The sequence below is a fragment of the Somniosus microcephalus genome, chromosome 7 (genome assembly GCF_052327205.1).
Source record: "Somniosus microcephalus isolate GS21.2 chromosome 7, FLI_Smic_1.0, whole genome shotgun sequence".
NCBI lineage: Eukaryota > Metazoa > Chordata > Chondrichthyes > Squaliformes > Somniosidae > Somniosus > Somniosus microcephalus.
Genome location: NC_140993.1, coordinates 146,449,696 through 147,026,411, shown reverse-complemented (window position 1 = coordinate 147,026,411; position 576,716 = coordinate 146,449,696). Strand labels below are relative to the sequence as shown.

At 46.3% G+C, this 576,716-nt stretch overlaps 3 protein-coding genes across 3 annotated transcripts; 2 read left to right on the top strand and 1 right to left on the bottom strand.

The window, feature by feature from the left end:
• The first annotated feature begins 187,042 nt into the window (after positions 1-187,042).
• cyp7b1 (cytochrome P450, family 7, subfamily B, polypeptide 1) lies at positions 187,043-451,243 on the top strand. Its single transcript, XM_085993045.1, has 6 exons — positions 187,043-187,234; positions 429,238-429,371; positions 431,809-432,402; positions 434,734-434,940; positions 440,459-440,637; positions 444,771-451,243. Exons 1-6 carry the CDS (start codon positions 187,158-187,160, stop codon positions 445,059-445,061), a joined length of 1,482 nt encoding a protein of 493 aa, XP_085849171.1. The 5' UTR covers positions 187,043-187,157; the 3' UTR covers positions 445,062-451,243.
• LOC147114929 (uncharacterized) lies at positions 315,889-317,972 on the top strand. The gene is made up of 2 exons (XM_085992121.1): positions 315,889-316,206; positions 316,366-317,972. Exons 1-2 carry the CDS (start codon positions 315,993-315,995, stop codon positions 317,538-317,540), a joined length of 1,389 nt encoding a protein of 462 aa, XP_085848247.1. The 5' UTR covers positions 315,889-315,992; the 3' UTR covers positions 317,541-317,972.
• Positions 451,244-502,949: 51,706 nt separating the features above from the next.
• Positions 502,950-505,627, bottom strand: bhlhe22 (basic helix-loop-helix family, member e22). Its single transcript, XM_085992120.1, has one exon. The coding sequence runs from the start codon at positions 505,008-505,010 to the stop codon at positions 504,162-504,164; it is 849 nt and encodes a 282-aa protein (XP_085848246.1). The 5' UTR covers positions 505,011-505,627; the 3' UTR covers positions 502,950-504,161.
• Positions 505,628-576,716: the final 71,089 nt, after the last annotated feature.

Here is a 576,716-nt window from a genome sequence, read left to right as displayed (position 1 = left end):
CCTGCGACTACAACCCACTCATGCTTGAGCTGGACGCTTCCATTCCTCTCTGTAATCATGGACAATGTGAATGGAAGGCCTGTCAGTACGTTGCAGATTTTTTCTGGCTCATTAATTATTATCTTTTCCATCAATGGCCTCCAGGGTACAGCCTCTGTGTCCAGTTGAGCAGAGCTTGGAGATGGCTACGCCCTCCAACAAGGACCCTCCACTGCTGTCCCTGCTACCACTGTATGCTCTTGATACTTGTGAACTGTGAGTCATCAGGTAAAAACCCTTCTATCTAACTGGACCCACCAAAGTGTGAGCATCAGTGCTGGTGCATGGTAAGCATGAGTTGCTGCTGAAATAAAGTCAACATGACTGAGTGTTGTATAAGAACATAAGAACATAAGAAATAGAGGCAGGAGTAGGCCATTTGGCCCTTCGAGCCTGCTCCGCCATTCAATAAGATCATGGCTGATCTTCTACCTCATCTCCACTTTCCTGCACTATCCCCATATCCCTTGATTCCTGTAATATTCAAAAATCTATCGATCTCTGTCTTGAATATACTCAATGACTGAGCCTCCACAGCCCTCTAGAGTAGAGAACTCCAAAGATTCACCACCCTCTGAGTGAAGAAATTTCTCCTCATCTCAGTCCTAAAAGGCCAACCCCTAATTCTGTGACCCCTGGTTTTAGATTCCCCAGCCAGGGGAAACATCCTCCCTGCATCTACCTTGTCAAGTCCTGTAAGAATTTGTCCTGGATGGTGTTGAGCTTCTTGAGTGTTGTTGGAGCTGCACTCATCCAGGCAAGTGGAGAGTATTCCATCACACTCCTTATTTGTGCTTTGTAGATGGTAGAAAGGCTTTGGGGAGTCAGGAGGTGAGATACTCACCGCAGAATACCTAGCCTCTGACCTACTCTTATTGCCACATTATTTATGTGGCTGGTCCAGTTAAGTTTTTACTCTTATACTCAAATCCTCTTGTAATAAAGGCCAACATACCATTTGCTTTCCTAATTGCTTGCTGTACCTGCATGTTAACATTTAGTGATTCGTGTTCTAGGACACCCAGGTCCCTCTGAACACCAACATTTCCCAATCTCTCACCATTTAAAAATTACACTGCTTTTCTATTTTTCCTACCAAAGTGGATAACTTCACATTTCTCCACATTATATTCCATTTGCCATGTTCTTGTCCACTCACTTAGCCTGTCTATATCCCCTTAAAGTCTTCTTGCATCCTCCTCACAACCTACATTCCCACCCAATTTTGTATCATCAGCAAACTTGGATATATTATTGTCCCCTCATCCAAATCATTGATGTAGATTGTGAATAGCTGAGGCCCAAGCACTGATACTTGTAGTACCCCTCTAGTTATAGCTTGCCAACCCGAAAATGACCCGTTTATTCCTGCATTCTGTTTTCTGTCCATTAACCAATCCTCAATCCATGCTAGTATATAACCCCCCCGCTCTCATGAGCCATAATTTTGTTTAATAACCTCTTGTGTGGCACCTTAACAAATGCCTTTCTGAAAATCCAAATACACCGCATCCACTGGTTCCCGTTATCTATTTTGCTAGTTACAACCTCAAAAAACTCTAACAGATTTGTGAAACACGATTTCCTTTTCATAAATCCATGTTGACTCTGCCCAACCCTATTATTATTTTCTAAGTGCCCTGTTACCACGTCCTTAATAATAGATTCTAGCATTTTCCCTACTACTGATGTCAGACTAACTGGTCTGTAGTTCCCCGTTTTCTCTCCCTCCTTTCTTAAATAGTGGGGTTACATTTGCTACCTTCCAATCCACAGGAACCATTCCAGAATCTATGGAATTTTGGAAAATGACAACCAATGCATCCACTATCTCTACAGACACCTCTTTCAAAACCCTAGGTTGTAGGCCATCAGATCCAGGGGTTTATAAGCTTTCAGTCCCATTACTTTCTCCAGTATTATTTTTTTACTAATACTAATTTCTTTTAGTTTCTCATTCTCGCTAGAGTCTTGGTTCTCCACTATTTCCGGGAAGTTTTTTGTGTCTTCTTCCATGAAGACAGACACAAAATATTTGTTTAATTTCTCTGCTATTTCTTTATTCCCTATTATAACTTCTCCTGTCTCAACCTGTAAGGGACCGACATTTACTTTCGCTAATCTTTTCCTTTTTACATACCTATAAAAGCTTTTACAGTCTGTTTTTATGTCTCTCGCTAGTTTACGCTCATATTCTATTTTCCCTTTCTTTATGAATTTCTTTGCTGAATTCTAAAATCCTCCCAATCCTCAGGCTTACTACTCTTTTTGGCAAAATTATAAGCTTCTTCCTTTGATCTAATACTATCTTTAACTTCTCTTGTTAGCCACGGTTGGACCACTTTTTCTGTGAGATTTTTGTGCCTTAAAGGAATGTATATTTGTTGTAAATTATGTATTAATTCTTTAAATGCTAGCCATTGCTTGTCTACCATCATACCTTTTAATGTAGTTTCCCAATCTACTGTGGCCAACTCTCCCCTCATACCTATGTAGTTTGCTTTGTTTAGATTTAAGACCCTAGTTTTGGATTTAACTAAATCACTTTCAAACTTAACACAAAATTCTATCATATTATGGTCACTCGTCCCTAAAGGCCCCTTTACTACAAGGTTATTAATTAACCCTTTCTCATTGCACAATACTAGATTTAAAATAGCCTGTTCCCTAGTTGGTTCCTCAACATACTGATCTAGAAAACTATCTTGCATACATTCCATGAATTCGTCCTCCACATTATTACTGCAAATTTGGTTTGCCCAGTCTATATGTAGATTAAAGTCCCCCATGATCACTGTATTACCCTTGTTATATGCACCTCTAATTTCCTGATTTATACTCTGCCCTACATTATAACTACTGTTTGGGGGCCTATAAATAACTCCCTGCAATGTTTTCTGCCCCTTGCTGTTTCTAAGCTCCACCCAAACTGATTCTACTTCTTGATTTTCGGAGCTAAGATCCTTTCTCTCTACTGTCTTTATCCCATCCTTTATTATCAGGACTACCCCTCCTCCTTTTCCATTTTGCCTATCTCTTCTAAAAGTTCAGTATCCTGGAATATTTAGTTCCCAACCTTGGCCACTTTGCAACCACGTCTCCGTTATGGCTATTAGATCAAACCTGTTCATTTCTATCTGCGCTATTAATTCATCTATTTTGTTGCGAATGCTTCACGCATTCAGATATAGTGCCTTTAGCTTTGACTTATTTCCAAGATGTCACCTTAGTCATTGATGCCTTATTACCTTTGTTACTCTTTCTGTCCCTTCCTGACCCACTCTGCATATTTTTACCCAAAACTCTACTCTGCTCTAGAGCCTTGACATTTCTCTCGCTGCTTTTACATTTATTCTTTCCTGAATCCTCCTATGACATGTGGATCGATGATATTTAATTATGGCAGCAGGTAGCTGGAAGGTCTCCATCTCCCCATCTGCGATGGCCATGGACGTTAAGATGCCACTGATCTCCAGCACTTACTCCTTTGCAGTTGTCAGCTGCGAGATCTCAGGAGGACCACCTCCGGTTCTCTCCCTCATGTTTTCTGCTCTCTTCTCCTGCAACAGGGGAAAGAACAGACCTATGAGTGAGTGTAATGGCATGTATTCACCTGATGGTTGCAGTGCATTTGGTAAGAGTGACTATCAGGGAGAGCCATCAAAGTGCATAAGGATGAGGGTGAGTGGCAGTGGTGGATGGATAGATGGGGATGTGAGGAAGTGCACAGAAAGAAAAGGATGGGTGCGCTTGCAAGGTAAGTGGCTGCGAGGAGTGGTGTGATGGTTTAGGCTTGACAAGGCATAGTGGAGGTTGGCGAGTGATATATACAACAGGAAATAGGTGAATGTACAACTGTACTCTGCTTTCTTGACCTGGTTAGGTCATTTAAGCACTTTCTGCACTGAAGCCAGGAGCGTGGCACACTGCTCCTGCTGCTGACCTCCTCGGCTACCTCCAGCCCCACCTCATTTGTAGCAGCAGCAGGTTTCTTCCTCCCATTGCTGGGGAAGAGCATCTCTCTGTGACTCCTCACTGCCCCCAGAAGTACATCAACTGAGGCATCATTAAAGCACGATGCAGCCTTGGAGTGTCCTGAGTCCAGCTTCTGCAATTGCTGTGCAAAACCTCCCAACTCCTTCAAATTGCATCTTTGGATTGGTTCTTTAAGTACCTGAGTCGAGATCGCTTTACGCGGGTTTGCACCAAGCCTGCTGCCACATATTCGACCTCAAACCTGGAAGTAATATTATAATGCGGTAGCTGCGTTAAAATGCCACAGACAGATGCACTGAAATTACTTCCGGGTTTCCCACACGATATCAGACTCCCCTGCTCCCAAAGCGCCTCGGAGTTAATATCGGGACCAATATCCACCCTCTCTACTGTGTACTGTGAAGCAGTATGTATGATCAACAAGATGCACTGCAGCAACTCACCAAGATTACTTTGACAGCACCTCCTTCCCCTGTGAGCTCTACCTTCTTCTTAGAAGGATACCAAGAAGAACAAGAGCAGTAATGTCCTGGGAACACTATCACCTCCAAGTTCCCCTCCAAGTCATACACAAAGCTGACTTGGACATATATTTCCATTCCTTCATTATTGCTGGGTCAATATCCTGGAATTCCCTACCTAACACTATTGGGTGAGCATTGTCACCACAGGGACTACAGTGCTTCAATGAGAAGGCCCTCCACCACCTTCTCAGTGAAACTAGTGAGGGGCAATAAATGCAGCTTTGGCAACATTGGGCACATCCCCAGAAGAATTTTTTTTAAATCACAGGCCTCAACAATCAAATCTCTGACAGATTTGCTGGGCTTGGACAGATTTTCTCTTCTGTCACATTCTGGGTGACAGGCTGACCTTTGTGAAGGCCAATAGCTGTAGGATAACTAATTGCCATTTTTTGCTTTGCACTGGTGGCAGTACTGGAAAACTCAAATGTACATTTCTGATTTAAATTGAATGTTGAGAAAAGCATTTGTAAAAAATGGAACATTCAGATAACAATACACTCTATGTGATAATTATCCACTATTAAAAATAGTAAACACTATTGATTTTCAGTAATATCACCCCATGCTTCGAATTGCAGTGGCGAGGGTGGACTTCATTGTCTGTGATTGCAATGTGTGCAGGCACCACAGCTCCAAATGGTTTTACTACAGCTAAACTGGATCTGAGTTAAACTGAGCCTAAGTTTGTGAGAATGAGATTGTGGGCTGGAGGGGGAACACTGGAGTCCAGTTAACTGAGGAAAATGCATTTTGTTTGTGGAAAAAGCTGCTGTTTTATAAGCTATTAATACCTGGGAGCTATTGACTTCTTTCCCATTGGTAATAGCAAAGATCTTGTTCTTGTGAAATGCAATTAACCCATTTAAGCCCAATTAAGAACCAGACCTAGAATATGCCCGGAGTGTTTCAGCTCAGTACTCACATAAGCTACTAATGAAGCATTAATTGAGTATTGGAGCAAAAGGTTCTATACTAAGGCTTACAGCTAACTGAGCAGCAGTCATTTGGTTACTGAATAGGCAAGGCTCATTGTGCTCTTTGCAAGTCCCTCATCATGGCTCATCTCACACTGCCCAGAGGTTTGCTGAGGGCTAAATGGCTCCATTAATCAGTGAACACCCAGAACAAGACTTTTTTCCCACAGCTTCAGGATATGATTTAACAAGCAAGGCCTAATCCTGTGAAGGAAAGTCATTTATGAGTAGATCCCAGATCTTAAATGTCACAAAGGTGGGTGTTGGCTGCATCCTGTTTTTCTCCCTTGGTCACTGTACAGATAAAAAAAACATTTTCAAATACCACAGAATGAAAGAAACATAAACAGCTCAGTTTTCAATTGCTTCTGCATGATTGTGCAAGTATCACTGTAATCACCCATGTAATCCATTAGGTTTTTTTTTGCTTTATCAGTTCATTTGTGCACTGCTGTAGGCTACATGATTTAGACAAATAAAAATCAATTTTCTCTTTATGTTTCTGTACAGAAACCACTCTTCCTCTTAATTGGTAGTTTCAAATGACTCCAATAAGAAATAATGAGCCCATAGGACTTCAGCAATTATTGAATAAACGTTTTCAACTGGTTCATAGTATCTGCCTTACTAATTAATTTTTAAAAACATGGCTAATGTCTAATTTTGAGTTTAACATATATTACACTCAGCACTATCTCGCTATGTAATAGGCCACTTATACTGCATGGTTTGAGGTGATGTAAATCAGTTTAGGAATCACATGGATGCAAAACTATACAGTACTTTGGATACAAAGTCACCCACTTGATCTACGGTCACCCGGTGCGGAGGGGAGCGGGCAGGTCGGAGGACCTCCTCGTGGGTCTGCTCCTGGGCCTGGCCAAGAAGGCCATTAATTGGTCCAGGCAGCGGGCGGTCGAGGGGGTCGTCCGGCCGGATTGCCTCCCTCTCTTCCGTGGCCATGTTCGCGCCCGGGTGGCCCTAGAGATGGAGCACGCGGTGTCCACCGGCGCGCTTGAGCAATTTCGTGACCGGTGGGCGCCGCGGGGACTGGAGTGCATAATTAGTTCAAACAACCAAATTTTAATTTGATTTGTTAAGGTTTATTTAAAGGTTTATTAGAGTTTTGTTTACAGTTTATTTGTTTAACTTATTTGTCTCGCAAAAAGAGGACAAAGTCACCCAAAGTCCACTTAGCATTGTGGAAATAATCGTACACCACTTTGGTATAACTGCAGCCAGAGCGGAGACAAGTTTTAAAAGTTCCCCGTGGTCCATTGGATCTTTCATAGCTTTGGCCTGGAAATTCCTGGGTCACCAAAGTGTAGTGAGGTGGGAATAATTAGAGGTGGGTGACCCCCCTATATATCCTGGCCGGAGGGTGGGGGGGGCGCGGCGGTGGCGGCGGGGTACAGAAGGGGAAGGTGAGCTTCTAACATTTCTGAGGCTGAAGTGGAAGTGTTGCTTGCCTAAACTAGAGAAGGGAGGGGTGCAATAATCGAAATACGAGAGAAAAACTCATCACATGCAGCAGCGAGGGCCATGTGGAAATATGTGGCTGTGGCTGTGAGTGGGACCTCCATAACTGCAAGGTGTGTCAAAAGTAGTTTAATGATCTCACTAGGTCGCACGGTAAGAGTGTTTTCCGAGAACAGATTACTGAATCACAGAGAAGCGCATGGGTATCCCCTTAGCACAATAGTCAAGCATTGCTCTTTGGGGTGTCATATGGCACTATGGGGAGAACTTGGCTAAGACCTGAAAACAGGCGCAGGGATCATGGTGGGCTATTAACCCACGCTCGTTCATAGCATTTCAGGCAGTACGTTAAATTCGTGCTGCCTGCTGCCTTAAATGATTGCTGCTTGCAGCCGGCACTCCTACGCTGTTCACTGGCTGCACGCATCAGCAGGGGACCTAATATCGCAAGTGTCTAGGGCTACTTAAAAACAGCCTGCACCTCTTAAAGGGGAGGTGCATTGTGGCTGCAACAAGTGGTGGGAGTTTTTCAAAGCTGAATCAGTACTGTGATACTTTGAGCAATGGTTGAACATGCGAAAGAATGTGTGCAGAGGTTTTCAGAGAATACACTGGAAGCCTTGGTGGTAGAGGTGGAAAGAAGGAGAGATGTCCTATATCCACAGAGGGGCAGGAGGGGAGACATATGCTCAGGAGGCAATGGGAAGAAATAGCAGAGGAGGTCAATGCCAGGAGTGTTGCTCGTCGAACATGGATATAGTGCAGGAAGAAGTTAAATGATCTAACACGCGTTGTCAAGGTGAATGACTTCGCCTTAAAATGGCATATCCTGCCAACTGCACCAATAGCCTCATCCACTGCTCAATTCACTACACCCCCATCACTCACCTACCAACAATCTCTATCAATCAGGACTCAACCCTACCATTCAAATGCTTTACCTCACCCTCACATGCTTAGCACTGTTGCAAGCCTCACACCCATAACTCATAGCTCGCACACACTGACAACTGTTCAACCATGACAGCAACATCACCCAAACATATTGCAGGACACCCACTGATACACTTCCCTCTTCTTGCAGGAGAAGGTGGTGCATAACAGCAGGCAGTATCAAAGAACCAGAGGAGGACGGGTGCACCTGCCTGTTTTAACCCCATCGAGGAGACAGTGCCTGGCCATCATGGGAAGGTGCATCGCTGAGGCCGTGGTCACTGGCAGTGCTGAAGCGATTGATGAGGAGGGTATCTGCATACCTAACCCTCCTTCGCTCATCTTACTTATCTCTCATCCCTCAATCTCTTCTGGAGTGGGAGGCTGCAAAGAGTCTAAGCATGCAGTTCTTGCTTTCTCCTCACCCCTCACCACAACCCAACCCTTGTCCCTTTTTCATTTCAGATACCCAAGAACTGGAACCTGCCTGGGCAGTGGAGGAAGAGGAAGAAGACAGTGAAGATGAAGAGAAACTGTCTCTCGATCTTACACAAGCAGCCACCAGCTCATATACTGACACTGTGCATATTTTAGAGGCTAGGATAGAGGAGGGATCTGCATGTGGTGAGACACCGGGCACAAGTGCGCAGGAGCCAGGGCAGGGAGAAAGAATGGCGCAGCTGCCAGCTCGCCGGAGGGTGAGGTTGCACACTAGTTCTGCTGCAGAGGATTCAGATGAGGACTTCAATGGACCAGGCTACAGAAGAAAGCTGATGGGTATACACATCCAAATGCTTGGTGCACTGGAAAGCCTGCGTTCGTTGTCAAGGAGCATGGAGGAGTCCGGCACCGACCCTGTACAGGGCATTGTGCAGAGCTTGAAGCCCATCCTTTCCAACATAGAATGGGTGGTCACCTCCATCAGCGCAACTGTGGAACCCACCATGGTGCAATGTCTAATGGCTGATGTTTCAGCTTCCATTGCAGCACAAGCAGCTTCCACCAATGGCCTGAGTGCTGCAGTGGAAGCTCAGACTGCTATCAACATGGCTCTGGATACCAAAGGGGGTCCAGGGTGTTACAGCAGTCTATCAATCTGTACTCCAACAGATTACTAGGAGTACTGAGGTGCCGCCCTGGGAGAATGGCAGTGGCTCCATGTAGTACAAACCTACTGTCCTCTCTCAGGATGACAGCATTCGTGCTCCCACCCTGCCACTCCGCCAGTGCCCTTTCTGTTGCCTGTCAGCCAGTCAGCCCAAACTGCTACAGCACAGGCCGAGATGGTGCAATCTGAAGCCAGGCTTTTTAGAGCTGCTCGAGGTCGCCCTCCTAGGCCATCTGCCATCTTCTCAATTGAAAGTCAGCAGCCTTCCACCACCCATGCTGCAGCCACTGGGGTAGCGCCTCATTGGAGCACTAGGGAAGACAAAGGCATACGAAAGACAGGCACTAAGGGAATGCACAAGGGTGATTAGTTTATTTTTGTATGCATTATGTCATGATTGAATTTATAAATTTGGATTGGGATGTGCATTTTCTGGTGGCTTTTATTTTTGTGTTGCCGGAAAGCGGAAAATGTGATTGTCAGTGATAGAGGAAAGGTAAGGACTGTGGGACTGTTGGTGAATGAGGAGTTGTGGTTGAGGTTACTGGTATCATTCATGAATTTTTTGATCAGGTAAAGCCCAGGCAGAAATGGGCTGTCTACATTCAAAGAATCATAGAAATGTATGGCACAGAAAGAGGCCATTCAACCCATCCTGTCTGTGCCGGAGAAAAAGAGCTATCCAGTCTAATCCCACTTTTCAGCTCTTGGTCCGTAGCCTTGTAGGTTACGACATTTCAAGTGCATATCGAAGTACTTTTTAAATGCGCTGAGGGTTTCTGCCTCTACCACCCTTTCAGGCAGCGAGTTCCAGGCCCCCACCACCCTCTGGGTGAAAAATGTTCTCCTAAACTCCCCTCTAATCCTACCAATTACTTTAAATCTGTGCCCCCTGATTATTGACCTCTCTGCTAAGGGAAATAGGTCCTTCCTATCCACTTTATCTAGACCCTCATAATTGTATACACATCAATCAAGTCTCCCCTCAGCCTCCTCTGTTCCAAAGAAAACAACCCCAGCCTATCCAATCTTTCCTCATAGCTAAAATTCTCCAGTCCTGGCAACGTCCTCTTAAATCTCCTCTGGACACTCTCTAGTGCAATCACATCTTTCCTGTAATGTGGTGACCAGAACTGTACACAGTACTCTAGCTGTGGCCTAACTTGTGTTTTATACAGTTCAAGCATAACCTCCCTGCTCTTATATTCTATACCTCGACTAATAAAGGAAGGTATCCTGTATGCCTTCTTAACCACCTTATCTACCTGTCCTGCTACCTTCAGGGATCTGTGGACATGCACTCTAATGTCCCTGTTCCTCTATTCTTCTCAGTATCCTACCATTTATTGTGTATTTCCTTGCCTTGTTAGCCCTCCGCAAATGCATTCCCTCACGCTTCTTTGGATTGAATTCCATTTGCCATTTTTCTGCTCACCTGACGAGTCCATTGATATCTTCCTGCAGTCTACAGCTTTCTTCCTCACTATCAACCACACGGCCAATTTTAGTATCATCTGCAAACTTCTTAATCTAAATCATTGATGTGTACCACAAAGAGCAAGGGACCCAGTACTGAGCCCTGTGGAACCCCACTGTAAACAGCTTTCCAGTCACAAAAACACCCGTCAACCATTACCCTTTTGTGGTAAACCACTGTTATACCTGTCTGTATGTGTATGTGTATTCCACTAGGTACAGGTCTGGACATGCCTCGGCTGACTCCTCCCACTATTCCAGGTATATAAGTGACTACCTCCCAGTCCCTTAGTATTCTGGACGGGTCGACCACTCGAGACTAGACCTTCATTCTTTAGTTAATAAAAGCCTGGTTGTTACTCGCTTAACCTCAGTCTTTTGAGTAATTGATGGCGCATCAATTTTATTAACTAAATTTTTTATAATGGAGAAGATCCTCACACCAGCATGCCTGGACCTGGACAGTCGGGAAGCGGACGCTTCCACCAAGTTTGCTCACTGGCTCATGTGCTTCGAGGCATTCCTGACTGCCTCCACTGCGGTCGTAACGGATGCGAACAAACTGTCTGTCCTGATCTCCAAGGTGAACCACCGAGTGTACTCAGTCATCCGGGACGCGACCTCGTACACAGCCACCCTCCAGCTCCTCAAGACCCAGTACACGCGCCCTGTGAACGAAGTTTACGCCAGGCAACTCCTGGGGAGTCGCAAGCAACAACCTGGGGAATCGACTGAGGAATACCTCCAAGCACTGTCCATGCTTGGCCGGGCCTGTGGGTGTAAGGCGGTAACGCCCACTAAGTACACGGAGGAACTGATCCGGGATGCCTTCGTAGCGGGCCACAGGTCCAACTACACCCGACAGCGACTGCTGGAGCAGAGTGACCTCACCCTCGACAAAGCCTCCGAAATCGCACTAACGCTGGACGCAGCCTACCGGGGCATGGATGCCTACTCCTCTGCACCGTGGACGCCGCGGGGAACGACAACCTGGGACACGGTAGGACAGCCCCATAGCACCGTGCCACCCCAGCCACAGCCCAACAATGGCCCAACCACCGCAGCAGTGTCCCAAAGCCAGACAGCAGTATCCCAAGGCCAGAAATGCTACTTCTGTGGCCAGGCCAAACACCCCAGAGCGCGCTGCCCGGTGAAGAATGCGACCTGCTCGGGCTGCGGTAAAAAGGGACACTACGCTAGCGTCTGCAAGGCCAAAGCCACCCCGAACGCCAGCAGCGCCACGTGTGGGCCGTGCGAGCCGCCATCTTGGGCCCCCAACAGCGCCGTGTGTGGGCCGTGCGGGCCGCCATCTTGGGCCTCCCCAGCCATGTGCGAACCACCGCAGCAGCAGCCATCTTGGACGACTCCAGCCACATGGGAATCATGGACGCCGCCATCTTGGACACCAGCCGGGACACAGCAGGCCGCCAACCCCCCCCATCTGATACCCGCAGCGACACACCGACCCCTACGCTGGCCTCTGTTACGCTGGACCAAACGAGACCGCACCAACTAGCTCGGTCCAAAATGGACGTTAAGGTAAACGGCCATGCAATAAACTGCCTTTTTGACTCCGGGAGCACAGAGAGCTTCATCCACCCCGACACGGTGCGGCGTTGCTCTCTCCCAGTCCTGCCTGCGCACCAGCGGATTTCTATGGCCGCCGAGTCCCAGTCAGCGGACATTGGCGGCTACAGCGTGGTGACACTAATAGTAGACGGGACTGTGTTCAATAATTTTAAACTCCTGGTCCTGCCCCAACTTTGCGCTGCCGTTCTACTGGGGTTGGATTTCCAGTGCCACCTCAAAAGCGTTACGATGGCGTACGGTGGCCCCCTCCCCCCACTCACAGTCCGCAGCCAGCAGCCTCCAAATTGCCCGCCGCGCACCAGATGCAACCTCTCCACACTCAGAGTCCCACCCCCCCCACTGTTTGCTAACCTCACCCCCGACTGTAAGCCCATCGCCACAAAGAGCAGGCGATACAGTGCCGGGGACAGGGTTTTCATCAAAACCGAAGTGGAGCGGCTCCTGAAGGAGGGGATTATTGAGGGCAGCTCCAGCCCCTGGCGAGCCCAGGTTGTGGTCGTTAAGACCGGCGAGAAACAACGCCTGGTCATCGACTACAGTCAAACAATAAACCGCTACACCCTGCTGGACGCCTACCCACTCCCCCGCATAGCTGACATGGTCAACCAGATCGCGCAGTACCGCATCTTTTCGACCATTGACCTGAAATCAGCGTACCACCAGCTCCCCATTCGCCCCGAAGACCGCCAGTATACTGCTTTTGAGGCAAACGGCCGCCTCTATCACTTCCTTAGGGTTCCCTTTGGCGTTACCAACGGGGTCTCCGTCTTCCAAAGGGAGATGGACCGGATGGTCGATCAAAACGCGCTGCAGGCCACTTTCCCTTACCTAGACAATGTGACCATCTGCGGCCATGACTTGCAGGACCATGACGCAAACCTCGAGAAATTCCTCCGCACCGCCCAACTCCTGAACCTGACATATAACAAGGAGAAGTGCATATTCCGCACAGACCGCCTCGCCATCCTTGGCTGTGTTGTGGAACACGGGGTCATCGGTCCCGACCCGGACCGGATGCGTCCCCTTATGGAACTCCCACTGCCCCACTGCCTAAAAGCTCTGAAGAGGTGCCTAGGGTTTTTTTCCTACTACGCCCAGTGGGTCCCCTACTATGCAGACAAAGCCCGTCCGCTGATCAAATCCACCTCTTTTCCCCTGATGGCAGAGGCCCGCTCGGCCTTCCACCGTATCAAGGAGGACATTGCCAAAGCCACCATGCACGCAGTGGACGAATCCATCCCCTTCCAGGTGGAAAGCGATGCGTCCGACTTCGCTCTGGCCGCCACCCTTAATCAGGCGGGGAGACCTGTGGCATTCTTCTCACGAACCCTCCAGGGCCCGGAGACCAGACACTCCGTGGTCGAGAAGGAGGCCCAGGCTATTGTGGAGGCTGTGCGTCATTGGAGGCACTACCTGGCCGGAAAACGATTTACCCTGCTCACTGACCAGCGTTCAGTTGCTTTTATGTTCAACAACAAGCAGAGCGGCAAAATCAAAAATGACAAGATCTTGAGGTGGAGAATCGAACTTTCCACCTACAATTACGAGATCTTGTACCGGCCTGGGAAGCTCAATGAACCCCCAGATGCCCTATCGCGTGGCACCTGCGCCAGCGTGCAGATCGATAGGCTGAGGGCCCTCCACAATGACCTCTGCCACCCGGGGGTCACCAGGTTCTTCCACTTCATCAAGGCCCGCAACCTGCCTTACTCCATTGAGGAGGTCAGGACCATGACCAAGAACTGCCAAGTCTGCGCTGAGTGCAAACCGCACTTTTATAGACCAGACAGAGCCCACCTGATAAAAGCCACTCGCCCTTTCGAACGCCTGAGCGTCGATTTTAAAGGGCCTCTCCCCTCCTCCGACCGCAATGTGTACTTCCTCAACATCATTGACGAGTACTCCCGTTTCCCGTTCGCTATCCCCTGCCCGGACATGACCAGTGCCACGGTCATTAAATGTCTGAACAGCCTCTTCACCCTGTTCGGTTTCCCCAGCTATATCCATAGCGACCGGGGCTCATCGTTTATGAGCGACGAACTCCACCAGTACCTGCTCGCTAGGGGTATAGCCACAAGCAGGACCACCAGTTACAACCCCCGGGGGAACGGACAGGTGGAAAGAGAGAATGCAACAGTTTGGAAGGCCGCCCTACTAGCCTTAAAGTCTAGGGGCCTTCCGGCCTCCCGCTGGCAGGAGGTGCTCCCCGATGCGCTCCACTCGATTTGGTCACTGCTCTGCACTGCCACCAATGCCACCCCTCACGAGAAAATGTTTGTCTTCCCAAGGAAGTCCACATCGGGGACAGCGTTACCACCATGGCTGACGTCCCCAGGGCCGGTACTACTGAGAAGACACGTGAGGACCAATAAAACGGACCCCCTGGTCGAGAGGGTCGACCTCCTCCACGCCAACCCCCAGTACGCTTACATTGCGTACCCGGACGGGCGGGAGGACACAGTCTCCATACGAGACCTCGCACCCTCGGGGACTGCTGTAACCCACTACCCATTACCACCCCCCCCACGACACCCTCGGGGACCGCTGTAACCCACTACCCATTACCACCACCCCCCCACGACCCGATATCCAACCCCAGCAGCCGGCTCGCCTTGGACCGTCACCCACGAGGACTACACTCCAGTGCCCCAGCCTACACGGGACGCGACGCCGGAAGCTCCACCATCCCTGCCGTCACCACGTCGATCACAGCGGCAGACAAGACCTCCGGAGAGACTCCAATACACGAACTTTTAAATACACTTCACCCCGCCGGACTCATTTTTAAACAAGGGGTGAATGTGGTAAACCACTGTTATACCTGTCTGTATGTGTATGTGTATTCCACTAGGTACAGGTCTGGACATGCCTCGGCTGACTCCTTCCACTATTCCAGATATATAAGTGACTACCTCCCAGTCCCTTAGTATTCTGGACGGGTCGACCACTCGAGACTAGACCTTCATTCTTTAGTTAATAAAAGCCTGGTTGTTACTCGCTTAACCTCAGTCTTTTGAGTAATTGATGGCGCATCACCTTTGCTTCCTGCTACTGAGTCAATTTTGGATCCAACTTGCCACTTTCCCTTGGATCCCATGGGCTTTTACTTTCCTGATCAATTTGCCATGTGGGACCTTGTCAAAAGCCTTGCTAAAATCCATGTAGACTACATCAAATGCACTACCCTCATTGACCCTCCTTGTTACCTCCTCAAAAAATTCAATCAAATTAGTCAGACACGACCTTCCTTTAACAAATCCATGCTGACTGTCCTTGATTAATCTGTGCCTTTCCAAATGACGATTAATACTGTCCCTCAGAATATTTTCCAACAATTTGCCCACCACCAAGATTAGTCTGATTGGCCTGTAATTACTTGGTCTATCCCTTTCTCCCTTTTTAAACAATGGTACAATGTTAGCAGTTCTCCAGTCCTCTGGCACCACACCTGCAGCCAGAGAGGATTGGAAAATGATGGTCAGAGCCTCCGCTATATCCTCCCTTGCTTTTCTTAACTGCCTGGGATACATTTCATCCGGGCCTGGCGATTTATCTACTTTCAAAGATGCCAAACCCCTTAATACTTCCTCTCTTACTATGTTTATCTCATCTAATATTTCACACTCCTCCTCCTGAACTACAATGTCTGCATCGTCTGTCTTTTTAGTGAAGATAGATGCAAAGTATTCATTTAAAACCATACCCACGTCTTCCGCCTCCACACACAAGCGTCTTTTTTTGGTCACTAATAGGTTGTATTCTCCCTTCCTCTTCCTGTTCCTCCATTCCTGCTACACTTCTTCCTCCTCCTCCTCCACGTGCTTGCTCTGCCTGCTTGTCTCTGGCAAGAGGGAATGAGATGAAGATGTCTGTCTTTGTATAGAAAGCCTTATGCAGCAGTGCACTGCAAACTGTGAGATGTTGCTTATATCTCCAGCAGCAGCCTGGAAAGAGCCAGGCACATAAAAGTTCATTGCCACAGTCACCTCAACAGCCAAAGGAAATGGGATCCTTGCCCTGCTTTAAGGTTGTAGTTGTGGCTGCAGCAGTTGTCAGATTTCAGTCATAAACTCTTTTGTGAAGCGAAGACATCTCATACATTGATCCTCGCTGAAGTTGAAGTTAAAGAATTTCTCCCTAAAGACCCTGGGTGGATATGTCCTCCTGCTGAGAGCCCTTCTCCCCCTCCTCATCCTCCCTCTTCTAGCAGCTTGTTCTGCTCTGCGTGGCCTCTCTTCATTCTCCCAGTCATGCTCAATTCCAAGAGGAAGGCCTACCAGGCCACCCATGTGTGGAAGCAACTTGTTTCAGCACAAGCTTTTAAATCAACAGAAAAGTAATTCAGCACCAGCCAGACCACTCCTTGTAGCTGATTGAAACTTGAGACAACTATAGGGAAGCTCCAAAAACATGTAGAATTGCACCAGCAGCCAGAAGAAATAATCCAGTAACTAACCTGTAAGTAGTTCATGATCCTTTTTAGTAGCACTGGTGGTGGGGGTGGGGTCCTTTATGCCATTTAACGTCGTTTTCAGCTGTGGGAGGTTAAGACAGGGCATTGGCTGGAACGTGACATTTGAAAATGACAGTGCTGACGTCAAATCAGCATTGCACACTGATTGACATCATAATCTACCTGCTTTGCATGCTGCTGGCGGTTGTTAGGTTCGCTTGCGCAAACTACTTTACCAAGATGGTGTCCGGCGCACATCCTGTCGAACGTGCGCGTGCACATCTACGACCCAATTTTTGACATTTAGGAGGCTGATTAGCGCCTAAATAACGTGTGCTACCGAGCCCAATTTCTCCCCCTATGTTCCTTGATACAGTAACAATCATGTTGTGTCTCACACTGAAGTTTCACATCCTAGGCTCCCAGACACCTACTATTACTACCATCCATTCTATGAATCCTGACTGATTGTGACTGCAGGATCTGGAGATTGCAGTAGCCAGCATTCCTCCTGCAGGTGAAGACAGCACACAATGCTGGGGAATGCCAGGCTACTGCAGGAGGATGTGCCAGCATTTCGCCGTCAACGGAACATAAAGAGGAAGCAATGGCAATGATTGGCTTCAATTCTGCCCTCGCAGATGGGAATGGCAACGTGGGTATCTCTGTGCCTTCAGTGGGTTTGTGAGAAGATACACCTTTTCTTATTTAATATGTTTCTATGTCTTCCCCAGTCCCTCACTCTTGCTTTCCACATAAGAAACCCACAAAGTAGTTCATAGAATCATAGAATGTTTATGTTAAGTCTGTGTGTTCTAGTTGTATTTAAGATTAATTACTGACACAGACTACAAGAATAACATTTCAACAGGTCTTTACTAGTTGGAGGTCAGGGCTATACTAACAGCAATATCACTACACGGTACTTATATACCGGTGGTCACCACCGGTATTACGTATACAGCAGCCAGAGAAAGTAGTACATCTCTTAAGGTGGAACAGGCTTAAGTTCTCTTAAGGTGGAACAGGTTACATACACCACAGTTTACAGCACGGAAGAAGGCCATTTGGCCCATCGAGCCCGTGCCGGCTCTCTGCAAGAGCACTTCAGCTAGTCCCATTCCCACGCCCTTTCCCCGTAAACCTGCAAAATTTTTTCCCTCAGGTACTTATCCAACTCCATTTTGAAAGCCTGCCCTGCTACCTTCAATGATTTGTACACATATACCCCTAGGTCTCTCTGTTCATGCACCCGCTTCAGGATTGTACCCTTTAGTTTATATTTCCTCTCTTCATTCTTTCTACCAAAATGTATCACTTCACACTTTTCTGCGTTAAATTTAATCCGTTACGTGCCGTCCATTCCACCAGCCTCTCTATGTTCTCTTGAAGTCTATCACTATCCTCACTATCCTCCTCACTGTTCACTATACTTCCAAGTGTTGTGCCATCTGCAAAATTTGTAATTGTACCCTGTACACCCAAGTCCAAGTCATTAATATATATCAAGAAAAGCAGTGGTCCTGGTACCGACCCCTGGGGAACACCTTCCTCCAGTCCGAAAAACAACCATTCACCACTACTCTGTTTCCTGTCAGTTAGCTAATTTCGTATCCATGCTGCTACTGTCCCTTTTATTGCATGGGCTTCAACTTTGCTAGCAAGCCTATTATGTAGCACTTTGTTGAACACTTTTTGAAAATCCATGTACACTATGTCAGCCGCATTGCCCTCATCAACCCTCTGTTACCTCATCAAAAAACTCGATCAAGTTGGTTAAGACTACAAAATACTGTGATACAGAGGGATCATGAAACACAAAAAGTTAGCATGTAGGTACAGCAAGTAATTAGGAAGGCAAATGGAATGTTGGCCTTTATTGCAAGGGGCATGGCGTATAAAAGTAGGGAAGTCTTGCTACAACTGTACAGGGCGCTGGTGAGACCACACCTGGAGTACTGCGTACAGTTTTGGTCTCCTTATTTAAGGAGTGATATACTTGCATTGGAAGCAGTTCAGAGAAGTTTCACTGGGTTGATTCCTGAGATGAAGGGGTTGTCTTATGAAGAAAGGTTGAGCAGGTTGGGCCTATACTCATTGGAGTTTAGAAGAATGAGAGGTGATCTTATTGAAACATATAAGATTCTGAGGGGGTTTGACAGGGTAGATGCAGACAGGATGTTTCCCCTCGTGGGGGAATCTAGAACTAGGGGGCACAGTTTCAGAATAAGGGGTCGCCCATTTAAAACGGAGACGAGGAGGAATTTCTTCTCTCAGATGGCCGTGAATCTTTGGAATTCTCTACCCCAGAGAGCTGTGGAGGCTGGGTTATTGAATATATTTAAGGTGGAGATAGACAGATTTTTGAACGATAAGGGACTCAAGGGTTATGGGGAGCGGGCAGGAAAGTGGAGTTGAGGCCAAGGTCAGATCAGCCATGATCTTATTGAATGGCGGAGCAGGCTCGAGGGGCCGAATGTCCTACTCCTGCTGCTATTTCTTATGTTCTTATGTTAAACACGATTTGCCTTTAACAAATCCGTGCTGGCTTTCCTTAATTAACCCACACTTGTCCAAGTGACTGTTAATTTTGTCCCTGATTATTGTTTCTAAAAGCTTAAAAACGGTGAGGACAGGGTCCTTAATATTCAAGGGTACAAGGTGTTCAGAAAAGATAGGGAAGTAAAAAGGGAGGCGGAGTGGCAGTGCTGATTAAGGAAGACATTGTAGTGTTGGAAAGGGGGGATGTTCTTGAGGGGACAAGGACAGATTCCATTTGGTTAGAGTTGAGGAGCAAAAAGATTATGATCACAATATTGGGGGTATTCTATAGGCTTCCAAATAGTGAGAGGGAGGTAGAGGAGCAAATCTGCAGGGAAATCGCTGAGCTATGCAACAGCTATAGAGTGGTGACTTTAATTACCCAAATGTCGATTGGGATAATGCTAGGGTAAAGGGAAAGGAGGGGGAGGAATTTCTGAAATGTGTTCAGGAGAATTTCCTTGAACAATATGTTCTTGGCCCAACTAGGAAGGAGGCATTGCTGGATCGGTTGCTGGGGAATGAGGTGGGCCAGGTCGACCAAGTGTCTGTGGGAGAACACTTGGGTACAAGTGATCATCGTATCATAAGATTTAGATTAGCAATGGAGAGGAGCAAGGAACAATCTAGAGTGGAACTTCTAAACTGGAATAGGGCTAACTTCAATGGGATGTGAAAGGATCTAGCCAGGGTAAAATGGAACCAAAGACTGACAGGAAAAACTGTAATGGAACAATGGGTGATCTTTAAGGAGGAAATGTTCCAAGTACAGGCTAGGTACACCCCAACAAGAGGGAAGGGTAAGGGAAGCAAAGCAAGGGCTCCTTGGATGACGAGGGAGATAGAGAAGATGATGAAACAAAAAAAGAGGGTGTATGATGCATGTCAGGTGAATTCTTCAAGGGAGAACCAGACCAAATACAATAAGTTGAGAGGGGATGTGAAGATGAAAATAAGATTGGCAAAGAGAGAATATGAGAGTAGAATGGCGGTTAACATAAAAGGGAACCCAAAAATCCTCTACCGGCATCTAAACAGTAAGCAGGTAGTAGGAGGTGGGGTGGGGCCTATTAGAGATAAAAGAAGGTGATATATGCTTAGAGGCGCAGGGCAAGGCTAGAATACTCAATGAGTACTTTGTATCGGTGTTTACTAAGGAGGTGGATGCTGACAAAATATCGATAGAAGTGGAAAAGGTAGAAGCAATGGAAGGGGTGAAAATTGATAGATAGGATGTACTAGAAAGGCTGGGTATGCTTAGAGTGAACAAGTCACCTGGTCCAGATGGCTTTTTTTTTATTCGTTTATGGGATGTGGGCATCGCTGGCAAAGCCAGCATTTATTGCCCATCCATAATTGCCCTTGAGAAGGTGGTGGTGAGCCACCTTCTTGAACTGCTGCAGTCCGTGTGGTGAAGGTACTCCCACAGTGCTGTTAGGTAGGGAGTTCCAGGATTTTGACCCAGCAACGATGAAGGATCGGCGATATACTTCTAAGTCAGGATGGTGTGTGACTCGGAGGAGAACTTGGAGGTGGTGGTATTCCCAAGCGCCTGCTGCCCTTGTCCTTCTAGGTGGAACAGGTCGTGGGTTTGGGAGGTGCATCTTGTAGATGGTACACACTGCAGCCACAGTACGCCGGTGGTGGAGGGAGTGAATGTTTAAGGTGGTGGATGGGATGCCAATCAAGCGGGCTGCTTTGTCCTGGATGGTGTCGAGCTTCTTAAATGTTGTTGGACTGCACTCATCCAGGCAAGTGGAGAGTATTTCATCACACTCCTTACTTGTGCCTTGTAGATGACTTGCATCCCAGATTGTTAAGGAAATTGGGGGGGGAGATAGCAGAAGGGCTTGCCATAATTTTCCAATTTTCTCTAGATGCGGTGGAGGTGTCTGAGGATTGAAAAATGGCAAATGTGACACCATTGTTCAAGAAAGGGTGGAAGGACAATCCTAGTAAGTACAGGCCGGTCAGTTTATCATCAGTGGTGGGTAAAATTTTAGAAACAATAAAAACTTAATGGGCACTTGGAGAGGCTTAAGCTAATTAAGGAGAGCCAACATGGATTTGTAAAAGGCAGATCGTGTTTGACTAATCTAATTGAATTTTTTGATGAAGTAACAGAGAGGATTGATGAAGGGAATGCAATGGATGTTGTCTACATGGATTTTCAGAAGACGTTTGACAAAGTACCACATAGAAGGCTGGTTAACAAAATTGAGGCTCATGGAATAGGTGGGTCAGTGGCAGCTTGGATAAGGAATTGGCTTAAGGACAGAAAACAGCGAGTTGTAGTAAATAGTTGTTTTTCAGACTGGTAGACAATGGTGTTCCCCAAGGGTCAGTGCTGGGGCCACTGCTTTTTTTAATATGTATAAATGACCTGGATATTGGAATAGAGTAGAATTTCTAAATTTGCCGATGACACCAAACTTGGGAGTGTGGCGAACAGTGATGATCACAGAATCACAGAAACCCCACAGTGCAGATAGAGGCCATTTCGGCCCATCGAGCCTGCACCGACACATATCCCACCCGATCCCCGTAACCCCTACACCAACACATGTCCCACCCTATCCCCGTAACCCCACGTATTTAATCCCCCTAACACTAATGTCAATTTATTATAGCCAATCAACCTAACCCGCACATCTTTGGACTGTGGGAGGAAACCGGAGCACCCGGAGAAAACCCATGCAAACACAGGGAGAATGTGCAAACTCCACACAGACAGTCACCCGAGGCCGGATTCGAACCCGGGTCTCTGGCGCTGTGAGGCAACAGTGCTAACCACTATGCCACCGTGCTGATGATATCATTCGACTGCAACAGGACATAGAAAGGCTAGCAGAATGGGCAGACAAGTGGCAGATGGAAGTGTGAGGTGATGCATTTTGGCAGAAGGAACAGGGCGAGGCAATATGCACTTAAAGGCACAGTTTTAAAGAGTGTGCAGGGAGAAAGGGACCTGGGAGTTAATGTGCATAGGTCCCTGAAGGTGGTAGGACATATTGAGAGAGTGGTTAACAAAGCATATGAGATCTTGGGCTTCATAAATAGAGGTATTGAGTACAAAAGTAGAGAAGTTATGTTGAACCTTTATAAAGCGCTGGTTAGGCCACAACTGGAGTATTGCATCCAGTTCTGGTCATCACACCTTAGGAAGGACGTGAAGGCCGTTGAGAGAGTGCAGAGGAGATTTACCAGAATGGTTCCGGGGATGGGGGATCTTAGCTACAAGGACAGGTTGGAGAAGCTGGATTTGTTTTCATTAGAGCAAAGGAGGTTGAGTGGTGATTTGATAGATGTGTACAAGATTATGACGGGTTTGGATAGGCTAGATGGGGAAAGGCTGTTCGCACTAGTGTAAGATTTGCAAAATTTCTGCATTTCCCCGAAGGCTGTTATTAATAAATGGGACCCTGCGTGGACATTTTAAATCAAAAAGGGTACCCAAGATGGCGTCCGTGCCTCGTGGCAGAAAGCCTGTGAGATTTTAAAATGGACTCTGCAACGCAGACAGCTTGTGGATCGAAACCCAAGATGCAGGTTTCTGTGAAGAGAGACTTTGTATTTTGAAACCAGACAGGACTCTGAATTATGCATTAGGTCGAATTGGAGACAAATCTAAATTCAGTTTGGGCCTATAGTTAAGGCCATCAAGCAGTCTACATATATTATCGGAAACAGATTAACAGAGCCATCGAGGCTGGACAGGCCCATCGAGGAACTTTCATGACAATACAAGTCAATTATCGGGCTGGTAGATGTGATTACCAGCCATCTAAAAACAGTTAGTACGGATTGCTACCATTATTTAAAATAGCCCGCCAAGATTAAGACAAAGAACTAACGTGATTTGGCGCGCAGATAAGGGTTTTCGAAAAAGGAATAATTGAAGGCCCCCGGGTAGCAATCAGGGGCTTCCCTACTCTTCTCTCTCCACTCTTCCGCCCCATGCCCTCGTGGCTGCCGCTCTTTCCCCGTGCCGTGCTTACCCCCTGGCCTTTGCCCGTGCCTCTTCCCACACCATCTGGAATCGCACCGGGTCGGGCGGACACGGACAATTCAGGCCAGGCGAGGTGGGACGTGACGAGGGGAGGAGGGAAGACCACCGAAGGGAAGGCCACCTGAGGAAGACCGGCTGAAGAAGACCAACTGTGGAGACGAACTGAGGGGAGGCTTCGAATTATCGGGCCTTCAGCCTTGGCCAACCATCGATATCTGTACACCAACTCAAACTGGCGGCTGGCGATGAAGAATCACCCCTGTAAGGTAAAGTACCCAGACAGAGACTTTAACTTTGGGGTACTCGAACCTGGACAACGCGCTTGCAGCGCCCGGAGACCACGTGACGACGGCAGGCCCCAGAGCGCACCAAGAGTGGAACCCGAACCCCACCGCTGTTTTGAATCCAACAAAACTTTTGATTGGTGAGCATGAAGTTCTGACCCCTCATAACTTAATCTAGTTAGGTATAGGGGGTGGGATAAGGATAAGGGGATTGTTAAGATAGTTGTTTTCCCTCGATGTGCCGTGTGTTCCCCATTCCCTGTATAAGTATAGTTATTAATCTTTTGTATTTTTTTGCCTGTAGAAGTGTACACCAGTAATTTTCCATAAGATTGTATCAGTTTTCCTCTTCAATAAAATCTTGGTTTTTGTTTACCTCCAACCACCTGTCTACTCGAGTCTTCCCTGTAACGCCGCCTTGTACCTAAGTCCGGTGTCTAGAACCCAGGGGCGTGGGAGCGATTCGAACCGTTCACAAAACAGTCAGAGGCATAACTGATTGGGCATACGCGCCGAACACCACCACACGCCAAGCCCTACAGAAATGGCGACCGTGGCAGGACACCGGCAACAAGGTTGCAATGCAGTGGACAGTGGTTCGGATGAGCGAACCGTGATGGAGGAAAGGATTTCTGATTATGTGTTTAGCAAGGTGAATATCACTAAGAAGTGGATCACCACTCTGTTAAGGGCTGGGCGTCCGATAGATGCAGCAGCTAAGTGGACAGAGGGAAAGGAACACAAGAGGTCCTTAGAGAAGGCAGTTTGGCTGATGTGCTTCAAAAAGCAGGTCCAGCTCTTGGACGGGCTCGTTGCAGCACAGGCAGTCGAGTTAAGGGAGTCAGCCCTGGAGATCCCGGATAAGGCTCTCGCAGGGGAGAAGTTATTAGTAGCTTTGCAGGCTTTGAACCAAGAGAGAGTACATTTAGTAGGAGAACACAAGGCCCAGTTGGAATACCTACGGTGCCAAGTCACCGAGGCCAAGGGAAATGATTTAAGGTTGCGGGAGAAAAACGCCCGCTTGGCAAGGCAGATTAGGGAACAGGAAGAGAAAGTACAGGAGGTAAAAGCCGCTTACAAGCTAGCAAGTGAACAGGGGTTTGAGGAGGCAGACCACGGCCCATGTAGAGAGAGGATAGAAAATCTGAGCCGGGCCCTCCGGAAGGCAAAAGGCATGGTATGCCTCATAAGCCCAAAGGCAGGCCAGGCAGATTTTATGGGGAACGAGGGGAGGACAGTTCCAACGTCACCGGTAGTGCCTAGGGACAATCCGGTTGAGGGAGAGGAGACCTCACGGCCACCACCCATAGCGCCAAGTTTCAGTGAGGTTTGGCAGCAAGGGGGTGTGGAACCCGAAGTGGAGCCAGAGGTAGAGGCGAAGGCAGAGCAACCCCCGCCCGAGAGGCTGGAGCCGGGACCGATGTGCCCAGCGTGGCATCGGAGGTTCGGCCCACCCGCCAATGGCGACAATGAGGGACCCCTCCATGTTACCCTTTGACAGCCAACAGCTCAGGGTTATGGTCAACCATATCCCGAAGCTTTCCGCCAAGGGAGACCCCTCGATCCACTTCAGGGAAATAGAGCAGACCGCCAGCGTCACCGACTGCGATGACGCTGAGAAGGCCAAAATGCTGCTATTCTCCCTGGAGAGTAATCTCCTCCAATCCTTCTCTGACGAGTGTAAAAGGGGGCAGAGCGGGTATGAGGAGCTTAGAGATGCGGTTCTAGAGGCCATGGGGATGGATGAGGGAAGTCCCTTCTCCCATGTGGAGAAGACGATCCAGCTCTCTGGGGAAACCCCGCAGGCTTTTGCGGACCGGCTGTGGCCGGTGTACTGGAAATCTTGCCCGGGGACGCCAGGCCGGACGTTCCTGAACGGGGATTCCCTGACGCATTGGCTCCGTTGCCTGGTGGCGAACAGTTTGCCACAGGTCCGGGCCAAGGCAGAAGCCTGGTTCGACCCCAAAGATCTCCAGACCACAGAACTCACGATAATTAGGCAGCTAAGCCTAGCCTACAGAAACGGCAGGGCAACCGATGCACACCCACCCAAGGGGAAGGTGCATGAGATAAAACCTGGAGTGCAGAGTCGGAAAGAGTGGCATCAGGAAGGGAGTAAACCCCCCAACACAAAGACCAATTGTTACGGGTGTGGGAAGGATGGTCATTGGCGGAAGGAGTGCAAAAGCCCTTGGAAGGATAACAAGGGAAAGCATCCCACAGCCCCAGCCCAAAAGGCGGGGGTAGGGACCCCTTCCGCAGAGGTCAAGTCACTTTTGGACGCCATGAGATCCTTACTGACTGGCCAGGGGAGAGTAGCAGCCACCACCGGTGCTCTCACCCCGTCAGCCCCGTACAACCCACAGCCGTGACTAGAGCCAGCACAGCCTGTTTATCTGTGTTCGCCCCGATATGATGAGTGGAGAAGACCCCTTTTGGAGATGGAGGTGGAAAAGGTGACAGGGACCTATCTGTTGGACACGGGGGCATCGCGCACCGTGATCTACTCAGCTAACCCCTTCACCTCACCTCTCTCCAGCAGGGTCCCATACAGTCTATCGGGGTTCACGGGTAGGGAACAGGCCGGCTCGGTTTCCATCCCGCTCGCCATTCGGATAGGACTGCTCCGCTCCAAGTGGACGTGTGTCCTGATGAAATGGGACGTGGAGGATGGAAGAGGGGTCCTGAGGGCCGACTTTATCGTAAGTCACGGGATCCTAGTGGATTTGAGGAATCACTGCCTTTGGGGGGCAGGAAAAGTAAGGAACGGTGAGATCGTAGTTATCCCGGGTAAGGAAGGGAAGGGGACCCTCTGCACCATGAAGCCCAAAGAGGATTATAACCTCGGGCTCATGGTCAGCAACACCCCACCAGAGTTCCAAGCATTTGTGCAGGCCCACCTGGCCACATTTGCCACTCACAAACACGACTGCGGGAGGGTCACAGGGTCTGAGGTCAGTGTAGACGGGGATCCCATGGCCCGACCACAGAAAGAGCATAACATCCCCAGGGAAGCAGAGCCGGACATGTTAGTACAGCAGGGAGTTCTGAGACCGATAGCTACCCACGTGAATTCTCCGTTATGGCCGGTCAGAAAGCCGGACAATTCCTGGAGGGCCACGGTGGACTATCGGGTGCTCAATAACAACATCCCAGCCTGCGCACCCACAGTAGCAGCAGTTGCCAACCTCATCGGGAGTATTCCAGCATCCGCGACCACTTTCACGGTGCTGGATATTTCAAATGGGTTTTGGTACATCCCTGTAAGGAGGGAGGATCAGTACAAGTTTGCCTTTACGTTTAAAGGGCAACAGTACACATGGAACTGTTTGCCACAAGGCTTCCACAACAGCCCCAGCATTTTCCATCAGTGCATGGCTGACAGTTTGAAGGATTTTAGCCAGCCCAGACAGTTGGTTCAATATGTGGAGGACGTGCTCCTCTTCACTGATTCGAAAGAGGAGCATGGCCCGGTATTGGCCGAACTGCTGGAGCTGTTAGAACAGAAGGGTTTCAAGGTAACTCCCAAGAAGGTGCAGATCGGCCAGCAGGTGAAATTCCTCGGTCTGACTGTGCGCGCTGGAGAAAGGGCCATAGATAAGGCTAGGAGGGAGGCGGTACAAGAACTACCGGTCCCTAACACAGTAACGGGTGTGAGGTCATTCCTAGGGCTAACTGGGTACTGTAGAGACTTCATTGAGGACTATGCAGCCACCGCAGCCCCTCTGCTCCGACTCCTACACAAGGGAGTGGAGTGGCTTTGGGATGAGGGTTGCCAGGCAGCATTTGTCAGGCTCAAGAAGGACTTGCAGACCGCGCCAGCTTTAGGGGCCATAGATAGGGGGAAAGAGTTTTGCCTGGAGGTAGCAGCCAGCGGGGCCAGCCTCAGTGCTGTGCTGCTCCAAGAGCAGCACGGCCGGCTGGGGCCGGTGGTCTACTCCTCCAGGATACTCACAGATGTGGAAAGGAGCTATTCCAATTGTGAGCGGCATCTTTTGGCCACACATTGGGCTGTGAAAAGATCATTAATCTTCACAGGCACCTCTCCCATCACCCTCCTCACCCATCACACAACCACCCAGATGCTTCTGGACAGGAGGATCAAGGATGGGACAGTGAACAGTGCCCGCACTGCCCGCTGGACCTTGCTCCTCTCACAGATGGATCTGAAGGTGAAGGGTTTCTGTGGGCCGGGATACATCCCACAGGCTGCGAGATCTATGTAGACAGTTCCAGCACGGTATCTGCTGGCGAGCGTCTCACGGGGTGTGGAGTTTACGACCCAGCGGCAAACATTGCCCTGGCGATTAAGCTCCCCAGCACCATGAGCGCCCAGCAGGCTGAACTGTCCGCGGTGGTGTACATTATTACACACCCCGAAATCTTCCCCACCCCCTACACGATTTGCTCGGACAGCATGTTTACGTGCAATTTGTGTACGGAGTACCTGGCCATCTGGTCCCGCCGCGGATATACCTCCGCTGACGGGAGACCCCTCACAGTAAAGCACCTGCTGGAAAAGATCCTGGCAGCCGTGGGGGAGGAAGGGGAGGTTTTCATCCACAAGGTGAAGGCCCATTCCTCCACAGAACCCCGCGGCCAGGGCAACCAGCAGGCTGACTTGCTCGCCAAGGAGGGTGCCCGCAGCGGCACTTTCTGGGACCCATTTGGGTTCTGACCCATGGCAGCGGTCAGTGGTAGGGACGGGACCCAAGGGAGTGTAGGAGTAGCGTTAGTCCCGGACCTTAAGGCGGTCCAAGCCCAAGACCCCGTCCTCAAAGCCTCAGCGCCATAGCTGAGGGAAAGGAGATAGAAGGTTGGTATGGCACAGCGACTCTCTCCGTTAAAGAGGGTATGCTCTTCCGGGGGGAACAGTGGGTTTTACCGCAGCAGCACCGGAGGGAATTCCTTCAACTGGCCCATGAGGGTCCAGGAGCGGGACACCCCGGGCCTGAGACCACCTGGCAATGGGTGGAACAGGCGGGATGGTGGCCGGGACTCAGGGACGTTGTCCGCGAATCCTGTGCAGGCTGCCTTGTGTGCGCTGCGAACAACCCTGACCCCCACAAAAGGAAGGTCATAAGAACATAAGAACATAAGAACATAAGAAATAGGAGCAGGAGTCGGCCAATCGGCCCCTCGAGCCTGCTCCGCCATTCAATAATATCATGGCTGATCTGATCCTAACCGCCAATCTACGATCACAGAACCATCTCCTGAATCTAACAGAATTAGACACATGAAATAGGAGCAGGATCAGGCTACACGGCCCCTGGGCCCGCTCCGCTACCCACAGTGCCATGTCCGATCCAAACCTAGACTCATGTCCAAATTCCTGCCCGCTCCCCGTAACCCTTAATTCCCTTTACTTCTAGGAAACTGTCTATTTCTGTTTTAAATTTATGTAATGATGTAGCTTCTACAGCTTTTTGGAGCAGCATATTCCATGGACCTACCACCCTCTGAGTGAAGTAGTTCCTCCTCATCTCAGTTTTGAAAGAGCAGCCCCTTTTTCTAAGACTATGCCTCCTAGTTCTAGTTTCACCCATCATCGGGAACATCCTCCCCGCATCCACCCGATCCAACCCCTTCACAATCTTATATGTTTCAATAAGATCGCCTCTCATTCTTCTGAACTCCAATGAGTAGAGTCCCAATCTACTCAACCTCTCCTCATATGTCCATCCCCTCATCCCCGGGATTAACCGAGTGAACCTTCTTTGTACTGACTCGAGAGCAAGTATGGCTTTTCTTAAGTATGGACACCAAAAATGTATGCAGTATTCCAGGTGCGGTCTCACCAATACCTTGTACAACTGAAGCAATAACTCCCTATTTTTATATTCTATCCCCCTAGCAATGAAAGCCAACATTCCATTGGCCTTCTTAATCACTTGCTGTACCTGCACACTAACCTTTTGAGTTTCGTGCACCAGGACCCCCAGATCCCTTTGTACTTCAGTACTTTCCAGTTTCTTGCCATTAAGATAATAACTTGCTCTACGATTTTTCCTGCCAAAGTGCATAACCTCACACTTTCCAGTATTGTATTCCATCTGCCAAATCTCTGCCCACTTACTTAGCCTGTCTATGTCCCCTTGCAGGTTTTTTATGTCCTCCTCACTCACTACTTTCCCTCCCATCTTAGTATCATCTGCAATCTTTGATATGTTACACTCGGTCCCCTCCTCCAAATCGTTAATATAGATTGTAAAGAGTTGGGGACCCAGCACTGACCCCTGCGGAACAGCACTAATTACTGATTGCCAGTCTGAGAATGAACCATTTATCCCAACTCTCTGCCTTCTGTTAGATAGCCAATCCTCTATCCATGCCAGAATATTACCCCCAATCCCGTGATTTTTTATCTTAAGCAATAATCTTTTGTGTGGCACCTTGTCAAATGCCTTTTGGAAGTCTAAATACACTACATCCACTGGTTCCCCTTTATTCACCCTATATGTTACTTCCTCAAAGAACTCCAGCAAATTTGTCAAGCATGACTTCCCCTTCATAAAATCATGCTGACTTTGTCCTATTAAATTATGATTATCCAAATGTCCTGTTACTGTCTCCTTAATAATGGACTCCAAAATTTTACCTACCACAGATGTTAGGCTAACCGGTCTATAGTTTCCAGCCTTCTGTCTACTGCCCTTTTTAAATACATTAGCAGTTTTCCAGTCTGCCGGGACCTTTGCTGAGTCCAGGGAGTTTTGGAAAATTATTACCAATGCATCCACAATCCCTACCGCCACTTCCCTCAAGACCCTAGGATGTAAGCCATCAGGTCCAGGTGATTTATCTGCCTTGAGTCCCATTATTTTACTGAGCACCACTTCCTTAGTGATTTTGATCGTGTTTAGCTCCTCCCCCCCTATAGCCCCCTGTTTGTCCAGTGTTGGGATATTCTTAGTGTCCTCTACTGTAAAGACTGATACAAAATGTTCATTCAGTGTTTTTGCCATCTCCATATTTCCCACCATTAATTCCCCGGTCTCATCCTCTAAGGGACCAACATTTACTTTAGCCACCCTTTTTCTTTTTATATAACTATAAAAACTCTTATTATCTGTTTTTATATTTTTTGCTCATTTACTTTCATAATCTATCTTCCCTTTCTTAATCAATCTTTTTGTTATTTTTTGCTGTCTTTTAAAGTTTTCCCAATCCTCTATCCTCCCACTAGATTTGGCTACCTTATATGCCCTTGTTTTTAGTCGAATACTATCCTTAATTTCTTTACTTAGCCACGGATGGCTGTCTTTTCTTTTACACCCTTTTCTTCTCAGTGGAATATATTTTTTTGGGAAGTTGTAAAATAACTCCTTAAATGTACACCACTGATCATGTATCGTCTTACCCTTTAATCTATTTTCCCAATCCACTCTACTCAATTCCGATCTCATACCTTCATAGTCTCCTTTATTCAAGCTTAGCACGCTTGTTTGAGATCCAACCTTCTCACCCTCTAATTGAATATGGAATTCAACCATGTTATGGTCACTCATTCCAAGGGGATCCTTTACTAGGACATTTTTAATTAATCCTGTCTCGTTACACAGGACCAGATCTATGGTTGCTTGCCCCCTGGTCGGTTCAGTTACATACTGCTCAAGAAACCCATCCCTAATACACTCAATGAACTCATCCTCAAGGCAGCCCTGCCCAATTTGATTTGTCCAATTAATATGATAGTTAAAATCCCCCATAATTATAGATGTTCCCTTATTACAAGCCACAACTATTTCCTGATTGATACTCCGTCCAACAGAGTTGCAACTGTTCCGAGGCCTATAGACTACGCCCACTAGTGTTTTTTTCCCCTTATTATTCCTTACCTCCACCCAAACTGTTTCATTATCCTGATCTTTTGACCCAATATCATTTCTCTGTATTACAGTGATTCCTTCCTTTATTAACATAGCCACCCCACCTCCCCTTCCTTCCTGCCTGTCCTTCCTGATCGTTAAATAACCTGGTATGTTTAAGCCCCAGGCATTGTCACCCTGCAGCCATGTTTCTGTAATGGCCACAAGATCATACCCATATGTAGTTATTTGTACCATTAACTCGTCTATTTTGTTACGAATGCTACGTGCATTCAGATAGAGAACTTTCAAATATGTTTTGTGACACTTAGTTCCTGCTTTTGCCCTTTTAATTACTTTACCTTTTACTCCATACCTTCTGCCCCTTCCTGACACGCTCTGGTTTTTAATTTCCCCACTGCTATCTAAGTCTACCTTCTCTGTTGTCATTTTTATTATTTGCTCTCTAGGAACCTTCCCCCCACTAGTTAGTTTAAAGCCCTCTCTACAGCCCTAGTTATATGATCCGCCAGGACTCTAGTCCCAGCACTGGCCAAGTGAAGCCCGTCCCAACGGAACAGCTCCCTCCTGCCCCAGTACTGGTGCCAGTGTCCCAGGAAGCAAAACCCATTTCTCCCACACCAGTCTTTGAGCCACGCATTTAACTCTCTAATTTTATTTGTGCTAGCCAAATTCGCTCGTGACTCAGGTAATAATCCAGAGATTATTACCCTTGAGGTTCTGTTTTTTAATTTGACCCCTAGCTGCTCATACTCCTTTAACAGAACCGGCTTCCTAGTCCTATCTACGTCGTTTGTACCAACATGGACCATGACAACTAGATCCACCCCCTCCCACTCCAAGTTTCTTTCCAGCCCAGAGGAGATGTCCTTAACCCTGGCACCGGGTAGGCAACACAGCCTTCGGGACTCTCGCTCTCAGCTGCAGAGAACTCTATCTATCCCCCTAATAATACTATCCCCTACCACTACAACATTTCTATTTACTCCCCCCTCTTGAATGGCCCCCTGTTCCACGGTGCTGTGGCCAGGTTGCTCATCCTCCCTGCAGTCCCTGCTCCTGTCCCCACAGGGAGTAAGAACCTCGAACCTGTTGGACAAGAGCAAGGGCTGCGGCTCCTCCAGCTCTACCTCCTGGATCCCCATACCTGCGTCACTCGTAGTCATACCGTCCTGTCCCTGACCATGGGCTACATCTGAATACACAGAGTCCAGGTACTTCTCCCCCTCCCTGATGTGTCGCAGTGTCTGAAGCTCAGACTCCAGCTCATCAACACGGAGCAGGAGTTCCCGTAGCAGCAGACACTTGTCACAGACGTAATCACCGTGAGCCTCAATGGGGTTCACCGGCTCCCACATCTCGCAACAGTAACACATCACCTGCCCCATTCTATGTAATTAATTAAGTTTTTTATTGTTAGTTATGGACACCCTCTGCCCGATTTTAAATGCTAGTATCCCCTTTAATTAATTGGATTTAAATTAAATCAATCCCTCTAGTTACACCAGTTAAATGGTTTACCAACAGTCACTCTGCACCAGAAAGGCCTTATTAACTACAACCCACAAAGTTAAAGTTTGAAAAGAGCACCTAACACCCCACTTACCCTAACTCACACTTACCCAAACTCACAACACTCTTTCATGACTCGCACTAGGACTGGTCTTTTTATACTGTTTGTTTGTTTACAGCCAAATGAGTCACCCCTGCTGATTGGTTAGAAAACTGGTTTCCACTGCCTGCTGTGCCAATTTACTCCTACTGCAGTGTAACCTTGTTTCACTCTTCTTAAACCAACAGAATCCCAAATATTTAACTTTTCCCCTTTACTTAAACTGCTTAAGTAATCTTCATCAAGAATGATTTAAAGAGAAATAACAATTAAGGAACTCTCACACTTACCCAAACTCACAGCACTCTTTCATGACTCGCACTGAGTGCTTGCTCGCACTAGGACTGGGACACGTCAGGAGGGTAGAGGGACCATGGCAGTCGATACAAGTTGACTACATCGGGTCCCGCCCCACCGCCCAGGGAGGCTATAAGTACTGCCTAGTCCTGGTGGACGTGTTTACCAAGTGGGTAGAGGCTTTTCCCTGCAGAACTGCCACAGCTTTGGGTACTGCCAGGATCCTAGTCCGGGAAGTGTTCTCAAGGTGGTGACTACCACAGTTTGTGGAGTCCGACCAAGGGAGCCACTTCACCGGACAGGTGATGCAGAACATTCTGATGCTGCTAGGCATCAAAGCGAAATGGCACGTGGCCCACAACCCCCAGTCATCGGGGATTGTAGAACGTATGAATCGGACCCTGAAAGAAAGGTTAAGAGAGGAAACGGTGGACTCGCCCCGTAAATGGGCCAAAGTCCTACCATTGGTTTTGATGGGGATCCGGGCCAGCCAGTCTAAAAGCACGGGGTATTCCCCGTATGAGCTAATGACTGGCAGGGTTATGTGGACCCCCATCCATGTACTAGCCCTGGTGCTCACGGACGGTCAGCTCAGGGGGGTAAACCGGGACAGGTTCGGCCAAAACCTCTTTGAGCACCTGAAGCAGGTCCATGGGCAGGCAGCTGGGAATGTGGGAAGGCAGCATCGGAGTAACCGATTGCTGCTCGAGCCGAGAAAGCACCACGAGTGGGAGATAGGAGATCGGGTTATGGTCAGGGATTATGCCCGAGTAGGTAGTTTGGTACCATTGTACATGGGGCCCTACAGTATTGAAGATAAAGCCAGCCCCATGGTATACGCCGTGAAGATTCCCCGGCATACAAAATGGTTTCACATCAACCAGTGTAAGCTGTTTACACCTGAAAGGGGAAAGCAGCCAGTTAGGGAAAGGTCTGAGGATAAAGATCCTCAGCCTGCAGCAGCAGCGAGTTCACAGACTGCACAGGCAGGCGCTGTGGCTTGCTTGAAGGGAGGGACCATCCCGCCCATCGATTGGGACACTCCCCCACTCTTCTGGGATCCAGACGAGGGGGAGGGACCTGAGGGCAAAAACCCCACCCCTAACCCAGGTGTAGAGAGGTAGGGACCTGAGGTCGAAAACCCCGCCCCGGACCCAGCCATGGGACCTGGGGGCGGAGTCTCTCAGCTCGAGGCAGCAGGCTGTGAAAGTTTACCTGCCCCCAGCCCAGGTTCGGGAAGGGTCAAGCCTGGGGGGAGCAGCGGTTCGGGTAAAAGGCCCAGCGGCCAAGAAAGCCCCACCCGTCAAAGCCCCTAGAAGGTCCCCACGGACGCCCCAGCCGAGAAAGCCATGGTCACCAGCCCTCCAGTTTCCAAGGGCCGCCCCTCGAGCCAGGGAGAGGTCCAAGGACAGAGGTCCTCAGCCAGCAGCCACGGGCTGCAAGGGACCAAAAGTGAAGGACAGTGCGGTCACTCTGGGGGTAGTGGTGAGACGCAGTCTGACCAGGGATTAGCCTGGCCACCCGGAGACGGGCGGCGGATGTATATAGTTTTAGTTTAAGTTTAAGTTTTAAGAAAGAGTAATTATTTAGCTTAAGTTTGGGTGTTTGTAATTTAAGTTAAATAAGGTGATGGGTAGTTTTATGTTAAGTAGTCTTTTAAGAGTGTATCTTTGGCTCGAGGTCACATGACCTGACCATGCTTCACCAAGACAGAGAATCTCTTGGGGACCTGGCTACATGTTCTTTTACATCGTTTTGCAGGAAGATTTTCGGGATGGAATGGATCGTGATCCTATTCGCCCTGATCAGGATGAGTGTGGAGAGGAGGGGCGACGTCCAGGACTCCCACATCTACGGGTGTTCGGGAGACAAGGCGCCCCTGGCGATCGATGGGAGCGGTGAACGGGATGCGGAGGAGACCGCCGTCTACTTCCACGAGGGAAGGTGGCCAGGATGGTTGGGGTCCAATTTGTCTCAGTACTCCAGCCAAACCGGATTCACATACGGGGAGGCCTCCCTCCTGTGCCCCAGGGTGCGAGTCGTTACCACGAGGGTCAGCGTCACCGTTGGAAAGCGAATATGTTTGACATGTAAAGGATACATTCCACTGGATAGGTGGTGGTGGCTCAGGAAGTTGAGCAAGGACATGAGGAACCCTGAAGTCGAGTGGGAATAGTTGGGAAACAACACCCATCGGACGATTACCGGGACTCATGGAGGACTAAGCGTGTGTTGGGACAAGTGGTGGGAGCCGGATCAAGGGATTTACATCTGTATGTGGGGGTCACAGATGGTCTGCCCCGGCAGTGGCAAGACGCCGGGAATGGGATAAGTTGGGATACCAGCCTGAAGGTGTGTGCGGTCCCATACACCCAGATCCCAGTCAATGCCACTGAGCTTGTGCCACGCCCACGGTGCAGGTGGCGAGGTTATCCAGGGAAGATTGCCCCACTGACACCAAGGGACCCGGGAATGGCTTGGTACTAGTCCCCACCGATCAGATGCTGTGCCAGGGGGTACACTACGCGGTAGCCTCCGTGATTTTAAATCTCACGGAGGTACATTTACCGGAGTGGTGCCCCAAAGAAACAGAGCAGTTATACCAGGCCCTGTTAAAGGACATGTTCAAGAAATGTTAGGAGTTCAATTTTGCCCACGTGGACAAGACCGAACTCTACACCACACACTGAGAATTTTTGGGTAATGCAGGGAGGCAAAGAAGGGGTGTGTGGAATGATGTTTTTACTGCGTTTAATACTGGGTCCTCTGTCATCAACAGCTTGGATGACATAGAGCTGCAGACCCAGACAAACGGTTTAAAAACACAGTTAAAAAGGATATTACTGGGTGAGAACAAGGTAGTGGGCTCGGAGTTGCATGAGGACCAGGCTATGATGGTCCATTTAAAAGAGATCATAGCCGAGTTGGAAAAGCACGCAAAGACGGTGAATGCTCTCATAAGGGGGGACAGAAATGCTTCTGACCAGGCTGCGCAGAATGAGCTGTGTGTGCTATATGGGGCGTGGTTACTGGGCGAGGGCCACAGTAACCTGGAGGATTTAAAACAGGGTTTGGTCCCCTCCTGAATTAGCAACAAGCACCTCGCAGCCCTCCACCCTTTTGAGAATGCATTGAGCCCGTGCCAACTCCGGCTAGCCTCCGAAGCCTATCCAGACCCCGTGGATTGTGGGCAGTCCAACCACACAATCATCGGAGTAGTAGTTAGGATGCCGGTCATGGGTAGGACAGCCCAACCCGCGCCGGTATACAGGGTTGAGAACATTGGAGTCATTCAAGGGGGTGCACACATTCGTTTCACAGCGGTCCCGCCTTACGTCATTAAGTGGGAGCACGCTATGACAGGTACTGACCACTCAGGGTGCCGGAGCTGGGGAGCACACATAATCCTGTGTCCCCAGCACTTGAATGCATTTTCAAAACCGCAGTGTGGGTTCAGAGCTGCTGACGCAAAGCCTATAAATTGTACGATGGAGGCAATGGCACAAGGCCATGTTCCCCCGCAGGTAGCATATATAGGAGGTGTGACATATTGCGTCACCACCAGCGCATCCCACTACCAGCATGGACAGCATAGTTGGTGTCCGGTTAGTGCCAGCAGTTTCTGTTTTAAACCCGAGGCAGAAGATCAAGTGACCCAGGAGCAAATTGTCCCCATTCCTGAACCCTCCACTGCTCAGCTCACTGTGAAGGAGAATTTTTCGAATTTGCAAAAGTAGGTAGCGCACTTTGGCTACGAAATTCCCCCCCTCCCTGAACATCTGACCAAAATACTCAAAGCCGTTATAGTTTCGCAGAAACATTTTTATACACTCGAACAGAAAACAGTAGAGATAGGGACTAAGATATTGGATATTGTGGCTCCACCCTGGTGGAACATTTTCAATAATATAGAGGTCCCTTCGTGGATCAGACTGGCTTCCCACATTCTCATGGTTTGCCAGTTAGGGACAGTGTTGTATTTAGTTTGTATTCAGTGTAAAGGAAAAGGTCGGTGGCCAGAATTCCGAAACCAGAGGACTTGGAAAGAACATTATGTAAAGGTGGAGGGAGATACGCCAGTTTAAGTCCTTTCCCTGTATTATAAGTAAAGGTTTGTCGTTTCTTTGTGTTTGTTATTTTTAATAAATGTTTTTCTTTTGTTGTCTTTTTGCGACGTGGTTTAATAAAGATATGTGTAAGAAGTAGTGCAGGGGTGTTGGACCCCTCCATGCTTGGATGTGTGTGTAAAGTTTGTAATTTTACTCTCTGTATGCTGATGTACACTACATTTTCGCAGAATGGGAAGTGCATGTGTCGTGCGTATATTAGATAGGTAATTACAGGGGAAGGTTGACTATGGAGGGTCAGAAAAATTTTGCTCACCTTAAATGTAATACTTCAAGCGAGTTTTAGTATCACAGGGGGGAGTGTAAAATTTCTGCATTTCCCCGAAGGCTATTATTAATAAACGGGACCCTGTGTGGACATTTTAAATCAAAAAGGGTACCCAAGATGGCGTCCGTGCCTCGTGGCAGAAAGCCTGTGAGATTTTTAAATGGACTCTGCAACGCAGACAGCTTGTGGATCGAAACCCAAGATGCAGGTTTCTGTGAAGAGAGACTTTGTATTTTGAAACCAGACAGGACTCTGAATTATGCATTAGGCTGAATTGGAGACAAATCTAAATTCAGTTTGGGCCTATAGTAAAGGCCATCAAGCAGTCTACATATATTATCGGAAACAGATTAACAGAGCCATCGAGGCTGGACAGGCCCATCAAGGAACTTTCATGACAATACAAGTCAATTATCAGGCTGGTAGACGCGATTACCGGCCATCTAAAAACAGTTAGTGTGGATTGCTACCATTATTTAAAATAGTCCGCCAAGATTAAGACAAAGAACTAACGTGATTTGGCGCGCAGTTAAGGGTTTTCGAAAAAGGTATAATTGAAGGCCCCCGGGTAGCAATCGGGGGCTTCCCTTCTCTTCTCTCTCCACTCTTCGGCCCCTTGCCCTCGTGGCTGCCGCTCTTTCCTCATCCCGTGCTTACCCCCTGGCCTTTGCCCGTGCCTCTTCCCACTCAATCTGGAATCGCACTGGGTCGGGCGGACACGGACAATTCAGGCCAGGCGAGGTGGGACGCGGCGAGGGGAGGAGGGAAGACCACCGGAGGGAAGGCCACCTGAGGAAGACCGGCTGAAGAAGACCAACTGAGGAGACGAACTGAGAGGAGGCTTCGAATTATCGGGCCTTCAGCCTCGACCGACCTTCGAATATCTGTACACCAACTCAAACTGGCGGCTGGCGACGAAGAATCATCCCTGCAAGGTAAATGACCCAGACAGATGTAATGTATGTGATATACCTATCAATTCATTCCATGAAAAGCGACGAGTTAAGATAGTAACTATAGGTTTTTATTGGCTAAATAACAGAGCCCACCCTCGTGGGTGATCGGTTCCAACAAGGAAGAATACTAGCCAGGCGGTCACCTTTATACCTGGGCAAGCAGGCGGAGCCATGGGCGGAGTCAGCTGAGGTATGCCTAGGTATAACGGCGTGCGTGGCAAGAGGTAACCTTGTGTAGTGATAACAACAGTGTAAACAGTGATAACAACAGTGTAACAATAGTGAACGGTTGTGAACGGTAACAGTGGTTTACCACATTCACCCCTTGTTTAAAATTGAGTCCGGCGGGGTGAAGTTTACTACCAGTTCGTGTACGTCAGTCTCTCAGGAGGCCTCGTAAGCCTTTCTGATCGGCGCAGCAGCGGCGGCGGTGGTGCAGTATCCGATGTTAATGCTGGTGTCTGCGTGGTCGACGAAGGCTCCTGGGGTTCCGGCATGCCGTCTACAGGAGCTGGATTTGGGGGAGTGGTGGGGGGTAACGGTGGTATCTCAGGGGTGCCCGAGGGTGCGAGGTCTCGCAAGGAGACAGTGTCCTCCCGCCCGTCTGGGTATGCCACATAGGCATACTGGGGGTTGGCGTGCAGGAGGTCCACCCTCTCGACCAGGGGGTCCATTTTATGGGTCCTCACATGCTTCCGCAGCAGGACGGGCCCCGGAGAAGTCAGCCATGTTGGTAGCGAGGTTCCCGTAGTCGACTTCCTGGGGAAAACAAACATTCGTTCATGGGGGGTGGCGTTAATGGCAGTGCAAAGCAGTGACCGGATGGAGTGGAGCACTGCCGGGAGGGCTTCCTGCCAGCGAGAGGTTGGGAGGTCCTTAGACTTTAGGGCTAAGAGGACGGCCTTCCAAACTGTCGCGTTTTCTCTTTCCACCTGGCCGTTCCCCCGGGGGTTGTAGCTGGTGGTCCTGCTCGCAGCAATACCTCTTGCGAGCAGGAACTGGCGAAGTTCCTCGCTCATGAAGGATGCGCCCCGGTCGCTATGTATATAGTTCGGGAACCCGAACAAGGCGAAGAGGTCGTTCAGGCATTTGATGACCGTGGTACTGGTCATGTCTGGGCAGGGGATGGCAAAGGGGAAACGGGAGTACTCGTCAATAATGTTGAGGAAGTACACATTACGGTCAGAGGACGGGAGGGGCCCCTTAAAATCGATGCTCAAGCGCTCGAAGGGGCGGGTGGCCTTGATCAGGCTTGCTCTGTCCGGCCTATAGAAATGCGGTTTGCATTCGGCACAGGTTTGGCAGTTCCTGGTCATGGTCCTGACCTCCTCGATGGAGTAGGGCAGGTTGCGGGCCTTAATGAAGTGGTAAAGTCTGGTGACCCTGGGGTGGCAAAGGTCGTTGTGGAGGGTCCGCAGTCCATCAACTTGCGCGTTGGCGCATGTACTTCGTGATAGAGCGGCTGGGGGGTCGTTGAGTTTACCAGGCCGGTACAAGATATCGTAATCGTAGGTGGAGAGCTCAATTCTCCACCTCAAGATCTTGTTGTTCTTGATTTTGCCCTTCAACTTGTTATTAAACATAAAAGCAACCGAACGCTGGTCGGTGAGGAGGGTAAATCGTTTGCCTGCCAGGTAATGCCTCCAGCGTCGTACCGCCTCCACAATCGCCTGGGCCTCCTTCTCGACAGAAGAGTGTCGGATCTCAGGACCCTGGAGGGTCCTTGAGAAGAAGGCCACAGGTCTCCCCGCCTGGTTAAGGGTTGCAGCTAGGGCGAGGTCGGATGCATCGCTTTCCACTTGGAAAGGGATGGACTCATCCACTGCGTGCATTGTGGCCTTCGCAATGTCTCCTTTTATGAGGGAGAAGGCTGCGCCTGCTTCTGCTGTCAGGGGGAAGGAGGTGGACTTCATGAGGGGTCTGGCTTTGTCCGCATAATTGGGCACCCATTGGGCATAGTAAGCGAAGAGCCCCAGGGTTCTCTTCAGCGCCTTTGGACAGTGGGGGAGGGGAAGCTCCATGAGGGGGCGCATTCTTTCGGGGTCGGGGCCGATGACTCCGTTCTCTACTACGCAGCCGAGGATGGCAAGGCGCGAGGTGTTAAACACACATTTCTCCTTATTGTAAGTGAGGTTCAGCCGTTGGGCCGTACGGAGGAATTTCTCCAGATTAACATCGTGGTCCTGCTGGTCGCGGCCACAGATGGTGACGTTATCTAGATAAGGGAACGTGGCCTGCAGCGCGTTCTGGTCAACCATCCGGTCCATCTCCCTTTGGAAGACCGAAACCCCACTGGTGACGCCGAAGGGAACCCTAAGGAAGTGATAGAGGCGGCCATTCGCCTCAAAGGCGGTATACTGGCGGTCCTCAGGGCGGATAGGGAGTTGGTGATAGGCCAACTTGAGGTCGATGGTGGAGAATACCCGGTACTGTGCAATCTGGTTGACCATATCAGATATGCGGGGAAGGGGGTATGCGTCCAGCTGTGTGTACCGGTTTATGGTTTGGCTGTAGTCGATGACCAGGCGGTGTTTATCGCCGGTCTTAACGACTACGATCTGGGCACGCCAGGGGCTGGTGCTCCCCTCGATGATGCCCTCCTTCAGGAGTCGCTGCACCTCAGAGCTAATAAAAGCTCTGTCCCTGGTGCTGTACCGCCTGCTCTTGGTAGCGACGGGTTTACAGTCACGGGTGAGGTTAGCGAACAAGGAGGGGGGCGGGACTTTGAGGGTGGAGAGGCCGCAGGTGGTACGCGGCGGGCAGTTTAAATTTTGCTGGTTGCAGACTGTGAGTGGGGGGAGGGATCCACCGTAAGCCAAAGTGAAACTTTGAAGGTGGCTTTGGAAATCCAGCTCTAGTAGGACGGCAGCGCAGAGCTGGGGCAGGACGAGAAGTTTAAAGTTTTTATATTCTGTGCCCCTAACCGACAGGGTCACCACACAGTAGCCGCCGATGTCTGTTGAATGGGACTTCGCCGCCATCGAGATCCGATGGCGCGTTGGCCGGACAGTGAGGGAGTAGCAGCTCACCATGTCTGGGTGAATATAACTCTCCGTGCTTCCGCTGTCGAACAGGCAGGTCGTGGCATGGCCGTTTACTTCGATGTCCATCATGGACTTGGACAGATGATGTGGGAGAGCTTGGTCAAGCGTGACGGAGGCCAGTGTATGGCTGAGTGAGCTGCTGTAGTCTGCAGGTGAGGCGGTGGTCGGGTCTGGAGACAAAACGGCGGCCGAGTGCGGCGAACAAAATGGCGGCGCCCATGACACGGATCCCCACGAAGTTGGACAAAATGGCAGAGAAGATGGCCGCCCCCACAACTCACATGAGGCACTGCTGGCGTCTGTGGCCTTGATCAAAGATGGCCGCCCCCACGACTCACATGATGCAATGCTGGCATCTGTGGACTTGATCAAAGATGGCCGCTCCCACAACTCACATGAGGCACTGCTGGCGTCTGTGGCTTTCCCCCTGCAGGCGTTTACGAAGTGGCCTTTCTTTTTGCAGCCGGAGCAGGTCGCGTTCCTTGCAGGGCAGCGCGCCCTTTGATGTCTCACCTGGCCACAGAAGAAGCAGCTTGCGGCCCGATCGCGGAGGTCCGCTGCCGCAACAGGTCCCGGGGGTGGCGGTCCCGATCGATTCCGGGACACCGACGCCGTAGTAGGTCCCAGGGGCGGCGGTGCGAGGGGTATTGCGGCCGGAGTCGGGCCCGAGTCCCAGGGTCGCGCAGCACTGTACCTGGAGTACGCCTCGAGGTCCCGATCGGCCACTTCCAGGGAGCGAGCGAGGGCTGCAGCTGTTTTCAATTCGAGGTCCTTTGATTCGAGCAGTCTTTGCCGTGAGTAGTCGGACCGAAGGCCTTTCACGAAGGCATCGCGGATATTTCCTTCAGTATTTTCTGCAGCCGTTACAGCTTTAAAGTCACAGTCCCTGCCGAGTGTTTGTAGCGCCCGTAAAAATTCATCTACAGACTCTCCTGGCTGTTGCGAGCGGGATCTTAGGAGATGTCTGGCATACATTGAATTTACTGGGCTCCGGTACTGCTCTTTTAGCAGGTTGAGGGCGTCCTCGTATGTAGCAAGGTCCCGGATGAGTGCAAATACTTTAGGGCTCACCTGGGCGGTCAGGACTCTTAGTTTGGATTCCGGAGGCACGCCGGAGGCTCCCAGGTAGGATTCGAAACAGCTCAGCCAGTGTTCGAAGTCGAGGGCTGAATTTGCTGCCTGTGGGTTTAGATCCAGGTACGGCAGTCGGAGGGCTCACAGCCAGGTCGGCTGCTGGGGCTGTTGTAGCTGGCCGTTTGGCTGGTCGTTTGGCTGCTCCGATCCACTCATTTCAAAATTTAGCCAATAAAATTGATATACCTATCAATTCATTCCATGAAAAGCACGAGTTAAGATAGTAACTATAGGTTTTTATTGGCTAAATAACAGAGCCCACCCTCGTGGGTGATCGGTTCCAACAAGGAAGAATACTAGCCAGGCGGTCACCTTTATATCTGGGCAAGCAGGTGGAGCCATGGGCGGAGTCAGCTGAGGTATGCCTAGGTATAACGGCGTGCGTGGCTAGAGGTAACCTTGTGTAGTGATAACAACAGTGTAAACAGTGATAACAACAGTGTAACAATAGTGAACGGTTGTGAACGGTAACAGTGGTTTACCACAGTATGTACCTTTAAGAGAGGAACTATCTTTTACAGCCCCTGTATACTGCAGTACCAGTAGTGACCACACCTGTATATAACACCGTGTAGTAATTTGTACAGTTAGTTCCAGCATACCCTCTGTTCAGTAAAAACCTGTTATTACCGTTCTCCTGCAGTCCGTATGTTAGTGATACGCGGACACTACTATGGCGACGAGCAGGTTCAAACTCACCTGCAGTACTGCATCACCTCACAGGGATCCATCCCTGAAAAAGAAGCTTCTTGGAGGTCGATGCCAGAGCAACGGGCGTCGACCGTGGGCAACCGCCCAGTGATCCATCGGAGTTCAGAGAATCGCAAGGGAAGCTGTGGAGAGCTGGGCTTGGTTCTCCAGTCAAGGTGTCCCAGCAAATCGGGCTGGTAGCAGGTAGTGCGCTGACCCTCCCCGGACTGCGGCGGGCTAGAGCTCGATCGAGCGGCTCTGCAAGGGGGTCGAGCAGCGTCGTCGGGAAGAAAAAGAGAGAGAGAGGGTGGAGCGCACAGGGCGCGGCCGGTGCTCAAGAGCTGGGCAGCGTTAAAGAAAATAAAAAAAGGGGAAGGAAAAGAGACGCGCAGTGGACAGCGTTAAAGAAAATAAAAAAGGGGAAGGAAAAGAGATGCACAGTGGACAGCGTCGAAGAAGAATAAAACTAAGAAAATTAAGTAACAAAAGAGAGACGCGCAGAAAGCCGTGGGGCGCCGCCATTACTATTTAGAACGCTAGGAGCAGCCTTGGCAGCAAGGGGAAGAAGGAAAAGCATGGGAGGCGCCATTTTAATCCATTGGGGAAGAAGGAAAAGCGCGGGAGGCGCCATTTTAAACCACCCAAGATGCCGAAGAGTGGCAGCATCACTGCTTTTGACAACGAAATAGAAGACTGGACCACGTATGTGGAAAGAATTGAAGTGTACTGCAAGGCAAATGAGGTGGCCGATGAAAAGAAGGCGTCGGTATTATTGAATTTGATGAGCGCGAGAACGTACGGCCTATTGCGGAATTTAATTACCCCAGCTAAACCAATGGAGAAAAGCTTTGAAGAGATTGTTAATATCTTACAGGAACATCTAAACCCTACACCGCTGCTGATAGCAGAAAGATTCAAGTTCCATAAAAGAAACCAGCACAAAGACGAGAGTAATGCTGGCTATCTTACGGAACTACGCAAGTTATCGAAACACTGCCAGTTCGGAGCAGGACTGGCAGATACCTTAAGGGATAAGTTTGTCTGCGGGCTCCAGAGTAAAGGAACCCAGAAACGACTACTTTCGGAAAAGGACCTTACGCTAGAAAGGCTTTCAGCGTTGCAGTATCCTACGAAGCAGCAGCACGGGGAGCTGCAGAAATAAAACAGAAACCGCAAGAATATAGCACCAATGAAATGGCATATGGAGCAGAAAAGTGCTATCGCTGCGGCAGAACAACCCATGACCAGAAGGATTGCTGGTTTAAGGACAAAGTATGCAGGCAATGTGGAAAAGTGGGACACATAGCACGAGCCTGCAGGTCGGGAAAGAAAACCAACACTAAAAAACTACTAAGGAAAAGTACAAGAAAGTATAAAAGATGACGGACAGTAGTTCAGAAGATCAGAAGAGTGATAATGACTCCGAAAGCAGGAGACTAAGTTGTCTAAAGTTACACAACGTGATCGCAAAGGAGGATCACCGAACCATTTGGGTCACCCTCAGGATAGCAGCGTCCCAAGTAAAGATGGAATTGGACACAGGATCAGCCCTAACAGTCATGAATCGACGAGACTATGAGTGGCTATTCTCACACATACCCTTGAAGGACACGTCCATTGTCTTGAAGACATATATGGGGCAAAAAGTCTACCCCAGAGGAAAAATAAGGGTGCCCGTTAAATACAACGGCAAGGAAACACAGAAACTGTATCTATATATACTACAAGATGGAGGACCACCATTATTGGGATGTGAATGGATCCAAAAAATACAATTGGATTGGCATTCCATTCAGGCGCTAACTGTGGCTGACAAAAAGGATGACGACGTCACACCTGGACGACTGTCAAAAATTCTAACTGATGCAAAAGAGGTGTTCCAGCAAGGACTTGGGACTCTAAAAGGTGTAACGGCAATGATAAAAATTGAAGATAACGCAAACCCAAAACGTTTTAAGGCCAGACCGGTACCGTATGCGATCTGCCCAGCTGTCGAAGCAGAGCTGGAGAGTCTGGAGTGTTCGGGTGTGCTGTCCAAGGTGGACTGGAGTGAGTGGGCCACACCCATCATTCCTGTAATGAAGAAATCATTGAGCAGCACGCCTGGGGAACCGAAGAAGGTTCGCATCTGTGGGGACTTTAAGGTAACTGTGAACCCAGTCCTTCACACAGTACAATATCCACATCCGTGGATAGAAGATATTTTAGCCTCACTATCTGGAGGGAAATGCTTTACGAAGATTGATCTGGCCCAAACGTATCTACAAATGGAGGTAGAAGAAGCATCTAGAAAATACCTCACGATAAATACTCACAAAGGTCTTTACCAGTACAACCGACTGGTATTTGGGGTAGCATCAGCTCCGGCTATTTGGCAGAGGGCAGTGGAACAAGTCCTGCAAGGGATCCCGGGGACCCAGTGTTATTTGGACGACATCCTGGTTATGGGCGAAAATGACAGTGAACACCTTGCCAACCTGGAGCAGGTGCTCACTAGATTACAAGAATATGGGCTACGAGCCAACCGCCCCAAATGCGAGTTTTTCAGGAAACAAATCTCGTATTGTGGCCACGTGATTGATGAAGAGGGGTTACATAAGTCCCCAGACAAGATTGAGGCAGTAGTCAAGGCTCCAGCACCGGAAAATGTGTCGCAACTGAGGCTGTTCCTCGGGTTGGTGAACTACTATCATAAGTTCTTGCCAAATTTGTCTACAATTCTGCACCCACTGAATGCCCTGCTGCAAACTGGAGTAGCATGGAAATGGAGTGATGAGTGTAAGCGTGCCTTTCAGAAATGTAAATGCCTAATCACTTCAAAAGAAGTATTGGCCCACTACAATCCAACACTACCGATTCGGTTGGCATTTGATGCGTCTCCCTACGGCATTGGAGCGGTGCTGTCGCACAAATTCCTTGACGGTTCAGAGAGGCCAATAGCCTTTGCATCACGCTCGTTAACCTCAGCCGAGCGTAACTATGCCCAGATTGACAGGGAGGCCCTCAGCCTGGTGTGGGGGGTGAAGAAGTTCAATCACTATCTGCACGGGCAGAAATTCACCTTACTGACTGATCACCAGCCTCTTGTCTCCATTTTTAACCCAAAGAAGGGCGTTCCGGTGATGATGGCGCAACAGCTGCAAAGATGGTCCCTTTTTCTAGGGGCACATCAATACGACATAGAGTATAAAGGCACGAACCAGCATGGAAATGTTGATGGGCTGTCGCGCCTGCCGCTGCCTACGGTGGAGGAAGCACCTGCAGTGGACCCTGTTGAGATATTCCATTCGACCATAGTCGAATGTCTACCTGTTACAAACTCAAGTATAGAGAAGGAAACCCGAAATGACCCGACACTCTCTCGGGTCTATGATTTGACGGTGAAGGGATGGCCAACACATGGGCTGTCGCGCCTGCCGCTGCCTACTGCGGAGGAAGCACCAGCAGTGGATCCTGTCAAAATATTCCATTAGACTATAGTTGAATACCTACCGGTAACTAACGCTTGTATCGAAAAGGAAACCCGAAATGACCCGACACTGTCTCGGGTATATGATTTGATGGTGAAGGGATGGCCAGCACATGGCGACTCACTGTTGCCAGCATTCTCGACAAGCAGAGAACAGCTGTCAGTGTGCCGGGGGACCTTGATGTGTGGATCCCGAGTGGTAATTCCACCCAAGTTAAGGGATAGAGTGCTCAATGAGCTTCATGAGGGTCATCTGGGAGGGGTAAAAATGAAGAGCCTAGCCAGGGCATTTGTGTGGTGGCCGGGAATCGATAAAGAAATCGAGGAAATGACCAAGAGATGCACAGGATGCCAGAAAGTTCAAAACGCTCCACCACAGGCCCCGCTACACCCATGGGAGTGGCCCTCATCTCAATGGCAACGGGTACACATTGATTTTGCTGGTCCATTTATGGACTCAATGTTTTTAATCGCCGTGGATGCACATTCGAAATGGCCAGAGGTCACAAAATGTCCTCCACCACCACGGAGAAAACTATTGCAGTCCTACGGACCATCTTCGCCAGGAATGGCTTGCCAGAACAGATTTGCTCCGACAATGGACCACAGTTTGTGTCCGAGGATTTCCGGAGGTTTTTGAGGAATAATGGGGTAAAGCATTACACATCCGCCCCATATCATCCAGCCACAAATGGATTGGCTGAGAGGTTTGTTCAAACCATTAAAAAAGCAATAAAGGCGATGTATAACGACAACATACCACTGCAACACAAGATGGATAATTTCTTGTTTGCTTACCGGAATGCGACACATGCAGTCACCAACCAAGCTCCAGCCATGATGTTCTTTAACCGAAGGTTAAGATGTCGCCTGGATTTGCTCAAACCAAACATAAGACGAGATGTTGAGAATAAGCAATTCCAGCACATCAATGAGATGCCAACCAGGAGCTTCAAGATAGGGCAACCAGTCTTGGCCCGCGACTACCGAACAGAAAAATGGCAGCCAGGAACGATATGCACACGGCAGAGACCACTAATGTACACAGTGGATGTTGGAGAGAGCATCGTGAGGCACCATGCTGACCAGATTCTAGAGTCACAGGAACAAGTCAAACCCATACCACGATCATAGGCACCTGGTGATGAACCCGAAGTACAGATTGCGTCTACCTCAGAATCAGTGGTATTGGAAGCTGACGAACCAACCAATGACAAAGAGCCAGAATCGACTCCGCCGCAAGAACAGGATACTCGAGAAAGGCGCTATCCAGACAGGATCAGGAAGCCTCCTCAAAGACTGAATTTATAAATGACTACTTTCAGCTGATGTATATAGTACAAAGAAAATTGTAATTGTAATTAGTTATTATTTAATTGTTAAATGAATGTTATGTACTGTTTATCTAAAAGGGGAGGAATTGTAATGTATGTACCTTTAAGAGAGGAACTATCTTTTACAGCCCCTGTATACTGCAGTACCAGTAGTGACCACACCTGTATATAACACCATGTAAGAATTTGTACAGTTAGTTCCAGCATACCCTCTGTTCAGTAAACACCTCTTATTACCATTCTCCTGCAGTCCATGTGTTAGTGATACGCGGACACTACAACAGAGACTTTAACTTTGGGGTACTCGAACCTAGACAATGCGCTTGAAGCGCCCGGAGACCACGTGACGACGGCAGGCCCCAGAGTGCACCAAGAGCGAACCCCGAACCCCACCGCTGTTTTGAGTCCACAAACATTTTGATTGGTGAGGATGAAGTTCTGACCCCTCATAGCTTAATCTAGTTAGGTACAGGGGGTGGGATAAGGATAAGGGGATTGTTAAGATAGTTGTTTTCCCTCAATGTGCCGTGTGTTCCCCATTCCCTGTATAAGTAAAATTATTATTCTTTTGTATTTTTTTGCCTGTAGAAGTGTACACCAGTAATTTTCCATAAGATTGTATCAGTTTTCCTCTTCAATAAAATCTTGGTTTTTGTTTACCTCCAACCACCTGTCTACTCGAGTCTTCTCTGTAACGCCGCCCTGTACCTAAGTCTGGTGTCTAGAACCCAGGGGCGTGGGAGCGATTCGAACCGCTCACAAAACAGTCAGAGGCATAACTGATTGAGGGTACGTGCCAAACACCACCACACGCCAACCCCTACAGAAATGGCAACCGCGGCAGGACACCGGCAACAAGGTTGCGATGCAGTGGACAGTGGTTCAGATGAGCGAACCGTGATGGAGGAAAGGATTTCTGATTATGTGTTTAGCAAGGTGAATATCACTAAGAAGTGGATCACCATTCTGTTAAGGGCTGGGCGTCTGATAGATGCAGCAGCTAAGTGGACAGAGGGAAAGGAACACAAGAAGTCCTTAGAGGAGGCAGTTTGGCTGATGTGCTTTAAAAAGCAGGTCCAGCTCTTCGACGGGCTCATTGCAGCACAGGCAGTCGAGTTAAGGGAGTCAGCCCTGGAGATCCAGGATAAGGCTCTTGCAGGGGAGAAGTTATTAGTAGCTTTGCAGGCTTTGAACCAAGGGAGAATACATTTAGTAGGAGAACACAAGGCCCAGTTGGAATGCCTACGGTGCCAAGTCACCAAGGCCAAGGGAAATGAGTTAAGGTTGCGGGAGAAAAACGCCCGCTTGGCAAGGCAGATTAGGGAACAGGAAGAGAAAGTACAGGAGGTAAAAGCCGTTTACAAGCTAGCAAGTGAACAGGGGTTTGAGGAGGCAGACCACGGCCCCTGTAGAGAGAGGATAGAAAATCTGAGCCGGGCCCTCCGGAAGGCAAAAGGTATGGTATGCCTCATAAGCCCAAAGGCAGGCCAGGCAGATTTTATGGGGAACGAGGGGAGGACAGTTCCAACGTCACCGGTGGTGCCTACGGACGACCCGGTTGAGAGAGAGGAGACCTCACGGTCACCACCCATAGCGCCAAGTTTCAGTGAGGTTTGGCAGCAAGGTGGGGTGGAACCGGAAGTGGAGCCAGAGGTGGAGGCGGAGGTAGAGCAACCCCCGCCCAAGAGGCCGGAGCCGGGACCTATGTGCCCAGCGCGGCATCGGAGGTTCGGCCCACCCGCCAATGGCGACAATGAGGGACCCCTCCAAAACCAGTTGGTGTTACCCTTTGACACCCAACAGCTCAGGGTTATGGTCTACCATATCCCGAAGCTTTCCGCCAAGGGCGACCCCTCGATCCACTTTAGGGAAATAGAGCAGACCGCCAGCGTCAACGACTGCGATGATGCTGAGAAGGCCAAAATGCTGCTATTCTCCCTGGAGAGTAAGCTCCTCCAATCCCTCTCTGACGAGTGCAAAAGGGGGCAGAGCGGGTATGAGGAGCTTAGAGATGCGGTTCTAGAGGCCATGGGGATGGATGAGGGAAGTCCCTTCTCCCGTGTGGAGAAGACGATCCAGCTTTCTGGGGAAACCCCGCAGGCTTTTGCGGACCGGTTGTGGCCGGTGTACCGGAAAGCTTGCCCGGGGACGCCAGGCCGGACGTTCCTGAATGGGGATTCCCTGACGCATTGGCTCCGTTGCCTGGTGGCGAACAGTTTGCCACAGGGACGGGCCAAGGCAGAAGCCTGGTTCGATCCCAATGATCCCCAGACCACAGAACTCACGATAATTAGGCAGCTAACCCCAGCCTACAAAAACGGCAGGGGAACCGATGCACACCCGCCCAAGGGGAAGGTGCATGAGATAAAACCAGGAGTGCAGAGTCAGAAAGAGTGGCACCAGGAAGGGAGTAAACCCCCCAACACAAAGACCAATTGTTACGGGTGTGGGAAGGATGGTCACTGGCGGAAGGAGTGCAAAAGCCCTTGGAAGGATAACAAGGGAAAGCATCCCACAGCCCCAGCCCAAAAGGCGGGGGTAGGGACCCCTTCCGCAGAGGTCGAGTCAGTTTCGGATGCCATGAGGTCCTTACTGACTGGCCAGGGGCGAGTAGCAGCCACCACCGGTGCTCTCACCCCGTCAGCCCCGTACAACCCACAGCCATGACTAGAGCCAGCGCAGCCTGTTTATCTGTGTTCGCTCTGATATGATGAGTGGAGAAGACCCCTTTTGGAGATGGAGGTGGAAAAGGTGACAGGGACCTATCTGTTGGACACGGGGGCATCGCGCACCAAGATCTACTCAGCTAACCCCTTCACCTCACCTCTCTCCAGCAGGGTCCCATACAGTCTATCGGGGTTCACGGGTAGGGAACAGGCCGGCTCGGTTTCCATCCCGCTCGCCATTCGGATAGGACTGCTCTGCTCCAAGTGGACGTGTGTCCTGATGAAATGGGACGTGGAGGATGGAAGAGGGGTCCTGGGGGCCGACTTTATCGTAAGTCACAGGATCCTAGTGGATTTGAGGAATCACTGCCTTTGGGGGGCAGGAAAAGTAAAGAACGGTGAGATCGTAGTTATCCCGGGTAAGGAAGGGAAGGGGACCCTCTGCACCATGAAGCCCAAAGAGGATTATAACCTCGGGCTCATGGTCAGCAACACCCCACCAGAGTTCCAGGCATTTGTGCAGGCCCACCTGGCCACATTTGCCACTCACAAACACGACTGCGGGAGGGTCACAGGGTTTGAGGTCAGTGTAGACGGGGATCCCATGGCCCGACCACAGAAAGAGTATAACTTCCCCAGGGAAGCAGAGCCGGAAATGGAAGCAGCCATTGTAATGATCAGTAACATGTCATCCTAGAATGGTACACTAGGTGGAGCTGTATGTATATAAGAGTGGGCTACCCAGGATGCACGAGGTTACCCACAAGGCAGTAGTCAAGATGGATGCCTGTACACTAGTCCACATGGCTGAATAAATGACTAGCTCAAGCTAGCTGTTCATAATGAAAATGTCTATTTATTTATGAACATAACATGGTACCAGAATTGGTAAAATCTGCTGAATATTGTGAAATGTGACATGGAGAATTTGAAGCCACCGGAGGGTTTGAAACTCACGGGGAATGTCGACTGCAATTGGAGGACTTTCAAACAACAATTCGAACTCTACATTGCTGCCATCGGGTTCGGTACGAAGCCAGACACAAGGAAAATAGCGTTACTGCTCACGGTTGCAGGCCCGCAGGTGATAGAGGTATTTAATACGTTTATATTTGATCAAGAGGAGGACAGAGAAAAGATGGACGTGTTCCGTTCACGGACACAGCAGCAAAATGAGACTTTTGATAGCTTTGTGACCGATCTGAAACTGAAAGCACAGACATGTAATTTCGCTGAACTGAAATCATCCATGATTCGTGACCAGATTGTGTTTGGTATTCATGATAAAAAGGTCAGGGAACGTTTGATGAGAGAAACCAAACTAACATTGGAGGATGCTGTGAAAATATGCCATGCCAGTGAGCTAGCTCAACAGCATGCAAAGACATTCAGTGAAATTAATAATAATGCGACTGTAGTGAATGACAGTGCTGCTGTCGGTGCTGTGTCCTACAAGGGGAAGAAACGTGGGCAGAACAGAAATGCAAAGCAATCGGAGGATGGAATTTTTAATTGTAAATGCTGTGGTTACCAACACCAGTCAAGACAATGCCCAGCGTTTGGAAAAATGTGCACCAAATGTAATGGAAAGAATCACTTTGCCAAACAATGCTTTTCAAAAGTAAAAACAAAGAAAGGGCAACAAGTCAATGTGGTTGAGGATACTGATTTAAGTGAGACATTTTTTGTAGGAATGGTGTCATGTGACAATATAGAAAAGGATACAGAAAATGTGCAGCCCTCAGGAATGGACAATGCTGAACATAACGTTAATGCAGTAAAAGAGGACAAATGGATGATGCCACTGCAGGTAAATGGAGCATTAGTTACATTGAAACTAGACACTGGGGCAAAAGCAAACTTAATCAGTATGAGTGACATTAAAAATATGAAAGAAAAGCCCAAAATACAGAAAAAGTCAGTACTACTGAAGAACTATAATGGACAGAAAATAGATAGCTTAGGTGTATGTAGACTTAAAGTGACAGTCAAAGACAAAGTGCATCATCTCATGTTTTCTGTTGTGGCTGAAGGACTTGATTCACTACTAGGTGACAAAGCTCGTGAGGACTTAGAACTGGTCAAGACAGTCTACCTTATAAACTGTGCCATAAGCAGACCAGATGACTCAGTGGATTCTGTAGTGAGTAATTTCCAGGATGTGTTCAAAGGATTTGGAGTTCTACCATTCACTTACAAGATCCAGCTAAAGGAGAATGCTCAGCCAGTGGTACATGCTCCATGGAGAGTTCCAGCACCCCTGCGGGACCAGCTCAAGAAAGAACTGAACAGAATGACCACACTAGGAGTCATCAGGAAAGTAGAACAGCCAACAGACTGGTTTAACTCCATGGTATGTGTAAAGAAAAAGAACAATGATCTAAGAGTATGCATGGATCCAAAGGACTTAAATGCAAACATAAAACATGAACACTACCAGATTCCCAAGCGAGAAGAAATCACCAGTGAAATGTCAGGTGCCAGATACTTCACAAAGCTCATGCCTCACAAGCATTTTGGCAACTAAAACTGGATGAAGAGAGCACCAAACACTGTACCTTCAACACACCATTTGGCAGGTATTGTTTCCTCAGAATGCCTTTTGGGATAATATCTGCATCTTAAATCTTTCATAGAGCAATGGAACACATAATTGAAGGTCTGGAAGGAGTTTGGGTCTATATTGATGACATCATCATCTGGGGCTCCACACTGAAAGAACACAATGAGAGACTGACTAAAGTGCTACAGAGCATACGTCGGAATGGATTGAAGCTCAACAAAGCCGAGTGTCAGCTTGGCGTCCAGGAGGTCACTTTCTTAGGAGATAATCTATCTGGTAAAGGAATAGAGCCAGATATGGAAAAAGTAAACGCCATACTCAACATGCCCTGACCCACTGATAAAAAAGGAGTGCTACGCATCATGGGGATGATAAACTTCATTGGAAAGTTCATTCCTAACTTGTCAGCCAAGACAACCTGTTTGCGAGACCTGCTACATAAAACAAATGAGTTCGCATGGACAGAAAGACATGAACAAGAGTGGATGAACCTCAAAACAGTGCTGACAACCACACCTGTACTCAGCTTCTTTGACCCAACAAAGAGAATCAAAGTGTCAACGGATGCATCAAAAGATGGCCTAGGCGCGGTCTTGCTACAAGCAGAGGGTGAAGATTGGAAGCCTGTTGCCTATGCCTCCAGGTCTATGACTGAGTCTGAGTGTCGATACGCCCAGATTGTAAAGGAATGTCTAGGCTTGGTAGTTGGACTAGAAAAGTTTCATGGCTACATATATGGACTTCCCACCTTCACAGTTGAGACAGACCACTGCCCTCTGGTTGCCATCATAAAAAAAAACCTGAATGAGATGTCTCCAAGGATTCAATGACTCATGATGAAGCTGCAAAGATATGATTTTGAACTGATCTACACACCAGGCAAACACATAGTGTTAGCAGATGCACTATCCCGAGCAGCCACAATGAGTCATGTGAGCTCTACTGAAGAAGACGTGGATGTTCATGTGAGTATGGTCACTGCTGCGCTGCACGTGTCAGACACAAAATCAAAGCAAAAAGCAGAAGAAACAGTAAACGATACAGTGTTACAAACAGTAATAGAGAACATTCACCATGGTTGGCCAAAAGGTTCCTGTCCAAAGTACTTTCACATCAGGTCAGAATTGAGTGTCGCAAGTGGACTATTACTAAAACGGAACAGAATAGTCATTCCACAGGCTCTACGTCAAGAAATGCTCAAAAGGATTCATGAGGGACACCTCGGAATTGAAAAATGCAAAAGGAGAGCAAGAGACACTGTTTATTGGCCTGGCATAAATAAGGACATTGAGAACATGATAGGCAAATGTGAGACATGTCAGAAATACCAAAACAAACAAGCAAAGGAACCAATGATAGTAGCTGACTTACCAACAGCACCATGGCAAAAGGTTGGTATGGACCTTTTTCATTTGAATGGTAAAGAATATCTATTAGTGATTAACTACTATTCTAACTATCCTGAGATGGCGCTGCTCTCAAGCACCACAGCAAGCAGTGTCATAATGCATGTGAAATCCATCTTCGCCAGACATGGAATTCCCAGGATTGCCGTTAGCGACAATGGTCCGTGCTTCAACTGTAAGGAGTGGCAACAGTTTGCAGCACAGTATGACTTTCACCACATCACATCCAGTCCTTTGTATGCTCAGTCGAATGGTAAGGCAGAAAAAGGTGTTCAAGTTCTCAAACAGCTACTGAAGAAAGCGACAGAAAGCAAGTCTGATACTTATCTCGCCCTGCTGAGCTACCGAGCCTCACCTTTAGACTCTGGTTCTTCACCTGCTGAACACCTAATGGGTCGCAAGTTGCGCACCATGCTACCCTGCTGTGCAAAAGAAAAGCAGAGTAAGGAACTAAGACAGAGACTTCAACTGTTAAAGCTGAAACAGAAATCAAACTATAACAAGTCATCCAAAACTCTGAAACCATTGACAAGGGATGATGTTGTCAGGATTGAGGATCCAGATGCATGGAATAGGAAAGCTACAGTTCTTGAGGAAGTAGGACCAAGGTCATACACTGTTAGAACTGAGGAAGGACAGATTCTCAGGAGGAACCGCCGTTCCCTCCTAAAAACACAAGAGACTATCCAAGAGCAAATCGATGACAATGCCGCAACTGAATCTTATCACTCACAACCAGAACAATCTAACACAAACACACATACAGGCTCTCATGCAAACACATCAGACTTACCCACGCTGAGAAGATCCACACGTGAAGTAAAAAAGCCTGATAGACTTAATCTTTGAATACAAAGAAAACTATATTGAAAATGTATTGACTGTTGTGAAGATGTTTATGCCGTTATGATTGATTGATATTGATTGATACTGATTTTGTTTAACCTCAAAGATAGGGGGACGTAATGATCAGTAACATGTCATCCTAGAATGGTACACTAGGTGGAGCTGTATGTATATAAGAGTGGGCTACCCATGATGCACGAGGTTACCCACAAGGCAGTAGTCAAGATGGATGCCTGTACACTAGTCCACATGGCTGAATAAATGACTAGCTCAAGCTAGCTGTTCATAATGAAAACGTCTATTTATTTATGAACATAACAGCCATGCCCTCGTTAGTACAGCAGGGAGTTCTGAGACTGATAGCTACCCACGTGAATTCTCCATTATGGCCGGTCAGAAAGCCAGACAATTCCTGGAGGGCCACGGTGGACGATCGTGTGCTCAATAACAACATCCCAGTCTGCGCACCCACAGTAGCAGCTGTTGCCGACCTCATCGGGAGTATTCCAGCATCCGCGACCACTTTCACGGTGCTGGATATTTCAAATGGGTTTTGGTACATCCCTGTAAGGAGGGAGGATCAGTACAAGGTTGCCTTTACGTTTAAAGGGCAACAGTACACGTGGAACTGTTTGCCACAGGGCTTCCACAACAGCCCCAGCATTTTCCATCAGTGCATGGCTGACAGTTTGAAGGATTTTAGCCAGCCCAGACAATTGGTTCAATATGTGGGTGACCTGCTCCTATTCACTGATTCAAAAGAGGAGCATGGCCCGCTATTGGCCAAATTGCTGGAGCTGTTAGAACAGAAGGGTTTCAAGGTAAATCCCAAGAAGGCGCAGATCAGTCAGCAGGAGGTGAAATTCCTCGGTCTGACCGTGCGCGCTGGGGAAAGGGCCATAAATAAGGCTAGGAGGGAGGCGGTACAAGAACTACCGGTCCCTAACACAGTAACGGGTGTGAGGTCGTTCCTAGGGCTAACCGGGTACTGTAGAGACTTCATTGAGGACTATGCAGCCACCGCAGCCCCTCTGCTCCGACTCCTACACAAGGGAGTGGAGTGGCTTTGGGATGAGGGTTGCCAGGCAGCATTTGTCAGACTCAAGAAGGACTTGCAGACCGCGCCAGCTTTAGGGGCCATAGATAGGGGGAAAGAGTTTTTCCTGGAGGTAGCAGCCACGGGGGACAGCCTCAGTACTGTGCTGCTCCAAGAGCGGCGTGGCCAGCTGCGGCCGGTGGTCTACTCCTCCAGGATACTCACTGATGTGGAAAGGAGCTATTCCAATTGTGAGCGGCATCTTTTGGCCACACATTGGGCTGTGAAAAGATCGTTGATCTTCACAGGCACCTCTCCCATCACCCTCCTCACCCATCACACACCCACCCAGATGCTTCTGGACGGGAGGATCAAGGATGGAAAAGTGAGCAGTGCCCGCATTGCCCGCTGGACCTTGCTCCTCTCACAGATGGATCTGAAGGTGAAGGGTCTCTGTGAGCCAATGCTCGCAGCCAACCTGGTATATCCTGGAACAGCCCATCGGTGTTCCATTGAAGGGGTTTGGGAAGTAAACATAGGTTTACGGGCCGGGATACATCCCACAGGCCGCGAGATCTATGTAGACGGTTCCAGCACGGTATCTGCTGGCGAGCGTCTCACAGGGTGTGGAGTTTACGACCCAGCGGCAAACATTGCCCTGGCGATTAAGCTCCCCAGCACCATGAGCGCCCAGCAGGCTGAACTGTCCGCGGTGGTGTACATTGTTACACACCCCGAAATCTTCCCCAACCCCTACACGATTTGCTCGGACAGCATGTTTACGTGCAATTCATGTACGGAGTACCTGACCATCTGGTCCCGCCGCGGATATACCTCCGCTGGCGGGAGACCCCTCACAGTAAAGCCCCTGCTGGAAAAGATCCTGGCAGCCGTGGGGGAGGAAGGGGAGGTTTTCATCCACAAGGTGAAGGCCCATTCCTCCAGAGAACCCCGCGGCCAGGGCAACCGGCAGGCTGACTTGCTCGCCAAGGAGGTTGCCCACAGCGGCACTTTCTGGGACCCATTTGGGTCCAGACCCATGGCGGTGGTCAGTGGTAGGGACGGGACCCAAGGGAGTGTAGGAGTAGCGTTAGCCCCGGACCTTAAGACGGTCCAAGCCCAAGACCCCGTCCTCAAAGCCTCAGCGCCATAGCTGAGGGAAAGGAGATAGAAGGTCCGTACGGCGCAGCGACTCTCTCCGTTAAAGAGGGTGTGCTGTTCCGGGGGGAACAGTGGGTTTTACCGCAGCAGCACTGGAGGGAATTCCTTCAACTGGCCCATGAGGGTCCAGGAGCGGGACACCCCGGGCCTGAGACCACCTGGCAACGGGTGGAACAGGCGGGATGTTGGCCGGGACTCAGGGACGATGTCCGCGAATTCTGTGCAGTCTGGTACTTGTGCGCTGCGAACAACCCTGACCCCCACAAAAGGACGGTCCCTATGGGACACATCAGGAGGGTAGAGGGACCATGGCAGTCAATACAAGTCGACTACATCGGGTTCCGGCCCACCGCCCAGGGAGGCTATAAGTACTGCCTAGTCCTGGTGGACGTGTTTACCGAGTGGGTAGAGGCTTTTCCCTGCAGAACTGCCACAGCTCTGGGTACTGCCAGGGTCCAAGTCCGGGAAGTGTTCTCAAGGTGGGGACTACCACAGTTTGTGGAGTCCGACCAAGGGAGCCACTTCACCGGACAGGTGATGAAGAACGCCCTGATGCTGCTAGGCATCAAAGTGAAATGGCACGTGGCCCACAACCCCCAGTCATCGGGGATTGTAGAACGTATGAATCGGACCCTGAAAGAAAGGTTAAGAAAGGAAATGGTGGACTCGCCCTGTAAATGGGCCGAAGTCCTACCGTTGGTTTTGATGGGGATCCGGGCCAGCCAGTCTAAAAGCACGGGGTATTCCCCATACGAGCTAATGGCTGGCAGGGTTATGCGGACCCCCATCCATATACTAGCCCCGGTGCTCACGGACGGTCAGCTCAGGAAGGTAAACCGGGACAGGTTCGCCCAAAACCTCTTTGAGCACCTGAAGCAGGACCATGGGCAGGCGGCTGGGAACATGGGAAGGCAGCATCAGAGTAACCGATTGCTGCTCGAACCAAGAAAGCACCACGAGTGGGAGATAGGAGATCGGGTTATGGTCAGGGATTATGCCCGAGTAGGTAGTTTGGAACCATTGTATATGGGGCCCTACAGTATTGTAGATAAAGCCAGCCCCGTGGTATACGCCGTGAAGATGCCCCGGCATACAAAATGTTTTCACATCAACCAGTGTAAGCTGTTTACACCTGAAAGGGGAAAGCAGCCACTTAGGGAAAGGTCTGAGAATAAAGATACTCAGCCTGCAGCAGGAGCGAGTTCACAGACTGCACAGGCAGCCGCTGTGGCTTGCTTGAAGGGAGGGACCATCCCGTCCATCGATTGGGACACTCCCCCACCCTTCTGGGAGCCAGACGAAGGGGAGGGACCTGAGGGCGAAAAACCCACCCCTAACCCAGGTGTAGAGAGGTAGGGACCTGAGGTCGAAAACCCCGCCCCGGACCCAGCCATGGGTCCTGGGGGCAGAGACTCTCAGCTCGAGGCAGCAGGCTGTGAAAGGTTACCTGCCCCCAGCCCAGGTTCGGGAAGGGTCAAGCCTGGGGGAGCAGCGGTTCGGGTAAAAGGCACAGCGGCCAAGAAAGCCCCACCCATCAAAGCCCCTAGAAGGTCCCCACGGACGCCCCAGCCGAGAAAGCCATGGTCACCAGCCCTCCAGTTACCAAGGGCCGCCTCTCGAGCCAGGGAGAGGTCCAAGGACAGAGATCCTCAGCCAGCAGCCACAGGCTGCAAGGGACCAAAAGTGAAGGACGGTGCGGTCACTCCGGGGGTAGTGGCGAGCCGCAGTCCGACCAGGGATTAGCCTGGCCGCCCGGAGACGGGTGGCGGATGTATATAGTTTTAGTTTAAGTTTAAGTTTTAAGAATGAGTAATTATTTAGCTTAAGTTTGGGTGTTTATAATTTAAGTTAAATAAGGTGATGGGTAGTTTTAAGTTAAGTAGTCTTTTAAGAGTGTATCTTTGGGTCGAGGTCGCAGGACCTGACCATGCTTCACCAAGCCAGAGAATCTCTTGGGGACCTGGCTGCATGTTCTTTGACATCTTTTTGCAGGAAGATTTTCGGGATGGAATGGATCGTGATCCTATTCGCCCTGATCGGGATGAGTGTGGAGAGGAGGGCCAATGTCCAGGACTCCCACATCTACGGGTGTTCAGGAGACAAGGCGCCCCTGGCGATCGATGGGAGCGGTGAACGGGATGCGGAGGAGACCGCCGTCTACTTCCACGAGGGAAGGTGGCCAGGATGGTTGGGGTCCAATTTGTCTCAGTACTCCAGCCAAACCGGATTCACATACGGGGAGGCCTCCCTCCTGTGCCCCAGGGTACGAGTCGTTACCACGAGGGTCAGCGTCACCGTTGGAAAGCGAATATGTTTGACGTGTAAAGGACACATTCCACTGGATAGGTGGTGGTGGCTCAGGAACTTGAGCAAGGACATGAGGAACCCTGAAGTCGAGTGGGAACGGTTGGGAAACAACACCCATCGGACGATTATCGGGACTCATGGAGGACTAAGCATGTGTTGGGACAAGTGGTGGCAGCCGGATCAAGGGATTTACATCTGTATGTGGGGGTCAGAGATGGTCTGCCCTGCAGGCATATCCATTGGTTTCCACCGGCAGTGGCAAGACGCCGGGGATGGGATAAGGTGGGATACCAGCCTGAAGGTGTGTGCGGTCCCATACACCCAGATCCCAGTCAATGCCACTGAGCTTGTGCCCCGCCCACGGCTCAGGCAGCGAGGTTATCCAGGGAAGATTGCCCCACCACCACCAAGGGACCAGGGAATGGGTAGGTACTAGTCCCCACCGATCAGGTGCTGTACCAGGGGGTACACTACGCGGTAGCCTCCGTGATTGTAAACCTCACGGAGGTACATTTACCGGAGTGGTGCCCCAAAGAAACAGAGCAGTTATACCAGGCCCGGTTAAAGGACATGTTCAAGAAGTTTTACGAGTTCGATTTTGTCCACGTGGACAAGACCGCACTCTACACCACACACCGAGAATTTTTGGGTAATACAGGGAGGCAAAGAAGTGGTGTATGGAATGATGTTTTTACTGCATTTAATACTGGGTCCTCTGTCATCAACAGCTTGGATGACATAGAGCTGCAGACCCAGATAAACAGTTTAAAAACACAGTTAAAAAGGATATTACTGGGTGAGAACAAGGTAGTGGGCTCGGAGTTGCATGAGGGCCAGGCCATGACGGTCCATTTAAAAGAGATCATAGCCGAGTTGGAAAAGCATGCAAAGACGGTGAATGCTCTCATAAGGGAGGACAGAAATGCTTCTGACCAGGCTGCGCAAAATGAGGTGTGCGTGCTATACGGGGCGTGGTTACTGGGCGAGGGCCGCAGTAACCTGGAGGATTTAAAACAGGGTTTGGTCTCCTCCTGAATTAGCAACAAGCACCTCGCAGCCCTCCACCCTTTTGAGAATGCATTGAGCTCGTGCCAACTTCAAAGCCTATCCAGGCCCCGTGGATTGTGGGCGGTCCAACCACAGAATTATGGGAGTAGTAGTTAGGATGCCGGTCATGGGTAGGACAGCCCAACCCGCACCGGTATACAGGGTTGAGAACATTGGAGTAATTCAAGGGGGTGCACACATTCGTTTCACAGCGGTCCCGCCTTACGTCATTAAGTGGGAGCACGCTATGACAGGGTGCCGGAGCCGGGGAGCACACATAATCCTGTGTCCCCAGCACTTGAATGCCTTTTCAAAACCGCAGTGTGGGTTCAGAGCTGCTGACGCAAAGCCTATAAATTGTACGATGGAGGCAATGGCACAAGGCCATGTTCCCCCGCAGGTAGCATATATAGGAGGTGGGACATATTGCGTCACCACCGGCGCGTCCCACTACCAGCAAGGACAGCATAGTTGGTGTCCGGTTTGTGACAGCAGTTTCTGTTTTAAACCCGAGGCAGAAGCTCAGGTGGCCCAGGAGCGAATTGTCCCCATTCCTGAACCCTCCACTGTTCACTTCACTGTGAAGGAGAATTTTACGAATTTGCAAAAGTACGTAGCGCACTTTGGCCACGAAATTCCCCCTCTCCCTGAACATCTAACCAAAATACTCAAAGCCGTTATAGTTTCGCAGAAACATTTTTATACGCTCGAACAGAAAACAGTAGAGATAGGGACTAAGATATTGGTTATTGTGACTCCACCCTGGTGGAACATTTTCAATAATATAGAGGTCCCTTCGTGGATCAGACTGGCTTCCCACATTCTCGTGGTTTGCCAGTTAGGGACAGTGTTGTATTTAGTTTGTATTCAGTGTAAGGGTAAAGGTCGGTGGTCAGAATTCCGAAAAGGTATAATTGAAGGCCCCCGGGTAGCAAGCGGGGGCTTCCCTTCTCTTCTCTCTCCACTCTTCGGCACCTCACCCTCGTGGCTGCCACTCTTTCCCCGTCCCGTGCTTACCCCCTGGCCTTTGCCCGTGCCTCTTCCCACTCCATCTGGAATCGCACCGGGTCGGGCGGACACGGACAATTCAGGCCAGGCGAGCTGGGATGCGACGAGGAGAGGAGGGAAGACCACCGGAGGGAAGGCCACCTGAGGAAGACCGGCTGAAGAAGACCAACTGAGGAGATGAACTGAGGGGAGGCTTCGAATTATCGGGTCTTCAGCCTCGACCGACCTTCGAATATCTGTACACCAACTCAAACTGGCGGCTGGCAACGAAGAATCATCCCTGTAAGGTAAAGTACCCAGACAGAGACTTTAACTTTGGGGTACTCGAACCTGGACAACGCACTTGCAGCGCCCGGAGACCACATGACGATGGCAGGCCCCAGAGCGCACCAAGAGTGAACCCCGAACCCCACCGCTGTTTTGAGTCCAACAAACCTTTTGATTGGTGAGCATGGAGTTCTGACCCCACATAGCTTAATCTAGTTAAATATAGGGGGTGGGATAAGGATAAGGGGATTGTTAAGATAGTTGTTTTCCCTCGATGTGCTGTGTGTTCCCCATTCCCTGCATAAGTATATAATTATTATTCTTTTGTATTCTTTTGCCTGTAGAAGTGTACACCAGTAATTTTCCATAAGATTGCATCAGTTTTCCTCTTCAATAAAATCTTGGTTTTTGTTTACCTCCAACCACCTGTCTACTCGAGTCTTCTCTGTAACGCCGCCTTGTGCCTAAGTCCGGTGTCTAGAACCCAGGGGCGTGGGAGCGATTTGAACCGCTCACAAAACAGTCAGAGGCATAACTGACTGGGCGTGCGCACCAAACACCACCACACGCCACCCCCCATAGAAATGACGACCGCAGCAGGACACCGGCAACAAGGTTGCGATGCAGTAGACAGTGGTTCGGATGAGCGAACCGTGATGGAGGAAAGGATTTCTGATTATGTGTTTAGCAAGGTGAATATCACTAAGAAGTGGATTACCACTCTGTTAAAGGCTGGGCGTCTGATAGATGCAGCAGCTAAGTGGACAGAGGGAAAGGAACACAAGAAGTCCTTAGAGAAGGCAGTTTGGCTGATGTGCTTTAAAAAGCAGGTCCAGCTCTTGGACGGGCTCGTTGCAGCACAGGCAGTCGAGTTAAGTGAGTCAGCCCTGGAGATCCAGCATAAGGCTCTCGCAGGGGAGAAGTTATTAGTAGCTTTGCAGGCTTTGAACCAAGAGAGAGTACATTTAGTAGGAGAACACAAGGCCCAGTTGGAATACCTACGGTGCCAAGTCACCAAGGCCAAGGGAAATGAGTTAAGGTTGTGGGAGAAAAACGCCCGCTTGGCAAGGCAGATTAGGGAACAGGAAGAGAAAGTACAGGACGTAAAAGCCGCTTACAAACTAGCAAGTGAACAGGGGTTTGAGGAGGCAGACCACGGCCCATGTAGAGAGAGGATAGAAAATCTGAGCCGGGCCCTCCGGAAGGCAAAAGGCATGGTATGCCTCATAAGCCCAAAGGCAGGCCAGGCAGATTTTATGGGGAGCGAGGGGAGGACAGTTCCAAAGTCACCGGTGGTGCCTAGGGACGACCCGGTTGAGAGAGAGGAGGCCTCACGGCCACCACCCATAGTGTCAAGTTTCAGTGAGGTTTGGCAGCAAGGGGGGGTGGAACCCGAAGTGGAGCCAGAGGTGGAGGCGGAGGCAGAGCAACCCCCGCCCGAGAGGCTGGAGCCGGGACCGATGTGCCCAGCGTGGCATCGGAGGTTCGGCCCACCCGCTAATGGCGACAATGAGGGACCCCTCCAAAACCAGTTCGTGTTACCCTTTGACACCCAACAGCTCAGGGTTATGGTCAACCATATCCCGAAGCTTTCCGCCAAGGGAGACGCTTCGATCCACTTCAGGGAAATAGAGCAGACCGCCAGTGTCAACGACTGCGATGACGCTGAGAAGGCCAAAATGCTGCTATTCTCCCTGGAGAGTAATCTCCTCCAATCCCTCTCTGACGACTGTAAAAGGGGGCAGAGCAGGTATGAGGAGCTTAGAGATGCAGTTCTAGAGGCCATGGGGATGGATGAGGGAAGTCCCTTCTCCCGTGTGGAGAAGACGATCCAGATTTCTGGGGGAACCCCACAGGCTTTTGCGGATCGGCTGTGGCCGGTGTACCGGAAAGCTTGCCCGGGGACGCCAGGCCGGACGTTCCTGAACGGGGATTCCCTGACGCATTGGCTCCGTTGCCTGGTGGCGAACAGTTTGCCACAGGTCCGGGCCAAGGCAGAAGCCTGATCGACCGCAAAGATCCCCAGAACACAGAACTCACGATAATTAGGCAGCTAACCCTAGTCTACAAAAACGGCAGGTGAACCGATGCACACCCACACAAGGGGAAGGCGCGTGAGATAAAACCAGGAGTGCAGAGTCGGAAAGAGTGGCATCAGGAAGGGAGTAAACCACCCAACACAAAGACCAATTGTTACGGGTGTGGGAAGGATGGTCACTGGCGGAAGGAGTGCAAAAACCCTTGGAAGGATAGCAAGGGAAAGCTCCACACAGCCCCAGCCCAAAAGGCGGGGGTAGGGACCCCTTCCGCAGAGGTCGAGTCAGTTTCGGACGCCATGAGGTCCTTACTGACTGGCCAGGGGAGAGTAGCAGCCACCACCGGTGCTCTCACCCCGTCAGCCCCGTACAACCCACAGCCATGACTAGAGCCAGTGCAGCCTGTTTATCTGTGTTCGCTCCGATATGATGAGTGGAGAAGACCCCTTTTGGAGATGGAGGTGGAAAAGGTGACAGGGACCTATCTGTTGGACACGGGGGCATCGCGCACCGTGATCTACTCAGCTAACCCCAGTACCTCACCTCTCTCCAGCAGGGTCCCATACAGTCTATCAGGGTTCACGGGTAGGGAACAGGCCGGCTCGGTTTCCATCCCGCTCGCCATTCGGATAGGACCGCTCCGCTCCAAGTGGACGTGTGTCCTGATGAAATGGGACGTGGAGGATGGAAGAGGGGTCCTGGGGGCCGACTTTATCGTAAGTCACAGGATCCTAGTGGATTTGAGGAATCACTGCCTTTGGGGGGCAGGAAAAGTAAAGAACGGTGAGATCGTAGTTATCCCGGGTAAGGAAGGGAAGGGGACCCTCTGCACCATGAAGCCCAAAGAGGATTATAACCTCGGGCTCATGGTTAGCAACACCCCACCAGAGTTCCAGGCATTTGTGCAGGCCCACCTGGCCACATTTGCCACTCACAAACACGACTGCGGGAGGGTCACAGGGTTTGAGGTCAGCGTAGACGGGGATCCCATGGCCCGACCACAGAAAGAGTATAACTTCCCCAGGGAAGCAGAGCCGGACATGGAAGCAGCCATGCCCTCGTTAGTACAGCAGCGAGTTCTGAAACCGATAGCTACCCATGTGAATTCTCCGTTATGGCTGGTCAGAAAGCCAGACAATTCCTGGAGGGCCACTGTGGACTATCGAGTGCTCAATTACAACATCCCAGCCTGCGCACCCACAGTAGCAGCAGTTGCCGACCTCATCGGGAGTACTCCAGCATCCGCGACCACTTTCTCAGTGCTGGATATTTCAAATGGGTTTTGGTACATCCCTGTAAGGAGGGAGGATCAGTACAAGTTTGCCTTTACGTTTAAAGGGCAACAGTACACATGGAACTGTTTGCCACAGAGCTTCCACAACAGCCCCAGCATTTTCCATCAGTGCATGGCTGACAGTTTGAAGGATTTTAGCCAGCCCAGACAGTTGGTTCAATATGTGGATGACCTGCTCCTCTTCACTGATTCGAAAGAGGAGCATGGCCCGCTATTGGCCGAACTGCTGGAGCTGTTAAAACAGAAGGGTTTCAAGGTAAATCCCAAGAAGGCGCAGATCGGCCAGCAGGAGGTGAAATTCCTCAGTCTGACCGTGCGCGCTGGAGAAAGGGCCATAGATAAGGCTAGGAGGGAGGCGGTACAAGAACTACCGGTCCCTAACATAGTAATGGGTGTGAGGTCATTCCTCGGGCTAACCGGGTGCTGTAGAGACTTCATTGAGGACTATGCAGTCACCGCAGCCCCTCTGCTCCGACTCCTACACAAGGGAGTGGAGTGGCTTTGGGATGAGGGCTGCCAGGCAGCATTTGTCAGGCTCAAGAAGGACTTGCAGACCGCACCAACATTAGGGGCCATAGATGGGGGGAAAGAGTTTTTCCTGGAGGTAGAAGCCAGCGGGGACAGCCTCAGTGCTGTGCTGCTCCAAGAGCAGCACGGCCACCTGCGGCCGCTGGTCTACTCCTCCAGGATACTCACAGATGTGGAAAGGAGCTATTCCAATTGTGAGCGGCATCTTTTGGCCACACATTAGGCTGTGAAAAGATCGTTGATCTTCACAGGCACCTCTCCCATCACCCTCCTCACCCATCACACAACCACCCAGATGCTTCTGGATGGGAGGATCAAGGATGGGACAGTGAACAGTGCCCGCATTGCCCGCTGGACCTTGCTCCTCTCACAGATGGATCTGAAGGTGAAGGGCCTCTGTGAGCCAAAGCTCGCAGCCAACCTGATGTATCCTGGAACAGCCCATCGGTGTTCCATTGAAGGGGTTTGGGAAGTAAACATAGGTTTACGGGCCGGGATACATCCCACAGGCCGCGAGATCTATGTAGACGGTTCCAGCACGGTATCTGCTGGCGAGCGTCTCACGGGGTGTGGAGTTACGACCCAGCGGCAAACATTGCCCTGGCGATTAAGCTCCCCAGCACCATGAGCGCCCAGCAGGCTGAACTGTCCGCGGTGGTGTACATTGTTACACACCCCGAAATCTTCCCCACCCCCTACACGATTTGCTCGGACAGCATGTTTACGTGCAATTCATGTACGGAGTACCTGACCATCTGGTCCCGCCGCGGATATACCTCCGCTGACAGGAGACCCCTCACAGTAAAACCCCTGCTGGAAAAGATCCTGGCAGCCGTGGGGGAGGAAGGGGAGGTTTTCATCCACAAGGTGAAGGCCCATTCCTCCAGAGAACCCCGCGGCCAGGGCAACCAGCAGGCTGACTTGCCCGCCAAGGAGGGTGCCTGCACCAGCACTTTCTGGGACCCATTTGTGTCCAGACCCATGGTGGCGGTCAGTGATAGGGACGGGACCCAAGGGAGGGTAGGAGTAGCGTTAGCCCCGGACCTTAAGACGGTCCAAGCCCAAGACCCCGTCCTCAAAGCCTCAGCGCCATAGCTGAGGGAAAGGAGTTAGAAGGTCCGTACGGCACAGCGGCTCTCTCCGTTAAAGAGGGTATGCTGTTCCGGGGGGAACAGTAGGTTTTGCCGCAGCAGCACCGGAGGGAATTCCTTCAACTGGCCTCTGAGGGTTATGGAGCAGGACACCCCGGGCCTGAGACCACCTGGCAACGGGTGGAACAGGCGGGATGGTGGCCGGGACTCAGGGACGATGTCCGCGAATTCTGTGCAGGCTGTCTGGTGTGCGCTGCAAACAACCCTGACCCCCACAAAAGAAAGGTCCCTATGGAACACATCAGGAGGGTAGAGGCACCATGGCAGTCGATACAAGTTGACTACATCGGGTCCCGGCCCACCGCCCAGGGAGGCTATAACTACTGCCTAGTCCTGGTGGACGTGTTTACCAAGTGGGTAGAGGCTTTTCCCTGCAGAACTGCCACAGCTCTGGGTACTGCCAGGATCCTAGTCCGGGAAGTGTCCTCAAGGTGGGGACTACCACAGTTTGTGGAGTCTGACCAAGGGAGCCACTTCACCGGACAGGTGATGCAGAACGCCCTGATGCTGCTAGGCATCGAAGGGAAATGGCATGTGGCCCACAACCCCCAGTCATCGGGGATTGTAGAACGTATGAATCGGAACCCTGAAAGAAAGGTTAAGAAAGGAAATGGTGGACTCGCCCTGTAAATGGGCCGAAGTCCTACCGTTGGTTTTGATGGGGATCCGGGCCAGCCAGTCTAAAAGCACGGGGTATTCCCCGTACGAGCTAATGACTGGCAGGGTTATGCGGACCCCCATCCATGTACTAGCCCCGGTGCTCACGGATGGTCAGCTCAGGGAGGTAAACTGGGACAGGTTCGCCCAAAACCTCTTTGAGCACCTGAAGCAGGTCCATGGGCAGGCGGCTGGGAACATGGGAAGGCAGCATCGGAGTAACCGATTGCTGCTCGAGCCGAGAAAGCACCACGAGTGGGAGATAGGAGATCGGGTTATGGTCAGGGATTATGCCCGAGTAGGTAGTTTGGTACCATTGTACATGGGGCCCTACAGTATTGTAGATAAAGCCAGCCCCATGGTATACGCCGTGAAGATGCCCCGGCATACAAAATGGTTTCACATCAACCAGTGTAAGCTGTTTACGCCTGAAAGGGGAAAGCAGCCACTTAGGGAAAGGTCTGAGGATAAAGATCCTCAGCCTGCAGCAGGAGCGAGTTCACAGACTGCACAGGCAGCCGCTGTGGCTTGCTTGAAGGGAGGGACCATCCCGTCCATCGATTGGGACACTCCCCCACCCTTCTGGGATCCAGACGAAAGGGAGGGACCTGAGGGCGGAAACCCCACCCCTAACCCAGGTGTAGAGAGGTAGGGACCTGAGGTCGAAAACCCCGCCCCGGACCCAGTCATGGGTCCTGGGGGCAGAGACTCTCAGCTCGAGGCAGCAGGCTGTGAAAGGTTACCTGCCCCCAGCCCAGGTTCGGGAAGGGTCAAGCCTGGGGGAGCAGCGGTTCGGGTAAAAGGCCCAGCGGCCAAGAAAGCCCCACCCATCAAAGCCCCATGAAGGCCCCCACGGACGCCCCAGCCGAGAAAGCCATGGTCACCAGCCCTCCAGTTACCAAGGGCCGCCCCTCGAGCCAGGGAGAGGTCCAAGGACAGAGGTCCTCAGCCAGCAGCCACGGGCTGCAAGGGACCAACAGTGAAGGATGGTGCGGTCACTCCGGGGGTAGTGGCGAGCCTCAGTCCGACCAGGGATTAGCCTGGCCTCCCGGAGACGGGCGGCGGATGTATATAGTTTTAGTTTAAGTTTAAGTTTTAAGAAAGAGTAATTATTTAGCTTAAGTTTGGGTGTTTAAAATTTAAGTTAAATAAGGTGATGGGTAGTTTTAAGTTAAGTAGTCTTTTAAGAGTGTATCTTTGGGTCGAGGTCGCGGGACCTGACCATGCGTCACCAAGCCAGAGAATCTCTTGGGGACCTGGCTGCATGTTCTTTTACATCTTTTTGCAGGAAGATTTTCGGGATGGAATGGATCATGATCCTATTCGCCCTGATTGGGATGAGTGTGGAGAGGAGGGGCGACATCCAGGACTCCCACATCTACAGGTGTTCGGGAGACAAGACACCCCTGGCGATCGATGGGAGCGGTGAACGGGATGCGGAGGAGACCGCCGTCTACTTCCACGAGGGAAGGTGGCCAGGATGGCTGGGGTCCAATTTGTCTCAGTACTCGCCAAACCGGATTCACATACGGGGAAGCCTCCTTCCTGTGCACCAGGGTACGAGTCGTTACCACGAGGGTCAGCGTCACCGTTGGAAAGTGAATATGTTTGACGTGTAAAGGACACATTCCACTGGATAGGTGGTGGTGACTCAGGAAGTTGAGCAAGGACATGAGGATCCCTGAAGTCGAGTGGGAACGGTTGGGAAACAACACCCATCGGACGATTACCGGGACTCATGGAGGACTAAGCGTGTGTTGGGACAAGTGGTGGGAGCCGGATCAAGGGATTTACATCTGTATGTGGGGGTCAGAGACGGTCTGCCCCACAGGCATATCCATTGTTTTCCACCGGCAGTGGCAAAACGCCGGGGATGGGATAAGGTGGGATACCAGCCTGAAGGTGTGTGCGGTCCCATACACCCAGATCCCAGTCAATGCCACTGGGCTTGTGCCCCGCCCATGACTCAGGCGGCGAGGTTATCCAGGGAAGATTGCCCCACCGCCACCAAGGGACCAGGGAATGGGTTGGTACTAGTCCCCACCAATCAGATGCTATGCCAGGGGGTACTCAACGTGGTAGCCTCCGTGATTTTAAATCTCACGGAGGTACATTTATCGGAGTGGTGCCCCAAAGAAACAGAGCAGTTATACCAAGCCCTGTTAAAGGACATGTTCAAGATTTTTTACGAGTTCGATTTTGCTCACGTGGACAAGACCGAGCTGTACACCACACACCGAGAATTTTTGGGTAATGCAGGGAGGCAAAGAAGGGGAATGATGTTTTTACTGCATTTAATACTGGGTCCTCTGTCATCAACAGCTTGGATGAAATAGAGCTGCAGACCCAGATAAACGGTTTAAAAACACAGTTAAAATGGATATTACTGGATGAAAACAAGGTAGTGGGCTCAGAGTTGCATGAGGACCAGGCTATGATGGTCCATTTGAAAGAGATCCTAGCCGAGTTGGAAAAGTACGCAAAGATGGTGAATGCTCTCATAAGGGAGGACAGAAATGCTTCTGACCAGGCTGCGCAGAATGAGGTGTGCGTGCTACATGGGGCGTGGTTACTGGGCGAGGGCGGCAGTAACCTGGAGGATTTAAAACAGGGTTTGGTCCCCTCCTGAATTAGCAACAAGCACCTCGCAGCCCTCCACCCTTTTGAGAATGCATTGAGCCCGTGCCAACTCTGGCTAGCCTCCGAAGCCTATCCAGACCCCGTGGATTGTGGGCAGTCCAACCACACAATCATCGGAGTAGTAGTTAGGATGCCGGTCATGGGTAGGACAGCCCAACCCGCGCCGGTATACAGGGTTGAGAACATTGGAGTCATTCAAGGGGGTGCACACATTTCTTTCACAGCGGTCCCGCCTTACATCATTAAGTGGTAGCACGCTATGACAGGTACTGACCTCTCAAGGTGCCGGAGCCAGGGAACACACATAATCCTGTGTCCCCAGCACTTGAATGCCTTTTCAAAACCGCAGTGTGGGTTCAGAGCTGCTGACGCAAAGCCTATAAATTGTACGATGGAGGCAATGGCACAAGGCCATGTTCCCCCACAGGTAGCATATATAGGAGGTGGGACATATTGCGTCACCACCGGCGCGTCCCACTACCAGCATGGACAGCATAGTTGGTGTCCGGTTAATGACAGCAGTTTCTGTTTTAAACCCGAGGCAGAAGTTCAAGTGGCCCAGGAGCAAATTGTCCCCATTCCTGAACCCTCCACTGTTCACCTCACTTTGAAGGAGAAATTTACAAATTTGCAAAAGTACGTAGCGCAGTTAGGCTATGAAATTCCCCCTCTCCCTGAACATCTGACCAAAATACTCAAAGCCATTGTAGTTTCGCAGAAAGATTTTTATACACTCGAACAGAAAACAGTAGAGATAGTGACTAAGATATTGGATATTGTGACTCCAGCCTGGTGGAACATTTTCAATAATATAGAGGTCCCTTCGTGGATCAGACTGGCTTCCCACATTCTCGTGGTTTGCCAGTTAGGGATAGTGTTGTACAGGAAACTTTCTGGTATCCGGCACTGACGGGACCGAGCTGGTGCCGTCCCATCAAAACTACCGTAGAAACCAGCGCTAATGTTAAAACATACGGAGCTTCTGAGCTCCGTGTGAAGCAAAAAACCCTGTTGCTTAGCAACAGCTTCAAAACAGTCGGCGTAGCTTGCAAGCGTCTCTGTAGCTAAGCAACAGCTTCAGCTAGACTTTGCAGAGCCATGACTGCAGAAAAAAAGCAACGACAAGAAAAAAACTTAACTGAACTGACTCCTGAATTTTGCCGGTGGATATAGCTTTCCGGACATTTAACCTCCGGATAAACAAAAGTTTCCTGTATTTAGTTTGTATTCAGTGTAAGGGAAAAGGTCGGTGGTCAGAATTCTGAAACCAGAGGACTTGGAAAGAACATTATGTAAAGGTGGAGGGAGATACGCCAGTTTAATTTCTTTCCCTGTATTATAAGTAAAGGATTGTCGTTTTTGTGTTGGTTATTTTTAATAAAGGTTTTACTTTTGTTGTTTTTTTGCGACGCGGTTTAATAAAGATACGTGTACCAAGTGGTGCAGGGGAGTTGGACCCCCTCCATGCTTGGATGTGTGTGTAAAGTCTGTAATTTTACTCTCTGTATGCTGATGTACACTACATTTTCACGGAATGAGAAGTGCATGTGTCGTGGGTATATTAGATCGGTAATTACAGGGGAAGGTTGACTATGGAGGGTCAGAAAAATTTTGCTCACCTTAAAAGTATGATACTTCAAGCAAGTTTTAGTATCACGGGGGGAGTGTAAGATTTGCAAAATTTCTGCATTTCCTCGAAGGCTGTTATTAATAAACGGGACCCTGCGTGGACATTTTAAATCAAAAAGGGTACCCAAGATGGCGTCCGTGCCTCGTGGCAGAAAGCCTGTGAGATTTTAAAATGGACTCTGCAACGCAGACAGCTTGTGGATTGAAACCCAAGCTGCAGGTTTCTGTGAAGAGAGACTTTGTATTTTGAAACCAGACAGGACTGTGAATTATGCATTAGACCGAATTGGAGACAAATCTAAATTCAGTTTAGGCCTATAGTTAAGGCCATCAAGCAGTCTACATATATTATCAGAAACAGATTAACAGAGCCATCGAGGCTGGACAGGCCCATCAAGGAACTTTCATGACAATACAAGTCAATTATCGGGCCGGTAGACGCGATTACCGGCCATCTAAAAACAGTTAGTATGGATTGCTACCATTATTTAAAATAGCCCACCAAGATTAAGACAAAGAACTAACGTGATTTGGCGCGCAGATAAGGGTTTTCGAAAAAGGTATAATTGAAGGCCCCCGGGTAGCAATCGGGGGCTTCCTTTCTCTTTTCTCTCCGCTCTTCGGCCCCTCGCCCTCGTGGCTGCCGTTCTTTCCCCGTCCGCGCTTACCCCCTGGCCTTTGCCCGTGCCTCTGCCCACTCCATCTGGAATCGCCCCGGCACCGGGTCAGGCGGGCACGGAAAATTCAGGCCAGGTGAGGCGGGACGCGACAAGGGGAGGAGGGAAGACCACCGGAGGGCAGGACACCTGAGGAAGACCGGCTGAAGACCAACTGAGGAGACGAACTGAGGGGAGGCTTCGAATTATCGGGCCTTCCGCCTCGGCCGACCTTCGAATATCTGTACACCAACTCAAACTGGCGGCTGGCGACGAAGAATCATCCCTGCAAGGTAAAGTACCCAGACAGAGACTTTAACTTTGGGGTACTCGAACCTGGATAACGCCCTTGCAGCGCCTGGAGACCACGTGACAACGGCAGGCCCCAGAGCGCACCAAGAGTGAACCCCGAACCCCACTGCTGTTTTGAGTCCAACAAACCTTTTGATTGGTGAGCATGAAGTTCTGACCCCTCATAGCTTAATCTAGTTAGGTATAGGGGGTGGGATAAGGATAAGGGGATTGTTAAGATAGTTGTTTTCCCTCGATGTGGCATAGTGGGTAGCACTGTTGCCTCACAGCGCCAGGGACCCGGGTTCGAATCTGGCCTCGGGTGACTGTCTGTGTGGAGTTTGCACATTCTCCCCGTGTTTGCGTGGGTTTCCTCCGGGTGCTCCGGTTTCCTCCCACAGTCCAAAGATGTGCGGGTTAGGTTGATTGGCTATGATAAATTGACCCTTAGTGTTAGGGGGATTAAATACGTGGGGTTACGGGGATAGTGTGGGATATGTGTTGGTGTAGGTGTTACGGGGATCGGGTGGGATATGTGTCGGTGCAGGCTCGATGGGCCGAAATGGCCTCTATCTGCACTGTGGAGTTTCTGTGATTCTGTGATGTGCCGTGTGTTCCCCATTCCCTGTATAAGTATAGTTATTATTCTTTTGTATTTTTTTGCCTGTAGAAGTGTACACCAGTAATTTTCCATAAGATTGCATCAGTTTTCCTCTTCAATAAAATCTTGGTTTTTGTTTACCTCCAACCACCTGTCTACTCGAGTCTTCTCTGTACTGCCGCCTTGTACCTAAGTCCGGTGTCTAGAACCCAGGGGCGTGGGAGTGATTCGAACCACTCACAAAACAGTCAGAGGCATAACTGACTGGGCGTACGCGCCAAACACCACCACATGCCACCCCCTACACTAGTTGATGGTGCAAGGACTAGGGGACACAGATTTAAGGTTTTGGGCAAGGGATACAGAGGGATGTGAGGAAAAACTTTTTTACACAGCAAGTGGTGATGACCTGGAACTCGCTGCCGACAGAAGTGATGGAAGCGGAGACACTCAATGTTTTCAAGGTGAGACTGGATAGGCACTTGAGGGAAATAAACTTGCAGGGCTACAGGGATAGTGCAGGAGAATGGGACTGACTGGATTGCTCGACAGAGAGCTGGCATGGACTCGATGGGCCGAATGGCCTCATTCTGTGCCATTATTACTCTATGGGCTCGATTTTGCCAGGCCCGAGGAAGCGGGATTGGAGGCGTGTGAGTTGGTAAAATCGCAAAAAATGGCGGGCGGGCCCGATCCCGCCTCCATCCCACCTCCGAGCAATTTTCCCAAATGCATGTTTTCTGACCCCATTTCCATCCCGCCTCTTGGAGGCGGGTTAGGCACTTAAGGCCTTTAACAACCAGTTAAGTGCCTCTATAATCCCATTTTGAGAGGCCTTTCTGATTTTACCACTTGTCCCCCGTCCTGCACATCTCATCTGGAACATGCCAGTGAATCCTGGTGGCCTCACAAGTGGACTGCTTACTAACAGCTGCAGCTCCACCATAAAAAAGGAGTTTTCAGCAATCATCATTTGCAGGTGGCAGTACTTTGTTGTCTCAGGTCTGGGGAACTTTTAGCAGGCATACCCATTGTTGTGAAAGTTTGGAGCCTGACACCCATCTCCAGTGTGACCTCCTGGGAAACCCCTCTCCCCACCTTGACTGAGCGCTTCCTCAACTGAGGCATATACCAGAAGCATGGGAACCATTTTTTTCCTTTCCTCCTGGACATCAGATTCGGACGAAGACCAGTCGTGACAGCAGCAGAACCAAGAACAACAGCACCACCAGCAGCAACAACAGGAGTGCCAAGCTGCTGCTCACCCACCTGAAGCTGCACAGGCCAGAAGGCACCAGCGCACGACCACATTGCTGCCCGGGATGCAAGGGATGCACTCATCTTGGCCAGGTTTGCTTAGCCTGCACAATCAAACACTTTTGCACCTTCTTATCAGACCATCGACAATGGCCAAGAACCTGCGGATTCCTATCACTCTGACCACCATACTGACAATTGCAAGTTGCCCTAAGCCCTCAATTTGGAAGTCCCATTAGCGAAATGACACACGCCACAACTGCAACAGTTTGCCATCAGATTTTTTTATGACAATAAGCAACTGATGGCTTTTCAAAATTAAACACAATATCACACCCAAGTGACTACAGTAGCCAGCCTTACCATGGAGGTAGCCAGCCTTACCATGGAGGTAGCCATCCATTCCAAGGAGGTTGCCATCCTTTCCGTAGTGATGTGTTCATGCGCCGATGCCTTCACAAAGGCTCTGCTCATGTTAGCGATGGACTCCTCCATTCACTGAACACTCGCAGCGACCCTGGAGACAAAACCTGCCAGACTCCTGCACCTGTTCCTGGAGTTCCAGCACCGCACTCCTTCTGGATGGACCCGGAGGCACAGGGTCGACATGCAGCGGAGCCGAGCTGGGAGCGTTCTCTCCACTGCGACGAGAACTCTTCACTGCTGTCCCTGTCTCCACCATCTGCTGATGCTCACTTGTGAGCTGTGATACACCAGGTGACAACTCTACTCTATGTCCTGAAGGTCCCACCGAGGTGTGAGTGTCTGCGCTGGTGCTGGGTGCGCTGAATTCTGCTGACGCTGCGCCCTCAGAGGTTACAGCTTCCTCTGAGGAGTCTGGAAGCTCAGGCTCTTCCTCCTGGACAGTAGAGATGGGGGTTCTCGTGAAGGGTTAATTACAGCCCTAGCCCTTTTGGGCCATCCCAGATCAGGCGTATTCCCCATACGTTCACTCTCAACTTAAGTTAGAGTTAGCCGAATTCCATAAGACGCTTAAATGGGTTTAAAGGTTCAGGCTATCTCTCCCTAAAGGAAAGGAACGACTAATGATGTTACCGTCCTCCGGATAGTACTTTTAATAAGTTGAACTAGACTGTAACCTTTCGGATATTATAAGGGTCTGGAATATCCCCCAGATTTCTGCAACTCCTTACAAAAGAGTGTACAGAATTTGTGGGTTCGCGAGTCTATACAGATTCACTCTTTGAGACAATTCTAAAAATACATAGTTTTATTTAAGAGCCGGCATTCAGTTAACATCTGTTGAATGAGTCGCAACATTAACAATTCAAAGTACAATCAGCTTACATTTCTTATTTCTCAGAGATCCTTATTCTCAAATCTTTACTTCTTTATATTTCTTATTTCTTACTTATTTCTAAATCCAGAACATTTCTTATTTCTTATTTCTAAATCCAGAACCTCCACCAAAAATCAATCACTTATACCCGAGACTCATAGTTAAAAACTTACAGAGATGTCTGGAAAGTTAAGAATCACCTTGTCCGTTCAGCGAATTTTGACTTTCTGTTAAAAAGGTCTTATTTTTATACCCTTTTGGCATTGGTTTCTTCTTTGATGTTCTCTGCTGATGTCAGCTAATTGTCTTTATTGATACCTCTGTCTGAATGCTTTCTATGTTACTATCAATTCAACTATTGCATGCATAATTATTTATCTACTTTTAGGTGTTCCAAAAACTACCATAAAATCAATGACAGCTATGGTTTTTGTTTGATGCCTTTCTTATCGAAGATTCTTCATATTGGCTTTACTGCTTTTTAGCTGACATTTTGGGCTGGATTTTCATTCAGAAGTCGGGAAGGAGGCGGGAACACAACTTTCGGGTTGTAGTCCCGCCTCCATCGAGATGCGGCCAATCCACGCGATTTTCACTTGATTGACCTTGTTGAGCCCGCTCAGCAGGTCAATTAAGGGCCACCCGGCAACAGGTGACATCACAGACTGAAATTTCATCTGTCAAGACATGTTGACAGATGAAATATCAGTGTTTCACAGCTGCTTGAAGCTGTCAAACACTGACAGTCTTACTTCTAACCTGAGTCCTTCTACGCAGACCAAATTAGAAATCTCGCCAGCACTGAAAGCTACAGGCTGTCACTTTTGACAGATCGCAGCCATTCTGCTTTCTGTGCCAGCTGAATGATAGTCTCCCAAACTGTTAGATCTGTGGTTCAGTGGATAAAGAATTACACGGATGCTGTACATAAACAAACAACAGGTCTTTACTGGAGGGGGGTCATCTCTAGACTGGAGTACAGAGGCATGCGCACAGCTTATATACCAGTGTGGTTACTGCCGGTAGTACAGTATACAGGAGCTGTAAAAAGTAGTTCTGACTTAAAGCACATACACTACAATTCCTCCCTTTTTAGATTAATAATACCCCCTTAATATTCAAATAACAATTACATTTTTACATGTACATTCAATAACAAAAAGTCCATTTATAGATTCAGTCTTTGGGGCGGCTTCCTGACCCTTTCGGGATAGCGCCTTTCCGGAGGTTCTTGTTCTTGGTGCAGAGGCGATTCTGACCCCTTTTCATCGGGTAGTTCATCGGGTTCCACTGCTACTGGGTCTGAAGTAGATGCTACCGCTATGTCGGGTTCATCCCCAGGTACTCGAGACATGGGGTTGACGCCTTCCTGTGACGCTAAGATCTGATCGACGTGGCATCTCACAATGTTCTCCCTGACATCCACTGTGTACATTAATGGCCCCTGCCTTGTACATATCGTTCCGGGTTGCCACTTCTCTGTTCGATAGTCATGGGCCAAGACTGGTTGCCCTACATTGAAGCTCCTTGTCGGCTTCTCGTTGATGTGCTGGAATTGTTTGTCCTCAACATTTCTTCGCACATTTGGTCTGAGCAAGTCCAGACGAGATCTCAACCTTCGGTTAAAGAACATCATGGCCGGGGTCTGGTTGGTAACTGCATGTGTCGCGTTTCGGTAGGCTAATAAGAAATTGTCCATCTTATGCTGTAGTGGAATTTCCTCATCACACATGGCCTTTATCGCCTTCTTAAAGGTTTGTACGAACCTCTCAGCCAATCCATTGGTGGCTGGATGATACGGGGCAGATGTGTAATGCCTTACCCCATTCCTTTTCATGAATTTTTGGAACTCGTCGGACGCAAACTGTGGTCCATTATCAGAGCAGATCTGCTCTGGCAAACCGTTTCTGGCAAATATGGTCCGTAGGACTGCAATCGTTTTCTCTGTAGTGGTTGAAGACATCTTTATCACCTCAGGCCACTTTGAATGAGCATCCACTGCTATTAAGAACATTGAGTCCATGAATGGACCAGTGAAATGAATGTGCACCCATTGCCATGGAGAGGAGGGCCACTCCCATGGGTGTAGAGGGGCATGTGGTGGTGCATTTTGGACCTTCTGGCATCCTAAGCAGCTCTTAGTTAGGTCTTCGATTTGTTGACCGATTCCCGGCCACCACACATAAGCCCTAGCAAGGCTTTTCATTTTCACTCCCCCCAGATGACCTTCATGTAGCTCCTTTAGCACTCTCTCCCTTAACTTGGGTGGAATCACCACTCTGGACCCACACATCACTGTCCCCTGGCATACTGACAGCTGTTCTCTTCTGGATGAGAATGCTGGCAACAGTGAGTTGCCATGTGTTGGCCATCCCCTCACCGTCAATTCATATATCCGTGACAGCGTCGGATCATTGCGGGTCTCCTTCTCTATATCCGCGTTTGTTACTGGCAATCGTTCAATTATCGACGAATAAAATATCTCGATAGGGTCTACTGCTGGTGCTTCCTCCACCGTAGGCAGTGGCAGGCGCGATAGCCCATCAGCGTTCCCATGCTGTTTCGTGTCTTTATATTCTATTTCATATTGATTAGCCCCTAGAAACAGGGACCATCTTTGTAACCGCTGTGCAGTCATTACTGGCACGCCCTTCTTAGGATTAAAGATGGAGACAAGTGGTTGGTGGTCAGTCAGCAAGGTGAACTTCTGCCCATGCAGATAATGGTTGAATTTTTTTACTCCCCATACTAGGCTGAGGGCCTCCCTGTCAATCTGGGCATAGTTGCGCTCGGCAGAGGTTAGTGACCGAGACGCAAAGGCCACTGGCCTCTCCAACCCGTCTGGGAATTTGTGCGACAGCACCGCTCCAATGCCGTAGGGTGATGCATCACATGCCAAGCGAATTGGTAGTGCTGGGTTGAAATGGGCCAACACCTCTTTTGATGTGATCAATTCTTTACACTTCTGGAAAGATCGTCTACATTCGTCATCCCACTTCCATGGTACCCCTGTTTGCAGTAGGGTGTTCAGCGGGTGTAGTACCGTAGACAAATTTGGTAAGAACTTGTGGTAATAGTTTACCAGCCCGAGGAACGACCTCAGTTGTGACACATTTTCCGGTGCTGGTGCCTTGACTACTGCCTCAATCTTGTCAGGGGACTTATGTAACCCCTCTTCATCGATGACGTGGCCGCAATACGAGATCTGTTTCTGGAAAAACTCGCACTTGTGGCGATTAGCTCGTAGCCCATATTCCTTTAATCTGGCGAGCACCTTCTCCAAGTTAGCGAGGTGATCACCGTCATTTTCGCCCGTGACCAAGATGTCGTCCAAATAACACTGGGTCCCTGGAATCCCTTGCAGGACCTGATCCATCGCCCTTTGCCAGACAGCCGGAGCCGAGGCTACTCCAAACACCAGCCGGTTGTATTGCTAGAGACCTTTATGGGTGTTGATCGTGAGGTAATGTTTCGAAGCTTCTTCTACCTCCATTTGCAAGTACGCCTGGGCTAGATCAATTTTGGTGAAGCGAGGCAAAAATATCCTCAATTTGTGGAAGCGGATATTGCACCGTGTGAAGGCCTGGGTTCACTGTCACCTTAAAATCCCCACAGATGCGGATCTTCTTTGGTTCCCCAGGCGTATTACTCAACGACCTCTTCATTACAGGGACGATGGGTGTAGCCCACTCACTCCAGTCTACTTTGGACAGTACTCCTGAACGTTCCAACCCTTCCAGCTCTGCTTCAACCACTGGTCTGATCGCATAAGGCACTGGTCTGGCCTTCAGAAACTTTGGGCTTGCATTATCCTCTATTTTAATTGTTGCTGTTATTCCTTTTAGTGTTCCTAGTCCCTCCTGGAACACTTCTTTTGCGTCAGTTAGCATTTTTGACAATCGTCCAGGTGTGATGTCGTCATCATTTTTGGCCTCCACCTTCAGTGCCTGTATGGAATGCCAATCTAAATGTATCTTCCGGATCCACTCACGTCCTAGCAGTGGTGGTCCTCCATTTGGCAATACATATATATCCATTTTAGGTATTTCCTGACCTTTATATGTCACTTTCACCCTTATTTTTCCTTTGGGGTAGACTTTTTGCCCTGTATACGTCTTCAAGACAATCTCTGTAGCTTTCAAGGGTATGTGTGAAAATAGCCGCTTGTAGTCTCTTTGATTTATGACTGTTAGAGCTGACCCTGTGTCCAATTCCATTTCCACTTGGACTCCGTCTATCTTGAGTGTAACCCAGATAGTCTGGTGATCCTCTATTTCGGTTACATTATGTAGTTTCAGTCAACCCAGCTCCTTGCTTCCGGAGTCTGTGTCACTTTTCTGTTCGTCTGAACCACTGTCCATCACCTGGTGTACCTTTTTGTACTTCTCCTGTGGAGATTTCTTACTGTTGGTTTTCTTCCCAGACCTGCAGACTCTTGTGTCCTGCTTTCCCACACTGTCTGCACACTTGGTCCTTGAACCAACAATCTTTCTGGTCATGTGTTGTTCTGCCGCAGCGATAGCACTTCCCTGTTCCATAGGTCATTTCGTTGGTGCCGTATTCTTGCGGTCTCCGTTGCATCTCTGCAGCGCCCCTTGCAGCTGCTTCGTGTGATACTGCCATATTGAAAGCTTTGTCCAGCGTAAGGTCCTTTTCTGATAGAAGCCGTTTCTGGGTTCCTTCTCTTTGTAGCCCACACACAAACTTGTCCCTTAACGTGTCTGCTAGTCCCACTCCAAACTGGCAGTATTTCGATAGCTTGCGCAGTTCCGTTAGGTACTCAGCATTGCTTTCATCTTTGTGTTGGTTCCTTTTATGGAACTTAAATCGTTCTGCTATCAGCAGAGGTGTGGGGCTTAAGTGGTCCTGTAGGATTTCTACTATGCTTCCAAAATCCTTGTTTACCGGCTTCTCTGGGGTTATTAGATTTCGCAGTAACCCATAAGTTTTTGCACCCATGGAATTTAACAGAACCAGTGCTTTATTAGCATCTGGCACTTCATTCGCCCTGCAGTACACCTCAATACGTTCCATATATGTCGCCCAATCTTCGACTTCATTGTCGAACGTAGAGATACTGCCACTCTTCGGCATCCTTGGTTGTGCGTTAACTATCCCCAATGGCGCCTCCCGCGCTTCTCCTTCTTCTCCACTGGCACAAAATGGCATCTCCCACGCTTTCCTTCCTTCCCGCGCTCGCCCGTCTTCTCCGCTGCGGCTTCGCAAAATGGCGTCTCCCGCACTCTTCCTTCTTCTCCGCGGCTCAATGGTGCTTCCCGCGCTCTCCCTGCTTCTCCGCGGCTCAATGGCACCTCCCGCGCTCTCCCTGCTTCTCCGCAGCTCAATGGCATCTCCCCTTGCTTCGCCCCACGGACCCTGATCAGCCCGTGATTCCTGGCTGTGCTCTGCGCGTTCTTCTCTTGATATTTGTCGATGCCGCTCAGTCTAGAACCCGGCTGTTTCTTACCCTCTCTCTCTCCGGTTTGCAGTATTTTTCCTCGATGCCGCTCGGTGATCAATCCCCGGCTGCGCCCTGCTCTCTTCACCCTCTTTCTTACCCCGTCGATGCTGCCCGGCTCTCTCTCTCTGCCGTCAGTCGGCTCCAGCCGCCGCTGCTCGGGAAGGGTCTGCTCAGGACCTGTCGTCGGTCTCTTACTGCTTGTTGTGGCTGGGGAACCAAGCCCGGCTCTCCACAGCCTCCCCAGCGAAGTTGGATCTCTGCCTGACTGCTGGGCGGTTGCTCGCGGTCGACGCCCGTGTTCCTGGACTCGACTATTTTTTTGTTTTTTTTTGTTTAATGTTGCAGGTAGATTCGCATCAACACTCGTCGCCACTGTTAGATCCGTGGTTCCGTGGATAAAGAATTACACGGATGCTGTACATAAACAAACAACAGGTCTTTACTGGAGGAGGGTCATCTCTAGACTGGAGTACAGAGGCATGCGCACAGCTTATATACCGGTGTGGTTACTGCCGGTACTACAGTATACAGGAGCTGTAAAAAGTAGTTCTGACTTAAAGCACATACACTACACAAACCCTAGAGGAAGGAAGGCTAAAAAGGTAAGTACAGGTATTTTAAACTTCTTTACACACTTTAGACACACCAAACACACTTACCTTTGCACTCATGCACCCATCACTCACCTGAACACCGACATCTCAACCCCTCCAAGTCCTTCAACCTGACGGCCCGACTCCTCTAACCTGGCGTGGTTTGGAGCTGTCGGGAATCCCACACGACAACCTTCAAAATAGGGATTAGGCTAAAAACTGCCTGTTAACTACCTGTTAACAGGCAGTTATTTGGCACTAATCCCTTCCCGCCTCGGGTCGGCGGGTCCCAGTGCGGGGCGGGTACCCGCCTCCTTTGAAACTTACATGGAGGCGGGTTTTGGGCGGGATGGTGTCGGGACCCTCCGAATTCGGGATTTTAGCCCCCCGCATGCCTAAAAGCCCGCCTCACGGCACACTGAAAATCAACCCCTTTGACTCCGTTCTGCTTCAAGTTTAATACAAGCACAATGCAATTGCTTAGTGTCATCTATTGAAGTTATATCTTCAAAGTCTTGTTGGTATGGTTTTTACTATATGTAAATCAAAACCACTTTAACTGTGTGTTTACTTGTTTTCTATCTATCTCAGTTGGTTGCATATTTAATCGTGTTTCCTGTCCTCCAAGTTTAACATAAAACTATTTGACCAGCAGGTTTCTTTACTTGATGTCATGTTTTCAAAGGCACATGCCTCTTTTAATGTTTGTATTTCTGTTTTATTGTATAAGCTTGTAACACCTAAATTGGGTCTTCCCATTGTGTTTGTTGCAAACCGTAGACCTTTCGGAACCACCAATGGTTTGCTTCAATCTTTCATTGTTTTAGAATTTTTAACTAATTCCCATTTCAAAGCTTGTTTACAACTTTGTTATCAACTGATCTGTTCTCAGAAGCCTGTATTTCTGTTTACAGCCTGTCTGCTGAGACTTCTGTCTTTTAAACCCAGTATGTCTTTTATTAATACTATTAGAAATCTGTTCATGGTATCGTGTATTTCTCTGAATCACGGCTATTCCTTCACACTCGATGGTCCTGTGGGGGAGTAAAGGAAAGAGTTAGAGATGTGGGGTAAAGGTTGCATGCACATTGAATTGTGCAGATGATCATAAGTCAATCTGTTAGAGCATCAGAATTATTATCAGTGACTCATGCAATGCAGTGAGAGAGATGCCAAACTATTCTGTCACCAGCTTGCTGTGATGCGCCTGCCTGTCCGTCCCCCACTTGGGAATCCTCCTCGATCCCAGCGATTTCCAAGGCCTCCTCCTCCGAGGTGGTGAGCTGGGCTACTGAGGGCGGCCCTCCTCCTGTCCTCACTCTTTCCCTCTTATTATGGGCTCTCTTTTCATGCAATGAGGAACACAAGTGGAGTTTGAGTGAGAATGAAGGAGTGAGTGTAGAGAATCCATAGCATAGATGCTTAGGAGACAAAGGGCCCTCCCTGTGTGTTGTCAGTTGTTGTCATTGCGTCACAGTGATAGGGAGTGTGAGGGCTGCATGGTCGAATAGTTAAGTGAATGTGACGATAGAGAGAGAGGGAATGGGTAAGGGTGCAGGGATGTCAGTGTCAAGTGGGATGTGGAGGAAGAGGTTGGAAAAGCAGAGTGCTGGTGAGGAGAGGCAATGGGGATGAGATTGAGGGTGATGAGAAAGTCATACTCACTTTTCCTGTGCAGAGAAGGTCATGAAACCTCTTCCTGCACTGTAGCCAGGTCCTGCGGCACATAGGGATGGCATTGACCTCCTGGGCCACTTGCAGCCACACAGCTTTAGTCTGTTTTGGTGGCTTTTTTCTCCCTGAGGAAGGGAAGAGCACCTCCTTATTAGATCTTTTTCCCTGCACCAGAGCTTGGAGGGAGGGCTCATCAAAGCAAGGTGCACACTTTGCTTGCTGGTGGACATGGTCGGTAAATGAAGTCCTTCATACAATGTCCAAAGCGTTTCCAGTCTCCAGAAGAAGCAAGGCTTCTTGCAGGCCTTAAATCCAGCAGCACTGATGATGTCATCGGAGGCGACTTTCAGGATGGAAAGACTAATTGGGCCAGAGGTTCCCACACGCTGGAAATCAAGTGCCCAATTAGGGGGAAATCGCACTTTTTCCCCACTTCACATTGGAGTCGGGGCCCTGACATGAAAACCACCTGACATGCCCCAGCCCGACCCCAATGGCAAAATCGAGCCCTATGACTATGATCCACTACCGAGGTTAAACTGACTGGCCTGTAGTTGCTGTGTTTATCTTTACACCCTTTTTTGAACAAGGGTGTAACATTTGCAATTCTCCAGTCCTCTGGCACCACCCCCATTTCTAAGGAGGATTGGAAGATTATGGCCAGTACCTGCACGATTTCATCCTTCACTTCCCTCAGCATCCTAGGATGCATCCCATCCGGTCCTGGTGACCTATCTACTTTAAGTACAGCCAGCCTTTCTAGTACCTCATCTTTATCAATTCTTATCCCATCCAGTATCTCCTCTACCTCCTCTTTCACTATGTCTATGTCTATGTCTATGGTAGCATCTTCTTCCTTGGTGAAAACAGATGCAAAGTATTCATTTAGCACGTTAGCCATACCCTCTGCCTCCATGCATTGGTCTCCTTTTTGTTTCCTAATCAGCCCCACTCCTCCTCTTACTACTCATTTACTATTTATATGCCTTTAGAAGACTTTTGGATTACCCTTTATGTTAGCTGCCAATCTATTCTCATACTCTCTCTTTGCCCCTCTTATTTTCTTTTTCACTTCTTCTCTGAAATTTCTATATTTCGCCTGACTCTCTGATGTATTCTTGACCTGACATTTGTCATACGCGCTCTTTAGTTGATTAAGATAGAATGCTGTTCCAGTAGACCAAAGTTAACAGTACTCAATTTCCTCCAGAGGCTGGAACCCAGGATATAACAGAGAACATTACTCAAGAGCAAGACCTTGCAGTCCTCTCTACCTCAAGCCACACTGGTGACCACTCGCCCACCCCATCGTTCACCCTCTCCCTTGCACTCATCAATCGTGAGACACGCACTTGTGGATAATGTAGATGAAGAATTGACACGTGGTGAGACACGGAGGCCAGAGAATGCAGATGTGGAAGTGGACTCTGATGTAGAGCCAGCAGATGATGATCCCACGGGTCGTACCATGAAGAGAATGATGCTAGCAGAGCATCCAACACATACGGAGTTTCTGCATGACCTCTCCCAAGATAGAGAAGCTGGGATAGCGGTGGCGTCCACTACCCTGCTGTGCACCAACATCCCAGAGGGTGTCACTTGATTGCAGGGCAGCCTGGAGAAAGTTTCAGCTGCAGGAGCATCTAGAAAATTTCTGCTGCTTCATGAGAGATCCAGGCAAGTCGGTCAACTCAATGTGGAAGTCTTTGGGGACCCTCTGGAGAGATTGATGTCAACTGTATTGCAAAGTATACATGGCAGAATCTCAGAGGGACTAAAGAATATTCAGTTGAACCTCTCTCAGGGATTTAGGATCTTTCTTATTCCTTGCCATCTGTTCTCCCAGTGATTGCTGATAAACAGAATCCAGTTGGCAGTATCAGTGGAGAATCTGGTGTGTGTACCTCAGAGGCTGCATCTCTCATGGCAGCAGCACAGATGAGCACTCCATCAGCTCCCTAAAAGTCTTTGCAAACCAGGCTGCCAAGGGGCCCATAACAAAGAATAATCCTGACCCTTGTCCATCCCAGGACTTGGAGGCCGTGAGTAGATTTCAGTTGAGGATGAGATTGGTCTTGCCTGTGAGGCCCCAGTGATAGAATAGCTTGCTGAAGCACACTGTCATGGCTTCTTTAAGAATAATGGTTACTAGGGTGAGATTTCAGATGGTGACCAGAACCAGTGGAATTGAACCTCAGCAGGGAATCAACACCTTCAGGAAAGAGAAAGAAATTGGCATGGAAAAAAAAGGACAAGGACACATTTCACTTTTATTGACTAGACCTCTCTAACAGATTTAACAGCTTTTTGTTTAGAGTGCCAAAAGAGAAGTTCTCTTGAAAATAGTTGAGAAGATTAATACAAAAATCAGAACAGATTACCACAAGCATTATAATGATAACTCATGCAGAGATCCCTTTCTTTAATTTTGAATAAACCATGATTAAAAACTTTGATTAATGCAATAAAGTATTTGCAACCAATTTACTGGACAAAGCACATTTGAGATTTGGAATTCCCATAGGTTTCTATGAAAAAGCTTTGGACTTTCTGGGGGAGGAGGGGGGTTACCAAGAGTGGAATTTCTTTCGAGTTCAGCCAAGTTCTAGTTGGGAAATGGATGACAGCATATTTGCTAAGTTTAACATCCGAGTGCCAAAATTTGGAAATGGGAAATTCCGGAGATCTACTTCTTCAGTTGGGATCTAGGACTCATTTTATAGAAAAATCTGCATATGATTGCCCTGAAACTGGTGGGGTCATTCTTTAAATATGACACCATCGGGGTCTGATAGCACCATCGGGCCCTGTCTGCAATTTTAACTGTGGCCTGAGTGGGGCCGTTGAAGCTTTCACAGCAGGAGAAGGCAGCAGGAAGAGACTGTGGGACCAACTTAGGCCATTTAACGTAAGTTTCTTTACTTTCCTTGTGGGACCAGGAGTAGTTAACATGGTTATTACTTTTCATTCTTTGACCCATTTGTTCTGAACTCATGAGTGCAGATTTCAGGAGACAAGAGCCGTTTACTCCTGAATGATTGGAAAAGGTTGCAAAGCACACTGGAAATGAATTGGACTCTTTGCAGAAACTTTCTGTGGTTGCTTATGATCACAATTATGCAAAGTTTGAGGTGCAAATTTGGACACGTGCAGGGAGCAAACCAGGTGCCAACTATCATGGACGCTATTACGCAGCAAATTCATTTCATTCCACATGACGTTAAGAAGCATCTTGGGATTATCATTGATCAGAAACTTAACTGCAACGGGTCAGCTCTACGATGAGTGGCTCACCTCCTGATCCCTCAAGGCCTCTCCATCCATCTTCAAGGCTCAATTCAGCACTCCTCCTTCTCCTGGCCCCAAATGGAAAGTAAAGAAACTTACTTTAAATGGACTAAGTTGGTCCCGGAGTCTCTTCCCACTGCCTTTTCCTGCCGGGAAAGCCTCAACAGTTTCCCCACTCAGGCCACTGTAAAAATTGCAGTCCCGGCCTGATGGTGCCATCAGACCCCGATGTCCATATTTAAAGAATGACCTCACCAATTTCAGGCAGGTGCCCTTGCCGCCTGCTCAGAAGAGCAGGTTAAAATTGAAATGACGGGATCCAGGTGGAATGTCGGCAGGTAAGTCACCCGGCTGAGTTTAACTGCTCACTAGCTCAGTTTTTGCCAGACAGGTAGGATTAAAATTACCCGAGTGTGCTTTTGGGAGTGACCAAACAAACTATGGCAACAAATTAACTTGCATTTAACCTATTTACTGTATCATTTTACCGCTTTGGTGGTGAAACCCCGGTGGGGGCAAGGGGGTATAGTAGTGGAGTGTGTCTAATTCTTCAAAGTTTAGGAGCAGCGTATATTTCTAATCCTGGACACTGGATTATACATTCAAATCTCCAGCGAGATGTGATTCGACTGTTCGATAGGGAGAAAAAATAAAATCTGCCTTTCCTGCCTATCTGGAAGCTGGCTGAGGCCAATCTCTGGTGGTCTATTGCTGCTATTGTCTTACCACTAGGCTCCTGTTTTGGCCTGTTGAATCCAAAGCCAAATGCTTATCCTTACTGTTTTTCACTGAGCGATACTTATGTCTTCTGACAATTTATATTTCACTTAACAGTAAACAGTGATAACTTCTTATTGTATTTCTAGCTTTTATTATACTTTCCTATTAATGAAATATGGTGAGAATATTCCCAAATTTTCATTGAGCTAAGCCATGCATTTTTCTCAGTTGCAGCTGGTCAGCCCACTGATGTGGTAAATGTGTAGTATGTGGACTGTTTTTGTGCGTCTGTGTGTGTGGAAATAACGTAACTTCCTGTGGTTTTTATGAGAAAACAAGACAATATGCCGTTTGTGTCCTGATTGCCATAATGTCTGATAGTTGGTCATGTTTACAAAGAGTGAATCAGTACTATGATTTGCTAGCATTGCTTTCTATGTTAAATTGTGAACTGATTTTAAATTATTTAGTGAGTTTTAAATGCCTGAAAATAGACAAAGAGATCTATTGCAATATTTTTAACAGATGCTAAGACCTTATGAGGCTTTATTATTGTTTGCTCATATTATGCTGGATAGCTGATGTATTATCCCTCTGGTGTCTGAGTAACAGTGATCAACCAAACAAATATATATTAATAATTAGGCTGCTTGTGGACAAGCACTAACCCCACCATATGTAGTTTTCTGTTAAGGGAATATAAGCTGTGTGGTCTGTTAGTGACACACTTCCCATTTGGCTGACTCGGGGTCAGTCCAGGTGTCCTCCACAATCACCAACAAATAAGAAGTAAAGTTAAGTTATCTGGAACTAATTATTAACTCTTCCTTATATAACAGCAAGAGGTATGTGAACATGTATGTCTACTGGGTCACATGATCCCTCAACCCTCAATGATGATAGATATAATGGGAGAAATTTTAATCAGGCAGTTAAAATGGAGTGGGAGACTTACTAACTGGCCTCCGAACTGAATTTTAAATCGCAGGCGGCAAGGACACCCGCCTGAAGTCGACAGGGTCCTTCTTTAAATGCGCAGATTAGGTCCAAAACTGCTAACCCGCACAGAACCCTCAGCGCTGCTCTTACCTTGGGCCCAGCTGGTAGCTGCCTGATTTTAATAGTCAGGCAGTGCTTCCTGCCAACTTCCCGGCTGTTTTGGTCGAGATTGGTCAGCGGCATGTTAATGAGATGTGGCTATTACAATAGGTTTGACCCCCTGCTGCTGCTCCCTGAGAGACCAGGTGCTCACTAGACTGCTTTCCCACCGGGAGTTAAAATTCCCCTATCTCTGGAGATGGGTTTTCCCCAATACAACAGGTTATCCTTCAGAAAATGAGGAGATTAGTGGTTGAGTAATGCAAACTGCAGACATAGACAATGAGCACTCCTGCTCCTCCTGGCCCGCCAGAACACTTAAAATTAAAATAATGACTTACCTGCTGGGCCTCTTCTGGCCCACAGTCCACCTCCCAGCAGGTCAGGCCTGATGGGGAAGCAGTCACTGCTCTCCCTCTCAAGCCTCGGACTAAAATTGCTGATTGGATCCCAATATAAACCTGCTCTTTTGAGCAGGCGAGCAAGAGGCTGTTCTCCCACTCACCTGCTCAAAAGAGCAGGTTAATATCGGGACATGACGGGAAGGCAACAGGATCGGAGGTGGTAAGTGACTGGCCCCATTTTAACTCACCTCCCCCGCCCAGTTTCTGCTGGGGCGTTGGAGGCAGAGTTGTACAATTTGGGCCCATTGTCTTTGCTACAATCACTAATAATTTTAATGAAATGTTCTGTCACCATTTTTATAATGATGTCTGGTACTTTTGAACTAAGGGGAAAACCATTGTTTTCAATTTAAAATCTCAGTGCATTCTGGAATGTACCTATTTGAAATGAAAGTTGTTGGGATTTATCTCATGGGCAATCCAGAACATGAGACAAGAGTATTTTTCTTATACCCCGGTCTCATAAATTTTGCTTTAAAACTTCAAATGGCCCTGACATTTTGCATAGGGAAACTATCGCACAAACAAGTAACTTGTTTGCCTGAAATTCCTCTCGTTTTGTTCTTGAAGCATTATCTGATTAAAAATAAATGGGTTCATATCTCCAGTAAAATAGTAGAGAGGGGAACTTCAGATGAATGTGTTAAGCGTTTGTACATTAATATCCTACATTAGTAATTTCAGAGCTGATGAAAGGTCATCGACCTAAAACGTCAACTTTGTTTCTCTCTCCACGGATGCCACCTGACCTGCTGAGTGTTTCCAGTATTTTCTGTTTTTATTTCATTTTATGATACTTTTCTAAAACTACCAGTCGTCTTTTAAGTATCCTATCTGTCCGTTGTTTATGATCAGCAACCGTCTCTCCTAATCTCTGTCATGCCTACGCACTGTAAGATTCGCAAAATTAATATTGTCAGATAAGGGTCCTTTGGCAGAAGAGGCCTTTACTTTTAAAAGACTGTTTTAAAAGAAGCCCAGGAAAAGGGACACACAAAATGGCCGCCAGACCCCGTGACTAGCTTTTTGGACACTTTAAAATAGTTCCTGCAGTCCCCAGGCAGCCTTTGTGGATTCAGCCCACAGTAAGTTCTGGAAGGCTGTTTCGGAGAAAACGAAACCAGACAGAACCACATACATATGGATTGGATGCAGATCCAGTCAGATCGGCCTGTAGATAAAGGCCATCTAAGTGTTTACCCAGACAAAGGGAAACAGTTTTATATTCATAAGGGGAGCATCAAAGACCCATTAAAGACATCAAGAAGACATTCAAAACAATACAAGGTCATTCCAGACCAGAGATGGCCATCACCGGCCATCCCGAAAGCAGTTTAAATATAATAACTACCCCGTTGTGATACAAGCCCGCCAAAAGTTAAACAAAGACTAACCTTGATTTGGCAGGAGATAAAGGCTTCTTTGAGAAGTATAACTGGAGACCCGGGGTAGCGATTGGTGTGCTGAGAAAGATCGAGGTGCTGAGGAGGTTCACAGGACCTGTTGCTTCAGCTGGGGGAATCATCCGTCACAGATCGCCAGTTAGGAAGGGCTGGAGAAGGAAGAACATCGCCAGCCATCGACAACGCAGCCCTGTTCGGTGCAGAGTTCGGGTGGGGACGACGAGGTTCGAGATGGGAGATCAAGTCAGCATCTAGCCCCGGGGTAACTATCGGGAGATCATCGACCAACTCCGGGACACTGACGAGACAGGAAGAGACCTATATGAAAATGGTCAAACAGTAGGTCTCTCTCCCCGCATCGACGTCCAGGCCTGCTGACATCCAGCCTGTCCGTGATCTTCACCTCGAGGGAGGAGAAGGTGTGTCGCAGCCCGCTGTGTTCCGCTGACCACGTGGAGACAGGACGCCTGAAAGGATCAAAACGCAGACCTGTTTCAAAACTCTTGCAGTTCCTAAATGGATTGGTGAGCATGTTTCTGGCCCCTCACAATCTGATCTAGATAGGCTTAGGGGGTGGGCATTTAAGGGGTAATTTTAACAATGAGTTGTTGCCCATCGATGTTCCGTGTGTTTCCCCATTTCATGATGACTTTTGTAAAGTATAATATGCCTGTATCTATCTCAGTTAGTAATGTATTATGAATTTGTTTTTCCCTCCCATGTACCTTTTATTGACTTGCATTTGATTTGTTTTACTCTATGCAATAAAATTTAATTCTGTTTCCATTAAACCTGGCCTATCGAGTATTCTCTACATTGTAGTTCCTGCCTCAAAGTCCAGTATCTAGAACCTAAGGGGCGAGTGGGTCGAACCACTCAAGGTTTTACTGTGCAAGAGAGAGAGGCCTCGAGAGAGAGAAACCTCTGCGATCTAAAACCCCTTACAGCAACCCGAAATTCCTTGGTGTCCATTCATGTGCATATTTTGGCTGCCACTCCACACCTGAGCCCATTACTGTTTTATTTCTCTTGAGCCCTTCTCTTCTGTCTCCTCTTCTTCTTGTCACCCAGTCATGCAAACTTTAATTTCTTTCCTTGGGTACTTTGCCTCCCCAATCCCTACACCAACCTATCACTGTTCCTCTGCCTTCCTACTCCCCTGCCGCTGTCCCAGGCTTGGACTCCCCTTGCAAACCCACAGTTAACTTTAGTGCCTCTCATGAATTCTCTGAAGGACACATTGATGCACCCGTTGCTGCCTCCTTACAAACAGCAACCCTAACTGCCCAATCCTCTTCTCTCGATGATCTTCCCGTCCAGTACATCTGCTTGGGAATAATCTCGTCAAACTCCTTCCCATGCCACTCACCCCACCCACCAATGACCCCTTGAACTCTGTCACTGCATAAACAATCATCAATCCTCAACGCATTTCCCTCCAGATTGTACGTTCATTCATGAACAAGAGCCTTGCATCCACAACCTTATTGTGCATGATTGCATCAACATCCTGACTTTGACTGAGATCTGGCTCATGGGTGGTGACACCATTCTCCTTACTGAAGCATTGCCGCCTTGGTTTTGACCCAAGATGGCTCCTGGGCTAGTAGCTCCTTTCTGAGCTGCTCTTCTCTTCTCTTCAACTGTATCCATGGTAATCCATTGCCATCTTTTTCCCTTTCTTCCCCCAATCTCCTTTCTTCAATTGCTTAAGATACGCTGCCTCTGATAGTGAAAGCATTTTAGTCTAAACTGCAAGTTCAAACTACAAGTTTAAAGCTCCCCCTGCAGAGTCAACTGCCCATCCCCCGGCATGTCTTTGTTCTCACTGAGCTCTTTCAACTGCTGGAACTCTGCTGAACCTTGACCTCTATCACTGGATTCCTCGCAGACAGGACTTGGTTGACTACACGGTTTGACTCAGCGGCTGTGGCACTGCTCTGCTTTTCAGTCACTTCAAATCTTAAGCTGAGGAATTCTTTTGTCAAATTGGTTTCCGATCTCCTGGACATCTGGACTACGTCTCTGCTTTGAACGACATTGGATTATACTACGTTTCTGCACTGGATTACACTGTAAGACTTACTTGCTTTGTTTCTATCTCTGCTACAAAAAGATTTTAATTAAAACTGCGGCTGTGTCTCTGCTGAAATGGTTCTACTTGTTTTCAGCTCTGCTGGCTTGTAGGTAGCAGCTGCTGCTTCATTTGCTGTCCAGTGACTCGTTCTACCGGTTTTCAGCTTTTCTGGTCACTGGCTTGTGGTTTTACTTTTTCTCCGTCGCTTTGATCTACGGTGACCTCCAACTTGCGTCAATTTAGCCATCATCTTTCTGCATCGCCACCAACTCTCATTCCTACAGCAACAACCTCCATCCTGGAACTCTCTACCCTTCAAATAGCTTCAGGATTTTACTCATCTACTTCAGACAGCAGTTCGTCGCTGCTCCGTATCGGCCCCATCCTGCTTACGTCGGCTTTGTCCTTCCATGGGATCTCTGACTTTGACTATTGCTCCCAACCTATTCCCTACTACCAGGAAATATGTATTCCATTAATTATTACATTTAAACAGGCCTGTGTAACCTGAGCTTTTCCTGCGTCCATTTGCGTGCGCACTTTGGCTGTCGCTCCGGACCCGAGCCATTCCACTTGTTCTTCCCCTTTTCCTTTTCTCTCTATCCCTCCCTGACTGCTCTCTCCTGTCACCATGCTTCCTTTCATCTCTCCTCTTTCGGATACACTGCCCTCCCAAATCCCTACCCCAATCCTTCATTACTCTCCTGCCACCGTCCCAGGCTTGATTCCCTCTTAGAAAAGCCTACAGCTTCCCTCTGTGCCTCTCTTGGCATCCTACGAAGGGCCCATCGAGGCACTTGTCGCTGCCGCCTTACGAACAGCAACACCAACTGTCCCATCCTACTCTCTCTCGCTGACTTACCCGCACAACGCGCCCACTGGGGGCAAATCTTCCCAATCTCCTCCCCATCCAACTCATCCCTCCCCCCAGCGCTGACCCTGTGGACGCTGGCAGTGAGGCAGCCATCACCGACCCTCTCCGCATCTCCCTCCAGAATGTCCGTTCACTTGCAAACAAGACCTTTACCATCCATGAGCTTATCGTGGGTGATTGCATCAACATCATGGCCCTGACGGAAACTTGGTTGAGGGGTGATGACACCTTACCCTTAAATGAAGCCTCCCCACCTGGCTATACCTTCCACCACTTGCCCCGCTCAGACCGCCGTGGTGGTGGTGTGGCTCTCATCACCAAATCACACCTTGGTCTTTCCCCCTACTCCTCTGGCAGTTTCTCCTCCTTTGAGCATCTCACCTTATTCCACCCCTCTCACCTCTCATTTAAATATCTTGTTCTCTACCGCCCACCCAAGTACCATAAAAATTTTATTACCGAGATATCTTTACTGCTTTCATCCCTCAGCCTCTGCACCGAACGACTTCTCATCCTCAGTGATTTCAACCTCCATCTCAATTTATCATGCTCTCTCTCCTCTGAGTTCACTAGCCTCCTATCCTCCCTTAATTTCTCCCTCTATGTGAACTCCCCAATCCATATTCACAGCCATCCCTTCGACCTTGCCATCTCTCGTGGCCTCGCTACTCCCATCATGTCTATCGTAGATAAGGCCATCTCTGACCACTTCCTCGTATTGCTCTCCACCCACATCCTGCTTCCACCCCCCACAACCCTACTTCCTTCTATGTCTGCCCCTGGAAAAAACTCTCTCCCAACTCTCTTACAACTGCGCTTATGAAATCTCAACTGTCCAGCCTTTGGCCCTCCATTCACCATGACATTTCTGCAGCTACCAATATACTCAACCACGCCCTCACCACCACCTTTGATGCCCTAGTCCCTACTAAAACAATTACTCTCTCTCACCCTGGCCATTCCCCCTGGTACGGCTCCCATCTTCACTCCCTTAAGTCCAAGGGATGCAGACTTGAACGGATATGGCGGACAACTGGTTTAGCCATTCACTGCCAGATCTGGCTGGACCACATAAAACATTATTGGGTCTTGCCAAAATTGCTCACTATTCCAGAATCATTCTGGAATGCAAAGATAAACCCCGGCTCCTATTCTCTACTGCAAACCGTCTTCTTAAACGCCTCTCCTCTGTCTCCTCCACCCTCACCTCCAATAACAATTGTGAGGCGTTCATGGACTTCTTTGTCTCTAAGATTGAGACCATCTGTTCAGCTGCCTCTGCCACTTCCCTTCCTTTCCCTAGCCCGCCGGGCCAAACTTCCTCTAAGGTTCCCCCGTGCCCTAGCCCTGAAATCACTTCTTTCTCCAGTTTCTCTCTGATCTCCCCTCATGACCTCTCCACTCTCATGTTGTCCATGATATCCACTTCCTGCACCCTCGACCCTATTCCCTCTAAACTGCTGACCACCCAACTTCCTTTTCTGGCTCCCATGTTAGCTGATATTGTTAACGGTTCTCTCTGATCATACAGTCCCCCCTCCCTCAAATCTGCCGTCATCACCCCCTCCTCAAAAAACCAACCCTTGACCCCTCCGTCCTTGCAAACTACTGCCCCATCTCCAACCTCCCTTTCCTCTCCAAAGTCCTTGAACGTGTTGTCGCCTCCCAAATCTGTGCCCATCTTTCCCACAATTTTATGTTTGAATCCCTCCAATCAGGTTTCAGCCCTTGCCACAGTATCGAAACGGCTCTCATCAAAGCCACAAAGGACAATCTTTGTGATGGTGACAAAGGTAAACTATACCTCCTCGTCCTTCTTGACTTGTCTGCAGCCTTTGACATGGTTGACCACTCCATCCTTCTCCAACGCTTCTCCACCATCGTCCAGCTGGGTGGGACTGCACTCGCTGGTTCCATTCTTATCTATCTAATCATAGCCAGAGAATCACCTGCAACAGCTTCTCTTCCCGCTCCCGCATCGTTACCTCTGGTGTCCCCCAAGATTCTATCCTTGGCCCCTCCTATTTCCCATCTACATGTTGCCCCTTGGTGACAACATCCAAAAACACAGCATCAGTTTCCACATGCACACTGGTGACACCCAGCTCTACCTCACTACCTCTTCATTACATCAATTTAAAACAGAAATAGACAGTTTCCTAGAAGTAAAGGGAATTAAGGGTTATGGGGAGCGGGCAGGAATTTGGACATGAGTCTAGGTTCGGATCGGTCATGGCCCTGTGGGTAGCGGAGCGGGCCCAGGGGCCGTGTAGCCTGATCCTGCTCCTATTTCGTGTGTCTAATTCTGTTAGATTCAGGAGATGGTTCTGTGATAGTGGATTGGCGGTTAGGATCAGATCAGCCATGATCTTATTGAATGGCGGAGCAGGCTCGAGGGGCCAATTGGCCTACTCCTGCTCCTAGTTCTTATGTTCTTATGTTCTTATGTTCTCTCGACCCTTCCATGGTCTCTAAATTGTCAGACTGCTTGTCTGACATACAGTTCTGGGTGAGCAGAAATTTTCTCCAATTTAATATTGGGAAGACCGAAGCCATTGTTTTTGATCCTCACCACAAACTCTGTTCCCTAGCCACTGACTCCATCCCTCTGCCTAACTATCTGAGGCTGAACCACACTGTTCACAACCTTGGTGTCATATTTGACCCTGAAATGGGCGTCCGACCACATATCCGCAGCATAACTAAGACCGCCTATTTCCACCTCCGTAACATCTCCCATCTCTGCCCTTGCCTCAGCTCATCCGCTGCTGAAACCCTCATCCATGCCTTTGTTACCTCTAGACTTGACTATTCCAATTCACTCCTGGCTGGCCTCCCACATTCTACCCTATGTAAACTTGAGGTCATCCAAAACTCGGCTGCCCGTGTCCTAACTCGCACCAAGTTCCGTTCACCCATCATCCCTGTGCTCGCTGACCTACACTGGCTCCCAGTTAAGCAGCGCCTCGATTTCAAAATTCTCATCTTTGTTTTCAAATCCCTCCAGAGCCTCACCCCTCCCTATCTCTGTAATCTCCTTCAGCCCCACAACCCCCTGAGATATCTGCGCTCCTCTAATTCTGCCCTCTTGAGCATCCTTGATTATAATCGCTCAACCATTGGTGGCCGTGCCTTCTGTTGCCTAGGCCCCAAGCTCTGGAATTCCCTGCCTAAACCTCTCCACCTCACTACCTCTCTTTCCTCCTTTAAGGCGCTCCTTAAAACCTACCTCTTTGACCAAACTTTTGGTCACCTGCCTTAATTTCTCCTTATATGGCTCGGTGTAAAAATTTTTGTCTTATAATACTCCTGTACAGCGCCTTGGGACGTTTTAATATGTTAAAGGTGCTATATAAATACAAGTTGTTGTTATTTATACTTTCTACCAGCCAATCTCTCCCATCCCAGCCATTTTGCCTGATATGGCCTCCATATTCACTCTTTCAAATCCAAGGGATGCAGGCTTGAGGATATCTGACACACAGTTGGTTTAGCTATCCAGCACCAGTTCTCACTGGACTACATCAAGCGCTATTAGGCCTCATTCACTACTGCCAAAATTGCGCACTACTTCAGCATCATCCTACAGAGAAAAGGTAATCCTCAGCTTCCTTTCTCCACTATCAACTGTTGCCTTAAACACTTCTCCCCTGCATCCTCCATTCTGAACTCCAAGTGGACTTCTTTGTCATTAGGATCAAGACCATCCGTTCAGCTGTCTCCCCTGCTTACCCCTTCCTCTTGCCCATTAAGCCAAACCTACCCACAAGCTCCCTCTGCCCGTGTCCTGAACCCATATCTTCCAGGTTTTTCTTCCATCTCCTTTCTCTGAACTTATATCATCCATGAGATCCACCTCCTGCTCCCTTGATCTCATTCCCACTAGACTGCTGACTACCCAACTTCACTTTTTGGCCCCTATGCTATTTGAAATTATAAATGGGTTCTCTCTCTTCAGATACTAGCCCCTTCCTTTCAAAATCACTGTCATCACGCCCTCTTCAAAAAAATCCACACTAACAATTCTGTCCTTGCAAACTACCATCTGCAACCTCCCTTCAGCTCTCCAAAGTCCTTGAGCATGTTGTCACTTTCCGCATCCTTTCTCATCTTTTCTGTAACTCCACGTTTGAATGTCTCCAATCAAGCTTCTGCCCGTCCTTGCCATAGCAGTGAAACTGCCCAAAACAAAGTCATAAATTACAGCCTCTGTGACTGTAACCATGGTTCACTGTCGCTCTTCATCCTCATCAGCCTCTCTGCAGCCTTTGATGTGGTGGACCACACTATCCTCCTCCAATGCCTATCTTCCATTGTCCAGCTCAGTGGACTGCCCTACATATCTTCCCCTTAGCAATATCATCCACTAACATATGCTGTACAATGTGCCAGATGTACACTGCTGACACCCAGCTCCACCTCTCCACCACCTTTCCCAACCCTTTCACTGCCTCTGTGTTGTCAGATTGCACGTCAGATGTCAAGTCTTGGATGAGCTGAAATTGCCTCCAGTTAAACAATGGGAAAACTGAAGCCATCGTCTTTGGACCCTGGCACAAACTCCATACCTTTGCTACGGATTCCATCCCTTCCCTGGTCACAGTTTCAGGTTGTACTAGACTGTTTGCAATCTCGCCATCCTATTCAACCCCAAGCTGAGCTTCTAACCCCATATCCTCTCCATCACAAAGACTTCCACCTTTGTGACATTGCCCATCTCCACCGCCACCTCAGCCCATCTTTGCTGAAATCTTCATCCATGCCTTTATCACCACCAGACTCGATTATTCTAATGATCTCCTGGCTGGCCTCCCATCCACCACCCTGTGTAAACTTCAGCTCATTCAAAGCTCTGCTACCCATACCCTATTTCGTACCAAGTTCCAGTCACCTATCAGCCTTGTCATTGCTCTCAGTCCTGTAATGATCAATAACATGTCATTCTATAGTGGACACTAGGTGGAGCCGTACAGCTGTGTAGAGCTGTATATAGCTGTATGCATAAGACTACACTACCCAGCTGTAGGTATATTAAGACTACATTACCCATGAGGCACTAGGCTACCCACAAGGCAGCAGTCAAGATGGAAGCCTCTACAGATACTGTACCTGTTGTGTCTGTGTGTTGATAGAGACACTGAAGACAGGAGTTGGTTTGATAGGTGTTTACTAAACAAAGTCTGGAGGGGAACTAACAGATATAACACAATATACAGGCTTATATAGCCCGAGTGGCCATTACCGGCATTACAGCACACATGGGGCTCTTAAAGGCACATACACGACAATTCCTCCCCTTTTAGCTAACCAGTACATAATATTTTAAGTAATTATTAATTACATGTTATAAGAAAAATAATATACACATTGCTGCAGTTAATTAATTATAAGTCAGTCTCTCTGGAGGCTTCCTGACTCGGTCCGGATAACGCCTCGGTGATGTAGTAGTTTCTGGTGGTGTAGTAGGTTCTTTTGGCAAGGCTGATTCGGCTTGAATGCCAGTGTCGGGTTCATCGGGTTACAGTATCACCGGATCGGAGGTAGATATGGGTATCTCTACTTCATCATTAGGCGTATAGAGTTGTGGTGTAGGTTGTCCCTTTTCGGATGACTCTATGATTTGGTCAGCATGGCGCCTTATTATGCTTTCTCCGACGTCCACGGTATATATCAGCAGTCCTAGTCGTGTGCAGATAGTTCCAGGCTGCCATTTCTCGGTACGGTAGTCCCGGGCCAAAACTTGTTGACCTATCTGGAAGGTTCTAGTTGGCCTTTCATTCATGCCTTGAAATTGCCGGTTCTCCACGTCCCTTCTGATGTTGGGCTTGATCAAATCCAGCCGGCATCTTAGGCTTCTATTGAAGAACATCATGGCGGGAGTTTGGTTGGTAACCATATGTGTTGCATTCCTGTATGCGAACAAGAAGTTATCCACCTTGCGCTGAAGTTTTATGTCTTCATTACCCATGGCCTTTATGGCCTTCTTGAAGGTCTGGACAAACCTTTCAGCCAATCCATTGGTGGCGGGATGGTATGGGGCGGACGTGTAGTGCTTAACCCCATTGTTTTTTTAAGAACTTCCTGAATTCTTCGGACACAAATTGCGGTCCATTATCAGAACAGATCTGTTCCGGCAGCCCATTCCTGGCAAATATGGTCCTTAATACTGTGATGGTTTTTTCCGTGGTGCTGGAGGACATCTTTATTACCTCCGGCCACTTGGAGTGTGCATCAACCGCGATTAAGAACATTGAGTCCATAAATGGAGCAGCAAAGTCGATGTGTACCCTTTGCCAGGGAGATGAGGGCCACTCCCATGGATGTAGAGGGGCTTGGGGTGGAGCGTTTTGGACCTTCTGGCATCCTAGGCAGCTCTTGGTCATTTCTTCTATGTCTCCATCGATACCTGGCAACCATACAAACGCTCTGGCTAGGTTCTTCATTTTTACTCCACCCAGATGCCCCTCGTGAAGCTCCTTTAGCACTTTATCCTGGAGTTTGGGTGGAATCACCACTCTGGATCCACACATCAAGGTTCCTCGGCATACTGACAGCTGTTCTCTTCTTTGCGAGAATGCTGGCAACAGTGGTTCGCCATGTGCTGGCCATCCCTTCACCGTTAAGCCGTAGACTCGTGAGAGAGTCGGGTCATTTCTCGTTTCCTTTTCAATGGCAGAATTTGTTACTGGTAGACATTCCACTATGGTTGAGTGGAACATCTCCACTGGGTCTACTGTAGGTGCCTCTTCTACCATTGGCAACGGTAGGCGCGATAAACCGTCAGCAGTCCCATGCTGTTTTGATCCTTTGTATTCTATGTTGTATTGGTGTGCCCCTAGAAAAAGGGACCACCTCTGTAGCCTTTGCGCTGTCATAATGGGAACACCCTTTTTAGGGTTGAATATGGAGATGAGGGGTTGATGGTCAGTCAACAAGGTAAATTTTTGTCCGTGTAGGTAATGGTTGAATTTCTTCACTCCCCATACCAGGCTGAGTGCTTCCCTGTCGAATTGAGCATAGTTACGCTCAGCTGAGTTCAATGAGCGTGACGCAAAAGCTATCGGCCGTTCCGAGCCATCAGGGAATTTATGCGATAATACTGCTCCTATGCCGTAAGGGGATGCATCGCACGCCAGTCTGATTGGCAGTGATGGGTTGTAATGAGCCAAAACTTCTTTGGACGTGATTAAATCTTTGCATTTATGGAAGGCACGTTTACAGTCTTCGCTCCATTTCCAAATTACTCCTGTTTGTAGCAGTTCATTAAGAGGGTGTAGAAGAGTTGATAAGTTCGGTAAAAATTTATGATAGTAATTTATTAATCCCAGGAACGACCTTAATTGTGAAACATTTTCAGGTGCTGGGGCTTTTATGACCGCTTCAATTTTTTCAGGTGACTTATGCAACCCTTCCTTATTAATTATGTGGCCACAATATGATATTTGATTTTGGAAAAATTCGCACTTGGGGCGATTTGCTCGTAGGCCCCGTTCTCTCAGCCTAGTGAGCACCTGCTCCAAATTGGCAAGGTGCTCATTGTCATTTTCTCCTGTTACAAGGATGTCGTCTAGGTAGCATTGAGTCCCCGGAATCCCTTGGATGACTTGCTCCATAGCTCTTTGCCAGATAGCTGGAGCTGATGCTACTCCGAAAACCAGTCGATTGTACTGGTACAGACCTTTGTGTGTATATATCGTGAGATATTTTTTAGAGGCCTCTTCAACCTTCATCTGTAGATATGCCTGTGCCAAGTCAATTTTGGTGAAACGTTTCCCTCCGGATAGTGAGGCGAAAATATCTTCTATCCTTGGAAGAGGATACTGTACCGTGTGAAGGACCGGGTTTACAGTCACCTTGAAGTCTCCACAGATGCAAATTTTTCTCTGTTCTTCAGATTTATCATTATTCAATGCTTTCTTCATGACTGGAACGATGGGTGTTGCCCACTCGCTCCAATCTATTTTGGATAATACGCCTGCATTTTCCAAATTCTCCAGCTCTGCCTCGACTGCTGGACGAATTGCGTATGGCACCGGTCTTGCTTTAAAAAACTTGGGAATTGCTGCATCTTCCACTTTTATTGAGGCGGTGATGCCTTTCAAGGTTCCTAGTTTCTCTTGAAACACTTCTTTGGCGTTGGCCAAGATGTCTTTTAATCGTTCAGGTATGACGTCATCATCATTTTTTTTCTTACTGGTCACCGTCAGCGCCTGAATGGAGTGCCAGTCTAATGTATTTTCCTGATCCATTCATGTCCTAACAGCGGTGGGCCCCCATCTTGTAGAATGTATAAATACAACTTTTGTATTTCCTTGCCGTTGTATACAACAGGCACCCTTATTTTTCCTTTGGGGTATACTTTCTGCCCCGTATATGTTTTCAAGATAATGGATGTGTCTTTTAAAGGTATATGCGGAAATAGCCTCTCGTAATCCCGTCGATTTATTACGGTCAGAGCTGATCCTGTATCTAGCTCCATTTTAACTGGGGACCCTGCTATCGTGAGGGTAACCCAAATGGTCTGGTAATCATCTTTGGCAAGTACATTATGTAATTTGAGATAGCTTAGTCTCTTGTTTTCGGCGTCGCTATCGCTCTTCTGGTCTTCGGAGCTACTGTCCGTCATCATTTGTACCTTTCTGTACTTTTCTTTATTGATTTTTTTTTTTCCTGTCTGTGCATTTATTTTGTCCAGATCGGCATACCCATGCAATGTGTCCAATCTTTCCGCATTGTCTGCATGCTTTGTCCTTGAACCAGCAGTCCCTCTGGTCATGGGTGGATCAGCCGCAGCGATAACATCTCTCGAAACCCTGTGTCATTTCATGGGTGCCGAAGTCCTGTGTCTTTTGTTGTATCTCTGCAGCTCCTCTTGCAGCTGCTTCGTATGATACAGCCATACTGAAAGCCTTGTGCAGTGTTAAATCTTTTTCAGAAAGCAGCCTTTTCTGTGTTCCTTCACTTAAGAGACCGCAGGCGAATTTGTCTCGAAGATAATCTGCTAGTCCTGCCCCGAATTGGCAGTGTTTTGATAGCATTCTTAATTCAGTGAGGTGATCAGCGTTACTTTCATTCTTGTGTTGATTTCTCTGGAAGAATTTGAATCGCTCCGCTATCAGCAGCGGTGTTGGGTTTAAGTGCTCCTGTAGGATATCAACAATTTCTTTAAAATCCTTGTCCTTTGGTTTGGCTGAAGTGATTAAATTTTGTAACAGCCCGTATGTCTTTGCGCCCATTAGATTTAGCAGTACTGAAGCTTTTTTTTCATCTTCTATTCCATTTGCAGAGCAATATACCTCCACTCTTTCCACATATGTGGTCCAATCCTCTATCTCGCTATCAAAAGCATCAATATTGCCAGACTTAGGCATCTTAGAAAAGGTATGGCGCTTCCCGCGCTTTTCTTTCTTTTCTGCAGAAAAGATATGGCGCTTCCCGCGCTTTCCCGCCGCTGCTGCCGATGACAACGCTGTTTTCCGCGGTTTCCGTTCTTTTTTTAAATTTTTTTAATTTACAGTTGGAGACTCGTTCCCGCCGGACTTTCTCTCTAGGTCTGAACGCCGACCTGCTTGCAGCGCCGGCCATCTCCCGAGTGCTCCCTGCCCGTCTGTTACTGCTTGCCTCCGCTTTTGCTGCTTGGCCCAGCTGTAGAGCCAGCCGCTGGAGCCCCAGCCTGACTCCCAGGAAGACTTAGCGCAGTACCTGCCACCAGCTTGGCCAGCTGGTGAAACCACAGCTTTTTTCACTTTCTTGATTCTTCTGGACGCCAGAGGAATCGATGTCCTTGAGGTGCTGCCGAATTGCAGGTAAGTCCGTTTCCACTTCATCGCCACTGTTGTGTCTGTCTGTTGATAGAGACACTGAAGACAGGATTTGGTTTGATAGGTGTTTACTAAACAAAGTCTGGAGGGGAACTAACGGATATAACACAATATACAGGCTTATATAGCCCAAGTGGCCATTACCGGCATTACAGCACACATGGGGCTCTTAAAGGCACATACACTACAGTACCTAGTCCACATGTGCTCAATAAAAGTGTCTAGCAAAAGCGAGCTGTGTTCATAATAAGAATGTCTAGTTATTAATGAACATAAGATGGTACCAGGGTGGTGAAGATCTGCTGAAAATTGTGAAAAGCGACATGGAGAATTTGAAGCCACCAGAGCATTTGAAACTCACAGGAAACATCGACTACAATTGGCAGACTCTTAAACAACAATTCAAACTCTACATTGCAGCCATCGGATTCGGTACGAAGCCAGACGCAAGGAAGATAGCGTTGCTGCTTACGGTTGCAGGTCCACATGCAATAGAGGTATTTAATACATTTGTATTTAATCCAGAGGAGAACAGAGAAAAATTAGAAGATATGCTAAAAAATTTTGATGCACATTGCTCTCCCAAAAAGAATGAGACGTATGAAAGATACATCTTCCGTTCTCGGACACAGCAGCAAAATGAGACTTTTGATAGCTTTATAACTGATCTGAAACTGAAACCACAGACATGTCATTTCTCTGAGCTGAAATAATCCATGATTCGTGACCAGATTGTGTTTGGTATTCATGATAAAAAAGTCAGGGAACGTCTGTTGAGAGAAACCAAACTAAATTTGGAAAATGCGGTGAAAATATGCCAAGCCAGCGAGCTAGCTCGAAAGCATATGAAAACTTTCAGTGAAATCAATAATGATGCGATTGTAATGAGTGATAATGCTGCTGTCGGTGCTGTGTCCTACAAGGGGAAGAAACGTGGGCAGAACAGAAATGAAAAGCAATCGGAGGATGAAATTTTTAATTGTAAACGCTGTGGTTACAAACACCAGTTAAGACAATGCCCAGCATTTGGAAAAATGTGCACAAAGTGTAATGGAAAGAATCACTTTGCCAAACAATGCTTTTCAAAAGTAAAAACAACGAAAGGGCAACAAGTTAATGTGATTGAGGACACTGATTTAAGTGAGACATTTTTTGTAGGAATGGTGTCATGTGACGATATCAAAAAAGCTACGGAAAATGTGCAGCCTTCAGAAATGGACAATGCTGAACATAATGTCAATGCAGTAAAAGTGGGCAAATGGATGATCCCACTGCAAATAAATGGAGCACTAGTTACCTTGAAACTAGACACTGGGGCAAAAGCAAACTTAATCAGTATGAGTGACAGTAACAATATGAAAGAAAAGCCCAAAATACAGAAAAAGTCAGTACTACTGAAGGACTATAATGGACAGAAAATAGATAGCTTAGGTGTATGCAGAATTAAAGTGACAGTCAAAGACAAAGTGCATCATCTCATGTTTTCTGTTGTGGCTGAAAGGCTTGATTCACTACTGGGTGACAAAGCTTGTGAGGACTTAGAACTGGTCAAAAGAGTCTACCGTATAAACTGTGCCATAAGCAGGCCAGATGACTCGGTGGATTCTGTAGTGAATAATTTCCAGGATGTGTTCAAAGGATTTGGAGTTCTACCATTCACTTACAAGATCCAGCTAAAGCAGGATGCTCAGCCAGTGGTACATGCTCCACGAAGAGTTCCAGCACCCCTGCGTGACCGGCTCAAGAATGAACTGGACAGAATGACCACACTAGGAGTCATCAGGAAAGTCGAAGAGCCAACAGACTGGGTTAACTCCATGGTATGTTTAAAGAAATACAACAATCATCTAAGAATATGCATGGATCCAAAGGACTTAAATGCAAACATAAAACATGAACACTACCAGATTCCCAAGCAAAAAGAAATCACCAGTGAAATGTCAGGTGCCAGATACTTTACAAAGCTCGATGCCTCATAAGGATTTTGGCAACTAAAACTGGATGAAGAGAGCACCAAATACTGTACCTTCAACACACCATTTGGCAGGTATTGTTTCCTCAGAATGCCTTTCGGGATAATATCTGCATCTGAAATCTTTCATAGAGCGATGGAACACATAATTGAAGGTCTGGAAGGAGTTTGAGTCTATGTTGATGACATCATCATCTGGGGCTCCACACTGAAAGAACACAATGAGAGACTGACTAAAGTGCTACAGAGCATACGCCGGAATGGACTGAAGCTCAACAAAGCCAAGTGTCAGTTTGGCGTCCAGGAAGTCACTTTCCTAGGAGATAATCTATCTGGTAAAGGAATAGAGCCAGATATGGAAAAAGTAAATGCCATACACAAAATGCCCCGACCCACTGACAAAAAAGGAGTGCTACGCATCATGGGGATGATAAACTTCATTGGAAAGTTCATTCCTAACTTGTCAGCCAAGATAGTCTGTCTGCGAGACCTGCTACATAAAACAAATGAGTTCGCATGGACAGAAAGACATGAACAAGAATGGATAAACCTCAAAACAGTGCTGACAACCACACCTGTACTCACCTTCTTTGACCCAACATAAAGAATTAAAGTGTCAACAGATGCATCAAAAGATGGCCTAGGTGCGGTCTTGCTACAAACAGAGGGTGAAGATTGGAAGCCTGTTGCCTATGCCTCCAGGTCTATGACTGATACTGAGTGTCGATACGCCCAGATTGAAAAGGAATGTCTAGGCTTGGTAGTTGGACTAGAAAAGTTTCATGGCTACATATATGGACTTCCCACCTTCACAGTTGAGACAGACCACAGCCCTCTGGTTGCCATCATAAAAAAAAGCTGAATGAGATGTCTCCAAGGATTCAACGACTCATGATGAAGCTGCAAAGATATGACTTTGAACTGATCTACACACCAGGCAAATACATAGTGTTAGCAGATGCACTATCCCGAGCACCCACAATGAGTCATGTGAGCTCTACTGAAGAAGACATGGATGTTCATGTGAGTATGGTCATTGCTGCGCTGCCCATGTCAGACACAAAATCAAAGCAAATAGCAGAAGAAACAGTAAAAGATACAGTATTACAAACAGTAATAGAGAACATTCATCATGGTTGGCCAAAAGGTTCCTGTCCAAAATATTTTCACATAAGGTCAGAATTGAGTGTCGCAAGTGGACTATTACTAAAACAGAACAGAATAGTCATTCCACAGGCTCTACGTCAAGACATGCTCAAAAGGATTCATGAGGGACACCTCGGAATTGAAAAATGCAAGAGAGCAAGAGACACTGTTTATTGGCCTGGCATAAATAAGGACATTGAGAACATGATAGGCAAATGTGAGACATGTCAGAAACACCAAAACAAACAAGCAAAGGAACCAATGATAGTAGCTGACATACCAACAGCAGCATGGCAAAAGGTTGGTATGGACCTTTTTCATTTAAATGGTAAAGACTATCTAAAAGTGATTGACTACTATTCTAACTATCCTGAGATGGCGCTGCTCTCAAGCACCACAGCAAGCAGTGTCATAATGCATGTGAAATCCATCTTCGCCAGACATGGAATTCCCAGGATTGCCGTTAGCGACAATGGTCCGTGCTTCAACTGTAAGGTGTGGCAACAGTTTGCAGCACATTATGACTTTCAGCACATCACATCCAGTCCTTTGTATGCTCAGTCAAATGGTAAGGCAGAGAAAGGTGTTCAAGTTCTCAAGCAGCTACTGAAGAAAGCGACAGAAAGCAAGTCTGATACTTATCTTGCCCTGCTGAGCTACCGAGCCTCACCTTTAGACTGTGGTTCTTCACCTGCTGAACTACTAATGGGTCGCAAGTTGCACACCACACTACCCTGCTGTGCAAAAGAACAGCAAAGTGAGGAACTGAGACAGAGACTTCAACTGTTAAAGCTGAAACAGAAATCATACTATGACAAGTCATCCAAAACTCTAAAACCATTGACAAGGGATGATGATGTCAGGATTGAGGATCCAGATGCATGGAACAGGAAAGCTACAGTTCTTGAGGAAGTAGGACCAAGGTCATACACTGTTAGAACTGAGGAAGGACAGATTCTCAGGAGGAACCGCCGTTCCCTCCTAAAAACACAAGAGACTATTCAAGACCAGATTGATGACAATGCCGCAACTGCATCTTGTCATTCACCGCCAGAACAATCTCATGAAGACACATCAGACTTACCCGTGTTGAGAAGATCCACACGTGAAGTAAAAGAGCCTGATAGACTTAATCTTTGAGTACAATGTAAAGCTTTGAAAATGTATTGACTGTTTTGAAAATGTTTATGTTTATAGAGCACTAACAAAATTGTTACTGATATTATCTTTATTGTTTTCTTGAAAGTTGATTGATATTGATTTTGTTAAACCTCAAAGAAAGGGGGATGTAATGATCAATAACATGTCATTCTATAGTGGACACTAGGTGGAGCCGTAGAGCTGTGTAGAGCTGTATATAGCTGTATGCATAAGACTACACTACCCAGCTGTAGGTATATTAAGACTACATTACCCATGAGGCACTAGGCTACCCACAAGGCAGCAATCAAGATGGAAGCCTCTACAGATACTGTACCTAGTCCACATGTGCTCAATAAAAGTGTCTAGCAAAAGCTAGCTGTGTTCATAATAAGAATGTCTAGTTATTAATGAACATAAGAAGTCCCTCAATGCCTCCAATTTAAAATTGTCATCCTCCTGTTTAAATCCCTTCATGGCTTTGCCCCTCCCTATATTGGGAACCTCCTCCAGCCGTACAAATTTTCCCCAAATTCTCCATTCCTCCAACTCTGGCCTTTGTGCATCGCCCCTTCCCTTCGCCCTCACCATTGGCAGCCATGCCTTCAGCCGTGTAAACCCCTTTCTCTAGAATTCCTTGCCTAAACCCCTCTGCCTCTTCACCTCCCTCTCCTCCTTTAAGACCCTTCTTAAAACCAACTTCTTTGACCAAGGTTTTAGACCCGGCTCTTAATATCTCTTTTGGCTTGGTGTCCATTTAATTCTGATTAAGTCTTTGTGAAGTGCCTTGGGATGTTTTTCTATGTTAAATGCACTATATAAATGCAAGTTGTTTTATTTTTAATGATACCTTGTAGGAACGGCTAAATTCCTAACTAAAGGACTGAGATTGAGTCAGTCTATTAAACAAACGATGTTTAATACTAATAAACAGAGTTTAACACTAAAACAATGGAAAGCTGGATAACAGGTCTGTACTGGTTGCTAGCTCCACGAGGACTGACTAGAGCCCCTCCCTGGTTGGACGTCATGACATCATCATGTTTTCCCGCCGCTGGAGGATCACGTGATCAACGTGATGACGTCATCACGTTGGGTCTCAGTCTTAAAGGGACCGCGCTATGTACATGCGATAATATGAACAGAGATACAGATTCATTCTGTAGCTAACAATTAGTTAAAGGTAATTATGTACATAAGATCAGAGTCCCCTTGGTGGCTCTGCCACAACCTCGATAATAAATTCAATAATACAGTGTCATTCACCTCATCATTTAGTCACTGGACAAAATGGCAACCCTCCACAAAATTCAATTTGTCAGAGAATACTGCATATTAAACATACTCTGAGGTTTCATAAATTTTTGAATAAAATATTGTACATACAGTATTAAAAATTCACAAAATGGAAATGTTGCAGGTTACTGCAGGCTAGATTTTCACCCATAATGGCAGATCACAAATTTAGTGTAAAGAAAACTTTTGGTGCTGTATTAGAACATAAGAACTTAAGAAAAAGGAGCAGGAGTGGGCCATTGATAAAGGCTGATCTGTTTTGGACTGACACAAATTGTTCTGAAGCAACGCTGTACTGACCAATCAGCCTCCTTGAATAAATTACAGCTGTATATGTATTAATTATATATAAGTGACACACAGATCTTGTTTTGATGTGCGCCACCTAATTTATCCCAATGGAAAGAAACAAAAATAATGGAGGCAACAGAAACAAGAGATGCAGCATGAATTGCACTGATGTGGCTCTATTTGTAGAATTGAACATAGTGTACGCGTATTAACAGAAAGATGTTGGCCCGGATTTTGCGCTCTCGAAGATGGCGTACACACAGAGTACGCCATCGTAAGCCATCAGAAAGGCCCCGCAAGTTTCGGGTTTCTGCATGCTCGAAAATCTGGAACTTGCGATCTGTCAAGGTTCGCCTTGACAAATCTACCGCACCGACCCAAAAATCAATTTCGCTGGCCCAGAGTTGTGCTATTTGTCCAACTACTGCCCAGCAAATGCCCCGAAACCCTTAAGCCTGGTAAGAGCAGGCATAGGGCCTGTTTTCACCAGCATAAGGGTTAATATAAAACTTAAATTTAAAATAAAAAAATAAAAAATCATGCACAAACATTTAAAATTAGTTTATACAAATTTTGGCCTGGATTAAAATGTTTAAAATTATTTTTCAAAAAATATTTTTTTTTATTGTATATGCTTTATTGAAGGGACTTTTAATTAAATGTGAAAATGGGAACTTTTACTTCTATTCCAATTGTATAAATTATTTAATTATTTGGGGATTCCTCATATGCTTACGGGGATTCTGTTTGTAAATGGAATCCCCATAAGCATATTTGGAATCCTCCTTTCTGATTGGAGGACCTGGCACACATGATCCCAAGGACGCTTCCGAACTGCCTGCGTTCCTGGGATCCGTGGGCCTTTACACAGGCATGTGCCTGAAGGCCCAGGACCCGACGTCTCCAAAGCCCGGGAGCCTGAAGGTAAGTGCAGATTTTTTAATCAGGTCGGAGGCGTACTCCGGAGGTATGCCTCCAACCGCAAATTCCAGCCCATTATAGCTGAAAACACATTTCTAAGGAAATGAATGTTCCAGAGGTCCTTAATGATTTCCGCATGTAGTCTTAAAGAGAATCTTGAAACAGAAACTTAAGCTGGTCAGTTTATTTAATTTTTATTGAAGCTGGGAAATCTCTAGAGATATTATTGTATGATTTCCCTCCAACTTTATATTTACTTGGTCCTAAAAATGCAATTATTACAAATACAGCCTTCTCTGAATCAGAAGTGCTTAATTCCAATTATCTGTTAATTTGCATTGAAATACTGCAAAAAATGTCTTCTGTGCTGTTTTATTTAAATTGTTTAATTTGTACTTCTGGATAATTTGAATTTTTTCCCAAAATAAAAACTGTGAATTAACTAGTATACTGTAGCAATTTTTTGCAAACCATATGGGCTAACTGCAAGGAGCTGTTTGTAAAGCATATGTACTCAAGCCTATTCAGTTCTGTAGTCAGCATCTGTGGAAAGGGTAACTTTTAGGGTGAGTACTTTACTTCAAAACTGAAAATTGTAAATATTTTTAAGCTGCTCTTTTTATGATTGTATTAATACACAATACACCTGTCCACTCTTACTTTTCAGTTTTGAAGAAGGGTCAGCACCCAAAATGATAGCTTCTCTGTGTCTCTCCGTAACTGAGTGACCTGCTGAGTGTTTCCAACATTTTCTGTTTTTGTTTCAGATTACGAGCACCTTCATTTTTTGCTTTTTACTTCTATTTAGATCTTAATATTTTTAATCTGCCACACAGCAAGTGTTCTACCTCATCAGTAAAAGGGACAATGAGAAACTCTTGTGGTGTACCACAGACTAAAGAGGAATGTACTCATCCTGAAAAGACAACCACAGCACTGTTGAATCTGATGTCATCAGTTGAGGACGTGTTGCAGCAGAAATGTAAAGTATGACTTGAATTTGAACTGAATTTCTCAGAGCCTTCACTATTCTAAAGAAATATCAAGAACACAATTGATTAGCTGTTTCCACAAAAACTACATAAGTTGGAATCATGAGGCAACATGGATGGATGTTATAGAACGTGTTTAGGGTTGGCCAAAAGTCCTCAGGAATCTTTAAAGGCGTTGCTTGAATTGATCTCACTAGTAGTCCCCTTATTTTCTCTGTCACACATAAAGTAGAACCGCCCAGGATCACAGCACTTTTTAAAGTTTCTATCATGTAATATCAGCAAAATTCATTTTATTTTCATTTTTTTTAAGGTAGCTATCACAAAGTAGAATTAAATGAACTGCACCAAACTCCAGGACAGTACTTAATTTTCTGAGATGAAATTTTATTTTAAAATATATACTTACCTGAGAGCTGCAGAAAGGATGTGACAAAAGCATAGTTTCATCAATTATCAAACTAGGAAAAACATAAGAACATAAGAAGTAGGAGCAGGAGTAGGCTAATCGGCCCCTCGAGCCTGCTCCGCCATTCAATAAGATCATGGCTGATCTGATCCTAACCTCAAATCTACTTGCACTCTCCATCCCACCCGAACCCATGTGATCTCCCGAGAGAGGCGAAAAACCAGATAAAAAACCCAATGTGCCAATTTGGGAGAGAAAATCTGGGAAATTCCTCTCCAACCCATCTAGGCGATCGAAACTTGTCCAGGAGATCACTCTGTCCCTGTATTTCCTACAGTACTTACCTTCTGTAAGAGGTGATCCCCACCACAGCCAGGAACAGGCCCAATTTACTCTTGAAGGACTCCTAGCTGGCAGCCTGTTCCCGAGGTCTCCACTAATCCCTGTGAATAGAACCATCTCCTGAAATCTAACACAGAATTAGAACACAAGAAGTAGGAGCAGGACCAGGCTACACGGCCCCTGGGCCTGCTCCGCCACCCACAGGGCCATGACCGATCCGAACCTAGCCTCATGTCCGATTTCCTGCCCGCTCCCCGTAACCCCTTATTCCCCTTACTTCTAGGAAACTGTCTATTTCTGTTTTAAATTTATTTAATGATGTAGCTTCCACAGCTCTCTGGGGCAGCACATTCCACAGACCTACCACCCTCTGAGTGAAGAAGTTTCTCCTCATCTCAGTTTTGAAAGAGCAGCCCCTTATTCTAAGATTATGCCCCCTAGTTCTAGTTTCACCCATCATTTGGAACATCCTTGTATTGATTTCTTTGTGGGTTCAATGACGAGACATTTATGAAAGAGAATGACTTTTTAATCTAAAGTCTGTTCAACTCTTTTTAACAGCTTTACAGGAGACATGATGCTAGTGATCCATCTAGAACGAAACCGAAACTAAACTAACTGCCTTGCTTCTCTCGGTCACATGCCCTCTGCTGGTCAGGCACAAGCAATCAATACATGCAATCATGCTATTAAGGCATCATAATCGAACAGGCAAATACCATCTCTATTTGCTGATATCATTACATCTCCTTTTCTTAAAACAAAAGTATTTTACTTTTAACTAACAACATGTTTTCTTTGTATTAATCTGCATTTTAACTGTAACACTTAATGAACTTACATTATCATTATCATGATCAAGGTTTTTTAACCTTGCTTTGTGTGTTCACATGAAATATGTCAATACACTAGAACTTGAAGAAAGAATAAGATAACATTACTTCCTTCTATAACAATAGTCCTTAAATTTGCTCAATGAGTCTCTCAGGAGGCTTCACATGTCTTGAGGATTTTCTGATTGATTGTCCTTGAATCTGAGTTGTTGCCTCAGATGATTGGTTCTCAGCTGTGTGATCAGGTTGTTCAACAGTATCAGTCTCTTGACCTGCTGTGGCTGGTCCCATGAGAAGATCTCGACGATTTCTTCTCAGAACAGCACCCTCATCTGTCTGAATGGTGTATGATCTTGGTTGAACTTCACTCAGGGCAGTTCCCTTCTGAGTCCATGTGTTTGTTTTGTCTTTGAACCTTACTTGGTCACCAGTGTGGAGTTCAGGTAGGTTTTGTGTTCCTCTGTCATAGTAGTACTTTTGCTTTTCTTTCTGTTGCTCTTTGAACTTCCTCACTTTCTCCCCCTCTTCTGTTTTCAGGAGGTTCTCTGGGATGGGTAGGTTTGACCTTAGCCGACGTCCCATAAGGAGTTGGGCTGGTGACATACCACACTCGAGCGGGGTTGTGCGGTATACAAGCATGCTTTGGTAGAAGTCAGTTCCACTGTCTTTTGCCTTGTACTTCAGTCTTTTCACTGTGTTTGCGGGCTCTCCTGGGTCAACAGCTCTGGACAACGTGTCTGCTGTATACATCAGCTTACCCGGTGTGTACGCAACATTCAGTTCATCATAGACTGTCTCTCCTTCGCTTTCCACAATGAGGACTCTCTTTACCAGGTTCAGTCTCTCACAGGCTTTTAAACCTAGTATGGCTTGCACATCCTTTGGCACCACGATTAATGCTAGCGTGTGCTCTCTGTCCTTGTGTGTTACTTTGACAATGCATCTTCCTTTCACTGGTATATCAGTACCTGAGTATCCTGTCACTTTCACTTTGATTCCATGTATCTTTGGTCTGGGTCTAATTTTCTTAAAATCAGTCTCTGATATCACATTAACTTGTGCTCCAGTATCCAATTTAAATGGAATATGTATGTCATTCACTTTTAGTGTCAACATCCAGTCTCTTTCTTCTTTTTTGTTTTCAGACACAACATCTACATAGAACTCCTCTATGTCGCTTTCATCTACTGCATGGGCCTTGCTTTGTTGCATTTGGTTCTTACAGCAATGGGCATAAAGGTTGTTCTTTTTGCAACTATTGCATGTTTTACCATATGCTGGACACTTTCTTGGTGGATGCTGTGTACCGCATCGACTACATGTCTTTCGATTGTCCCTTTCATTTTTGTTCGCTGGCCATGCCTCTTTTTTCACATTGGTGCTCTTTTTGTTAAACGGTTTATATCCGTTCATTCTCACTGCATCCACGTTGCAGCTATTGTCACTGAACAGCTCCTTTGCCTGCAACTTCACAGTCTCTGTAGCCCTACACAGTGCTATGGCTTTTCCCAGGTCTAGATCTTGCTCTCTTAGCAGTCTTTCCCTCAGACCATTATCTGGAATACCACACACCAGTCTGTCTTTTATCAGCGAGTCTGTCAGTCCCCCAAATTCACACGATTTGCTTCTGTTTCTCAGTTCAGTCACATACTGATCAATAGTCTCACCCGTTTTCTGTACACATATGAAAAATCTGTGCCTCTCAAACGTCACGTTACTTTTAGGTATGCAGTAGGCCTCAAACTGTTCCATTATTTTATCTAGCTTCATTTTGTCTCCATCAACAGCGAATGTGAAGTTATTATACACCTCCAGCGCTTCATCACCCACGACATGTAAGAACAGTGACGATTTCCTTTTATTACTTTTCTCGTCAGCTCCGATTGCTGATAAATACAACCCCACATGTTGTTTGAACCTTCTCCAATTTTCAGCCAAATTACCTGTCAACTGAAGCGTCGCCGGTGGGTGTAAACCTTCCATTTTTTCACTTCGTTAGCTATTCTCCAATGGTAAGCAACGATGTTCTCTTTTGGCTTGCTAATTTGTGGAGAGCTGATTTAACTTCAGATTTTTTCTCTTCATCTCTTTCAATCACTTCTGACACCATGTATTGATTTCTTTGTGGGTTCAATGACGAGTCATTTATGAAAGAGAATGACTTTTTAATCTAAAGTCTGTTCAACTCTTTTTAACAGCTTTACAGGAGACATGATGCTAGTGATCCATCTAGAACGAAACCGAAACTAAACTAACTGCCTTGCTTCTCTCGGTCACATGCCCTCTGCTGGTCAGGCACAAGCAATCAATACATGCAATCATGCTATTAAGGCATCATAATCGAACAGGCAAATACCATCTCTATTTGCTGATATCATTACAATCCTCACCGCATCCACCCGATCAAGCCCCTTCATAATCTTATATGTTTCAATAAGATTGCCTCTCATTCTTCTGAACTCCAATGAGTAGAGTCCCAATCTACTCAGCCTCTCCTCATATGTCAACCCCCTCATCCCCGGGATTAACCGAGTGAACCTTCTTTGTACTGCCTCGAGAGCAAGTATGTCTTTTCTTAAGTATGGACACCAAAACTGTATGCAGTATTCCAGGTGTGGTCTCACCAATACCTTGTACAACTGCAGCAATACCTCCCTGTTTTTATATTCCATCCCCCTAGCAATAAAAGCCAACATTCCATTGGCCTTCTTGATCACCTGCTGCACCTGCATACTAACTTTTAGTGTTTCGTGCACCAGGACCCCCAGATCCCTTTGTACTGCAGTACTTTCCAGTTTCTTGCCATTAAGATAATAACTTGCTCTATGATTTTTCCTGCCAAAGTGCATAACCTCACACTTTCCAGTATTATTTTCCATCTGCCAAATCTTTGCCCACTTACTTAGCCTGTCTATGTCCCTTTGCAGGTTTTTTATGTCCTCCTCACTCACTACTTTCCCTCCCATCTTTGTATCATCTGCAAACTTTGATATGTTACACTTGGTCCCTTCCTCCAAATCGTTAATATAGATTGTAAAGAGTTGGGGCCCCAGCACTGACCCCTGCGGAACACCACTAGTTACTGATTGCCAGTCTGAGAACGAATCATTTATCCCAACTCTCTGCTTTCTATTAGATAGCCAATCCTCCACCCATGCCAGAATATTACCTCCAATCCCGTGATTTTTTATCTTGAGCAATAATCTTTTGTGCGGCACCTTGTCAAATGCCTTTTGGAAGTCTAAATACACTACGTCCACTGGTTTTTGTATTATATTTTCTTTGTTAAGTGAGCATAAATATACAGGTTATGGTTGATCCTTCCCAGTGGAGTTCTGGCATGGGATTTAAGAATAGAAATGTTTCCAACACCACAGTGAACATTTTCCATATGTGCATAATTGGAAAGATTCACAGTAAACTCAGGAATCTAAAAGTTAACTTCTAACAAGATATGACGGATGATCTGAAATTGCTCTACCAGAATCCTAGCACATGGTGGATGTGCTCTTCCCTTCATTCACAGGGTGGAAACACACAGCCATTTGTGATGCAGTCAGTAGCTTTTACTTATGTCCCAGCTCATATCTTGTCTTTGCAGTGCAGACTTTTATTATTGGCCACTTTCACCCACTCCATCCTTTTAAGATCATTGAGCAACTTTCTGCAGTGTGTAGCTTCTCTCTTGTCTGCAGTTGTTTTAGCCTAGATTTTTCATTGCTCATTTTCTGTGGGCAATTGATCTGTCAATCTCACAATTTGTTTTATCTGTTTAATTAGCAATTTAAATTAAATATCCACTTCGCAGATCCCTTAAATGTGACACACCTTTGTGTTAGTAAACTATTTTTGTTTCAATCACAACCAGCAGCAAATAGGTCACATACAGTAACAAAGGTTCATTTCAGGTTCAAACTTTTACATCATTCTATTCCATTGTATGGTTTAAATTACCTCCAGCAGTAGATTATATGAAAACAAATAGACATTATAGTGATTAGCTAACCAAATAGCCATTTATGGCTGCCGATTGGACAATTGCCCAACAGTTACACATCACATCATGTTTTAGTTCCAAAATAATTCAAAATGTCATGGTGTCAGTTGACAGTGGCCCAGTTCTATCTGAACAGCTAATAATCAACAACAATGATACATTGTCACTTGACAGTATTGACATTGTTATGCTCAGCATGAGGTAAATTCCATAATAGGTTTCTTTCATCAGCAAGTGGAAGAAAGTTTCTAAAAAAGCTAGAGTGGTTTATTTTCTCTGCTAATTGAGTGGTTGGATGACTTTGTTATTTGAGATTCAAAAATCAGTAAACTGTTTACAGACTGAGATTGTAAGCAATCAGTACAGAAAGTTCCTTGCAGTGTTTCAAAATCACAAGATGCCTCATCATATAACGTCAGCAAAACTGAATTTCTTTTCATTCTTGAAGGTTGTTATTACAAAGTAGAATCAGGAGAACTGTGCACAACTACAGGGTATTTCTTAATTCACAACATTCTTTCTGTGATAAATGTTATTTTAAAATGTATACTTATCTGAGAGCTGCAGAAAAAACTAAGACTAAAGCAGGTTTGTTTTTTATTTAATTAGGAAAATATTTATATTTTTCTTTGTTATATGGCCATAGATGTACAGGGTACATCACCTGGTTCCATTCTTATCTATCTAATCATAGCCAGAGAATCACCTGCAACGGCTTCTCTTCCCACTCCCGCATTGTTACCTCTGGTGTCCCCCAAGGATCTATCCTTGGCCCCCTCCTATTTCTCATCTACATGCTGCCCCTTGGCGACATCATCCGAAAACACAGTGTCACTTTCCACATGTACGCTGACGACACCCAGCTCTACCTCACCACCACTTCTCTCCACGGTGTCTAAATTGTTAGACTGCTTGTCCAATATCCAATTCTGGATGAGCAGAAATTTTCTCCAATTAAATATTAGGAAGACCAAAACCATTGTTTTCGGTCCCCACCACAAACTCCATTCCCTAGCCACTGACTCCATCCCTCTCCCTAATATCTGTCTGACGCTGAACCACACTGTTTGCAACCTTGGTGTCATATTTAACCCCGAAATGAGCTTCTGACCACATATCCGTGGCATAATTAAGACCACCTATTTCCATCTCTTTAACATCACCTGTCTCCGCTCTTGCCTCAGCTCATCCACTGCTGAAACCCTCATCCATGCTTTTGCTACCTCTAGACTTGACTTGCAGGGCTACAGGGATAGAGCGTGGGAATGGGACTGACTGGATTGCTCTACAGAGAGCTGGCATGGACTTGATGGGCCAAAAAGGCCTCCATCTGTGCCGTAATGACTCTATGGGGGAGAAATTCAGTATAGCCCCGTTTGGGGCGCTAACTTCGCCGGGGCGCTAAAAGTAGCGCCCCGGAAAAATTAGCCCCCCCATGCCAGAAATTGGTCGGTTATGCCCCAAAGGGAAGTGGGGCACTACTGGAGGCGCCCCGCTTCCCTCTTGGGGCGCTGCGAGTGAATATCGTGGCGCTACGTGCCGCAGCGCCACACACTGCGGCACGTTGCGCTGCGGTATTGCAGGCTTTCCTCCCCTTCTTAAAGGGGAGGGGCCTTGTGCAGCGCGATCTGGGGCCCAGCTGGGCCCCCGGGGATCGGGAGTGCAGGCAAAAGAGCCCGGCACCCAAGAGAAGTGCCGGGCTCTTGGAGCGCAGCCGGCACTCCACGCGGGGGGGAGGTTCCGGAGGCCGGGGACGGGAGCGCAGGCAGGTGCTGGCAGGCGGCCAACAACAAAAATGGCCGCCCCGCATCTCGCCTTTAATTTGCGCCTCCCCGGCCGCAGGTGCACCACCCTGACCCTGTCGGACATAGTGTCCGGCGGTAAATCAGGGGACGCTCCCGAAGATCATGGCCGGGGCGTGAGCAGGGCGCTACGCACACTGATGATGTCATCGCCAGCGGCGCAGCGCTAACGGTTAGCGCCACCACTAACCTCCCACTGAACTTTGCGGGAGGCGTGGGCAGTGCCGCGCCCGGGCGCTAGTTGGTTAGCGCCCCACTTAGCGCCCTCTTAAGGCACTAACGGGTGGCGCAACCAACTGAATTTTTCCCCCTATGACTCTAATCTAATGCACTCCTGGCTGGCCCCCCACATTCTACCCTATGTAAACTTGAGGTCATCCAAAACTCGGCTGCCCGTGTCCTAATTCGCACCAATTCCCGTTCGCCCATCTCCCCTGTGCTCGCTAACCTACATTGGCTCCCAGTTAAGCAACATCTTGATTTCAAAATTCTCATCCTTGTTTTCCAATCCCTCCATGGCCTTACCCCTCCCTAACTCTGTAATCTCCTCCAGCCCCACAATGCCACCAAGATATCTGCGCTCCTCTAATTCTGCCTTCTTGAGCATCCCTGATTATAATCGCTCAACCTTTGGTGGCCGTGCCTTCTATTGCCTAGGCCCTAAGCTCTGGAATTCCCTGCCTAAACCTCTCCACCTCGCTACCTCTCTTTCCTCCTGTAAGACGCTCCTTAAAACCTACCTCTTTGACCAAGCTTTTGGTCAGCTGCCCTAATTTCTCCTTATGTGGCTCGGTGTCAAATTTTTTGTCTTATAATACTCCTGTGAAGCGCCTTGGGACGTGTTACTATGTTAAAGGCGCTATATAAATACAAGTTATTGTTGTTGTTGGGTAATTTATGTTGAATAACTAAAGTTAAGATAGAAAATGTTTCTCCTTAATTAAATATATAATGGGGGCTGGAGCCCAGCTGAAAGCAAGACACACACAGCCATTTTATAAGAACGTAAAGACATAAGAAATAGGAGCAGGAATAGGCCACTTAGCCCCTCGAGCCTGCTCCGCCATTCAATAAGATCATGGCTGATCTTGGGCTCAAAGCCACTTTCCCGTCCGCTCCTCATAACCCTTCACTCCCTTATCTTGCAAAAAATTGTCTATCTCTACCTTAAATGTACTTAATGACCCAGCCTCCACAACTCTCTGGAGCAGAGAATTCCACAGATTTACAACCCTCTGAGAGAAATTCCTCCTCATCTCAGTTCTAAAAGGGCGACCCTTTATTCTAAAACTGTGCCCGCGCATTCTAGATTTCCCCACGAGGAAAAGATTAACCAGGATGCCAAAACGTTATTCCAGGGCTAATCAGATTATAATAGTTTAAGTGTCAATAGACATGGGAGGCCTGGGGAAGGTGTGAACAATGGTTCTATGCAAATAATGCACTATTGTGTCTTTGACCTTAATTTATGACAGCACTTTATTCAGAGGCTGCATATCGTGACACCACAGGTCCTGGCCAGAATGGAGATGATTGGGTAATTCCCCCATCAATTATGCCTGTAAATAACTGGGATTGACTTTACACACATCATTTGCATTAAGTAACTATCCTCCATTCACTGCATTTTGCAGAAATAATCAATTTGTATTATGTAACTCTATTATGTAAGAGAAATAATCCTGCTGTACTTGTGAGACTCTGTTGTAGTTTCTGAAACCTGAGCTGGAAATGTATATTGCCTTCCTTCTTCAATGCCTGTAGTTCAGTTTTTGTTGATTCTAAAGTAATGGCTGGACTGTGTGTTGGGGAGCAATATCATCTCATATATACACAGTCATCATGCTAAGAAGTCTCTGAAAGAGTGTTATTATTTCAAAATCTTGCAAGTTACCAGACGATGCAAGAATTATCGCTGAGAATTTCCTACAATGTTAATTCATGTGAATATCAATGTCGTGCGGATGCAGTTTATTGGAGGGTGGAAGGACTGGGAGAGATATGGAAAAGGACTATTAATGCAGGGGAGCAGGAATTTGTTCAGCTGAAGCACTCTTCAATGAGCTGCTGCCAAAGCAACTGTTGGAGATCTCTTGCTTCCTCTCCATCCTCTATTGTACCGAGGGATTGGATGGTGTTTACTCCATTTCTCTGGGATTTCTGTGGCTCTTCCGCTGAAGTTACAGCAGACAATTGGGAAAACCCCTGTGGAAATCAACCCAATTAATCAATTTAAAACACAATTACTTTAAAATCTTGTTGAATTATAACAGGATTTTTCATTGTACACTATGAAAGCAAAATGTTCTAATTACAATGTTACAAAGCACTTTACCTCAATAGAATCTTATGCTATTAGGTGGTGATCTATTTTTCTGCATTTAACCAATTTTCTTAACATTCATACAAACCTTATTGCCACTTAGTATTAATTAGATTCCTCAATGTGTATAGTAAAAGCTGTTTGTATTGGAGAAAAATTGGATAAAAGAAATTCTATTATGGCATCATGTCATTTCATGGAATAAAGTCCTACAAGTTAAGTTCTTTGAAATTGCCACAATAGCAAATGCTGAATTCCTCTTTACTGCTAATCACGATATCTATGTTAACCACCATCTCCCTGCTTCCTAAAAAAATCTTTCATTGGTGAGAAATACAGGCTGTCAGAGTGTAAGGGCTGGATTTTGTCATTGGGGGTGGGCTGGGGGCGTGTCAGGACCCCGCCTCTGATGCGAGGTGGGACAAAAGTGCGATTTTGCCCTAATTGGGCACTTGATTTCCAGTGTGTGGAACCCCTGTACCAATGAGTCTTTTGATACTGAAACTCGCCTCTGATGACGTCATCTATGCAGCTGGATTTAAGGCCTGCAAGCAGCCTTGGTTCTTTTTCAGTCTTACAACTTTATCAACATACTTCTGAAGGATTCCTATTGCTACTTTGTCCAGCACCAGTCCAAAGTGTGCACCCAGATTTGATGAGGCCTCCCTCCAAGCTCTGGTAGAGGGAGCAAGAGCAAACAAGGAAGTGCTCTTTCCTTCCTCAGGGAGGAAAAAGCCTCCACAACAGACCAAAGCTGTGTGGCTGCAAGTGGCCCAGGAGGTGAATGCGATTTCAATGTGCAGCAGAACCTGGCTGCAGTCCCGAAAGAGGTTTAATGACCTTCTCCACACAGGAAAAGTGAGTATTCCATCCCATGACCCTCAATCTGATCCCCATTGCCTCTCATCACCAGCACTCTACCTTGTCAACCTCCTCCTCCACACCCCACTTCACCCTTATATCCCTGCACCCTTACCCATTCCCTCTCTCTGTATGTTCACTTTCACTTAACTATTTGACTATGCAGCCCTCACACTCCCTATCACTGTGATGCTATGACAACAACTTACAAGGCCCTTGGTCTTGCCACCTCACTCCATCTTTGTGTCCTTCTGAGCATCTATGCTATGGATTATCTACACTCACTCCTTCATTCTCACTCAAACTCCACTTGTGTCCCTCATTGCAGGAAAAGAGAGCCCACAATAAGAGGGAGAGGATGAGGACAGGAGGAGGGCCACCCTCAATAGCCCAGCTCACCACTGCAGAGGAGGCGGCCCTGGAGATCGTGGGAGTGGAGGAGGATGTGCAAGTGGGGGACGGACAGACGGGCGCATCAGAGCAAGCTGGCGACAGAATAGTTTTTCATCTCTCTCATTGACATTGCATGAGTGACTGATATTGATTCTGATGCTCTAACAGATTGACTTATGATCATCTGCACAATTCAATGTGCATGCAACATTTATCTCACATGTCTAACTCTTTCCTTTATTCCCCACAGGACCAGCGACAGCCCCCCTCCCCACTGTCCAGGAGGAAAGGAAATAAATAGTTCCCATGCTCCTGGTATATGCCTCAATTGAGGAAGCGCTCAGTCAAGGTGGGGAGAGGGGTTTCCCAGGAGGTCACATGGGAGATGTGTCTCAGGCTCCAAACTTCCACCACAATGAGTAGGCTGCTAAAATTTCCCCCAGACCTGAGACAACAAAGTTCTGCCACCTGCAAATGATGATTGCTGAAAACTCCTTTTTAATGGTGGAGCTGCAGCTGTTAGTAAGCAATTCACTTGTGAGGCCACCAGGATTAACTGGCGTGTTCCAGAGGAGACGTGCAGCACGGGGGAAATGTGTTAAATTCAGAAAGGCCTCTCAAAATTGGATTATAGAGGCACTTAACTGGTAGTTAAGGGCCTATCCCGCCTGTTGGAGATAACTGTAGAAAAGGATTTAGTTCTGAAAAGAATAACAGACTCAAAGTGAATAAGTTACTGGGGCCTGATAGCATGCCCCTTTAGGCTGTTGAAATAAGTTAGTGAGTAGATAACAGAGGCTCTGGCCAGAATTTTTCAATCTTCCTTAGTTTGCAAATTGTAGAGGGGGACTGGAGGGATGCCAATATAACACCTCGTTCAAGATGGGAAAGAAAGTTAATTGGGTAACTAGATCAGTTATTCTAAAATCATTTCTGGGCAAAATCTTAGAATCCATAATTTGGAATCAAATTAGTGAGCGTTTAGAGGTGCATGGGATAATTAAGGATAGCCAGAATGGGTTTGTTAAAGGCAAGTCATATTTTGAAAATGTAATTAAAATATTGAAGGGGTGACTAATTAGATAGATGAAGGGAGTTTGGTAGATGTTATGTACATGAATTTTCAGAAGGCTTTCGGTAAGGTGTCTCTAAGAAGGCATGTTATAAAATTTAGGTGTATGGTATAAGAGGAAATGTAACAGCAGGGTATAGAAAGTTGGTTGACAGACAGGAAATAAATGGTTAGGTTAAATGGCTGTGGCTTGCATTGGAAACGGGTTGGAAATGGCACATTCAGGAATCAGTATTACCTAGTATTTACAGCACAGAAACAGGCCATTTGGCCCAACATGTCCATGCCAGTGTTAATGCTCCACACAAGCCTCCTCCCACCTGTAGTGTATGTAATGTTCCACCTTTAAGAGAACTATTTTAAGGGTTGCACTACTTTATCTTGGCTACTGTATACCGGTGGTGACCACACCGGTATATAAGTGCTGTGTAAGGATTTATTGGGCAGATTCGCCCTGACCTTCGAATAGTAAAGTCCTGTTAAAGTTACTCTTGTAGTCTGTGTATTAATTCACCATATACCCACAGACATTACAGTGGCGACGAGTTCGATCTTACCCTGCGGCAGCGATACATCCAAAGCAGTTAACGAGCGTCGAGAGGAGGCACCCGCCCTCGTCATTCTGCTGAGAGAAGACTCGAGTCTGCAGAGCAAGGAAGAAGGAAGAATTCAGACACGAAGCCTTCCATCAGCAACAGGCAGTGATCGTCCCTTCTGCCACGGTGGTGAGTGAGCCGATCAGCCACGAGAAGCAAGTCGGCCACGTTGACTGTGAGTAGGGGGAAAATAAAAAATAAAAAGAACGGAGGAAGGGCGGTGAACTCGACCACGGTCGGGGGGAAAGGAGCCGGACAGAAGTCGGGCCCAGAGGCGCTGAGACTGGGGCAGCGTGGGGCACGGAAGCCACAGTGCAAGCGGGAACGCAGCCGGTGTGAGAGACCGGGCTACAAGCGGGTTGGGAGATGCAACAGCGTCGTGAGACAGCTCGACCGCGACCGGCGAAAGGCCGGGCAGCTACCGAGGCCGCGAGGCGCTGCGACCAGGATCGTAAGGCGCGGGAAGAAATAAAAATAAGAAACCGCGGAGAACTCAGCCGCAGCCGGGGGAGGAAAGGACCGGACTGCGAGAGGGCTGGGAGGCGCGATTGGAAGCCGCTGAGGGAGAGACAGAGCCCGAGCGAGCGGGAGAGACAGAGCCGAGCGAGGGAGACCGAGGAGATTCAGCCAGCGGCTGGAACTGTTCGCCGTCAACGGGTTGCCCCCAGCGCTGGTTGCACTGCCGAGAAAAGGGAACAAAGAACGCACTGAAGCCGGCGCGCAGGCTGCGAACCCCGAAAGCCAGCGGTTGTCGTCCGAGGGAAAAGCTTACCCCTCCCGCCAGTAGGCGGAGAAGAAGACAGGAGTGGGAAACCGCCATTTTGAAAGTGGGCGGGGAAGAAGACAAGCGCGGGAAACCGCCATTTTTGGAAAAAAAAAGAAAAAAAAAAGTTAAAGAAAAATTTCGTTGTTGTTTCTCAGGAAGATTGTGAAGATGCCTAAGCGTGGCAACATCAACAAATTCGATTCTGATGTGGAAGATTGGACCACGTATGTAGAATGCATCGAGATATATTGTAAGGTCAATAAGATAGCAAATTATGATAAAGCTCTAACCTTACTAAACTCAATGGGTGCGAAGACATACGGGTTATTGAAGCATCTTCTATCACCAGCTAAACCGGCGGATCAGTCTTTCGCTAATACTGTTGCTGTCCTGAAGGATCATGTGAACCCCACACCGCTGATGTTAGCGGAACGAGCTACATTTTACGGGAGAACGCAACTAAAGGAGGAAAGCAACGCGGAGTACCTGGTTGAACTGCGTAGGCTAGCAAAATACTGTAAGTTTGGGGTAAATCTGACAGAGGCACTGAGAGACAAGTTCGTGTGCGGGATGTCGAAGGAAGGAACACAAAAGCGACTGCTCGAAGAGAACGATCTTACACTTGATAAGGCTGTCCTTATTGCAGCATCGCACGAAGCCGCAGCGAGAGGCACGGCGGAAATGCAGCTGAAGACAGCGGTACTCGGTGTGGATCAAATGACTTCGGGTACAACGAAATGTTACCGTTGTGGGAAGACAACACACGACCAGATCCAATGCTGGTTTAAAAACCAGGAATGTAGAAAATGTGGCAAACTTGGTCACATAGCTAAAGTATGCCGGTCAGGAAAGAAGACCAGCAACAATAAGTCACCACAGAAGAAGTACAGAAAGGTACATAAGGTGACTGTGAAGAGTCCAGATGAACTGAATTCGGATTCAGACCCCAACAGCAAGGAACTGGGTAGTCTGAGGATTCACAATGTGAGTAAAGAAGCTGACCGACAAACTATCTGGGTCACACTGCAGATTGCAAAAGTCCAAGTGAAGATGGAAGTGGACACCGGATCGGCGTTGACGGTCATGAATAAACAATATTACAAAAAGTTATTCAAACATATTCCCCTACGGGATACGGAGATAGTATTGCAGACATACACGGGGCATAAAGTATACCCCATCGGAAAGATAATAGTCAAGGTGAGACACAAGGGCAAAGATCACCAAGGAATGGACTTATATGTACTACCCAAGGGAGGTCCACCACTTCTGGGACGGGAGTGGATCAGGAAAATAAAGATAGACTGGCACTCACTAAACACAATGACGGTAGATTTCGGAAAGAAAGATGTCAAACCTGAACGGTTGTCCAGAATATTGGACGAGGCTAAAGAGGTATTCCAGCAGGGACTGGGAACACTGAGAGGAATTAAGGCAAAAATCAAGATTGCAGAACATGCAAGCCCAAAATTTTTCAAAGCCAGATCGGTACCTTACGCGATACGACCTGCTGTGGAGGCAGAACTGGAAGAGCTTGAACGTGCAGGGGTACTGTCGAAGGTGGACTGGAGTGAGTGGGCCACGCCCATTGTTCCCGTCATGAAGTCTTCATCAAGTAACAAGTCAGGGGGACCGGGGAAGGTCCGCATCTGCGGAGACTTCAAGATCACAGTTAATCCGGTGCTTCACACGGTACAATACCCGCTTCCGCGGATTGAGGATATCTTTGCTTCATTGTCTGGCGGGAAACACTTCACCAAGATAGACCTGGCACAAGCATATTTACAGATGGAGGTCGAGGAAGAGTCACGCCAGTATCTCACAATCAACACGCACAGAGGCTTGTATCGATATAATAGACTGGTTTTTGGAGTAGCTTCGCTCCAGCAATTTGGCAGAGGGCCATGGAGCAGGTCTTACAGGGTATTCCAAGCACTCAGTGTTACTTGGACGATATCCTGATTACGGGAGAAGACGAGGAGGAACACCTCACAAATTTGAAACTGGTGCTCACCAGGTTGAAGGAATATGGCCTTCGAGTTAATCGCCAGAAATGTGAGTTCTTCAAGAAACGGATCTCGTACTGCGGTCATGTCATTGACCAAGAGGGGCTGCACAAGTCACCTGACAAGATCGAAGCGGTCGTGAAGGCCCCCGCTCCGGAAAATGTATCACAGTTGAGGTCGTTTCTGGGGTTGATTAATTATTACCATAAGTTTCTGCCAAATCTATCCACGGTGCTGTATCCGCTGAATGTTCTGTTGCGGAAAGAAGTACCATGGAAGTGGAGCGAGGACTGTAAGAAGGCCTTTCGCAGAAGCAAGGCGTTGATTACCTCTGAGGAAGTGTTGGCTCACTTCAACCCAACGCTACCTCTTCGTCTAGCTTGTGATGCTTCCCCTTATGGTATTGGAGCTGTACTCTCACACAAGTTACCAAATGGCTCGGAAAGGCCAGTCGCATTTGCGTCCCGATCATTGACCTCCGCTGAGCGAAATTATGCTCAGATAGATAGGGAGGCTCTCAGCCTTGTGTGGGGAGTAAAGAAATTCAATCATTACCTGCAGGGCAAGAAGTTTACATTGCTGACAGACCACCAGCCGTTGGTGTCCATATTCAACCCTAACAAGGCCGTTTCCACTATGACAGCACAAAGGCTACAGAGGTGGTCCGTTCTACTAGGGGCACACCAATATGACATCGAATACAAAAGGTCCAAACAGCATGGAAATGCTGATGGGTTATCGCGCCTACCGTTGCCAGTGGAAGAAGAGGCGACTACAGTGGACCCAGTGGAGATGTTCCACTCAACCATAATGGAATGTCTACCAGTAACAAATTCCATGATCGAAAAGGAAACAAGAAATGACCCGACTCTCTCACGAGTCTACGATTTAACGGTGGAGGGATGGCCAGTACATGGCGAACCAATGCTGCCAGCATTTTCGCACAGAAGAGAACAGCTGTCAGTGTGCCGAGGAACCTTGATGTGTGGATCTAGAGTGGTGATTCCACCCAAACTCCAGCAGAAAGTACTAAAGGAGCTTCACGAGGGGCATCTGGGTGGAGTGAAAATGAAGAACCTAGCTAGAGCGTTTGTGTGGTGGCCAGGTATTGATGGAGACATCGAAGAAATAACCAAGAGCTGTCTAGGATGCCAGAAGGTCCAAAACGCGCCACCACAAGCTCCTCTGCCTCCATGGGAGTGGCCCTCATCTCCATGGCAAAGGGTACATATCGACTTTGCTGGTCCATTTATGGACTCAATGTTTTTAATCGCGGTGGATGCACACTCCAAGTGGCCGGAGGTAATAAAAATGTCCTCCACCACCACGGAAAAAACCATCACAGTATTAAGGACCATATTTGCCAGGAATGGGCTGCCAGAACAGATCTGTTCTGATAATGGACCGCAATTTGTGTCCGAAGAATTCAGGAAGTTCTTAAAAAGCAATGGGGTTAAGCACTATACGTCCGCCCCATACCATCCCGCCACCAATGGATTAGCTGAAAGGTTTGTCCAGACCTTCAAGAAGGCCATAAAGGCCATGGGTAATGAAGACATAAATCTACAACATAAGGTAGATAAATTCTTGTTGGCGTACAGGAATGCAACACATGCGGTCACAAACCAAACTCCCGCCATGATGTTTTTCAATAGAAGAATAAGATGCCGGCTGGATTTGATTAAGCCAAACGTCAGAAGGGACGTAGAGAACCGGCAATTTCAAGGCTTGAATGAAAGGCCAACTAGATCCTTTCAGATAGGTCAACAAGTTTTGGCCCGGGACTACCGTACCGAGAAATGGCAGCCGGGAACTATTGGAAAAAGGCTAGGACCGTTGATGTATACCGTGGACATTGGTGAAAGCATAATAAGGCGCCATGTTGACCAGATCATAGAATCATCCACAAAGGCCCAACCTACTCCACAACTCTATACGTCTAATGTTGAAGCAGAGATACCCAGAGCATCTACCTCCGATCCGGTAATACTGGAACCCGATGAACCTGAAACGGTCCTTCAAGCCGAATCGACCTTACCAGAAGAACCTACTACACCACCGAAAACGACTACACCACCGAGGCGTTATCCGGACAGAGTCCGGAAGCCTCCAGAGAGACTGAATCTGTGAATTGTTTCACATAAAGTTGTATATATGTTAAGATGTTATATTAATGGGAATATGTATATATTGTTAACCTAAAAAGGGAGGATTGTAGTGTATGTAACGTTCCACCTTTAAGAGAACTATTTTAAGGGTTGCACTACTTTATCTTGGCTACTGTATACTGTAATACCGGTGGTGACCACACCGGTATATAAGTGCTGTGTAAGGATTTATTGGGCAGATTCGCCCTGACCTTCGAATAGTAAAGTCCTGTTAAAGTTACTCTTGTAGTCTGTGTATTAATTCACCATATACCCACAGACTTTACACCACCCTTCTTCATCTAACCATATTAACATATCCTTCCATTCCTTTGGTGAGAGATTGGGAAATGTTGGTGTTCAGAGGGACCTGGGTGTCCTTGCACACGAATCACTGAAAGTTAACACAGGAACATAGAAGATAGGAGCGGAGCCTGCACCGCCATTTAATGCGATCATGGCTGATCATCCAAATTCAGTACCCTGTTCCTGCTTTCTCCCCATATCCCTTGACCCCTTTAGCCTTAAGAAATATATCTAACTCCTTCTTGAATATATTTAATGAATTGGCCTCAACAGTCTTCTGTGGTAGTGAATTCCATAGGATCACCACTCTCTGGGTGAAGAAATTCCTCCTCATCTCAGTCCTAAATGGCTTACCCCTTATCCTTAGACTGTGAACCCTGGTTCTGGACTCCCCCACCATCGGGAACATCCTTCCTGCATCTAGTCTGTCTAGTCCTGTTAGAATTTTATAAGTTTCGATGAGATCCCCTCTCATTCTTCTAAACTCTAGCAAATATAAGCCTAATCGACCCAATCTCTCTTCATACGTCATTCCTGCCATCCCAGGTATCAGTCTGGTGAATCTTCACTGCACTCCCTCCATGGCAAGAACATCGTTCCTCAGATAAGGCGACCAAAACTGCACACAATACTCAAGGTGTGGTTTCCACAAAGACCCTGTACAACTGCAGCAAGACATCCTTGCTCCTGTACTCGAATCCTCTCGCTATGAAGGCCAACATACCATTTGCCTTCTTAACCGCCTGCTGCACCTGCATGCTTACCTTCAGCGACTGGTGCACAAGGACACGCAGGTCTCATTGCACTTCCCCTTTTCCCAATCTATTGCCATTCAGATAATAATCTGCCTTCCTGTTTTTGCCACCAAAGTGGATAACCTCACATTTATCCACATTATACTGCATCTGCCATGCTTCTGCCCAATCACCCAACCTGTCCAAATCATACTGGAGTTTCTCTGCATCCTCCTCACAGCACACACGCCCACCCAACTTTGTGTCGTCTGCAAACTTGGAGATATTACATCTAGTTCCCTCGTCTAGATCATTAATATATATTGTGAATAGCTGGGGTCCCAGCACCGATCCCTGCGATACCCCACTAGTCACTGCATGCCACTCGGAAAACGATCCGTTTATTCCAACTCTTTGCTTCCTGTCTGCCAACCAGTTCTCTATCCAAGTCAGTACCTTACCCCCAATCCCATGTGCTTTAATTTTGCACGCTAATCTTTTATGCGAGATCTTATCGAAAGCCTTCTGAAATTCCAAATACACCACATCCACTGGTTCTCCCCTATCTCTTCTACCAGTTACATCCTCAAAAAATTCCAGTAGATTAGTCAAGCATGATTTACCTTTTGTAAATACATGTTGACTTTGTCCGATCCTGTCACTGTTTTCCAAGTGCTCTGCTATTACATCTTTTATAATGGACTCCAGCATTTCCCCCACTACCGATGTCAGGCTTACCAGTCTATAATTCCCCATTTTCTCTCTACCACCTTTTTTAAATAGTGGGGTTACATTAGCTACCCTCCAATCCATGGGAACTGTGCCAGAGTCTATAGAATTTTGGAAGATGACCAGCCATGCATCTACTATTTCTAGGGCCACTTCCTTAAGTACTCTAGGATGTAGATTATCAGGCCCTGGGGATTTGTCGGCTTTCAATCCTGTCAATTTCCCTAATACCATTTCCCTACAAATACTGATTTCATTCAGTTCCTCCCTCTCATTAGACCCTATGTTCCCCGACATCTCTGGGAGGTTATTTGTGTCATCCTTTGTGATTACAGAACCAAAGTATGTATTTAATTGGTCTGTCATTTCTTTGTTCCCCATTATAATTTCCCCTGATTCTGACTGCAAGGGACCTACGCTTGACTTTACCAATCTTTTTCTCTTCACATATCTATAGAAGCTTTTACAGTCAGTTTTTATGTTCCCTGCAAGCCTACTTTCATACTCTATTTTTCCCCTTTTAATTAATCCTTTTGCCGTCCTTTGCTGAATCCTAAACTGCTCCCAATCCTCAGGTTTGCTGCTTTTTCTGACCAATTTATATGTCCTCTCCTTGGATCTTATGCTATCCCTAATTTCCCTTGTTAGCCACGGTTGAGCCACCTTTTTTGTTTTATTTTTATGCCAGACAGGGATGAACAAATTCTATAGTTTATTGATGCGATCTTTAAATGTTTGCCATTGCCTATCCACCATCAAGTAATGTTCCCCAATCCATCCTAGCCAACTCGCTCCACAGACCATCGTAGTTTCCTTTATTTAAATTCAGGGACCTAGTCTCTGAGTCAACTACTTCACTCTCCATTTAATGAAGAATTCTATCATATTATGATCGCTCCTCCACAAGTGGCCTCGCACAACAAGATTGCTAATTAATGAGAGGTGATCTCATTGAAACATACAAAATTCTTACAGGGCTTGACAGGGTAGATGCAGGGAGGATGTTTCCCCTCGCTGGGGAGTCTAGAACCAGGGGTCACAGCCTCAGAATAAGGGGTCGGCCATTTAGGACTGAGATGAGGAGAAATTTCTTCACTCGGAGGGTGGTGAACCTTTGGAATTCTCTATCCTAGAGGGCTGTGGAGGCTCAGTTGTTGAGTATAATCAAGACAAAGATTGATAGATTTTTTAATATTAAGGGAATCAAAGGATATGGGGATAGTGCAGGAAAGGGGAGATGAAGTAGAATATCAGCCAGGATCTTATTGAATGGCGGAGCAGGCTCAAAGGGCCAAATGGCCTACTCCTGCTCCTATTTCTTATGTTCTTATATTCTAGTAAATCTTTTTTGCACCTTCTCCAGTGCCTCTATATCTTTTGTATAATATGGAGACCAGAACTGTTCACAGTACTCCGTGTGGTCTATCCAAGGTTCTATACGAATTTAACATAACTTCTCTGTTTTTCAATTCTATCCCTCCAGAAATGAACCCCAGTGTGTTGTTTGCTTTTTTATGGCCTTATTAACCAGCACTGCTACGTTTAGTGATTTGCATATCTGTACCCTCATATCACTCTGCTCCTCTACCCCTGTAAGAAATAGCTGTTAGATTCAAAGATGGGTTTTAATTCTTAGAACAGAGACTGACAGCATGCAGCCGGGAACAGATAGCAGAAATGCCAGCAAGGTCGAATAACAAGCATCAAAAGACAAATAGAAGTGACAAGGGAATCGTAAAATGCAAAACAACACAGGCTGGTGGGATTATAGACAAAAATGGAGCCAAAAAGTCATAAAATGTCCTTAAAGAAACATAACAGAACATTCCTCAGAAAGATAAGGAGGTCTCGTCAGTCATGCAGAAAGGGGCGGTGAGGGCTGCCTTCCCGCTTCACAATTGGACAATAGGATGGGGGATTAATTGATTGACACCAGGTGATTACCAGCCCACCGAAATAACTATAAATATAGACGACCGAGACAGGAAATCAGGCAGTCAGGGGCGAAGGCTTCCCCGAAGTGGCTACGGCCTAACACCTTGGTTAAGTTTAGCCTCTGAGGTGGCTGACGGCCTACCACCTCCAACAGCTCGAGGGATGACCCAACAGAAGTGACTGCTGCAGCAGACTGCAGGAATCCACCCAATCCGAGACCACCGTACTGCCTCCCCGTCCGTCCAGTCATGGCATTCCGATTCGGGAGTCATAGATTGCTCTCTACTGTCACAGGTTGTATGTCTATTATACTCAGCTTAAACCATATGTAATATCTGATTATGCTTTAAAACTGTAGCTCTTTAATAAAAGCCTTGCAACTCCTAAAACCCTTTGGGTAATCTGTGTGTGGCCTGTGATCCTAATCTTACACCCCGTTTAGCAGCAGGGTATAGAAAGTTGGTTGACAGACAGGAAACAAATGATTAGGGTAAATGGCTGTTGCTTGGATTGGAAAGGGGTTGGAAATGCCACACCCAGGGATCAGTTCACTTTTGTTCTCTGTATCTAGATGATTGTGACTTGGGCATAGGGAGCACAAGCTTGAAATACTCTGATGATACAAAAGTCTCACAAGGGATTGGCAAACAGTAAAGAGGACTATAATATAATTTAGGAGGACACAGATAGGTTGGTGGAATAGGGAAGCAGATGGCTGGGGTGGTTTACAGCGATGCAGAGACACAGAGTGCCCACAGCGTCTGGTCTGCACTCAAGGCCTCCATAATCAGCACATGTGAAGAGACGCTCGGTCACTCAACCAGGAAACACCAAGACTGGTTCGACGAGAATGACCAGGAGATCCAGGAGCTAATAAGCCACAAACGCAAGGCATTTCTGATCTGGAAACAGCAATAGAACTTGAGAGCAAGAAAGCAGCTCTACAGAAGCCTGAAGGCTGAAGTCCAACAAAAAACTCGCGACCTAAAGAACAGATGGTGGGTGGAGAAAGCGCAGGAGATCCAGCAGCTAGCCGACAACCATGACGTGCGTGGATTCTTTAGCGCAGTCAAGACCATCTACGGCCCAAGCACCCAAGGCCCTTCCCCACTGCGGGCCAAGAACGGAGAGGTACTCATCAAGGACAGGGAAGCAGTCAGTGCCCGCTGGAAGGAGCACTTTGAAGATCTCCTTAACCACGACTCTGTCTTCGACACGAGTGTCCTCAACTCCATCCCACAGCATGCTACCCGCCACCATCTCAGCACAACCCCAGCCCGGTATGGGGTTGAAAAGGCCATCCGACAACTGAAGAACAACAAGGCCTCAGGAGCAGATGGAATCCTCGCCGAGGCACTAAAGCATGGCAGAGAAGCACTACTGGCGCGAATTCATGAACTCATTTCTCTTATCTGGAAGGAGGAGAGCATGCCAGGGGATCTCAGAGATGCCGTAATTGTGACCATCTTCAAGAAAGGTGACAAGTCCGATTGCGGTATTTACAGAGGAGTTTCCCTGCTATCTGCCACAGGGAAAGTCATCGCAAGAATCCTCCTCAATCTCCTTCTCCCAGTGGCCGTAGAGCTCCTCCCAGAGTCGCAATGTGGATTCCACCCACTAAGGGGCACAATGGACATGATCTTCACCGCACGTCAATTACAAGAGAAATGCAGGGACCAGCACCAATCACTGTACATGGCCTTCTTTGATCTCACAAAGGCCTTTGACACTGTCAACCGTGAGGGATTATGGAGTATCCTCCTCAAATTTGGCTGCCCTCAAAAGTTTGTCACTATCCTCCACCTGCTTCACGACAACATGCAAGCCGTGATCCTGACCAATGGTTCCACCACAGACCCAATTCACGTACGAACTGGGGTCAAGCAAGGATGTGTCATCGCACCAACGCTCTTCTCAATCTTCATTGCTGCAATGCTCCATCTCACCCTCAGTAAGCTCCCCACTGGAGTGGAGCTAATTTACAGAACAAACGGGAAACTGTTCAACCTCCGTCGCCTCCAGTCCAGATCCAAGGTCGTCCCATCCTCTGTCGTCGAATTACAGTACGCAGACGATGCTTGCATCTGCGCTCACTCGGAGGTCGAACTCCAAACCATCGTAAGCACCTTCACTGAAGCATACAAGAGCATGGTCCTTACACTAAACATCCGTAAGACAAAGGTCCTCTACCAACCTGCCCCCGCCACACAGTGCTGCCCCCCGATTATCAAAATCCACGACAAGGCCTTGGACAACATGGACCACTTTCCATATCTCGGGAGCCTACTGTCAACAAGGGCAGAAGTCGACGACAAAGTCCAACACTGCCTTCAGTGTGCCAGTGCAGCCTTCGGTCGCCTGAGGAAGAGAGTGTTTGAAGACCAGGACCTCAAACCCGGCACTAAGCTCATGGTCTACAGGGCAGCAGTGATACCTGCCCTGCTGTATGCCTCAGAGACATGGACCATGTACAGCAGGCACCTCAAAGCACTGGAGAGGTACCACCAACGCTGCCTCTGCAAGATCCTGCAAATCCATTGGCAGGATAGGCGCACCAACGTCTGTGTTCTTGCTCAGGCCAACATCCCCAGCATCGAAGCTCTGACCACGCTCAATCAGCTTCGATGGACGGGTCACATTGTCTGGATGCCCGATACGAGACTCCCAAAACAAGCGCTCTACTTGGAGCTACGGCACGGCAAGAGAGCCCCAGGTGGGCAGAGGAAACGCTTCAAGGACACCCTCAAAGCATCCTTGAAAAAGTGTAACATCCCCACCGACACCTGGGAATCCCTGGCCCAAGACTGCACAAAGTGGAGGAGAAGCATCCGGGAAGGCGCCGAACACCTCGAGTCTCTTCGCCGGGAGCAAGCGGAAGCCAAGCACAGGCTGCGCAAGGAGCGCACGTCAACCCAAGCACCCCACCCACCCGCCCCTTCAACCACCGTCTGCCCCACCTGTGACAGAGACTGTAGGTCCTGCATTGGACTCATCAGTCACCTGCGAGCTCATTTTTAATGTGGAAGCAAGTCATCCTCGGTTCTGAGGGACTGCCTAAGAGAGAAAGAAGACTGTAGAGAAGTATGAGAAAACAAGAAATAGGAGTACACACTCTTGATACTGAAGAGAGATCTCGGGGTCAAAGAAATAAAGGGAAAAATTGGGTATCGGCCATTTTGGGGCGCTAATATTGGCCGGGCGCAAAGTTCAGCACCTGGCACTAATTATCGCCTCCGACTGCAAAATTCGCCTCTATCGCCCCTGGAGGTGATTTGAGGGGTAAATCAAGCGCTACACACCTCTCAGAAGGCGCTAACGTCGGGGAGCGAGGCGCTAGCACAAAACGCTACCGGAGCTCAAGCAATGTCAATTAGCATGGAACCCAGACAGACTGGCACCGGCCAGTTCTTAAAGGGGAAGATCCATCTTGCTAGCCAGCCACACCCTTCTCATTGCAGCATTGACTCTGGTGCTGGAAAGACCTACTACCATTGTGCTGAGGGGAGTGATGGATAGGCCCAGGGAGAGAGCTCGTCGCTTTAGCGACCAGGCCTTCGTGGTTCTGGTTGGCGCTGCTGAGCACCGACGGGCAGTGCTGTACCCAGAGTGTGGCAGGAGGCCATTTCCCCGGGAGTACCGAAGAGTGTGGAGGGTGGTGGCTCAGCACATCTCCTCAAGGAGCCTGGTGCCGAAGAATCACACTCAGTGTAGGAAGAAGTTCAACAACCTCACTTGGGTCGTCAGGGTGAGTAGCTGCTTTTCAATACCTCTACATCCCTCCATCTCAACTTCACTCTGTGCCCAGAGGGTTTAAAAACCCAAATGCCCAGCACTCATCCAAGACCTATGGCCATCTCAAAAAAGACACATACACATTCCACACCTTGCACACATTAAGGGCTATTCAACTGTGGGAGGCACATCAGGCAAGTACATGACTGCACACATTAAGGGCGATTCAACTATGGGAGGCACATCAGGCAAACACAAGGCTGCACACTCACTCAGACGCTGTCCTTTTTCTTGCAAGCCAAGCTCTCTCATAACAGGCAGGGGCAGCAACGCACAGGAGGAGGACCAGCTGACCTACACCCCCTGACTGATTTGGAGGCGACAGTGCACAGGATCGTTGCCAGCCAGGTCATAGGTGCTGTTGTCGCTGGAGAGGTCGACCCCCTTGGGGACAGCAATGGTATGTTCATCAGCTTTCTCTTCTCTCTCATACCACTTGCCCCTCACAACATCAGCCTTCATTACACCTTCAATCCAACTAACTGTCTCCAGTCCTTGCTCCCTTCCTGCCCCCCTGCCCTCATCACGCTAAAGCCACTCTTGTGCCCTCCTGCTTTCAGATAGTGAACCACCTGCTGACCAGCCTGTCCCTCAACCTGCCAGTGGCAGCGACGCCTCAGACGAGGAGGAAGAGGAAGCCGGAGCCTCACCTCCTGCATCTCCCGAGGGTGAAAAATCAAGACATTGGGGCCACGCCTTCCGTAGATGGGAGCAGCGGGGTAGGGTCTGATGAGGGCGAAGCTCCTGAACCCAGCGGGCTGCAGCAACACCATGGGGGTAGGGAAGCTCAGGGGCCATCTCCCCGGAGGGTGAGTAGGCACGCGAGTTCTGCTGCACGGGAGTCGGATGAGGACCGCAACATCACGGCCAGGAATACCCAGGCCTTGAGCATGCACACCGAGCTCATGGGTGCAATGGCAAGGGTGCCCAAGAGTATGGATGGACTGTCTAGGAATGTGGAGGAGTCCGTCGCTAGCACAGCTGTCATCTGTGCGCAAACCCTTGAACCCATCCTTGCCTCATTGCAGAGGATGGTGGAATTGCAGGGAGACCGTGGTGAACCAGAGCCCATGCCGTGTGTAATGGGTGAGGTGGCAGGATCCAATACAGCACAGGCCGACGCAACGCAATGGCTTAATGCTGCAATTGATTCATTGGCTGGTGCCATCCAGCCTCAGACTGCTCTGATGCAGTCTCAGATTGATGTCATGCAAGCACTGACTGCTGCCATCCTCGCTGGGTTGCCCACAGTCCCCCGGGGATCTCACGATACCGCAGCAGGCCAGCAACCTGTGCTTGAGCAGATTGCTCCGGATGCTAAGGTACTGCCCCATGGGAGTGGCAGTGTGTCGGTCAAGCAGGAAGGTGCTGTCCTCTTTCAGGATGACAGCATTCCTGCTCCCACCACTGCCACCTCCCCATTGCACTTGGCATGGCCTGCAACACAGCCAGCCCAGACTGCTGCCGCACATGTAGAGTTGGTGCAGTCTGCAGCTGGGCCCTCCAGGCCCAGAGCTGGTTGAGGGCATCCTTCAAGGCCATCTGCAGTCTCTGGCACCCAGGCTCCGCAGCCTTCCACCAGCCTTGCTGCAGCCACTGGGGCCACATTACGGAGGAGCAGTAGGGTGGGAAGGGGGGAAGTGCGCAGGGGATGGGGATCACCCTTGAAGGCCGAACAGTAGGATGTGTAAATAAATGGGGGGAATTGTAATGTATACAACATTGAAGGGACTACTTTGTTTTGCGGATGTACATCCTTAGTTGCGAGCGTATATAACAGACGCGTATCGATTTGTATAGTCAGTGCCGAAGTTCCAGTTAACCAGTAAAGATCACTTGAAGTTACACTCAGTCTCTGCTGCTTTATTATTTTAATGTAGTTGTGTATAGCGGTACAAACACAACAAATTGGCGACGAGAATTATGAACCTACGTCTTCCTATTCTGGCATCGCATCCAGAGGACACCGAAATTTGGAAGAAAGGAGCGAGAAGGTAGAGAAAACGGAGCACGCTTGCTAAGCTAGGCAGGGGATACGTAAGTCAAGTGAAAAGTGCACAGGACTTGCATGACGCTAACTAACTAGTAAAGAAAGAAAAACGGGTTTGGAAAAAAAATGGCGATGATTGCAGCATTTGATAGCAGCATTGAAGACTGGGCAACTTACATTGAAAGAGTGGAGTTGTACTGTGAGGCTAACGGAGTGGAGGTAGAAAAGAAAGCCACTGTTTTGCTGTGTGTTATGGGCGCAAAGACATATGGGCCTAGAAATTGGGTATAGCCTCGCTTGAGGCGTTAGAACTGGCGGAGCGCTAAGTTTATAGCCAGACGAAAGTTATCGCTGCCTGGCGAGATATTGGGTTGCATCGCCCCCAAAGGGGATTGAGGCGCTAATTCAGCCATTGCACGGTGCTCTTAAGGCGCAAAAGTTCAGGTGCTACTCAATATCGACGCGGACGGGCGCAGCGCAGGTGATCTCAATTACGGGAAACCACGAGACCTCCAGGTGCCGGCCGGCTCTTAAAGGGGTGGGTCAGTCAGCATGAGCTTCAACACCCAATGCCCTGTAGGCCTCAGATTCGGCACTCGCCCTTGTCTGGCGGTACAAACTTGTTCAGCGTGGAGAAGGTTAGACAGAGAGCAGAGCGCTTCAGCACTGAGGCTCTGGACCACTTGGTGGCTGCAGTTGAACGCCGTCGAGAGGTCCTGTATCCGGATAATGGCAAGAGGCCAAATCAGAAGGCTTACCGATGATCTTGGAGGGAGGTTACTGTGAGGGTCAACTCCAGCAGCATGGCGACCAGGACCCCTGTTCAGTGCAGGAAGAAATTCAACGACCTCACACGGATCGTTGGGGTGAGTGATGGTTTAGCAATCTTCTGATTCCCTCCATCTGCAGCTGACTTCGGGCACCCTGCTGCAATGATGCCCCAATGGCCATCTGTCAACATGCACCCATGGCCCTTTCTGGGCACACACATGGACAGATGTCTCAAGGCCTCATGTAAGGGCTCTTGCTCCATGGGGGCCATGCGATGATCTCTGAAGGCATCATGTTACAGAACTTCCCCTTCTTTCCCCTGCAGTCCAAGCTGGCGATGATCCGGAAGGAGCAACGTCGAACCAGTGGCGGACCTCCACAAGTGGTCACTCTGACGGATCTGGAGGAGAGAGTGCACCAGATACTTGGAGGACGTCTGTCTGGTCCTGTGACCACTGCATCTGCCGACCCCATTACCGACAGCGAGTGTAAGACTCTCACCTTTTTCACCTGTTGCCTTCCACTTGGTCCCCCCGCCAGCATGCATCCTCAGTGTGCAGTCATGTCAGAGCCTTGCCGCAATCTGGCATGCCTTTCAGCAAACCTATCCTTTTGCTAAAGCCACTCTTCCACCTCCCACTTTCAGATGAAGCAGCACCAACTCGGGCTCAACGCGCTGCCACCGGAGGCGAGGACCAGGAGGAATCCGGACCAGCCGTTGCAGAATCCGGGGAGCTGAGACATCTACAGACTGGGGATAGTAGTCCCCTGGAGGGGAGGGGGGGGGCTCTGAGGATGAACCAGTTGCCGGACCAAGTGGCATGCAGCAACGCACGGGGGATAGGCAAGTTCGGCCACCGTCTCCCCGGAGGGCAAGGCAGGTCGTGATGACTGCTGCACAGAGTGCAGATGAGGTGCGTCGCCTGGCTGAGATGAGCAAACAGGCCCGGGTCAGACACACGGAGCTGATGGCTGCAGTCGAGAAGATGCCTGAGTCAATAGATTCATTGGCTAAGAGTATGTTGGACTTCGGGCAACAATGGAGAGGACTCTCCAGGGCTTTAGGGCAACAATGGACAGGACTCTGCAGGTGTTTGGGGCAACAATGGACAGGTCTATCCAGGGCTTCGGGGCAACAATGGACAGGACTATCCAGGGCTTCGGCCCAACAATGGAGAGGACTGTCCATGGCTTTGAGTCGGCTATGGAAAGGACTGTTCAGGGCTTCGGACAATCCCTGGAAAGGTCTGTGCAGGGCTTGTCCGAGGCAGTGGAGCGGTCGGCACCTGACTTGTCCGAAGCAATGGGAAGAACTGTCCAGGCCTTCTCCGAAGCACTGGCACCTGGCACACAGGTCCTCACTGTTGCCACGCAGTCACTTGCTGGTCTCCTCCACAGCCAGATTGACGCAACGCGATCTGTCACTGTAGCCACCCTCTCTGCATCAGTTAGGATCACCCCGGGCCCTTCCAGTCCCATACAAGGCCAGCAATCAGTGGAGCATGCGATTGTGGCGGATGAGCCGAGCCGCTCCCCTCAGATAGCCAGTGTGTCATCCGACCATGGTGCAGGTGTCTTCTCTCAGCAGGAGACCACTGCACATGCCAGCGCTGGGACGCCTGCATTGCAGCTGCCACCACCTGCAGGCCACACTGCTTCCAGCCATGGTCACATCAAGCATCCTGCGTCCGCACCCTCCAAGCCCAGAGGTCGGCCAGGCCGTCCCTCAGGGGCTTCTGCGCTTCCACACAGTCAGCAGGCGTCCCCCAGCCTTGAGCCCGCCACTGGGGTCCAATTACGTAGGAGCAGCAGGGAGGGAAGGGGCCGGGCGCGAAAGAGAAGTCGTTCTCCCTCAAGGGGCCAGTTGTAGAGGGAGGTGCTGAGACGTTTGTTTGTCCAAATTCAAGGACACCCTCACCTGCTGTTATATTTGCAGAAGGTTTGTTGAGTTTTGCGGCTTTGCCGAGCAGTTCACAGTTATTTTGAAAGTTATGGTTTCTGTTGACATTATGTTGTTTAGCTGTAATGAAAGACTTTTGTGCCAATAAACTGAAGTTTCAATGTGGCATGGTGCATGTGACTAGTTTCAGTGATGCTGGCATTCAGAGGCCCTCAAACATCCAAAGTGCGCATGAGTTAAGACTCTCATCATTCCGCCACAGGGGTCTCGACACGAGTTCAGATGAGCCTCTGACGTATGGCCCTTCCACTTTCAGCAGCCCTTCCATCTTCCTCCTCCTCCTCCTGCTCTTCCTCCTCCTCCTCCTCCTCCTCCACCTGCTCTTCCTCCTCCTCCTCCTCATACTCCTCCTCCTCCTCCTCTGCCTGCTCTTCCTCCTCCTCCTCCTCCTCCTCCTCCTCATACTCCTCCTTCTCCGCCTGCTCTGCTGGGCGTTGAGGGACAGCAGGAATTGGCTGGGTGCGTCGATTCGCCAAGTTGTGGAGCATGCAGCAGACGACGACGATGTGTGCGACTTGCTGCGGCGAGTACTGCAGGGATCCCCCCGAATGTTCCAGACATTGGAAACGCTTTTTGACAACACCAATAGTGTGCTGTTTACTGTGCCTGGTCGCCTGATGGCCGCTGCTGATCAGCTCTTCTGCTGGGGTGTCGGCCACACGGAGTGTTGTCATCAGCCATGGGCAGAGAGGATAGCCCTTGTCCCCAGTAAGCCAGCCTCGTCTTCGAGGCAGCCCCTCAAAAAGGTTACAAACTGAGGTCAACCGCAGGATAAAGGCATCGTGGCTGCACCCTGGGAAATGCGCGGTGACTGCCATGTTGATTTGGCGGTGGTCACAGACCAGCTGCATGTTGAGGGAGTGCAACCCCTTGCGGTTGCGGAAGTCCTAAGGATGATGGCATGGCGCCCTCAAAGCCACGTGTGTGCTGTCACTCGCACCATGGGGAAGTCCGCAATAGAAGCGACACCCTGCGCGCCCTCCGCCTGCTTGTGCAGGGTCCGAGGGAAGGTCATGATTTGACGCCTTCGCCTATAAAGGGCTTCTGTAACTTGCCGGATGCAACAGTGGACTGCAACCTGAGCGACAGTCGTAATGTCCCCAGTGGCTGACTGAAAGGATCCGTTGGCATAAAAATGGAGGCCATCAGTCAGTTTAGCCATCACGGACAGAGAGGTTCTGCAGTGTTCACACGGCTGCAGATCCTGACCAAACAGGTGGCACAGATCAGTAACAATGTCCGTCCAGAATCAGAGCCTTCCCAAATACTGCTCCTCCGACATGTCAAGGCTTGTCACCTGCTGCCTAAAGACCCTCGCAGCTTCCCGTCGGATTGGCCGACCTCCATTGCCTCTCCTCCTTCTGACCAATCCCGGCCCTCTCTCCCGCCGTCTCTCTGCCCCTTCACAGTGTTGGGCGATGAGGCCGTCACCCTCCAAACAAACTCTCATTCCGATGCCAATTGGTCAAAAGGCTTTTAGGTGTAGTGCTGCAAGTGTTTCCGACAGGTTTGAAGGACCCAAGTACTGTAAAGCTAAATTCCCAGAACTCGGCTCCACGTTAGCTCGCCAACTCTCTCTAGCAATGATCGCAATGAGCAGGCCAAGTGGCAGAAGATTCTGCACTAAAGCTGTCCCCTTTAAATAGCGCCCCCCTACTCCGAGAAGGGCCTGTTAGCCCTCCTTCGAACTGTCACTAATAGCGCTGGGCACTAAGGCTCCGGGCGCCACCCAATATGCGCTCAGGCGATCCTAGAAGGCGTTGCACACTGAAATGACGTCATGAACTGCTTGCGCTCGCGGGTGCGCGCAAACACTTAGCGCAGGCGCTAAATGTATAGTCAATACCTGAGTTGTCGCTATCTTCATAGCGTCCACCCCAACATAGGGCTTTGCCCCAATTCTAGGTCTCTTTAGGCGCTCAGCGCCGACGCTACCAACCCAATTTCTAGGCCATGGGCTGCTACGTAGTTTATTAACCCCTGAAAAGCCAGCAAACAAAACAGTCAAACAAATAGTGGACACACTCCAAGACCATTTAAGAATTCAACAAAAATCACTGGAATATTCAACTAATAAAATGTCACTCAAACAAGAAAAGAAGTGCTATCGCTATGGCAAAATGTCACATGACCACAATGACTGTTGGTTTAAAGACAAAGACTGCAGACAATGTGGCAGACAAGGGCACATTGAAAGAGTCTGCAAAGCAAATAAGAAGCCGAAAACTGATACAATAGAGTAACAAAAAGGTACATCAAGTGACTGAAAACAAGAAACCTTTCAAAGATAGATACAAGAAGGTACACCACGTGACTGGAGACAGGTCAGATAAAGAAAAAAGTGACACAGACTCAGAGGAAGAGGATCTGGCTTGTCTAAAACTACACAGTGTGAAAGACAGGGGATCACAGAATAATATGGGTTACTCCAGAAGTGGCAGGAGTTAGGCTGAAAATGGAGTTGGACACAGGCTCAGCTTTAACAGTGATCTCTGTACATCACTACAAACGACTGTTTTCACACATACCGCTAAGGCCAACTAAAGTACTGTTAAAGACATACACAGGACAAAGAGTGTGCCCCAAAGGTAAAATAAAAGTGACAGTGACATACAAAGAGAAAAAAATACCGCAATTGAACCTCTATGTAGTGGAAAATGGAGGACCACCATTGCTGGGACGCGAATGGCTCAGGAAAATACAGTTGGATTGGCACACCATCCAAGCACTGTTTGTGTCAGCAAAGGAGGACAGCAATGCCACTCCTGAGAGACTGTCACAAATACTCTCTGACTCTCAGGAAGTGTTCAAGAAGGGGATAGGAACACTTAAGGGCATGAAAGCAAAAATTAAGATTGAGGAGAACGCAAATCCAAAGTTCCACAAGGCCAGACCAGTGCCTTATGCAATTCGCCCTTCAGTAGAAGCAGAGCTGGAGAACTTGGAACAGTTAGGGGTCCTGTCCAAGGTGGATTGGAGCGAATGGGCCACACCTATAGTTCCAGTGATGAAGAAAACCTCCAGCACAAAACCAGGAAAGCCAAGAAAAGTGCGCATCTGTGGAGACTTTAAAGTGACTGTTAACCCAGTCCTCCACACAGTACAGTACCCATTGCCTCGCATTGAGGACATCTTTGCTCCCCTGTCAAGAGGGGAACGCTTCACAAAGATTGACTTGGCCCAGGCCTATCTCCAAATGGAAAGTGATGATGCATCAAAGAAGTACCTGACAATAAATACACACAAAGGCCTTTACCAGTACAATCGGCTGGTATTCGGAATAGCATCAGCTCTTGCAATCTGGCAAAGGGCAATGGACCAAGTCCTGCAGGGGATCCCAGGTACTCAGTGTTATCTTGATGACATCATCATTACTGGCAAGAATGACAACGACCACCTTTCCAACCTCGAACAGGTGCTCATCAGGTTACGGGAGTATGGGCTCCGAGCGAACCGAGACAAGTGTGAGTTTTTCAAAAAGGAAATCTCATACTGTGGACATGTGATTGACAAGGATGGTTTACACAAGTCTCCAGACAAGATTGAAGCTGTGATTAATGCACCAACACCTGAAAATGTGTCTCAGTTGAGATCATATCTTGGACTGGTGAACTACTATCACAAGTTCTTGCCCAACCTATCCACAGTGTTACATCCACTAAATGCACTGCTACAGACAGGGTCACAATGGAAGTGGAGTGACAGCTGTGAACAAGCTTTTCAAGAGAGTAAAAGACTCTGTTAGAGAATATATATCTTATATGTATAAACGGATGCTTCTTTCTGTCTGTCTGTCCTTCTGTCTGTCTGTCCTTCTGTCTGTCCTCACGTGTGCGTCTGTATGGTATGCGCTCGAAAGTTATAGAGCGTACCTACGCGTGCGTTACGTCGAAAGAAAGCTTACCTTTCCAAAACGGTCTTAAGCATATTTACGTTTCGGCCGGGCAAAAATCGCGCCCGCAGTATCCGAAAAACCTTCAACATTCCGCTCATTAGCATCTCATTATCCGCTCATTAGCGACAGTGACCTCGAGGTCGACCAATCGTACGCCGGGTTGCTGGCGCGTGCGGCCGGGCCCTCCTACGGTCGAGTGACGGGACGATTGGCCAATCCTACGCTTTGGTGACCTGACGGTCGACCAATCGGTGCGTGTGTGGGCGGGCCTTATCGTTCTGAACCGAGGTGAGTCGCCGCCATCTTGCTTCCATTCTTTTTCCTGCTTTCTGCATCTTTCTTTTCAAATATACATTTCCAGCAAAATAAAATTGAATTTATTAAATTGTTTAAAAAAAAACTTCATTCATTTGTAAATATTTTCTCTAACCTGAAGATTCTTTTTCCTACCTTTCCCCGTTTTTGTTAGGCCTGAAAGCCTGGGTGTTTCTTGCCCAGCCAGGCCTGACCTAGGTAATTCTCCCACGGCTTCTGCTAAGCTCCTCACACCCCCCGTGTCACGTTACCCGGGGCAACGGCGTCAGCCACGAGGGTCAGGGTGCGCGTGCAGCAGGAGCAGCTGAGACGCGGCGTCTCTCTCTGTTCCGCGCTCAGCTCGGGCGGGGGGGGCGGGGCTCTTGGGAGTGCGGATCTCGGCCGGGGCTTGGTGAGCGGGAAGGGTTACCCCGGCAACCGGGCCCGCCGGCCGTCTCGCACAGCCGCAATCGGCGGACTTCAAGCCGGCTCGGCCGGGGGGGCGGGGCTCGGAGAGCGGGGCTCTCGGGAGTGCGGGGCGGGGCGGGCGGGGCTCTTGGGAGTGTGGGGCGGGGTGGGCTCGGAGAGCGGGGCTCTCGGAACTGCGGGGCAGGTGGGGCTCGAAGAGCGGGGCTCTCGGGAGTGGAGTGCGGGGCGGGGCGATGCGCCGGTGCTCGGGAGGACGGGGGCTCGGAAGGGGGGGAAGGGTTACCCCGGCAACTGGGCGTGGCCGTCTCTCAGCCTCAAGCCGGCTCACGCCTGTTCTCGGGGCTTGGCTCCATTTGCGGCCATGGGCCACTCGCCCTCTCTCTCTCCTTCCCTCTGTCTCTCTCCCCCCTCCTCTCCCCCCCTCCCCCCTCCCCGCCCGCTGCTCCCCCTCCCCCCCTCCCCCTCCCCCCCTCCCCGCCCTCCCTACCCCCTCCCCCTCCCCGCCCTCCCTCCCCCGCCCTCCCCCCTCCCCCTCCCCGCCCTCCCCGCCCTCCTCCCTCCCCGCCCTCCCCCTCCCCGCCCTCCCCCTCTTCCCCCCAGTTGCTCGCTCTCTTCCCCCCAGTCGCTCTCTCTCTCCCCCAAGTCGCTCTCTCTCTTCCCCCCAGTCGCTCTCTCTCTTCCCCCCAGTCGCTCTCTCTCTTCCCCCCAGTCGCTCTCTCTCTCTCTTCCAACAACAACATGCCCTTGAAAAAGCCTCGGCACCGCCGGGCACTCCAGCTAGTATATATATATTTTAATAACATAGATTTTAATATGATTAAAATCTAATGATTTAAAGAAATCAGATTATGCTTAAGCTGACCACATGCCAAAGGATGGTGTGATGTATCAGATCCAATCACAGCTGGTAACGTCACATCGGCTGACTTAGAAACTGAGAACAATGAAAATGCTGATTTAGCTTAAACTGTGAAAGTGCTGATCTTAGCTTAAAACTGAAAGTGATGATTCTGCTTAACTAGAGAACAAAGGAATGACTGATGTATCAGAGATCCAATCAGTGCGATGTAGCTGAACCAACCATAGCTCTGTATGCATGCTGCTGAGCCAATGGTAATAAAGGGGGCGGGTACATCTGCTGCTGTATAAAAACCAGCCATTTTGAACATGATGTCAGTCGGATAAAGGAAGTCAAACAGTGTAAATCAAGTGATGCAATAAATCGACTATTTAAAACTTACCACCGGACTCGCAAACTTTAATTTTAGTGTGTTGACCTCAAATCAGTGTGGTCCACTGAAATTAATTACCCGATCTAACAATTTGGTGCTGCGAGCAGGGTTGCTGAAGGAAGAGACTGAATCTAAGACACCAGACCTATATTGGAGGTAAGGACTCCTCGTTATAAAAGTCCTCGGTTGGTTGTCTAGTCATCTCCCCTCCACGCAACTCCGCAAACCTCCCGGGTAGCGAACCCTCTGGGTGGTAGACGGCCTCGAGGTCCCATATAGAGCTCTAACTTCGGCGGTGTTATTTAATTAAGCCTACGACTCGAGACCCCCAAGTAAAGTAATCGATATTATGGCATCACTTGATAAACCTACAAATATTAAAGGGGGGCGTGCCCCACCTGAGATTTCAGAAGATGAAATTCTGTGGGAGTTGAAAGACTATATAGAATTGCAGTTTGACTTACCTAAAACCTGGTTCAAAATCGAACAAAAGTACAGTACCTCCTCCGGACAATGGTCTTTGGATGACATAAAAAGGGTCTGGGGAAAAACGACCCGTATGAAAGATAAAAGACGGATCAGATGGTCCTTGGCACTTATGGGCCAGATCTGACAGCAAAATGAGATTAAGACAAACTCCCAACACAATCATGACTTGACCAATGCAAAAGAGCAGAAAGATTCGATTTATGAACAATTGAAAAAGAAAACAAATGAGCTTGAAAAGTCAGAAGTGGAAGTTAAAAAACTTAAAGGTGAAGTTCAGGACTGTAAAAAACAATTGGATAAACAACCGATAGTACCGGTAGTCCAAGAAAAGGGAAAATGTGTCGGGACCTGGAAGGGATACCCAGATCTAAATGAAATAAAGGAGGAAGGTCGTGGGAGACAAAGACAAGAAGCAGGTCAAGAGACCGACTCGGGATCCTCTAGTAATGTCAGTGAAAGTGAAGAAGAGAAAACAGGACCCCATTTGGCCCCATTGAGACAGAAAAGGGAAAGCGTAGCAAAGGAGTATGAAAAGAAAGAAGATGGGGAAGAAAGGGCGAAGTACCAACTCCACCCGTGGGATGGAGTCCAAATTCTGATTGTAATGATACCCAGGAGAGAGGGAAATAAGTTACACAGCAAAGTAAAGACTGGCCTGGGAAATGATGAGCAAGATATAGATGCCGGATGGGATGCGATCCAACAGTGGTTACAAGTGTTTAGCCCTGCAAAAATGGATTGGGGAAAGATCATAGCCTGTCAACAGAAAGGGACGGAGGAAGTGTTAGAGTACGACGGGCGATTTAAAACTAACTGGTTGGAACACTCGGGGCTGAGCACAGGAGAGATAAAGAAGGAAAAAGATCTAATTTGCAGGCTAACCAATCTGAAAACTCAGCAAAGGAAGAAAAAAAACAGGGATTTGGAAAGCCAAGAAATGCTGAGATGCCGATGGAAAAAGAGGAAAAAAAAGAGAAACTTAAAGTTTTACTGACATGGAAGTTATTAACATCTGTGCTGAGACAAATAAAACACAAGATTTGCTGAGTGAAAGGAACCTTGAAAAATGACTATGAATGTTTAAGAAGTTACAGTATTTCTTTTGTCTGATTAGATGTTCTTTAAAAGAAAGATTCTGTTATGTGTGTTTTAGCTCCACCCACTAAAGCAGTTTGATTTGATTTGTTTGAAGGTGAAAAACTAATTTTTCTCCAGTTATGTTTTTACAGTATTTTGGAAAGACATTTGAAGAAAGGACAATAAGAAATATGACGTAATTTACTGTTTTCTGCAAGAATGTGCTATTTTGTTTTGTTTTATCTGTTCTGTTCGTGTTTAGTTACCCCCGGAAGACCAGGTGCTCACTCTGTCGACCTCCGACGTAAGGGGCGCTTTACGCAGAGTGAACACACGAAAGGCTACTGGACCGGATAGCATCCCTGGACGGGTACTCAAGGAATGTGCTGATCAGCTGGCTGATGTCTTCACCGCCATCTTCAACCTGTCATTGGCCCAGGCAGTAGTCCCTACATGCTTCAAGACCGCCACCATCATTCCTGTGCCTAAACAAGCGGCTGTGACGTGTCTGAACGACTATCGACCTGTCGCACTCACACCCATCATAATGAAGTGTTTCGAGAGACTGGTCTTAGCCCACATCAAAGCCAGTGTTCCTGCCTCCCTTGACCAACACCAGTTTGCCTATCGGGCAAACAGATCAACGGAGGATGCAATCACTACTGCTCTACACTCGGCACTGAATCACCTAGATGGTAAGGAGACCTACATCAGAATGTTGTTTATAGATTACAGCTCAGCATTCAACACTATCGTCCCCAATAAGCTGGCCACCAAACTCCAAACTCTTGGCCTGAACACTTCCCTCTGCAACTGGACCCTGGACTTCCTAACAAACAGACCCCAGTCTGTCAAATTAGGCAACCACACCTCCCCCCCCCTGACCCTGAACACGGGGGCCCCACAAGGATGTGTGCTGAGCCCCCTCCTCTACTCCCTCTTCACCCACGACTGTGTGGCTGTTAATGGTTCCAACACCATCATCAAGTTTGCAGATGACGCCACAGTAGTAGGCCAGATCACCAACAATGATGAGTCAGCCTACAGGGAGGAGGTCCAGCATCTCGTGAAGTGGTGCGCCGACAACAACCTGGCCCTTAACACCAAGAAAACAAAGGAAATAATCGTGGACTTCAGGAAGTCCAAAGGCGGAAGTCACACCCCCATCCACATCAATGGGGCGGAGGTGGAAAGGGTGGCCAGCTTTAAGTTCCTCGGAGTCCACATCACGGAAGACCTCTCCTGGTCCCTCAACACCTCCTCTCTGGTGAAGAAGGCCCAGCAGCGCCTATATTTCTTGAGGAGGCTGAAGGGATGTAATCTGTCACCCCCGATCCTCTCTAACTTCTACCGCTGCACTATAGAGAGCATCCTGACAAACTGTATCACAGTATGGTACGGCGGCTGTAGCTCCCATGACCGGAAAGCCCTGCAGCGGGTAGTCAAAACTGCCCAACGCATTACCGGCACCCGGCTACCGACCATAGAACATATATATCAGAAACGCTGCCTACGGAGGGCACGGACCATCATCAAAGACCCTACCCACCCCAGCCACAGTCTGTTCGCCCTCCTACCATCTGGAAGACGCTACAGATGCATTTGCACCCGTACGACCAGATTTAGGAACAGCTTCTTTCCCAGGGCTGTCATCCTACTGAACTCCACAAATAAACACTAAAGCCTGCACATCTGTCGATGCACTTTATTCACTTTATTATGGTCATATTTATGCTAATATATATGTACAAATGTATGTTGAAATGTTTAAGTGTCCTAACCCAAATTGTACACTCTCGGGAGCCGCAAGCCTACATTTCGTTGTACTGCACTTGTGCACTAACAATGACAATAAAAGTTGATTTGATTTGATTTTGATGTGTGTGAAAACACAACTGTCTTTTTCGATCAGGAAAGTTTTTTTTAATTTACGTGAAGTGACGAAATTACGCCTGATAATGTTTTGCTCCACCTTCTTAAAAACCTGCAAAGGAGTTAACCCTTTCCACTGACAGCTGTTTAAGTTCACCAAGCAACAACTTTAGTATGAAATTTAAAGATATGGGACATTATTAAATTTAAGTTTCTTAATTTTAAGTTAATATTTCCCCACAGTGATAGAAGGAAAATTTTGATTTGATAAATGGAAGTTATCTTGTAAACTAATTGTATGATAATGTGCAACATGAACTTGTACTGGTAGTGCTAGATTTAACCGATACGACTTTACCTACGTGGTGTTCTAAGAAAACTCAATAATTATACCAACACCTCCTAACTCAAGTGTTAAAACAAGGCACTACTGATTGGGCTCCTAGGGTTGGTTTTGGTAATACTGTAATGGCACCCCAAGCCCAAGGACGAGAGGTGTAATTACACTACTGAATGGGCTCCTAGGGTTGGTATTGGTAATACCGTAATGGCACCCCAAGCCCAAGGCACTACTGAATGGGCTCCTAGGGTTGGTATTGGTAATACCGTAATGGCACCCCAAGCCCAAGGATGAGAGGTGTACCGAATACAGAATATTGGGGTAGTGAATGACGGAATGCACATATCCCACATGTAATTAAAGGAAAGTGATTGAGAGTGTAAGATTGAAACAGGAGAATTACACTACTGAATGAAAACTTGCAAAATGCTCTCAGGCAGTTTAAAAGAGCAGAAACAAAACTGAAAAAAAATATCAGTCTGAACTCGATGATCTGAAACAAGAAGAAAATAATTTGAACGACCGCTTACTAAATCTCCAGGTAGATTGCCACACCAAGGAAGAACTGGTTTCAGACTTGGAGAATAAATTAATGAAGTCAAAGCAGAATGAAAATTCTCTTGCCTCCCTTCTAGCTGAGAAGGAAGATGCTTTACTTGAAAAAGTTGACAGGTTAAAGCAGTTTTCGGAAAACATTGAGAAAAGTCAAAAAACAATAGAGACCGTGGAAAAAGAAAAGTTGAATCTTGAGAATAACTTTAAGCAACAGATTATGCTTTTAGAGAGCCTAATAGCTGAGAAAACCACATTAGTGAAAGCACAACTACAGGAAAGAGCACTTCAGGAGAAAGAAATGGAAGAGATTAATGTAGGGCTAGTTACTGCTAAGAATCAGCTTGAAATCAAGCAGGCTGAAGTGGCCAGATTACAGGCAGAGGGCCAAGAGCTCAGGTCAAAGCTTAAATAGCAGCAAGTAAGACCCTGAAGAAGTATTCAGCCATTAGACGACTACAATCTTTCGATAAGATACCTGAAAGCCCGAGAAAGGCTTGTATCGGATGGCATGTGTGCCATGATATTGAGATACCGGTATGAGTGTGCAAATGTGATTTGTTACGTATGAAGTAATTACCATCCAGGAATGTATGGTGAATTTGCACTGAAGAACGGGTCTCAGACCTGCTCAGTTACTTGACAACAGCAAAACATGAAATGGTTAATGTGGCTCAGGAGAGCGGGACAACTTTTAAAGCATTGACACATACTCCATCGAGAAACTATCTAATTGATGAAACAATCAGAATAGAGTTAAACACACTGGTACCTGTTAGAGGGATTGAAATTGAAGTTGAAGTGGAGAGTTACATGGAATCTGGATTGGGACAATTGAGGGCTAAGGAGAAATCATGTTTAGTAAGAATTATCCACAAGATGGATACGAGTAAAAGAGATCTGGAGAATCTTTTAAATCCATGATTTGTTGATTAGATGTTAAACTGTAATGTCGCTTGAAATGATTGTAAGACTGAATTTAACTGTGACTGTAATAATTGTGTTTTGTAGGTAACAGAGCATGGGAAAAACCAGTACGAATCCAGTATGAGGTGATTTTAGTGGTGCCTCCTGTGTCACTACTACTGCAATTACCATGCTTTACGGGTCTAACAGGACCTGTCCCATCAACCAACACATTTTTAAGTATGAGCTACACAATTATGTGGCACAATTCAGATACTCGGATACGACATTCCCTTGTTGATTGTGGGTTTCAGTGAGCTCATGATGCGACTGAACTCCTCCCTAAAGCATTTTTATGTTTTGGAGCAAGACAACTCGAGAATAGATATTGAAATTGACAGCATAGGGGACAACTCACATTGGTGGGATATTGGGCTTAATACATCAGCACACCCTTAGGTTTGTATTATTTCACATGCTCTGGTAGTTATCCAACTTGTAATGATAGCGTATTTGATATATGTAACGTGTGTAGTAAGACTTTGATACATAAGCCAATTGGGTACTCATGCCCATGACTGACAAGCACTAACAAATTAATTGAGCACACCGAAAGAGAAGATCCGAAGCAATGTAGAGGAGACCCCAGGCGGGGTAACATCAGGAAAGATAGAAGAAACAGAGGATACCCCAGGTGGGGCAGAATTGGAACACCAGAACAGTGAATTGAATTTGAGTAAGGGGTCAGAGGTTGCTCCTCCCCCTCAAAGGAATGGACTGTAAGGAAGGGAGAAATCTTCAAGACTCCCTACTAACTAACGCCCAACTTGAGAGAGCAATAAGAGCTAGTTAGATTAATCAAGAGCCGATTGTGAGAAATCAATAAGGGTATTTCCTTCTCAAAGAAGGGAATTATAAGAAATAGCTGTTAGATTCAAAGATGGGTTTTAATTCTTAGACCAGGGACTGACAACAGGCAAGCGGAAAAAGATAGCATATATGCCAGCAAGGTCGAATATCAAGCATCAAAAGACAAATAGGAATGGTAAAATGCAAGGAAACAGGGAGGATAGCACCTGCTAAATAACAAGGAGCCACAAAGCCATAAAATGCCCTTGAAGAAACTTGACAAAACATTCCTCAGAAAGATAAGAGGGAGGCCTTGTACAATAGGATGGGGATCAAATTGTGTGTTTCTGTTGAATAAATGTGCTTGCCACCAAGCGCCTACTGCCCCGCGGGCAAGACGCCTTGCAGGTCGCCGCAGACCGTTTGTACATCTTAAAGGGGCATGTTATATTTAGCTGCTAGATCGGTTTGTACCTTTTCTACTTTTTATAATTTTTCTACCTTTTTACTTTTTAATTTTTACTTGAATGTAATTTTCAAAGCCATAAGCTGAGGGGAGCTCCTCCCACTTTTTAAGATGCACTAATTAATTTAAGATCATGAAATCAATTAACTTATTAAAACCAGGCTTTTACTGTGGCCAAGTAAAATCCTGGTTGATGTAAATTTGTGCAGAGCCACTGATCCGGACAGTGGCAAAACACAGCAATGATTGATTATATTTTTAATCTGACTCTTTATTTTTATGATTCAATTTTTGAAAGAATCAAAGGGGGAGTGTTAGGGAATATATATATATATATTTTAATAACATAGATTTTAATATGATTAAAATCTAATGATTTAAAGAAATCAGATTATGCTTAAGCTGACCACATGCCAAAGGATGGTGTGATGTATCAGATCCAATCACAGCTGGTAACGTCACATCGGCTGACTTAGAAACTGAGAACAATGAAAATGCTGATTTAGCTTAAACTGTGAAAGTGCTGATCTTAGCTTAAAACTGAAAGTGATGATTCTGCTTAACTAGAGAACAAAGGAATGACTGATGTATCAGAGATCCAATCAGTGCGATGTAGCTGAATCAACCATAGCTCTGTATGCATGCTGCTGAGCCAATGGTAATAAAGGGGGCGGGTACATCTGCTGCTGTATAAAAACCAGCCATTTTGAACATGATGTCAGTCGGATAAAGGAAGTCAAACAGTGTAAATCAAGTGATGCAATAAATCGACTATTTAAAACTTACCACCGGACTCGCAAACTTTAATTTTAGTGTGTTGACCTCAAATCAGTGTGGTCCACTGAAATTAATTACCCGATCTAACAGACTCATTACTTCAGAAGAGGTGCTAGCTCACTTTGACCCATCCTTACCTATTCGACTGGCATGTGATGCTTCACCCCATGGCATTGGTGCCGTGTTGTCACATAAGTTCCCAGACGGCTCAGAAAGACCAATAGCCTTTGCCTCAAGATCATTGACTACAGCTGAACGCAATTATGCACAGATTGACCGAGAGGCCCTCAGCCTTGTGTGGGGAGTCAAGAAATTCAGCCACTACTTGTATGGTCAACAGTTTACACTGTTAACTGACCACCAGCCTCTCATTTCAATCTTCAACCCAAGGAAGGGCGTTCCAGTGATGACAGCACAACGGCTGCAACGATGGTCACTTCCTAGGGGCTCACCTGTATGACATTGAATACAAGGGGACCAATCAACATGGCAACGCCGATGGTTTGTCACGTTTACCACTGCTGACCTCAGAGAGAACTACAACAGTTGACTCAGCAGAGGTATTTCACACAACAATAGTTGAGCAGCTACCAGTGACAAACTCCCTCATTGAAAGAGAAACACGCAATGACCCTACATTGTCAAAAGTTTATGACATCACTGTGAAGGGATGGCCAGCGCATGGTGACTCATTGTTTCCAGCATTCTCAGCTAGGAGGGAGCAGTTATCAGTGTGTCGGGGAACACTGATGTGCGGCTCACGAGTTGTGATTCCTCCCAAGCTTCGTAACCGAGTGCTAGAGGAACTGCATGAAGGCCACTTAGGTACGGTAAAGATGAAAAGCCTTGCCCATGGATACGTGTGGTGGCCGGGAATTGACAAACAGATCGAGGACCTGACAAAGAGCTGCTCAGAATGTCAAAAGGTCCAGAGCGCACCACCACAAGCCCCTCTCCATCCATGGGAATGGCCCTCATCACCATGGCAACGTGTGCACATCGACTTTGCTGGACCATTCATGGACTCCATGTTCTTGATTGCAGTCGATGCACATTCCAAATGGCCCGAGGTCATTAAAATGAAATTAACCACATCTGAAAAGACCATTTCAGTTCTGAGGACCATGTTCGCTAGAAATGGCCTACCAGAACAAATCTGCACAGACAATGGCCGACAATTTGTCTCTGACGAATTCCAAGGTTTCATGAGGAAAAATGGAATCAAGCACTACACATCTGCCCCGTACCATCCAGCTACAAATGGCTTGGCAGAAAGATTCGTACAGACTTTCAAGAAGGCCATCAAAGCAATGTACAGCGAGAATCTACCACTGCAACACAAGATAGACAATTTCCTCTTTGCTTATCGGAACGCAGTACACGCAGCCACTAATCAGACTCCAGCGATGATGTTTCTGAACAGGAACCTGCGATCTCGCATGGACCTTCTTAAACCGAATGTACATCGTGATGTAGAGAACAAATAGTTCAAACATTTGAATGCTAAGCCAACAAGAGGCTTCAGTGTGGGACAGTCAGTTCTTGCTCGTGATTTCCGGATGGAAAAGTGGCAACCAGGGACAATATCCACAAGAGAGGGACCACTGATGTATACAGTGGATGTAGGAGAGAGCATTTTGAGACGTCATGTGGACCAAATTCTGGATGTTCAGGTGAAAAACACCCCTATACCTCGCCCAGACTCACTTGACATGGAAACAGACACTCCTGATTCATCAGCATCAGCACCAGCCTCATCCACAGCTGAGAGCTCTACCTGTGCTGATAGCTCACCTAATGCACCTGTACCTGTACAGTCTCATTCCCCAAAGCAAAAGAGTCTGGAGAGACGTTACCCAGAGAGGCAGAGGAGGCCTCCCCAGAGACTTGACTTGTAAAAGGGCTGTTGACAAAATAAAATGTTATGTTGGAATTTGAATTTTGTTATTTGTAAGAAAATGAAAAGGTTACTGTAAAGACAGGCTCTGTATGTTAATTATAGAAATTTTGCATTAATATACTATTAAACTAAAGGGGGAGGAAGTGTAATGTATACAACATTGAAGGGACAACTTTGTTTTGCGAATGTACATCCTTAGTTGCGAGCGTATATAACAGACGCGTATCGATTTGTATAGTCAGTGCCGAAGTTCCAGTTACCCAGTAAAGATCACTTGAAGTTACTCTCAGTCTCTGCTGCTTTATTATTTTATGTAGTTGTGTATAGCGGTACAAACACAACAGGAATGTTTGTGGGAAGGTTCGAGGTTCTTGTTATTATATTTGTTTACTCTTTTGCCGTTTATCTCCATGTTGTGAGAACGAGTTTTGTTAGTTCATGATTTGTTGTGTTGGTTTCTAATTGTTTGTCCTGAATAAATGACACAGAGTTTATAATATAAATACATTTTTTAATTCTAACTTTACATCTTTGGTCATTTGACTCATTGCAGCTTTGCTCGGCAATAGGTGGTGCGGGATGCTTTCCACGATGTGCTTCTTCATCCCAGAAGCCATCTTCTCAGTAAGGGGTTAGAATCGATGTCTTATGAGCTGTTCATGGAGGTCCTTGCAGTGGCAACATTGTGCACCTCCCTCCCACGTCGGTGCTGTTGATCCTCCTCTTCATCCTCCTCCTCCTCTCCCTCTTCCTCCTCCTCCTCAGGTGGTCCACCAATCCCTGGTGGGAATGGCTGTGTCCTCATGATCACAATGTTATGCAGCATACAGCTCACAACAATGAAAAGGGAGACTCACTCGGGAGAGTACTGCAGGACTCCTCCTGAGTGGTCCAGACACTGGAACCGTTGTTTCAAGACACCAATCATCTGCTCTAGGAGGTTCCTGGTGGCGATATGGCTTTCATTATACCGCAGCTCAGCAGGGGTGTTGGGGTTTCGGAGCGGTCATCAGCCAGGTGCAGAGTGGATAACCCTTGTCCCCAAGGAGCCAGCCACTTGGTTGATGTGGTGCTTGGAAGAGGTCTGCCACGCCAGTCTGGCGCAGGATAAAAGCATCGTGGGTGCTGCCAGAATAGCGGGCATTGACGGCGAGTATGAGCTGTCTGTGGTCACAGACCAACTGTACATTTAAAGAGTGGAAGCCCTTGCGGTTTCGGAACACCTCTGCATTTTCATGCGGTGCCTGCAATGCCACATGCGTGCAGTCAATGGCGCCCTGCACCATGGGGAAGCCCGCTATCCTCGCAAAACCACATGCGCATTCGCGCTATTTATCCCAGGTCATCGGGAAAGAGATGTACTGGCGTCTCCTCTTATACAAAGCTTTTGTCACCTCCCAGATGCAGCAATAAACAGCGAACTGCAAGATATTCTCTATGTCTCCAGTAGAAGCCGCTGGCTTAAAAATTTAGAGCCACTGTCACCTTCACTGCCACCGACAGACGTCCTGGTCCTCAGTTGAGGCTGCAGATCTGGTTGCAAGAGGCGGCAGAGCTCAGTAACCACCTCCTTGCTGAAACGCAGCCTGTGCAAACACTGCTCCTCAGACAAATGAATGTCAGAGAATTGCTCCCGGAATACCCTGGGAGAGTAAGGTCTCCTGTGCAGAGGCCTGTCCCAGAATACCCTGGGAGGGTGAGGTCACCTGTGCAGAGGCCTGTCCCGGAATACCCTGGGAGGGTGAGGTCTCCTGTGCAGAGGCCTGTCCCGGAATACCCTGGGAGAGTAAGGTCTCCTGTGCAGAGGCCTGTCCCGGAATACCCTGGGAGGGTGAGGTCTCCTGTGCAGAGGCCTGTCCTGGAATACCCTGGGAGGGTGAGGTCTCCTGTGCAGAGGCCTGTCCCGGAATACCCTGGGAGGGTGAGGTCTCCTGTGCAGAGGCCTGTCCCGGAATACCCTGGGAGAGTAAGGTCTCCTGTGCAGAGGCCTGTCCCAGAATACCCTGGGAGGGTGAGGTCTCCTGTGCAGAGGCCTGTCCCGGAATACCCTGGGAGGGTGAGGTCTCCTGTGCAGAGGCCTGTCCCGGAATACCCTGGGAGGGTGAGGTCTCCTGTGCAGAGGCCTGTCCCGGAATACCCTGGGAGGGTGAGGTCTCCTGTGCAGAGACCTGTTGGCCCTCCTCCCTCTGGCCACATTTGTCACTCTCTCTCTGTGCCTCTCCTGCCTCCGATTGTGCAGCTGGACGATGACGCCCCGAGTTAGTGCAGCCCCCATAGAAGCTTCTAAATATCGTTAATATGAAGGTGAATTAAAAATTAACCTCCAAAGTGGTTCTCAGGACCCAAAACTCCTTCTGACAGTGTCAAATCTCTCTAGATGTCTCTCTCCCTCTCAACCGGCATGTTCCAAAAATTTCACCAACAAGAAAAGGCAGGAAGTGCCTGCCTTTAAATAGCGCTCACCAGCCCCTTCCCGACTTGAAAATGTTCCCTTCTACCTGTCGTTCCTAGCGGCAGGTGGTAAGGCAGGGGGCGTGACTCAATATCCGGTCCGGGGAGCTGCACGCTCGACTGACGTCACGATCTGTGAGCGCAGGAGATCGTGGTGGTGTTGTTTAGCGCTGTCGCAAAATGACTGGTCAATTTTGTGAGCGACGCTAAAATCACTGCGCTCGGGCGCGAAGTTCCGAGCGCTCCATTAGCGCCCCCCCCCCCCCCTCCGGAGGCACTAACCAACCGAATTTTTCTCCATAATTTCTTGAAAATTCATATATAAATATAAGTTAATAAAGTCATTAAAACCCAATAATACTGCATGCAGTTTTGGGTAACCTATTATTGAAAGAGCATTATAGCCATAGAGCATGTACAGTATAGATTCACCAGAATGGTACAGTGATGAGTAACAATTGTTATGAGTAGAGAATTAAGAAACTGGAATTAATTACATTGGAGCAGAATAGACTAAGAGGAGATTTAAAGGAAATAACTTATTTTTATATAACGTCTTTCGCATGCTCAGGACTTCCTAAAGTATTTCACAGTCAATGAAGTGTAGTCACAAAAGAAAAATACTGCAGATGCTGGAAATCTGAAATAAAAACAGAAAATGCTGGGAATACTCAAGTGTAGCCACTGTTTTGTAGGCAAATGCAGCAGCCAATCTGCTCACAGCAAAGCCCCACAAACAACATTGAGAAAAATGGCCAGTTAATCAGCTTTTGGAGGTGTTGATTGAGGGATAAACAGTGTGAACTCCCCTGCTGTTCTTTAAATAGTGCCATGAAATCTTTTACATCCACTTGAATAGGCAGATTTTGTTTAACATCTCATCTAAGACAGAAGAAACACAAATGTTCAACCCTTCATGGAAAATTACTTAGCAAGCTTTTTTTGGGGTGAATAAAACAGAAGAATAATACCCCATTTTTCATCATTATAGTATCTTGGGCAAGAGACATATTGCTGCATTTTGACATAACTTACATGATTATGGTGCCCATTTGGAATCAAAGATAGAAATGTTGTTATAATTTTTACATGAAGTTATTGGCTCTTTGGTACCACCATGATATAATCTGGGTTTAGTGTATGTGTTGATTTACAGCAGCTCCCCATTTGTACCAGTGGGTAGCTTCACTAGATATTTGTACTGAGAATTTTGAAAATAGACATACTCTCCAGGTGGTTTATTTTAAGTGCACTGTCTACTGTAGAAATGAATCATGAAGAGTTGGAAGATCCCTATTTAGAACCTGTCTGTGTTGAGTTACTGAGTGCTACAATTCGCCACAGTACTCCCTGCATAGAATCACAGAATGGTTACTGCACAGAAGGAGACCATTCAGCCCGTTGAGCCCGTGCCATCTCTCTGCAAGAGCACTTCAGCTAGTCCCACGCCCCTGCCCTTGCCCCGTAGCCCTGCAATTTTGTTTCTTCAGGTACTTATCTAATTCCCTTTTGAAAGCCATGATTGAATCTGCCTCCACCACCCTTTCAGGCAGTGCATTCCAGATCTGAACCACTCGATGAGTAAAAAAGTTTTTCCTCATGTCGTCTTTGGTTCTTTTGCCAATCACCTTAAATGTGTGTCCTCTGGTTCTCGACCCTTCTGCCAATGGGATCAGTTTCTCTCTATCTACTCTGTCTAGACCTCTCACGATTTTGAATACCTCTATCAAATCTCCTCTTAACCTTTTCTGCTCTAAGGAGAAAAACCCCAGGAAAGAGCAAACAAAAGTCAGCCACGGAAGCCCTCCCTGATCGCTATCCAAGGTCCGCTTCCAGAAAGAATGCTAATGTGGTTATTGGGTGAGGATAGGATTGGATTCAGCTATGATATAAGCCATGGCCAGATACCCTGCCAACAGTTTAGGCTCACACATACAGAATGGACAAGGTACTGGAGGGCTGCCAGCACTTATAGAACTGTACCCCAACATGAGTTAGTGGGGTAGGTATTGGTTTGTGCCAGTTTACGGGTGCCAAATGTGTGCAGGGAACAATCCCTGCACCTGAAGAGAGAGGCATGAGGATCATGAGAGAATAGCAACCAATCAGGGGCCCCCAAGCAGCTCACCAATCTGGACCTTCCCAATTTCAGTGAGATTGGATGCCAAGCCGGCCCACAGGTAAATCCATGTAGTGGGGGACGGGGGAGGCAAACGGAAGGCGGGCAAACATAGACCAGCAGCGGCCCACAGTTTTGTGGAGTCAGGAGGAATGGTGCTTTAAGGTAGCCGCCAGGGACACCTAAAAATAGCAAGAACCAACATGGTGGCAGCCACGCTGTCGGCACAGATTGGGTGCAGGACCTCACTCCAAAAAATTGGTATACATTATGCCCATTTTACACTCGAAAGGTGAGTGCAATGCAAACCAATTTCTCCTCCGGTGTCTTGAAGAGAGGGAGAAAATTGGGGGAAAATATATCTAGGCATGTGTGGACATGAAATGGAGATAATGTTTTAAAATGGGAGGAGAGCAATAGCTCTATGGTAAATAGGGTTGAATTGCCGGTAGTAATTGTAAGATTCAGATAAGAAGTCTAGTCACAAGTCTTAATTCTAATTTACTTCTGGAATGCATCTGCATGCATCCAAATTTTCACTTAACCCTGAGGTGAGTTTCATTGAGCTTTGGAATGCATGATTTGAAGAATTTTTAATGGCAATTGAAGTGGAATTCTGTCCATTTTCAGGTTGAATTTGACTTCTGTTTGCTGCTATAAAAATGCTTAAAGAGGACATGAGTTCTTTCTGCCCAGTGAGCCCAGTTCCACGAGGATGCACTGTTTACTGGATTCACTTCAGTCTTAAGGTGGAACTTTTGACAATCCATTATGAATTCTTGTGTTAAGGTAGAATTTTTATAGTCCTTTCTGAATATTTCATTTAATATTCATTGAACTTATCACAATTAATTAAATGCTGAAATTGTGACCTCAAAGTCGAAACCTTATGAATAAAGAAACAGTTACATTCCCAAACTCACACAAGCTGGCTAAAAAGATATGGGGCCATATTTTGATCACCATGAAATGATCCTTATATTTAGACATAAAGTCAAGGGAAAATGAGCCTAATGCATGCATGAGTAAAAATGTGATTTGATACAGGGAAAGGGAGAATATTAATATGCAGTCATGCAAATGAGACACGTGTGCATTGAAGCAGAGTTTTACGTGGCAAACAGAAGGATGCAGTCTTGCAATAAATTCCATAGCCTATATTTGGGATGGAAAGGGGAGTGGAGGGAGGAGATGAGGGGTAGTAGAGAGGGGTTAGGTGGTTTAAACAAGCCCAGCTAAATTAGCAAGAGTTTTACTTTGAAAACCGCCAGTTGCCAGTAATTAGTTCAGTTTCCACATGTTAGCTTGAGGATAAACTACAACATTCTATTGTGACACCAGTACATGATGCTTTAGTGACTGGCACATTGTTACTCAATCTAATATAGAAATCAATGTAGCAGTTTGGAAATCACATTGTTCCAGTAAATGAAACTCCAACCCCCAATTACAAATTGGTTTTGAAATACACAAAGTTACACTAATATGTAGAAGGTGTGGCAAAACCACTAAGTGACTTACATAATTGTCTGTAACCAATGTTATTACCTCGGTCCAGTAGCCCCTGGTCCTCCCCGCTCCACATCGTCCCCAAGCCCGGCGGGGGATGGCGGCCCTGTGGGGATTATCGCCGCCTCAACGACATAACGACGCCCGACCGCTACCCCATTCCCCATATACAGGACTTCTCAGCACATTTGGCGGGGACGTCCATCTTCTCCAAAATCGACCTCGTCCGTGGTTACCATCAGGTGCCGGTGCACCCTCAGGATGTCGAAAAGACAGCGGTAATTACCCCCTTTGGACTCTTTGAATTCCTGCGAATGCCCTTTGGGCTTAAGAACGCGGCACAGGCATTTCAGCGCCTCATGGATTCAGTCCTGTGGGGCCTTGACTTTCTGTTTGTTTATTTGGACGATATTCTGGTTGCCAGCACCTCCAAGGAGGAACACCTCGAGCACCTTCGGGTCCTTTTCAGACGGCTTCAGCAGCACAGCCTCATCGTTAACTCGGACACATGCCGTTTCGGCCTATCGCAACTGGATTTCCTGGGCCACCGCATAACCCCCACGGGGGCAACGCCACTTCGGGTCAAGGTGGAGGCAATTGCGGTGTTCCCGAAACCAAAATCCATGAAAGCTTTACAGGAGTTCCTGGGGATGGTTAACTTCTATCATCATTTCATCCCCAGGGCTGCACAGCTCATGCATCCTCTATATGAAGCCCTCAGAGGCTCGACGGAAAAGGACCCTGTGGTATGGTCACAGGACATGGATCGTGCTTTCGAGGAGATGAAATCCGCACTCGCCAATGCGACCATGTTAGCACACCCCCTGCCGGGAGCCACCATCACTCTCACGACGGACGCGTCAGACTACGCGGTGGGGGCCATCCAGGAGCAGTGGGTCGATGGCGCGTGGCAACCCCTGGCCGTTTTTAGCCGCCAGCTACAACGGCATGAACGCCGGTACAGTACTTTCGATCGAGAGCTGTTGACTTTGTTTTTGGCCATCCGCCATTTCCGTTTCCTCCTCGAAGGACGACGCTTCATCGCGTTTGTCGACCACAAGCCATTGCTGTTCGCAATGGCCAAGTCTGCGGAACCATGGTCGGCTCGGCAGCAACGGCAGCTGACGTACATATCGGAGTTCACCACCGACATCCGACATGTGGCCGGTAAGGACAACGTCGTCGCCGATTGCCTATCCTGCGCCGCCGTCCAGGCCGTCCAATTGGGCATTGACTACGCACAGATGGCGGTTGACCAAGCGGACGACCTGGAGACCCAGGGTTTTCGTTCGGTTCCAAACAGCCTCCAGCCAAGGGATGTGCCTTTCCATTCCACAGGTACCACTCTGCTCTGCGACGTTTCGCTGGGTGCACCCCGTCCGATCGTCCCGTCTAAACGGCGTCGTACGATTTTCGATGCCTTACACGGCCTATCGCACCCTGGGGTGCGGGCATCACAAAAACTGCTGGTCTCCAAATTCGTCTGGAGGGGAATACGCAAGGATGTCAGGGACTGGGCTAACACTTGTGTTGTTTGCCAACGGTCCAAGGTGCAGCGCCATGTCAGAGCCCCGCTCGCCACCTTCGAGGTCCCGGAACGGCGATTTGATCATATTCACATCGACTTAGTGGGACCACTCCCACCTTCCCGGGGCTTTACGTACCTTTTGACGATGGTGGATCGCACCACGAGGTGGCCGGAGGCAGTTCCCCTGACGTCCACCACATCTGCGGACGTTGCTCGAGCTTTCGTTTCGTCCTGGGTAGCCCGTTTTGGTGTCCCTGCGGACATTTCGTCGGATCGGGGGCCGCAATTTTCGTCCGAACTGTGGAACGAGGTGATTTCCGTGTTGGGCGTTAAACTCCACCGCACTACGGCCTATCACCCACAGGCGAACGGCTTGTGCGAGCGGTTCCACCGCTCCTTGAAGGCGTTGCTCAGGGCCAGCCTGCTGGATGCATCCTGGGTCGACAAACTACCGTGGGTGATGTTAGGACTCCGCACGGCGCCAAAGGAAGATCTCCAGTCGGCGGCGGCGGAGATGGTTTACGGGCAACCGCTTCGAGTCCCAGGTGAATTCCTGCTGTTACCTACGCGACCATGGTCCACGGCCACACAAAAAGAGACCCTCCGGGATGCGGCCCGCTGTTTCCACCCAGTTCCGACCTCACGGCACGGTTTGCTTTCGTCCAACGTCCCGGGGGAGTTGTCGAAAGCCAAGTTCATGTTTGTGCGCCAGGACGGCCATCGTACCCTGCTCGCACCGCCGTATGCCAGACCCTTCAAGGTTTTGCAGGCAGGGGAGAAGAGTTTCGTGATTGACGTCAGGGGCAAACCGGATCACATCTCTGTCGATCGCCTCAAGCCTGTGCACCTGGACCTCGAACGACCGATCGAGCTGGCGCAGCCTCCGCGCCGCGGCCGGCCGCCGGCCGCTACCACACCTGACACCGCCGTACCGCCTACCAGTTCGCCGCCTGCTCAGCGTTTTCCCCTCCGGGAATTTCGGTGTCGGTCCAACAGACTTGTCCGACCTCCTCAGCGATTGACTCTTTTCGTTAAAGACAATTCCGGGGGGGCATATGTGGCAAAACCACTAAGTGACTTACATAATTGTCTGTAACCAATGTTATTACCTCTAGCATTAATTGTCTGTAACCAATGTTATTACCTTTCAAGTTGGCTCTGGTTAAACGGAGCTAGATCGACAACATCGCGATCTGACGCGATGACGTCATCACGTGGGTCACGCGACGTCCCCTTCGGCGGGAAAAGTGATGACGTCATGATGTCAGAGGTAGAGGGCGGGACCAGCCAGTCCTTGTGTGGATTGAAAGAGAAAAGACCTGTTTTGAGCTTCTCCTGTAGTTTCTTGTTTTGTAAAGTTCTTAGACAATAAATTCAGTTTGTTAGCTTCCAGTAAGTTATAGATTCTTTGTTAGGAGTGCAGAGACTCCTACAAAGGTTTATTAATACATTAGTTTGTGATTGTTAGCTAGTTTCAAGATTATAAGCTTATAAATGACTGTTAGTGAAATTATTGGAGGAACACATTAATGCGTTTATATGACAGTCCTCTGGCTGCTATTTTAGTGTAGGCATTAACCATTCCAAATTAAATTTCATTAAAATAATAGACAGGAATGACATATGAATGCATTACAGCCTTATTTTTGTTATTGAAAGATTTGGTGCGGGGCACATCAGTAGTGAGTCATTCAGCACCTTGCACCTTTCCGTACAATTTGGTACTGCCACAAGCTCCAGGTTTGCCCTTGGCAAAGTGGAGTCCCTGGGAGAGGTGAATTGTGGGCACTGGTGTGTGGGATTTGTTCCTCTAATATTCATCACCAAAAGAGGATATGATGCACAGAGGACCTGCAAACATCAAGAGCCTCACTACCCCAAGGAGACAGTCTTTGCTCTATTTCCTCGAGAAGCTGGTGGCCATCGAGTTTGGAGGCATTGTGCCAGTAGCCTCATTTCTTCAACATCTTTCCCACATTGCCTGTCTTTCTCCTGCCTGTGCCTTTATTTGCTAAGCAGCTGTATCACACACTGGGGCAGATCTTGACTTTGTGTGGTAGTGTAAAACAGGTCATGGAGTTTTGGGTGCCCATTTTACTTCTCTGCTGATTTTTATTTCTATTGATATAATGGAAATTAAATTTGGGAAGGATGTAATAGGGGCTGCTGACTCACTATCACCCATTTTACACTATCACACAAAGTCAAGATCTACTCCACTAAGTCTAATGTTCTTACTTAGACATTGTATTGGGATGCTGTGCTCCTGCCTGTCCTTTTTTCCTCCTGTAGGTTCTTTCCAAGATGAGAGCCCATAGAAACGTGAGTGAGGGGGGGAGAGGAAGAATCAGGGCCGACCAGAGGAGGATTGGGGGTTGGGGGGGGCGGTGGGGAGAAGCATTGGGGCCGACTGGAGGAGGATTGGGGGGTGTGGGGGGGGAGGGGAGAAGCATTGGGGCTGACCGGAGGAGGATTGGGGGGGTGGGGGGGGGAAGCATTGGGGCCGACCGGAGGAGGATTGGGGGGTGTGGGGGGGGAGGGGAGAAGCATTGGGGCCGACCGGAGGAGGATTGGGGGGTGTGGGGGGGGAGGGGAGAAGCATTGGGGCCGACTGGAGGAGGATTGGGGGGTGTGGGGGGGGGAGGGGAGAAGCATTGGGGCCGACCGGAGGAGGATTGGGGGGGGAGGGGAGAAGCATTGGGGCCGACCGGAGGAGGATTGGGGGGTGTGGGGGGGGGTGGTGGAGGGAAGCATTGGGGCCGACCGGAGGAGGATTGGGGGGGGAGGGGAGAAGCATTGGGGCCGACCGGAGGAGGATTGGGGGGTGTGGGGGGGGAGGGGAGAAGCATTGGGGCCGACCGGAGGAGGATTGGGGGGTGGGGGGGAGAAGCATTGGGGCTGACCGGAGGAGGATTGGGGGGTGTGGGGGGGGGGTGGTGGAGGGAAGCATTGGGGCCGACCGGAGGAGGATTGGGGGGTGGGGGGGGAGAAACATTGGGGCTGACCGGAGGAGGATTGGGGGGTGTGGGGGGGGGGGCGGTGGAGGGAAGCATTGGGGCTGACCGGAGGAGGATTGGGGGGGTGGGGGGGGAGGGGAGAAGCATTGGGGCCGACCGGAGGAGGATTGGGGGGTGGGGGGGGAGGGGAGGAGCATTGGGGCCGACCGGAGGAGGATTGGGGGGTGGGAGGGGGAAGCAATGGGGCCGACCGGAGGAGGATTGGGGGGTGTGAGGGGGGGGTGGAGGGAAGCATTGGGGCCGACCGGAGGAGGATTGGGGGGTGGGGGGGGTGGAGGTGGAAGCATTGGGGCCGACCGGAGGAGGATTGGGGGGTGGGAGGGGGGGAGGGAAGCATTGGGGCCGACCGGAGGAGGATTGGGGGGTGGGAGGGGGGGAGGGAAGCATTGGGGCCGACCGGAGGAGGATTGGGGGGGGTGGGGGGGGGAGGGAAGCATTGGGGCCGACTGGAGGAGGATTGGGGGGGGTGGGGGGGGAGGGAAGCATTGGGGCCGACCGGAGGAGGATTGGGGGGTGTGGGGGGGGGGGGGTGGAGGGAAGCATTGGGGCCGACTGGAGGAGGATTGGGGGGTGGGGGGGGTGGAGGTGGAAGCATTGGGGCCGACCGGAGGAGGATTGGGGGGTGGGAGGGGGGGAGGGAAGCATTGGGGCCGACCGGAGGAGGATTGGGGTGTGGGAGGGGGGGAGGGAAGCATTGGGGCCGACCGGAGGAGGATTGGGGGGGGTGGGGGGGGGAGGGAAGCATTGGGGCCGACTGGAGGAGGATTGGGGGGGGTGGGGGGGGGGGAGGGAAGCATTGGGGCCGACCAGAGGAGGATTGGGGGGTGTGGGGGGGGGGGGTGGAGGGAAGCATTGGGGCCGACCGGAGGAGGATTGGGGGGTGTGGGGGGGGGAGGGGAGAAGCATTGGGGCCGACCGGAGGAGGATTGGGGGGGGAGGGGAGAAGCATTGGGGCCGACCGGAGGAGGATTGGGGGGTGTGGGGGGGGGTGGTGGAGGGAAGCATTGGGGCCGACCGGAGGAGGATTGGGGGGGGAGGGGAGAAGCATTGGGGCCGACCGGAGGAGGATTGGGGGGTGTGGGGGGGGAGGGGAGAAGCATTGGGGCCGACCGGAGGAGGATTGGGGGGTGGGGGGGAGAAGCATTGGGGCTGACCGGAGGAGGATTGGGGGGTGTGGGGGGGGGGTGGTGGAGGGAAGCATTGGGGCCGACCGGAGGAGGATTGGGGGGTGGGGGGGGAGAAACATTGGGGCTGACCGGAGGAGGATTGGGGGGTGTGGGGGGGGGGCGGTGGAGGGAAGCATTGGGGCTGACCGGAGGAGGATTGGGGGGGTGGGGGGGGAGGGGAGAAGCATTGGGGCCGACCGGAGGAGGATTGGGGGGTGGGGGGGAGGGGAGAAGCATTGGGGCCGACCGGAGGAGGATTGGGGGGTGGGAGGGGGAAGCAATGGGGCCGACCGGAGGAGGATTGGGGGGTGTGAGGGGGGGGTGGAGGGAAGCATTGGGGCTGACCGGAGGAGGATTGGGGGGTGGGGGGGGTGGAGGTGGAAGCATTGGGGCCGACCGGAGGAGGATTGGGGGGTGGGAGGGGGGGAGGGAAGCATTGGGGCCGACCGGAGGAGGATTGGGGGGTGGGAGGGGGGGAGGTAAGCATTGGGGCCGACCGGAGGAGGATTGGGGGGGGTGGGGGGGGGAGGGAAGCATTGGGGCCGACTGGAGGAGGATTGGGGGGGGTGGGGGGGGGGGGGAGGGAAGCATTGGGGCCGACCAGAGGAGGATTGGGGGGTGTGGGGGGGGGGGGTGGAGGGAAGCATTGGGGCCGACCGGAGGAGGATTGGGGGGTGGGGGGGGTGGAGGTGGAAGCATTGGGGCCGACCGGAGGAGGATTGGGGGGTGGGAGGGGGGGAGGGAAGCATTGGGGCCGACCGGAGGAGGATTAGGGGGGGTGGGGGGGGGGGAGGGAAGCATTGGGGCCGACCGGAGGAGGATTGGGGGGGTGGGGGGGGGAGGAGAGAAGCACTGGGGCCGACTGGAGGAGGATTGGAGGGTGTGGGGGGGGTGGAGGAGAGAAGCATTGGGGCCGACCGGAGGAGGATTGGGGGGCACGGGTGGGAAGTATCAGTACCGGGAGATCGGGGGAGTGGGGGGAGAGGATAGGGGCCGGAGGATCGGGGCTGGAAGGGGGAGTCCGGGAAGGCGATTGGAAGCCTCATTGGGGGGATCGGAGGCCTTGCGGGGTGGGGGGCGCGGTAATTGGAGGCCTCGTGTGGGGGGGGGTGAAATCAGTGTCTTTGTGGGGGGTCTCCAATCGCGGGGGGTGGGTGAGGCAGGGATGCTGGATCCAGGAGGTAATTGTAAAGACACTTACCTCCTGGATCCAGCAGTCCTCGCCTTACTTTAGCTGGCGGGTTTCCCTGAGGTCTGCAAAACCCGACCAGCCAGAGTTAAATTTGTAATGGTGATTAAATCTGAGGCACGCCAGCCTCATTATAATATTTAAATGAGCTACCTGGGAGCGGGTTGGCTGCCCACCCTCCCATCCCACCTCCGTTAAAACCAGAAGTGGGCAGGTTGAAGCAGAAGAAGAAGACTTGCATTTACATAGCACCTTTCATGACCACCGGACATCTCAACGTGCTTTACAGCCAATGAAGTACTTTTGGAGTGTAGTCACTGTTGTAATGTGGAAAATGCAGCAGCCAATTTGCGCTCAGCAAGGTCCCACAAACAGCAATGTGATAATGACCAGATAATCTGTTTTTGTTATGTTGGTTGGGGTCGGGATTCAGTTTTTTAACACTTTAACCTCCCAGCTGACCCCAACACACCCGTTTTTTATGGTTAAAATTTCCACCATGGAGTGAGTGACATCTTCAAAGCCATCTGTGATGTGCGAAAAAGTGAGGGACCAAGAACAGAACAGTTGAACACTTCTCTGTTGAACACTGTCCGTGTTTCTATTGAGACATGGGCTCTTAATTACAATGCTCTGACTCTACTAGAAGAGAACGATTTGGACATTGTTTGGTTCACCCACTGAGGTCCCGCCATGTGGATTTTTCATCTGCAGCTGCTGGGCTTCAGAAAGGGCCAATGATGTAGTGGAAATTCTCTGACCCGTGCTTCCTTCAAGTTGTTCATTGTCATCTGAGAGAGGGGGCTAATTGCTCAGTGTAAATAAATTATCCAGCTAATTTTCTGCACTGCGTCAAAAATTCCCAATTCAGTGAATTATTGCTATTTTTCTACCTTGTAGGTATATGTTCCCACAGAATGTGTAAAACTACACAGAGTGTCAACTGTCTATTTTTCCAAGTGAAGGCATTAGTCAAATTTGATTCTGTCTTCACTCAACATCCACATGTGGGTCGAGAAATTTGATGGCAAGCGCCTGTTTCTCAGGCAGAAAACAGGCGCCTAAGCATCCAACATGGCAGGCAGGGCACACGAGCTCATTACACCCAAGCCAGCTGTAAATGAGACCTGAGGACCAACATCGAGCGGGTCTTGGGCCTACCCAGTCCGATGCAGGGATCATTCCCTGTACGCAGTCCGCGTCGGAAGGCTGGCGTGAACCTATTTTTAGGCTATGCATTTTCCAGCAGGGTCACTGAATAGTGATCAGAAATGAATGAACAGAAACCCTGGGTGATTGATATTGAGTCGAATTGTAGCGATTCAATTATTGCACCAGCTTCAATCAGCACAAACCAGGGACTGAATATGGGACATTACCAGTCTGATTGACTCAGTACCACACTGGATGGATGTTAAACCGTCTGTCTTTGCAGGTGAAAATTCCATGGCACTATTTCGAAGAAGAGCTGGGGAGTTCTCCCCAGAGTTGCGGTCAATATTCATCCCTCAACCTCTCTAAAACACATTATCTGGTCTTTATCTCATTGCTGTTTGTGGGACCTAGCTATGTGCAAATTGGCTGCCGCATTTCCTACAATAGTGACTGCACTTCAAAAGTACTTCATCACCTGTAAAGTGCTTTAGGACGTCCTGAAGTCATAAAAGGAGCTATAAAAAATGCAAGTCTTTCTTTTTCCTGCCACTAAGTTTCACTGGTGACTCTGGCACTGGGCACCGTAGCCATGATCTGTAGTGTGTGAACGACGTGAATGAACCCCAACATGTAAATATTGATGAGGCCCCTGGGTGCCTGTGCTGGGCACCTTCCCTGTGACCAGAATCGGCATGGTTAAAATGGCAGCAGGTGCAAACGTACCAGGAGCACTGTGGGAAGTGACCAATCATCATTTAATGACCCACCTGCCACATCAACATGGAGTGGGAAGGGTTAAAATTGGGCATTTGTCATCTGGATTTCAGTTATTAAAATTACAGCGTGGTCTCTCTGAAATTGGATTGTTCGATTCAAACTGGAGAGGTTGCTAAACAACTAAAAACCCTTCAGGGGAACTCTGCCAATTAACATTAAGCTCATTGTAATCATCCACCATGTTTCAGCATGCCACCACTTGCAAAATTTAGACTTGGTTGGACAAGGTTTAAAGCGCACAGACATCAAGACAGAGAATTACAGCAACAACTAGACCTACTCGACAAATACTGCCAAAATTGGGCTCTAACAGTAAATCTAAAGAAAACCAACATCATGATTTTTCAAAAAAGGCCCAGATGTCAGGAAAACAAATACCAGTTTACCCTCAGTGATATCACTATAGGACACACTATGAGCTACACCTACCTTGGTCTAACTATTACAGCATCAGGGAGCTTCAGCATAGCAGTGAATGCACTAAAAGAAAAAGCCCGAAGAGCCCTATATGCAATAAAAAGAAAATTCTACAACATCCAAATCCCAATCAAAATCTGGCTCAAAATATTTGACAGCATAATCCTGCCCATTGCACTGTACGGTAGTGAAGTATGGGGCCCGCTAAATCACCAAAGCTACACTAAATGGGAAAAACATACAATAGAAGCCCTACATGCAGAATTCTGCCGAAGCATCCTTCGCACCCAAAGAAAAACGCCAACAAATGCATGCAGAGCCGAACTAGGCAGATACCCACTGATAATAAACATCCAAAAACGAGCACTAAACTTCCTAAATCACCTCAAATCTAGCTCCCCAGACACCCTTCATTTCAAAGCCTTTCAGACCCAAGAGCTAAACCCAGAAAAGAGTCCCCTGAGTCAGCTGCTACGGAAACTAAGTACTCAGCCGGACCCTGACCAGCCCCAGACCAACACAGCCGTCCAAACACCAATCCGAGTGAACCAAATCATTAAAAAATGCAAAGAAACCTACCTGGAACATTGGAACAAAATAACCGAAAGCCAAAGCAGATTAGAATGTTACCGGGCCCTAAAAAGAGAATATAAACTGGCAGACTACCTCACGACCATCAGAGACACAAAACAGAGACAGACCCTCACCAGGTACAGACTAAGCGACCACCAACTGGAAATTGAAAAAGGCAGATACAAGAAATCCTGGCAGCCTAGAGAGAATAGAATATGCGATCAATGTCTGGCTGGCGAGGTTGAAACAGAAATGCATTTCCTCCTAAAATGCGAAAAATTCAACACATCAAGAAACATATTATTCAACAAGCTAAGCCAAACAACCCCAGATTTCAAGGAATTGGATGATCTGTCAAAATTGAGATTAGTCCTAGGAGAAGGAGACAGACCATACCTTGGGGCCAAATATGTAACAACATGTCACAACCTGAGGACTGTTTAAAATTAAGACTGTTTAAAATTAATATTGAACGTACCAAATGAAGTACAAAGACTGTTTAAAATTAATATTGTTTAAAAGTAATATTGTATGTACCCAACAAATGTCAAATCGATTGACACCTACAGAATGTTGGAAAACTGTACCTTTTTGCTATGTAAGCTTTGGCAATATGGTTCTCTGTAAACTTTCATGCCAATAAAGCATTTTAATTGGAATTGGAATTGGAAAGAAAAAAAATCAGTTCTTTGAAATTTAACATTGGCTATAAAATGCACTGTACAACATTTCTTCCTTCTATTACAACCATAGAGTCAAACCAATGACACTGCGGAGTGCTGAAGTTTCATAAATCCTGTCAGTACAACTATATCACTGCATTACTAGCAATGATCCCTTATGAAAAATTGTGCTTGTGAAAATTTATAGGTATGAAAATTTATGTATCTGTGACGTGGTACAATCCAAACCACCTGTTATACATTATGCAAATAGTCCCAGTGATTTATTTTCTGAATTTCTCTCCTCCTCTCTTGACTCATGCTACAGTTCGTGGCCCACGTGGTTATTCTTCATGCTTCAGCCAAGGCAGTGAATGCTGATAGGATATTCAACCATGTAGTCATCATAGTTGGAACCTGATCCTCCCCTCACCAAACATCCACACATTTCAGCAGGAGGCACTGGATTGCAAGTAAAAGCAGGATGGCTGGTAGACTTTTTCGTACCTTAGCTCTGAGGCATTTGAGACCAATTACAGTGCCCCTACAGTCACCCTGGCTGAGATCAAGTAACAGCATCGAGCAGAAACTGAGGTTTGAATGTCCTTCATTGGGGCGAAGTAGCAGTGATGCGGGACGTCCACCTGCTCCTCCAACTCTGCTGTAACCCCAAACTATTTTCATGAGTTGGAGATCATTGGCCATGCAGAGAGGGCTCCTGGCACGATTCCTGCTGCAAAGGAGGAGACCATTAGGGCTGAAGATGAGAAAGAGGTGGTGCTGTAGTGGGAAACCTGTTGCATCACCAAAAGAGGTGGTGAGAGACCTTAAAATGGCAATAGAGCCCCAAATAAGGAAGGGGCTGCAGCTTTTGTAAGCCTCAGCAGAGATCCAGGCCTACGAGGAGAAGGACATGGAACTCATAGAGCCAGGTAGGTTACGGAACACCTCTGCAGTTGCCATAGAAAACACGGCTGTACTTGATATATTTCCCTAGCAAGAAAGTCCTGTTATGTATGAATAGCAAAGATTTTGTTCTATACATGTGCAGGTGGTGTTGGGCCACATGAACAGAATAATGAAAGTAAATGCAGAGTATCCTGGTGGCCGCCAAAATGCCTTCTTTTTGTGATAGTCCGCTGTGTCATCATTATTTGGTGGAGCTGGGAGAATGGGCCGTAGGTTTCTAAAGGGCCAAAGGTATGCACTGCTGCCCAAAGTAGTGACCCATGTTATGTTTTGGTGTTTTAACGCTATTCAACTTGGGTTCAGTAGTACTGACCACTGCCATAAGCAGACCATGCATTCCTTACAGACCGTGCCTTTTCCTGCCCAATATCTAAGTAAATGTTGTCAGACTCAACAGTCAAACAGAAAACCCTCTACACTGTAGTCTGGCTTCCTAGATATATCAAATTTACATACAGTCGACTACAGTTATGAGGTGTAATGAGGCTCACCTCTGTACGACACCTCCAAAACAAGGCTAAATTTGCAGTTCGCTGAAATTAATGCACCACAAAATCGGGCATTTGGGCCTATTCATCTGATTAAGTAAGACATTCTCCTATAATGTTCACATAAGCTATATATGGTACTTTCCTCTTTTTCACTGGATACAGTGATAAATCAATCATAAAAATTAATGTTGTAAGGTTCAAAAATTTCTGCACAACCCCAGAACACAAGGAAAAGTCATTTTAAGGTGATTTTTGGAACATCACAGGAGGAACATGTAACAAGGACAAAAGTGTGGTTGGGCCAAACAGAAGGATTTCAAAGAGTTTAATTTAAGGAAGAGACCTTTTTGGACTGTTTTCAGCGTTATTGGGCAAAATGGATTTAAAACAAAAATCCCAGGAAGATTTGGCTGGTTTAAAAGACATGTTCAGGCTTGCAAAAGGCTGGAACAATAGGGAGGCGGGGTGGGCCCCTGAGTTTTGGATATTGGACATTCTGAGGAATGTCCAGGGTCACCCCAGTTTTACATAAGGACAATGAAGCCTGTTTTCCCGCCAAGCCAGGTATCAGGTAAACAGGACATGTCCCCAGCCATACAAAAGAAAAGAACATCAGCCCTACAGTTACTATAAACAAACCACAGTCCAAAGTCAATTTAAAGGAGATTGACAAATGTTTAGCATTTTAAATTGGTTTCAAGGCAATCCCGAAACCAGTTAAAAGCCGATTAAGTTTGGATGGGCCATCCCCGAAGCTCGTTAAAGTTTTAAAAGACATTAAAAATAACGAGCCCGCCAAATTTAACAAAGGAAACCGAGATTTGGCGGTCAGATAAGCCAGGCCCCAAATTAATATAATTGAGGCCTGCCTTTTCAGTGTTCAGTACAGTACAAACAAGAACACGGTGCAGGCAGACAGACGAGACCAGCAGAGACAGTTCAAACGGACAGCCAGTCCGAGTTCAAGTTCAGCCAACCAGCTCAAGAGAAAGATCATCATCGGAGACTCGAAGGAAGAAAGAAGAAACAGAGATCGCGGCAACCAAAGGCCTACAGAAACCAACACCAGCCAATATTACCACCAACCAGGTAATATTGGGCCACCGCGACCAACAAGAAACCAACCGCCGAAAAACTCACGAACCACAGACTTGTTTCCACTCTACAGGCTAGTCTGACTTACCCCTGGGTAAGATTGTGGACAAAAGACTCTAAAACTAGCCCTAACCAAAGAAAATTGGGTACTTACCCGATAAGATCCAACAGAGCGACTAACCGCATCAGCGGACTCAACCCAACTGAAGACCCAACGCAGGTGCAGTCTTCTACCACGTCTGAGGTATGGCAGGCCCCAACCACCACAACTAAAGAGAACCCCAAAATCGCAAACCTCTACAACTGTCAAGAAAGTCGGTTTTGGTGAGCATTTCCTGGTCCTCTGGATTCCAGCCTAGCTAGTGTAGTGGGGTTGGGAGGGAAAGGGATTTTTGTACATTGTAATTCTCCCTCACTTATTCCGTGTGTTCCCTACCCTTTTAAAGTGTAAGTTTTATTGCATTGTATATTTTCCTGTCTCAAAATAAAGATCTGAATTCTTTTTGACTAACCCAGGTGTCTGTTGCAAGTTTTATTATAACCCCTAAATAAGTCCAAAGTCTAGAACAAGGGAGTGGGAGCGATTCGAACCGCTCAAAGGGGTCAGAGGTGAAGCTGACTACACACACCACCCCCTACAATGTGTTGATGTTTACATGTGAAAGATCTGTTAGTAGCATAGATACATGAATTTCTGTACATGTAAACACAGGAAGGGATAATATAATCTTAAAGGGGTGTGGTCATCACATGGTGATGAAGTGGTTTTGTAATTCTAGGAACAAATAGCTTGGATCAAGCCCAAGATTTTAACATTGTAACAGCATTACAAAATCCAACCGTTTTCAGATGCACAGGACAGGGAAGTTAATATAAAGGGCGATTTTATACAAGTTTTGACACTAAAACAAAAACAGAAAATGATGAAAACTCTCAGCAGGTCTGTCAGCACCTGTGGTGAGAATAAACAAGTTACAATTTCAGGTGTAACCCTTCATCAGAATGGGAAAAAGTTGAAAAACTTTTGAACAGCATTTAAAAAGGAACAAACAAGGGGAGAGGGGAGGAAAACACACACACACAAAAGAGAACCTGTAAAATGCTGAAATACAAAACAGGAGAGTTAACATGAGATAATAGGAAAAAGCATTAAAAAGAAATTAAAGATGTTTAAGAGATACAGAAAAAGTGCAAAGGAGACAGGAAGATGTGTCTTTTGGTGGGATTAAGTTGGAGGTGGTGGAAATGGTGGAAGAGGATCTGGTGAATGTGGAGGCTGGTGGGGTGGAAAATGAAAACAAGCTGGATATTATTGCGGTTGTAAGAGGGGGCAAAGGGTGAGAGCAGAAGCTCAGGAAATGGGATGGACCCTGTTGAGGCTTCTATCTACCATGGCAGAGGGGAATCTGCTGATAAAAAAGAACATTTCAGATGCACTGGTGGTGAAGGTTACATCATCAGACAGAGAAACTGGGAGAAAGGAATGGAGTTGTGGGAGATGGTGGGTTTATAATAGATGTCTGTGGAAAGTCCATCCTCAGAGATAGAGAGAGGGAAGTCCAGGAAAGGAAGGGATGTATCTGAGATGGACCTCACCAAAGTAAGGAATAGGTAGAAATTTGAAGCATAGTTAATAAAACTCTCAATCAGGATGAAAGTAGGAAGCAGCACTGTTACAGTTATCAGTGTAATGGAAAAAGAGGTCAGGGGCAGCTTGAATAGGACTGGAAAAAGAACGTTTAACATATCCTACAAAAAGACAGGTTTAGCTAGGATGCATGCAGTTTCCAATTGAAACAGCTTTTATCTGAAGGAAGTGAATAGAGTTAAAGCAGAAGTTGTTCAGGATGAGAACAAGTTCAGCTAGGTGGTGGATGGCAACTGGTCAAGGACGAAGTGGAGGCCCACGGGCCATGCTGGTGATGGATAGAGATGTAGTGACTGTATATCCATAGTAAAAATGAGACTGGGGCTGGAAAACTAGAATTCGTCAAAATGGCAGAGGGCGTTAGAAGAGTCATGGATGTAAGTGGGTAGGGATTGGACAAAAGGGGGATAAAAAAGTCAAGATAAGAGAAAATGAGTTTGGTGGGACAGGGGCAGGCTGCAATAAATGGACTACTGGAACACTCCTCCTTGTGTATCTTGGTGAGTCTTGGTTATCTTGGCCAGTTCATGCCTCTGTGCACCTGTGTGCCTCTGGCCTCAACTCCATCAACCAGCTGCCATTTTAGGCTTAGTTAAGAGCTGTGGAACCATGGTGTACTGTTTGACATCCAACTCAGCCTTCTTTCCATAACCACTGCATTACCAAGACCATTTCCTTCCATCTCCACATTGCCTACCTCCACCTCTACCTCTCCCCCTCTGCCATAAAACCCCTAATTCAAACTTTCATTATTTGCAGGCTTGACTTTTCGAACACTATCCTAGCCTGCCTTCATGCCTCAACTATTACATAAAATTCAACACATCTAAAATGCTGCAGCCCACGTCCTTACCTGCACTCCCATCACCCCTTTCCTCCAAGCTCCACTGGCTCCCCATGCCCCAGCAAACTCAATTCAGAATTCTCATATTTGTTTTCAAATCCCTTCATGGTTCACCACACAGTACCCTAGTAAGCTCCACCTGATTCCTATCCCCGTATGCACTCTCCACTCTTCTCACACTGGACAACTCTTTGTCCCTCATTTTCTCTGTATAAGTCTCAGGATACCTCACTCACGTTTCCGACATTACAACAGTGACTACAGTTCAAAAAGTATTTCTTTTTCTTTTACCATTCTCAGATACCACACTCCTCTGTACCAGTCTCAGATACCCCACTCCTCTATACCAGTCTCAGATACCCCACTCCTCTATACCAGTCTCAGATACCCCACTCCTCTATACCAGTCTCAGATACCCCACTCCTCTATACCAGTCTCAGATACCCCACTCCTCTATACCAGTCTCAGATACCCCACTCCTCTATACTAGTCTCAGATACCCCACTCCTCTATACCAGTCTCAGATACCCCACTCCTCTATACCAGTCTCAGATACCCCACTCCTCTATACCAGTCTCAGATACCCCACTCCTCTATACCAGTCTCAGATACCCCACTCCTCTATACTAGTCTCAGATACCCCACTCCTCTATACCAGTCTCAGATACCCCACTCCTCCATACCAGTCTCAGATACCCCACTCCTCTATACTAGTCTCAGATACCCCACTCCTCTATACCAGTCTTAGATACCCCACTCCTCTATACTAGTCTCAGATACCCCACTCCTCTATGCCAGTCTCAGTCTCCACTATACAAGACTCCCAAAACAAACGCTCTATTCGGAGCTCCGACATGGCAAGAGAGCCCCAGGTGGGCAGAGGAAACGCTTCAAGGACACCCTCAAAGCCTCCTTGAAAAAGTGCAACATCCCCACCGACACCTGGGAATCCCTGGCCCAAGACCGCACAAAGTGGAGGAGGAGCATCCGGGAACAGCCGAACACCTCGAGTCTCTTCGCCGGGAGCAAGTGGAAGCAGTGCAAGGAGCGCACGTCAACCCAAGCACCCCACCCACTCGCCCCTTCAACCACCATCTGCCCCACCTGTGACAGAGATTGTAGATCCCGCATTGGACTCATCAGTCATCTGAGAACTCATTTTTAATGTGGAAGCAAGTCATCCTCGGTTCCAAGGGACTGCCTAAGAAGAAGAAGAAGACTCCACTATACCAGTCTCAGACACCCCACTTCTCTATACCAGTCTCAGATACTGAGAACTCTATTAGAGTTTTTGAGGGTGTAATTAGCAGGATAGATAAGGGAGAAACAATAAAAAAGACTTGCATTTATATAGCGCCTTTCATGACCAGCAGACATCCCAAAGCACTTTACAGCCAATGAAGCACTTTTGAAGTGTAGTCACTTTTGTAATGTGGGAAACGTGGCAGCCAATGGGCACACAGCAAGCTCCCACAAACAGTAATGTGATAATGACCAGATAATCTGTTTTAGTGATGTTGATTGATGGATAACTATTGGCTAGGACACTGGGGATAACCCCCCTGCTCTTCTTCAAAATATAGGATCTTTTACATCCACCTGAGTGAATAGATGGGGCCTCGGTTTAACATCTCAATTGAAAAACAGCACCTCCGACAGTGCAGCACTCCCTCAGTACTGGAATGTCAGCCTAGATTTTTGTGCTCAAGTCTCTGGAGTGGGACTTGAACCCACAACCTTCTGACCTCGAGGTGAGGGTGCTACCAACTGAGCCCCAGTTAACATTTACATGGATGTAGTATACGTAGTGTAGGACTCATAGAGTTGGGGGGTAATATATTAGCATGGACAGAGGATTGGCTAATGGACAGAAAACAGAGAGTGGGATTAAACGGGTCATTTTCGGGATGGCAGGGTGTAACTTGTGGAGTGCATCAAGGATCATTGCTTGGGCCTCAGTTATTTACAATCTATATCAATGACTTAGATGAGGGAATGAGTGTAATGTGTCCAAGTTTGCTGATGATACAAAGCTAGGAGGGAAAGTAAGCTGTGAGGAGGACTGTAGACTGCAAAGGGATATAAATTGGTTAAGTGATTGGGAAAGAAGGTGGCAGATGGAGAAAGTGTGAAATTATCCATTTTGGTAGGAAGAATGGATAAGCAGAATTTTTTTTTAAAGTGAGAGACTAGTAAATGTTGGTAGGCAGAGGGATTTGCGGGTCCTTGAACATGAATCACTAAAAGTTAACATTCAGGTATATGCAATTAGGAAGGCAAATGGTATGTTAGTCTTTATCACAAGGGAGTTGGAGTATAAGAGTAAGGAAGTCCTGATGCAATTATATAGTGCATTCGTGAGACCACACCTGGACCACGGTGTGGTTTTGTTATCCTTACCTAAGGAAGGATATACTTGCCTTGGAGGGGGTGCAATGAAGGTTCACTAGATTGATTCCTGGGATGAGAGGGATCTCCTATGAGGAGAGATTGAGTAGACTGGACCTATACTCTCTGGAGTTTAGAAGAATGAGAGGTGATCTCATTGAAATGTATAAAATTCTTAGAGGGCTTGACAGGGTAGATGCAGGGAGGCTGTTGCCCCAGTTGGAAAGCCTCAAACTCATCATCTAAGGATAAGGGGTCGGCCATTTAGGACTGAGATGAGGAGAAATTTCTTCACTCAGAGGATTGTGAATCTTTGGAATTCTCTACCCCAGAGAGCTGTGGATGCTCAGTCATTGAGTGTATTCAAGACTGAGGTCAATAGATTTTTGAGCATTAAGGGAATCAAGTGATATGGGGAATCGGGCAGGAAAGTGGGGCTGAAATAACAACAGAAAATGCTGGAAAAACTCAGCAGGCCAGGCAACAACTGCAGAGAGAAAATAGAGTCAATGTTTCGGGTGAAAACCCTTTATCACGTGGGGCTGAAGTTCAGCCATGATCTTACTGAATGGCAGAGCAGGCTCGAGGGGCTGCATGGCCTACTCCTGCTCCTAATTCGTAAGTTCTTATATCCCAGTCCTGTCTCAATCTCAGGATACCCGTGAGTCTCAAAATTCTAGTCTCCTTCATACCAAACTTGGGAATAACCGTCTTGTTGGCACCAGTCTCAAAATGAGTAATCTTAGTTTCTCCAAAAACAAAAAGAAAATACTGCAGATGCTGGAAATCTGAAATAAAAACAGAAAATGCTGGAGAAACTCAGCAGGTCAGGCAGCATCTGTGAAGAGAGAAACAGAGTTAACGTTTCAGGTCGATGACCTTTCGTCAGAACTGGAAAAAAGCAGAAAATGGAACCGATTTTTAAGCAAGTGAAGAGGCTGGGAAAGGGGGGAGGGGATGAAAGAACAAAAGGGAAGGTCTGTGATAGGATGGAAGGCGGACGAGGTTAAGAGACATTAAGAGATATTCAAGGCAAAAGGAGATGGTAATGGGACAGGTTAAGAAACAAAGGATGGCTCTAGATGAAGTGTAAATTGCGCTGGCAGAATGGGAGACAGCTGCCATGTGGGGGAGAAGAAAAAAAGACAGGCAAAGAGTGTGGATAAAATATATATATATATATATGATAGGGGCCGAGGTTATGATCTGAAATTGTAAAACTCTATGTTGAGTCCGGAGGGCAGTAAAGTGCCTAATCGAAAGATGAGGTGCTGCTCCTCGAGCTTACGCTGAGCTTCCGTGAGGTCTGAGTGGGAATGGGGCAGTGAATTAAAGTGACAGGCGACCGGAAGCTCGGGGTCCCCCTTACGGACTGAACGGAGGTGTTCCGCAAAGCGGTCACCCAATCTGCGTTTGGTCTCCCCAATGTAGAGGAGACCACATCGTGAGCAGCGAATACAGTATACTAAATTGCAAGAAGTACAAGGAAATCACTGTTTCACCTGGAAGGGGTGTTTGGGGCCCTGGATAGTGGGAAGGGGGGAGGTATAGGGGCAGGTGTTGCATCTCCTGCGCTTGCACGGGAAGGTGCTGAGCAAAGGGGAAGGGGTGTTGGGGGTGGTAGAAGAGTGGACTAGGGTGTCTCGGAGGGAGCGGTTCCTACGGAATGCTGAAAGGGGAGGTGAGGGGAAGATGCATTTGATGGTGGGATCACGCTGGAGGTGGCGGAAATGGCGGAGGATGATCCGTTGAATGTGGAGGCTGGTAGGGTGAAAGGTGAGGACAAGGGGAACTCTGACGTGATTCTGGGAGGGAGGGACAGGTTTCTGTCAATCCCAGGGCACCTACCTTTGCACCAAACCCCTCCGGCACAATACGATAGCAAAATACTGCAGATGTTGGAAATCCGAAATAACAACAGAAAATGCTGGAAAAACTCAGCAAGTCAGGCAACATCCGTGGAGAGAAATTTGAGTTGACGTTTCGGGTTTGACCCTTCTTCAAAACTGGAGAGAAAAGGAACTAGATCGAAGGCAGGGCTGCGATCGGACAAAAGAATAAAAGAACTAAAAGAAGTAAAAGAACCAAAAGAAGTAAAAGAGATTAGAAGCTAGACGAGATGGTAATAGGCTGTGATTAGGTGTAAAGTGTACTGTAAGGACTCTATTCCATTCTCCCAGTTTCTCCGCCTCCGCCGTATCTGCTCTGACGATGCCACCTTCCACACCAGTGCTTCAGACATGTCTTCCTTTTTCCGCAACCGAGGATTCCCCTCTACCGTGGTTGACACTGCCCTCGACCGTGTCAGTTCTATCTCCCGCACCTCTGCCCTCACCCCTGCCCCTCCCTCCCGGAACCACGATAGGGTTCCCCTTGTCCTCACCTTTCACCCCACCAGCCTCCACATTCAACGGATCATCCTCCGGCATTTCCGCTACCTCCAAAGTGATCCCACCACCAAACGTATCTTCCCCTCCCCTCCCCTTTCAGCATTCCGCAGGGACCGCTCTCTCCGAGACACCCTAGTCCACTCCTCTATCACCCCAAACAGCCCTTCCCCTTCGCCTGGCACCTTCCCGTGCAAGCGGAGGAGATGTAACACCTGCCCCTATACCTCCCCCCTCCCCACTGTCCAGGGCCCCAAACACCCCTTCCAGGTGAAACAGCGATTTACTTGTACTTCTCGCAATCTAGTATACTGTATTCGCTGCTCACGATGCGGTCTCCTCTACATTGGGGAGACCAAACGCAGATTGGGTGACCGCTTTGCGGAACACCTCCGTTCAGTCCGTAAGGGTGACCCCGAGCTTCCGGTCGCCTGTCATTTCAATTCACCGCTCCATTCCCACTCGGACCTCACCGTCCTTGGCCTCTTGTACTGTTCCACGGAAGCTCAACGTAAATTCGAGGAACAGCACCTCATCTTCCGATTAGGCACTCTGCAGCCTTCCGGTCTCAATATCGAGTTCAACAATTTCAGATCATAACCTCGGCCCCTATTTCATTTTCACTTATATTTTTCCACTCCTTTCCTTTCCACCCCCCCCTTTCCTTTTGTTTCTCTCTCACACCTGGCAGCTATCTTTTGCCCTGCCAGTACACTTTACACCTAATCACAGCCTATTACCATCTCGTCTAGCTTCTAATCTCTTTTACTTCTTTTGGTTCTTTTATTCTTTTGTCCGATCGCAGCCCTGCCTTCGATCTAGTTCCTTTTCTCTCCAGTTTTGAAGAAGGGTCAAACCCGAAACGTCAACTCAAATTTCTCTCCATGGATGTTGCCTGACTTGCTGAGTTTTTCCAGCATTTTCTGTTGTTATTTCGGATTTCCAACATCTGCAGTATTTTGCTATCATACTAGTGTTTGGTTCACTGCCACACCTCTTCTAGGAATGCCTACCTTGAAGAAGTTCTGCTCTTCTCTGCGACGGGATCTCCGTTTGGCTCTTCAACCTTGTTCATCTTCATTACTTTCAGTTTCCCTTCTCGTGTTTGATCAGGTATCTGCCAAGACTCGGTTTCACAGCCACATCATTTTCCTCAGCAACTGTCTCCGGTTCCGACTTACTCCACGTGGATTCCAACTAAACTTCCACCCTTCGTGTTTCGGATCCATCCAGGATTACAAATATCTCCAAGATATTCATCGTTCCTCGAACTACTGCTCTCGCCGCATCCTGAGATCCACGCTCAACGCCATGCGGCGCCACATGAACACACTCGACTTCTCTCTTCAGCAACACCGGCGCACTCTATCTCAAAGCTGTCCGGGTCCTCAGTTCCACTTCATCCTTCGACTCATCCGACGCTTCAACAAAAAACTTTTCTTCTTCCTTTCCGATGTCAAGGATCGCAAGCTTCATCAACTCTTGGACACCAACGCCCCTCCGGAACCTTCTTCCCCTTCACCTTCCTCTGACCCCCCTTCTCCCAATCTCACCCCCTGCCGTGTGTTCACTATCCCCTCTGACCTTCCACTCTCTGACCCTGAACGATCAGTCCTCAGCAAAGGCCTGAGCTTCATCCCCTTACGCCCCCACCTCAATGAATTTCGAGCTCGGCACGATGCTGAGCTCTTTTTCCGCCGCCTTCGTCTCCGTGCCCACTTCTTTGGCCAGGAGTCCTCCCCCCGCACAACTGACCCTTTCTCCCGCTTGCAGAATTCCCATTCTACCTGGACCCCTCCCCCTGGCCTCTTACCCTCTCTAGATCTTTTCATCGCTAACTGCCGCCGTGACATCGGCCGTCTCCATTTCTCTGCTCCCCTCACTCACTCCAACCTACCTCCCTCTGAACTTGCAGCACTCCATTCTCTTAGATCCAACCCTGACATTGTCATTAAACCCGCTGACAAGGGTGGTGCTGTTGTTGTTTGGCGTACTGACCTCTACCTAGCGGAAGCTGAACGCCAACTCTCCGACACCTGCTCCTACCTCCACCTGGACCATGACCCCACTACCGAACATCAAACCACCGTTTCCAAGACTGTCACTGACCTCATCTCCTCTGGAGATCTTCCCCCCGCTGCCACCAACCTCATAGTTCCCCAACCCCGCACAGCCCGCTTCTACCTCCTTCCCAAGATCCACAAACAGGACTGCCCTGGTAGACCCATCGTTTCAGCCTGTTCTTGCCCTACGGAACTTATCTCTTCCTATCTTGACTCTATCTTTTCCCCCCTTGTCCAGTCTCTTCCCACCTACATCCGCGACTCTTCGGACGCCCTCCGCCACTTTAACAGTTTCCAGTTTCATGGCCGCAACCGCTTCCTTTTCACCATGGACGTACAATCCCTCTACACCTCCATCCCCCACCAGGATGGCCTGAGGGCACTCCGCTTCTTCCTCGAACAGAGGCCCGACCAGTCCCCATCCACCACGACCCTCCTCCGCCTGGCTGAACTTGTTCTCACATTGAACAACTTCTCCTTTAACTCCACTCATTTCCTCCAAATCAAAGGTGTTGCCATGGGTACCCGCATGGGTCCTAGCTATGCCTGCCTTTTCGTGGGCTATGTGGAACAATCTTTGTTCCAGTCCTACTCGGGTCCCCTCCCTCACCTCTTTTTCCGATACATTGATGACTGTATCGGTGCCGTTTCCTGCTCTCGCCCCGAACTTGACAATTTCATTCACTTTGCCTCCAATTTCCACCCTTCCCTCACCTTCACATGGTCCATCTCTGACTCTTGCCTTCCCTTCCTCGACTTCTCCATCTCCATCTCTGGGGATAGGTTATCGACCAATATTTACTACAAGCCCACTGACTCCCACAGCTACCTGGACTACACTTCCTCCCACCCCGCTTCCTGTAAGGACTCTATTCCATTCTCCCAGTTTCTCCGCCTCCGCCGTATCTGCTCTGACGATGCCACCTTCCACACCAGTGCTTCAGACATGTCTTCCTTTTTCCGCAACCGAGGATTCCCCTCTACCGTGGTTGACACTGCCCTCGACCGTGTCAGTTCTATCTCCCGCACCTCTGCCCTCACCCCTGCCCCTCCCTCCCGGAACCACGATAGGGTTCCCCTTGTCCTCACCTTTCACCCCACCAGCCTCCACATTCAACGGATCATCCTCCGGCATTTCCGCTACCTCCAAAGTGATCCCACCACCAAACGTATCTTCCCCTCCCCTCCCCTTTCAGCATTCCGCAGGGACCGCTCTCTCCGAGACACCCTAGTCCACTCCTCTATCACCCCAAACAGCCCTTCCCCTTCGCCTGGCACCTTCCCGTGCAAGCGGAGGAGATGTAACACCTGCCCCTATACCTCCCCCCTCCCCACTGTCCAGGGCCCCAAACACCCCTTCCAGGTGAAACAGCGATTTACTTGTACTTCTCGCAATCTAGTATACTGTATTCGCTGCTCACGATGCGGTCTCCTCTACATTGGGGAGACCAAACGCAGATTGGGTGACCGCTTTGCGGAACACCTCCGTTCAGTCCGTAAGGGTGACCCCGAGCTTCCGGTCGCCTGTCATTTCAATTCACCGCTCCATTCCCACTCGGACCTCACCGTCCTTGGCCTCTTGTACTGTTCCACGGAAGCTCAACGTAAATTCGAGGAACAGCACCTCATCTTCCGATTAGGCACTCTGCAGCCTTCCGGTCTCAATATCGAGTTCAACAATTTCAGATCATAACCTCGGCCCCTATTTCATTTTCACTTATATTTTTCCACTCCTTTCCTTTCCACCCCCCCCCCTTTCCTTTTGTTTCTCTCTCACACCTGGCAGCTATCTTTTGCCCTGCCAGTACACTTTACACCTAATCACAGCCTATTACCATCTCGTCTAGCTTCTAATCTCTTTTACTTCTTTTGGTTCTTTTATTCTTTTGTCCGATCGCAGCCCTGCCTTCGATCTAGTTCCTTTTCTCTCCAGTTTTGAAGAAGGGTCAAACCCGAAACGTCAACTCAAATTTCTCTCCACGGATGTTGCCTGACTTGCTGAGTTTTTCCAGCATTTTCTGTTGTTCCCTCCGGCACAATCTTCGCTTCGCTTTGATTTGGCAAGGAGCATGCGCGAGGTTTAGAAAGTCAGCCCCTGTTTATAAAGTTGAAGAGGAAGAAGGACTCGGGAGCAAGCGGACAGCTGCTGCCATCACGCTCGGAACTCAGCGATAGCAATGTCGCTGGTTGTCGGTTTCGTCCTTGTAGCTGTAGTTCTTCTACTTGTAAAGAGTCTGCTGGGAAGGAGGCGCAGGTAAGAGAAGCTCTTCTCCCACAGTCTGCGGGAACTCTCTGTCTTTCACACACGCGTTGTTCGGCTGTCTGCAACAGATGTGTGGCAAAAATTTGAGAGGAAACAGACGGCTTTGATGGCAGCTCAGAGTAAAACACTAAACCACTTTGCGGTGTAAGGTGAAGTATTCCAGACGAACAACGACCCGTGACCTAACTTCACTCTGAACTGCATTCTCAAAGGCTGTTTTGTGCAAGTTGAATGTACTTTCAATTTAGTATTTAAAAAAAAACTAGAGTCTAGTCGCGTAGACCAAATGATAATTTCAGAACAGTTGAAAAGGCTACTTCCTTTTTTTTAATGTTCCTGGGATGTGGGTGTCGCTGGCAATTAGGGATGGGCATTTATTGTCCATCCCTAATTGCCATTGAGAAGGTGGTGATGAGCCACCGTCTTAAACTGCTGCAGTGGTGTGATGAAGGTACTCCCACAGTGCGGTTAGGGAGGGAGTTCCAGGATTTTGACCCAGTGAAGATGAAAGAACAGTGATATAATTCCAAGTTGGGATGGTGTGTAACTTGGAGGGTAACTTGGAGGTGGTAGTGTTCCCATGCGCCTGCTGCCCTTGTCCTTCTAGGTGGAAGAGGTTGTGGGTTTGGGAGGTGCTGCTGAAGAAGCCTTGGCGAGTTGCTGCAGTGCATCTTGTAGATGGTACACACTGCAGCATGGTATGCCGGTGGTGGAGGGAGTGAATGTTTAAGGTGGTGGATGGGGTGCCAATCAAATAGGCTGCTTTATCCTGGATGGTGTTGAGCTGCTTGAGTGTTGTTAGAGCTGCTTGAGTGTTGTTAGAGCTGCACTCATCCAGGCAAGTCGAGAGTATTCCATCACACTCCTGACTTGTGCCTTTGTAGATGGTAGAAAGGCTTTGGTGAGTCAGGAGGTGAGACACTTGCTGCAGAATACCCAGCCTCTGACCTGCTCTTGTAGTCACAGTATTTATGTGGCTGGTCCAGTTAAGGTTCTGGTCAATGGTGACCCCCCCAGGATATTGATGGTGGGGGATTCAGCGATGGTAATGCCATTGAATGTCAAGGGGTGGTGGTTAGATGCTTGCTTGTTGGAGATGGTCATTGCCTGGCATGTGTGTGGCACAAATGTTACCTGTCACTTATCAGCCTATTTTGAATGGTTCTAATCACAGTGCTATGTTGTAAGTGTCAGTTCCACAAGGCATTGATCCAATCAGGAATTTGAATTGGGGGGGTTGTTGATGAGCTTTCCATGCTCATTGACGGTGAGTCTTTTGTGAGTAACCCATTACATCACCTATCTCATCAGCTCCCTTAAGTTTACTACTATGGTACAGGAGTTTATACTATCTCAGACCAGTAGCTACAGAATCCATTCCAGCCTGACAGCACTGCCTTTATACTGAAATAAAAGCAGAAATTGCTGGAAATACTCAGCAGGTCAGGCAGCATCTGTGGAGAGAGAAACAGAGTTAATGTTTCAGGTTGATGACCCTTTGTCAGAAGTGGAAAAAGTTAGAGATGTAACAGATTTTTAAGCAAGTGCAGAGACAGGGGGAGGAAAGAACAAACGGGAAGGTATGGGATGGAGGACAGGAGAGATTAAAAGACAAAAGGGATGATGGTGCAAGGCAAAAGGAGATGGTAATGGGACAAGTTAAGAAACAAAAGATGTGTCTAGAGGAGGTGTAAATGGCAATGGCAGAATCATCAACAGCTGCCATGTGGAAAAAAAATAATAAAATGGGGCCGAGGTTATGGTCTGAAATTGTTGACCTCGATGTTGAGTACAGAAGGCTGTAAAGTGCTAATCGAAAGAATGACGTGCTGTTCCTCGAGCTTCGTTGGAACAGTGTAAGAGGCCAAGGACGGAGAAGTCTGAGTGGAGCGGAGAATTAAAGTGACAGGTGACCGGAAGCTCGGGGTCACGCTTGCGGACTGGATGGAGGTGTTCCGCAAAGCGGTCACCCAATCTGCATTTGGTCTCTACGATGTAGAGGAGACCGCATCGTGAGCAGCGAATACAGTATACAAAATTGCAAGAAGTACAAGTAAATCGCTGTTTCACCTGGAAGGAGTGTTTGGGGCCCTGGACAGTGAAAAGGGAGGAGGTAAAAGGGCAGGTGTTGTATCTCCTGCACTTGCACGGGAAGGTGCCGTGGGAAGGGGTGTTTGGTATGATTGAGGAGTGGACCAGGGTGTAGTGGAGGGAGCGGTCCCTTTGGAATGCTGAAAGGGGAGGGGAGGGGGGAAGATGTGTTGGGATCACGCTGGAGGCGGTGGAGGATGATCTGTTGAATGTGGAGGCTGATGGAGTGAAAGGTGAGGACAAGGAGAACCCTATCGTGGTTCTGGGAGGGAGGGGAAGGGGTGAGAGCATAACTGCGGGAAACAGAATGGACAAGCTCGAGGGCCATGTCGACCACGGTAGAGGGGAAATCCTCGGTTGAGGAAAACGGAAGACATATCGGAAGCACTGGTATGGAAGGTGGCATCGTCCGAGCAGATGCGACGGAGATGGAGGAACTGTGTGAATGGAATAGAGTCCTTGCCAGAAGCGGGGTGGGAGGAACTGTTGTCCAGGTAGCTGTGGGAGTCAGTGGGCTTTTGTGAATGTTTGTCAATAGTCTATCCCCAGAAATGGAGACAGAAGTCAAGGAAGGGAAGAGTCGGAGATGGACCATGTGAAGAGGGGAAATTGGAAGCAAAGTGAATGAAATTTTCTAGTTCAAGGCGAGAGCAAGAAACGGCACCGATACAGTCCATCAATAAACTGGTAAGGGAGGGGACCTGAGTAGGACAAAGAATGTTCCACATTTCCCACGAAAAGGCAGGCATAGCTAGGACCCATGTGGGTTCCCATAGCAACAACTTTAATTTGGAGGAAGTGAATGGAGTCGAAGGAGAAGTTGCTCAATGTGAGAACAAGTTCAGCCAGGTGGAGGAGGGTGGTGGTGGATGGGGACTGGTCGGGCCTCTGTTCAAGGAAGAAGCGGAGTGCCCTCAGGCTGTCCTGGTGGGGGATGGCGGCGTAGAGGGATTGGACGTCTATAGTGAAAAGGAAACGGTTGGGGCCAGGAAAATGGAAACTTAAAGTGGTGGAGGGCATCAGAAGAGTCGTGGATGTAGGTGGGAATAGTCTGGACAAGGGAAGAAAAAATAGTCGAGATGGGAAGAAATCAGTTCCGTGGGGCAAGAATAGGCTGAAACGATGGGTCTACCAGGGCAGTCCTGTTTGTGGATCTTGGGAAGGAGGTAGAAGCAGGCTGTGCGGGGATGGGGAACTGAGGTTGGCGGCTGTGGAGGGAAGATCTCCAGAGGAGATGAGGTCAGTGACAGTCTTGGAAATGATGGCTTGATGTTTTGGTTTTGGGGTCATGGTCCGGGGGAGGTAGGAGGAGGCGTCAGAGAGTTGGCGTTCAGCCTCCGCAAGGTAGAGGTCGGTTTGCCAAACAACAACAGTGCCACCCTTGTCAGCAGGTTTAATGACATGTTGGGGTTGGATCTGAGAGAATGGAGTGCTGCCAGTTCAGAGGGAGGTAGTTTGGAGAGAAGGAGGGGAGCAGAGAAATTGAGATGGCTGATGCCACGCCAGCAGTTGGCAATGAAAAGATCTGGAGAGGGTAAGAGGCCAGAGGGAGGGGTCCAGGTAGACCGAGAATTCTGAAAATGGGAGAAAGGGTCAGCTGTGCAGAGGGAAGTCTCCTGGCCAAAGAATTGGGCACGGAGATGAAGTTGATGGAAAAAGTGCCTTTACACTGACTGATTCCAAATTGAAGTCTTTGAGCTAGGAGAGAGCTCTGCCCCAGTGGTAAATTTTGAATTCTTTGGGAAAATCCACACTTCCAACTTTAGTTTCAGTCAGTGAAAAAAGAACAATGGTTGGCACTCATTATACTGCACTTAGTACTGAATTGCAGTTTGATATTGAACTGACACCGTCTTCCTGTTTCTCTATGGAGGGTGCTGGGCTGAGACAGTTTCAGCTTGGTTTAGATACTTGGGTCTGAATTCAGTTGCTTTTTTTTTTGAAAACAAGTTATATTTGTTTTGAAATGAATTAAATAGTTTTGGAATTTTGGAAAGGACACCGACCGGTTCACAATATAGAGGATTTGTCCAGACTTGTTTTACTGGGACAAAAAGGGAAAAGATGCAAATAAGTTATAGAGGCTTGATTCACTGGCAGCTTTTTTTTAGTGAACTACTCTGCCTTGCTGTGTATCCTAGTTGCATATTGCACTTTGATTGAATAAATTAGGGCAACAAATATTTTCTGGGGCCAATGAGCCAGTTCATAAAATCATAGAAATTTACAGCACAGAAGGAGGCCATATGGCCCATCTTGTCTGTGCTGGCTGACAAAGAGCTATCCACCCTAATCCCACTTTCCAGCAGTTGGTCCATATCCTTGTAGGTTACGGCACTGCAAGTGCATATCCAAGTAATTTTTAAATGTGATGAGAGTTTCTGCCTCTACCACCCTTTCAGGCAGTGAGTTCTAGACCCCCACCACACTGGTTATTGACCATTCTGCTAAGGGAAATAGGTCCTTCCTAGCTACTCTATCTATCTAGGCCCCATATAATTTTATACACCTCCACTAGGTCTCCCCACAGCCTCCTCCATTCCAAAGAAAACAACCCCAGCCTATCCAATCTCTCCTCCTAGCTAAAATTCCCCAGCCCAGGTAACCTCCTCGTATATCTCCTCTGCACCCCCTCTAGTGCAATCACATCATTCCTGTAATGTGGTGATCAGAACTGTACGCAGTATTCTAGCTGCGACCTAACTAGTGTTTTATACAGTTCAAGCATAACCTCCCTGCTCTTACATTCTATGCCTTGGCTAATAAAGGCAAGTATCCCGTATGCCACCTTAACCACCTTATCTACCTGTCCTGCTACCTTCAGGGATTTGTGGACATGCACTCCAAGGTCCCTCTGATCTTCTGCACTTCTCATTGTCTTACCATTTAGTGTATTCTCTTGCCTTGTTAGCCCTCCCCAAAAGCATTGCCTCACACGTCTCCAGATTGAATTCCATTTGCCACTGTTCTGCCCACCTGACCAGTCCATTGATATCTTCCTGCAGTCTGCAGCTTTCTTCTTCATTATCAACCACAGTGCCAATTTTTGTATCATCTGCAAACTTGTTAATTATACTTCCTACATTCAAGTCCAAATCATTGATATATACCACAAAAAGCAGCGGACCCACTAATGAGCCCTGCAGAACCCCACTGGAAACGACCTTCCAGTCACAAAAACACCCTTCAACCATTACCCTTTGTTTCCTGCCTCTGAGCCAATTTTGGATCCAACTTGCCACTTTGCCTTCGATCCCATGGGCTTTTACTTTTGTGACCAGTCTGCCATGTGGGACCTTATCAAAAGCCTTGCTAAAATCCATATAGATTACATCAAACGCACTACCCTCATCGACCCTCCTTGTTACCACCTCAAAAAAAGTTCTGACTTGAGGTTACTTGTCCTAACTGGTTTATCCAGAAAAGGTTAGTTAAGTCTCTCCAAGCACTTTTAAGAACAGCGACATAAAATAAATGCTAGAGAGGATAATAGATGTTGTATTATAGATTTTTTATTTTAAAATAGTGGCCTGGATTTTGCGGTCAGCAGTGAACGGACGCTGCTCACTGCTGACCTCGCAGAAAGCTGCCCACAAAGATGTAATGGGATCTGTGGTGTTGATTTCCCCTATTCCATTGTCTATTTCAATCTGGCGCCATCTATAGGGGATCACTGGCGGCCAGGAACAGTGAAGTTTCAATCGGGCAGAGCAGCCAATCAGATTGAATAATTCACACACAGGAAACCAGGAAGTAAAAAGCACCGATTATTATTCCCTTTTAAATCATTTTTACAGAGAGTGTAATAAAGACTTGGACATACACACAGGATAAGGTAAAAGCTGAAAAATCATAATTAATTTTAATTTTTTTAAAGTTTGTTTATTATTTAAAATTTATGGAATTTTTTCATGGCATGGAGGGAATGACTCCACACACCATTTTAAAATAAAATTTCAAGGTAATGTTATTGTAGATTTGCTTTGTATTCTGGTGTGTTACCATTGTTAGTACCAGAATACTGTACCAATAGTAATTATCACTATTTCCATCCACTGTTAAACCCAAATATCTCTCATTAACTGAAATAAGAATAAGGTCAATTTTGATTGAGGTAAGCCAGAAATTATCTTGTACTTTGAGGTTGCTGGGTCAAAATCCTGGGACTCCCTACCTAACAGTGCTGTGGGAGTACCTTCACCACAAGGACTGCAGCGGTTCAAGAAGAAGGTCCACTGCCAACTTCTTGAGGGCAATTAGGGATGGGCAATAAATGCTGGCCTTGCCAGTGATGCCACATCCTGAGTGAATTAAAAATAATTGCAGCAGATTAGAAATTGCAGTTCAGTCTTCTCATTGCCTTTGTGAGTTCAGTGGTGTTTTAACAGTGTTTGCATTGGTTATTGATGTTTTTGAAGTAAGAAGTTGAAATAGAGAAAAGATTATCCTTTCCAGAGCATTTATACGCAGGGAAGCAAGTATTTAGTCTTGACAGAGCAGTGTTGTTGCTGTCATCTCTGTCTTAGAGCTGTCCTCTGTGATGTTAGCCACATGTCAGTGACTGCAAGGAATAGCAACTGCATTATAGCTGTGTCAGTATGACAGCCAAATATTTCTTTGCTATAAGTTCCTTCCAGGCATCTGTTAAGGCATTATACTAGCATGCCCAGTCCTCAATGCCTATTTGTATCCATGTGGCCATAAATATTGTTGTTCATTCATCTTGTTTCACCCATTCCCAAACAATTGAAGAGCAACAACTAGCCACCCAGGAATACTTCTCTGGGATTCCTGGCTTTTCACAACTTTTAAGAATCATGGACTGCACATGTGAAGCTATGCGTAGCTTGCCATGAGTGAGAAGGAAAATCACTACAGAAATATGTAGGTGGTATGCAATGCCCAAAAGCTCATCCTGCAGATGATGCCAGATTATGCTGGCTCTAGCCAGTCAGCGCAGCGATTTACAGGTCGGGTCGGGGATGTGTTTGTGCTTCAGACATAGCGGGGCAGAGCGATCAAGTGCAGAGAGATACACCAGGACTGGGCCAACAGGGAGTACATTGAGGTAATCACCAACAGCATCAAAAAGATAGTGGATTTCCTCAATTCATTCGGTAAGGAGCAGCAGCCAGTGAATAATAAATAACCAGCAGTAACAATAGAGTGACCAAAGGAGAGCGTCCTCTTTTCACCCACTCACTCCGGTGAGGCCATCAGTTTTCTTTTCATGGCTGGGCCCCTGAAGTCCTCATCTCTCTTGCTCAGCAGAGCTGGGACAGCACCTGACCCCTCAGCATGTTCACTCCTGCTCCTGGGCTGTCCTTGCCATCAGGACCTGTTGCTGCTTGCTTTGTGTTTCACCACATGCAGACCCATCTAACCCAATGCATGGTGCCAGTGTCTGAGCTGGTGATTGGGAGGGCTGGAGTGCATGGCGGTGCATCCTCCTGCAGGATTGTGCTCCTGAGGTTTCTGTTGGAGAAGGCTTTTGCTGCTGAATGAGCTGGAAGAAAGAGAAAAGGGACGAGAGCCAAGATGGCACAGAGAAACTAGCCATGAGGAGATGACAGTCTTGAGAATCCAGCTTGAGGGTGTGAAATTTGCTGAGGGGAATGAAGCGTTACAAATAATATTCAGAAACCCTGCTTGGGTAAGTTGTCAGCCTCACATTCCCTGATTGTTTATCACTCTGCCTGGCCCACTGATCTCAAGGGCTTCCTGCTCTGCCTGGGTGAGTGATGATGTTTGCTACTCCTCCACCTATTTTGGTCTTCTCCCTTGCAACATGCACTGTCTTGTCCTGCAGAAAGAGAGGAGAAAGTTAGCAAGTGGCTGTTCCCAAGTTAAGTGGGGTTTGTACATATAGTGGATGTGCTGAGAAGGGTAGAAGAAGCAAGATGGAATGAGGGTGGGGAGGTGATGAATATAAAAGGAAATGTGTGTAATGTGGTGAGGGAGAAATTGGTGGTTGTGCAAGTTGTAGAATGTGTGCAGAGAGGAAACTGAGGTGAGTGTTTGGAATGAGAAAGAGAGGAGGTGTTGCAGTGTGCCCTTGTGATTGTATGTTGAAGGATATGATGCAGGGAAGGGAATTGGTGAGGGTGAAGAGTATTTTCAGGTGTGATTGAGATAGCTGAAGTGAAGAGATCTACACGCTCCTTGTGAGGTCATGGAACCTCTTTCTAGATTGAAGCCATGCCTGGGGGGCGGGGTGATGCTGGTGGCTCTGATCGTGTCATCCTCCTCTGTCCACGCCTGCACAAATGTGGCTTTGGGGATGCTCCTGCGCTTGTGGGAGAAAGGCTCTCCCGTCTTCTATTACGACCTCCAGGGAGCATCTGAAAAGCAGGAGGTAGACCTTCTCATCTCAGTAGAAAATCAGTCGTCCAGTGTTGGAAAGCAAGCATGCAAACTCTGAGAGGCATCCCTACTTGGAATAAGCCGTGGGAGTCACACAGAAAATAGCCCGATTTCAGGTGGGAGGGCGGGCTGCCGATTCATGACCTGATCAGGAAGGCAGCCCGTCAGTCAAATGAAAATGAAGCCTGGGAGTTAGAGGCCCAGGTCTCGTGTCAATGCGATCACATGAGGGGGGGCTTTCATCTTCTAGTATTACTGTCAACTACTGGATGCATACCTTTCCATACAGGACAGACCTTGGTTGATTATAGTTGAATAGCCTGCTAACACCCACTGTCTAGGGTTTTTACATGAAGAAATAGTCATTAGGGATGACATACTAAAGGGTTGCCAGTGGCCTAGTATTAGCAGTTTCAGGAGAGCAAGGGAGAAAATTTGGAAGAAACAGACCAATTCAATACAGTATTATGTCAAATTGTGGTTTGGCATTGAATTGCTCAGACAACTGGTCTTGCAGTGGTTTATACATTTCTTGCAGATGATCTTATCAGTAAATCTGAGCCGCAATAAAACACTTTCAAAGAATTTTAACCAAGTGATGCATACTGATTCATGTTGCTCTGCAAACATTAGGCTGAATTTTGAAATTTTACACCTGGTGGAAATGGGCCGGTCACGGCCTGAAAATGCCACACCGTTCCAGCCGTCACTGTGGCCATCTCCATCTTGCTGGGCTCCTCCTGAATAGGCAGTCAGAGACTGCCCGAAGAGAGTGCACAGCAGATTTAAATATTTAAATCAGGATCTTTTGATGTCAATAGGAACCTAAGGCTATTTTAGGACTGAGCTGGGCAGAGTGTGCACTACGCATGCTCCGCATAGTATCAGGGACAGGAGGAGCAGGTGTGCTCCACAAAACCTGCTGCCACTCCAGCTTCCCCCTCTACTGAGATCGAAGTCTCCGTCCCGTTTCTCCCCTCCCCGCCCGGATCTATGTAATTGTAACTTGGGAGGCCGGCCGGCCAGGTCACCTGATCGTGTAGTGGCCCTGAGTTGAGTGCTCAATCTGTGCCTGCAGTCTGCCAGCCCATTGCTAATGAGGCCTGGTCCTTAAAATGGGTTTGCCTCCCATTGGGACGATGGGGCGGCCAGCAGGTGCGTTATCCTGGCCAGCCACTTAAATTCCACCGGGGGAGGGGGGATATCTACCCCCAACGTGTTGCAACATTTACGTGATCTCATTAGACCCAAAGGTTGTTTGGATTAAACCTTAATTCCCTGAAATGAATTAATATTTGCCCGGAATTTGCAGTCGGGATGACTGTGAACTGTCAGCGTTCGCCGTCATTCCGCCTTTGAAACTGACCGCAACTTCGGGATTTGGTGCATGCGCATGTGGAAATCTCGAAGTTGCGGTCAGTCATTGACCGCTCCAAAACAGGCACAGAACCGGCAATCTGTGTAATCAGCCAAATCATTGAAACTGACACAAACTTCAGCTCTTCCGCAGTTAAATTCCCATTAAAAATTAGACCCAAAGGGATTAGGTATCAATGGGGTTTTGATAGTGTTATTACTGCTCAACAAATGTTAAGGACCTGGAAAGGTAACTTTAATTTTGTGCAGTATGAAATATTTCCATTTTAATAATTTAAAAAAACTTTTCAAATTTTTTTTAATGCTTGCCCTCTTTATTTCAGGTTTGCCTTTTCCCCATGAGAGCCCCAGTCTTTGTTTTGCTCTCTCTAACATTTTTAAAAAGTTAGAATTTTAAGAGCTTACTCACTTCCTTGTTTGCTGTCTGAGAATTCTACCTTTTGATTGGCTGCTTAGAATGCCTGTTGACATCACAGCAGTTCGCACAAGGGAATCCCCATTAACGTCCGTTGAATTGAAAGTCGGAAAACCCAAAGTTCTCGACAGAGATATCGAGATCCTTGTGCAAAGCGTACTCTTGGGGCCAGCCGCGAACTCCTTTGCTTTGCTGCTGACCACAAAGTCCAGGCCAATGCCCTCTCCTTTGTACTCTAATAGCCCGAGGGAATACAATACAGATCCAGTTGGCTTGATACAAAACTGCTGTCTGTGTATTTTTCTCCTTTCAGTTCACTTTTGTCACCACACACCAACGTTAGGATAATATGATGACGGGAGCTCTGTACACATGGTAATTTCACAGTAATATTCATTCATTTTTGTTTCTTAGACGCTGCATTCAACCTTTCTCCAAACCTTCTGTGCCTGTAGAGGTTGGAAATCAGCTGCGGGTAATTTTGACTTTGGCTGATGTGTGAAACTGGCAATATCTGATCAATCGCCTTTTATACATCTCTCCTGATTTTCATTTTCAATTGACTTCCAGCTGTTTTTGACTTCAGCCCATTGCATGTTTTGGGCAACTGTCAGGTGGGACTACTGCCTTGGACGTACAAATTGGGGCAAGAACCTGTGTTCCTACTGTCATATCACAGTGCATGTTTGGCCCTGGTGCACTTGACAAAACCAAAAGTGGCCCTACCTGAGGCAAGTGGAGGTTACTGGCTGCCGCTTTACAGATTTAATCTGAACGACAGATTCCACGGGGGGTGGGGGGGCCTTCAACCCAGGCATCCGCCCAACAGTATCTCCGGAGTTATGGTTCAGAAGGCATTGTGATGTCCTGTCTGCATTATTTACATGGGATCTAAATACTCCCTCCCCACCGATCTCAATCTCACAAATACATGACATATGCATTGTGGGTCTCTGACCCTTTTTCCTGTCCCTATTGCCCTGGGAGGTGGTACATGAGGGGTGTAAGGGATGGGAAATTCAGCCCATAGTCTCCTCAGTATAAAAATCCCAAACCAAAATCCCAAACTAATCAGGAGCAGACAACTGCAACAACCCTGCAGCAAGGAAAGTGCTGTGATGTGCGCCTGGATGCTGGAAGTGATGTTCATATCATAATTATTTTGAGTGTCTGTTCCGCAGACCCGAACAGTGACGGGCAGACGGCAGAAAATGTAATTGTTAAGCACAAGTGAAACTCCTGGTTGCTATACATGGTTAGTTTTTCCACTATGCTATTTTAGCAATGGTAAATTTGACAAACTTAAGTTATTTGCATCAACAAATTGGGAAGGCAGAAATTTTAGTAGGTCCAACACAGTTATGAAGACGGTCACTATATTTGGATGTTACCTTTTTAGTTTGCAATGAATTGTAAGCTAGCAGTTCAAATTATTTTTAAACCTGAGTTGTGCAAAACAATTTTTTTTTCTTCTAGAACAGCTATTTGATACATTAGATAAATAAAGGGTTAATTTTCCAACTTTGGATGTGGAGCATCGCCTGCTGGGATCACCTATGGAACTTGCGGGAGAAGATTGTGTGTTGCATTAAAAATCTTGTAAGGACCGCTGACCTTTGTGCAAGAGTTCTAGATTTCTGGTCCTAATGGGATCATGAATTTGTCCTAAAGTACACAGCATATGCTATTTACCCACAATATGATTAAAGTCTAATAATGCAGTTGAAAATATGGGGTACAATAACACTTCCGTTCAAAGTACTTGCTTCAATTACAAGAGCTCGTCACTATTTTCCATAAAATCTACCACTGACAAAATAAAATAACTGGTTGGTTGCAAACTGAATAAAGCTTCTCCACAAACTATTATCCTGATTTTCTGAGATTCTACTAGCTGTCTAGAGCTTCATTGGAGAATGAGCATGGGCCAGGAAATCAAGCAAGAGGGGCTGTATTCTTGATTTTCAGTGTGCTATACTTCATGGCAAGGGAGGCAGATGGCCAACACCAGACTCCTTGTAATATGCTTATACGCTTTATTATGGTGATCAAGTCCCATGCCAAATTTCTTTGAGTGATTTCCGCCCCAGCATTCATCTCACCCATAAAAATGGGTGCAAGTCTAATCCTGGCCTGACGCACTTACTTTGGGACTCCTCCTGATAGCACAAAACATCTTCCTCATCATTCACTATCCCATCAAGTTCCATCCAAGCAGCTGCAACCACTGCTTTGACAGGAGAGTGGCCTTCTCCTCTTCTGAATCTCTTGCAGCAAAACCTCCGAGGTGTCCTCTTCAAAAAGGGGATTTTCCTCCTTGCCTCCATTCTCCTTACCAGCAAAGTGATTTTTTTTTAAAGCACTCCCTCTAAAGGGGAGCAGAAATTGCAGTTTCGCTGGTTTTCCTGTTCCAAGTTAATTGCACCGCTGGCTAGACTCCCCTTACATAGGATTACATGGGATATACAGCACAGAAACAGGCCAATTGGCCCAACCAGTCCATGCCAGCGTTTATGTTCCTCCTCCCTCTTTCCTCATCTAATCTATCAGCATAACCCTCTCTTCCTTTTTCCCTCCTATGCTTATCTAGCCTCCCCTTAAATGCATCTATACTATTCGTTTCAACCACTCCCTGTGGTAGCGAGTTCCACATTCACACCACTCTGGGTGAAGAAGTTCCTTCTGAATTCCCTATTTGATTTCTTGGTGACTATCTTATATCGATGGCCTTTAGTTTCACTCTTCTCCACAAGTGGAAACACACACTCTGTATCGTGTGTGTTTCTGTCTTACTATTTCCAAACATTTGCCACATTTAAATGCTATGGAGAAGTTGGACTATAGTGACAACTTGCTGACTTGAATTGAAATCGAAAAAGAATTTCTTGTAATATGTAGGCTTTTTTTTTCCAAAGCATTTTTTAAAAAACTCTGTGCCTAGAGCACCCACTTTGGGAAAAACCAGCCCTATATTTAATATAATCAGCATTTCCCATTCAGTATTCTCTTCCAAAGCAAGAATGCTTTCTACTGAATACATGTTCGGTGTTATCATATAGAGCTGCGGGTTACTGTCTGGAAGCAACATTTTTGTCTGGAACTTGAGGGCCAAGATTTAGGCTCAAAATCCACGTCAGTCTCGGCATGAAGCAGACATACAAAATGTGCCAGGATCTTAACCTGGTGAAAATGAGGCCATGTTCTTTTGGGCAACCGATTGTGGAGTGATTAGTTGCTGTAAGGAGACTGGCCTTTTGGGCAAACGCGCTGCTTTAAGGATCTTCATCTCGCACCGCCAACTCTTAGATGCAGTGGCCTAGCTGCACTGTAAATAGTGTAGGTGCCCAACTACTTATGCTAATGCCTTTGATCTCCAGCATAGGCACTACTAGCTAATGGCCCGAAGTCCCACGCCACCATTTTTAGTAGGACTCTTGGATTTTCAGGGTTAGGCTATCTGATGTTTTATGAGTTTAGATAGGTTTAAAAATTGCCAGAAGTTACTTACCTTGTGTATCTTCTTTCTGGTCCTTTTTTTAATGGTGACTCCTATAAACAACAACTTGCATTTATATGGTATCTTTTTAATGTAGAAAAACATCACCAGGTGCTTCTCAGAGGCATAATTAGACGCATCTGGATGCCGAGCCAAAGGATGAGATATTAGGAGGGTTGACAAAAGTGGGTTTTAAGGAGGGTCTTGAAGGAGGCGAGGGAGGTTTAAAGAAGGAATTCTGGAGCATGGGGCCTACATGATTGAAGGCCCGGCCACCAGTGCTGGGACAGAGGAGGGGCTACACGAGGCCAGAGTGCGGTGGGGGTTGTAGTGCTGGAAGAGGTTATAGGGTTAGGGAGGAGCGAGGCCATGAAGGGATTTCATTAGAAGGTGAGAATTTTAAATTGGAGCTGGTGTAGGACAGGGAAGCCAATGTAAGACACTAAGGATGGGTTTCTAGGTGAGCAGGACTTGATAGATGGGATATGGGCAGCAGTTTTGGATGAATTGAAGTGGTCATTTTCTAAAAATTTGCACAGTACATATTATTGAAAACAAAGTCCTTCCTGTTGTGTGACCTGAAGTTTTTTTTCTGAAAGATATTGATATTCAAAGTGAGTATACATTTTATGTTTGACTTCATGTGTAATACCTACAGCATTACAATTTGTTTTCTGAATTGACCCTTGTTTCAAAGGAAAATCCCAATAGCCATTAGTAATTAGGAGCAAAGATACATTGGCTTTATTTATTTTTTTAAATATGGAGTTTTCCTCTTCTTCGTTACAGCACTTTTGATTTGTGCTTTTGTCAGTTCCCTTGTCATATATTTAATATGGTGAAAATGTAGGTTGAATCGCCTCCATTATGAAGAACGTTTTGAAAGTTTGTTGCTACTTTCTCATGCTGACAGATGTTTCCTTTTGGTGCTCTCCTATGGATGCCCCATCTTGGAGTCTACTCAAATATCCCATTTACATGGCAGCTGTTAAATACGCTTTGCACAGAATTTGTAGCTGTTTTGAAACAAATAGTACCATGTAAATTTGTTTACTTTGCTGTTACTGTGGAGTATGAATCTGCCAGTTTGAAACCAGCTGGCAATTAAATGTGTATAAATTGGGTTGAAGGGATAATTACAGTCCTAGCCCTTTTGGGCTACCCCAGATCCGGCGTATTCCCCAGACGTTCACCTTCAACTTAAGTTAGAGATAGCCGAATTCCATAAGATGCTTAAATGGGTCTAAAAGTTCAGGCTATCTCTCCCTAAAGGAAAGGAAAGGAAAGGAACGACTAAAGATATTACCGTCCTCCGGATAGTACTTTTAATAAGTTGAACTAGACTGTAACCTTCCGGATATTATGAGGGTCTGGAATACCCCCCAGAATTCTGCAACTCCTTACAAAAGAGTGTACAGAATTTGTGGGTTCGTGAGTCTATACAGAATTACTCTTTGAGACAATTCTAAAAGTATATAGTTTTATTTAAGAGCCAACATTCAGTTAACATCTGTTGAATCAGTCGCAACATTAACAATTCAAAATACAATTCGCTTACATTTCTTATTTCTCAGAGATCCTTATTCTCAAATCTTTACTTCGTTACATTTCTTATTTCTAAATCCAGAACATCCACCAAAATCAATCTGACTTCCCGAGACTCATGGTTAAAAACTTAGCGATGCCTCTGGAAAGTTGAGAAACGCCCTGCCCGTTCAGCGTGTTCTGACTTCTGTTAAAAAAGGTCTTATTTTTATACCCTTTTGGCATTGGTTTCTTTGATGTTCCCTGCTGATGTCCACTAATTGTCTTTATTGATACCTCTGTTTGAATGCTTTCTATTCTTACTGTTGTGAGCTATGGGGGCGGTTTGTGGTGGATGGATGGTATGTGGCCAGCAGATGGAGACAAAGTCCCCCTCACTCCAATTCAGGTGAAGGCCACACCCACCTCCAACACACCTGAGGCAAATCTACCCATTAGCTCAGGAGTTCAAAAGGCAAACTAGTGCATCCCTTCAGGACCCGTGCCCGAGGAGAAAGCCAAGACTGCTGTTGAAAACCAGCTTGCAGCTGCCACAGAGAGGTCTACTGTTGAACCCGGGTGGAATATTGTTTAGTTCTGAGAGCCTGAGATGATCCCTGGACCGGCTGAGAAAGATCCAGTGGTAAAGTAACCCTGGCTTATTGTTTTTTGGAGGAAATTGATTTAAGGACTGCCTTCCTAACCAGTTTCTTCATTTTGTTTTTTGAACGTCGTATGTTTTTGGATTTTGACAGACGTGAACCTTTTTCCCCGTTTTCTAAAAATAAAACACAGCTAACTGCTGTATTTCATTTACCAACCTTGTGACTGTGCTTGTGTCCTCCACCCCCCCGCATCAACACACCCTCCGGTCTAGGTGGTGGTTGATTGCACTGTCAATTCAACTATTGTATGCATAATTATTTCTCTACCTTTTTTAGGTGTTCCAAAAACCATCATAAAAACAATGACCGCTATGGTTTTTGTTTGATGACATTCTAACAAAATGCTTTCCATTCAATTCTTAATATTGGCTTTACTGGTATTTTGCAGACATTTTGACTCTGTGCTGCTTCAAGTTTAATACAAACACAATGCAATTGCTTGGTGTCTCTTGAAGTCATATCTTCAAAGCCTTGTTGGTATGGTTTTTACTATAGCTAAATTAAAGACACTTTGACCAGGGTGGTTCATGCATTTCTAGCTATCTCAATTGGTTGCTTATTTAATCGTATGGTTCCTGTTTTCCAGTTTAACATAAAACTATTTGACCAGCAGATGTTTCTTTTCTTGATGTCATGTTTTCAAAGGCACATGCCTCTTTTAACGTTTGTGTTTCTGTTCCAACGTGTTAGCTCTTAACACTTAAACTGGATTTTCATTGTGTTACCTTCAAACTCCAGACACTTCAGAAGCAAGTCTTTGCTTTTCAATAGGGTCTTAGTTTCTTGGTCAATATCCCTTTCCCATTTCAAAGCCTGTGGTGTTTTACAACTTTGTTTAGCAACTGATCTTCTCTCCGAAGCCTGTTCTCTGTTTACAGCCTGTGCCTCCATGGCTTTCTAGACTTTTAAACCCAATATATTCTGTATTAATAATATCAGAATTCTGTTCATGGTATCATGTTTCTCTGAATCATGGCTACTTCTTCACAGGGTTGTGTTTTTTTTTAATTACTTGATTGTTTTCAGTTCTGTGGTACACATCTGGTTGTAAGTTCCATATTAAGATGATCAGATTCAGTTCAGAGCAATAGATCCAATCTCCAATTGATCTGTAATTAGAAGGTTGGACTGAATGAACTGTCTTTGTATGGAAGGATTTGTACAATGAAGAGTGCTTTCAAATAAAGTTGAGTTCCTGTTTAGAATTTGCACATGGTTTTAAAGTGTCATTGAGCAAAGTGTGATAGAGAAGTCCCCTTATTGTAAATGCTGTCAAAAATGTTACATCTTCAAAATTTAATAGTATAAATGATGCTTCCAACATTGCTTCCCTGCCCATATAACACATTATATAGCAAAACTTTACACATTAGAAGAGTAATAGACAGGCATCTTCTACACTGCAAACTCTTCTGGTGATGAAACTGCTTTCCAGGAAGGCTATTTTAAGAACTAATCCTATATGAAAACTTTCCAGTGACAATGGCCCTTGTTAAAAATGTGTGGCTCAAATGTTACTTGCCACTTATCAGCCCAAGTCTGAATGTTGTCCAGGTTGAGCTGCATGTGGGCACGGAGTGCTTCATTATCAGAGAAGTTGAGAGTAGGCTGACGGGGTGGTAACTGGCCGGATTGGATTTGTCCTTTTTGTGAACAGGATATATGTGGGTAGTTTTCCACATTGTCGGGTAGATGCCAGTGTTATAACTTGGCTAGAGGCGCAGCTAGTTCTGGATCACAAGTCTTCAGCACGACAGCCGGGATGTTGTCCGGGCCTTTGCTGTATCCAGTTGCACTCAGCCGTTTCTTGGCATCATGTGCAGTGAATAGAATTGGCTGAAGACTGGCTTCTGTGATGGTGGGGACCTCAGGAGGCGGCTGATATCATCCACTTGGCACTTCTGGCTGAAGATGGTTGTGAACGTTTCAGCCTTGTCTTTTGCACTCAAGTCCTGGGCTCTGCCATCATTGAGGATGGGGATGTTCATGGATTCTCCTCCTCCTGTTAGTTGTTTAATTGTCCACCATCATTCATGACTGGATGTAGCAGGACTGCAGAGCTTTTATCTGATCTGTTGATTTGTGGGATCGCTTGGCCCTGTGTTTAGCATGCATGTAGTCCTATGTTGTAGCTTCACCCGGTTGGCACCTCCCTTTTAGGTACACCCGGTGCTGCTCCTGGCATTCTCTTCTACACTCTTCATTGAACCAGGGTTGGTCTCCTGGCTTGATGGTAATGGTAGAGTGAGGGATATGCCAGACCATGAGGTTACAAATTGTGGTGGAATACAATTCTGCTAATGGCCCACAGTGCCTCATGGATGCCCAGTTTTGAGCTGCTAGATCTGTTCTGAATCTATCCCATTTAGCACGGTGGTACAAGAAACTTTGGTTTATCCAGAGGTTGTATGTCCGGAAACCTCGATCCACCGGCAGAAATCAGGAGCCGTTTTGTTAGGTTTTTTTTCTTCTCGTGGCTTTTTTTTCCCCCAACAGTCAGGCTCTGGAAAGTCGCTCTGAAGCTGTTGCTAAGCTACAGAGACACTTCCAAGGTATGGGCCGACTGTTTAGAAGCTCTTGGTGATGGATATTGAAGTCCCCCACCCAGAGTACATTCCCTCGGTGCTTCTTCCAAGTGGTGTTCAACAAGGAGGAATACTGATTCATCAGCTGAGGGAAGGTGTTAACCAGCAACAGGTTTCTTTGCCCGTGTTTGACCTGATGCCATGAGACTTCATGGGCTCCGGAGTCAATGTTGAGGACTCCCTGGGCCACTCCCTCCCAACTTAATACCACTGTGCCACCACCTCTGGTGGGTCTGTCATACCAGTGGGACAGGACATACCCAAGGATGATGATGGAGGAGTCAGTACCAAAATTTGCAGAGTTGGCGTGGAATTCCCTTAATTTTAAATAGCCCAGTAGGATGCCCACACCACTCCACATTCAAACCACGTGGGCCTCTATTGACCACCGCTCCCTGCCGCTCATCATGAACTTGACTCCCACTGCCACCCTTTTGACCCTATCACTTTTCCATCAGCAACTTACCTGAGTGTCACAGTGGCCCGATCTTCGATTCCTTTTCGCTGGTAAGCTGCCTGGGGATGCTTATTGGATATCTGCAGTTCACCGGATCAATGATGAGGCCCGAGGCCCAATATCAGGTGCGCCTCATGCCTGTGCTCCCATTTTTGGTTGTACTCAAAATTCTAGGCCCATGTGTCTCCTCAAAGTGGGACTGAAATCTTGGTATCACCAACTAGACCTTGACTAGGAGAGCTACTATGTTACAATGCTTACAACATGTTGGTCTGGAGCAGTATAAAATGCTAACTTTCAATATATCACATCAAGTAACTGGTCAGAATCCATAGTCTTCTCGACTTAGTTACTTCTGGTTTCCCAATTTGACTCCAATTGCAGACCCATTGTGAGAACTACCAACTAAAAGTAGTGGCCTGGAGTTTCCGCTCGATTGCACTGTTTTTTTCGGTGCAAAAATCACAGAATTTTAAGCGCAAATTGCGTTCAGCGCAACTTGAGTTTCTGTGATCTTTTGCACTAATTTTAAAACATCGCCCTAGAAGCAGGCCCCGCCCACAAAACTGGCCACGCCCCTGGGGTGAATTAATCACCACTGGGAGTTTCCACTAATTGCGCTCGCTTGCAGGCCTTTGAGGAGGCTTAAAATTAGCTGGATCCTTTGGGTGCAAGGACTCTATAGGTACGTTTTGAATGACTGATATTAAAAAAATTACTAAGGAACTGACTACTGTACCCCAATCTAACTAGAATATAGCTTTGTACATTTTTAAAATCATTTTCAGTAATTTTAAAATGGGTTACTCACAGGTGATGGATTGATACTGAGATTTAAAATATTTTTTGTGTGAAACCCATTTTCACCTGTAATCAATTTATCAAGTTACCACTCTTAAATATATCTAGGAATATTTGTTGCATTTTAAAATGCTGCTCGATTGAACGCAAAATCTGCCATGAGCCAGTGCAGTGATATTGAGTTTGAGTGGGGAGGAGGGAGGGGAGAAACACTTTTCAAAACTGCGCAATTTTGCTCCGGAATCGGCAATTGCGCCCAAAGTGGGGAAACTACCCAGTATCTTCAAGTGGGAAGACCGGCATGATTATGCTTGCTTCAGATCAATCAATCACTATCTCGTCATATGGTAATGGTAGGCCAACAGAGATTTATGTTCGTGCCAGTCTGGTGGGTTTAGGAGTTATCCGTATGATCTTGGGTGCAGCTAGAACTATCATCTATAGTAGACATTCACTAAATTCCACAGCAATGTTACAGTCCGATAATGTGTTGCCGATTACATCGGCTATACAATAATTCCATCTATACTTCTGTGATAATTTATGGTGTTTACAGATCATAATCCTTTAATTCCCATATTCTCCAAGCCACAGTCTAAGCCTTCTTTGAGAATTCAGGTCCAGTCTTATGATCCAATCATTAACTATCACTCTGGCTCCGATGATCCTGTTGACTACAGGCATGACCCCCCCAGATCTGGGTGTTGCCATTAGTCATTATTTGCAGAGTGGAAGGAAGTAATTAATTTGGTAGTTCAACATTCTGCACCCAAGGCAGTCACTCTAGATGATATCAAATGAGCAGCACAGAATCTTGCACTTTTGAAGAAAGATCACAATGCTAAGGCAACACTGAAGGAGCATGTACAGGTCCAAAAGTTTGCTGACTTTAGTGGTTCTGATTCAACCATCCATATCAACCACCTCCTACTTGCATTCTCTCTTGGGAACAAGGGACCCTTGCTGCACTTGAAGGACTATGCAGTTCAAAAGTTTGGATGTTCATTTTAGAAAGTCTAATTTATTTAAGTCTTTCGTAAAAGAAGGAAGAGGTGTATGGGGTAATGCGGCAATCCCATGTTCTCTGTGATGAGTCCACTCACTGGGAGCGCAGGTCAGAGTACCAGGGCTACACTGTTGTAGCGCTATCTCCAACTGCCAGCTCCCTGTAAGCATAGCTTCCTGTTGGGACCATAGGGTTGTGGAATTACCCCTGTAGTGTATCCGTCCAAACACTAGAGAGGTTCCACCACTTGTAACGACCAAGGATTTTTCCTGTAAATAAATAACCAATATTTATAAAGACCACTACAACAGCAATGTATTTTTTTCTAAATTTTTCACTATGCTCTCCTGAATGTACTGATCCCTTGCTGCAGTTTAATTCCATCTGTGCTGGGCATCTCTGGCGCCGGATTACCAACTCTGGTTTGACATATTCCTGGAGATTTGATTGTGATGCTTAATCACATGACATTTGCCCACTGTTGGCAAATGTCATTCCATTTACCTTCGTTGAGTATCTCCATATCACCAAGCCCTGAATAAAATGTTTAACATTTTATAGTGAGATGAATAACATAAAAACAAAGAACAGAAATATTTAAGGATAAGTAATGTTTAAATTAAAACTACTTCTGTGATGTTTCTACAGGAGTGACCGCAGTGAGAAACAAGAAGTTCCACTGATTCAATAAAAACATCATTGAAGTTTTCCAACAATTTTCTGACTTTTTACAATACACAGCAAACCAAAACAACTCTAATTTAATTCACTGACTCCTACACCCCACCACTGAAGCCCAGCTTCAGGGAGGTGATATCAGAGAGAAGCACCAAAGCCTGATTCCCAGAACAAAACACATTGTACAACAGCACACATCACAGGCTGACATGAACTCTCTCTCTCTCTCTCTCTCTCTCTCTCCTCTCCCCAGTTAGGACTTGGTTTCCAGGCGATTTTCGTTTGTCCCGATGCTGTCCTCCTCACAACCGGCAATGAAGCGGTGTTTCCAAATAACAGGAGACCAGCAGCGCTGAGACACCGCGGTTTGGTTGCAAACCATGATAGCCGGTGAACCGCACATACAAAGACCGTTTCTCCCAAGTCGCCAGCAGCAGCGCTCGGGAGACCAGACGCTCATTCCGGTAGATTCCCGCCGAAAGCGGGCGGGTTGGGAAAGCTGGAGTGTCACCAAGCTATTCAACTGTGGGAAGCATCATAGCTGAGCCCTATCTGGTCCTCACCTGATGTCAACATGTGCACTTTCTCCAGCGGTAGCTAGACAGCAATCTGGAATATCAACCCTGGGAAATTTTCCTCTCCAGGGACATTGCGGTCAATTGAAATGCATTTAGCCTTGGTCAGACTAAGGTCAGCTTACTCGGCAAGCCTGGAACCATTCTGGTCTGTACAGCTTAGCTATTTACTGGATAAACTCGGAGTCACCGTGGGAGCCCAGCAGCATTCTTTTAAATCTACCCTTAGTTTCTATTTTTTTAAAGCTTGCTAAAGAAGTCTATTCCAAAATACACTTTTCTCACGTATTTGCATTTCCGTTTCCACTCATGGTCTTTATCCATGAACAGGCCTAACTTGAGCAGAAATGAGTTATTGGCTACAATAGGCTGTATGAAATGTGTTAACAACAAAACTGTGAAATCTGCAGCTCTGGTCATTTTAGAAACAAGTGTGGAGAATTTGAGAAACTCTGATTGCATCCAGATGGCTTGGAGTATGGCCACAAAAAACTGCGATTGTTCTTGGAATTGGATAATACTGAAAATAGCCTTGGCCAAGATTTGTTCAATCCATCTGAACTGCAATCATATTTCTGGACTGCATTAGGAAACAGAAATATCTCTTAAAAACAGTCCAATAAATTCGGAGGATAAGAAAAGCTTTACACCTGGCTTTTTTGTTGTTAAGGGACAAAATGAACAGTGCACTTCCAAGTATTTATGCATGTGATGCAAAGATGTACTTGGTAAAGTACTAGATTTTCAAGCTTTTTCCTAAGTTGAGCCCATTTTCATTATGAAGAATGTTGCGTGTTTTAGTTACCCTTGGTGTCCAGCTCTGTGATCTAGTGCAGCCAAGCCCTACAGGGGTAAGGGTTTGGATCGTGCAGGTGTGCTTGAATTTAATCATGTATCAGTCCGTGAAATTAAGGCCTGCCTACTGTCCATGGACGACTGACACTAATGGATTACAGGCTAAATAATGTGGACATACATCAAAATTGACCAATCAGTTTAATGCAGCTTGAGCTAGGTTTACTGTCTACTGATTACATTGGCTTTGCATTTTTATTTGTAATTTGCATGCAGTGACTTTTTGGTTGTTAATTTTTCATTGAAATTACAGCCTTGCTTTTAAACTGGGTTCATGTATTACATCAAGCTGCAGCACATCTATTATGCTAAAACATGTGATTGGACAATATTAAAATACCTTGTTTCTGTGTGTGTTGGGAATCTAAAATATGCAAATGAAACTGGCTTAATATAATGTAACATGTAGCACATTATATTTTTGCTTTTCTTAAGTATGAGTCCTCATTATATACAGGCATTACAAAATCTATTTTTTGACTCCCGACAGGTTCAATGCATTGTGTCCTTTCCTTTGGTTGTTGAACATTACAGTTAGTGTACACTGTGATAGTCACTGCAGAGTTTAGAAATGTTGTATTTGGAGCTATGCTTGGCTCTTGCCTCATTTGAATTATTTTTTAGTTACCCTTGAAATTACATTGTACAGATATTAGCATATGAACCAATTAAACTTAATGCCGCCATTAAAATACCAGGCAAAGAAGTGTAATTTTAATGTTTTGTACGCTAAAATTCACTCTCCAAAGCTCATCTCTTTATTCTGCTTTTTTTTTCAACAGATTTTTAGAATGAGGTAAATCAGACATGCCTGTCCATGAACAATATGTATAGTTTTTAATAGGGATCTGCCTCCCAGTAAGCAGGTATCACTTCAGCATTTTTTAAACGATGTTACTGGGGTAATGCTGTACTGGAGGTTTTATAATATTTTGTCCTTGACAATTCATTTTTAGTGGCTTCACCATGAGTCTGTCTCGCTTTGTGGTATTTCAGTATTTGCTTGGCTAATTTATGAGCTTCAGCTTGGTACAAGAAATGGATTTGTCCTTTATTGGCCAGTAAGAAAGACAAGGAAGGGTAACGAATTTTGACATGTTGCCTTTGTAACTACCATAGGCTTTGTAACTGACTGCTCTTTGAGCTTACCAGTCTAGTCAGACTTCAGTCTTCAGACTTTGGGATTGCTCATTTCAGACTTGTCACTCGGATGTTGCTTTACCCTATGAACAAAAGTATAGCAACAAAAATACAGTTTAAAAAAATTAGCTTTATTTTGAAGTACATACTTAATCTGCACTAATTAGGTTGCAAAGCACACATCCCATTCATGATGGCCTTTCATGAGTTCTGTGATCATGGAACCTTAGTGGTATAAAATTGATACCATTTAATGTGCATTATACATTATGGGGGTGAAATTGGATAAAGCCTAAAAAAACAGGCGCGATGATTGCAATGCACCCGTTCAAAGTGGTTCAGGCAGCACGCAAAATTCGTGATGATTGGAGTGCTGATCTCGGTGCTAAATGAGGGCCAATATCTGGTGCAGTCTACTGGCTGATTAAAATCTGGCCTACTTAAAGGGGAAGCTTTGTTGCACAAGCGCCTCATTGTCAGTCTGGATAAAGTCATGGCCCAACAAAAAAGTGAGAGGGTGAGGAGGTTTTCTGATGCGGCAATGGAGGCCTTGGTCCTGAGGGTTCACAGACGATATCAGGTCCTCTACCCACAGGAGGCCTTCCAGGCAGAATGCCAGAAGGAGGAAATAGCACAAGCTGTCAGTGCCATGAGTGTTGTCTCCAGAATCTGGATCCAGTGGTGCAAGAAGTTTAATGACCTCACACAAGTGGTCAAGCTGAGTGAATGCATCTTCAAATGCCATATCCCACCAACTGCACCACTAGCTTTGCACACTGCTCAATGCACCACACCCCCATCATTCACCCACCAGCAATCTCTAGCTATCACCACTCATACCTCATAAGCATAGCTTCACTTTACCCTCACTCACTTACCACTGCTGCAAGACTCGCACCCACATCTCTCACCTTGCACACACTACCATGGCAGGCACATTGCACCACACTCGGACACACTTCCCTTTCTCTTGCAGGCAGAGGTGGCTCATAACTGCCAAGAGCAGCAGCAGACAGACTGAGGGGAAGCTTGACTTTACAACCTCAGAGCTGGAGGACAATGTGCTGGCGATAATTGGAGAGGCCTTCACTGAGGCCATGGCGAGCGGCGAAGTTGAAAGCATTGCTGATGATGACGGTATGCTCATACCTAATCCTCCTTCTCATATCCCTCCTCCCACAATCTCTTCTCAATTACAAGCTACTGATGGTGTAAGGGTGGACATCTTGCTTCCCTTGCCCCGCGCCACAACCCAACCCTTGCGCCTTTCTCCTTTTTTTAGATACCAAAGAAGTCCCACCAGCCCAGCTTGTCCCTGAAGTTAGGTGGAGGAGAGTGAAGAAGAGGCACAGTCACTCAATCTGACACTTCAGACATCCGCTCAGAAAATTACACTGCGTGGACTTTAGAGGGTAGTATAGAGGTGGGATCTGCCCATGGTGAATCACCAGGCATGAGTAGGTTGCAGCCAGGCCAGGGGGAAAGGGTAGTTCAAGGGCCAGCTCCCGGAGGGCAAGTTCGTGCATGAGTTACGCAGCACAGGACTCTGATGATGACCTCAATGGGTGGCCTTTAGAAGAAGGGTGCTGGGCATCCACACAGAAATACTTGGTTCCTGCCAGTGAGCCTTTTTGTCCGTGTCAAGGAGCATGGAGGAGTCCGGCTCCGACATTGCACAGGGTTTTGTGTGGCGCTTGGGACACATGATTTCTAGGATGGAAATGATGGGCAGCTCCATTAGAGAACTTCTGGACCCAACCATGATGCTGGGTGTGATGGGTGATGTCGCAGCTTCCATTGCAGCACAGGCGGAAGCAACCCAACGTCTCAGTGCTGCAGTGCAGACTCCTCTCATGCAGTCTCTGCTTGCTGCCACGCAAGTTCAGTCTGCTGCCATCATCGCTGGGTTTACGAGTGTGGAAAGGGGCTTGCAGGGTCTCGCAGCAGTCCAGCAATCTGTGCTCCAACAGATGGCTAGGAATGCTGAGGCTCCGCCCCGGGGGAGTGGCAGTGGCTCCGTGGAGCAAGAACCTGCTATCCTCTCGGGATGACAGCATTCCTACTCTCTCCACTGCCACTGCCCTTGCTGTTACCTGACATCCAATCAGCCCAAGCTGCCCATGCCGAGGTGGTGCAGTCGACAACTGGACCTTCTAGACAGACACTAAGGGAATGCACAAGTGTGATTAGTTGACGTTGTGTAGTATTGGAATTGATAAATTTATGTTTGTTTTGTGGTGATTTTTAGCTTCGTGCCCAAGAGGACACTGCTGTTCTGTGACAGAGGAAGTGGTGAACAGCGGGGATCTGGGGTTCCCAATCACTGGAACCGGAGTCTGATGAGGCACTCATGGATAGCTCGTCCAGAGTGGGGATCGGTTGCCTGCTTCCTCCCTTCCTCCTCTTTCTCTTTGTTCCTCTCGCACACTCTCTTCCTTCCCACCCTCCCTCCTTCTCTTTCCCCACCCCCTTCTCTGGCGGCTGCCATTTTATCAGCCGGTGCTAAGGGGCCGAATTTCATGACCTTTCTGTCTAAACTGTTTGCTGCTGATTTTAACTATCTTCCCAGTGGCTAGGCAGTTAAAATGCCCTGGGTGACTTTCCTGCCTGCTTCATGCTGATCCTGATTTTTATCCTGCTCTTTTGAGCAGGTGGCAAAGGCACTATCCTGAAGTCGGTGGGGTCCTTCTTTAAATATGCAGATTGGGCTCCGATGACCTCATTGGGCACCGGCTGCAATTTTAACTGTGGCCCGAGTGGGGGAGTCGCTGTGGCTTTCCCATCCGGTGAAGACCGTGAGGTGAATTGGAGACCATAACACAAGTTTGTTCTTTCACTTTGCTTGTGGGGCCAGGAGGAGCAGAAGCAAAAGACTCTCCTGCCCTGAGCTCCCCCAATCCCTCCTGCAGGACCTTCTCCCTGAGGTTTAGAATCTTGTCAGTGAGCCCTCCTTTGCAGATGAAGCCCTTGAGTTAAATTGCCTGGGGCCTGGTGGTGCCAATGTCAGGTATGTTTGGTGCTTGCCCCGCCCACCTGAATCTCACTCCCAGTTAAAATTCCCCCTTTTGTATGTTCATGTGACATACCAAGTACAACAGCAACTTCTGAAGGTGTTGCATTAGACCGGCACCTCCTCGGTGTTTAATCTGTAAAGCACAGGAAGAATGCTTGTTGTTTCTGTCTGCATTTTTCAAAGCGTATGGAGTTGGAACACAATTGGATAAAAATAAAATCACAGCCAGCGTTCACATGCATTTTCCAACTGCAGTAATTGGGTAGTGATCAGAACTACAAATACTAGATTAATTATTTTATTTCCCCCTTTCAAGAGTCCAATTGCAACTTTTCCACCGCTGCTCCAGCTAGGATCCACGATCACATTATAGAATGGGATCAAGCCTGAGCGCCTCTCTGGGCCTGCCTGAATTCCCACCCCTCATATTGGCGAGCTGCCCATGAACGTCTGAAAACTCGTGGGCAGCAAAGAAAATGTTTTGGACCTCTTGAGCTTTATCGCTGATGATTTGATACCCAAAGTTGAGATTTATTCCATAGTTTCCCTTGGACCGATATGGCTAGGCTTCATTCCTAAGTCGTATGTTCGAGGCATGTTGTGTGAAAAATGAAAACCGCACAAGGTAGGTAATGTATATTTTCAGAGATTCAGAAAAATGATATAGGACAGTTGTGGTCTTGCCATTTGAATAGATTCTGTATCCAACCTGGCTAAGAACATGCCACAATGCCCATGCAGTGCATGTTTATTTATACAATGGGAGTAGTGTTCTACAGCAATAAAGGAAATAGTATTTCTGCACCAAGACACACACACTGAACATTGACAGAAGAGAAATGTGAGTTTCCATTAATACAATAGAATTGTTACAGGATCACTGCAGTACAAGATCACGAAGTATTTGTGATACTTTAATGATGATGCACATACAGGTGTGTTTTTGGCTAATACAGAACTACAGAGAAGTGATAATGGGGGACTTCAATTATTGTAATCTAGATTGGGATAGTAACAGTGTAAAGGGCAAAGAGGGGGGAGGAATTCCTGAAATGTGTACAAGAGAACTTTCTTGATCAGTGTGTTTCCAGCCCAATGAGGAAGGAAACCATGCTGGATCTGGTCCTGGGGAATGAAGCGGAGCATGTTTCAGTAGGAAAGCATTTGGGGAACAGTGATCATAATATCATCAGGTTTAGAATAGTTATGGAAAAGGACAAGGAACAATCAAGTGTAAAAATACTTAACTGCAGGAGGGCTAACTTCAGTGAGTTGAAAAAGGATCTGGCACAAGTGGATTGGAATAAAAAATTGGTAGGCAAAACAGTCATTGAACAATGGATGGCCTTCAAAGAGGAGATGGTTCCAATACAGAGTAGACACATTCCCATGAGGGTGAATGGAAGGGTATCCAAAGCTAGAGCTCCTTGGATGACTAAAGATGAAGAGGTTAAAATAGACAGAAAAAGGAGGCTTATGACAAATGTAATGTTCATAATACACTAGAGAACCAAGCTGAATACAAAACTAAAGAGACGATCTAAATAATGGAATAAGAGAGTATGAGAATAGATTAGCAGCTAATAGAGAAGGGAACCTAAAAACACAATAGTGAATAGGTAGTCAAAGGAAGGGTGGGACTAAAATGGAGATGAGATCTTGTGAAGGCTGAGGTATTAATGAGTACTTTGCCAGCAATGTAGCAATAAAGGAGGAGGCAGTAGATAGGATAAAATGTATAAAGAGGTACTTAAAAGGTTGGTTACTGAGGGAAGTAAGGGTGGAAATTGTGGAGGCTCTGGCCACAACCTTCCATCTCCTTGGAAATGGGGTGGTGCCAGAGGACTGGAGGATTGCAAATGTTACACCCCTGTTCAAAAAAGGGGAGATGGATAAACCCGGCAACTACAGGCCAGTCAGCCTAACGGTGGTGGTGAGAAATCTTGGAGACAATAATCCGGGACAAAATTAATTGGCATTTTGAAAAGTATGGGCTAATAAATGAAAGTTAGCCTGGATTTGTTGAAGGTAAATTGTGTTTGACTAACTTGATTGAGTTCTTTTGATGAAGTAACGGAGAGGGTTGATGAGGAGTGCAGTTGATGTGAATATCGACTTTCAAAAGGCGTTTGACAAATTACCACATAATAGGCTTGTTAGCAAAATTTAAAGCCCATGGGATTAAAGGGACAGCATGGATCCAAAATTTGTTAATGGACAGAAAGCAGAGAGTAGTAGTGAACGGTTGTTCCTCAGACAGGAGGGAGGTATACAGTGGTGTTCCCCAGGGGTTGATGTTCGGACCACTGCTCTTTTTGATATATTAATGACCTGAACTTGGGTATACAGTGTATAATTTCAAAGTTTGCAGATGACACAAAACTTGGTAATGTAGTAAACAATGAGGGGGATGGCAACAGACTTCAGGAGGACATAGACAGACTGGTGAAATGGGCAGACACATGACAGATGAAATTTAATGCAGAGAAGTGTGAAGTGATGCAATTTGTAAGCAAGAATGAGGAGAGGCAATATGGTACAATTTTAAAGGGGTACAAGAACACAGAAACCTGGGATTTACATGCATCCTTGAAGGTGGCAGGACAAGTTGGGAAGACTAATAAAGCCAAGTCTCCCATATGCTTTTTTAAGAGCATAAAAGCAAGAAAGTTATGCTATGCCTTTTTTATTTATAAAAAAAAAAAAAAAAAACTGGTTAGGCCTCAGCTGTAGTATTGTGTTCCATTCTGGATACCAGACTTTAGGAAGGATGTCAGGGCCTTAGAGTGCAGAAGAGATTTGTTAGACTGGTACCAGGGATGAGGGAACTTCAGTTATGTGGAGAGATTGGAGAAGCTGGGGTTGTTCTCCTTGGAGCAGAGAAGGTTAAGAGGAGATTGGATGAAGAAGGTCAAGAGATGAGATAGAAGAGTTCAAAATCATGAACAGTTTTGCCTGTCTCCGCCCTTGCCTCAGCTCATCCGCTGCTGAAACTCTCATCTATGCCTTTGTTACCTCTAGACTTGACTATTCCAATGCACTCCTGGCTGGCCTCCCACATTCCACTCTACGTAAACTTGAGGTCATTCAAAACTTGCCTTCCTGTGTCCTAACTTGCACCAAGTCCTGTTCACCCATCACCCCTGTGCTCGCTGACCTACATTGGCTCCCTGTTGAGCAGCGCCTCGATTTCAAAATTCTCATCCTTGTTTTCCCATCCCTCCATGGCCTTGCCCCTTCCTATCTCTGTAATCTCCTTCAGCCCCACAACCCCTGAGATATCTGCGCTCCTCTAATTCTGCCCTCTTGAGCATCCCTGATTATAATTGCGCAACCATTGGTGGCTGTGCCTTCTATTGCCTAGGCCCTAAGCTCTGGAATTCCCTGCCTAAACCTCTGCCTCGCTACCTCTCCTTCCTCCTTTAAGACTCTCCTTAAAGCCTACCTCTTTGACCAAGCTTTTGGTCACCTGCCCTAATTTCTCCTTATGTGGATCGGTGTCAATTTTTTTGTCTTGAAATACTCCTGTGCAGCGCCTTGGGACGTTTTACTATGTTAAAGATGCTATATAAATTGTTGTTGTTGTAGGATAAATAAGGAGAAACTGCTTCCAGTGGCAAAAGGGTTGGCAACCAGAGGGCACAGATTTAAGGTGACTTGACAAAAGAACCAGTGCCGATATGAGGATTTTTTTTTTTTACACAGTGAGTTGTTGTGATCTGGAAAGTATTGCCTGCAAGGGTGGTTGAAGCAGATTCAATAGTCTCTTTCAAAAGAGAATTGGATAAATACTTGAAAGGGCATTTTTTTTTTTACAAGGCTATAGGGAAAGCGCAGGGGAGTGGGACTAATTGGATAGCTCTACCAAAGTGCCAGCACAGACACGATGGGCTGAATGGCCTCCTTCTGGGCTGTATCATTCCATGATGAATAGTATTTTTGGTTCAATTAAACAATCCCTCTTAATGATATAAAATAAAATATTTTCATGCCCTTCCCTTTATGAAATAATTTTTATCTGCAATCAATCACGATAGATCTAGGTTAAATTCTGTTCAATACCAACTTTTTTTCTCTTTCACCTCAAAATATAGCAAAATAAGATTTGAGAGATTAAGTTTTGCTTGTGTGCTTTTCCAATGTGAACAGGCGGCTTTGCGAGGACCTGCTGGCAGTGAATGGACATGCAAAATTTATTCTATAGCCTCTTGATGTTTTTAACGATATAATTTAAAGTTAATATTTAACTGATGGAATTGGAGCACTGTCTATCTGCAACATTACAAGGACATTTTGGGGCCAATCAGTTGAGCAAGTTTATATTTCACTGTTATATAAATAGTGCTGCAAGCTCTGCCTGTTAAATGCCGTCCTTATTTCTCTCTCGTGCTTTGAAATTTCCAAGTACCTCCAACAATCTAAATTGTTGAACTGGAACACTAAAATGCAACAATGATTTATTAGCAATTCAGATTTCTTGATTGTATATTGCATAAAACTGAGGGAAGTTATTTATTACAAGCATTAATAATGTACTTTTCTAAATACAAATAAAAGAAACATCCTATATTCTTTAGTGCAGGAGAACTTGATTTTTTTTTCCTTTTATGAACAACCTATACACAGGTGTAAATAAAAAATACTTATAAAGATATAATATTGTCAATGTATTGGGATGGATATAGTTTAAGTGCTGTTATTTATCAAGACCAGTTGAGTTCATGTGTATTATTACTGCTTTTGGTTTGTGTGGATAATCTCTTTATATAAAAAAAAAAGATTTTTTGATGAAGGATCTGGCCTAATCTTTCCACCAGAGTAGAAAGACTCATTATCAAATCGGTGACAGAAAGTCCCCTGAATAGTTGACTCTTGGGCTTCCACAGAACCAGTCATGAATACTCAAACCATCTGTTTTGCTGGAAGTTGTCAGCGTGAATGTGGTGGAGGCAGCTGCTTCAATAGGGAAGTCCTGGATAATGGACCAGGTCTTTGTCTCCGAGCAATTCACTTGTATTCACAGGCATTGCCCCAGCATACTATAGTGCAATGAAAATCAAACTCTTGTTTGTAGCACTGTTACCAGTCTGAAAAAGTGGAGGGTGACTTAATTGTTGACACAGATAGTTTAGAGATGCAAATAGGTTTAGAACATCTGTGTGCTAGCACATTATGACTTGTTTGAAAGCCAGAGGGCTCTCTGAACTGCTTTGGATTTAAAATAGGATTTGACGAGGGCTGTAAATGCTATTTTGGATTACTACAGAAGTAAAGTTTATGGTAATGCAGTAACCTCCTCACTGTAAGCTACTCTAATAAATACATACGGCCTGAAATTCTGGATTCCCTGCTGCATCGGTGGCAGAGTGGGGCTCCCAGCTGCTTTCAGCTATGGGGATAGGGCCATTAGCCTGTCCAGAATGTGCCTGGCGCATTAAGGGCGTATCCTTAGCGCCGACCCTTATGGAGGCTCGGAATGTTAGTGGCTCCATGCCTTTCTGATGCAGCAGAGGACGCATTGGAAGGGCCCCACCGAAAAAAAAACCGCAAAGTCTTCAGCTCCCAAAGGCTGCTCATCTCTGCAAGGAAATCAAAACCCTTTGGGATAATTCCCTTAGGCATTTTAGGGCCTTTGGGGTTGAAATAGGACCATTTTTGTACCTCCGGCCCCCCCCCCCCCCCCCCCCCCCCCCAGTTACACAGCCAGAGTAGAAATTTGGGCCTACATTGTTTATGGATCCCCAATTACAAATTTTTCTTCAAATACTGTTCTGTTTTTGTAAGGCTCCTCCACTTGCTGTAAGATTTTTATATTGGCCCCTGCAGGGAATGTTACAGGGAGCGATTTCTGTACATTTTTTAATTGTGTTTTGTTTTTGTTGCTGAACTTAAACAACTAGGGGGTTAAGTTGGATAACCCCCGAAAACGGCTGTGGGGATGGTGGACGCGATTAACCTGCACCCGTTCATTGTGTTGCAGGCAGCATGTTAAATTCGTGCTTGCTGTTTTACATGATTGCTGCGTGCAGCCACGCTACCCATGTTGTTCATTGGCCACATGTATCAGCAGGGGCCCTGATATCGCGGGTGGCTAGCACGACTGGAAGGCAGCCTGCACCTCTTAAATGGGAAGTGCTCTGTGGTTGCAAGAAGTGGTGGGTGTCATTTGAAAACTGAATCTATGCTCTGATACTTTGAGCAATGGCTGAACATGTGAGCGAGCGTGCACCAAGGTTTTCAGACCATGCACTGGAGGTCTTGGTGCAAGATGAGGTGAGATGTCTTGTATCTGCGGGGGGGGGGGGGCAGGAGGCCCTCCAGACATATGTTCAGGAAGAAGTGGGAAGAAATAGCGGCAGAGGTCAATGCCAGGTCCAAGAACATGGATGCAGTGCAGGAAGAAGTTTAATGATCTCTCATGAGTTGTTGAGGTGAGTGAGTTCAATCTTAAAATGGCATATCCTACCAACTGCACCACTAGCCTCATCCACTTCTCAATTCACTACACCCCCATCACCTACCTACCACCAATCTCGATCAATCAGTACTCAACCCTTCAAGTAATTTGGCTTACTTCACCCTCACGCACTTGGCATTGTGGCAAGCCTCATACCCACAATTCACAGCTGGCACACACTGGCAGCTATTCACCATGACCGCCACATCACAACATATTGCAGGACACTCGCTAACACACTTCCCTCTTTCTTGCAGGAGAAGGTGGCGCATAACATGAGGCAGCAGGAAAGAATTGGAGGAGGACAAGCACATCTGCGCATTTTAACCCCCATGGAGGGGAAAAATTTGCGATCGGAAGTACAATTTTAAAATTTGCGGACAACACCAAATTAGGTGGTGTAGTTAATACAGAGGGGAACTCGACAAAATACAGGAAGACCTTAATAAACTTGCAGAATGGGCATGTAATTGGCAAATGCACTTCATTATAGATAAGTGCGAGGTGGTACATTTTGGTAGAAAGAATGAGGCCATGTACTCCTTGGATAATAAGAGTCTAAATGGGGTAGAGGAGCAGAGGGGTCTGGGGGTGCAGATACACAAATCACTAAAAGTAGTGACTCGGGTTAATAGGGCTGTTTTTTTTTTAAAGCAAACAACATACTGGGGTTCATTTCTGGAAGGATAAAATTGAAAAGCGGGGAAGTTATGTTGAACTTGTCCAGATTCTTGGTTAGACCGCACACTTGGAGTACTGTGAACAGTTCTGGTCTCCATATTATCAAAAGGATAGAGAGGCATTGGAGAGGGTGCAGTGAAGATTTACTAGGATGATACCAGAACTAACTGTCAGGAAAGACTGAGGCATGGTGTGATGGAGAGCTTTATTCTGAAAGGGTTTCCTAGGGTAGACAGTGATGTTCCCACTTGTGCGGGAGACCAGAACTAGGAGTCATAAATATAAGATTGTCACTAATAAATTCAATAGGGAATTCAGGAGAAACTTCTTTACCCAGAGAGTGGTTAGAATGTGGAACTTGCTACCACAGGGAGTAGTTGAGGCAAATAGCACATACATTTAAGGGGAAGCTAGATAAGCACATGAGGGAGAAAGGAATGGAAAGATATGTTGATTGGGTTAGATGAAGGGTGGGAAGAGGCGCCTGTCGAGCATACACACTGGCATGGACCTGTTGGGCTGAATGGCCTGTTTCTGTGCTGTAAATACTATGCAATCATGTGAAGGGGCATCGCTGAGGCCATGGCATATGGTAGCGCTGAAGCAATTGATGAGGGTGTCTGCATACTTAATCCTCCTCTTCCCATTCTCCCTCATCCCACAATCTCTTCTGACGCGCAAGCCGCAGATGGTGTAAGCACACACTGCTTATTTTCTGCTCTTCCCCTCATCACAATCTATCCCTTACCCCTTTTTTACTTCAGATACCTAAGAACTGGAACCTTCCCAGTCAGAGGAGGAAGAAGACGGTGACGATGAAGAGAGACGGTCACTCGATCGTGCACGCGCAGCCACCAGCTCCGTGACTGTGCACACGGAGGAGGGATCTGCACATGGTGAGACACCAGGCACAAGTGTGCAGGAGCCAGGGTGATGCATGTGCCAGCTCGTTGGAGGGCGAGGTTGCACACTAGTTCTGCTGCAGAGGAGTCAGATGCGGACTTTGATGGCCCAGGCTACAGAAGAAGGCTGATGGGTGTACACAACCAAATGCTTGGTGCACTGGAAAGCCTGCCAGAAAGACTGCACACAATGTCAAGGAGCATAGTGGAATCCAGCTCCAACTTGGTACAGGGCTTTGCGCAGAGCTTGGAGCCCATCTTTTCCAACATGGAACGGGTGGTCATCTCCATCAGCACACCTCTGGAACCCACCATGATGCAGGGTCTGATGACCGATGTCGCAGCTTCAATTACAGCACAAACCGTTTAGCAAAGGTCTGAGTGCTGCAGTGGAATCTCAGACTACTGCCATCATGGCTCTGAATACCACTGTTCAAAGTTGCTTCCAGGGTTCTTCAACAGGATTGCTGAGGGGCAGCAACGTAGGAGGGAGCCACTCAATCTTGCTTCTCCAAGGGCCGTTCATGATTGCCTCATTATACAGCGCTTCCAATAAATGAGCTAGCACATGGCTTTTGCGCAGAACAACCACATCATTACAGCCAGCTCACAGCCCCCATCACCGGGCAAAGGTCGAACGTGAAACACCACAAAATGTGCTATGTAGAAATAAAAATTTAATATTGTGCACAACTCTCTCTTATGGAACACAACCAATAATAAACAAACACAACAATTTATCAACAAATACAACTGGTTCTTGGCAAACTGAACTATTTGTTACCAAACTCAACAATATATTATTTACAAACACATCAAACTATTTGCACACACTCCCCCCATTTGCTAATAACGTATTATTTACTCGCCCTTCCTCAATGATTTCCCTCCCCTTTGCATTTCCCCCCTCCCAACCCTACTGCTCCTCTGTAATGTGGCCCCAGTGGCTGCAGCAAGGCTGGTGGAAGGCTGCTGAATGTTGGATCCAGAGGCTGCAGATGGACTTGCAGGATGCCCTCGGCCACCTCTGGGCCTGGAAGGCCCAGCTGCAGACTGCACCAACTCTGCATGGGCGGCAGCAGTATGGGATGGCTGGGTTACAGGCTGCGGCAAGTGCAATGGCGGAGTGGCAGTAGTGGGAGCAGGAATGCTGTCATCGTGAGAGAGGACAGCACCTTCCTGCTTGACCGACACACTGCCACTCCCCCGGGGCCGAACCTCAGCATCCGGAGCAATCTGCTCGAGCACAGATTGCTGGCCTGCTGCAGCACCGTCGGATCCCCAGTGGACTGTGGGCAACCCAGCGATGATGGAAGCAGTCAGAGCTTGCGTGGCATCAATCTGATACTGCATGAGAGCAGTCTGAGATTGGATGCCACCAACCACTGACTCCATTCCAGCTCTAAGCTGTTGCGTTGCTTCGGCCTGGGCTGCAATAGCTGCTGCCACCTCACCCATGACACGGGGCATGAGGTCTGGGTCCCCATGGTGTTTCTGCGAGGCAACCATTCTTTGCAAATTGCCAAGGATGGGCTCGATGGTTTGCGCAGAGATGAGTGCAATGCTGGACTCCTCCACGCTCCTAGCCATTGCATCCATGCTCTCGGGCACCCTTGCCATTGCACCCATGAGCTCGGTGTGCATGCTCATCGCCTGTGTGGTCAACGCATCCACATCGAGGTCCTCCTCTAAGTCCTGTGCAGCAGAACCCACGTGCGAACTCACCCTCCGGGGAGATGGTCCCCGAGCTTCCCTTTCCCCGTGGCGTTGCTGCAGCCTGCTGGGTCCCGGAGCTTCGCCCACATCAGAGCCATTTCCTAGGTTCCCCTTCAGTGACTGCATCGCTCCAGTATCGGACCTCTCGTGCTCGGGAGACACAGGCAGTGAGGCTCTGGCTTATTGTTTTTCCTACACTCCCACGTCGCTGCCACTGGGAGGCTGAGGGACAGGCTGGTCAGATGGTGGCTCACTCTCTGAAAGCATAAAGACACAAGAGTGGGTTTAACGTGAGGGGAGGGGGGCAGGAAGGGAGCAAGGGATAGAGACAGTATATTTAGATGGTAAGTGGCAAGGACTTGAGTTGTGAATGGCCAGTGGTATGAGAGAAGAGCGGGTGGTGATGAACATACTGTTGTTGTCCCCAAGGGGGTTGACGTCTCCGACTGCAACAGCACCCACGGCCTGGGCTGCAATGATGCAGTGAACTTGCTCCTCCAGATCTGTAAGGGGGTGCAGCTCTGCCTGATCTCCTCCCATGCATTGCTGCTCCCTCCTGTTATGAGCAAGCTTGGCCTGCAATAAAAAGGACAGCGTGTGAGTGAGTGTGCAGCCATAGTTGAATAGCCATTAATGTATGCAAGGCATGAGATGTGGCTGTGACTTTTAGTAGGTGGGCATAGTTGGTGGGTGAGTGTTGGGAATTTGGCAGTTTATACCATCTGTGTACAGAGTGAGGTTGAGATGGTGGCATGTAAAGGTCTTTGAAGCATGTACTCACCCTGACCACCCAAGTGAGGTCATTGAACTTCTTGCGGCACTGCGTGCGAGTCCTGTGGACCACACTTCTGGGCGACCTCCCTCCATATCCTCCTGAGGCCCTGTGGCAATGGCCTCCTGCCAGTGTCTGGGAAGAGCACTGCCCGTCGGTGTTCCATGGCCGCAACCAGAGCCTCCAAAGCCTGGTCGCTGAACCGGCAAGCTCTCTCCCTGGGCCTCTGATCAACCATGAGATTTGTGGTTGATGGATTGCACCTCCTTGCAGGCCCAGGTCACAAGCAGCAATGATCAGAGTGAGGCTGTGCAGTATGATTGAACCTCCCCTTTAAGAACTGAAAGGCGCCGGTCTGTCTGAGTACCTGTAATGGACAGCGCCGGAACTTGAGTCTCGCTCTGCCGTAGCGCCCCACTGTCCGACGTTAGCGCCCTAAGGAGTGTGTAGTGCTTGATTTAGCGCTCCACTTCCCTCTTGGGGCGCTCAAACTGAATTTCGCTGTCGCCAGCACTAAAGTTAGTACCCAGGCGATGTTAGCGCCCCAAAATGGTCAATACCAAATTTTTCCCCCATAAACTTGTGCTCATTCCAAAACTTTGCTGCCCATATCTTAACTCTCACCAAAACCCTCACACATCACCCCTGTACATTGGCTCCCGGACTGCTACAGCCTCAATGTTAATATTCTTATTCTTGTTTTCAAATCCTTCCATGGCCTCGCCCCCTCCCTATCTCTGTAGCTTCCTTCGGCCCTACAAGCCTTTGAGATCTCTGCGCTCCTCCAATTCTGGCCTCTTGTGCATCACCAATTTTTATCACTCCACCCTTGCCGGCCGTGTCTTCAGCTGCCTAGGCCCTAAACTCTGGCATTCCCTCCCTCTCCTTTTAAGATGCTCTTTAAAACTTACCTCTTTAACCAAGCTTTTGGTCATCTGTCCTAATACCACCTTAGGTGGCTCGGTGTCAAATTTTGTTTGGTAACTCTCCTGTGAAGTGCTTTGGGATATTTTACTGCGTTAAAGGCGCTATATAAATACAAGCTGGCGGTGGTGGTGTTGGTAGAGAGGTCGAGCTTGGGTGCTAACAGTGTGCGTCTGGATCTGCCCATGTCTACAGATAATATTGCTGAGAGCCAACAGGTAAACAAGGAAAAGGAGCAGGCCAAGAATGGTACCTTCTGGTACTCCCATGGGTAATCCAGTAGTGACTATGTGGGGGTGGGAGAAGAAGCCATTTTTGGAGATGTACTAGCTTGGGTGGGATAAGTAGCAATTGTACGATGCAGGGGCATTCCTACAGATATGTACAACGTAGCAGAGAGGTGGCACTACACAAGAACATAAGAACTAGGAGCAGGAGTAGGCCCTTCGAGTCTGCTCCACCATTCAAGAAGATCATGGCTGATCTTCTACCTCAACTCCATTTTCCTGCACTATCCCCATATTCTTTGGTTCCCTACTTTGCACTAATTAAGTGCTGAAGGCTGGATCAGTCAATTGTGTTGAATGTCGTGGCGAGTTCAAGGAGGGATAATGTGCAAAGGATGTCATTGGTGACTTTGACCAGGGCAGTTTCAATGCTGTGTCCAGGGAGAAAAAGGGCTCAAAGGGATTCAGGGTGTGAGATTGGTAGCTGCAATATGGGTTGTGGCCAAGCAATATATCATTAATACTGCATGGCTGAAATTTCAGTTCCCCTGCCCAGGAGAGAGGTTGGCAGATACGTGAACACGAACACTCAAACTCACACTGTACTGCAGCTACTCCATACGTTGTCGAACCCAAGCAGTGTGAGACTAGCCCCTCCAGGGGCTCTCTCACTGCTTTTTGGAGCCAGATTGGGTTGTGACTCCAACTTGAGCATCACTGTGAACTAGAAACTACTTTGCAGTATGTTGTTATAGTCGCACCCTTTGACTTCACATTAACTGCAGCAACATCATGTATCTTTTTTCCGAATTATTTTGTAATTGCTTCATGAGTACCCACCTCCTAGTTGCTAACTAGCATTCCAGTTGCTTGTTTTATTGAACACTTCATGAGATGCATCCCAATCTTATATTACACATAACTACTATGAATAAATCTTGGGATCAGTATGCTAGAGATACTATTCATTAGTCAATTAAATTCATTCTTTTGAAAGAAACGCAGGTAGCATGTGCATTAATTGCATTTTGACAGTGAATGTCAACTTTGTTTCAGAATTCCATCTTGAAAATATTGCGAATATAAGAAGCGGCCCATTTCTGAAAATAAGTGTGCAAGTGTTAACAGTACATCTGCAAGTGGCATCTATTTACCATGTGTTTCTGTGAATATAAAAAATGCTTTGATTTTTTTTATATCAGTGTTATTTAAAAGGTTTTAACATTCCTATAATACCTCCTTGGCAGTTCCCACCTTTTAATGTCTCATTATCTACTGGTTTGTGACCTTGATTAACAACATTTTTTGGGGGGGAGGGAACTAACTGTGCTACCTCTGGCTAATTTCTTTTTAAAACTTCAGATGAAATGAGTTAGAAAGAAAGAACTTGCATTTATATAGCACCTTTATCACATCTTCAGGACATCCTAATGCACTTCACGATCGATGAATTATTTTTGCAGTCAGTGTTGTCAAGTAGGCAAACATGAAAACCAAATGTGTGTACAGCACGGTCCCACAAACAGCAAATCAGACAAATAACTATAGAATGTTACAGCACAGAAATAATCCATTGGCCCATCAAGTCTTTGCTAGTTTTTCCATATGAGCCACTGGGGGAGATTGAGGCCTCCTGCCTGGTGGAAACGAGGCGTCGTGCTCCAAAAATTGCAGGGAAGAACTTCCTACGGTCGATGTGTTCGTCGCCTTTTTGCTAGGGTCCTCAATCATAAGGTCAGAAGTGGGGATGTTCGCTGATTGCACACTGTTCAGCACCATTCGAGACTCGTCAGATACTGACGCAGTCCGTGTCCATATGCAGCAAGACCTGGACAACATTCAGACTTGGGCTGACAAGTGGCAAGTAACATTCGCACCACACAAGTGCCAGGCAATGACCATCTCCCCTTGACATTCAATGGCATTACCATTGCTGAATCCCCCACTATCAACATCCTGGGGGTTACCATTGATCAGAAACTGAACTGGACCAGCCATATAAATACTGTGGCTACAAGAGCAGGCCAGAGGCTGGGAATTCTGCGGCGAGTGTCTCACCTCCTGACTCCCCAAAGCCTTTCCACCATCTACAAGGCACAAGTCAGGAGTGTGGTGGAATACTCTCCACTTGCCTGGATGAGTGCAGCTCCAACAACACTCAAGAAGCTCGACACCATTCAGGATAAAGCAGCCCGCTTGATTGGCACTCCATCCACCACCTTCAACATTCACTCCCTCCACCACCAGCGCACTGTGGCTGCAGTGTGTACCATCTACAAGATGCACTGCAGCAACTCGCCAAAGCTCCTTCAACAGCACCTTCCAAACCCGCGACCTCTACCACTTAGAAGGACAAGGGCAGCAGATGCATGGGAATATCACCACCTACAAGTTCCCCTCCAAGCCACACACCATCCTGACTTGGACCTGTATCGCCATTCCTTCACTGTCGCTGGGCCAAAATCCTGGAACTCCCTTCCCAACAGCATTGTGGGTGTACCTACACCATGTGGACTGCAGCGGTTCAAGAAGGCGGCTCACCACCATCTTCTCAAGGGCAATTAGGGATGGGCACTAAATGCAGGCCTAGTCAGCGACGCCCACATCCCATCAATGAATTTTTAAAAAATGGGCAGCCATCTGAAGCAAGTGCTAAAATAGCATTGTTAACAATGTTATTGGGACCCTGATACTATTTCAGTACTTAACTGAGCAAGTGCGTGCTGCCCAGTTATCAGTTCACTGTCCAGCTGAAGAGGAGCCCGAAGGTAAGTACTTACTTATTTTGTGGGACCAGGACGAGCAGGCGTGCTCCTCCAGGCTCCACAAAATAACCTGGACCACTGCCACGGGGCTTCTCCCTCGACCTCATACCTGGCCTGGCGGAAGAGCTGCAGACTGATGTGCTGCGTGAGAGCAGTCCTGTTGTCCCAACATTTGCTGAAAGTGGGGCCCACCTATTGATCCAGGCCTAAGCCATGGCTTGGACCATGAGGATGTCAAAAGATTTTTTTGTTAGGTCCTGTTATTTAGGGGTCTAATAAATAATCCTTGGGCAGGCGAGTGCCTGAGATGTTCTTTTACCGGTGCGGGTGCCTGCCCAGAATATTTAAATTAAGTGACCTCCCCCTGACGCTATATACTTTGGCCACTGGTGCGTGGATTCTAGTAATTTTGCCAGGATCGATGGCCCACAGATTTGCGCAGCCCAAATCCCTAGCTGTGCATTCGCCTCCCTAAATCTGGTTGTTCCTCTACTAGCTATCTTGTGGCAATAGTAGTAATCCTGAGAGTATCTTTGGGGTCCTGCTTATTAATCTATCACTTAACTCCTGGATTGCTTTTTGCAGGATTTGAAACCTATTCTTCCCCATGTCATTGTTTCCAGCATGAACCACAATTTCTGCCTGATCTCCCTCCCTGATCTGCTCCACTATCTCCTTTTCTTTGGCACCTGAGATACAACACACTATTTGCAGCTGATGTCAATGGTTACAGTAGTGATTGTTTACTGTTCTCACTGCACTGGAGTATCTGTCTAGAAGTCCTTGAGTTGCATAGATTATTTATATATATCTCTGTCCTTTCCCCAGCCTACTTGTATATATCTATATCTATGTACGGGAGTCCCATCACCTGAATACAATTAACACCCAATTGCTATACACCACTTAAATACAATTAACAGATTCCCTTTTCTCTTTGAAATTTTGGTTGATATGTTTATTTTTTTCATTTTAAAGACTTCATACTTTGTAAAAAGCACTACATTGTGAAACGACCCTTCTCCAGGACCCCTAATAATTTCTTTGTACATACACTTTCAGTAAAACAATCAGACAGTTGGTGGCTTGAATTCACCCATTTAATTTTTAGAGATTTCCTTTCTCTCCAGCATTTGTTTTAAGCTAGCAAGGTCAATCCTTAATCTTTTCTCACTCACATTTTTTGTAGAGTGTAAATTATCCCACAATGAACGATTATCTACAGAACATTCAATGGGTATACAGGGTTAGGGTTTCCGTACTCCCATCGTACATGATGTCACTCAAGATACTTGCCAAATAGAATACCCACTGCCTCCACAAGAGCCAATATTTCAGCAGCCAGAGTACTTTTAACAACCTTTTTTATTTTCTTAGATTCTCAACTAAAGGACAACATTTCCCATTCTCACTCATAAGAAACACGATGAAACCAACTGCATTAGAATACGGATCAGGAAGATTAGCACGTGAAGCATCGCTAAAGATAATTAGCTTCATAGAAACATAGAAGATAGGAGCAGGAGTAGGCCATTCGGCCCTTCGAGCCTGCTCTACCATTCAATGAGATCATGGCTGATCATCCAAATTCAGTACCCTGTCCTTGCCTTCTCCCCATATCCCTTGATCCCTTTAGCCTTAAGAAATATATCCAACTCTTTCTTGAATATACTTAATGAACTGGCCTCCACCGCCCTCTGTGGCAGAGAATTCCACAGGTTCACCACTCTCTCGATGAAGAAATTCCTCCTCATTTCAGTCCTAAATGGCTTACCCCTTATCCTTAGACTATGACCCCTGGTTCTGGACTCCCCGGCCATCAGAAACATCCTTCCTGCATCTAGTCTGTCCAGGCCTGACAGAATTTTATAGGTTTCGATGAGATCCCCTCTCAATCTTCTAAACTCCACTGAGTATAAGCCCAATCGACACAATCTCGCCTCGTACGTCATTCCTGCCATCCCAGGTATCAGCCTGGTGAATCTTCGCTGCACTCCTTCCATGGCAAGAATGTCCTTCCTCAGGTAAGGCGACCAAAACTGCACACAATACTCAAGGTGTGGTCTCACCAAGGCCCTGTACAACTGCAGCAAGACATCCTTGTTCTTGTACTCGAACCCTCTTGCTACGAAGGCCAACATACCATTTGCCTTCTTAACCGCCTGCTGCACCTGCATGCTTACCTTCAGCGACTGGTACACAAGAACACCCAGGTCTCTTTGCACTTCCCCTTCTCCCAATCTATTGCCATTCAAATAATAATCTGCCTTCCTGTTTTTGCCACCAAAGTGGATAACCTCACATTTATCCACATTATAGTGCATTTGCCATGTTTCTGCCCAATCACCCAACCTGTCCAAATCATACTGGAGTTTCACGACATCCTCCTCACAGCATACCCTCCCACCCAGCTTTGTGTCGTCTGCAAATTTGGAGATATTACATCCAATTCCCTCGTCCAGATCATTAATATATATTGTGAACAGCTGGGGTCCTAGGACCGATCCTTGCGGTACCCCACTAGTCACTGCCTGCCACTCGGAAAACGACCCGTTTATTCCAACTCTTTGCTTTCTGTCCACCAACCAGTTCTCTATCCAAGTCAATACCTTGCCCCCAATCCCATGTGCCTTAATTTTGCACGCTAATCTCTTATGTGGGACCTTATCGAAAGCCTTCTGAAAGTCCAAATACACCACATCCACTGGTTCTCCCTTATCTATTTTACCAGTTACATCCTCAAAAAATTCCAGTAGATTAGTCAAGCATGATTTACCTTTTGTAAATCCATGTTGACTTTGTCCGATCCAGATTAAATTTTCTTAATGCTTTATTTGCTCTTAAAAGCATTCTCTACTATGGGGTGTTTCATTGAAGAACTTAATTCCAACACATCAAAACTAACATCTGGTCTAGTCTGAGTGCACAACTAGTTCAACTGACCACTCAAGCTTCACAATTGCTCTGTCTCTTTTAGATATAAGATCTCCTTTCTGTGATAACCTAGTATGATTAACCAGGAACACGAAATAGGATTGTTGATTTAAAGTTTTTTGAAGTGTAGTCACTGTTGTAATGTAGGAATCACGGCAGCCAATTTGCACACAGCAAGCTCCCACAAACAGCAATGTGATAATGACCAGATAATCGGTTTTTAGTAGTGAACATCTGGTGGATAAATATTGGCCAGGACACTGGGGATAACTCCCCTGCTCTTTTTTGAAATAGTGCCATGGGATCTTTTATGTCCACCTGAGAGAGCAGACGGGGCCTCGGTTTAACGTCTCATCTGAAAGACGGTACCTCCGACAGTGTAGTGCTCCCTCAGTACTTCACTAGAGTGTCTAGATTTCTGTTCTCAAGTCTCTGGAGCGGGACCTGAACCCAAACCTTCTGACTCAAAGGTGAGGGTGTTACCAACTGAGCCACGCTGACACTACATTGACATGTTTGACAAGTCTTACCATCACGACTTATTACCTTTCCATTCCCTATGACCATTTCTTTTATAGTATACCAAATCTCTTGAATTGAACTCTGTCTCAGACAGTCTAATACAATGATTCAGTGCTCTACGAATTTTCTGATACCTCAGCCTTGCTAAAAGCCCGTCACTCTGCATGCAAAGCAATTAAATGCTCAGGAAAAAATAGCACTAATAGTACCTTTCAGAGCAGGAGGATTATCACAAAGGTGGTCATTTGGAATTGTGCCCATAAACTAGTTGGTAAGGATTATATCCTCCAACTATCTGAAGAGAATTCTTTGTGTGAACTGCCTATGCTAGGGTAGTTGACAATTTATACTTGGTCGATCAGCCAACATTTTATGCACCATGTCATCAATCACAGCATGATTCATTTCACAAAGACCATTTCTAAAAGGGCTCTCAGCTGCTGTAATCACGACAATGATATTCATATGCTCACACATATCTCTGAACTCATTAGTGAATTCAACTCCATTATCGGTCAAAAACTTTGCTAGTGTCCCAAGTCCAGTCCCTATCCATTTTTCAATAATTTTATCGATAATAACCTTCTCCTTACTATATATTATTGTAGAAATACTAAATCTCGTAGCCAGGTCAATAAAATGTAAGAGGAAAACATTTCTGTCTTTGTCCCATACCTTTAGATCCATGGCAACTACCTTGTTAAAATCACGTGCCAATGAAAGACTTGCAAAAGGATGTGGGAGCGTCCTTCTATACTTGTTAGAGATTTCATAGTTCTCGCTAATCTCTTCTATTATCCTTGCATATGCCTCATCAACTATACCTGCATCTTTTAGCAGGAATTTTAAATGTTGACAAGTAGGGTGGGCAAATTGTCTATGTAACTTTAAGACATTGGGCCGTATTTTCCGATTGGAGGCCTCCTGCGTGCGGAGGCCTCTGATCTGGAAAAATCTACAAAACTTACCTGAGGGCTCCCGAGGTCCAGACACTTCCGATCCTGGGCCTCTCCAAAGGCCAAGTGCGCAGGGCCCACGTATCCCAGAGGCACATGCAGTTCTCAGCGTCCCTGGGATCACGTGGGCCATGGGGAGCCAATAAAAGGGAATCTCCCTTCATACACTTGACAGATAGACCTGTCTCATATATGAATGGAGATCACCCCAAAAAATAGTAAAACTTTAAATAATTTTTTTTTTTTAAATCACCTTTTTAAAATTAGTTGAAATTACAATAAATTAAATATTTTAAACATTTAATTTTTTGAAAAAAATAAAGTTTTTTTTACAGGGCTAAAAATTAACTTACCTTTTTAAAAGTATTTTTCAATAAGTGAAAAAAAGTTAAACTTTTTTTAACTCTGATCCTGGTAAAAGCAGGGTTTTCTGCGGGCGGAGTGTCTCCAGAAAGCGGAACTCTGCCCACGGAGGCCCTTCTCCAGGGCAGGTGTCCGATCTGTCCAGAGCATTCTTGACAGATTGGAAATGCCGGTTTTCAACGCATGCGCTTGGCATGCCTGAAACCGGCATTTCCGATGTACCCACCCGTAGGGATTGGAATATCCGGCCCAATGTTTTTTTCCCCTCTTATCCTTATCAGCTGATGCCATTAATACTTGCCTAACACTCTGACGAGAAACATCAGGTTATGTTAAGGGGATACAATAATGTCATGACTGGGTAAATTGCAGATCAACTAATTTTCCCCAAAATAATTGCCTTATCATATTCCATGTCAAGTTCATTTGTGCCTTTTTCATGGAAGGTTTACTCAATAGCATAGGTATCTCACAAGACTACATCCATCCATACTTTACAATGGCTTACTCCAGCTATCTTACCTGGAATTACCACTCCCGAGTGACCTCAAAGTGTTGTCATCTCCAAACCGAAAGAATGTCGTACTTTTATGTTCCTTAACCTTGCGTCAATCATCACTACTTAGTGAATCAAGATAACATTTTAACCAATCTGTTGGAGGCCAATCATCTCAGCGCCAGGACATCACTGCAGTGTCCTAGGCCCAACCATCTTCAGCTGCTTCATCAATGACCTTCCCTCCATCATAAGGTCAGAAGTGGGGATGTTCGCTGATGATTGCACAGTGTTCAGTTCTATTCGCAACTCCTCAGATAATGAAGCAGTCTATGCCTGTTGTGTCGGTACCTTTCTACCTAGACACAATTCAGGACTCAGAACTCAGAGATTCAAACATGAAGTGCTTTATTGGAAGGAAAGGAAGTTCTGGAAAGTTCCGAACAAAGAGAGCTAAACTTAACAGAGAACACCCAACCATTTATCTCCTGTGACAGCGCCACCACAGGTGGGAAGAGAACACACAATAGAACACACAATACATAACATTTCCTCCCCTCTTAAATGGAAGGTCCACATTATTCCTCAACAGATAAGTTACTTTCAATGCACTCAACAAACCTAGGGTAGAGGTAGACTGCCTCAAACCCTGACTTTCCCCTGGGGTTTATTCTGCCCCAGTCTTGTGGGTAAGTCACTAAGCCTACAGATCCAAGCGTCTTGGAGGCCGCCGCTCCCTGACAGGATACCGGCGGTCATCGCTGGCTTCCACAGCAGTAGGCATTGACACAGGCCTGGATGGAGAAGGTGCCTGTGTCAGTTGAAAGTCAGGAGTTTGCACAGGTGGAACAGTCTCTTTGACTTCCTGTGTTGGAGAAGAGCACTGTGGCAAAGAATGCTGGTTTGCGGTATCATCTGGAAACAGTTCAGGCCAACCAGCCATTGGAGCCTCTGTGGCTGTCTCTGCTCCTAGCAACAGTTGATCTGTGCGTCTTCTCCAGACGACGTCCTCAGCAGTCTCAACCGTGTAAGACACAGGGCCCATCGAGCTAGGACGTGCTCTCCCGGATGAAACCGTCTCTCCTTGGCTCTTTTCTCTCTCTCTTCAACTTGAGCTTGTTGTTGACAATGGACAACCTGTTCTGCCCTTGGAGGTTTGAGTAAGTTAAAACTTGTCCGCAACTGCCTCTTCTTCATGAGCGAAGCGGGGGAAGTTTTGGTTGTGGCATGCGGCTCGTTCCTGTAGGACAACAGGAAGCTGTTCAGACGTTGGTGGATTGAGCCCTGACCTTGCGATGCCTTCAAGGCGTGCTTCAAAGTTTGCACAAACCTTTCTGCCTGGCCGTTAGTAGAGGGATGATAGGGCGCAGACCTGATGTGTTGGACACCATTCACATGCAGGAAGGTTGCAAACTCCTGTGATACAAATTGTGGACCGTTGTCACTTACGAGTTGTTCTGGTGAGCCATAATGGCTGAACATCTCACCAAGTTTCTCAATTGTTTTCTCTGCCGTGGTAGACCTCATCACAGCGACCTCCGGCCACTTGCTACGAGCGTCCACAACCAACATAAACATCTTCCCTTTGAAAGGACCGGCGAAGTCCACATGTACTCGCTGCCACACTTCTGCAGGCCAATCCCAGGGGTGTAGGGTTGCCAGCTGTGGAACATTCTGGACCCTTTGACATGGGGAACATGTTTTGGCTTTCTCCTCAATATTCCCATCGAGACCTGGCCACCAGAAGTAGCTTCTTGCCATTTCCTTCATCCGAACCATCCCACTGTGGCCTGTATGAAGTTGTTGCAGTATAGGTTCCCTCAGAGGTGGCGGAATGATGACACGGCGTCCCCAAAGAAGACAACCTGCCTGGACGGAGAGCTCATTTCTTTTTGAAACGTAAGGTTTCAAACTAGGAGAATCTCCTATCGCTCTCCCTTGAATGACATCGTCCATTACCTCAGACAGGACTGGATCGTTGCGGGTGTACCTTCGCACCTGAACTGCAGTGACAGGTGCTACCTCCACTTGTCTAAAGTAGAAGATGTCTATCTGACGAGGCTCCGGGGGAGTAACAGGCAAGGGTAGCCTCGAGAGACCGTCTGCGTTGCCGTGCAATTCTGATTTGCGATTGGTTTCTCTTTACCCGAAGGCATGATGTGGGATATGACTGCTCCCGCACCATATGGTGATGCATCATATGCTAGCTGCACGGGTAGCTTTGGGTCGAAGTGTGTCAGGACCTCCGAATTCAGCAATGCTTTCTTTGCTTGGGCGAAAGCTTCGTTGCACAGTTCAGTCCATTTCCATGTTTTGCCTTGACATAGCAACTGATGTAACGGCTTCAACAATGTTGCTAAGTCTGGAATAAACTTCCCATAGTAGTTAAGTAGCCCCAGAAATGAACGTAACTGGCTCACATTCTGGGGTGCTGGGGCCTCCACGATCGCCTTGACCTTTGGCGGCGCCTTATGCAGGCCAGTAGCGTCAATCACATGCCCCAGGTACTCAACTGAAGACTGAAAGAATTCACATTTGTCTTTACGAACTCTGAGTCCGTACTCTTTCAGTCGTTGTAGTGTCGCATCCAAGTTCAGATGATGATCCTCATTTGTCCCAGTGACAAGGATGTCGTCCAGGTAGCACTGGACTCCTGGCAGTCCACTCAAAATCTGATCCATTGCCCTTTGGAATAGAGCAGGGGCCGACGTAATTCCAAACGGAAGGCGGCAGTACCTGTATAGCCCCTTGTGTGTCACAATTGTCAGCAGCTCCTTTGATTTGTCATCGACATGCATTTGTAGATAAACCTGGCATAAGTCTATTTTGCTGAACTTTTGCCCTCCGGCCAGGCCCGCAAAAAGATCATCAATGAGGGGAAGAGGGTACTGTTCCACAGACAGCACCGGGTTAATAGTCACTTTAAAATCCCCGCAGGTTCGAACAGATCCATCCTTTTTCAGGACAGGAACAATGGGTGTGGCCCATTTGCTCACGCTCACAGGCTCCAGGACTCCATTCTCGACTAAGGCCTCCAAGTTAGCCTCAACTTTTGGCCTAATTGCATAGGGTACAGGTCGGGCTTTGTGAAACTTCGGCTTGCTGTCAGGTTTAATGTCCAGTCTCACGCTGATCTTTTTCATGCTCCCAAGTTCCCCATTGAAGAGTTCTGCATGTTTGTTTAACACTACAGTCAGACCTGACTCCCCTTTTGACATCATGCGGACTGCAGGCCAGTCCAGCGTGATTTTCTCTAGCCATGCACGTCCCAGTAGCGATGGATAATTTCCCTTTACCACATATAGTGGCAGTTTTGCAGTCTGTCCGTTCAATTTAACTGTCACCTCAATGACGCCTCTCATGGCCACAGGTTCGCCGGTATACGTCTTTAGCACAATGTTTGTTGGCTGAATGGTAAGATGCTTTAGCATTTTGTTGTAGACAGTGTCTGAAACAAGGGACACAGCCGCGCCTGTGTCCACCTCCATCCGCACTGATTGTCCCTCCACCAGTGGTGACACCCAATAGCCATTTGAACCACCTGCAACCGTCAGTATGTGCACCTCTTCCTCCTCCAGAGGTGTCGCTCCCCTCTGTTTTGCTTGTTCCATCATACTGCACTGAATGAACACTCTTTTTCCTCTCTTGTCCAAATACAGACATTTTGCTTCCATGCTTCCCAGCTCTGTCTGTTCTTTTTTTTTCAATGTGACCCTTTTTGCCACAATTTCGGCATTCCAGCTCCGTACACCAGCAGTCATTAGCGTGATGGCCCGTTTTCCCACAACGGTAACATGTGCCGTTCCGCGCACCTTTAGGCTCAGACGACACCTTGTGAACTCTCCCTGTTGAACTCAACTGGTGAGCCTCCTTTTCCGCCATCTCCATGGAGACACTAACTTCAATGGCCTTTTCAAGAGTAAGGTTGTCCTCAGTAAGAAGGCGCTTCTGTGTGGCTGCATTTTGCAGACCACACACAAGTCTGTCTCTAATGGTGTCCTTCAGCACCTCCTTGAACTCGCAGTGTTCTGACAACCTTTTTAAAGCAGCAATAAACATCGTCACTGATTCCCCCTCCTCTTGATTCCGTTTGTGAAATCTAAATCTCTCAGCAATAACCAGAGGTTTTGGTGAAAAATGTGCTCCAAGAATTTCCACTAGTTGCTTATATGTTTTATTTCCTGGCTTATCTTGCTGCACAAGGCTGCGAAGTAAATTGAAAGTCTTCGGCCCGATTACACTCAAAAAGGTAGGCATGACCTTTTCATTTGCCACCGCATTCGCCAATACAAAATAGTCAAAACGTTCCGTATAAGCGCTCCAATGCTCCACATTTTCATCAAAATCACCGATGTTTCCTAATATAGTAGCCATCTCACGTTTCAAATTAAATTTCTGTTTACTCACTGCACCCGTAACGTACGCAGATTCATCTGCTCCTCGTTGCCACTTGTTGTGTTGGTACCTTTTCTACCTAGACACAATCTAGGACTCAGAACTCAGAGATTCAAACATGAAGTGCTTTATTGGAAGGAAAGGAAGTTCTGGAAAGTTCCAAACAAAGAGTGCTAAAACTTAACAGAGAACACCCAACCATTTATCTCCTGTGACAGCGCCACCACAGGTGGGAGGAGAACACACAATAGAACACACAATACATAACAATGCCCGCATGAAGCAAGACCTGGACGACATTCAGGCTTGGGCTGAGAAGTGGCAGGTAACATTCACACCGCACAAGTGCCAGGCAATGACTAGGTCCAACAAGCGAGTGTCAAACCACTGCCCCTTGACATTCAACGGCATTACCATTGCCAAATCACCCACCATCAACATCCTGGGGGTCACCTGTTGATCAGAAATTTAACTGAACCAGCCACATAAATACTGTGGCAACAAGAGCAGGTTAGAGGCTGAATATTCTGGGGCGAGTGTCTTATCTTCTGATTCCCCAAAGCCTTTCCACCATCTACAAGACACAAGTCAGGAGTGCGATGGAATACTCTGCACTTGCCTGGATAAATGTAGCTCCAACAGCACTCAAAAAGCTCGACACCATCCAGGACAAAGCAGCCTGCTTGATTGGCACTCCATTCATCACCTTAAACATTCACTCCCTCCACCACCGGCGTACCGTGGCTGCAGTGTGTACCATCTACAAGATGCACTGCAGCAACTCGCCAAGACTTCTTCGACAGCACTTCCCAAACCCGCGACGTCTATCACCTAGATGGACAAGGGCAGCAGGCGCATGGGAACACCATCACCTCCAAGTTCCCCTCCAAGTCACACACCATCTTGACTTGGAAATATTTTGCTGATCCTTCATCATCGCTGGGTCAAAATCCTGGAACTCCCTCCCTAACAGCACTGTGGGAGTACCTTCACCGCATGGACTGCAGCAGTTCAAGAAGGTGACTTGACACCACCTTCTCGAGGGCAAATATGGATGGGCAATAAATGCAGGCCTTACCAGCTACGCCAACATTCCAGGAACGAATAAAAAAAAACTTAGAGTCACATCTAAAGCATCTATTGACTTTTCCTTGGGCATACCTGGAATTCATTTGCCCATTATTACTGTGCCAATTTTGTCTTCTGTTGATATAACCGGATTTTCTATATGTGCTTTCCTCACCATTCTGTCTGTCTTTAATCCTTCTGTTATATTGATGCCTGCATCCGGTATTGGGAATATTTTGAAATCTGGTAACCATTGAATCTTTTATTCTTTGTCACGGCGTAATGCCTCATTTGTTCCATGAAGGCTGAAGAGAATGACTGAATCCCCAGGAATTTTTTTTAAGGCAGCACACATCTGCTCCAACAGTCTACTTTTCTGAGAACTGGACACCAGTTAGGACAAGTTGCTTGTCCATATGAGACACCTTAGCACAATCTAGTAATTTAAATGCTAGTACTGATCCAGGGATTCCCAAATTAAACTTTGCCAACCTTTTATACAATTTGTTAAAATCCATGATATACTCTTCCATTGAATAACTGTCTGTTTTCCGAAATTTTGACGAGGCCTCATAGGCATTTAACAGGTCATCTTTTGTAGATTTTATCCTGGAAATCCATTAGAAAGTCAGAACCTTCATTATTATCCAGCTGATCGGCTTCCATCTCAGAAAATACCTTAACTTCTGATTTTACTTCGTTCAGGAAGCGACAACGCCAGGGCCATGCCTTGTTTTCTCTTTGGTAGAGCATACAGTTCTGACTCCGAGAACATCAAAGGGTAGCCGCGGAAGAGAGGCAGGCAGTCAGGCTGAACGACACCCTCAATCGCCCGCTGCCTGGACCTGTTAATGGCCACCTTGGCCAAACCCAGGAGCAGTCCAACAAGGAGGTCCTCTAGTCTGCCCATGAAGGCGTGTCTGGACCAAAGACGAGGAGAGTGTGCAAGAGCAGCCCTTCCAGGAAACCCCTCCGTGCACAGTGGAAAGGCATGGAAGGGATCTCCGAGAGATGGCTCAAACTGTGAGGTTTCGGGGCCTGGCGCCAATGAGAAATTCCATCTGAATGGGGGTCAGTTCTGACGGGATCGCTCCACACGCTTGAGCCTCCTCGACACGCCTAGTGGAGTCGGGGCCTTTTGCCTCTTTTAGTGTCTTGATAACTTCGGCCACGAACCGGACGCTGTGCCAGCTCCTCTGGTGACATCCAGCCCGCTCCTCCATGATCCAGTACGTCCCTGACTCTAGTTACCTTGCCAGCCAGGGCCCTCCCCTCCGCCAGCCACATGAAACCACAGTCGTGGAGATGCGGATTCCTGAGCAGCGGCTCCCGTCGGATAGCCACCATTCCTGACGGGGGAGAACTCTGGCCGGAGGCAACCAGGTTCCAGATCCTTATCAGTTCCTGGTAAAAGACAGGCAGCTCCTACAAGGAGGCAAGGCTACACCCCGGTTTTATAAACGGGAGCTGCGTGTTGTAATTGAGGCCGTGCAGCTGGCGGAAGAAATACGTCGCCAGCGCACACCCTCTGGGAGGATTCTCAATGTACAGGTCCCTGCAGGGTCTGAAGACAGAAAGTCGCAGCTTGGGTGCGAAGGCACACCAGCGCCTGATGCCCTCCCTAAGCGGGAGACTCAGAACCATGGCAGAGACCCAATGCTTCCTTTTGTCCCAGAAAAAGTCAACAAGCTTCTTCTGTATCTTGGCGACAAACTCGGGGAGGGATCAAGGTGACCAACTAGTACCACAGCATAGCGACCGCCAGTTGATTTATGACCAGCGCTCGACCCCTGTAGGACAGCACTCTGAGCAATCCTGTCCAACATCCTAGGCGAGTGGTGACTTTGGCCTCCAGCTCTTGCCAGTTTGCTGGTCAGGCTTCCTCGGCAGGGCTAAGGTAGACTCCCAGGTAGAGGAGATGAGTGGTGCTCCAGGCAAAAGGCTGTAGCTCTTCCGGCAGGGAGTCCACCCGCCACTGACCCACCAAGAGTCCAGAACATTTCTCCCAACTAATCCTCGCAGAGGACGTGGCAGATTAGACCTGCTGGCACTCGTATCCTCCGCAAGTCAGTGGGATCCGTGACCATGAGCATGTTATCCGTGTAAGCTGAGAGGACAACATCCACGCCCGGCCCTTGCAGAGTCCCGTCAACCTCTTCCACAAGAGGTGTAGGAAAGGCTCCACGCAGATGGCATATAACTGGCCGGACATGGGGCATCCCTGACGCACCCCTCTTCTGAAGCGAAGGGGCGCCGTCAAAGACCCGTTAACCTTAATCAGACAATCCACGGCGGCGTACAGAGGTCGGATCCACGGGACGAAATGCGTCCTGAACCTGGATGCATGCAGAGTCCCGAAGAGGTACTCGTGATCCACCTTGTTGAATGCCTTCTCCTGATCCAGGGGAAGGAAGGCAACCGACAGACCAGCCCTCTGGGAATGGTGGACCAGGTCCCGGACCAGATGGATGTTGTTGTGGATGATCCAGCCCGGGATCATGTCGGACTGCTCGCGGTGGATCATGTGGGCCAGCACGGTGCCAAGGTGAGCAGACATTGCCCTGCCAAAAATCTTGTAGTCCGTGCCAAGGAGGGAGACCGGGTGCCAGTTCTTAAGTAGGCGGAGATCGCCCCTCTTGGGCACCTAGCTCACTGAGCCAAACTTCCTCTAAGGCTCCGCCCGCCCCAGCCCTGAACTCCGATCTTTCTCCAGTTTCTCTCCGATCTCCCCTCATGCGCTCTTGGAGCTCATCTTGTCCATGAGATCTACTTCCTGCTCCCACGACCCTATTCCACTAAACTGCTGCCCACGCAACTTCCTTTTCTGGCTCCCATGTTAGTTGATATTGTTAAAGGTTCTCTCTCCTCAGGTACCGCCCCCCTCTCCTTCAAATCTGCCGTCATCACCCCCCTACTCAAAAAATCAATCTTGACCCCTCTGTTCTTGCAAACTATCGCCCCATCGTCAACCTCCCATTCCTCTCCAAAGTCCTTGAACGTGTTGTCGCCTCCCAAATCCGTGCCCATTTTTCCCGTTTGAATGTCTGAATCCCTCCAGTCAGGTTTCTGCCCCTGCCACAGTACTGAAACGGCTCTTATCAAAGTCACAAAGACATCCTTTGTGACTGTGACAAAGGTAAACTATCCCTCCTCGTCCTTCTTGACCTATCTGCAACCTTTGACATGGTTGACCACTCTATCCTCCGCCCAATGCCTCTCCACCGCCGTGCAGCTGGGTCAGACTGCATTCACCTGGTTCCATTCTTATCGATCTAATTGTAGCCAGAGAATCACCTGTAGTGGCTTCTCTTCCCACTCCTGCATCGTTACCTCTGGTGTCCCCCAAGGATCTATCCTTGGTCCCCTCCTATTTCTCATCTACATGCTGCCCCTCGGCGACATCTTCCAAAAGCAAAGCGTCCATTTCCACGTGTACTATGACGATACCTAGCTCTACCTCACCACCGCTTGCCTTGACCACTCCACTGTCTCTCAATTGTCAGACTGCTTGTCCGACATCCACTACTAAATGAGCAGAAATTTCCTCCAACTAAATATTGGGAAGACTGAAGCCATTGTCTTTGGTCCCTGCCACAAACTCTATTCCCTAGCTACCGACTCCATCCCTCTCCCAAGCATCTGTCAGAGGCTGAACCACTGTTCACAACCTTGGTGTCATATTTGACCATGAAATGAGCTTCCGCCCACATATCCATGCCGTCATTAAGACCGCCTATTTCCACCTCCGTAACACCTGCTGAAACCCTCATCCATGCCTTTGTTACCTCTAGACTTGACTATTCCAATGCACTCCTGGCTGGCTTCCCATGTTCTACCCTATGTAAATCTGAGGTCATCCAAAACTCAGCTGCCCATGTCCTAACTCGCACCAAGTCCCGTTCACCCATTACCCCTGTGCTCGCTGACCTACATTAGCTCCCGGTTAAGCAATGCCTTGATTTTAAAATTCTCATTCTTGTTTTCAAATCCCTCCCTGGGCTCGTCCCTGCCTATCCCTGTAACCTTCTCCAGCCCCACGACTCCCCGAGATATCTGTGCTCCTCTAATTCTGGCCTCTTGAGCATCCCTGATTATAATTGCTCAACTATTGGTGGCCGTGCCTTCAGCTGCCAAGCCCCTAAGCTCTGGAATTCCCTTCCTAAACCTCTCCGCCTCTCTTTCCTCCTTTAAGACGCTCCTTAAAACCTACTTCTTTGACCAAGCTTTTGGTCACCTGCCCTAATTTCTCCTTATGTGGCTTGGTGTCAAACTTTGCTTTATTATGCTTCTGTGAAGCACCATGGGACATTTTTACTATGTTAAAGGCACTATATAAATACAAGTTGTTGTTGTTTACATGATACAGAGTGGGCAAACGGCGGGTATTATGATTTGCCAATATGGGGGCAGGAGGAAGATGAATGCGATCATTTCTTTGGGCAGGGATTTGGCAGAAGTCTCCGCCCAATTTTTCTTACCCTGGGACCACCCAAAAATGGCCAGGAAAGTGCAGGAAAATCATGCCCCATGAGTCAGTGTGTGTAAAATCTGTGCAGCTGTACTTTCCCCATGTGCTTTGGGTATTGTGGTGTATGTAACCGTTCCACCTTTAAGAGAACTATTTTAAGAGATGCACTACTTTATCTTGGCTGCTGTATACTGTGATACCGGTGGTGACCACACCGGTATATAAGTGCTGTGTAATGATTTATTGGGCAGTTCAGCCTGACCTCCGACTAAGTAAAGACCTGTTGAATTTACTCTTGTGGTCTGTGTGCAGTGGTTCTTATTAACAATAACTAGAACACACAGACTTAACAGTGGTGACGATGACGATCTTACCCTGCGGCAGAGATATATCCAAGGCAGTTTAACGGGCGTCGAGAAGAGGCATCCGCCCTCATCATCCTGCTGAGAAAAGACTCGGGTCTGAAGAGCAAGGAAGAATCCTGATACGAAGCCTTCCATCAGCAACAGGCAGTGATCATCCCTTCTATCACGGTGGTGGGTAAGCCGATCAGCGACGAGAAGCAAGTCAGCCACGTTGGCTGTGAAGTAGGGGAGGGAAAAACGGAGGATATAAGGGCGGAGAACTCGACCACGGCCGGGGAAAAGAGCCGGACAGAAGTCGGGGCCAGAGGCGCTGAGACTGGGGCAGCGTAAGGCACGGGAGCCGTGGTGAATGCAAACGCAGCCGGTGTAAAAGACCGGGCTGCAAGCGGGCTGGGAGACGCAACAGCGTCGAGAGAGAGCTCGACCGCGACCGGGGAAAAAGGCCGGGCAGCTACCGAGGCCGCGAGGCGCGGGATAAAATTTTAAAAAAAACGCGGAGAACTCAGCCGCAGCCGGGGCAAAGGACCGGACTGCAAGAGGGGCTGGGAGGCACGATTTGAGAACCGCTGGAGAGGGCGAACGCAGCAATACGGCAATCGCCATTACAGCCAGCGGGGGAGAAAGGCAAACGCGGGAAGCCGCCATTTTCGTAGGCGGGGGAAGAAGACAAGCGCGGGAAACCGCCATTTAAAAAAAAAGAAAAGAAAAATTTATTTTTGTTTCTCAAGAAGATTGCGAGGATGCCTAAGCGTGGTAACATCAACAATTTCGATCCCGATGTTGAAGATTGGGCCACGTATGTAGAACGCATAGAGATTTATTGTAAGGCAAATAAAATATCAGATGAAGATAAAGCACTAACCTTACTAAACTCAATGGGTGCGAAGACATACGGGCTATTGAAGCATCTTCTATCACCAGCTAAACCGGCGGATCAGGCTTTCGCTAATATTGTTGCTGTCCTGAGAAATCATTTGAACCCCACACCGCTGATGTTAGCGGAACGATTTAAATTTTATGCGAGAACGCAACTGAAAGAGGAAAGCAACACGGAGTATTTAATTGAACTGCGTAAGCTAGCGAAATACTGTCAGTTTGGGGAAAGACTGACAGAGGCACTGAGAGACAAATTCGTGTGTGGATTGTTGAAAGAAGGAACACAAAAGCGGCTGCTTGAAGAGAATGATCTTACACTTGATAAGGCTGTCACTATTGCAGCATCGCACGAAGCCGCAGTGAGAGGCACTGCGGAAATGCAGCTGAAGGCAGCGGTACTCAGCGTAGATCAAATGGCTTTGGGTACAGCGAAATGTTATCGTTGTGGAAAGACAACACACGATCAGAACCAATGCTGGTTTAAAAATCAGGAATGTAGAAAATGTGGCAAGCTTGGTCACATAGCTAAAGTATGCCAGTCAGGAAAGAAGACCAGCAACAAAAAGTCACCGCAGGAAAAGTGCAGAAAGGTACATAAGGTGGCTGAGAAGAGTTCAGATGAACAGAATTCGGATTCAGACTCCACAGCAAGGAACTGGGTAGTCTGAGAATTCACAATGTGAGTAAGGAAGCTGACCTACAAACTATCTGGGTCACACTTCAGATAGCAGGAGTCCAAGTGAAGATGGAATTGGACACCGGATCAGCGTTGACGGTCATGAATAAGCAAGATTACAAAAGGTTATTCACACATATTCCCCTACGGGATACGGAGATAGTATTGCAGACATACACGGGGCAAAGAGTATACCCCATCGGAAAGATAAAAGTCAAGGTGGTACACAAGGGCAAAGAACACCAAGGAATGGACATATATGTACTACCTGAGGGAGGTCCACCACTTCTCGGACGGGAGTGGATCAGGAAAGTAAATATGGACTGGCACTCCCTAAAAGCAATAACGGTAGATTCCGGAAAAAAAGATGTCAAACCTGAACGATTGTCCAGAATATTGGATGAGGCTAAAGAGGTGTTCCAACAGGGACTGGGAACACTGAGAGGAATTACGGCAAAAATCAAGATTGCAGAACATGCAAACCCAAAATTTTTCAAAGCCAGACCGGTACCTTATGCGATACGACCTGCTGTGGAAGCTGAGCTGGAAGGGCTAGAACATTCAGGAGTACTGTCTAAGGTGGACTGGAGTGAGTGGGCCACGCCCATTTTTCCCGTCATGAAGCGTTCATCGAGTAACAAGCCAGGGGAACCGGGGAAGGTCCGCATCTGTGGAGACTTCAAGATCACGGTTAATCCGGTGCTTCACACGGTGCAATATCCGCTTCCGCGGATTGAGGATATCTTTTCTTCATTGTCTGGCGGGAAACACTTCACCAAGATAGACCTGGCGCAAGCGTACTTACAGATGGAAGTTGAGGAAGAGTCGCGCCAGTATCTCACAATCAACACGCACAGAGGCTTGTATCGATATAATAGACTGGTTTTTGGAGTGGCTTTGGCTCCAGCAATTTGGCAGAGGGCCATGGAGCAGGTATTACAGGGAATTCCAAGCACTCAATGTTACTTGGACGATATCCTGATTACAGGAGATGACGATGAGGAACACCTTGCAAATTTGAAACTGGTGCTCACCAGATTGAAGGAATATGGACTTCGAGTTAATCGCCAGAAATGTGAGTTCTTTCAGAAACGGATCTCGTACTGTGGTCATGTCATTGACCAGGAGGGGCTGCACAAGTCACCTGACAAGATCGAAGCTGTTGTGAAGGCTCCCGCTCCAGAAAATGTATCCCAGTTGAGGTCGTTCCTAGGGTTGATTAACTATTACCATAAGTTTCTGCCAAATCTATCCACGGTGCTGCACCCGCTGAACGCTCTTTTGCAGAAAGAAGTACCATGGAAGTGGAGCGAGGACTGTAAGAAGGCCTTTCGCAAAAGCAAGGCATTGATCACCTCAGAGGAAGTGTTGGCTCACTTCAACCCAACGCTACCTATTCGTTTAGCTTGTGATGCTTCTCCTTATGGTATTGGAGCAGTACTCTCACACAAGGCTTGGAAAGGCCAGTCGCATTTGCATCCAGATCATTGACCTCTGCTGAGCGCAACTATGCTCAGATAGATAGGGAGGCTCTCAGCCTTGTGTGGGGAGTAAAGAAGTTTAATCATTACCTGCAGGGCCAGAAGTTTACACTGCTGACAGACCACCAGCCGTGGGTATCCATTTTTAACCCTAAGAAGGGTGTTTCGGTGATGACAGCACAGAGGCTCCAGAGATGGTCCCTTTTCCTAGGGGCACATCAATATCAGATAGAATTCAAAGGTACAAAGCAGCATGGTAATGCTGATGGGCTGTCGCGCCTGCCACTACCTACTGAAGAGGAGGCACCGACTGTTGACCCGGTGGAGTTATTTCACTCGACCATCATCGAATGTTTACCTGTCACCAATGCAAATATTGAAAGGGAGACTAGGAATGACCCGACACTGTCCCGGGTCTACGAATTGACAGTAAAGGGATGGCCAGCCCATGGTGATCCACTGTTACCGGCATTCTCAGCAAGACGAGAACAGCTGTCCATCTGTCAGGGAACATTGATGTATGGAACAAGGGTGATTATTCCTCCTAAGTTAAGAGAGAGAGTTCTAAAGGAACTGCATGAAGGTCATCTGGGGGGAGTCAAGATGAAAAGCCTTGCTAGGGCTTTTGTGTGGTGGCCGGGTATCGACCAACAGATAGAGGATCTGACGAAAAGCTGCTCAGGGTGCCAAAAAGTCCAAAATGCACCGCCAATTGCACCGCTGCACCCATGGGAATGGCCTTCAACCCCATGGCAACGTGTACATATTGACTTTGCTGGTCCATTCATGGATTCCATGTTTTTAATTGCGGTGGACGCACATTCTAAATGGCCAGAAGTGATTAAAATGACTACCACTACCTCGGAGAAGACGATCGCGGTGCTAAGAACGATATTTGCAAGAAATGGATTGCCAGAGCAAATATGTTCAGACAACGGACCACAGTTCGTGTCAGAGGAATTCCAGAAATTCCTGAAGAAGAATGGGGTGAAACATTATACCTCTGCCCCATATCATCCAGCTACGAATGGGCTGGCCGAGAGGTTTGTACAGACGTTCAAAAAGGCAATAAAGGCCATGAGCGAAGATCAGATTCCACTGCAACACAAGGTGGACAATTTCCTACTGGCATATCGAAACACCACCCATGCAACAACAAACCAAAGTCCTGCCATGATGTTCTATAACAGGAGGTTGCGGTCCAGGTTGGACTTGTTAAAACCAAATGTGCGGAGGGAAGTCGAAAACAAACAGTTCCAGCATATCAATAACAAGCCCACTCGGAGTTTTGAAATAGGACAACCGGTGTTAGCCAGGGACTATAAAAATGAGAAATGGCAATCTGGAACAATTCGGGCCAGACAAGGACCCCTGATGTACACGGTAGATGTTGGTGAAAATGTAATGCGACATCATGCTGACCAACTGGTGGGATCGAGAGCAAGGGTCGAGCCCATGGTTACGACAGAGACAACCGTGGAGGAAGTTAGTGAACCTGAAGCATCTACCTCAGAAGTGAATATACCTGATGATGATGTCCTGTCCATAGGGGATCAACTAGATGAGTCACCCCAGCAACGAGAACCAGAGACCCCTGAAAGGCGTTATCCGTCTCGGATCAGGAGGCCTCCTCAGAGACTGAATCTGTGAACTGTTTTTACATGAAGTTGTGTATATATGTTATTATGTTATGTTTAGTGGGGAATATATACTGTTAAGCTAAAAAGGGAGGATTGTGGTGTATGTAACCGTTCCACCTTTAAGAGAACTATTTTAAGAGATGCACTACTTTATCTTGGCTGCTGTATACTGTAATACCGGTGGTGACCACACCGGTATATAAGTGCTGTGTAATGATTTATTGGGCAGTTCAGCCTGACCTCCGACTAAGTAAAGACCTGTTGAATTTACTCTTGTGGTCTGTGTGCAGTGATTCTTATTAACAATAACTAGAACATACAGACTTAACAGGTATGCCCATTTTCCTTTTTGGAAAAAGGAAGTTGCATTTATGTACCATCTTGGATGCAGGACATTGGCTGGTCCTTTGCTGCCTACTGCCTACAAAAGGTAGTGGAGGTAGGGGGATATTGGGCCTAGGTGTGTGTTTCCCCCCTGCCTACCGTCTGCCCTATTTACTGCTGCTTCTCCGGGTTGCAATGTGAAATGTGGTGTTGGACCCTGGGAAGCGGTGGTAAGTGCCCTGAGCTCCCCCAGTGGAGGGATAGGACCTTGTAAAGGCCATTTCTTCCTTAAATTTGGGCCCATCATTTAACTGCTGAAGGCCTTCATCTCAGCATTTGCCTTCAGTGAGATCCTTGGTGCAGTCTTCAGCCGCTTGTGCCCTTTTAACTATGGCACCATTGGGAATCTCCGCTTTGCACTGGTCAGCTCCCTCTTGGTAGCGGGAATCCTGTTGGAAGCCAGCCGTGCATCAGAAATGAGCCCTAACCCAGGAAAATGAGGCAGGGTCAGCATGGCTTTGGGAGGGGGTGGAGCTGGAAGTCATGCACCGCTGGAAATCCACCCCAAAGAGGAGAATTCCTGATGAAAGTGAAAAGCATTGCTATAGAATAATTACTGACCAGAATTTCTCAGTTGCTAATAAGGAGGTCTGGTTTCTTTTATAGCATATTGTAATAATTCAGAAATATCCTTTATTACCTCTCTTTTGTAATTGAGATCAAGCATTAAAAGTACTTGTGTGAAGCTATTTGGGCAAATGTGGCTGTTATCTACAACCTCCTTTTTTAAATAGGCATTTCTCCAGTGTAAGATAATTGGCACTCACTCCAAAGTAAAGTCATTAACAGTTGTAAGTTAACAGGAGGAGGCCTATTTACTGGGATACAATTAGGGCCAACTTCACGCAAGGTTCTAAATTAACATGGTGCAAAACAAATAGAAACAGTCAGATGTGAACATTTTTTAAAGCAATTAAACAAAGTTTAATTACAACAGCAACATAAGTAGTTTTCTTCCCTAATGTGTTTCAGTCGAGGTTCAGGCAAGAATGGAACTCGCCCGCAGCACTGAGGGGAGTAAAAGCTTCTACTTCAGCAGACCCATTATCGGGGCTATCTCTCAGCTTTCAGTTTGTGGGGTTGATTTTAATTGTTCCCACCAGGCGGGAAATGCACGACAGTGGGTTGGCCAACTGTTTTACACCTTGCCTAATTTTCCTGTCCATGGAAGTCAATGGAAAATTGATCTCTGTGTGTCAAGCAAACAAAGCAGGCTGAATTCCCACCTGAAAAAACACAGGAAGGCTTTATATCCTTCCGATATAACCCAGCCAGGGGGGTCTCCAACTGCAAGAGAATGATCAGCAAAGACCTCCCTCGTTGCCATTAGGGTTGCCAACACTTGTTGGGTGTATTCCAAGAAGTTTCATCACAGGAACTGCCTCCTCCAACTTCTCTGCCCCCCAGTCTTCCGCCATTGGTCACCTGTCGTGTCTGTTGTCATGGGGCATCATCTTCCCATGCCAATTGGAAAGTGAACAAACTCTTTATTACCTGATTGGATAATTCTTGACTGTTTGTCAAACAGCCTCTTTACTTACCTCCAATATTTTTATCATTAATAATCAAAAGTGTTGGTTTGGAAGGAGATAGCAAGGAAGGTATGAGAGCGGAATTGAGTAGAGTGGATTGGGAAAATAGATTAAAGGGTAAGACGATACATGATCAGTGGTGTACATTCAAGGAGTTATTTTACAACTTCCAAAAAAAATATATTCCACTGAGAAGAAAAGGGTGTAAAAGAAAAGACAGCCATCCGTGGCTAAGTAAAGAAATTAAGGATAGTATTTGACTAAAAACAAGGGCATATAAGGTAGCCAAATCTAGTGGGAGGATAGAGGATTGGGAAAACTTTAAAAGACAGCAAAAAATAACAAAAAGATTGATTAAGAAAGGGAAGATAGATTATGAAAGTAAATTAGCAAAAAATATAAAAACAGCTAGTAAGAGTTTTTATAGTTATATAAAAAGAAAAAGGGTGGCTAAAGTAAATGTTGGTCCCTTAGAGGATGAGACCGGGAAATTAATGGTGGGAAATATGGAGATGGCAAAAACACTGAATGAATATTTTACATCAGTCTTTACAGTAGAAGACACTAAGAACATCCCAACACTGGACAAACAGGGGGCTAAAGGGGGGGAGGAGCTAAACATGATCAAAATCACTAAGGAAGTGGTACTCGCTAAAATAATGGGACTCAAGGCGGATAAATCACCTGGACCTGATGGCTTACATCCTAGGGTCTTGAGGGAAGTGGCGGTAGGGATTGTGGATGCATTGGTAATAATTTTCCAAAACTCCCTGGACTCGGCAAAGGTCCCGGCAGACTGGAAAACTGCTAATGTAACACCCTTATTTAAAAAGGGCAGTAGACAGAAGGCTGGAAACTATAGACCGGTTAGCCTAACATCTGTGGTAGGTAAAATTTTGGAGTCCATTATTAAGGAGACAGTAACAGGACATTTGGATAATCATAATTTAATAGGACAAAGTCAGCATGGTTTTATGAAGGGGAAGTCATGTTTGACAAATTTGCTGGAGTTCTTTGAGGAAGTAACGTATAGGGTGGATAAAGGGGAACCAGTGGACGTAGTGTATTTAGATTTCCAAAAGGCATTTGACAAGGTGCCACACAAAAGATTATTGCTTAAGATAAAAAATCACGGGATTGGGGGTAATATTCTGGCAAGGATAGAGGATTGGCTATCTAACAGAAGGCAGAGAGTTGGGATAAATGGTTCATTCTCAGACTGGCAATCAGTAACTAGTGGTGTTCCGCAGGGGTCAGTGCTGGGTCCCCAACTCTTTACCATCTATATTAACGATTTGGAGGAGGGGACCGAGTGTAACATATCAAAGTTTGCAGATGATACTAAGATGGGAGGGAAAGTAGTGAGTGAGGAGGACATAAAAAACCTGCAAGGGGACATCGACAGGCTAAGTAAGTGGGCAGAGATTTGGCAGATGGAATACAATACTGGAAAGTGTGAGGTTATGCACTTTGGCAGGAAAAATCGTAGAGCAAGTTATTATCTTAATGGCAAGAAACTGGAAAGTACTGAAGTACAAAGGGATCTGGGGGTCCTGGTGCACGAAACTCAAAAGGTTAGTATGCAGGTGCAGCAAGTGATTAAGAAGGCCAATGGAATGTTGGCTTTCATTGCTAGGGGGATAGAATATAAAAATAGGGAGGTATTGCTTCAGTTGCACAAGGTATTGGTGAGGCCGCACCTGGAATACTGCGTACAGTTTTGGTGTCCATACTTAAGAAAGGACATACTTACTCTCGAGTCAGTACAAAGAAGGTTCACTCGGTTAATCCCGGGGATGAGGGGATGGACATATGAGGAGAGGTTGAGTAGATTGGGACTCTACTCATTGGAGTTCAGAAGAATGAGAGGCGATCTTATTGAAATATATAAGATTGTGAAGGGGTTGGATCGGGTGGATGCAGGGAAGATGTTCCCGATGATGGGTGAAACTAGAACTATGGGGCATAGTCTTAGAATAAGGGGCTGCTCTTTCAAAACTGAGATGAGGAGGAACTACTTCACTCAGAGGGTGGTAGGTCCATGGAATATGCTGCCCCAAAAAGCTGTAGAAGCTACATCATTACATAAATTTAAAACAGAAATAGACAGTTTCCTAGAAGTAAAGGGAATTAAGGGTTACGGGGAGCGGGCAGGAATTTGGACATGAGTCTAGGTTCGGATCGGTCATGGCCCTGTGGGTAGCGGAGCGGGCCCAGCGGCCGTGTAGCCTGATCCTGCTCCTATTTTGTGTGTCTAATTCTGTTCGATTCAGGAGATGGTTCTGTGATAGTGGATTGGCGGTTAGGATCAGGTCAGCCATGATCTCATTGAATGGCGGAGCAGGCTCGAGGGGCCGATTGGCCTACTCCTGCTCCTATTTCTTATGTTCTTATAAGCCTTGGCGAGTTGAAAATTGAAATTCTGCCGCGTTCCCAGTCCCCGTAATATTAACAGCGGCAATTCAGGCCCTTGGTGAGGCTCCCGCTAAAAGCAGGTGGATGCATGAGTCATAGCCCGATGACGTCCGCTGCGCCACAGCGTAATATTAACAATGGGGGAGCCCCACGCTGTTTGCTGCCTGGCAACAGAATCATGGCGGGAGAAGATGACGGGACAGAAGAGGCCAAGGTAAATTTTAAAAATGTCCTGCTCTTTAAACTCCTTGTGAGCCAGGAGGAGTAGGATGTTCCACAGCAGGATTAATGCACCAACCATTATGTGCCAATTAGATTGCATCTGCATTCCAAGAATGTGCTATGAGTAAAATTGTATGGGGGAGAAATTCGGTATCGCCCTGTTTGGGGCGCAATTATCGGCCGGGTGCAAAGTTTAGCGCCTGGCACTAATTATCGCCTCCAACTACAAACTTGGCTTCTATCGCCCCTGGAGGTGATTGGAGCGCTAAATCAGGCGCTACATGCCTCTCTTAAGGCGCTAATGCCGAGGAGCGAGGCGCTACCTCAGAGTGCTGGTGAAGCTCATGTGATGTCAGTCAGCAATGGAACACAGACACACTGGCGCCGGCCAGTTCTTAAAGGGGAGGGTCGATCTTGCTCTCCATCCACATCCTGCTCATTGCAGCCTTGAATCTCGGCCTGGAGAGACCTGTACATCAAATCTGCTGGAAAGAACAATGGAGAGGCCCAGAGAAAGAGCTCGGAGTGCAGCCCCCATAGTCTCTTCTGAATCGATGCAAGGATGGTCAAATCAAAATGAACCTGCAAAGTGCTGCTCAGTACCCAAAACTCCTTCACACAGTGTTGAATCTCTCCAGAAGTCTCTCTCTCTCTCTCAGAATGTGTGGTGCAAAAATGTCACCGACAAAAAAAGGCAGGAAGCAGCCACCTTTAAATAGTGCTCCCCCAGTTCCTTCCCGACTGCAAAACATTCCCCTCAACCTGTCGTTGCTAGCGGCAGACGGAAAGCGGCACTCAATATCTGGTCCGGGGCGTTGCATGCTCGACTGAAGTCACGATCTGCGGGCACAGGAGATCATAGCAGTAGCGTTTAGCACCACCACAAAATGTCTGGTCAATTTTGCGAGCGGCGCAAAAATCGCCGCGCCCGGGCGCTAGTTGCTTTGCACCCCATTAGCACCCTCTTAGGGCGCTAATGGGAGGCGCAAAGCAACCAAATTTTTCCCCTTCTATTTCTACAAATGTGCCAAAAAATTTAACAGACAATCACTGCACTAAGAGCAAACTAATCCCACTACTAATCATAAATGGCATTCTTGACAGCCACTTCATATTGACAGCTCTTGGTGCACCTGTGGTCTACAAAACAATAAAGTGCCGTTGTGGGTACTACCTGATATAGCATAGAGTACCAATGATTTGACAGGCTACGTCAGTGGAAAATATCTGAGTACGTTTAGGATACTTAGCTGTGACGGATGAGTATAGTCAGGAGCTTCTTTACTGAAAAGCTGGTGCATATACACATTGGTTTACTTTGGTGTATTACAGTATTTGCAGTTTGCCTCACAGGAAAAATATTGTACTTAAAGGCTTCTTTACTATATTCACAAGCTGCTTTACAGAAAATAAGTGTATTTACAGGTTGTTTTAGTATAACTACATATCAGTATATTTGTTTTTTATAATGAGCAAGCTGATGCCTTGGAATTAACCAGTCTGTGTTCATAGTATATGAAAATATACTGGCCCAGAAATTCGGGTCAGAGGCTTCCCGCGGGTGCAAGCCCCGACCTGCACTTACCTACCGCGCCGGCCATTGTGCTGTGGGCCCACGTGGGATTCCGATCCTGGGCCGCCTCCAACTGTCGGCGCGCAGTGCTTGCGTATCTCGGGCGCAGTTAGTTCGATGCGTCCCCTGGGATCACGTGGGCCATGGAGAGCCAATGGTAGCAGGGAATGCTTCATTCATAAGTTTGATGGACCTGTGAAACCTATAAATACTATAAGCCCCAAAACATCACTAAATCTTCAAATAATTTTTTTTAAATCACATTTTTAAAATAAACTATAAATTACATGAAATAACTATTTTAAACAATAATTTAAATTTTTGAAAAAATTAATTACATTTTCTAACGGGGCTAAAAATAAACTTACCTTTCTTTAAAGTATTTAAAAATAATAAACCTGTGGAAAAAATGTTTTAATTTTAATTAATTCACCACTTACCTTGTAAAAAGCAGGCCTTGCGCCTGCTTTTTAAAAGTGTAACTCCTGGAGACTTACCCTCCCGGGGTAAACCTGCAAAAAAAAACGTAAGTTCAATGCGCACGTGCTGCCTCTCCTGCGCATGTGTTCCACCTCTGAACCCCTTCTTTCAGGCGAACGGAAGTGCCGGTTTCCCGCGCATGCGCAGTGCATGCACGAAACCGGCTCTTCCTTTGGGCTTATGGGTGAGTACCCCGTGCGTACTCACCCGTGGAGACCCGAATTTCTGGGCCACTATCTCTTTAGAGGTACAGTATAGTAACCTAGAAAAACACATATTACAGAAAGTGAGCCATAGATGCACACTTAACAGTAAAGAGACTTTAAATAGATATGGCCAAGAGAATAAAGCACTTATTTAAAAAAAATACAAAAGCAAAATACTGCAGATGCTGGAAATCTGCAATAAAAACAGTAAATGCTGGAAACACTCAGCAGGTCAGGCAGCTTCTGTGGAGCGAGAAACAGAGTTAATGTTTCAGGTCGATGACCCTTCGTCAGAACTGGAAAATCCTCCTTTCCCTGCCTCTACTTGCTTAAAACCTGTTAGATCTGTAGCATTTTCTAGTTCTGATGAAAGTCATCAACCTGAAACATTAACTCTGTTTCTCTCTCCGCTGATGCTGCCTGACCTGCTGAGCATTTCCAGCATTTTCTGTTTTTATTTGAAAAATCTTTCAGTTTATACATAAAATTGCTTCAGTAGATTAACTTGTGGCACTTTAGATTAAAGCAGTCTGCAAATGCAAACTTATATTACAATTAAGATAGTTTTAAATACTCAAATGAATCACATGTGGTAAACCACTGTTGTTCACTGTTCACTCCACTGTTGTTCACTTCACTGTTGTTCACTCTTGCCCATTGTTGTACCTGTCTGTGCATGCCTCAGCTGGCTCCGCCCCTGGCTCCACCCATATGCCCTGGTATAAAGGCGGCTGCTCTGCAGTTCCCCAGGCATTCAGGACCGGTCGACCACTAGAGGCATGCCTTCGTTCTTTTAGCTAATAAAAGCCTGTTTGTTACTCTCTTAACTTCCAGTCTTTCTCAGTAATTGATAGCGCATCAATTTTATTAGCTAAACTTTTTTTCGATGGAGCAAATCCTCAAACCAGCACGCCTGGAACTAGACCCTCAAGAGGCAGATTCATCTACCAAGTTCGCACACTGGCTGCGATGCTTCGAATTTTACATAGAAACCTCCGTCGAAACTGTTCAAAACGATGGCGACAAACTAAAAATTCTGACCTCCAAGGTGAACCACCAAGCTTATTCGCTCATCCAAGATGCGACTAACTACAAGGGTGCTCTCGACCTCCTTAAAGAACAGTACGCACGCCCGGTAAATGAGGTTTACGCCAGACACCTCCTGGGGTCCCGCAAACAGCAACCCGGGGAATCGATGGAGGTATACCTACGGGCGCTGAAGGTGCTCGGCCGGGCCTGCAAATGTAAAGAGGTGTTGGCCGCGGTGTACACGGAGGAACTTGTCTGGGACGCCTTCGTCGCGGGCCTCAGGTCCAACTACACCCGGCAGAGACTGTTGGAGCAGGGCGAACTCGACCTGAAGAAGGCCACGGCCCTCGCACTCTCGCTAGATGTGGCCCACCGGAATATGGACGCCTACTCCCCTGACCGCACAGCCGCATCGTGGATGGCGCGGGCGCCGCCATCCTGGGACACGGTAGGACCGCCACCCTGCGCCACGCCACCCCCGAACGGCCCAACTTCTGCAGCGATGTCCCGGGGCCCGAAGTGTTACTTCTGTGGCCAAGCCAAACACCCCAGAGCGCGCTGCCCGGCGAAAAACGCTACTTGCTCTGGTTGTGGGAAGAAAGGGCACTATGCCAGCGTCTGCAAGGCTAAACCTACCCCAAACTCCAGCAGTGCCGCGTGTGGGCCGAGCGGGCCGCCATCTTGGACGCCACCATCTTGGACGCCATCTTGTACGCCTCCAGCCGCGTGTGGATCATGGGCGCCGCCATCTTGGACGCCATCTTGGACGCCTTCGACCATGGGTGATCCGTTCTGGCCGCCATTTTTGCAACGGGCCCCCGACTCACCCACCGCCTCACCTGATGACTGCAGCGACACGCCTGACCCTACGCTGGCCTCCGTTACACTGGATCAATCTAGACCTCACCAACTAGCCAGGTCCATGATGGACATTAAGGTAAACGGCCGCGCCACGACCTGCCTTTTCGACTGCGGGAGCACGGAGAGCTTTATCCACCCCAACACGGTGCGGCGTTACTCTCTCCCGGTCCTGCCAGCGCGCCACCGGGTCTCTATGGCCTCCAAGTCCCATTCAGCGGACGTCGGCGGCTACTGCGTGGTGACCCTTTCGGTGAGGGGCACAGAGTACAGAAACTTTAAACTGCTTGTCCTGCCCCATCTCTGCGCTGCCGTTCTACTGGGGTTGGATTTTCAGTGCCACCTTAAGAGTGTCACGATGGCGTACGGTGGACCCCTTCCCCCACTCTCAGTCTGCAACCAGCAGTTTTCAAATTGCCCGCCGCGCACCTTTTGCAGCCTCTCCACGCTTAAAGTCACCCCCCCCCCCCGTTGTTCGCTAACCTCGCCCACGACTGTAAGCCCATCGCCACCAAAAGCAGGCGATACAGCGCTGGTGACAGAGTTTTTATCAAATCTGAGGTGGAGCGGCTCCTGAAGGAGGGGATTATTGAAGCTAGCACCAGCCCCTGGCGAGCCCAGGTTGCGGTCGTCAAGACCGGCGAGAAGCAGCGCCTGGTCATTGACTACAGCCAAACAATTAATCGATATACCCAACTGGACGCATACCCCCTCCCCCGCATATCTGATATGGTCAATCAGATCGCACAATACAGCATATTCTCCACCATTGACCTTAAGTCAGCATATCACCAACTCCCTATCCGCTATGAGGACCGCCAGTATACTGCCTTCGAGGCAAACGGCCGCCTCTACCACTTCCTTCGGGTTCCCTTCGGCGTCACCAACGGGGTCTCCGTTTTCCAAAGGGAGATGGACCGGATGGTCGACCAGAATGCGTTGCAGGCCACTTTTCCCTACCTGGACAATGTGACCATCTGCGGCCATGACCTGCAGGACCATGACGCCAACCTCGACAAATTCCTCCGCACTGCCCAACTCCTAAACCTTACGTATAACAAGGAGAAGTGCATATTCCGCACAACCCGCCTCGCTATCCTTGGCTGTGTTGTGGAACACGGAGTCATCGGCCCCGACCCCGACCGGATGCGTCCCCTTATGGACCTTCCCCTGCCCCACTGCCTCAAGGCCCTGAAGAGATGCCTGGGGTTTTTCTCCTACTACGCCCAGTGGGTCCCTAATTATGCGGACAAAGCTCGTCCACTTATCAAGTCCACCTCTTTTCCCCTGGCGGCAGAGGCCGGCTTAGCCTTCCACTGTATCAAAGAGGACATTGCTAAAGCCACCATGCACGCGGTGGACGAGTCCATCCCCTTCCAGGTGGAGAGCGATGCATCCGACTTTGCCCTGGCCGCTACCCTTAACCAGGCGGGAAGGCCCGTGGCCTTCTTTTCACGAACCCTCCAAGGCTCCGAAATCAGACACTCCTCTGTCGAAAAGGAGGCCCAGGCCATTGTGGAAGCTGTGCGACATTGGAGGCATTACCTGGCCGGAAAACGATTCACCCTACTCACTGACCAGCGTTCAGTTGCTTTTATGTTTAATAACAAGCAGAGGGGCAAAATCAAAAACGACAAGATTTTGAGGTGGAGAATTGAACTTTCCACCTACAATTACGATATCTTGTACCGGCCCGGGAAACTCAATGAGTCCCCGGATGCTCTATCGCGAGGTACATGTGCCAACGCACAGGTTGATAGACTGCGGGCCCTCCACAATGACCTCTGCCACCCGGGGGTCACCAGGTTCTTCCACTTCATCAAGGCCCGCAACCTGCCTTACTCCATCGAGGAGGTCAGGACCATGACCAGGAACTGCCAAGTCTGTGCCGAGTGCAAACCGCACTTTTATAGGCCAGACAGAGCACACCTGATAAAAGCCACTCGCCCCTTTGAGCGCCTGTGCGTCGATTTTAAAGGGCCCCTCCCCTCCTCTGACTGCAACGCGTACTTCCTCACTATCATCGACGAGTACTCCCGTTTTCCGTTTGCCATCCCCTGCCCAGACATGACCAGTGCTACGGTCATTAAATGCCTGAACGACCTCTTCGCCTTGTTCGGTTTCCCCAGCTATATCCATAGCGACCGGGGCTCATCGTTTATGAGCGACGAACTCCACCAGTACCTGCTCGTGAGAGGTATTGCCACGAGCAGGACCACCAGCTACAACCCCCGGGGGAACGGACAGGTAGAAAGAGAGAACGCGACAGTTTGGAAGGCCGCCCTGCTAGCCTTAAAATCTAAGGGCCTTCCAACCTCCCGCTGGTAGGATGTCCTCCCCGATGCGCTCCACTCCATTCGGTCACTGCTCTGTACTGCCACTAACGCCACCCCTCACGAAAAAAATGTTCGTCTTCCCTAGGAAGTCCACATCGGGGACCTCGCTACCACCATGGCTGATGTCTCCAGGGCCCGTCCTACTTCGGAAGCACGTGAGGACCCATAAAACGACCCCCCTGGTTGAGAGGGTCAACCTCCTCCACGCCAACCCTCAGTATGCCTACGTTGCGTACCCGGACGGGCGGGAGGACACAGTTTCCATACGAGACCTCGCACCCTCAGGGGCCCCTGAAACCAACATCACCCACTACCCACTACCATTGCCCTTCACCGCTACCCACAATGTACCGGCGGCAACGGACCCATACCTAACCCCTGTAGACGGCACGCCGTGGCCCCGTGACCCGCCATTGATCACCAACCAACTCAACACCCATGAGGACGACACGCCAGTGCTCCGGCCCACGCGGGACTCGGCGTCGGAAGCTGCACCACCTCAGCCGTCGCCACGACGATCACGACGGCATACAAGACCCCCAGAAAGACTTAATTATACGAACTTTTAATACACTTCACCCCGTCGGACTCATTTTTTAAGCAAGGGGTGAATGTGGTAAACCACTGTTGTTCACTGTTGTTCACTCCACTGTTGTTCACTCCATTGTTGTTCACTCTTGCCCATTCTTGTACCTGTCTGTGCATGCCTCAGCTGGCTCCGCCCCTGGCTCCACCCACATGCCCTGGTATAAAGGCGGCTGCTCTGCAGTTCCCCAGGCATTCAGGACCAGTCGACCACTAGAGGCATGCCTTCGTTCTTTAGCTAATAAAAGCCTGTTTGTTACTCTCTTAACTTCCAGTCTTTCTCAGTAATTGATAGCGCATCATCACAATAATAGAGTCTGGAAATCCACCAACATGTTAAAGAAAATCAAGCAAACATGCATTTGTGTATTACAGTAAAACAAATTATATATAGAGACTTCTTTCATTAAATTTAAGTACTTTTCAATGAACCTGTGTCTGTACATTGGAACTTGACATTTAATTAACCTATGCCTAAACAACAACAACAACTTGTATTTATATAGAACCTTTAACGTAGTAAAACGTCCCAAGGCGCTTCACAGGAGTAATTTAAGACAAAAAATTTGACACCGAGCCACATAAGGATAAATTAGGGCAGACCACCAAAAGCTTGGTCAAAGAGGTAGGTTTTAAGGAGAGTCTTAAAGGAGGAAAGAGAGGTAGCGAGGTGGAGAGGTTTAGGCAGGGAATTCCAGAGCTTAGGGCCTAGGCAACAGAAGGCACAGCCACCAATGGTTGAGCGATTATTATCAGGGATGCTCAAGAGGGCAGAATTAGAGGAGGGCAGATATCTCGGGGGGTGGGGGGGTTGGGTGTTGTGGGGCTGAAGGAGATTACAGAGATAGGGAGGGGCGAGGTCATGGAGGGATTTGAAAACAGGGATGAGAATTTTGAAATTGAGGCGTTGCTTAACCGGGAGTCAATGTAGGTCAGCGAGCACAGGGGTGATGGGTGAACGGGACTTGGTGCGAGTTAGGACACGGGCAGCCGAGTTTTGGATGACCTCAAGTTTACATAGGGTAAAATGTGGGAGGGCCAGCCAGGAGTGCGTTGGAATAGTCAAGTCTAGAGGTAACAAAGGCATGGATGAGGGTTTCAGCAGCGGATGAGCTGAGGCAAGGGCGGAGACGGGTGATGTTATGGAGGTGGAAATAGGTGGTCTTAGTTATGCTGCGGATATGTGGTCGGAAGCTCATTTCCGGGTCAAATATTACACCAAGGTTGCGAACAGTGTGGTTCAGCCTCAGACAGATGTTAGGGAGAGGGATGGAGTCAGTGGCTAGGGAACGGACTTTGTGGCGGGGACCAAAAACAATGGCTTCAGTCTTCCCAATATTTAATTGGAGAAAATTTCTGCTTATCCAGAACTGGATGTCGGACAAGCAGCCTGACAATTTAGAGACCATGGAGGGGTCGAGAGAAGTGTTAATGAGGTAGAGCTGGGTGTCGTCAGCGTACATGTGGAAACTGATGCTGTGTTTTCAGATGATGTCGCTAAGAGCCAACATGTAGCGAGAAATAGGAGGGGGCCAAGAATAGATCCTTGGGAGACACTAAAGATAACAATGGAACTAGGCGAGTGCGATCCCACCCAGCTGGACGACGGTAGAGAGGTATTGGAGAAGGATGGAGTGGTCATCCATTTCAAAGGCTGTAGACACGTCAAGAAGGATGAGGAGGGATAGTTTACCTTTGTCACAGTCACAAAGGATGTCATTTGTGACTGATGAGAGCCATTTCGGTACTGTGGCAAGGGCAGAAACCTGATTGTAGGGATTCAAACATGGAATTGCGAGAAAGATGGGCATGGATTTGGGAGGCAACAACACGTTCAAGGACTTTGGAGAGGAAATGGAGTTTGGAGATGGGGCGGTAGTTTGCAAGGACAGAGGGGCCAAGAGTTGGTTTTTTTGAGGAGAGGGGTGATGATGGCAGATTTGAGGAAGAGGGGGCAGTACCCGAGGAGAGAGAACCGTTAATAATGTCAACTAACATGGGAGCCAGAAAAGGAATTTGGATGGTCAGCAATTTGGTGGGAATAGGGTCAAGGGAGCAGGAAGTGGGTCACATGGACAAGATGAGCATGGAGAGGTTATGAGGGGAGATCAGAGATAAACTGGAGAAAGAAGTGATTTCAGGGCTAGGGCAAGGGGGAACCTTAGAGTAAGTTTGGCCTGGTGGTCTAGGGGAAGAAAGGGAAGTGGCAGAGGCAGCTGAATGGATGGTCTCAATCTTGGAGAGAAAGAGGTCCATGAGCTCCTCACACTTGTTGTCGGAGGTGACTGTGGAGGAGACGGGGAGAGGTGTTTAAGAAGACAGTTAGCAGTGGAGAATAGAAGCTGGGGTTTATCTTTGCATTCCAGAATGATTCTGGAATAGTGAGCAATTTTGGCAGACACGAGCAGGACCCGATAATGCTTTATGTGGCCCAGCCAGATCTGGTGGTGAATGGCTAAACCGGTTGTCTGCCATATCTGTTCACGTCTGTGTCCCTTGGACCTAAGGGAGCGAAAATGAGAGCCGTACTGGGGGAACGGTCAGGGTGAGAGAGAGTAATTGTTTTAATAGGGACTAGGTCATCAAAGGTGGTGGTGAGGGTGTGGCTGACCAGATCGGTAGCTGCAGAAATGTCATGGTGAATGGAGGGCCAAAGCTGGACAGTTGGGATTTATAAGTGCAGTTGTAAGAGAGGTGGGAGAGAGTTTTTTCCAGGGGCAGACACAGAAGGTAGTAGGGTTGGGGGGCGGGGGTGGAAGGGGGATGTGGGTGGAGAGCGATACGAGGAAGTTGTCAGTAATGGCCTTATCTGCGATTGACACGATGGGAGTAGCGAGCCCACGAGAGATGGCAAGGTCGAGAGGGTGGCCATGAATATGGATTGGGAGTTTACATGGAGGGAGAGATTAAGGGAGGATGGGAGGCTAGTGAACTCAGAGGAGAGAGAGCATGATGAATTGAGATGGAGGTTGAAATCACTGAGGATGAGAAGTCATTCGGTGCGGAGGCCTATAATAATGTACTGTGTAAACACAAGTACACTGTAGTAAAGGAACCTAAGGGTATATAAGATTGTAAATTGTGTGGGATAGATAAATCCAGAAAATCACTTCAAATTAAATTGCAAGAATTAGACACAGGGACATAAACTAGTAAAAGCCAAATTTAGGACTGCTAAAATTTAGGACAGGATGTTGCGCGCAGAAGAAGGGACTGAAACATGGAATAGACCCCTGCGTAGAGCAGTGGAGTCAAAAACCCTAGAATAATTGAAGAAACAATTGGATTGGGCAATAGGGAACTTTAGGGTCTTTCTGGATGGATGAACTAAATGGGTGGGATGGCCTCCCTCATCCGTAGTTATCTTATCTTACATTAATGTAGGCTGGAAATGCAGAAGGGTATTGCACTGGCTGGAACAACCCATCAACACATAAAACTGTTGCCATACAAGTCCATGCGATGGCACTGCTGATTTTCAGTACTTTGACCTAAAAATATATTTGAACATTATGGCTCCTCTTTGGCTGGACCATCAGCTGATACTGGGCGGAGCATGCGTGGTGCACCCTCCACCCAGTACTGTCCTAAAATGGCAAACGGGTCTGTCAATTTGCATAGTAAAAGCATCAATCACCTGACTCAGGTGGACACTCTGGCCACTCAGCGGTAGCCCCGGGGGAAGTTGGTTCTGGCAACACCAATAGCGGGAATGCGGCCATAAGTAAATCACCACCATTTCCCCCACACCACCCATTTCTGTCAAGTGAGAGGCCTCAAAATCTCCTCCTCCTGTTCTAAGGAAAGGAAAATTGAAGTTGAAGTGCAACTGAAATCTTTTAAAGAGTTAAGTTTCAACAGAATCAAAATAATAACTTCCAACTTGGGCACAGGTAATACTGACATCTGTGGTAGGGAAATGGTGGGGAATGAGGGACATGGTAACAGGACACTGAATGGCCTACTCCTGCTCCTATTTCTTATGCTCTTATTTTCTTATGTTGTTTATTCTCAGAACTGCAGAAACAGCGCTGATGTTGACTGTGTTTAGCATTGATGGTATTTCAGTGTCAAGGAACTGTAGCTGCCACAATATTTTACAACCTTACACATCAGGAATATTAAGTTTATTTTAAGTTTATTTGTCATTCTTGGTAGGGCAGTCTGTAGCTTATCTCTATCTTGAATTATGCATAATGTTTTGCTTCAGTTTTGTTTTTTCTGAAAGCTTGAACGTGCCCCAGTAATAAAAAGCCACTTTGTTGCCTATATTCTGTTTGAATGTCCAACAGTCAAATAGCCTGACGCTACTGTCTCAGCCTCATAGTTGGCTGTATTGCCAGTTAGAATTGTTGTTATTCATAGCACATGTTCTGTATGGAGTTCAAGGTTCACTTTTTTTTAATCTTTGTCTCTGTGCAACTTAGCATAGACCTTTAACCACATTTTACCAGTCACGCTCACTGATTATTCAGGTCTACCTTATGTTTTTGAGCAGAAAAAATATCCCATATTGTTTCAATGAACTAAAACTAAAATGTTTTATTTTGGTGCAAATGTGACTACACTCCTCTGGGTTAGTGAAGCAATGATTTCTACTTTACCTACTGCATGCACTTGTTTAACTTTTGTTAAATTATAAAAACTTTTCAGCAGTTCTCTCATCTCCTTGCTTTTGAAGCAGCTTTCCTTGTAAAATTTTCCCTCGAGTCTCCAAATTGCTTATCACAGTTCACCTCATTTTGTCCACTATTTCACCAGAAGGGACACTCTTTGTTTGCTACAGCGTCTCGCACATCAGTTCAATCTTGTGGAGAACTGGGATGGCATTTTCAGAAAAATGGTTGTAACTTTGAAGTATTGTGCAGTACTTTATACAGCGCATAGTCGCAAAATGCGCCCGCATGTTTGCCACCCGTCAGGGTAAATGTTTTGAGGTGAATTATTTTTGAGATATGTATTGCCTAGTTGAAGGGCACATTCTACGTGGGTTTTGTAGACTTTCTTTGTTCAAGGAGAGTGAAACGAGACTGAGAGTTTTATGCCAAGTAGACAACACAACGTGACACCACTGATGGGTTCTACATGATCATATCATGTGTTGGCAAATAAAGGAAATGACTTCTCAATAACAGTTATGAAGACAATTCCCATTTGAACTTTTGGATGTGCAAGTGGTTCTGAGAGTGTTCTGGCGTGAAAGATACATTCTTTGTGTTAATTAGGAAAAACACTTATTCCTGCAATATTGTAGAACAAATTTATTTTTTAAAGAAATTATAGCACATGTGCTGAGCAAATACTGCTGCCCTGAAATTCAGAATTTCCATGGAGAAAAGAATGTATCAGATTATATTGGCAAAGCACTGATATCACTGCTGCAGCTCGAGTTGATGCAGTGTCTAATGTTATACGCTGACACCTGATCACTGCTCTGTGTGCAACTCACTTCTTGTGCTAGCAATTTGAGCATGGAGATGTGAGTATGGACATCTGGTGGCCAGCAAAATCAAAGAGGTGCATTTTTAAGTTGGAGTAATGGACTGATAATTCTGCTCAATAAAAATGCATCATTTCTTTTGTAGTTCTTTTTGAATTGTTTAAAGGACTGTTGGGAGGAACCAAAAGTTAAAATTCACATAAAGGCACAAGGCAAAAGCAAATGAATGTATGGCTCAATTATGCACTTTTCACCAGCAAAAAGAAAGCACATCAATTCAATTGCAATTGTGAAGTCTTTCCGTTAAAAGTTTATTTTAATGAGTTTCAGTTTTTTGTGTGTTTTTGTTCTTTAATTGATGCTGGTCAGTTGGAGCTTTACCCAATACAGACACAAGACAGATTGTCCAGCCTCACAACCATTGTGAAGAGCTGATGGAGTGAAATGGACCGTATGGTTGAAAACTGAGCATGATATTTAGCGCCAATAAATAAAGCTTTAATTCGATTGTTCAGCCTGTGTTAGTGAAAGGCTTTTTATTAGCATGAATCTTGGGCTGTTTGAGGCCTGTGAACCTAAAAGCTGCTCATTGCTCGGCCCCTCAAAGGGTAATCAAACAGATAAAATCAGTCAGACATGTAGCAATCTGTCCCATCTAATGAAAACCCAACTTTTGTCAATTGCATGCATTAAATTTTGTTGGTCCTTTTTCTCCTCTTGTCAAGTGCATGCGTTTTTGTGTGCTGAATTCAGTGTGGCTGTCTGTCTTCATTTCTAACTTTTTAGATGATCCTGCAGGTTTTCTTCTATGTGTTGTGTTTTCTTTAATAGTGATTGATATTTTGCACAACAATGAGTAAATCAGTTGATGAAATCTTAGCCATTTTCATTGTGTTGAATTCTGCTTTTAATTTTTAGATTTTGTCAAATTTTTAAAAAACCTATTATGATTGCCAATAATGTAATAAAGATTATCTGCTCTCATGTAGTGCTTGATATGCAGTAACAGCAATTTGATGTGTTTCTGTCCAAACTTGTAGATTGCAAACATACTAAATTGGTTATAACAACAGAAAGTGCTGGAAACACTCAGCAGGTCAGGCAGCATCAAGGAGAGAGAAACAGAGTCAACAGGCTGGATTTTCATTCAGAAGTCGGGAAGGAGGCGGGACTACAACTTTCGGGTTGTAGTCCCACCTCCATGGAGATGCGGCCAATCCACGCGATTTTCACTTGATTGACTTTGTTGAGCCCGCCCAGTGGGCTCAGCAGGCCAATTAAGGGCCACCCGGCAACAGGTGACGTCACAGACTGAAATTTCATCTGCCAAGACGTGTTGACAGATGAAATATCAGCGTTTCACAGCTGTTTGAAGCTGTCAAACACTGACAGTCTTACTTCTAACCTGAGTCCTTCTACGCAGACTCAGTTAGAAATCTTGCCGGTACTGAAAGCTGCAGGCTGTCACTTTTGACAGATCGCAGCCATTCTGCTTTCTGTGCCGGCTAAATGATGGACTCCCGAAACCTAGAGGAAGGAAGGCTGTAAAGGTAAGTACAGGTCATTTAAACTTCTTTACACACTTTAGACACATGAAACACACTTACCTTTGCACTCATGCACCCATCACTCACCTGAACACCAACATCTCGACCCCTCCAAGTCCTTCAACCCGACGACTCTAACCTGGCGTGGTTTGGAGCCATCGGGAATCCCACACGACAACCTTCAAAATAGGGATTAGGCTAAAAACTGCCTGTTAACTACCTGTTAACAGGCAGTTAATTGGCACTAATCCCTTCCCGCCTCGGGTCGGCGGGTCCCAGTGCGGGGCAGGTACCCACCTCCTTTGAAACTTACATGGAGGCGGGTTTTGGGCGGGATGGTGTCAGGACCCCCGAATTCAGGATTTTAGCCCGCCTCACGGCACACTGAAAATCGACCCCAACGTTTCAGGTCGAACCCTTCGTCAGAACCCAGCACAGGAGTTCTGACGAAGGGTTTGACCTGAAACGTTGACTCTGCTTCTCTCTCCCTGATGCTGCCTGACCTGCTGAGTGTTTCCAGCACTTTCTGCTGTTATTTTAGATTTCCAGCATCCGCAGTATTTTGCTATTGTACTGAATTGGTTTCTCTGCTTGATTCTGACAAGCCACTGACAATTTTTCAAGGTGCAGTAGAAGCGCAAGAAAGGCCAGCACAAGCTGTGTGTTGTCTGCTCACAAACCTTCACTCTGCACATCATAAAACTTCAAATCCTGCACACTGCAGCAATGCTGTTTGCAGTGCCAAGGTCCGACCAGTTTGATTTATCTCTGCACCTTTTCCCAACTAAAAAAATTAATTGAGAAGGAAATAAAACTCTTTAAAATATTAGCAGACAGCAAGCAAACTGCTTGCTTTTAAAGTAACCTATAGTATTTAAGCTAGTTCGTAAATGTTATGTTTGCTTTGATATTTAAATATTTTTCTTTTTCTTCACTTATGAAAAAGCAAGCAATATTTTTTTTTAAATATATATATGCTATATAGTATTTTGGAATTGGCCATTCTTCCCAATGGTCCAACTAAGATTTTCCCACTAACTGTAGTTCATACTAACTCCTGTCATATGTAGTCTGTTTTTCTCTCCCACTACGAGTGCATATACAAAAGTGTTTCAACTTAAAAATTCAACAGTAAATACTACTGTATAGAGTTGCTGATTTGAACTTCCATGCAGTCAACAGTTATGATTGTTAAAAGAGTTGGCAGCATTAATGGTAAATTGTCTCAGAAAACATATGGGAGCAAGATTCCCTCAGTGTGTAACAAAATTGTAAACCTGTTTATAAAGAACCCCTTTATGATGTTGTTACACACGGCACAGAGGAAATCTACCCCCATACTGGTTTAAACACAAGGCTGTAATGATGTTGTCATTGCTGATTGCATTTAGAGCCACGAATTCATTAAGTTTATTACAGCTAAATGAAGAATTTGGAAACCCTAAAAGTTTGATCGACATACTTTTTCCTGGTGTTCAATGTGACGGGAGTTTGTTCCGCTGTAAACTTCCTTAGTGAATCAACAGCAGCACTTCAGTGCCTTTTGGGGATGAATTTCCGTGGGGTTGGCTCGGAAGAGCCTCGGAAAAACAGTGTAAGCGCCATTTACACCATTCTTCTGGGGGTTTCGTGGCTCTTCCTCCAAAGGGAGAGCAGGAGAATCCCTCTTGGCAATTCACCCCCTTTGTGTTCCTAACTAAATACTGCTGCACTGAAAATCTATTAGACACATTTTTTTGCTTCTAAATCCTCCTCAGTTGTACCTGCAGTAGTTGTTGTGTTATGTGTTGAGAGATATTAAAGTGGGCATGTTAAGTTTCATGGGGAGTTGGGGGGGGGGGGGGGCTGAAAGATGAGCCAGAGCAGTATTACAAGACATTTTTTAAACATCGAGTTCCCTTTTTTCTATACTAATTGCTTTTTAAGCTGTTGTCAGATTCGGTGCTCTTAAGCATTCTTGTAGGTTATTTAGATGTAATTGAAGGCCTCAATATTAACCGCCCCCCCCCCCCCAAAAAAAAACAGGTGGGAGAGGGTTTGGAGAGGTTAAAGTGTTAAATACGGGGAATGCAAGCCTAACACACCGCTGATGCATCCGCCACCTTTTTTATGGTGGCGGATATGGGGGCGTCCAAGTGTCCCGCAGTGGAGAGGCAGGACACTTAATTAACATTTAAATCAGGTTGCCACAGTGCAATTGGGAGCTTGATTTCATTGACTACTGCACAGGCTTCCCAGGGCTCAGGAAACCCGGCAAAGAAAAGAAGCTGCCGGCTCCACAAGGTAAGTGCGTGTTTCAGCACTCCTCGTGGGCCAGGAGTGGGATTGCTCCCCCCCCCCCCCCAGCCCCTCAAGGAAGCCTTCAGCCTCCTCCTCCACCCCCTCCCTCTCGATTACCGACCTCCCCCAGCTCTCCTGACCACAGGCACACTCTTTTTCTCCTCGCAAGGTCACCCCCCACCCCCACCTAGCTCATCGACCTCCGCACCGGCTTTGGATACGACAATGGCACATCCAGCCCAGTCGACCCTGCAAAGTCCTCCTCACTAACATCCGGGGAATTGTGTCAAAATTGGGAGAGGTGTCCCACAGACTAGTCAAGCAACAGCCTGACATTCATACTCACAGAATCATACCTTTCAGCCAATGTCCCAAACTCCTCCACCATCACCATCCCTGGGTATGTCCTGTCTCACTGGCAGGACAGACCCACCAGGGGTGGCGGCACTGTGGTATACAGTCATGAGGGAGTGGCGCTGGGAGTCCTCAACATTGACTCCGGACCCCATGAAGTCTCATGGCTTCAGGTCAAGCAAACCTCCTGCTGATTACCATCAACCGCCCTCCCTCAGCTGATGAATCAGTACTCCTCCATGTTGAACACTACTTGGAAGAAGCACTGAGAGTAGCAAGGGCACAGAATGTACTCTGGGTGGGGGACTTCAATGTCCATCACCAAGAGTGGCTCAGTAGCACCACTACTGACCGAGCTGGCCGAGTCCTGAAGGACATAGCTGCCAGTCTGGGCCTGTGACAGGTGGGGAGAGAACCAACACGAAGGAAAAACTTACTTGACCTCGTCCTCACAAATCTACCTGTTGCAGATGCATCTGTCCATGACAGTATTGGTAGCAGTGACCACCACACAGTCCTTGTGGAGATGAAGTCCCGTCTTCACACTGAGGACACCCTCCATCGTGTTGTGTGGCACTACCACCATGCTAAATGGGATAGCTTCAGAACAGATCTAGCATTCAAATCTGGGCATCCATGAGATGCTGTAGACCATCAGCAGTAGCAGAATTGTATCCCACCACAATTTGCAACCTCATGGCCCGGCAGATCCCTCACTCTCTACCATTACCATCAAGCCAGGGGACCAACCCTGGTTCAATGAGGAGTGCAGAAGAGCATGCCAGGAGCAGCACCAGGTGTACCTAAAAATAAGATGCTGACCTGGGGAAGCTGCAACACAGGACTACATGCATGATAAACAGCAGAAGCAGCATGCTATAGACAGAGCTAAGCGACCCCATAACCAACGGATCAGATAAAAACTCTACAGTCCTTCCCCATCCAGTCGTGAATGGTGGTGGACAATTAAACAACTAACGGGAGGCAGAGGCTCCATGAATTCCCCATCCTCAATGATGGCGGAGCCCGGCACGTGAGTGCAGAAGACCATTTGTAAGAGTCCCTGGCAACGGCCTCCTGCTGATGGTGTTCCATCCCGAAGCAGGCCGGGCTGTCCATTTGGCTGGCTGCCGGGTGGGCAATGGAGCTAAAGAAATCTTAATGAGGTCCTGTCGTTAAGTTTGGGTTCTTCAGCCGTTTTCAGCCTCCCCATAAATATCTGGGCCCAATTGTCAGTAATGCTCCAATTGTATTGATTGATTTATATCAATATAATCATAATCATAAGTGTTATTGAAAGTGATTAGTGATAATTTTCCTCCAGTGTATTTTAAAAAAATTTAAATTCTGTCAAAGGGACAAATTAGATTAGGTTTTTAGATACCCTGTTGTTTGGATAATTCAATAAAAATGCCAACGGGAGCAATGTTCTTGCATATTATCCTTTTTATTGTGATTAGAGACATTACATGACTCATAATTCCACATCAGCATTTCATAAAAATGTTTCTTTTAATTTTTAGCATGTGGCCATTTTTAAATTCTGGATTAAAAGTTTTTTTTCAAGCTATGGAGAGTAAAGGACAAATTCAGCACTCAAATAGTTAATAGTGAAAATAAATGGGTGACTGCTTTGATCTCAGTTTTCACTTTACTTGTCCTGTTCATTGCAGTATTGGTTGCCTGGCAGTCATGTAGCTCCACTCATGTTCAGAAGTGTGTCTTTCAAACACCCCCTGTAGACATTGATTTGACAAACAATTTCTCTTGATTCTTTAGGCTAAGAAGCAAAGACAGTTCCATTTGGTTTGCAGGGATCTATGATGCCAAGAACATGTCAAATGAAGCTTTGGTTTATTTTCTATTTTGCACAATTAAAACAAGTTAACTGCATTTGCTTTTTTTGAGATGTTCATTACTGGGTGTACGGACTATGAAGATCCAGGTAGAAACCGTTGACAACCAGTAAATCAGAAAGTTGCAGGTTTGCTAGTGGCTTGCCAGTCAAAAGGTTATAATATTTGCTTCACATCCCTGGGTTCACAGTGTTGGACCCCAGGCTGCCTAATGCTCAAATCCACCAGCCACATGTGTAATGAGGTTTGTCAGTGCTTGGCTGGGTTGCTAGATGTGGCACTCCATGGAAGTAGGGTTTCTTATCTCAGAGGGGTGAAAAACTGACTTTATCCATCTTGCCCTCTGGTGAGTGGGCCTTCTGTTGCACTGTGGTTGTCGAAGTATGTGTATATATGTTTTGAGGGCTTATTTGGTTTAAGTTGTGAATACTTTTTAACATTTTTAATTGGTAATCACTTTATTTTTAATTTTTATTTTAACTTTCAAATCCGTGTTGCTTTAAAAGTTTCAATAGGACGATGTATTTGGAACAGCCAGTTAGTATGAAGTCTCTGTAATTGAGTGTACAACACGATATCCTCAACACAATATCCTGACAACTATCTGATTCAAAAAATCCTGGGCTCGATGGGAATGGTGAAGGCCGTAGCCAGGGCAAGGACCAGCGTCAAGCTCTCGTGCTGAGGCCCAGTGAGATTTGAGCTCCCGGGCCTCATTTCCATATTCGGGATTAGACTTCTGTCCTAACCTAGCAGAAATCACTGCATGGCAGTGGGCAGCAGCAGGAATTCGGGCAGCACAAGGCCGGCGACAGACTCGCGGGAATGGTCGTTTGCAGTTACCCAAGTCTCGGGGATGGGGGGCTCTCTTCTGACCCTGGCTGCTGTTCTCGGCAGGTTTGCCCTGGTGGGTTAGCCAACACTGCTGCCCCCACTCAGGTCTCAGTTTCAAATGACAGATCGAGCCCGATGACATTATATTTAAAGAGGATCCTGCCAGCTAGGTGCGGATGTCCTTGCCGCCTGCAATTTAAAATGGCCAGGTAGGGATGGGAAAGGAGTGGGTAAGTCACGCGCTCCATTTTAACTGCAACCGCCCCCACCTCCCCCCCCTTTGGCTTCTAAGTTTACCTGCCTGGGTGCCACTGTAACGGTTTCTGTTCAGTTACATGTGATCCTATTTTATCTTGTGTCATTTGTCCCATGGCACCTGATGTCATTTACATGCAAAGGGTGCCTTGGCTTATGCCAATGGCTACAATTAATTTCTCACGGTGCGAGGCTATGGAGAAATTTAAACACAAGGATGAGAATTTTAAATTTGAGGCATTGGGGAACCCGGGATCAATCTCGGTCAGTGAGAACAGGGGTGAGCAAGACTTGGAGCGGAATCGGATAAAGGCAGTAGAGTTCTGGTTGCGATAAAGTTTACGGAGGGTGAGGATGGGAGGCTGACCAGGAGAGCATTAACAAAGTCTGGAGGTGACCGAGGCATGAATGAGGTCTTCAGTGGAAGGTTGACTGAGGTAGGGGCAGAGGTGGCTGATGTTGTAGAGCAAATGGAAATCTGTACTAAAAGTGTACCAATGTGCGCTTGCCCATTCTTTACTAGACTTTTAGTATTGTGATGATGCCCAGGAGAGTGTTGCACTAATTTCAAAAATGCTGAATAAAAGCAACAAAACTACTACAGGTATCAAATCCCTAACAAGGATTATGAGCTTATGAGGTAGCTTACTATACCATGTGCAAATTGATACTCAAGGCAGCCTTGAGTCAGTACATACAAGTGTCTGCGTTTTTGGGGGCTACGTGACTGATCGGCTGATTCAATGGCTCAATAGTACAGTGCCACTTAGTGAACGTCAGTAAATTGGTGCAGCAATTGCCAGTAGTCAGGATTATGGGGTATGGGTTACAGTAGCATTAGTGGTTATGTTACTGGACTAGTAAACCAGAGGCCTGGACTAATGATTCAGAGACATGAGTTCAAATCCCACCATGGCAGCTGGGGAATTTTAAATTCAGTTAATTAATAAATGAAAAGCTAGTATCAGTAATTGAAACTACCGGATTGTTGTAAAAACCCATCTAGTTCACTAATATCCTTTAGGGAAGGAAATCTGCCGTCCTTACTTGGTCTGGCCTATATGTGACACCAGACCCACAGCAATGTGGTTGATGAAAAGTAATCGACCTGAAACGTGAACTCTGTTTCTCTCTCCACAGATGCTGCTGTCTGACCTGCTGAGTATTTCCAGCATTTTCTGTTTTTATTTCAGATTTCCAGCATCCGCAGTAATTTGCTTTTGTAATTATTTTGAGATAAATAATCTTTGAACTAAACTTGATTCTGTTTTGCATCTATTTGATTCTGAATTTAAAATTTACTTCAGACTACAGTATAAACCTATTAAAAGGACTGCAGTTTTAAAAATTGACTGCAGTAATATGGTGTTAGCTGCAAACATTGCATGATTCCAAAACACAATACTGATCCTTCTTTACTCTGGTTATGTGGCATTCTTAGACAGGACAGGATGTGCTTTATTTTATCCGGTAAAACTTTGATGGGTTGAATTTCCACGGAGGTTCTTCTGATTGTTTGTCTGCTGTAGCTGCGGCTAAGATCTGCAAACACCTGGCATAAATGGATCTACCAGGGTTTCCGGGGATCTTCTGCTAAAGTTATGGAGGACGTTTGGGAGAACTCCTGTGGAAATTCAATCCCTTAATGCTTTTAGTAATGTTACAGCAATCTGCATTAAAGTAATGTGGAAAGGACCACTACCGTACAGCTATTAACAGAACCATAGAAATTTACAGCACAGGAGACCATTCGGCCCATTGTTTCAGTGTTCGCTCTTTGCTAGAACAATCTAAAACTGATCCCACTGCCCTTCACTTTTCTCATAACCCTCTATTTTCATCTGCTTTAAGTATTTATCCAACTTTCCCTTAAAATTATTTTTTTCCTTAACAAAGTACATTTAGAATTTTAACTGTGAGTACATTCATCTGAACGTCACTTGCAGGCCAAGATGCAGTGGTCTTTGAGTGAGTGGGAGTGCAGGGTTGAGGCAGGATGAGGAAAAACCAGCATGCAAGGGTTGAAACATAGAAACATAGAGATAGGAACAGGAGTAGGCCATTCGGCCCTTCGAGCCTGCTCCGCCATTCAATGAGATCATGGCTGATCTTCGTCTGAGATCATAGCTGATCTTACCAGTTCAGTACCCCGTCCCCGCCTTTTCTCCGTAACCCTTAATCCCCTTAGCCTTCAGAAATATATCCAATTCTCTCTTGAAAATATTTATTGAATTAGCCTTCGCAGCCCTCTGTGGCAGGGAATTCCACAGGCTCACCACTCTTTGAGTGAAGAAATTCTTCCTCATCTCTGTTTTAAATGATTTGCCCGCTATTTTTAGACTGTGGCCCCTGGTTCTGTGCTCCCCGGCCATTGGAAACATTCTCTCTGAATTCAGCCTGTCCAGGCCTGCCATAATTTTATATGTTTCGATGAGATCCCCTCTCAATCTTCTAAACTCCAGTGAGTACAAGCCCAAACTATTTAATCTCTCTTCGTAGGTCATTCCCGCCATTCCAGGTATCAGCCTGGTGAATCGCCGTTGCACTCTTTCCATGGCAAGAACATCCTTCCGCAGATGGGGCGACCAAAACTGTACACAATACTCCAGATGCGGTCTCACCAGCACCTTGTACAGCTGTAGTAAGGTATCCCTATTCCTATACTCGAACCCCCTTGATATGAAAGCCAACATACCATTTGCCTTCTTAATCGCCTGTTGCACCTGCATGCTCTCCTTCAGTGACTGGTGCACAAGAACACCCAGGTCCCTCTGCACTTCCCCATCTCCCAATCTATTGCCATTTAGATAATAATCTACCCTCCTGTTTTTACCCCCAAAGTGGATAACCTCGCATTTATCCACATTATAGTGCATCTGCCACGTATCCGCCCATTCCCCCAACCTGTCCACATCGCACTGTAGCCTCCTGACATCCTCATCAGAGCCCACCCCTCCTCCTAGTTTAGTGTCGTCAGCGAATTTGGAAATATTGCATCCAATTCCCTGATCCAGATCATTTATATATATTGTGAACAGCTGGGGTCCCAGGACAGATCCTTGCGGCACCCCGCTGGTCACTGCCTGCCACTCCGAAAACGAGCCGTTTATTCCAACTCTCTGTTTTCTATCCGCCAGCCAGTTCTCTATCCACGTTAATACTTTGCCCCCAATCCCATGAGCCTTAATTTTGCATGATAATCTTTTGTGTGGAACCTTATCGAAGGCTTTCTGGAAGTCAAGGAACACCACATCCACTGGCTCTCCCCCATCTATTTTACCAGTTACTTCCTCAAGTGAGATCCATAACTGTGTAGGCACTACAGATAATGAAGGGGAGAGAAGGGCGAGGCTGCAAGTTGAAATCCCAGGACTAATAGCATGTGAGCTAGGGTGGAGGGACTATGATTTAAAGATGCAGCAGGGCTGCTGTAAAGATTAATGACTTACCTCTTTCTCTGTTGTTGCTGGGCTGCAAGTAAGGAACTGTCATGGTGGCTACAACAATTATTTTTGTATGTATAATAGCCTGGATTTTACAGGGCCTATGATGGGTTTCTGCATGCGATCTGTTTACCCCTCCGCTGGAAATGGACATTCGCTGGTGGAGAGTTGGTCTATTTGACCCACTACCGCCCAGCGAATACCCACCAAACCCTTACGCCTGGTAAAAGCAGGCATAAGGCCTTTTACCAACGTAAGGCTTTAAATAAATGTTAAAATAACATTTTTTAAGTGATTTAAACATTTGCTTACTGTTAAAATTAGTTTAGGTCAATTTTGTCCCGGTTAAAAATGTTTAAACTAATTTTTCAAAAAATTTAATTTTTATTTTAAATGTTTAACTAAATGTTATTTTAATTAATTTTGAACCTATGATCGTTTATTTTTATTTCAGTGTTGTGAAATTCTATTTTTTTAGGTGATTTTTATTATGCTCATGGGGATTTCATACGTAAATGGAATCCCCATAAGCATAATAGGAATCCCCCCCTTGTCATTGGTTGGCCTGGCCCACGTGATCCCAGGGATGCTTACCCTGCGCCCCTGGGTAGCATGGGCCTTTACCCAGGCGTTCGCCTGCAGGCCTGGGACCGCAAGAGTCCAAAGCTCTGGAGCCATTGGGTAAGTACAGAGTTTTCTTGCTGTTCGGAGGCATACGCAGGTGGCAAGCCTCCGACCGCAATTTCCAGGCTATTGTCTTAATGTAGAATGCTCCCAAGATGCTCTATAGGAACGTGACAGACACTAAGCATTATGAGACCACTAAAAGCAAGGTGAAAAAGGTAGGTTTTGAGGAGCGTTTTTAAGGGCAGGAGTTATAGCAAGGCAAGGGATTTAGTGACAAAAGTTATAGAAATAAGGGCTAAGATGGTTGAAGGCTATGCCACTGATGGTTGAGCAGTATGGAAGGGAGTATGCAGAGGAGGTTAGATTGGAGGACACAGGCTTGGAAGTAGGAATGTAAGAGGTTGGGGTGGGGTGAGGCCATGGAATGATTTGCAAGTGAGGATGAGGATTTTGAATTCCATACATTGTGGGACAGGGGTCAATGGAAGTTGGCAAGGCAGGGGGGTGATAGACAGGTGGAGCTTGGTCCAGGACAGGAAGTGGCAGCTGAGGTTTGGTTGAGTCAGTGTTTGTGTAGAGTGGAGTTCAGCACTGATGTAGAGAGTGTTTGAGAAGTTGACAGAGGCAGGTGTTGCTATGGAGGTGGACTTGGGGAGTCTTGGTGAGTACAAATGAGTTTTAATACTCAGCTCAGGGTCAAACAGGACACAGAGGTTGTGTACCATTTGGTTCTGCCTGAACTAACTCTGGAGAGCAGAAGAGCATTGAAAGCAAGAGTGCAGAGTTTTTGGCAGCGGTGAATACGATCGCTTTGATCATCCCAACATTTAATTAGAGGAAGTTGTGATCATCCAAAACTTGACATAAGACAAGCAGATTGACAACATAGAAGTGGCTGTTGAGTCAAGAATGGTGGTGACATGTACCTGTGTAAACTAACCCCATGCCCACACAAGGTGGTGGTGGGGGGTGGGGTTTAACCTAAAAAAACGGGTGGGTTGGGGTCGTGTGGCAAGTTAAAGTGTTAAAAATCGGAATCCCGACCAGAACCCACCTCCAACCTTCCCACTTCCGGTTTTAACGGAGACGAGATGGGGGTGGGCAGGAGGCGGGTTGTCCATTTAAATATTATAATGATGCTGGCATGCCTCAGATTTAACCCTATTTGAATTTAACTTTAGCTGGTCGGGTTTCTCAGGCCTTGTGAAACCCGCCAGCTAAAGGAAGGCGAGGACTGCTGGCACCATTAGGTAAGTGTCTTTACACATCTCTTGGATCCAGCGCCCCTAGCTTATCTACCCACCGTGATCGGAGACCCTCTCATAAGGCCCCTCCGATCCCCCTCCATGAGGCCTCTGCTCCTCTGGCTCACCGATGTCATTTGCCATCCCATCCCGCCCCCGTGCTCCCCTCCTCCCACTCCTCCGGCCCCCGATTGTTCCCGAAACGCCTCCCCCTGCTCCTTTGGCCCCTGATCTGGCACTCCATCTGGCTGGCTGCTGGTGGGAAACAGAGGTCTCCCATGCAAATCAGGATCTGCCGTTAAATTTTGCACAGCCTGCAAGAAACCCGTTCTTCTGGGTTTCCCGACCACTTTCGAGCCCCCTCCCCCCCAACCCCCACAATGTTCCCAACCTGCCAAACTATTAAAATTCAGGACAAGATGTTATGGAGGACATGTAAATAAGGGGAAGCCATTGTTGGAGATATGCTGGCTGCATTGGGAAAAGTAGGAGTGGAGCCACACAGAAGCATCCCATAGAAGTGGACCATAGAGGAGAGACGGTGGAAGTGGGTGGAACACCAAGGAGAAGTCATAGAATGACGAGTTAAATTGTTTGTCAAGCCCCGATTTTTAACCTAACCCATTGGGCAGATTAAGTTTGGCCACCAGTTTTGCACTCTGCCTGATGTTATTCGATTGAAGTCAGTTGAGAGTATCAGCAGGCCCGGTATAAAATGGACATCTGACCTGAACCCACCTCATTCCCACATGGCTGGTTAGGTTAAAATCGTATCTGATTAGTGTACTGTTTTTACTGTGAGAAACAACAATTATATTTGTGAGAACCCATGATAAGGCACTTTAAATTTAAAAAAATGTAATACCTGCAAATGGAAAATTACATAGAATCTGTGCACTCGATAAGAAAATGGCCACAAGTACAGGCATTGATCCTCTGATGTCAGTGGAAAACCACACTTCAAGGCTTTCCCCTCATACCTAATAGGTTCACAATTAATGTGTACATGAGCCTGCAGTGAACCAAACAAAAATAGGAACATGAGACTGCAAAAACAAAAATTGTAATTATCTTGATGGATATGAGAAAGGTGAGTTTTCTCCCAGACAAGGTCAATACTTCTCTCAGCATGAAAAAGAGCTTGATGTTTCACTTATCCTACATGAAACTCTAAAATTAGATATATCAGCTGTAGTACAACAAAATATTTTGAAATTGGTTTGTTGTTGCATAGATATTTAATGCAATGGCTTTGGATAAGAAAATATGCCTTTTCTAGGCCTTTACAGACTAATCCAAACCAAATCGGCATGATTTGGGGGAGATTTTAACTCTGAGCTGGTTACCAGCCATTTTAACCACCAAGCCTCGTTTAAATGCAGCCGGTCCACTTTCCACCTGCTCCAGGTGGGAAAAGGATGGAGAGTGGCTGCCGGCTGTTGACGATTGGGCAGCACTGGGCGGAAGTAAGTGGTGCGGAGGGGGTTTCAGGAATGTCTCGCGGGGGGGGGGGAGTGATTTTGGGAAAGGGGAGGCCATGAATTTACTTCTAAGGCCCAGAGAAGCACCCCTGCTCTTCCTGACCCACAAAGGACAGTTTCTGACTTACCTCTGGCCCTCCTCGACCTTCCCGACAGCTACCGACCTGCTTTCATCTGGTGGGGAAACCGCAGCAGCTTCCTCACTCAGACCCTGTAGGAATGTCTAGTTCCTATCCAAAGACTGAGGTCCACTCAGGCGCTCAAACAAAACAAAGTTTAATGGAAACTAACAGATTTAAACAAGTAACGGCAGGAGAACATCGAGTGTAGGTCTATTCAGTTCGGAGGCTCCACGAGGACTGCTAGCTGGTCCCGTGGTTGACGTCATCACGTTCTTCCCGCCAGTGGGGGATCACGTGATGTACGGCGTGACATCATCGCGTTTACCCGCGCTGTTAAAGTAATCACGCTCTGTACAAGTAAACAGTATAAATAAAGATACAGACTCAGGCTGTAGCTAACATGTTGTTAAAGGGAATTATATACAAATGATCTGAGTGCTTTAGTGGCTCCGCCACATGCGCCCCCCCAGAATTGTCTTTAACAGCAAAAGTGAGACGGCGAGGAGGCCTGACAAGCCTGTCCGAGCGACTTCTGTAACCCTGAAGTGGAAGCTAATGGCCGGTGGTCGAGCTGGTGGGCGGTTGTGGTGGATCTGGCACAGCGACTGTGGGCGGTCGGCCCCGTTTTGGCGGTTGAGCGATTTTGACTGGGCGGTCCAGGTCTAAGTGTGTGGTCCGGTTTACCTCCGATATCGACCGAAAAGGTTTTGTCTCCCGGCTCTATGACGCAGAAGGGACCAGTGTAAGGAGGCTTGAGCGGGTCCCGGTGAGCGTCGTGGTGGATAAACACGTACTCGGCACTTTTCAGCTCAGTTGGGACGTGGGAGCTCTGTAAGCCGTGATGCGACGTAGGCACTGGAGCGAAACATCTGGCCGCTTCCTGGTGGCTGACGAGTTGCTGGGATGCGGACCACGGCTCTGTTGGAGACGGGAGGAAATCCCCTGGTACTCGTAGTGGCTGGCCATATACGAGTTCCGCTGAGGACGATTGTAAATCTTCTTTGGGCGCCGTACGAAGACCCAAAAGGACCCAGGGAAGTCTGTCCACCCATCCCGCGTCTTGAAGACTGGCCCGCAGAGCGGCTTTGAGCGACCTGTGGAATCGCTCGCACAGGCCGTTCGTCTGTGGATGATAGGCGGTGGTGCGATGTAGTTTGGTGCTGAGCCCCTGAGCCACAGCGTTCCAGAGCTCAGAGGAAAACTGCGGTGCACGATCGGAAGGGATGTCCGCCGGTACCCCGAAACGAGCAACCCAAGAGGAGATGAAAGCTCTGGCCACGTCTGCCGAAGTGGTGGAAACCAAAGGAACTGCCTCTGGCCATCTAGTAGTGCGGTCTACCATTGTGAGGATGTGTGTAAAACCTTGAGATGGTGGAAACGGCCCCACGAGGTCCACATTCACGTGGTCGAATCGACGCTCCGGAACAGCGAAAGTGGCCAATGGAGCTTTTACATGATGCTGTAACACGCAGGTGTTGGCCCAGTCGCGGACATCCAGGTGCATACCCCTCCAGATGAATTTTGACGACATCAGCCTTTGCGAGGCCTTCATGCCAGGGTGTGACAACCCGTGTATGGCGTCGAACACTTTTTGGCGCCAGGCGACTGGAAGGATAGGGCGGGGAGCTCCCATTGAGACGTCGCAAAGTAGCGTGGTGCCTGTGGCATGGAATTTGACGTCGGCCGCTTGGAAGCTAGAGGGGCTGGTCCTGTATGCTTGGACCTCCGGGTCCGAGGCTTGATCCGCAGCCATGAGATTCCGAGTTGGACTGCGTGAACAGTCGCGCGGGAGAGGCAATCCTCCACCAGGTTGTCTTTGCCGGAGAAATGCTGAATGTCCGTGGTGAATTCTGAAATGAACGTCAGGTGACGTTGTTGCCGAGCTGACCACGGTTCGGCGGTCTTGGCCATAGCGTACGTCAGTGGCTTGTGGTCCACATAAGCCGTGAACGGACGTCCCTCTCGTAAGAACCGGAAATGGCGGATGGCTAGAAAAAGGGCCAGCAACTCCCGGTCGAAAGTGCTGTACTTTCTTTCGTTTCGCCGTAGTTGACGGCTGAAAAACGCCAGCGGTTGCCATGTCCCATTCACCCACTGTTCCTGCACTGCGCTGATTGCGTAGTCCGACGCATCGGTGGTAAGGGCAGTGGTGGCACCTGGAAGCGGGTGCGCCAGCATGGTTGCGTTGGCCAAGGCGCCTTTGGTGTCGACAAACGCCCGGTCCATCTCGGCCATCCAGCTGATCGGATCCTTACCGGACTTGGCCTCGAGGGCCGCGTACAAGGGCTGCATAAGCAGAGCCGCCTTAGGGACAAACCGGTGATAAAAATTGACCATCCCGAGGAACTCCTGTAGGGCCTTGACGGCCTGTGGGCGCGGGAAAGATGTAACCGCCTCGACCTTCGTCTGTAAGGGAATTGCGCCGTCTGATGTGATGCGGTGGCCCAAGAAATCAATCCGCTGCAGGCCGAACTGGCACTTGGCCGGGTTGATAATCAAACCGTGTTGACTGAGGCATGTGAAGAGGGTGCGCAAATGGCAGAAGTGCTCCTCTTTGCTAGGGCTGGCGATGAGGATGTCGTCGAGGTAGACGAAGAGGAATTTTAGGTCCCGAGGCACAGAGTCCATCAAGTGCTGGAAAGCCTGTGCAGCGTTCTTCAAGCCAAACGGCATCCGCAGAAATTCGAACAGGCCGAATGGGGTGATGACTGCGGTTTTCGGGACGTCTTGCGGGTGCACAGGGACCTGGTGGTAACCACGGACGAGGTCAACTTTTGAAAAAAAGGTATTTCCCGCCAAATGGGCCGAGAAATCTTGGATATGCGGGATCGGGTACCGATCAGGACTGGTGGCGTCATTCAGGCGTCGGTAGTCGCCGCATGGCCGCCATCCGCCGCCGGGTTTCGGAACAATGTGGAGAGGCGAAGACCAGGGACTATTCGACCGGCGAATAATCCCCAGCCGCTCCATCGTGTCGAACTCCACTTTCGCAGCCGCGAGCTTGCTGGGTTCAAGTCGTCGGGCCTTTGCGTAAACCGGGGGGGCCGGTGGTGGTGATGTGATGTTCTACACCATGTTTAGTAGCCGAGGAGGAGAAAGTGGGCCTAGTCAGATCTGGGAACTCTCCGAGGAGCCGAGTGAAGTCGACTGGAGGTGGGAACGCACAGAAGACAGTGCGCGGCACGGCATTACCATGGTGGCATGGGATGTTGTGAAACGTGGCCGCATGGATCAACCGTCGGTGCCTGACATCGACCAGGAGGCCGTTGGCCCACAAAAAATCCGCCCCAAGGATGGCCTGCGTGACTTTGGCCGTGATGAATTCCCAGTGGAAATGCTGGCCGCTGAAACACACCTGGACCCGCCGCCTTCCGAAGGTCCAAACGGCCGCGCCATTAACTGCCGCGAGGGCGGGACCGTGGCCCCCAGTTAGTATATCGAGATTTGACGCAGGTAGGATGCTACACTGCGCCCCAGTGTCGCAAAGGAAACGTCGACCAGATAGGGAGTCGTTGAGGAAGAGAAGCTTCCCTGAATCTCCGATGGCCATCGCAGCCGCGGGGCGCTCGTTATACCCGGTCCTCTTTCGCCAGGGTGTCTGTAGATGTTTTTTTTGTGCGAAAAACTGCAGGGAGGGCGGCAGCATCTTGCTTTCACGCCAAAACGGGCGTGGTAAAAGCACAACCCCGCTGATTGAGAAGCTGGAGCAGCATCTGTGGGGGATGGGCGCCTCGTGGCCGCGCAGTGCTGTTGTGTCACCGCGAAGATCTTGTCCGCTTTGGCAGCAAGCTCCGCGCAGTCTGTGACTTCGGACCTGGCTAGGGCAGCCTGAACTTGCTCCGGGAGTAGGCTGAGGAATAGCTCCCTGAAGAGGAAGCATTCCGGCTCGGACCCGAGAAGCATGAGCATCTGGCTCATGAGCTCGGACGGCTTGGAGTCCCCGAGGCCGGGCATAGCGAGCAGCCGGTGGGCGCGCTCTGACTTCGTGAGCCCGAAGACCTGCAGCAACCGCGCCTTTAAGGTGTCATACTTGCGATCAGTAGGCGGACTAGCGAGTAGGCTGACGATCCACGATGCTGTGGCGCTGTCGACGGCGGAGACCACATAATAATAACGGGTCTGACCCGCAACGATGTCCCTGATGGCGAACTGGGCTTCAGCCTGGATGAACCACGCGGCTGGTTGTTGCTCCCAGAACTGTGGTAGCTTCAAGGTAACAGCGTTCGTTTCCATGTTGATTATCTTCTGCGAAAATCGTTCACAAAAGTCGGGGTCACCAATGTAGGAATGTCTAGTTCCTATCCAAAGACTGAGGTCCACTCAGTCGCTCAAACAAAATGAAGTTTAATGGAAACTAACAGGTTTAAACAAGTAACGGCAGGAGAACATCGAGTGTAGGTCTATTCAGTTCGGAGGCTCCACGAGGACTGCTGGCTGGTCCCGTGGTTGACGTCATCACATTCTTCCCGCCAGTGGGGGATCACGTGATGTACAGCGTGACGTTATCGCATTTAACCGCGCTGTTAAAGTAATCACGCTCTGTACAAGTAAACAGTATAAATAAAGATACAGACTCAGGCTGTAGCTAACATGTTGTTAAAGGGAATTATATACAAACGATCTGAGTCCTTTTAGTGGCTCCGCCACAACCCCAGGTTAAAATGCAATTGAGGTCCCTTTGACAACATAGGTATGTGATTTGCACATATTGATGTGCTCCTCCCCATCCCCCCCCCCCACCCCCCCTCGGCCTGCTTTAGGCGGCTGCCGCAGCCACCTGCAGGCTCAGACTACAGGTGGAGGGAAAGGGGTGAGTTCTGAACAGGTAACTAAACTGCTCGGTTTTAACTGCCACAGGCCTGTTTTTCACCAGGTGGGTAGGGTTAAAATCGACCCTAGTTTTCTACAGAATTTGTAAACTAGAATGATTTACAATTGTATTTTAAGAATCCATGAAAAGGCACTTTAAATTTTAAAAAATTGATACTTCTACAAAGTATTAGTCAGAGATAGGTTTATAACAATGCAACCTCGATTCTCTGGCACACATTCTGAGCGCAGGTGTGTGGGATTGCTGTATTTACCCTCATGTCTATGTATATGTTTTCCTGGGTGGCCCATCCATTTAATCTACAAGTAAAGGTACATTCAAAAAATCAAATTAAACTACTCTATAAGGAATTAATATTATTTGCCAGTAGTAAGGGTGCAATTGTTTTATTTTTAATTTTCTTCTTTTCATGTATTGTCGCACAAAGTTTATATCATAGAATCATAGAAATGACAGCACAGGAGGAGACATTTGGTCCAATATGCTTGTGCTAGGGGTAGCTCTTCAATTGGAGCTCTCTACAGTAATAACATTTCCCTGACCTATCCCTGACATGACCCTGAACGATCAGTCCTCAGCAAAGGCCTGAGCTTCATCCCCTGACGCCCCCACCTCAATGAATTTCGAGCTCAGCACGATGTTGAGCTCTTTTTCCGCCGCCTTGGTCTCCGTGCCCACTTCTCTGGCCAGGAGTCTTCCCCCCGCACAACTGACCCTTTCTCCCGCTTGCAGAATTCCTGTTCTACCTGGACCCCTCCCCCTGGCCTCTTACCCTCTCTAGATCTTTTCATCGCTAACTGCCGCCGTGACATCGGCCGTCTCCATTTCTCTACTCCCCTCATTCACTCCAACCTACCTCCCTCTGAACTTGCAGCACTCCATTCTCTTAGATCCAACCCTGACATTGTCATTAAACCCGCTGACAAGGGTAATGCTGTTGTTGTTTGGCGTACTGACCTCTACCTAGCAGAAGCTGAACGCCAACTCTCCGACACCTCCTCCCACCTCCACCTGGACCATGACCCCACTACCGAACATCAAACCACCGTTTCCAAGACTGTCACTGACCTCATCTCCTCTGGAGATCTTCCCCCCGCTGCCACCAACCTCATAGTTCCCCAACCCCGCACAGCCCGCTTCTATCTCCTTCCCAAGATCCACAAACAGGACTGCCCTGGTAGACCAATCATTTCAGCCTGTTCTTGCCCCACGGAACTTATCTCTTCCTATCTTGACTCTATCTTTTCTCCCCTTGTCCAGTCTCTTCCCACCTACATCCGCGACTCTTCGGACGCCCTCCGCCACTTTAACAGTTTCCAGTTTCCTGGCCCCAACCGCTTCCTTTTCACCATGGACGTACAATCCCTCTACACCTCCATCCCCCACCTGGATGGCCTGAGGGCGCTCCGCTTCTTCCTTGAGCAGAGGCCCGACCAGTCCCCATCCACCACCACCCTCCTCTGCCTGGCTAAACTTGTTCTCACATTGAACAACTTCTCCTTTAACTCCACTCATTTCCTCCAAATCAAAGGTGTTGCCATGGGTACCCGCATGGGTCCTAGCTATGCCTTTTTTTTCGTGGGCTATGTGGAACAATCTTTGTTCCAGTCCTACTCGGGTCCCCTCCCTCACCTCTTTTTCCGATACATTGATGACTGTATCGGTGCTGTTTCCTGCTCTCGCCCCGAACTTGACAATTTCATTCACTTTGCCTCCAATTTCCACCCTTCCCTCACCTTCACATGGTCCATCTCTGACTCTTCCCTTCCCTTCCTCGACTTCTTCGTCTCCATCTCTGGGGATAGGTTATCGACCAATATTCACTACAAGCCCACTGACTCCCACAGCTACCTGGACTACACTTCCTCCCACCCCGCTTCCTGTAAGGACTCTATTCCATTCTCCCAGTTTCTCCGTCTCCGCCATATCTGCTCCGATGATGCCACCTTCCACACCGGTGCTTCAGACATGTCTTCCTTTTTCCTCAACTGAGGATTCCCCTCTACCGTGGTTGACACTGCCCTCGACCATGTCAGTTCCATCTCCCGCACTTCTGCCCTCACCCCTGCCCCTCCCTCCCGGAACCATGCTAGGGTTCCCCTTGTCCTCACCTTTCACCCCACCAGCCTCCACATTCAATGGATCATCCTCCGGCATTTCCGCTACCTCCAAAGTGATCCCACCACCAAACGTATCTTCCCCTCCCCTCCCCTTTCAGCATTCCGCTCCCTCCGAGACACCCTAGTCCACTCCTCTATCACCCCAAACAGCCCTTCCCCTTCGCCTGGCACCTTCCCGTGCAAGCAGAGGAGATGTAACACCTGCCCCTATACCTCCCCCCTTCCCACTGTCCAGGGCCCCAAACACCCCTTCCAGGTGAAACAGCGATTTACTTGTCCTTCTCGCAATCTAGTATACTGTATTTGCTGCTCACGATGCGGTCTCCTCTACATTGGGTGACCGCTTTGCGGAACACCTCCGTTCAGTCCGTAAGGGTGACCCCGAGCTTCCGGTCGCCTGTCATTTTAATTCACCGCTCCATTCCCACTCGGACCTCACCGTCCTTGGCCTCTTGTATTGTTCCACGGAAGCTCAACGTAAACTCGAGGAACAGCACCTCATCTTCCTGTTAGGCACTCTGCAGCCTTCCGGACTCAATATCGAGTTCAACAATTTCAGATCATAACCTCAGCCCCTATTACACATTTTTTCTTGTAATTTTTCCACTCCTTTCCCCCCCCCTTTCCTTTTGTTTCTCTCTCACACCTGGCAGCTATCTCTTGCCCTGCCAGTACACTTTACACCTAATCTCAGCCTATTACCATCTCGTCTAGCTCTTTTGTTTCTTTCACTTCTTTTGTCCGATCGCAGCCCTGCCTTCGATCTAATTTCTTTTCTTTCCAGTTTTGAAGAAGGGTTCGACCCGAAACGTCAACTCAAATTTCTCTCCACGGATGTTGCCTGACCTGCTGAGTTTTTCCAGCATTTTCTGTTGTTATTTCTGTATTTTATATGTTTACTTTTCAAGGATTTATCTAATTCCATTTTAAATTACATTATAGTCAATATATAATACAGTAATTTTGTAAGTAAATGATTGGTCTGAAACTCTCAAATGTATTTGGGGTGTGTGGTTAAAGTAACTTCACTGTAGTTCTCTGCCCATTGTCTTAAAGTTGAGCCTGGAAATTACTGTGAGCAATGCTATTGCATGAATTCGCAACACTTTTGTATTCAATTCCCCTCTTTGCTATTTTAATGGAAGCATTAAGCTACTTAAAATAAACCAGTTAATGCCTCAGTTAAAATGACAGAGTGAAGTTTGATACAAGAGTGTTAACGTTCATACAATAACATCATTCGCAGTCATTTCCAGACTTTGATTTCTTGCTGAATTCCCACTGCCCAGACCTTATTTGGTTTTATTTGGAGTTGTTTGTTGTCTTTCTTTCTGTTTGACTTATCTGACGTTCCATTTCTCCAGGCTGTCAGTCCTGACTGACACTAACCTGCCATGTTACATCTGACCTCTGCTGAGGAGACTGTCATGTCTGTATTTGCGGACTCTTTTGTATCTCACTGCTGGTTCCATATCGCTGACCCAGCAATCTTGCCACCCAATGTGTCACAAACTTAATTGTAGGTGCCAGTGCTTTCTGTGATCAATTAATTTCACATTTTTTATTATGATTTTTTATCCTGATTTTTTTTCCTGCATCAATAAATTAGGGACCTGTCTTACAGTTGTTTTCTGTTTCAAAGATTAGGAGAATTGTATGGAAATCTGTCAAATGAGAAACAGGATTGAACAGTAACTGCTGGAGGGTATGAGTTCTATTAGGGGGTGCCTATTAGACAAGGGTAGAATCCCTTCTACAGGGTATGTGCCACTTGTCTGCAGCTTCTGTGACATTGGTGCAGACAGACTTTGTCATCCATGAATTTACAGCTTATTCTTGACTTCTCATAAACTCCTATTTGGAAAGAAAACAATATAGATATGTAAAATATCCAGTTACAGGATGTGTTCCATTTAGTCCTTGATTGAAATGTATTGCTCACCAGTATCGTCCAGCTATGAAAATTATAATATGGAACAGAGATTAGAATGAAATTATCATGGCTTGAAGGCATTTACTCAGTGGCAGCAGTAGCATAAACCTGCATCTGAGATAATACATTAGGTTCTGCATGTGCAGTATTATTGCTGTACATTATGTATGTTTCATTTATACTACTTCGCACACACCAGCAATGCTGACAGATAGGTAATTACTCTCTGCGCCAATGAACACTTATCAGCAGACTGCTGTTTATTGCTGAAATGAAGTGTGCTTGTCAGTCAAGGTCACACGTTTGTGTGTCCTCTTTTAATAGTTCTTTCACAGTTGTTGAACTTTGCTTACATTTGTTGTTTCAGGGTACTGGAGGTTATAGTACTGTAATGCACATTGTCATCATGATAATAGGTCACAACCACTGCTATTTACCACTTAAATTATTAAATTGGATTGCAGGTGAGAGGAGGTGTGTTTTAGCCTGATTGTGTGCAGCAGCTGCACTGAAGCGCTGTAAGCTGCAGTATATGGTTGAATTTTTATACTCAAATTCATGTACAACTATTCCACTTGAGAGCAAGTTTGATTCATATGCAGTTCCACAGCACTGCATTTCTGCTCAGAGCAGGTGTCTTTGTTCCTCTTTTTTCATTTTTTTAGTCTGATCATTCAAGACAAAAGGTTTATTCCTAGCCTGCATGCACTAATAATCATCTATTAATGATCATACTATAGGCACCTCAAAAGCCTGTATCAGTGTCTCCTCCAAAGTAACTTTATGGTCTTCCCAGGATTTTCTATGTTGGGGCAAGTTTAACTGTTAACTGGTGGTTTTCTTTAATTTTGAAACGTCATGTATATGTAATTAAAGTGGATTAAATCCAATACATATTATCTCTTTGATTATTAGTACATCCCTTCCTTAGGAAATAGTGAGACAAACTCCACATAATATTCTGGAAAAATTATTCCTGTATCCCCAAATTTCAAAGATTAATATAGTTGTTACACCTACTGTAAATCCCTGAGCCTTAAACTGGTTTCTGACCTGCTGTTTCATGTGTCTTGCTTGGACCTTGTTCCACGGTAGTAACCTTTTGGGTCAGCTCAGAGTGTTGGCAAAGGGCCACACTCATTGCTGGATGTCTTAATTTCTAATGGTGCTGATCTCACCCGCTGCTGATGATCAAACGTTAGTGTCCACTTTTTTGAAAACCCAGGTTAAAATGAATAGAATAAATGAGTATTTCCTGTAATGATTGAAATGCATGGCGTTCTCACTTATTTGTCTCTACTCACGCAAATATTACATCCCTGTAACTTTCAAGACTAGGTACATCTTAGAATTGTAAAACTCTTCGATTCAGGAAATTATTATACCTTGTCTTTATTAGCCATTTGAGGAGCAGTTTTAAAAAATTAAATTTGTGTCTTTGAATTGATTTGAAGATAGGTGTGGTAAAAATAGAACTTTTTGTCTATAGTTTAAAAGCTCTTAAGAACAAGAGATTTTGATCACTTGTTTCTGTGGTGCTACAGTTCTGGTCAAGAGCAATAGCTTTTGTTAAGTATATTTTAATATATTTATTTCTACTCTTTTTAACCATACATTACTAAGATATTAAGGAAACTTTAGAATTGTATCTATAAATGCTCACATTTGTTTTCTGCACAAATGGCATTCACTTGATTTGCCTCACTTATAACATTCTTTATAAATTGCTTCAAAAGATAGTATTTTAAGAGTTCAGGTGGATATGTAGACCTGTTTAACCTAGCAACATTTCTTTTATTAGTTCCTGTAGATGGCATAACATTAATTACCCTGACACTAATTAAACTGCATCAAACAAATACCACGGAGTCCCTCAGGGGACAACAGAAGGCTGTTTAAAATAATTATTGGAGCTTCATGCATGTGTGAAGTTTTCATTACTCTTAGGATCATACCAAGAGAGTGTTAATGCTGTTAAAACCCTTCCTAACATTCCTGCAAAATTTTTAAATATCCCTTTGAGCACAGAACTGCTACAGAATTGCTATAATTAGACAAATAAAATCAGGATTTCTTTAGTCACAAAAGCTGATTTTTGCAGACCTGGAACAGGTGTTCCTATCCAGGTTTTGATATGATTATGCATTAGCTTATGGTGGCAAAGCTTTCATTAACCACCTACTGACAGCCCATAGATATACTTTGTTACTTCTGAAGCATAAAGCAAAATGTGTGCATCAAAAACTGATGCGTAGTTTAATTGTAATGAGTAGTCAATTTGTTACCACGTCAACTTCTTTTATGGAAGCCTTTTATTGTCTTATATCCAGACGTTCTCTCGATAGTAAGGGAGAATAATACAGCATTTTATTATAGAGAAGATTTGTTCAAAGTGATTGGCTTTGCTTAAAAAACGGAATCCATGCCAAAGTTTGAAATCTATCACAAGGTACTCTCCAGTTGTTTGTATCTTTTTAAATTTTGTGATTCTCTAATTCTAGCCTAATGACAGTTAAATTAAAGGGAAACAATGCAAAATTTTGGAACAAAACAGCATTGGGTGTAAGAACATTAAAAGAAATACAAGTACTGAGGAATTTAAACCTCAGTTACATGATCTAAAAAATTCCTTGATCAGTAGTTTGTTCTATTGAAGTAAATGCACCACGTGTTGTGTTTTAGTGGGGCAGTTGAAATATCCTGGATATTGCAGGTGCAATAACATTGCAGGTTGGAGTGCACTCTTAGTACAACCAAACCTTTGGACTGTAGAGTCCCAGGACTGCTGGCCACTTGATCCTGCTAATGGCTGTAGTGATTCATTTGCTCTTGGGTATATTGTATTTTGCATTCTCGGTTTCATTTCTTCTCCTTATTCTATCTGTTATACCGCTCACTAATGTGACATTGTTACTAGACTTCTACAGCATTGTTCTAACAGGTTTGAATATTTGTTCTATTTTTCATCTTGTTAATGGCTGATCATGGGGGAAGGGAAGAGAGCAGGACGAAGGAGGGAGGTACTTCCTACTGGGAGAAAAAATGAGATTATTCACATGTACTTACTAACAGCTGATAACAGAGTGGCATTGGCCTGATTATAATTTTGAAGATATGAGTCTGCCTGACCTCCTTTGTTTGGGAAAAATGTGTGGTATGCTGGGGGTGACGGGGGAAAGCTTAAAAAAAATGTTTAAATGGTTCGGCAGCCCAATTAAATGTAAAACTTTGGGAGGAAAATTGTCAAGTCAATTTAATTTGTGCTGAATTTTCAATAGGAATTTAAAGGAACATAGCAATCATGAAAAAGCATTTGGCAAACTTTTTATATTTGTTTATAAATGTATGATGTAATAATGTAATTCAAACTGAAGTGCATCGCTTGTGCATAATACTATTATGATGGAAATGATGCATAGATCTATTGCCTCTTCACCTTCATGGTAAGAGATTTGTTGGGCTTTATCATGAAGACACTTTGGCGAGAATTTTCTCCAGGTAGGCGGGTTTGGTGGCGGGGGGCGGGCAGGAGGGAAACCCTGGAGGCCGGGTTTCCTGCAGGCACTGCCGACTTTAACGGCAGGGCCTGATTTGAATGAGAGGCCTCGGATTCTCGTCCACAGCCAGCTAGCTCGAGAGGCTGGCTGGCTGCAGGCGGGTAGGCCTCAGAAGCGAGGGGCCGGTCCAGGGGAGGGATCACGGGAGGAGGATCGGCAATCGGCAGAGGTCGGGGATTGGGAGGGGGGAGAGCGTATCAGCAAGGGTTGGGGATCGTGGGGGGAATGGGGGAAGAGAGCATCGGCAGGGGTTGGGGATCACAGGGGAGGGGTGTCGGCCAAGGATCGGGGGGTGGGGGTGTCGGCCGGGGATCACGGGGCGGGGTGGCGGTTGGCCAGGAATCAGCAGTGGGGGAGAGAGGATCGGCGGCCTCATCATCATCATTGGGGGTGGGGGAGGCCTTGGTGGGGGTGGGGAGGACAAGGAAGGTGATTGAAGGCCTGGGGTTGTGGGGGTGGGGTGGGGTGGCGGATCTCTGATCGCGGGGAGTGGATATGGTCATGACCCTGGATCCAGAAGGTAGGTATGAAGCCACTTGCCTCCGGGATGCAACAGCCCCACCTCTGTTTAACTGCGGGGTTTCACGAACTGTGTGAAACCCATCCATATGCAGTTAAACACAAAATGGAGGGAAAAAAGAGGCCTTCAACCTCATTACAATATTTAAATTGAGGTAACGCCCCCTGGGAGCGGGTTGGTCACCCGCCCCCCCGACCCGCCCCTGTCCTGCCGCCGGTTAAACTGGAAGTGGGCAAGTTGGAGGCGGGATCAGGTTGGGAACCCAATTTTTAACACATTAACTGGCCCCACACTCCAAATCCACCCGTTTTTTAAGGGGGAAATTCTGACCATTGTTTCTTTAAATTTAAATATATCAATTTACAATGGGAGGAGTAATGAACACTTTTCTATATTTTTGGTTTCTAAATACAGTGTGAAGTGTCTTTCAAAATGTTGTCATTAGGAAGGAATGGCTGCAGCCATTTCCTCTCAGATGTCATAGAATTCTAATCTGAAAGCTTGGTGAACACTCAATTGAGCTCGTTCCTCAGTGCTCAGCCATACAAAGGATGGGATAAGAACAGAAAATGCTGGAAGCACTCAGCAGGTCAGGCAGCATCCATGGAGCGAGAAACAGAGGGGTCGATTTTAACTCGGATGCGGGGAATTGTCGGGTTCCCCGAATTTGGTGTTTCCCACACGAATCTAAATGGGTGTGTGAGATTGATGCAATTTTAACTCAATTGGCCAATTGATTTCCAACGTGTGGGAACCCTTGGCAATTGGGTATTTCCACTCAGAAAGTTGCAGAATATGACGTCATTATTGCTGCTGCATTTAGGGTCTGCAACAAGCCTTGCTTCTTCTGCAGGCTGCCAACCTTTTGGCATTTCATGCGAGAGGGACCTGGAGGCAGAATGACCAAGGAGAGACCTAGGTCTGCTCCCAGGTTTGATGATGTGGCCCTGCAGGCTTCAGTTGAAGGAGCAAGAGCTCATAAAGAGGTGCTCTTCCCTTCTTCAGGGAGGAAGATGCCTCCCCAGCAGAGAAAGGCTGCGTGGCTGCAAGTGGCAGAGGAGGTCAACTCCTTATCAGCTACCCGCAGAACCTGGATACAGTGCAGGAAGAGATTTCATGACCTTCAGCACACTGGAAAAGTGAGTATGAAGTTCCCATCACTCTCAATCTGATCCCCATTGCCTCCCCTCACCAGCACTCAGCTTTAGCAATCTCTTCCTCCACATCCCACTTGACACTGACATCCATGCACCCTTACCCATTCCCTCTCTCTCTATGCTCACATTCACCTAACTATTCGACTATGCAGCCCTCACACTCCCTAGCACTCTGATGCTATGAAAACAACTGACAACACACAGGAAGGGCCCTTGGTCTTGCCACCTCACTCCATCTTTGTTTCCTTCTAAGCATGGATTCTTTACACTCACTCCTTCATTCTCACTCAAACTCCACTTGTCTCCCTCATTGCAGGAAAAGAGAGCTCACAATAAAAGAGAATGAGCGAGGACAGGAGGAGGGCCACCATCAGTAGCCCACCTCACCCCCTGGGAGGAGGCCGTCCTGGAGATCGTAGGAGTGGAGGAAGATGCGCAAGTGGGGGACGGACAGACGGGCGCATCACAGCAAGCTGGTGACAGAATAGTTTTCCATCTCTCTCATTGACATTGCATGAGTCGCTGATAATGATTCTGAAGCTATAACAGATGGACCTATGATCATCTGCAATATGCAATGTGCATGTAACCTTGACCTCACATCTCTAACTCTTTCCTTCACTCCCCCACAGGACCATCGCGAGCCCCCGCCCCCACTGTCCAGGAGGAAGAGCCTGAGCTTCCAGACTCCTCGGAGGAATCTGCAACCTCTGAGGGCGCAGCGTCAGCAGAATTCAGCGCACCCAGCACCAGCGCAGACACTCACACATCGGTGGGACCTTCAGGACATAGAGTAGTGTTGTCACCTGGTGTATCACAGCTCACAAGTGAGCATCAGCAGATTGTGGAGACAGGGACAGCAGTGGAGAGTGCTAGTCGGAGGGCGCAGGACTCTGCCAGCTCGGCTCAGCTGCATGTCGACCCTCTGCCTCTGGGTCCATCCATAAGATCAGCGGGGCTGGAACGCCAGGAACAGATGCAGGAGTCTCTGGCAGGTTTTGTCTCCAGGGTTGATGTGAGTGTGGAGCGAATGGAGGAGTCCATAGCGACCATGAGCAGAGCCTTTGTGGAGTCATTGGCGCATCAACGTATCACCATGGAAAGGATGGCAACCTCCATGGAGGAGATAAGTCGCCAGGGTATGGAAAACATGGTGAGTGCTCATAATAGAATGACATCTCTTGAGGAGCAATGGGCATCTATTCAACAGGGAAACCAGACCTTCATGGAAGTCCTTCTGAGTAGGACTGCCAGTGCAGATATGGGTCCCCATGGCCCCCTGATGTGCAGCAAGGTGCTCTCAAGCCACTTCCAAGCGCTGGCCCCTTCTGGCCTGTGCAGCTTCAGGTGGGTGAGCAGCAGCCTGGTGCTCCTGTTGCTGCTGCTGATGTTCCTGGTTCTGCAGGTGCCGCGGCTGGTGTTCGAGCTCATCAAATGCCCAGAAGGGAAGGAAATAAATGGCTCCCATGCTTCTGGTATATGCCTCCGTTGAGGAAGCGCTGAGTGAAGGTGGCGAGCGGGGTTTCCCAGGAGGTCACACTGGAGATGTGTGTGAGGCTCCAACCTTCCACAGGTGTGGCTGAGCCTAGTAAAAGTTGCCCCAGGCCTGAAACAACAAAGTCCTGCCACCTGCAAATGATGACTGATCAAATCTCCTCTTTAATGGTTGACCAGCAGCTGATAGTCAGCAAGCCAATAGTGCTCGCGCCAGGTTTCACAGGCGTGATCCCCACCAGGCATGTTTTACATGGGAAAAGGGTTAAACAGGCAAGGGCTTGTTAAAATGGGATTATAAAGGCCAATCAGTGCTGTTTAAGGGCCCTAAAGACCAGTCCTGCCTGTTGCAGGCGGGGCTGATTCAGGACCATCAGACACGCCTGGGTTAAAATGGCTAGGTGTCGGGAACCAGGCCGGGGGGGGGGTCCCGAGCCCCAGGTTTTGTGATTTTAACCCCCCACATGCCTAAAAGCCCGCCTGACGGCTGAGTTAAAATCAACCCCAGAGTTAAAGTTTCAGGTCTGGGACCCTTCATCAGAACTGGAAAAGGTTCGAGATGTAACAGATTTTAAGCAGGTGCAGAGGCAGGGAGAGGGAGAGGGAGAGGGGAGGAAGGAACTGAAGGAACATTCTGTGTTAGTGTAGGAGGCAGGAGAGATTAAATGCTGCAAATGGGGATGGCAGAATCATAAGCAACCTGAAAAATGGGGGCAGGGGTTATAGTCTGAAATTGTTGAACTCGATGTTGAGTCCAGAAGGCTGTAAAGTGCCGAATCGAAAGATGAGGTGCTGTTCCTCGAGCTTACGCTGAGCTTCCGTGGAACAGTGTAAGAGGCCGAGGACAGAGAGATCAGAGTGGGAGTGGAGCGGAGAATTAAAGTGACAGGCGACCGGAAGCTCGGGGTCACCCTTAGGAACTGGACGGAGATGTTCCGCAAAGCAGTCGCCCAATCTGCGTTTGGTTTCCCCAATGTAGAGGAGACCGCATCGTGAGCAGCGAATACAGTATACTAGATTGTAAGAAGTACAAGTAAATCGCTGTCTCACCTGGAAGGGGTGTTTGGGGCCCTGAGCAGTGGGAAGGGAGGAGGTAAAAGAGCATGTGTTGCATCTCCTGCGCTTGCATGGGAAGGTGCCAGGCGAAGGGGAAGGGCTGTTGGGGGTGATTGAGGAGTGGACCAGGGTGTCACGGAGGGACTGGTCCCTTCAGAATGCTGAAAGAGGAGGTATGGGGAAGATGCGTTTGCTGGTGGGATCACGTTGGAGGTGGCGGAAATGGTGGCGGATGATCCTTTGAATGTGGAGGCTGGTGGGTTGAACGGTGAAGACAAGGGGAACCCTATCGTGGTTTTGGGAGGGAGGGGAAGGGGTGAGAGCAGAAGTGCGGGAAATGGAACGGACACAGTCAAAGGCCGTGTCAACCACAGTAGAGGGGAATCCTCGGTTGAGGAAAAAGGAAGACATATCGGAAGCACTGGTATCGTGGCATCGTCAGAACAGATGCGGCGGAGACGGAGAAACTGGGAGAATGGAATAGAGTCCTTACAGGAAGTGGGGTGGGAGGAAGTGTAGTCCAGGTAGCTGTGGGAGTCGGTGGGCTTGTAGTGGATGTTTGTTGAAAGCCGATCGCCAGAAATGGAGACAGAGAAGTCAAGGAAGGGAAGGGTAGAGTCGGAGATGGACCATGTGATGGTGAGGGAAGGGTGAAAATTGGAAGTAAAGTGAATGAAATTTTCTAGTTCAGGGTGAGAGCAGGAAATAGCACCGATACAGTCATCGATGTACTGGAAAAAAGAGGTGAAGGAGGGGACCTGAGTAGGACTGGAACAAGGAATGTTCCACATATCCCATGAAAAGCAGGCATAGCTAGTGCCCATGCGTGTTCCCATAGCAACGCCTTTAATTTGGAGGTGGAGTCAAAGGAGAAGTTGCTCAATGTGAGAACAAGTTCAGCCAAGTGGAGGAGGGTGGTGGTGGATGGGGACTGGTCGGGCCTCTGTTCAAGGAAGAAGCAGAGCGCCCGAAGGCCGTCCTGGTGGGGGATGGAGGTGTAGAGGGATTGGACGTCTGTAGTGAAAAGGAGGTGGTTGGGGCCAGGAAACTGGAAACTGTTAAAGTGGCAGAGGGTGTCGGAAAAGTCGCGAATATAGGTGGGAATAGACTGGACAAGGGGAGAAATAATAGAGTCGAGATGCTGCCTGGCCTGCTGAGTGCTTCCAGCATTTTCTGTTGTTATTTCAGATTTCCAGCATCCGCAGTATTTTGCTATTATACAAAGGATGGGTTTTGCCCAGCAGAATGTAGCTAAATTATGATCTTGAAGCATGATGTGTCACAGGCTTGCAGAGAAGAAAGAATGGCTGTGATCAAGAAGCCACTGCCACAGCAGAGAAAAATCTGAATGAATACCCCACACTGCACAATTAACTCAACACCACAATTTAAGAACCTGAAGATGGGGGTGGGAGTTGTGATCCTGACTATTGCCAATTGATGCACCAATTTACTGATGTTCAGTAAGTGAAAGAAAGAAAGACTTGCATTTATATAGCGCCTTTCACAACAACCGTACGTCTCAAAGCGCTTTACAGCCAATGAAGTACTTTTGGGGTGTAGTCACTGTTGTAATGTGGGAAACGCAGCAGCCAATTTGCGCTCAGCAAGCTCCTACAAACAGCAATGTTATAATGACTAGATAATCTGTTTTTTTTGTTATGTTGATTGAGGGATAAATATTGTCCAGGACACCGGGGATAACTCCCCTGCTCCTCTTCGAAATAGTGCCATGGGATCTTTTACGTCCACTTGAGAGAGCAGACAGGGCCTCGGTTTAACGTCTCATCTGAAAGATGGCACCTCCAGTAGTGCAGCACTCCCTCAGCACTGCACTGGAGTGTCAGCCTAGATATATGTGCTCAAGTCCCGGGAGTGGGACTTGAACCCACAACCTTCTGACTGAGAGGCGAGTGGCACTGTACTATTGAACCACTGAATCAGCCGATCAGTCACGTAGCCCCCAAAAATGCAGACACTTGTATGTACTGACTCAAGGCTGCCTTGAGTGTCAATTTGCACATGGTATAGTAACCTATCTCATAAGCTCATAATCCTCATTACGGATTTGATATCTGTAGTAGTTTTGTTGCTTTTATACAGCATTTTTGGTGTTAGTGCAACACTCTCCTGGGCATAATCACAATACTAAAAGTCTAGTAAAGAATGGGCAAGCGCACATTGGTGCACTTTTAGTACAGATTTCCATTTGCTCTACAACACCAGCCACCTCTGCCCCTACCTCAGTCAACCTTCCACTGAAGACCTCATTCATGCCTCTGTCACCTCCAGACTTTGTTAATGCTCTCCTGGTCAGCCTCCCATCCTCACCCTCCATAAACTTTATCGCAACCAGAACTCTACTGCCTTTATCCGATTCCGCTCCAAGTCCCGCTCACCCCTGTTCTCACTGACCGAGATTGATCCCGGGTTCCCCAAAGCCTCAAATTTAAAATTCTCGTTCTTGTGTTTAAATTCCTCCATAGCCTCGCACCGTGAGAAATTAATTGTAGCCATTGGCATAAGCCAAGGCACCCTTTGCATGTAAATGACATCAGGTGCCATGGGACAAATGACACAAGATAAAATAGGATCACATGTAACTGAACAGAAACCGTTACAGTGGCACCCAGGCAGGTAAACTTGGAAGCCAAAAGGGTAATAAAAATGAAACTGGACAGAAGTGAGAAAAAGAAGCATCTTTCCCTTTAACAACTGTAAACTTATTACAAAAACATCAACTTATTATAAAACCAATACAAAAGCAAAAGGTATGATTGACTGAGGTGGGGGCAGAGGTGGGTGATGTTGTAGATTGCTTTGTACACTCGTACCTTTTGTCATTTAATCGCTCCTGCCTTGCACCCTATCACAGACCTTCTCCTTTGTTCTTTCCTCTCCTTCCCCCTTTCCCTGTCCCTGCACTTGCTTAAAATCTGTTAAATCTCTAACTTTTCCAGTTCTGCTGAAAGGTCATTGACCTGAAATGTTATCTCTGTTTCTCTCTCCACAGATGCTGCCTGACCTGCTGAGTATTTCCAGCATTTTCTGTTTTTATTTCAGATCTCCAGCATCCACAGTATTTTGCTTTTGAATAAATATCTACAGGTATATCTTTGAAACATGTGCAGTATTTCAGTAATTGTGCCCATTATTAGAGAAATATATACAGCAGTATATGAAATATATATGAAACATATAAAATTCTTAAGGGGCTTGACAGGGTTAATGCTGGTAAAATGTTTCCCCTGGCTGGGGAGTCTAGAACCAGGGGTCATAGTCACAGAGGTCGGACATTTCGGACTGAGATGAGGAGAAATCTCTTCACTCAATGGCATGTGAATCTTTGGAATTCTCTACTCCAGAGAGCTGTGGATGCTCAGTCATTGAGTATATTCAAGACAGAGGTTGATAAATTTTTGGGAACAAAGGGAATTAAGGGATATGGAGATAGTGCAGGAAGGTGCAGTTGAGGTAGAAGATCAGCCATGATCTTGTTGAATGGCGGAGCAGGCTCGAAGGGCCAAATGGCCTACTCCAGCTCCTATTTCTTATGTTCTTAAGTACAAACAAAAACCAAAGCAAAGTGTAATGTACTTGATATTTAAGTATGATCTGTGCACTAAAATAATGGCACTAAGGAGCATACCGATTCGGATAAGGGGAAAAAAAGGGAAGCTTTTGTCAGATACCGAGAGCTCAATACTGCAGAAAGCCTAGAGGAGTATAGAAAGTGCAGGGGTAGAAACATAGAAACATAGAAGCTGGGAGCAGGAGTAGGCCATTCGGTCCCTCGAGCCTGTTCCGCCATTTAATGAGATCATGGCTGATCGTCCAAATTCAGTACCCTGTCCCTGCCTTCTCCCCATATCCCTTGATCCCTTTAGCCTTAAGAAATATATCCAACTCCTTCTTGAATATATTTAATGAACTGGCCTCCATCGCCCTCTGTGGCAAAGAATTCCACAGGTTCACCGCTCTCTGGGTGAAGAAATTCCTCCTCATCTCAGTCCTAAATGGCTTATCCTTAGACTATGACCCCTAGTTCTGGATTCCCCGGCCATCGGGAACATCCTTCCTGCATCTAGTCTGTCCAGGCCTGACAGAATTTTATAGGTTTCGATGAGATCCCCTCTCAATCTTCTAAACTCCAGTGAGTACAAGCCTGATCGACACAATCGCTCCTCATACATCATTCCTGCCATCCCAGGTATCAGCCTGGTGAATCTTCGCTGCACTCCTTCCATGGCAAGAACATCCTTCCTCAGATAAGGCGACCAAAACTGCACACAATACTCAAGGTGCGGTCTCACCAAGGCCCTGTACAGCTGCAGCAAGACATCCTTGTTCCTGTACTCAAACCCTCTTGCTACGAAGGCCAACATACCATTTGCCTTCTTAACCGCCTGCTGCACCTGCATGCTTACCTTCAGCGACTGGTGCACAAGAACACCCAGGTCTCTTTGCACTTCCCCTTCTCCCAATCTATTGCCATTCAAATAATCATCTGCCTTCCTGTTTTTGCCACCAAAGTGGATAACCTCACATTTATCCACATTATAGTGCATTTGCCATGTTTCTGCCCAATCACCCAACCTGTCCAAATCGTACTGGAGTTTCACGACATCCTCCTCACAGCATACCCTCCCACCCAGCTTTGTGTCATCTGCAAATTATGAGATACTACATCCAATTCCCTCGTCCAGATCATTAATATATATTGTGAACAGCTGGGGTCCTAGGACCGATCCTTGCAGTACTCCACAAGTCACTGCCTGCCACTTGGAAAACGACCTGTTTATTCCAACTCTTTGCTTTCTATCTGCCAACCAGTTCTCTATCCAAGTCAATACCTTGCCCCCAATCCCATGTGCCTTAATTTTGCACGCTAATCTCTTATGCGGGACCTTATCGAAAGCCTTCTGAAAGTCCAAATACACCACATCCACTGGTTCTCCCTTATCTATTTTACCAGTTACATCCTCAAAAAATTCCAGTAGAATAGTCAAGCATGATTTACCTTTTGTAAATCCATGTTGACTTTGTCCGTTCCCGTCACTGCTCTCCAAGTGCTCTGCTATTACATCTTTTATAATGGACTCTAGCATTTTCCCCACTACCGATGTCAGGCTTACCGGTGAAATTAAAAAGGAAATTAGGAATGCAAAGAGAGGGCATGAAAAAATATTTGCAGGTAAAATCAAGGAAAACCCAAAGATGTTTATAAATACATAAACATAAGAACATAAGAAATAGGAGCAGGAGTAGGCCAATCGGCCCCTCGAGCCTGCTCCGCCATTCAATAAGATCATGGCTGATCTGATCCTAACCGCCAATCCACTATCACAGAACCATCTCCTGAATCTAACAGAATTAGACACACGAAATAGGAGCAGGATCAGGCTACACGGCCCCTGGGCCCGCTCTGCTACCCACAGGGCCATGACCGATCCGAACCTAGACTCATGTCCAAATTCCTGCCCGCTCCCCGTAACCCTTAATTCCCTTTACTTCTAGGAAACTGTCTATTTCTGTTTTAAATTTATGTAATGATGTAGCTTCTACAGCTTTTTGGGGCAGCATATTCCATGGACCTACCACCCTCTGAGTAAAGTAGTTCCTCCTCATGTCAGTTTTGAAAGAGCAGCCCCTTATTCTAAGACTATGCCTCCTAGTTCTAGTTTCACCCATCATCGGGAACATCTTCCCCACATCCACCCGATCCAACCCCTTCACAATCTTATATGTTTCAATAAGATCGCCTCTCATTCTTCTGAACTCCAATGAGTAGAGTCCCAATCTACTCAACCGCTCCTCATATGTCCATCCCCTCATCCCCGGGATTAACCGAGTGAACCTTCTTTGTACTGACTCGAGAGCAAGTATGTCCTTTCTTAAGTATGGACACCAAAACTGTACGCAGTATTCCAGGTGCGGTCTCACCAATACCTTGTACAACTGAAGCAATACCTCCCTATTTTTATATTCTATCCCCCTAGCAATGAAAGCCAACATTCCATTGGCCTTCTTAATCACTTGCTGCACCTGCATACTAACCTTTTGAGTTTCGTGCACCAGGACCCCCAGATCCCTTTGTACTTCAGTACTTTCCAGTTTCTTGCCATTAAGATAATAACTTGCTCTACGATTTTTCCTGCCAAAGTGCATAACCTCACACTTTCCAGTATTGTATTCCATCTGCCAAATCTCTGCCCACTTACTTAGCCTGTCTATGTCCCCTTGCAGGTTTTTTATGTCCTCCTCACTCACTACTTTCCCTCCCATCTTAATATCATCTGCAAACTTTGATATGTTACACTCGGTCCCCTCCTCCAAATCGTTAATATAGATTGTAAAGAGTTGGGGACCCAGCACTGACCCCTGCGGAACAGCACTAGTTACTGATTGCCAGTCTGAGAATGAACCATTTATCCCAACTCTCTGCCTTCTGTTAGATAGCCAATCCTCTCTCCATGCCAGAATATTACCCCCAATCCCGTGATTTTTTATCTTAAGCAATAATCTTTTGTGTGGCACCTTGTCAAATGCCTTTTGGAAGTCTAAATACACTACGTCCACTGGTTCCCCTTTATCCACCCTATATGTTACTTCCTCAAAGAACTCCAGCAAATTTGTCAAACATGACTTCCCCTTCATAAAACCATGCTGACTTTGTCCTATTAAATTATGATTATCCAAATGTCCTGTTACTGTCTCCTTAATAATGGACTCCAAAATTTTACCTACCACAGATGTTAGGCTAACCGGTCTATCGTTTCCAGCCTTCTGTCTACTGCCCTTTTTAAATAAGGGTGTTACATTAGCAGTTTTCCAGTCTGCCGGGACCTTTGCCAAGTCCAGGGAGTTTTGGAAAATTATTACCAATGCATCCACAATCCCTACCGCCACTTCCCTCAAGACCCTAGGATGTAAGCCATCAGGTCCAGATGATTTATCCGCCTTGAGTCCCATTATTTTACCGAGTACCACTTCCTTAGTGATTTTGATCGTGTTTAGCTCCTCCCCCCCTTTAGCCCCCTGTTTGTCCAGTGTTGGGATATTCTTAGTGTCTTCTACTGTAAAGACTGATATAAAATATTCATTCAGTGTTTTTGCCATCTCCATATTGCCCACCATTAATTTCCTGGTCTCATCCTCTAAGGGACCAACATTTACTTTAGCCACCCTTTTTCTTTTTATATAACTATTAAAATTCTTACTATCTGTTTTTATATTTTTTGCTAATTTACTTTCATAATCTACCTTCCCTTTCTTAATCAATCTTTTTGTTATTTTTTGCTGTCTTTGAAAGTTTTCCCAATCCTCTATCCTCCCACTAGATTTGGCTACCTTATATGCCCTTGTTTTTAGTCGAATACTACCCTTAATTTCTTTACTTAGCCACGGATGGCTGTCTTTTCTTTTACACCCTTTTCTTCTCAGTGGAATATATATTTTTTGGAAGTTGTAAAATAACTCCTTAAATATACACCACTGATCATGTATCGTCTTACCCTTTAATCTATTTCCCCAATCCACTCTACTCAATTCCGCTCTCATACCTTCATAGTCTCCTTTATTCAAGCTTAGCACGCTTGTTTGAGATCCAACTTTCTCACCCTCTAATTGAATATGGAATTCAACCATGTTATGGTCACTCATTCCAAGGGGATCCTTTACTAGGACATTTTAAATTAATCCTGTCTCGTTACACAGGACCAGATCTAAGGTTGCTTGCCCCCTGGTCGGTTCAGTTACATACTGCTCAAGAAACCCATCCCTAATACACTCAATGAACTCATCCTCAAGGCAGCCCTGCCCAATTTGATTTGTCCAATTAATATGATAGTTAAAATCCCCCATAATTATAGATGTTCCCTTATTACAAGCCTCAACTATTTCCTGATTGATACTCCGTCCAACAGAGTTGCAACCGTTCCGAGGCCTATAGACTACGCCCACGAGTGTTTTTTTCCCCTTATTATTCCTTACCTCCACCCAAACTGTTTCATTATCCTGATCTTTTGACCCAATATCATTTCTCTGTATTACAGTGATTCCTTCCTTTATTAACATAGCCACCCCACCTCCCCTTCCTTCCTGCCTGTCCTTCCTGATCGTTAAGTAACCTGGTATGTTTAATTCCCAGGCATTGTCACCCTGCAGCCATATTTCTGTAATGGCCACAAGATCATACCCATATGTAGTTATTTGTGCCATTAACTCGTCTATTTTGTTACGAATGCTACGTGCATTCAGATAGAGAACTTTCAAAGATGTTTTGTGACACTTAGTTCCTGCTTTTGCCCTTTTTATTACTTTACCTTTTACTCCATACCTTCTGCCCCTTCCTGACACGCTCTGGTTTTTAATTTCCCCACTGCTACCTAAGTCTATGACCTTCTCTGTTGTCATTTTTATTATTTGCTCTCTAGGAACCTCCCCCCCACTAGTTAGTTTAAAGCCCTCTCTACAGCCCTAGTTATATGATCCGCCAGGACTCTCGTCCCAGCACTGGCCAAGTGAAGCCCGTCCCAACGGAACAGCTCCCTCCTGCCCCAGTACTGGTGCCAGTGTCCCAGGAAGCAAAACCCATTTCTCCCACACCAGTCTTTGAGCCACGCATTTAACTCTCTAATTTTATTTGTCCTAGCCAAATTCGCTCATGGCTCAGGTAATAATCCAGAGATTATTACCCTTGTGGTTCTGCTTTTTAATTTGGCCCCTAGCTGCTCAAACTCCCTCAGCAGAACCTCCTTCCTTGTCCTATCTATGTCGTTGGTACCAACATGGACCACGACAACTGGATCCTCCCCCTCCCACTCCAAGTTTCTCTCCAGTCCAGAGGAGATGTCCTTAACCCTGGCACCGGTCAGGCAACACAGCCTTCGGGACTCTCACTCTCGGCTGCAAAGAACTCTATCTATCCCCCTAACGATACTATCCCCTACCATTACAACATTTCTTTTAACTCCCCCCACTTGAATGGCCCCCCGCTCCACGGTGCTGTGGCCAGGTTGCTCATCCTCCCCGCAGTCCCTGTTCCCATCCTCACAGGGAGTAAGAGCCTCGAACCTGTTGGACAAGTGCAAGGGCTGCGGCTCCTCCAACACTACCTCCTGGATCCCCGTACCTGCCTCACTTCTAGTCACACCATCCTGACCCTGGCCACGGACTACATCTGAATTAATTAATCTAATTGGTGTGAATACCTCGTGATACACAGAGTCCAGGTAACTCTCCCCCTCCCTGATGTGCCTCAGTGTTTGAAGCTCGGACTCCAGCTCTTCAACACGGAGCCAGAATTCCTCGAGCAGCCAACACTTACTGCAAATGTGATCACCGTGAACATCAATGGTGTCCACCAGCTCCCACATATTGCAGCAGCAACACATCACCTGATCTCCCATTCTATGTAATTAATTAAATTTATTAATATTATTCTTAAATACCCTCTGCCCCGATTCTAGATGGTGAATATCACACCTTAGAAACTATAAACCAAAGAGATTTAAGCTTAAAAAGGGAGAAATACTTACCAACCAATCACTTACCCGCTTTCTGGTGACGTCACACTTGGATTACTTTTTACCTCTCTCCTTCCCTCTGAGGTCCGAGACTGGAGATTGGTAAACCTACCTGGGTCTCTGGAGCCTTTATACAGCCGCTCAGCCCGCAATTCTCGCACTGAGGCCTTACCTGGGTCTCTGGGGCCTTTATACAGCCGCTCAGCCCGCGATTCCCGCACTGAGGCCTTACCTGGGTCTCTGGGGCCTTTATACAGCCGCTCAGCCCGCGATTCCCGCCGATTCTCGCACTGAGGCCTTACCTGGGTCTCTGGGGCCTTTATACAGCCGCTCAGCCCGCGATTCCCATAAAGAGCAAGAGCATAACTAAGGAAAGAGTAGGGCCTATTAGAGACCAAAAAGGTAATCTGTGCATGAAGGCGAAGACGTGGGTATAGTTCTTAATGAATACTTTGCATCTGTCTTCACAAAAGAAAGGGACAATGCAATCATTGTAGTTGAGGAGGAGTGTGAAATATTGGATGGGATAAACATAGTGACTGAGGAAATATTAAGGGGTTTAGCATATTTGAAAGTAGATAAATCGCCAGGCCCTGATGAAATGTATCCCAGGCAAGGGAGGAAATAGCCGAGGGTCTAACCATCATTTTCCAATCTTCTCTGGCTACAGACCTGGTGCCGGAGGACTGGAGGTCCTGCTAATGTACCGTTGTTTAAAAAGGGAGAAAGGGATAGATCGAGTAATTATAGGCTAGTCAGCTTAACCTCAGTGGTGGGCAAATCATTGGAAAAAATTCTGAGGGACAGTATTAATCATCATTTAGAAAGGCACAGATTAATCCAAGACAGTCAGCATGGATTTGTTAAAAGAAAGTTGTGTCTGATTAACTTGATTGAATTCTTTGAGGAAGTAACAAGGAGGGCAGATGAGGGTAGCATATTTGATGTAGTCTACATGGATTTTTGACCAGGTCCCACATGGCAGACTGGTCAGAAAACTAAAAGCCCATGGGATCCAAGGGAAAGTGGCAAGTTGGATCCAAAATTGGCTCAGTGGCAGGAAGCAAAGGGTAATGGTCAACCAGTGTTTTTATGACTGGCAGACTGTTTCTAGTGGGGTTCCACAGGGCTCAGTACTAGGACCCTTGCTTTTTGTGGTATATATCAATGATTTAGATTTCAATGTAGGGGGCATGATTAACAAGTTTGTAGGTGATACAAAAATTTGCCGTGTGGTTGATAGCGAGAACGAAAGCTGTAGACTGCAAGAAGATATCAATGGACTGGTCAAGTGGACAGAAAAGTGGCAAATGGAATTCAATCCAGGGATTGTGAGGTAATGCATTTGGGGAAGGCGAACAAGGCAAGGGAATACACAATAAATGGTAGGATACTGAGAAATGTATTGGAACAGAGGGACCTTGGAGTACATGTCCACAGATCCCTGAAGGTAGCAGGATAGGTAGATAAGGTGATTAAGAAGGCATACGGAATACTTTCCTTTATTAGCCGTGGCATAGAATACAAGAGCGGGGAGGTTATGCTAGAACTGTATAAAACACTAGTTAGGCCACAGCTAGAGTACTGCATACAGTTCTGGTCACCACATTACAGGAAAGATGTGATTGCACTAGAGAGTGTCCAGAGGAGATTTACGAGGATGTTGCCAGGACTGGAGAATTTTATCTATGAGGAAAGATTGGAATGCGTTGTTTTCTTTGGAGCAGAGGAGGCTGAGGGGAGATTTAATTGAGGTGTGTAAAATTATGAGTGGCCTAGATAAAGTGGATAGGAAGGACCTATTTCCCTTAGCAGAGAGGCCAATAACCAGAAGGCATAGATTTAAAGTAATTGGTAGAAGAATTAAAGTGGTGTTGAGAATTCTTTTCACCCAAACGTTGGTAGGGGTCTGGAACTCACTGCGTGAAAGGGTGGTAGAGGCAGAAACCCTCAGCACATTTAAGAAGTACTTGGATATGCACTTGCAGTGCCGTAAGCTACAAGGCTATGGACCAAGAGCTGGAAAGTGGGATTAGACTGCATAGCTCTTTTTCACTGGCACAGACATGAAGGGCAGAATAGTCTCGTCCTGTGCTGTAAATTTTTATGATTCTATGATACTACCACAGTGAAGCCTGTCCCTGACCATTCCCAGTAACCATGTGTGCACTTTCAGATCAGTTGCTAGATAATCATAAGGATTAACCTAAGTTAATGGGATTGGTCAGCGGCAGGCTTCGCATGATTGTCTCCATGATCAAATAACCTACTAAACTCCCTGCCCAGGCTTCCATGTGAAGCACAGCCACTTTAGTAAAGTACTCTTTTTTTTCTTGAATATGTGACTAAAGTAGTGGACAGGGGAATGTCTATAGATGTTATTTATATGGACTTCCAGAAGGTATTTGATAAAGTCTCACATAAGAGACTGTTAGCTAAGTTGAAGCTCATGGAATTGAAGGTAAATTATCAACCTGGTTAGGAAATTGGCTGAACGGCAAGAGACATAGGCCTAGAAATTCAGTTGTTTGAGCCAGCCGCTAGCGCCTTAGGAGGAGGAGAAGTGGGGCGCTAAGCGGCTAGCGCCCGGGCGCAGCGCGATCTGCGCCACTCGCGAACTTCAGTTAAGATTTAGCTGCGGCGCAAAACCTTTGCGCACGCTCAGCTGCGCGCGCAGATCCTGACGTCATTTCAAGGTGCAACGCCCTTTGTGCGCCCCAAACCGGAAATTCAGTGGCGCCAGCCTATTGTGCGCCTGGCGCCCCTAGCGACTGGTAGAGGGGAACGGTTCCCAGTCGCCGCGGGGGGCGCTAATTAAAGGGGACTCCTCCTGCAGTATAAATGGCAGCCATTTTGCACCACTCCTTCTTTGTGAGAGACGGATCTTTGGAGAGAGACAAAGGTAGAGAGCTTTCTGGTTTGGCTCAACACTCGCACAGGTACTTGTGGCTTCAGGCCACAGCTTTGCACTTGTCTTTAACTTCAGTGTCATAGCATTGATTGGAAACATATAATGGGGGCTGCAATGGGTGGAAACGTTGGGCTTCTCCATTGCATTCAAAGGGCTCAGAGACGCCGTGAGAGAGTGCCAGTCATGGCCAGACGGAGAAGGGCCAACAGGCGTCGGCAAAGGAGGCCTTACCCACCCAGGGTGTACCGCCAGCAGTTCTCATATCTGAACATGTCTGAGCAGCAGTGTGTTCGGAGGCTGCGATTCAGAAGGGCGGTAGTCACTGAGATCTGCCACCTGCTTCGCAGAGATCTGCAGCCACAGCTGAGGAGCAGGACATCTCTGTCGGTGGCAGTGAAGGTGACGGTGGCTCTCAACTTCTATGCCACCGGCTCCTTCCAATCCGCTACTGGGGACATTTCCAACATCTCCCAGTTTGCGGTACATTGCTGCATCCGCCAGGTGACCAATGCCCTTTTCAGAAGGAGACATCAGTTCATCTCCTTCCCCATGACCGTTGACAAGCAGCAAGAGCGTGCAATGGGCTTTGCAGCATTAGCGGGCTTCCCCATGGTGCAGGGCGATATTGACTGCACGCATGTGGCTTTGCGGGCACCTCTAGAGAATGCCGAGGATTACCACAACCGGAAGGGCTACCATTCGCTCAATGTGCAGTTGGTGTGTGACCACAGGCAGCTCATCCTAGCTGTCAATGCCCGCTTTCCAGGCAGCAGGCACGATGCCTTCATCCTGCGCCAGACTTCTGTGGCAGACATGTTCGAGGCCCAGCCTCACCCACGAGGATGGTTTCTCGGGGACAAAGGCTATCCTTTGTGCACCTGGCTGATGACCCCGCTCCATGCGCCCAGCACCCCTGCTGAAGAGGGATACAATGACAGCCATCAAGCAACCAGGAACATCATTGAGCAAACAATCAGCGTGCTGAAGCAACGGTTCCGCTGTCTGGAACGTTCCGGGGGAGCCCTACAGTACTCGCCTGAGCGAGTCTCCCATTTTATTATCGTGTGCTGCATGCTGCACAACCTGGCTATCCCCAGGACTCAGCCACTGCCAGCAGACATTGGAGGACCACCGGAGGAGGAGGAGGAGGACCAGCACAGGAGGGAGGCAGAAAGTGCAAGGGTCGCGCGTCGGCGACTTATTGCAAGTCGGTTCTAGGCCCCCTCTCAGGGAATGGCTTGTGCCAATGGCAGAAGATGAATGTAGCCGCTCCACAAGCCCTCAGCTGAGCAGGGCAACCAGGACTTCCAAAAGAAAGCATGGACAGTGCGATTTAAGAACATTTTTTACTGTGATACTTCTGTGCCCTTCCCACATGACAAACTAATAGAGAGAAACACCCCCCAAAAACACAAATACACCAGTCTCGGCCTTTACAAGTAAAACAAATATACCAGTCTCGGCCTTTAAATATGAAACAAATACAGCAGTTTCGGCCTTTATAAATGAAACAAATACACCAGTCTCGGCCTTTATATATAAAACAAAACATTTGGCCACACCTTCTACTTTTTCCCCTGCGAGGGTGATCCGTTTCGCTTCCATGACTGGCCCCTACCCGCCCTGCAGCTCCTCCTCAATGGGACCCCAGTGGCTGCAGCAAGGCTGGGGGAAGGCTGCTGATGGTCAGATGGTGAGACGGCAGATGCCCTTGGGGGTCGGCCTGGACCAGCTCTGGGCCTGGAGGGGCCGGCTGCTGACTGCTCCAACTCTGCTTGGGCGGCAGCAGTCTGTCCAACAGCTGGTGGCAGCTGCAATGGAGGAGTGACAGTGTTGGCTGCAGGAATGCTGCCAACCTGACAGATCACAGGCACTCCCTGGTCGGCTGATACATTGGCACGCGCACGGGCCAGCACTGCAGCATGCGCAGCAATCTGCTGAGGCACAGACTGCTAGGCTGCTGCGGCACGGCGAGTGCCCCGGCGATGCCTGGCCGATCCAGCAAGTGTGGCAGCAGTTAGTGCCCGTGTGGCCCTGGTCTGTGTCTGCATGACAGCAGCCAGTGAATGCACGGCACGACTGAGCACTTAGCTAGAAGCCGCCTGTGAAGCAGCGAAGTCCTGCTGACTCCTAGCCTGTGCTGCCGCGACACTCCTGGCCTGTGCTGCACTGAATTGTTGCAGACTCCTGGCCTGTGCTGCACTGAATTGTTGCAGACTCCTGGCCTGTGCTGCCGCGACGTCCTGCAGACTCCTGGCCTGTGCTGCCCCGAATTCCTGCACACTCCTTGCCAGTGACTCTATGGAGTCAGGCATCCTTGCCACTGCAGCCATGAGCTCAGTGTGCCTGCGCTCAGCCTGGGCGCCCATTTCCGCTAGGAGCTGCACCTCCTCTACGCTCACCGTAGCAGGACTGGAGGCCGCATTCACCCTCCGGGGAGAAGGCCGCCGAGCTTCCCCACCCCTCCTGCGTTGCTGCAGCCCGCTGGTCCCTGGAGCTTCACTATCTTCCGACCCTTCCCCCCTGCTCCCCTCCAGGGAAGACGTGTCACCATCATGGCCATGGGCTGCCTCGGCTGAGGGTGTCCCTGATGGGCTGGCTTCCTCTTCCTCCTCCTCTATGTCTGACTCGGACACAGTGCCAGCTTGAGGGGCCGCCTCCTCACCTGGCGAGTCACCATCTGAAAGCAGGGAGGCACAAGAATTGCTTTAGAGTGAGGACAGGGCGGCAGCGAGGGAGGCATGAGTGCTGCTGTGCACTGCATTGGTTCGATAGTGGCAAAGGATGCTGGTGTGAGGTGCAAGTGGAAAGGGAGAGGTCAAAAAGGTGATGACCTTACCATTGGTGCCCAGAACAGGGTCAGCATCTCCAGTGGCGACGGGGCCACTCAGCCGGCCTGCCATGATCCGCTCCACTCGCTGCTCGAGGTCGCTCAGCTGTTTCAGGTCAGGACGGCCTCCCCCGGTCTGTCGCTGCTGTCTTCTGTTATGCGCCAGCTTGGCCTGCAAGAGAAAGGACCGCCTCTAAGTACAGTGTCAAGCCCTGATCTTGCCCGCACTGCCTCCCATGTTCGATTAGCCCTGACAGTGTCAAGCACCGATCTTGCCCGCACTGCCTCCCATGGTCGAATAGCCCTGACAGTGTCTAAAGTCCTGAATGCGCAAGTGCTTTTCATGACAGTCCCATAACTGCTGGATGAGGGCTGGCCATTAGGGCTTTCAGACCCGTTTGGCCATAAAGTGAGGTGCACATGCAGGGATCAGGAGGATACTGGAAAGGGTGCTCACCCTGACAACCCGAGTGAGGTCGTTGAATCTTTTCCGGCACTGGGTTGGTGTCCTGCCAACCACGCTGTTGGACGTGACCCTGTTTGCCACATCCCTCCATGCTTTCCGATATTCGGCGGGCAGCGGCCTCCTGCCACCCTCAGGGAAGAGGATATGGCGCCTGCGGTCCACTGCGCCAACCAGCAGCCTCAGGTCACCCTCGCCGAAGCGCTGCGCTCTCTCCCTGGCCTTCTCCATTCTCCTGGGCGTGGAGCTGTTCCAGAAGCAGTGTTCAGGCCTTGCCTTACGGCTGCAGTGTGCAGGGCGTGGCAGCCAAGCAATTCCACCCTCCCCCTTTAAGTGCTGACCGGCGCCTGACTGTCTGCCCTCAATGAGCAACTCGCCGCACCTGCGCTGCGCCCGCCTTTGGTGTTTGCGCCCCGGATCGCCGGCTTAGCGCCTAATGATAGTCGTGCATTGCCTGCTTTAGCGCAGCAGCAACCTCTTGGGGCGATGCAACTGAATATCGGCGAAGGTGGCGCTAAGTTGCGCCGGGCGCAAAAGTTAGCGAACGCCATGCTGTAGCGCCCCAAACGTGGCTATACTGAATTTCTAGGCCATAGAGTAGGGTTAATGGGCAGGTACTCCAATTGGCAGGATGTGACTAGTGGTGTCCTGCAAGGATCTGTGTTGGGGCCTCAACTAATCACTGTATTTATTAATGACTTAGATGATGGGATAGAAAGCCACCTATCCAAGTTTGCTAATGACACAAAGATAGGTGCATTGTAAGCAGTGTAGATGGAAACATAAAATTACAAAGAGATATTAATAGATTAAGTGGGCAAAACTGTAGCAAATGGATTTCAATGTAAGCAAATGTGAGGTCATCCACTTTGGACCTAAAAAGGATAGAACAGAGTACTTTCTAAATCATCATCATCATCTTCTTAGGCAATCCCTCGGAACCAAGGATGACTTGCTTCCACACTAAAAATGAGTTCTCAGGTGACTGATGAGTCCAATGCGAGATCTACAGTCTCTGTCACAGGTGGGGCAGACAGTGGTTGAGGGGGTGGGTGGGTGGGGTGCTTGGGTTGATGTGCACTCCTTCCGCTGTTTGTGCTTGGCTTCCGCTTGCTCCAGGCGAAGATACTCGGTGTTCAGCGCCTTCCCGGATGCTTCTCCTCCACTTTGTACGGTCTTGGGCCAGGGATTCCCAGGTGTCATTGGGGATGTTGCACTTTTTCAAGGAGGCTTTGAGGGTGTCCTTGAAGTGTTTCCTCTGCCCACCTGGGGCTCTCTTGCCGTGTCGGAGCTCCGAGTAGAGCGCTTGTTTTGGGAGTCTCGTATCGGGCATGCGGACGATGTGGCCCGTCCATCGGAGCTGATCGAGCGTGGTCAAAGCTTCAATGCTGGGGATGTTGGCCTGAGCGAGAACACTGATATTGGTGCGCCTATCCTGCCAATGGATTTGCAGGATCTTGCGGAGGCAGCATTGGTGGTACATCTCCAGTGCTTTGAGGTGCCTGCTGTACATGGTCCATGGCTCTGAAGCATACAGGAGGGAGGGTATCACTACTGCTCTGTAGGCCATGAGCTTGGTGCTGGGTTTGAGGTCCTAAATGGATCTCAAACCCAGAAACTTTCTAAATGGTGAAAAGCTGGAAACAGTGGAGGTCCAAGGAGACTTGAGGGTCCATGTACATAGATCATTAAAATGTAATGGACAGTTACAGAAAATAATCAAAAAGGCTGTTGGAATTCTGACCTTTATATCTAAAGGACTGAAATACAAGGGGGTAGAAGTTATGCTACAGATATACAAAACCTTGGTTAGACCACACCTGGAGTACTGTGAGCAGTTCTGGGCACCACACCATGGGAGGGATATATTGGCTTTGGAGGGAGTGCAGCGTAGATTTACCAGAATGATACTGGGGTCCAAGGGTTAAATTACGAGGAGAGATTACACAAACTAGGGTTGTATTCCTGGAATTTAGAAGGTTAAGGGGTGATTTGATCAAAATTTTCAAGATATTAAGGGGAACTGATAGGGTAGATAGAGAGAAATTATTTCTGCCGGTTGGGGTTTCTAGGACTAGGGGTAATAGTTTAAAAATAGAGCCAGGCCTTTCAGGAGTGAAGTTAGGAAACACTTCTACACGCACAGGATGGTAGAAGTTTGGAACTCTCTTTCTCAAACAGTATTTTAAGCTAGATCAATTGTTAATTTTACATCCGAGATTGATAGATCTTTGTTAAACAAGGGTATGAAGGGATATGGAGCAAAGGCGAGTATATGGAGTTAGGTAACAAATCAGCCATGATCTCACTTGAATGGTGGAACAGGCTCAAGGGGGTAAATGGCCTACTCCTGTTCCTATGTTCCAGTACATTTTTTCAACTCATTCCCCTGTCTGCAGAACTAAGTCAACAAAGAATTGAATATAGAACCTTCAGGTCATTAAGACTCAATACAAAACCACGCAGTCCATTTGCTAATGAACCACTGAGTGAGGGAGGGAGACCTACTTTTGTTTCTGATTTGGAACAATTGGACACTATAGCGGCCTAGAAATTGGGTATAGCCCCGCTTGAGGCGCTGGAACTGGCGGTGCGCAAAGTTTATAGCCAGATGAAACTTATCGCTGCCTGGCGAGATATTGGGTTGCATCGCCCCCAAAGGGGATTGAGGCGCTAATTCAGCCGTTGCACGGTGCTCCTAAGGCGCAAAAGTTCAGGCGCTACTCAATATCGACGCGGACGGGCGCAGCGCAGGTGATCTCAATTACGGGAAACCACGAGACTTCCAGGCGCCGGCCGGCTCTTAAAGGGGTGGGTCAGTCAGCCTGAGCTTCAACACCCAACGCCCTGTAGGCCTCAGATTCGGCGCTCGCCCTTCTCTGGCGTTAGAAACTTGTTGAGCATGGAGAAGGTTAGACAGAGAGCAGAGCGCTTCAGCACTGAGGCTCTGGACCAGTTGGTGGCTGCAGTTGAGCGCCGTCGAGATGTCCTGTATCCGGACAATGGCAAGAAGCCGAATCAGAAGGCTTACCGACGATCTTGGAGGGAAGTTGCTGTGAGGGTCAACTCCAGCAGCATGGCGACCAGGACCCCTGTTCAGTGCAGGAAGAAATTCAACGACCCCATACGGATCGTTAGGGTGAGTGATGGTTTAGCAAACTTCTGATTCCCTCCATCTGCAGCTGACTTCGGGCACCCTGCTGCAATGATGCCCCAATGGCCATCTGTCAGCAAGCACCCATGGCCCTTTCTGGGCACACACATGGACAGATGTCTCAAGGCCTCATGTAAGTGCTCTTGCACCATGGGGGGCATGCGATGATCTCTCAAGGCCTCATGTAAGTGCTCTTGCACCATGGGGGGCATGCGATGATCTCTCAAGGCCTCATGTAAGTGCTCTTGCACCATGGGGGGCATGTGATGATCTCTCAAGGCATCATGTAAGGGCTCTTGCACCATGGGGGGCATGCGATGATCTCTCAAGGCATCATGTAAGGGCTCTTGCACCATGGGGGGCATGAGATGATCTCTCAAGGCATCATGTTACAGAACTTCCCCTTCTTTCCCCTGCAGTCCAAGCTGGCGACGATCCGAAAGGAGCAGCGTCAAACCGGTGGCGGACCTCCACAAGTGGTCACTCTCTCGGATCTGGAGGAGAGAGTGCACCAGATTCTTGGAGGATGTCTGTCTGGTCCTGTGACCACTGCATCTGCCGACCCCATTTCCGACAGCGAGGGTAAGACGCTCACCTTTTTCACCTGTTGCCTTCCACTTGGTCCCCCCGCCAGCATGCTTCCTCAGTGTGCAGCCATGTCAGAGCCTTGCCGCAATCTGGCATGCCTTTCCGCAAACCTGTCCTTTTGCTAAAGCTACTCTTCCACCTCCCTGCTTTCAGATGAATCAGCACCAACTCGGGCTCAACGCACTGAAGCTGCCAGTGCCAGTGCCACCGGAGGCGAGGAGCAGGAGGAATCCGGACCAGCCGTTGCAGAATCTGGGGAGCGGACACATCTACAGACTGGGGATAGTAGTCCCCTGGAGGGGAGGGGGGGGGGCTCTGAGGATGAACCAGTTGTTGGAACAAGCGGCATGCAGCAACGCAAGGGGGATAGGCAAGTTTGGCCACCGTCTCCCCGGAGGGCAAGGCAGGTAGTGATGACTGCTGCACAGAGTGCAGAGGAGGTGCGTCGCCTGGCTGAGATGAGCAAACAGGCCCGGCTCAGACACACGGAGCCGATGGCTGCAGTGGAGAAGATGCCTGAGTCAGTAGATTCATTGGCTAAGAGTATGTTGGACTTCGGGGCAACAATGGAGAGGACTCTCCAGGGCTTTGGGGCAACAATGGACAGGACTCTCCAGGGCTTCGGGGCAACAATGGACAGGTCTATCCAGGGCTTCGGCCCAACAATGGAGAGGACTGTCCAGGGCTTTGAGGCCGCTATGGAAAGGACTGTTCAGGGCTTCGGACAATCCCTGGAAAGGTCTGTCCAGGGCTTGTCCGAGGCAGTGGAGCGGTCGGCACCTGCCTTGTCCGAAGCAATGGGAAGAACTGTCCAGGGCTTCTCCGAAGCACTGGCACCTGGCACACAGGTCCTCACTGTTGCCACGCAGTCACTTGCTGGCCTCCTCCACACCCAGATTGAGGCAACGCGATCTCTCACTGCAGCCACCCTCTCTGCATCAGTTAGGATCACCCCGGGCCCTTCCAGTCCCATACAAGGCCAGGAATCAGTGGAGCATGCGATTGTGGCGGATGAGCCGAGCCGCTCCCATCAGATAGCCAGTATGTCGTCCGACCATGGTGCAGGTGTCCTCTCTCGGCAGGAGACCATTGCACATGCCAGCGCTGGTACGTCTGCAGTGCAGCTGCCACCACCTGCAGGGCACACTGCTTCCAGCCATGGTCACATCAAGCATCCTGCGTCCGCACCCTCCAAGCCCAGAGGTCGGCCAGGCCGTCCCTCAGGGGCTTCTGCGCTTCCACACAGTCAGCAGGCGTCCCCCAGCCTTGAGCCCGCCACTGGGGTCCAATTACGTAGGAGCAGCAGGGAGGGAAGGGGCCGGGCGTGAAAGAGAAGTCGTTCTCCCTCAAGGGGCCAGTTGTAGAGGGAGGTGCTGAGACGTTTGTTTGTCCAAATTCAAGGACACCCTCACCTGTTGTTATATTTGCAGAAGGTTTGTTGAGTTTTGCGGCTTTGCCGAAGAGTTCACAGTTATTTTGTTACTTATGGTTTCTGTTGACATTACATTGTTTTGCTGTAATGAAAGACTTTTGTGACAATAAACAGAAGTTTCAATGTGGCATGGTGCACGTGACTACTTTCCGTAATGCTGGTATTCAGAGGCCGTCAAACATCCAAAGTGCGCAGGAGTTAAGACTCTCATCATTCCGCCACAGGGGTCTCGACACGAGTCCAGATGAGCCTCTAACGTATGGCCCTTCCACTTTCAGGAGCCCTTCCATCTTCCTCCTCCTCCACCTGCTCTTCCTCCTCCTCTTCCTCCGCATGCTCTTCCTCCTCCTCCTCCTCCTCATCCTCCTCCTCCTCCACCTGCTCTGCTGGTCGTTGAGGGACAGGTGGAATTGGCTGGGTGCGTCGATTCACCAAGCTGTGGAGCATGCAGCAGACGACGACGATGTGTCCCACTTGCTGCGGTGAGTACTGCAGGGATCCCCCCGAATGTTCCAGACATCGGAAACGCTTTTTGAGAACACCAATAGTGTGCTGTTTACTGTGCCTGGTCGCCTGATGGCTGCTGCTGATCAGCTCTTCTGCTGGGGTGCCGTCCACACGGAGTGTTGTCATCAGCCATGGGCAGAGAGGATAGCCCTTGTCCCCAGTAAGCCAGCCTCGTGTTCGAGCCAGCCCCTCAAAAAGGTTACAAACTGAGGTCAACCGCAGGATAAAGGCATCGTGGCTGCACCCTGGGAAATGCGCGGTGACTGCCATGATGATTTGGCGGTGGTCACAGACCAGCTGCACGTTGAGGGAGTGGAACCCCTTGCGGTTGCGGAAGTCCTAAGGATGCTGGCATGGCGCCCTCAAAGCCACGTGTGCGCTGTCACTCGCCCCCTGCACCATGGGGAAGTCCGCAATAGAAGCGACACCCTGCGCGCCCTCCGCCTGCTTGTGCAGGGTCAGAGGGAAGGTCATGAATTGACGCCTTCGCCTATAAAGGGCATCTGTAACTTGCCGGACGCAACAGTGGACTGCAACCTGAGCGATAGTCGCAATGTCCCCAGTGGCTGACTGAAAGGATCCGTTGGCATAAAAATTGAGGCCATCAGTCAGTTTAGCGAACACGGACAGAGAGGTTCTGCACCGTTCACGCGGCTGCAGATCCTGACCAAGCAGGTGGCACAGATCAGTAACAATGTCCCTCCAGAATCGGAGCCTTCGCAAACACTGCTCCTCCGACATGTCATGGCTTGACACCTGCTGCCTAAAGACCCTCGCAGCATCCCATCGGATTGGCCGACCTCCATTGCCCCTCCTCCTTCTGGCCAATCCCGGCCCTCTCTCCCGCCGTCTCTCTGCCCCTTCACAGTGTTGGGCCATGAGGCCGTCTCCCTCCAAAGAAGCTCCCATTCTGATGCCAGTTGGTCAAAAGGCTTTTAGGTGTAGTGCTGCAAGTGCTTCGGACAGGTTTGAAGGTCCCAAGTACTCTAAAGCTAAATTCCCAAAACTCTGCTCCACAATAGCTCGCCAACTCTCTCCAGCAACGAGCGCAATGAGCAGGCCAAGTGGCTGAAGCTTCTGCACTAGAGCTGTCCCCTTTAAATAGCGCCCCCCTACACCGAGAAGGGCCTGCTAGCCCTCCCTCGAACTGTCACTAATAGCGCTAGGCGTTAAGGCTCCGGGCGCCACCCAATATGCGCTCAGGCACTCCTAAAAGGCGTTGCACACTGAAATGACGTCATGATCTGCTTGCGCTCGCAGGCACGCGCAAACACTTAGCGCAGGCGTTAAATGTATAGTCAATATCTGAGTTGTCGCTATCTTCATAGCGACCGCCCCAACATAGGGTATCGCCCCAATTCTAGGTCTCTTTAGGCGCTCAGCGCCGGCGCTACCAACCCAATTTCTAGGCCATAATGTTTTAGAAATTGTTCTCTTTTTTGAGATAACCTACTGGTCAGATATGGAAATGTAATATGTGTAGTTGTAAAAGTGTGAATTCTGAACATGTGACTACTCTACCAAGAACTGGCCTGTGGATATTTCATACCTGAGGGGCAGATGTAAGCCACAGAAGAGGAGAAGGAGGCAGATTCTGGCACTGTGGCTTGTCATCCAACATATGTGGGCCATAAACTAGCGCAAAAATGAGAGAGCCTGGAGAATACCACCACTTACAGACTTTCCTATAGGGACACATTGCAAAAGCAAGATGTTAGGGTAATTTTACATCTGTGCTGTTAACAGGGAGCCTCAACTATTGAAACTCTCTTGGGATTTGTGACCATTTTTCCACAGAAAAGAGTAGGGATGCAAGTTACTTTTAAATGTAGGGGTTTAAAGCAATGTGTATTCACACTTTTTTAAAAAGGAGCCCTGAGATGAAAGGTCACTAAAATGCTCATGACTGATGCTGTATTCCCAGACCGCTTTGCTCCTTTGCAAACCTGTTTATGTCTTCCTAATATTTTGGTGCAATCCTCCACATTATTAGCTATACCTCCCAATTTGGTATCATCTGTAAGTTTCAACACCATACCCCCAATTTGTGAGTCTAAATCGTTTATGTATATGGTAAACAACAATGGTCCCAGACACTACTATCCACTTTCTTTAATTCCTACCCTCTGTTTTCTGTTTTGTAGCCATCATTTAATCCATTCTGCTACGTCATCAATGGCCCTCTGAAAGTCCATGTTTATTACTACTACTGCATCGCCCTTGCCTATTCTTTCTGTTTCTTCAAAGAATTTAATAAGGTTGGTTAACTATAACCTTCCTTTTAGAACAATGTTGACTTTTTTAATTATATTCTCCATCAAAATGTTTTGTTATCTGATCTTTTAGCAAAGTATCATTCCTAACACTCACATTAAACTAATTTGTCTATAGTTTCCTGGATTAGTCCCATCTCCCTTTTTGAAGATAGCAGTTACATTTGCTGTCTGCCAGTCCTCTGGCATTATACCTTTTTCTATTGATTTTTAAAAAATATATGAATACTAGTGCTCCTGCTATCTCCAACCTGGTTTCTTTGCATTTCTGTAGGTGCAATCCATCTGGACTCGGGGCCTTGGTCTTTGTAATATCTCTATCTACCTCAGTCATTACCTTAAACCCTACTCCATTGTAATCATTACCTTAAACCCTACTCCATTGCGATCAGTACTCCCTAAATGTTCTCCCATGCTTACTTTCCTTAACTGCTCTGGTTCATTTCCCATTACTGGGTCTAGCAGTGTTTCCTTCCTTGTTGGGCTTCTTACATATTGGGTCAGAAAGAAGTCTTGTTCACAACGTAAAAACTCCACTCCCTTCTTTTCTTTCACTCCCTCTCCCATACAGTTTATTTGGGGATAGTTGAAATCCACCACGATTATGAGTCTGTGTTCTTTTTTTACTCATGTCAAAGATTTTCCTGCATATTTTCCCTTCACTTCCTTTCCACTATTTGGTGGTCTGTAGTATACCCCTAATAATGTAATTAATCCTTTTCTATCTTTTATCTCAATCCATATGGATTCTGTTTCTATCTGTTTGTTAGTCATGTCCTTTTTTGCTACTGCTATTATGTTATTTCTGATGAACACAGCTACTCCTCCACCACCACTTCTTCCTTCCCTATCTTATCTAATTACATTATAGCCTGCAATATTTAACTGTTAATCCTCGCCCTATTACATTTGTTTCCTCACTTATAACTATTGCTTCCAATTCCCCCATTTTGATGTTGATGTTCTAAACATTGCTATACTGACAATTTAATATGCCATTATTTTTCAATTCTCCTGTTTTATTTTTAACAGGTATTTTATTGTTACGTCTTATAAACATTTCTGTTCGTTGAGTATTTGTTATATTTATTCCCTTTTGTACTCTAACCTGTGCTCTCATCCCTTTTTCTTTTAATCATTATTTCTGCCAAAACGCTTTCTCCTGCACACCCCCAACCTCCCCCCGCCCCCCCCCCTTCATATCTGTTGGACAGAACCAGATTTTTTTCCCTTCTAATTTAATTCCTATTTTTTCTAAGATAAGTAGCCCCTTAATCTACTATATAGTTAAATATAAAAGTGTGAATAAATAATTGAACATTGTGGCATAGTGGTTAGCACTGTTGCCTCACAGCGCCAGGGACCCGGGTTCAAATCCGGCCTCGGGTGACTGTCTGTGTGGAGTTTGCACATTCTCCCCGTGTTTGCGTGGGTTTCCTCCGGGTGCTCCGGTTTCCTCCCACAGTCCAAAGATGTGCGGGTTAGGTTGATTGGCTATGATAAATTGACCCTTAGTGTTAGGGGGATTAAAATGTGTGGGGTTACGGAGATAGGGTGGGATATGTGTTGAAGGGGTTACGGGGATCGGGTGGGATATGTGTCGGTGCAGGCTCGATGGGCCGAAATGGCCTCTATCTGCACTGTGGGGTTTCTGTGATTTAGCTTTTATTCCTCAGGCTCTGCTGCTCCTTATCTGTGTCAGCTATGACATCACTTTTTCAAATTCTTCCCTCCATTCAGTCCTATCGCCTATGATTTAACAAATGTCACCATATTGAATTAGAAAATCTGAGTGTTGGCGAAGAACCCCAGCATTCAATCACTCTGAAATTCTTTAAACACAATGGGGGAAAAATTTAGTATCGCCCCGTTTGGGGCGCCATTATCGGCCATGCGCAAAGTTTAGTGCCTGGCGCTAATTATCGCCTCCGACGGCAAACTTGGCTTTTATCGCCCCTGGAGGTGATTGGAGCGCTAAATCAAGCACAAAGGCTGAGGGGCGAGGCGCTACCTCAGAGCGCTGGTGAAGCAAGGAAGGGCAAATCAAAATGAACCTGCAAAGTGCTGCTCAGTACTCAAAACTACTTCACACAGCGTTGAATCTCCAGAAGTCAGTCTCTCTCTCTCTCTCTCTCTCAGAATGAGTGGTGCAAAAATGTCACCAACAAAAAAAGGCAGGAAGCGGTCGCCTTTAAATAACGCTCCCTCAGTCCCTTTCTGACAGCATAACGCTCCCCTCAACCTGTTGTTGCTAGCGGCAGGCGGTGAGGCAGGGGGCGCCACTCAATATCCGGTCCGGGGCGCGACCGGGGCATTGCGCACTCGACTGATGTCACGATCTGCTGGCGCAGGAGATCATGGCAGTGGTGTTTAGCGCCGCCGCAAAATGTCTAGTTAATTTCGCGAGCGGCGCAAACATTGCCGTGCCCGGGCGCTAGTTGCTTTGTGCCCCATTAGCGCCCTCTTTAGGCGCTAACAGGAGGCGCAAACAACCAAATTTTCCCCCCACTATTTTTTAAAGTCATATAAATGGTCAGAAAATCAAGAGCAGCACGAAGCCATGAATTCCTGCCACGCGAGGCTCCCACCAGCATCATAGAATGATACAGCACATTGTGCCTGTTCCGGTTCTTGGAAAATGTTTTCCAGTTAGTCCCATTCCCCTGCCCTTTCCCCCTAGCCCTACAATTTTTTCAGCTTCAAGTATTTATCCATTTCCTTTTTGAAAATTATTATTGAATTTGCTTCCACCACCCTTTCAGGCAATGCATTCCAGATCATCATAACACACTGCGTAAACAAAATTCTCATCTCGCCTCTGGTTCTTTTGCCAATTACCTTTAAACTGTGTCTTCTGGTTACCAACCCTTCTGCCATTGGAAACAGTTTCTTCTTTACTGTATCAAAACCTTTTATGATTTTGAACACTTCTATTAAATCTCCCCATAACCTCTTTTGTCTAAGGAGAACAACCCAGCTTCTCTACTCTCTCTACGTAACTGAAGGCCCGCGTCCCTGGTACCACTCTAGTAAATCCCCTCTGCCACTCCTCCAAGGCCTTGACATCCTTCCTAAAGTGTGGTGCCCAGAATTGGACACAGTACTCCAGCTCAGGCCTAACCAGTAATTTATAACATTTAGCATAACTTCTTTGCTTTTGTAGCCTATGCTCTGTTTATAAAGCCAAGGATCCCATATGCTTTGTTAATGGCCTTCTTAACTTGCCCTGCCTCCTTAAAAGATGTGTGTATGTGCAGTCCCAGGTCTCTCTGTTCCGGGACCCCATTAAAATTGTACCATTTAGTTTATATTGCCTCACTTCATTCTTCCTACCAAAATGTATCACTTCACACTTCTCTGGGTTAAATTGCATCTACCATGTGTCTGCCCATGTCACCAAAAGCAAGAAGTCAGGACATTAACCCCTTGTGATCAGAGTTATCTTTTAATACCACTCTCATCCCATAGTTTGAGATAGGCAGTCTCTCAAAGGCTCAGACACATTAGAATTTAGTGACTAGCTTTAGATAGTTACATGGTGACATAAAGGGCCGTATTTTGCAGCCCCTACGGGTGCGTACGAGGTGAGTGCACGCCCGTAAGTCTCGCAAGTTCTGGGTTTAGGCATGCACTGCCCATGCCCCCAGAAAGGGGCATCCACAGGCGGAGAGTTGGGCTGTTTGCCCAACTACTGCCCAGTGAATGCCTGTGAAATTCTTACGCCTGGTAAGAGCAGGCGTAAGGCCTGCTTTTACAAGCATAGGAGTTTTAAAAAATAGAAAAATTAAATTTTATCAATAATTTATACATTTAAAAACCTGTGAAATAAGGTAAGTTTATTATTAGCCCTGTTAAAATATGTAAATTTATTTTTCAAAAATTAAATGTTTTTTTAACATTTTAATTAATTTTAAATAGGTTATTTTTTAATATTTATTTGAAGTGTAGAGGTATTTTTTGGGGTATTCCCATTCATACTTATGGGGTTTTCGTACATACGGAATCCAGATAAGAACGAATGGGGATCCCCTTCTGTCATTCGTTGGGCCGGCCCATATGATCCCAGGGGCGCTTGCGAACTGCATGCGCCCCTGAGATACGTGGGCCTCTGTGCATGTCTACGCGTAGAGTCTCAGGAGCGTGAGTCTCCGTGGATCCCGAGGCAGAAGGTAAGTTCGTAGATTTTTTGCCTCCGACCGCAAATTCAGGCCCAATACCTTCCTATCTAATTGTCTAAGCTGTGTGGATACAGTTGCCCTATACCACACTCTGCAGAACTCATAGCTTTTACCAGTGAGATCTTGCTTGTCCTGCCGCTGCATTTTGGTGCCGAGTCTGCAGAGACTCCTAGTAGTGAAACCTCCACAAAAAGTTGCAGTGCAATCAGTTAGTAACTGTACAATAAACATGGAGAAAATGAGTATTGGACAATTTTTAATTGTATAGGTTATGAATATCTCATATTTGTCTCCCTTGCACATCTGAGCCAAGCCCTATACCAGGACGTGAGCAATCAATTTAGTCTGACTCTTCAATGCAGCACTGAAGGATTGCTGCATTGTCAGAGGAATCATCGTCCAGATTAAATGATAAATTGAGGCCCTGTCAGCCTGTTCTGATGGTTCAGATGGACATAAAAGATCCCATGGCAATATTAGAAGAAAAACAAATAGTTGCCCTGGTCAAATGTCCTCCCTTAATTGAAACCAGCAAAACAGATTAACTGGCCTGTTTTGGGATCTTGCTGTGTTTGGTTTCATAACAAGAGTGGCCACATTTCAAAAGTGATGTATTGAGCTGAGGACATGATAAACTAATATATAAGTACAAGTTTTTTCTTTTTATTGAGTAAATAAAAAGTTTATTTTCATCGTCCTTTTCCAGTTCTATTTACTTGAGGTTTAAAAGAAACATTTTTCATTTAAATTTATCGGACTGCGACTGCTATGCTGTGAGGTAGCCTTGTGACATATTCTTTTAGGCCATCATAAGTGTTTGCCTTTATTGTTTGTGTTAAGTATGTGTATTGTATTGAACAATTAACACAAAGACTTAAACGTATAACTCAAACAGGCCTTTACTGGTTGGAGGTAGGGACTGCACATAGGTCTTTACTTCATGCCCACAGGCGGGAACTGAGGGGGATCAGTACCCACAGTACTATTTATACCCCTATGGCCAGGAGTGGTACTGCGTATCACTACGCCCAACAAGTAGTGCAGTCCTGTCCATAGGTTCAAAGTAGCACACATATTACATACACAACAGTTTGGGTCCTCAATTCCTTAATGTCACATGGAGAAGGTTACTGTCTTGTGCCAGGTAATTCATCAAATGATGTAAGTAGACTGCTGCTCTATCCATATAATATTTATAACAGTGACATTAAGTGTAGCACTTAGTACATTGTACATCACTACAGCAAAATCAAAGCTTGCTCACAAATCATAAAATTCTTCTGATTTTACCACAGTCATTGTTGACGATTTCCAAATGTTCCATAAATCTCAACATTTTCATCGGAAGTAGGAACTGTATGAAGATTTGTTGTGAAGCGTGACTTTTACAGGGGAAAGGTATTAAACTATAAGTCAAAAAAACCCACTCATATTTAGTGATCAAAGAAGGAGCTAAAAAATACATGGAAGGAGCAAAGGCCATTTGGCCCATCATACCCACTCCTTCTATACACCATGAGGCCAATAATGCAATATTAACGCTGCAGTGCTAAGGGTGCCAGGACCCCATATTACCAGACGGTGAAGCCTGCTTAGCAATCAATGTGTACAGCTAAAATAGCCAAATATCTGCTAATTCACTGGGAAGCTGACTGTAATTTAAGCATTTCCAACTTCAGTAGAACAGGAAGAACTGGAAAAAAGAGGGCACATGTGTGTATATATCGAAAAAAAGAGCTCTTACAATACAAATTGCAAGGAGACAAGACATCTAGATGAAGAGTCCCATGGCGGTCAGCAAGTCCATTTAAAGTTACTGATTGGAGTTGGTTCTAAAGCATTACAAATACAATATTTGATGCCCGAAGTACAAGATGAAAGAATGCATGTCGGGAAGATTGGCAGGCATCAAAGCCAGACTGCTTTCATCCACCATTATGCTACCTAACTTATCTATAGGTCCTGTTACACCTCCCTGGTAATGACTATATGGAACTGGCTTCTACAGGCTCTAAATCAGCATGAAACCAGTTGTAGATCAGTGCAGTCTGCAGCAAGGACACTTTTTTCAGCCAATCTCCTCTTCAGGATGGCACTACCAGTGGCAGTCAAGGTTATCTTCTCCCGCAATTTTTTTTGCCTCCGTCTCCTTTCAGGCAAGCTTAGGGATCATCTGTAATATCAGCTGATGTGCTGCACATATTGAATATGATGCCTAGGTTAGCATGGCCAGCTCTTTTATCTCCTTATCTACCGTATAGCTACATGGTGCCAAATGTAACTGAATGCTGCATTTTCCCAAAGTACAGGGGTCACTGATGCCAGTGATCCTGTAGTTCATCTTGTGTCTCAGTTAATGACCACACATCATGAAGCTAGGTTGTATTATAACTTTTTTTGTTTGTAGGCCTTTGAATATGAGTGCAACAAGGCTGTCAGTTATAAGTTGCAGCTTGAATTTGTGCCCTATGAGTACGGGTATGCATGATAAGCAAATGAAGCAGTTACAATGTTGTCTGAGGTCTTGGCAACGAACAGGTTGTAAATGTGGAAAAGATTGACAGGCAACACTTTGTGGCATCCACCTGTTAAATGGTAGTGTGTGTGGTCATACCTTGTAAGCTACCTTAAGTTGTGTCATATTCTTCTGCAGCCACTCCCAGATCCTACAAATGGTATACACAGTGTTGATCCTGTCCTGCATCTCCTGTCAAGCATGCTGCACTGCTGTCTTCTGGGGAGAGTGCCACACTACCTTCCTTTTAAAAAAAAAACTTATTGCCTGTTTTCTTTTTCATCCGGATTATTACAGCCCACTTTGAAGGAAAAAACAACATTGTAAAAGATGGCCTCTAGCTAGTTGAAAAGCCAGCTCCAAGGATTCATTTTCCAGTGAATCAAATGCTTTGTTCTGGTACCTCTTTTGATAATAGCTTCACATTGATTGAAAATGTTCATCAAAAGGTCAGTGGTTTCTACAATCCTTTTATTTTTCACCTTTGTGAATAAATATTGCTAAACCTGTGATTGTGTGTATCAAATTAAGAAGGGGTGCTGCAAACCAATTGCACATGGATGCGTAGTAAAGATTTACACTTTGGTTTTCTGACTTTTACAATTTTTGTTTAGTACAGTAAGTGCTGATGTTTTCACTGAGGGAAGATAGGCTGGGCTTATTGAGACTGACAGCATGAGAGACTGTTCACCTCCATTGTCTCACTGGGTTTAGTATCTCCCCATCAGGACTCAACATTTAAATAAAATTATTAAAAACACTGAAATAGGCAGATACATCAGTTTTAATGGAAGGAAAATCACGGGCTGCACGATTTCCGTGATTTCTGCTCTCAGTAGACTAGACTCCATGCTGGGTGTGCGCAATCAGAAGTGTTACCCTATAGAGAGTTAGGAATACACATGTAACACTCCTAAGTGACTACAACATTGTGTTTCTGGCATTAATTTAATTACAGATAGGGATCAATGCCTAGGGATGCGACTGCTGTGCTGAACACCAAATAAACATAAATAAATGCACAGCTGGGACACGCAGCAAGACAGAACAAAACCCTGGCAACCTCAAAAAAATAACTAAACATCAAAGAAATTCCAAAGAGCTGATCGATATTCTGAGGAAGCTAAAATCAGGAGGATATGACCAGGGCAGGCCCAGGGGATCACTTGTAATATTGAGTTAATTGTGGAGTATTGCTAATGAGACAAGACTCTTTTTGCTGCTTTGATTCTCTTAAACAAAGGATGTTATAAGCCTGTACATACTTTACTTCCAACAATAATAAAGTTGTTTGCTAATTGAGACCCTATTAAAATCATTTTAAAGTTGGTCATAAAATTCAATGTACCGATTTCTTTTGGCTTTTTATCTCTCTTTGACATTGAGATATTAACACCAATAAAACAAAAATGAAGAGCACACATTTTACTACTGGTCTTAGAATGTAGCATTATGCTCTATCTGTACTTGAATGTTACCCGAGCTTTTCATTCGAGTCTCTATACTAAAAGAGAAGGTTAGAAAGTCAATAGGTAACTCTTGGTTATCACAGAGCAGTGCACCAACTAAATCCTGTATATTCTACTCTGCTGTGCTGATGATGGAGAAAAGTTAAGCCTGGAAATTGCTATTCATATCCATTCGATGGTTAACTGTGGTTGCTAAAGTACTTAGGAGTTAAAAAGACTGCACGTTTACTTTTCACTTTGCTATTTTTTAGTCTATGGGCTACAGTGTGGTCTATATTTCCACTATAAAGGGCCAGCCAATGGAAAGGGGAAATGCTAATCCTCTTAAGTCATCTGTGAACTGCAATTAAGAGCTAGTTAAACATTAAATAGCTCTGGGAAGGCAAGGCCAGATGGTTTCTCAGTCAAATTGATAGAGAATTGGATGTTAGAGTGAGGAAAAACAGGGGCTTAAATCCTACTGCATAGTCTGGGAGAGGTGGTACACAATTTATGGGACTGATGTCCTTTCCTAAGAAACATGTGCTATACCAGGCAAGGGAAGAGAGGCTGAAAATGGGTAACACCAGTCAGCCACCGCAGTCTTAAACATGACTGACTGGTGTTACCCATTTTCAACCTCTCTTCCCTCTCTTCTAAAAGTCAACTATTCCAGGATATTTAACTTTTAGAAGAGACAGGCAGAATGGAAAAGGGGGAGGGGTAGCCCTGATAATAAAGGAGGGAATAAAGACAGTAGAGAGGAAGTATCTTGGCTCAGAAATACAAAATGTAGAATCAGTTTGAGTGGAGCTAAGAAACAACAAGGGGCAAAAAACACTAGTGGGAATAGTCTATAGGCCCCCTAACAGTGGTTGTAGGGTCGGGCAGAGTATAAATGAGGAAATTAGAGCACCATGTAACAAGGGTAATACAGTAATCATGGGGGACTTTAATCAACATATATACTGGGCAAACCAAATTTGCAGAAATAGTGCAGAGGAAGAGTTCATGGAATGCAATCAAGATAGTTTTCTAGATCAGTATGCCAAGGAACCTATGAGGGAATTGGCTATTTTAGATCTGTTACTGTGCAATGAAAAAAGGTGAATTAATAACCTTGTAGTTAAGGAGCAGTGATCATAATATGATAGAATTTTAAGTTCAGTTTGAGAGTTAGTTCAGTTTGAGAGTTATTTAGCTAAGTCCAAAACTAGGGTCCTAAACCTGAACAATGCAAGCTATGTAGGTATGAAAGGCGAGTTGGCTAAGGTAGGCTGGGAAACTAGATTAAAAGATATGACAGTAGAAAAGCAATGGTAAATATTTAAAGAAATAATTCATAAATTGCAACGAATATACATTCCCTTAAGGAATAAAAACACCACGGGAAAAGTGGTCCAACCGTGGCAAATGAGAAATTAAAGATAGTATTAGATTAAAGGAAGTGGCTTATAATGTTGCCAAAAAGAGCAATAAGCCTGAGGATTGGGAGGATTTTAGAATTCAGCAAAGGAGGACCAAGACATTGATAAAGAAAGGGAAAATAGAATGAGAGTAAACTAGCAAGAGACATAAAAACAGACTGCAAAAGCTTCTATAGGTATGCAAAAAGGAAAAGATTAGCGAAAGTAAATGTGGGCCCCTTACAGGCTGAGACAGGAGAAATTATAATGGGGAATAAGGAAATGGCAGAGAAACTAAACAAATACTTTGGCCGTGAATTTAATCGCGCTGAGGGGGTGGGTTTGGAGGCGGGTCTGCTGTCAAAATCGCAAAAATTGACAGCGAGTAGAAAACCCGCTGTCAATTCGCCTCCACGCGAGTCTCCCAGGTTTGGGTCTGTCAGCGCAGAACTGACCCGACACCAAGCAGCGGGGGATACAATTCAGGTACTTAATTGGCTTATTAAGAGCCAATTTAAGAGTATTTTGAGGCTTAATTCTAATTTTACCTTCTCCTCCACTGGTTACCCGCTGTTCCGGGAACACGCCAGCTCAACATGGCGTGTTTTGAGTCTGCTCTGATGTTTGTGAAATGCTGACAGTTGCAGAAGTGATGTCAAGGATGCCATGTTGCAGATGGTGAGTTTCAAAGCACAGAAAATGTTGGTTACTGCATTTTTAATACATATAGAGATTTCTTTAGCTTACAAGCTTTTATATCCAACTGTATGACCGGTGCCACTTCATTGGGAGAACCTCTCTCACCATTGACAGATCGCTTCTGTCATCTCGCCTGCAGCTGCCATCTATTGCAGCAACATCAGAGCCAATGAAACAATCAGACCTTGGTCCTCCAAATCCTTCCACAATCAGCACCAACACCAACATCACCAACCTTCTCCGCCATCACCTGATGCTACACTGGACACAAGGCATCAGCTCCTGACAAAATTGCTGGCCAGGAGGCCAGCGATGGCATCACCATGGCCAGACTTTCTTCACTTGATGCTGTAAACCCTGGCTGCCACATGATGCACCAGGTTGGCACCATCCCACACCAGCACTGTGAAACAGCCCATTAATGTCCAAATCATTCCATGCACACTCACTACTATAGCGTGGTGGGGGGCAAAGTTAAGACTAAAAAATCATTGGAACTCAGTGAGACACTTCTCAAGGTGCGCTCAGATCTGTCCAATAAGGGGCACTTTTTGAAAAATAGATTTCACTGTATGACAACACATTATCAGAAACTTCACATGGACATTGGCTAAACCTCTCAAGCGCCTACCCTTGTGTGTTGTTAGTTGGTATGCTTGCAGTAGGATGAGGGTGAGTGTGAGGGGTGGCTAGTGAGATGGGGAAGTGATAAAGTAGATAGAGAGGGTTGGGTGGAGGTGTAAGGTAAGTTGGTGTCCTGGGGAGGTCTCTTCCATCCTTGGAAGGGAAGAGAACCTCCCTGCGTGCTGTGACTTCCTCCATAAGCATATGGAGGGAGTTATTGGAGAGCCTGGGTGCAAGCGTTCACCTTTGTGCAGTGCTCATCTGTGTTTGCAGCACCTCAATGCTGTCAAACACTGACAGAACAACTATCAAACTCCAAGTGGACGTGGTCCCTTTAAGGAAACCGGCTGACGACACGCCATCCAATTACGTCATCAGACCCACTTCCTGTTAATCGGCCGGGAAGCCAACAGGGCAGGCTTAACCAGGCCAATCAAGGTAAAATCGCGTTTGCAGAGCGGATGCAGCTGGGAGCGGAACTGGAGCCCAGAAACCAGCTGTCCTGCCACCTCAGTTAAATTCGTGGCCTTTGTGTCTGTCTTCACGGAAGAAGTTGCAAAAAATTTCCCAGAAAGAGTGCAGAACCAAGGGTCCAGCGAGAATACATAGATACATAGAGATAGGAACAGGAGTAGGCCATTCGGCCCTTCGAGCCTGCTCCGCCATTCAATGAGATCATGGCTGATCTTCGTCTGAGATCATAGCTGATCTTACCAGTTCAGTACCCCGTCCCCGCCTTTTCTCCGTAACCCTTAATCCCCTTAGCCTTCAGAAATATATCCAATTCTCTCTTGAAAATATTTATTGAATTAGCCTTCACAGCCCTCTGTGGCAGGGAATTCCACAGGCTCACCACTCTTTGAGTGAAGAAATTCTTCCTCATCTCTGTTTTAAATGATTTGCCCGCTATTTTTAGACTGTGGCCCCTGGTTCTGTGCTCCCCGGCCATTGGAAACATTCTCTCTGAATTCAGCCTGTCCAGGCCTGCCATAATTTTATATGTTTCGATGAGATCCCCTCTCAATCTTCTAAACTCCAGTGAGTACAAGCCCAAACTATTTAATCTCTCTTCGTAGGTCATTCCCGCCATTCCAGGTATCAGCCTGGTGAATCGCCGTTGCACTCTTTCCATGGTAAGAACATCCTTCCGCAGATGGGGCGACCAAAACTGTACACAATACTCCAGATGCGGTCTCACCAGCACCTTGTACAGCTGTAGTAAGGTATCCCTATTCCTATACTCGAACCCCCTTGATATGAAGGCCAACATACCATTTGCCTTCTTAATCGCCTGTTGCACCTGCATGCTCTCCTTCAGTGACTGGTGCACAAGAACACCCAGGTCCCTCTGCACTTCCCCATCTCCCAATCTATTGCCATTTAGATAATAATCTACCCTCCTGTTTTTACCCCCAAAGTGGATAACCTCGCATTTATCCACATTATAGTGCATCTGCCACGTATCCGCCCATTCCCCCAACCTGTCCAAATCGCACTGTAGCCTCCTGACATCCTCATCAGAGCCCACCCCTCCTCCTAGTTTAGTGTCGTCAGCGAATTTGGAAATATTGCATCCAATTCCCTGATCCAGATCATTTATATATATTGTGAACAGCTGGGGTCCCAGGACAGATCCTTGCGGCACCCCGCTGGTCACTGCCTGCCACTCCGAAAACGAGCCGTTTATTCCAACTCTCTGTTTTCTATCCGCCAGCCAGTTCTCTATCCACGTTAATACTTTGCCCCCAATCCCATGAGCCTTAATTTTGCATGATAATCTTTTGTGTGGAACCTTATCGAAGGCTTTCTGGAAGTCAAGGTACACCACATCCACTGGCTCTCCCCCATCTATTCTACCAGTTACCTCCTCAAAAAATTCCAGCAGATTAGTCAAACACGATTTACCCTTTGTAAATCCATGTTGACTCTGTCCGATCCTTTCCCCATTTGTCAAGTGCTCCGCTATTTTATCCTTAATAATGGACTCTAGCATTTTGCCCACAACCGATGTAAGGCTTACTGGTCTATAATTCCCTGCTTTCTCTCTACCCCCCTTTTTAAATATTGGGGTAACATTAGCTACCCTCCAATCCACGGGTACTGTTCCCGAGTCAATGGAGTTCCGGAAGATGATCCTTAGAGCATCTGCTATCTCCAGGGCCACCTCCTTAAGTACCCTAGGATGTAGTTTATCAGGCCCCGGGGATTTGTCGGCCTTCAGTCCCCTCAACTTACCCAACACCATATCCCTAGAGATACTAATTTCTGTCAGCTCCTCCCTCTCATTAGTCCCTATGTTTGCCGATATTCCTGGGAGGTTATTTGTGTCCTCCTTTGTGAATACAGAACCAAAGTATGAGTTTAATTGGTCTGCCATTTCCTTATTCTCCATTATATATTCTCCCGAATCGGACTGCAAGGGACCGACTTGGGATTTTACCAGTCTTTTCCTCCTGATATACCGATAAAAGCTTTTGCAGTCTGTCTTTATGTTTGCTGCAAGTTTACTTTCGTATTCTATTTTCCCCTTCCTGATTAATCCCTTTGTCCTCTTTTGCTGTATCCTGTACTGCCCCCAATCTTCCGGTCTGGTGCTTTTTTTTGCCAGTTGATATGCCCTTTTTTTTGATTTTATGCTGTCCCTAATTTCCCTCGTTATCCACGGTTGAGTCACCTTTTTAGGTTTATTTTTATGCCAAACCGGTATAAACATGTTCTGGAATTCTTCCATTCTATCTTTGAATGCTTGCCATTGTCTATCCACTGTCAATCCCCCCAGAAACACCACCCAATCAATCTTACCCAATTCCCGTCTCATACCCTCGTAATTCCCTTTATTTAAGTTCTGGACCTTAGTCTCTGATTCAATTTCCTCACTCTCCATCTCGACTGAGAGCTCGATCATATTATGATCGCTCTGACCCAAGGGGCCTCGTACAAGAAGATTGCTGATAAGTCCCTTCTCATTGCACAATACCCAGTCTAAAATGGCCTGATCTCGAGTCGGCTCCTCGACATATTGGTCCAGATAACCGTCCCGAAAACATTCCAGGAATTCCTCCTCCTCAGAATTTTTACTAATTTGGGTAGTCCAATCAATATGTAAATTAAAGTCACCCATGATGACAGCTGTGCTCTTATCGCACGCTTCTCTAATTTCCCTTTTTATGCCTTCCCTCACCTCCATATTACTATTTGGAGGCCTATATATCACACCCACTAACGTTTTCCTCCCCTTGCTATTTCTCATTTCTACCCATACAGATTCCGTTTCATCCGAGTTAATATCCTTCCTTTCCATTGCATTAATCCCCTCCTTTACCAGCAATGCTACCCCACCTCCCCTACCTGGTGGGGAGGAATGAGGAACTGAAAGAAATTAATATTAGTAAAAAAATAGTACTGGAGAAATTAATAGGACTGAAAGCCAATAAATTCCCTGGACCTGATGGCCTACATCCTAGGGTTTTAAAAGAGGTGGCGATAGAGATAGTGGATGCATTGGTTGTCATCTTCCAAATTCCATAGATTCTAGAATGGTTCCCATGGATTGGAAGGTAGCAAATGTAACCCCACTATTTAAGAAAGGAGGGAGAGAGAAAACAGGGAACTACAAACCAGTTAGCCTGACATCAGTAGTAGGGAAAATGCTAGAATCTATTATTAAGACGCAACAAGGCACTTAGGATCACAATAGGATTGGGCAGAGTCAACGTGGATTTATGAAAGAGAAATCGTGTTTGACGAATCTGCTGGAGTTTTTTGAGGTTGTAACTTGCAGACTAGATAAGGGGGACCGGTGGATATGGTGTATTTGGATTTTCAGAAGGCATTCGATAAGGTGCCACACAAGAGGTTATTGAACAAAATTAGGGCTCATGGGATTGGGGGTAATATACTAGCATGGATTGAGGATTGGTTAATGGACAGAAAGCAGAGAGTAGAAATAAACGGGTCATCTTCGGGTTGGCAGGCTGTAACTAGCGGGGTACCGCAAGGATCAGTGCTTGGGCCTCAGCTATTCACAATCTATATCAATGATTTGGATGAGGGGACCAAATGTAATATATCCAAGTTTGCTGATGATACAAAGCTAGGTGGGAATGTAAGTTGTGAGGAGGATGCAAAGAGGCTTCAAGGGGATATAGACAGGCTAAGTGAGTGGGCAAGAACATGACAAATGGAATATAATGTGGAGAAATGTGAAGTTATCCACTTTGGTAGGAAAATATTAAAGCAGAGTATTTTTTAAATGGTGAGAGATTGTGAAATGTTGTTGTTCAGAGGGACCTGGGTGTCCTTGTACACAAATCACTGAAAGTTAACATGCAGGTACAGCAAGCAATTAGGAAAGCAAATGGTATGTTGGCCTTTATTACAAGAGGATTTGAGTATAAGATTAAATATGTTTTAATGCAATTATATAGGGCCTGGTGAGACCACACTTGGAATATTATGTACAGTTTTGGTCTCCTTACCTAAGGAAGGATATACTTGCCATTGAGGGAGTGTAACGAAGGTTCACCAGACTGATTGCTGGGATGGGGGGGATTGTCGTATGATGACAGATTGAGTAGACTAGGCCTATATTCTCTAGAGTTTAGAAGAATGAGAGGTGATCTCATTAAAATATATACAATTCTTACAGGACTTAACAGGGTAGATGCAGGGAGGATGTTTCCCTTGGCTGGGGAGTCTAGAACCAGGGGTCACAGTCTCAGCATAAGGTGTTGGCCATTTAGGACTGAGATGAGGAGAAATTTCTTCACACAGAGGGTGGTGAATCTTTGGAATTCTCTACCCTAGAGGGCTGTGGAGGCTCAGTCGTTGAGTATATTCAAGACAGAGATCGATAGATTTTTGGATATTAAGGGAATCAAGGGATATGGGGATAGTGCAGGGAAGTGGAGTTGAGGTCGAAGATTAGCTATGATCTTATTAAATGGTGGAGCAGGCTCGAATGGCCTACTCCTGCTCTTAGTTCTTATGTTCTTATAACTGATATGCAGGGCCTTCAGAACGCACAGCCTGAGCAGGTGTGGGGCAAGCAGAATCCCAGCAGACTGTTAGTGAGACCCTGTAGCCAGGCAGCATATTCACCAGGGAATCACTTGGGAGGAGTGGCAAGTTCAGTGCCACACATCTGAAACAAAACACAAGCACCAATGGGAAATACTGTGCCAAACGAAGCTGCCACTATTCACATGCCACATAATAGAGGAAATAAAAGGACTGCAATTGATTTGAACATTCTGCTGAACAGTTATGTCATTGGTTGCAATATAGCAGGAACTGGTGTAGGACCTTGATTTGCATTTTTAAACTGCCTCCTGTCGGAAACAAGTGGGTGTGCTGCTCGCCCATTTACAGGCCCACCTGAAAATGGCATCAGGTGGCCCTTGGGCATCAATTGGGAGATATTTCCTCTCCACCTCTGATTTTTTTACCTGCTGGCTGCCTGTTTTTCTGGAATGAAGTGGAAACACTACAAATATATAATTTGTGATCCATTGTAGCATTGGCTCTGATCTCTAGCCCTATCTCATAGAATCTCTCTGGTCTGAACACATTCTTTAGTTGAAATGATTTTACTCTAAAATTTTCCTGATGTGTACTCACTTTGAACACAAACAGAAAAAAAAGTAGAAGTGACAAATACGTACAAAAAAAGCAAACTAAGTGGAAAAATAGGTGATGAGAAACAATGAAGGAATAAACAGGAAAACCAATGAAAGTGACGTATGCAGTTATTGGCTTTATATTTATGTTGGCCCAAAAGTTGCGGTCAAAATAATGGTGAGGCTAATAGCATTTGCCATTATTTATGCTCAAATGCCACAGCAACTTCAGACAAGGGCAGATGCATGATTAAATGTGACTATCCAAAAGTTGCTGTCAGAGATGCGCAGCTCCGCCATGAGCTTTGTGAAAATGGCATCTCGCTGTCTGGCTCCCTATTCAAATGCATTGAGTGGCATGAAGTTCCTGTACTTGAATAGTAGATACAAACTAAACTCGCCACAGCAAGTCAAGTCATTTCAAATCTAAGTACCCTTTTAACGATATAATTGTTAATTATTGCCAGACAATCTCTCTGGCACTGAAAATTAACAATTACAAGTGTCTCATTCTTTCAGGTTTTAAATGTATTTTGTAAAAATTTAAAAAACATTTCTTTTCACTTTTTCTTTGTCTGTCTTTTCTCAATCTTTATTTCCCTCTTTATTTTTCTTTCTGTATCTAATTTGACGTGAAATTCACTATTCTCATTTACACTTCCTTGTTCAGGACTTGTGCTGTTAATTTTACAGTTCTTCAATCTGATTGGTTAAGGAGATACACAGGCTTAGAAATTGGATATGACCCAAAAATGGGAGGTGACATAGGCCAGCGCTCTTTACCTAAGCCTATTCAAAGTAATCCAGGCAGCATCCAAAATTTGTGCTGCCTGCTCATTATAATGATTGCAGCGCTGATCTCAGCGCTAAATGTGCTGCTGATTGGCTTAATGCTCAACAGGTTGGACAATATCAGGTGCAGTCTAATGGCCAATAATGTTGGTCTAGGCTCTCTCCACGACACAGCAGCACCTCATTGTCATTGCAGTCTGAAGGCATGGCACAGCAGCAACAGCAGAGAAAGAGCCAGAAGGTTCTCGGATGCAGCTCTCAAGGCCTTGGTCATGGCAGTTGAGAGAAGGCAGGTGTCCTTTTCCCGCAGGGTGGCAGGAAGCCATCAAAGCCCACTTGCAGAAGGCTCTGGCAAGACATAGCTGGCTACGTCACGGCCAACAGAGTCATGCCAAGGACCTGGATACAGTGACGAAACAAGTTTAATGACCTCACACAGTAGGTCAAGGTGAGTGAAGGCTTCAGCAAATGCCATATCCCACCATCTGCACCACAAGCCTCACACACTGCTCAATGCATCACACCCCCATCACTCACCTACCAACAATCTCTACCTATCACCACTCATACCTCACAATCATAGCTTCACTTAGCCTCACAACCATACCACTTCTGCAACACTCACACCCACATCTCACACGTTGCACACACTGACAGCTATTCAACTATGGCAGGCACATCATCCAAACACATTGCACTGCACTCACTGACACACTTCCCTTTCGCTTGCAGGCCAAGGTGGCTCACAACCGCCGAGAGCAGCGGCAGACGGAAGGCGGCCAAGCCACTTTAGAGAAGCTGAGCAAACTGGAGGAGTCAGTGCTCAACATCACTGGAGGGGAAGTTACCGAGGCCGTGGCAACAGGCGAAGTTGGGACAATAACAGTATGGTCATTCCTAATCCTTCTTCTCACATCCCACTTCCCCCTCATCCCACAATCTCTTCTCGCTTACAAGCTACCAATGGTGTATGCTTCCACCCGCCCCCCCCTCCTCTCGCCACAACTTGACTGTTATGTCTTTCTGCTTTCAGATAACCAAGAACTGCCAGCAGGCCAACCTACCCCCAAATCATGGAGGACAGTGGAGAAGAAGAAGACACACCGTCACTGCACCTGACACTTGCAGACACCAGCTCAGAAACTGGCACTGCGCAGGAAGTAGAGGGTAGTTTCGAGGCGGGATATGCACATGGTGAGGTACTGGGCAGGAGTGGGCTGCAGCAAGGCCAGGGGGAAAAGGGTAACTTGGGGGCCAGCTCCCCAGAGGGTGAGTTCGCGCACAAGATTCAGATGATGACCTCGATGGGGCAGCTTTCAGAAGAAGAGTGATGGCCATGCACACTGAAATGCTAGGTGCAATGGCAAGCCTGCCAGAGAGCCTCTTGGCAATGTCAAGGAGCATGGAGCAGTCCTGCTCCAACATCGGGTGGGGTTTGCGCAGAGCTTGGAGCCCATGATTTCCAGGCTGGAAACGATGGACAACTCCAGGAGAGACTTTATGGACCCAGCTATGATGCTGCTTGTGATGGGCGATGTCGCGGCTTCCATTGCAGCACAGGCAGAAGCAGCCCAACCTCTCAGTGCTGCAGTGGAAGCTCAGACTGCCCTCGTGCACTCCCAAGCTCAGAGGTGCCATCGTGGCTGTGTTTACCAGTGTCGAAAAGGGCTTGCAGGGTGTTGGAGCAGGCCAGTAATCTGTCCTCCAACAGATTGCTCAGAATGCTGAGGCGCCGCTCCGGGGGAGTGGCAGTGGGTCTGTGGAGCAGGACCCTGCTGTTCTCTCTCAGGATGACAGCATTCCTATTCCCACCACTCCACCGTTGCCCTTGCCGCTGCCTGTCAGCCAGCCAGCCAAGACGGTTGCCGCCCATGCCGAGGTGGTATAGGCTACAGCCGGGCCTTCTAGGTCCACAGCTGGTCAAGGTCATCCTATAAGGCCATCTGAAATTTCCCCTACGGAAACTCAGCAGCCTTCCACCAGCCATGCTGCAGCCACTGGGAGAGCCCTGCGTAGGAGCACAAGACTAAGAAAAGGCACACGAATGAGAAGCGCTAAGGGATTGCATGAGGGTGATTAGTTCATATTATTATGTTAATTGAATACTGATAAATGTATTAATTTTGTTTGGAATGTTTGTTTTGTGGTGGCTCTCATTTCAACTTGTGCCCAGGAGGACGCTGTGATGTTCCGTGACAGAGGGATGGTATGATGGGGATATGGTGAGCAACGGGGGTCTGAGGTTTCATTCACTCGAATCGGAGCCTGATGAGGCATTCACTGACAACCCATCTGGAATGAGGATTTGTTGCCTGCCTCCTCCCTTTCTCCTTGTCCTCTTCCTCTTACTCCTCTTCCTCCTCTCCCTCGTCCTCTTCCTGAGTGGTTCCCACAATCCATGATGGGAAGGGCTGTGTTCTCATGATAGCCAAGTTGTGAAGCATGCAGCAAACCAGCACGGAATGGGACACCCGGGGAGTACCAGAGGGCACCTCCCTAGTGGTCAAGGCAGCGGAACTGTTGCTTCAGCAGTCAGATGATCTGTTCGATGAAATTCCTGGTGGCAGCATGGCTGTCACTATATGAGTGCTGGGTAGGAGTGTTGGGGTTGCGAAGGGGGGGTCATCAGCCAGTTGCAAAGTGGATATCCCTAGTTTCCGAGCAGCTACGCTCACGTTTGACGTGCTGGCTGGAAGATTGATGGCACACTGGACTGCACTCACCTGGTTCCATTATTATCTATCTAATCATAGTCAGAGAATCAGCTGCAATGGCTTCTCTTCCCGCTCCTGTATCGTTACCTCTGGTGTCCCCAAGGATCTATCCTTGGCCCCCTCCTATTTCTCATCTACATGTTGCCCCTTGGCAACATCATCTAAAACGGCCTCTATCTGCATTGTGGGGTTTCTGTGATTCTGTGTGAAAACATAGCGTCAGTTTCCACATGTACACGGACGACACCCAGCTCTACCTCACCAACACTTCTCTCGACCCCTTCACGGTCTCCAAATTGTCAGACTGCTTGTCCGACATCCAGTTCTGGATGAGCAGAAATTTTCTCCAATTAAATATTGGAAAGACCAAAGCCATTGTTTTCGGTCCCCGCCACAAACTCCGTTCCCTTTCCACTGACTACATCCCTCTCCCTAACATATATCTGAGGTTGAACCAGACTGTTCGCAACCTTGGTGTCATATTTGACACTGAAATGAGCTTCCGACCACATATCCGTTGCATAACTAAGACCGCCTATTTCCACCTCTGTAACATTGCCCATCTCCACCCTTGCCTCAGCGCATCCACTGCTGAAACCCTCATCCATGCTTTTGTTACCTCTAGATTTGATTATTCCAACGCACTCCTGGCTGGCCTCCCATGTTCTGCCCTACGTAAACTTGAGATCATCCAAAACTCAGTTGCCCGTGTCCTAACTCTCACAAAGTCCGATTCACCCATCACCCCTGTGCTCGCTGACCTACATTGGCTCCCGGTTAAAAGCAATGCCTCGATTTCAAAATTCTCATCCTGTTTTCAAATCCCTCCATGGCCTTACCTCGCCCTATCTCTGTAATCTCCTCCAGCCCTACAACCCCGCAAGATATCTGCGCTCCTCTAATTCTGTCCTCTTGAGCATCCCTGATTATAATTGCTCAACCATTGGTGGTCGTGCCTTCTGTTGCCTAGGCCCTAAGCTCTGGAATTACCTCCCTAAACCTCTCCACCTCTCTTTCCTCCTTTTAAGATGCTCCTTATAACCTATCTCTTTGACCAAATTTTTAGTCATCTGCCCTAATTTCTCCTTATGTGGCTTGGTGTCAAATTTTTTGCTTATACAGGAAACTTTGGTTTATCTGGAGGTTGTATGGCCGGAAACCTCGATCTAACGGCAGAAATCAGCAGCCATTTTGTTAGGTTTTTTTTCTTCTCCTAGCATTTTTTTAAACAGTCAGTCTCTGGAAAGCCTCTCTGAAGCTGTTGCTAAGCTACAGAGACGCTTCCAAGGTACGGGCCGGCTGTTTACAAGCTGTTGCTAAGCAACAGTGTTTGTTGTCAGATACGGAGATGAAAACCTCCATATCCTTCAACATTAGCACTGGTCTGTCCGGAAGTTTTCATAGATCGGCATCACGCCGGTCCCGTCGGTGCCGGATATCGCGAAGTTTCCTGTAATACTTCTGTGAAGCGCCTTGGGACGGTTTACTATGTTAAAGGTGCGATATACAAGTTGTTGTTGTTGTTGTGATGAACATAGGCCAGTTAAGTGGAGCAGCGAATGCGAAAATGGCAGATTGGGCGTCAGGTGAGCATTGCACGTTCAGTGACGTCACGATCTGCATATCTCCAGCGAGTGCGGACATTGGCAGCATGCCGACCTGCCGAAATTATTGGCACTGTGGGACCCACCGGAAGTGGGCAGAAGTGAGGTGGCTGCCATTTTTTTCACCAAAAGGGGCCTTAACGGCCAGCGCTAATACCTCCAATTTCTAGGCCACAGTTGCTTGCCCTGTGCATTCAGGTCCCAGATGCGCTGTTTCCTTCTCGCACTTCCAGCAACTTGCAGAGAAAATAAAAGGGCAAGGGCATGTCTAGCAGCAGGTGCCGTTCGTTGGCCTGCCACAGCAATTTTTGGGCCATTATTAATGAAATTTTGTGCTAATTGAGATGATGGATGTTGACATTGAGTATTCCCAGCCCTATTATATGATAGTAAAACTTTTTCTACTTTAAACCCCATCCTGAAGAGAGTTATCCCAGGCAGGAAGGCTGTCAGTCCCCCAAACCCCCACTACAGCGGGAACGGTAGCATAGTGGTAATGTTACTGGACTAGTAATCTAGAGACCTGAACTAATAATCCAGAGCCAAGAGTTCAAATCCCACCACAGCAGCAGGGAATTTAAATTCAGTTAATTAAATCTGGAATAAAAAGCTAATATCAGTAATGGTGACCATGTAACTACCGGATTGTCGTAAAAACCTATCTGGTTCACGAATGTCCTTTAGGGAAGGAAATCTGCCGTCCTTACCCAGTCTGGCCTATATGTGACTCCAGACCCACAGCAATGTGGTTGACTCTCAACTGCCCTCTGAAATGGCCTAGCAAGTAGGGATGGGCAATAAATGCTGGCCTTGCCAGTGACGCCCACATCTCATGAATGAATTTTAAAAAATTGAGAGATTTTTTTTTCCCCTTTCCCACACCAGGCATCGTCATGACCTTCTGAACGAGACTGCCAACTCATGCCACTTTATGGGCACTGTACATAATTAATCCCCTTTGCTTCCCTTGGCACTTCGCTTCAAATCGGACACCTTGCGACCTTACTCCCTCCATCACTGCTCCTGTTTGTGCAATCTGCAGCTGGGTTAATGGACTGAGTATTATTGATAGCACTTATTTGCCTACTATGAGGGTTAATGGATAATTCAGCGTCATTTTTTCAGTTATTTTCTGATTGATTGCTCAATTTTGCATTGGTTGTGTTGCTTTCTAGCTCCAAGAATATGCTACGAGTAAATGTGTTTGTTTCTGTGTGTGCAGTAAAAAAAGGAAAGTACTAATTGAACTGTTACATTCAGTAGCTCTTTCAAGATAATATCCTTGATATAATCAGTACTCTTTATTTAAAGAAAGCTGTTCAGGAAAGAAAACTGAAAAATACATTCTCTGAATTGTTTGATTTTTGTTTGTAAAGGGAAGATTGATGGTGAAAACCCTCTTTAAAAAGTTGATTTTAAGACAAACCAATTCCCAGGGCCATAGTATTTTTGTGTGTTTACTTTATTTTAGATGCCGTTTTAACCAGCACCGAGGACAAGTGTCTCTCAAATTTGGCCATGGTGATCTTTGAAAGCACAGAACAACTTGGGGACATTGTGCTGGGCTACTAGTCACAGATTTCTCAGTCACATAAATTCTCCAGCAATCATGGTTCATCAAGTGATGGTTAATACTGCATTTGAAATTCTATTGGACAGAGTTGCAGGCAACAACACTGTCTGGGTGAGAGTTCCACGGGCAGGAGAAGCAGTGCTTGAACCTTCACTGATGTTATTCTGTGCAAACTTTTTAGATTGAGGGTGAGTATAGACCTAGCTGTTGTGTACCCAATAGAAATGTGGAAGTATGACTTTAAGAGCTTATCATACATTGCGACTGAACCAGACACAAAAGTATGGTGCAAGCTAACTGAGTAAAGACTTGCTTTATTAGGGATTGATTGCTATAGTACCAGCTTTGATGGCTGACCAGTCCTGTTCAAAGGAAGATACTGGTTTCTTTATAGAATTTCCTTTTGGAGGGTCTGAAATTCATCTGAGATATGTTTTGCATATTACTGTATACTGATTATTTAGACTCTTGTCACCTACAGAGTGCACACTGAACTATTAAAAAAGAACAGTTCTATTTTCCCCTTTCTGACATGATGTTGGCAGAAGTCGCTTTGATGTATTTTAGAGCCACACATTTTCTATCTGTTCTGCTTTTTTTTCCTGGGGCTCCATCTATTTAAACATCCTGAACTGTCATTTTGCAACAGTCTGCGACATTCTTGACAGATACTTGTTTTGACAAGTGCTGAGCATCACCCATGCTTCAGCACAGAGAGTTTCCTATTTCTCCAGGTAAAGTGACACAAAGTGTTTGAATTCTTAAAGCTACATAATTTATAAACCAGTACAAAATTCAGTTTCATATTCATACATTGCCTCTTAATTCATTCAACTAGTTACAGTAATTATAGTTTATGCAGAAAATGTGTTTTTTTGTTTGCTTTAAATTAGAAGTGTGTTAAACTTTATTATTGTTGGGATTTATGTGGTCTCTTCCCTAATGCCTACCTCAATACATACAATGAAAAGTGCCATTATCTACTGAGATGTGTAATACCTGGAATACAATTTATACCTGTGTATTTTTAAGTGGAAGGGGACAGTTTTTTTCTACCTAAAACCTGATTTTAAACTCCAGGGGTAATTCTTATCTTTATAATTAATTTCAAGTTCAAGCTGACTAATTCCAAACATCATTACACCACCTTCATGTTGCTCCAGGTGCTGACTACATTTAACTCTTTCCCACCTAAAAAAAATTCAAATGAAATTTTTATTTTAACAAAAAAATTGACAGTTTTTTTGTTACTGTGAGTAAGAAAGAGTTAAATACATAAAGCTCATACCAACTAAAGGTAGGCCAGTGTGTGCACCAGGATGATGCCAGGGATAGGAAACTATAGTTGTGAGAGGAGGAATGAGATACTGAGACAATTTCCACTGGTGCAGAGAAGGCTAAGAGATGAGAGATTTTTAAACTTCTGAAGAGTTTTGATAGTGAATAGGGAAAGATTATTTCCTCTATTTGGGGAGTCAATGGCAAGGGGTTACTAATTTAAAAATGTCACAGAGCATAAGGAGAGATGCCAGGTGAAATGCAGAGGGTTGCTGCAGTATGGAATGCTTTGCCACAGGGAGTCATTAAGTCAGAGACAACTGCATCTTCTAAGGGAGAATTGTATAAATATTTGAAGCAGAGAAAGATGCAGTGGAGCAGCGGAATTAGTATTGTTTTGCTTTAACAAAGAGCTGGCACAGACATGATGGACCAAATGGCCTTCCTCAGTGTTGTAAATATCAAGTATATACCAGGTAGTACACATCTCAGTAGAGAGTGGTACTTTTCATTGTATGTGCTGAGGTAAGCATTATGGATGAAACCACATGAATCCCAACAAATGTTATAGTTAATAAGAAACTTTTAATTTAAAGCAAACAAAAAACACTTTCTATACAAGCTATAATTATTGTACCTCATTTATCTTCTGAGAAAATATAGCACTGCCTAAAAATCTTAGGGATCTATTTTGCTCTTTTAGGTAGAGAAGTTTTCTTATGACACTTTTTTCTGGTTTTAAATGTCCGTCAATGGAAATGGTAGCTCGCATGCCATTGAATCTGTGACTCATGAATTGAATAGTGGGAGTGACAGTAATCTGGTCTATCTTTAATAAAGGTTTATTTTATTTGCTGGTTTCACACCTCACAATAATCAGTATAGATGCCAAAAGTTTCATTGAACCAGGCGTGGAGTGTGTAGTAGGGAGCAAAACTTTGACCTTGTGGATAATCACCAAATTCAGAAAGCTTGATTTACAGACTGGGATATGGAGGTGGTAATGCTTTTGATAAAGAAATGTTGTCACAGCACAGTCAGAACCTGGCAGGAAGTATGGAAGAAGTTTCACAACAAGACCACCAAGATATGGCCATAATTTATATATTAATATATTAAAAATATTTGATCTGTGTGTACTTCTTGTGTACAAACCTTATCCTGTTCTCAACCTTTCCCATTATAAATTCCAATGTTCCCATTTAAAATGCAAATTGTCTGTGTAAGCTTTGTGTCATGTAATTACACCCTTTGGTAGCACTGTAATGCCTGAGTATTGAACCTCCCAGCTCCGCAGCCTGTACTGCAGAGAAACTCCGATGCTCCAACCAACTCTACTTCTCTGGTTCCCAGATTGCTGCAAGTTTTGTTATTTAACATTAAATTACCAAATAAAATCAAAAGTAAGGACAGACTGTATGACTTTAAATTACATCTGAATGGTCTGGTCCAATTATTCCCCAGCTCTAACCCTATTTCTCCTAAAGACTATAATTAGTCTTGACTGTCCGTGTATAACACCATGGGAGATTGACTCGTGTTACTATAAAAATATTATCGAAGATGTGGTTGTGACAAACATATACAGTTGTGAAATTGACTAGTTGTTACTGATTGAAAAATGAATGTTTCAAACTACAAGTTCACCCTGCCTTAATCAGTACTGTTCTTAGTCAAAAACTGCACATGTTAGAATGGCAAAGTCTTCAACATGTGATGGATCCCCGCAAGGAAAACTATTAACTGGTTTTAAGAGGAGACTTGTAGGAAGGAAGTCAGAAAGGAGTAGAGATAGATGTGCAGACCAAATCAATTGGATAGATTTTACAAATTTGCACTCCCTAGTGCAGAGCTTCCAGAGAACCAAAGAAGTTTACAGCACAGAAGGAGGACACTCGGCCCATCAGATCTGTTCTGGATCTTCACTGGTGCAATTTGAAACTAATTCCACTGCCCTGCTCTCTCCCCTTGCTCTTTATCTTCCTCTGCTTCAAATATTTATGCATCTTTCTCTTTAAAGATGGAGTGGTCTCTGTCTGAATGACTCCCCATGGCAGCATTCTACGCTTCAACAATGTTCTACATAAAACATTTCCCGAACGCCTCTCCTCCCTCTCCGGAATGACTCTCTTCATTTGATGACCCATTGTCACTAAGTGCGTAACAGGAATTCGGCTGTTGGAGTCAGTGGGCTCAAGCCCTCCAGTTGCATTTTGGGGAGGCCCCCAATTTAAATATTTTGTGGTCCTAATGAGCCTTGCACACTGTTTATGTGCAGGCTTCCACCACCTTTCATGCTGGCTGACCACACTGCACTGAGGTTATCGAGCGTGTCTTAGGTCTCGGGTCTATTCACCCCATTAATTATGCAGAAATACTTAATAGTTCATGCGGTGACAATAAAGTAGCCAAATGGATAAGTGTGCTTATGTACTCATGGGGGTCAATTTTAACTCGGGTGCGGGGAATTGTCGGGTTCCCCGAATTTAGTGTTTCCCACACGAATCTAAATGGGTCTGTGAGATTGATTCAATTTTAACTCAATTGGCCAATTGATTTCCAACGTGTGGGAAGCCTTGGCAATTGAGTATTTCCAGTCAGAAAGTCGCAGAATATGACGTCATCATTGCTGCTGCTTTTAAGGTCCACAGCAAGCCTTGCTTCTTCTGCAGGCTTCCAAACTTCACCATTGAGATGGCACAGGAGCCTGCAGGGGCAACGGCCAGTGGGAGGGCAAGAGCTGCCCCCAGATTTGATGAGGCAGCACTCCAGGCATTGCTGGATGGTGCTAGGGCCCACAGGGAGGTCCTGTTCCCTTCTTCAGGAAGGAAGAGTCCTCCCAGTCAGACCAAGGCTGTGTGGCTACAGGTGGCTGGTGAAGTCAACTCCTTGGGGCTCACACGGCGCACCTGGATGCAGTGCAGGAAAAGATTCCATGACCTTCATTGCACTGGAAAAGTAAGTACTGTATGAAGTTTCCATCACCCTCAATCTGATCCCCATTGCCTTTCCTCACCAGCACGCTGCTTTAGCAATCTCTTCCTCCACATCCCACTAGACACTCACATCCATGCACCCTTACCCATTCCCTCTCTATGCTCACATTCACATAACTATTCCACCATGCAGCCCTCACACTCCCTCTCACTCTGATGCTTTGAACACAACTGACAACACACAGGGAGGGCCCTTGGTCTTGCAACCTCACTCCATCTTTGTCTCCTTCTAAGTATCTATGCTATGCAATCTCTGCACTCACTCCTTCATTTTCATTCAACCTCCACTTGTCTCCCTCATTGCAGGAAAAGAGAGCGAGCCAGAACAGGAGGGGGGCTGCCCTCATTAGCCCAGCTCATCCCGTGGGAGGAAGGCGTCCTGGAGATTGTCGGGGCTGACATAGATGCGGAAGTTGGGGAAGGAGAGACAGGTGCATCCCCGCAAGCTGGTGACAGAATAGTTTTCTATCTCATTGGCATTGCATGAGTCGCTGATAATGATTTTGAAGCTACATCACATGGACTTATAATCATCTGCAAAATGCAATGTGCATGTAACCTTGGCATCACATCTCTAACTCTTTCCTTGACTCCCCCACAGGACCATCGAGAGCCCCCGTCCCCAGTGTGCAGGAGGAAGAGCCTGAGCTTCCAGACTCCTCAGGAATCTGCAACCTCTGAGGACGCAGCGTCAGCAGAAATAAGCGCACCCAGCACCAGTGCAGACACTCACACCTCGGTGGGACCTTCAGGACACAGAGTAGAGTTGTCACCTGGTGTATCACAGCTCACAAGTGAGCATCAGCAGATTGTGGAGACAGGGACAGCAGTGGAGAGTCCTCGTCGGAGGGCGCAGGGCTCTGCCAGCTCGGTTCAGCTGCATGTCGACCCTCTGCCTCTGGGTCCATCCATAAGATCAGAGGTGATGGAACTCCATGCACAGATGTAGGAGTCTCTGGCAGGTTTTGTTTCCAGGGTCGCTGTGAGTGTGGAGCGAATGGAGGAGTCCATAGCGAACATGAGCAGAGCCTTTATGGAGTCATTGGTGCATGAACGCATCAACACGGAAAGGATGGCTACCTATGTGGAAATGATTGCTGCCTCCATGGTAAGGCTGGCTATGGTAGAGGAGAGGAGGGCTACGGCCATGGAGGAGGTTAGTCGCCAGGGTATGGAAAACATGGTGAGTGTTCAGAATAGAATGACATCTCTTGAGGAGCGATGGGCATCTATTGAACAGAGAAACCAGACCTTCATGGAAGTCCTTCTGAGTAGGACTGCCATTGCAGATACGGGTCCCATGGTCCCCCTGATGTGCAGCAAGGTGCTCTCAAGCCACTTGCAGGCACTGAGGGGGACCTGACCCATGAGAGGGAGGTTGGTGGCAGACCTCAAAGAAGTGGGAGCTACTCTCCAAGCGCTCACACTTCCATGCCACTGCAGAGCCCTCGGTCAGAGCCCCGCTGGAGTCCACACGCAACTGAGATAGACGTCTCAACTCCTGCACAGCCGCAGGAGCAGCAGACTGCTGACGAGCCCTCACAGGCTTGCCACCCCAGAGGACGCCTGCCAAAGGTGTTGAGACAGGAGCAGCAGGAAAGTGAGCAAGGGGCCTCCACATCTGCTGAAGCCACAGGGGAACCACTACGTAGGAGCATGCGTAAGAGGAAAACAAAGCACAAATAGTCACTTGGGTGAAATGTGTATTCTGTAAAAATGCCATCAGTTGTTTGTTTTGCATAAAAATTCTGATGGCAACTTCTGCAGCTGTGGCGTGTGTCAATTCGCGAATGGGGCTGGAGGTCCTCTAATGCCAAGAAGGGAAGGAAAAAAAGGCCTCCCATGCTTCTGGTGGATGCCTCAGTTGAGGAAGCGCTGAGTGAGGGTGGCGAGAGGGGTTTCGCAGGAGGTCACACTGGAGAAGTGTGTGAGGCTCCAACCTTCCACAGGTGTGGTTAAGCCGGGTAAAAGTTGCCCCAGGCCTGAAACAACAAAGTCCTGCCACCTGCAAATGATGACTGATCAAATCTCCTCTTTAATGGTTGACCTGCAACTGATAGTCAGCAAGCCAATAGTGCTCCCGCCAGGTTTCACAGGCGTGATCCCCACCAGATGTGTTTTACGTGGGAAAAGGGTTAAACAGGCAAGGGCCTGTTAAAATGAGATTATAAAGGCCAATGAGGGCTGTTTAAGGGCCCTAAAGACCAGTCCCGCCTGTTGCAGGCGGGACTGATTCAGGACCATCAGACACACCTAGGTTAAAATGGCTAGGTGTCGGGAACCAGGCGGGGGAGGGGGGGTCCCCGACCCCCAGGTTTTGCGATTTTAACCCCCCACACGCCTCAAAGCCCGCCTGACGGCTGAGTTAAAATCGAGCCCATGATGTCCCCTCTGCCCAATTCGGAGTGAGGGGGACTCAAGACTCTGCAGCACCAGCAGCATAAGAACAGCCAGAATAGCAATGAATATTGCTAGACACACTTTCACTAAACACTAACTCAGATACAAGCATCTCACAACACTTAGATAATGATGTGTTTGAGGAAACACTACATGAAACACAGGGGACTGGTATTGAAGCGATAGAAGAGATGGGAGATGATAAAGGGCGAGCAGAGACAAGGTGAAGATGCAAAGGGGTTTCATCCTCTTCAGTTGTCTCAAGATACAGATATTTGCTACTGGACATATTATATTAGAATGCATTGACTTTGTTGAGAATAATTTCCTTCCATAAGGTTGATACTTGTGCAGTGGAATATTGTATGGATAGTTTGCTCCAAGCAGTCGTGGCCAGCTTCAATTTGCTCGAAGAATTCACAGTCATAAACATATGGGAGGAATTTAAAGATTCACAGCTGCTACCTTTCTAAGTTCAGAGAGATCAGGGGACCTCAGGAGAGCATGTCCTAAAGTGGCATACTTGAAAAAGCAGAAAAGCTGCCAGTTGCCTCTCATATTAACAACAGATCTGTGTCATTACATAAGGGACTGTAGGCATCACTTCCAAAAGGATTCAGCCTACAGTGATAAAAGCAAAGGCCCCCCGGTACTGATGCAAGCCTATCAGAGGAACTCATAAATACAGGCAATATTTTTATGAATCCCATACAGCTGGTTAGATACCTGAGTGAACACCCACCACTTTTACCCCCTCAGCTGGGGGTGATTAGGGCAACTGGAGAAGTGACAGATGTCTCAAAAGTGGTAAATGCACCAGAAAAACATACCAAACACTTGGAGCAAATGCACTGGAACTGCACAGTCACTATAAGAGTATATGCACTCAGACACCACAGATGTTGAAAGATAATAAAATTATGTTGCTTTGAATATATGTTGCATTCTGTTCTTTTACTGTGAGTCAGTGTCAAGAAGTAAAGCAAATTGAGCATGTTCAATTATTAACAAATAGTACTTAGAAAAACAAGTAGCGGTCCCATCAATGTCTAATAGAAAGCAAAAGTATCCAATTACAGAGCTCACTGGGCTGAGCAAAGAAACAAAGTCCTTCACTTTTCTGCTGGCTGCAGTGGTTGGTCTAGTGCTGATGGTTGATGTGCAATATTTTTCTCCTGGTCTTTTCCATGGTTTGCTGCTGTTGATTTAAGCCCATGGTGCGACCTATTTCCAAAGAAATATGGTGTACATTCTATTACAATTTTTCATCCTTCTCGGGGGAATATTGTCAGGCCCTCCATTGTTCCAAGCATCCAAAATGCCTGCTTAGTGAGGACACTAGTTTCTCCATGTTGTATCTATTTTTAGTTGGGGTATTGAGTTGTGTCATTATCCATGGTGGCACAGCGTAAGGCAAATTTCTGAACAGCCAACTGTCCATCCAACCTCCAATAAGGAACTGTGGGCTTTTGATTCTCTCAGAATGAAAGCATTGTGCATCCTCTCCAGAAAGTGCAATATTTTCTGGCAGGGGTTGCCATTTCAATGATGATAGACATAAAAATAGCCCTTCTTATTGAACTATGTCATAGCATAACATAGCTGGTAGATGTGCAGATGGTTTTATATATACAATAATAATGTCCTGTAGCTTGGAATGACAACGAATCGTGAAAACGCTTACAGCTTCTGCTCCTGGTGGTGTTTGCTGAAGCGTATATAAATTGGTATGTGATCGAAATACGGTGTGCACCTCTAAAATGTAGCAGTGGCAGCATAGCAGGTGACCCCAGTGATGCCCCTTGTGGATGCCTGAAAGGATACAGTGACTTAAAAGTTGAGAGCAGTGGCAACCTCCATTGCAAGTGGTAGTACAGAGTAGATGGTTGACTGTCTTCTGGGCTTTGTGGACCAGATGGCACACCTCAGTCATAGTGAAGAATGCACTTCCTTCATCTCACCATCTCCTGTTTATATATCCCTTGCACAAAAATGTATGTGTTCCTTAACAGTGGCCTTCAAAAGGCTTTTTTTTTGTTCTCTTTATACTCATTTTACGCTGTAAGGATCACTTACGTTAGTGGTAAGAGAAGAAAAGTCAATTGCTGCTTTTGGTCACTAATTTAGTTCTAACTAATTTGTTCCCAATAACTCCTTGTTGAAAATATATCCCTAATTTTTATTACATATACAGTATGGTATTCATAAAAGATTGTGTAAACTTATGGATTTTATGTTAGTACAAATTTCATAATTTTCCAAATCAGCAGCTCAGAAATTGAATGCATATTTCACCCTTACTTTATATCATGTATGAAATTGCTAGCTTCACTGCCTACCTGTTTGATTTTGCACACGTGGAAATCATCTTCGTCTTAGGCAGTCCTTCGGAACCGAGGATGACTTGCTTCCACATTAAAAATGAGTTCACAGGTGACTGATGAGTCCAATGCGGGACCTACAGTCTCTGTCACAGGTGGGGCAGATGGTGGTTGGCTTTCTTAGCGGGATCTTTGAGTGCTCCAGAGTTGATTTTCCTGCGGCATTGTTTCTGTTGCCGCCGCTGTTTTGGGGCTACATTGATGGAGATGACAGAGCGGATTAGGTGGTGGTCTGTCCAGCAGTCATCAGCTCCTGTCATGGTGTGGGTGATGCAAACGTCCTTGTGGTCCCTCGCTCGGACAATGACGTAGTCCAGCAGATGCCAGTGCTTGGAGCGAGGGTGCTGCCATGAAGCCTTGTACTTGTCTCTCTGATGGAACAAGGTGTTGGTTATGACAAGGCCATGTTCTAAGTATTTCGACAGGAGGAGGGTACCGTTGGAGTTGGCTTTCCCTACCACCTCTCTGCCGATCACACCTCCCTAGAGCTCTGTGTCCTTTCCAACTCTGGCGTTAAAGTTGCCAAGGAGGATCAGCTTGTCACCCGTTGGAACTCAGAACAGGGATTGTTCGAGGCTGGAGTAGATTTTCTCTTTGGTCTCGTCTGTGGCTTCCAATGTTGGGGCGTACGCACTGATGACCGTAGCACACTGGTTCCAGGCTAGGGTGAGCCGAAGAGTCATGAGGCGCTCGTTTATACCGCTAGGAAAGTCTCTGAGACGCCCAACTACTTCATTTTTTATTGCGAAGTCTACCCCATGGAGGTGGCGTTCTTCAGGTTTGCCTTTCCAGAAGAAGGTGTAGCCACCACCTTGCTCCTTGAGCTGGCCTTCCCCTGCCTGCTGGATCTCTCTTAGGGTGGCGATGTCAATGTCGAAAAGTCTGCCCAACCATCTTCAGCTGCTTCATCAATGACCTTCCCTCCATCATAAGGTCAGAGCTAGGGATGTTTGCCGATTATTACAGTGTTCAGTTCCATTCACAACTCCTTAGATAATGAAGCAGTCCGTGCCTGCATGTAGCAAGACCTGGATGACATTTAGCCTTGGGCTGATGAGCAGCAAATAACATTCGCACCACACAAGTGCCAGGCAATGACTATCTCCAACAAGAGATAGTCTAACCACCGCCTCTTGATGTTCAACGGCATTACCATCACCGAATCCACCACCATCAACATCCGGGGGGTCACTATTGACCAGAAACTTAACTGGACCAATCACATAAATACTGTGGCTACAAAAGCAGGTCAGAGGCTAGGTATTCTGCAGCTAGTGACTTACCTCCTGATTCCCCACAGCCTTTCCACCATCTACAAGGCACAAGTCAGGAGTCTGATGGAATACTCTCCACTTGCCTGGATGAGTGCAGCTCCAACAACACTCAAGAAGCTCGACACCATCCAGGACAAAGCAGCCCGCTTGATTGGCACCCCATCCAACACCTTAAACATTCACTCCCTCCACCACCGGTGCACCGTGGCTGCAGTGTGTACCAGCTACAAGATGCATGGCAGCAACTCGCCAAGGCTTCTTTGACAGCACCTCCCAAACCCGTGACACCGACCACCTAGAAAGACAAGGGCAGCAGGTGCATGGGAACACCATCACCTCCAAGTTACCCTCCAAGTCACACACCATACTGACTTGGAAATATATCGCCGTTCCTTCATCGTCGCTGGGTCAAAACCCTGGAACTCCCTACCTAACAGCACTGTTGGGAGTACCTTCACCACACAGACTGCAGCGGATCTAGAAAGCAGCTCACCACCACCTTCTCGAGGGCAATAAAGGATGGGCAATAAATGCTGGCTTTGCCAGCGATGCCCACATCCCAGGAACGAATAAAAAATAAAATGACAGACCTTTTGCTTGTTCAAAAGTCACCGTGGCTGACTTATGAGAAATGTGTCCTTCATATTCAAGAAGAAATTACCAGTCCCAGGCTGATGCAATTTTTTTGTGCTAATTGTCAAAGAGGAATATAATACTGTTTCACAACTTTTAACATACATGTATAGAATTTTGTGTCAAGACTTTTGCATTTGACGATATTGTGTGGTATACATCAGTTATAGCTGTTATCAAAACATGATAACTTTTTTGTTTATTTCTATATGATTTAGATTTATTACTCAGTATAAGTGAATGAACGATATCAAGTTATATGGCTGCTGACATATGCACCTTACCTTAAAAGATCGCCACACCTCTCTGCACAGTTGCCTTATCTTTTCTAATTATTAATTATTTTAAATCTGTATTCAAACAAAAACAGCTGTTACAAAGTTGAGGGGGATGCAGCTTGGCACAGCCGCAAGATATTTGTGTTCATTCAAGTAACTCTTTTTGATGTGATACCTACTGGCAGGATTGCATGGTGAGTTCTACATCTTTGACAGACATCAACCCCATCGACCAATACTTCTGAATTTAGTTTGAAGGGGATGCTGGGAAAGGTTTTTCTTTACCTTCTGCTTTTCCTGCTCCTGGAATAAAACCCCCTGCCAACAACTATCTAAATCAATGCCATGTCAGCATGTTCCTCGGTCCGAAGGTCACTTCAACATCTGGCCACACTGTCTTGTCCTTTAAGGTTTGTGATTGGGCAGCATCTGTTTATAGATCCCATTTTCAACCTCCCTTTGATCACTTTGACAGCAAAAAGAAGCTTCTATTACATTTGACATGCTAACGGTCAAACCATGGAATACATTTATCATGAAGACAAGAAACAAGTTAAAAAAATATTTTGATACTCTAGAGAATAACAGGTCAAATGAATAAGCTACTCCTGCTTACTCATGGGGGAGGGTCAGTATATTTTGGCCAGTTACTATTGTCGTCACAATATGAGACCATTGTAAAATATGTGGTTTAATTATATAATTTTTTAATAAAACTCTGCTAAACATTAATGCATTCAAATAATATAAACATTTAAGGGGGTATTGTCTGCATGAAAAAGTATTTGGCAAACTTTTTTTGTTTGGGGAGTGAGAAGAATTGTATAACATTTTCATTAAGATATTACATGGTTATGTATTTCAACATGATTTACATCATTGGGCCTTGCCTTTGCAAAAAAAAAGTTTGCCAAACACTTTCATAAATGTAAAATTCCTCTATTTCACATTTTTGTTGAGGGGGCTGGTAGGGTGGGAGCAGTTAGGTTTTCAGTAGTAACATACAAAGCAGGGACCAGCAACTAGAGAAGAAAGGAGCTATCCACAGTTAAAACACAACATGATGTATATGAAAGAAAGGGGAATAGAAAGATATGCTGATAGGCTGTGATGAGGTAGATGGAAAACTGCTAATGTAACACCCTTATTTAAGAAGGGAAGTAGACAAAAAGTTGGAAACTATAGACCAGTTAGCCTAACATCTGTGGTTGGCAAAATGTTGGAGTCCATTATTAAGGAAACAGTGCATTTGGATAAACATAATTTAATAGGACAGAGTCAGCATGGTTTTATGAAGGGCGTAACATACAGGGTGGATAAAGGGGAACCAGTGGATGTAGTGTATTTGGACTTCCAAAAGGCATTTGACAAGGTTCCACACAAAAGATTACTGATCAAGATAAAAAATCACGGGATTGGGGGTAATATACTGGCATGGGTGGAAGATTGGCTATCTAACAGAAAACAGAGAGTTGGGATAAATGGTTCGTTCTCGGGCTGGCAATCAGTAACTAGTGGTGTTCTGCAGGGGTCAGTGCTGGGACCCCAACTCTTTACAATCTATATTAACGATTTGGAGGAAGGGACCGAGTGCAACATATCCAAGTTTGCCGACGATACAAAGATGGGAGGGAAAGCAGTGAGTGAGGAGGACATAAAAAACCTGCAAAAGGACATAGACAGGCTAAGTGAGTGGGCAGAGATTTGGCAGATCACAGAAACCCCACAGTGCAGATAGAAGCCATTTCGGCCCATCGAGCCTGCACCGACACATATCCCACCCGATCCCTGTAACCCCTGCACCAACACATATCCCACCCTATCCCCGTAACCCCACGTATTTAATCCCCCTAACACTAAGGGTCAATTTATCATAGCCAATCAACCTAACCCGCATATCTTTGGAGTGTGGGAGGAAACCGGAGCACCCGGAGGAAACCCACGCAAACACGGGGAGAATGTGCAAACTCCACACAGACAGTCGCCCGAGGCCGGATTCGAACCCGGGTCCCTGGCGCTGTGAGGCAACAGTGCTAACCACTATGCCACCGTGCTGGCCAAGCTGGTGGCAGGTATTGCGCTAATCCTTCCTGGGCGTCAGGCTGGGGCTCCAGCGGCTGGCTCTACAGCTGAGACAGGCATCAAAATCGGAGGCAAGCAATAACGGACTGGAAGGGAGCACTCGGGAGACGGCCGGCGCGGCAAGCAGGTCAGCGTTCAGACCTGGAGAGAAAGTCCGGCGGGAACGAGTCTCCAACTGTAAATAAATTTTTAAAAAAAGAACGGAAACCGCGGGAAATAGCGTTGTCATCGGCAGCAGCGGCGGGAAAGCGCGGGAAGCGCCATATCTTTGCTGCAGAAAAGAAAGAAAAGCGCGGGAAGCGCCATATCTTTTCTGAAATGCCTAAGTCTGGCAACATTGATGCTTTTGATAGCGAAATAGAGGATTGGACCACATACGTGGAAAGAGTAGAGGTATATTGCACTGCAAATGGAATAGAAGATGAAAAAAAAGCTTCAGTACTGCTGAACCTAATGGGCGCAAAGGCATACGGGCTGTTACGAAATTTAATCACTCCAGCCAAACCAAAGGGCAAGAATTTTAAAGAAATTGTTGATACCCTGCAGGAGCACTTAAACCCAACACCACTGCTGATAGTGGAACGATTCAAATTCTTCAAGAGAAATCAACACAAGAATGAAAGTAACGCTGATTACCTAACCGAATTAAGAAAGCTATCAAAGTACTGCCAATTCGGGGCAGGACTATCAGATTATCTTTGGGACAAATTCGTTTGCAGTCTCTTAAGTGAAGGAACACAAAAAAGGCTGCTTTCTGAAAAAGATTTAACATTGGATAAAGGTTTCAGTATGGCTGTATCATACGAAGCAGCAGCAAGAGGAGCTGCAGAGATACAACAAAAGACACAGGACTTCGGCACCCATGAAATGACACAGGGTTTCGAAAGATGTTATCGCTGCGGCAGATCCACCCATAACCAGAGGGACTGCTGGTTCAAGGACAAAGCATGCAGGCAATGCGGAAAGATTGGACACATTGCACGGGTATGCCGATCTGGACAAAATAAATCCACAGACAGAAAAAAAAAATCAATAAAGGAAAGTACAGGAAGGTACAAATGATGACGGACAGTAGCTCCGAAGACCAGAAGAGCGATAGCGACTCCGAAAACAAGAGACTAAGCTGTCTCAAATTACATAATGTACTTGCCAAAGATGATTACCAAACCATTTGGGTTACCCTCATGATAGCAGGGTCCCCAGTTAAAATGGAGCTAGATACAGGATCAGCTCTAACCGTAATAAATCGACGGGATTACGAGAGGCTATTTTCGCATATACCTCTAAAAGACACATCCATTATCTTAAAAACATATACGGGGCAGAAAGTATACCCCAAAGGAAAAATAAGGGTACCTGTTGTATACAACGGCAAAGAAATACAAAAGTTATATTTATACATTCTACAAGATGGTGGTCCACCGTTGTTGGGACGTGAATGGATCAGAAAGATACGTTTAGACTGGCACTCCATTCAGGCACTGACGGTGACCAGTAAGAAAAAAAACAATGATGACATCATACCTGAACGATTAAAAGACATCTTGGCCAACGCCAAAGAAGTGTTTCAAGAGAAACTAGGAACCTTGAAAGGCATCACCGCCTCAATAAAAGTGGAAGATGCAGCAATTCCCAAATTTTTTAAGGCAAGACCGGTGCCATACGCAATTCGTCCAGCAGTCGAGGCAGAGCTGGAGAATTTGGAAAAGGCAGGCGTATTATCCAAAATAGATTGGAGCGAGTGGGCAACACCCATCGTTCCAGTCATAAAAAAAGCATTGAATAATGATAAATCTGAAGAACAGAGAAAAATTTGCATCTGTGGAGACTTCAAGGTGACTGTAAACTCGGTCCTTCACACAGTACAGTATCCTCTTCCGAGGATAGAAGATATTTTCGCCTCACTATCCGGAGGGAAACGTTTCACCAAAATTGACTTGGCACAGGCATATCTACAGATGGAGGTTGAGGAGGCCTCTAAAAAGTATCTCACGATAAACACACACAAAGGCCTGTACCAGTACAATCGACTGGTTTTTGGAGTAGCATCAGCTCCAGCTATCTGGCAAAGAGCTATGGAGCAAGTACTGCAAGGGATTCCGGGGACTCAATGCTACCTAGACGACAACGAGCACCTTGCCAATTTGGAGCAGGTGCTCACTAGGCTGAAAGAACGGGGCCTACGAGCAAATCGCCCCAAGTGCGAATTTTTCCAAAATCAGATATCATATTGTGGCCACATAATTAATAATGAAGGGTTGCATAAGTCACCTGAAAAAATTGAAGCGGTCATAAAAGCCCCAGCACCTGAAAATGTTTCACAATTAAGGTCGTTCCTGGGATTAATAAGTTCGGTAAAAATTTATGATAGTAATTTATCAACTCTTCTACACCCTCTTAATGAACTTCTACAAACAGGAGTGATTTGGAAATGGAACGAAGACTGTAAACGTGCCTTCCATAAATGCAAAGACTTAATCACATCCGAAGAAGTTTTGGCTCATTACAACCCATCACTGCCAATCAGACTGGCGTGCGATGCATCCCCTTACGGCATAGGAGCAGTATTATCCCATAAATTCCCTGATGGCTCAGAATGGCCGATAGCTTTTGCGTCATGCTCATTAAACTCAGCTGAGCGTAACTATGCCCAAATCGACAGGGAAGCACTCAGCCTGGTGTGGGAGTGAAGAAATTCAACCATTACCTACACGGACAAAAATTTACCTTGTTGACTGACCATCAACCCCTCATCTCCATATTCAACCCTAAAAAGGGTGTTCCCATTATGACAGCGCAAAGGCTACAGAGGTGGTCCCTTTTTCTAGGGGCACACCAATACAACATAGAATACAAAGGATCAAAACAGCATGGGAATGCTGACGGTTTATCGCGCCTACCGTTGCCAACGGTAGAAGAGGCACCTACAGTAGACCCAGTAGAGATGTTCCACTCTGCCATAATGGAATGTCTACCAGTAACAATTTCTGCCATTGAAAGGGAGACGAGAAATTACCCGACTCTCTCACGGGTCTACGATATAACAGTGAAGGGATGGCCAGCACATGGCGAACCACTGTTGCCAGCATTCTCGCAAAGAAGAGAACAGCTGTCAGTGTGCCGAGGAACCTTGATGTGTGGATCCAGAGTGGTGATTCCACCCAAACTCCAGGATAAAGTGCTAAAGGAGCTTCACGAGGGGCATCTGGGTGGAGTGAAAATGAAGAACCTAGCTAGGGCGTTTGTATGCTGGCCAGGTATCGATGGAGACATCGAAGAAATGACTAAGAGCTGCCTAGGATGCCAGAAGGTCCAAAACGCTCCACCACAAGCCCCTCTACATCCATGGGAGTGGCACTCATCTCCCTGGCAAAGGGTGCACATCGACTTTGCTGGTCCATTTATGGACTCAATGTTCTTAATCGCGGTTGATGCACACTCCAAGTGGCCGGAGGTAATAAAGATGTCCTCCACCACCACGGAAAAAACCATCACAGTATTAAGGACCATAATTGCCAGGAATGGGCTGCCGGAACAGATATGTTCTGATAATGGACCGCAATTTGTGTCCGAAGAATTCAGAAAGTTCTTAAAAAACAATGGGGTTAAGCACTACACGTCCGCCCCATACCATCCCGCCACCAATGGATTGGCTGAAAGGTTTGTCCAGACCTTCAAGAAGGCCATAAAGGCCATGGGTAATGAAGACATAAAACTTCAGCACAAGGTGGATAACTTCTTATTCACATACAGGAATGCAACACATATGGTTACCAACCAAACTCCCGCCATGATGTTCTTCAATAGAAACCTAAGATGCCGGCTGGATTTGGTCAAGCCCAACATCAGAAGGGACGTGGAGAACCGGCAGTTTGAAGGCATGAATGAAAGGCCAACTAGAACCTTCCAGATAGGTCAACAAGTTTTGGCCCGGGACTACCGTACCGAGAAATGGCAGCCTGGAACTATCTGCACACGACTAGGACCACTGATGTATACCGTGGACATCGGAGAAAGCATAATAAGGCGCCATGCTGACCAAATCATAAAGTCATCCGAAAAGGGACAACCTACACCACAACTCTATACGTCTAACGATGAAGTAGAGATACCCATATCTACCTCCGATCCGGTGATACTGGAACCCGATGAACCCGACACTGGCATTCAAGCCGAATCAGCCTTGCCAAAAGAACCTACTACACCACCAGAAACTACTACACCCCTGAGGCGTTATCCGGACCGAGTCAGGAAGCCTCCTGAGAGACTGACTTATAATTAATTAACTACAGCAATGTGTATATTATTTTTCTTATATCATGTAATTAATAATTACTTAAAATATGATGTACTGGTTAGCTAAAAGGGGAGGAATTGTAGTGTATGTGCCTTTAAGAGCCCCAGGTGTGCTGTAATGCCGGTAATTGCCACACGGGCTATATAAGCCTGTGTATTGTGTATATCCGTTAGAACCCCCCCCCCCCCCAGACTTTGCTTAGTAAACACCTATGAACCAACTCCTGTCTTCAGTGTCTTTATCAATACACGGACACTACAGTGATGGTCAGTTGTAATGTTGCCTAAAAGTTATATCTGTAATATGAAGCATCATCCAGCAAATAAATTGTATCTCGGGATCAGTTATAGTCCAGTGCTCAATAATGTTCAAAACATTTTGCATTCTCTCCCCCTTAGTGTCGTGGAGATTACCTATTGATTCTCATCAATCCTGGTGGGTTTTTTTTTATTCGTTCCTGGGATGTGGACGTCACTGGCAATCCCTAATTGCCCTTGAGAATGTGGTGGTGAGCTGCCTTATTGAACTACTGCAGTCCTTGTTGTGAAGGTACTCCCATAGTGCTGTTAGGGAGGGACTTCCAGGATTTTGATCCAGCGACGATGAAGAAACAACGATATATTTCCAAGTCAGGATGGTGTGTGACTTGGAGGGTAACTTGGAAGTGATGGTGTTACCATGCGCCTGCTGCCCTTGTCCTTCTAGGTAGTAGAGGTCACGGGTTTCGGAGGTGCTGTCAAAGAAGCCTTGGCGAATTGCTGCAGTGCATCTTGTAGATGGTAGACACTGCAGCCATGGTGCGCTGGTGGTGGAGGAAGTGAATATTTAAGGTGGTGGATGGGGTGCTGATCAAGCGGGCTGCTTTGTCCTGGATGGTGTCGAGCTGCTTGAGTGTTGTTGGAGCTGCACTCATCCAGGCAAGTGGAGAGTATTCCATCACACTCCTGACTTGTGCCTTGTAGATGGTGGAAAGGCTTTGGGGAGTCTGGAGGTGAGACACTCACTGCAGAATATCCAGTCTCTGACCTGCTCTTGTAGCTACAGTATTTATGTAGCTGGTCCAGTTTCTGGTCAATGGTGACCTCCAGGATGTTGATGGTGGGGGATTCGGCAATGGTAATGCCGTTGAATGTCAAGGGATGGTGGTCAGACTCTCGCTTGTTGGAGATAATCATTGCCTGGCATTTGTGTGGTGCGAATGTTACTTGCTGCTTTTCAGCCCAAACCTGACTGTCATCCAGGTCTTGTTACATGCGGGCATGGACTGCTTCATTATCTGAGGAGTTGCGAATGGAACTGAACACTGTGCAGTCATCAGCGAACACCCCCACTTCTGACCTTATGTTGGAGGGAAGGTCATTAATGAAGCAATTGAAGATGGTTGGGTTAGGACACTGCCCCAAGGAACTCCTGCAGCAATGTCCTGGGGCTGAGATGATTGACCTCCAACAACCACAACCATCTTCCTTTGTACTGGGTATGACTCCAGCCAGTGGAGAGTTTTCCCCTGATTCCCATTGACTTCAATTTTACTAGGGCTCCTTGATGCCACACTCGGTCAATTGCTGCCTCGATGTCAAGGGCAGTCACTCTCACCTCACCTCTGGAATTCAGCTCTTTTGTCCATGTTTGGACCAAGGCTGTAATGAGGTCTGAAGCCGAGTGGTCCCGGTGGAACCCAAACTGTGCATCGGTGAGCAGGTTATTGGTGAGTAAGTGCCACATGATAGCACTGTCGTTGACACCTTCTATCACTTTGCTGATGATTAAGAGTAGACTGATGGGGCGGTAATGGACTGGATTAGATTTGTCCTGCTTTTTGTGGACAGGACATTCCTGGTTAGTTTTCCACATTGTCGGGTAGATGCCAATGTTGTAGCTGTACTAGAACCGCTTGGCTCGAGGTGTGACTAGTTCTGGAGCACAAGTCTTCAGCACGACAGCCGGGATGTTGTCAGGGCCCATAGCCTTTGCTGTATCTAGTGCGCACAGCCGTTTTTGTTATCATGTGGAATGAATTGAATTGGCTGAAGACTGGCATCTGTGATGGTGGGGACCTCAGGAGGAGGCCAAGCTGGATCATCCACTTGGCACTTCTGGCTAAAGATGGTTGCAAATGCTTCAGCCTTGTCTTTTGCACTGACGTGCTGGGCTCCGCCAATCATTGAGAATGGGGATGTGCATGGAGCCTCCTCCTCCTGTTAGTTTAATTGTCCACCACCATTCACAAATGGATGTGGCAGAACTGCAGAGCTTTGATCTGATCCGTTGTTTGTGGGATCGCTTAGCTCTGTCTATAGCATACTGTTTAGCATGCATGTAGTCCTGTGTTGCAACTTCCCCAGGTTGGCACCTTATTTTTAGGTGTTCCTGGCATGCTCTTCTGCACTCCTCATTGAGGATTGGTCCCCTGGCTTGATGGTAACGGTAGAGTGAGGGATATGCCGGTCCATGAGGTTACAGATTGTGGTGGAATACTGCTGCTGATGGCCCACAGCAACTCATGGATGCCCATTTTTGAGCTGCTAGCTCTGTTCTGAATGTATCCCATTTAACACGGTGGTAGTGCCACACAACACGATGGAGGGTGTCCTCAGTGTGAAGACAGGACTTAGTTTCCACAAGGACTGTGCGGTGGTCACTACTACCAATACTGTCATGGACAGATGCATTGCGACAGGTAGTTTGGTGAGGATGAGGTCAAGTAGGTTTTTCCCTCATGTTGGTTTTCTCACCACCTGCCGCAGGCCCAGTTTGGCAGCTATGCCCTTCAGGACTCGGCCAGCTCGGTCAGTAGTGGTGCTACTGAGCCACTCTTGATGATGGACATTGAAGTCCCCCACCCAGAGTACATTCTGTGCCCTTGCTACCCTCAGTGCTTCTTCCACTTTGTTTGGCAAGCCTACAATAGGTAGGCTATACCCTTTCTATCTGGTAGCTATTTATTTGGTAGTAGTCAGATACTTAAATAAACTGGAAGCTGGTTTGATGCAAAAACTTTAGAGTGAGCACCTTCCAACCTGGTGGGCGAGTAACTTTTCCTGTGCCCATATTGCACTGGTGCCAAGCACAGAGTTGTCCTTGCAAGCATTAATAGTTCAGTATCAGCCCCAGGTCAACAGAAAGAACATGGGGATGTCCCCCATCTACAGGAGAGTGGATGGTCCTGAGGTTAGGGTGGTATCAATTTAAGTGGTGCATTGGCAAATTAGTGGGATTGATGTAGTTTTTATTCAGTGGGTGAATATCTAGATGCTGGGAGTATTTGAAATTTTCAACAAAGGTAAAAAATTCCATACCAGTTAATTTTTGCAGGAGTCATTCTTTGTGCCCCTATTCTAACCAGTTAACAGCATCAGTAATTGGTCACTAACATGAATTGGACTCTCAAAAGAGGAGTTGTACCCTGTCATCTATCCAATTTAATGTTTTTCTCAATGATATATTGGACAGTGTTGTAAGGGACAGCTTCAAAGTTCCTGGTCTCGGCATTTCTGAAATGTGCTCCTTTGTGCTGTTGATATTATGCTGTTGCTGGGCTCACCTAGGGATCTAGTGCATTCTATTCACTATCATTTTTATACAGGAAACTCTCGTTTAAACGGCACCTAAATATCCGGAATTCTCTATTAACCGGCAAAATTCTCACTCCGAGAACAACATCTCAATAACCGGCAATGTTGCCGAGTCCGAGTCTCCCGCAGTGGCCGAGTTAGTCAGTGGGGGTAGTTCTCCAAACTACCACTACTCGGCTTCTTGGCGCTGTCGGAAGTCTGAACACCTCAATACCCCTGTAACAGGAGTCTGACTCTCCCGCACTGCCGGTAGTCTCTTTTGATCTGCCATTTTACAGGGGTACTGTGTGTCGCCCACGCTGCTGGTAGTCATTGCATTGCATTACCCTCAACTGGCAGTACTGTACTTAATCAAGCATCTTCCACCATCCATTTAACACAACATTCTGTAGGTGAGTACCCAACTACTGTATACTGCATATTTCTTGATTTTTTTATTTTTCTTTGTTAAAAATAGCCTCGGTAGATAACCGTCTCCGTCATCCGGAATTTTTGATCAACCAGCAACGCGCCGGTCCCGTCAGTGCCGGATACCAAAGAGTTTCCTGTAGTAGACTCCAAAATGCTGGAAATTGCAGCAACAAAATATTGAATATCTTGGGACAGGAGCTTGCTCCACATCCCCCAGGAAATAAATTTTACACAATCAGTACTCACCTCCCCCGTGAGAAATTTGTAAATCCACCGCTGCAAAAATCCAAAATTTGTGTACTTCTGCTTTTTCCCTATGGTACAACTGTTGGCAGATTGGATAAAGCAGCTTAAGTCACAAGCTCATATCCTGCTGTTCTCTTATTGTAAATAGGTGACATTCACAAATACCATTGGTAAGGCAACAAGAAAACAAACCAAATTGCAGAATGCATTCCCCAAACCATTGGTAAATATCCTGAAATCTCATGTAATAAAAAAGGAATTTAACTTAAAGTACGGCCCTTGACAATAGGACTATATTCAGTGCTGTTTCTAATTATTAGTTGTTTCTTTGAGTTGTAAGATTTTTGGGGACTGTGCTGTGCCAGTTTTTTTGAAGTTGTTCATTAACTTTTGTGAGTTTTCTAGATTGGTGTGTATGACCTAGCATTTCTCAACTGAAATCTACCCTAAAGTCTTCGTATTATAATGGCCCAGAAATTCGGGTCGGGGGCTTCCTGCGGGTGCAAGCCCCCGACCTGCACTTACCTAGCACGCCGGCCGTTGAGCTGTGGGCCCGCGTGGAATTCCGATCCGGGGCCTGGTCCAGCTGCCGGCGCGCAGTGCTTGCGTATCCCATGGGCGCAGTTAGTTCGATGCCTCCCCTGGGATCACGTGGGCCATGGGGAGCCGATCGGAGCAGGGAATGCTCCATTCCATTCATAAGTCTGACAGGAAGTGCTGTCAAGACTTATAAATACTACGGCCCCAAAATAGCACTAAATCTTCAAATACATTTTTTTTTAAATCATTTTTAAAATAAACTATAAATTACATGAAATAACTATTTTAAACAATAATTTAAATTTTTGAAAAAAATATTTTTATTTTCTAATGGGGTTAAAAATAAACTTAACTTGCTTTAAAGTATTTAAAAATAATAAACCTATGGAAAAAATGTTTTAATTTTAATTAATTCACCACTTACCTTGTAAAAAGCAGGCCTTACGCCTGCTTTTTATATTTCTAACTTCTGCAGGCTTACCCTCGCGGGAAAACCTGTTAAAAAAAAACCTAAGTTTGATGCTCACACGCAGCCTCCCCCGCGCACGCGTTCGGCCTCTGAACCTCTTCGTTCAGAGGAACGGAAGTGCCGGTTTCCCGCGCATGCGCAGTGCATGCAGGAAACCGGCACTTCCTACGGGTGAGTACCCTGTGCGTACTCACCCGTGGAGACCCGAATTTCTGGGCCATTAACACTATGGGGCCTTTGCATTACAGTTTGTGCGTGTGTGCGGTGCGTGTAGTGGACCAAGCAGGGTTGAGTTGTGAGGGGGGAATAGTGTGAAACAGTCTTATAGTGAATGGGCAGCCTGTTTTACACCATGTCTGATTTTTTATTTTCCATTGGGCGAGGTGTAAAATTGGCTTCACTTCTGCTATGAGCCTGTTTTGTGGTACTAATTTCACCCCCCCACTCCGCTGTGCCTTCCTATTCAAATTAGATTAATGTCACCTGCAAGTTATTTCTCTGAAGCCTCAGCATTGATTACCTCCATTGATCACAGGTCAGGTGTTGACAGCACCCATATAAACTGGTGTTCTAGTCAGCGACGCTGTGTTTCAAATGCTCAATAGTGTAAAAAGACAGGCACCAAGTTCAACTGTCCAGAACTGTAGAACTTGTAGAGAACTTGTTGCAACTGTGTAACTGCTGAACTGACTGCTGAATGAGTCTTTCGAACTTCTTGACTCCTCTGTCTTTAGAAAACAGGCTTTCAATTATACTAATTGGGGCCTCCTGATCTTAAGTTGTTTAAAGTGGTTTCGGGATGGTTCCATGGGCTGTTGAAGTTTTAAGAATGTGTGAAGTGGTTTCGGGATGGTTTCCTGAGTTGTTGAAGTAGTTTAAAAATGTGAGGAGTATTTTCGGGATGGTTTTCCTGAGCTGTTGAGCTCTTATCTAATTGTAGTGAATTGTCCTCAAGCTTTGAGTTTTCTGTGGGGCCTGAGATTCTTTGTAGGTTGGTGAAACGATTTGGTTTATGCATGTTTTTGGATGGGTTCTGTGAGGCTGTTCTTCCGTGGGTCTATTGTTAGCATGTAAATCTCTTGATAGGGGCTGAATGATGTTTACAGTTCCCCCAGACAGTTTGATTACCTCGAATACTCAAACTGGCTACTGCATAGGTAGATCCTACATTCTTTGTTGCAGCCTTTTTCTCAAAACATGCCTGAACATGTCCTTTTAAAATGCCACGTCTGATTTCTGATCTTGAATCTCCTTTTTAGGCCCAACATGTCCTTTTATCACTCCTGAAGTTTTTAGCAAGGGTCCAAAATCACTTTAATATGGTTTTCCTTTCATAATGGGGGATCTGTAAATTTTGAGAATCCTACAACACACAGGTTACCTTTTTGGTCTCTAATAGGCCCTACTCTTTCCTTAGTTATCCTCTTGCTCTTTATGTATTTATAAAACATCTTTGGGTTATCCTTGATTTTACCTGTCAATATTTTTTCATGCCCTCTCTTTGCTTTCCTAATTTCCTTTTTAATTTCACCACTATACTACTTTCTGCAGTATTGAACTCTTGATATCTGACAAAAGCTTCCCTTTTTTTCCCTTATCCTACCCGGATACATATTTGCTCTTCTATCTCCCTCTAACTGATAGGGGGTATATAGTACACTCCCACCACTGTGATTTTTTTGTTCATCAGTTCAACTCATATGGCCTCATTTGATGATCCTTCTAACGTATCATCCCTCCTCACAGCTATAGTTGTTTCTTTAACCAATATTGTGACCCCCCTCCTTTTTTATCCCCTTCTATCGCGTCTGAAAACACTGTAACCAGGAATGTTGAGCTGCCATTCCTGCCCTATTTTAAGCCACGTTTCAGTAATAGCTATGATATACTTCCACGTGTCTATCTGTGCCCTCAACTCATCTACCTTATTCACTAGACTCCTTGTATTGAAACCCCTTTGTTGTCTATTTTCTAGCCTTTGTTTCCTCTGCCTTCCAAACTTACTCACTAATTTTCTGCTTTCCATTTCCAGCTTTGCTTCTCTTCCTTCTGAATCTACGCTCAGGTTCCCATCCCCCTACCAAACTAGTTTAAACCCTCCTCAACAGCACTAGCAACTCCACCCTTCACCGCAAGGATATTGGTTCCCGGCCTGTTGAGGTGCAACCCATCCGGCTTGTTCAGTTCCCACCTCCCCCAGAACTGGTCCCAATGCCTCAGGAATCTAAAGCCCTCCTCCCGGTACTATCTCTCCAGCCACGCATTCATCTGCTCTATCCTCCAATTTCTGTACTCACTAGCACATGGCACTGGGAGTAATCCAGAGATTACTACCTTTGAGGTCCTGTTTATTCATCTCTCTCCTAGCTCCCTAAAATCTGCCTACAGGACCTCATCCCTTTTTCTACCTATGTCATTGGTACTGATATGGAACATGACATCTGACTGTTCACCCTCCCCCCTTGGAATGTCGTGCATTTGCTCAGTGACATCCTTGACCCTGGCACCAGGGGACAACATACCATCCTGGAGTCTCGTCTGTGGCAGTAGAAATGTCTTTCTGTTCCCTAACTATTGACTCCCCTATCACTATTGCTCTCCTAACTTTCCTCCTCCGCGCCCCCCCCCCCCCCCACCCCCCACTGTACAGCTGAGCCACCCATGGTGCCATGGACTTGGCTCTGGCTGTACTCCCAGAGGAACCATCGCCCTCACCAGTATTCAGAACAGAATACTGGTTAGAGAGGGAGATTCACTCAGGGGACTCCTGCACTACCTGCTTGGTCCTCCTTGTCTGTCTGACGGTCACCCATTCCCTCCAATATTCATGCAGCTGATATTGACCCAATGGACGGAATTGTGGGATGCATGCCACATAAAGAACCAACACCTCATCACTGACCCAACAGCAGAGGTCCCTGGCTTTGTCCTTCCTCGAAGACAGTAGACAGCGCTTACTGAATCCACACAGGCCAGGGAAGATGCAGCTACCTGCTCTACAACTCGAACTGCGACTGTGGCCATGTGTCCCCGACTGTGGCCATGTGTCCCAGACCATGGAACACGTCACATCAACCTGCCCACTAAGATCTGTTGCGGGAGGCACCTCATTTCTACACTCGGCATCTCAGGAGGCCGTCACATGGATAGCCAAACTAAACATCCCACTATAAGCTTTTCCCGTCATACAAAACAACAACCCATTCCCTCTCTGCCTGCATACTCTTAAACTGCGGGGTGACCACCTCCTGAAACCCGCTATCCACGAAACTCTCAGCCTCGCGGATCCACTGTAGTGACGCCAGCCGCTGCTCAAGCTCTGAAACCCAGTTCAAGTTCGAGCTCCTCCAGCTTTCGACACTTTCTGTGCATGTGGTTGTCCAGGACATGAAAAGCATCCTGGACTTCCCACGTGGCACAGGATGTGCATTTGACAGGACCGAGGTGGCCTAACATGCCTCTATTTATTAGACTACAACTAAACTTCTTAGTTTAACCTACTGTCCTTATTTAGAGAGAAAAAAGACAACAGTAATACTCACCAACCAATCACCTCCCTGCTGTCCTGTAATGTCACTTGAGTTTCTGCCTGTGCTTAGCTCAGCTCTCCCGTTTTCGCATCTCCTTTTATCCACCTCTGATCTCACTTAGCTCAGCTCTCCCGTTCTCACATCTCCTTTTATCCACCTCCGATCTCGCTTAGCTCAGCTCTCCCGTTCTCACATCTCCTTTTATCCACCTCCGATCTCGCTTAGCTCAGCTCTCCCGTTTTCGCATCTCCTTTTATCCACCTCCGATCTCGCTTAGCTCAGCTCTCCCGTTCTCACATCTCCTTTTATCCACCTCCGATCTCGCTTAGCTCAGCTCTCCCGTTTTCGCATCTCCTTTTATCCACCTCCGATCTCGCTTAGCTCAGCTCTCCCGTTCTCACATCTCCTTTTATCCACCTCCGATCTCGCTTAGCTCAGCTCTCCCATTCTCACATCTCCTTTTATCCACCTCCGATCTCGCTTAGCTCAGCTCTCCCATTCTCACATCTCCTTTTATCCACCTCCGATCTCACTTAGCTCAGCTCTCCCGTTCTCACATCTCCTTTTATCCACCTCCGATCTCGCTTAGCTCAGCTCTCCTGCAAAAGGAGGAAGGGCTGGGAGAAAACTGACAATAAAAGAAAATAAAGAGATGAAAAAAAAATATAAAGAACTTGCATTTATGTAGCGCCTTTCATGACCTCAGGATGTCCCAAAGCACTTTACAGTCAATGAAGTACTTTTGAAGTGTAGTCACTGTTGTAATGTAGAAAACACGATAGTCAATTTGCGCATGGCAAGCTCCCACAAACAGCAATGAAATAAATGTTTTAGGTGTTGGTTGAGGGATAAATGTTGGCCTAGACACCAGGAGAACTCTCTTCTCTTCGAATAAGATCTTTTACATCCACCTGCGAGAGCAGACGGAGCCTCGGTTTAACATCTCATCCGAAAGACGGCGCCTCTGACAGTGTAGCACTCTCTCAGTACTGCACAGAAGTGTCAGCCTAGATTATGGATTAAAGTCTCTGGAGTGGGGCTTGTCCACAACCTTCTGACTCAGAATGTGGGGTTGCTGCTTTCCTTCTAGTTGTGGAACTCTGCCTCTGTTATGCGCCGTCTCTTCTCACAATAATAGAAGCGTGTATTGATCATTTAACTTAAGCAGTATGGAATTTCCCTAGCCCCCATTTATGAAGGTACTCTCCATAGGCATTGTGAAAATGGAAAGTTGTAACATGCTGGTCTTGGAAGGAGTTGCCGGTGGATTGCGCTCGGCAGCCTTGTTGTGAAGGAAGTGATGCTAGGCAAAGGAGCTGCTGTAAAATGCATAGTACAGCATAATGGGCATCCATGGGAAGGTGGGGAGAAAGTGAAGGAATCGATGAGTAAAAAGGAAGAGGTCATGATTGTAATAGTTGGTAAAATGCTTAAATATGAGCTAATATTGTGGGATCCTATCTTGCTCCTCCTGGTGAAATTTTTCCAGCACTGAGCCACATCTTCTGGACAGGGCTGCTGGTATTGATGCTGTCTGCCATCTCCTACCATACTCTTTTCCCAGTCTTAGCAACCTTACAGCCATCTTTAGGGCCTGCAACAGCATACAAAGTTCCTCCACACCCAAACCCAGGTGCTATAAGTCTCTGGCCCATGTCCACTGTATGTTAATGACCTGGGTCCAGGTCTGTTAGAGTTAGGCGCATTCAGCTAGTAAACCGCTCAAGTTGTGCTTGCGGGAGGGAACATTTACTACTAGTGAATTTCACACGAGAGCCAATAATGCGATCTGAGGCATGCTGGAGCCCTGCATTATTAGGTGCGGAAGCCGAAGGCCAGCTCCACCCCTGATGCACAATGCAAGTGCAAATGCAACTCGGAAGCATTTTGAGTGCTCGCAGCCTGTGCATGCACCTTGTATAAGACATGATAAAGATCACTGAGTGGAATTTCCATGGGGGTTCCCCAATCTTTCACCATAGGTTTGGCAGAAGATTGATGTAAATCCCGGAAAACAGCATAACTGGCCATTTACATCGTTTATCTGGGGTTTCCAGTGATCTTCTGGTGAAGTTTGGACAGATGATTGGGAGAACGTCATAGAAATTATTGCTGCATTTTTGATGCTATTGAAGGGAGACCTTCATAACACAGTGCCCATGCCTAATAGCACCTAATAGGTTAAGCACCAATATAAAATGATTGTTGCATGGGAGGTCTGTTCCTTCTGTTGAGTCCTTACGTTATTCATTGCTGTTTTTGCTACATCTCTTAGGGGCTCACTTTTTCTGCGCTTTATAGGTCTTGTTCAATAAATGATACTCTTCACGTATAGAAAGAGCTATCACAAGGTATCTCTGTCGGAGTTCCAAAGGGCAGTGTCCTTTCCCCAACTGTCTTCAGCTGCTTCATCAACGATCTTCCCTCCATCATAAAGTCAGAAGTGGGGCTGTTCGCTGATGATTGCATGGTGTTAAGTTCCATTGGTAATTCAGCAGATAATGAAGTGGTCCATGCCCATATGCAGCAAGATCTGGACAACATCCGGGCTTGACTTGATAAGCGGCAAGTAACATTTGCACCACACAAGTGCCAGGCAGTGACCAACTCCAACAAGAGAGAGCCTTTGTTACCTCCAGACTCGATTATTCCAGTGCTCCCCTGGCCAGCCTCCCACCTTTCACCCTCCATAAACCTGAGCTCATCCAGAACTCTTCTGCCCATATCCTAACTTGCACCAAGTTCCGTTCACCCATCACCCCTTTGCTCGCTGACCTACATTGACTCCTGGTTCGGCAATGCCTCGATTTAAAAATTCTCATCCTGGTTCAAATTGCTCCATGGCCTCGCCCCTCCCTATCTCCTACCTCCTTCAGCGCTACAACCCTCAGTGGTGTCACTATTGTTGTGAGATACATCTGACGTCATTTCAAATGAAGTGGCAGGGAGGTACAGATGTGTCATCATCCTGAGACCCAGCTTCATCGTCCATTTCAGCTTCTATCATTTCCTTGCTGCTGGGGAATCCTTCAGCACACCTACAGGTCTGTGTGAGAACAAACTGCTGCACACCGATAAGGTTGCTGAAGCTCTACATTATAGCTGACTCAAGCTGATTCACCAAATTAGTGAACCAAAGAAGACAAATAGCTATAGATTGGAGCCTGAGAACTGTATAGCCCCAGTCATGGCATTCATGATGGTTGCTATGCCTGACTTTATCATCTTGGCCAATGAGGCATCTACTATAGAGACCACTGGAATGGCCATGCTAGTGTAGTAATTATGTAACTGAATTAGTTTGGACTAATAATCCAGAGAACCCATCATGGCAGTTAGAGAATTTGAATTGAATTTTAGAAGTCTGGAAATAAAAGCTGGTACCAGTAAAAATGACCGCTGAAAGTTGCCCTCTGAAGCGACCTAGCAAGCCTCTCATTTGTATCTAAGGGTGTGTAATATATGCTGGCCTTGCCAGTGATGCCCACATCCTGAGAATTAATTTTTTTAAATTCTCCACGGAGGACTGCTTCTCAGTAAGGCGGTCATTACTACTGCACAGAGTGGATAGTAGTCTCTTTATTGATGTTACCGCACTGTATATGCTACTTGGCAAACTCTCAAGTGACTTCCTGAAGTGCTGATGTTGAGTTAGTACAGTGGCCCAGAACTTGGTGTCGGGGGCTTGCCGCGCGTGCAAGCCCCCGATCTGCACTCACCCTGCGCGCTGACATCTGAAGCCCGGGCCTGCTTGCATTTCCTGTGACAGGCCCGGTTCAGATGTCAGCGCGCAGTGCTTACCTGATCCAGCGGCGTAGTTAGTGCGATGTGCCGGCTGGGATCAGGTGAGCACTGTACAACCAATCAGGGGAGGGGAAGGTTCATTCATGAGTTTGAGAGTAAGAACTGTCAAACTCATGAAAACTACGGGGGCCCAAAACACACTTTAAACTTTAAATAAAAATTTAAAAAACATCCCAATCATTAAGTTAAGTATAAATAAGTGAAAAATAATAATTTAAACAATAATTAAAAAAAAAAAAAAAAATTCATAAAAAGGGTCTAAAACTAAACTTACCTTATTGTAGATTCTTTAAAATAATAAACCTGTGGGGAAAAAAATTCTAAATTGCACTAAAACACCACTTACCTGTAAAAATAAATACTTACGTGTGCTTTTTACAAGCGTAAAGACCGGAGGCCTTTACACATGCGCAAATCCCCCAAAACAGAGGAAATCCAAGACGCATGCGCTGCCCCCTACAGCGCACGCGCTAGCCTCTTCACCTCTTGGGTTAGAGGAGAGGAAATGCCGGTTTTCAGCGCATGCGCTGCGCATGCTGAAAACCGGCATTTCCTCCGGCCAGACGCGTGAGTACCCCTTCCGTACTCACGCGTTTGGGGAGGAATTACTGCCCCATTATGTTTGCATACAGGTCTTCTGAGGTGCAAATCCCTGAATTCAGCAACTGAAGGAACCCTCAAGCTGGCTTCTTCCCAACAGGTTGTGTTTCTTGCAATTCCATTTACATTTGCTCTTCCTTAATTGTGCTCTGTGCTTCACCAAGTGTTCTCTTCTGTAACTCAGTAACTGACTCTTCCACAGTGGATATATCTGTGATGGTACTTGCTACTGGTAAGAGTGGATGACGTAGGGTGTTGTGAGTTTGTACCTTGTACTCGGGCACCACCTCCTTTTGGACACCTAGGAGAGCAGAAGAAGAACATACTTTACAATGTTTGCAGTAAGACACCCCTTGAAACAAGGTCTACCTATATGTGAGGGAGTGCATGAGTGAGTGAATAAGAAGATAATGATTAAAAACCAAAGGATACTAGCCACAATCTTAGGGGAGACCTCCAAGCTCACCATCCCCCATTCCCTTTATTGCCTCAATGCCCAGAGTTTCCAAGGATTTCCCATACATAGTCAAGGGTTACATCTTTGGTGACTCCCCTCCTGTTTGCATGTGCTGCCTCCTGTTTTGTGCAGATTTCTCTTGCAATCAGATGTAAAAGGGACATATGTTGGAAAGACGAATGTGCAAGAAGATGTGTGCGATCCCAGAGCGCAGGACACTAGCTACCTTATATGAGCATGCAACATTGAACTTGGTGCTTGTTACTTGTCACATTTAATAGACAACACATTCAGTTATTTGATATGGTAACATTACACAGTGCTCTGGAAAAAGATGAATGTGCCTGTGCATTTCAAAGGATTAACATTTGACAAATTTCATTGCAATCCCCCTCTGGGATACCAAGTTGACAGTGAGGAGCAACATTGATGCCTTGCAAGACAACCTATTATGGCCGCATGTTAGCACACTTAACTTGACAACCTTTTGCAACCCAGGGAATTTCTTCGTCACCTATTCCCAGGTTCAGGACATAGGTGACATTATATTTTTGTGCTCTGTCACGTCCATCCATGCTGCTGTTTTTATTACAAGTTGCCCTCTCCTCCAACTAGGGCTACCTTCCACTGTGTACCTGCAGCACCTGATCACTGAATTTGGCCATAATTCCTCAATCATTCTGAAACCCAGCAGAAGTACAATTTATAGGCCAGCCAGCCTTTTAAGAGCTACTGGTGCAAGAAATCCTCTCCCAACCGTTTGAGTGCTTTCAATTGCATCAGGACTAGTTTATTGACCCCATTGAAAGAGAATGAATGAGAATGAACACAATTATATAGATTTTGACCTTTCCTAAATCATTATTGACTACATCATAGTCATAGAGTCATAGAGTTATACAGCACGGATAGAGGCCCTTTGGCCCATCGTGTCCGCGCCGGCCATCACGCCCTGTCTAATCTAATCCCATATTCCAGCATTTGGTCCGTAGCCTTGTATGCTATGGCATTTCAAGTGCTCATCCAAATGCTTCTTGAATGTTGTGAGGGTTCCAGCCTCCACAACCCTTTCGGGCAGTGAGTTCCAGACTCCAACCACCCTCTGGGTGAAAAAGTTCTTTCTCAAATCCCCTCTAAACCTCCCGCCCTTTACCTTGAATCTATGCCCCCTAGTTATTGACCCTTCTACTAAGGGAAAAAGCTCCTTAGTATCCATCCTATCTATGCCCCTCATAATTTTGTACACCTCAATCATGTCCCCCCTCAGCCTCCTCTGCTCCAAGGAAAACAAACCCAATCTGCCCAGTCTCTCTTCATAGCTGAAGCGTTCCAGCCCTGGTAGCATCCTGGTGAATCTCCTCTGCACCCTCTCCAAAGCTATCACATCCTTCCTGTAGTGTGGCGACCAGAACTGCACACAGTATTCCAGCTGTGGCCTAACCAGTGTTTTATACAGCTCCATCATAACCTCCTTGCTCTTATATTCTATGCCTCGGCTAATGAAGGCAAGTATCCCATATGCCTTTTTTACCACCTTATCCACCTGTTCCGCCGCCTTCAGGGATCTGTGTACTTGCACACCCAGATCCCTCTGACCCTCCGTCTTGCCTAGGGTCTTACCATTCATTGTGTATTCCCTTGCCTTGTTAGTCCCCCCAAAGTGCATCACCTCGCACTTTTCCGGGTTAAATTCCATTTGCCACTGTTCCGCCCATCTGACCAACCCATCGATATCGTCCTGCAGACTGAGACTACCCTCCTCGCTATTTACCACCCTACCAATTTTTGTAACATCCGCGAACTTACTGATCATACCTTTTACATTCATATCCAAGTCATTAATATAGACCGCAAACAGCAAGGGACCCAGCACCGATCCCTGTGGTACCCCACTGGCCACAGGCTTCCAGTCACAAAAACAACCTTCGACCATCACCCTCTGCCTTCTGCCACTAAGCCAGTTTTTTATCCAACGTGCCAAGGCACCCTGGATTCCATGGGCTCTTACCTTCTTGACCAGTCTCCTGTGCGGGACTTTATCGAAGGCCTTACTGAAATCCATGTATACCACATCCACTGCGTTGCCCTCATCCACACACCGAGTCACCCCCTCAAAAAATTCAATCAAATTAGTCAGACATGATCTTCCCTTGACAAAGCCATGTTGACTATCCCTGATTAATCCTTGCCTCTCCAAGTGGAGACTGATTTTGTCCCTCAGAATTTTTTCCAATAATTTTCCCACCACTGATGTTAAGCTCACTGGCCTGTAGTTCCCCGGTTTTTCCCTACTCCCCTTCTTGAATAATGGAACTACATTAGCGGTTCTCCAGTCCTCTGGCACATCCCCTGTGGCCAGAGAGGTTCTGAATATGTGTGTTAGAGCCCCCGCAATCTCTTTCTTTGCCTCACACAGCAGCCTGGGATACATTTCATCCGGGCCTGGGGATTTATCCATTTTTAGGCCTGCTAAAACCGCCAATACCTCCTCCCTCTCGATGTTAATGTGTTCGAGCATATCACAGTCCCCCCGCCCTATTTCTATGTCTACATCGTCCCTCTCCATAGTGAAAACAGATGCAAAAAATTCATTTAGAACCCCTCCTACACCTTCCGGCTCCACACACAGATTGCCACTTTTGTCCCTAATGGGCCCTATTTTTTCCCTAGTTATCCTCTTACCCTTAATATACTTATAAAACATCTTAGGATTTTCCTTTATTTTGCTCGCCAGTGTTATTTCATGGCCCCTCCTTGATCTCCTAATTTCTTTTTTAAGTATCCCCCTGCACTTTTTGTACTCCTCTAGGGCTTCCTCCGTCTTTAGCCTTTTGTATCTGCCAAAAGCCCTCCTTTTTTTTCTAATCCATTCTCGTATATCCCCTGACATCCAAGGTACCCTGTGGTTTTTGGAACCACCCTTGACCTTTACGGGAACATGTTGCCATTGTATGATCTCAATCTCCCTTCTGAAAGCCTCCCATTGCTCCAATGCGGATTTCCTACAAGTAGCTGATCCCAGTCCATTTTGGCCAGATCCTGCCTTATCCTATTCTTCCACATTTTTGTTACTATATACTGGTGCCACTTTGTTAAATTAATTCTGAATTTACAAGATTATGCAACTTGCCTCCAAAGTAACATTTAGAATGAAAGCAAGCTTTCCCAAAAGCTCAGTGAGGAGATTTGCCAGTTGACCTGGCACTCGGAATGCAGCCCGTGAAGTTTCATTCGCTGGTCTTGCTGAGTTGGCTGATTTTTCCTGGGGCAGCAATGGGCAGGCTATAGTAGTCCTCAATGTCCTCAGGTTAGGGAAAGGAAAAACTTGGCTGGAGCTGTACTCCTGGCGGGTACCCAGTGACTACTGCTAGAAAGTGCATGTCTATGGATTATCAGAGGACTGAGGTATGAGAAAGGACTGGAAAAGGTTGAGGGCAGAATTTCATGTTTCCCCCCACCCCAGCTCTGGAGCATTCCTAAAGAGAATTGCTCTTGTCCAGGCTCAGGAGCATTTGGATTTCCTGTCATTAACGTGGCAGGGTGCCTTCCCCTAGCCCTCTGCCTCCCATAGCAGACCTACCCCCATCTGGCACGATGTAGCACTGCAAGAAGGGGCAGGAGATTTAAGCACAGCTGCAGGGCAACTGAGGTTGGGGCCATCAGCAGCTAGAAATCTGCAGTGACATACAACAATGCTGGGAGGGGGATATGGGGAGTAAGAAAAGGGCCACCTGTCTTCAGCTTATCCCTGGGATTCCTACAGAGAGGCCGCAGTGTTGTGTTTCACGAGGTGCCCAACAATGCAATTTTGAAGGCTTACTGTAGCTATTGATTTTAGATTGTGAACAATTTTTTTTGGTGCCTATGGTACCCAAGAAAGAACAAACAGTGGCTGGTGCATTACCTTGCCTGCCTTCATCAGGCCATTTTTCCAGCACAGATCTGTTATCTTGGGAGTGAGAGGGGTGGCACTCCGTGTCACTACCACCTCCCTCCACATGACACGAGAGGTCTTTTTCTGCGGTTTCCTCCATGGGCTTTCTCTCCTTTGCTGCATCTGATCTAGGACTGTCTGTAAGTTGAAATTGTGAGCTTTTTCTTGGCCTTCTTCCAAAGCACTGCTCACCTCTTTTGGTGCCTCTGCCAGGTTCTCCACTTATTGCAGTCACCTGACTATATGAAACACTTCCTTACTTACCTGCTGCTCCCTCAGATGGCTGCAGCAATTTTCAATCATCTTGGCTTTTTAAAGGCTGCTCTTCTAATTTACAAGTTCCCTGCCTCACCACACCTGTGCACTACTCCCACGTTCCTCGGGAGTTGCACTGAAATGCCACGAAATATGCACATGAGTTGGCTCCACCATTTATGGCAGAGTTAGCTTTGGAGAGGATTGTCCGGCAGAAGTCCAACATCGCTGTAAATGGCTTCGTGGATTTCTGGCACTATTTTACTTTATTCACAAATCGGCTGACATATGGGTTTCCTAATTTGTTGATAACTTTGGCCTGTATTTAGCTGTGCACAGCAAACATCCCAGACAGATAAAGGTCCATTGTGTAGCTTATTCTTTAAAATAAAATTCTACTATAGTTTCTTGCCAGTGTAAGTGGATGAACTTCTGTACTAAGATAGATGGGGACATTTTGTTGTGTGTGTATATATTGAAAATAGAATTACGTGTATTAGTATTAGTATTAGACTGGGTTTCCCCTCGGTATAAACTCCTGAATGCATATAATATCCACCAGTGATAAAGCGTGAAGGTGCAAGAGGATGAGAGAGAGCCAGGCGATTAAATCCAGGAGAAACACAACTCCTTTTGCAAATCTTAGATTGGAAAACTTTTATTATTGATGCGTATGGGTGAACTGCATAGAAAACATTGTGGAAAATTCAGAGCTAATACTGCAAGTGATTGCCACGAATATTGCTGTGGCGTATGTGTTTCCCTGTAGGTTTCTTTTCTTTTTAACTGTTAAGAGTCTAAAGCATTAGGGGGAAAAATTGAGTCGCGCCCCCTTTGGGGTGCTAACTTCGCTGGGGCGCTACTTTTAGCACACCGAAAAAATTAGCGCCCTCGCGGCCGAATTTCATTGGTAGTGCCCCAAGAGGGAAGCGGGGTGCTACTGGAAACACCCTGCCTCCCTCTTGGGGCACTGTGAGTGAATATCGCAGCGGTACGATGGCGCTGCGTCACGTCGTGCCGCGGTACTGCAGGCCTTCCTCCCCTTCTTAAAGGGGCGGGGCCTTGCACAGCATGACCTGGGGTCCAGCTGGGTCACCAGGGATCGGAGTGCCATCAAAAGAGCCCGGCACTCGAGAAGTGCCGGGCTCACGGAGCGCAGCTGGCACCCCGCAGAGGGGGGGGGGGGGTTGCACAGAAGGCCGGGGACGGCAGAGGGGGCAGGTGCTGGCAGGCGGCCAGCAACAAAAATGGCCGCCCAGCACCTCCCCTTTAATTTGCGCCTCCCCGACTACAGGTAGGCCCCCCTGACCCCATTGGACACAGCGTCCAGCGGTAAGTCAGGGGGCGCGGCCGGGGCGCGAGGGGGGCGCTGGGCATGGTGATGACATCATCATCGACGGCGTAGCGCCGCAGGGCGCTAACGGTTACCGCCGACGCGACTCTCCCGCTGAATTTCACGGGAGGAGTTGGTGGCGCCACGCCCAAGCGTTAGTTGCTTTGTGCCCTGTTAGCGCCCAGCAACCAAATTTTTAGGCCTTATTTTCTACCATTGAAATACATAAACATAACCATTCATTTTTAATTGTATGATGATAAGTAAAGGCAAATCGCAATCTGACTAACCACTGAAATGCTGCTTAATTTCAATGTATATTTCTGAAACCAATCTGAGCTGACCCAGCATGAATATTGTGTCAAACTACTGTTTTCAAATGCAAATACTGCATTTTGTTTTTTTTGTTTTAATTTTGTGTGTATTTGTTAATTATGACACATTTTTGGGTTGTGGATTAATCACAACATCAAAAACATATGAGGTGACAATCTTTTATTCTGCAATAAAAACAAACTTGACAGGTGACAGCAATATGTACCCTAAGTTCCGCGCCCATCAATGTCTCCCTGTTCTCGTGCTCTCATTAAATTTAAATTACTCCTGTTAGTGAAAATTTGACAACAGGCTTGAAGTCAGTAAACCTTTCAGAATATCATTAGATTAACATTTCTACTGCATGTTCCAGGATTCGCAGAAATGGTAGATTGTGTAAATAGGCCTGGTTCATTTCTGATGAAATCCGTGACAGTACAGCATTTCCAAAGACTTCGGTGTGCAGAATTAAAACATATTCTGGTGGTCTGACTGAAAATGCTGCCTAATTTCAATGTACTGTATATTTCTGGAACCAATCTGAGCTGACCCAGCATGCTACTGGTTTCAAATGCACATATTGCATTTTGTAATGGGTTTTTTGTTTTGTTTTATTTTTGTGTGTATTTTTTAATTATATTTTTGGGCTGTGGTTTAATCAGGACATATAGCTGCTAATATAGAGTGCCTCCTGTACTTTTACAAGCAATGTATCAATTTGAGGTATTAGTCTCCACTTGGTTACTGGTGAAAACTGATGAGCTGTAAACAGATTGTGGTAGATTTGGACTTGGAGGCTGCTGACCAGCCGCCGCCCATTCTGGCGGAGACGAGGCTGCCATAATTTTGAAGCCCGGGCTTCAACTGAATCCAATTGGCGGGGTGAGGATACATAGATACATAGAAGATAGGAGCAGGATTAGGCAATTCGGCCCTCGAGCCCGCTCCGCCATTTAATGAGATCATGGCTGATCATCCAGATTCAGTACCCTGTCCCTGCTTTCTCCCCATATCCCTTGATCCCTTTAGCCTTAAGAAATATATCCATCTCCTTCTTGAATATATTTAATGAATTGGCCTCAACTGCCTTGTGTGGTAGAGAATTCCAAAGGTTCACCACTCTCTGGGTGAAGAAATTCCTCCTCATCTCTGTCCTAAATGGCTTACCCCTTATCCTTAGACTGTGACCCCTGATTCTGGAGACTCCTGCCATCGGGAACATCCTTCCTGCATTTAATCTGTCTAGTCCTGTTAGAATTTTATAAGTTTCAATGAGATCCCCTCTCATTCTTCTAAACTCTAGTGCATATAAGCCTAATTGACCCAATCTCTCCTCATACATCATTCCTGCCATCCCAGGTATCAGTCTGGTGAATCTTCGCTGCACACTCTCTGTAGTGTCCGTGTGTAGAGAAAGACACTGAAGACAGGAGTTGGTTCATAGGTATTTACTAAGCAAGTCTGGGGGGGGGTTTCTAAAGGATATACACAATACACAGGCTTATATAGCCCAAGTGGCAATTACCGGCATTACGCACACCTGGGGCTCTTAAAGGCACATACACCATAATTGCTCTTAAAGGCACATACACCACAATTCCTCCCCTTCTAGCTAACTAGTACATCATATTTTAAGTAATTATTAATTACATGTTATATGCAAAATAATATACATTGCTGTATTAATTAATTATAAGTTAATCTCTCAGGAGGCTTCCTGACTCGGTACGGATAACGCCTCGGGGGTGTAGTAGTTTCTGGTGGTGCAGTAGGTTGTTCTGGCAAGGCTGATTCGGCTTGAAGGCCAGTGTCGGGTTCATCGGGCTCCAGTATCACCGGATCGGAGGTAGATATGGGTATCTCTACTTCATCGTTAGATGTATAGAGTGGTGGTGTAGGTTGTCCCTTTTCGGATGACTTGATGATTTGGTCAGCATGGCGCCTTATTATGCTGTCTCCGATGTCCACGGTATACATCAGTGGTCCTAATCGTGTGCAGATAGTTCCAGGCTGCCATTTCTCGGTACGGTAGTCCCGGGCCAAAACCGGTTGGCCTATCTGGAAGGCCCTAGTTGGCCTTTCATTCATGCCCTGAAACTGCCGGTTCTCCACGTCCCTTCGGATGTTGGGCTTGACCAAATCCAGCCGGCATCTTAGGTTTCTATTGTAGAACATCATGGCGGGAGTTTGGTTAGTAACCATATGCGTTGCATTCCTATATGCAAATAAGAAGTTATCCACCTTGTGCTGAAGTTTTATGTCTTCATTACCCATGGCCTTGATGGCCTTCTTGAAGGTCTGGACAAACCTTTCAGCCAATCCATTGGTGGCGGGATGGTATGGGGCGGACGTGTAGTGCTTTACCCCATTGTTCTTTAAGAACGTTCTGAATTCTTCGGACACAAATTGCGGTCCATTATCAGAACATATCTGTTCCGGCAGCCCATTCCTGGCAAATATGGTCCTTAATACTGTGATGGTTTTTTCCGTGGTGGTGGAGGACCTCTTTATTACCTCCGGCCACTTGGAGTGTGCATCAACTGCGATTAAGAACATTGAGTCCATAAATGGACCAGCAAAGTCGATGTGCACCCTTTGCCAGGGAGATGAGGGCCACTCCCATGGATGTAGAGGGGCCTGTGGCGGAGCATTTTGGACCTTCTGGCATCCTAAGCAGCTCTTTGTCATGTCTTCGATGTCTCCATCGATACCTGGCCACCATACAAACGCCCTAGCTAGGTTCTTCATTTTCACTCCACCCAGATGCCCCTCGTGAAGCTCCTTTAGCACTTTATCCTGGAGTTTGGGTGGAATCACCACTCTGGATCCACACATCAAGGTTCCTCGGCACATTGACAGCTGTTCTCTTCTTTGCGAGAATGCTGGCAACAGTGGTTCGCCATGTGCTGGCCATCCCTTCACTGTTAAATCGTAGACCCGTGAGAGAGTAGGGTCATTTCTTGTCTCCCTTTCAATGGCAGAATTTGTCACCGGTAGACATTCCACTATGGTAGAGTGGAATATCTCTACTGGGTCTACTGTAGGTGCCTCTTCTATCGTTGGCAACGGTAGGCGCGATAAACCGTCAGCATTCCCATGCTGTTTTGACCCTTTGTATTCAATGTTGTATTGGTGTGCCCCTAGAAAAAGGGACCACCTCTGTAGTCTCTGTGCCGTCATAATGGGGACACCATTTTTAGGGTTGAATATGGAGATGAGGGGTTGATGGTCAGTCAGCAAGGTAAATTTTTGTCCGTGTAGGTAATGGTTGAATTTCTTCAGTCCCCATACCAGGCTGAGTGCTTCCCTGTCTATCTGGGCATAGTTACGCTCAGCTGAGTTCAATGAGCGTGACGCAAAAGCTATCGGCCGTTCCGTGCCATCAGGGAATCTATGGGACAATACCGCTCCTATGCCGTAAGAGGATGCATCGCACGCCAGTCTGATTGGTAGTGATGGGTTGTAATGAGCCAAAACTTTCTCGGATGTGATTAAGTCTTTACATTTATGGAAGGCACGTTTACAGTCTTCGTTCCATTTCCAAATCACTCCTGTCTGTAGAAGATCATTAAGAGGGTGTAGAATAGTTGATAAGTTCGGTAAAAATTTATGATTGTAATTTATTAATCCCAGGAATGACCTTAATTGTGAAACATTTTCAGGTGCTGGGGCTTTTATAACTGCTTCAATTTTTTCAGGTGACTTATGCAACCCTTCCTTATTAATTATGTGGCCACAATATGATATCTGATTTTGGAAAAATTCGCACTTGGGGCGATTTGCTCGTAGGCCCCGTTCTTTCAGCCTAGTGAGCACCTGCTCCAAATTGGCAAGGTGCTCGTTGTCGTTTTCTCCTGTTATAAGGATGTCGTCTAGGTAACATTGAGTCCCCGGAATCCCTTGCAGGACTTGCTCCATAGCTCTTTGCCAGATAGCTGGAGCTGATGCTATTCCAAAAACCAGTCTATTGTACTGGTACAGGCCTTTGTGTGTGTTTATTGTGAGATACTTTTTAGAGGTCTCCTCAACCTCCATCTGTAGATATGCCTGTGCCAAGTCAATTTTTGTGAAACGTTTCCCTCCGGATAGTGAGGCGAAAATATCTTCTATCCTCGGAAGAGGATACTGTACCATGTGAAGGACCGGGTTTACAGTCACCTTAAAGTCCCCACAGATGCGAATTTTTCTCTGTTCCTCAGAGTTATTTTTCAATGTTTTTTTCATGACTGGAACGACGGGTGTTGCCCATTCGCTCCAATCTATTTTGGATAATACGCCTGCCTTTTCCAAATTCTGCAGCTCTGCCTCGACTGCCGGACGTATTGCGTATGGCACCGGTCTTGCCTTAAAAAATTTTGGAATTGCTGTATCTTCCACTTTTATTGAGGCGGTGATGCCTTTCAAGGTTCCTAGTTTCTCTTGAAACACTTCTTTGTCGTTGGCCAAGATGTCTTTTAATCGTTCAGGTATGATGTTATCATTGTTTTTTTCCTTACTGGTCACCGTCAGTGCCTGAATGGAGTGCCAGTCTAAACGTATCTTCCTTATCCATTCACGTCCCAACAACGGTGGACCACCATCTTGTAAAATGTATAAATACAACTTTTGTATTTCTTTGCCGTTGTATACCACAGGCACCCTTATTTTTCCTTTGGGGTAGACTTTCTGCCCCGTATATGTTTTTAAGATAATGGATGTGTCTTTTAGAGGTATATGCGAAAATAGCCTCTCGTAATCTCGTCGATTTTTTACGGTTAGAGCTGATCCTGTATCTAGCTCCATTTTAACTGGGGACCCTGCTATTGTGAGGGTAACCCAAATGGTTTGGTAATCCTCTTTGGCAAGTACATTATGTAATTTGAGACAGCTTAGTCTCTTGTTTCCGGAGTCGCTATCGCTATTCTGGTCTTCGGAGCTATTGTCCGTCATCATTTGTACCTTCCTGTACTTTTCTTTATTGATTTTTTGTTTTCTGTCAGTGGATTTATTTTGTCCAGATTGGCATACCCGTGCAATGTGTCCAATCTTACCACATTGCCTGCATGCTTTGCCCTTGAACCAGCAGTCCCTCTGGTTATGGGTGGATCTGCCGCAGCGATAACATCTTTCGAACTCCTGTGTCATTTTATGGGTGCCGAAGTCCTGTGTCTCTTGTTGTATCTCTGCAGCTCCTTTTGCTGCTGCTTCGTATGATACAGCCATATTGAAAGCTTTGTCCAATGTTAAATCTTTTTCAGAAAGCAGTCTTTTTTGTGTTCCTTTACTTAAGAGACCGCAAACAAATTTGTCTCGAAGATAATCCGATAGTCCTGCTCCGAATTGGCAGTACTTTGATAGCTTTCTTAATTCGGTTAGGTAATCAGCGTTACTTTCATTCTTGTGTTGATTTCTCTTGAAGAACTTGAATCGTTCCGCTATCAGCAGCGGTGTTGGGTTTAAATGCTCCTGCAGGGTATCAACAATTTCTTTAAAAGTCTTGTCCTTTGGTTTGGCTGGAGTGATTAAATTTCGTAACAGCCCGTATGTCTTCGCGCCCATTAAGTTCAGAAGTACTGAAGCTTTTTTTTCATCTGTTATTCCATTTGCAGTGCAATAAACCTCTACTCTTTCCACGTATGTGGTCCAATCTTCTATTTCGCCATCAAAAGCCTCAATATTACCAGATTTAGGCATTTCAGAAAAGATATGGCGCTTCCCGCGCTTTTTTTTTCTGTAGCAACGATATGGCGCTTCCCGCGCTTTCCCGCCGCTGCTACCGATAACAACGCTGTTTTACTGTGGTTTCCGTTTATTCACTGTTGGAGACTCGTTCCTGACGGAGGTCTAAACGCTGACCTGCTTGCCGTGCCGGCCGTCTCTCGAGTGCACCCTCCCAGTCCGTTATTGCTTGCCTCCGATTTCGCTGCCTGTCTCAGCTGTAGAGCCCGTCGCTGGAGCTCCAGCCTGACGCCCCAGGAAGGATTAGCGCAGTACCTTTCACCAGCTTGGCCAGCTGGTGAAACCACAGTTTCTCTTACTTCCTTGAGTCTTCTGGACGCTGGAGGAATCGATGTCCTTGAGGTGCTGCCGAATTGCAGGTAAGTCCGTTTCCACCTCATCGCCACTGTAGTGTCCGTGTGTAGAGAAAGACACTGAAGACAGGAGTTGGTTCATAGGTATTTACTAAGCAAGTCTGGGGGGGGGGGGGGGGGGGTTCTAAAGGATATACACAATACACAGGCTTATATAGCTCAAGTGGCAATTACCGGCATTACGCACACCTGGGGCTCTTAAAGGCACATACGCCATAATTGCTCTTAAAGGCACATACACCACACTCTCCATGGCAAGAACATCCTTCCTCAGATAAGGTGACCAGAACTGCACACAATACTCAAGGTGTGGTCTCACCAAGGCCCTGCACAACTGCAGCAAGACATCCTTGCTCCTGTACTCGACTCCTCTCGCTATGAAGGCCAACCTACCATTTGCCTTCTTAACCGCCTGCTGCATCTGCATGCTTACCTTCAGCGACTGGTGCACAAGGACACCCAGGTCTCATTGCACTTCCCCTTTTCCCAATCTATTGCCATTCAGGATGCCAAATGAGCGTCCCGAGGCAGCTTGCTGGTTTTGGGATACAGGAATGCCAGCTGGCTAGGATGCTGGTAGATCCTGGGAGAGAGGGAGAAGCGAGGCTGAGGGGAGCAAGCTCACAGTAATTTTGTGGAGCCCAGAGGAGCACTTACCATTCCAGGGCCTCTTCAGCTCCTCTTCAGCTCTCTCATCAGTGGAACTAGTTGGAGCATGCGCAGCACACGGTGAACTGACCAGTTCTATCCTGAAATGGCAATTGGGCTCCTATGTACATCAGAGGCTTCGGCCATCCCAGCGGGAGACCCTTGTGAAAGTAGCAGCGGGCTGATCGATGGGGTTAATGGGGCGGTAAGGCTACTGGTTCCATTTGGAGCCCGATACTCCTCTCCACCACCCACCCTCAACGGGTAACACTGATGTTGGCAGGTTAAAATCAACTCTATATGTATAAATGATGGGAATGATGCCCTGGTCATATTTTATACTGTAGGTGGAGCAATATTTGCCAAAACTTACTGTTTTCATTTGTAGGATTTTTGCACTTAATTGCTGGAAAAATTAGTGTGATCAGGAATTTCAGGCTTGCAAGACAGAAATTTTATATGTGAGTATACCACCTTGTTGCCCCTGTTCAAGATATGCAAATCCAGTAGCTGTTAGAGAAACGTTTAATGCAGTTTTTAAGGGCATACAATTTGATATCTTCCATGGATATTGCCTTCAATGTTGATAAAAGCTTATCTTGTTATAATCTGTTACATAGAATCATTGAATGGTTACAGCATAGATGGAGGCCATTTGGCCTGTCAAGCCCATGCCGGCTCTCTGCAAGAACACTTCAGCTAGTCCCAGTCCCCCGCCCTTTCTCCGTAGCCCTGCAAATTTTTTTCCTTCATGTACTTATCCAACTCCCTTTTGAAAGCCATGATTGAATCTGCCTCCACCACCCTTTCAGGCAGTGCACTCCAGATCTTAACCACTCGCTGCGTAAACATTTTTTCCTCATGTTGCATTTGGTTCTTCTGCCAATCACCTTAAATCTGTGTCCTCTGGTTCTCGACTCTTCAGCCAATGGGAACAGTTTCTCTCTATCTACTCTGTCCAGACCCCTCATGATTTTGAAGACTTCTATCAAATCTCCTCTCAACCTTCTCTGCTCTAAGGAGAACAACCTCAGCTTATCCAGTCTATCCACATAACTGAAGTCCCTCATTCCTGGAACCATTGTTGTAAATCTTTTCTGCACCCTCTCTAAGACCTTCACATCCTTCCTAAAGTGCGGTGCCCAGAATTGGACACGTAGGGGGGTGATTTTATCATTGGGGACATGATGGCGGCGGGACTGCTGCTTGTCAGGTTTTAGTCCCGCCTCCATCGACATCTGGCCAACCCACGCTATTTTCCCTTGATTGACCTTGTTAAGCCCGCCCAGCAGGCTTAGCAGGCCAATTAAGGGAAAGCCGATGACAGAGAACGTCAGCGTATGACGTTTCATCTGTCAAAAATTTTTGACAGATGAATTGTCATCGTTTGAGAGCTTTGAGAAGCTGCCAAACACTGACAATCTCTGTTCTTTGGTGAGTTCTTGTACTCAAGACTCACCAAAACCTATTTCCTCGGTAGAAATCAGATGGCTGTTGCATCGGAGAATGCAGCAGCCATTCTGTCATCTCTGCCGGTGAGATGAGGCAGCTCCGCAGCTTAAAGGGATGAAGTCTGGAGGAAGAAGCAAAGGTAAGTAATCTTATTAAAACACTTTAGACTCACCTCACACACTTACTTCTCTACACTTGCACTCATCACTCACCTGCACATCGGACATTTCGACCCCCGCAGACCCATGGCTTGCCTCGCTGACCCTGGCGAGGTTTGGAGCTGTCGGGAAGCCCACACTTTAGGGTTCAAAATAGGGATTAGCCAAAAAAACTGCCTGTTAACAGGCAGTTAATTGGCACTAATCCCCTTCCCGCCTCGAGGAGACGGTACCCGGCGCTGGTTGGGTACCTGCCTCCTGGGAAGCTGGCACGGAGGCGGGTTGGGGGCGGGATGGGTACCCGCTCTCAGATTCTGCCATTTTCGCGGCAGTCCCTCCTCCCCAGGGCTGGCAAAATTGCCCCCAAAACTCCAGTTGAGGCCAAACCAGTGTTTTATAAAGGTTCTTCATAACTTCCTTGCTTTTGTGCTCTATGCTTCTATTTATAAAGCCCAGGATCCCGTATGCCTTTTTTAACCACTTTCTCGACCTGCCCTGCCACCTTCAACAATTTGTGCACATATACCCCCAGGTCTCTCTGTTCATGTACCCCCTTTTGAATTGTACCCTTTAGTTTTTATTGTCTCTCCACGTACTTCCTACCAAAATGTACCACTTCGCACTTTTCTGCGTTAAATTTCATCTGCCACGTGTCCGCCCATTCCACCAGCCTGTCTATATCCTCTTGAAGTCTATCACTATCCTCCTCACTGTTCACTATACTTCCAAGTTTTGTGTCATCTGCACATTTTGAAATTGTGCTCTGTACACCCAAGTCCAAGTCATTAATATCTATCAAGAAAAATCAGTGGTCCTGGTACTGACCCCAGGGGTACACCACTGTATACCTTCCTCCAGTCCAAAAAAACAACCGTTCACCACTAATTTTGTATCTATGCTGCCACTGTCCCTTTTATTCCATGGGCTTCAACTTTGCTGGCAAGTCTATTATGTGGCTGTAATGAAATCTGTTTGTCTTGATCCTGTATTTGTTTTGCACTCATGTATATTACCCTCCCCCACTGTGTATAGTTTCATTTCCTCTTTCCCGACTAACCTGGGAGGTTCCAGGTCTTGGCTCCTGGCTCCGCCCCTGACTTCTCTTACATAAAGAGCCCAGGATCTGTATGACTCATTCCTGTGAACCAGTCGGCGTGTTGAGATGTTAGCTCTGATCTTAGTGATTAAAAGCCAACTTGTTTAAGTCTATAACTTCTAGTTTTGTGGTTGTTGAAGGCCGATCAATTTTAATCACTAAAGAATACTAGGATGGATCGACTCCTAAAACCAGAGCGTCTGGACTTGGATCCACATTCTGCTGAAGCATCAAATCAATTTGGACACTGGCTCAAATGCTTCGAACTCTTCGCGGGGGCCTCATCCGCTAGCAAGGTAGATAAACTGAGTCTACTGACTACTCGCGTAAGTCATCGGATTTATTCGTTCATCCGGGACGCCACCTCTTACACGGAGGCCATCACTATCCTGAAGGCCCAATACCAGAGGCCGGTAAACGAAGTGTACGCCAGACATCTGCTGGCTACACGCAGGCAGCGACCAGAGGAATCAATGGATGATTTCTTACAGGGCCTAAAGGACCTGGTCCGGGACTGTAACTGCAAGGCCGTGACGGCCAATGCGTACTCTGACGAATTGGTCCGCGATTCCTTCATCACGGGCCTCAAATCGAATTACATCCGGCAGAGACTGCTGGAGAAGGAGGTCCTGGACTTAAAAAAGGCAGTGGCCACTGCGCGATCGCTGGACGTGGCCCAGAAAAACTCTGACTCTTATACTTCCGGCCATGCGGCCCTCACCGCCTCATGCGCGCCGAGGGGGCCACCATCTTGGAATCAGCTATCTTCCCCATCCAGGTCTCAGACCAGCTCTACGCCGCCGGAGTCCCCACACAGAAGTTCACCCAGGAGTCCTACTACAGCGGCAATGTCTCGAGGCCCGAAATGCTACTTCTGCGGCCAGACCAAGCACCCCAGACAACGATGCCCAACGAAGGACGCTACATGCTTCAAATGTAAGAAAAAGCGGCATTTTAGCAAGGCCTGCAGGGGGAATCCGATTTCCAACTCCGTCACCGCCTCGTGCGTGCCGTGCGGGCCGCCATCTTGGGATCCGCCATCTTTTCCCGACTCAACGGCCGCCCAGGGCCCAACAGTGGCTTCGATCATGGTGGATCAATCCAGGCCACACCCGTTGACAAAATCCATGATGGACATACAGGTAAACGGGAATTTAACGAAATGTTTAATTGACTGTGGGAGTACCGAGAGTTTTATCCACCCTAGACTGGTACGGCGGCACTCATTAATGGTAACCACTACACGGAGCAGAATTGCTATGGCTGCTAAGCCCCACACTTCGGACATTTTGGGCTACTGTGTGGTAACACTGACTGTAAAAGGCATGGACTACAAGGATTTTAAACTCCTCGTGATGCCAGAGCTCTGTGTTAATGTAATCTTGGGCCTGGACTTCCAGTGCCACCATGAAAGTGTCACGCTAGCATATGGCGGGTCCCAGCCGCCACTCACAGTCTGTGGCCTATCAACCTTAAAAATCAGCCCGCCCTCTTTATTCGCTAATCTCGCTCCGAACTGTAGGCCCATAGCGACCAAAAGTAGACGGTACAGTCTGGAAGACAGACACTTTATCAAGGCGGAAGTGGACAGACTCCTGCGGGAAGGCATTATTGAATGCAGTACCAGCCCATGGCGTGCCCAAGTAGTCATAGTTAAAAATAGCGAAAAGAAACGGATGGTAATTGACTACAGCCAGACTGTTAATATTTATACCCAGCTGGACGCCTACCCTTTACCCCGCATATCAGAAATGGTCAACCAGATTGCGCAATACTGAGTCTTCTCGACTATCGACCTCAAATCCGCGTATCACCAGCTCCCCATGAGAACGGAGGACCGCCCATACACCGCCTTTGAGGCGAACTGGCGCCTCAACCATTTTCTCAGAGAGCCCTTTGGAGTAGCAAATGGGGTCTCGGTCTTCCAACGTGAGATGGACCGCATGGTTGACGAGAATAAACTACAAGCTACCTACCCCTATCTGGACAATGTCACTATCTGCGGGCACAACCAGCAAGACCACGATCTAAATCTTGCGAGATTTTTAAAAACTGCCCTAATGCTGAATCTAACCTACAACGAAGACAAATGTGTCTTCAACACAACCCGTCTCTGTATCCTCGGCTGTGTGGTGGAAGATGGGGTAATTGGACTGGACCCTGACCGATTACGCCCCCTAAAGGAACTGCCCCTGCCACACAATCCCAAAGCTTTAAAAAGGTGCCTGGGATTTTTTTTGTATTATGCCCAATGGGTGCCCAATTACTCTGATAAGGCCCGACCCCTCATTAAATCGACGTCCTTCCCACTATCAGCTGAAGCTCGGGAGGCTTTCACCAGTATTAAACAGGACATTGAAAGGGCTGCAGTGTGTGCAGTGGACGAATGCATTCCCTTTCAAGTCGAAAGCGATGCGTCAGACTTTGCCTTAGCTGCGACCCTCAATCAGGCTGGGAGACCTGTGGCCTTCTTCTCCCGAACCCTTCAGGGACCTGAAATCAGGCACTCTTCTGTCGAGAAGGAGGCACAGGCTATAGTGGAGGCAGTGCGGCACTGGAGACACTACCTAGCCGGCAAACGTTTCACCCTGCTCACCAACCAGCGGTCGGTGGCTTTCATGTTTAATAACAAACAAAGGGGGGAAATCAAGAATGACAAAATACTCAGGTGGAGGATCGAACTATCCACGTTCGACTATGATATTATGTACAGGCCGGGAGCCCTTAATGAACCCCCAGACGCCCTATCGCGGGGAATGTGTGCCAGCATTCATACGGACAAATTACAGGGTCTCCACAACGACCTCTGTCACCCAGGGGTCACCCGACTATACCATTTTATAAAGTCCCGCAATCTGCCCCACTCCATCGAGGAGGTCAGGGCAATGACCAGAGCCTGCCGCATCTGTGCGGAATGCAAGCCTCGTTTCTACAGGCCTGACCGTGCACACCTTATCAAAGCCACACGGCCATTCGAGCGCCTAAGTCTGGACTTCAAGGGAGCCCTTCCCTCTGCCGACCGTAACGTATACTTCCTCAATATCATTGATGAATATTCCCGCTTCCCCTTCGCCATTCCCTGCCCAGACATGACCAGTGCCACGGTCATCAAGTGTCTCTGTAATCTATTCTGCATGTTTGGCATGCCGAACTACATACACAGCGATAGGGGGACGTCATTCATGAGTGACGAGCTGCGCCAGTTCTTGCTCTCGAAGGGGATAGCCACTAGCAGAACCACTAGCTACAACCCCCGGGGTAATGGGCAAGTGGAAAGGGAGAATGCTACTGTTTGGAAGGCTGTCACGTTAGCCTTAAAGTCAAAAGGCCTTCCGACCTCCCGCTGGCAGGAAGTCCTCCCAGACGTGCTCCACTCCATAAAGTCTCTGTTATGTACTGCCACTAACGCTACCCCTCACGAAAAGATGTTTGTTTCCCCCCGGAAATCCACCTCGGGCATATCTCTACCCACGTGGCTGACGTCTCCGGGGACAGTACTATTGCGGAAGCACGTGAGAGGCCATAAAACGGACCCCCTTGTGGAAAAGGTACAGCTCCTCCATGCAAACCCTCAGTATGCCTATATCGAATACTCTTGACGGGCGAGAGGACACTGTTTCCATAAAAGACCTCGCTCCCTCGGGGAGCGGAGAGAACGATGGGAGACTACCCGATGAAGATCTACACTACAAAGAGACAGGACGCCCAGAGGTATCAATACCCAACTTTAACCTGGAGGACACTGCAGATAACCTGGAAGACACTGCGGAGGCCCGGACAGCGGAGGAACTAGAATCCACTCCCCTAGAGGCACCCCAACCGGCTTTGCGCCGATCACTGAGAACTGCAAAACCTCCTGACAGACTCACTTATACCAACTTTTAAGAAACATCACCCCGATGGACTAAATCTATAGAAGGGGTGAATGTAATGAAATCTGTTTGTCTTGATCCTGTATTCGTTTTGCACTCATGTATATTACCCTCCCCCACTGTGTATAGTTTCACTTCCTCTTTCCTGACTAACCTGGGAGGTTCCAGGTCTTGGCTCTTGGCTCCGCCCCTGACTTCTCTTACATAACGATCCCAGGATCTGTAAGACTCATTCCTGTGAACCAGTCGGCGTGTTGAGATGTTAGCTCTGATCTTAGTGATTAAAAGCCAACTTGTTTAAGTCTATAACTTCTAGTTTTGTGGTTATTGAAGGCCCATCAGTGGCACTTTATCAAACGCTTTTTGGAAGTCCATGCACACCATGTCAACCACATTGCCCTCATCATCCCTCTCTGTTACCTCATCAAAAAACTCAATCAAGTTAGTTAAACACGATTTGCCTTTAACAAATCCATGCTGGCTTTCCTTAATTAAGACACACTTGTCCAAGTGACTGTTAATTTTGTCCCTGATTATCGTTTCTAAAAACGTCCTCGCTTCCGAGGTTAAACTGACTGACCTGTAGTTGCTGGGATTATCCTTACACTCTTTTTTGAACAAGTGTGTAACATTTGCAATTCTCCAGTCCTCTGGTACCACCCGCGTATCTAAGGAGGATTGGAAGATTATGGCCAGTACCTTCGCAATTTCCACCTTTAATTCCCTCCGCATCCTAGGATGCATCCCATCCGGTCCTGGTGACTTATCTACTTTAAGTACAGTCAACCTTTCCACTGTCGTCATGGCCAGGATTGGAGGGGGGGGTCATGGCCAGGATTCGGAGGGGGTCATAGCCAGGATTGGGGGGGGGGGGAGTGGGGGTCGTGGCCAGGATCTGGTGGAGAGGGGGAGTGCTGTCGTGGCCAAGATTGTGGGGGGTAGTTGTGGCCAGGATTGGGGGGGTGGGTGGGGGTCGTGGCGAGGATCTGGTGGAGTGGGGGCAGTCATAGCCAAGATTGGGAGGGGGTGGTCGTGGCCAAGATTGGGAGGGGGCGATCATGGCCAGGATTGGGGGGATGGGTGGGGGTCGTGACCAGGATCTGGTGGGTTGGGGGCGGTCGTGGCCAAGAGTGGGAGGGGGCGGTCATGGCCAAGATTGTGGGGGCAGTTGTGGCCAAGATTGGGAGGGGGCGGTCATGGCCAGGATTAGGGGTTCGGTTGTGGCCAGGATCGGCAGGAGTGGGGCGGCGGTCGTGGCCAGGATCGGTGGGAGGTGGGGGCTGGTGGAGCCAGGATCAGCCGGGGGTCGGGGCCAGGATTAGTGGGGGGATCGGGGCTCAGGGCCAGGATCAGGTGTTAGGCTTCTTATTTGAATATGTTAATGGCAGACGCCTGCTTCAGACGAAGCTAAACAGCACCTCAATTTTGCCTTCACCAATATGGTGTCCAGTGCGGACTGCGCCGGAAATGGGCAGGAGAGAGGCGGACGCCATTTTTTCCACAAAACCTTCCTTAACAGCAGGCGTTAAACCCCTGAATTTCTCGGCCCCCAATAATACTAATAATAATTCAACTTTATTGTCATTGCACAAGTACATGAACAACGAAATGTGATCTTGCAAGCTCCCATGACTGGGAGAAGCAAAGCCGCTGCGTCGGTGCGCGCCACCATTCCATTTCCACCATTCCTCCTATCTTCAGCCCAACGCCCGGGCCTGCTCACCAGCCGCTCCTCCCGTGACCTTCTTACCAACTGCCCCTCCTCGGGGCTCCTTCCGTGACCTTCTGCACTTGGTCTTCCCTGATGGTTACCCCTCCAGGTACTAACCAGGCCTGGTTCTGCTTAGTTTCCAAGCCCTGCCAGTGACCCTGTCCCTAGTCCCAGGAACAGGGCTCTTCCTCACTGGTCCCATGGCCAGGCCCTCCTCTAGTGGCTAGTGTTGATACATTTTTTTACAAGGGAATTATATAGTTGCTTGAAAAGAATATTAGAAGGCCTGGGGAGCGAGCAGGAGAGTGGGATTAGACTACCTGGCATTTGTAGATAAAAATGTTAGCACAGACTTGATGGACCAAGTGATATATTTCTGTACTGTAACATTCTACAGTATGAACCCTGGTTTTGTTTGTGGGAAGTTAGTGAAGAAACTGTAGATATTCTGGCTCCAGTATTATGTATGATACAGAAATTTGTATTATTCATCTGGATTGAGATATCTGGCGTGTTAATGTACCATCTTTAATATATTACTAACAAACTTCCCATGGCATTGGTTTATAATAATAGAGGTATGATGCCAAGGACATATCAGGGCCACTGCTTTGCAATGATGGAATATCAAATACTATTTTTGCTATATATAATATGTGTTATTTACTTTATAAATTAGTTATAGTTGAGGCTAACACAATGTGATTGCCAAAACCATATTATGTAACACAATGGCCCAGAAATTCAGGTCTCCACGGGTGAGTACTCGCTGGGTACTCATCCATAAGCCCAATGGAAGTGCCGGTTTTGTGCATGCACTGCGCATGCGCGGGAATCCGGCACTTCCATTCCCTTGAAAGAAGGGGTTTAGAGGTGGAACGCGTGCGCCGAAGAGGCAGCGCGTGCGCATTAAACTTACGTTTTTTTCCAGGTTTCTCTGGGAGGGTAAGTCTCCAGGAGTTACACTTTTAAAAAGTAAGCGCAAGGCCTGCTTTTAACAAGGTAAGTGGTGAATTAATTAAAATTAAAACATTTTTTCCACAGGTTTATTATTTTTAAATACTTTAAAGAAAGGTAAGTTTATTTTTAGCCCCGTTAGAAAATGTAATTAATTTTTTCAAAAATTTAAATTATTGTTTAAAATAGTTATTTTATGTAATTTATAGTTATTTTAAAAATGTGATTAAAAAAAAAAATTATTTGAGGTTTTAGTGATGTTTTGGGGCTTATAGTATTTATAGGTTTGACAGCTCTTCCTGTCAAACTTATGAATGAAGCATTCCCTGCTACCATTGGCTCTCCATGGCCCACGTGATCCCAGGGGACGCATCGAACTAACTGCGCCCCTGGGATACGCAAGCACTGCGCGCCGGCAGTTGGAGGAGGCCCAGGATCGGAATCCCACGCGGGCCCACAGCTCAATGGCCGGCGCGCTAGGTAAGTGCAGGCTTGCACCCGCTTGCACCCGCGGGAAGCCCTCAACCCGAATTTCTGGGCCATTATTCATGTATAGCTCCACTCTATGCAATTTGGTAAGCAAACTAGCTCAGTCCAAAATGCATCAGAGAACAAATCCTTCTCAGATGATGCAGAGTCACCTGTTCATAAATCATACTTTCATATTTGCAGAAATAATTCATCCACAACTCAAATCACAGCTGATTTATTGGTGGAAGGTGCTATTGCCTTGTCTGAAGAGGGAGATGAAAAGGAGGGGGTAGATACCACTGGCACGTTGTAGTGCCATCCATCATCCAAGGAATATTTTTTACTGAGGCTTCTTAAACAGAAGGTTGTTTCTCCATCACCTCTCTGTCCAAGTCCTTTGTCCTTGATATGGGAAAGTAGGTTACTGTTCCAGAAAACAAATTAAGTTGCTTTTAAACTGGCGCTCATCTAGGTTAGAATCTAGCATACCAGCATTCGTGATCCGGCTCCAGATGTTTACATTACGAAACATCAGCTCCCTTATCTTGACAGCAGTTTTCGTGAGTGTATGATTCTGCTGCTGGGTTAAGAGCCAGATTTAGTGTAAATGTGGTACACAGATTTTGGTCTCTTGGAATTTATACTAAATGAGTGACAGTGTAAAAGTGGCTTTAGAATCTGTGCTGTGAGTCAGCCCTGTGTCCTTTGCTTAAATTTCTGAAATGTTTTAATAAATATGTTGCAATTTTTCTGGATCCTCATTTCCTCACTGACATGTTATGCAAAATCATTTTAAAAAAAGAGGCCCTTTAATATTATCAAACTAATTGTCATACTTTGTAGATTCTTATGGTACATCTGAACTTCAGCATGCGTCGGTTTTATTGACCTTTACTTTTGAGACTTTAAGTTACACTTTTCACCTCATCGGTATCTAATTTTCATTAACTTCAATGGAAAGGAAATTCAGGCGGTATATAACGGGTGGACTAATCGATATTGCCCATTTTGCACCCCTGCCAAAGTTGAAAATTCCCCCAGTAATTCCACAAATTGCAATGGGAACTCTTTCAGCTGCCTGAGTATTTCTTTACAGATTTGAGCAGGGTTGCCCAACCTTTCAGAGCTGAGGGCCGGGTACATGTGCCAAAGCCAGTGAGTGGGCCACACATGATTACGCAGAAATGCAAACCCCCATACAGAAAAATGCAAGTCCATGCACGAGACCCACAATGTAAAAAAAAAATGCCAGACTCCCATCTGTAAAAAAAGTAAGACCCCCAATGCACAAAAATAACAATGACCCCATGCTCAAAAACAATGCAAGCCTTCCCATTCCTTCCTCATTTGCCCCATTGTCTACATTTCCCCCCTTTTCTAGAAACTTAAAAACTTGTTAGCTTCAGCTCTTTAAAGTTCCTGAGGCAGAAAGAGCGGCTATTCCTGATTAATTAAAAAAAATGCTGCTCCCTGATGGATCAGGAACCTATTGTTTCCAGTTGCCCAGGTCATAGAAACACAGAAGATAGGAGCAGGAGTAGGCCATTCGGCCCCTCGAGCCTGCTCCACCATTCAATGAGATCATGGCTGATCATCCAAATTCAGTACCCTGTCCCTGCCTTCTCCCCATATCCCTTGATCCCTTTAGCCTCAAGAAATATATCCAACTCTTTCTTGAATATATTTAATGAACTGGCCTCCACCGCCCTCTGTGGCAGAGAATTCCACAGGTTCACCACTCTCTGGGTGAAGAAATTCCTCCTCATTTCAGTTGTAAATGGCTTACCCCTTATCCTTAGACTATGACCCCTGGTTCTGGACTCCCCGGCCATCCGAAACATCCTTCCTGCATCTAGTCTGTCCAGACCTGACAGAATTTTATAGGTTTCGATGAGATCCCCTCTCAATCTTCTAAACTCCAGTGAGTATAAGCCCAATCGACACAATCTCTCCTCATACGTCATTCCTGCCATCCCAGGTATCAGCCTGGTGAATCTTCGCTGCACTCCCTCCATGGCAAGAACGTCCTTCCTCAGGTAAGGTGACCAAAACTGCACACAATACTCAAGGTGCGGTCTCACCAAGGCCCTGTACAACTGCAGCAAGACATCCTTGTTCCTGTACTCGAACCCTTTTGCTATGAAGGCCAACATACCATTTGCCTTCTTAACCGCCTGCTGCACCTGCATGCTTACCTTCAGCGACTGGTGCACAAGGACACCCAGGTCTCTTTGCACTTCCCCTTCTCCCAATCTATTGCCATTCAAATAATAATCTGCCTTCCTGTTTTTGCCACCAAAGTGGATAACCTCACATTTATCCACATTATAGTGCATTTGCCATGTTTCTGCCCAATCACCCAACCTGTCCAAATCATACTGGAGTTTCACGACATCCTCCTCACAGCTTACCCTCCAACCCAGCTTTGTGTCATCTGCAAATTTGGAGATATTACATCCAATTCCCTCGTCCAGATCATTAATATATATTGTGAACAGCTGGGGTCCTAGGACCGATCCTTGCGGCACCCCACTAGTCACTGCCTGCCAGTCGGAAAACGACCCTTTGCTTTCTGTCCGCCAACCAGTTCTCTATCCAAGTCAATATCTTGCCCCCAGTCCCATGTGCCTTAATTTTGCACGCTAATCTGTTATGTGGGACCTTATCGAAAGCCTTCTGAAAGTCCAAATACACCACATCCACTGGTTCTCCCTCATCTATTTTACCAGTTACATCCTCAAAAAATTCCAGTAGATTAGTCAAGCATGATTTACCTTTTGTAAATCCATGTTGACTTTGTCCAATCCTGTCACTGCTTTCCAAGTGCTCTGCTATTACATCTTTTATAATAGACTCTGGCATTTTCCCCACTACCGAGGTCAGGCTTACCGGTGAAATTAAAAAGGAAATTAGGAAGGCAAAGAGAGGGCATGAAAAAATATTTGCAGGTAAAATCAAGGAAAACCCAAAGATGTTTATAACTACATAAAGAGCAAGAGGATAACTAAGGAAAGAGTAGGGCCTATTAGAGACCAAAAAGATAACCTGTGCATGAAGGCGAAAATGTGGGTATAGGTCTATAATTCCCCGCTTTTTCTCTACCACCTTTTCTGAATAGTGGGGTAACATTAACTACCCTCCAATCCATGGGTACCGTTCCAGAGTCTATCGAGTTCTGGAAGATGACCAGCAATGCATCTACTATCTCTAGGGCCTCTTCCTTAAGTACCCTGGGATGTAGACCATCAGGCCCTGGGGATTTATTGGCCTTCAGTCCCATCAATTTTCCTAACACCATTTCCCTACAAATACTGATTTCTTTCAGTTCCTCCCTTTCATCAGACCCTATGTTCCCCGGCATCTCTGGGAGGTTATTTGTGTCCTCCTTTGTGAAGACAGAACCAAAGTATGTATTTAGTTGGTCTGCCATTTCCTTGTTTCCCATTATAAATTCCCCTGATTCTGACTGTAAGGGACCTACGCTTGACTTCACCAATCTTTTTCTCTTCACATATCTATAAAAGCTTTTACAGTCAGTTTTTATGTTCCCTGTAAGCTTACTCTCATATTCTATTTTCCCTTTCTTAATTAATCCCTTTGTCCTCCTTTGTTGACTCCTAAACTGCTCCCAATCCTCAGGATTATTGCTTTTTCTAGCCAACTTATATGTCCTCTCCATGGATCTTATGCTATCCCTAATTTCCCTTGTTAGCCAAGGTTGAGTCACCTTTTTTGTTTTATTTTTATGCCAAACTGGGATGAACAATTTCTGTAGCTCATCCATTCGGTCTTTGAATGTTTGCCATTGCCTATCCACCATCAACCCTTTGAGTGCCATTCCCCAATCAATCCTACCCAACTCGCTCCTCAGACCATCGTAGTTTCCTTTATTTAAATTGAGGACCCTTGTCTCTGAGTCAACGACTTCATTCTCCATCTTAATGAAGAATTCGATCATATTATGATCGCTCCGACCCAAGGGGCCTCGTATAACAAGATTGCTAATTAATCCTTTCTCGTTACATAATACCCAGTCTAAGATGGCCTGATCTCTGGTTGGTTCTTCGACATATTGGTCCAGGAAACCATCCCGTAAACACTCCAGGAATTCCTCCTCCAGGAAGTTTCAAGAGCTGAAGTCACAATCAATTTTGTACACTAAAAACAACAACATTTTGGATTGATATAGCGCCTTTAAAGTAATAAAACGTCCCAAGGCTTCTTCGGCAGCACCTCCCCAACTCGCGACCTCTTCCACCTAGAAGAACAAGGGCAGCATGCGAATGGGAACACCACCACCTCCAAGTTCCCCTCCAAGTCACACGCCATCCTGACTTAGAAGTATATCGACGATCCTTCATCTTTGCTAGGTCAGCACTGTGCGAGTACCTTCATCACATGGACTGCAGTGGTTCAAGAATGCAGCTCACCACCACCATCTCAAGGGCAATAAGGGATGGTCAATAAATGCCGGCTTTGCCAGCCGCGCCCACATCCCATAAACAAATTTTAAAAAAGGCGTTTCACAGGAGTCTTATAAAAAAAAAAATTGACACACAAACGAGAAAGTAACTGGCAACGGCTTTGCAGGCCAGGTCAAAGGAGTTCGCAGGGTTCATTTGGCTCATGGGCCAGATCTTAGAATTCCTTGGATTAGAGCTTTTCATCCTGGAATCATCTTTATCGCTTATTTCCAAACAACCTCCAATGCATCAATGTTTAATCTGGTGTTAGAAGAGCTTCCCCAGATATAGATGTATTCAATCTCAGATGGGGATGCATTTTATATAGTGTTAGGAATTGTTGAAGGGAAAAATATAAATGGCACAAAAGACAAAACCCACATCCTGAAATTGCTGGCTTCCTCATCCACTGGCGTTTCAGTGGGGGAGCTCGAGGCCCTTAATAGGCTGACGAGGAGAAGAAAATGGTTATACTTCACAGAAGGAAACTAAGACCTGCATTCTGAAGTAATTGATCCTCTCTGAGATTGACTACCCTTGCTCATTGCCTTCTTGGGGCATTCAGTAGGCTCAGAACAGAACCCATGCCTGATACGCTGGGTCTAAGAGGGGCAAGCTGGGCAGAATTTCAGAGATAACCAAGAACGCCTCTCGGGCATTCCCCCAGACTTCTACCAGGAGAAGGGGGGTGGGGGGTGCGGCAGGTAGAAGATGCACCATTCCGCCCCCCCCCCACCCCAATTCCCCAATGCAGGTTTTTTGATGGAGGGTAAATGGGGCAGAAACCCCATTCTGCCTCAACCCCAGGAGAAGTGGACGATTTATCCCTTCCCTATCATTTCAGGCCTGATTTAATTAGGCCAGGGAGGAGATAGTAAGCATTAAAAGTAAGTTGCTTAACAGTAACATTAGAAAGCTCTTAAAAGCTGCTTTATATTGAAACCAAGTGCTGAAACCCATCAAACACAGCTTAGAACATAAGAAATAGGGGCAGGAGTAGGCCATTTGGCCCCTCAAGCCTGCTCCGCCATTCAATAAGATCATGGTTGATCTGATCTTGGCCTCAATTCCACATTCCTGCCCGCTCCCCATAACCCTTGACTCGCCCATAGTTCAAAAATCTGTCTATCTCCACCTTAAATATATTTAATGACCCAGCCTCTGGGGTAGGGAATTCCAAAGATTTACGACCCTCTGAGAGAAGAAATTCCTCCTCATCTCCATTTTAAATGGGTGATCCCTTATCCTGAAACTGTGCCCCATAGTTCTAGATTCCCCCATGAGGGGAAACATCCTCTCTGCATCCACCTTGTCGAGCCCCCTCAGAAACTTATATGTTTCAATAAGATCACCTCTCATTCTTCTAAACTCCAATGAGTATAGGCCCAACCTGCTCAACCTTTCTTCATAAGACAACCCCCTCATCTCGGGAATCAACCTAGTGAACCTTCTCTGAACTGCCTCCTTAAATAAGGAGACCAAGGGCACGATCTTGTCAGCCCTGGGGAGGCGGGTATGGAGGTGGGACTGCCGGGAAAATGGTAGAATTTGGGGGCGGGTGCCCGACCCGCCCCCAACCCACCTCCATGCCATCTTGCCAGGAGGCGGGTAGTCGTCCCGCGCCGGGTCCCATCTCCTTGGAGGCGGGAAGAGATTACAGCCACTTAACTGCCTGTTAACAGGTAGTTAACAGGCAGAAAATAGGCTTATCACCATTTTGTCCACACAAGTGCGGGCTTCCCAAAGGCTCCGAACCCTGCCAGGGTCACCGAGGCGAGTAGTGGATCTGCGGAGATTGGAGGGGTGCAAAAGTGCACAGTGAAGGTAAGTGGTGGATGCAAGTGTGGAGAGGTGAGTATCTGAGGTAAGTGGAAAGTGTTAGAAAAAGTGTACTTACCTTTGTTTCTTCCTGCAGGCTTCAGCCGGTGGGTATGCGGAGAGTCTCGCACCTCCGCGGCAGAGATGACAGATGGCCATTGCATTCTCCAATGCAGCAACCATCTAATTACTGCAAAAGAAAGAGATTTGATGATGTCTTGAATTCAAAACCGCATCAAACTACAGAGAATGTCACTGTTTGACATGGGTTGGCCAGAAGTCGATGGAGACATCCAAAAGCTCCCCATTGGCAAAATCACCCCTCACAACTGTACGCAGTACTCCAGGTGTGGTCTCACCAACGCCCTGTACAGTTGTAGCAAGACTTCCCTACTTTTTACTCCATCCCCTTTGCAATAAAGGCCAACATTCCATTTGCCTTCCTAATTACTTGCGGAACATTTTGTGTTTCATGTACAAGAACCCCCAGATCCCTCTGTACCACAGCATTTTGTATTCTCCATTTAAATAATAATTTGTTTTTTTATTCTTCCTACCAAAGTGGATAACCTCACATTTTCCCACATTATACTCCATTTGCCAAATTTTTGCCCACTCACCTAACCTATCTATATCCCTTTGCAGATTCTTTGTGTCCTCCTCACAACTTGCTTTCCCACCTATCTTTGTATCATCAGCAAATTTGGCTACATTACACTCGGTCCCTTCATCCAATTAATTAATATAGATTGTAAATAGTTGAGGCCTCAACACTGATCCCTGTGGCACCCCACTAGTTACCGTTTGCCAACCTGAAAAATGATTCATTTATCCAGACTCTCTGGGAGCGATTTTGCCAATGGAGGCACGTTGGAGGTGGGACCGCTGCTTGTCAGGTTTTAGTCCCGACTCCATCGACTTGTGGCCAACCCAAGCTATTTTCTCTTGATTGACCTTGTTAAGCCCGCCCAGCGGGCTTAGCAGGCCAATTAAGGGGATGCCGGTTACAGAGAACGTCAACATGTGACATTTCATTTGTCAGATGAATTGTAATCATTTGACAGCTCTGTGAAGCTGTCAAACTCTGACATTCTCTGTTGCTTGATGAGTACTTGTATTCAAGACTCATCAAACCTATCTGCTGAGCAGAAATCAGATGGCTGTTGCTCAGAGAATGCAGTAGCCATTCTGTCATCTCTGCTGGTGAGATGAGGAGTCTCCGGTTCCTCAACTGTTGAAGCCTGCAGGAAGAAACAAAGGTCAGTAAACATTTTCTATCACTTTTCACTCACCTCACATACTTACCTCTCCACTCTTGCACCCATCACTTACCTCCACTGTGCACTTTTGGACCCTGCAGACCCCCGCAGACCCACTGCTCGCCTCGATGACCCTGGCGGTGTTTCCCGACATTGGGAAGCCCGTGCCTCTGCTGGAAAAATGGGGATAATCCTCTTAACTGCCTGTTAACTACCTGTTAACAGGCAGTTAAGTGGCTGTAATCCTCTTCCCGTCTCCAGGAGATGGGACCCGGCGTGGGTCAGGTACCCGCCTCCTGGGAAGATGGCACGGAGGCAGGTTGGGGCGGGATGAGTACCCGCCCCCAGATTCTGCCATTTTCCCAACAGTCCCACCTCCAATCCTACCTCCCCAGGGCTGGCAAAATCGCCCCCGTAGTTTTCTGTTAGTTAGCCAATCCTCTATCCATGCTAATATATTACCCCCCCAACCCCGTGAGCTCTTATCTTGTGCAGTAACCTTTTATATGGCACCTTATCGAATGCCTTCTAGAAATCCAAATACACTACATCTACTGATTCCCCTTTATCTACCCTGCTCGATACATTCTCAAAGAACTCTAGCAAATTTGTCAAACATGATTTCCCTTTCATAGAAACATAGAAGATAGGAGTAGGAGTAGGCCATTCAGCCCCTCGAGCCTGCTCCGCCATTCAATGCGATCATGGCTGATCATCCAATTTCAGTACCCGGTCCCTGCTTTCTCCCCATACCCCTTGATCCCTTTAGCCTTAAGAAATATATCCAAATCCTTCTTGAATATATTTAATGAATTGGCCTCTACTGCCTTCTGTGGTAGAGAATTCCACAGGTTCACCACTCTCTGGGTGAAAAAATTCCTCCTCATTTCTGTCCTAAATGGCCTACCCCTTATCCTTAGACTGTGACCCCTGGTTCTGGACTCCCTGACCATCGGGAATATCCTTCCTGCATCTAGTCTGTCCAGCCCTGTCAGAATTTTATAAGTTTCAATAAGATCCCCTCTTATTCTTCTAAACTCCAGCGAGTACAAGCCCAATCGTCCCAATCTCTCCTCATAAGTCATTCCTGCTATCCCAGGTATCAGCCTGGTGAATCTTCGCTGAACTCCTTCCATGGCAAGAACATCCTTCCTCAGATAAGGCGACCAAAACTGCACACAATACTCAAGATGTGGTCTCACCAATGCCCTGTACAACTGCAGCAAGACATCCTTGTTCCTGTACTCAAACCCTCTCACTACGAAGGCCAACATACCATTTGCCTTCTTAACCGCCTGCTGCACCTGCATGCTTACCTTCAGCGACTGGTGCACAAGAACACCCAGATCTCGTTGCACTTCCCCTTCTCCCAATCTATTGCCATTCAGATAATAATCTGCCTTCCTGTTTTTGCCACCAAAGTGGATAACCTCACATTTATCCACGTTATATTGCATCTGCCATGTTTTTGCCCAATCACCCAACCTATCCAAATCATCCTGGAGTTTCTCGCCATCCTCCTCACAGCACACACGCCCACCCAGCTTTGTGTCGTCTGCAAATTTGGAGATATTACATCTAGTTCCCTTGTCTAGATCATTAATATATATTGTGAATAGCTGGGATCCAAGGACCGATCCCTGCGGTACCCCACTAGTCACTGCTTGCCACTCGGAAAAAGACCCGTTTATTCCAACTCTTTGCTTTCTGTCTGCCAACCAGTTCTCTATCCAAGTCAATACCTTGCCCCCAATCCCATGTGCCTTAACTTTACACGCTAATCTCTTATGCGGGACCTTTTCAAAAGCCTTCTAAATGTCCAAATACACCACATCCACTGGTTCTCCCTTATCTATTTTACCAGTTACATCCTCAAAAATTCCAGTAGATTAGTCAAGCACGATTTACCTTTTGTAAATCCATGTTGACTTTGTCCGATCCTGTCACTGTTTTCCAAGTGCTCTGCTATTACATCTTTTATAATGCACTCTAGCATTTTCCCCACTACCGATGTCAGGCTTACCGGTCTGTAATTCCCCATTTTCTCTCTACCACCTTTTTTGAATAGTGGGGTAACATTAGCTACCCTCCAATCCATGGGTACTGTTCCAGATTCCATCGAATGTTGGAAGATGATCAGCAATGCTACTATTTCTGGGCCCACTTCCTTAAGTACCCTAGGATGTAGATTATCAGGCCCTGGGGATTTATCGGCCTTCAATCCCATCAATTTCCCTAACACCATTTCCCTACAAATACTGATTTCTTTCAGTTCCTCCCTTTCATCAGACCCTATGTTCCCCGATGATGTGCCTTCAGTAACTCAAAGACAAGGATTTTAAAGGATTCAACTGAAGGCTTTTAATCACTAAGAACATAGCAGCATAGCAGGTCTTCCCACATCGGGTTCGTCTGGTAGTGAATGACTCATGCAGCTCCTGAGACCTTTATATGGCAAAAGACAGGGGCGTAGCCAATACACACAATAGGAACAAAGGGGTGTGGTTCACACAATACAAGCAGGTAAAATACAAGCAGGTCTGATGAAGGCATATTTCATCACACCCGACATCTCTGGGAGGTTATTTGTGTCCTCCTTTGTGAAGACAGAACCAAAGTGTGAATTTAGTTGGCCTTCCATTTCTTTGTTCCCCATTATAAATTCCCCTGATTCTGACTGCAAGGGACCTACGCTTGACTTCACCAATCATTTTCTGTTCACATATCTATAAAAGCTTTTACAGTCAGTTTTTATGTTCCCTGCAAGCTTACTCTCATATTCAATTTTCCCCTTCTTAATTAATCCCTTTGTCCTCCTTTGTTGAATCCTAAACTGCTCCCAATCCTCAGGTTTACTTCTGGCCAATTTATATGTCCTCTCCTTGGATCTTATGCTACCCTTAATTTCCCTTGTTAGCCAAGGTTGAGTCACCTTTTTTGTTTTATTTTTATGCCAAACTGGGATGAACAAATTCTGTAGTTCATCCATGCGGTCTTTGAATATTTGCCATTGCCTATCCACCGTCAACTCTTTGAGTGACATTCCCCAATCAATTCTACCCAACTCGCGCCTCAGACCATCGTAATTTCCTTTATTTAAATTCAGGACCCTTGTCTCTGAGTCAACTACTTCATTCTCCATCTTAATGAAGAATTCGATCATATTATGATCGCTCCAACCCAAGGGGCCTCGTACAACAAGATTGCTAATTAATCCTTTCTCGTTACATAATACCCAGTCTAAGATGGCCTGATCTCTGGTTGGTTCCATGACATATTGGTCCAGGAAACCATCCCGTAAACACTGCAGGAATTCCTCCTCCACAGTATTGTTACTAATTTGGTTAGCCCAATCTATATGTAGATTAAAGTCACCCATGATGACTGCTGTGCCCTTATTGCACGCTTCTCTAATTTCCCTTTTAATGCCATCCCCAACCTCCGCATTACTGTTTGGAGGTCTATATACCACTCCCACTAACGTTTTCTGCCCCTTGGTATTTCTCAGTTCTACCCATACAGATTCCACATCATCAGAGCTAATATCCTTCCTTACAATTGTGTTAATCCCTTCTTTAACCAGCAATGCTACCCCACCTCCCTTTCATTTTTGCCTATCTTTCCTGAATATTGAATACCCCTGGATGTTGAGGTCCCAGCCTTGGCCACCCTTGTTGAGTCTGTGTTTCCAAATGTAGTTATGCTGAATAACTGGACACAGACTACAGAAATAATTAAACAGGTCTTTAGTAATTGAGGGTCAGGGCTGAACTGGAATACACTTTGCTCCACAGGGTTTATATACCGGTGTGGTCACCACCGGTACTACAATGTACAGGAGCCATCAAAAAGTAGTCCATCACCTTAAGGTATCCTCTTAAGGTGGTACAGGTTACATACACTACAATTCCTCCCCTTTTAGCTTAACAGTGTACACCCCAATTTAAACATTACATGGATAACATAAATACAACTTTCACACAAAACTGTTCAAAGATTCAGTCTCTGAGGAGGCCTCCTGATCCGGGCCGGATAACGCCTTTCAGGGGTCTCTGGTTCTCGTTGCTGGGGTGACTCATCCATTTGATCTCCTATGGATTGAACATCATCATGTACGTTCGAGTCTGAGGTAGATGCTACAGGCTCAATAACTTCTTCAACTGGTGTCTCTGCCGTAGACATGGGGTCGACCCTTGTTCTCGATTCCACAAGTTGGTCAGCATGACGTCGTATTACGTTCTCTCCAACGTCTACCGTGTACATCAAGGGTCCTTGTCGGGCACGAATTGTTCCGGATTGCCATTTACCATTCCTATAGTCCCTGGCCAACGCTGGTTGTCCTATTTCGAAACTCCGAGTGGCTTTGTTATTTACGTGCTGGAATTGCTTGTTTTCGACTTCCCTACGCACATTGGGTTTTAACAAATCCAACCGGGACCGCAGCCTCCTGTTATAGAACATTATGGCAGGGCTTTGATTTGTCACTGCATGCGTGGCGTTTCGATATGCCATCAGGAAATTGTCCACCTTGTGTTGTAGTGGAATATGGTCTTCGCTCATGGCCTTTATCGCCTTTTTGAACGTTTGTACAAATCTCTCGGCCAACCCATTTGTAGCCGGATGATATGGGGCCGATGTATAGTGTTTCACCCCATCCTTTTTCATGAATTTCTGGAATTATTCTGACACGAACTGTGGTCCGTTGTCTGAACATATTTGTTCCAGCAACCCATTCCTTGCAAATATGGTTCTTAGAACTGCGATCGTCTTTTCAGAGGTAGTGGTCGACATCTTAATCACTTCTGGCCATTTAGAATGTGCGTCTACTGCTATCAAAAACATGGAATCCATGAATGGACCTGCAAAGTTGATATGCACACGTTGCCATGGGGTTGAAGGCCATTCCCACGGATGCAGCGGTGCAATTGGAGGTGCGTTTTGAACTTTTTGGCACCCTGAGCAGCTTTTAGTCAGATCCTCTATTTGTTTATCGATACCTGGCCACCACACATAAGCCCTAGCAAGGCTTTTCATCTTGACTCCCCCCAGATGACCTTCATGCAATTCCTTCAGAACTCTCTCCCTTAATTTAGGAGGAATAATCACCCTTGTTCCATACATCAATGTTCCTTGACAGATGGACAGCTGTTCTCGTCTGGCTGAGAATGCTGGTAACAGTGGGTCGCCATGTGCTGGCCATCCCTTCACTGTCAAATCGTAGACCCGAGACAGTGTCGGGTCGTTTTGGGTCTCTCTCTCAATACCCGCATTGGTGACTGGTAAGCATTCGATGATGGTCGAGTGAAATATCTCGACAGGGTCAACTGCCGGTGCCTCTTCCGCTGTAAGTAGTGGCAGGCGCGACAGCCCATCAGCATTACCATGTTGCTTTGTACCTTTGAATTCGATATCATATTGATGTGCCCCTAGGAAAAGGGACCATCTCTGAAGCCTCTGCGCCGTCATAACCGGAACACCCTTCTTAGGGTTAAAAATGGAAACCAACGGCTGGTGATATGTCAGCAGCGTAAACTTTTGGCCTTGCAGGTAATGGTTAAATTTCTTAACTCCCCACACGAGGCTGAGAGCCTCCCTATCTATCTGAGCATAGTTGCGCTCTGCGGAGGTCAATGATCTGGATGCGAATGCGACTGGCCTTTCCAAGCCATTTGGAAACTTATGTGAGAGCACTGCCCCGATACCATATGGAGAAGCATCACAAGCTAAGCGAATAGGCAGCGTTGGGTTAAAGTGAGCCAACACTTCCTTAGAGGTGATCAGTGCCTTGCTTTTTTGAAAAGCCCGCTTACAATCATCGCTCCACTTCCATGGTATTCCCATTTGCAAAAGAGTGTTCAGCGGGTGTAACACCGTGGATAAATTTGGAAGAAACTTGTGGTAATAGTTAACCAACCCAAGGAACGACCTCAACTGGGATACATTTTCCAGAGCGGGAGCTTTCACAACAGCTTCGATCTTGTCAGGTGACTTATGGAGCCCCTCCTGGTCAATGACGTGGCCGCAGTACGAGATTCGCTTTTGAAAGAACTCACATTTCTGGCGATTAACTCTGAGCCCATATTCTTTCAATCTGGTGAGCACCTGCTCCAAATTCGCGAGGTGATCCTTATCATCATCTCCTGTAATCAGAATGTCGTCCAGGTAGCATTGTGTGCCTGGAATTCCCTGCAATACCTGCTCCATGGCCCTTTGCCAAATCGCTGGAGCTGATGCCACTCCAAAAACCAGTCTATTATACCGATATAAGCCCTTATGTGTGTTGATCGTGAGATACTGGCGTAACGCTTCATCAACTTCCATCTGTAGGTACGCCTGCGCCAGGTCTATCTTGGTGAACTGTTTCCCGCCAGACAGCAAAGCGAAGATATCTTCAATCCGCGGAAGCGGATATTGCACCGTGTGAAGAACCGGATTAACAGTGATCTTGAAATCGCCACAGATGCGAACCTTCCCAGGTTCCCCTGGCTTGTTGCTCAACGAACGCTTCATGACAGGAACAATGGGTGTGGCCCATTCGCTCCAGTCCACCTTTGACAGTACTCCTGAATGTTCTAGCCCTTCCAGCTCTGCTTCCACAGCAGGTCGTATCGCATAAGGTACCGGTCTGGCTTTGAAAAATTTTGGGTTTGCATGTTCTTCAACCTTGATGTTTGCAGTAATTCCTTTCAGTGTTCCCAGTCCCTGTTGGAACACCTCCTTAGCATCGTCCAATATTTTGGACAGTCGTTTAGGTTTGACGTCGTCCTCTTTACAGGAATCTACAGTCAGTGCTTGTATGGAATGCCAGTCCACATTTATTCTCCGGATCCATTCCCGTCCCAGTAGTGGCGGACCTCCATCAGGTAACACATACAAGTCCATTTCCTGACTTTCTTTACCATTGTAGACCACATTTACTTTTATCTTTCCGATGGGGTATACTATTTGCCCCGTGTATGTTTTCAATACAATCTCCGTATCCCTCAGGGGAATGTGCGAGAATAACCTTTTGTAATCTTGCTTATTCATGACCGTCAATGCTGATCCAGTGTCCAATTCCATCTTCACTTGGACTCCTGCTATCCGAAGCATGACCCAGATAGTTTGGTGGTCTGCTGTGTTACCCACATTATGTATTTTTAGACAACCCAGTTCCTTACTGCTGGAGTCTGAATCCATCTTCTGTTCATCCGAACTGTTCTCTGTCACCTTGTGTACTTTTTTGTACTTCTCCTGCGGCGACTTTTTGCTGCTGGTCTTCTTTCCTGACCGGCATACTCTCGCTATGTGACCAAGTTTGCCACATTGCCTGCATTCTTTATCTTTGAACCAGCACTGGTTCTGGTCATGCGTTGTCCTTCCGCAACGATAGCACTTTACTGCGCCCAATGCCATTTCATTGGTGCTGAATTCCAATGGCCTTTGCTGTATCTCTGCAGCGCCTCGTGCTGCTGCCTCGTGCGATGCTGCAATGCTGAAAGCTTTGTCCAGCGTAAGATCCTTTTCCTCTAGCAGTCGCTTCTGGGTTCCTTCCCTTAGGAGCCCACACACAAACTTATCTCTCAGTGCGTCTGCTAGTCCTGTACCGAACTGACAGTACTTTGATAACTTGCGCAGTTCGATTAAGAATTCAGCGTTGCTTTCCTCTTTAAGTTGAATTCTTTTGTAGAATTTAAATCATTCCGCTATCAGCAGCGGCGTGGGGTTTAAATGCTCTTGCAGGATAGTAACAATATCCGCGAAACTCTTTCCTACCGGTTTATCTGGTGTTACAAGGTTCCTTAATAACCCGTACATCTTCGCACCCATCGAGTTTAATAGGGTTAGTGCTTTCTTATCCTCCGGTACCTCATTCGTTGTACAGTAAACTTCGACGCGTTCCACATAAGTGGCCCAATCTTCCACATCGTTATCAAAAGCAGTGATGTTACCCGTTTTTGGCATCCTTGTTGAGTTTCCTTTCCTTCGGATATGATTATTATTTTATTTTATTTTTTTCAAAATGGCGGCTTCCCGCGCTTGGCGGCTTTTCCCGCGCTTGTCTTCTTCCCCCGCCGACTCAAAATGGCGATTACCGCGCTGTTGCCGTTCTCGCCTCCCAGCGGTCCTTTATTTTCCCCTACGCTGCTGCTCTTGTTCCCCGCCGCTCCCGCGGTCCTTGTGGACATAAACGCTTTTCTGGCTGCTGCGCGTCTCTGCCCCGATTGCAGTCCGGCCCCTGACACCGGCTGCGGTCGTGTTCTCCGCCCTTTTCGTCATTTCCCTCCCCTTCTCTTACTGACAACGCGGCCGACTTCCCCCCCCCGTGCCGCTCGATCGGGCTTACCCGCCGCTGTCGTCGAAGGGATGTTCACTGATGTTTGACTTCGTGGCCAGAAACCAACCCGGGTTCCCGATTGCCTCCCGTGCGATGCAGTGCCCAGCAGGATGTTGAGGGTGGATGTCCTTGATCGACGCCCGTTTCAGAGGCGAAGCTTCCTTTGATGCAACTGCCGCTAGGTAAGATCAGACTCGTCGCCACTGTTGAGTCTGTGTTTCCAAATGTAGTTATGCTGAATAACTGGACACAGACTACAGAAATAATTAAACAGGTCTTTAGTAATTGAGGGTCAGGGCTGAACTGGAATACACTTTGCTCCACAGGGTTTATATACCGGTGTGGTCACCACCGGAACTACAATGTACAGGAGCCATCAAAAAGTAGTCCATCACCTTAAGGTATCCTCTTAAGGTGGTACAGGTTACATACACTACAACCCTGGAGCCATGTTTCCGTAATCCCAATCAAATCATGTTCGTTTACCTCTATTTGCGCAGCTAATTCATCCACCTTATTACGAATGCTCCTCGCATTAAGACACAAGGCCTTCAGGCTTGTTTTTTTAATGCTGTTAGACCTATTAGAATTATTATTTACTGTGGCCATGTTTGATTTAAACCATTGATTTCTCTGACTGCCACTTTTGTTTTTCTCCTTCCTATCTTTTGCTTTTATCCTTGTTTCCCTTTCCTCTGTCCCCCTGCTCAGGTTCCCAACCCGCTGCCATTTTAGTTGAAACCCTCCCTCAGAGCACTAACAAACACTCCCCCTAGGACATCGGTCCCGGCCCTGCCCATGTGCAAACCGTCCGGTTTGAACTGGTCCCACCTCCCCCAGAACCGGTTCCAATGTCCCAGGAATTTGAATCCCTCCCCCTCGCACCATTCCTCTAGCCACGTATTCATCTGAAATATCCTTCTATTTCTACTCTGACTAGCACGTGGCACTGGTAGCAATCCTGAGATTACTACCTTTGAGGTCCTATTTTTTAATTTACCTCCTAACTCCCTATATTCAACTTTTAGGACCTCATCCCATTTCTTACCTATATCGTTGGTACCTATATGCACTACGACAACTGGCTGTTCACCCTCCCCTTCCAAAATGTTCTGCAGCCGCTCTGAGACATCCTTGACCCTTGCACCAGGGAGGCAACACACCATCCTGGAGTCTCGTTTGCGGGCGCAGAAACACCAATCTATTCCCCTTACAATAGAATCCCCTATTACTATAGCTCTACCCCTCTTTTTCCTCCCGTCCTGTGCAGCAGAGCTACCCCTGGTGCCAGGAAGTTGGCTGCTGCTGCCTTCCTCTGATAGGCTATCCCCCCACAACAGTACTCAAAGTGGTGTATCTGTTTGAGAGGGGGATGTCCACAGGGGACCCCTGCACTACCTGCCTGTGCCTAGTACTCTTGTCTGTTGGTCACCCCTTCCTTTTCTGCCTGTCCAACCTTTGCCTGCGGTGTGACCAACTGCTTAAACGTGTTATCCATGACTTCCTCAGCATCGCGAATGGTCCAGTATGTATCCAATCGCAGCTCCAGCACCACAATGCGGTCTGCCAGTAGCTGCAACTGGACACACTTCCTGCACACATAGTTGTCAAGGACACAGGAAGTGTCCCTGAGTTCCCACATAGTGCAGGAGGAGCATATCACGGGGCCGGGCTCTCCTGTCATGACTTACCCTTTAATTAAGTTAAATCAAATCAATCCCACTAATTACACTACAGTTAAATGATATATTTAAGGGCCCTGGTTTACCAACAGTCCCCGCTACACCACAGAGAGCTTAGAAACTATAAACCACAGAGTTAAGGTTTAAAAAGAGAGAAATACTCACCAACCAATCACTTACCTGCTTTCTGGTGACGTCACACTTCGATTACTTTTTACTTCTCTCCTTCCCTCTGAGTTCGAAGATTGGAGATTAGTAAGCTCTGAGGCCTACCTGGTCTCTGGGGCCTCTTTATATCACCGCTCCTCCGAGAATCCCGCCGCTGCCGCTCTGAGGCCTATCTTGTCTCTGGGGCCTCTTTATATCACCGCTCCTCTGAGATTCCCGCCGCCACCATAAAACCATGCTGACTCTGCTTGATTGTATTATGATTTTCTAAATGTCCTGCTACTACTTCCTTAGTAATAGACTCCAGCATTTTCCCAATGACTGATGTTAGGCTAACTGGCCTATAGTTTCCTGCTTTCTGTCTCCCTCCTTTCTTGAATAGGGGTGTTACATTGGCGGTTTTCCAATCCAGGGAATTTTGGTAGATTACAACCAATGCATCCACTATCTCTGCAGCCACTTCTTTTAAGACCCTAGGATGTAGGCCATCAGGTCCAGGGGACTTGTCCACCTTTAGTCCCATTAATTTGCCTAGTACTTTTTCTCTAGTGATAGTGATTGTTTTATGTTCCTCCCTTCCTATAGCCCCTTGATTATCTATTATTATTATTGGGATGCTTTTAGTGTCTTCTACCATGAAGACTGATACAAAATATTTGTTCAAAGTCTCTGCCATTTCCCTGTTTCCCATTATTAATTCCCCAGTCTCATCTCCTAAGGGACCAACGTTTACTTTAGCTACTCTCTTCCTTTTTATATACCTGTAGATGCTCTTACTGTCTGTTTTTATATTTCTTGCTAGTTTACTCTCATAATCTATCTTCTCCCTCTTTATTATTTTTTAGTCATCCTTTGCTGGTTTCTAAAAATTTCCCAAACCTCTGGCCTACCACTAATATTCGCAACATTGTATACCTTTGTTTTCAATTTGATACCATCCTTAACTTCCTTAGATAGCCACGGATGGTTCATCCTTCTCTTAGAGTCTTTCTTTCTCACTGGAACATATCTTTGCTGAGAGTTATGAAATATCTCCTTAAATGTCTGCCACTGCTTTTCTACCATCTTACCCTTTAATCTCTTTTCCCAGTCCACTTTAGCCAACTCTATCTTTCTACCTTTGTTTAAGTTCAGGACACTAGTTTGAGACCCAAGTTTCTCACCCTCAAACTGAATTTGAAATTCTAACATGCTATAATCACTCTTCCCTAGAGGATCCTTTACTATGAGATCATTAATTAATCCTATCTCATTACACAATACCAGATCTAAAATAGCCTGCCCCCTGCTTGGTTCCACAATGTATTGTTCTAAGATAACATCCCGAATACACTCTATGAGCTCGTCCTCAAGGCTACCTTTGCCAATTTGATTTGTCCAATCTATATGAAGATTAAAATCACCCATGATTATTCCAGTACCTTTCTTACAAGCCTCCATTATTTCTTGATTTATACTCTGTCCTACAGTGTAGCTACTGTTAGGGGGCCTGTAGACTACTCCCACCAGTGACTTCTTCCCCTTATTATTTCTTATTTCCATTTTTAATCAGAAAAGCAGATTCCACTGCAGTGAGGGCAGTAAGCAGGAAAAACATTAATTGAAGAAGGGACCATACCCTAGAAAACATTGTTAATATTAATAGACAGGTGCTTAATCTATTTGTATGATATTCCTCTGTCCGCTATATTAACAGAAACATTAACACATTCATTTTAAACTAGTCCATGCCTCTGCTAACATAGCAGACAACCATACGTGTTAAGTGTTAGTTCACTATTACCACCATCAATGATTTCTAGTCTTGGAATATCAAGGATTCTTCTGTCACAGAGTTCATAGGCATTTCATACACATTTCTTGAAGATGCAGAAAGACAGTTCCATATAGGTTCACTGTGACCTAAGGCTCTGTCTTCCTTTGGATCAGTTAATTAGTAAAGAGCTAATTATATCTTTGGATGGGTAGGGGAGGTGAGCAGTGGTAGAGCTTCTTCATCTCTCATCTTTCTCTTGATGCTTCTAGGTGAGCAAGTATTCTAACTAATTCTGTCAATATTCCCTGACTGAAGGGTGGAGATTAGCTCCCAGGCAGGAAGCTGTAGTGGGGGTTTGGGGGACTGACAGTCTTCCTGCCTGGGAGTCTCTGTGGGGCCAATTTTTAACAGTCAGGCCATATTTACATCTCGCCTGTCAGCTGCCTGCCTGGAACGGACGGAAAGAGGCAGCTGACTGGCTTTCAGCAGATCAAAATCACGGGGCCCAGAGGCCACCCACTGGCACCAAGGTAAGTTGTGGGTGGGTGTTTGGGGCCACTTGGCAGGTGAAAGCAGGGGAAGGAGCCCAGGGCAGCAAAGGAGAACTCCTGCTCCTCATTGCCCCACTAAGGAAAGTTTTTGACTTCCCTTACAGTGCCTCTACTTATTCCTTGACAGATTTTACTGAGCTGGGCGCCCATGGCAGGCACTCCACTCAGTAGGCCCTTAAAATGCCATCGGTGTCCTATGGACATCATAGGACCCAGATTAGCATATGTTAATGAGGCTCCCACTCGGGTCAAGTAGGCGTCTTTGCTGCCTAAAAAAAGGACCTGTTTAAGATTGTGGCAGGTGGGAATGTGGTGGTAAGACTTTGCATAGCCATTTATCTACACGCCTACCCCAACCCTGCTGGGCAGGGTGGGTTAAAGTTCCCCTGAGTGTTTGTATCTTCTCCTTTAACAGTGCTCTGCTAGTAAGATCAGGTGACTATTGGTCTTAATAAAATTACCAATATTGTTGAACTTGTAGAAGAAATGTTCATACCTTATATTATTAAGACCATTTAAAAGAAAGAAAGACTTGCATTTATATATAGATATAATTGCAAAATACTGCGGATGCTGGAAATCTGAAATAACAACACGAATGCTGCCTGGCCTGCTGAGTATTTCCAGCATTTTCTGTTGCATTTATATAGAGCCTTTCATGACCACCAGACATCTCAAAGTGTTTTACAGCCAATGAAGTACTTTTTGAAGTGTAGTCACTGTTGTAATGTAGGAAACGCGGTAGCCAATTTGCGCACAGCAAGCTCCCACAAAAAGCAATGTGATAATGACCAGATAATCTGTTTTAGTGATGTTGATTGAGGGATAAATATTGGCCAGGACACCTCAATTAAAGGAAACTGTTTTCCTGTTGATTGCATTGTAATCATAAACATTGTTATAAAGAGGGAACACCTGCATTCCTAGTGGTGTTTCACAGTTCATCTTATGTTACTGTTGTTGAAAAGCAAACTAGCAACATTCATTTGGTGGAGAAATTTGTGTGCTAATAATATCAGAAGGCTCAGTTCAAAACATACTAGGTTATATTTTAAACAGGTTAACTTCTTCATTAAAATAACAGACAGGAATTTCACACAAATGTGTTGCATACTAATTACTAATATCACACAGCCAAATTTCAAACCATTAACCGTTTATAAGCACTTTTTGGATACAGGGGCTGAGTTTTCCTGTGCTATACAACCTGAAATCTTGAAATTTTCCTCCGCCATTCCCAGAAGGGAACCTAGCTGCCTGAACCTTAATTGACCTGCCACATTCAAATGATAGCAGATTGGCGTCAGCCACAGCTACCATCAGGAGAGAGCTGGCGGTACGTCCTGTGGCAGTGGTGGAAAGCCTACTGAAGACACTTTTGGAAGGAGAGGGCTTTGTAGTGGTTACCCCTCCTCTGTCCTCTGTCCTCAGTCAGTAATCTGGTATCAGCCTCGGCTCAGTCTGAGGCATTAAATTAAATTACAATGATAATCTTCAGGGCCATTCTGCCCCTTTAAAGCTGACTCCTCTTTATGTGCTGCAGCCCCCACGAGTTTTCCTCCTTAACGGTGGTGAGCTCCCTCTGCGTGGCTGAGATCTGGAATGTTTTTTGGGAGGGTGAGTAGATTAAAGTGACGTCTGGAAACATTGCATGCCTTCACCGTGTGTGTAATTTAAACCTCAGTAATATGAAATTGTAGAAGTAAGAGGCAGGAAACTGTTGTGGATGATCTCTGCTCGAACCATGCTTTGAAGCCTCTGCAATAACTGCCTCTTTTCTGTGGAAAAACTGAACAGTGCGCTGCTGAATCCTCGGTTTCCTGTGGAGTGACATTTGTGTGTGATGCCAGAGAAAGTGTCTCTCTTAGCCACTTCTACATGCTGTGAGGGTGGTCTTAACTCCAGATACCAATCACAAAATACTACGAGATAGGTAAGATTATAGGACAGGGAAAGATGAAGGTTATGCACGCAAGACAGAAGAGAGGTTACTATAGGGTAATGAATTGCAGAATTCTTCCAGACAGATCTGGATTAATGTTTTCTCATACTGGCGAAAGATTTGATATTTTGAAACTTTTTTTTGTAATATGCTGCCATTTATAATAACAATTAAAAAAATATATAATTATGTGAAAAGGAGAAATAAAATACATATATATTTTTTAAATCGCTTCATTTATATTTAGGAGACACAATGAGCCCTCACTTTTGAGCGGGATATAATCTACATGAGAAGTGGCAGTTTCTTTGGGATATACGGGAACATTCTCATGAGACTGCATGCATGTCGCTTTGTATTTCTTGACACTTAATGGCATCAGAATGATCTCTTGTTTGTAATAAAAAGGCTGAAAATTGAGCTGCATTTCTTTGCTAAGTGAGCATCGTAAGTTGAATTAGCGTTAGATTTTCTCCTTTGGTACACACATTCTTTGACATGGTGTTTAATAGTGTTAAGCCTATCGCTGCTGATCTAAACGTGTCTGAAGTAAACGATGACCCTCGCGTCTCCATGATAGTGAAACGTCTCTCTGATGTGAGTTCATGGACCTGGAGCATTAAGTTAATTTTGCCCTGGATTTTTGAGTTGCGTCTTTTTTACCCCGCGGAAACACTGTGAAGAATACAGCTTTTGACCGAATGACAGAGCGTGGAGGGTACAATTAGGTGCATTAAATTAGAATATGACAAAAAGCCTATCTAAATATTTGTCACAATGTTACCTATTCAGTGTAATGGTCTGTTCATAAAGTAAAAACAGACAACCACAGGCACTTAATTTTCTAAACAATAGGTGAGTTTTCATGATCCTTTATCAGCTTTGAAGGGATAATTGAGGACATGGTGTAAGTTGTCATAGGTCAAGATTTGATGATTTGGTCTATAATCTAGGATTAGACTTTGCTTCATTTCCATTTTACCCAGAATTAACCCTGTGAATACTGGGTGTGCATTGCTATTTTTGCAGTGCAGTCCACTCACCAATTGCAATGCTATTGTGGAAAATGTATCTGAAATATTACTTTGATATTCAGAGAAGAAACATTGCTTAACCTGGCAGCATACAAAATACTTTGTTTCTCACTTGCACCATAACAGCAAATTCAGAACTGTTGTCATTTATGTAATGGCCTAGGTATGATAATATGCTGTTTATACTACTTCAAATAAACTTTTGCTGTATTTAAATAGCAGCCTCGCATCAGTCTGTTGTTAAGTGCTATTGTTTTGAATTTAAAGAGAACCGCAGCAAAATTGTCTGAAGGTGCTGTGATCTGGAGCTATGGATTGTGGATTTGTACTTCCATTCTCTTCATTGTGAGCCTGATTTCAGCAAAGCCCCCTGAGAGGAGGAACCAAGCAGAGGAGCGACTCCTTCCCTCACGATAATAGAGAAATCATCCAAGGAAGGCTTAACCAAGACTGCTCCTGGCATCTCCTTAGGGATGGCTCGAGACAGGCACTGGCAGGGATCTAATAGCAGATAAGCTGCCCATATTCTCAGTTGGGGAATGACATACAGTACAGGAAACCCCAAAAGATGAGTGGGGGGAAAGCCCTCAAAATGTGAAATAAAAATGTACAAATTATTAATAAAATACATTTTTGTAAATAATAAATGGGTGTAATTTCTTTGTATGAAAGAAACTCAGCAAGCACTGGGTTAATATGGCTACATAAATTCCCATGCAATGTACAGCAGTAAAACCCTATGATCCCATGATCTTTGATTAGATCTGAGCTAGTAAATATCTTGTGATTAATCAAAATGGGTTGTTCTGCATGTAGTATAAGTCACCTTCACAGATGGGATGTAAATGTCTGTATTGTTTGCGGAAATTATTTCATCTCTTGCCATCTATTTCTGTAGCTGAAATAGATTGGCAAGAGGAATGAGACATTTGCTATTTCTCTGTTTAAACTAGCAGATCATTAAGTGAAGCAAAGAGAAACACCCCCTGATGTGACGAGAGCAGTCCAATATGGCCAAGCTAAGCAGGAACTCAAAAGATTGTAATACTGTGGCTATTTGGATGGCTTTACTGTACAGTATTGTTTCCTCTGCCAAAGTATATAGCAAAATATCACGGATGTATGTTCAAGACATAATACCATAAAATACCATAAAATTCAGTGCTTACATCAGGCAGGGTTTTGAGTCCTGTGAACCCAGCGAGCTGCAGTATTTGTTTTGCTGTTTGCAATAGGTGTAACTTTTACACTGATTATTATTTCAATAATTCTTCCATAGCAGTTGAGCAATTTGTTAATACTACTTCAACAGAAGAGAAAAGTCAGTTAGCACATTATTAAATCCCAACTCAAGAGGAGCATACTTTAGTTCAGTATTAGTTTAGCTTAGTGAGAGGAGGAGCCAAGCAGAGGTGAAACCAAGACTGGTCCTGGGCATCTCCTTAAGGATGGCTCAAGACAGGCACTGGCAGGAATCTAATAGCAGAGAAGCTGCCCATATCCTCATTTGGGGAATGACGTGTAGTACAGGAAAACTCAAAAGATGAGTGGGGAAAAACCCCATAAAATGTGAAATAAAAATGTATAAATTCTAAAAGAAAATGTTTTTACAATTGTTAAATTGGGGTAATTTCTTTGTGTTAAAAAAACCCAGCAAGCACTTGGTTAATGTGGCTACATAAATTCCATTTTATCCTAATGGACAAAATTTGGAACATTTTTAATAGTGACATATATTTGCCATACTCCATATAAATACTTCATACCATAGCATGTGCTGGGAGAATCTTAAAAACTGTCAGTACTTTCACCATGTAGTTCCATTAAACTGGCATGTGTAAACAAACGGCAGTCCTGAAATGGTGATTTTTTTTTCTGCTGGTGTTTTAAGTAGCCCGAGTTCCCAGCTTGACTGTTAGTCGCACTGCTGCATCCTGCAGTAAACATAAAAATGCGAATCAAAGGGGAGGAAATTAAAGAGAAAAATTATGTAAATATGTTTATATCTGCTGAAAATAGTTCTTATCACTTTTAGCACAGATTCAACCTATAACCATTGCACCATTTGTGCATGGTTCAGTTATGTTTTCAATGCTTTGACACACATCATTTATATAGTAGCAACTATGAATATAGAATCAGTCAGTTAAAATGTTTTACTGTACTTTATAAAGATGTTAAATTTGAATATTCGCAAATGGACCAACGACATGTCAGATTGACAAAACTTTGAACCAATAACATTTAATACAAAGGAAATCCCGATGGCTTATCTTACAGGGCTAGGTGGTGAATTTCTGTAGGGGTTTTCCCAAATGGCCACTGTAACTTCAGTGGAAGAGCGATGGAAACCCCAGGACTACAGTGTAAATGCTGGTCATGCCATTTTTCTGGGGTTTGGTGGCTCTTCCACCAAAGTTATGGTGCCCTCGTAGTGTTTTCTTTTAGTCAAACAAATTTGAAAGGAGTGAATTTCCTTGCAGTGATTTGTGCTGTTGTTGCGTCAATGGAAAAAGATTTAAACCCACTGGTGATTAACGTAGGTATTTACATGGGGATTCCTGGGTCAGCTCATTTGTATTGGAGTAGTGATTGATGTAAACCCCACGTTAAACAGATGCAATCTGCTGGTGTGCATGGAAATTAGGGTGCAGTCTTGTAAAAAAGACGATTCTGGTTGAACACTTCAGCAGCAGACTGGAAGACATCCTAGTAAGGAAGGAGCAGAGCTCATTTAACTCTTAGATAACTTCACTCATCAATCCAGACATAAAAGAAGAATCCAGAATTTTACAGACTCAGACCTCAAAACCCTCCTGGAATAAATTGAGCTAAGGAGACACAAACTACTGGGTGTCCGTGCTAGCAAACCTTCCAGGAATCTCACTTGTGCCATCTGGAGAGAGGTGGCACTGGCACTGGCATGGAGTGTCAACTCTCCCACCCCAGGGACTGCAGACCAGTGCTGCAAGAACTTTAATGACCTCACCAGAACAAGCAAGATAACACATTCTTCCTTGCCCACATTGAATGCACCATACTATCACCCTCTTAAAGCAACGCTTATACAACTAACCCTTCACAATACCCTCTGGTTAAGGAGGGATTTAAACTGAGGATCTTGCGCTATGGTTACCCAGCTCTCCTAAGAGTAATTATTACGCATAACCCTAAAACCCTTCTTCCACATTAACAGGCTGATACACCCAAATCATTTACTTAGCACACACTCCTGAACTTTCAGCCTCCCTCTCATTTACTCAATATTCTTGCAGGAGAAATTGGTGCAAAATATGTGAGAGGCGGCCCACTGGAAGGGACATCCCCACCTTAAAGCAACTCGTGCCCTATGAGGAGAAGGACTTGGAGCTCGTGGGGAGGCACTCTGCTCTTGGTGTGGAAGATGGCAAAGTTGGCATCATATTCCTGGCACCATTAGTGACTGAAGACTTACATTGTTGCCTTAGCATCCCTGTGAATGCCTACACAAACACTGGCTTCCACCCACCTCTCTGTGTCCTTAATCCCAAGGGAATAATGCTTACTCATTCTTAGCTTCTGCACTCCTTCCCTGCAGATCCACGGCACGGAGGAGGCAGATGATGATGAGAAGTAGGAAAAATAGCACAGACACAAATACCTCCTTTTCAATTGAAAATGAGTAGAGAAACAAGGAGGATCACAATGAAGAGGGAAAGAAACATTGACTGAAGCCCATCCATGAGCTCCTGTCCCAACTCCTTCCAACTCTCTCCCTGTGGCACTTGCTTCTTCACTCCCAGGCACCAGCTCAGATACTTTTACCTGAGGGCAGTTAGAAAGTGCTAGCAAAGATGTAGCAACAGGTGATTACAGACCATGAGGGAACCAGAGGATACTGTACTTGCTCAGGCTGTACAACCAAAATTCAGCACACAGAGTCATAGCACTAGGCAAAATGATCAAGCCTAAACCCAGGCTTTTGAGACAGGTTGAGGTCTTCAAGTAAAAACTTTGAAGGCATTAAAAGACACACAGGACAGGTCAATGGATAACCGAATCTTGTTATTGTGACTGATATATATATATCTTTTAAGCATTTTGTTTAAACCCTGATTTTGTATATTTAAAAAATGGTAGTTGGAAAAAAATTTCAGAAAGCATTTTGAGCTATGGGAAGCCGGTGGCCATATTGCATAATCTCAGGGCGCTATACTCTAGTTATTAAATAATAGATATTGTGTGTTGCAGTGTGACACCTTTAACATTGAAAATACCTATCATAGTGTGATCTACAGGTGTCACAGGTACTGCAGTTACTTAGAATGTTTTCAGTGAGGTGCATACCCTACATATTGAATTTAATGCAGTATATAACAGATATAAGGGCTTCACAATTACAATTTTCACAGAAAAATTGACAAAGTTGTGAAACTCATTTCCAACCAGGACCAGTAAAAATCTTAGAATACATTTTAGAAAATGTGGAATTTGACTTATGCAGTCATTCTAAATCAGTGGCCATGATGTTATGCCTTAGGTCGCATAAACAGATTTATTTTTATAAGAAAGAGAATCTTATGCCTCAACATGAGCAACACCATGAGAGGCCTATTAGTAATATAAAAGTTTTGAGATGCGCCTATTACATGTCAGGTGTCACACATGCTGCTTTCTGTGTAACTTGTTTAAAAGGGAGAGCAAGTACAGAGGAACCTCCCCACCAACAGAAAATGGCTTTGTGCTGGCTTCAGGAGTCACACTTTAAAAAAAGGTTGGTCAGAGCTGAGGATTTGCTAATCAACTATTAGCCTCTCACTGGCCCAGCAAGACCCAGCAATTACAGCTCATGCCCTTAAAGGAACACACTAAGTTACACACAGCTGCACTTTAGCAGCAAAATAATTTATGCATTACATGGTATAATGTTCCTGATCTACCATGAATAGCGCCATGGCATATCCATTAGTGTCAGTTAAAGCTCAGTACAGGAATCACACTAGCGGTACAGTTATTGAACAAACAAAATTACTGGAAAATGCTACAGTGGCAGCCTCAAAATATTATATATGCTTTTTTAAAATATGGTTAAACAAAGCAAGAACATTTATTGCTTAAAGCTCACTAGAAGTTAACTGTTTTCTGCAATTGTTTATTATTTTTTGAAAATAAAGTCCAAAAATCAAAATATCAAGCACCAATGAATAGTTACATAAAGGAAAATATTTGAGCAGTATGAAGGAACAATGTAGAATCAATCAAGGTAAATTGATAGTTAAAGAACAAGGCTGATTGCCAGGTGTTGCCAGAGCAATCCTATCTACTTCTACAATCCATACTGCAGGTTGTAACAGGGGCTTTGCTCAAAACCTTTGAGATAAAAGCAATTGGCTTGATGCTTTTTATTATTTAAAATAATGCCACAGAACTTTGTTTTAATTACTGATTCATGCAGAATATATAAATACTAAAATTTGAATGCAAATTGAAAGATTTAAACAAACATCTTTTAAATAATAAGGTAAGAGGCACCCGTATATTTTACATGGGGATATTGAAAGTAAAACACTACACTTCTAAAGGGAAGGAAAAAAATACATAAGAGCCACTGCCTGAGAACACATCAACACAGCAGGAAGAAAAGTATGGTCCCAAAAGGCAGCATGAACTCTGCTAATTCACACAAATAAATCTACTATATTAGGAGGGTGACTAAAGCTCATTAACGACAGAAGTCAGGGTAATAAATTTACAAATGAAAATGGTGAAACAAAGCAGTTCTACGTACGAGCCACAAAATGTAAATGAGCATTGTTGAAATTCAGTATGATTTCAGAGCAGTAACATGAAGTATAAAATGATTACCATTACAGGGCTTGAATGTAACTGTTTTATACGCAGCAGTTTTCTTTGCTGATGTTTGTAATTTCTCCTTTTGTACTGGCAAAACCAATCTGAAAACCACGATAGTGCCAAACTAAATGAGGAATTCTGGGTTGACGAGACATCATATTGTTTCTCTTTCTAAAAATATTATCATAATGGTTAGAATGGAAACCAGTGAAAATCTTCCTACAGCCATCCATTGAAAGCTGGACCTTTTAATTTGCCCTGTTGTTAGACCTTTATAAATTACATTTTTAAAATGCATTAAAGCCGTGATTTTACTGAAAAATGGAATGTGTAACCTTATTTAATTAAATTACTTTAACCTCCAGTAGTAAATCCATTTATTTGCAATTTTTGTTACACCTTTTCCTTTAATATAATTTCAGAATTACATGAAGGTAACTTTAGAATTAAGTTCAAGAAAATTATTTTGTTTTAAATATTCAATAAAACTGCATTAAACATTCCTCTAAAATGTTAAATCAGCTTTTCAATTGTTTTATTTTTTACCAGTTGGATTATAAAATGACCTACATTACATGCAGCAGCATTCAATTATCTAACATCAATAAACCATTTGGCTGTGTTTAAGATCAAAAGATTAGAATTTTATACCTTGGTCACTTACTATTGGTTGAATAATGGGTAATGTCCAATACTGCTTTTATTGAATTGCTTAAACTGAAAGTATTGGATTTTAAGATTCTAATTCATAGAATAATATTTCTTTTTTTATTATATAAATAAAGCCTTCAGAAAATACTGCAAAGCAGAGATATTTATCTGGGGACAAAAGGATCAGTAAGTCATGATTTTAATAAAAATGGGCAAAATATAAAAATACAATCCTGTAATTATCTTAGTATTCGTGATGAAATTCAAATTTATCTTTCTAAATAGTATCTTCCTTTTGATCAGTATTATATATTTATAATAATTTCAAATACAGATTTTTATATTTAATTTTTAAATTCTTAAAATGTAACAAGATCAACTATAATTATGTGTTGTATTACATTTAAGTTCATCGAGAAATAATGTCGTGCTATGAAGGAGCAGCAGTAACCTTTTTAAATTGAACAATTATACTGAATGTTATTGACTAATTAAAGGCATTGATTCATAGCTTTCTGTTAACACTTGACTGTAAAATTAGCTTATTAAAATGGTGAAAGTTGTAGTTTGGAATTGGATCAAAGCAATTTTTTTTCAGCACAAACATATCTGACATAAAACTGGATGCTACTTTCAACTAATTTTTTTACCAATCAAACCTTACAAATCCTCAACTGTGTTATAGTACTAAAATCTGGGTATCCTTTTTTACGTCATTCTGCTAACTTGCATTATTGTATGAGTTAATCTCATTGTACGTAGTAGGCCAAGGTATTAATATTAAAGCAGTACTGCCCACTTATTTTTCAATTGTCAGACCAGCTATTCAGCTAGTATAATATGGCAAATATGATTTATTTTGTACTTTAAAAAAGTTCTTTAAGAGAAAAAGTGTTTGGGGAAGGAAGGAACGGCCGAAGCACTAACCTAAGCATTGCCCCTTCTCCTCCTTATACTGTAGTGACGTTTGCCCAGTTTCTCTGATTTTTAGCCCTCCACGAGCATTATGTCCATTTTCTACCCCAATGCTTTTCCTCCTGTTACATGGATCATTCAGAGCCCTGATAATTACATGTTAAAAATATTTATGGTATAAATTGCATGACTAGCTACCCTGATCACAACCACCCCATCTAATATCAGGCCTAAACAGACTTCCAATGGTTCCCTTTGGCTCAGTCCTTGTTGAATCTCTCACCAAGTTACCTCTGGTCTTGGTTTAATGTGAGCTTTTGAGTGTACTGCTAATTGCCTAAACCTTGCCCTCAGATGCTTAACTTGCACTTAAGTTTGCTATTGATGCATTATTGCTATTTTGCTGTATAAAGTATGAAATTAGTCGTTTTTCTTGTTTTGGACTAAATATTAAAATCCTTAACTTGGCTTTGGAATTCACAGGAAGCATGACAGCAAGCAGCAGATAGTGCCGTTTCTGTAGAAAACACATGATTTTGCTCAGTCGATAGCTCAGTAGGTTAAAATACCGAATGGTTTGATATTCAATCTGTACTCATTTATTTGATCTCAGCCAGTAAAGTAGGTGGGTGCTACAATCAGGTTCAGCATCCCTGGAATGGTGGGGGGTGCAAAATCAGCCTCCAATCTCACTTTACACCACTGGAAAGTGTGTGTGTGTGTGTGTGTGTGTGTGTGTGTGTGTGTGTGGAGTCAACTGTGATGCTATCCCATTCGATAGTTCACCAACTCTCACTGCCAGCTCTTGGACCTTGGCTCTTGATTATACTGCATGCCCATAGACTTGTAGCTCAGCAAGGAGCTAAAGCCTTCATGAAAGGAGGATGGGATGGGAGAAAAAGAACTTGCATTTACGTAGAGCCTTCGTGACCTCAGGACGCTCTAAAGTGCTTTACAGCCAATGCATTGTAGTGACTGTTATAATGTAGAGAAACATGGCAGCCAATTTACACATAGCAAGGTTCCATAAATAAAATGGTTCCAGAGTTTGGCCTCTTTGAAATTGATCACTTTTGCAATTTTATTTTGATTATCAATTTTAAATTGCATTTCAAAACTTGAAAATTGAGTTTGAAGCCTTTGTATTTTAACAGAAATCACACAGAGTCTGGCAAAAGTAAGAAGCCAAACTTTCACACAAAAAAGAGTGAAAGAGGCACTTTTTTATCTGGTTCTTCTGTGTTTGAGTTGCGGGAGAGCAACATCTGTGCATTAGGCCCTGCATCTAAATTGCCAAAATTGTCTCCCCTATGCTGACAATAAATTTGTGGGCCCACAGGTCTATGATTATGTCAGCAGAATATGGTTTTAGTTTTGTAAAACTGAGGAAGTGGTGCGTGGATATCATTCTCCCGTGACCTGTCCTACAGAAGTGCCAGATATAAAAGTGCCTAAAAGGAATGCACGGTGATATTACTTTATGGTGTTAAAATAAATTTACAAAAGAGGGGGAACAATAAGCATTTGGACAGTATTTGCTGTGAAACTATTATACTGAATATTACAAAACAGTAGCAGTAATATAATAACCAAGAACATTTCACTACTTATTTATTGTCTGGAAAGGAAAAAAATGCTACAAGAGTTCTTGGAGAATTAACTCACTTTACAGCAATATTCTGTTGTTTTCTTTAAATAAATTATGTTTCCGCTCTCTCTTTTGAATATAGAACTGGAGAGCCACCACTAGAACAAGGCTGGATTCCATTTTTTGGAAAGGCATTTGAGTTCCGTCAAGATCCTTTAGGATTTCTTGTTTCTCGTCAGCAGAAATGGGGAGACATCTTCACGGTTCATATCGCAGGTGAGTTTTCAAATAGAGCACAGCCAGGGCTGCCACTGACAATTAGTGCTGTAAATTCTTTTTGTTTTTGTGGTACAGCCACATGACCCAGCAATTTTCTAGTAACTGTTGTATTTAAGGAAATGGCAGTAAAGTTTTCTCAAGAAAATTGCACAGTTGCACAAAACTCCTATGCAAAGGCTGAGAAAGGCATTTAAAGATTAGCTTTGGGAATAAAGCTCAGAATATCTTCCAGTCCATGCCTGGACCATTCTGAGTGTGGAAAGCTGTGCTGATTCTGTCATGGAATCTTTTGTTTATTTTCTATCTTGAAAAGAACTTGTCAAAAAGCTTGGGAAAAACATGTATTTTTTTTTATAATTAATGCTTTCCAAACCAGTTCAATTGGAAAACACAAAACGATGCTTGGAGTTGCTGGCACGGCGGTGTCTTGGAACGCGATTTCGCTGATTGCAGTTTCCGACATGATGAGCAAAATGATTGTCATGCTGAAAAGTCGCAAGGGACATGAATGTCATCTTAATAAAGAAATTAAAAAGCACATCTTTCTGCGAGAAACAATGTAAATTTCTGACCTGTCGTGGAAAATAGTTCTCTAATTGGTATTGTGTGGTGGTGCAGCAGAATCGTTTTCCCTAAACGTCATTCCAGCGAAGCAATACTGTACATCATTGTCAACAGTTCAGCAAAATCTTCCTAATAAGAGAATGATTACGTAAATGTTGTGTTACATCAAAAAAACCTACCTTGTTGAATACATCTACCAGAAAGGTTTTTACCCTTATTTTGTTCCACTAGAAATGAAGTATAAATGCCAGAAAAGATAAACTATTTTCAGCTGATGCATACAACATGTATTCATAGATTTTAGCAGGTGACAGGAAAACAATTGACTTATTTCTGAAGAATTTTTAGATTTTGTTATTTTAAATATTCACCAAATGCAAAAATTGACACTGACCTAATACATTCATACATATTACTTTTAAAATGTAGAAAATAACATGCATATAGCTGTTTTGGCTTCAATTATTAATACTTATTTGAATTCTCCTTTTTTATGTTAGAAACACGTACCACATTTTAAAGCTTTTTGTTACACCACAGGGCCAAAATTGCGTGGTTCATGATCCCAGGTGCTACACCGTCATCGCAGCCACCAGTGTGCTCCAGAGCTGACCCCACTGGACTTTGTAGGGACAGTGGGAGAGCACCTCATTTGCATGGGGTAGGCAGACATAAACGCTGTTTCAGGCACCTCTCCAGGGCCCACCTTCCCCATGCGACCAGAAAATCATGTGTCTGCCTGTCATGGGAGGAGAGGCTTGCCTGGACTCCAACCATATCCTCCTTCACCCCCGTACAAGGGGGCCGGACATTTAAAAACTTTTACGAAAAGCTTTTTTTTTCTTCGGGGTTCAGGACAACTTCCCTGACCTGGACTCCACAGGTGGGGCCCACATTTGCCCAACTGGAGGCCGGTGCATCTCGATTCACTTGGCATACCGGCATACGGCTCCCGACTGAACCAGGCTAGCAGAAACCCCCGTTATAGGGAGTCCCTGACCTTGGCTCTGCCCTCCTATGACAATTGCCTTGTACGGGCAGGTGGAGGCTACATCCCTAACAAGGTAACTAGGTCTCTGCCATATTCTGAGGGATTCTGCTGGTGTCCTGCTGGAATTATGGTGGGAGACTGGCAAAATGCCAGAGGAATTTCAGTCCCATGTCTATTTAGGTAACCATCTTAATACAGTAGATAGCTTTAATGGTATTCGATCAGAATTTAAAGATGCTACTCCTAGGAATTTACAAAGGTTATTTGCAGCTTTTTGAATCTCTCAACTGGTCTGTTGACAATGAAATCTGTAATTCTTTTCTCATCCTATTGTGAATGTGGAATATAGAGATATTGTGCTTCTTAAGACTTTTCAGGTAATTTTGTAAACTACCACTCACAAGTTGCCTCTCCCCCAATCTAGTTTAATCTACTTGTTCATCTGGTTTAGAGAGAAGTGATGATGTCTTAATAGTGCTGCTGATGCTGATGATCTGAAAAGACCCAATACAGATTAGATCAAAAATAAGCTGCAGTTTACAGGCCACTTGCGTTACAATGGATGCAGTTTTGATGTGTAGCACGCGGGGGGCAGAGCGCGTGGGATGCTCGCCCAATATCACCAGCATGACGCGCAAACCATTTTGATGGTTGTTTAAATTTGCGAGGTGAGCTGCTGATGGGCATTTTGCAGATCATTGGGTGGGGGTGGGGGGGGGTGTCAAATCTGGCAGCTCAAGATACAATGTAGTCAACAAATCTGCACACTTACAATTTAGCATTCTCTTTATATGATAGAACTGAAAGTGATATATTTAACCGAAAGAGATTTCCCCTAATGCTCTATTATGTTTCTTACATTTTTTTTATTTCTTGTAGGCCGGTACATGACCTTTATTTTAAATCCAATCACTTATCCGTCTGTGGTTCAGCACAGCAAGCAATTAGACTTCCAAGAGTTTTCCTTGAGGCTGTCAGCAAACACTTTTGGCCACCCTCCTCTAAATGATCCCAAAATGCCAGTATCCAGTGAAGAGATCCACAAACTCTACTCCTGCCTACAGGGCAATGAATTAAATATTTTGAATGAAAGTGTGATGAAGAATCTTCAGAATTTACTGAAGCAGGAACAGGTGGGGACAACAGAGTGGAGAATAGAACGTATGTATGATTTCTGTTCTCGTATCATAATTGAAACCACTTATGTATCTCTGTATGGAAAAGCTCCCAAGAATGAGCGAAAACAAATCACTGAGTTAAAAGAGAAATTTATTAAGTTTGACAGCATGTTTCCCTATCTTGCTGCGAGCATCCCCATTGAACTTCTGGGCAACACCAAAATGATTCGCAAAGAACTGATCAGTTATTTCACATCTAGAGAATTGGATCAACGGCTAAATATAGCAAAAATAATCCAAGCGAGGAAGAACTTGCTTGAGTGCTATTCATATCTTCAGGATCATCAAAGAGCAGGTAAGGACAAAATGAATATGCATAGTTGTATAAAAACAATCTCTCACCAAACTATTAGAATGTTTTAAAAATTACAAAATGAATGCAATCTCATTCTGCTAGCCTATCAGGCCATATTGAAAAACTTACACATACACAACAAGATTGAAAGTTTCACATTTTGTTGGAATGGGTGTCACAGTCAGACTGAATGCTATCCCTTCACCACTGTGGCCTAGCTTTGAATCCCCCTCCCAGACTAATGGAGTGAAAGTTGCCTCTCTAAGAAATGATGGGTCCTGATTGAAATGAATCCTCATGGACTGAACAGCACACATTATTGATTGGATAGCGCACAGGAAGCTGTACCCAGCAAAAATATTCACTTCCCCAGTACTGACATCACTCATGATGATTAGCATAAAATCCATCTACCCCATTTTTGTTTATGCAAAGTCCACACAAATATAAGGCCTGACTTTAACCCGGCACATAGGTTGCAAATGGGTGGCTAAAATGGCGTTTGGGGGATTCATGCTGCTTTCCCGACACGTTTGTGCCCACTGCTATTTTCACTGCTGGGATTCAAGAAGCATGCAGGCCACTCGTCACAAGCAGGCAGGGGCCTAATTAAAATATAACAACTGGAGGCCAGCCCACCGCCAAAACCTCCAGTGAAACCTGGCGTGAGGAAGCAGTGTGGCCAGAAGAGACCAAGGTAAGTTCATTTTTTTAATTTTTGGAAGGATTCCTTGCAGGCCAGGAGGAGTAGGAATGATCCTCTGGGTCCTGCAAGGAATCCTTGGGCCGCCCCTGTTGTGATCTTGCTTCTGTCTCTCCGACCAGCATCGGCTCTGCAATGTGCCTTCCAGCACCTACTTTATGTCAGGGACTGTTCCCTTGGGTTCCGGGAGACAGTTCTGAATTAATAAAATGAGGCCCAGGAGTTAAAATGGCCTGTGAGAGCGACATCTGCCAATGGTACTCCCCACCACCACCCCCCCCCCCCCCCCACCGCCCAACCACCACCCTGAACCCTCCCCAGATTAAAATTGGGGCTTTATCGTAGCACATTGTAATTTCATTCAGTACTATTTTTAAAATGAATTTAGTGTATTTGTGTATTTCTCTGTGAATTTAATTCATTCAAGGTATTTTAAAATTGCCTGAGAGAGTAGAGTTGTTGGGTAGCTCATGTACATCAGGCTTCTTCTTCTTCCACATTGTTTAACTATTTGAGTCATAAAAAGCTGGATGAGTTCCATTAGGGATGTGCACTCCTCTTCTGATTTCCCTGAGAAGGAAAAGAATGTTTGATTACCTTTATATATACTTGATCTCCCGTGGCATTGCTCATGGATTTAAAGGGATTGGGCTCTTCCCTCAAATTGCTGATGCTGGTCGGTGGTGCTCTTGCTGTCCTCCCAGCTAACTCCCTTTATATGAAAACCTTTCTCTGCCCCGCTCTCCCCCTCTCATTATTTTAGTTACCAATTCCTCATCTCCATTCCACAGCTGTGTCATAATTTGCTATGCTTTTGTACTTTTTCGAGCCTGATTAGTCAGCTGCCCAGGTGGAAATCATGAACTATGGGGAAAAGATGTTTAGAGGCAGTGAGGTGTGTCGTGCTGTTTCTAGAAGGTGGGAAAGTTGTTGGAAAAAAGTTTACATTTGTGAAGTTTTGGGGTGATTTAACGTTTGGTATATTTAAATTTTGGGGCAGAATTTCCTGTTCTTGCACCTGGGTCTATTGGATCACCTGTGCACACGGAGTACAGGGAAATCAGGAGAAGAGGAGTGCACGTCCCTAATGGAACCCATCCAGCTTTTTATGACTCAAATAGTTAAACAATGCAGAGGAATAAGAAGCCTGATGTACATGACCTACCCAACATTCATGACAGGAGAGACAAAAAATCGTATTATAAAGATGGCTTAATTTTGGGCTAAAGCACAAAAATATTGAATTGTTACGTTTAGAAGAAGACAATTGTGTGACCTTGAATGTTTTTATTATCTTTGGAAGTAGCCGATATTGTAATATTTTCACCCTGCAAAAGCCTTCGGAGATAATTGAATTCAACTTTTTGCTGATGTGGTAAAACAAGGCACTTCTTGCTGATAATGAGGCAGATTTAACGGAGCCACATTTATCCCCCCCCTTCCATGTAACATTACTTTGAAACTGTCCTCATTAAGCAGAAAATTAGACTTCAGAAGCCTATTGGTCCTCATTAGCATTCACTGATCCTTGGCTGGGTCTTTGTCCTAACATCTTTTAATTAGCGCACTGCAAATCTAATCAGTGTAATAAATGCTATTAATCTTCCTTTTCACTTATTTTCTCGCAGCACATCATTTTGCCTTCCTGTGGGCTGCTCTCGGAAACACAGTTCCAGCTGTATTCTGGGCCCTGTATTATCTAGTGAAGAACCCAGAAGCCCTTGCAGCCGTGCATGATGAAATTGACCATGTGTTACAAGCAGCAGGTCAAAGACCGGGCCCTGACTTCAATATCAGTCTTAGCAAAGAAGATTTAAACAGCATGGTGACCCTAGGTAACTCATTTTAACATGCAACCAGGAAAGGGCATGTACAGTTCTGTTATCCCTGTTTTGAAAAATGTGGAGGACACATTAAATGCCCACTTTCATCAATTATAGATTATGCACTTCCTTATATACAATACAGATAGCTTGATTACTTCTAAACATTCTTAGATAAATTCAGTGATTCTGCTTCCCCAGAGAATGCAAGGCAGAACTAGGGCTCTAGTATTGTCGGCCCTAATTCTTCAACCCATGCTCTTTTTGAGCCCAGCCCAATGCTGGGAGTGCGGGAATCGCAGAACTTACCCTCAACAATTAAGGACAATATCTCCACTGTGTAACTGGGTGAGCTTTTCTTTCTGATGGAGAACTACGGCTGCTTTTTAAATGTTTAATTATTTTAAATCAAATTTTAAAGGTGGGACTGTTTTGTGATTTCCTCTTTTAAATATTGCCCACATTTATGGCAAAGAAAGTCTTTCTCAAAGTAATCATTTTTAGGAGTTTGATACTTCAGAAACATCATGAAAGCGAGTGAATGTTCTGAATCTTATGGAAAAATAGTGTCTGCAAAGCCTACTTCCTGGCTCACTGTTTCATCTGTGTTCTGGTGGCTCCACTATTAAAGAACACGCCTCCTCACTTTTATGATTGTTCACCTTTTGGCATGATAGTTATAATACTTTGAAAAAAGAACTTGATTCCATGTACAGTAAACCCCACCTTAACTAAAAGCATCCAGTACACAATGTGTTAAATCTCTATATTGGATTTGACATCCATTTTGGGATGAGAAATGAAGACATATGATCCTTTTAATCTTGGGAGTCAGCAAAACGGAAAAAAAATCCTCTGAGGAAATGCATGATCTCATTTGAGAACAGCAATCACACCTTATTTGACATTAGCTTCTAGTCTGCTTCAGGAAGCAGTGTAATTTCAAATGCCCAGCATTTTAGAATTGGGATGCTCAAGAGGCATTGAAATGGAGGCTGACTTCTGAACATCATGACATTGCAGGGTTACTAAGTACAGTAACCTATCAATGTAACAGTTCCTCATGTCCTTTATGTATGTGGCTAAGTGTCAGTCTGGCTCATCTGGTAGCACTATGGTCTCTGAGTCAGAAGCTTGTGGGTTCAAACCCCACTCCAAAACTTAAACAAATCTAAGTTGACACTTCAGTGTAATACTGCATTGTCAAAGCTGCTGTCCTTTGGTTGAGATATTAAACTGATGCCCTGTCTGCTGGTTTAGGTGGATATAAAGGATCCCATGGCACCATTTCAAGAAGAGTAGGGTGTTCTAGCAATGTTCCTCCCTTCACCAGAAATAGATTAACTGGTTATTCAACACATTTGCGATTTGTGGGATCTTGCTTTATGCAAATTATCACTACATTTATCTGCATGACAGTGATCCACCACAAAAAGTAGTTAATTAGATGAGATGCCATAAGATGTTATATAAATATAATTTTTTTTATGTGAGTAACTTCATGAAAGCCACGTGAAACATTCTTTAAGTTGTCCTTTGCTACAAGAATACTTTATGCTCCAGAAGATACTTTTCTATAGGGCTTGCTGTAATAAGTAAAATCATTTTCTTCTAATTAAAGCTGTGGTGTCCCATAGCTGCAATATTTTAAATGCTGAGTTTTAAAAGTCCACACCCACAGGATGTTTCTCCAAGGAGAAAATCCATCCTTTAAAACCCATCATTTAGATATTTTAAACAAAAGTAACAGTAGTCTGATTTTTGACACACGCCAAAAACTATTTGTAAACTCTGGCTCGCCTGTCAATCACAATGCCAATCTGTCAGCCACCATTTAGGCAGCTGCTTCACTAACATGCTACACAGTGACATCAGGCATCATTGACATCATCATGATTGACAAGTGGCCCACTATTCACAAAGAGTTTTGGGGGGTTTTCATACTTTCTTTAGAATGGGTAAAACAAAAGGATCAGTGCATGGATTAGAGGATAAGAAAACCTAGTGGTGAATGTTTTTTTGTCAGTTATACTTCACTGAGGCAGTATGGTAGTCATGTAAGTGGAAAATACTAATTATATGAGGAGATCTTGCCCCTGTTTATAGCCTTTCCTGATCTATAGCACCACAACTGCTGATTTATGTACATTGTGACTTCCTTATTAATCAAGAGCCCATATAAAATATCCATTTTATAATGCATCACTTAAACCTTAAAGGCAGCTTTGTGAGTGGTCCTTGAAAATTGATGTGGAAATGGTAGACCTTGTGGAAAAGGCACCAATCCCAGCACGCTAATTTCCATGAACAGACATTAGCTACAAAATGCCCTGGGATAGACTTCTCAATGTAAAACCAGACCTGCCTTTCAAATCAATCTGTAATGGGTGCACTCACCTCTTTTACTCACACTTTGTAAGGTTGCAGTTAGTTTAATAGATCAGAATTAGTTATTGATCCAATAATGTATCAATGTTCTTTTGTGCTATCCAGTATTCTCAAAACAAGCATACTGTAATATCAGTTTCTCCTCACACTAGTCAAAGAGTAGGTGTGAATTTTTTTCTGAATAAGCAACTTACTGAAAATCTCAATGTAATTTATACAACAGAGTGATGGAATTATTTTGATTGTGGTTTTATTGCACAACAATTCATTTTTTAATTTTTCTTTAAGGAAATCTTCATTACCCTGGATCAAATCCTGCTTATTGTCACTTTTCTTTTATTGTCAGTTTATTGGCTGACAAATTGAAAACAACAACAATGGGGATCGACTACTGTAGTATTTCCAGTTAGTCATTAATCATTTATTGTTCAGTTTTAATGAATCCCATTGCACGGGCCATTCTTCCTGCTCTTTCTACGTCTTGAGTCAGGTGTTGAATATAAAAGTGGTTGACAATGACCTTTAGGCTTTTTGCAACCCTTTGTTGCAGGATCTGATTGGCGATTGGGTATCTAATCACCATGTTGTATTTCAAGCTGACAGCTTCATTTTAGCCTAGTTTGTCTGCCTATCAATGGTGGCAATACAGACACAAATTAGTTAGTTTCACTGCTGTAACTTGCTTCATTTCTCAGTTTTTCAAAAAGGGCATTAATTTCATGAAGATTAGAAGAAAGTATTTGCGCATTGATTATTGTCTCATAGCTTTTTAAAAACAGTTGAATCCTGCTATGTACAATAGACCACGACAAACAGAACAGTAGTATATAACCAGTCTTGCATAAGCAGAGAAATTGTACCATTACTTACTATGTAAGGAACAAACTTGGTTGCGATTTGAATGCATTAGGGCATTGCTGTAAATTGACTTCTATCAAGATTGTACATAGATTGTAGATATGATTTAAACTTTCACTTTAAAACTAAGTTAAATGAAAATATTAATATACAAGACTAGACCTGCAACCTTAACATAATACACATATCCATTCAAGAAAAAATAGGAAACCTTTTACTGATCCTGGCAATGTAGTGTGTTTTCAGAAGGGTTGTGAATATTTCCTCTAACCTGAACATGCACCCTGCAGTTTAGTCTCCAATGTGTTTGGGAAAGCTAAGGGCCGTATTCACTCGCTGCCTGGTTATCCCGTGGTCAGCTTCAAATTGCCTTGTTTGTTCGGTACTAGCACAGAAGCAGATGTTGCTCTACTGCACTGGATAATTTACTGTACCTCTTGGTACTGAATAGAAGACCTCCCAAGCTACCAGCTGATCTGTCTGTAGCATTGGATGGCTGCTTCTGATATATGTTAAATGCGTGCAAGAAATTGTAAGCAGGTTGCTTAGATTGATGAGATTTTCTGCATTTTATTTTTATTTTTGGGTATCTGTTGCAGGCTTTCTGTGTTTTGTGGAAATGTGTGTCTTTTAATTTGTCAGCTCAAACCCCATAGGCCTGTGTTTCTCCCTTGCTGATCATAATCTGACTCATTACTTTTGTCATTTAATAATTATCATCATGATTGCTCAAAGCCAAAGCAGCCTAACCTCCCACATGTAGCTGGTACTGTAAGGTAAAACAGATTTGTCATTTACGATCTGACCACAAAGACACACTTTGTGCTCCATTATCGTGATTAACTTCTGCATAAGATATGCTTGCCCAATTGTCATTTGTGATACTACATCAGGCACTGACTGCCATGCTGCCAGAGAGAATGTCAACCAATGGAATGTGACCATGTTGCTTGTACGATAACTACTACACTACCATTTCACAGTTGTGTGCTGCAGTCATGAGATTTTTATTTGTTTCATCTGATTTCTTAGGCAAACAGTAATGTTTCACATGTCATCTATCATTTCCCAAGCACATACTAAAATGCTTTATACACAGTGTCTTTCTTGTGGCTGCGCACAGCATGAGGGTAGGGGGTAGACATTTTTTCGTACGCTACAAAGTTTCGCTGCCAGAACACTGCCAGTTAGAATCTATCGTGTCAGGTGCCTTGTGGCAATCCGCAATCCAGGCTGCATTCTGGATCCGCAGTTCTGTTCTGGCTTCGTCACCAACAAACCGATTTGACTCTGCCTGATTATAGTAACGAAGGCAGTCCAAAAGAATATGCACAGACTCACTGTACGTCACATTGAATCACCGCGCTGACCACACAGAGCTGACCGAAGCTTCATTCCTTTAGACAAATGCACGCTTAAGGAAAAACCTCCTGCGAGAATGCATCCCATGCCACTTTATTTTCTGTGCACGCTGCAGCAGATTTAATGTTTACTGAAAGAACAGTTGCTGTTTACTTCAGATTAGCACTTGCCGTTTTTTTTAGCTTCCTTTTTTAACAACACGACGGTGCTCAAGTCGTGAGTGAAACTTACTTTAAGCTGCACCCTTTAACACAGGTGATGAGTTTTGTAAATTTGTATCATCTGATGAGCGGATACTCAATTTTTCTGCTTTCACGTGACGATCAGACAGAAGTTGCTAAATGCAGTATCTAGATATGCTGTTGGAAAGAAGTCAGTTTTGATTACAATGTGAGTGTTGCAACCCTGGACAGGAGCTACATGCTGATATGCATTCTATCAGAATGATTTATGCAAATTATGCACATTATTCCCATAGGAATTCTTCCTCAAACTGCCAGGATAAATTGCCGGAAATTAGCCATAAAATCTGTCGAGCAGGGAACAAAAGGTGAAGGCCACTGGGATAGCAAGGACATTGGGTTTCTGGAGCCTTCTAGGATAGGGTGGTGCCATCAGATTGAAAAGGTTTTCTAACAGAATCTGTAAACCTGTGATTGCCATTTTTACTGAAAGGAAACCGCATCTCTCTTGTGTTGAAATCAGAAAATTCCAGCTCTTAATCATGTACTCAATACAGCCTAATGTATCATTCACCATGCTAATAATTTTAGGGATTTTTCCAAAATAAATTTTAAGTTGTGGACATAAAGGATGTGACAGTCTGGGACAGGACCTTTCTAAAATTCATGATGGTAACACTTTTTTCTTTCTCTCTCTGCATTCTTTCCCTTTGTCCATTCTTATTATCACATGCCTTTAGGAAGTGCAATAAATGAAGGCTTTCGCTTATGCAGTTCCTCTATGAACATCCGAATTGCCCAGGAGGATTTCACTCTAAAATTTAAGGATGAACAAAGAATCAAATTGAGAAAAGGGGATGTGGTAGCCCTTTATCCTCAAATTCTACACATGGACCCAGAGGTTTATGAAGATCCTGAGGTATGTGGTGTGGTGCATGTGCTGCTCATTCAATCCTGCAGCCATACAGCAACAACCAGGCCTTTTGTTCTAGTGTTGCTATTGCTCTTTCTTGCGGAAAAAATCTCCCGTCCTTTGTATAGCGTGTGGTCGAAGACCTGCAGGTCATTGAATTTAGTGTCTCAATAGAGAATATGGGAATGAGATTGAGTAGTGCTGCTTTGAAAAGGATTAACATTAAACTGTGAATTGATTGGCTTGAAGTCAAGGAAACTCTCGGCTTTGTCAGGTAATGGATCACTTGATGACCAAGTGAAAGAAAGAATAAAGAACTCCGTCAGTAACAAATAAGCTGCACCATTTAGATAATTGTGCCAGAGCATCATTGATTCCAAAAATTCCTGTAATAGCCGTATGTTGCTTCACATCACTTCATAAGGATTCTTCCCTTTCTTGATCAATTGATATGGTGGTGTGAACTTGAGATTGTGAAGCTGTTGCTCTGCAGTGAAGCTCTGAGGGTAATTGTGTCATCTCCTTGTGTTTTTTTTCTGCAGCCAGAGTTAATGAATATCAAAGACTGGAAATTAATCCACCCTGGCTCAGCCTTAATGTGGCTTCAGAGATTCACCACCTGCATGCAAATTAAATGCAATCAGGTTCTACATTGCATTTGGTGAATTGTTGCTGGAACTAGCATTAACACTAAATTATGAGCTGAAGTTGGAAAGGGGGTTGACTGTTTCAGCAGCAGCTTACACTGCTGTCTTTTTTTCTCACTGTGACCTTCCTATGTACATGTGTATATGAATACATTAAATTCAGTCATTAGTATTAATTGACAGTTTTGCTTCAGGATAAAAAATTTAATCCAGCCAGCATTTAATTTAGTATAATATATACTTAGTATACGAAATCCTAGTCAACGACCACTGAATACAACTAGTTAATATTGTTTAGTTCATGCCGCATAGCATTAATACGCTTTCATAAATGTTCTCATGAATCAACGCCCTGGATTACATTAACAGATGCTGTATGTGCTGGGAGCTCTTGTGAGCATTTAGAAAAGCAAATAATAATCCATGCCCATCTCTCCCAAAAATAACTAAAATCATTATTAAAAACAAGCAAACAAAACCCGAGTTCAAGGCTGTAAAGTGGTCTCAGAGTTCAGATGTTGGTTGTAAACTATTGAGTCATATTTAATGTCATCTGAGCCCTTGTAATTTACTCCCAGGTATTTATTAGTCTCTAACAATAGTTATGTATGGAATGAAAACTAATTCAAACTTACAAGTATAATTTTACAGGTTTCAAATATATGCCTAGTTGCTTGATTTTTATATGGGGAAGGGAAATAAAAATAACAGATATCTGGAAGAGTTACAAGTCTGTCATTCATTTATTTTAATGATTATGATGGTCATTAGAGTGCTTTCTGTTTATAAACCCATCAAGCTCCCAAGACTGAATTATACTGAGGATTATACAGGAGCATGTCAAACACCTTGTTTATTCCACAAATGAAGGAGCAAGGCCATTTAGGAGTGAAATCAGGAAGCACTTATTTACATAGTGGGTAGTGGAAATCTGGAACTCCCCCCCTTCGAAAGGCTGTAGATGCTGTGTCAATTGAAATTTTCAAGACAGAAATCGATAGACGTTTTTGTTATGTAAGGGTATCAAGGGATACGGAGCAAAGGTGGTTAAATGGAAACGAGGTACAGATAAGCCGTAATCTGATTGAATGGCAGAACTGGTTTGAGGGGTTGAATGGCCTACTCCTGTTCCTATGAGATATAGAACTTAGCAGTAACAAAGTCATGAGTTATATAGGCTTGCTTCACGAGGAATAAACACAGTATGCAACAAAGTCTTATGTGATATTTCATTTGCATGACGTATGTGTACAACTTTTGTACTAAAACTTAAAAAGAAACTTGCATTTTTAGTCCTTTTTGATGTACAATGCAGTATGTAGTAGCAAACCAGAATACCTGGGGGATTTAACACCACGGTTCTTATGAAGTCATTAGTTGCTATTTAGCTGTCAGTGGTTACAGTGTATACATATGAGTTATTAGGCATGGCCTTACCGAGATTTGTTTCAATCTACTTTATTTAGGAGGTGTATGTACAAGTTTGTTTTGGCTTGTAAAGTTTTTTGGTAAGTGAATTGTGGAGCGTGAGTGAGTGAGTGTTTGGTTTTATTTTTTGGTTGCTGCCTCAGAATACTTACAGGTAGTTATGACAAAAGAGTTGTCATGTCTGATACTGAGAGTGCTTCATGGAATAAATCCATGTCCCATGTCTGTGAGAAAGGAACTATGTATTACCTGCTTTCTGGCCACATACATTATATGAGGATTTGTTTCCTTCCCAGATATCTGTGATACTTTGTTTGCTAAAAAATAACTTCTGTCATGTACCCAATGAGTTGATTACTTATTCAGATAGACCTCTTGTGGTTAAGTGGCAGGGAAAGGTTCTATTCACAAATTCTGACGTTTGATCTGAAGGATAATACCATCGGGTGCTGCTGTGTACCCTTATATTTTTCTGCAATTTACAGGAATCTACATAGTACGATTACTATGAATAACTCATATATACTAATACTAGCCCAGCTACTTTTGCTAGTTCGACCACTGGTCTTAGGCATTGGGAATGACAGGAAAATTAATGTTCAAAGCACATGTGTAATACAAGTCCAGATTTAAAACGTTACCTCTGCCCTCTCACTTAAACAGTACATGTTATATTTATTTTCAGAATCTGGCAAAGCTTGTGTTCCGATTGTACTCGGGGGTCACAGAAAGGCCATTAACGCTTTGATTACTGTCATTATTTGATACATTGTATATCACTATTATGTCCTCCAGGAATGATGTTTAATAAAATTACATTTTGGATTATTTACAAAAATGATTAAACCTCTGGCCAGTGGAATATTTATAAGAGTTCTTTTGAAAGGGCAGTGCTCAAACCTTTGAAAATGTAAAGATAATAATAATGTAACTCTAGTATCAATCGCTAAGACAGGACATTGAATGCTGTCCTTTTGCTTTGCTTTTCATTTATTTAGTTTCAGTACAGCATAAGTTATAACTTAGTCATGAATAACCATTACATTAAAGAACAGCCTTCAAGTAAACTGATTAAATGATTGCCCAGGCACACACACACCTGAGATTACAGTATATTGGACAAAAATAATCTAAACAAACTAAAATATTCAAAATCTAAAATTACTCAAATACTTAGGAACACTGCATTAAATTGTAGAGTGCCAAGTGTTTTCACAGTGGCTTAATAGAATCCTTGGCAATCAATAGAGAAGTGAGAAAGTAAAAAAGAGAGTTGGCGAACAGATTGTGTTCCACTTTGTGGTAAGCAAATTTGAATTTTCACAGTTAATCTAAATCTCCAGCTTTCTTTAGTGTCTTTTCCAAACCCAATTGAAACAACATAGTAATTTCTGACATTTACTCAGTTCAGGATGCATTTCACAGCAACCTATATCTTTTGCAACAATAATACGTAAGTTAATGAATATGTATGAAACTGACAAACCTTTCCACAAGTTATAAATTTAACAGCTTTATTTCTCTTATGGTCCTCAAAAGTGATTGTGTTCCACAAAACCGACAATTGGCATTTTACTTTTAAACTATTTGAAGTGTAATCAAAACAATTATATAAGTATAGTTTTGAATTAAAATATTTTATTTAATTTTGTTCTGGTTTTTATTAACTATTCAACAATGTTCTCCCTTTCTCTTTCCAAGACACTTTTTTGACCACGGATGTTGCCAAATTTCTGGCACCTCACTCAATTGGCCATTCTGCATGTGCAATCCTAGCCAGTAAGTATTGGCAGACTGTTCGATTATGGAGAGCGCCAAAGCTAAGGCCAATGCTCGACTCACCTGACAGTCATGCACATGCATTTTCTATTAGTGGGCACTGGATAAAATTCAGTGGCACTAAAGTGAATGGAAAAGAAAATCGGGCAGAGTGTAACATGGGCCACCGACTTGCTATCGCCCATTTTGCGCTACTGCACAAGGCAAATTTCACCCCCTATCTTCCTTATCGTTATACATAAAGAACTTTCTTTCTTTTAATTTTTATTTTACATATATTTCCAGGTGTACAAGTATAACCGTTTTGTAGAAAATGGAATGGAGAAGACTGCCTTTTACAAGGGAGGAAAGAAGCTTCGGTATTATTTGATGCCTTTCGGTTCTGGACCCAGTATGTGTCCTGGGAGACACTTTGCAGTCAGTGAGATAAAAATATTTCTCTCAATAATGCTGGGTTCATTTGACATGGAAATAGTCCAAGGGGAGAAATCAGTAGGATTTGGTAATGATCGCGCAGGCCTTGGCATCTTAATACCAGATACTGAGGTCCGATTCCGCTATAAATGGCATCAGTGAAGAAACACACATTAAACTTCTATTTTGGAACTGAGGAAATTATATATCGGTCAGTCAGAAATTGTATACAGTTTGATTCTTATACTGACAGAACCGGAATGATGCTTGCTGATTTTAGCTGTATCAAACCTGGGAAATTCTATCGGGCATGGAGTATGTTATTTTCTGTCTTTGGTGAGTAGAAAAAGAAAGCAACTTTTCAATTGCAAGTACTGTAGTATAATATTGTTGTAATTCTCCCTTTGTTCACAGTGAAGAAAAATTCCTGAAAAGTTAAAACATGTCCTACTTCCCAAACGATGCATAACTTTCAGAGCATTTTACCTGACGCTGAACTTGAGATAGGATAGATTTCAGGAACCAATATTGCCAAAATGGAGTTTCATGCAGCGGAAACACATATCAAGAATTGAGCTGCTGGTGGGTGATGGCGGTGTACTGGGTGGGGATGGCAGTGTACTGGGCTGGGATGATTTTCCATCCATGGTGCTGCAGGGTCTGCTGAACCACTGCCCCAAATTCCCGATATGTGCTCTTGGTACGTGAAGCTCCAAACTAGGAATTGAAAATACTTTATGTAAATTGTACAGTGTTAAAGGGGGTGCAGCAACAGAGGGACCGGGGGTGTATGTACACAAATCTTTGAAGGTGGCAGGAAAAATTAAGAAGGTTATTTAAAAAGCATATGGGATCCTTGGCTTTATTAATAGAGGCATAGGCCGGAATTTTCTGGGGTCCGTGCGGGTGCCATTGGAGGCAGGTTGGGTGAGAAATGTGAAAATCTTGCAGCAGGTCGGGAACCCGCTGTCACCCCACCCCCATGCACCTTTCCCTCGGGTGCGTTTGCCGGTGCAGCAGCGACCCAAATGGCAGAGCTAATCTAAATCATTATTAGTTACTTGTCAGACCCTTAAGAGTCTTTTTAACCCCACCTTTCAAAGTTCACTGGATGACCACAGGAATCACGCAGCTCGGGAACCACGTCTGTCAACCTGAGGCGGAAGTTGAGTGGCCATTGATCCAGCTGATTAGTGCACAGCATGAAAAATAGAATAAAAACTCCCACCTCTTAGCTGATCACTTTCCTCAGGCTGAAGCTGTTGCTGACTGCATTGCCAGCACAGATTTAGCTTTCTGCAGGCTGCAAGTGCTTCCAGCAAAGTCGCCATGCAGTGTCACCTCATTGTTAGAACCTATCATCTCATTGACAGATTGCTTCTGTCATCTCTACTTGACCTGCCATCTATTCCATCAGCATGGGTGCTGTTTATACTGTCTCACCTTGGTCCTCAGAATCAGACCACAATGCGCCCCAACACCAGCAGCAACAGGCACACCAGCACCACCCACAACAACATCATCAACCTTCTCCTCAACCACCTGATGCTGCACAGGACAGGGCATCAGCACAGGGCTGCACTGTGCTGGAGGCTATACCCCCAACACAGTGTATACAGGCAGAGGATGAGCTTCCTCAACATGACTGAGCAGCAGTGCCAAAGGAGGCTCAGGCTATCGAGCCAGGTCATCGCCGACACTTGCACATTGCTCGAGCAAGACTTGCAACCCAGAGGAATGGGTGGACACGCCTCACCAGTGGCTGTCAAAGCTACCAGCACCCACAACTTCTTCACCTCAGGCTCTTTCCAGGGATCTGTAGCAGACATTAGCGGCATCTCACAGTCGGCCGCACACATATGCATCACACAGGTCACCGATGCCCTATTTGACAAGTCAGCCAATTATATTAACTTTGCCATTGATGAAGCCAGTGTTACTACTCTGACTGGCTTCCCATGGGTGCAGGGCATCGTCGACTGCAAACATGTTGCCATCAGGGCACCTCATCATCACCCAGGAGTCTTTGTCAACCACAAGGGTTTCCACTCCCTCAATGTGCAGCTCGTCTGCAACCATAAGAAGATCATCATGCATGTGTGCGCCAGATTCCCTGGCAGCTGCCATGACGCTTTCATCCTGCGCCAGTCCACCTTCCTTCAGCTCTTCACTCCTCCAAACAGACTTTCCGGCTGGCTGCTTGGAGACAAGGGCTATCGCTGAAGATGTGGCTCATGACACCCTTGAGGAGGCCAAGTACTAAGGCTGAGGAGAGATATAATGAAAGCCACATTTCCACCAAATGTGTCATAGAGCAGACAATAGGCATGCTGAAAATGTGCTTCAGAAGCCTTGACAGATCTGGAGGAGCCCTTCAGTACGCACCAGCCAGGTTCTCCAGAATCGTCGTCGCCTGCTGCGTCCTGCACAACATAGCGCAGCAGCGTGGATTGACGCTGCATGAGGAGCAAGGCACTGAGCGCACAAACTCTTCAGAGGAGTAAGAGGAAGTTGCAGTCCAGATCCCACCAGCAGCCGAGCACATTGTTGCCCGGGAGGCCAGGGATGGGCTCATCATGGCCAGATTTACTTAACTTTACGCTGTACACCCATATGGCTGCCACATGCTGTGCCAGGTTGACCAGCCCACAGCAACACCATAAAACATCCTTACAATGACCAAGCCATTCCTTTCACACTGACCCCCATTGCTGGAGGTAACATATGTCTCACCATTCACTCCAACTTACTAAGCCACTTCCAAAGATACACATAAATTTGTCCATGACCGGAAAGTGGTGAAAATAAAGATTTTTATGTGTGACATTACAGTTACGGAAACTTTACAGAATCATTTAACAGAACACCCAAGTGGCTACCCTTGTGCATCTACTTGCGTGTCATCTTTCTCTTCCGCGTGCTTCTATGAGGTGCTACCCCTGTGGCTTCAGCAGAAGTAGAGGCAGCCTACTCACTTCCCTACTGCGACTGCTTAGACATGTTTGGCGGATGCCCTCTGGGTTTTGGAGCCTGTGATGGTCCCGCCAAAGTCTGTCCCTCCTGCGACTGTTCAGGGGCAGACTCGGCCATCGCTGTCCGAGGAGCCATCTGGGGCTCTAACTGAGGGGATGACAATGGGTGAGAAGAGTGAGCACTTTGAGAGGAGCCCACACTTCCATATCACCTCTCACCATCATCCCTCCCGTGGGCCACCTGCACTTCCCTGCTAGCAAGGAGCTGGAGAGCCCCTTGCTGCACAGCAGTGGGGCCATGAGGACCCACGTCTACGTTGACATCCCTCCTAGAGAGGAGGTCTATGAGCCTCTGCCATCTATTCTCCATAGAGACCATGTGCGTCTCTGAGTGGTGCATTAGCTGCTCCATGCAGGTGGCCAACCTATCCATGGAAGAGCCTACAGTCGCCATTGCCTGTGACACGGTGGTGCTCATGTTGGAGATGTACTCCTCCACTGCTGTCCCTGTCTCCACCATCTGCTCTTGCTGACGTGTGACTTGTGAGACACCAGGTGACAACACTATTCTATCTCATGTGGCACCCACCGAAGTGTGCATATCTGCACTGGTGCTGGGTGCGCTTATGTCTGGTGATGGTGCACCCTCAGAGGCTGGAGACTCCTCTGAGGAGTCGTCTTCCTCTTCCTCCTGGACAGTGGAGGGGGGTGGGGAGGCTCTTGATGGACCTATGGAAGAGTAAAGAGATGAGTTAGATACGTCATATGAAGAATGGGTACAGATACCATTATGCACATGACGGCCATTCAGTGGCTGCTGACATCAGTCCCCATATGAGTGACTAATGTATGCCATGTAGCTGTATGATACGTAATTCTGTCACCGGGTTGCTGAGATGTCCCCCTCGCTCCATCTCCCACCTCCAGCTGCTCGGCCACTCCAGAAATTTCCAAGGCAGCCTCCTCTACTGATGTTAGGGTGGCCAATGATGGAGGACCACCTCCAGTTCTCTCCCTCTCCCCCTTATTGTGGGCTCTCTTCTGCAAGGAGGGAAAGAAGAGAAGGTTGAGTGAGAGTGATGGAATGAGTGTGAGGAATGGATGGGTTAGATCTTTAGAGGGTGACTATGATGGAGTGGGGTGGAAATGCCAAGTGGCCTCCTTGTGTGTTGTTAGTTGGTATGATTGCATTAGGATGAGGCTGAGTGTGAGGGGTGGCTAGTCATATGGGGATGTGCTAATGTAGATAGAGAGGGATGGGTGGAGGTGCAAGGTATGTTGGTGTGAGTAAGGATGTGTAGCAGCAGCACAGGGAAGGCAGAGTGATGGGGATGTGATGAGAGGCACAGCAGGATGAAGTTGAGTGTGGCTTTGTACTCACCTTTCCTGATCTAATGAGATCAATGAAACGTTTCCGGCACTGAACCCAGGTCCTCCTGACCACATCCCTGCTGTTTACCTCCTCTGCTATTTGGAGCCAGGTTCTTTTGGTCTCCTGGGGAGGTCTCTTCCCCCCATTAGAAGGGAAGAGGACCTCCCTGCGTGCTCTGACTCCCTCCACAAGCATATGGAGGAAGTCATCGGAGAACCTGGGTGCAGCCCTCTCTCTCTCTCTCTCAGTGCAGTCATATTTGGCACTCTTTCCAGCAGTCCAATTGTGCAGTGTGCTGCCTGAATACTCCTAGATGAACCTTCAAATGCAATATGGCCATGGCTCCTTTAAATATCCCGGCTGAAAACGTGTCATTGCTGACTTCATCAGACCTGCACCATGTAGTAGGGCCGGGTAACGCACAGGATGACCTTAATAGGCCCCATTAACGTAAAGTCAATCTGAGGAGCAGCATGGAATCAAGAACAGGGTCGCACCGCCCGCACCCGACCCGCCCAGGTACAGAAAATTCCGGCTATAGAGTACAAAAACAAGGAAATTATGCTAAATCTTTATAAAACATTGGTTAGGCCTCAGCTGGAGCATTGTGTTCAATTCTGGGCACCACACTGTAGGATGGATGTCCAGGCCTTCGAGAAGGTGCAGAGAAGATTCACATGAATGGTACCAGGGATGAGGGACTTCAGTTATGTGGAGAGACTGGAGAAATTGGGTTTCTTCTTAGAGCAGAGAGGGTTAAGGGGAGATTTGATAGAGGTGTTCAAAATCATGAAGGGTTTTGATAGAGTAAATCAGGAGAAACTGTTTCCAGTGGCAGAAGGGTCGGTAACCAGAGGACACCAATTTAAGGTGATTGGCAAAAGAACCAGAGGCGACACGAGGAAAAAAGTTTTACACAACAAGTTGTTGTGATCTGGAATTCATTGCCTGAAAGGGTGGTGGAAGCAGATTCAATAGTAACATTCACAAGGGAATTGGACAAATAATGAAGGGGAAAAAATTACAGGGCTATGGAGAAAGAGCAGTGGAGTAGGATTAATTGTATAGCTCTTTCAACGACCCAGCACAGGCAAGATGGGCCAAATGGCCTCCTTCTGTGCTGTATCATTCTATGATTCTATGATTAAACTCAACCCAAATATTAATTTTGGTCTGATGTGATAAATACAGTTTGTATTTATAACTATATAAATATATATATAAACTATATAAAACTCTGAAATACATTACTTTGCTGCATTTTATTAATTTCTCCAATATTCCTGTAAAAAGTTGCTGTTACTGAAATGCAGGATAAAAAAAGCTTGTGGTCCCACAACTCTTGCTCTCGCCCCCTTTTTAAAAAAATATTCTGTATATTAATGTACTATTATGTTGTAATGAGAAAATAAAACTTGCATTATACTCTGCCTTATATTATCTCAGGTACAGCAATGCTGCTTACTCATGTTAGAGGTTAACATTGCATAATAATTAAGCAATCCATTTTACATGAAAGAATCACTTGTTTTAAGTTCCATTTTATGTTAAGGCCTGTAGTTAAATCTTAGAGTTTAAAAGAACTGCAAATGTAGCTGACAGGCAATATCGGTAAGGCTGTAGCTGTCATATAACATAGCCTTGGATAGTTCTAATCTTCTTATGGATACATCTCTGTGTATTTCTTTCTGTACAAGTAAATAGATATAGTAGGCTGTTAGGTAATGCACTCATGCTGTGGAGCCTTTTTGAGTTTTGCTATGTTGAGCTAATAATACCTAATGTAAAACCAAGAGTGAAAGTCATGGAGGAGGTGATCTAATGGCGTTTAGCTGAGCTTAAAAGCAAGACCATTGTAATATGAGGTTAGGAGATGAAGGAAGACATCTGGAGGGTTGAGCTGTAATGTTGTACCTTCTGTGGCAAAACATCATTTGTGATCTCTGTGTTGGTCGGGAATATGTATAACATTTAATCTTTAATAAACAGCAAGTGTTTTACTCCGTGTCCAAGAATTCATCATTGGCATATAGAAAGAAAGAAAGACTTGCATTTATATAGTGCCTTTCACAACCACCGAACATCCCAAAATGCTTCACAGTCAGTTGAGTACTTCTGTTCTTCTGCCTAAGAAGAAGAACTTTTTTGAAGTGTAGTCACTGTTGTAATGTAGGAATATAGGCAGAGGACCGCAGCCTTTGTCTATATTATTACAAAATTCACTGTAAGCAGTGTTTGCATCTTACATTTAGGAATGTGCCCATACTGCCCAACATATGGCAATACAGTAACGTTAGCCACTCAGGGGTGCAACAATTGGACCCCCTTATGATCTGAACTCAACATTCGGATCTTTCTCGCATGCCCTCACATACACCACCTACTTTATTGAAGATGGACTGAGAACACACCTGGTAAGACGAAGCCAAATATAAATTAATATACAATTTATTTCACAGGCAGCAGGTGAACATGCAATGCAACAGTGAAAGCAAGTTCCACATACATAGGTTAATGTCACTTCTCTCCTCAAAAAAAGGGGGAAGAAATAATAAACCATGCATTTCATGAGCTGATTTACTTGTTTTTGACATTACCTTACTTTCAGACTACTTCTAACTGCCAAAACTGACTACCTGCATTTTTAACCTCCAACTGTAAGCCAAAGATTGTGTCTCACAAATGAACACTCTCGAAGGCAGAGCTTTGCACGCTGGGATGCAGGACAGAAATTGCAGTCATGGAGGTGAGCAGATCCCACAGATATTTCTGTGAATTAAACCCTGTGCTTTCCATGTCCCTCAATGCCACACTTGGGACCCAGAAATGTCAACTTCCGGGCATGGATTTTGCCTCCTTTATATTGATAGTGCGTGGTCAGTGATGGGAGTACCAGACATCTGCCACAGACCACACACTATCAGTTTTGAGTTCAACCATCACTCCAGGACATGAGTGCATGATCTAAGTTGTTAGTTCAGTGGAGTGCTGAGGAAGAGCTGGATTATTGGATGTGCTGTCATTCAGATGAAACATTAAACAGTAGGTCCCCTCTGCAATTTCCGGTAGTTCAAATGATGACTGCACTTGAAAAATAATCCACTGATTATGACATGCTTTAGGACATCCTGAGGATGTGATAAGGTGCTTGTTGTGATAATAATAATAACTTCCGGGAAGTTATGTGCATCACTTCCTGTGAACTGTGAACTATGAACTGTGAACTTTGTACATACATCACTTCCTGTCATATGTCACTTCCTGTTGGACTGGTATAAATAGTGAACTCCTCAGTATTGTAAGGGGCTTCTACCAGAGGCATGGTGAAGACCTCTCTTGTATATAGTGTGATTATAAGTTGCTTAAAGCTTACTTTAAAGTTACTTAATGTGTGAGACTCCTTTTTCTTACATCAATTTAAGCAACTTAGTATTTACACTCACAAATACTAGACCTTCGGACAAACTCGGAGTTAAGGATCCAGGGAACCACCCATCATGGAAAAGATCCTTAAACCTTCTCGTCTGGACTTGGACACAAACACACCAGCAGCTGGCAGGGTATGGAAGCATTGGTGCCGTACTTTTGAGAATTTCCTTGATGAATGTAACACGGATGCTCCTACTAAACTGAGGATACTTATCAACTATGTGACTCCAACAGTGTTTAAATATGTTGATGAATGGGATAATTACGATGAGGTGATTCGGGCGCTTAAAAAACTGTATGCCAAGACTCCAAATGAGGTCTATGCTAGACATCTACTGGCCACAGCCCGACAAGGGCCAGGGGAATTGATTAACGAATTCCTTCAAGGACTTCGCAGGCTCAGCATAGATTGTAACTTTCAGGCAGCCTCAGCTGAGCTGTACCGCGAAGAAATGATTCGCGATGCTTTCATCTGCGGGATTGCCTCTCCATTTATACGCCAGCGTCTACTAGAAAGTAAAACACTTGAGCTACAAAAAGCTTTTGACCTAGCTTGTTCTCTAGATTTGGCAAAGAGAAATGCAGACCTCTATCAGCTGCCCAGATCTCGATCTGCTGCTGTAACTGCAACCAGACAATCCAAGTGGTCTCAGGCGAACCCTATCATGGAGGAATCTAATCCTGATAATTCTGATGAAGAAGAGGAGGATGACCCCACTTTAGCAGCCTCTTGGCAATCTAGGAAGGAATGCTTCTTTTGTGGAAATGCTTTTCACCCTAGGAAACTCTGCCCTGCCCGCAATGCGTTCTGCAGTCATTGCAAAAAAAAAAAGGACACTTTGCTAAAGTTTGCCAATCAAGAGCCTCTACGAGGGCCTATCCAGCTAAGGCCCACCGAACTGCCCCAATTAGGGCCTATCAAGATGCTCCAGCTAGGACCTATCAAGCTTCCTCTCGAGCTCTCTCCCGAAGAAGCACACCGAGAGTTTTGGCCACTCTCTGTGCAACGACACCAATTACAGCTGCTTGCCCACAGAACCTGTTTCATGCAGCTACAAAAGTTTCAATTAAAGGGCATACCTTAGATGCCTTAATTGACTCAGGAAGTACTGATAGTTTCATTAAAGAACAGATTGTTGTGAAATTGAAACTACATGTCTTCCCATCGGACCAGGCAATTGCGATGGCTCAGTCATCACTTAATACCAGAATCTCCGGCTTTTGTGTTGTTGATATGACACTTCATGGTCGTATGTATCCCTCCACCCGACTTTCGGTGCTCAAGGACTTATGTAGTGATCTCCTCTTAGGGCTGGACTTCCAAAAACAGCATAAGAAACTCACCATTGAGTTTGGTGGATCCAAACCCGGACTTACTATTTCTAATATACCGTCTAAATTACCGTTTTGTGCATTGTCAGCAGCTTCACTTGATGAACCCTCATTATTTGCCAGTATTCCGCCTCGATGCAAACCAATAATAACGAAATCGCGGCGCTTTAATCAGAAAGACCAATCTTTTATTGAGGCTGAAATCTCTCGACTTCTAGCAGAGGATATCATCGAACCATGTTCGTTGCCCTGGCGGGCTCAAGTCGTCATTGTCAAGAACCCTCTAAAACCTCACAAACAGCAAGTATGCATTGATTATTCACAAACCATCAATCAATATACCGACTTGGACGCCTACCCATTGCCACGCATTGATGATATGGTTAATAAACTGGCCGAATACAAAGTGTTCTCAACTTACGATTTAAAAAGTGCCTATCATCAGGTACCCTTGAAGGTCTCAGATAAGCAGTACACGGCCTTTGAGGCTAATGGACGGCTGTACCAATTTTGTCGCCTCCCATTCGGGGTCACTAATGGAGTGGCTGTCTTCCAATGGGCAATGGATGGCCTGGTTAAGCAGGAAAACCTAAGGGACACTTTTCCCTATCTTGATAACATTACCATTGCAGGTCACGATCAACAGGAACACGACGCCAACCTCCAAAAATTTCGGGATGCCCTCCATCGCCGTAATTTAACCCTGAATGAATCCAAATCTGTTGAGTCGCAGCCGACCATCAACATCCTTGGCTACTGCGTAGGCAATGGTATCATTAAGCCAGACCCAGAAAGACTTCGCCCGCTCCAAGAGCTCCCGCCACCTAAGAATCCGGCTTCTTTACGTCGGGCTCTCGGTCTGTTTGCATACTACGCTAAATGGATTCCTCATTTTTCAGACAGAATCCAACCCTTGCTGCATGCGAGATCATTTCCATTGGAAACGGCGGCTGTTGCAGCCTTTAACCTTCTCAAAAAACAGTTGGAGAAAGCGGCTCTTCACTCCATTGATGAGAATCTCCCTTTCATAGTCAAATGTGATGCCTCGGAGGTGGCGATCTCGGCTACTCTAAATCAGGAAGGTCGTCCTGTAGCATTTATGTCCAGGACCTTACAAGGTGCCGAGCTACATTATCCTCCGGTTGAGAAGGAAGCCACAGCCATCATAGAGGCAGTACGGAAGTGGAACCATTTTCTAGCTCGCCAGAACTTTACATTAATTACGGACCAGCGATCAGTCGCCTTCATGCTCGATAATCAGAAACGAACCAAAATTAAGAATAATAAAATACAACTTTGGAGGATGGAACTGGCCTCTTTTGGTTATACCATTCACTATCGACCTGGCAAGGAGAATGTGGCCCCGGACACCCTCACATGGGCATTCTGCTCCACTATGTTGTCCTCTACTCTCATAGATGTCCATAATGGATTGTGTCATCCTGGCGTTACGCGCATGCTACATTTCGTACGATCACGGAATCTCCCTTTTTCTACTGGAGATGTAAAGAAAATATGCTCAGAATGCCGGCTTTGTGCGGAATTAAAACCTCAGTTCTTCTGCCCCTCAGATGGTATACTCATACATGCAACCCAACCGATGCAACGACTTAGCATTGATTTTAAGGGCCCAGTGCCCTCTTCAACTCGGAACACATATTTGCTCACCATGATTGATGAATATTCACGTTTTCCGTTTGCCTTCCCCTGCTCCAATATGCTGGCGTCCACAGTAATCTGCTGCCTTGAGCAGGTATTTTCTCTCTGTGGCATGCCGGCTTATATTCACTCAGATCGGGGTCCATCCTTTATGTCAAAGGAACTCAAGGACTACCTCTCAGAATGGGGAGTTGCTACAAGCAAAACAACACCATACCATCCCATCGGAAATGGGCAGGTAGAGAGGTATAACGGTATCATCTGGAATTTCATACGTCTTGCTTTAAGATCTCGGGGCCTACCAGACCAGCAATGGGAAGCAGTGCTTCCGGATGCATTGCACTCTATACGGTCCCTTCTTTCTACAGCCACAAATACTACACCTCATGAGCGGTTCTTTGGATTCCAGCGTCGCTCATCTCATGGGACATCACTCCCATCATGGCTAACTACTCCTGGACCGGTACTACTCTGAAGATACGTTCGGACGTCTAAAAATGAACCCCTCGTAGACGAGGTCGAACTAACCGATGCCAACCCCACCTATGCAAACATACGATATCCCGACGGCCGAGAATCTACCGTATCATTACGGGATCTGGCTCCCTGCCCGCCAGGACCTAGTGGGACATCGGGTGATGGTATTTCACCAGGAAATTCTTGGAATCTATCGGGTACCCCTCTCCAAGATCCTGATCGGACACCAACTAGCTTGGTGCCGGTAGAACCCCGTACTCAAAGTTGCGACCCTCCCAGTACCGCGCACGAAAGTACTGATCTGCCACAGACCAGCTCTGCACCTCCCTCTGAACAGAGGCAGACCGACTTTGAACCTATTGGGGCTCGTACACGAAGCCATGATCTCCCCGACCCTTCACAGGGTAATCCAGGCCACACAGACTCTGACCAATGGCCAACCGCATGTAAGCGGACCAGCGACCCTCTACGACGGGAACCCAAACGGGTGCGACTCTTCCTCGTTCAGCGGCTGCGGAACAAAAGGAAGACCACAGCCTTCTAATCCTGCAGGAGGGAAGAATGTGATAATAATAACTTCCGGGAAGTTATGTGCATCACTTCCTGTGAACTGTGAACTGTGAACTATGAACTGTGAACTTTGTACATACATCACTTCCTGTCATATGTCACTTCCTGTTGGACTGGTATAAATAGTGAACTCCTCAGTATTGTAAGGGGCTTCTACCAGAGGCATGGTGAAGACCTCTCTTGTGTATATAGTGTGATTATAAGTTGCTTAAAGCTTACTTTAAAATTACTTAATGTATGAGACTCCTTTTTCTTACATCACTTGTTACAAATGAATCTCTGCCGTATTCTCCAGGTCCAGCAGCACAGCGTATCCCTTTAACTGGACTGCGTGCTTCTTTTGTCTCAGAGTTAACTTGCACTGTCCAATATCTACTGATACAACAGCGTAACCTGGGGGCTGTGACAATGCCCTTTGAAATATGAACTGCATACTGTAGACTTGCATGTCCCCGCATGCCCTTCTCCAATCTTTCAATAGGGGGATTAATGAACACTGTTAAGACGTGGTCAATGACAAATCAAGAAGCTGGTTTATTTTGCAAAATACAGGTGAGTGAACAAATGTAACAATTGCAGACTTCTAAACTTTTCCCACAACATTTCCTAAAACAACAAAAACATGCTACATTATCCCAAAATTCAATATTTTGATATTTCTGCAGATAACTGTCACTGCTGTTATTAGTTTGACATCTGGAACTTCTATACCGCCTTGGAGCTCTAAAAGGCATCTTGAGGCATGTTACCGTAAACATCTTTTATAATTTCCTCTTGAGCTATTTACGTGAAACCAATCATATTGTTTTATTTGTCGACCTGATGAAATGTAGTCAACAAAAAGTTTTTAAAAATCTTTACTCAAAAAGGTTTGTCAACAGATCTTGTGATGGAGACAAATTCTGAAATTATTCTATCTAGTGTACACAGACTGAGAAAATATATTAACAGATTGCTGCCTCAGAGAATTATTTGTTAACACCATATAACCCAGAGTCTTTTTATTACCATATTTTAGAAGCTATTTTAATGACTAGATCATTGCTGTTGATAAATTCCCTAATTTTCTTGTTAAAATAACAAGTAACCAGAACTTGCCAATGCTATTCGACTCCCAAGCTGTGTTTGGTTCAGTATAGTGCCTTCATTAAACAGCTCCACTGATTTCCACCATAACTACTGCTGTTGTTGCTGCTGCTATTGCTCTTACTCTTACTACCTCTGTCTGTCTTTGTTTCTGTTACCCATATAACATATTAATATAGACTTGACTAACTTCAATCCATCTCATTGAGAAACCCATACTATAATAGATATTAAGCGAATTGTCAAACCACCATGAATTTAAACTGGTCATTATATCTATTTAAAATTCTTCTGTATTCTGTTGGCATTTAGCTGTCTACGAACAGCTAGCTGCTCTAACCTACTGCTAACATAATTTCTGACATATCAATTAGGTAGTCAAGAAACTAAACTGTAAACTAAGTTACTTAAATACAAATTTAATTAAATAGAACAGGGTCATATAGGGATGGCAGTGCAGGTGGTGTGCCTCAACTGCAGCATGTAGGAGTTTGTGGAGAGTATTGTGATCCCAGACAACCACGTTTGCAGTAAGTGCCTGCATCTTGAGGAACTTCAGCTCAGAGTTGTTGAGCTGGAGTCTGAGGGGCAGACATTGCGGGGCATCAGGGAGGGGGAGAGTTACTTGGACACTTTGATTCAGGAGGCAGTTCTGGGTCAAAGTCCCTTAAGTCAGGTAGTGGTACAGGTCTGGTTAGTGATCAGGGACAGGAGGGTGTGACTGCAACTCAGGCAGGTAAGGGGACTCCAGGTGAAGTGCTGGAGGAGCCTCAGCATTTGTCCTTATCCAACAGGTATGAGGTTCTTGCTGCCTGTGTGAATGAGGGAAAAGTCTGCAGGATGGATGAGCAAGCTGACCATGGCACCATGGCGCAGGAGGCCATTCAAGTGGAGGGAGTGAAAGGGAATGTAGTTGTGGTAGGGGGCAGTATAGTCAAGGGATAGATACTGTTCTCTGCAGCTGCAACCGAGAGTTCCGAAGGTTGTGTTGCCTGCCCGGTGCCAGGGTTAAAGGCATCTCCTTGCGGCTGGAGAAGAACTTGGAGTGGGAAGGGGAGCATCCAGTTGTCGTGGTCCACATAGGAACCAAATGACATAGGTAGAACTAGGAATGAGGTTCTGCTGAGAGAGTTTGAGGAGTTGGGGTCCAAATTAAAAAGCAGAACCTCAAAGAACTTCTGGATTGTTACCTGAGCCACGTGCCAGTTGGCATAGGGATAAGCAGATTAGAAGGTTAAATGCGTGGCTCAACGAGTGGTGTGGGAGGCAGGGGTTTTGCTTCATGGGGCACTGGCACCAGTATTGGCAAAAGAGGAAGCTGTTCCGTTGGGATGGGCTCCACTTAAACGGGCTGGAACCAGTGTTGTGGCGAATCGAATAACTAGGGCAGTGGACAGGGCTTTAAACTAATGAAGTTGGGGGGAGGGATTCAGGAAAGAGTAAATTTAAAAGCAGCGAGAGAAATGTCAAGGCTCTAGAGCAGAGCAGAGTTTTGGGTAAAAATAAGCAGAGTGGGTCAGGAAGGGGCAGCGAGAGTAACAAAGGTAATAGGGCATCAGTGACTATGGTGACATCAGGGAAAAATAGAAATATGTCAAAGCTAAAGGCACTGTATCTGAATGCGCGAAGCATTCGCAACAAAATAGATGAATTAATAGCACAGATAGAAATTAATAGGTTTGATCTAATAGCCATAACGGAGACGTGGTTGCAAAGTAGCCAAGGTTGGGAACTAAATATTCCAGGATACTTAACTTTTAGTTAACCGGCAGCAGTGAGTCAGGAGCAGCCCGACCAGAGCGGACCTGCGTGGGAACACTGAGCATCGGCGGCAGTTGGAAATCGGCAGCAGTGAGTCAGGAGCAGCCCGACCAGAGCGGGCCTGCGTGGGAACACTGAGCATCGGCGGCAGTTGGAAACCGGCAGCAGTGAGTCAGGAGCAGCCCGACTAGAGCGGGCCTGCGTGGGAACACTGAGCATCGGCGGCAGTTGGAAATCGGCAGCAGTGAGTCAGGAGCAGCCCGACCAGAGCGGGCCTGCGTGGGAACACTGAGCATCGGCGGCAGTTGGAAACCGGCAGCAGTGAGTCAGGAGCAGCCCGACCAGAGCGGGCCTGCGTGGGAACACTGAGCATCGGCGGCAGTTGGAAATCGGCAGCAGTGAGTCAGGAGCAGCCCGACCAGAGCGGGCCTGCGTGGGAACACTGAGCATCGGCAGCAGTTGGAAATCGGCAGCAGTGAGTCAGGAGCAGCCCGACCAGAGCGGACCTGCATGGGAACACTGAGCATCGGAGGCAGTTGGAAATCGGCAGCAGTGAGTCAGGAGCAGCCCGACCAGAGCGGACCTGCGTGGGAACACTGAGCATCGGCGGCAGTTGGAAATCGGCAGCAGTGAGTCAGGAGCAGCCCGACTAATTCAACAGCAGGGGAGAGAGGTAAAAAGTAATCAAAGTGTGACGTCACCAGGAAGCAGGTAAGTGATTGGTTGGTGAGTATTTCTCTCTTTTTTTTAAACTTTAACTCTGGTTTATAGTTTCTAAGGTCTCTCTAGCGTAGTAGGGACTGTTGGTAAACCAGCTAACTGTAGTGTAATTAGTGGGATTGATTGATTTAATTTAAATTCAATTAATTAAAGGGTAAGTCATGGCAAGACAGCTGGGCCTCGTGATCTGCTCCTCCTGCGATATGTGGGAACTCAGGGACACTTCCTGTGTCCCTGACAACTACATGTGCAGGAAGTGCATGCAGCTACTGACAGACCGCATTGCGGCACTGGAGCTGCGATTGGATACATACTGGAGCGTTCAGGATGCTCAGGACATTGTGGATAGCACATTTACGGAGTTGGACACACTGCAGGTAGAGGTTGGACAGGAAGAAAGGGAACGGGTGACCAACAGGCAGAGTACTAGGCGCAGGCAGGTAGTGCAGGGGTCCCCTGTGGCCATCCCCTTCTCCAACAGATGCACCACTTTGAGTACTGTTGGGGGGGATGGATTATCAGAGGAAGGCAGCAGCAGCCAACTTCCTGGCACCTGGGGTGGCTCTGCTGCACAGAATGGGAGGAAAAAGAGGGGTAGAGCTATAGTAATAGGGGATTCAATTGTAAGGGGAATAGATAGGCGTTTCTGCGGCCGCAAACGAGACTCCAAGATGGTGTGTTGCCTCCCTGGTGCAAGGGTCAAGGATGTCTCCGAGCGGCTGCAGAATATCTTGGAAGGGGAGGGTGAACAGCCAGTTGTCGTGGTGCATATAGGCACCAACGATATAGGTAAAAAGCGGGATGAGGTCCTAAAAGCGGAATATAGGGAGTTAGGAGCTAAATTAAAAAACAGGACCTCAAAGGTAGTAATCTCAGGATTGCTACCAGTGCCACGTGCTAGTCAGAGTAGAAATAGAAGGATACTTCAGATGAATACGTGGCTAGAGGAATGGTGCCAGGGGGAGGGATTTAAGTTCCTGGGACATTGGAACCGGTTCTGGGGGAGGTGGGACCAGTTCAAACCGGACGGTTTGCACCTGGGCAGGGCTGGAACCGATGTCCTAGGGGGAGTGTTTGCTAGTGCTGTGGGGGAGGGTTTAAACTAAAATGGCAGGGGGTTGGGAACCTGAGCAGGGAGACAGAGGAAAGGGAAACAAGGATAAAAGCAAAAGATAGGAAGGAGAAAAACAAAAGTGGCAGTCAGAGAAATCAACGGTTTAAATCAAATATGGCCACAGTAAATAATAATTCTAATAGGTCTAAGAGCGTTAAAAAAACAAGCCTGAAGGCTTTGTGTCTTAATGCGAGGAGCATTTGTAATAAGGTGGATGAATTGGCTGCACAAATAGAAGTAAACAAATAAGATTTGGTTGGGATTACGGAAACGTGGCTCAAGGAAGGCCAGGACTGGGAACTCAACATCCAGGGGTATTTGATAGTCAGGAAAGATAGGCAAAAAGGAAAGGGAGGTGGGGTAGCATTACTGGTTAAAGAAGGGATTAACACAATTGTAATGAAGGATATTAGCTCTGATGATGTGGAATCTGTATGGGTAGAATTGAGAAATACTAAGGGGAAAAAAACGTTAGTGGGAGTGGTTTATAGACCTCCAAACAGTAAGGCGGAGGTTGGGGATGGCATTAAAAGGGAAATTAAAGAAGCGTGCAATAAGGGCACAGCAGTCATCATGGGTGACTTTAATCTACATATAGATTGGGCCAACCAAATTAGCAACAATACTGTGGAGGAGGAATTCCTGGAGTGTTTACGGGATGGTTTCCTGGACCAATATGTCGAGCAACCAACCAGAGATCAGGCCATCTTAGACTGGGTATTATGTAACGAGAAAGGATTAATTAGCAATCTTGTTGTGCGAGACCCCTTGGGTCAGAGCGATCATAATATGATCGAATTCTTCATTAAGATGGAGAATGAAGTAGTTGACTCAGAGACTAGGGTCCTCAATTTAAATAAAGGAAACTACGATGGTCTGAGGAGCGAGTTGGGTAGGATTGATTGGGGAATGTCACTCAAAGGGTTGATGGTGGATAGGCAATGGCAAACATTCAAAGACCGAATGGATGAACTACAGAAATTGTTCATCCCAGTTTGGCATAAAAATAAAACAAAAAAGGTGACCCAACCGTGGCTAACAAGGGAAATTAGGGATAGCATAAGGTCCAAGGAGAGGGCATATAAATTGGCCAGAAAAAGCAGTAATCCTGAGGATTGGGAGCAGTTTAGGATTCAACAAAGGAGGACAAAGGGATTAATTAAAAAAGGGAAAATAGAATATGAGAGTAAGCTTTCAGGGAACATAAAAACTGACTGTAAAAGCTTTTATAGATATGTGAAGAGAAAATGATTGGTGAAGTCAAGCATAGGTCCCTTGCAGTCAGAATCGGGGGAATTTATAATGGGGAACAAAGAAATGGCAGACCAACTAAAGACATATTTTGGTTCTGTCTTCAAAAAGGAGGACACAAATAACCTCCCAGAGATGCCGGGGAACATAGGGTCTGATGAAAGGGTGGAACTGAAAGAAATCAGTATTTGTAGGGAAATGGTGTTAGGAAAATTGATGGGACTGAAGGCCGATAAATCCCCAGGGCCTAATAATCTACATCCCAGGGCACTTAAGGAAGTGGCCCTAGAAATAGTAGATGCATTGCTGGTCATCTTCCAGAACTCGATAGACTCTGGAACGGTACCCATGGATTGGCGGGTAGCTAATGTTACCCCACTATTCAAAAAAGGTGGTAGAGAAAAGGCCGGGAATTATAGACTGGTAAGCTTGACATCGGTAGTGGGGAAAATGCTAGAGTCCATTATAAAAGATGTAATAGCAGAGCACTTGGAAAGCAGTGACTGGATCGGACAAAGTCAACATGGATTTACAAAAGGTAAATCATGCTTGACTAATCTACTGGAATTTTTTGAGGATGTAACTGGTAAAATAGATAAGGGAGAACCAGTGGATGTGGTGCATTTGGACTTTCAGAAGGCTTTCGATAAGGTCCCGCATAAGAGATTAGCGTGCAAAATTAAGGCACATGGGATTGGGGGCAAGGTATTGACTTGGATAGAGAACTGGTTGGCGGACAGAAAGCAAAGAGTTGGAATAAACGGGTCGTTTTCCGAGTGGCAGGCAGTGACTAGTGGGGTACCGCAAGGATCGGTCCTAGGACCCCAGCTGTTCACAATATATATTAATGATCTGGATGAGGGAATTGGATGTAATATCTCCAAATTTGCAGACGACACAAAGCTGGGTGGGAGGGTATGCTGTGAGGAGGATGTCATGAAACTCCAGTCCGATTTGGACAGGTTGGGTGATTGGGCAGAAACATGGCAAATGCACTATAATGTGGATAAATGTGAGGTTACCCACTTTGGTGGCAAAAACAGGAAGGCAGATTATTATTTGAATGGCAATAGATTGGGAGAAGAGGAAGTGCAAAGAGACCTGGGTGTCCTTGTGCACCAGTCGCTGAAGGTAAGCATGCAGGTGCAGCAGGCGGTAAAGAAGGCAAATGGTATGTTGGCCTTCGTAGCAAGAGGGTTCGAGTACAAGAACAAGGATGTCTTGCTGCAGTTGTACAGGGCCTTGGTGAGACCACACCTTGAGTATTGTGTGCAGTTTTGGTCACCTTACCTGAGGAAGGACATTCTTGCCATGGAAGGAGTGCAGCGAAGATTCACCAGGCTGATACCTGGGATGGCAAGAATGACGTATGAGGAGAGATTGTGTCGATTGGGCTTATACTCACTGGAGTTTAGAAGATTGAGAGGGGATCTCATCGAAACCTATAAAATTCTGTGAGGCCTGGACAGACTAGATGCAGGAAGGATGTTTCTGATGGCCAGGGAGTCCAGTACCAGGGGTCATAGTCTAAGGATAAGGGGTAAGCCATTTAGGACTGAAATGAGGAGGAATTTCTTCACCCAGAGAGTGGTGAACCTGTGGAATTCTCTGCCACAGAGGGCGGTGGAGGCCAGTTCATTAAGTATATTCAAGAAAGAGTTGGATATATTTCTTAAGGCTAAAGGGATCAAGGGATATGGGGAGAAGGCAGGGACAGGGTACTGAATTTGGATGATCAGCCATGATCTCATTGAATGGCGGAGCAGGCTCGAAGGGCCGAATGGCCTACTCCTGCTCCTATCTTCTATGTTTCTATGTAGAAGAGATAGGCAAAATGGAATAGGAGGAGGGATAGCCCTGATAATAGAGGATGGGATAAAGACAGTAGAGAGAAAGGATCTTAGCTCTGAAAATCAAGACGTATAATCAGTTTGGGTAGAGCTAAGAAACAGCAAGGGGCAGAAAACATTGGTGGGAGTTGTTTATAGGCCCCCAAACAGTAGTTGTAATGTAGGGCAGAGTATAAATCAGGAAATTAAAGGTGCATGTAACAAGGGTAATACAGTAGTCATGGGGGACCTTAATGTACATATAGAATGTATACAAGATAGTTTTCTAGATCAGTATGTTGAGGAACAAACTGGGGAACAGGCTATTTTAGATCTAGTATTGTGCAATGAGAAAGGGTTAATTAATAACCTTTTAGTAAAGGGGCCCTTAGGGAAGAGTGACCATAATATGATAGAATTTTGTATTAAGTTTGAAAGTGATTTAGTTAAATCCAAAACTAGAGTCTTAAATCTAAACAAAGCAAACTACGTAGGTATGAGGGGCGAGTTGGCTATGATACATTAAAAGGTATGATGGTAGACAAGCAATGGCTAGCATTTAAAGAATTAATACATAATTTACAACAAATATACATTCCTTTAAGGCACAAAAACCCCACAGGAAAAGTAGTCCAACCATGGCTAACAAGAGAAGTTAAATATAATATTAGAACAAAAGAAGAGGCTTATAATGTTGCCAAAAAGAGCAGTGAGCCTGAGGATTGGGAGGATTTTATAATTCAGCAAAGGAGGACCAAGAAATTGATAAAGAAAGGGAAAATAGAATGAGAGTAAACTAGCAAGAGACACCTAAACAGACTGTAAAAGAAATTATAGGTATGCAAAAAGGAAAAGATTAGCGAAAGTAAATGTGGATCCCTTACAGGCTGAGATAGAAGAAATTATAATGGGGAATAAGGAAATGGCAGAGAAATTAAACAAATATTTTGGCTGAATTTTGCCGGTGTTCAGAGTGCCGGTTTGGAGACGTGTCCGCTGTCAAAATCAAAATGATTGACTGGGTGGGGAACCCACTGCGAACCCACCTCCACGTAATTTTCAATTGCCGGGTCTGCGATTTCAGACCAGACCCGACACCAAGCGGTGGGGGAGGCATTTAAGATACTTAACTGCTTGTTAAGTGCTTGTTTGCTACTATTTTGCCAGCCTTTTTCTATTTTACCACATTTTTAACAGGGTTCACATCATTCAGAGCTCACGTCAGATAAGTAGGTCGAGTTCTCTGTCTCCCCATTGCTGTGAATGGGTGACAGCTGCAAAGGTGGTATGACAACTACCATTTCACAGTTGGTCACTTTCCAATGTCAGAAGCTTGAGCCTTCAGGACTTGGAAGACACTTTTGAGTTGTATGCAGTTTGGAAGTGTTTGGAGTAAACTCTCTATCCACTGTCACCTCCTTGGAGCATGTCTCAGCATTCATTGCAACTCACTAAGCCACTTCCAAAGGTGAGCACAGATCTGTACAATAAGGCAAAGTGTTGAAAATAAAGGGGGGAAAATTTGATTGATTAGCACCTCCCGTTAGCACCAAGCAACTAGCGCCCGGGCGCGGCGATGTTTGCACTGCTCACAAAATTGACCAGATATTTTGCGGCGCCACTAAACACTACCACTACGATCTCCTACATCCGCAGATCGTGACGTCAGTCGAGCATGCAACGCCCCGGTAGCGCCCCGAACCAGATATTGAGTGGCGCCCCCGTCATTCCGCCTGCCGCTAGCAACGACAGGTAGAGGGGAACATTTTGCAGTCGGAAAGGGGCTGGGGGAGCACTATTTAAGGCGGCCTCTTCCTGCCTTTTTTTGTCGGAGACATTTTTGCACCACGCATTGAGAGAGAGAGAGACTTCTGGAGAGATTCAACACTGTGAAGGAGTTTTGGGAACTGAGCAGCACTTTGCACGTTCATTTTGATTTGACCTTCCTTGCATCAATTTAGAAGAGACTATGGGGGCTGCACTGATTCGGGTCATCGTCCTGCACCTGCAGAATCGGAAGCATTAGAGACAGAGAGAGAGAGTGGCAAACATGGCCAGAGGGAGGAGGGCCAACAGGCCTCTGCACAGGAGACCTCACCCTCCCAGGGTATTCCGGGAGCAATTCTCCTACATTCATTTGTCTGAGGAGCAGTGTTTGCACAGGCTGCACTTCAGCAAGGAGGTGGTCACTGAGCTTTGCCACCTGCTGCAGCCAGATCTGCAGCCTCAACTGAGGACCAGGACGTCTCTGTCGGTGGCAGTGAAGGTGACAGTGGCTCTGAATTTTTATGCCAGCGGCTCCTTTCAAGCATCTACTGGGGACATCGCCAATATCTCCCAGTTCGCTGTCCATTGCTGTATCCGGGAGGTGACAAGTGCCCTGTATAAAAGGAGACGCCAGTACATCTCTTTCCCCATGACCCGGGCCAAATAGCATGAATGCGTATGTGGCTTCCCCATGGTGCAGGGCGCCATTGACTGCACACGTGGCATTGCGGGCACCACATGAAAATGCAGAGGTTTTCTGAAACTGCAAGGACTACCACTCCTTAAATGTGCAGTTGGTCTGTGACCACAGACAGCTCATACTCGCCGTCAATGCCCGCTATCCTGGCAGCAGCCACGATGCTTTCATCCTGCGCCAGACTGGTTCACCAGACCTTTTCCAGGCACCGCATGCCCCAAGTGCATGGCTCCTCGGGGACAAGGGTTATCCACTCTGCACCTGGCTGATGACACTGCTCCGTAACTTCAGCACCCCTGCCGAGCTGCGGTATAATGAGAGCCATATTGCCACCAGGAACATAATTGAGTGGACGATCGGCGTGCTCAAGCAACGGTTCCGCTGTATGGATCACTTGGGAGGAGCCCTGCAGTACTCTCCTGAGCGAGTCTCCCTGTTCATAGTTGTGTGCTGCATGCTTCACAACCTGGCAATCCTGAGGACCCAACCAATGCCACCAGAGATTGGTGCACCACCTGAGGAGGAGGAGGAGGATGAGGAAGATGATCAGCAGCAGCACCAATGTGGGAGGGAGGCGCACAATGTTGACACTGCAAGGGCCATCTGGCAACAGCCGCTTCTAGGCCCCTACTCAGTAGATGGCTTCTGGCATGGAGAACAACATCATGGAAAGCAACCCGCACCCCATATTGCCAGCCAAAGCTGCAATGATTCCAAAGGCCATAAAATGTAAATTTTGAATACAACAACTTTTTTATTTAACAAACTCTGTGTATGTCATTCCTTCAGGACAAACAATTACAAACAAACACAACAAATCATGAATTTACAGCACTGGTTCTCACAAGCTGGAGAAAAATGCAAAAACAATAAACAAATGTAATCACACGAACCTCGACCTTTACTACAAACATTCCCACCATTTATTTAGACCTCCTACTGTTTGCCCTTCGAGGGCGATCTCCATCCCCTGTGCACTTCCCCCTTTCCCACCCTACTGCTCCTCCATAATGGGGCCCCAGTGGCTGCAGCAAGGCTGGTGGAAGGCTGCTGAATGTCAGATGCAGAGACTACAGATGTCCTGGGCCTGGAGGCCCCAACTGCAGACTGCACCAACTCTGCATGGGCGGCAGCAGTCTGGGCTGGCTGTGTTGCAGGCAGTGGCAAGTGCAATGGGGAAGTGACAGTGGTGGGAGCAGGAATGCTGTCATCCTGAGAGAGGACAGCACCTTCCTGCTCAACCGACACACTGGCACTCCCACGGGGCAGTACCTCAGCATCCGGAGCAATCTGCTCGAGCACAGATTGCTGGCCTGCTGCGGCACTGTGAGAGCCCTGGGGCAATGTAGCCGAACCAGCGACAATGGCAGCAGTCAGTGCTTGCGTTACATCAACCTGAGTCTGCATGAGAGCAGTCTGAGACTGGATGGCACGAGCCAGTGACTGAATTGCAGCACTAAGCCGTTGCATTGCATTGGCCTGTGCTGCAGCGGAGTGCTCCACACTCCTTGCCAGTCCATCAATGCTTTTGGGCACCCTTGCCATTGCACCCATGAGCTCAGTGTGCATGCTCAAGGCTATTCATTTCCATGATGACGCGCTCCTCCTCTACGTCCAGTGCAGCAAGAATCGCTTGCCTACTCGCCCTCCGGGGAGATGGCCCCGAGCTTCCCTACCCCCATGGCGTTGCTGCAGCCCGCTGGGTCCTGGAGCTTCATCCTCATCAGACTAGTGGAGCACCGCAAAGATCAGTGCTTGGGGCTCAACTATTCACAATCTACATCAATGATGTAATATATCCAAGTTTGCTGATGATACAAAGCTAGGTGGGAATGTAAGTTGTGAGGAGGATGCAAAGAGGCTTCAACTGGATATAGACAGGCTAAGTGAGTGGGCAATCACATGGCAAATGGAATATAATGTGGAGAAATATGAAGTTATCCACTTTGGTAGGAAAAATAGAAAAGCAGAGTATTTTTTAAATGGTGAGAGATTGGAAAATGTTGGTGTTCAGAGGGACCTGGGTGTCCTTGTACATGAATCACTGAAAGTTAACATGCAGGTACAGCAAGCAACTAAGAAAGCAAATGGTATGTTGGCCTTTATTACAACAGGATTTGAGTATAAGAGTAAAGATGTCTTACTGCAATTATATAGGGCCCTGGTGAGACCACACCTGGAGTATTGTGTACAGTTTTGGTCTCCTTACCTAAGGAAGGATATATTTGCCATAGAGGGAGTGCAACAAAGGTTCACCAGATGATTCCTGGGATGGGGGGATTGTCCTATGAGGAGAAATTGAGTAGATTAGGCCTATATTCTCTGGAGTTTAGAAGAATGAAAGGTGATCTCATTGAAACATACAGGATTCTTACAGGGCTTGACAGGGAGTATGTTTCCCCTGGCTGGGGAGTCTAGAACCAGGCGTCACAGTATCAGAATAAGGGGTCGGCCATTTAGGACTGAGATGAGGAGAAATGTCTTCATTCAAAGGGTGGTGAATCTTTGGAATTCTCTACCACAGAGGGCTGTGGAGGCTTAGTCATTGAGTATATTCAAGACAGAGATTGGTAGATTTTTGGATATTAAGGGAATCAAAGGATATGGGGATAGTGCAGGAAAGTGGAGATGAGCTAGAAAATCAGCCATGATCATGTTGAATGGCAGAGCAGGCTCAAGGGGTCGAATGGCCTGCTCCTGCTCCTATTTCTTATGTTTTTATGTTCTTATGCACATTATTTGACAGTATCATAAATTTCTCCTGTATGGTGGTCACCAGCACGATAATGATTACTTTTAACAATAATGGCAGATTATCAAATGCTGCATCATACAAATACTTCTCTTGATAAAGGTCCCAATTCTGGTATTTCCAGTCATTACAATATGACAATGATTGTTCCAAAGATAAATTACAATAGCAGAGTCTGTAAGAAATAAAATGTCCTACTTTCTATTGCTGTAAAACTAAATCAAGACACTTTAGCAATTTTTAGGTTGGAATTAGTCTAGCCCGAGCCAGAGATCACTGGCCTACAGTAGTCCATTTAGGAATGGGGCCGAAGTATTTATCATAAAGGTGAATTTGCCATGATGGGCTTTGAGAACCTCCAGCTATTAGCAGAGTAAATGGAACAAGGCACCCCAGTGCTTTGAAACTGTATGACTATAAGTGCAGAGCAACATTATTTGTTTAGGTGCTCATGTTTTATCTCTTTGGAAGTATGAAAGAATGTAACACTTGCTTTCCACTTCATCCAAAATATAATTTTTGATGCAGTGAATCATACCATTGTAAATCAGCTATCTTTGACCATACACAACTCTTTCAGAGTTATAGGTTTATTTAAAGGTGCCTGTTGTTCTCAATCCATCGCTTTACAAATAATCTTTTCTTCATTTTGCCCCATAGGCCTCAGTGGAAACACCCTTACCTCTGAATCAGAAGGCTGTGGGCCAAGACCCATTCCACAGACTTGAGCACAGAATCTCGTCTACGACTTAAGTGCAGTACTGTCGCAGGTGTCGTCTTTTGGATGAGGCATTAAACTGAGGCCCCATCTGCCCACTCAGGTGGACAAAAGAGATCCCATGGCACTATTTTGTAGAAGAACAGGGGAGTTCTCCCCAATGTCCAGGCCAATATTTATCCCTCAACAAAAACCTGAAACAGATTATTTGTTCAACATCACATTGCTGTTTGTTGGAGCTTGCTGTGCGCAAATTGTCTGCTGCGTTTCCTACATTACAACAATGACTACACTTCAAAGGTGCTTCATTCACGATAAAGCACTTTGGGATGTCCTGAGTGCAATGATCAGTAACCTGTCATTCTGGAATGGCACACTAGGTGGTGCTGTATGTATATAAGAGTGGGCTACCCATGATGCACCAGGCTACCCACAAGGCAGCAGTCAAGATGGAGGCCTCTACAGATACTGTACCTAGTCTACATGTGCTCAATAAAGTGTCTAGCAAAAGCTAGCTGTTCTTAATAAAAACGACTAGTTATTAATGAACATAACATGGTACCAGGATTGGTGAAGATCTGCTGAAAATTGTGAAAAGTGACATGGAGAAATTGAGGCCACCGGAGTTTTTGAATCTCATGGGAAATGTTGACTACAATTGGTGGATTTTCAAACAACAATTCGAACTCTACATTGCTGCCATCGGGTACGGTACGAAGCCAGACGCAAGGAAAATAGTGTTGCTGCTCACAGTTGCAGGCCCACAGGTGATAGAGGTATTTAATACATTTGTATTTAATCCAGAGGAGAACAGAGAAAAATTAGACGATGTGCTAAAGAAGTTTGATACACATTGTTCTCCCAAAAAGAATGAAACCTATGAGAGGTACATCTTCCATTCTCGGACACTGCAGCAAAATGAGACTTTTGATAGCTTTTTGACTGATCTGAAACTGAAAGCACAGACATGTAATTTCTCTGAGCTGAAAGCATCCATGATTCGTGCCCAGATTGTGTTTGGTATTCATGATAAAAAAGTGAGGGAACGTCTGTTGAGAGAAACCGAACTAACATTGGAAATTGCTGTGAAAATATGCCAAGCCAGCGAGCTAGCTCGAAAGCACACAAAGACTTTCACTGAAATCAATAATGATGCGATTATAATGAGTGATAATGCTGCTGTCGGTGCTGTGTCCTACAAGGGGAAGAAACGTGGGCAGAACAGAAATGAAAAGCAATCGGAGGATGACATTTTTAATTGTAAACGCTGTGGTTACAAACACCAGTTAAGAAATGCCCGGCGTTTGGAAAAATGTGCACAAAGTGTAATGGAAAGAAGCACTTTGCCAAACAATGCTTTTCAAAAGTAAAAACAAAGAAAGGGCAACAAGTCCGAGTTAATGTGATTGAGGACACTGATTTAAGTGAGACATTTTTTGTACAAATGGTGTCATGTGACAATGTCAAAAATGATACAGAAAATGTGCAGCCCACAGATATGGACAATGCTCAACATAAAATTAATGCAGTAAAAGAGGACAAATGGATGATCCCACTGCAGGTAAATGGAGCATTAGTTACATTGAAACTGGACACTGGGGCAAAAGCAAACTTAATCAGTATGAGTGATGTTAAAAACATGAAAGAAAAGCCCAAAATACAGAAAAAGTCAGTACTACTGAAGGACTATAATGGACAGAAAATAGATAGCTTAGGTGTATGCAGACTTAAAGTGACAGTCAAAGACAAAGTGCATCATCTCATGTTTTCTGTTGTGGCTGAAGGACTTGATTCACTACTGGGTGACAAAGCTTGTGAGGACTTAGAACTGGTCAAGAGAGTATACCGTATAAACTGTGCCATAAACAGACCAGATGACTCGGTGGATTATGTAGTGAATAATTTCCAGGATGTGTTCAAAGGATTTGGAGTTCTACCATTCACTTACATGATCCAGCTAAAGGAGGATGCTCAGCCAGTGGTATATGCTGCACGAAGAGTTCCAGCACCCCTGCGTGACCGGCTCAAGAATGAACTGGACAGAATGACCACACTAGGAGTCATCAGGAAAGTCGAAGAGCCAACAGACTGGGTTAACTCCATGGTATGTGTAAAAAAAAAGAACAATGATCTAAGAATATGCATGGATCCAAAGGACTTAAATGCAAACATAAAACGTGAACACTACCAGATTCCCAAGTGAGAAGAAATCACCAGTGAAATGTCAGGTGCCAGATACTTTACAAAGCTCGATGCCTCACAAGGATTTTGGCAACTGAAACTGGAAGAAGAGAGCACCAAATACTGGACCTTCAATACAGCATTTGGCAGGTATTGTTTCCTCAGAATGCCTTTCGGGATAATATCTGCATCTGAAATCTTTCATAGAGCGATGGAACACATAATTGAAGGTCTGGAAGGAGTTCGGGTCTATGTTGATGACATCATCATCTGGGGCTCCACACTGAAAGAACACAATGAGAGACTGACTAAAGTGTTCCAGAGCATACGCCGGAATGGACTGAAGCTCAACAAAGCCAAGTGTCAGTTTGGCGTCCAGGAAGTCACTTTCCTAGGAGATAATCTATCTGGTAAAGGAATAGAGCCAGATATGGAAAAAGTAAACGCCACACTCAAAATGCCCCGACCCACTGACAAAAAAGGAGTGCTACGCATCATGGGGATGATAAACTTCATTGGAAAGTTCATTCCTAACTTGTCAGCCAAGACAGCCTGTCTGCGAGACCTGCTACGTAAAACAAATGAGTTTGCATGGACAGAAAGACATGAACAAGCGTGGATAAACCTCAAAACAGTGCTGACAACCACACCTTTACTCACCTTCTTTGACCCAACAAAAAGAATCAAAGTGTCAACGGATGCATCAAAAGATGGCCTAGGTGCGGTCTTGCTACAAACAGAAGGTGAAGATTGGAAGCCTTTCGCCTATGCCTCCGGGTCTATGACTGATACTGAGTGTCGATACGCCCAGATTGAAAAGGAATGTCTAGGCTTGGTAGTTGGACTAGAAAAGTTTCATGGCTACATATATGTACTTCCCACCTTCACAGTTGAGACAGACCACAGCCCACTGGTTGCCATCATAAAAAAGAACCTGAATGAGATGTCTCCAAGGATTCAACGACTCATGATGAAGCTGCAAAGATATGACTTTGAACTGATCTACACACCAGACAAATACCTAGTGTTAGCAGATGCACTATCCCGAGCACCCACAATGATTCATGTGAGCTCTACTGAAGAAGACGTGGATGTTCATGTGAGTATGGTCACTGCTGCGCTGCCCGTGTCAGACACAAATTCAAAGCAAATAGCAGAAGAAACAGTAAAAGATACAGGGCTAGATTTTCAGTTGCTTGCGCCAGCAGTTAGCGCCTTAAGAGAAGTGATTTTCGGGCGCTATGCGTGTAGCGCCTGGGCGCAGCGCAGTTTGCGCCCCGCCCCAAATTAAGTTGCCCCTTAGCGCCGGCGCAAAGTTTAGCGGCCGCCCGGATGCGCGCGCAGAAAATGACGTCACATCCTCGTGCAACGCCCTTTGGCCGCCCCGAATCCAAACTTCAGTCGGACCGCCCCATTGTGCGCCTGGCGTCCAGAGCGTTTGTAAAATGGAACGCAACACACCCTGGGGAGCGCAAATTAAAGGGCACTCGTACAAAAGGCACTCTGCATGTGTTGTGTGGAAGTAAGCTGTGTGTTGTTCTGAACGGTCTATTTATGTTTCCGGGCACCAATCATTCCTCCTCCTCCTCCTCCTCCTCCTCCTCCTCCTCCTCCTCCTCCTCCCGTTTCACCCCAGACTTTGCATTTGAAAAAAATACATGCACCCTTCCCCTTTAAGAGCTCACTGGCACCAGAGTGTCTGCCGTGCGCTGCGCCCGAGCTCGGGTGTTGCGCTCTCCACCGCCGGCTTAGCGCCTAAAGATACTAGTGGAACGCCTCTTTTAGCGCTCCACCAACCTCTTAGGGCGAAGCCACTGAATTTCCGGCAACGGGGCGCTACTTTGGGGCGGGCGATAACTTCGGGCGGGCGCTAAGCTTAGCGCCCCAAAACTGTCTATACTGAAAATCTAGCCCACAGTATTACAAACAGTAATAGAGAACATTCATCATGGTTGGCCAAAAGGTTCCTGTCCAAAATATTTTCACATAAGGTCAGAATTGAGTGTCGCAAGTGGACTATTACTAAAACAGAACAGAATAGTCATTCCGCAGACTCTACGTCAAGACATGCTCAAAAGGATTCATGAGGGACACCTCGGAATTGAAAAATGCAAAAGGAGAGCAAGAGACACTGTTTATTGGCCTGGCATAAATAAGGACATTGAGAACATGATAGGCAAATGTGAGACATGTCAGAAACACCAAAACAAACAAGCAAAGGAACCAATGATAGTAGCTGACATACCAACGGCAGCATGGCAAAAGGTTGGTATGGACCTTTTTCATTTAAATGGTAAAGACTATCTAATAGTGATTGACTACTATTCTAACTATCCTGAGATGGCACTACTCTCAAGCACCACAGCAAGCAGTGTCATAATGCATGTGAAATCCATCTTCGCCAGACATGGAATTCCCAGGATTGCCGTTAGCGACAATGGTCCGTGCTTCAACTGTAAGGAGTGGCAACAGTTTGCAGCACATTATGACTTTCAACACATCACATCCAGTCCTTTGTATGCTCAGTCGAATGGTAAGGCAGAGAAAGGTGTTCAAGTTCTCAAGCAACTACTGAAGAAAGTGACAGAAAGCAAGTCTGATCTTTATCTCGCCCTGCTGAGCTACCGAGCCTCACTTTTAGACTCTGGTTCTTCACCTGCTGAACTCCTAATGGGTCGCAAGTTGCGTACCACACTACCCTGCTGTGCAAAAGAAAAGCAGAGTAAGGAACTGAGACAGAGACTTCAACTGTTAAAGCTGAAACAGAAATCATACTATGACAAGTCATCCAAAACTCTGAAACCATTGACAAGGGATGATGTTGTCAGGATTGAGGATCCAGATGCATGGAACAGGAAAGCTACAGTTCTTGAGGAAGTAGGACCAAGGCCATACACTGTTAGAACTGAGGTCGGACAGATTCTCAGGAGGAACCGGCGTTCCCTCCTAAAAACACAAGAGACTATCGAAGAGCAAATCGATGACAATGCCGCAACTGAATCTTGTCACTCACCACCAGAGCAATCTAACACAAATACACATACAGGCTCTCATGAAAACACATCAGACTTACCTGAGAAGATCCACACGTGAAGTAAAAAAGCCTGATAGACTTAATCTTTGAGTACAAAGAAAACTACATTGAAAATGTATTGACTGTTGAAGATGTTTATGTTGTTATTGATTGATATTGATTGATACTGATTTTGTTTAACCTCAAAGAAAGGGGGATGCAATGATCAGTAACCTGTCATTCTGGAATGGTACACTAGGTGGTGCTGTATGTTTATAAGAGTGGGCTACCCATGATGCACCAGGCTGCACACAAGGCAGCAGTCAAGATGGAGGCCTCTACAGATACTGTACCTAGTCCACATGTGCTCAATAAAGTGTCTAGCAAAAGCTAGCTGTTCTTAATAAAAACAACGAGTTATTAATGAACATAACACTGAGGTTGTGAAAGGCAATATGTAAATGCAAGTCTTTCTTTAAAAGTTATATTATTTGTATCAATATTGGTCAAATGGGGAATCCATTTTCATTAACCAATTTACTTATAGTTTTTCATATTTGTCTAGCTTCTGGACACTTTTACCTGTGATTTCTATTGCATTTTCAGCTGTGTGTTGATATCCAAGTTATATATTCCCATTCTCCTGGGCATTATTGTCAAACCACTAAATTACATCTGGCACCATCTGTTCTGGTTGACAATCCAATATTCTATTACTCTAGCTACCACACTGACTAAAGTGACCAATTTCTTAACATAGGAATGGAGCACATGTCTTCACAGTGAAATTACCATGAGGACCCCAAATGTGCTCAGGCCTGAATGGCACACTCCAGACGGAAGACCATCGCTGGGGTGGAATAAGGACAGTCAATTAGGCCAGGACCCAAATACTCCGGGTCACGATCTTTCTGGGGGCTTTGTAAGGGACAAATGTTCTGCCTACCCCAAACAGGGCTAGTGGCATAGGAGGGGGCACAGTGGGGCTGGGACTCCTGGACCAGGTGTTCCATGAGCCAACCTGGACACCTGAAGAAAGAAAAAATATTCTAGGCAATGTTCAGCCCCCTTACAAAGGAGACTGAGATGGCACTGAGCGGGACCTCTGACACTACTCTCTCAAACTCAGTATGACTCGCCACATTTTGTGGCCTTATGGAGCAGGTGGGTGTGCCCCTATTGGCACAGGCATCCACCATGGTTATTTAAATTGAGTGACCTCGCCCAACCCCACAAACATCTGAGAAGTCAGCGCTGGAAGTCACAAATGGGCGCATCCTGGCACTTTACGCCAGGATGAAGGGTACACAGGTGTTCAGGCTCTAAATATTTGTGGTGGTCCTAACTAGAGTTTCAATGGAACTGGAACCACTCTTAATTATCAAAGTTTACAGTTGGCTGCTTTTTGTACTAGAAAGGAGTAAAAAATGAAGCCGACATTCTTATATATTCTGACAAATTTACAAAGGAGAGGGGCGAAGCAGACATTGCTATTGGGGAGGAGGAGTGTGAAATATTAGATGAAATAAACATAGTGAGAGAGGAAGTATTAAAGGGTTTAGCAGCTTTAAAAGTGGATAAATCCCCAGGCCCAGATGAAATGTATCCCAGGCTGTTAAGCGAAGCGAAAGAGGAAATAGCAGAGGCCCTGACCATCATTTTTCAATCCTCTCTGGCTTCAGGTGTGGTGCTGGAGGACTGCTAATGTGGTACCCTTGTTTAAAAAGGGAGAAAAGGATAGACCGAGTAATTACAGGCCAGTCAGCCTAACCTCAGTGGTGGGAAAATTATTTGAAAGAATTCTGAAGGACAAGATAAATCTTCATTGAGAAAGACACGGATTAATCAAGGATAGTCAGCACGGATTTGTTAAGGGAAGGTCGTGTCTGACAAACTTAATTGAATTATTTGAGGAGGTAACAAGGAGGGTAGATGAGGGTAGTGCGTTTGATGTAGTGTATATGGACTTTAGCAAGGCTTTTGATAAGGTTCCACATGGCAGACTGGCCACGAAGTTAAAAGCCCATGTGATCCAGGGGAAAGTGTCAAGTTGGATTCAAAACTGGCTCGGAGACAGGAAGCAGAGGATAATGGTTGATGGGTGTTTTTGTGACTGGAAGGCTGTTTCCAGTGGGGTTCCGCAAGGCTCAGTACTAGGTCCCTTGCTTTTTGTGGTATATATCAATGATCTAGACTTGAATATAGGAGGTATGATTAAGAAGTTTGCAGATGATACTATAATCGGCTGTGTGGTTGATACTGAAGAAGGAAGCTGTAGACTGCAGGAAGATATCAATAAATTGGTCAGGTGGGCAGAACAGTGGCAAATGGAATTCAATCCGGAGAAGTGTGAGGTAATGCATTTGGGGACGGCTAACAAGGAAAGGGAATACATGTTAAATGGTAGGACACTTGAGTAGTGTAGAGGAACAAAGGGACCTTGGAGTGCATGTCCACAGATCCCTGAAGGTAGCAGGCCAGGTAGATAAGGTGGTTAAGAAGGCATAGAGAATGCTTGCCTTTATTAGCCGTGGCATAGAATACAAGAGCAGGGGGGTTATGCTTCAACTGTATAAAACACTAGTTAGGCCTCAGCTAGAGTACTGCGTGCAGTTCTGGTCACCACATTACAGGAAAGATGTGATTGCACTAGAGAGGGTACAGAGGAGATTTACAAGGATGTTGCCGGGAGTAGAGAATCTTAGCTATGAGGAAAGACTGGGTTTGTTTTCCTTGAAACAGAGGAGGCTGAGGGGAGGCCTTATTGAGATGTATAAAATTATGAGCGGCCTAGGTAATGTGGATAGAAAGGGCCTATTTCCCTTAGCAGAGGGGTCAAAAACCAGGGGGCACAGATTTAAAGTAATTGGTGGAAGGTTTAGAGGGGATTTGAGGGGAAATTTCTTCACCCAGAGGTTTGTGGGGGTCTGGAACTCACTGCCTGAAAGGGTGGTAGAGGCAGAAACCCTAACCACATTTAAAAAGTACTTGGATGTGCACTTGGGATGCTGTAACCTGCAGGGCTACGGACCAAGAGCTGGGAAGTGGGATTAGGCTGGATAGCTCTTTGTTGGCTGGCGCGGACACGATGGGCCGAAATGGCTTCCTTCCGTGCTGTAAATTTTTATGATTCCATGATTCTATCATGCTGTCTCTCCTCTGAGTAAACTAACCTCCTATCCTCCCTTAATCTCTCCCTCAATGTAAACTCTGCAACACATATTCACGGCCAACCCCTCGACCTTGCCATCTCTTGTGGCCTTGCTACTCCCATCGTGTCAATTGCAGATAAGGCCACCTCTGACCATTTCCACATATCGCTCTCCACCCACATCCCCCTCCCACCCACCCCCCGAACCCTACTTCCTTCTGTGTCCGCCCCTGGAAAAAACTCTCTCCCAACTCTCTTACAACTGCACTTATGAAATCCCAACTGTCCAGCCTCTGGCCTTCCATTCGTCATGACATTTCTGCAGCTACCAATCTGCTCAGCCACACCCTCACCACTATCTTTGGTGCCCTAGTCCCTACTAAAACAATTACCCTCTCTCACCCTGGCTGTTCCCCCAGTACAGCTCTCGTTTTCGCTCCCTTAAGTCCAAGGGATGCAGACTTGAATGGATATGGCGGACAACTGGTTTAGCCATTCACTGCCAGATCTGGCTGGACCACATAAAGCATTATCGGGCCCTGCTCTCGTTTGCCAAAATTGCTCACTATTCTAGAATCATTCTGGAATGCAAAGATAAACCCCTGCTTCTATTCTCTACTGCTAACCATCTTCTTAAACCCCTCTCCCGTCTCCTCCACCCTTACCTCCGATAACAAATGTGAGCAGCTCATGGACTTTTTTGTCTTTAAGATTGAGACCATCCGTTCAGCTGCCCTCTGCCACTTCCCTTCCTTCCCTTAGCCCACTGAGCCAAACTTCCTCTAAGGTTCCCCCCCTGCCCTAGCCCTGAACTCACATCTTTCTCCAGTTTCTCTCCGGCCTCCCCTTATGACCTCTCCGTGCTCATCTTGTCCATGAGACCCACCTCCTGCTCCCTTGACCCTATTCCCACCAAACTGCTGACCACCCAACTTCCTTTTCTGGCTCCCATGTTAGCTGATATTGTTAACGGTTCTCCTCAAGTACTGTCCCCCTCTCCCTCAAATCTGCCGTCATCACCACTCTCCTTAAAGAACCAAACCTTGATCCCTCCGTCCTTGTAAACTATCGCCCCATCTCCAACCTCCCTTTCCTCTCCAAAGTCCTTGAATGTGTTGTTACCTCCCAAATCCGTGCCCATCTTCCCCGCAATTCCATGTTTGAATCCCTCCAATCAGGTTTCCGCCCTTGCCACAGTACCGAAACGGCTCTCATCAAAGTAACAAATGACATCCTTTGTGACTGTGACAAAGGTAAACTATCCTTCCTCATCCTTCTTGACTTGTCTGCAGCCTTTGACATGGTTGACCACTCCATCCTTCTCCAACGCCTCTCCGCCGTCGTCCCGCTGGGCGGGACTGCACTCACCTGGTTCCATTCTTATCTATCTAATCGTAACCAGAGAATCACCTGCAATGGTTTCTCTTCCCACTCCTGCATCATTACCTCTGGTGTCCCGCAAGGATCTATCCTTGGCCCCCTCCTACAGGAAACTTTGTGATATCCGGCATCGACGGGACCGAGCTGTTGCCGTCCCATCAAAACTGCCGTACAAACCAGCGCTAATGTTGAAACATAGGGAGCTTTGAGCTCCGTATCTGGCAACAAACCCTGTGCTTCTAAACAGTCGGCATACCTTGCAAGCGTCTCTGTGGCTTAGCAACAGCTTCAGCGAGACCTTGCAGAGCCTGACTGGTGAAAAAAAAGCAACGAAAAGAAATAAAACCTAACGAAACGGCTCCTGATTTTTGCCGGTGGATCGAGCATTCCAGACAGTTAACCTCCGGATAAACCAAAGTTTCCTGTATTTCTCATCTACATTTTGCCCTTTGGTGACATCATCCGAAAACACAGCATCAGTTTCCACATGTACGCTGACGTCACCCAGCTCTACCTCACTACTTCTTCTCTTGACCCCTCCACGGTGTCTAAATTGTCAGACTGCTTGTCCGACATACAGTTCTGGATGAGCAAAAATTTTCTCCAATTAAATATTGGGAAAACCGTAGCCATTGTTTTTGGTCCCCGCCATAAACTCCGTTCCCTAGCCACTGACTCCATCCCTCTCCCTAACATCAGTCTGAGGCTGAACCACACTGTTCACAACCTTCCAACCACATATCTGCAGCATAACAAAGACCACCTACTTCCACCTCCGTAACATCGCCCGTCTCCACCCTTGCCTCAGCTTTTCCACTGCTGAAACCCTCATCCATGCCTTTGTTACCTCTAGACTTGACTATTCCAATGCACCCCTGGCTGGCCTCCCACATTCCACCCTCCGTGAACCTGAGGTCACCCAAAACTCGGCTTCCCATGTCCTAACTCGCACCAAGTCCTGTTTGCCCATCACCGCTGTGCTTGCTGATCTACATTGGCTCCTGGTTAAGCAGCGCCTCGATTTCAAAATTCTCATCCTTTTCAAATCCCTCCATGGCCTCACCCCTTCCTACCTCTGTAACCTCCTTCAGCTTCACAACCTCCCGAGATATCTGCACTCCTCTAATTCTGTCCTCTCGAGGATCCCTGATTATAATTGCTCAACCATTGGTGGCCGTGCCTTCTGTTGCCTAGGCCCTAAGCTCTGGAATTTCCTGCCTAAACCTGTCCACCTCACTACTTCTCTTTCCTCCTTTAAGACGCTCCTTAAAACCTACCTCTTTGACCAAGCTTTTGGTCACCTGCCCTAATTTTGCCTTATGTGGATCGCTGTCAAATTTTTGTCTTAAAATACTCCTGTGCAGCGCCTTGGGATGTTTTACTACATTAAAGGCATTATATAAATACAAGTTGTTGTTGTTGTAATGAAGGTAAGGCAAGAGCACAGTGGCAATTGAGGGGGCTGAATCAATCTCATAGACGTACTGCAATAAATACTCAGTACTCACAGCTGGTTTCTTACCTGCTCATGGGAAAGGGTTTGTTCACAGTACTTCTGCTGAGAGGTTACTTTCTGCATTTTGGAGGTTTTCTCAATCTCATTAGGATGGATGCTGATATGGCTGCCTTAGATTGGAACTTGGACGAGGAACAATATGACCACCAGCGCCAGCACCAGGCTGCTGTTTCGAGATTTGTAGCTGGACAGCAGAGAGGGGAGCAGCAGAGAGGGGAACAGAGAGGGGAGCAGCGGAGAGGGGAACAGAGAGGGGAGCAGCGGAGGGGGGAGCAGAGAGGGGAGCTGAGAGGGGAGCAGCAGAGAGGGGAGCAGCAGAGGGGTGCAGCTCGCAAGAGACACTACCCATGAAACAGGCTCTATAGGCAGAGGCTGAGTTTCCTGGACGTGTCTGAGCAGCAGTGTCTCAGGAGGCTCAGTTTGTCACGTCAGATGGTGGCAGACATCTGTATCCTCCCTGCTGGAAGTGGTAGCTACGCATTACCAGTGGTTGTCAAAGTCACCACCGCCGTCAAATTTTTTGCCTCCGGATCCTTCCATCCTTCCAGGATTCTGTCAGAGACATAGCCAGGATCTCCCAGTCAGCAGTCCACAAATGCATAAGACGGGCAACTGATGGCTTGTTTGCTAAGGCTGGTAATTATGTCAACTTTGCCTATGATGATGCCAGTCAGAATGAATGGGTGCTCGGCTTTGCGGCTCTGGCTGACTTGCCACAGGTGCAGGGCATCATTGACTACACACATGGCAATCCGTCACCCTCAAATCAACCAGGAGCATTTGTCAACTGCAAGGGCTTTCATTCCATCAATGTGCAGCTGTTGTGCAACCACAAAAAGATATTTCTGCAGGTGTGCACCAGATTCCCAGGGAGCTGCCGTGATGTTTTCATCCTGCAGCAGTCCAAGGTCTTTGACGACTTTGGACCTGCAACTTAAGGGGTGGCTGCTAGGATCAAGTGATACACACTTCAAACTTGCTGGCACCCATCAGAAACCCAAACAGTGAAACACAACATTGCTACTGTGGCGGAGCCACCAAAGGACTCAGAGCGGTTGTACATAATTCCTTTAACAGCAATGTAGTTACTGTCTGTGCCTGTACCTTTAATTACACTGTTTGACTGTACAATGTCTAGTTACCTTTACAGCGCGGTTTCAACGTGATGACGTCATGCCGTTAGTCACGTGATGCCCCAATGGCGGGAAGAACGTGATGACTTCATGACGTCAGTCTTCGGACCAGAGGATCAGTCCTCGTGGAGCCTTCAAGGAGAGCAGACCTGTAGTTGATGTATTCCAGCAGTTTCTAGTTAAAACCTGTTTTGTTCCATTAAAGTTCATTGTTTTAATTGCCTGAGTCAAACTCAGTCTTTTCAATAGGAACCTCCGTTCCTACATTGGTGACCCCGAATTCTACGAACAATTTTCGTGGAAGATTCATCATGGACACGAACGTCGTCACGCTGAAACTGCCACAGTTCTGGGAGCAACAACCAGACGCCTGGTTTATCCAGGCTGAAGCCCAGTTCGCCATCAGGAACATCGTCGCGGATCAGACCCGTTATTATTACATGGTCTCCGCCCTCGACAGCGCAACTGCCTCACGGATCATCAGCCTCCTCGGTAGTCCTCCTACTGACAGCAAGTATGATGCGATTAAGGCGCGGTTGCTTCAGGTTTTCGGGCTCTCGAAGTCGGAGCGCGCTCGCCGGCTCATCACGCTGCCCGGCCTCGGGGACTCCAAACCGTCCGAGCTCATGAGCCAAATGCTCACGCTCTTGGGTGCCGAACCGGAATGCTTCCTCTTCCGGGAGCTTTTCCTCTATCAAATGCCTGAGCAGGTATAGGCTGCCCTAGCCAGATCCGACATTGCAGACTGCGCCGAGCTTGCTGCTGAAGCCGATAAGATATTCACGGTAACCCAGCAGTGCTGCGCGGCCACGAGGCGCCCATCCCCCACAGACGCGGTTCCAGCTCCTCCTACAGCGGGCTGGTGCTCCTACCACACCCGTTTTGGCGCAAAAGCACGATGCTGCCGCTCCCCCTGCAGTTTTTCGCCAAAAAAAACCAACAAAGCTCCTTCAGCATTCCTGGCGAAGGAGGACCGGGTCTAACGGGCGCTCCGTGGTTGCGATGGCCGTTGGATCTACGGGGAAACTTCTTTATATCACTGATTCCCTATCAGGCCGACGTTTTCTTTGTGACACCGGGGCGCAGTGTAGCATTCTACCTGCGTCGAAGCTCGACGTGCAGGCTGGGAACCTCGGTTTTTCCCTCGTAGCGACTAATGGCACAGCAATTCGAACTTTCCAAAAGCGGCGGGTCGAAGTCTGTTTCGGCAGTCAGCGCTTCTTTTGGGAATTCGTCACAGCCACAGCCTCACAGGCCATCCTAGGGGCGGATTTTCTGTATGCCAACAGCCTCCTCGTCGATGTCCGGCACTGCCGGCTGATCAACGCGGCCACCTTCCACTCGATTCCGTGCTACCACGGTACCTCCGTGTCGCACTCTATTGCCTGCACCTTCCCTCCTCCGGATGACTTCACTCGGCTCCTCAGAGAGTTTCCGGAGCTGACAAGGCCCACTTTCTCCTCCTCAGCAACGAAGCATGGTGTCGAACATCATATCACCACTACTGGCTCCCCGGTTTATGCGCGGGCTAGAAGGCTCGAACCCGACAAGCTCGCGGCTGCGAAAGCAGAGTTCGACACAATGGAGTGGCTCGGGATCATTCGACGATCCAATAGTCCCTGGTCCTCGCCTCTCCACATTGTTCCGAAACCGGGCGGCGGCTGGCGGCCATGCGATGACTACCGACGCCTAAACGATGCCACCACTCCGGATCGGTACCCGATTCCGCATATTCAGGATTTCTCGGCCCATTTGGCGGGAAATTCTATCTTCTCTAAAGTCGACCTCGTCCGGGGATATCACCAGGTTCCCGTGCACCCACAAGATGTCCCGAAAGCCGCAGTCATCACCCCTTTTGGCCTCTTTGAGTTCCTGCGGAGGCCGTTTGGCTTGAAGAATGCAGCACAGGCGTTCCAGCATTTAATGGACTCTGTGCTCCGAGACCTATGCTTCATCTTCGTCTACCTTGACAACATTCTCATTGCCAGTGCTAGCAAGGAAGAGCACATCTCCCATTTGCGTTCCCTCTTTACACGCCTCAGCCAGCATGGTTTAATCATCAACCCGGCCAAGTGCCAGTTCGGCCTGCAGCAGATCGATTTCTTGGGACACCGCATAACATCAGACGGCGCCGTCCCCTTAATGATGAAGGTGGAAGCGGTTACCTCTTTCCCGCGCCCGCTGACCGTCAAGGCCTTGCAAGAGTTCTTGGGGATGTTCAACTTCTACCACCGTTTTGTCCCTAAGGTGGCTCAGCTTATGCAACCCTTGTACGGGGCCCTCAAGGGCAAGTCCGGTAAGGATCCAATCAGCTGGACAGCTGAGATGGACCAGGCGTTCGTCAACACCAAGAGCGCTTTGGCCAACGCAACCATGCTAGCGCACCCACTTCCAGGTGCCACCATTGCCCTTACCACGGACATGTCAGACTACGCCATCAGTGCAGTGCAAGAGCAGTGGGTCAACGGCACGTGGCAACCGCTGACGTTTTTCAGCCGTCAACTACGGAAAAATGAAAAAATTACAGCACCTTCGATAGGGAGCTACTGGCCCTTTTCCTCACCATTCGCCATTTCTGGTTCTTATTGGAAGGACGTCCCTTCATGGCTTTTGTCGACTGCAAACCTCTTACGTTCGCCATGGCCAAGACCGCCGAACAGTGGTCCGCTCGTCAACAATGTCACTTGACGTTTATTTCTGAATTTACCACGGACATTCAACATGTGTCTGGTAAGGACAACCTGGTGGCGGATTGCCTTTCCCGTGCGACGGTCCACGCGGTGCACCTGGGGATCGACTACGCCCTCATGGCTGCGGATCAGGCCTCGGACACTGAGGTCCAATCATACAGAACCGTTCCCTCTAGCTTCCAAGCGACCGACGTCACTTTCCAGGCCGCAGGTGCCACGCTCCTTTGCGACGTCTCCATGGGCGTTCCCCGACCTATCGTGCCGGTCGCATGGCGCCGGAAGGTGTTTGATGCCATACACGGGTTGTCGCACCCTGGGATGAAGGCTTCACAACGGCTTATGTCGGCGAAGTTCATCTGGAAAGGTATGCACCTCGATGTCCGTGACTGGGCTAATACCTGCGTCGTCTGCCAGAAGGCCAAAGTCCAGCATCATGTTAAAGCTCCAGTGGCTGCGTTCGCTGTTCCGGAGCGTCGTTTCGACCACGTGCATGTGGAACTTGTGGGGCCGCTTCCGCCTTCTCAGGGTTATACTCATCTTCTCACCATGGTGAACTGCACCACTAGGTGGCCAGAGGCAATTCCTTTGGTTTCCACCACTTCGGCAGACGTCGCTAGAGCTTTCATCTCCTGTTGGGTTGCCCGTTTCGGGGTACCGGCGGATATCTCTTCTGACCGCGGGCCACAATTTTCCTCGGAGCTTTGGAACGCTGTAGCTCAGGGGCTCAGCACCAAACTTCATCGCACCACCGCCTATCATCCACAGGCGAATGGCCTTTGCGAGCGATTCCACAGGTCGCTTAAAGCCGCCCTTCGGGCCAGTCTTCAAGGTGCAGAATGGGTGGACAGACTTCCATGGGTCCTTTTGGGTCTTCGTACGGTGCCCAAAGAAGACCTGTAATCGTCCTCAGCTGAACTTGTCTACGGCCAGCCTCTCCGAGTACCAGGGGATTTCCTCCCTTCTCCCACAGAGCCATGGTCCGCCTCCCAGCAACTCGTTAGCCACCAGGAAGCGGCCAGATGCTTCGCTCCGGTGCCTACATCAAATCACGGCTTACAGAACTCCCATGTGCCACCCGGACTGAAGAATGCTGAGTATGTATTCATCCGCCACGGCGCTCACCGGGATCCGCTCAAACCCCCTTACACTGGTCCTTTCCGCATCATCGAACCAGGAGACAAATCCTTTTCAGTCGACGTCAGAGGAAAGCCGGATCACATCTCGGTGGACCGATTGAAGCCGGCTCACCTGGACCTGGACCATCCAGTCGTCGTCGCTCAACCACCCAAACATGGCTGACCGCCCGCAGCCGCCGTGCCAGATCAACCAAAGCTGCCCGCCAACTCGACCACGCCCGCCGCGCCTGCTCAACCACAACCAACTGCCAGCTCGACCACCGGTCATCAACTTCCTCTGCCATGGTATCGAAGTCGATCGGACAGATTTGTCAGACCTCCTCCTCGTCTCACTTTTTCTGTTAAAGACAATTCTTGGGGGGCACATGTGGCGGAGCCACCAAAGGACTCAGAGCGGTTGTACATAATTCCTTTAACAGCAATGTAGTTACTGTCTGTGCCTGTACCTTTAATTACACTGTTTGACTGTACAATGTCTAGTTACCTTTACAGCACGGTTTCAACGTGATGACTTCATGCCGTTAGTCACGTGATTCCCCAATGGCGGGAAGAACGTGATGACGTCATGACGTCAGTCTTCTGACCAGGGGATCAGTCCTCATGGAGCCTTCAAGGAGAGCAGACCTGTAGTTGATGTATTCCAGCAGTTTCTAGTTAAAACCTGTTTTGTTCCATTAAAGTTCATTGTTTTAATTGCCTGAGTCGAACTCAGTCTTTTCGATAGGAACTTCCGTTCCTACACTACAATGAATGCCATTTCACCATCAGCTGTGTGATTGAACCAGCTAGCGGCATGCTGAAGATGAGTTTCAGGTGCCTGGTCAGATCTGGAGGCGCCTTTCAGTATGCACCAGCCAGGGTCTCCAGAATGGCCGTGGTGTGCTGCGCTCTGCACAACATTGCGCAGCAGCGAGACTTGGACCTGGAGGAGGAACAAGGCAAAGAGCTCAGATCCTCAACAGATGATATGGAGAGGGAAGAGGAGGAGGGAGAAGACGAGGAGAAGGAAAGTGATGAGGGAAATGCACCCCCAGCTGCTCACATTGCTGCCAGGGATGCCCTTATTAATGCAAGTTTCACTTAGGTTGCACCAGCGGACCCATGTCACAAGCACATGCAACGACACTCTTCCCGTCCACCAGACCCCCAATGCCACTGACACAAAGCAGTCCTGCAAACAAACAACCACCTCTTGAACATCCCCGCATTGATTCCCATCAATTCATGTCTTCCCATTCATCATTAAACAAGCTAAAAAACGACAGCAAAATACTGCGGATGCTGGAAAACTAAAATAAAAAGAGGAAATGCTATAAATATTCAACATGTCAGGCAGCATCTGTGGAGAGAGAAACAAAGTTAACGTTTCAGGTCAATGACCTTTCTTCAGACCTGGAAATAGCAATGTAACAGGTTTTAAACAGGTACAGAGGCAGAGAAAGGGGGGAGGGGAGGAAAGAACAAAAGTGAAGGTGGAAGGCAGGAGAAATTAAAAGACAAAAGGGATAAGGATTCAAGGCAAAAGGGAGTGGTAATGGGACAAGTAAAGAAACAAAAGATGGGTCTAGAGGAGGTGTAAATGGGAAGAACAGAACCATTACCAACAGTTGCTGTCTGAAAAAAATGGGAGCAGTTATGGTCTGAAGTTGTTGAACTCAGTGTTGAGTCCGGAAGGCTGTAAAGTGCCCAATCAAAAGATGAGGTGCTGTTCCTCAAGCTTACATTAAGCTTCATTGGAACAGTGTAGGAAGCCGAAGACAGAGAGGTCAGAGTGGGTGTGAGGCGGAGAATTAAAATGACAGGCGACCGGAAACTCAGGGTCATGCCTGCAGACTGAATGGAAGTGTTCTGCAAAGCGGTCACCCAATCTGCATTTGGTCTCCCCAGCGTAGAGGAGGCTGCATCGTGAGCAGCGAATACACTATACTAAATTGCAAGAAGTATAAGTAAATCATTGTTTCACCTAGAAGGAGTGTGGGATAGTGGGAAGGGAAGACAAAGGTAGGACAAAGAAAGAGGTTCTGCTGAGGGAGTATGAGCAGTTAGGGACTAAGTTAAAAAGCAGAACCACAAAGGTAATAATCTCTGGATTACTACCTGAGCCACATGCAAATTGGCATAAGGTAAATAAGATCAGAGAGATGAATGAGTGGCTCAAAGATTGGTGTGGGAGAAATGGGTTTCGATTCCTGGGGCTCTCGCACCAGTACTGGGATAAGAGGGAGCTGTTCCATCTGGATGGGCAACATTTGAAACAGGCTGGGACCAGTGTCCTGGCGAATCGAATAACTAGGGCTGTAGATAGGGCTTTAAACTAAATAGTGGGGGGGCGGGATATGCTGAGCGGAAATTTAAAAAGTCGAAGAAAAATGAGAAGGCAAAAGTGCAGGGTAGCGATAGGGGTAATGATAACCAGAGTGTGACAGGAAGGGACAGAGCGTATACACATAAGAGTGCATCAGAAAGAGGGGTCAGAGTAGGGAAAAATGGTAAAAAGACAAAATTAAAAGCTCTATATCTGAACGCACACAGCATTTGCAACAAGATAGATCAGTTGCTAGCTCAAATAAAATAAATGGGTATGATCTGATAGCCATTACAGAGACATGCTTGCAAGGTGACCAAGGCTCGGAACTGAATATTCAGGGGTATTTGCCAATTCGTAAGGATAGGCAGAAAGGAAAAGGAGGTAGTGTAGCTCTGTTAATAAGGGATGAGATCAGTGCAGTAATGAGAAATGATATTGGCCTAGAAGATCAAGATGTAGAATCAGTTTGGGTGGAGATAAGAAATAATAAAGGTAAAAAGTCACTGGTGGGAGTGGTCTACCGGCCCCCAAACAGTAACCACACTGTAGGACAGAGTATAAATCAAGAAATAATAGAGGCTTGTAAGAAAGGTACGACTATAATCATGGGAGATTTTAACCTTCATATTGATTGGACAAAGCAAATTGGCAAAGGTAGACTTGAGGAAGAGTACTTAGAGTATATACGGGATGGTTTCTTGGAACAATATGTTGTGGAACCAACCAAGAAGAAGACTATTTTAGATTTGGTAATGTGTAACGAGGCTGGATTAATTGATGATCTCGGAGTGAAGGATCCTCTTGGGAAGAGTGATCATAGCATGGTAGAATTTTAAATTCAGTTTGAGGGTGAGAAAGCTAGGTCTCAAACTAATGTCCTGAACTTAAACAAAGGTAATTACAAAGGTATGAAGGCAGACTTGGTTAAAGTGGACTGGGATAATATATTACAGGGTAAGACTGTAGAAAAGCAGTGGCAAACATTTAAGGAGATATTTCATAACTCTCAGCAAAGATATATTCCAGTGAGAAAGAAAGACTCTAAGAGAAGGATGAACCATCCATGACCAACTAAGGAAGTAAAGGATGGTATCAAATTGAAAACAAAAGCATACAATGTTGCAAAGAATAGTGAAAGGCCAGTGGATTGGGAAATTTTTAAAAACCAGCAAAGGATGACTAAAAAATGATAGAGAGAGAAGATAGCTTATGAAAGTAAGCTAGCAAGAAATATAAAAACAGACAGTAAGAGCTTCTATAAGTATATAAAAAGGAAGAGAGTAGCTAAAGTAAACGTTGGTCCCCTACAGGATGAGTCTGGGGAATTAATCATGGGAAACAGGGAAATGGCGGAGACTTTGAACAAATATTTTGTATCAGTCTTCATGGTAGAAGACACTAAAAGCATCCCAATAATGGGTAATCAAGGAGCTATTGGAGTGTGGGGGGGCGGGGGGGGGAGGAACTTAAACAATCACTATCACTAGAAAGTACTAGGCAAACTAATGGAACTAAAGGTGGCCAAGTCCCCTGGACCCGATGGCCTGCATCCTAGAGTCTTAAAAGAGGTGGCTGCAGAGATAGTGAATGCATTGGTTATAATCTACCAAAATTCCCTGGATTCTGGAGCGGTCCCAGCGGACTGGAAAACCGCAAATGTAACACCCCTATTTAAGAAAGGAGGGAGACAGAAAGCAGGCAACTATCGACCAGTTAGCCTAACATCTGTCATTGGGAAAATGCTGGAGTCCATAATTAAGGAAGTGGTACCAGGACATTTAGAAAATCATAATATAGTCAAGCAGAATTAGCATGGTTTTATGAAAGGGAAATCATGTTTGACAAATTTGCTGGAGTTCTTTGAGGATGTAACGGGCAGGGTGGATAAAGGGGAACCAGTAGATGTCGTGTATTTGGATTTCCAGAAGGCATTCGATAAGGTGCCACATAAAAGGGTACTACACAAGATAAGAGCTCACGGGGTTGGGGGTAATATATTGGCCCAGTAATTCGGGTCCCAACGCGTGAGTACGGATGGGGTACTCACGCGTGGGCCCGTTGGAAGTGCCGGATTTCAGCATGCACAGCGCATGCGCGGAAAACCGTCATTTCCTCTCCACTGAACCAAGGGGTTAAGAGGCGGTTCCCGTGCGACGTTTCAGGCAGCGCGTATGCATTGAACTTCGTTTTTTTTGACTGGTTTGTCCGTGCGTGAAGGCCTCCACTTTTTACGAATGAAAAAAGCAGACGTAAGGGCAGCACGGTGGCATAGTGGTTGGCACTGTTGCCTCACAGCACCAAGGACCCGGGTTCAAATCTGGCCTCTGGTGACTGTCTGTGTGGAGTTTGCACATTCTCCCCGTGTTTGCGTGGGTTTCCTCCGGGTGCTCCGGTTTCCTCCCACAGTCCAAAGATGTGCGGGTTAGGTTGATTGGCCATGATAAAAATTGGCCCTTAGTGTTAGGGGGGATTAAATACGTGGGGTTACGGGGTTACGGGGATAGGGCTTGGGTGGGATGGCTGTCGGTGTAGGGACCGGGTGCTAGGGTTTGGATGATCAGCCATGATCTCATTGAATGGCGGAGCAGGCTCGAGGGGCCGAATGGCCTACTCCTGCTCCTATCTTCTATGTTTTAAAAGGTAAGTGGTCTAATAATTAAAGTTAGAAAATTTTTCCCACAGGTTTATTATTTTTAAAGAATTTACAGTAAGGTAAGTGTATTTTTGGACCCGATTTCTTGAAAAAAAAATTTTGGCAGAAATTTGAATAATTGTTTAAAATAGTTTTTTTACAGTTATTAATAGTTCATTTAATTAGTGGGATTTTTTAAAACTTTTATTTGAAGTTTAAGTATTGTTTTGGGCGCCCGTAGTTTTCATGAGTTTGACAGGTCTTATGTCTAACTCATGAATGGACTTTTGCAAACTCCCATTGGTTGCCCAGTGTTCACGTGATCCCAGCCGGCTCATCGCACTAAGTACGCCGCTGGATCATGCACGCACAGCGCGCCGGGAGCTGAACCGGGCCACAGACCGGAAATCCACGCAGGCCCAGTCTTCAAATGTCAGCGCGATATGTAAGTGTAGGTCGGGGGCTTGCACCCGCGGGAAACCCCCGACCCGAATTTCTGGGCCATTAGCATGGATAGAGGATTGGCTAGCTGACAGAAAACAGAGAGTCGGGATAAATGGGTCATTTTCAGGTTGGCAAACTGTAACTAGTGGGGTGCCGCAGGGATCAGTGCTGGGGCCTCAACTATTTATAATCTATATTAATGACTTGGATGAAGGGACTGAGTGTAATGTAACCAAATTTACTGATGATACAAAGATAGGTGGGAAAGCAAATCATGTGGAGGGCGCAAAGAATCTCCAAAGGGATATAGATAGGCTCAGTGAGTGGGCAAAAATCTGGCAGATGGAGTTTAATGTGGGAAAATGCGAGGTTATCCACTTTGCTAGGAAAAATAAAAAACAAATTATTATTTAAATGGAGAGAGATTACAAAATGTTGAGGTACAGAGGGATCTGGGGGCCCTTGTACATGAATCACAAAAAGTTAGCATGCAGGTACAGCAAGTAACTTGGAAGGCAAATGGAATGTTGGCCTTTATTGCAAAGGGAATGGGGTATAAAAGCAGGGAAGTCCTGTTACAACTGTACAGGGCATTGGTGAGACCACACCTGGAGTACTGCATACTGTAGTGTATGTACCTTTAAGAAAGAACTACTTTTGCAGCTCCTGTATACTGTAGTACCGGCAGTGACCACACCTGTAGATAAGCCCTGAGCAGGGATCTGTACTGTTAGTTTTTAGACTACCCTCATCCAGTAAACACCTGTTGATTGTTGATCTGCAGTCTCCGTCTATTTATTGAAGAACACCATACATTAAGATTCACGGATTTAACACATACAGTTTTGGTCTCCTTATTTAAGGAAGGATATACTTGCATTGGAGGCAGTTCAGAGAAGGTTCACGAGGTTGATTCCGGAGATGAAGGGGTTGTCTTATGAAGAAAGGTTGAGCAGGTTGGGCCTATACTCATTGGAGTTTAGAAGAATGAGAGGTGACCTTATTGAAACATATAAGGTTCTGAAGGGGCTTAACAGGGTAGTTGCAGAGAGGATGTTTCCCCTCATGGGGGAATCTAGAACTAGGGGGCATAATTTCAGAATAAGGTGGCACCCTTTTAAATCGGAAATGAGGAGGAATTTCTTCTCTCAGAGGGTCATGAATCTTTGGAATTCTCTTCCCCAGAGAGCTGTAGAGGTTGGGTCATTGAATATATTTAAGGTGGAGATAGGCAGATTTTTGAAAGGTAAGGGAGTCAAGGGTTATGGGGAGCGGGCAGGGAAGTGGAATTGAGGCCAAGATCAGATCATCTATGATCGTATTGAATGGCGGAGCAGGCTTGAGGGGCCAAATGACCTATTCCTGCTCCTACGTCTTATGTTCTTATGAAGAGGTAAAAGGGCAGGTGTTGCATCTCTTGCACTTGCATGGGGAGGTGCTGTGGGAAGCTGAGTTGGGGGTGATTGAGGACCAGCGTGTCGCAGAGGGAACAGTCCCTTCAGAATGCTGAAATGGGAGGAGAGGGGAAGATGTGTTTTGTGGTGCCATCACGCTGGAGGTGGCAGAAATGGTGGAGGATATTCCGTTGAATTTGGAGGCTGGTGGAGTGGAAGGTGAGGACAAGGGAAACCCTATCATGGTTCTGGGAGGCAGGGGAAGGGGTGAGAGCAGAAGTGTGGAAAATGGGACGGACACGGTCGAGGGCCCTGTTAACCACGGTGGAGGCGACTCCTCGGCTGAGGAAAAAGGAAGACATATCCAAAGCACTGGTAAGGAAGGTGACCTCGTCAGAACAGATGCGACAGAGACAGAGAAACTGGGATAATGGCGTAGAGTCCTTATAGGAAGCGGGGTGGGACAGAGTGTAGTCAAGGTAACTGTGGGAGTCAGTGGCGTTATAGGGAATACTGGTCGATAGATTATCCATAGAAATGGCGATAGAGAAGTCGAGGAAGGGAAGGGAAGAGTCTGAGATGAACTATGTGAAGGTGAAGGATGGGAGGAAGTTGGAAGCAACGTTGATGAAATTTTCCAGTTCGGCCGAGAGCAGGAAACGTCACCGATTCTGTCATCAGTGTACTAGTAAAAGAGGTGAGGGAGGGCACCTGAGTGGGACTGGAAGAACGAATGTTCCACATATCCCACGAATAGGCAAGCACAGCTTGGAACCATGTGGGTACCCATAGCAACATCTTTTATTTCGAGGAAGTGATCCCTTTTGTCATTTAATCTCTCCTACCTTCCACCCTATCACAGACCTTCCATTTTGTTCTTTCCTCCCCTCCCCCCTTTCCCTGCCTCTGTACTTGCATAAAAACTGTTACATCTCTAATTTTTTCCAGTTCAAATTAAAGGTCATCAACCTAAAACGTTAATTTTGTTTCACTCTCCATAGATGCTGCCTGACCTGCTAAGTATTTCCAGCATTTTCTGTTTTTATTTAAGTTAAAAAGCGACTTGCCACCCAGCACCCAAGAATATACACGATGGGAAAGCGATGCAAAATAATAATATTCATGTGCTTTAACTAAACAACAGAAACTTCTCAACACATTTTCTCAGACACCCATGTGCATACACTTGTTCAACTACAAAGCCTTACTCTTCCTTTTTCTACTACTCCTACGTGGGGCGGGTGGGTGGGGTGCTTGGGTTGACATGCGCTCCTTGCGCTGCCTGCACTTGGCTTTCGCTTGCTCCTGGCGAAGAGACCCGAGGTGTTCGGTGCCTTCCCAGATGCTCCAGTGCAGTGCTGAGGGAGTGCTGCACTGTCAGAGGTGTCGTCTTTCGGATGAGACGTTAAACTGAGGCCCAGTAAAAGATCCCGTGGCACTATTTCAAAGAAGAGCAGGGGAGTTATCCCTGGTGTCCTGGCCAATATTTCTCCCTCAATCAACATGACAAAAACAGGTTATCTGGTCATTATCACATTGCTGTTTGTGGGAGCTTGCTGTGCGCAAACTGGCTGCCGCATTTCCCACATTACAACAATAACTACGTTCCAAAAGTACTTCATTGGCTGTAAAGCGCTTCAGATGTCTGGTGGTCATGAAAGGCGCTATATAAATGCAAGTCTTTTCTTTGGAATATTTTTTAAACATTATTTTAGATCTTTATTTTGCTGTACACAGCAAATTTCTTTAACTCTCTCATTTCCTAGCATTGTGGTATTAATAGCACTTTTCCTTTTACTCATTCTCGGGATGTAGGCATTGTTGGCAAGCCCAGCATATGATGCCCATCACTAATTGCCCTGAGAAGGTGGTGATACAACTGGGTGGCTTGCTAGGCCACTTCATAGGGCAGTTAAGAGTCAACCACATTGATGCAGGAATCAAGACATATACAGACCAGACCCTAAAGGATGGTAATGAACCAATTGGGCTTTTATGACAGTCTGACCACCCCATGCTCATTTTTACTGATTGCAGCTTTTTATTTCCAGATTTTTAAAAACTGTTTTTAATTGTTCTCCAGATCAGTTAGTTCTCTAATCCAGTAACATAACCACAAGGCTATCGTACCCTCTTCTCTACCTATGTAAGTATTTAGATATATAATACATGTACATTTCTAGTATTAAATGTATTTCGCTACAAATATATACATTTTCATGTGTAACCCGTGGATTTTTGCATAGTATTTAGGCAGCTTTTTAAAAATATATTTTTTGCTTATTGTTGCTGGGGAATGGATTTTTTTTCCAATTGGCATTCAGTGTTAGCTTCAGCCACTCTCAGGTGAGGAATAGCATGGCCAGATGCAGACCTAAGCTTCCTCTGTACCATGCAGATATTGTAACTAACCCCTGAACTCAGAAGAATATCAGACTGTTTGATGTTTCCCCTTGTGCAAGATTGCAAATTTGTGTCAATTATTGAATCTTATGATGAAGAACTACACTCACTAGGAACAGAGTTGAGACTGTTAGAGAACATTTCACAAAGTAAGGAGAAAAGATGTTTATCCCATTGGTCTGAGCTAGGTTCAAACACAGGCGTTTGAGGTGAAAATGTAGTATGCTACTCAGTTGTACTAATATATGCATTTCATTTTAGAGCTTGTTGGAGAACTTCCCCAAAGAATATCAGTTTCTTTCTTGGAGAATTTAACTACATATTATGAAAACGCTTCATTTATACAGATCTCAGACCAAGATTATGTGGTATGACACATAATTTTTTTTTTCAAAAACATAGCATCACTTGTATTTTCATAATTCATAATTCCTACTAAACCTGGAGTATTCTAAAAAAAAGTGGTCAGAGGTTGCTGCAGCCCACCAACATTTAATGGTGATGCTGTGTCACTTGTCAGACTATACTGCCCCCATTTTCCTCCCACTAACATTTACTTTGTCCTCTCCCTCACCTCACATATACAAATATGAAGAGATTTTGGGCCATGGTACTGATTTATAGTCCTGTGCAAAGTTACTATTTAAAATTCTGATTGAACCAACTGTTTACAAAGAAGTTATCAGTAAGGTAAATCCAATGAGACCTTTGAAATGATATTGTGGGAGAATCTTGAAGGGAACTAAAGTTAATTGGAAAATTAATCAACTTAATTAAAATATTCACCCTTCTCAATTTAGTTAATGGTCAACATATTTTGTATTCACATATCTGGGTCTCCTGTGTTGCCATCGCATCTTCCTCCAATCAACTGTAGTAGAATGGCATAACTGCAGACTTATATTTCTTATGTAAGGAATAATCATGTGACATTATTCTCATTTAAGTGATAAGACTGATTTCATAGGGAGTAATTTACATAGAGTCAGTAGTCCATACGTATATTGTGCCTAGCAGGATAAAGATGCTAAGACAAGAATGTCCAAGCTTTTCATCTTTTTGGGCCACTTAGATGCATACATCTATGCCACAAAGACTAAGGAGACATGTTTGTGATCACAGTTCCCCAGATAGTTAGTTCCTAGTCTTGTCAATGCCTATGAGAAATGATACCTTCCTGGGGCAGGGGTGGAAATTGAATGACATTGTGTGCCTCAGAGCAGTTGGTAATATTTGGGGAGGCCTGGGAATAGGTCATTTATCTTCCAAATTGAATGAGGATTTTTCAGAGAAAATAATAAAACAGGCAAGGAAGTAAATGCATTTTTAAAGTAGGAAAAAGAGTATCAAATTTCCTCAGCGCTGCATCCGTTCTGCCACCTTAACTTCACAGGAAGTGTGGCAGAAACCCCACTTGTGGATATAAGTAAGCGTTCTGCCACACTCAGGCAGTGAAATGGGAGCAGCTCTGAGGAAATTCTGGGCCTATGTCAATTGTCTAAATAAATTTCAGTCAATGCGGTGCTGATGAACGTGTAAAAATTAGCAATTACTCCATACGATAGAAGCATATAACCAGAATTTGGTGGTTCCCTTTGTTGGGTTGCAGAGAAGTAAGCCATTGCTATTGAAGCTGCAAACCTTGCACTGGTGGAAACACTGTTCAGTGAGTATGGTTTGTGTCCATGCTGCAGTCAGAAGGCTGATGGAAATGCACTCACACAGTTTATGAATTATGCTGTTCACCATACAACTCGTGAAGCGCTCCTGGTACCTGCTGTCCACATAGCAAGAGTTCAAACCTGCGGTTGTCAGTTATCTAATGACCAACTAATGACTGTTCCCTTTGAATGAATGGTAAGCAGTGATTCTTTGGGGTTGAGTGGGCTCCGAGATGACATGCCTCATGATGCAATATTGGAATATAGTTGCTCCTCTGTGGTAGATTCAGCAATCTAAAACCTGAGTCAGGCAGGTCTGCAGTACTTCCGGACACTGTTGAAGATTAACCAGCCAACTGGCTCATTGACTGAAGGGGAGACCTGTCCCTGAAGCTGAGATTCTTGCCACTTAGCCTCAGATTACCCTGCAAGCCAACTTTTAATGGGTAATGCAGTCCTACTTAAATAATATTTGCATTTATATAGTATCAAATTGCTTCATAAAAATAATTCATTTTGAAGTGACTGTATGTAGCTGGACAAGCAGGGATCATTTAGCAGTGCTCTGTCCTGGTAAACTGTGCGGTTTAGTCAGTAAAGCATCAGGGCACCATTACACACACTTGGGAGTTCCCTGACCCTTGCCAACCTGCACCTAAGTTCTCTGTAAGTGGGGTAATTTCTCTACTGGGACAGACTGTTCACTAGGTAGCAGGCTAACAGAAACGAATTATGTGGATTCATCGGTAGCTTGGGTTGGAGACTTTTAAGTATGGCAATAGATTTCTGCAGGTATCAGATACCAGGCTGACCCAAAAGACTGAAGTTTCTCTAACATTTCCTCATAGCTCAGCTCCTTTACATTTAAAATAATTCAAACAATTAAAGCCATCACTTTTCTACATGCAGCTGTCTGCCTTTTTGCTTAAGCTCTGTTTACACTGCAGTTGTTAATTCAGACTTGTTCCAAATGTTCAATTGTGCCTAATAATATATAGACCAACTTTGACATGAAATTGGAATTAAACTTCCATGTGATTATATTGGTTTCAAAATGAATTCCAAAGCGGTTGAATTCTAATCGGGATAATGCCAATATCTGTATCTCAATCCCAGCAGTTTTACTCTGGTCATTTGGAATTTCTAAGTATAATTTTGAACCGATTTTCTAAATTCACTCTTATCTGATGTTATCACATTATTAAACATTCATACAATTCACTAAAGAATAACCACTTTAACAAAAAACAAGTTTGATTTAAAAACCTTCAGTTTGATTTCTTCATTTTGACATTATAACAGTACATTTGCAAAATAACATTGAATAAATCAAATTACTTTTTGATCAGGGTTAATTTGGAAGATATCCCACCTTGTGTTTACAAAGTGTTCCAGGGAACCCAAACTACAATTCCAGAGCTTGTACTGCTGAACAGTACCTGACTGATAAATGAAAAATAATACACATTATATAGAAGCAAACAGTGCTCCAGGGTGTACACATTGAAAGGCGAGGGATTGATGGATATTTTTAAATTTGTAGGTGGAAAGCTTTCTTACAGACCAATTTAAATCACCTAGAATGGATCAGGAAACATTTCACTGTAAGCTTGCCTGAATAGCAGCAACTAATCTAAAATGGAACTCTGTGTACAGACTCGAAGGACCATTAGAACCAGTTACTTCTGTCTCCCTCGGTTATAACATTTAAAAATATTTGCATAGTACAACAGACATTTTTAATTGTGCATCAATGTGATAAAGTTGTGCTATGTTTGTAGGAGATAATAATATTCCTTGGTTGTTGGTTAAAATTGTAAAACTATTGATAAATTGTGATGATCAAAAAATTTTGATTGTTAAAAATGTGAAATATTTAGAATATGTCATGGAACTTGTTTGCAAAGATTTGATTGTTGAAGAATTATATTATTTGTCTTTTTAATTATATTACAGGATTGCTAACCATTAATTGTCAATATGTGCTGTTGTCTGATAGAATAAGGCCCGTGTAGGACTGTTTAGCCAGTTGGAGCCCAATACTTAACTGCTCTTGATAATTGCTGGGAAATCTATAGCTCTAATGACTCATTTTACGCTTCAATGTAGCTACAGTTTCAGAAATTGCTACTGGAACTCTGTTTAGTTTGATTATCCACGTAACTAGCTGAGGAATCTGGAGTCTGAAGAGAAATAGTTATTTTGTATGGAAGTTTCTAACTTGTTAATCCTGTCCCAATTAATAAACTGAATTAAAATATGCTTATAATGTCACTTTGAATGCATTATCTGAATACCCTACATCATTTGTACCACATTTTGTATTTTACAGACCAGTGTCTGATTATCAAGAATGTAATTTTCAAAATGTCGTAATAAAATGTTTGCCACAGATCATAAACTTCAGCTTTTTATTTCCCATAACGTGTCAGCCTTTCTGATTGGCTATTAATAAAAATAATTAACGGACTTTAGACTGGATGGGTGCATTTGAGTGTATAATATCAGACTAACAATGCGTTAATGATACAATGAGTAAGATTGAAATGGAACTGAGTGAAATAGAAAAATTGTATCATGACATGCAGCCAAATGACATCAACCACGGTAATCTCTCAATCAATTCTATCTGTAAATGCAGACCGGATGGCAAATCATATACCTCTCATAGTATGTGACTTACTGTGAAATAATAATGAATTGTAAAATAAAATGGATAAAGCATCGGTTACATCTAAACTTATTATACATATATTTCTTACCCTTCCACTCAAAATGACACGATCTCAGCAGATTGTGTTTCTTGCCTGCACTCCTGCCGTGTTTGTAGTTATTGCTGTATTAGTTGTAATGGCCAATTCGTTACTTTTCAAACTCATGTGCTTATGATGTCTTCTTATTGAAAAGTATTCCCATTAATGTTGTAAAACTTCTCGCCACCTAAAAGTAACTCGTTACACACCCAGGTATGCCGCGTTGCCAAAGAATAGGGGTTAGTGGCGGGGAACATATTTCTTGGTATAGTGAAATGTTGTGTCACGTTTTACCCAAATGTGTTCTTGAACAAGACCGAAAATTTACTGAGAGCTGCTCGTTCTATACTACGCAGTGGAGCAGCCAATGCAACAATAATTTAAAACTAGCTTTATCATAAAGAATTACACATGTGGGAATGTATATCCAAGTGTATAGTAATATATATTTTAAGTCTTTTGAAGTAAACCCTGTCTTTATATATAGTAGTTTACACCTTTATTAATAGTAATAAACCACGCCTCTGCCTGAGTCTCGAGGTCATGAGGTCGAGGTTACTATCACAGCGCTAAAGTATATTCTCGACGAGGTAAAGTAACCTTAAAATATGCTATCTTATCCTACAGTGCAATTCATTAATTCTCACGGTACTGATGCTAACTGTGGCTCGTCAAAACGTGAATTCTGGTAATTATTTCTCAAATCCTGAAAGTGCATTATCGCCTCTTTTTTCCAGCGGTACAGTAATTAGTTACCATAGCATCTAATACGTAAATGTGCCCTGAGCACACCATTAACAGTTAAACGGAGGATTCAATTTAACACATGATTATATCTTTCATAAGTCATTACATTATGAAAGTCAATGTCACTCATGCTGGGGCAACATAGGATTAGAGTCGCTCTTCGACCAGGGACTCTGTCGTATCCTCGAAGGAATAACAGGCTTAAATATTCTCGTGATTTAAATTAAACAAAAGAATCAACGTGAAAGTAATAAAGCACAACAGTAGAAAAATAAATATTGGCTAAACCACATTTAGACACAGCCATCTATGGCGTAATGATCCGACAACCCAATCGCGTCTCTTAAACATTCAGCTGGAGACGATACGTGGTATTGGTACCTTGATGAAGCGGTGAAACTAATACTTGTGATCTTAGACTATAGAAAAAAAATCAGGTAAAGATTATGAAAGATCACAAGTGAAAACGTGTCGACATTTACAAGATGTTTTTATTCCAGTTTGTATTTTAGTTTTATATCAATATGTGTGGTGTTTCAACGTTTTAGCATCGTCATTTTAACATTTGAAGAGGTAAATACTAGTTTTACTTAGAAATTCTGTAGCAGTTTTCGTGTTGTGGCAAAATATTTGGTGTATTATTGCCCCCTTGTTACTTGTGGCAGCTCCCGGCGGTATTCGCCGATATACGTGTAATTACCGCGGTCAAACACAAGGACCTGGCATCACTCGGGCTTTGACAGTCCAATCAGTAGCGTTCAAACCTGTAACACACACGACCGATGTACGTATAACTTAGATAATCTGTATTGATTTGAAAGGTATTGATGACGTATCACTTCCACTGTAAATAATCATGATAATCATTATAACACTCAAGCTAAACTGGCAAGGGATATGTTTTTGTAAAATAAGCACAGATCCTTTTTTGAGGATCTGTCTAGTTTTACTTACGTAGAAATTAATAAAAACAATTATTCAAAGCGAGGTACGGCAAAGAAATATTATACAGGAAATCTTGTTTCAACAATATCCAATTACTTTATTATGCAAAAGGACTGGTGGCTGGGAATAATTCGTAATCAGAGTGATGGACAGCAGAGTGAGAACAATACAAAGTAATGGCAGTGTTGCTCCTCACTATACCCCTTGATTAAAGACACCCAATTATGGCAATGAACAGTGTCGCAATTATGTTCCTTAATCACATCCAGGAGGTTTAATTGCCTTAACGATGTGTTTCATTAAATGAATTTAGGTATTATAGTCGACAGTTTTCATACACAGTTGTTTTCAAATTAACATAATATTAGACATCGTCATGGAAATTGTTTTAATAATCATAATTAGGTGCACCGAGGCTTTGTAATCTAATGCTGAGAGACATTTCATTCGGCCTCGGGCTAGTGAACCCTTCTGTGTCGGCTGCCGTGCTATTGCTTTGTGGCACAGATAGTTATGTTTCCTGAAAAGTTACAGGTTCTGATTAATCTTTTGATAGTAAGTGGAGCAGAAAATATTCATTCCAGTTCTTCCACGTTTAGCCTCGTCTAAGGCATATGGTTGGGGACTGAGGACAAACAGCTATGTTGAATATTTAAGCAGTGTGGACAACTATTACTTTAAACCCTGCTAACCAAACCCAACCAGACAGTGTCTTGAGTTTTTTCTCCCATTCTTTGTGTGTCTCGTATAGCAGAAGGACAATTTAAAGGGTTATAAAATGTCCAACAGAACTGGCTCTAAGCATTCAAAAATGATTCAAGAAATAACCGGGAAAAGGGAATTATGCAAATTCCCATCAAGCGAAGAGTACAATTCAGATCCACACCATATGTCGTTATTCAACATTTTGTTCAGTCACGCCCTCCAATATTTTTCCTTTAAAGATGTTTCTTTTTTCTTCTTCGAAATGATAGATTCGTAAGGAGGGTTTGAATCGGAGTCTATCGGATGGACAGCCTATCAGAATCTCTCGAAAGGCCTTGCTTTTGTACCAGTGATGATAATTTCTTTACCGATTTCCCTCGTGCAGCGATTATTTCACTAAAAAAGCCATTACTACGGTATTATGTCACACTTTTAAGTCTTCACATGATGAATTATCCAACCATTGCCACTCATGCTACTTTTTAATTGCTTATGAAACAGAAATTGAATAGATGTCGTTTGTTCAAAATATGTTTAATAAATTTGTCTTCCAACACGGATAACACATACAAATGGCTATATATTATAATCAGGGCCAGACTTGTACATCATCACTCTCATACATCAGGAGCTGCCAACAGACCCTTTAAGGGAGGCAGTAGCACCAACTTGTCAACCAGAGTTCGCACAAACTGCAAATCAAACACACGACAGCAGTAAAAACATCGGAAGTCCGTTCTATACATACTTTATATGATATTTATATATTTATATGTTGCAGATGGACAGGCACTGTGCCGTCATGCAAACAAAAAGCTCACTTTGGCTAAATAGCGTTTTTGTCATAAGAAACGTAACAAAAATATTTTAACACATCTTAATCTGTACAGAGACTTGAAACACAAATAAAACCGTGAAATGTTACAGTATCATAAACCCCTTTTCCTATAAAAACCCAACTCGTTCACAGTTAAGAAATAAATTGACATCTAACTCCTTTGTCACAATAAATAATTGTTTTCCGAGCTTCCTTTCCATTACCTTTCCAATTGTGATAATCAAATCAGAAAACAAAAAAGGAACACAAGTTCTATGGCCGTTTGTTACTATTTCTACTCCGGGGACAGTTTTGAGAGCACATTGTTAACGAATGCAGTCTGGAATTTAGCTGTATCGCGGCCGTAATCACAGCAGACAGATTTTTAGAAAGCACTGGATGAAGCTAATACAAATAGTCCATAGTAGCTACTAACACCGATGGAACCTCTGAACCAACAAATATTGCTGAGGCTAGGCAGTTTTAACGCGTAGAGTTGTTCAAATCAACCCTTCAAGATGAAAAGATAGTCCCCCTCCAAAACAAAAACTCTTCTTGTTGATCCTCTCCCCGGCTCCTCGCCCAAACTTTTCCAACAGTATTTATGTACAAAGAATCAATTCTAGACACAACCTCCAAACAACAACAAAGTCCGTCCCAGTGACTTTAGTCTCGTTCTGTTGTTGATTTCCAATTGGTTTTTTTTGCCCCTCGCGATGGAAATTGTTATTGTTCCTTTTTATTGAATTAAGGCTTGTCGCTGCACTGTTTGCAGAGACTGGACGTGACATTGTTGTAAAGAGCGGCGGTGGCGGCGCACTTGTCGGGACAGCTGGCCGCCGCAGCCGCCGCCGCCGCCAAGCCGCTGGCCGTGAAGCTGTAGCCGCCGGCCGCCGCTTGCTCGTAGGCGCCCAAGCTGGGGGTGAGGGCGGTGGCGGAGGACGGCAGCGCTGCCGGCAAGCTCTGGCCCTGGTTGAGATACGCCACCAGCCTCCTCATCTCCTCCAGCGCCTGAGCCTGCATCAGGATGTAGTTCTTGGCCAGCAGCAGAGTGGCGATCTTGGAGAGCTTCCTGACGGACGGGCTGTGCGCGTAAGGGATCACCGACCTCAGCTCGTCCAGCGCGTCGTTTAAATCGTGCATCCGCCTCCTCTCCCGGGCGTTGATGCTGAGCCGCAGGGCTCGCTGCTCCTTGTTCTTCTTGGTGGCCGGCCCTCCGTCTCCTTTGGCCATCGCCGCCAGCGAGCTGCCCCGCTCCGAGCCGCTCTCCCGCATCAGCATCAGCTCGCAGCGCTCATCGCTGTCGTCGTCCAGGCTCTGATCCCCGCCGCTGCTCTCCCGGCAGGAGGTGACATGCTGATCCGAGTACTGCCCGCTGCCCGCTCGGACACCCCCTCCGCCGTCTCCCCCCGGCTGCTGATGGACCGGCTCGGGGTCCGCTTGCTCGAAGCAGACCATCGGGGACGGGGGGTCGGGCAGTGACAGCTCGATAGCGGCGGCCGGGCGGAAAGTGCTCTCCAGCCTTTTGGAGGAGGCGCTGAGAGTTTGGTGAAAAAGATCCTCTTGTGGTCCATTGAGGTGGAGGCTCCTTTCCATTCTCGCCAGCTCAAGTCCGTTGGCTGTGATTTTGTTGTTTTTGCATAAACTACTCTTTGAATATCTCAAGTTGTCCTCTCCTTGATCTTTTCACCACTTGATCGTGATGTCTGCACTTTTTTTAACCCTGTGATCTGTCGCGATGTGCTGCTGCTGCTGCTGATGATGATGGTGATGATGATGAGCACCTCGTAACGCTTATCTGCTTGGATTCACCTTCAAGATATTTCCGTGGCGATCAGCAGACGGGAGGCTTTTACATCATTATCTCCGAGCAGGTTATTATGAAGGGTTGCCTGTTGGGACCGAGCGTCCACCAATCAGGTTAACGTTTTAATTAATAGGATTAAAACGGTAACAAACAATCCAGCCGGCGAGATATACCCCTCTCCCCCTCTCTCCAACTGCACTGTCTGGATGGCTACAAGCTTCCCAGCACTCGACTCCAAAATGTACACATATAAGATTTTTATATCTAAGAAAACACAAGCTTACAGAGTGGCGCTTGGTCCATTATTCCTCCAGCCATCTGTATACACAACTTAACGCATATGTTTTCAAGGCTTTTTGTCCCGTTAGAAACCGAACAAATGCCTCCCGCTGACATGTGTGGCGACTTTCAGCCATCAGTGAGCACACTTAATGCTCCAGTTCTACAAGTCAGCTCCCCATCTCTTAGACAGGAATCAGACATAGCTGGGAAATAGAAAACAAGAGGAGGAAACTGCCGAGCTATATTTATGCATTTTTCCCGGAGCTGAATAGAAACAGTACAAACTCATTTCACAGTTCTGACTTCTTCTGTTTGATTTTAATCTTCCTCGATGGCACCGAGCGTTTAGTAGCAGCTTTTCATTCTTGTGACATCAATCTAAAGTAATATTCCATAACACCTCCAGCAAATCAATCTTATGTGTCAGAATAACTGGAGGTACGATTGTATTTGTTCCCCCGTTTCATTAAAAACCTTTTAATTGTGTCTTTCAGAGTTGGCCCCAGGTGTTCGAGTCTTTTCATTACATTTTGGTCTAATGTGATGAAATTCTAATTCTCGCCTTCCATATGGTTAAATTTTTCCGCTGAGAATTGGTGGAAAAGAGAGAATTTATTAATCTTCCTAATCTATTCCACAACGCAGAGCTCTTGCCTGTTGTTGGAAGATATGGTAACAGTTGGATCTATTTGATGTATCAATGATCGCAGTTATCCGGCAGGAATATGGGAAGTTTATCATTGGGAGTTGCAAATGAATAATGTAACCTGTAAGAGTTGAAACAGTGCAGATATTATAATATTTGCATGTTTTGAACGTTAGACGAGGATAGCTCAGATGACATTAACTATCCGTCTATGAAAGAGCTCATATAGTTGTCTTCATTGGCAGGGAGCTGCTATTTTATGCAAAGATGTTATCTCATCATTTATAGCAATTCAAACAGTTGAAACCCACTGTATAAAACGATCCACTAAACCCCGGAATCCTGGAGCGAAACCTTCTTGTAGTTAAAGTGATATTTCTATTTCATTCTTTGAAAGATGGGTTGGTCTTTTTGTTGCTGGATTTCACTATCCGATTCCTTGTTCCTAAATACAGAGGCACTTGCTGTTCCAGAGCATCGTAGGCAGATTAACCTCTACAATCATTTTCAAACACCATGAGCCTTGATGCGACTGAATGAATAAAAAGGACAACTGGAGACAACTTCGACCTTTTGTTATAAAGAACAGTAAAACTGAAAAATTATTCCAGACTTTTTGCAGGACAATGTCAGCAGAATATACAATACATGAATCGAGTCAATATTGTTCAGGACTAATCAGACGAGAATCTTTTATGAACTTTGATGCTTCCTCCATGTCAATTGGTTAATTGATCAATAGAAGGCTCATAATGAGAGTTAAAGAGAGAAATAGGGAGAAAGAAATAGGGAGAAAGAAACAGGGAGAAAAAAAACAAGAAATAAAAGCAACAATATGCTGTGAAATAATTGGAGAGATTGTCCAGAAAACTCCAGAAAAGTTCAATGAATTTATTGCATTTTGAAGCAAAGTCAAGCGAATGGCTGGAAAAGTCCAGACAGGTTCTAAGGATTTCCTGTTTTCTTTTAATTTCCTTTCTTTATGGAACTCTGTTTGTTTTACTTGTCAGGTCAGTCAAGACCCGCAGAGTAAAAATACAGTTTGATGTTTGCGACAGAATTGTTCTCCAGAACCTTTTTGTTGTTTCTTGTTTCAGATTTCCGGGCTTTGCAGTTTTTTGGGGGGCTTTTTGTTTGCTTAACTTGTCCTTCGATATTAAACCTGTGCCTGTGACTTGTACAAATCTGGTTGCTGCAAAAGAATGGCACAATCCAATATAAGAGCGACAATTGAGATTACAATTTTGGTTTATGTACAACTGGTTGGAGCCCAGTGGCAATTTACCATCGCAACAACAGGTATCAGCAGTAACTTTTCATCGTTATATTTGTTTCCTCATTAGGTTGAAATAAAAGTGCCCCTTTCCCCGTATGAAACTGACAATGTGTAGCTCTGGTATTAAATAAAGCTACATAAGAGTACATTTACAACAGGACATATTTTCTGTTAACGAGCTCGTATTTGCTGGTAGATTATTACGTTATCTTCGATCTTACCTTAATTTGAACTAACCAGTTATTAATGATCGAGTTTACACATTTTAGTGATAGACAGTGAAAAAATGAATTAAAATCGCCGCTGACTAATTTAAACTTTGTTATTATTATTCGCTATTAATATTAGCGAATCCTATGATATTAATTAATATTCTGCGCTAGGATGTTCGGCGCATTTCAAAAGGTATTTTGCATTTTCCTTGTTTCCCTGCGTGCAAAAAAGTGTGCAGCAAAGCAATTGTAATACCTATTTCTTTGCTGTCAGTAAATATTTTCAAAACAACGTCACAGCGTTTTAAAATCATAATCAATTGTTGTAATTGAAAGTCAAGTGATTTGACATTTCTCCTTTGGGATTACAATACCCGAACTTGGAAAGTAGGCTGCATTTAGTGAAAGATGTAACAGCTGATAAGCCGTGTTTGACAGTGAAGTGATTTTTATAAAATAAAGGCATTTTTACATGTTTTTATGACAACGGAGGACTGCAGATGAAATGACGCACCTTGTAGCATGACACTGACTGACTGCAATTACAGTACATCCGTTGTAACACTGGAAACTTTTCCTAAATTTATACATATAGGTGTAAAATATTGCAAACGGAAAAAGCAATTCCACCATAAAAATACTTATTAGATGCAAATGTCGTGAATGTTTATTTCTTTATAAACTACAGGGTCATTACTCTGCCTTGTTCATCTGCCCTGTGGTAATATTTGGCTAATGTGAACACATGTTGCCTAAACAGCGAGATCAGCCTGTCATAATAGGGAAGTAGATTTATACAGTAGCATTAGTATTAACAACCTGGTAACATTTAATGCAGGGAAAGTTAGATTTAAACATGACCCTGTGATAGCAACAATAATCAACTCAAGTTTGGCAGTGCACTAACTAACCTGGGTCTATTTTCCTGAAGGGACTCTTTCTTATTTTGCATAAGTGTCCCCAAATTAACTGGATGTCTTCATCCTGTGCATCATATAAAGAATCATGATAATTTAGCCCAGATCTGTAGAAAATCATGCCATCATCATATTAAACACTAGAGTAAAAAACAATCCCCATCAGCAATGGACTCCCTGTGGTACAGTAATGCTGCCACTAATGTCACCGCAGTGGGGTTCTATATTTCTGTTACATCTCTATATGCATCTCCATACAACTGAGGACACGAGGTACATAATAACTTGAATAATACCAGAATCTCTATCAAAGCACTGTTAAATCAGCCATGGACTTAGCACTGCAGTTGTAATAAATGCTGTTATCCCTGTCAACAAAGGTGTATCATATAAAACAATCTATTATTTTAGAATCTTAAGAGTTAAGGGTCAGAGTGGTGCTTTGTCTGAATTTTGTACTGCTGATGGGAAGCAAAATCTAATTTTCAATCAAAGTAGAAATATTGAGATGATCCTCAGGGATCTACTTATCGGATCACTAACGGTCTCAGAGGAAAACCCCTTATTGGATTAGATCAGCTAGTATTAAAGAGTTAGAACAAAGTAGATATTTTGTACACACATAAGAGGAATTTGTTTAATTGATATGTTGTTGTTATTACACATTCAAGTCCATATAGTTGAGGCTGAGCAAAAGATGGAGGGATATGAGTATCTTTTCGGTCAATTTTTTTTAGCTTGTATAGTTATTGATTACAAGACTGTTTAATATGTTTCAGACAAAAGAAAGAAGTGTGAATATTGGAAATCAGAAATAAAGGCAGAAAATACTGGATATACACTACAGGGCTGCGAGCTTTTGAAAAGAGAAAACACAGGTTAAAGTTTCAGGTGAAGTTCAGACTCTTATGAAATCTCCACCAGATACATGAATCTGGTTTTTCCTTTTACAGATGTTGATGGATCTGTTTGTGTTTTTTCAGCATTTTTTATTTTGTTAATGATTAATATGCTTGTGAACCATAATACAGTTTGAAATAACTATACCAAAAGTAGAAACATGTAATACAGTACTTGCACAGAGATGAGACAAATTTGGCCCTACTTAAGAAGATGTGCCTCAAGGAGCTGGGACCCAGAAGTGTGAATATAGTTGCATGTTATGGAGCCATGGTGATGTCCCATAGAGATCCGCGTATTTGTGAAGACAATCCTGGGGCTATGTGTGTAGTGTTGATAATAAATGTGTTAAATCTGATAAGTGTTAACTGGAGTGCGGTGACAGCTACAAATTAGCCAAAAGAATAACTTCCATTTTCAGCACTTCTGTACATATCTCTGTGGCCCAAAAGGTCAAAGAAGAATGCATCTGCTTCTTGTGATCCAGATGTTGGGAATGAATGAAGGAAGCAAGTGAAATTCTTGTTGGGGAGAGAGTGGGTGCGATCACAGGGCAGGGACATGATCAGGCCAGATCAAGCTACAAGAAATCACAGAAGGCTCATTTGGCACCTCGGGATAAGGCTAAGGCATGCCCAGGAACAAAAAAAATGAGCAGGCAGTTTTTATACTGCTAAATGGCACTTTCTTGGAGATAAACATAGATCCATGACAGCCTGAGTGGAGCAATTTATTACCAGCTAACAATCATTATTAATGGCTTAACTCATGTGTTAAAGTGTTTGGAACATGCAGTCTTTTGCTTATTGATTTTTTAAAACTACTTTCCGCGTGTACTCTTTATTTTTTTCAGTTTCCCGTAACAATTTTACTTAATTTCTTCTGTTGCTTTCTGTTGCTCTGTTTGTCCTCACCAGGCCTTCTGCCACTTCTCATTTCCTCTTTCCACATGCTCTCTCACTGTGTTAAAATGTGTGGAGTACTATATACTATTGATAATTGATATATCTTTATGCATTTACAGCCTAAGCAAATGCAAAATAATTATAGAAAAATCTATAAACTGTTGAGTTAGAACGTCTTATGTGTTATATTACTTATATATAACATTCAGGACCTGTAGAATTGCCAACATGCAGTCTATCGGTTAACAATTGCAACAGTAGTCATTTGAAAGAAACATAATGGGCCAGAATTTACTATAAAATGAATGGTGAAGCTAATGGTGCTCACTGTTATTTATGTGCAAATCGTACAGCGACTTCTGGTGAGTGCAGATGCACAGTTAAATGCAAAAATTCGGAAGTTGCTGACCGAGATGCTCTGCTCCTTCATAAACTGTGCAAAATCGGCATCTTGCTGTCTGGCTCCCCATTCAAATGTACTGAACAGCATGAAGATCCTGTACTTCCATCGTAGATATGGACTAAATCACCACAAAAAGTTAGGGCTTGTCCATTTCAGTGTAAGTACCTTTTTTAACAACGTGGTGAGTCTTAATTACTGCCAAACAACTGGCACTGAAAATTAACTTTTACAAATGTGGAGTCTCATTCCTTCAGATTTTAATTGTTGGTGAAGATTTAAAAGAAAAAATGTAAATTACAATTTTTTTACTTTTTCTTTCTGTCTCTTTTTTCTCTCTCTCTTAATCCATTCTTTCCTTCCCTCTATTTTGTTTTCTGTACCTGATTTGATATTGAATTCACTATATTAACTTACATTTCCTGGTTCAGACTCTGTGCTGCTCATTAACAGTACTTCAGTCTGATGAGTTAAGAAGACACACAGCTGCTTGTCCTTTTCACACAGGTCCCAGACGCCCTGCAGAGGACGCTGTGCCATTTGGATCTCTAACTTCCAGCAACTTCCAGTGCAAACCCGGAACTTGCGATCTGTCAAGGTTTGCCTTGACAGACCATATGAATCGACCCAAAAATCACTTTCGCTGGTGTAGAGTTGGGCTATTTGCCCAACTACTGCCCAGCAAATGCCCATGAAATACTTATGCCTGGTAAAAGCAGGCATAGGGCCTGTTTTCACCAGTGTAAGGGTTAATACACTGTTAAATTAAAAATTAAAAAAATTAAAAATCATCCACAAACATTTAAAATTAGTTTATGTACATTTTGGCCCAGATTAAAATGTTTAAAATTATTTTTCAAAAAATTTAATTTTTATTGTAAATGCTTCATTAAAGGGACTTTTAATTACATTTGAAAGGGGTAACATTTATTTTTATTCCAGTTATATAAATTATTTAATTATCTGGGGATTCCTCATATGCTTATGGGGATTCTGTTCATAAATGGAATCTCCATAAGCATATGAGGAACCCTCCTTTCTGATAGGAGGACCTAGCCCTGGCTTCTGAATTGCCTGCGTTCCTGGGATCTGTGGGCCTTTATGCAGGCATACACCTGCAGGCCCAACACTCAAAGTCTCTGAAGCCCAGGAGCCAGCAGGTAGGTTCGGATTTCTTTTTCGGGTCGGAGGCCTACTCCGGAGGTACGCTGCTGACTGCAAATTCCGCCCCATAAAAATTAAAAGGGCAAGGGCAGGTCTAACAAACGGCGGACGCCTTTCATTCGCCAGCTATAGTAAATTTTTGTCCATTATATTTTTGCAGTTCAATTGTCCATGATTCATGATAAGGTTTCTATCTGTAGTTTGTCTGTAGGTTACATATATCAAAGCATTTCCAGCATTTTATATATCAAAGCTGCCTCATCCCATAATGTTTGTTATTGAAATCAGAATTGCTCACCCAGATAAACAGCTCCTGCAACAATAACAACAAATAAACATGATTGAAATTGCTTATTAAAAAAAATTAGTGAAGGGTTTTTTGTATTGAATAGGAAACACTGCTTTCTTTTTAATTTATTTGGTGCTTACACAGCCAGCCACCATATCCTTACACTGTGGGATGAAGGTTTAATCTTTCATTCCTCTGCTGTTCTAATTTCAGTAAAACAGCTGCAGAGAGACACTAAACAGAGGCCAAATGCCTCACTTATGAGCAAAAGGAAAATTGGATGTGGAGTCTCCAATAAACAGCTTCCACATGTCTCCCAGAACTAACAGTAGTTTTGACAATGCCTGGCAGTAAACTGCCTGCCCACAGTTTTGGATGAAAGAAATGCATGGGTGGGTGGAGGGGATGGAATCATTAAGGGAAGAAAATTAGAAACAAAAGGTTCTCCTATCTTATAAGAGAAAAAGTTCCTCTCACCCCCACACCCCAGCAAGAAATTGAGCAAAGATAATCTATTGTGCAATTATTCTTTGATATCTATGGGAGTATTCAATGGTTATGAAAGAACTGTCACTTGGGAGAAAGTAGTTTAGTTGCAGCTATAAAGAAATATTTGATACAACCTGCCCAATCACTCAGCAGGTAAATGCTCATATAGTGCTCAGCAATACAGAGCAGGGAAATTTCTGGTCTGTGCTGAGTTGGCTGTTCTTAGCCAAGATGGTCATAGGAATACTGCAGATGTCTTCAGCATCCCTGTGCTCGCTGACCTACATTGGCTCCCGGTCCGGCAACACCTCGATTTACAAATTCTCATCCTTGTTTTCAAATCCTTCCATGGCCTCATCCCTCCCTATTTCTGTAATCTCTTCCAGCCCTACAACCGTCTGAGATCTCTGCACTCCTCCAATTCTGGCCTCTTACGGATCCTCGCTTTTAATGGCTCCACCATTGGCAGCTATGCCTTCAGCTGCCTAGGCCCTAGGCGCTGGAATTCCTGCCCTAAGTCTCTCTGCTTCTCTACCTTGCTCTTCTCCTGTAAGATGCTCCTTAAAACCTACCTATTTGAGCAAGCTTTTGGTCACCTGTCCTAATATCTCCTTATGTGGCTCGGTGTCAAATTTTGTTTAATAATGCACCTATGAAGCGCGTTGGGAAGTTTTACTATGTTAAAGTCGCTATATAAATGCAAGTTGTTGTAGATGAGGAGAGGAGAACTCTTTCTGATCAATATTCAGTAATCCTAGCTGGAAAGTGCATGTGTGGGAGATAGGATTGGGCACAGCTTTGGTGCTTTCCCCTTTGCAAAATGGTCTCAAATAGCCTATTGACATTTATTGGTTAGGGTCCAATGGGAAGAATGATCACTTGGGCACATATGGGAAAGTATCGCAGTATAAGTGAGTATCTTCCAGTGAGGAGGGAAGAAAAGGAGAAAGTGTATAAAATATCCAAATATTTTGAATTACAAGTCTTAATTAGATTCTGATGTCTTAAAATGAGAACCAGTTATATTGTTAGCTTTTATTTACTCATCCCACGTGACCTTATTTGCTCAGCTGTGCCCGAGAGTAAATTGGTTTGATGTAAGGTGCATAGGCATATTGACAACTACAAGTTCAATATTTAGCCAAATTGGCTTTGATTATCTTCAATAAAAGAAGCTAACAGTTTCTATAATTTTACATTGGATTTGAGGATGCTCCATCACCAAGTTGATTCTTTAGCAAACTTCCTTCTTCTTGCAAATGCTTATTAATTGCAAATAAATGGCAATTTTTGGTGAAAGGAATCAAACTGGCTAGTAGAAAGTATTTTTAATTTAAAAAGCAGACAGCCATGCCTTGGAAGAATGTTTTGACACATTTTATTAACCAGTTCAGTACACCCACGTTGTGATTTCACTTGTTACAGCCCATATTGACTCCACACAGTTATAATAATGATGCCATCTGGTGTCTTCCCAGCACCTGGGATTATAGTAGAAACAATGACAAATGGTGGCTTTTGTAGTGAATGAGATAAAAAGCCAGGACACATTGAATATTGTAAAGTGAGTCGATTATATCAGCAGTAACCCGAAGACTCAGTCACTAAGATATACATTATGAATTTATATTTAAGTGTTATGAACGTGAACTGTCTAAGAAATATATAGTCATTCATAAGCTGAAAACATGATATTCAATAGTCTGCAGCTTGTTAGGGAAGATCAAAGAGTGTCCATGACAACACACATTGTACATGTTTTTTTGGAAGGAGGGGGTCGAGAGCCAAATCATATTTTCTCATTCCACATTTTTTGGTGTTGCTAAGGCACTTATTGAAGCCAGTATTACCTAGAAATTCTAATAACATTTATACTGTATATATATGTATCATTGGAAAGTGGTTTTAGCTTTGCAAAATTCTGCAGTTTTACTGTAGCCAAACCAGCACGAGTTTGGGGATTGGCTTCAGGTGTTGGACCACCTTGAGGAGGTAGACCTTGAAGCCAGACATTGCTCTGGCTACACTTAGGATGGCAGTATAACTGAAATCAGTACAACACCAACTTGTTAAGGTAGTCTGTTGGACTGTCTTCATATTCCTAATGTTAAAAAAGTGCAGACAGGACTGTTGGCTCTTTTCTAACTAAAAAAAAGCACACTTGCAAAGCTCTGATTTCCCAAAATAGAGAATGGTTTGGCGCTGGTAGTATAGAATAAAATTCACCAATCCCACACTCCAAAGAGACATAGCTACAACACTCTCTGACCCATGCTCCCTTTAAGCATAGCTCCCCATTTAATTTAGTCCTACCAACTCACACCATTCTATAACTACAGAATTTATTCAAAAGTAGATATCTCCAACTATGTTTGAACTATAATGAGGCAAATCCATGAAAATCAGTTCTCCTGAACCTTTGCTTCATCTTATGTCTCTTATGTTTAAGCCTGCACATACATTTCTTTCTACACTTAGCTCATATGTCAACAAGGACCTGTAAGAGAGAGAGATTGCAGTGGTTGCCTTCATTTCACCATTGATGGTAAAGTTCTCCACCACCTTGGTCGTAACCTTTGAAACTCTCTATTTAAATCTCTCAGCTTCTCCACCTCTCTCTCTCTACCTTTAATGTTCTCCTCAAAACCAATTTCTTTGACCATGCTTTTGATCACCCTTCTTAATCTTTACCATCTGGCTCGATGCCCAGTTCCATTACATCTATTTGTGAAGTGCCTTGGGATGTTCCTTACATTAAGAATAAAAGAACATAAGAAATAGGAGCAGGACTAGGCCATTTGGCCCTTTGAACCTGCTCCGCCATTCAATAAGATCATGGCTGATCTTCTACCTCATCTCCACTTTCCTGAACTATCCCCATATCCCTTGATTCCCTTAATAATCAAAAATCTATTGATCTCTATCTTGAATATACTCAACAACTGAGCCTCCACAGCCCTCTGGGGTAGAAAATTCCAAAGATTCACCACCCTCTGAGTGAAGGAATTTCTCCTCATCTCAGTCCTAAAGGGCCGACCCCTTATTCTGAGACTGTGACCCCTGGTTCTAGACTCCCCAGCCAGGGGAAACATCCTCCCAGCATCTATCCTGTCAAGCCCTGTAAGAATTTTGTATGTTTCAATGAGATCACCTCTCATTCCTCTAAACTCTAGAGAATATAGGCCTAGTCTATTCAATCTCTCCTCATAGGACAATCCTCCCATCCCAGGAATCAGTTTGGTGAATCTTCGTTGCACTCCCCCTATGGCAAGTATATCCTTCCTTAGGTAAGGAGACCAAAACTGTACACAATACTCCAGCTGTGGTCTCACCAGAGCCCTATATAATTGCAGTAAGACGTCTTTGCTGTTACACTCAAATCCTCTTGTAATAAAGGCCAATATACCATTTGCTTTCCAATTGCTTGCTGTTAACTTTCAGTGATTCATGTACAAGGACACCCAGGTCCCTCTGAACACCAACATTTCCCAACCTCTCACCACTTAAAAATACTCTGCTTTTCTATTTTTCCTACCAAAGTGGATAACTTCACATTTCTCCACATTATATTCCATTTGCCATGTTCTTGCCCACTCACTTAGCCTGTCTATATCCCCTTGAAGCCTCTTTGCATCCTCCTCACAACTTACATTCCCACCCAGCTTTGTATCATCAGCAAACTTGAATATATTACATTTGGTCCCCTCATCCAAATCATTGATGTAGATTGTGAATAACTGAGGCCCAAGCACTGATCTTTGCGGTACCCAACTAGTTACAGCCTGCCAACCCAAAAATGACCCATTTATTCCTACTCTCTGTTTTGATGGTATATAAATGCAAGTTATTGTTGTTACCCTAAAGCAGAGTTTTTGGTGGCTGATCCTGAAACATCTTTCCAATGCCCCTGCTGTTTTAACTTCAAATATCTTGACGAAATGAAGAAGAAAATCAGTGGTTGTACAGACGTGGGTTTATCATGGTGCAATTGAATAGCTAAACAATCATTACAGTAGTTAGTGCAAAAACTTTTATAAGTGGAGAAGAAGCATGCACAGCAATGTCCCACAACCAACAGTGCGATGAATGACCAGTTAATCTGTTTTGGTGGTTTTAGTTGAGGGAAAATACTAATGAGGATACCAGGAGAATTCCCAGGACTTCTTCAAATACTACCATGGGAGCTTTAACATCCAGCTGGACAGGTAGGTAGGTCCTCAGGTTAATGCTCTCAACTAAAGGACAGCCCAACACAACACTTCCATGGCACTGCAGTGGAAGGTTAGCATAGATTATGTGCTCATATCCTGGAACATGGCTTGAAGCCATAACTTTTTAACTCAAAGGCAAGAGTAATCCCAACTGAGTTAAACACACACTTTGGGGGGAATTTTTCGGGGGGGTCAGTGGACACGTTTGGTGGTGAGTCAGGTGGGAAAAAAAATTTTTGACAGCAGGTAGGGAACCCGCTGTCAACCCGCCACCATGCTAGTTTCCCAGATATCGGGTCTGTCATCGCTGAACAGTCCTGATGCCAAGCGGCAGGGCAGGCAATTTAGATGATTAAGAGCTTGTTAGCAGGTACTTAAAATCTATTTTAAGCTCACCTTTAAATTTTAAGAGTTTGCTCATGGGTCGGGGATCATGTCAGCTAAGCAGGTCGGGATTTGTGTCAGCATGGGATTATTTCCTAACTTGACAGCTGCAAATGTACTATAAAAGCTCCCATTTCATAGCTGTTCACTTTCCAACATCAGAAGCTGTTGCTTACTGCATTTGGAAGACAGATTGAGCTTTATGCAGCTTGCAAGTGTTTGGAGCAAACTCCCTATCCAGTGTCACCTCATTGGAACAACCACTCTCACCATCGACAGATTGCTTCTGTCATCTGAAGTTCACCTGCCATCTATTCCATCAGCATCGGTGCCCTTGAAACTTTCTCAACTTGGTCCTCAGAATCCCACCACGATAAGCCCCAGCACCAGCAGCACCAGGCACACCAGCAGGCACCAACAACAACACCAACCTTCTCCGCAATCAACTGATGCTGCACAGGACACAGAGCATCGGCACCCGAGCACATTGCTGCCTGGGAGGCCAGGGATGGCCTCACCATGGCCAGATTTACTTCACTTGATGCTGTACACCCTGGCTGCCACATGATCCGCCAGGTTGGCACCACTCCACACCAACATCATAAAACATCCCTACAATGCCCAAGCCATTCCTTTCACACTCATCGCTGTTATGTCTCACCATTCACTTCAACTCATTAAGCCACTTCCAAAGGTGCACACAGATCTGTCCAAGAACGCAAAGTGTTGAAAATAAAGATTTCATTGTTTGACAGCACATTAACAGAAACTTCACATGAACAGTGTCTACCCTTGTGTGTTGTTACTTGGTATGATTGGACTAGGATGAGGGTGAGTGTGAGAGGTGGCTAGTGAGATGGGGAAGTGATAATGTAGATAGAGAGGGATGGGTGGAGGTGCAAGGTAAGTTGGTGTGAGTAAGGATGTGCAGGAGTAGGGTAAGGAAGACAGAGTGATGGGGATGCGATGAGTGGCACAGGAGGATGAGGTTGAGTGTGGCTTTGCAGTAATGTTTTGTGATCTACTGAGATCATTGAAAGGTTTGTGCCACTTCAGCCTGGTCCTTCTAACAACATCCCTGCTTGTGTCCTCCTGTGCAATGTGCAACCAGGCTGCGTTGGTCTCCTGGGGAGGTCTCTTCCGCCCATGGGAAGGGAACAGAACCTCCCTGCATGCTGTGACTCCCTCCATAAGCATATGGAGGGAGTCATGGGAGAGCCTGGGTGCAGCTGTGTACCTCTGTGCAGTGCTCATCAGTGTTTGCAGCACCTCAATGGTGTAGAACACCGACAACACAACTGTCAAAATCAATTTGCGCATGGTCCCTTTAAGGAAACTAGCAGATGACACATTATCAAGTGACGTCATCAGACCTGCTTCCTTTAATTGGCTGGGAAATGCGCTGGGCAGGCTTAACAAGCCCAATCAGCGTAAGATCACTTTGGACAGCGGGCTGGAGCCAGCAGCGGGGTCGCATCCCGCCACCGACCCTGGCCGCACCGGACCCACCAAGGTAGGGGAAATCGCGGCAATTGTGTTTTAAATAATAATAGAGCAAAAAGTCCAGGTGACTATGCTATACCATGACAAAGTAATGAACAGAAAGATTATACGCTTTAGTGTTATAATAGGCAGAACTTTCAACTTTGGTGGGGGTGGTGTCGGATTGGCCACCCTCATCCAATTTTCTTTTGCATTAACTTCACTCACATGCAGAAATATGCTTCCTGTACCCCTCTAAATCTGCACTGCGATACATGAATAATTCTGTAAATGATAGGGCCTATAAAATGTGTGTGCTATTTTACTATTGTTAAACAGTTCTTTTAATTTTTTTCTGCTCATCAAGGTGAGGGACATTAGTGCTGGGGAATAGATCCCTACCCAGTGTCAGCATCAGCACCAAGTTCTCCCAGGCCAGGTATAGCACAAAGCTCCATTTACTCTGTCCCATAAACATGTCTCAGCCGAGTATTCCCGACTGATCAGAATGAGAATTTATCCATTCCCACACCAGCCATCCATTCATCTGAGTGTTATGTTCATTAATGTAAGAAATCACACAACACCAGGTTATAGTCCAACAGCTTTATTTGAAATCACAAGCTTTCGGAGCGCTGCTCCTTCGTCAGGTGAAGTGGAGAGATGCATAAAAACACAACTTATATAGTCAGAGAATAATGTCAGATGTTTACAGGTAATCTTTCTAACTGCCATTTATCACACCTCGGCAGAGAGATAATCACAGCAATCAAAGGTGTAAATGGTGTCCAAACAGGTCAGTCAGGAAAACATTACATCAAAGAACAATGAGGTGGGGTCACAAGGGGTCAAATGTTGCAGATGCTGGGGTCTGTATGAAAAACAAAAAAACAGACAAAAATTTTTTTTTTGCTAGAGATCACAGCAGGTCCGGCCACATCTGTGTGGAGAGAACAAGCCAATGATGACTCGAGTCTGGATGACCCTACGTCAGGTGGGGTTACATGTAGCGTGACATGAAACCAAGATCCCGGTTGAGGCCGTCCTCATGGGTGCGGAACTTGGATATCAGTTTCTGCTCGACGATTTTGCTTTGTCGTGTGTCTCAAAGGCCGCCTTGGAGAATGCTTACCCGAAGATCGGAGGCTGAATGCCCTTGACTGCTGAAGTGTTCCCCGACTGGGAGGGAACACGCCTGCCTGGCGATTGTTGCGCGGTGTCCGTTCATCCATTGTTGCAGTGTCTGCATGGTCTTGCTGATGTACCATGCTCGGGGGCATCCTTTCCTGCAACGTATGAGGTAGACAACGTTGGCCGAGTCACATGAGTATGTACCATGTACCTGGTGGGTGGTGTCCTCACGTGTGATGATGGTATCTGTGTTGATGATCTGACATGTCTTGCAGAGGTTGCTGTGGCAGGGTTGTGTGGTGTCGTGGTTGCTGTTCTCCTGAAAGCTGGGTAATTTGCTGTGAACGATGGTCTGTTTGAGGTTAGGCGGCTGTTTGAAGGCGAGTAGTGGAGGTGTGGGGATGGCCTTAGCGAGGTGTTCGTCGTCATCGGTGACATGTTGAAGGCTGCGAAGAACATGGCGTAGTTTCTCCGCTCCGGGGAAGTACTGGACGAGGAAGGGTACTCTGTTGGTTCTGTCCCGCGTTTGTCTTCTGAGGAGGTCTATGCGATTTTTCGCTGTGGCCCGTCGGAACTGTTGATCGACGAGTCGAGCATCATATCCTATTCTTACAAGGGCGTCTTTCAGCGTCTGTAGGTGTCCATCGCGTTCCTTCTCGTCTGAGCAGACAAAATGTTTTTTGTCTGTTTTTTTGTTTTTCATACAGACCCCAACATCTGCAACATTTGACCCCTTGTGACCCCACCTCATTGTTCTTTGATGTAATGTTTTCCTGACTGACCTGTTTGGACACCATTTACACCTTTGATTGCTGTGATTATCTCTCTGCCGAGGTGTGATAAATGGCAGTTAGAAAGATTACCTGTAAACATCTGACATTATTCTCTGCCTATATAAGCTGTGTTTTTATGCATCTCTCCACTTCACCTGATGAAGGAGCAGCGCTCCGAAAGCTTGTGATATCAAAAAAAGCTGTTGGACTATAATCTGGTGTTGTGTGATTTCTTACATTTGTCCACCACAGTCCAACACCGGCATCTCCACACCATGTTCATTAATAACTAATCGTTTTTATTAAGAACAGCTAGCTTTTGCTCGACACTTTATTGAGCACATGTGGACTAGATACAGTATCTGTAGAGGCCTCCATCTTGACTGCTGCCTTGTGGGTAGCCTGGTGCATCGTGGGTAGCCCACTCTTATATATATACAACACCACCTAGTGTACCATTCCAGAATGACAGGTTACTGATCATTACATCACCCTTTCTTTGAGGTTAAACAAAATCAGTATCAATCAATATCAATCAATCATAACAACATAAACATCTTCAACAGTCAATACATTTTCAATATAGTTTTCTTTGTACTCAAAGATTAAGTCTATCAGGCTTTTTTACTTCACATGTGGATCTTCTCAGCACAGGTAAGTCTGATGTGTTTTCATGAGAGCCTGTATGTGTATTTGTGTTAGATTGTTCTGGTGGTGAGTGACAAGATTCAGTTGCGGCATTGTCATCGATTTGCTCTTCGATAGTCTCTTGTGTTTTTAGGAGGGAACGGCGGTTCCTCCTGAGAATCTGTCCGACCTCAGTTCTAACAGTGTATGACCTTGGCCCTACATCCTCAAGAACTGTAGCTTTCCTGTTCCATGCATCTGGATCTTCAATCCTGACAACATCATCCTTTGTCAATGGTTTCAGAGTTTTGGATGACTTGTCATAGTATGATTTCTGTTTCAGCTTTAACAGTTGAAGTCTCTGTCTCAGTTCCTTACTCTGCTTTTCTTTTGCACAGCAGGGTAGCGTGGTACGCAACTTGCGACCCATTAGGAGTTCAGCAGGTGAAGAACCAGAGTCTAAAGGTAAGGCTCGGTAGCTCAGCAGGGCGAGATAAGGATCAGACTTGCTTTCTGTCACTTTCTTCAGTAGCTGCTTGAGAACTTGAACACCTTTCTCTGCCTTACCATTCGACTGAGCATACAAAGGACTGGATGTGATGTGTTGAAAGTCATAATTTGCTGCAAACTGTTGCCACTCCTTACAGTTGAAGCACGGACCATTGTCGCTAATGGCAATCCTGGGAATTCCATGTCTGGCGAAGATGGATTTCACATGCATTATGACACTGCTTGCTGTGGTGCTTGAGAGCAGCGCCATCTCAGGATAGTTAGAATAGTAGTCAATCACTATTAGATAGTCTTTACCATTTAAATGAAAAAGGTCCATACCAACCTTTTGCCATGGTGCTGTTGGTATGTCAGCTACTATCATTTGTTCCTTTGCTTGTTTGTTTTGGTATTTCTGACATGTCTCACATTTGCCTATCATGTTCTCAATGTCCTTATTTATGCCAGGCCAATAAACAGTGTCTCTTGCTCTCCTTTTGCATTTTTCAATTCCGAGGTGTCCCTCATGAATCCTTTTGAGCATGTCTTGACGTAGAGCCTGTGGAATGACTATTCTGTTCTGTTTTAGTAATAGTCCACTTGCGACACTCAATTCTGACCTTATGTGAAAATATTTTGGACAGGAACCTTTTGGCCAAGCATGATGAATGTTCTCTATTACTGTTTGTAATACTGTATCTTTTACTGTTTCTTCTGCTATTTGCTTTGATTTTGTGTCTGACACGGGCAGCGCAACAGTGACCATACTCACATGAACATCCACGTCTTCTTCAGTAGAGCTCACGTGACTCATTGTGGGTGCTCGGGATAGTGCATCTGCTAACACTATGTATTTGCCTGGTGTGTAGATCAGTTCAAAGTCATATCGTTGCAGCTTCATCATGAGTCATTGAATCCTTGGAGACATCTCATTCAGGTTCTTTTTTATGATGGCAACCAGTGGACTGTGGTTTGTCTCAACTGTGAAGGTGGGAAGTCCATATATGTAGCCATGAAACTTTTCTAGTCCAACTACCAAGCCTAGACATTCCTTTTCAATCTGGGCGTATCGACACTCAGTATCAGTCATAGACCTGGAGGCATAGGCAACAGGCTTCCAATCTTCACCCTCTGATTGTAGCAAGACCGCACCTAGGCCATCTTTTGATGCATCCGTTGACACTTTGATTCTTTTTGTTGGGTCAAAGAAGGTGAGTACAGGTGTGGTTGTCAGCACTGTTTTGAGGTTTATCCACTCTTGTTCATGCCTTTCTGTCCATGCGAACTCATTTGTTTTAAGTAGCAGGTCTCGCAGACAGGCTGTCTTGGCTGACAAGTTAAGAATGAACTTTCCAATGAAGTTTATCATCCCCATGATGCGTAGCACTCCTTGTTTGTCAGTGGGTCGGGGCATTTTGTGTATGGCATTTACTTTTTCCATATCTGGCTCTATTCCTTTACCAGATAGATTATCTCCTAGGAAAGTGACTTCCTGGACGCCAAACTGACACTTGGCTTTGTTGAGCTTCAGTCCATTCTGGCGTATGCTCTGTAGCACTTTAGTCAGTCTCTCATTGTGTTCTTTCAGTGTGGAGCCCCAGATGATGATGTCATCAACATAGACCCGAAATCCTTCCAGACCTTCAATTATGTGTTCCGTCGCTCTATGAAAGATTTCAGATGCAGATATTATCCCAAAAGGCATTCTGAGGAAACAATACCTGCCAAATGGTGTGCTGATGGTACAGTATTTGGTGCTCTCGTCATCCAGTTTTAGTTGCCAAAATCCTTGTGAGGCATCGAGCTTTGTAAAGTATCTGGCACCTGACATTTCACTGGTGATTTCTTCTCACTTTGGAATCTGGTAGTGTTCACGTTTTATGTTTGCATTTAAGTCCTTTGGATCCATGCATGTTCTTAGATCATTGTTCTTTTTCTTTACACATACCATGGAGTTAACCCAGTCTGTTGGCTCTTCGACTTTCCTGATGACTCCTAGTGTGGTCATTCTGTCCAGTTCATTCTTGAGCCGGTCACGCAGGGGTGCTGGAACTCTTCGTGGAGCATGTACCACTGGCTGAGCATCCTCCTTTAGCTGGATCTTGTTAGTGAATGGTAGAACTCCAAATCCTTTGAACACTTCCTGGAAATTATTCACTACAGAATCCAGCGAGTCATCTGGTCTGCTTATGGCACAGTTTATACGGTAGACTCTCTTGACCAGTTCTAAGTCCTCACAAGCTTTGTCACCCAGTAGTGAATCAAGTCCTTCAGCCACAATAGACAACGTGAGATGATGCACTTTGTCTTTGACTGTCACTTTAAGTCTGCATACACCTAAGCTATCTATTTTCTGTCCATTATAGTCCTTCAGTAGTACTGACTTTTTTGTATTTTGGGCTTTTCTTTCATATTGTTAATGTCACTCATACTGATTAAGTTTGCTTTTGCCCCAGTGTCTACTTTCAATGTAACTAATGCTCCATTTACCTGCAGTGGGATCATCCATTTGTCCTCTTTTACTGCATTAACTTTATGTTCAGCATTGTTAATTCCTGAGGGCTGCACATTTTCTGTATCCTTTTTGATATTGTCACATGACACCATTCCTACAAAACATGTCTCACTTAAATCAGTGTCCTCAATCACATTAACTCGTTGCCCTTTCTTTGTTTTTACATTTGAAAAGCATTGTTTGGCAAAGTGATTCTTTCCATTACACTTTGTGCACATTTTTCCAAACGCTGGGCATTGTCTTAACTGGTGTTTGTAACCACAGTGTTTACAATTAAAAATTTCATCCTCCGATTGCTTTTCATTTCTGTTCTGCCCACGTTTCTTCCCCTTGTAGGACACAGCACCGACAGCAGCATTATCACTCATTACAATCGCATCATTATTGATTTCACTGAAAGTCTCCGTGTGCTTTCGAGCTAGCTCGCTGGCTTGGCATATTTTCACAGCAATTTCCAATGTTAGTTCGGTTTCTCTCAACAGACGTTCCCTGACTTTTTTTATCATGAATACCAAACACAATCTGGTCACGAATCATGGATGCTTTCAGCTCAGAGAAATTACATGTCTGTGCTTTCAGTTTCAGATCAGTCATAAAGCTATCAAAAGTCTCATTTTGCTGCTGTGTCCGAGAACAGAAGATGTACCTCTCATAGGTTTCATTCTTTTTGGGAGAACAATGTGTATCAAACTTCTTTAGCACATCGTCTAATTTTTCTCTGTTCTCCTCTGGATTAAATACAAATGTATTAAATACCTCTATCGCCTGTGGGCCTGCAACCGTGAGCAGCAATGCTCTTTTCCTTGCATCTGGCTTCGTACCGTACCCAATGGCAGCAATGTAGAGTTCGAATTGTTGTTTAAAAGTCTGCCAATTGTAGTCGATATTTCCTGTGAGTTTCAAACGCTCTGGTGGCTTCAAATTCTCCATGTCGCATTGCACAATATTCAGCAGATCTTACCAATCCTGGTACCATGTTATGTTCATTAATAACTAGTCATTTTTATTAAGAACAGCTAGCTTTTGCTAGACACTTTATTGAGCACATGTGGACTAGGTACAGTGTCTGTAGAGGCCTCCATCTTGACTGCTGCCTTGTGGGTAGCCTGGTGCATCATGGGTAGCCCACTCTTATATACATACAGCACCACCTAGTGTACCATTCCAGAATGACAGGTTACTGATCATTACATTGAGTAAGACTGCCAATTAGTGCTGGATTAGGGATGATTTTCTGCTGTAGGCCCATTCCCACTAGGAATTCGATGAAGACTGCCCAAACCTACTTCACATAGGACTCTTGCAGTTAGAAGAAACTTTCATCCCATCAGTCTGAGTTGGATTTGAACCCAGGTCATAGTCGTAAAAAGTTAGTCTCTAACCTACTGTGCCATTCATGTTTCAGTGAGTCAGTTTTCAACCATGTAGAACTGACGTACACCAGGGCACAAAAATTGCTCTCATGTCTCCTGTTTTATGTCTTTAACATACAAATGCATGTAGAAAGTACTTTAGTCACAAGAAAAGATGTTGTTCAATATTCTGAAGTCATTAATCATCCTTGGCTCCTTCATTCAAGCGTAACTCAGACCTGTAAGCCCCAATTAGCTTCCCAACTATTACAACCTCCAAACCCATAGATACAAAAAACAACTTGATGTATAACACAGTACAATTTATAGCATTGATGTTTTTGACATAAAAACAGTTGTTTTTAAGATATTATTGCTTATTGATAGCCAATACGAAAAGTATTAATAATGAAGCTTTATGCAGATTAGTTTGAACCCTGAGTGAGTTTCGGGCAGGCAGGTGTCATAGAGTCATAGTCATAGAGTCATAACGGCACAGAAGGAGGCCATTCAGCCCATCGAGTCCGTGCCGGCTCTCTGTAGAGCAATCCAGTCAGTCCCATTCCCCCGCTCTATCCCCGTAGCCCTGCAAGTTTATTTCCCTCAAGTGCCTATCCAGTCTCCCCTTGAAAACATTGAGTGTCTCCGCTTCCACCACTTCCGTCGGCAGCGAGTTCCAGGTCCTCACCACTCGCTGTGTAAAAAAGATTTTCCTCACATCCCCCCTGTATCTCTTGCTTAAAACCTTAAATTGGTGTCCCCTCATCCTTGTACCATCAAGGAGGTGGGGTGAATGCAAAATGCACTCACTGGCCTAAGTTTGAGGCCCCGGGTATTTTAACTCCTGGGCCATGGAGGGAGTGCAGCGAAGATTCACCAGGCTGATACCTGGGATGGCAGGAATGACGTATGAGGAGAGATTGTGTCAATTGGGCTTATACTCACTGGAGTTTAGAAGATTGAGAGGGGATCTCATCGGAACCTATAAAATTCTGTCAGGTCTGGACAGACTAGATGCAGAAAGGATGTTTCTGATGGCCGGGGAGTCCAGAACCAGGGGTCATAGTCTAAGGATAAGGGGTAGGCCATTTAGGACTGAAATGAGGAGGAATTTCTTCACCCAGAGAGTGGTGAACCTGTAGAATTCTCTGCCACAGAGGGCGGTGGAGGCCAGTTCATTAAATATATTCAAGAAAGAGTTGGATATATTTCTTGAGGCTAAAGGGATCAAGGGCTATGTGGAGAAAGCAGGGACAGGGTACTGAATTTGGATGATCAGCCATGATCTCATTGAATGGCGGAGCAGGCTCAAAGGGCCGATTGGCCTACTCCTGCTCCTATCTTCTATGTTTCTATGTTTCAGCTACATGCCACCAGTCACCTGCCCGTCTGAAACAGGCAGAGAGCAGCAGCTGGTCGTCGGGCAGGAGAAGAAGTTTGGGTGGCAAGAGGTCATCAGCTGGCATAAGGGAAGGCTCACCGACAAGCAGGTAAGTTACAGGGTGGAGGTTTCGGGAGGGTCCTGTGGAAGGGAAGAAGGGAGGAGAGACTGCAACTTTTCTTGTGGGGCTCAGAGGAGTATTCCTGTTCCTCTCAGCCCCACAAAGGAAAGTTTTTCACTTGCCTTGAAGGATCTCTTCTATCTGCATACCAGCTGCAGACCTGCTTCAGCCTGGCAGGAAAGCAGCGATGGCTCCCTCGCTCTGGTCCCAGTTAAAAGGCAATCGGGATCCTTTTGATATATTAGGACCCTGATTTGCATTCACTTTAGGCGGGCACCTCGTCTGCTTGCAGAATGTTACAGGTTAAAATGGGAAGTGGAGCAAAAGTGTTGAGTTTCGAGTGGGTAAGTAACCTACTCGTTTTTAACGGCTCTGAACTTTCCACTGAGTGGGCAGGCTAAAATCGACCTCTAAAATTTGTAAAGGTCTCGGAAAAGAATCAGAACCAAAAATAGATTAACTTAAAGATCTCTGAAAAGTATGCTTTATAGAAATGCTGAAGGAAGGCCCTGGTATAGCTTTAGTAAAAGCTACATTTTATTTGAGCTACTGGACAAAGGTCTTTCAGTGCCCAGTAAATACATTTTGAACACAACCTTCACAATTAGTTAATAAACATCTTTCTACCTTGAGCCAAAGTGTGATTGCAGTGAAATGCCGCCCAGCACAATTCAGTTGCTGCACAGCCCAATCATGATATAATAACTATTAATCAAGTTGCCCACCCGACTTGGCTATTGAGCAGGCCTCGAAATGGCTGGCCAGTGCTCTCACCCGAAACAGACAGAAACCTTGTTTAAGTATTTAAACCGTGGTCCTATGCCAGTTGTAGGACCCTAACTCAACTTTCAGGTACCAATGGGGCCGAGTGTGTGCCATGCTCTGCTCAGTGGTACCGGATGTACAGAGACCTAATTAGTGGTCTTTAACGGCACCGCTGTAGGCCGCTTCAAAAATGGGGCAAAACTCTCAATGCCACTGATTTTAGTGGGGTCAGGAGGAGCATTAATCTTCCCACCCACCCCCAGTCACCCCGTAGCCTCCTCCTCATGTTTGTGCTCCCCCTTAAGGGTTAACATCCAGCTTGACTCCGCAAAGGAGCCCCTGGATTTCCTGCTTCACCCCACCTTGGCTGGCAAACTGCCTGTCAGTGCTCTTTGAGCACCTGGAGATTGCTGAACAAATTCAAAAGGAGGATTGACCATGAAAATGGTTCAGGCCTGTTGCTAATCCTACTGGAGTGGAGTGTTGAGGGGTGAGGGTGGGGATGGGGGGCATTGCAATTGCATCACTCACCATTCACTCAGTGTGTAATATAATTGAAAATCATCCCCAGACTTGTGGTACAAACAATCTATTATAGAGAGGTGTAATATAAGCTGTATTTTGATCGAGGAGGTTAACCTGTACAACTTACTGACCGCTATACTGCTCATTTATGAATTATCAAAGCATTCACTCATATTGCCGCTTAAATAGGAAATGAGAGCACTGAAGGAAGTAGACAACCTGGGTGAGAAGGATGGCAGTTGAAGAAAGGAGTGACAAACTTCAAGGAGTCTGACCTGGATGTCCTTCATATGGTGGTACAGAGCAGGAAGGACAGGCTATTTGGGGTACGGTACCTAAGATCATCCAAGCATGTGATAGGCACTTAGTTAAGAGAGGTTGCTGTTGGAGTATGTGCCACCTCCTTGAAACCCAGGACTTCTTTAAGTGCGCGACAAAGTTTAATGACCTCACCAGAGCAGCCAAGGTACGCTCCCTGCTCCCATGACCCTTCTCTGCAGTCTCTTTATATGTGTGGTACACCTTCATTCATTACCCACAGAGTGCTAGAGGAGTCAGAGGTGAAAGTCGGATTTGACAGTGGGGAGCAGAGGTTCTGTAGAAGTCAGCCCCTGGCTACCAAGCCTGTGGTCTCAGATCTCTGCACTAAAAAGAAGAATACTGGAGGAGGATCACATTCACAGAGAGGCACTGAGAACCATCTTTCACGATCTGAGACTGACTGCAGGGGTCATGGCAAAGTCTAATGCCATCCTAAGTGCCAATATGTGAGTAGAATTCAAGTGTTAGTTGGAGCAGATGGTGGCAGCATAAACATCTGCATCTGTCCCTTTTGACAGATAGGTCCCCAGACCAGTCAGTGCATCCAAAGTGGATGCTTTGGCCACTGGGCTTGAGGCCTTGAGGGACCATTTGGAAAGAACAATGGCAACCCGATTCTGAGGGTTCTGTCTCTGATTCAGCAAGATCTACCTGGTACCGTCAGATCAGCTGTTCTGCTGATCAATGGGCACTCAGATTCAGGACACAGCACAAGAGGCATGGCTGGAACCCACCTTCATGTTGTCATCCTCTCTCCTGAGGACAGCTCGTGTAAACTTTCAGCCCCTCAGATGCCTGCTCATATTGGACCAGGCTGCCTACATACCTGCAGCGATGACACAGCCTCCCAACAACAACAACTTGCATTTATATAGCACCTTTAATGCAGTAAAATGTTCAAGGTGCTTCACAGGAGTATTATCAAACAAAATTTGACACCGAGCCACATTAGGAGATATTAGGACAGGTGAGAGGTAGTTTTTAAGGAGCGTCTTAAAGGAGGAGAGAGATGTAGAGAGGCAGAGAGGTTTAGGGAGGGAATTCCAGAGCTTAAGGCCCAGGCAGGTGAAGGAATAGTCGTCAGTGGTGGAGCCATTAAAATCGGGGCTGTGCAAGAGGCCAGAATTGGAGGAGCGCAGCGATCTCAGAGGGCTGTAGGGCTGGAGGAGGTTACAGAGATAGGGAGGAGCGATTGTATGGAGAGATTTGAAATCAAAAATTATAATTTTAAAATTGAGATGTTGCCAGACCAGGAGCCAATGTCGAGTGGAAGATGGGAGGCTGGGCAGGAGAGCATTGGAATAGTCTGCAGACTCTGGTCTACAGAAACAGAAAATCCACTTGGTCAGAAGAAGTCTTGTCTTGTGTCTAATGGCATGTGCTGACACCATTAGTGATGGTTAGTGAACATTTGTTAGCTTGAACTAACTGATCGTGTGTTAACAGCATTAATTATCTATATCAAGAATAAACAATACCATTATTTGCGAGAGTTCACAACTCTAGAGGTAGGAAAAGGCCAAAAATATGAAAGTTCATTAGTGTTAATATAGTTACTCATTGGAGATTGCTTTTTTACACTGGTTGATTCCTTTGATTTCTGTAAAATCAGACTCTCCTCTAAATTTTTCTAGTTTGTGCTATTATAGCTGTTTCTGCAGATCAGTTTTAAAATGATACACTCATTTTGTCCCATTGTCCAACTTATTCTTCTGACTCAAATAGCACATCACTTAAATGATAGCCATTGCAGAGTAAATGTAAGAAGAAAGACAGATTTATCTCCACCTGCTTGGACAGCCAACAGTAGGACACAGAGGGTGAGAAATTCATATACTTACCGCCACCTGTTAGTGCCAGCGATTCTTGAAAAATGGCAGTCGCCACTCTTGTGCCAGCTGGAGGCGGTCCCCACGGCGGCCGGCATACTTGCGGGCCCCTTTGCGCTGCCGGTTAGTTAACGAAAATGGCGCCGTGGAGATGTCAAGTCCGTCTGCAACGCCGACTTAATGTCACCTACGTGAACTTCGACCCTAGCGCTCGATTCAGGGCTGGGTCCTAAGCACGGCAAATTAACCTGGCGTGCAATCAGGCTGACAGATGCTGACAGGGGCGATATCTGCAGCTGTTAAAGGGATACACACATCAATCAGGTAAGTTTGAATGGAAGGGTTTGGCCTTAGATTTTTGGATTTTATTGAAGTGGTGGCTTGCTGCAATATATGTGGCAAGTTTTTTAAGTGTTTTGGGAGTGCTGCTGGATGCTTGCAAGGGCTCAGATGGTAAGTGAAAGCCTTTGAGAAGACAGAACATGCTGTGAATACTCAGCAGGTCACACTACATCCGCGGAGTTCACGTCTCAGGTCGACATGCTGCCTGACCAACTGAGTATTTGCAGCATCTTATGCTGTCATTTCACATTTACTGCATTCGCTTCCAGAGGGAAGAGGAAGGTGCAGAAGAAGAAGACGTAGAAGAGGAGGAAGCCGAAGAGGAGGAATCAGATGAAAGGATGCATCCCAGGCAGTCCCTTTGTGGCTGGGATATCTGGGATGGAATCATCCACCTGCAGTCCCACTGGCTGGGCAGGCTACCTCTTCTTGTTGACCCACTGGCTGGACAGGCTGCATTTCTTGGGTGTGTGAAATGAGGAAGACACAAGGATGGAGTTGTGCTGACGGGAGGGCGGGAAACTTAGAGGTGCATGCCAGAAGGAGGATAACGTACGAGGATACCCGCATCTTATATCCTTTCAGCCCCGCCGCTGTCCAAGGGCTCAGCTATGCCCCTGCCAAGAATGGCCAGCACCGTCTCCTCCAAGGGGGTGAGGTGATGCTAGGAATGGTAAATGTGCCTCGTCGTTGATGCAGATTGTTGGTAGGTGAGTGATTGGGGGTCCTGCATTGAGAAGTTTGTGAGGCTAGTGGTGCAGTTGGTAGGAGACGGCTTTTGAAGATGCATTCACTGACCTTGACCAGTGGTCTGAGGTCATGAAGCTTCTTTGGGCACTGGAGCCAGGTGGTGGGGGTGAAACTGCTGGCAGTGATCGCCCTGGTAATGTACTCCCACATTGTTCTTTCTGGAGGGCCTCCTGGCCCCTGTGGGTAGAGGACCTCTCTTGCAGTGTTGACCCCCTGCAGAAAGCTGTAGTGCTGCGTGTGAGACCCTGGGTGCCCCTTCCCTGGCTTGCTGAGCCATTTGTGTTAGTGCTGAGGCAGTTTTCCCATTTGTTCAGATTAGGAAGGAAATTCAGCTTTAAGAGCTGAAAAATCACATTTGGAACTTCTTTTAAATATTGAATATTTGTAAAAAGACAGAAAGGGCTGAAAAATGTATTGAATCAGTGCATTTTATTTTGTCTTGCTTCAATGTGCATGGCCCCTTTAAATTTCAGAGCTCCTCACTGCCCACAATACATTGTGAGCTTCACAGTCTTGCACACAGACACTCGGGGAAGCAACAACATCGCACCAGGACTACAAATTGGCCCCGGATCCCTCGTGTAATGCCACCAGGACAGCGTTGCGTCTAAGGTTAGTGCTGTGCCACCTACCTCCATGCCCCCCACCCCAATTTAGGTCAATTAGCACTGCGCACATTTCGGGTGGCCATTAACGACAGTTGGCAGTGACACCGACTGCTTTGCTGGCGATGACCAATTTCTCCCCCAGGCAGTTCCTCTCTCAGCAGTAATCAACTTCCATGAAATTAGTGGTCACTTCTCCGACTTGTTGATACACATTTTTTGAACAATCTTTCTGTGTCAGGAAGTAACTGTTCATGACTTACTGTGGGTTAAATTTGTTCCTTTAAGTACCAATAATGTGGCTACTTTCATTAATGCCCAGATTTTCCGGTCAATATAACGGTGAGGCTAATGGCGCTCGCCATTATTATGTAAATATTACAGCAACTTCAGGTGAGTGGCAGATGTGCGGTTAAACTCAAATATCCAAAAGTTGTTGGCCGTGTTGCGCCGCTCCGCCGTTACCTTCGCAAAAACGGCATCTCGCCGTCTGCCTCACCATTGAAATGCATTGAATGGCATGAAGTTGCTGTATTTGCACAGTAGATACAAACTAAACTCGTCACAGAAAATTAAATCCTGTCCATTCCAGTCTAAGTGTCCTTTTAATGATGTAATAAGTGTTAATTACTGCAAAACACCCTCTCTGGCACTGAAAATTGATTTTAAAAAGGTAAAACTTTAAATTAAAACCTTTTTTATTACTTTTCCTTTCTGTCTTTTTTTCTCTCTCTCTTAATCCAATCTTTCTTTCCCTGTTTATTTCCCTTTCCGTACCTGATTTGACATTGAATTCACCCACTCTAATTTTCTTTTCAGTCCTTGCACTATTAATTTCACAATCCTTCAATCTGATTGGTTAAGGAGACACACAGTTGCTTTCCCTGTTCACTTAGGTCTCAGATGCCCTGTTTCCCTCACTGCGATGTTATCAGCTCGCACTTTCAGCAACTTGCCACACAAAGGATTTTAAAAAATAAATGTGCAAGGGCACATCTAACTATTGGCAGATGCTGTTAGATGCCCCGCTACAGCAAAATCTGGGCCAATGTATCTTACCAATGTATTCCTGTCAGTTGTTTACTAATGTCAGAGCCATAGCGCCATCTATTGGCATGTAGTTTTTATTGCTTTTTGTGCTTTAATTCAACCCTGTGCCTGTATAAACTTGTTACTAAATGCTGTTGCAGTAATATTGATCATTAAAAGCAGAGACAATTTTATGAATAAGTATATGTGTAGAATGATGCTGATGTGTGTTTTCCATGTGAAAAAAACAAAGCAAAACATCATTGCGTGCATCTTTGCCAAGAGCAGAGCAACGTGTATTTAAATCATATTGTAAATAATTTTATCATTATTTTGTCACAGAAAATATATATCTTCTGTTTTATTAATATGAAAATCTTATTGCAAGGTGCTGCAACTGAAACATTGCATTAGTTTCTTATTCAACGTGGTTTCTTAAAATAATTGCTGTAGTATGCTAGTCTGTTGTTATCAGAGTCCAACTTTGATTTCCTCTTGTGCATAGATATGACTGATGAAGTATGTGAAGAGATCCACGTTGTCTCTTTACTTGAGTAATAACAAAAATAATCATTGCTTCTGGTTCAATACCTTTATTTCTTCAGTCAGCATGCAAAGCACTTTACAAGCAAAGTAGATTAAACAGTTACGAGTACAGAAATGTAAACATGCATGTCACTATTCCTTGCTGCACTAACTTTTCTAAGCACAAAATGGGCCAGAAATTAGGATCGGGTGCTTGCCGCGCGTGCAAGCCCCCGATCTGCACTCACCCTGCGCGCTGACATCTGAAGCCCGGGCCTGCTTGCATTTCCTGTCACTGGCCTGGTTCAGATGTCGGCGCGATGTGCTTACCTGATCCAGTGGCGTAGTTAGTGCGATGTGCCGGCTGGGATCAGGTGAGCACTCTGCAGCCAATCAGGGGAGGGGAAACTCTTTCATGAGTTTGATAGTAAAGACTGTCAAACTCATGAAAAGTACGGGCGCCCAAAAGACTACTTTAACTTTAATTAAAATTTTAAAAAACATACCAATAATTAAATAAACTATAATTAACTTTAAAAAACTATTTAAAACAATTAATAAAATTTTTGAGAATTTTTTTTTTCACGAATTCGGGTCTAAAAATAAACTTACCTTACTGTAAAGTCCTTAAAAACAATGAAGCTGTGGAAAAAATGTAATAATTTTAAATATTAGACCACTTACCTTCAAGAATCCACTGCTTACGCCTTCTTTTTTCATTTCCAAAAAGTTCAGTCCCTTGCACACGCGCAAACCTGTCTAAACGAAGGAAGTTCAACGCGTGCGCGCAGAGTCCTGCACGCACGCGTTGGACCTCTTAACCCCTTAGTTCGATGGAGAGGAAATGCCGGGTTCCCGCGCATGCGCTGTGCATGCTGGAATCCGGCACTTCCAACGGGCCCACGCGTGAGTACACCGTCCGTACTCACGCGTTGGGACCGGAATTACTGGCCCAATGTCTTTTTATATGACTCTTGTCTCCTTTCTAAACTCAAATCTGCCTTTTCTCCCTTGATTGGACTCCTTCTGTCACCTGACTTAACATGACACCTCCCCTTCAGTAACCTTCCCATTATGTCCATGCTGAAACAAGGTCCAAGCTCCATATCACATAGCATCCCTTGTCTCGTCTGCTTCCAACACCTTATCAGTCTTCTTCTCTGTGTGAACAATGAAGTCGTATTTGTTACACTGTTTGCAGCTGCACGTCCAATCTGGTTTCCTAGACAACTGTCATAAAAAGCTCTTCTTTGGCAAGTTTTTTCAAGGTCCACGCACGGTCCTTCAATTAAGTTTCTGTATGTTAAGTTAACTTTTAATCTCCCAGCAAGCTCTCTACTAAGTTAGCTCATTTGGCTCATAAGTTAATTGAAATTACCTATGTGAATATATAAGAAAATGCGTGTTAAATGCGCACTATCTTGTAGTGTTTGCTCCCTATACTTTATGCTAAGCTAGCCTTAATATCCTGACAAGTTCTCTGTCTCTTCCTTCTCCATGTTTCAACATGTCCCATGTTCCAACAATGACATTTGCTAATTTCCACTTGCATGGGACGGCATCGCCTGATAGAGACAACTGGAACTTTTGGGAACTGAAACTCCTATGCCACTTAGGCTAGTAGATTATATGAGAATACCTATGAAGGAGATAGAACCATAGAAATTTACAGTATAGAAGGACACCATTTGGCCCATTGTGGCTGTGCTGATTCTCAGTACTGTAGTGTAATTCAAACCTAATCCCACTGCATTGCTTTCTTCCCATAGCCTGGTACCTTTCTTTACTCCAAATATTTATCCAATTTTTCCTTAAAAGAAGCTCAGCTCTCAGCCCCAACCATTCCCTGTGGCAAAGATATCCATGCTCGAGTAACCCTCTCTCCTCACTCTGTTCATGATCATTTTAAATTGATGACCCCCTCATCACTGACTTGCCAACCAGATGAAATAGCCTTTTTCCATTCATGCTATCAAAATCCTTCATAATTTTAAAAGCCTGTTTTAAAACTCTGCTCCAGTGAACATAGTCTCAAGAGAACTGCACCTTATACGCATTTCAACTTTTTTGCTAAAACTAGTTTATGAAAGAAAATAGACTGAAGGTTTGCAAGAACAGCCTCAGCTGCTTCATTCATCTATTTTTCCTTTACCCTGCAAGAAAGCATTTTTGCATCTGTTTGGAATTTTTCCAATGGCACAGATTATAAGATATGAACTTGTTAAATGGGGAATCACAAGTAGTAACTTTCATTTGATCCTTGTTTTAAAGGTGGGCATGAAGGAGCTTTAATCTTACACCTCACTCAGTAAAGTAGAGCGGTGGTAAAACAGATTATTATTGCTGCTGATTTTATAGATAAAATATTGGTTCTGGTTCTAGACCTTGAAGTATAAGAAATATTTTTTAAAATATAAATGTGTTAAATTATGCAGCCAGGGAGTATGGACTGGTTATTTCTATAGGTAATAAAAATCAAATAGATTTGGCATCTGTACTCCAGTGGAACCCAACCAAGCTTGGTGAAAATTAATCGAACAGAAATAAAATGAACTTGTTCCATAATAACTCTGGTTGCCTAGTTCTGTAAAATTAGCAATTTATTAATCTTACTTTTGTTAAAGAAACAGGACAAAGATGATAGCATAGTAAAAATGTGTATAAAACATAGAAACTCAAGATTTAAAGTCCTAATTTGTGATATGCATTTTAAATTCTTTAAAAGAACAGAGATTTTATCTTAAAGTATGAAGACCAGGCCAGAAAATGAAATGAAGTTATCTAGATATAATTTATGCACAATGGACTGAAATGCCTGGAGTATACTTCTATGAAGAACAAAATGAAATGTTGCTCTTATGACCTTCTGCTCTTAGAATTGGAGGGAAGATTGAGACTGAAGTAAAGAAGGTCAACTGCTGTTTATAGTCCAGTGGCCTTTGAACTTTTCAGGATGGGGGCCCTCTGGAAATATTGACACACTGTAAGCAGCTCCTGGAAATACTGACACACACTCGGCAACCCTCTGCAAATGTTAACACATTGTATGGGACCTGGTGCCCTAACTTCTGAAAGACAGTATCAGCTACTCAAAGGGAGATATTGGGCCAAAAATTCGGGTCGGGGGCTTCCCGCGGGTGCAAGCCCCCGATCTGTACTCACCCTGCGCGCTGACATCTGAAGCCCGGGCCTGCTTGCATTTCCTGTCACAGGCCCGGTTCAGATGTCAGCGCGCAGTGCTTACCTGATCCAGCAGCGTAGTTAGTGCGATGTGCCGGCTGGGATCAGGTGAGCACTGTACAACCAATCAGGGGAGGGGAAGGTTCATTCATGAGTTTGAGAGTAAGAACTGTCAAACTCATGAAAACTACGGGGGCCCAAAACACTATTTAAACTTTAAATAAAAATTTAAAAAACATCCCAATCATTAATAAATCTATATATATAAAGCGGTCGCTCTGTCTGTCCTTCTGTCTGTCTGTCCTCGGGTGTGCGTCTGTCCGGCTATGCGCTCGAAAGTTATACCGCGTACCTACGCGCGCGTTACCTCCAAAGAAAGCTCACCGTTCCAAAACAATGGAAAGCGTATTTACGTTTCGGCCGGACAAAAATTGCGCCCGCGGTATCCGAAAAACCTTCAACATTCTGCTCATTATCCACTCATTACCATAGAGTGACATTGAGGTCGACCAATCGTATGGTCGACCAACCCGATGGTCGACCAATCAATGCGTGGTGGGGGCGGGTTCATCGCATGTGCAGCCGGGCCCTCCTAGAGTCGAGTGACAGGACGATTGACCAATCCTATGCGTCGGTGACATGAAGATCGGCCAATCAGTGCGTGTGTGGGCGGGCCTTATCGTTCTGAACTGAGGTGAGTGGCCGCCATCTTTATTCTCACCTTCTGTGTGTTTATTTGTTAGGAGCGATTTTTTTTAAATGTGGAAAACGTAAAAACACAATGGGCCAGAAATTCAGATCGGGGGCTTGCCGCACGTGCGAGGCCCCGATATGCACTTACCCGACGCGCTGGCCGTTGACCTCCAGGGATGCTTGGAATTCGCTTTTGAAAAAGAAGAATCCCGGGCAGCGTATGACGTCACGCCGCCCAGGAGTGCAGCCAGTGCGAAGCCTGTAGCGCGCTGTGCAACTGAGACACGCCCCTTGAGGTCTCAGTTTAACAGGACACGCCCCCAATGTTTCTGCCAAGCTGCTAAGCATTTTTACATGCAAAGCAGCAGTTTAAATAGGTTTTTGGAAGTTTTTTGAAGATTTTGGTAACTTTTATAAACTTTTAAAAACGTTTACATTATTTTGAAGAATCTGAAGTAGTTTTAAACAGAATTAAAGCAATTTAAAGACTTTTAAAAGCCCTAATTTTTAATTCCATTTATTTATTTAGCAATGTCGTCGTCATACGTGTCTTCACACTGTTCCCTTTGGGGAACTGTATGAAGTGGTGGAAGGATTTATGGCCATGATTAACGCTCATTCCATGACCGTAACCATCTTTGAGCCAGCCATTAGGGCGGTTAGTCCTATGGCGGGAGGGTTTTACGGGCTCCCACAAGCTATACAAGGAGGAGGGGGCCACCCACACCCACGGACGCAAATATCCCACTGGATGTCAACCCAGAATTTAGAGCCGGAGCTCCGACTCCACTTGCCGGGACTGTCTGGAGCGGGGTTCGAAACCCTACCCTGATCTGGCCCAGCGGCGGGGATCCTACCGATATGCCAAAGGCCCAATCCGATTAGCAATGTGAAATGGCTGGAATGAGCACAATTCACGGCATTAAAAGAACTCACAATTGAACTGATGATGACCTCAGCAATCTCCTCAAGGAGGTGGAGGCGCAGCGCCTGCTCATCATTGGTAATGAGAAGTCAAAGGCGCCGCAAAAAGGGCAGATGATAGCTTGGTCTTTCAAGTGGCAGCATAGGGCTCCAGTCACGGGGAGGGAAAAGGCGCAGGAAACGTATGGGTGTCACCTTTTGTGTGGAGTGGGCCTTTTGCGTAGCAGTAAGCATCCCCGCCGCTGGGCCAGAAGGAGTAGGGTTTCGAACCCCACTCCAGACAGTCCCGGCAAGTGGAGTCGGAGCTCCAACTATAAATTCTGGGTGGACATCCAGCGGGATACTTGCGTCTGTGGGTGTGGGTGTGTGGGTGGCCCCCCCCCTCAGATGGGTTGTGGGAGCCCGTAAAACCCTCACGCCATAGGACTAACCACCCTAATGGCTGGTTCAAAGATGGTTACGGTCACGGAATGAGCATTAATCACGGCCATAAATCCTCCTACCACTTCATACAGTTCCCGAAAGGGAACAGTGTGAGGATACGTACGACGATGACCTCTTGCGCAATGCACCTCCTTGGACCCTCAGTCGCAGATGCGAGGGGGCAAATCGTGCAATTGTTAAATTTTTCATTTTATTGACATGTAAAATGTTGGCCCAGTAATTCCCTTCCAAATGCGCGAATACGGTTGGGGTACTTACGCGTCTGGCCGGAGGAAATGCCGGTTTTCAGCATGCACAGCGCATGTGGGGAAAACCGGCATTTCCTGTCCTCTGAACGAAGGGGTTCAGAGGCAGAACGCGTGCGCAGTAAAATTCGCCGCTTTCATTCATGCTTTCAGTGAGGTCAAGTCCTTACAACTTACACATGAAAAAAGCATGGGTACAGTTGCTCCAAAGGCTGCGGAGGAAGATATTTCTTATCGTGGAGCTTCTGAAAGTATGTATGTCTGTATATATTCCTTTGCGTGTTATGTATATATTCCTTTACTTATGTGTATGAATGTATTATTTAATTATGACTTTCAGAGAAAGTAACTTATTGGAAAATCATAATTAAAAACATACATTCATACACATAAGTAAAGGATTATAAAACATACATACATATACGTAAAGGAATATATGCGGACATACATACATAATTACTTATTACTGATGAAAAGTTTCTTTCTTAAAAGTGCTGGAAATGTTACATTACTCATTTTAGAACACTCATTTTCACATTCAATTCACACAGCCACAATTGCTCCTTCTACCTACCGTTCTGAAAACCCGTTTAAAAAAAAAATTTAAACTTTAAAACTTACTTAAAATTTCTTAAAATAACTTCCCCCCCTTTCCCCCCCAAAAATATTGCCTTTCAGAAGCTCCACGATAAAATATATCTTCCTCCGCAGCCTTGGAACAACTTTACACATGCTTTTTTCAAGTGTAACTTGTAAGGACTTACCCTCACTGAATCCATGAATGAAATCGACGAAGTTCACTGCGCAAGCGCTGCCTGTGCAGTCGCACGCGCTGTGCCTCTGAACCCCTTCGTTCAGAGGACTGGAAATGCCGGCATTCCCCGCATGCGCTGTGCATGCTGAACGCCGGCATTTCCACCGGCCAGATGCGTGAGTACCCAGACCATACTCACGCATTTGGACCCGAATTTCTGGCCCAATGTCTAAAACGTTAAAACACAATGAAGATGGTGTCCCATCTTCTTAACAGCCCTTTAAAAAAAAAAAACTTTTGGTGTTTTCAGCAAGAATGCGCGTTCCTTCTCCGTGGCAGCTTTTTAAAAACATTAAAAAACTTTCAAGATGGCCTCCCATCTTCTTAACACCCGTTTATAAAAAAAAAATTTTTTAAATTTCTGTTGGTTTCACAGACTGAGCGTTCCTTCTCCGTGGCAGCTTTTTAAAAAAAAATAAAAAAAATTCTTTTGGTTTCACAGACTGCGCGTTCCTTCTCCGTGGCAGCTTTAAAAAAATAAAAAATGTTTCTGTTGGTTTCACAGATTGCACGTTCCATCTCCGTGGCAGCTTTTTAAAAAAAAAAAAAATTTTTTCTGTTCGTTTCAGGCTGCGCGTTCCTTCTCCGTGGCAGCTTTAAAAAAAAAAAATTTCTGTTGATTTCACAGACTGCGCGTTCCTTCTCCATGGCAGCTTTTTAAAAACATTAAAAAACTTTCAAGATGGCCTCCCATCTTCTTAACACCCGTTTTTGAAAAAAAATTTTTTTGCTCTTTCGCTGACCCCCTCAAAACACTCCTCCCCTCCTCCCACTCTCCCTCCTCCTCCTCCCCCCTTCTCACTCTCTCCCCCCCTTCTCACACTCTCCCCCCCATCTCTCTCTCTCTCACCCCGGTGCCCCCCCTCCCTCCCCGGCGCCCCCCTCCCTCGCCTCCCCCCTGCTTCCTCGCCCCCCCCTCCCTCGCCCTCTCCCTCGCCTCCTCTCCCTCGCCCCCCCTCTCCCTCGCCCTCTCCCTCGCCCCCTCTCCCCCCTCTCCCTCGTGCCCCCCCTCTCCCTCGCCCCCCCTCTCCCTCGCCCCCCCTCCCTCACCCCCCCTCTCCCTCGCCCCCCCTTCTCCCTCGCCCCCCCTCTCCCTTGCCCCCCTCCCTCGCCCCCCCCTCTCCCTCGCCCCCCCTCTCCCTCGCCCCCCTCCCTCGCCCCCCCCTCGCCCCCCTCTCCCTCGCCCCCCCTCTCCCGCGCCCCCCTCCCTCGACCCCCTCTCTCCCTCGCCCCCCCTCTCTCCCTCGCCCCCCCCTCTCTCCCTCGCCTCCCCTCTCTCCCTCGCCCCCCTCTCTCCCTCGCTCCCCCCTCTCTCCCTCGCTCTCTTCACCCCCTCTCTCCCTCGCTCTCTTCCCCCCCTCTCTCCCTCGCTCTCTTCCCCCCACAGTCGCTCGCTCTCTTCCCCCCCACAGTCGCTCACTCTCTTCCCCCCCACAGTCGCTCGCTCTCTTCCCCCCCACAGTCGCTCGCTCTCTTCCCCCCCCACAGTCGCTCGCTCTCTTCCCCCCCCCACAGTCGCTCGCTCTCTTCCCCCCCCCAGTCGCTCTCTCTCTCTCTTCCAACTACATGTCCTCGAAAAAGCCTCGGCACCGCCGGGCACTCCAGCTAGTTAAGTATAAATAAGTTTTTAAAAAAATTTAAACAATAATTTTTTTTTTTGAAAAAATAAATTTTTAATAAAAAGGGTCTAAAACTAAACTTACCTTATTGTAGATTCTTTAGAATAATAAACCTGTGGGGAAAAAAATTCTAAATGACACTAAAACACCGCTTACCTGTAAAAATAAATACTTACGTGTGCTTTTTACAAGCGTAAAGACCGGAGGCCTTTAGACATGCGCAAATCCCCCAAAACAGAGGAAATCCAAGACGCACGCGCTGCCCCCTACAGCGCACGCGCTAGCCTCTTCACCTCTTGGGTTAGAGGAGAGGAAATGCCGGTTTTCAGCGCATGCGCTGTGCATGCTGAAAACCGGCAATTCCTCCGGCCAGACGCGTGAGTACCCCTTCCGTACTCACGCGTTTGGGGAGGAATTTCTGCCCCAATGCTATAGTTGCAGAAAACTTTTTATCAGGACTTTTAGCAACAGAGCACTGGATGCTACTTCCAATTGGGCTCATCAGAATGTCAATCCTTATATATCGCATAATAATATAATTGCACCCTCTCTAATATACATTCTTTAAAATATTCAGACCTACAGTTTCCGCATGTTTTCCACCCAGATGTCAGTGCAATCAGTGCAGAATCGACTGCAGAAGCGCAAAAGATTGTGGAATTTAAAACATAGAAACATAGAAGATAGGAGCAGGAGTAGGCCATTCGGCCCTTCGAGCCCGCTCCGCCATTCAATGAGATCATGGCTGATCATCCAAATTCAGTACCCTGTCCCTGCCTTCTCCCCATATCCCTTGATCCCTTTAGCCTTAAGAAATATATCCAACTCTTTCTTGAATATATTTAATGAACTGGCCTCCACCGCCCTCTGTGGCAGAGAATTCCACAGGTTCACCACTCTCTGGGTGAAGAAATTCCTCCTCATTTCAGTCCTAAATGGCTTACCCCTTATCCTTAAACTATGACCCCTGCTACTGGACTCCCCGGCCATCAGAAACATCCTTCCTGCATCTAGTCTGTCAAGGCCTGACAGAATTTTATAGGTTTCGATGAGATCCCCTCTCAATCTTCTAAACTCCAGTGAGTATAAGCCCAATCGACACAATCTCTCCTCATATGTCATTCCTGCCATCCCAGGTATCAGCCTGGTGAATCTTCGCTGCACTTCTTCCAAGGCAAGAACGTCCTTCCTCAGGTAAGGCGACCAAAACTGCACACAATACTCAAGGTGCGGTCAAACCAAGGCCCTGTACAACTGTAGCAAGACATCCTTGTTCCTGTACTCGAACCCTCTTGCTACGAAGGCCAACATACCATTTGCCTTCTTAACCGCCTGCTGCACCTGCATGCTTACCTTCAGCGACTGGTGCACAAGAACACCCAGGTCTCTTTGCACTTCCCCTTCTCCCAATCTATTGCCATTCAAATAATAACCTGCCTTCCTGTTTTTGCCACCAAAGTGGATAACCTCGCATTTATCCACATTATAGTGCATTTGCCATGTTCCTGCCCAATCACCCAACCTGCCCAAATCGTACTGGAGTTTCACGACATCCTCCTCACAGCTTACCCTCCCACCCAGCTTTGTGTTTTCTGCAAATTTGGAGATATTACATCCAATTCCCTCGTCCAGATCATTAATATATATTGTGAACAGCTGGGGTCCTAGGACCGATCCTTGCGGTACCCCACTAGTCACTGCCTGCCACTCGGAAAACGACCCGTTTATTCCAACTCTTTGCTTTCTGTCCGCCAACCAGTTCTCTATCCAAGTCAATACCTTACCCCCAATCCCATGTGCCTTAATTTTGCACGCTAATCTCTTATGTGGGACCTTATCGAAAGCCTTCTGAAAGTCCAAATACACCACATCCACTGGTTCTCCCTTATCTATTTTACCAGTTACATCCTCAAAAAATTCCAGTAGATTAGTCAAGCATGATTTACCTTTTGTAAATCCATGTTGACTTTGTCCGATCCTGTCACTGCTTTCCAAGTGCTCTGCTATTACATCCTTTATAATAGACTCTAGCATTTTCCCCACTACCGATGTCAGGCTTACCAGTCTATAATTCCCCGCTTTTTCTCTACCACCTTTTTTGAATAGTGGTGTAACATTAGCTACCCTCCAATCCATGGGTACTGTTCCAGAGTCTATCGAGTTCTGGAAGATGACCAGCAATGCATCTACTATTTCTAGGGCCACTTCCTTAAGTACCCTGGGATGTAGATTATCAGGCCCTGGGGATTTATCGGCCTTCAGTCCCATCAATTTTCCTAACACCATTTCCCTACAAAGACTGATTTCTTTCAGTTCCACCCTTTCATCAGACCCTATGTTCCCCAGCATCTCTTGGAGCTTATTTGTGTCCTCCTTTGTGAAGACAGAACCAAAGTATGAATTTAGTTGGCCTGCCATTTCTTTGTTTCCCATTATAAATTCCCCTGATTCTGACTGCAAGGGACCTATGTTTGACTTCACCAATCTTTTTCTCTTCACATATCTATAAAAGCTTTTACAGTCAGTTTTTATGTTCCCTGCTAGCTTACTCTCATATTCTATTTTCCCTTTCTTAATTAATCCCTTTGTCCTCCTTTGTTGAATCCTAAACTGCTCCCAATCCTCAGGATTATTGCTTTTTCTGGCCAATTGATATGTCATCTCCTTGGATCTTATGCTATCCCTAATTTCCCTTGTTAGCCATGGTTGAGTCACTTTTTTGTTTTATTTTTATGCCAAACTGGGATGAACAAATTCTGTAGCTCATCCATTCGGTCTTTGAATGTTTGCCATTGCCCATCCACCGTCAACCCTTTGAGTGCCATTCCCCAATCGATCCTACCCAACTCGTTCCTCAGACCATCGTAGTTTCCTTTATTTAAATTGAGGACCCCAGTCTCTGAGTCAACGACTTCATTCTCCATCTTAATGAAGAATTCGATCATATTATGATCGCTCCGACCCAAGGGGCCTCGTACAACAAGATTGCTAATTAATCCTTTCTCGTTACATAATACCCAGTCTAAGATGGCCTGATCTCTGGTTGGTTCCTCGACATATTGGTCCAGGAAACCATCCCGTAAACACTGCAGGAATTCCTCCTCCACAGTATTGTTACTAATTTGGTTAGCCCAATCTATATGTAGATTAAAGTCACCAATGATGACTGCTGTGCCCTTATTGCACGCTTCTTTAATTTCCCTTTTAATGCCATCCCCAACCTCTGCCTTACTGTTGGGAGGTCTATATACCACTCCCACTAATGTTTTTTTCCCCTTAGTATTTCTCAATTCTACCCATACAGATTCCACATCATCAGAGCTAATAATTCAGTTACGCCCATAATCACTTACAGTCAAGTTTTCGCGATCTTTTACTCTGGTTCAAAAGTCAATTCATCCGAAGCAATCCCCGTCCGTAACACTGGCCACACCCCCAGGTCCACCACTTGCCCTCGTCAGGGGTGGTCATCATATTACGCCCAGAATTTGTGGACACATTAATCCATCGTTAATGACCTGCAGCTGTAGTGACCAGCAGTCAATTGAAGCCTCACTCAGGTCTGTTTCTCCTGTTGGTGCTCCAATTACATTAAATTACTTTAAATTCTGTTCAAATGAGTTCAAATTCAGTTAATTGATCTGCATAAGACCTGAGACCAGCAGTCAATTGAAACTACTGATTGACCTGTTTCTTCAGCTGCAGCAATTATTTCAACAAATTTTCAGTTTAAATTAGTTTAATTCAGTAATCTTGAGGCCCCATTGTCCATGTTTCAGTCAATAATCGATTGCGATCGATATCACTGCTTCATTGCGCTGATTCATGGGAGATTTTACGTTTGGGCTTATGCTAGCGAATATGAGCAGAAACTTGAGTGAAACTTTACCTCAGCAAAACCGGTGCAATGTCTAGTGCATTCAGGACCATTTTCCCGATTGCGCCCCTAGTGGAAACTCCAAACCTCAATTTTTTAAGCATGTTTCCTCTCCCTTATGTATTCTTCCCATTTTGAGCTTTATGACTTTTAAATCAGATTTCCTGATATCTAGTACATTTATTTTACTATCTCTTGCAAGTTTTTGTCTCACAATGTCAAAATCTAATGATTCCTTGAATATGGGGATTCTAGAGCGATGCAGCCGCGCCATCATCAAACTGCCTAAGCAGCCAATCACATTGAAGAATTCTCACAGATAGCAAACCAGGAAGTAAAACGCAGCTTTTAGCCTCACTTTTTAAAAACTGGTACAGAGGGCAAAATAAAGATTAGGGGCTAGAAATTTGGTCTCGTTCCATTTGGGGGCGGGAACTTCTGAAAACTGGGAAAGTTAGCGAGGCGCTAATCATTCCCAGCTTTAAAAAAATTGGGTTTTAGCAATCCAGGAAAGAAGTGGAGCGCTAAATCAAGCGCTCCACTTCTTTCCTGGAGCGCAACAGGCAGCAGCGCTGCTGCTTTGGAAGGCTCTTTCCCTCCCTTAAAGAGAAGGGTCATCGCTGCAGGCTCTGCAAGAGGAAAACTTACCTGGTCCCCGACGGCAGCTGCGATCCAGTCCGATCAGCCTGATGCACTGCAGCAGAGTGCCAGGCTGATTGATTGCTGGCGAAGACAAAGGAAAAAAAGAGAAAGAGCATTTGATGATTTTTTTCCCTACCTCGCCTTTAAGTATTGCCCCCAAAGCGCTTGGCCTCTCGATGAGTGCCTCCTGCAGCTGCCGGTGTTTTCGCCCGGCAATGCTGCAGGGGGCAGGACCGAAGTTCTGGTCCGGGGTGCTACTGGGGCAATGTGCAGCTGGATGACGTCACCATCCCCAGGCACAGGAGATCGTGGTGCTAGAGATTACTGCCGCCACAGCAAACTGCCAGGTAAATTTCACGGGTGACGGTAACATCGGCGCACCCGGGCAGTAAGTCGTTAGCGCCCCGTTATTGCCCCCCGGAGGCGATAACGGGAGGTGCTAAGGAGGCCAATTTCTAGCCCTAGGACTTTCCCATGGGGATAATGTAGAAGCTGAAATATCAGGAAAAAACTTTAAAAAACATTCTTTTTAAAGATGTATTTTTTTTTATCATAATGGAGAAAATTGACATTCCACAAATATGGAAATTAATTTTTCAGGGCCAGAATGGTTGTTTAGCAGTCAATATGCTGTGAAAACCCCAGTTACACCTATTCCAACAAAGCTTAACATTTAATGGGGTTTTTAACAGTGATATTAGTGTGGAAAAGCTCAGGTTTTCATCAGTTCCACTGATTTCACTGATTGCCGGCTATGGGGTGTGGTGGCGGGTGGGGGGTGGAGTCCACAGTACAGCCTGTGTTGGAGCAGTAAATGACTAACCGCAACTTCAGGATTTCCGCGTTTAGATGCGCATGCGCTAAATCCTGAAGTTGCGGTCAATTTCAGAGGGCTACTGTTGGCGAATGCTAACAGTTTACCTTCATTACCCACCACAAAATCTGGGCCAGAAATACACATTGGGCCAGAAATTCCAGGCCAGAAGCATGAGTACGGTCGGGTTACTCACGCATCTGGCCGTTGGAAATGCCGGCGTTCAGCAGGAACAGCGCATGCGGGGAACGCCGGCATTTCCAGACCCGAGGTCTATTCACAGCGCGTGCGACTGCACAGGCAGCGCTTGCGCAGTGAACTTTGTAGATTTCACTGATGGATTCAGTGAGGGTAAGTCCCTAGAACTTACACGTGAAAAAAGCAAGTGTAAAGTTGTTCATTGGCTGGGGAAGGAGATATATTTTATGGAGGAGCTTATGAAATGCAATATTTAGGTTTGGAAAAGGGAGGGAAGTTATTTTAAGAAATTTTAAGTAAGTTTTAAAGTTTAAATTTTTTTTTTTAAACGGGTTTTCAGAACGGTAGGTAGAAGGAGCAATTGTGGCTGTGTGAATTGAATGTGAAAATGAGTGTTCTAAAATGAGTAATGTAACATTTCCAGCACTTTTAAGAAAGAAACTTTTCATCAGTAATAAGTAATTATGTATGCATGTCCGCATATATTCCTTTACGTATATGTATGTATGTTTTATATTCCTTTACTTATGTGTATGAATGTATGTTTTTAATTATGATTTTCCAATAAGTTACTTTCTCTGAAAGTCATAATTAAATAATACATTCATACACATAAGTAAAGGAATATATACATAACACGCAAAGGAATATATACAGACATACATACTTTCAGAAGCTCCACGATAAGAAATATCTTCCTCCGCAGCCTCTGGAGCAACTGTACCCATGCTTTTTTCATGTGTAAGTTGTAATGACTGGACCTCACTGAAAGCATTAATGAAAGCGGCGAATTATACTGCGCACGCGCTGCCTGTGCAGTCGCACGCGTTCTGCCTCTGAACCCCTTCGTTCAGAGGACAGGAAATGCCGGTTTTCCCCACATGCACTGTGCATGCTGAAAACCGGCATTTCATCTGGCCAGATGCATAAGTACCCCAACCGTACTAGCGCATTTGGAAGGGAATTACTGGGCCAACATTTTACATGTCAATAAAATAAAAAATTTAACAATTGCACGACTTGCCCCCTCGCATCTGCGACTGAGGGTCCAAGGAGGTGCATTGCGCAAGAGGTCATCATCGTACGTATCCTCACACTGTTCCCTTTGGGGAACTGTATGAAGTGGTGGAAGGATTTATGGCCGTGATTAACGCTCATTCCGTGACCGTAACCATCTTTGAACCAGCCATTAGGGTGGTTAGTCCTATGGCAGGAGGGTTTTACGGGCTCCCACAACCCATCTGAGGGGGGGGGGCCACCAACACCCACGGACGCAAGTATCCCGCTGGATGTCCACCCAGAATTTAAAGTTGGAGCTCCGACTCCACTTGCCGGGACTGTCTGGAGTGGGGTTCAAAACCCTACTCCTTCTGGCCCAGCGGCGGGGATGCTTACTGCTACGCAAAAGGCCCACTCCGCACAAAAGGTGACACCCATACGTTTCCTGCGCCTTTTCCCTCCCCGTGACTGGAGTCCTATGCTGCCATTTCACGTTGCTAATTGGATTGGGCCTTTGTCATAGCGGTAGGATCCCCGCCGCTGGGCCAGATCAGGGTAGGGTTTCGAACCCCGCTCCAGACAGTCCCGGCAAGTGGAGTCGGAGCTCTGGCTCTAAATTCTGGGTTGACATCCAGTGGGATATTTGCGTCCGTGGGTGTGGGTGGCCCCACCTCCTTGTATAGCTTGTGGGAGCCCGTAAAACCCTCCCGCCATAGGACTAACCGCCCTAATGGCTGGTTCAAAGATGGTTACGGTCACGGAATGAGCGTTAATCATGGCCATAAATCCTTCCACCACTTCATGCAGTTCCCCAAAGGGAACAGTGTGAAGACACGTATGACGACGACATTGCTAAATAAATAAATGGAATTAAAAAAATTCTTTTAGGGCTTTTAAAAGTCTTTAAATTGCTTTTATTCTCTTCAAAACTACTTCAGATTACTCAAAATAATGTAAACATTTTAAAAAGTTTATAAAAGTTACCAAAATCTTCAAAAAACTTCCAAAAACCTATTTAAACTGCTGCTTTGCATGTAAAAATCCTTAGCAGCTTGACAGAAACATTGGGGGCGTGTCCAGTGAAACTGAGACCTCAAGGGGCGTGTCTCACTTACACTGCACGCTCCTGGCTTCGCGCTGGCTGCACTCCTGGGCGGCGTGACGTCATACGCTGCCCGGGAATGTGCTTTCTATTTCTGCAAGTTCAGGCGTCCCAGAAGCTGATCGGCACGAGCGCGGGGTAAGTGCAAATGCGGGGCTTGCACGCGCTGCAAGCCCCGTTCTGGAATTTCTGGGCCATTAACATTGCATGCCAGTATTAATTCATGAAATATCCAGCAATTTGTAGTGTAAAAGAGGTACACCATGAGTTTCAATCCTTCACAAATTGCTGGATGATTTGCACCACTTCATTGTTAACCTCGCCAGAGCTGATAAAACTTTGTCCTCACTGTGAGGCTCCTAATTGAATTTAAAGGCAATCGTGAAATTACTGGATCTAAGACATTATTATGAATTATTCTCACTGCAGCCAGTTAGGGCTGGTAATTAATGTCGTATAGGACCCTGGTAATTATGTGATTTATGGTCCTGACTTGACACTCAACCTTGGAGGTCTGTAAAGGGACCACTGAAGCTGTGGTGTCTCACTGCAGCAGGTAGTGAATTTAGAGGTTTTTTAATACTTTATATCTGTTTTGGCAGTCATTTTGTGCCAGTCTTGCCATCCACAGTCCTGTTAGTGTTAGAGGGCAATCATTTTCAGGAAGCAAAGCTGTTATGACTCTCAGAAGAGGTTCGCTCAATCAAATATAAATTATATAGATTTCTTTCCAAAAATAACATGGAAAGTTTAGCATGCTTGGGAGGAAAAAGGTGACTTTGGACACATGGGCCTAGAAATTTAGTATCCCCTGAAAACAGGCGTAGGGATCGTGATGCGATAATAACCTGCGTCTGTTCGGAGGACTGCAGGCAGCATGTAAAATTCATGCTGCCTGCAAATTAACATGATAGTGTGGCGACACGCCACCACTGGACATAATCCGCTCATGGCGGCACGGACAGTTTAAGCAGACGCCCCCAGCCGGGGGCCCTTTCCTCCAGCAACTTGTTTCCCACAGGGACAGGCTGCTGGGAGCACTTCCTGTCTGGGGAGTATTTAAGTGGATGCGCGGGCTTTTCCAGTTCCTCTTTGCCATGAGGTTGAATAAAGCAGTTGTGTTTTACTAGATCTGGTCTCGACTCCCACGTTTGCCGCGGTATCTCAACACTGGTGACTCCGACGCTCAGGACGAATCCTAAGCTAGCATGGCGGATACAAACGCAGTCATGGTTAAACTACCAGACTTTTGGGAGAACCTGGCCGAAGCCTGGTTTGTTCAAGCTGAGTCCAGATTCCGGCTGAAACACATTACAGTCGACGTCACAAAGTATGACTACCTCGTCTCCTCTCTCACCTATGCCACAGTCCCCAAGGTTTGGGCAGCACTGCAGGATCCACCAGTGGAAGGCAAGTACGAACATCTGAAGGCTGCGCTCCTTAAAAAATTTCAAACGTCCTCTTATCAGCGCAACTGCCAACTCCTTGACCTCCCCGGCCTTGGTGACGTTTCACCCTCGGATCTGCTTTCCCACATGCTGTCCCTCTCGGACGACAAAAACACCGGCGCCCTCTTTCGCACGCTTTTCATTCGGCAGCTCCCCGCCAGCATCCGCCCGCTCATTGTGGAGTCTGGCTCCACGGACCTGAATGAAATAGCCGAAAAGGCCGACTGGCTGCTCTCTGCGCAGTCCGCTCGCGACGTCGCGCCCGACCTCACGGCAACGACCACGCGGTCTTCCCGGCCCACTAGGCCCAACCGCCCTACCACTCCGGGTCACTGCTACTACCACACCCGTTTTGGCACTAGGGCCCAACGCTGCACGCCACCGTGCACTTTCAAACCCCCCCCGCACCGGCCCCCGCGATGGCCGCGGGGCAAAAGGGGCCTCTACTGTACGTCACCGACGACAGAACCAACCGCCGATTTCTGTGCGACACAGGGGCCCAGCACAGCATCACCCCCGCCTCCGCCCTCGAAATCCAACGCGGCACACGGGGTATCACGCTGGCCGCAGCCAATAGCTCTGACATCCGCACATATGGCACCCGCATGGTCACGCTCGACCTCGCAGGCCGCCGCTACCGCTGGGAGTTCCTCACAGCCAAGGTCCTCTGCCCACTCATCGGCACCGACTTCCTACGCGCCCACGGCCTCCTTGTCAACATTCCGAGGCACCGCCTCATCAACATCAACACTATGGCCCCCATCCCCGGCGCATTCACCCCGGCCCGTTTGGCTGGCCTCACGACCTACTGCCTCGCCAGAGCCACGGACGACTACTCGGCACTCCTAGCCGAGTTTCCTGCCCTCACTAACCCGACCTTTTCGGCCAAAGCCGCCAAACACGGTGTGGAGCACTATATCCCCACCACCGGCCCCCCAGTTTCTGCCCACGCCCGCAGACTCAACCCGGCCAAGCTGGAAATCGCGCGGGCCGAGTTCACCACCATGGAACAACTCGGCATCATCCGCCGCTCCAGCAGCCCTTGGGCCTCGCCCCTCCACATCGCCCCCAAGCCCGGCGGAGGCTGGTGCCCTTGCGGGGACTACCGCCGCCTCAACGACGCCACCACCCCCGACCGATACCCGGTGCCACACATCCAGGACTTCTCGGCTCGACTGGCCGGACGAACCGTCTTTTCCAAGGTCGACCTGGTGCGCGGTTACCACCAAGTCCCCGTACACCCCGTGGACATCCCCAAAATGGCCGTCATCACCCCATTCGGCCTGTTCGAGTTCCTGAGGATGCCCTTCGGCCTCAAGAATGCAGCCCAGGCTTTCCAGCGCCTTATGGACTCAGTCCTCCGGGACCTGAACTTCCTATTCGTCTATCTAGACGACATTCTCGTGGCCAGCTCCTCCAAACAGGAACACCTCGAACACCTTCGCATCCTGTTCGGGCGCCTAGCCCAACACGAGCTCATCCTCAGCCCGGCGAAGTGCCAATTCGGCTTAACCGAGATCGATTTTCTCGGTCACCACATCACCCCTGCTGGGACCGTCCCCCTGCCCAACAAGGTGCAGGCCGTCCAGCAATTCCCCCGCCCCAAAACCATCAAGAGCCTCCAGGAGTTCCTCGGGATGGTGAACTTCTACAACAGGTTCATCCCCAGAGCTGCAGCCCTCATGAAGCCCCTATACGACTCCCTCCGAGGTAAATCCGGCAAGATGGACATAGCCTGGACCACTGACACATCAGCCCCCTTCGACGCCACCAAAAACGCGCTCGCCGACACCACCCTGCTCGCGCACCCGAGGGCCGATGCCCGGGTCGCGCTCACCACCGACGCCTCCAACCATGCGGTCGAAGCCGTGTTCGAGCAGTGGGTCAATGGCGCGTGGCAGCCACTTGCCTTCTACAGCCGCCAACTGCGCCCCCCGGAGGTCAAATACTCCACTTTCGACCGCGAGCTTCTCGCGCTCCACCTGTCGGTCCACCATTTCAGGTTCCTCCTGGAAGGCCGCCCCTTCACCGCGTACGTGGACCACAAGCCGCTCACATACGCGATGGCCAAGCACACGGAACCCTGGTCCGCTAGGCAGCAACGCCAGCTCGCGGCCGTGTCCGAGTTTACTACGGACATTCAGCACGTCTCCGGTAGAGACAACGTTGTCGCTGACTGCCTTTCCCATCCCGCCATCTGCACGAATCACCTCGCGGTCGACTACGCGCAACTAGCAGCGGCCCAGCTCATGGACCCAGACCTCCTCTCGGCGGCTACCAGCCTGCCAGGGCTACGCCTAGCCAAGGTCGCGCACAGGCCCGAAGCCACGGCAGTCACTTGCGACATCTCACTCGGCCAACCCAGGCCGGTCATCCCTGCAAACTGACGCCGCCGCATCTTCGACGCACTACACACGCTCTCCCATCCGGGTGCCCGCGCATCCGTCAAACTCCTCTCCCGGCGTTTCGTCTGGCGCGGCCTCAGCAAAGATGTTTGGACTTGGGCCACCTCCTGCCTCGCCTGCCAACGGGCTAAGGTACAGCTACACACAAAAGCACCCCTGGGAGACTTCGAGGTACCCAGCCGCCGCTTCGACCACATACACGTCGACATCGTCGGTCCTCTGCCGCCATCGCAAGGCCAAACTTATCCCCTCACGATGGTCGACCGCTACACACGCTGGCCTGAGGCAGTGCCGCTGCCCTCCACCACTACAGCCGACATCGCCAGGGCGTTCGTTAACACCTGGGTCGCTGGGTCGCAAGGTTCGGCGTACCAGCCGACATAACCTCCGACAGGGGCGCCCAGTTCACCTCCGAACTCTGGACGGCCACAGCACGCAACCTCGGGGTGACGCTCCACCGAACCACGGCGTACCACCCGCAGGCCAATGGGCTGTGTGAACGCTTCCACAGGTCACTCAAGGCCTCACTCCGCGCCGGCCTGCAGGACAGTACCTGGACTGACCGCCTACCGTGTGTGCAACTAGGCCTACGCACCGCGGTCAAGGAAGACCTCCAGTCCTCGGCAGCGGAGTTAGTCTACGGACAACCGCTGCGCATCCCAGGCGAATTCCTTCCGGAGGCTACCATGCCTTGGTCGGCCGAACAGCAGCGGCTCAACTCTTTCTCTTCCGCTCAGCAGTTCACCCCACTTCCGGTCAACCGACACGGCGAACTCGCACCTCACGTCCCGCCAAATTTACAGCAGGCGCGCTTCGTCTTCGTGTGACACGACATGCACCGCGGGCCCCTGCGACCCCCGTACGACGGACCGTACGAGGTACTACAAACCGGGGACAAGGCCTTCAAGCTGCGACTCGGCGACAGGGTCGACACAGTCTCCATCGACCGGCTCAAACCAGCACACACAGAACCAGGGGAACAGGTCCCCGTGGCCCGGCCTCCAACTAGAGGCCGTCCCGCCAGCAAGCCAGCACAGCCGGCGGCGAACCGCCCAGCCCCACCAACTAGACCGGCGACCACTCAGAGCCGCTGCGGCAGAACCATCAGACCACCGTCACGACTCGTCCACTCCTCCTAAGCGGATTCTGGGGGGAGCTCTGTGGCGACACGCCACCACTGGACATAATCCGCTCATGGTGGCACGGACAGTTTAAGCAGACGCCCCCAGCCGGGGGCCCTTTCCTCCAGCAACTTGCTTCCCGCAGGGACAGGCTGCCGGGAGCACTTCCTGCCTGGGGAGTATTTAAGTGGATGCGCGGGCTTTTCCAGTTCCTCTTTGCCATGAGGTTGAATAAAGCAGTTGTGTTTTACTAGATCTGGTCTCGACTCCCACGTTTGCCGCGGTATCTCAACAATAGTAGCATTCAGCCCAGCACTGTATGCGCTGCTGAGTGGCTGAATGCTACCAGGGGGCCCAAGTTCATGTGAGGCTAGCACCAATTAAAGCTAGCCTGCACTACTTCAAGACATAGAAACATAGACGATAGGAGCAGGAGTAGGCCATTCGGCCCCTCGAGCCTGCTCCACCATTTAATGAGATCATGGCTGATCATCCAAATTCAGTACCCTGTCCCTGCTTTCTCCCCATATCCCTTGATCCCTTTAGCCTTAAGAAATATATCTAACTCCTTCTTGAATATATTTAATGAATTGGCCTCAACTGCCTTTTCTGGTAGAGAATTCCACAGGTTCACCACTCTCTGGGTGAAGAAATTCCTCCTCATCTCTGTCCTAAATGGCTTACCCCTTATCTTTAGACTGTGACCCCTGGTTCTGGACTCCCCTGCCACTGGGAACATCCTTCCTGCATCTAGTCTGCCTAGTCCTGTTAGAATTTAATAAGTTTCAATCAGATCCCCTCTCATTCTTCTAAACTCCAGCGAATATAAGCCCAATTGACCCAATCTCTCCTCATACGTCATTCCTGCCATCCCAGGTATCAGTCTGGTGAATCTTCGCTGCACTCCCTCCATGGCAAGTACATCCTTCCACAGATAAGGCGACCAAAACTGCACACAATACTCAAGGTGTGGTCTCACCAAGGCCCTGTACAACTGCAGCAAGACATCCTTGTTCCTGTACTCGAATCCTCTCGCTATGAAGGCCAACATACCATTTGGCTTCTTAACCGCCTGCTGCACCTGCATGCTTACCTTCAGCGACTGGTGCACAAGGACACCCAGGTCTCGCTGCACTTCCCCTTCTCCCAATCTATTGCCGTTCAGATAATAATCTGCCTTTCTGTTTTTGCCACCAAAGTGGATAACCTCGCATTTATCCACATTATACTGCATCTGCCATGCATCTGCCCAATCACCCAACTTGTCCAAATCATACCGGAGTTTCTCGACATTCTCCTCACAGCACACACGCCCCTGCTAGCTTTGTGTCATCTGCAAACTTGGAGATATTACATCTGGTTCCCTCGTCTAGATCATTAAAATATATTGTGAATAGCTGGGGTCCTAGCACCGATCCCTGCGCTATCCCACTAGTCATTGCCTGCCAGTCGGAAAAAGACCTGTTTATTCCAACTCTTTGCTTCATGTCAGCCAACCAGTTCTCTATCCAAGTCAATACCTTACCCCCAATCCCATGTGCCTTAATTTTGCATGCTAATCTCTTATGTGGGCCTTATCGAAAGCCTTCTGAAAGTCCAACTACACCACATCCACTGGTTCTCCCTTATCTATTTTACCTGTTACATCCTCAAAAAATTCCAGTAGATTAGTCAAGCACAATTGACCTTTTTTAAATCCATGTTGACTTTGTCTGATCCTGTCACTGTTTTCCAAGCGCTCTGCTATTACATCTTTTATAATGGGCTCTAGCAGTTTCCCCACTACCGATGTCAGGCTTACCGGTCTATAATGCCCCTTTTTCTCTCTACCACCTTTTTTAAATAGTGGGGTTACATTAGCTACCCTCCAATCCATGGGAACTGTGCCAGAGTCTATAGAATTTTGGAAGATGACCAGCAATGCATCTACTATTTCTAGGGCCACTTCTTTAAGTACCCTAGGATGTAGATTATCAGGCCCTGGGGATTTATCGGCCTTCAATCCCGTCAATTTCCCTAACAGCATTTCCCTACAAATACTGATTTCATTCAGTTCCTCTCTCTCATTAGACCCTATGTTCCCCAACATCTCTGGGAGGTTATTTGTGTCCTCCTTTGTGAAGACAGAACCAAAGTATGTATTTAATTGGTCAGCCATTTCTTTGTTCCCAATTATAAATTCCCCTGATTCTGACTGCAAGGGACCTACGCTTGACTTCACCAATTTGTTTCTCATCACATATCTATAGAAGCTTTTACAGTCAGTTTTTATGTTCCCTGAAAGCTTACTCTCATACTCTATTTCCCCCCTCTTAATTAATCCTTTTGTCCTCCTTTACTGAATCCTAAACTGCTCCCAATCCTCAGGTTTGCTGCTTTTTCTGGCCAATTTATATGTCCTCTCCTTGGATCTTATGCTATCCCTAATTTCCCTTGTTAGCCACGGTTGAGTCACCTTTTTTGTTTTACTTTTATGCCAGACAGGGATGAACAAATTCTGTAGTTCATCCATGCGATCTTTAAATGTTTGCCATTGCCTATCCACCGTCAACCCTTTAAGTAACATTCCCCAATCCATCCTAGCGAACTCGCGCCTCATACCATCGTAGTTTCTTTTATTAAATTCAGGACCCTAGTCTCTGAGTCAACTACTTCACTCTCCAGCTTAATGAAGAATTCTGTCATATTATGATCGCTCCTCCCCAAGGGGCCTCGCACAACAAGATTGCTAATTAATCCTTTCTCATTACATAATACCCTGTCTAAGCTGGCCTGATCTCTAGTTGGTTCCTCGACATATTGGTCCAAGAAACCATCCCGTATACACTCTAGGAATTCCTCCTCCACAGTATTGTTACTAATTTGGTTAGCCCAATCTATATGTAGATTAAAGTCACCCATGATAACTGCTGTGCCCTTTTTGCATGCATCTCTAATTTCCTGTTTAATGCCAACCTGACCCTCAGCATTACTGTTTGGGGGTCTGTATGCAACTCCCACTAATGTTTTCTGCCCCTTGGTATTTCTCAGCTCTACCCATACAGATTCCACATCATCAGAGCTAATATCCTTCCTTACTATTGTTTTAATCTCCTCTTTAACCAGCAATGCTACCCCACCTCCTTTTCCATTTTGCCTGTCTTTCCTGAATATTGAATACCCCTGGATGTTGAATTCCCAGCCTTGGTCACCCTGGAGCCATGTCTCCGTAATCCCAATTATATCATATCTGTTTACATCTATTTGCACAGCTAATTCATCCACCTTATTATGAATGCTCCTCGCATTAAGACATAAAGCCTTCATGCTTGTTTTTTTAACACTCTTAGCCCTTTTAGAATTATTATTTTCTGTGGCCCTGTTTGATTTACACACTTGATTTCTTTGCCTTCCACTTTTGCTTTTCTCCTTCCTGTCTTTTGCTTCTATCCTTGCTTCCCTTTCCTCTGTCTCCCTGCACAGGTTCCCAAACCCCTGCCATTTTAGTTTAAACCCTCCCCAACAGCACTAGCAAACACTCCCCCTAGGACATTGGTCCCGGTCCTGCCCAGGTGCAAACCGTCCAGTTTGTACTGGTCCCCCTGCCCCATAATCGGTTCCAATGTCCCAGGAATTTGAATTTGAAGGCAGTCTGCACCCCTTAAAAGGGAGCTGACTTCTGCCTGTAACAGATGATTGACGTGGCTGGGAGGACATTAGAGAAGACAGTTCTAATGATGGCTCAACAGGGGAGTGAGCGTGCACCTAGTTTCTTGGATGCAGCACTAGAGGCCTTGGTCCAGGAAGGGAACTCCAGGAGAGGGGTTCTCTTTCCCTGGGGGCCAGGAGGCCCACCAGGCAACAGAGAAGACTGCAGTGGCAGCACATAGCCAAAGTGGCCAATGCCAGCAATATAAATGCGAGGACCTAGACTCAGTGCAGGAAGAAGTTTAATGACCTCACACGAGTGGTTAAGGTCAGTGAATTCATCTTCAAATGCCATATCACACCATCTGCACCACTAGACTCACACACTGCATAAAGCACCATGCCCCTATCACTCATTTACCAACAATCTCTACCAGACATGACTCACACCTTACATTCATAGCTTCACCTCAACCACACACCCTTCCCATTGCTACAAGCCTCACACCCACATCTCACAGCTTGAACACACTGTCAACTATTCAACCATGGCAGGCACATCACCCAAACACATTACACCACACTCACTGACACACTTCCCTTTCTCTTGCAGGAAAAGGTGGCGCATAACTGTCACCAGCAGACCTGAACTGGCAGGGACAGACTCACCTGCATCATCTCACCCACTTGGAGGAGACTGGACTGGCCATTCTTGGCAGGAGCATGGCTGAGCCCTTGCTCACTGGCGGGGCTGAAATAATACAAGATGCCAGTATCCTCATATGTTACCCTCCTTCTCACATCCCACTTCCCCCTCATCCCACAATCTCTTCTGATTTACAATCTGCACATGGTGCAAACAAGCAACTCTTGTTTCCTCCTCTCCTCACCACAACCTAACCCTTGTACCTTTCTCATTTCAGAGATCCAAGAAATCCAGCCTGCCCAGCCAATGATTGACCAAGAAGAGGGAAAGAAGAGTGAAGAAGAAGAAGAAACAGCATCACTCGATTTCACACTCGCAGCCACCAGCTCAGATACTGACACTCTGCATACATTAGAGGATAGGTTAGACCTGGGATCTGCACGTGGTGAGTCAGCGGGCACGAGTGGCCTGCAGCCAGGGCAGGGGGGTAGGGTAGCTCAGGTGCCAACTCCCCGGAGGGCGAGGTTACACATGAGTTCTGCTACACAGGACTCAGCTGAAGACCTCGATGGGGCAGCCTACAGAAGAACACTGATGGGCATGCACAATGACATGATTGGTGCATTGGCAGGCCTGCCAGAAAGCCTGAGTGCAATGTCAAGGAGCATGGAGGAGTCCAGCACCAGCCTTGCATAGGACTTTGGGCAGAGCTTGGAGCCCATCCTTTCCAGGATGGAAGGGCCGAACAGATCCATTAATGCACTTGTAGCTGCAACCATCATGCTGCACCTGATGGCTGAAGACTCAACTTCCATTGTAGCACAAGCAGACGCCACCCAACGTCTGAGTGCTGCAATGGAAGCTCAGGCTGAAGTCATGCAAGCACAGCCTGCTGCCATCATGGCTGGGTTTACTAGTGTGGAAAGGGTCTTGCAGGGTGTCACAGCAGTCCAGCAGTCTGTACTCCATCAGATTACTAGGATTGCTGAGGCGCTGCCCCGGGGGAGCGCCTCAGCAATGGATCCGTGGAGGACAACCCTGCTGTCCTCTCTCAGGATAACAGCATTCATCCTCCCACCAGTGGCATTCCGTCAGTGCCCTTGCTGTTGCCTGTCAGCCAGCCAGCCCAGACTGGTGCCGCCTATGCTGAGGTGGTGCAGGTCAAAGCCGGGCCTATAGGCCTAGAGCTCCTCAAGGTCAACCTGCAAAGCCATCTACAGTCTCCCAAACTGAAAGTCAGCAGCCAGTCTTGCTGCAGCCACTGGGGTAGCACTGTGTAGGAGCACTAGGATAGGCAAAGGCACATGCCAGACAGTCACTAAGGGAATGCACAAGGGTGATTAGTTGATTTTTTAATGTAATACTGGATGGATAGATGGATAAAGTTTGATTGGAATGTTTGCTTTGTGGTGGCTTTTATTTCAGCATTGTGTTCAAGAGGGCAGCACGGTGGCATAGTGGTTAGCACTGTTGCCTCACAGCGCCAGGGACCCGGGTTCGAATCCGGCCTCGGGTGATTGTCTGTGTGGAGTTTGCACATTCTCCCCGTGTTTGCGTGGGTTTTCTCCGGGTGCTCCGGTTTCCTCCCACAGTCCAAAAGATGTGCGGGTTAGGTTGATTGGCTATGATAAATTGACCCTTAGTGTTAGGGGGATTAAATACGTGGGGTTACAGGGATAGGGTGGGATATGTGTTGGTGTAGGGGTTACGGGGATCGGGTGGGATATGTGTCGGTGCAGGCTTGATGGGCTGAAATGGCCTCTATCTGCACTGTGGGGTTTCTGTGTGTGTTTCTGTGTGTGTGTGGATGCTGTAATGGTCAGTAACAGATGGAAGGCACAGACACGATGGTCCGACTGGCCTCCTTCTGTGCCGTAAATTTCTATGATTCTAAATTTCTGTGATTCTATGAAGGTGTGGAACTAATGTTGAATGGAGAATTGGGGTTGCGTTCACTCGTAATGCAGGCGGATGATTCACTACCGCATATCCCAGCCAGAAAGGGTGTCTGGGCTGTTTCATTCCTTCTGCTTCCACCTCCTCCTGTTTCATTTCCTCCTCTTCCTTTCCTCCTCTTCTTCCTCCTCCTCTTTTTCCTGCTCCTTCTCCTGCTCCTGAGCTTGTGGCCGTATCCCTGGTGGCAATGGCTGTACCCTCATGATGGCCAGGTTGAGGAAGATGCAGCAGACCACAATGGATCGGGACACATGGTCCTGTGAATACTGTAGGGCTCCTCCAACGCAGTCCAGGCAGCGGAACTGTTGCTTGAGCACCTCAATGGTTTGCTCTATGATGTTTCATCTGACAGCATGGCTCTCATTGTATGCATGCTGGCCACGTGTGCTTGGGTGGCGGAGCGGAGTCATGAGCCAGGTGGCCAAGGGATAGCCATTTCACCCAGTAGCCACCCACTGTTTTGTCTTGGTGGCTCAGAAACTGAGGGAACTGGTGCAGAAGAAAAGCATCATGACTGCTGCCAGGATACTGGGCATTCACCATCATGATGTGCTAAGCATGGTTGCTCACCAACTGCACAGTCAACAAGTGGTAGCCTTTGTGGTTGCGGTACATCTCAGCATTTATATAAGATGCCCGCAAAGCCATGTGTGTGCAGTCGATGGCACCCTATACAATGGGGAAGTCCGCTATCCTGGCAAAGCCACGTGCGTGCTCCGGCTGCTTCTCTCTGCTCAGAGAGAAGACAATGAAGTCCCCTTTCCTGGCATAAAGAGTGTCTGTCACCTCTCTTATGCAGCAGCAGACAGCGAACTGGGAGATGTTACAGATGTCTTCGGCTCCAGCCTGGAAGAATCCCGACGCAAAGAAACTCAGGGTGATGGTCACCTTCATAGCCACTGGCAGCGCAGTCCTTGCCCTGGTGTGAGCCTGCAGGTCTGGTTGCAAAGTTCCATGAGCACCTCCTTCGTAAAGCGCAGATGCCTCACACACTGCTCCTGGCTCAGGTGGAGGTAAGGGAATTACTCTTGGAAGACCCTAGGTGGGTAAAGTCGCCTGTTGAGAGCCCTTCTCCCCCTCCCCCACCTCCTCCCTCTGTGAGCAGCTTGTCCTCTGCTTCGCTGCCTCTGCTCCATCTCCCTGTCATGCTGCAGGCCAAGGGGGATGACAACCAGAGCACCCATGACTGGGAGCAAGTAGTCTGACCAAAACCCTTGAAGTCAGAAGCAAGGCCTTCTCCACTTGCAGCATCGCTTCCTGTCACCCCACTAACTTTAAATAACTCTAGAAAGCTCCAAACAGTACCAAAAACATGCACAGAGCCAGTAGAAATCAAAAATCAAGTTACCTGAAAGTTGGTGATGATGATGATCCCTTTAAAGAGCACTGGTGGGGGTCCTTCCTGCTGCTGAATGCATGTTCAGCTGCGTGAGGTTAAGAGAGGGTACTAGCTCCAGCAATGACGACGAAAATGGCAGTGCTGACGTCAAATCAGCATGACGTCACGATCTGCCTATTTACTGTACTTCTAGCGCATGTTCCTAACGGCCACCCAACTGCCCTCACCAAGGTGACGTCTGGCGTGGCCCGCACCAGAAGAGTGTGCGCGCTGCTCAGACGCCATTTTGGTCCAAATTCGCCATCCATAGCGCCAAAACAGTGGGCGCTACGCAAGCGAATTTCTAGACTTTGGTTCCCAAAGCTCTCCATTACTGGGGTTTTCCCTTGTGTCATTTCTGAGTCTGTTGTAGACTAATTGATAGCGATTGATTGCTTTGATTAGTCAACAACTCCATTACCACTGTATCATGCAAATACCAGGATAGTGGAAAGTGAACTAGATAGACCTTGGTCTTTTTTCATCTAGCAATTCCTATGTTCCTATGAAAGCAGTGCAATGATGTACCACTGGGTGTTCCACTGTTCCTGATCATTATGGATGGTTCTATACTTCATGGGTGGAGAATGCTTGTACATTTCTCATATCTACCCTGCCATTCACCCATTAACTTCTCAAGGACCAATACAACAATTCCCAAACACAACTGGGTTACTAAGTCCTTTTTTTCTGCTTGTACTTTTTAATTTTATTCTTACCGTTGCTTTCTGTCTCTTTTTTCTCTCTCTCTTATACCACTCCTTTTCATTCCCTCTCTTTATACCTCTTTCTGTCTCTATATTTCATTTGACTCTAATTCACCTTATTTCGTTCTCTGTCTCTTGTTTATTTAATCTCCTTTTCTTTCATTAGTTAAGGAGATAAACCATTGGCACAATGTTCATGAGGCCCCAGATGCGACGTTGAGATTGCTACGCTGTTATCAGATCGACGTTCTAGCAACTTGCGGCGAAGATATGGTGCGATGGGAATGGTGAGGTAAAACGTTCAATTAATGTCATTCACCGCCAAACCATTGCAGCAATTTCTGGTCCAATATTTCTCCAATATGCAATGCAATACAAATACTGTCCCGGCTATCATGTTGAGGACATGTGCTCAAGAACTAGCCGTGCCTCTAGCCAAGCTGTTCCAGTACAGCTACAACACTGGCATCTATCCGACAATATGGAAAACTGCCCAGGTATGTCCTGTCCACAAAAAGCAGGACAAATCCAACCCGGCCAATTACTGCCCCAACAGTCTGCTCTCAATCATCAGCAAAGTGATGGAAGGTGTCATCGACAGTGCTATCAAGCGGCACTTACTCACCAATAACCTGCTCACTGATGCCCAGTTTGGGTTCTGCCAAGACTACTCGGCTCCCAACCTCATTACAGCCTTGGTCCAAACATGGACAAAGGAGCTGAATTCCAGAGGTGAGGTGAGAGTGACTGCCCTTGACATCAAGGCAGCATTTGACCGAGTGTGGCATCAAGGAGCCCTAGTAAAACTGAAGTCAATGGGAATCAGGGGGGAAATGCTTCACTAGCTGGAGTCATACCTAGCACAAAGGAAGATGGTTGTGGTGATTGAAGGTCAATCATCACAGCCCCAGGACATCACTGCAGGAGTTCCTCAGGGCAGTGTCCTAGGCCAAACCATCTTCAGCTGCTTCAACAATGACCTTCCCTCCAACATAAGGTCAGAAATGGGGATGTTTGCTGATGACTGCACAGTGTTCAGCACCATTCACAACTCCTCAGATAATGAAGCAGTCCATGCCTGCATACAACAAGACCTGGACAACGTTTAGGCTTGGGCTGATAAGTGGCAGGTAACATTTGCGCCACAAAAGTGCCAGGCAATGACTATCTCCAACAAGCGAGAATCTAACCACCTCCCCTTAACATTCAACAGCATGACCATCGCCGAATCCTCCACCATCAACATCCTGGGGGTCACCATTGACCAGAAACTTAACTAGTTCAGCCACATAAATACTGTGACCACAAGAGCAGGTCAGAGGCTAGATATTCTGTGGCGAGTGTCTCACCTCCTGACTCCCCAAAGCCTCTCCACCATCTACAAGGCATAAGTAAGAAGTGTGATGGAATACTCTCCACTTGCCTGGATGAGTGCAGCTCAAAACAGCCCACTTGATTGGCACCCCTTCTACCACCTTAAACATTCACTCCCTCCACCGTGGCTGCAGTGTGTACCATCTACAAGATGCACTGCAGCAACTCGCCAAGGCTTCTTCTGCAGCACCTCCCAAACCCACAACCTCTTCCACCTAGAAGGACAAGGGCAGCAGGCGCATGGGGACACCACCACCTCCAAGTTCCCCTCCAAGTCACACATCATCCTGACTTAGAAGTATATCGTCAATCTTTCATCGTCGCTGGGTCAAAATCCTGGAACTCCCTCCCTAACAGCACTGTGGGAGTACCTTCACCACACGGACTGTAGCGGTTCAAGAAGGCGGCTCACCACCACCTTCTCAAGGGCAATTAGGGATGGGCAATAAATGCTGGTCTTGCCAGCGACTTCCAGATCCCATAAGCGAATTTAAAAAAAACTAACAAAATATTGTGCATTAAAAATACTCAAGAGAATTTATATAAAGGTCACATTGATGAATGTACCACAATTGTGCAAAAGGCTAGTGCAAAATTTGTGAGTAACTGGTCCGGTGAAAGCACTAATATATTTGATGATTTTGCATGCTATAACTTATTTATTATTATTAGTATATAAACCAATGTTTACATGGTTGTTTCTTTTCTGCATATAATGAGGGAGTACCTGAGGGAGTAGTGGAGTAGTGTACTTGACCTTGTCCGTGCCAACTGCGTGTCGCAGACACATGTCCACAATACTATTAATAGGAGTGACCACTGCACAATCCTTGTGAAGGAAAAGTTTAATCTCCACAAGAAGAACATAGGAACATAGGAACAGGAGTAGGCCACTCATCCCCTTGAGCCTGTTCCACCTCCATTGTGTAGTGTGGCACTACCATCATGCTAGGTAGGACAAACTAAGGACAGATGAGGCCGGAAGAAGCGGACCTGCTGGGAGTGCAGCGAGAGTGGAGCAGTTAAAAGGAACAGTCCCGAGCGGCAGCAACTCAACAGAGGCAGTTTTTGAAAAAGTGACGTCAGAGTAAAAAAAGTGATGTAGGCACGAGGGAAGGAGCTGATTGGTGAGTAGCCAGTGAGTGTATTTAAAAAAAAAATTTAAATTAAAAAATATATATTTTTTTAAGTTCATAAGTTTATTTCTGCTAATTTAGATAATAGCCTATAAAATAGAGGGAAAGAGCTGCTTGGTGAGTAGTTGGGGAGTGTTTTTTGTTAAGTTTTAAGTTTATTTCTGCTGGCTTAGTTCTTAATCTATTAAATAGAGGCATGGCAGGGCAGCTCAGTCCTGTGGAGTGCACATCCTGTGCCATGTGGGAAATCCTGGATGCTTTGCATAGCCTGGATGACCACATGTGCAGGAAGTGTCACCAGCTACAGCAGCTCGAGCTCCGGGCTTCAGAGCGGTGGCTGGAGACACTGCGGTGCATCCGCGAGGCTGAGAACTTCGTAGATAGCACGTTTCTAGAGGTGGCCACCCTGCAGCTTAAGAGTATGCAGGCAGAGGGGGAATGGGTGACTGCAAAACAGAATATAAGGACCAGGCAGGCAGTGCAGGAGACCACAGTGTGCATCTCACTCTCCAACCAGTATTCTGTTCTGAGTACTGGTGGGGGCAATGGCTCCTCTGGGGAGTGCAGCCAGAGTCAAGTCCACGGCACCACGGGTTGCTCAGCTGCATGGGGTGGGAGGAAAAAGAGTGGAAGAGCAATAGTGGTAGGAGATTCAATAGTTAGGGGAGGAGACAGGCGTTTCTGCGGCCGCAGACGTGACTCCAGGATGGTTCTTTCCAGCAGATTTGATGTACAGGTCTCTCCAGGCCGAGATTCAAGGCTGCAATGAGCAGGGTGTGGATGGAAAGCAAGATCGACCCTCCCCTTTAAGAACTGGCTGGCGCCAGTGTGCCTGTGTTCCATTGCTGACTGACATCACATGAGCTCCGCCAGCGCCCTGAGGTAGCGCCTCGCTCCGTGGCGTTAGCGCCTTAAGAGCGGTGTGTAGCGCCTGATTTAGTGCGCCAATCACCTCCAGGGGCAATAGAAGCCAAGTTTGCAGTCGGAGGTCAAGGATGTCATTGAGCGGCTGCAGGACACTCTGAGGGGGGAGGGTGAACAGCCAGAGGTTGTTGTCCATATCGGTACCAACGACATAGGCAGAAAGCGGGATGAGGTCCTGCAGGCAGAGTTTAGGGAGCTAGGAAAGAGATTAAAAAGCAGGACCTCAAAGGTAGTAATCTCCGGATTACTCCCAGTGCCACGTGCTAGTGAGTACAGGAATAGGAGGATAGAACAGATGAATGCGTGGCTGGAGAGATGGTGCAGGAGGGAGGGCATTAGGTTCCTGAGGCATTGGGACTGTTTCTGGGGGAGGTGGGACCTGTACAAGCTGGACGGGTTACACCTCAACAGAGCCGGGACCAATATTCTCATGGGGAGGTTTACTAGTGCTGTTGGGGAGGGTTTAAACTAACTTGGCGGGGGATGGGCATCAGCATAAAGGAGTAGAAAAGAGGAATAAGGTGCATAGAGGAGTGAGTGTGTTAGATAGTACTGGAGAAGAAAGTAGTACTAGAGGTGGAAGTCATACCATATTAGATATGAGCAGACTAAGAAAGACTACAAAAAATTCAAAAATGGATTTAGAATGCATGTACGTAAACGCACAAAGTGTGGTGAATAAGGTTGGTGAGCTATCAGCACAATTACCCATGTGGCAATATGATGTTGTGGCAATAACGGAAATGTGGCTTAAAAACGGTGAGGAATGGGCACTTAATATTCAAGAGTACAAGGTGTTCAGAAAAGATAGGGAAGGAGAAAAGGGAGGTGGGGTGGCAGTGCTGATTAGGGAAGACATTGTAGGGAGGATGTTCTTGAGGGGGCAAGGACAGAATCCATTTGGTTAGAGTTCAGGAGGAAAAATGGTATAATCACGCTATTGGGGGTATTCTATAGGCCTCCAAATAGTGCGAGGGAGGTAGAGGAGCAAATCTGCAGGGAAATCGCAGAGATATGCAAGAGCTAATGGGGGAGAAATTCAGTATCGCCCCATTTGGGGCGCAATTATTGGCCGGGTGCAAAATTTAGTGCCTGGCGCTAATTATCGCCTCCAACTGCAAACTTGGCTTCTATCGCCCCTGGAGTTGATTGGAATGCTAAATCAGGCACTACACACCGCTCTTAAGGCGCTAGCGCCGAGGAGCGAGGTGCGAATTCAGAGCGCTGGCGGAGCTCATGTGATGTCAGTCAACAACGGAACACAGACACACTGGCGCCGGCCAGTTCTTAAAGGGGAGGGTCGATCTGGCTCTCCATCCACATCCTGCTCATTGCAGCCTTGAATCTCGGCCTGGAGAGACCTGTACATCAAATCTGCTGGAAAGAACAATGGAGAGGCCCAGGGAAAGGGCTCAGTGTACAGCCCCCATAGTCTCTTCTAAATCGATGCAAGGTAGATCAAATCAAAATGAACCTGCAAAGTGCTGCTCAGTACCCAAAACTCCACAACACAGCTTTGACTATCTGTAGAAGTCTCTCTCTCACTCAGAATGCATGGTGCAAAAATGTCGCCAAAAAATAGACAGGAAGCGGTTGCCTTTAAATAGCGCTCCCCCAGTCCCTTCCCGACTGCAAAATGCTCCCCTCAAACTGTCAATGCTAGCGGCAGGCGGTAAGGCAGGGGTGCCACTCAATATCCAGTCCGGGGCGCTACCGGGGCGTTGCACGCTCGACTGACGTCACGATCTGCGGGCACAGGAGATCGTGGCGGTAGTGTTTAGCGACACTGCAAAATGTCTGGTCAATTTTGCGAGTGGCGCAAACAACGCCGCGCCCGGGCGCTAGTTGCTTTGCGCCCCATTAGCGCCCTCTTAAGGCACTAATAGGAGGTGCAAACCAACCGAATTTCCCCCCCCTCAAGTGGTGATATTGGGGGACTTTAATTATCCAAATATCGATTAGGATAATGTTAGGGTAAAGGGAAAGGAGAGGGAGGAATTTCTGAAATGTGTTCAGGAGAATTTCCTTGACCAGTATGTTCTTGGCCCAATTAGGAAGGAGACATTGCTGGATCTGCTGCTGGGGAATGAGGTGAAATGTAAGAAGTCACACAACACCAGGTTATAGTCCAACAGCTTTATTTGAAATCACAAGCATTCGGAGCGCTGCTCCTTCATCAGGTGAAGTGGAGAGATGCATAAAGACACAGCTTATATAGTCAGAGAATAATGTCAGATGTTTACAGGTAATCTTTCTAACTGCCATTTATCACACCTCGGCAGAGAGATAATCACAGCAATCAAAGGTGTGAATGGTGTCCAAACAGGTCAGTCAGGAAAACATTACATCAAAGAACAATGAGGTGGGGTCACAAGGGGTCAAATGTTGCAGATGCTGGGGTCTGTATGAAAAACAAAAAAACATTTTTTTTGCTGGAAATCACAGCAGGCCCGGCCGCATCTGTGTAGAGAGAACAAGCCAGCGACGACTCGAGTCTGGATGACCCTACGTCAGGTGGGGTTACATGTAGCATGACATGAACCCAAGATCCCGGTTGAGGCCGTCCTCATGGGTGCGGAACTTGGCTATCAGTTTCTGCTCGATGATTTTGCGTTATCGTGTGTCTCGAAGGCCACCTTGGAGAATGCTTACCTGAAGATTGGAGGCTGAATGTCCTTGACTGCTGAAGTGTTCCCCGACTGGGAGGGGACACTCCTGCCTGGCGATTGTTGCGCGGTGTCCGTTCATCCATTGTCGCAGTGTCTGCATGGTCTCGCCGATGTACCATGCTCCGGGGCATCCTTTCCTGCAACGTATGAGGTAGACAACGTTGGCCGAGTCACATGAGTATGTACCATGTACCTGGTGGGTGGTGTCCTCACGTGTGATGATGGTATCTGTGTTGATGATCTGGCATGTGTTGCAGAGGTTGCTGCGGCAGGGTTGTGTGGCGTCGTAGTCGCTGTTCTCCTGAAAGTTGGGTAATTTGCTGCGAACGATGGTCTGTTTGAGGTTAGGCGGCTGTTTGAAGGTGAGTAGTGGAGACGTGGGGATGGCCTTAGCGAGGTGTTCGTCGTCATCGATGACATGTTGAAGGCTGCGAAGAACATGGTGTAGTTTCTCTGCTCCAGGGAAGTACTGGACGACGAAGGGTACTCTGTTGGTTGTGTCCCGTGTTTGTCTTCTGAGGAGGTCTATGCGATTTTCCGCGGTGGCCCGTCGGAACTGTCGATCGACGAGTCGCGCGTCATATCCTGTTCTTACGAAGGCGTCTTTCAGCGTCTGTAGGTGTCCACCGCGTTCCTCCTCGTCTGAGCAGATCCTGTGTATTCGCAGGGCTTGTCCATAGGGGATGACTTCTTTAACGTGGTTAGGGTGGAAGCTGGAGAAGTGGAGCATCGTGAGGTTGTCCGTGGGCTTGCGGTAGAGTGAAGTGCTGAGGTGTCCGTCTTTGATGGAGATTCGTGTGTCCAAGAATGAAACTGATTCTAAGGAGTAGTCCATGGTGAGGTTGATGGTGGGATGGAACTTGTTGATGTTATCGTGTAGTCTTTTCAGTGATGCTTCGCCGTGGGTCCATAGGAAGAAAATGTCGTCGATGTATCTGGTGTATAGCGTTGGTTGGAGGTCCTGTGCAGCGAAGAAGTCTTGCTCAAACTTGTGCATGAAGATGTTGGCGTATTGGGGCGCGAATTTGGTCCCCGTGGCTGTTCTGTGTGTTTGGGTAAAGAACTGGTTGTCGAAGGTGAAGACATTGTGGTCAAGGATGAAGCGGATGAGTTGTAGGATGGCGTCTGGAGATTGGCTGTTGTTGGTGTTGAGTACTGAGGCTGTCGCAGCGATGCCATCATCGTGGGGGATACTGGTGTAGAGTGCCGAGACATCCATCGTGGCGAGGAGTGTTCCTGGTTCAACTGGTCCGTGGGTGCTGAGTTTCTGTAAGAAGTCTGTAGTGTCATTGTTCTTTGATTTAATGTTTTCCTGACTGACCTGTTTGGACGTGGCATAGTGGTTAGCACTGTTGCCTCACAGCGCCAGGGACCCGGGTTCGAATCCGGCCTTGGGCGACTGTCTGTGTGGAGTTTGCACATTCTCCCCGTGTTTGCGTGGGTTTCCTCCGGGTGCTCCGGTTTCCTCCCACAGTCCAAAGATGTGCGGGTTAGGTTGATTGACTATGATAAATTGACCCTTAGTGTTAGGGGGATTAAATACGTGGGGATAGGGTGGGATATGTGTTGGTGTAGGGGTTACGGGGATCGGGTGGGATATGCGTCGGTGCAGGCTCGATGCGCCGAAATGGCCTCTATCTGCACTGTGGGGTTTCTGTGATTTCTGTGATTCTGTGACACCATTCACACCTTTGATTGCTGTGATTATCTGTCTGCCGAGGTGTGATAAATGGCAGTTAGAAAGATTACCTGTAAACATCTGACATTATTCTGTGACTATATAAGCCGTGTCTTTATGCATCTCTCCACTTCACCTGACGAAGGAGCAGCACTCCGAAAGCTTGTGATTTCAAATAAAGCTGTTGGACTATAACCTGGTGTTGTGTGACTTCTTACATTTGTCCACCCCAGTCCAACACCGGCATCTCCACACCATGGGAATGAGGTGGGCCAGGTAGACCAAGTGTCTGTGGGAGAACACTTGAGTATGAGTGATCATCGTATCATAAAATTTAGATTAGCAATGGAGAGGAGCAAGGAACAATCTAGAGTGGAACTTCTAAACTGGAATAGAGCTAACTTCAACGGGATGCGAAAGGATCTAGCCAGAGTAAAATGGAACCAAAGACTGACAGGAAAAACTGTAACGGAACAATGGGTGATCTTTAAGGAGGAGATGTTCCAAGTACAGGCTAGGTACATTCCAACAAGAGGGAAGGGTAAGGGAACCAAAGCAAGGGCTCCTTTGATGACAAGGGAGATAGAGAAGATGATGAAACAAAAATAGAGGCTGTACGATGAATGTCAGGTGAATTCTTCAAGGGAGAACCAGACCAAATACAATAAGTTGAGAGGGGAAGTGAAGACGAAAATAAGATTGGCAAAGAGAGAATATGAGAGTAGAATGGCAGTTAACATAAAAGGGAACCCAAAAATCTTCTACTGACGTGTAAACAGCAAGTGGATAGTAAGAGGCGGGGTGGGGCCTATTAGGGACAAAGAAGGTGATATATGCTTAGAGGCGCAGGGCAAGGCTAGAATACTCAATGAGTACTTTGTATCGGTATTTACTAAGGAGGTGGATGCTGGCAAAATATTGGTAGAAGTGGAAAAGGTAGAAGCAATGGAAGGGGTGAAAATTGATAGACAGGATGTACTAGAAAGGCTGGGTATGCTTAGAGTGGACAAGTCGCCTGGTCCAGATGGCTTTCATCCCAGGTTGCGAAGGGAATTGGGGGAGCAGATAGTTGTAAGATCTTAATGATCTCTGAGTTCTTGGACAAGACACCAATAGGCAGCAGCCAGTATGTTTGAGCAATAGATCAAGATTTATTAAGCATACAGTGTGTAATATATTTAATATTAGGTGATAGTTTTAATGAGTAGCTCGCAGCCCTAAGTCTCTGGAACCTCTCGGACATAGATAACATCGTCTTAAGTCTGTTCCTTTGTCCTCGCAGTACGTCTGTGTAAAGTTGTTCTTTGAGTATCGCGTTTTTAACTCTTTTCTTATCAACAGTTCGTTTGGCCAGTGTCCATATATGGTCTTTAACAAAATCACCTTTTTTAATTGGTTCTAATGGTCAAAACACCATTGCCACTCAGGTTAAGGTAGCATCCTGCCTTTCCAGTATTTTTCCACCAACTTTGCCATGTTCAGTGTTATCTTGTTTATAGTTTTTCACCCCATTGGAATTTCCTTTATCCCTTTCATTTCTAGCTTCCCTGGTACAAGGCCTTTACACCAAGGGCCCATATCAGCGCTGTTTCACTAGCCTTGAGGTATTCAGACTATCTCACTTTAATCTACCAGATAAATATCTTATCTCCATGATCTCTCTCATTTTATGTCCTTATACTAATTATTTTTGAAATATCATTGCAATTAGTTTTGTTAAGCGAATTCTAATTTCTACTTAGCATCATAATATGTTATTTAATGATTTAACTGTCACTCGCAGTCTGTGGCCGTTTGTTATCAAAACTTAGTCAAAACTGCTTTTGACTGTGCAGCTACATTTTGAACAAGTCTTAGCCTTCCAGTTACCCAGGAGTAACCATGGGCAACATTACCCAGTCAATGGCCACACCCGAGGCTATACATACATGACTCTCGTCCACCAAATATCTTTAAACATCAGCCCTTTGCACATAGTGGAAGAGCGTGCCATAATTTTCCAATCTTTCCTAGATGCGGGGGAGGTGCCTGAGGATTGGAATGTGGCAAATGTGACGCCATTGTTCAAGAAAGGGTGCAAGGACAATCCTAGTAACTACAGCTGTGGCTCAGTTGGTAGCACACTTGCCTCGGAGTCAGAAGGTTGTGGGTTTAAGTCCCAGTCCAGAGACTTGAGCACATAAAGCTAGGCTGACACTCCAGTACAGTGCTGAGGGATACTGCACTGTCGGAGGTGCTGTCTTTCGGATGAGATGTTAAATCGAGGCCCCGTCTGCTCTCTCAGGTGGATGTAAAAGATCCCATGGCGCTATTTCGAAGAAGAGCAGGGGAGTTATCCCTGGTATCTTGAGCAATACTTATCCCTCAACCAACATAACAAAGACAGATTATCTGGTCATTATCACATTGCTGTTCGTGGAACCTTGCTGTGTGCAAATTGGCTGTCACGTTTCCCACATTACAACAGTGACTCCGCTTCAAAAGTACTTCATTGGCAGTAAAGCGCTTTGAGACATCCGGTGGTTGTGAAAGGCACTATATAAATGCACGTCTTTTTTTCTTTACAGACCGGTCAGTTTAACATCAGTGGTGGGTAAAGTTTTAGAAACAATAATCAAGGAAAAAATTAACAGGCACTTGGAGAGGTTTAAGCTGATTAAGGAGAGCCAACACAGATTTGTAAATGGCAGATCGTGTTTGACTAATCTAATTGAATTTTTTGATGAAGTAACACAGAGGATTGATGAAGGGAATGCAATGGATGTTGTCTACATGGATTTTCGGAAGGCGTCTGACAAAGTACCACGTAGAAGGCTGGTTAACAAAATTGAGGCTCATGCAATAGGTGGGTCAGTGGCAGCTTGGATAACAAACTGGCTTAAGGACAGAAAACAGCGAGTTTGTGGTAAATGGCTGTTTTTCAGACTGGAGGATGGTAGACAGTGGTGTTCCCCAAGGGTCAGTGCTGGGGCCACTGCTTTTTTTGATATATATAAATGACTTGGATATTGGAATACAGAGAAGAATTTCTAAATTTGCCGATGACACCAAACTTGGGGGTGTGGCAAACAGTGAGGATGATATCAATCGACTGCAACAGGACAAAGAAAGGCTAGCAGAATGGGCAGACAAGTGGCAGATGGAATTTAATGCAGAGAAGTGTGAGGTGATGCATTTTGGCAGAAGGAACTGGGAGAGGCAATATACACTTAATGGCACAGTTTTAAAGAGTGTGCAGGGACAGAGGGACCTGGGAGTTCATGTGCATAGGTCCCTGAAGGTGGCAGAACATATTGAGAGAGTGGTTAGCAAAGCATATGGGATCTTGAGCTTCATAAATAGAGATATTGGGGGAAAAATTCAGTTGGTTTGCGCCTCCCGTTAGCGCCGTAAGAGGGCACTAATGGGGCGCAAAGCAACTAGCGCCCGGGCATGCTGATATCTGCGCCTCTCGCGGAATTGACTGGACATTTTGCGGCAGCGCTAAACAATACCACCCGATCTCCTGTGCATGCAGATCTTGACATCATTCGAGCTTGCAACGCCCTTGTGGTGCCCCGGAATGGAAATTGTGTGGCGCCCCCCCCTCCTTTCCGCCTGTGCAACCAACGACAGGTAGACTGGAACGCTTCCCAGTCGCTGTGGGGCTGGGGGGGCTGCTATTTAAAGGGGGCCTCTTCCTGGCTTTTTGTGTGGTAGACATTTTTGCATGACTCGTTCTGAGAGAGAGAGAGAGATTTTGAGAGAGAAAGAGAGACTTCTGCATTGAGTCAACGCTGTGTGAAGTAGTTTTGGCTTCTGACCATAACTTTGCATGTACTTTGGTTTTTGACCTTCATTACTTTGATTGCCAAGATACTATGGGGGCGGCACTGATTGGGGGTGTCGTCCTGCGCCAGCAGATTTGGAGGTCACAGAGAAGCAGAGAGGGAGTGGCAATCATGGCCAGACGGAGGAGGGCCAACAGGCCTCTGTACAGGAGACATTACCCTCCCAGGGTATTTCGCCAACAATTCTCATACATTAATATATCTGAGGAGCAGTGTTTGCGAAGGCTACGCTTCAGCAAGGAGGTGGTCACTGAGCTCTGCCACCTGCTGCAGCCAGATCTGCAGCCTCAACTGAGAAGCAGGATGTCTGTCAGTGGCAGTGAAGATAACAGTGGCTCTCAACTTTTATGCCACCGGCTCATTTCAATCAGCTACTGGGGACATCGCCAATATCTCCCAGTTCACGGTCCATTGCTGCATCCGTCAGGTTACAAATGCCCTCTATAAAAGGAGACGAGAGTACATCTCTTTCCCCATGACCCCGGACAAGCAGCATAAACGCACTGTGGGCTTTGCGAGGATAGCTGGCTTCCCCTTGGTGCAGGGCGCCATTGACTGCACACATGTTTCTTTGCGTGCTCCGCATGAGAATGCAGATGATTTCCACAATTGAAAGGGGTTCCATTCCTTAAACGTGCAGTTGGTCTGTGACCACAGACAGCTGATACTCGCTGTCAATGCCTGTTATCCTGGCAGCAACCACGATGCATACATCCTGCGCCAGATTACTGTGACAGAACTTTTCCAGGCATCACATCACCCAGGTGTTTGGCTTCTCAGGGACAAGGGATATCCATTGTGCACCTGGCTGATGACACCGCTCCGTACGCCCAACACCCCTGCTGAGCTGCGGTACAACGAGAGCCATCAAGCTACCAGGAACATCGTTGAGCACACAATTGGCTTGCTCAAGCAACGGTTCCGCTGTCTGGACCATTCTGGAGGAGCCCTGTAGTACTCGCCTGAGCGAGTCTCCCACTTCGTTGTTATGTGCTGCATGCTGCATAACCTGGCAATCCTCAGGACCCAGCCAATGTCACCAGGCCTTGGAGCACCACCAGAGGAGGAGGAGGAAGAGGAGGAGGAAGAGGAGGATGATCATCAGCAGCACCAAGGCGGGAGGGAGGCCCACAATGTAGAAAGTGGAAGGGCCATCCGTCAACGGCTGATAGCAAGCCGCTTCTAGGCCCCAGCTGAGGAAATGGCTTCTGCCATTGAGAACAACATGAAGGAAACCAACCCGCAACCCCTGAGCCGGCCAAGACAGCAATGATTGCAAAGACCAAACATGTACATTTTGAATACAAAAACTTATTTATTTTACAAACTCTGTGTGTGTCATTTCCTCATGACAAACTAATCGAAAGAAACACAAAAAAACAGTCATGAACATAACTGGTTCTCACAACCTGGAGATAATGTCCAAAACACTAAACAAAAGTTTGACCACGAACCTCGGCCTTTAATAAAAAAATGACCAACATTTTGTCACACCTCCTACTTTTTGCCCTTCGAGGGTGATCTCCTTCCCTTGCACACTTCCCCCCTTCCCACCCTACTGCTCCTCCATAATGGGACCCCAGTGGCTGCAGCAAGGCTGATGGAAGGCTGCTGATTGTCAAAATCTGAGACTGCAGATGCCCTTGAAGGACGGCCTCGACCAGCTCTAGGACTGGAGGGCCCAGCTGCAGACTGCACCAACTCTGCATGGGCGGCAGCAGTCTGTCCTACAGGCGGTGGCAAGTGCAGTGGAGAAGTGACAGTGGTGGCAGCAGGAATGCTGTCATCTTGAGAGATGACAGCAACTCCCTGCTCAACCGACACACTGGCACTCCCACGGGGCAGCACTTCAGCATTCGGAGCAATCTGCTGGAGCACAGATTGCTGGCCTGCTGCGGCGTGGTGAGAGCCCCGGGGAAATGTGTCTGAACCAGCGAGGATGGCAGCAGTCAGTGCTCGCGTGGCCTCAATCTGAGTCTGCATGAGATGGGGTCATGGCAGCCAGTGACTGAATTGCAGCACAAAACATTTGCGCGGCATCTGCCTGTGCTACAGCGCCGTGCTCCACACTCCTTGCCAGTGATTCTGTGCATTCGGGCACCCTTCCCACTGCATCCATGAGCTCAGTGTGCATGTCCACCGCCTGGGTGTTCATTTCAGCGGTCAGCCGCTCCTGCTCTGCGTCCAGTGCAGTAGGACTCGCTGGCATACTCTCCCTCTGGGGAGAAGGCCCCCCGAGCTTCCCTACCCCCATCGCGTTGCTGCAGCCCGCTGGGTCCTGGAGCTTCACCCTCATCAGACCCTTCCCCCCTGCTCCCCTCCAGAGAAGATGTGTTCCCAGTGTGGGCATGAGCTTCCTCAGGAGAGGGTGGCGCTGATGCTCTGGCTTCATCTTCCTCCTCGCCTGC

Coding starts and splice junctions, on each gene's coding strand:
- cyp7b1 (XM_085993045.1), top strand. CDS start 187,158: ATGTCGCTGGTTGTCGGTTTCGTCCTTGTAGCTGTAGTTCTTCTACTT. Junction 429,372..431,808: donor CTTCACGGTTCATATCGCAG/GTGAGTTTTCAA, acceptor TATTTCTTGTAG/GCCGGTACATGACCTTTATT. Junction 434,941..440,458: donor AAACAGCATGGTGACCCTAG/GTAACTCATTTT, acceptor ACATGCCTTTAG/GAAGTGCAATAAATGAAGGC.
- LOC147114929 (XM_085992121.1), top strand. CDS start 315,993: ATGATCTCTCAAGGCATCATGTTACAGAACTTCCCCTTCTTTCCCCTG. Junction 316,207..316,365: donor CCCCATTTCCGACAGCGAGG/GTAAGACGCTCA, acceptor CCCTGCTTTCAG/ATGAATCAGCACCAACTCGG.
- bhlhe22 (XM_085992120.1), bottom strand. CDS start 505,010: ATGGAAAGGAGCCTCCACCTCAATGGACCACAAGAGGATCTTTTTCAC.